General features: G+C 38.0%; 21 protein-coding genes, 6 long non-coding RNA genes and 6 other non-coding genes across 62 annotated transcripts; 14 read left to right on the top strand and 19 right to left on the bottom strand.

The window, feature by feature from the left end:
• Positions 1-4,607: 4,607 nt before the first annotated feature.
• Positions 4,608-4,680, bottom strand: Trnat-ugu. Its single transcript has one exon. It is a non-coding gene; the product is annotated as a tRNA-Thr (tRNA).
• Positions 4,681-13,681: 9,001 nt separating this feature from the next.
• Positions 13,682-97,801, top strand: LOC124175401 (cysteine-rich venom protein DIS1-like). Of its 8 annotated transcripts, none has more exons than XM_046555621.1 (7): positions 13,682-13,854; positions 64,006-64,063; positions 83,266-83,387; positions 83,981-84,117; positions 86,792-86,937; positions 91,272-91,478; positions 94,632-97,801. In XM_046555621.1, the coding sequence occupies exons 3-7, from the start codon at positions 83,306-83,308 to the stop codon at positions 94,873-94,875; spliced, it is 816 nt and encodes a 271-aa protein (XP_046411577.1). In that variant the 5' UTR covers positions 13,682-13,854; positions 64,006-64,063; positions 83,266-83,305; the 3' UTR covers positions 94,876-97,801. The 8 variants fall into 8 exon arrangements, with proteins under 8 accessions (XP_046411577.1, XP_046411578.1, XP_046411581.1 ...); XM_046555625.1 differs by lacking the exon at positions 13,682-13,854 and adding an exon at positions 26,194-27,791 and having other exon boundaries at positions 83,266-83,378; XM_046555620.1 differs by lacking the exon at positions 13,682-13,854 and adding an exon at positions 26,194-27,791.
• Positions 96,226-112,229, bottom strand: LOC124175402. The gene is made up of 3 exons (XR_006869156.1): positions 112,196-112,229; positions 111,348-111,353; positions 96,226-96,358 (listed from the first exon to the last, which is right to left on the bottom strand). It is a non-coding gene; the product is annotated as an uncharacterized LOC124175402 (long non-coding RNA).
• Positions 112,230-129,299: 17,070 nt separating this feature from the next.
• On the top strand, positions 129,300-262,649 carry LOC124176820 (PH domain leucine-rich repeat-containing protein phosphatase 2). Its single transcript, XM_046558551.1, has 17 exons — positions 129,300-129,594; positions 133,506-135,304; positions 149,662-149,815; positions 169,304-169,438; positions 176,711-176,946; positions 240,110-240,267; positions 241,616-241,762; positions 251,628-251,775; positions 251,868-251,999; positions 252,082-252,235; positions 252,313-252,373; positions 252,454-252,708; positions 253,201-253,410; positions 253,626-253,788; positions 253,872-254,155; positions 255,015-255,857; positions 259,673-262,649. The coding sequence occupies exons 2-17, from the start codon at positions 133,514-133,516 to the stop codon at positions 260,361-260,363; spliced, it is 5,562 nt and encodes a 1,853-aa protein (XP_046414507.1). The 5' UTR covers positions 129,300-129,594; positions 133,506-133,513; the 3' UTR covers positions 260,364-262,649.
• Positions 186,255-187,250, bottom strand: LOC124176825 (macrophage mannose receptor 1-like). Its single transcript, XM_046558558.1, has 2 exons — positions 186,624-187,250; positions 186,255-186,532 (listed from the first exon to the last, which is right to left on the bottom strand). The coding sequence occupies exons 1-2, from the start codon at positions 187,084-187,086 to the stop codon at positions 186,387-186,389; spliced, it is 609 nt and encodes a 202-aa protein (XP_046414514.1). The 5' UTR covers positions 187,087-187,250; the 3' UTR covers positions 186,255-186,386.
• Positions 189,170-190,037, bottom strand: LOC124176822. The gene is made up of 2 exons (XM_046558556.1): positions 189,541-190,037; positions 189,170-189,449 (listed from the first exon to the last, which is right to left on the bottom strand). Exons 1-2 carry the CDS (start codon positions 189,992-189,994, stop codon positions 189,292-189,294), a joined length of 612 nt encoding a protein of 203 aa, XP_046414512.1. The 5' UTR covers positions 189,995-190,037; the 3' UTR covers positions 189,170-189,291.
• On the bottom strand, positions 207,429-209,591 carry LOC124176827. The gene is made up of 2 exons (XR_006869477.1): positions 207,793-209,591; positions 207,429-207,701 (listed from the first exon to the last, which is right to left on the bottom strand). It is a non-coding gene; the product is annotated as an uncharacterized LOC124176827 (long non-coding RNA).
• LOC124176823 lies at positions 209,884-211,237 on the bottom strand. Its single transcript, XM_046558557.1, has 2 exons — positions 210,685-211,237; positions 209,884-210,593 (listed from the first exon to the last, which is right to left on the bottom strand). The coding sequence occupies exons 1-2, from the start codon at positions 211,136-211,138 to the stop codon at positions 210,436-210,438; spliced, it is 612 nt and encodes a 203-aa protein (XP_046414513.1). The 5' UTR covers positions 211,139-211,237; the 3' UTR covers positions 209,884-210,435.
• On the bottom strand, positions 226,465-227,438 carry LOC124176826 (C-type lectin domain family 3 member A-like). The gene is made up of 2 exons (XM_046558559.1): positions 226,909-227,438; positions 226,465-226,841 (listed from the first exon to the last, which is right to left on the bottom strand). The coding sequence occupies exons 1-2, from the start codon at positions 227,354-227,356 to the stop codon at positions 226,687-226,689; spliced, it is 603 nt and encodes a 200-aa protein (XP_046414515.1). The 5' UTR covers positions 227,357-227,438; the 3' UTR covers positions 226,465-226,686.
• A 3,753-nt stretch (positions 262,650-266,402) lies between the features above and the next one.
• Positions 266,403-281,997, top strand: LOC124176821 (glycerophosphocholine phosphodiesterase GPCPD1-like). 4 transcript variants are annotated; one of them, XM_046558554.1, is made up of 14 exons: positions 266,403-266,641; positions 275,082-275,218; positions 275,304-275,512; positions 275,820-275,989; positions 276,290-276,468; positions 276,749-276,883; positions 277,068-277,178; positions 278,893-279,046; positions 279,393-279,546; positions 279,648-279,873; positions 279,949-280,104; positions 280,239-280,666; positions 280,962-281,115; positions 281,194-281,997. In XM_046558554.1, the coding sequence occupies exons 2-14, from the start codon at positions 275,180-275,182 to the stop codon at positions 281,362-281,364; spliced, it is 2,286 nt and encodes a 761-aa protein (XP_046414510.1). In that variant the 5' UTR covers positions 266,403-266,641; positions 275,082-275,179; the 3' UTR covers positions 281,365-281,997. The 4 variants fall into 4 exon arrangements, with proteins under 4 accessions (XP_046414510.1, XP_046414511.1, XP_046414509.1 ...); XM_046558555.1 differs by lacking the exon at positions 266,403-266,641 and adding an exon at positions 272,852-273,127; XM_046558553.1 differs by lacking the exon at positions 266,403-266,641 and adding an exon at positions 272,852-273,163.
• A 1,975-nt stretch (positions 281,998-283,972) lies between these two features.
• On the top strand, positions 283,973-309,430 carry LOC124174775 (multiple epidermal growth factor-like domains protein 8). 5 transcript variants are annotated; one of them, XM_046554236.1, is made up of 26 exons: positions 283,974-284,541; positions 284,804-285,087; positions 285,851-286,014; positions 287,988-288,262; positions 288,581-288,765; positions 289,188-289,527; positions 289,640-289,890; positions 290,003-290,236; positions 290,370-290,654; positions 291,031-291,168; positions 291,268-291,527; positions 291,912-292,529; positions 292,802-294,358; positions 294,747-296,087; positions 296,746-297,170; positions 297,283-297,617; positions 297,703-297,917; positions 298,082-298,361; positions 298,903-299,137; positions 299,712-299,738; positions 299,860-300,175; positions 300,274-300,449; positions 300,697-300,950; positions 301,253-301,288; positions 301,452-301,639; positions 303,156-309,430. In XM_046554236.1, the coding sequence occupies exons 2-26, from the start codon at positions 284,883-284,885 to the stop codon at positions 304,014-304,016; spliced, it is 9,201 nt and encodes a 3,066-aa protein (XP_046410192.1). In that variant the 5' UTR covers positions 283,974-284,541; positions 284,804-284,882; the 3' UTR covers positions 304,017-309,430. The 5 variants fall into 5 exon arrangements, with proteins under 5 accessions (XP_046410195.1, XP_046410192.1, XP_046410193.1 ...); XM_046554237.1 differs by having other exon boundaries at positions 283,974-284,545; XM_046554239.1 differs by lacking the exon at positions 299,712-299,738 and having other exon boundaries at positions 283,973-284,541.
• Positions 309,431-309,659: 229 nt separating this feature from the next.
• On the bottom strand, positions 309,660-312,342 carry LOC124174776. Its single transcript, XR_006869002.1, has 2 exons — positions 312,210-312,342; positions 309,660-310,824 (listed from the first exon to the last, which is right to left on the bottom strand). It is a non-coding gene; the product is annotated as an uncharacterized LOC124174776 (long non-coding RNA).
• A 14,010-nt stretch (positions 312,343-326,352) lies between these two features.
• Positions 326,353-337,281, top strand: LOC124176998 (aromatic-L-amino-acid decarboxylase-like). 2 transcript variants are annotated; one of them, XM_046558979.1, is made up of 11 exons: positions 326,353-326,471; positions 330,936-331,031; positions 331,986-332,106; positions 332,202-332,315; positions 332,411-332,530; positions 332,608-332,737; positions 333,452-333,600; positions 333,768-333,879; positions 333,968-334,176; positions 334,238-334,438; positions 335,123-337,281. In XM_046558979.1, exons 2-11 carry the CDS (start codon positions 330,952-330,954, stop codon positions 335,327-335,329), a joined length of 1,443 nt encoding a protein of 480 aa, XP_046414935.1. In that variant the 5' UTR covers positions 326,353-326,471; positions 330,936-330,951; the 3' UTR covers positions 335,330-337,281. The 2 variants fall into 2 exon arrangements, with proteins under 2 accessions (XP_046414935.1, XP_046414936.1); XM_046558980.1 differs by having other exon boundaries at positions 326,353-326,475.
• A 209-nt stretch (positions 337,282-337,490) lies between these two features.
• On the bottom strand, positions 337,491-339,753 carry LOC124174801 (spermine oxidase). The gene is made up of 7 exons (XM_046554294.1): positions 339,709-339,753; positions 339,244-339,468; positions 338,817-339,167; positions 338,227-338,744; positions 337,890-338,168; positions 337,668-337,800; positions 337,491-337,574 (listed from the first exon to the last, which is right to left on the bottom strand). The coding sequence occupies exons 2-7, from the start codon at positions 339,369-339,371 to the stop codon at positions 337,517-337,519; spliced, it is 1,467 nt and encodes a 488-aa protein (XP_046410250.1). The 5' UTR covers positions 339,372-339,468; positions 339,709-339,753; the 3' UTR covers positions 337,491-337,516.
• A 5,061-nt stretch (positions 339,754-344,814) lies between these two features.
• LOC124175761 lies at positions 344,815-345,676 on the top strand. Its single transcript, XR_006869231.1, has 3 exons — positions 344,815-344,839; positions 345,244-345,326; positions 345,652-345,676. It is a non-coding gene; the product is annotated as an uncharacterized LOC124175761 (long non-coding RNA).
• A 12,299-nt stretch (positions 345,677-357,975) lies between these two features.
• LOC124175676 lies at positions 357,976-358,837 on the bottom strand. Its single transcript, XR_006869211.1, has 3 exons — positions 358,813-358,837; positions 358,326-358,408; positions 357,976-358,000 (listed from the first exon to the last, which is right to left on the bottom strand). It is a non-coding gene; the product is annotated as an uncharacterized LOC124175676 (long non-coding RNA).
• Positions 358,838-362,676: 3,839 nt separating this feature from the next.
• LOC124175190 (LIM/homeobox protein Lhx4) lies at positions 362,677-443,148 on the bottom strand. 5 transcript variants are annotated; one of them, XM_046555185.1, is made up of 8 exons: positions 441,542-443,148; positions 431,705-431,758; positions 373,017-373,191; positions 371,746-371,957; positions 370,938-371,130; positions 369,178-369,344; positions 365,825-366,040; positions 362,677-365,456 (listed from the first exon to the last, which is right to left on the bottom strand). In XM_046555185.1, the coding sequence occupies exons 1-8, from the start codon at positions 441,795-441,797 to the stop codon at positions 365,287-365,289; spliced, it is 1,443 nt and encodes a 480-aa protein (XP_046411141.1). In that variant the 5' UTR covers positions 441,798-443,148; the 3' UTR covers positions 362,677-365,286. The 5 variants fall into 5 exon arrangements, with proteins under 5 accessions (XP_046411141.1, XP_046411142.1, XP_046411143.1 ...); XM_046555186.1 differs by having other exon boundaries at positions 371,746-371,948; XM_046555187.1 differs by lacking the exon at positions 431,705-431,758.
• Positions 383,044-386,612, top strand: LOC124175192 (feline leukemia virus subgroup C receptor-related protein 2-like). 2 transcript variants are annotated; one of them, XM_046555191.1, is made up of 7 exons: positions 383,044-383,167; positions 383,304-383,487; positions 383,596-383,915; positions 384,540-384,751; positions 384,828-384,931; positions 385,587-385,697; positions 385,795-386,612. In XM_046555191.1, exons 2-7 carry the CDS (start codon positions 383,315-383,317, stop codon positions 386,087-386,089), a joined length of 1,215 nt encoding a protein of 404 aa, XP_046411147.1. In that variant the 5' UTR covers positions 383,044-383,167; positions 383,304-383,314; the 3' UTR covers positions 386,090-386,612. The 2 variants fall into 2 exon arrangements, with proteins under 2 accessions (XP_046411147.1, XP_046411146.1); XM_046555190.1 differs by having other exon boundaries at positions 383,596-384,065.
• LOC124175189 (uncharacterized MFS-type transporter C09D4.1-like) lies at positions 389,100-393,225 on the top strand. Its single transcript, XM_046555184.1, has 6 exons — positions 389,100-390,493; positions 390,603-391,072; positions 391,246-391,460; positions 391,540-391,643; positions 392,459-392,569; positions 392,665-393,225. The coding sequence occupies exons 1-6, from the start codon at positions 390,225-390,227 to the stop codon at positions 393,011-393,013; spliced, it is 1,518 nt and encodes a 505-aa protein (XP_046411140.1). The 5' UTR covers positions 389,100-390,224; the 3' UTR covers positions 393,014-393,225.
• A 22,389-nt stretch (positions 443,149-465,537) lies between the features above and the next one.
• On the top strand, positions 465,538-465,609 carry Trnac-gca. The gene has a single exon. It is a non-coding gene; the product is annotated as a tRNA-Cys (tRNA).
• A 12,937-nt stretch (positions 465,610-478,546) lies between these two features.
• On the bottom strand, positions 478,547-478,620 carry Trnat-agu. The gene has a single exon. It is a non-coding gene; the product is annotated as a tRNA-Thr (tRNA).
• Positions 478,621-479,946: 1,326 nt separating this feature from the next.
• Positions 479,947-480,019, bottom strand: Trnaa-agc. The gene has a single exon. It is a non-coding gene; the product is annotated as a tRNA-Ala (tRNA).
• A 9,053-nt stretch (positions 480,020-489,072) lies between these two features.
• LOC124175186 (aromatic-L-amino-acid decarboxylase-like) lies at positions 489,073-497,518 on the top strand. The gene is made up of 9 exons (XM_046555182.1): positions 489,073-489,219; positions 489,993-490,211; positions 491,510-491,743; positions 493,345-493,474; positions 494,717-494,977; positions 495,680-495,797; positions 496,345-496,435; positions 496,542-496,742; positions 496,995-497,518. The coding sequence occupies exons 2-9, from the start codon at positions 490,011-490,013 to the stop codon at positions 497,325-497,327; spliced, it is 1,569 nt and encodes a 522-aa protein (XP_046411138.1). The 5' UTR covers positions 489,073-489,219; positions 489,993-490,010; the 3' UTR covers positions 497,328-497,518.
• Trnap-cgg lies at positions 492,027-492,098 on the bottom strand. Its single transcript has one exon. It is a non-coding gene; the product is annotated as a tRNA-Pro (tRNA).
• Trnap-agg lies at positions 492,469-492,540 on the bottom strand. The gene has a single exon. It is a non-coding gene; the product is annotated as a tRNA-Pro (tRNA).
• Positions 497,519-499,814: 2,296 nt separating the features above from the next.
• LOC124175188 (aromatic-L-amino-acid decarboxylase-like) lies at positions 499,815-504,628 on the top strand. Its single transcript, XM_046555183.1, has 8 exons — positions 499,815-500,370; positions 501,120-501,353; positions 501,612-501,741; positions 501,996-502,256; positions 502,632-502,749; positions 502,832-502,922; positions 503,183-503,383; positions 503,487-504,628. The coding sequence occupies exons 1-8, from the start codon at positions 500,170-500,172 to the stop codon at positions 503,805-503,807; spliced, it is 1,557 nt and encodes a 518-aa protein (XP_046411139.1). The 5' UTR covers positions 499,815-500,169; the 3' UTR covers positions 503,808-504,628.
• On the bottom strand, positions 504,355-512,544 carry LOC124175194 (peptide methionine sulfoxide reductase). The gene is made up of 5 exons (XM_046555192.1): positions 512,375-512,544; positions 510,803-510,963; positions 509,233-509,353; positions 506,791-506,927; positions 504,355-505,396 (listed from the first exon to the last, which is right to left on the bottom strand). Exons 2-5 carry the CDS (start codon positions 510,958-510,960, stop codon positions 505,159-505,161), a joined length of 654 nt encoding a protein of 217 aa, XP_046411148.1. The 5' UTR covers positions 510,961-510,963; positions 512,375-512,544; the 3' UTR covers positions 504,355-505,158.
• Positions 512,545-516,966: 4,422 nt separating this feature from the next.
• On the bottom strand, positions 516,967-537,065 carry LOC124175185 (protein phosphatase 1 regulatory subunit 16A). 6 transcript variants are annotated; one of them, XM_046555179.1, is made up of 10 exons: positions 536,708-537,065; positions 536,116-536,243; positions 530,325-530,588; positions 529,890-530,192; positions 529,654-529,796; positions 529,195-529,320; positions 528,881-528,956; positions 528,116-528,333; positions 527,695-527,866; positions 516,967-522,848 (listed from the first exon to the last, which is right to left on the bottom strand). In XM_046555179.1, the coding sequence occupies exons 3-10, from the start codon at positions 530,551-530,553 to the stop codon at positions 522,535-522,537; spliced, it is 1,581 nt and encodes a 526-aa protein (XP_046411135.1). In that variant the 5' UTR covers positions 530,554-530,588; positions 536,116-536,243; positions 536,708-537,065; the 3' UTR covers positions 516,967-522,534. The 6 variants fall into 6 exon arrangements, with proteins under 6 accessions (XP_046411135.1, XP_046411134.1, XP_046411136.1 ...); XM_046555178.1 differs by having other exon boundaries at positions 536,116-536,240; XM_046555180.1 differs by lacking the exon at positions 536,708-537,065 and adding an exon at positions 536,327-536,653.
• Positions 528,918-536,071, top strand: LOC124175196. The gene is made up of 4 exons (XR_006869117.1): positions 528,918-528,970; positions 529,187-529,293; positions 530,280-530,557; positions 531,702-536,071. It is a non-coding gene; the product is annotated as an uncharacterized LOC124175196 (long non-coding RNA).
• Positions 537,066-537,541: 476 nt separating the features above from the next.
• Positions 537,542-539,170, top strand: LOC124175195 (transmembrane protein 42-like). The gene is made up of 3 exons (XM_046555193.1): positions 537,542-537,966; positions 538,071-538,217; positions 538,635-539,170. The coding sequence occupies exons 1-3, from the start codon at positions 537,853-537,855 to the stop codon at positions 538,776-538,778; spliced, it is 405 nt and encodes a 134-aa protein (XP_046411149.1). The 5' UTR covers positions 537,542-537,852; the 3' UTR covers positions 538,779-539,170.
• A 2,856-nt stretch (positions 539,171-542,026) lies between these two features.
• Positions 542,027-560,205, top strand: LOC124174920 (dual specificity protein phosphatase 15-like). Of its 4 annotated transcripts, XM_046554572.1 has the most exons (9): positions 542,033-542,373; positions 550,831-551,037; positions 555,348-555,464; positions 555,537-555,661; positions 556,320-556,491; positions 556,638-556,816; positions 557,914-558,114; positions 558,665-558,949; positions 559,841-560,205. In XM_046554572.1, the coding sequence occupies exons 2-8, from the start codon at positions 551,017-551,019 to the stop codon at positions 558,945-558,947; spliced, it is 1,098 nt and encodes a 365-aa protein (XP_046410528.1). In that variant the 5' UTR covers positions 542,033-542,373; positions 550,831-551,016; the 3' UTR covers positions 558,948-558,949; positions 559,841-560,205. The 4 variants fall into 4 exon arrangements, with proteins under 4 accessions (XP_046410527.1, XP_046410528.1, XP_046410526.1 ...); XM_046554571.1 differs by lacking the exon at positions 559,841-560,205 and having other exon boundaries at positions 542,027-542,140; positions 558,665-559,733; XM_046554570.1 differs by lacking the exon at positions 559,841-560,205 and having other exon boundaries at positions 542,034-542,349; positions 558,665-559,733.
• A 1,298-nt stretch (positions 560,206-561,503) lies between these two features.
• On the bottom strand, positions 561,504-567,236 carry LOC124174921 (ER membrane protein complex subunit 8/9 homolog). Its single transcript, XM_046554574.1, has 5 exons — positions 566,857-567,236; positions 566,592-566,668; positions 566,091-566,160; positions 565,726-565,820; positions 561,504-565,641 (listed from the first exon to the last, which is right to left on the bottom strand). The coding sequence occupies exons 1-5, from the start codon at positions 567,064-567,066 to the stop codon at positions 565,467-565,469; spliced, it is 627 nt and encodes a 208-aa protein (XP_046410530.1). The 5' UTR covers positions 567,067-567,236; the 3' UTR covers positions 561,504-565,466.
• Positions 567,237-569,854: 2,618 nt separating this feature from the next.
• LOC124175459 (chitooligosaccharidolytic beta-N-acetylglucosaminidase) lies at positions 569,855-576,368 on the bottom strand. 2 transcript variants are annotated; one of them, XM_046555736.1, is made up of 8 exons: positions 575,640-576,368; positions 575,262-575,402; positions 574,735-574,927; positions 573,717-573,960; positions 573,049-573,373; positions 572,018-572,345; positions 571,522-571,929; positions 569,855-570,632 (listed from the first exon to the last, which is right to left on the bottom strand). In XM_046555736.1, the coding sequence occupies exons 2-8, from the start codon at positions 575,330-575,332 to the stop codon at positions 570,387-570,389; spliced, it is 1,815 nt and encodes a 604-aa protein (XP_046411692.1). In that variant the 5' UTR covers positions 575,333-575,402; positions 575,640-576,368; the 3' UTR covers positions 569,855-570,386. The 2 variants fall into 2 exon arrangements, with proteins under 2 accessions (XP_046411692.1, XP_046411693.1); XM_046555737.1 differs by having other exon boundaries at positions 575,262-575,370.
• Between the last annotated feature and the right edge of the window lie 348 nt (positions 576,369-576,716).

Genomic DNA, 576,716 nt, shown 5'->3' with positions numbered 1-576,716 from the left:
TAAGGTTATAGCTAGCCTTCAGACAAATCCGAAACGAAAAAAAATTTGTGAATCAGCATGAAAAACTCAAGAGTATTGATTTTTTTAAGTTCGTGAACCATTCGCACTATATTGAGTTGAAAATTCATTTCGAGTTTACAACTTATGCTTAAGATTTTATTAAAATTTTGTCATTTTAAACCTGAAATGTTTTGAATATTCTTGAAAACAGTTGAGTGGTTGTTTTTGATACCCATTTTTCAAAATGGGCTTTGCAGCAATTTCATGAGGGACATAAACGAAATTTGCCCATAAAGTCCGATAAAGGCGTTGAAATCATAAAACCGAAGAATCTCGATTTAATTATAATCTCATCTCCATCCCTTTATAAAAACTTTAGGTTATACACCAAAATGTTTATTTCTCTACACAAGAAAATGTAAACAATGTATTTTTATGCCCTTCGCATATACAGGACTTAAAACTCGAAAAAGCGTGTTTTCCGACAGTACATGAAATTCAATTTGATATTCGGAATGGGCGAATTCTTTTACGCAAAAGTGTATCGAGTCGTATTTCTTCTCGGGTGACAAAAAGTGCTGAAAATTCGAAGACAAAAGTTCAAAACTGTGTTTGAAAATTAGAGGATTTTCATACGATACACCGAGAGAAATTTTTATTTCCGGTTATCGCTCCGTCCTTAAATATTTTCATTTTTTACCACAATCGAAAAATATAGTTCCAGGTAGAAAATGAAAATTAGTTTTCCAGCTGTTACCGGAAAGTCTAGAATCCGTTACTATTCTTTCTCATTACGATCGCTGTTGCTATATTTTCTTGCAGCTGTTGCGAAAATTTAATGCTCGTGTAACAATAAATCGACGTTAAAGCCTTATTTAACTAAAATAAGTAGAGTGAACCTCAAAAACTGATTTTGCGTTGCAATAACCAAAAAAGGATCGAAGATAGCGCAAAATGTTTACGCGTGCCTCGTTTTTCGTAATTCCAACAATATTCGAACAGTTTTTTTAACGATACCTGTTTTCTGAATTTTTCCAGTTACTGTAACAAATGCAATTTTTCTCAGTGTACCTGTGTGTATAACTAAATCTTGAAGTTTTCACTTGAAAAAACTGTCCGACAAGTTGGAAATCGTATAAATGCGAAAATTAAATTTCACAATTATTTGGGCTCGCGTTATATATTTATTTAATATCATCCTGCGAACGTTTTACGTTAACGGCATGCCTGGTATGTAAATTATTGCGCGACGAAGGGCGAGAGGGAAGGGGAAGGCGATCGCCGTTCCGGAAATTGATTTCAAATTAATTTCAACGAAGCAATTTGTCGAACAATGGTCCAATCACGACATCTGCGCCCCGGGTTTCCGGCCCGCTCTTTCAACTGACCTTCTAACCTTCCCGCCCTTTGCAACGCAGCGCCCTGAACTTTGACTTCCCACTTTCGACTTCTCTTCGTCGCCGTATATCCATAACTTCGCGGTTCTCTTTTGTTTCAAACTATCGGATCCGCGGGTTGCGGCTTCGTTGAATCCGCCCCCGTTTCGACAATACCTTGCAGACGGCTTTTCCGTACCCACTGAATTCGATATCTGTCATTTGCGGGCTTCTGTTCTACGGCGGAAAGTTTCCAATAGTTTCGACAATTGGTCAGCCTTTCTAGGTAAAAGTATAAATCGAAGCTGTTTCTCAGATTTTTTCAATGAAAAGACGTTTTGACTTTGTGTAAATTTTCTTTAAAATTTTCGCAAAGCCTATAAATATGGAATTTGACTTTCATTAATGAACGTCAATTTCTCTGTTATAAATTTTACAACTTTTCTGATAGTTTAAATATTAATCGATCAGATGTTTCTATTTTTTTTTTCCTGCAAATTTTTGAGGTCTATATATATTATCGCGCGTCTATCGTCTGTTCAATAAATTAAAAAAATTCAATAGAGTCGATGAAATATTTTTCTCTACCGAAGAAAATAATTGTAAAAATTTTTTACAGTGAAGGATTCGAAATTTTTCCAACTCAAGGAAACTCACTGTAAAACACCGAACTGTACAAGAAACTGGCGGTAAAACCTGCACAGATGAATTTTCAAAGAAAAAGGAAATGACGTTGAGAAATAGTAAGAAATCAGAAAGTTCCTCGAGGCAGAAATGTGCAACCCATGTCAGAGAGACTCGAAAGTTCACGGAGAATATCTCTGGGATTTCTTCTTTGCGGAATCTCAATTCAGAAACTTGAGCAAAGATATTATCTTGCGAAGAGATATAACAAGAAATTTATGGAGCAAAATTCCAACAATGTCAAGATGTCGTTGTTCCAAAATCAAATTCGTCCCAATTGTTATTAATATTGTGTGATAGATAATACAATGAACGTAAACAGATTCAATACGAAAAATACGGGATGTGGAAAAGCTAATTTGAATTAAATTCAATTGACGTGAAACTTTGTAATATGTACACACACGTTTCAGTTTCTGTTGCTGCGTATTCAAAACGTACATATTACATTGCCTATCTTTTTGCTAAGAATGAAAAACTATTGGATCTTCTATTAAATCGATTATCTTTCCCCGATTAATCGAGTATAGTCGATTGTTTTTCAAACTCGATTATTTTTCCTGAAAATCTGTTTTTTTATTTTTATTTTTATTTTTTACTACAATTATGAACGACGCAATGGAATATAAATTTGTGATGAAAAATTAATTATTATCATTATACTGCTCGCCGAGTACCTATTTGACGTAACAAGTGAAAGATAAACGAACGTTTTCACCTGAAATTGAAAAATATTTCGAACGAAACTATAAATAATGAAAAAACTTTTTCCCTATCAAGACTACATACTGAAATTTAAGAAATTTTGGTTTCATACGCACCGTTTAAAAAAAAAAAAATACGAAACAACGGATCAATCGAGTAATTTTTACCCATTCAATCGAGTCGTGTTATGATTATTTTTTTCGACTCGATTAATCGATGCATCGATTATTCTCAGCTCAGTGACTATCGCTACAGAGTTCGCGTTGAGTGGGAAGTTCCACAGAAAACTCCCGTTGTACGATAGATCCACGTTTCGGGTTCTAAGACGTCTAAACAGACTCGACGTGTCTCGTTTCAGCTGCAATATCTCGCGTAACTTCAATTGGCATCGTATTTCACGAGCGAGTAATCACAAATGTATATTGAGGAGGCCCTGCAGACTAAGATTCGAAGTTTACCTACGTAAGGAACCAAAGCTAATCGTTGCTATATTCAGCCTCGTGCCTTGTTACAATCCAGGAGGTAATCTCTTCTCTTCTCTTCTCTTCTCTTCTCTTCTCTAAGTATGATGTGAATCATCCGCAATTCCATCGCCTCGTTTTCTCCATTTCTCAACAAATCCAAATGTTTCCAAAAATTGATACGAAGTTACAGTTTCCTATTACACAGACCCGTCGCACGTTTACATCAGAAGTGTAGACAGATCGATGTAACAATTAGATTTAGATTAATTCAGGTTGTCGATGAAATTTGCCTCACCAGTAATTAAAGTAAGACAAAAAAATTTCCAGTCACATATTATACCTACTAAAATTAACCTATGCGGTGTGAAGTTTATTGAGAATAGTTATGGAAAGTTACGAGAGTTGTAAAATCTGTTTCGAATGTGCGCGCCATTCGGCGTTTCTTAGGTTGGAACAGCGATTCGAGGTTAGGTTGGGTGTACCGATTAGTGACGTCACGAAAATGGCGCGAAAAATAAACCCGTTGCAAACTGTGACAAAGAGTTTCAAATCGGTTGAATTATTATACCAGCAAGAAACTCAGTTGTCGAAACGTGATGACAAAGTTTTGACAAGTAGCGATAAATTTTGGACAATGACGTGAAAAAAGCTGCCTAATCAATGTACAAAATCAAAATATATATCAGGGATTGCGTGTAATTCTGAATCTGTCAATTTTCTTAGTCTATAAAAAATGAAAAAAAAAAGATGTTGACGTGCGTGAATTTCTTTGCCGAAATGGACGATTTGATTCGGTTGGATATCGCGTGGAGTTGGCACTGAGCGATCCGTATAATAGTGCGGATCTAGAATTGAAGGTAGTAAACCAGGCGAAGAACCCCACATTCGGATAAAATTGGTACAGTTTTATTAGGCAATGGTATCCAGGCGAGGGGTGAGCGACGCGTTACGGACTTGTTTAATGGCGCTTAAACTCTCCAAGTTTGGGTAAAACAATTTGAGGGAAATTCGCGGGGAATGGTCGGTGGGAAACCGCACGACTTGGTAGCGCGGGAGCGACAGGAACGCGAAGCGGGTCGACAATCTAATTTGACAGCCGACCCGTAAGCGGCGACTCAGTCCAGCTAGCTGCGGGGAAAATTAGTTGCGAGTTTGATTATCGGATCAATTTGGATCAGGAAGCGAAGCCGGACCCCGAATGGAATCAGCGGAGGATGGCGGGAGGGGGAAGGGGAGGAAATAAAAAGAAAAAAAAAAAGACGAAGGAGGCTCAGATCCTGTCGATCCTCGTACACGTGATCCTCCGGAAACCCTTTCCGGTACGAATTAGCTATTCGAATAGTTCATTCCGACGGTTTTTGGTTGAAAAAAATTCACCTGCCTCCAGAGAGATTTGAACTCTCGACCCCTGGTTTACAAGACCAGTGCTCTAACCCCTGAGCTATGGAGGCTTGCGATCATCATTGGATTGGGTTGACTTTTTTCTTGGTGGATTTATGTCGGGTGAAGTAATTGTAGGGAGATGCTTTGTTGATATAACGGTAAGGTTTCTTGGTGTCCAAGGTATAGAAACGAACGGCAAGTTGTTAGACTTGCAGAGTTTCAGCGTATGATAGTAGAGACTAAAAATTTCCGAACTTTTTTAGGGCTTTTTATAACGAATTTCAGTTTTTCTGTCAACGGGCTTTGTACATGAACAATAATAAATAGTTGAATTATGGAATTTGTCGAAGCATTCTGATGTTCAGGTTTTTTCAACGCCGAATTGATGGTAAAAATTCTTTGGCTTTGTCAAGAATGAACATATTTACCATCTAAATTGTTAATTAGCAGTTTCCTCAGAATTATATATCACATGTATGTCTAGCACGGCGGGTTTGTTGTGTAATATTTTTGCAACCTTCAGGCCAAAGAGAATATCGAAGAGTTATACATTTGGAAAATACACCCAATCCGCAAGTCTCTGTGTCGCTTATGAGAGTGAATTGTTTACAGAGTTGAATAGAGAGCAAATAATACCACATGTTCTATCAGAGTCCAGGTTCAAGTACAAACTTACAATTAGTTTCAATAAAATCGATAACTCGCTACAATTCGCCAAAGAGTATCACAGCTCGATTAATTTTTCTTTTTTTTTTTTTCTAAATTCTAGCCATCAAATGAAAAGAAGTCGAATCACTCAAAGTTTTCTCTGAAATGAAGTTTCAGTTTCGACACAATGATGCTTACGCCACTCGTCGATCAATGAAAAAAAGTTTCGTGTGGGTAAAATGTTGAAAATCGAAACTGACCGAATCGCGCGAGTAAACGGGCAAGGTGTGATTGCCTATAAGCCCGATTCAATGGTTCAAAGGCAGGGCCAATTCATAGTTGGAATGAAATTTAGCTGATTGATCGAGAGAACAACGGCCCGAACCCCAATTAGATTTTGAATAGATTCGCCAAGTAGAACCAGCGCGTATACATTGCATATTTGCATCGACATCATCTCGTCCATGATTTCGCGAGGGGGGGAAATTGCCGAGGGTTGAAACGCCTTTGGCGTAAGCTTTGGCTGTTCGTTACACCGCGTTTGAGCCGAGGTTCAGAATGCGGAGGTATCACGAGGCACTCCGAGGCCCAGAACTCCGTTCGTGCTTGCAAGCTGCAGTCTGCAAGTTTCAAATCGTCTACTCCCGAGTCCGAAGGGTGTAGTGGAGGATGAGGGCGGTAGTCGGCCGGATATCTAATTCCACACTCATTAAAACTTCCTGCTCGAAGCGGGATGGAAAGCGTCGTTTCGAGCTGATGATTAGCGCGGGAAAACTTGACGGGAAATAAAATGCGATACGAGATTGCGACGCGCTCCAGTCCAGAAGACTCGAACGTTCAATCTTGGATTAAATCCAACGATCATCCCTGACCCTCGAAACAGCCTTTTCACCTTTGATGTCGTTACGCCACGACTCGATGTCCGTTCGACTCAAGGTCACCGTCGTTTCGACAACTACCGGCGCAGGTGGCGCCGCCTTTTAAAGTTAATTGCACCGATCTGTGCCTGTAAGGGCGATTCGAGGGAGAGAAATCGCCGGGTGTCAGGAATTGGGACCTTCAGTCATCCCCTGAACGAGCGAACGAAAACACGGCTTGAACGAACGGTGAGATAAAGATACTGTCGGGTATCCAGGACCTTGGGGGTGGACTATCGATTGGTAATCGGAAAGACGCATAGCCCGTGTCGCAGTTCTGCGAAACGATAAACTCAACCTAATCCCGGACTCGTTTCATTCGTTCAATTTTTGTGCTAGTTAATTACTTCGGTTTCAACTTTGTGGCCTTGCTTTTAAGAGCAAGTTGGAGGGGGGAGAAGGAAAATGGAACCTGACGGGGCAAACAGATGGCGAAAAACCGCGGGAAGAAACGTTCCTTTGAGCTCAGCGCTGCGGTGGTAGGAAATGGAAGTGAGAAAGGTGGCAGGAGTTTGGAAGTTTGGGCAATTTTACCCTACCTGCAGGTTACACAGGGCTAATTTGAGTTCCATGATTCGTTACGTCGAGAGCGTAACTTCCTTTAATATTATAGCAGCAAAAGATCTTCCCTGATAAACTTTGAACGGTAATTATTTATCAGTAAACAACATTTGCATAATTCAATATAAAGGACCTGATAAGTTTCTTAACTCTTTTGGAAATTAGTAACGCGATGCTACCTAAATAGTCGTATCGATATGCTGTTGATACAATTATTAAAGATGTGCGGTACTTGGTCTGGTAAAGAAAATTAGCATAAAAACGAAAAAAAAGTGTAAAACTGTGATTTGAAAAGCGAAACTGATGAGGATTGTGTTAAATTTTGATTAAAAAAATTTCACAATATTGCTTGTGAAAGATTGCATTGATGGTCCATGTTTTAATATCAAAGTCGTAATTCTTATTTATGTTTATGGATCAGTGGTTATTCATTCTGATTGGAGAATTGTTTGCAAGATGTATCAAATGAACGTTAAAATTTTCTTTAAATAAATCATAAGTTTATAATTAAAATCTTCAATAACTTTGCACGCAACGTTTTTTCACATCATGAAATAAAAATTGAAACAAATCTACGGAGATGATCGGTCACAAATTAATTTCAGAACAAAATGAGCTGTGAAGAACTAAAATGAATTTGCATTACGTGTCTTTTTGTTATTAAAGAAATTGACACGACAACGTACTTTCTTTTAAATTATTAACATCCAGACTTGATCGTCAGTTCAAATTCCGAAATGTAATTCCTTTTCCAACCTTTGTCTTGACTTGTAATCTTCTGCTATGATATTCTTTCCGACAACGTCTAGAATTGTCAGGAATTTTTTAAATAACCTCACGCTTCGTAATCAATTGATAACGATTTCCTCAGGCTGACTCGCGACTTTTTACGATATTGACTGACTAGAAAGCAAGCTTCTCGCGTGTCATGAAATTTCAACAGTAATCTCTGTCATGACTATAATCGACGAACCCAATTATCGCGTATAATTCTGACATCATTACTGTCCAAGCACGGTAAAATCATCCCCAGTGGAAATCCGACGCTTCAAATTTTCCGTGCTGGTCAATTTTATCCGATGGACGTTGATGATTCAGCCACAAAACTGAGGTAATTAAGGTATGCAAGTGTCAACCAGCAACTAGGAACGTTAAATTGAACAAGAAACAAGACAAGCCACTGTTGAATCCGAGTGGTGTCGGTTTGAGTACCCAATTTTTGGCTCATAGAGACCAATCCTCTTTAATGTTATACTCCTTCGAAGTGTCTCAACCCATGGGCATAAATTCGTTATAGATTCAAAATGGCGGGATATAATAGGCGATACTGTTTCAACTATACTCTTTGATCCGCGTACAACATCCCTTCGGGCTATTTCTTGCATGGACTGTGTAATGAGACACTCTTCTTGCCTATACTATACAGGGTGAGTAAGTGCTTACTACGAGATTAGAATTGTCTAGTCCTACTCTGGGAGATTGTACCGACTCAACCTGTACATCTACACGCGAAACTTGGCAAGTCAAAGAAAGAGCCGGGGTTTGATTAATTCGATGAAGACGAAAGCTTCCTCAAAGCGTCTCGTTCTTTGAACAAAACAGCATACAGACTTACATCGCTTCCCGGTACAAGTTTCCGAGAATTTCTAAAAGCAGGTTACGGACTTAATATCCTTAGAAACTTTCATTTGCATGAAGAATTACGACCTTCCCTTTCTCACCATCCGTTTCATCGCTTTTTATTTTATTATCCGCAATATCCTCTCATCTCGCGTCCCTATAATAACTCTCTTTCTCTTTTGTCTCCGCGTTTGAAAAGTTCAACCGTCGTAACTTCCGTATGATCCGATCTAATCCAATACCAACTCAGCTCTGCTCGAGATGACGTTAATGGTCTCAGTGCGAGTTGGACTAGAACCAAAGGATCAATGTCTCCACCGTTACTAGAGGAACGGTACGCAATTATCGTTCAACCCAGCGTGCAGGAACGGTAACGTTGTTGACGATCCTGTTCATCCTTCTACCTACACGGAGTACAACGTGTCCCAAGCAACCAGTGCGTCCCCTAAAACGGAGACGGTAGGCTGGATGAAGGTTTTCAACCGACTTGTGGGAGTCGACTCAAGGCCTGAACACGACGGAGAGTGAGAGGGATGAGGGTACGGCGAAGACCCGACGCGAGTATCAGCTGGTGTATAATGGTACGGGACTCCTCTACATCCCTCGAATCCCTCGCAGGATTGTCCTGGCTTGTAAACGGGATCAGCATATTATCGAAAGACGGTAAGACGTCGGTATACATGGATATACAGCGTCTGCATGTTGGCATTGGTTCGCGTATAGGCGAGTGCCTATCCTGATGGATATGGAGACTGGAAGTTGGTCCTCGCACCTGCGCCTGAGGGAGCGACGCCTCGGAGTACTTTGGTAATTAAGTTGGGTTATTGTGTTAGAGCGGCGTGACGGATGACGATTTGACAAAAGTTAATGTAAATACTCGGTGGTCTGATTGATTGCCGAGTCTGTCAACGACGAAAATACCTTTTACACTGCTGCGAGAAGTTGAGAAGGGCAATTTTTTCCCCCAACGTGGCATCTGTTGACGCAACGTGTGAGCACTCATCGAATGAGGTTACGGTGTTCATTTCTTTAATCGACTTGTCATTCTTCTCGATCCGCTTGTCAGAATTTTATAAAATATCCGTCGTTGATAAGACACGACAGCATCGATGAATCGTTCCTTTGGTTTGTTTGAAACCTGAAATGTAATATGGTTGGAATGTTTCTCGCCATCCAGTTTTCAGAACTATACTGAACGAGAAGGTGATTCACTTGGTACAAGGATAGGAGACCGTTATTTTCAGTATCGCTTTTCAGATTCCTCGCTAGCAACGATTTAACTTTACTAAATTAGCGATGTTTGGGAATCTGATTTACGTTCGCGATTCAGATTATAAAATATTACAAACATGAGACAGACGGCGTTAGTAAATTTTTTTTTTCAAGAAACATATAACTGCGAGAAGGTATATTCGTCTGGCAAATATCAATCCCGACCAAGAATTCAGAATTAATATTCATGGTATGGAGTTTCTTCGGGATTCAATTACTTACAGAATTTTCGTCGCAAACTAGAATGGATCCCCTGTACTTCAACCGCTGCCAGACGTCGCTTATTTTCCAAAATTGCAGGAGAACGACAGCTTACTAGGAAAACACTGAACAGCATGGTTATAGAATTCCGTCAGAATGACTCGACTCCTTTTCATGCCACATCGTCAGAGATCGTGAGAGTATTTTTGCACGTGAAGGGTCCATATTCTTGTATAAGACACTGTGAGACAGAGGAGTCGGAGAAAAGCTCGTAAGAATCGTACGCCGTGCGAATTCGCAGTCAATGTCCGACCTCTGATTAACATACCTTGGATAACGATCCTTTACGCCCCGTAAATAAAAATGATTTAATCATTATTAGGGGTGAACCATTTGAGAGAAAGGATTTCACCCGCGCCTTGTGGCGAACTGTAATCATAACCGCCGATAATTCTGGCAATTTCGATGGGAACAGAGGAACACTTGGAAAGCAATTTGGAAGAGGGTGCGAGAAGTGGGTTCGTCCAGGGTTGGATTTGATGTTTGCGTCGCGGGGCAGAGAAGAATGATGGCCGCAATCAAAGGTCCAACGATGACCGGAAGTTTGAGGAACGTCCCTCGATAAGAGGGGAGTCCTAGCGGATGGTTCGGGTGTTCCTTACGTTCCGCGGACAGTTTCCAGGAACGTTTACCCGGCTCCAAGGGCTCACTTAACAAACTTTCAATCAAGTTATGTTCAGTTAAGACAACGGCCGCCGCCTTGTTCCCTCAACAACCGCGTCCTCGATCCCTCAAACATCCTCACGAGTCTACGCCGTAATTCAATATCAACGCCCACTCATCGTCAGACCGGATACCGGCAACCCACGGATGGTCCTGGCCTGGGCTTTGCGAAAACACGACTATTTCTTCGGGAATTGGACACCCCGTTGTGCCGGACGACCTTGGCCGTTCCTGGACTCATTGCTTTTTAATTGGGCTTTACAACGCGTCGGAGCTTTCAACCCAGGGACGGGGAAAGTTCAATCTCGATGAGGCGATATTCGTCCACTTTGCACGGAGGCTATGAAGGCAACTAGTCTGCGGGAAAACAGGACGTGTTGTTGGTATCGAGGTGCTTGCACGAGACTTTATATTGAATTACTTAACAGATGGGGTGAAATTTTAACGTTCGATGTTGCAGATGACTCGAGAATTCATGGGACTTTGCTGAGTATATATGAGGGGTTCCACCAAATTTCTGCCGGATTTTTAAGTTCACTATTTTGAGAGACATCCAATTTTAATATGATATTATAATCCATGCTGTGATCTTAAAATACTCAAATTTTCATACCTTCGGAAATACGCTCGTCGGTTTTGTCACATTTCTAAATTGTTGTCTTTGAATTTTTAGCATTTTCTGTCGTCGGAAAATAAAATATTACCTCATGTAATTTATGTGTTAAAAAGTCCGATCTTTAGGAATATGAAAGACATTTGAAAGATCCTCAGGAACTGCGAATAAAATATACATATGTTTTCGATATTTTCAGGTTTGTATACGTGAATGGTATGAGAACGGATTGTTTTTGTTTTTTGTTTTTTTTTTTTGTTGCGCAAGAACGTGCACATTTTTCAGAATATCCAAAAAATTTTCGAGCGACATTGAAGTGGAATTGTAAGTAAATTTGTATAAATATTCCGGGGATCTTGTATTCTCAAAATATGTTATACACTTGAAAAGTTTGGTATTTCAGCAATAAATTTATTACGGCTGAATCACTTCTGGTGATGTGAATAAAAGACGATTCTGTGCCACATTTTATTTTATCGAATTTGTTGGAACACGTAATTTTTCTTTGCATAGTATATTAGTTTCCTGCAATCCATAATCGTACATAATAATTCCGTATAGTTTTACGTCATTAACTCAATAAATCGTCAAATCTTTGATCGAAATAAAAATGGTCCAAGCTTCAAAGAACATGAGGAACGACTGAAAATTGAATTAGAAAACTTGAACTTTCTCTTCCATCGGTTAAAAAATTTTTAATTTAATGCCCAGTTATTCCAAAAGTATAGTATGTCAATTTTTTCATTTCCATTACTACTCCAGTTTATATACCAAAGCCCTAAAAAAAAAAAGATTACGCAAGAAGAAAATTTTAATTAATTAGTTATTCCGTTCATCAATAGTTCACAAAAGTTTCCGAGAACGACGTTGCTTTTTTCTTTCTGTATTAAATGTTATCGAATTATTAAATACTCTTCGAGGAATTCGTTCACTATCTGTAGATAATTATCTTTTGTAAGTTACGTTTGTTTGAAAAATGGAGAGCGCTCGCAAACTTTATTGTCGGTTCACCTTCAGAGATCGTAAAAATTCGTGGGGGAAATTCACGTCATGGGGGAAGTAAAACTGGTTTTTACTAATTGAAGAGCTCAACGGAAAGAGAAAAAATTTCTTGCTTCCCAGATTTTTTTCGTGAATTTCGGTGTTTGAGAATGTACAATTTACTAATAAAAAATTGGGAGGGGGGGGGGGGGGGGGTGGTTTCGGAAGGGTTTAGAAAATAAAGACGGAAGGTAGATTTTAACGCTTTCACGAGGATCCGAAAGTGACGGAGGAACGATATCAGGATCAGTGGGATAATCAGATGATGGCGGATTATTGCTGGACTTTAAGAAGATATAGTTGCCAAAAATCTTGCGAGAGAACTTTCTGAAAAGTATTACATTTTCTATACTTTGTTCACTTTTGTCTCAATAAATTAAGTATACCTCAAGCGATTGATAGTATTTTTTTGAGAAACCTTGGATATAAAAAAGAAATTGAATATTTTATACTGAAAAAGATTTCATTTGTTATGGTAACTAGAAAAATTCAGTAAATGTTGGAATTACGAAAAACGAGGTACGCGTAACTATTTTGCGCTATCGTCGATCCTTTTTTGGTAACTGCGACGCAAAATCAGTTTGTTCGGTTTACTCTACTTTTTTAGTTGAACAAGGCTTTGAAATCAATTTATTGTTGCACAAGCATTAAATTTTCGCAACAGTTGCAAGAAAATGTAGCAACAGCGATCGTGATGAGGAAGAATAGTAACGGATACTAGACTTTCCGGTAACGGTTAAAAAACTAATTTTCATTTTGTACCTGGAACTATATTTTTCGAATGTGGTAAAAAATGGAAATAGTTAAGGACCGAGCGGTAACCGGAACTAAAAATTTCTCTCTCAGTGTACGTGAATAATATCGCTTTTTTGGGACGCATGTGAAAATGTCGATAAAATAAGTAACCAGAGCCAAGTTTGAAAAACTACGCTTACTTCTGGGGTCGTTGACATCAAATCTTTCTAAGACCACTCGAATATCAAGGGCAACAAAACTACCGCTGAGCAGCGTCAAGAGAGGTCGTTTAAAATAGTGAAATCTAAAAATTGGGGTGACGAAAAGCGATTATACAGAGAGCAAGGAAAAACGAAACAAGTCGCGAGGCGTGCAGAGCGCGATCGGCGCACTCCGATCGATCGATCTTGATCGGTCAATCAGATCACGAGTAATCAGAGCCGTGTGATTAGAGGGGCACGTGGCGATGCGTGGAATTCGGATACGTTGGTCCAGCGAAGCCCGAGGCGATCGCGTATCGCCGTATAAGGACGCATTGAGTCATTAAAGGTAAAGCCGGCCTCTGGATATAAGAAGCGGATAGCGATCTACGGTGCAGGAAGTGAGTAATCCTTGACGGCCAAGGACTTCTTCGATATCCCTCCACGGCGCCGCGCCGCGCGAGGAAAACGCAGCCAAGCTATAAAACAACGAGCGGATAGTTGCGGGCTTCTCGATTAGTTAACGCGCGAGCTGTTCTTGTCGTTACATCCGCAAGACGCAGAGTCCGCGATATCTCGAGGATACTTAATCGCCCGCGTCCTCATCCTCGCCCCCCGATTCGGATTTCTACGTGTATTGCTCCGCCGCTGGTAAAAACGAGAAATCAGTTTTCCGCGAGGTTCATCTCTTTGGCGATCCGGCGATTTGCGGTGAGTGACGATTTTCGACAATTTTTATACGTATAAGTAGATTTACCAACCCGTTCACTTGAGAATTAAAATAATATGTTATTTTAGTAGAGAAGCAATTTTTGAACCATTTTCAGGTGTTTTCTACGCGTATCAAAGTTTGACTTTTTATTGCAATCTCAGAATAATTCTACAAAATAACTAGCGGCAATCTATAAGTCAAAAAATTTTACGCCTATTTCATATACTTGACAATTATTTAATACGGAGACAATGATTTTCTCGAGAGAATTTTAAAAAACGAGAATCAAAATTGTACGCTATAGTATAACTGTAACGGTTTTAGTTTCTTCTACAATCTACGCAATAAAATCAGAAAAAGACAGAAATTCATAAAATCAGACACCAAGAGAAATTGAATCCTTTCATGTCTAATTTTGGGGACTTGTATTGTATTTTCTTTCATCCCTCCACCCTTTCTTAAATTCGTTATTTTATTGTTACAATATAAAAGGGACACTACTCGTCGCAGGTCTAACAAACTTAGCCTGATAGTTTAAAAGAAACATACGTAAGGAATAACAGATAACACACATATGTACGAATAAAAAGATGAAACAACGAGTGAGGAGAAAATTGTCCGTAAAATGAAATTAAGACGAGAGAGGTTTTTTTTAGTCATATACAATATAAATATGTGTAAAAGACGGTGACGATGCTTAAAATTACGAAAAAGCGAATAGGTTAAAATCGTCTGTATATTTTACAATTGTTTCATTCGTTTCGTGTCGAGTCCTGTTTATGTGTTCGTTTCGTTCAAATTTATTTAATAACATTTATATTCAAGTTCTTTTCCTTATTTACATAATATATCGTTTATTCGTATCCTTTACCCATTTTTCACCGATCGCTGCTTTTGTGCATCGATATTAAACTTTTTGTTTATAATGCTAGCTTTTCCTAATTTTGTATTTTCTGAGATATTATATTTTTGATCGTTATTATCGAATATTCGTTTTGTTAATTTCAATAACGTGATAATCGCATTTCTAGCTGAATCATGATCCCCATTCTAACGTTGGATTATTTATAAAAATAACAATGTTATGATTGCATGGAACACAAATATTATCGACGTGTAAAAATTAAAAAAGAGATAAACGAAACGAATTAAAACGAGAGTAATGCAAAATGTTTCAAAGAAAATTGAAAAAGTTACCGGCAGTCAAATACCAAGCTGACAATGCACACTGCGTATTATGTATAAGCCCACGTTCCGAATTATACTAAGCAATTTGTTTGGCAAAATATATTCATAATAATATAACTATGCAAATGAGGAAAGTCTAAGCCTGATTAAGTTTCGAATTTATGGACAAAGTTGTCTGGTTATCGGGCTGGAGGAAAATACACACGGTACTCACGGCGTTACAATTATGATATGTATAATTACAAACGAATGGAACCGTTGAACGTTTATCGCCAACCTGATAATACGCTAGAATTATTTTACGTCTAATTAAAAAAACTAGAATTGTCGATTGACGGAAGGACCAGAATATCGAATTTTTATAGATGCGTAAAAATCATGTTCATAAAATTTTCAAATCTGGAAAGTCTCGGTATGGAAAATTGTTAATACAGAAACTTGAAATACAGAAACATAAAATGACAACATTGAGAATCTGTATACGATTCTATATTATCGAGAGAAGTTCTAACGATTCTACAGTTCGGCATTCTATGTTCATTCTATTCTTTTATTCTCATACTTCTACTGTCAACATTTTTGAATTATATAAATCGAGTATTTGCTTCTTTAAAAGTTCGATATTGTGGCCCTTCAATGTTTAGATTTTTCTATATTTTTACCCCCCCATTCCTGAATCTCGGTAATCGCTGAATTATCATGGCAGCGTCACGTCGTGATTTTTGACATTTTTCAACCACGAGTGGTGAAGAATGAAAGATTTTCACGTAGAATTCTGCAAACTGCCAAAAAGGAACTTCAAGATCGTCTAAATTCTTAGGATAACTGCCGAATGTCATTTCAACTTATGTATGTTAAAATTTTGTGCTATCTGAGTTTTCTCGAAGATTTTTGCAGTGATTCAAATCTACCGTACATCACGATGGTCTACGTTCACGAAAGCTTAAAAATAATGGCAGCCTGAGGTTTTGACTGTGATAATTGACCAGTGATGAGCAAACTTAAATCATATATATACTTCTTTCATATTGATTCTAAGGCAGATGCTCGAATTTCCACGCTTCGCATGATTGGCAAGTTGAGTTGGAATATGTTTTGGCGAACTTTTCGAGTTCTCGCATTTTCGCTTGGTACAATGATTACGAGAAGTATTGGGCGAAAGAATTACAATGCGAAATAAAATTGGTGTTGAATAACTCTGGTCGACGAAGGTTACTTTACATAATGAGAATGTTTTGAGATACTTGAGAAGTTAACGTTACGATTGAACAGGCTACTTACTATGATAATTGGCGTGTATCTCAAATTAGAGATTCATTTTTGTTTATAACAATATCGAAACGCCAAGACAACTGAAATTGTTGTTGAATTAGCAGCGCCGATATTAATTTTTTATCGTTATCAAAAAAGTGTGTTCAACATCAAGCTACAATTATTCCGACATCTCAATATAAATCTATCGGAAAATTTCTGTACGAGCGTAATAAATCAATCGTTATTTGTTACGAATGGAAGATTTTTGGGTAGATGAAAAAAGCGAGAAAACTTGTACGCGTTGGTAGTGATGGGATCGTTTGTCTATGGGTTCGTATAAAAATTGGCAGTTTCTATTCAGTCACATATCTTCCCAGCTTCGCACTGTCTGTATAAGCGACGTAGAATAATTTTTTTACCTGTCAAAAAGATGTTTTTCAACAGGTTATCACGTGAGAAAAATCATTTTTCAATTTAGGCATCGTACCCCCTTTTTGTAAATTTTCAATTTCTCAGCGAGTATTTTCCCTAATACGAAACTGTGATGTAAAAAATGGAAAGTTGACACCACAGTATGACGTGATACGAAGTATAACCGCCCACGCACATTAGTCGTCGAAAATATTGGACAGCCGGAGCAGAGAGTAAAGCAGGTTTCGTGCTGAATGGTTCCTAAAGATTCATGGACAGATTTCGCGTGTGAAAGGCGTCGAGAGTATGCAGACTGCAGCATCTCGGGGTCCTCAGGTCAGATTGAGAGAGCGGATTAAGGCCACGTAGTACTCCTACATTTACCGACCGAGCAACCCGAGCCTTTTTTTTGGTTATATTGAATGAAAACACGAATGGAAAGGGGTTCAAATTTGAGCGGTGTATCGGTGTATATAAATATGATGCACCGCCGAAATTTCAACCTTTTCCGTTGGTTTGTTTATTTGGTATAGGGAGACAAAGAGTGAGTTTGCTCAGTCGGTAACGGTAGGAGTATGACATGATCTTTGTACTGTCTGCAAACAGGGACAAAGTTGCCAAAGTCTTGTGTGACCTTGCCTCTTTACATGGGGATACGAGTGAAAGGGTTGCCGGCAATTCTCTGCAGATGCCGAGAATTTGTTAATTTTAATCCTCTTTCAACTCGGCAGACGCCAGTATTCTTGGAAATCTACGTTTGTACAAAGCTATGTTGAAAAAAGTGCCTTTGTTTGTTAGTTTCTTGTCGATTGTCTTAAAAACTGCTGGTCTGATTTTCGTGAAAAGTTAACAGACGGCTCCAATTTTAAGCTATCTCGAAAATGTTATGCTGGATTTGAACTGTTAAAGTTAATTTATCAAAGGTGTGAGAGAAAGGAAGAAGGGAAGAAACGCTACCTGGTAACGCTGTAGAAAAATTTTTTACGATACTTTGTCGACGATTCAATAACTCTGTGAATTTGCAACATTTTTAGACAAAAATGAAATTGAAAATTTTCTTAAAAGTTTATAATTCCAATAGTTTCCTTGAATTTTTTTTTCAAAAATGTTTTGTTTTATCGTTTCCAGGTGTAGATTCCACCTTGAAATAAAGTAGCACTAAGTTGCGACACTTTTCGATCTGTTGTATAAAATATTGAGAATCTACTAAAACTATACGTAATCAGGTTGCAATTCTGCAAGAATGCAGAGAATTGAGAGGATCGCGAAAAATGATGAACTCAAAGCGTTGACAAAATTCTCAAAGTATGAAACTTGTCACGCGTACTGTAGATTTAATTGCAATCTGTATAATGCTCGCAATGTTGATACAAAAATGAATCGCAGCAACGACAAGCGCAAAAATCGTGGATCGCGGATGATTTTGTCTTTTTTTTCTCGATTTCAAGAGTACTAAATTACACTCGTAATTAATACTCACTGCTTTAATATATTGGATAAAATCGTGTGCGGAAAATGTACCGAGGATGTGACTTCGGTGGTTTGAATGTATAATAACGCGGCGGGGCGAAAAGCTGCGTCCTTCCGTTTTGCGAAATCGCTAAATCCCCCGCGGTTAACGTGTCACTGAGAAATGAGCTTTCAGCTGAATTATGTTTGTAATAAGGTGCAATATTTTCAGATCTTGGCATTTGGGAAGTGTTTACTAAACATTTCATCGTGCGTATAAATTATCACCTTTTCTTAAACTGAACAATAACTACTTGGTGTGAAAAATCACGTTATTTGAAACTAGCCGTCAGACTGGCGGGAATTTATTGCCCAAGGATTGGTTGCTTTTGTTGCTAATTTTTTCCCCCCACTGAATAGAATTTAAGAATACAGATAACCTTTAAATAATTTCATGAGAAGGAGAAAGAGTTTTTCAAAAGTAATTTCAAATTCAGACGATATTATCCCAACAAATACATTACCGTAATGTTAAACTGTTACAACATTCATTTTTTGTCGGGAAATTTCATTCGAGCCGTGAGTGAACTCGAATCCGGTCAAATAAAACTTGCTTGCCCACGATAAATAAAGTATCCAATAGGTTCGTGTTAACGTGGAATTTATTTTTTTGAAACAAACAATTTTCTCGGTGTAGATTCGTCAAATTTCCGGAATCCATGCGAGAGGAAGTTTGCATGACAAACAAATTATTAAAGAAAATAGCAATAAAGTCGAGGCATATTCATTTTTTTCATCCACGGTTCTCATTTCGTATATTATAATCAGTGCCGTTACAATAAATCTTACCCTGCGATTCCTAGAAACAATCTATTGAACTTTATCTGTATAATAGCCTCGTTTCGGCGAAAAAAGAATTGCGTGGGAAAATAAACGCAACGCTGCTGGGATTCCAACGGTTGATTTATAACTCTTTCTATCCATCAGAGTGATTACTTTTACAAACATTGTTCGTCAACTGTATTTTGTCTCATTTGTTTTCACCGTTCGTTTTATTTCAGTGTCTTTTTTATATTGCACTATTTATATCACACCGTGAATTTTAATTCCCAGGCAATAATGTTCACAAAAATCGTGGAATTTGAAAAGTCTGTTGTATGAGAAAAATAGTGCGGGAAGTTAACTACTGAAATACCGTATTTTCCTTAATTTTTCAGAGGTAAGATGAAAGCTCACAAAACTTTCAGCAGGCTGCAATTCAAAGAGAATTCATGTGAGAAATTTAAAGCCGTTTGCAATAAAAAATTTCAGACTCATTACCTTGTGCACAATTATCTGATAATTTTTCATATCGCCAAAGTTGTCGACTCTTTTGAAACTTGCGAATATATGTTCGGAACGAAACGGAAGGAATGTTCCATAATTTTCTTGCTTTTCTCTTCGCAATATACTTAATAGTAATAAAATTTTGTCGAAAAATCTGAAGCCCGTGACGTAACTTAACATAAGAATTCCAATGTAAATTGATATAAAACAAACCGGACCTTATTTCACTGATATCTACGGAATTTGTGAAATTTGATTTAAAATTACTCAGCGTTATTTCACGTAATTGAATTTTCATCGTTGTTGAGCAGCCTGAGATTCTACGTAAATCTACGATATATTGGCATTCAAATCTTCTGTCGAATAAAACGGATCACACTACGATCAGAAAACGCGCCGATAAATCATGCAAAAATAGCTCAAGATACGAGAACAAATTAATTTTAATCGATGCCAAAGAATCGAGGAATTTAAATCAGGATAAAAACGAAGTTCAAAAACTCGAATGGAATAACATCGTCTTGAGAAATTAGGTATGTTAATCAAAATTCGATGTTTCGTGTCACCGTCGACCCAACATCGCAAAAAAATTTCACTCCTATCCAACTACTTTCAACGTTAGTTACTTAAATTTTATTAACATTTCAGAAAGCGTGTTAATGAATTAAAATACGATAATTCGGACGATTTGGATGTCGTAAAAAAGTAACAAAACCAATAATCGTACAATAAGAAACGAAACGACAGTTGCCTGTCTTACACAGGTGAGATATTCTCTTTTCACCTATTTTTTCCTCTCCTTTCATGCGACCGACGCCGCTGACACGCGGTTATTAGTCGATGTATAGAAGGTGTACAATATCAGGGTACCGATTAACGATGATTTACGGTTCTTCCGCGGTTCTTTTGCTCGCGTGTCTGCGGAACGTCGGACCGGCCTTTTGCTATACATATCCTGTGTACATAATATACGTATCTATATTGTATATAACATATACGTTGAGCCGTATTGATTGACGCTTATTATCATCGAGGGTATGGTCGAAATTGCGTGAAAATACGACGCATATTACCACATCGCAATTTGTGTATCTGCGTACGCTCGTACACGTGTACTTGGTAAGAATAGTAAAAAATAATCGTTTTTATGTTACATCGATTATTTTTCATTATGTTACCGCAATATCGATTTTTCTTTTTCACTCACACGAACGACGCAAATTCAGTATCAATTATTATCAACGTCTTACCAAGTATCGATTTACCGTAATAAATGAAAGATAAATGAATATTCTTACCTGACGTAGATAAAATATAAACTCCTCCGTTATCAGGACCACGTACTGAAATTTAGGAAATTTTGTTCTTCGATGCACTGTTTCAAAAATACACAAAACAATCGATTAATTATTACCGATTCAACCGAGTCGTCTTCGAATATGTTTTCGGACTCCATAAACCGAATATATACAGCTTGGTAGCCATTGATATACCGTGTGGAACGTAGAAGATTTAATTATTTACACGTAATACGAATGCAACTGTAGTACAATATTGACCGCCGAAACAATATCTTGTGTTATATGTCTATCGCGAGGTACACTCGAAACAGACCAATTCAATCGCGAGAGATAAACGCCATCTGGTGAATGTACCACTAAGATGGCGCTGACTCGCCGACAGCGCCATCTAGCTAAGTCAGGTTGAAACGGCTCGGATGGTAAGGTAGGCCAGGCTATACCCGCCATTTCGCGGTGACGTTAAAAATTTCCACGGGAATTCCATATCAAAAGACAACATATTTATCATATTTTTAACACTTTTTCAACCAACGAAACCCATTTTCAATAACTTATACAGCCTATGTCAGCCTCCGGCTCTTGAGCTGTCTCTATGAAAAAAATGACGTCGATCCGTTGCTCCGTTGCTGCGTCAAAGGACAAACCGACTAACACACTTTCGCATTTATAATATTAGTAGGAATATACGTGTAGATGTATCTGCACGTCGACCCTTCGTATTTCGCAAAATTGTCACTCCCTCTCCGTAAATTGCGAGGGGGTGAAAGGAAAATCACTTATACCGTAAACAAGAAACTCATAGGCAAAAGCCTCGGCGAAAATCGAATTTCCGATAAATACGCGAGAGTATATACTCGGGGTTTAAATTGGCTTGAAAACTTTGTAACCGTTAATGAAATTGATATTTCAATAAAATTTATCAACTATTCGAAAAGTAACGTTTAAATTATCGATAAGATTATGCGATTTTGTGAATGCCCAAGCATCCGAAAATTGTGTGAAATTATTTCGGAATGTCTGGAAAGAATTTGATTATTCTTTGCGAAAATATTTAGTATCGTTGTAGGAATCATTGCGCTGAATCGAAAAATTTTCTATGAGCGTTGTAACAGCAATTATTATTTCGTGGAAAATAAAATGGTACAAAAATTTGTTACTGCAATGAAAAGTTGAGTCACATTTCACAAATTTCTGGGAATAAAGTCACGACATATGTAATACCTAGAAAAATTCGGTAAAGCGAATCGCGTATAATTAAAAAATTACTCGAATCTTACATGTTTAAAATAAAAAAAAAAAAAAAAAACAAAAGGAAATAAATAAATAAATGTTTTTAACGCAGCATGCTTGGATATAATTTTTTGTATTTGTATGGGAAAAAGTTTTCACGTATAAAAAGATTGTCTTTCTTGAAAATTTTACCTTGACTGCGCAAATTGTTTGACAGACGCAAAAAAAAAAAAAAAAAATAAATAAATAAAATAAATACTTTCCACGCTGTGGGTAAATTTTGTTTACCACGCAATGTTTGCTACAGTATTATAACATCACCCTTTCACTTACAACTAATTACCTACTGTTGTTCGTGAGAACAAAAATAAAACAAATCAAATTTGCATCGGGGAGAATCTTTTATTTATTGATAATGTATCGGTGGGTTGTAGCTCTTGTGTAATTAATCATCGAAATACAAATACAGCGCATCGGGAGGGCTGTCAACAAGACACACGTAATGCCGAGAAGAAAAGCAAACATCTGATACGAATTCCTAAAATTGGAAACTCGCCCGTAGCACACATCCAATTGTAAACAATTGTACGCAATTCTTTCAACAACGCATTCAACGATTCAATTATATCCGGGTTTCTGTTGGAATTGTCTTTGTCCAAGTTAGGATTTCGGTTATCCATATCAATATTTTTTTTACATTTTTGCCATAATAATAATAATAATAATAATAATAATCATGTTTTTATACGTATAATAATACAACAAATTGTTTTCGTCGCAGATATTTTCGCTCGAAGGAAAATCCGAAGAAATAAAATTCACTTTGCGCACGGACAATGAAAAGTATCAAGAATAACGAGAAAATGCGAATGAAAAAATTTCAACGTAAAGCGGAACGACGAATGAGTTTTAATAATTACTTGCTTGGACATACAATAGCTCAACCCATAAGCGAAGTGATGTGTACTTTGTAGAGTACACACATATATATGTATACACTTGTATGAATATTGTACACTATATACGGTGTTCAAAAACATTTCATTCATCACCAGAAGCCAACCGCTTTGTGTTGTTTGTACCGGAAGACTGGTTTGAATTTGTAGGACGATTTGCCGTCGAGTGAATTGTATTCTGTATAACGCAAGTAACATTCCTATAGATACCGCTTTGATAATTTTCTCGAATATTACAGGGACTGGAATCCAATTGAATAGCAATAATAATAATAATATTCATTCGTGCATAAATTCAGGATTGTTAATTTAAACCAAGGATTCGATTCCGCTTCAATTTCTTCGCATTTCTTATTCTAACTTTTTCTACTTTTTACTTCTTCTCTCCTCTTTTCCTTTCCTCTTTAATTATGCCTTCAGACTAAATTACACAATACGGTACAGCGGAATGGTAATTCTAACGAAGACGTTGATCGTAATTAGATATGTGCGAGGTGCGTTAATTGGGTAACCGCTATCTTATCGCCTCTGTGACAAACGTTTTATAGGTGCTACACTAGATATACATCAGATCCGGTCTACGAGTATCTTTTACGTCGACACATTCGATTCCCTTGAATCTCGTCACGAGTTTATGACCGCTAATTATGCGCGCGTTGTACGCCAAATAAAATGACGTGTTACAATCTTGAGTAAACACGCGTTGTACACGACATTAGGTTCGAGCTCTGCGGAATATCAAATGATCCGTGGATCAGGATATAAAAACTTTATGTGTAAAAACGAACTCGGAGTCTTGAAGAATCGTAAAATTAACGAGACGAACAGATGTCATCGAAGACAATGTTGTTCTGTTGGAATCAACATTTAAGAAGTAATTGAATCGGATCAAAAATCGGGTCAACTTTGAAAAATATTATTCTAATTTCTCTTTTCAACACGGAAGCTTTATCGCAATGATCGAACATTTTTTCCTAAGCGAGAGTTTCAATAATAGTGTAATTTTTCAAAAAAATCTCGAGTTAGTTTAATCTGAAAAAAATATGTGTAAAATATTACGTATAATAATAAGAAACAAAATGCAGGCGAGATTCATATAATTCGAATTTATGTGCGGACATTTCCGGAAAATTATGGCCACCGATTTTTTTCGTTTCTTACAAATACTTGAAGTGAAAAAAATAAGTCTTAAACTTCTGTCTGAAAAAATTGGGGATAGTGATAATTCTATTTATCCCCGATTCAACCATAAAGTTAACTTTTTTGACCTCAAAACCGGGACGAAAGTGGCATATTTTCCCCTAAAACGCGTTTGCGGGAAATATGAGGCGAATTTAAAACTCCCAATTTTCAAATAAATATCGCGGCCAGAGTTGAGTCGGAAATAAAGTCCGATATGTAACACGGGAATAAAAGTCGACTTTATTCCCTTGTGACATAATGTACCGTTTCTAACCAACGAAGGCGTTAAATACAGACTGCATAGTCAAGAGTCCGAGCTAAACGGTTGTAAACTGTACAAAACAGACGGCTTCCGGCCCGAATTATGAATTGGAACTCAACTCCCTGTTTCGCCCTGTCTAAACTCTAAACTCTAACCTCACCTCTCTATTTCCATAAGCTCTCCAAAGGCGCGACGGCTCGAGTCCGCTGTATTCGTACTTAGCTGACGGTTAGCTTGCAAGGCCAACTTGAGCTTGGCCGAGTGCTTAGCTTTGCGCAAATATACACCTAAAGTGAGAGAAAATAGAACGGACAGAATGAAAGGAAGAAGGCGACAAAAAAATTTGAAATTCTCGTCACTTCATTTACTTTCAAGTTTTTTGAAATTTCACGTTAAAAGAAGTACGTGAGAGATTTTTTTTTCTTTTTCACTATTGGTTCAAAATTTGTGGGCTGGAAATAATTCAGGAATGTGTGGGACGATAATTCAAGTCGAAAAACCATTGGAACAAAAACGTGATTAAATTAAGACTTGCAAAGTGTCTCTGAAGTTGTTCCGGTCATAACCTATAAGTTTAATTTAAAAACACCATGCGAGAGAAGTAAAAAATTGAAACCCCTAATTATCAACTTTGCAAAGACAATGTTTTTATAGTAACAAAATCCGTAAATACAATATTGTTTTACAATTTTTCACCGAAAACTTGACGAAAGCTCATTTTATTCGCGAACGAATTCACCGTAGATCATCTGACTTGGATTTTCGGTAACAACAATAGATTTATTGCTAAATCACAAGTTTATCATCTCAAAATTGAATCTGCTGGCAAATCCTTGACGCATGAGAAAATCACGCGCAGTGCTAGAGCGAAATGGAAGGAAGAAGGTGAGAAAATGGGTCGAGTACGATCTACGATCGACGATTTATCCTCATTTGAAGAAATTGTGGTACGCTCTTTCACCTCTGGTAGCTGTGCAATATCTCGCAGGCTTAAGGATCCTTACGATCATTGATCGCTGTTATCGACCTTTATGTACCAATAAACCGATTCTCATTAACCTGTAAACTGTATTCATTGAGGACCCGATACTGAAACTTATTTTAACCACCTCAGAAATGAAAAGTTAACTTCTCACCGTATCTTGGCCATGTATTCAAGTGCACGAAATAATCTTCGACTACCTTCGGTCAATTTTTAGCTGTTCTCATTATCAACTAAGAAGTGACTAGATTTTGAGAAAAAATCGGTCCAGGATCTGTGAATCAAAATATGTAAAAATTCACAAACGTATAAACCAATATAAATAAAGTATGCTTCATCGGTTTGACTTAATTTGACTCAAAACCGTTTCCATTTTGTAGAAAATCAGTCCAACCGTATCTGAATTATGCATGAAAGTGTAAAATTTAAATGAAATTAATTGCTCCATCGGTTTGACTTAATTCGATTGAGAACCGTTTAAATTTTCATTCCCGAGTAACTTAACACAAGCAAGAATGTCCGCGTCGTCGTTTCTCATTTTCCCTCAAGTAACCCGAATACATCAATTTTTCCTCACGTCATTCATTCGTTTTTTACTTTGTCTCGTACGTTCTCTCACTTTGTACACGCACGCGTCTCCAGCCGTGGCTAGAGCACATGCATAAATAATTCCCTGTATGTTTGCTCATTTCTATGTCAGTAGACAAGGCTGAATGTAGCCAGAGCCTCGTCTACGGCGACGGCGCAAAAGGCGTCGCGACGCCCGTCCGCGTCCCGCGAAATTGAACCACTTGCTCTCCGTTCATCGGCCTGCCAGACGCGTTGCGGCGCCGAACAGCACGGATCGGATCGGTTCGGCTGCTATTTTGCACACTCCAGTTTTTGCCATCGAGGCTGCGGAGAGGAAAGAAGTAACGATAATTCGATAATATTGTCGAGAGAAAATAAAAAAAAAAAAGAAAATAAAAAAAGGGAGAAAAGTCGTCGAGCAGTTGAAGGAATAAAATTATCGTACGATTATAACCAAGGAAAAATACGATATCGCGAATTTTCTTCAAATTCGCAGCGTCCGAATATCGCGTGAGGCGGATAAAATCGTTCAAGGTGAGGAGAAAGTGCGGCGGGAGAATTTGAATTTCGAATTCTGGATATCGGAGCGTCGATTCTGTGTGCTTAGTATTTTATTTTATTTTTTTTCTGTTCGTCCGACACCGACTCACGTGCGAGAGAATTTTCGCAGTGTACGAAAAATGTATCACGGTGCTAGACAAAGCGGAGAATGACGTGAGTACGGATCGTTGAGTCCCGAGGTGTGATAATAGAGAAAGGAAGAAGTAGAGGAAGAGGAATAAGTCGAGAACGGAAACAGTGGAAAATGTGAGGGGAACGTGGGATTTTTTATACACAGCTCATCGCCATTGACACGAGAGAAAATGGGTGGCAAAAATATGGAACGAGTAAACGTTCGGAGAAATTATTGATTGAGCTGGAGGAAATATTTGTTGGAAATATTTCATGTTAATTGTAATTTGCCGCACTGAGATTTATGCGAATTATCGAAAAGGATTTCAAAGTGAATCAGAAGAAAAGAGAGCGGATTGTTTTCAAGACTAAACGAAACTGTGCCAATCAACGTACCGAAAGTGAGAGAAGCTTTCACGTATTAAATCGGTGATTGAAATTTGTTTCTTCCCTGTGACTTTTTGACTTCGTTAAAAATTAAACCCCGGATAATTATTTAACTGGATAATTGCAGCGTGGTTTGTGATTGAAATTTGAGTTTTTTTTTGTTTTTTTTTTTTTTTTTTTCTTTTGTGAAAAATATCGTCGTCGAGTGGAAGTTTGTGGTACGGATTCGAGCAACGAAACCTCGTCGAAACAAGCTTTGAAATTTTTTGCGCTTTATCTCCCTGTTAGAGGGAAAAGCGAGGAAGCGAGCTGGAAGAGTTGATGAAAAATTTACCGGTGTAAGGACTTTTAGATAAAGAAAGAAAGATAGAAGATAAATAACAGAAGGTGGTGAATAATATAGTGAGAACGATAGAATATAAATACAAGAGCACGCGAGGCAGGAAATAAGGGAAATTATTCAAGTAGAAGAGTGCAAACGGGGGGAAGGAGAAATAAACGAACCGTGAATATACCGAAATAGCAACAAGCTCGAATTTCGACTCAATATATTCCTGCAACTGCGGGTATAAATAATTTTGATATTCCACGATCAACTGAATATGATCGAACCAGACACAGGTGGTGGAAAATTTTCGGAGAAATAGATATTTGGTACTAATCGTAAAACAGTTTAGTGAGAGATACAGCCGTCGGGTTTTGTGATCCAGGAAGTCCCGGTTAATGAAATTTTATCGGGAATAATTTTCCGAAATAGTCTGCAAGGGTGAGTTTTCAAATTTCGTTATCTCTCAACTCTGTCTCCATATTCCCGTAATTTTTTTTCTTTTAACCTTCTTTGTTCTCGTCAATCTTTTTTCTACTATCTAATTTCGACATCTGCTTTTTCAGATTATTCACGTCGCTTTAGTGTCAAAAAGCTTCGGTGTCATCGTCCAATTTCTTTATCAGTTTTGTTGCGTTTTCGAATCGAACGTTTATCTTCTAATTTTTAGCACTTCCTGTGTGTATTTAATTCTGAAAAAAGTCTGATCTCTCCAAATTTGAAATACATTTATCGGCGCATGTCCAAATTTGAAAAGTACGGAGTTTATTCTGTAACCTTAACAAATCCAACTAAAAATTTAGAACCTGAAAATCTTACCGAAAGTTGTTGGGTTGGTCCATGTTTACAGTTTTCGAAATATTTCTCTCTCTTCTAAACCTTGAGTAAAAACTCTTGTTTCTCCTTTTCCTATATTCTCGAAGCAATAAAGATTCCCAAAGGAAATTGAGATAAATTTGGAACGGGTTCAAACTCCTCGACTGCACCCCTTTCACCGAATGGAACGCGAGTTATGACTCTGTATATTTTTTAGGCTCACAACTCAGGGGTCACTTCTCGGGTGAAAGAAACACATCAAGTTCAATCCCAATCTCGTATAAAATTCTGCTCGATCCAGAACAGAGAGGGCAGAAAAATTGGGATTCTCGTCTGAAGAAACAGAGAATAATTTTACACCCCCTGTATCAGGAGAAAAAAAAATTCAACTGTCTATCACGTTGTAGGTTTTTTTTTTCCATCTCGCTTTCTTCTTTGAAACAATGGGATTTGTGCATTTATTTCTACACACACCGTAAAGCTATTTTTAAAGATCTGTGAATTCGTTTCACATCCAAAATATTTCAATTCTTAAATAATTCAGGGGCTAAACGAAGTTTTTATTTCAAACGATAATAATCACGCGTTTAATTTTTCCTAGATTTATATTCTCCGTTTTATAGCATTTTTAACCACTATTGAGCAATTTCGTCTGTTTTATTTTCCAGAGGATAATTATTTCATGAAACAGCCGTGATTTTCCCTTGTTAAAAATTGGGAACACGCTAATACACGACCGTAATGAATCAAACGAGCTTTCATTACGCGTCTGCAATTTGACTGAAATTTCAGTAGGTAACTTTTAATGCAAGTACAAAAGAACTTGCACGCAAGCTGCAATATAATTACCCCAGTAATGTAGAAAGATAGATAATAACAGTAATGTAGTAAAAAAAGTTTCATCAATTTATTCACCTTTTTTCAATTTCTCACATTTTCTTAACCTTTCGAATTTCCCTGTTAAAAATTGTGAAAAATGTATCGAAAACTTGGTGTCAAGTTACGATAACAGACAGTTTAAAGACGTAGTCGAAATCAATTAACATTCCACGATTTTAGTTACACTCAATAAAGTGTCTTGAGTTTAAGCAAATAAACATTATAATATAATCAATTTATTCCAATTCTAAAAGTGGTTCAATAATGACCGTCACTAATTAGCAAAGAATATTCTACGCTTATTATTCGTTCGCAGAATGTTTCAAAGCGGCGTTTCTTCGAATCGTTCAAAATTTATAAACAAATAACGATTGCACAAAACGAATCTGCTGCAGATGAGAGAAATATTTATAAATAAAAACGTGTATCGGATTCAGAGCCAAACGTAAGTCAAGTTGGCAAGGAATTTTCCACACGTATAAAATAATAACAACAATAATGATAATAATAATAAAAACGGTCGTAAATAAAACAAAGAAATTGACCGGTAATTACATTGTATCATACACACAGGTGATAAGTATATAAGTATTAATGTACATAAATTGCATGTGTAAACGTTGCAATTATGCTAAACGCAAATCCAGGCACATCTGCACATCGGCTTTTATATAAACGTTGCGGGGGTGAAATTGTGTAAGCATTTTGTTTTAAGCCCAGTGATTATCGTTAAAGAGTTTCCGCTCCCCGAGCTGTTTCGCGACTTAATTAACAGGCTTCCCTAAATATTATCGTCGAATCTAGCTTAATTATCGACGATTTATACGAGGGATGATAATATTATACGCCTTTATGCATAGGTACAGTAGCGCTGAAAAGTATTTTGACATAGATAGTAATCGGGTTATTTGCAAAGAAATATAAATTACACAAAAATCGATGCTATTTTTTATCGAAGGAAATTCGATGTTCTACGTAATTATAGAAAGTCAACTCTGGTTCGCCAGAACATAAAGAAATATCGGAATGACGATGGGTCAAAATAATAACGAATTTCTTATCGGCAAAATACTATTCGAGCGCTATTGTTCGTGCAAACCTCTGAGATATTGTACGTGTAATATTATACGTATAAATTTAGTTTGCTTCAGCCCTTAACGATAGACCAAACAGGATAACGACGCTGCAGGCTCGTCGGCGACTGATATTATATAATTAACGAACTTTCAAATTTGCCTAGACAATGTCGGTATGATGGGTGGTGACGTAGATACGCTGCGTGTATTTAATTATTATACTGAAAGCGCAGATAGAGTTAGTGATATTCAATTACGGGAAATAAAATTTCGCCGCAGATTATTTGTCGTGTTGTCAGACGAAAAAGGTTAGAGGAGAGATACAGAGAGAGAGAGAGAAAAACAGTAGAAAACTCTTGCGAAACGTACAACTTTGATTTGAAAGATTATAAAAGAGTTGTCGTGGTTAAAAGCTGTAAAAAAAAATTCAAATTTTAACATATTTAATTTGAAATCTTTGAATTTTTTCAGAGCTGAGTTAGATCTTTTTTTTTTTTAAACACGATGGATGATGGTAAAAATTTTAAATCGAAAGGAATTAAATAATTTTGTAGATAAATATTCGGTATCTTCGAAGTGTCCTCCGCAATTTTCTTTTGTTTTTTTTTTGGGGGGGAATTTATTTGTATGATTATTTGAACGGTCCTCGTAAAGAAATATTGAATTCTTTATGAAAAATTTTACTTTCCGATTCTCTAACTTTTTTTTTTTCGAATTCCATGTAAGTTCTAAGATCAATTTTATTTAAAAAAAAATTGGATGAAATCAGGTTTGTTTACGAATTCACGGTTGTTTAATTTTATAATACACAGCTGCACGAAGTAATAAATAAATAACGGTACATCGTTTTCACCTGCGGTTGTTAAATCAGCTAGTATTACATTGCAATTGAAAACTGGTGCACGATGAATTATATCACATAAATTACGCTGTGTTTTATATTGGGAATATATAAAAATAAAAGTGACTATGATTCACCGGTATTTTGCACCAATTACATCATTACGATAAGTTATATCTTACAGAGAAGAAATATAATATAATATAACGAAAACCAGGGGAAGTTATTATTAACGGTTGAGTAAATAATCTCACGGGTATTTTTTCTTGCAAGCTTTCCGTACTCAACAGAAAACAGCCAAATTGTACTTTTGAAATTTTTTTCGGGGAGAATCGCTTGGCATTTGCCTTACAAAACTGCATGCGAAATCTCGTCACAGGTAATTGGATTCTAGATTTATACATTTTTCCTTCCATTTTGCGGGAAAAAAATATATATATATACCAGCAGCGGAACGACGCCGCTGTAAAAGCTGGATTGTAAAAACGAAAAAGAAATCAGGAGAAACGCAGCGCGTTTCGTGATTTTTTAATCTTGGGGAAATTTGAATCAGGACATCAGAAGTAAAAGCGATGAATATTTATCAAGGCAAATGTATTACGCGTCGTATAGAGAGAATTTTTTGGCCTCGGATGTGGATCCGGCGAAACACGATAATTACAAACAATTCGCACGAAGGTTCAATCGAATCATATTATCTGTGAAGTTTGTGCACGATTTTGGAAGCCTGTCAAACATTCTGACAAGAAACCTGCGATTTTTCAAATCGCAAAATAGAATCGGAGTAGAGTTAGAACTGTGATAGAAATTAAATGTCCATTTCCAATCGCGACAATTTAGTTTTATGCTCTATCCTATTTCACTCGATTGAATGAAATTCAGCTCTGTAATTGGCGTGATTGATTTTTTACCAATCGGAGACTCGTCAACGGCAATTTTGCAAAATCGGTGTTTCGCGAAACGATGTTACAAATGAAATGAATCTGACGAATAAATTCGATTCGATCAAGTTTTTCAGACGATGAGTGAGATTTAAAAAAAACTTTCCGAGTTCGAATTATATTTGCCGAATTTTAAGCAGAAAGAAAGTACAAAATTATACACCAAAATTTATCTCGTTTATGAAAATTGCGTTTATTGTCTTCCATATAAAAACGTCTTCTTCCTTGATGGTTAGATCTTAATTGTGTTTAATCTGTCATCGAAATCTATTTCACGTTCACGGGAATACAAGATAAGGAATCTTTGAGAAAATGATTGAAAAACCTCCGTGCCAATTACGTTTCTTTGAAAATCGAAATTTCCCGTGAAATTTCCAATTTGTGTGAAATTCTAGAAACAAACAACGGGAGTGAGAAATTTCCACGTATTTCCATGAATCGAGTTTGTTTGTTCTTTCTTTTTCCTTCATTCAATTTTGCGGTACATTTTCCGTTCAAGTATTTTTTCAATTTCGTTTGTTTTGCTATGCACCGTTTTTTTCGAACGTGGTAAATTTCCGTTCGGGTCCGTTGAATACCTTGCGCAAATATGCACGAAATGAACTGCGTACGACTGGAAACACACCCGAGGGTTGTTTTCGCATGCGAATATTTCCCGCTTCCTTGCAGTGGATGTTGTACCGGTATAATGCTACACGTTTCCGACATACTCGCCAAAGTATCACGTTTCGATCAGAGTTGCGTACCTACAAAGGAAACGAAATCTCGTCGAATCATCCAGCAGCGACGGAAGCAGATGTCTGATTGACCTAGAAATTTTAAATATTGTACACTGAGAGAAATTTTTAGTTCCGGTTACCGCTCGGTCCTTAAATATTTTCATTTTTTACCACAATCGAAAAATTCAGTTCTAGGTAGAAAATGAGAATTAGTTTTCTAGCTGGAAACCGGCGCTTCCGAGGTACTTTTTACGACTTTTATACTCACGGCCTGCCGGATTATCATTTAACTCCGAACTTTTAATTGGCTTTTATAATTACGTTCCTGATTGACAGACGACTCGTGGTGATTCCCTTTCGCCTCTTTCTCTCGCACCCTCTTTTAAATTAATTTTCAGTCCTATTCGCTGCTCGATATTCTGTTCGCAGATTAACCCAAATTTGCGAATGCAATAATACAAGGGAAACTGATAATCTAATGGAAAAAACAGGGTCACTCTGATTTTCGGTTAATCGATGTTCTTTCAATCTCTCAAATTTTTTTATACCTCTCCATTTCTCAACTTAACGAATTCTCTAATAACGGATATTTCCGTAATCGTTCCAAGTCATGAGAAGTAGGAAAAGTTTTGAATATTGACACGTTGCGATTTTGAGCTTCGAAGTGTATGAAAATTAGGTTTTTCAATTAAGATATTTATCAAGTAAATTCGACATATTTGTAAGTATAACTATGCAAATCATATAAAACGATACAAAGCAAAGTTTGAATGATTACGGTCAGACTTTGCTCTAGTTGATATAGAAATGAATCAAACAGCGACTGGATGAATTCGATAAAACGACTTAAAGGCTTTCAAATTCGTAAAGAAATAAAAAAAAAAACATAGCCACTTTGCGATAATCAGCCTCACGCGACCGTTTTGATGCTAACAAATTTTTGCAAAAAAATATAAGAGTCAGATGAAAGAAAATCGTAGGTGAATATTGAAAACCCAGTATCGCAAGATTAAACTGGCTTAAGAATGTTTGAGAAAAAGAAACCAAACTAATCGTAGGTATATTAAGAAACTAAATGAAAAAGTCAGTGAAGAAATCAAAACTACTCGTGAGGTTTGATTAGCATTGGTAAAATTTTTATGTAACGAGCCATGGATATGTATATATTACTTGACTCTTGGCGTGAGAAAGAAAGCAAGTTTTTCAACCGCACTGCAATAGCAGTTTCTTAAATTACTTGCATTCCTTTTTTTTTTAAATCCTTTCTTATTCAGGTATCGAATTAATTAGCGATATCTTGACTCGGAATATCGATGGAGAAATGAGGAAGGAAATTTGGCCGAGTTTCAGAGATTTACGGTACGAAAAACACGCTTTGGTTACAGATTCGTCGGGATACGTACGCGGCATACATATCATCTAAATATTAAAAGGGGGCAAACGTCAGGAATTGGCTCGGTATTTTATACATAAATCTATAGAAAATTAGGCCAGACATGTTTCTAGGGGTGATTCTAGGGGTGTTGGATCCCTGCCAGAGTCCCCCTTGAATCTCCACTTATATATATATATATATATATATATATACCTTGCTACGAGCAAAACCTTGCCGATGGATCAAGAGGGCTGTTTTTTCTTACTTTTACAGAGCGAGGTCTCGTGCGAAATTTTCTCCTGAAACACGCCACGCTGAGAGAAATTTCCAGCTGCGGTTACTTTACGGTTATAACCCAAAAAATATAGTCCTGGATATGAAGTGAAACTTAGTTTTGTAACTTTGACCAGAAAATTTTTAATGTTTTAGGTACTGTTCTTTTTTTATCACGGTTACTCCAACTACATTTTTTTCACGATTGTCGCGATAATCTCACGTCGATGTTACAATAAATTGATTTCACGGCCTTATTTAAGCGAATGAATGTACAGTTGACTGAAAAAAAAGAAGTGAAATCCAACGTTGTAATAACCAGAAAATAAATTATCACCATTTATACATTTTCATGTCACTCTGACAATATATAAACCGTTATTTCAACGATACCCACGTCTCGCTGATTTTATGAATGCGGATCAATATTCAGATTGATCCAGATAAATAAAGATTTTTCTTTTCTTACGATCGATGAATTTGTCTCCATGTCACGTTCGGTTTTGTGAATAAAATTTTACACTGATACACCGAGAAGTTTAATTGAAAATAATTTTTGAAATTCCATTTGTTTCGTTTCAGATACTTCTTTTCACCAATGATACGGTAGTTTTTGAAACTAACTTGCTTCCCTTCAAATAATTCAACAGCAAAGTTACAACTGATTCAATTTTGCAGCTTTATACTTTTCTTTGCCAAGTTTCGAAATGAATTTCTTATTCATTCACTGGCTTTACTGTATTGGTCAGTGGAAAAGGCAGGCGAGATGTCGAAGGTGAATAATTTCACTTCGTGGTCGTTGTGCTCAGCGTTATTCCTCCAATCATCTTCAAGTCCAGCATCCCACAATTGACATTGTATTTATTTCGGTCGCATTTCACGCTGTAATTACTCTCGATCAGCAATTAAGTCGTGACATCTGGCAATCGTCAATCTGTAAAACACAAGTGATATTCATTGCTGTAGCTGCTAGCACCAAATTCAGTATCTGATGATCCAAAGTTACGAAAAAATCCATCTTTTACTCCTCGTGAAGAGCTCAACTGTAACACAATATCATAAATGTTGACAGAAGATATTCTTGGAGTACTCCTGATGTTTTTTTTTCATCTCACGTAATTTTAAAGCTTTCGTTTTTTTCATGTTTCTAATTCGGAATCTAAATGCCAGGTTCGATATTATCATCGCGTTTAACTTTGTGTAAGGAAAAAAATTTTCGCGATTGAATTTTTCGAAAATCCGGATCATTTTTCGACTTTGCGACCGTCGTATAACGTACTCATTATTTTTACGGTGAAAATGACGCTTCCTAATATTTAAAAGCTTAACGATAAACCATTGAGTTGCAAAAACGTTTGACAAAAGTTTTTAAAAGATCTTGAGACTTTTTTTATTTACCAAAACCGAACACCATGACTTGTTCGTTACGTAGTTGCTTAAAACAAATTTCCGCCTCGAATTAACTGTCGATTTTACGGCCGCGTGCTGAAAGTTGAGGTAAATTATTCATCACGTGAATTTGTTTAAAATATTCTTTCGTATAAAATCAGTCATCTGACAGTAAAATCTTCTAAATCTGTTAAATTTTTAACCTTGTTAAAGCAATTCTGAGCATTGATATTCAAGTTTTTATTTATAATTCAAGAATATTTCGTTTTCATATTTCTCTGTAGCTTATGAGCATAATTAATTCACGAACGTACGAATCGTATCCAAAAAAAAAAAAAACGACTAAAATAACCGATCGATTTCCGGCCACCCAAGCCCCTTAAAATTAAAATAAAATACCGGAGCATAAAGACTCAGTTGCCACTGCCGATGGCGATTCAATTACTTTTCCCATCAATCTGTCGATATTGTGCAGCCGAGTGAGCCAGAGATGCACTGTATATAATACATTCTGCAGCTAGTTTTGTCGAGGGAACAAGTTCGTCGTTTCAATCGTTCGAGTGTCAACGTGAATAAATAGCCTTCAATTTAAAACATTCCGCACTGGTTGTTGTCTCAACGGCGCCTGATCTCTTTTGACTCGAGAGTATTCGAACCTGTATACCACGTCCCAAATAGTTTCTACTCGGATTGTATCTCCTTGAGAGAATCGCTAACACTTATCACGTGGCCGAAATAAATTGGAATGAAAAAAAAAAAAAAAAAGAAAAAAAAGAAGAAGGTATCAACCGCAATTCTGAAGTTGAACGGAGTGATGTGGAAAAAAAATGTTAGATTCTTGTTTGACTGTTCGTAAAGTGGGTGAAAAAATAAAAAAAAAATTCATTCCGTCTCTGCCGCAGAAAATGTAGCGAAACGCGAACGATGACTCGCCTCTTGTTCATGCATAATGTGTTTAGAAGAGATCCTCGAGAGGACAGTAAACCTTTTCTCATACTCTACGTCTACCTTTCTCTCTTATTCCGTCTATTTTGTCTACTCGCTGTTTCATTATTATTCTGTATTTTTTCGCAACTCGCCCACGCTGCTGTGCCTCTATATTTATAAACGCATTCGTAATTTATGCGTGTATCCGTGTATACGAGAAGACGAGTTACGTACGTAACGTTGTACTTGCAAAATAGAGGCGGAGCAGGACGTCCGTCAGACGTGCCGAAAATCGAATTTCTCGAATTGGACAATTGTCAACTTGAAAGATAGAAAGTTGAACTGAATGTACTCAGCCGAAAGTGAAAATTATAACTGTGATTCGAGTGTTTTAGGTAATGTTCGTCAAATTTTTAAACCTCTTCTCAAAAGTTAACTTTTTTGCAAAAAGCACTTGTTGGGAAGTTCGGTCAGAACTAAATTTCTGAAGATTTTCACAAAAACAAGACGATTCTTCTAATTTTCTCAACATTCATTCACTGGCTCTCGAATTATTCGACTGAAAAAAAATCCTTACTTTGCAAAAATATTCTTCAATTTCAGGTGAAAACATTCATTTATCTTTCACTTATTACATCGAACGGGTACTCGGTAAGCAAGAAAATGATAATAATTCATACTTTAATGACATAAATTGTTATTGCATTGCGTCGTTCATCATGGGAGTAAAAAATAAAAATCGATTGTCAAGAAAAATAATCGAATCTGTCGATTGATCGAGTTCGAGAGATAAATCGATGATACTCGATTAATCGTGAAGAAAAATAATCGCTCGATTTCGATCATTCTTATCTCATGTTACGGATTCTAATACGAAAAAATGCACGCCCGCTCGCGGAATTACGGTTGTAACAATGCATGTTCCATGTAAATCGGGGTCCAGCCATGAAACTGGGAGCAGCTTCATACATTTCATACATTCACGGGCCGATGTATCTTCGTTACGTAATGTCGCACGCGCAGCACGTGTCGTGCTTCTCTAACCGCGTGTATTATTTCACGTGTGTGTTGCGCACGCACACAGATACCGAGTTTGTATTCCACGTTGGCACAAGGCACAAGTAAAGGCGTTGTTTCTGCGTGACGCTGCCCGAGGTACCGAAAACGTCGCGGTCTGATCCTGTCTCTCTCTCTTTCTCTCTCAGGGTTCCCAGGGGATCGGGAAAGCCGGAATTGCCGGCCGGGGATCCCCGACCGGCTGGTATATGTTGAACCTGCTCGTGTCAGGGCGGTCGTAAATTAATTTCCTGTGGGTAATAATCGTTGAACGTTCATGCGTAATGAATAATGATACCGATTACGGGGGGATTCTAGTGTGACCGCTTGTTTTTTGACCTCGTTTTCTAGAATTTATTTCTAAAAATCAGCGGGGAGTTTCAGGATTCGGATTTTTGCGGTCGATTATAGATAATTTGAACGACGTCTCGGAAAAAAATTTATCGGGCCGGGTTGAAGTTCTAGAAACGCTTAATTACGAATTATTTTGTGACGAAACTTGAAGTACAGGCATCAAACTTTTGCGAAACAACAGAGCTTGGAATGGTCGGAAATCCGATGGTGCAAAGTTCCGAAATGCAAGATTACGAAAATTCACGCAGCGTGATTTACTCGACGAGTGGGTGTGAGAAATTAGAAAAATCGAAGATCAGAATAACCAGGATTCCGAACGTAAAAATATCGAAAATCCGAAACGAAGAAAGATCAAAGTAGTGAAATTTCACCAAGCCAGAAATTCACAGATCTGAAAAATTTGGATCATTCAGAATTTCGTTGCTTCAGATGTAAAATTTTTTTCATTTTTGCAGTCTCGAAACTTCAACTTGTCGGAAATTTTGAGCGTCAGATTTCAGGCCATTCAGAAACTTGATGTTTCGTGAAACTTCAACGTCTTTACTTCATATTGCGCTAAAAAAAGATTCGGAATTTGGCGCTTTTGGAACTTTCCAAATTCGAAATTTCCACGCCACCCCAACTTTGTTGCAAAATATTGCAAAATGGCAGCTGTAAGTGTAATAGCGTAAAAAAAATTCCAATTTATTGTCAAAATATATGAGTGTGGTCCAGACTACAATCACGTCAATATTGCAAAAATTTTCAATTTCGCATAACCTTACGGACGAAGTATCATTATTTCACGTTTTTTTGACTGCCTTATTGTCCTTTAAATAATTTTAGTCGAACCGAATAAACTCATTATAGTTCTTAAAATTAGCGGTACTGTCCCAGACACTATCGGGACAGGACAGCCGATGACGTCTGTGTTCTGAAGTCAGGTCATCAAGGACCTCTCACGTCACCGACTCAACGGGTTCATAGTACAGAGAGTCGCGGTTACATCCACAGACATCTTTCAATCTTGTCCAAATACTCTTTTATTCCGAAGTTCATAATTCTTTACAATCTGTCGTACACACGTGTCACACACAATCACCATAACACACCGCAATGCATCGAAATGCCTTGATTCGTAATCAAGGAACCAGAAATCCAGAACATAGCTCATGTACATTCCGCGCCTCACGCCGGAGTCCCAACGCGGTCACGTGGACATTTTTAACTCCACGCCGCCGGCGCTGACTTATCAATCATGGCGTCAGGGGCTCCAGCACGCGCATGTAGACCCACCTCGAACCAAAAACTCCTCATTATTTAGCCGCGGGAGCCGTTTATGCTTTCTTTCAACGACGACAACAATCCGGAACAGTGATCGATTCGATACGTGCAATCTGCTCGCGATCGGACACCGGGATCCCTACGCGGTGACATGAACACCTCGGTGTCCACGCCGTAGAGAACCAGGCGTCTCTGATATGCATCGGCGCATACTCGTGTTCAACTTCAAAACGACGGACACCGTCCTCGTATCGCCGTTGCTCGGAAACCGATATCTACCCAACTGTTTCGAGCACTTCCTTCGTCACCATTTCTAGAGCTCGACTGAAGATCTGAAAAACAGCGCGCTACCCTCGGGGTAGTCTAGTTTCGCCTAGTTTCTGTCCGATTGTAGCGCCCGACTCGAGTGGCTAATCCAAGAAACTTTTGACTGACAATACAGGGTCCGTTACTCTTACACACCTCCCACGTAATTCAATTCAAGTCTGTATCTATAGCTACCGCAACGAAAATATTCATATTTTTCGATCATAACTAAACATTTCTTCCTCTGTATTAACATGAACGTAAACATAAATTTCTATTTTTTTTCTCTCTTGTTTTTAACAAGGCTGGTATTAATTAGTTAGTGATAGATACAACAACCGAAATCTTACAAAATCTCATTAAAAGTCAAACTGCGAGAAGATTTATAATATTTGAAATTTAATTTAAAAATTTTTTTTTTAAATTGATTTAAAGAACTGTTCTGTTTAAAAAAAAAAAAAATTTTGCAAATTCTAGAAAGACTTCTGAGATTCGCATTTTCATTTTCTCCGGCTCGCAAACCATATATATAAAGATCGTTAAAAATCGGTGCATCACAAACATGAAGCTAAAAATGATCAAATCCTATAATTTCAGCTAAATCAGAGCTGTGCAGTTAATCGCAAATTGTGTTGTGATTGTGTTTTTGTTTAATCGATTCATCGTAGACTTTGATTAATTGTGTTTTTGAGAAAACATATTCACGTTTTTCCGATTAATCAGTTCAGCCCTTTCCGTATAATGACTGCGTTTCAGATTAATCAATTAATCTCGTCTTTCATATGATAGTTTTTTTTTTTTTTGATCAAATAATTAATCGACCCGTTCGACGAATGTTTTTCAGATCACACAGCCGTTCCAATAAATCGTTTCATCGATTATTCAATTTAAATCAAGGTAATCTTTTATTCGATTAATCTCACAGTCCCAAGTAAGCCAAATTCAAAATCTGCGATTCCATTTGTTTTTTTTTTTTTTATCTGTCTGACTTTTCCTCACTTGTTTTTTCCTTCCAATATCGTTGAATTTCGTCACCAGCAAGTGCCTTCATGACGGGAGTGAAGGGCTGCGGTGGCGGAAAATTTTAGCAAGGGTCTGTCGCGCAGAAGTGGCGAGCTTTTGGGGTTGCCGTTGGTGGTTTTCCAGGGACTGGAAAAGGCCCCCGACGCTTCTGGAGCTCTGCAACGAAACCGCAAGCGAGTTTTCAAAGCCGCAGCCGGCAAATGTCCGGGAATTGTTAAACAATTCCTTGAAGCCCTTCGGGTCGGTCGCGTCAAATTGAATTCTAATTCTATTCCAGTTTACCAAATCCTGTACCGCAAGCAGGTACTCGAGGGACCGAGATCTTTCCGCAGAAAGGAAGAAAGCCCGTATTATCCGACCACCGAGTAAGAACGATAACAAATATCGCAGCAATGAAAATGAAAAAAACGTTTCACTGATTCGACTGGTTGTATTGCTTTCACTTCGTCACCCAGTTTATTGTTCACGTTTTTGTTAAATGAAATACAATATCTTTGACGACAAAAAAAAAAAAAAAAAAAATGGTTCTTCAGTCACGTTTCTATCTGTGAAGCCACAGGAACATCCGAAACCTACAGAAAACAAGATAAAACAACCAAAATTACGAAATGTTGAGTAAGGTTATTTTATTATTTATCAAAGGGTCGAAATTTTTGGGATACTTGGAAGTCGGGATCGAATATCCTCGTCGGAAAATTCCACCTTAGATAAAAGGGAATAGTCGTAAACTAATCATGATTGGTGGACCACTCGGTGGACCGTAAAGTCTCGACGCGAAAAAGCAACTGCGAGCCAAACACAATTTATTCCTTCTAGTTTGAACCTTGAGACGCGCAGGTCTTCCACGTCAGAGCCATGTCGAAAATACTGCCCTGTTTGAAAATGAATCCCACGGGTGTAGACATTTATTTATTTTTTTATTCCATCAAATAGAAGTACACTTTATTAAAAACGGTTTCGATTTGTTTTTCTCCTCATTTTTAAACGCCTCAAAACTTCATTCGAAACACGAGGTTAATACCTGCAAGGCTGCGAAGACTTTTTTATCGGCATTAATCTTGAAAAAATGTTGATGGTTGTTTTATTTTACGTCATTGCTCAGGCCAAACTCTGTGTGTAGCACATAATGATAAATCGTACGCACCAAATCATGACTATCAAACGATCAAATGGGCTGTAAATAAACTTTTTTCACCGTATGAAATTGTCTGTGAAAAGTGTTATACCAAAAAGTTTACAATAATGTATAAAATGATGAATCAGATGAATTGAGATATGCGGCAAATTTGAAAATAAATTACATCGTCAAAACGAAAATTACGTGGTAATGATATTGAATTAGTCTATAAATACTACATATTCAATTTTGACGAACGTATTCCCACCCATATAATTTTATACGTACTTAAACGGGAACGTCGTGCGTATAACGTGGATGGAAATTCCGTATTTCAGGTAAAATTACGTGCCTGCACTGCAAGATATTACAGATGCAAATATCTCAATTACAACTGTTTATATCGGAATGACATGGTTTACGGGGTCCAGTTTCCCCATAATTTTCTCACTACTATATATATATATATATATATATGCTATTTGCACCACGTAACGCGTAACCGCGTCGATAAACTAGATATATCACGTACACAGAAAAAGCAAAGTCGATAAAGGGTGAGAAATGTGATGGTGAATAATTTAACATTGTCCGGTAGAATTTCGCAATGGTTCAGTTCCTTAGAAATTATTCACATTTCTCTGTCATCTGACACGAAAACCTTTCTCATATGAATTTGTGTTATCATTGCGGTGTGAAAAACTTTTTGTTCGTTTCCTTTTTCAGTTTTCGAAATTTTAACACCGGAATTGCTTAAAGTGTGAAAGAATTTTGATAACCGAGGTGTAAAATCCATAGGATAAATTGATGAAGATTTTTCTAGTATACAGGTTTTAATGTTGACCTTTTCCAATTAACACAGCAAATAATTTTTGATTCGTAGACACTTTGCTAAATTCTATACGCAGTGAATCGATAGATTCAATGAAATAGTAATAAATGTTCTCAGCGTGTGAAAACCTTTCCAAGCCACGAGGATGGGAAAAATTTACAACCGACGATTTTTGAGGTAAGAACAAATTTGCTGTCATTTTCGAAAGATATTTGTTTGATTTCATACTCGACTTTAATTCGTTTCGAGGTATGATAATACTTCAATGATCAACAAGCTTGACTAGGTGTTGAAAATCGCGAGTCTCGCTTTTTTTTTCAAACAACAACGAAATCGGACTCATTTATTAACTTCTCAAAGGATGCCGAATCGAAATCGCCCAATGCGTCCAAACAACGATGAAAACGGGCCGCTTGATGTTCGTTCAATGGTGATATTATAATAATCACTGGTCTCTTGTTCGGGCTGATGAAGACTGTCGTAATTACTGCCATCATTAAGAGGGAAGCGGGGGTGTCGATTCAATTAGCTCCCGCTTCCGGCTGTTCTTGTTGTATATCCGTTGTTGCTCCGCTGCTTGTTATATTTCCTGTGCACAATAACTTGCCGTCTGGAAAATAAATTTCATTTTCACCCGACTTCACTGCCTCCCTTATTTTCGTTACGACTCCTCGCAAAAAGGTGTAAACTAAACGCAAACAACCTACAAGGCACGGCTTGTACCCGCTGTTTTCATGAAAATGTTTGCACACGCGGTGTTTATCCAGGTTTGTTACGCCCGGTAGTTTCAGTCCTGTCACGAAGAGTTCTATGTGCAATTTTGAGGTTATTATTTTCAGCCAGAATTTAAAAGCTTCCAGTGATCTTCGGAGATTTGCAACTGCCCCAAGGATTCAAGCCACTGACTACAAAATCATTCGTTGCACACATCGTCGAACAATTTGGAGAGAATAATTTTCCGCTTCGAAATTCGCGGATAATTTGCACGTCTCTGACACCGTGAATTGAACGTATCCGAGCATTACTGTACCAGCTTATATAACACGGAGGAGGTTTTTAACCATACTTACGCAGCTAGTTCACCGTTATATTATACAATCCACCTAAAATACGTCAGAAGGTAGAAATGAGAAATTTATTTCTGAGCTTGAAAGAGCTGCGAGCGTATTTTTATCTTCTAACAGAGAAAAATGAGAGCGAAAAACGTTTAAGTAAGTTCATGGAAAACATGGAGGTCATTTTACAGGTACCTCAATTAATTATTGTCAAAAAAATGTTTAGCTTCAGGATCTGGAAGCAACCAAAGTGACTTTTGCACTTACTTTTATTATGAGAGCTTTTTAAAAATGTGATATTCGGTTATTCGCGACGACCTTTTTATTCTTTGACGCTGTATAAATGTCTGTAAAAGATGATGTTGGAAAGTATCCACATTAGGGCGATGAATAGGAAATAGGAACATGATACAGTCGTAACCTAAACTACATTTCACAGAATTTTCAATCCCTGTAATTTTCTCGTACGTGTCTCCGTTCCCATAGGCAACCAGACATACTGCGACGTCTCTCGTGAAAACGTGATAAAAAAAAACCAACATGGCTGCCACGCAGGCTCACATGAAACTTTATTTCAGTTACACACTTATTTCTAATATTCACCAGCAATAAAGCGATGTTTCTAAACAAAATATGCAACGGCAAGAATAGTTGATCGCTAGTTTCCACCTTCAATTAAAGCCCGAGCATCAAGAATTTAGGTTATGAAATTTGCAGCGTGAGCGGCCGCAAGACGAGAGACATAAGCGATCGGGCTGTGCCAATGGTATTTTTATTTTTTCTCCAAGTCACCTGAAGAGAAAAAGAATGGAAATAAAACCGACGAGAACATGAATAATAAGAAATTCATCATTTGTATTTTGTAATTGGAATACACGAGGGGAAAGAAAATACGTGACGAGGGCAGGTGCAGTACAGCTTTTCCTAAAACGCCTGTTTATTTTCCCGTATTAGAACCATACGCAGGTGCTTTTTAAACGAACAGTATTTCGCAGGGAGAGGCTTAAAACTCCTCTGATAAAAAGCCTCCCTTCCCACTTTCCCCCGGAAGGATGGTTTCGAACCTCCGTTGGTGGGCAAGGAACAACTTTTATTCAACATTATTTCTCTCCGGGCTTACAACTGTTTGAAAGAAAATCGCCTTTAACGCTTCAGATATTTTAACCCGTGTAGTACCGCGGTAGCTCAGCGCGGAACAGCTACAAGGTCGTTTCTCGACTTAAATCCCGAGGGGTGGTCCGGACCTGACGTTATAAACCCCCAACCTCGCCTAACCTTACCCAAACTACAGTCGCCCCCGCATACCTTGTCACTTCGCGTCCTTCTCTACAGCTTGCACGCGTTTTTCCTTCCTCTTCCCCCCCCCCCCCCCCATCCTGCATGTAGGGTTTTCCCAAACAAGGGTCGCCGAAAGGTAAATTTGTTCACTTATTTCATTTTTGTTCTTTCATGTGCAGATATTTTTTTCTGGCAAATGTGTAAGTTTTTTTTTCCTTCATGTTGTGCAGACGGAGTGGTAACGTTTTTGAAAATAGACCAAGAAAATCTCATTTTCGTTTTTTCATTTGCTCACTTATTTTATTTTTGTTCTTTCTTATTCACATATTTTTTTCCTGGCAAATGTGTTTGCAAGTTTTGTTTACCTTCGCGTTTTGCAGACCGAGGGGTACCATTTTTGAAATTAGACCTAGGAAATTTTAATTTCTTTTTTTCATTTGTTCACTTATTTTATTTCTGTTCTTTTTTATTCACATATTTTTTTCTGACAAATGTGTTTGAAATTTTTTATTTATTTTTTTTGTTTTTTTCACGCTGTCCGGATCGAGGGGTGCGATTTTTTAAAAATAGATCACGGATCTCGTTATTTAACTCGTGGTACTTCTGTCCTCATGATGTAGAAATCCATCGTTATGTTAAAGTGTGGGTGCTTAAGAGTTCATAAGATTGCAGATGATCGCGCAAGATTTTGAGTGAGCTGAGACGATTTCAAAATAGGCGTGACGGGAATTTTTAAGACGTCACTATTAACAGAGTCTTCAACAAATACATAACAATTTTCAAACCGATGCCTGAACCTTTCTTCGTTTAGTGTATACGTCAGATTTCGAAGATGATTCACTCCCGGATTCACGTCAAATCACGCGAAACGATTGCTTACCGTGTGTCAAGATTGAATTTTATTCACAAGTGTAATCGCGATCTCCTCATGTACAGTCAGATAATAAATATTACAACGAGGATTCGGATTTTATCAAATTTTATTTGCCATATATTCTCAGGTTCTTATCGGTCAATTACGTGCTCGCATTCGTAAGGTGAAAAACTCACATCAGTGAGACAGAATCGGGTTATCTGGTGTATAGCGTAGTTTGCCGAGTTACTAATTGATAACGCAAGTGTGAGCAGAGCGTCAGAGTTTGAGCGAGTCTTGCTATGGTGGATAGAAATTTTTCTTAAATCGGTGACGTCGCAGTAAACCCTTGGATGAACAGGAAGAAATTTATAAAAAAAAAACAGATTATGTGGTCACAACGACGACACTTATTTTAATTTTGTATTAACAACTGCATTTGCTGGTTATGTTAGGAAATGAAAATGGTTGCAAGAACTTTTTAGCCATCAAAACTGAAAATTACTTTCGGATTAGGTCTGAAACTTTGAGAAGATCGACTTTCTTCAGCGATGATATAGCAAAGTAAAGGAACAGAAAGTACTCAATCAATCGAACTGCTTGCTGCGGATATCCTCGAGCCACTGTTTATACTTGAATGGGTATAAAAAAATCCGAATCACTCCCATTATATGATCCATGTTACATAAAAAAAGTTTCACCGCGTTAGGAATGGCTGTAGAAAATCCGCAGTGCCTCGGAAGAACCTCGCGATTTTCATTCGCTGGAACCGTAAAATACCGCAGCCAACATCTAAGTTCCCATCTCCAGCCTCCTTTCCAACGACTTCTCCTGAATTTTAATGTTTCAATTATACGCGGGTATAAGATTGAGCCGGTCACTGACATCGTGAGAACACATCGCTCTTCTCGTTATTCAAGAACGAAAAGTAATTTCCAAAGTTCCGTAGTTCGGTATCACTGTCGTCACATTGAACCTCTAATCGCTATTTTTATCGCTGTTTCCGTAGTCAAACTCATAACTGTTATCATTACCTCAGTTTTGATTGTACGGAGTGAATTGCTGCCGACTGAATTGTCAGTCGTCCGATACAATTTAATGCGCATGCGCTGTTTGCCAGGGCGACCAACCGTCACGAACCTAGCCTCAAAAATTTTCTCACAGTCGTCGCTGACAGCTGTCAATTTTTCAGATTAGGTTCAGTTTGTTTAGTTGAGATTGAGTTTGTTTCGCGCTCGACCGACTATGGCGCTGTAGATTTCTCCGTGTTGCCAACATAACTGTCTAGCGTAAAAAATGAGTTATCTCAGATTCATTTTTCCCGAGTGTACATTGCGGCAGACTGTCGCCTAACTTCGTGACGGTTGGTCGCCCTAGCAAAAAGCGCATGCGCGTTAAATTTTAGCAGACGACGAACCGTGCAGTCGTTAGAAATTCAGCTTGTGTCATACATTAACGTGTGTACAGTTGTTCATCACTTTAACCGTAACCGAGCTGGTCGAAATCCTTGAAAAAATTCAAGGCACGCCTGGCAATATTCCGTACATGTTTAAAGGAGATAAAAAGAGGTGGATGAGTTATAATATTTGAATTGAAAAAAAGCGATGATCGAAATTCATTTATGCGTCGGCACACGATCGTCGGTTCGGCGAGATGATCGCCGGGGAAAGGTATTGATAACTGGGGACTAGGTACACAGGGACCCGCGATTTTGGCATTTTAAACGTAAATTTATTTTGGCCTCATGCCGCTTCTTTAAGAAGGCACTAAGTATTATTCAAATCGGATACCGCGAGTATAACCGGGGAATATTTTAGCATCGAATATGCGGCGCCACTACGCCGCATTGATATTCCATGGTATAAGGAAGCCGGGTCTACTCACTTCCGCTCCTCCACATTCATTCCGATTTCAGATCAAATTGCTTCTCTGCATCGTATAACGCATGCGCCGAAAGGTCATTTTTTCAAATCACCAATTTATTCACCAGTGATAATAAGAAGAAGTGGGTGAAAAGCTTCGAGAATTTTTTCGCTTCTGTAAGATTCATTGTTGCCAATGTTCTGTGCCCTTTTTAATCTCGCGAATCACTGAATTGGAGTACCAGAAAATGCTCTCGGTAAAAATTAGTATAATTTTTAACTTCCACGGTGCAGATAGTTGATGAAGGAATCATATTGAAAACGTGAGACGTACCTGCGAATGTTTTGCAGAGACATCACAAAGCCAGTTTAAGACAATTTTACATTTGTTAATTACTGAAATTGAATTTGATTTTCATTCAGGGTTGAGTCAAGCCAGATCATAATGCAAAAAAAATAAATATTACTTTTTCTGCTCGAGGGCGAGAGGATTTGATCTGAAGTCCCCCAAAACATGTTTATATTTTTTGTGTACTTTTTTAAACTGTAATCTAACTATTTTCATATTTTTGTACGAGTTCATTAACGTAGGACGACTTATACCTGTAATAATTTGTCGCGAGATTTTATTTATCTTCGCAGTTTATAAAGTCGAATACTTTTGTTAATTATGACTAAACAAAGACGGGAAATGTCGAGCGCATAACCGTCATCATGATTTTTCCTTAAGTGCTCCACTTTGCCCCCATTAACCCTATAATTCATCTTTCGTACGTGCCTGAAATATAATAGGGGATTTTCAATAATTTGTTAACGATCACGAACCCTCTTTTTTCTGGATTTTTTATTACACTTTTTTCCTCTAATCTGATACTTTCTTGAAAACCTTCGTAATTCGTGTTAGTTTTTATCGAACTATGACTTTGAAGTTTTGAAAATCCCAGCGTTCGAATTCCTGATAATCTAATCTAACATAACCTGACCTATGTCTTAGAAATTTGAAAAATCCTTGACTCTGAATCTATGATAATCGATATCGCACTAGTACAATTATATAAAACTACCTCAACCAGGTGATGTTTTTGTAAACGCAGATTTTTTGATCAGCGAAATTTCGGCCAACAAGCAGAGCTTCGCTTGCGATATTTTAAGTAGTGCAAGTCATCGGTTGGTGTAGTTCGATAAATCGATTTCAAGGCTACTCACTTGATCTGTATTCTACATGTCTTTGTACGTTGTTGAATCGATAAATTGCAAAAGCAAGAACTAAAAATAAAACCATTATTCAATTTATATCATAAAAAAGATGAGAAATTTGTCCGTTTTTATGTTCTTCAGCTGTGGCGTTCCATCCCCTAAGGTCTGGTTCATGCCCGTGTTAATGTGAAGTGATTCAACAGCTTCTCTCTCTTTAATATCTCTGTCTTCCTCTTCCTCCGCGAATTAAATGGCTAAATATCTTCCGCAGACTTGAATTCCAGGAGCTTTGTTGAGCTTATCATAAGACGCGACCGAGCAAACTTAATCGTAGTTTTTGAAAGTCGTTTGAGTTTCGGTTCTACGAAACGGGACTCTATGACGTAGGATACAGTTTTGCGAATGGAGTTGCCAGGCACATACAGGCGTAGATCATGCGGCATCACCCACACATTTCTCTCAACCGCGGCCGCAAGCTCCAGACTTCCGTTTGTGTGAAGAGGGGACTTCCGTTGAGGCAGATACGAGTTGCATTCTCGATCCTGCCCGTATGAATGACTGTTGTACCTACCCCGCTCAGCACGCTTCGCAGATTACGTATTTCACGTGCTCAAAGCGTGAGAATCGAGGGTGGGACTGAAACTTACGAAGCACCCACTTCAGAGACTCGACTTATTACGATATCCAAGGGATCGAATTCTCTACTCAATTTCATGATTTGTACGCGGAGTAAGAATTTACAACATCCAATGCGCGTGGAATCGAGCTGATTCGCCAAATTTTGATCAGATTTTTAAGATGCAATTTGGATGTGTCATAATGCACGCCAAGATATGATGATCTTGAAAATTTCAAGCTTTCAGGTCCTACCGTTTGCGAAAAACACGTCGGTCTATTTTAATTTCGCCACGTTTTCTAATTGAGCCTTTGCCTGCAAATTTGTGGCAGTTGCAGCCATCGGGATAAAATGTTAGATGATTAATTTCTTGAGTAGAATAGTCTGTTATGATAGAACGTGAAACATTTATTGAGGCCGATTCTCAGGAAGTACCAAAGAAATACGCTCTTCCAAAATTCATGGTCCTTTATATAAATTATCTTGTTGGGTCAAGAAGTACAAGTTCTACAGTATATTCCGAAACTTTTAGAGTAGATTGAAAATGGTAGCATAACTAGATCGGTTTACAAATGTTCTGAATATATTCTACATCCTTGGAATATTTATATCGATTCAATTATGATCCCATACTCGTCCCCCTCCGAAAATTTCAAGGCATCCTACAAGTTGTCTTCTTATCAACGCAAACAGATCATGTTTATGTCAATTTCATGTGCAGAACAGAAAATTTTGAAAGAAGATATTTTTTTTGGCATTTTTGAAGATCTACCTTGATGTGGATATAACATCTGAAAAGATTAAACCTTTTGACACCGGAAACACATTAGGTCATATTATCTTTTCAACGACAAAAAGTGCTGAAAATTTGAGGACAGAGGTTCATTTCAACAACATGACGAAACCGAGGACTGTGTATCTTGTGAATGATACGACTGAAAGGCTAAAAAATTCGAGGATTTTCACAACTCAGTGTTCAATCACTATAACCTATGAAAATCTAGCCAAAAATTTATGGCTCAGCCCAATTATTCTCGTTCATTCGAGTTTCATAATGTTCGACCATAAAGTGTCATTTAAAAAATTATAGACAGTTCAATGTGCCAGAGAGAATTTTTTTCTCATTGTTAATCACCGTAATGATCCAATAATGATGATATATTTGTTAATATACAAAACTAAAACCGACGTTCTTACATAGGTCCGTGTGACATTTCCCCCGAGGTTTGCCCAACATTTTCAAACTTTGATTGATACTTTCATCACCACCCTGTAGATGTATGTACATGTGCGTGTCTGCGGGTATTTTATCAGAGCATGTTGCATGTTAGGTTGTAATTTTCGCTAATGCTGTATTATAATTAAGGTAAATTGCCTTAATTATTTAAAGGAATTCACGAAACTACGTTGACAAATGAGTCTTGATAAATGCCAGACCCAGGTATAGTTATGGCCGTGCTAACTTCAGCAACCAACTGTTAAACAGTTACTTGTTTCTAGTAGCAGCTCAGTCGAGTGACAGTTGTAACGAGCAGCTTGCGCGAAACTTGATTTGCAAGTCTTCGGAGAGTTTGTTTATGTTCTCACGGAATTGATTACATACTACATCCTCTAGCTGCGCATAAAATGGCTGTGCAGGAAATTATACAAGGATGTTCTCATTGCGATCGACAGACAGTGATTTTGAAAAAATATCACCCATGAACGAAATTGAAAAGCTAGTATAAATTGGAAAACGCACTTTGTAGATTAATTGAGCTTTGCATACTCTCTGTTCGCGATCTCTTTAAAGCTCTTACAAACAATTCAATATCACTTCCGAGCGTTACTGTAAGTTGTGTATTACACGTAATAGGCCTATATATTTATCTCCATTTCTTTTCTCTTTTAGACATTTTCAATCGACATAAGCGTAGTAACTATGTTTCAGAATTCGGTATGACGTTAAATATTAGTAATACCTCACTTCGTCTTTTAGTATTTTCAAACAGGTAAGAAATTTTATCCAGTCATATTTTTACATGAAATCACGTCAAACAGTTCGTGATAATGTCGGCCGTTGTTTAATTAAACCTGTTTATTCCAGAAATAGAAGCTTTATTATCTGTTCTTGTGTGAATATTTAACCATCAAGGATGGGCACAACCAGGAACTGGAGTCAGCCTTGTTTCACTAAAGTGCCACGCGAATAGGTGCAAAAATAGAAACGTTTCTGCGCTCGTACAATCCAAGATAACCGCACTGACGGTGATAGTCGACAACGGCAAAACCACGCACCTTCCATTTCCCTAGCAACAAAACTGGTGGACGATAGAACGAGAGGGAGCGAGAGAGAGAGAGAGAGAGCGAGAGACGAGAGGGGGGATCTCATAAAATTTTCATACGAAATTCGTCTCTCTGGGAATAAAAGATGATCCGTTCAATACCTCAACGGGTGTAAAAAGAAGTCGTTCTCAATCACGATGCTTTCGCGCCGCTTCTTCTTCCCATCTTTTCCTCGCCCTCTGTCTCAGCCGTCGCCATCGCTGCGAATGGTGCTAAGACAGAAGCAGCCACCACCCTAATTAGGTACATTAATATGGATAAGCCTGCGACCTCGGATTTGCATGTTCAGGGTAATTTGGAACTAGCTTGCACGCCCCTTGACTGACACCGACAAGCATCATGAAGACGGTCCGTAACTATTACTGAAAGAAAAGTTACCTCTCCTCGCACTGCTTCCACACTTACAATTTATGTACACAATAATTCAGACACGAGATATCGCGGGATTGGAATTGATTGCGTTACGGACCTGATTTATGCCGATACGTTAACCAATTTTCTACCCCTCCTGAAGAATCGAGTCAAGGGTAAGCCGACGGAAATTAAGATTCAGAAGCCGTCGATGTCGTTTCAACGATTTATTACCGCCGAATTGCGACTACAATTTTTACGCCACGTAAATAGGATGACTTTCGTGCAATTTCATATCATCACATGTCATACCAGTTTTCATTCCACTCCAGCGGCACGCAAAGCAACGGAGACACGGCTGCGAATTGATTACTAAATTCTGGTGCATGAAACATTTGCAGGAGCAGGTGTTCGGTTTAATATTGTGGAGTAAATTTCACTCGTGTACAGAAGAGACCCGCACTCTGGTGCATGCGTATATTTCCTGTCTACAATCTCGCTCGACGTGGGCGCAGCGTGTTGTTTTTTTTTTTTTTTTGGTGACAGCGGTGGGATTGCGCGCATGAGAGAATATTTTCACTGCAAATCCCGCACTGCGGACCGAGAAAGAGAATTGTTTCGAAAACTGATCGGTGGTCCTTGAATCGAGTCCTAATAATATCGGGAAAAAAAACAGGAGCATCGTCGAGTTCTGCAGCCGACGATGGTTTTCAAGTGCAGCTGCGGAGTCCTTGGCCAGCTGCGTCGTCATCAGGAAAGGACATCCAGCGGATGTTGAATTTCGAGAGAATTGGTGACTTCGTAGTTCAAGCACGTAGCCACGGTCGAGGTTCGCGTCTATGATCAGCTGTGGGTACCACCGGATGTCGTGTACAGATGTGCGTGTATGTGAACATAGAAACGGACGAGCGATTGGTCCGCAGGCAAAAGAAGGAAAAGTGTGGAGGGAAAAAACTCGGCCTGTGACCTCGTGTACGTGTGGCGAAGGTCCGTCGATAAAAATTCAGACTGGACAGCGAACTGCTGCCGTTCGATTGTGATTGCACAAAGAGTGGTAAACCAATTTACTTGATTTAGCGCACCGGACGATCAGTTCCAGCATCAGTGCAGTTGCGCAGTGCGATACCATCGGCGTGATGTGGAGGTACACCGGCACACGTAGTGCACGGGAAAAACTTCGCTGTTTCCTCAAGATCTCGTTAGCCACGGGAAGACTTTTTCTCTTCATCCGTAACCCAAATCTCATCAGGATTTCCTTGTGACAAGATTTCAGCTCGTTTTCAACTCGGCTTCGAACCTCGTCTTGGTTTCGCAGAGCTCAGCACGGTTTAACGTCACTCAATCAGTCGGTCATTATCGTTTTATGAATTAACTGACGTTCCTTATCGACGATAGGATTTTCCTTTATCCTCAAGCCACTGACAGGGGTTTAAACAAAGCCGTCAGATACCGGCGAATTAATTAATTTCTGTGATCAATGAGCTTGAGTGTTAGAAACCATGCTCATGAAAGCTCTTGGTACTGTTTGCTTCTTTCACACTCTTCAAGACATTAATTATTTTATTGCAGAAGTTATGGTTCAGTGGTAATATATGCAGATCTCGGAAAAAAAAGAAGAAAAACAGAGCGTATTCGTACAACATCTACAGCATAGACAGTCTTATTTCTGTTTCGATAATTAAACTTCAGCACAGTTGGCGGACATTTTTTGAGACGTTATGGTGTACACCAAGTCGTACACCATAACACGTACCACAGTGTTTTAACCTCTCAACTGTGGAAGCTTGCGGCAAGTGGATCTCGCTTCAACGTGTCGCTACGCCACCATAGTGTATGTTTATATTTTATAAACAAACAGCGCCATGTGGAGTAGGTCGTTATATTCTCAATGATGTTAGTTGATGTGAACTGTAATGGACACAGACCAATAATTCCAAGGTTTGGACAAGCTGCTCTTCAGTGGATTGACGATCCTGGACTTGGATTGGAAGAATTCTTTTGTATCCGAAAGTCGATTCGAAATCTTAGACGTCATTTGGACCTCAAGAAGATTTCGAAGTATTCTTTGCGTGTATGCGACCTTCTTAGATAAGAAAATCCCGAGTGAACAACACCTCATTTGAACGTCAAAACTGCGCAAAAGTCGCGGCGCCGATACTTGAGTTTCTAAAGAAACTCGGAACCCTCAGTTGAAACATTCCTGGTCAAGCCTCGAATAATTCTTGAGATTTTCTTTCCTTGAGTCGAGATGAAAGGTCAAAGGTGACCCAAATTCGAGTCAACATATCACGATTAGGAAGGAATGAAGGGTTGAGAGGTCAGAACGAGTTCTAAGATTTCAACTCCGTTGGTTGAAACTGTTGATGCCGATGCGTTGGTGTTCTGATACCAGCTTTCACTCAGTTCTTGTTTCTCAGGAGTAAAAAATGGCCTACAGTATTTATGGTTTCCTTCCCCTCTCAGAACAACACCAACTCCACAAGTTTCATAAAAAACCGCGGGAGTCTGCTTTCACCAAATAACTGAGCAGCTTACAGCTTGTCCTTCTCGTCTGGAGAATGTTTCAGCATTTGAGTGTATGACGCAGCAAAAATAATCGTCGCTCTAGACGACCAACCCGGGGCTGTTCATGCATGTTTTACTCGACGTTCAACTTGAACAATGAAGTGTTCTGGAAAAGCTCGCGTCTCACTTGGCCGTACATCGTTTCACGTCGCTATTGTTTCGGCTGGAACAATACACTGTGATGCTGTGATGGTGTGAGGCTTGATATGAGCTTGCAGCATGTAGGTGAGATTCCTGGAGGGTGACAAGGTTTCGAGTGTCTCTGAAATCTCTCTTTTCCTGGCGCAGTGCGGGTTTCGGCGCAGGCACCGAGACCTCGAGCGTTTCGCAGATCGAGCTCAACTTCCTCGAGGCGAGTGTCGATCGCCTTTGAAAGGGATATTAAGCCACCTCCAGCCTTCATCCTCTCCGTTAGAGTAAGCCGCCCGAGATTAAGTCTAATGCGTTTCTTACGGGTGGGGAATTGAAAAGGCCTCGTTCATTTTTCTTCGCACCTGTGCGGCACCCTCACTTCTTCACTGGGGGCAGCTTGGCTCTCCTCGTATAAGCTCTCCTCCAAACTCCACGATAGCGACCCATAAGGAACCCGTAAACTCCGAAACGAAGTGTTCGCCTCGCCGTTAGAACCACCGTGAATCACCATCCCGGTTTCTGCCAACATTTTCTCCTTACGGGAAACAGTCAGCCGCGCAAAGAACTTCAACCCCATTTCTCGGGAGTTAGGGAGCGATGAGTTTCAAGTTCAACGATCATTTGCTCGCTGTATTGTCGATGTGTGAAACTTGGGTTTGCATTTTTTTTTTACGTGGACGCACTATCAAGATACGGATCTGACATTTCAGATTTGCTGCAAAATTTTTTACGTGAAAATAAAGTTTGAAAAAATTACTCTATTTAAAAAAAAAAAATTTATCAACCTTCCCCATCCGATGAAATCTTCCCTGAATGATTTGATTTACTATTTTAGCAGCAACCATTTTCTACGGCTCAAAAAAATTCAGTTTGAAAAATAATCGTAAGTATTTATCAATGATGAATATTCGATATTGCAATATACTCGATACTTTGTAATTTTTTTACCCATATTATACGGATCTTCTTTTTTCGTTTTGTCATCATAAACTCACTCCAATTTTACTTCTTCTCGTCATTTTAATTACTTTTCACAATCGCATATCTTGTGCTACAAGGAAAACTCCGTTTTTCATTGGGACTAAAAAATGTTGTTATTTTCGACTGAATTTTTTCAGATTTTAAAAAATGAGTGCTTCGCAAACAGAAATTTAAATCATATCTTTCATGAAAACGGTGAATGTCCGGTGACTGTAGTGGTGGAAAAAAATTTCATTTTTGTGGCAACAGTTTTTGAAAAAATCTGCGTCCGATCGATTTCACTTATCAACGTGACCGTTGGAACAAAAAAAAAAATTCACGTGCAGACAGTTACGAAATTACATTTGAATTCACATTTACATTCAGATCTGTATTCAACTATTCACAAGTGGCAGCCGACGTCTTTCGAAAGGACGTTTTTATGATTCTGAAAACGGATTTTTCTTCTCTCTCTGTTTATCTGCGTCTCGTTTGTTTTTTCCGTCCTTGTTATTTATTTCTTTTTTTTCTGTTTCAGTCGGTCCTCGACCGAAAAACTTTTTCTGATCTTTTTCTTTTTGGACCAGATCTTGGAATACATTATTTCACGCGATGAATTCAAATTTGCAACAGTTTCAGGGGTTGTTTTACGAACGGGGCTGGAGCGACTCTTTCTGCTTGTTCTTTCCTCGTTTCTCGTTTATTTCTCTCCTTTGCCTCGTTTCTTTCTTTTTGTTTTTTCTTTTTTTTTTTATTTTCCCCTTTTTGTTTTCTAAAGGGCAATTCAAGTGTTTCGCTCGCGAAATAAATCTCGGATAATACCGCGGCAGGCAAGCTGCACTTTCGTAACAGCCCTTCGCATTTCTACACAATTCTCTACATGTATAGATATATATGTAAGAGGAACGATACATAGGCTTATATACGTACTCGGGCACCACATCCGCTACGATCGCAAAGCTCAGACCAAAAAGCTTTCTCATTTTTATTACCTCAAAGAAATGCGAATGAAAAGTTTCCCGTGACGAGGAAGTTATTACTCACTTGTTGAAAAAAAGAAAATTTTTCCCTGCAGCGCTACTTAAACATTTACCGAACCCCAACAGCGGAGCTTTTTCTTCCTCATTTTTCTCGCAGTCGTGATGATTTTTTTTTTTTTTTTCACACAATCAACTTTGAACGCTGAACTGTTGGGTGTTTTTTTTTTTTTTATTCTCACACCCACCTACCTTCCACCTTCTGGTCTCTTGCAGCAAGTGCAAACCCTACGAAGCTCTTCTTGCGAACCAACTGTGACTTCTTCAAAGCCAGGGACGAGAAGTTTTGTCCAATTCCAATAGATTAAAACTCAATTTACTCGTTATCGAGTTTTCCACAAGACAGCTGCAGTATTAGATTCACCCCTGAGATACTGAATTAATCGAAACAAAATGCACGCTAAATCATTCGAGTTTATAATTAATAAAGTCAAATACATATCTGTATAAGAAAGATATATGAAAATTATTCGACATCTGGTTAGGCAATATGTAGAAAAATGACGTTCATATATCCAAGGAGCCGTTATCCGTCAAGATTGGTTGACAATTTACTTTCATCGTATAAATCTACGGTTTTTGAGTTTCTTTTAACACTGAAGGTTGACTAAGATCGAGCAGTCTGAATGAAAAGTTAAAAGAAGAGAAAAAATCGTTTAAAATATCTTCATCGATACCAATTACTCCAATGACGATGAAAACGAATGAAACAACATCTTTATCTGCGTAAATACAAATGAATATCAATGATTCGAAAAAAATGTTTTATAATTAGAAAGTTAAATTATTATCTTCCGGGCTCGTTTTGCTTTCTTATATTTTTATGTACTCTGAAAATAAGTAATTTCAAATAACGATTTATTGCTGACTCAAACATAGTGTGAACTTTTTTTTACCTGAAAAGCGGGTAGCAAGTGGCATATTTTACCTTTCAACTTTCAGGAAGTAGGGAGAAGCGCGCGCTATTCAATTTACTATAATATGATTCTTCGGTGCGGCCTACAGTTGATGCTTGTGCTGCAGCGTGACAGCGAAATTTTTATAAAGTTTGAAAAAAGAACGAGAGAGAGAGAGAGAGAGAGAGAGAGAGAAAGAAACAATTATTTTGATTGCATTTCCAAGTTTTCTCTTAAATTTAATTTAATTATAAAAAAAAAGTATATTTATTTTCAAGTCAATAATGTGGCCAGAGTTGAGCGGGAAATAAAGTCCTATATATGTTATAACACAGAAATAAAAGTCGACTATTCCGTTGTTACATAATCTACTATTAATGTGTTCTCCGGAGATTTCTATGGTTAAAAAAAATAAGGCCACAAACATCAAAATCGTATGAAAAATATCAGAGTTTCATTTTGAACGCCGTAACGATTAAGCTTTAATTTTTTGAATCTTCCCATCGTAGCATGTATTATCCGAATTTGCTTCGATTGATTCCACCCACACAATACAGACGTTGTTTCATCGACGTTCACTAACATTGGCGTAAATAACGTTGCTGGAGTTATTTGAAAAGGTGTTCTCTCAATTTCTTAATTTCCATTCATTCCTCCTCACCATACTTCGAATACGAAAAGCTTAATACGTAGAGAATTAAAACCCGATCGGTTTTACAAATCCACTTTTACTCAAGTACTTCTCAATTAAGGCGGATCAGTGAAAAGAATTTGAACTTCACAATATCATGCCGTGAAAAATTCCTCACAATTTACCAAAGCTAAAGAAATTACTGGATCGAACGAGAGGGAAATTACAGGGCAATTAGCCCGATCTCCGTCCAAGACGTACGGCTTCAACGATTGGCCGACGACTAGGACGATGGTCGAGGTAGTTGGAGTCGTTTTGAAGGACCCTGCAGACTCGGGTTCAAGGCTCGGGTCTTTTTACGGCGCGTAATATGATTACGTTCGGCATCTGGTTCACCTTATAACGATATCTGCACCTAGTGAACCCCGCGACCCGACGCGAGGGCGTCCGAATAACGAGGTTCAACCCTGCGAAAGGCCGTCTTGTCGGCCCCGGGCAGATACTAAAACTCGCACCCCATTCGACCCTCGAAGGTGAATTTTTACGCTCGTTCCTGATTAACGGACCGGATTACGACCCCGATAATAGTTAGCGGTGGAGATTCGCCGCCTCTCGTAGCGACAGGTGCAACCGATCGAGTACTTCGTCAACTTGACGCGTATCCGTGTCTCTGTCAAGTTTCGCAGTTTTCTCGCGACCTCGGAGAACGTTTCTCACAAGATTCGATCATTGAGACTGTATTTTGTAGCCCGAAAAGCTATTTTAGAAGGTTCGTTAGCCGGAAATCGATACTTTCGGTTAACTTGATAACGAGACAGTCGTACATTGCGGATAATGATCGAATTATTATATTGGGAAGCTAAAGAATTCTGTGAAAGAAGACAAAAATTAAAAATTATGGGATTAGAAAGAATCGCTTGGAATTAGATGCTTATTTGTAATCCCTTCTAAATTGATGAGAATTTGGCAGACAATTTTTATAGATACTTTATTTTCACTCAGCTACGACGCGAAGGGCGATTTTATTTAGAAGACTTCTTTTCTATAACAAAGTTCTTCTTTAAAATTTGACTATTTATATTTTTTTATTTTTGAAGAGGTCTTCGTGTGAGGAATATAATACATAATATTACAATACCTGTATAAAGTTATTGCAAAGTAAAATAATGTTGATTCACACGAATTACGCTTTGAAAGTTGTGACCGGAGTTATTTACATTGAATTGAATCAGAACAATATCGCATGAACAAAGTAAATATACAATTTGAAACCCTTGAATATTGAAGATAGAACCGAAGTATTGATCATTTTAGGACAAAAAAATTATTGCATAATTTTGATTAAGCTCAAAACTCTCTGGTTGTTTGATTTTGTTGAAATACTGCTAACTTTGTCAGTTAATGAAATCTGCACAAATCGACGGAGCTAATTTACTCTTTTCATCTTCGGTTACCTGATGACAGAAACGTTGTAAGTATAAGAATAATTACAAATTGTAATTGATGAAAATTCATTCCATTAGATTCAGCGAGAATCCACTTACAAATATTCCAGCTGTCATCCATAAAAATTTGACCGACAGCAAGATTTTGGAATTAACAAAACGAAACAATGCTAGATAAATTTTCTAGAGTTATATCACGAACGTTAAAATGTATTTTGACTTTAATCTGCCGTCTTCAAACTTTTTCCCAAGCTGCAACTGAGAAATTAGTGTGTTAAAATTAAACTCCATTAATTTTAGATTTACATTTTGAATACAAATTTTCATTTCCCAAATCTTGAATTCCAGTTTTTTTCAGAGAAATTTCCTCTTCGTAATATCATCAGTCAGATACAATAATCAAGACTTTAGCCCAAATCAGCTCATGCATCACTGTGCTTGAACTATTATCTGTTCAGATATCACGTTTTTTCTTCTGAAATCCACGAAGCTTCATTTTAGCGTTTCTCGTACAATCTTGACGCGGGTATAATCCGATCGTGAAATTAGTTCTGTAAAGAGAAAAAACGATGTCTTGACAGTATTTTCTTCTTTGCGGATCTTTTTTCACCTTGCGTATTTTTCAGAGCCACAAGTGAAACGGATATTGAATTATTAAGCTCATATCCGGACTGAAACTTACAAACTTATCAATCCATTTCAGTCCAGTCAAAATAGTTCTGAATTAAAAATATTTGGGACACGGCTTCATTTTTGCGTAGAAATATTTTCCCTCAAGAAACGGAATCGCATTGATAAACTACGAAAAAAGAAATCGTTTCACCAAAATTTCACACATGTCGTCGATAAGTAGAATTCCTTTTTTCTCAATTTGTTAATCTGACTCCATTCCCGACATACGAGGACATAATTCGGTGCGGAATTTTCCGCTCTACAGGACGGTCAAGTCATTTTTCGAGTAAAATTTTGCTGTTTTCTCGACACGCCGGCTATGCAGCTCAAAAATGACTTACAAAGATACAGCCAAATCCCGAATATTTTCGATTCAGAACTGTTGGACCGGACCAGTTTGAGGGTAAATTTTGTCCGCAGACCACGTTGACGTCTGAGGGTGGTCGATATCGGGACCGGTTCGCTAATCCTGATTCCGGGGCTCGTGAAATCCGCGGATCAATATTACCCCTCAATAAACTTAGCAGGGTTTTAATCCAGCTTTGAAGCTGTCAAGTTTGGCTCTCGATCTTGGGCGCTCGCGCTTTTCGCCCCCGAGCTTTACAAGGCGCGACAGAGACGAGCTTCCGCTTTATCTTCTTGTCCTCTTCCAGCCTCGGGGAGATAATATTAATATCCTTCCGGGGACCGGTGTTTGTCATCTCCTCGATTCCAGCTCGCCGTTTAATGCCACCCATCGGCCGTTATATCCACCGGGAACAAACACCGATCAGGACTGAATGGACGACTGCCGATGGGTTTCGCGATAGATTGATTGATCGATCGAACGATTGACTTATAACAGCAATTTGTACTTACAGCTCATATCAATCTCGCCACCGGTATCGGTCTATATTTTCGCACATTATTATCGGCATAAACTTTATACAGTAGATTTGTTACCACGGAAATAACGTCATTTTTGGATAACGCACATCGAGGGTTTTTGTCTTTTCTTTCCTATTCTATCTTGGAAATGTTACCGATCGGGCAGAAATTTAGACGAAGAATTGAACCAAACAACGGCAGCTTTCAGCGTTATTAAAAATTTCGTTATTGTCAGAATTTTTGACAGATCTTCGTCGGAATTCGTGGTCTTCGTTTCACGAAGTCATCATTTCACCCCAAAATCTAAATTTATAGTAATTTGGCTATCCCGAATATCCGATTTCCATTTAATCCCGCGTGAGCAACTGCATTTCTAGCTTTCTGCATTTCGGATTATAATATTCGTGGTTTCTTATGCTGGAAATTACTAGAATTCCAGTTTATCGCGTCGTAAATCATCAGATAAGAAGTTTCTTGCGGTGGAATTATACGACTAGAATTCTACAGTTTCACCAAGCACGTAATTAGGGCCCGTAATTTCCCGTCACGAAATTGTATCAAATTAGCTTATAGATTACGTCCGATGGAAAATTCCAACGAAACGCACTCTATTTCCTAACTAACGTGGCGGTGATCAATACCAGAATGAGAACTTCGATAAATCACCCCAGTTTCTAGTTTCTTTCACATATGCAGTTTCACGCTCGACGAATTATCGAGCTTTTAGTTCATACCGTGAATCACCGGATTGGTAGTTGGTAGCAATGGAAGTCGGTGCATCGAGACTTTCAAAACTCTTTTCGCTTATATTTCCGACGATAAATCAATACGAATCAAGAATTACGATGTCGAATAAAAATGGCGATCCATCGTTAATCCACCGTAATTTTCTTTTTTGAAAGCGAAGTAAACGGTGCTTATTTAGAAAAAAAATGCACTACCGCGTAGAAGAAAAGTAGCGGTATTCTTTTCGAACAGCTGATTCAGCTTTTAATGAAAATTACAAACCGATTATTCGCTCCAGTGGTTGAATAAATCTTTGAATTAAAGCCGAGCATCGGTCACACAAGGTCTCGTGGAATTCTGAGCCGTTCTTAATCACGTCGCAGAAAAGTAAAAAATGCGTCGCTCGTCCGTTCTGCCTCTTTGCTATTAGTAGCGTTTCAAACTCGGCGATTTCCATTAATTTTCTCCTCTTCTTTCCCCCTCTTTCTCTTCGCCGAGCGAGACGTCCCCGTTGCCCTTGTCAAGGGTTAAATTAACATAGGGATAGACGTTTCAGTTAACCCTGGACTACCTTACGCGCCCTTCGTCGTGACCTTTCCAAGGGAGGACGTAGTTGGCTCTAAGAGGATAGACATTGTCAACCCCGACTTGTCATCCCCTAACGCGTGTCTGTATCGCCCCATCATTTTGAGTGTTACGTTACCGGGATTTTCGAGTATCACTCTCCCCGGTTGACTCTCGACGATCTATCTCATGCGAAGAAGGATCAGATGTTTCTCTGCGTTTTCGCCAGGTCCTAAGAATCGTTAGCATACGCAAAATATGCTCGCCTCAGCCATTCAAGTATGTAACATGAGGCGTTCCATCCCGAACCGACTTTGTTTATTTTTAAGTATGGCGCAGAGCGTACAAAAAAATCTCTCTGAGTTTTAGATTTTTTGAACCGCGCGTTTGATTTTTACTGCTCCCAAAAACACGAAAACGCAATTTTCGAATTAATAGCCCTAATCGGTTGGCTTTAAATTCTATTCATAAATTTTTTTGTTAAAAAAAGAAAATTTTCAGACCAAGTGGGCAAGCTTTTGGTTCAGGAGCTGTGAATGAAACAGGTATATAATTAAACAGTGAGAGGAATCGGATTAAATATAAATTTAAAATATACTGTATTTTATACGGTTTTTTGCCACTTTGCAATTTGTTCCACCTGTAGCTTCTGAACCAAAAGCGCAAAAGGGAGAAAAATCTAAATAAATATGTATTTTTATTCTCTAAACTTATATGAAATTCAATCATTCTCACTTTTCAATGACTTGTTTCGCCTGTATCAATGATTAATCACCTATTTGTGACAATCGCAAAAATATTCTCGTCAGCAGTAAATCGTCCGTGTCAAGTAACATTTCTCAAGATTTATGGGCAACTTGATTCGAAGTTGCGAAACATTTTTGTAGTGCATTCGTATGGAGTAAGAGGTTTTTTCACTGCTTTAACACAAGTAGTTTTGAATACACTTTTAGTCCAATGTTAACAGTAAGTTTTTATTATTCTTTACTAACCAAAGGCTATTTTTTTAAATTCTAGTAAAATTTCAAATAAAGAGGCTAATCGTCAGTGAAAATTGTTACTGGAATCGTGGTTATTGACGACAAAACAAGAAGAATTTAATCAAAATCCGAGTCTGATACTTCAGAAACAAATGAATGCAGGACGCTTTTAATTGCTCAACTTCGCATTTTTTGGTCTCAAGACTCTGAATTCGGTGGGACTAATAACTGTAGGTAAAAAATATCAGAAATCAAAGCAAGTTCATCAACGCTGCGAAGAATAATTTCTTGTTACAGATTATACAGCGAAAAAAAGTCTGGGCCGAAAGTTTCGAGTGGCGAGAAAGGTTCCAACTATCGGAGTTTCAGCTTATCGTTAGACATTGGTTTCATTTGATCGATCGAGTTTTCCTAACGTTACAGTGTGTTAATTGAAACGTATTTCTCGAATTACAGATGTTGCGTGGGAATTAAGAACTGATTAAAACTCTACACGAAGGAATCCAGTGCGAAGGTATAACGATATTCCATTTTTTAGCGTTTTTAGATGGTGAATATCTTCGCGGGCACGCAGAGAGGCGTCGATTTACATGTGATTACCGAAAAACTTGAGGCCTACGTTTTCTTATAGGGCGTAGGTTATATAAATAATGCATTCTCCATGAGCGCGAAGGTCTTTTCCTTTTACGACGTTGTAATCGCTATCCAAGTCCGCTTGTAGGAAGGTATAATATAATACATGACTGTTTAAATATCCATGAAATCTGTAAAGTTTTATAAAATCTTCTTCTAAACTGGATTGTTTTCGTCTTTTTGATCCTCAGGTCCTTTCATGGCTGCATCATATTATATCTCGAATCTCCCAAGGCGACCAAAAAAATCACTGAAATCTGACGGAATCGGCGAAAACGTTGAAACTCAAACATTTCTATTATCGTCTAGCGATTAACCTCTCAATGCTTTTGTCGGATCTTTCGCGACTTATATCATGAATATGTAACACGTATCTCGAAAACGAGCGAACGAATTTTGCCTACATGTCAAAAATTACTGACAATGAGCCTTGTACGGTCCTCTTAAAATTGAACCTGAGCGGGCACGAAGATTTTCCAACGAGTTGGCACAACTTTTTGCAAATTTGATTGATTTGGTTTAAAAAAAAATTTGCAGACCCACCCTTCTACCCTTGCAATCACAGCGTGATTCACTCGGTGGACGATACCTTTCAGAATACCAACCACCCTCTGGCTTCTTTTTCTCCAAGGAGGATATAACGGCTTCCTTTACTACTTGTAACAACCTGAAATCAATGAACTTGAGTTCAAATTCTAAATGGTTTGAATTCAGATTGATCATTTTATCACCGATCGTAATAACAATTAAGCGGATCGAAATTGGGACGTTTTGAAATTTGAAGAAGGATAAAATTCGTATTACCGAAGAATCAAAATCGCGAATAGTTGAAGTTCCGCAAGGGTCAGTATCAACTTAGTTCAACCAGTGCGAATTTTCGAAGGATTGAGATTTCTAACGATCCTTATTGATTGTGGAATACTCACATTAAATGGACCAATGTACGTAGATACAATAAAAATTTGGACCCGGTTACAATTTTAAGTTGTTATAGTGTACACTAAATTACAAAGATCTTTTAATTCTTAGGTCTACAGGCTTTATCGTTTAGAACAGAAACACGTTGATCAATTTGATCATTTTTGATGTAACAACGTCCGATCTTTATAAATATAAAATCTACTATGAGGCAGATTCTTACCGACACTTCGACATTTCCACGCCTGTAAATGCAACACCGATCATAAATATTTTCCGTATCTCTGGACTATTTGTACCGATTGATTGTCGTCCAATTTTCATTCAACTCGAATTTTAGGATATATGCTCCGAGAATAAATTTCACGTTCGAAAATGTCGGACTGTTTTTCAACATAAAAACACATTAAACTTCATTTTTTCTACCGACGGAAAATTGGAGGACTGTTATATCCGAGTACACACCGTAATGTATTCAAATTACAGGTATTCGAAATTTGGAATTTTCATTACCCAATTGAAACAAGTCGAAATTTTTTATCGCTCAAAAGTTTGAACGATCCGATCATCCGACCCAGGAGTTGCGGGAGCAACGAGATTCGAGACGAACATGATTAGGATGAAGCCGAATTTTGAGCTCCGGGAATTCGCATCCGAAACAAAATCAATTTGTCGTTTCTTGCCGAACGGAGCTTACGGGGAGATGTAAAGGTGGCCCGTAGTTAACACGTACATCGGCGTGTATATCCCAACGTACATACTACGTTGTAGCTGTCACGCTGGCTGCTAACCCACGCACAGTACTTCTTCACGGGTCTGACACGTCCGCGCGTGGAGAGCGAGCAGAGGGGTAACAGCTCGGAGCCGACGGGAGCCAGAAATTTAAGCTGGCTGCTTGCGGCGATAAATTTACGGTTCCCCTGGGGCGAACTCGGCCAGCCGGGCAACCGGGAAGAGGAAACACGAACAGCTCGAGCCCTGAATATTGCTTCGTTTTCCAACGTTCTGTAGAAATCCGGCTGTTTTGACTTTGTTTATCGGAACCCCGGGCTCCCGTCCGCACTCTACGCCACTGGGCCCCTGGGCCCATGCAGCCTGGATGACTGGATGACACCCTGCAGGAATCGTTTACACGTACACTTGGGGACGATGAACCTGAGACGGCTAATTTTTTACACTAGACAGTTAAGTTGGCAACACGGAGAAACCTGCAGCGCCGTAGTCGGCCGAGCGCGAAACAAACTCAATCTCAATAAACTTAACGTAACCCATGACCGTCGAATCTAACCTTAGAATACCGCGGGAATGATGACTTGTTGGATTAACACGTATTCTAAGGACGATTTTTTCGTATGCTCCCCAATAGAGATCAGACTCCTGTACTCTAGTCTCCATGACGCGTACCGTGACAGTCTCAGGAAATTGAAAATTCGTACGCGCCTGCGTCGAATCCTGCGATCTCATTGGCAGTTTCTACTGATCCGCCCCAAGCTTTTCATCTGCTTGTCAGGTTGACCAAATTTATAGTTACTACCGAGCACTGGCTATTAAAATTATCAAAATTAACAGGAGTTCTGAGCTTATGTTGCGTTAAGAATTTGAAACGACCAATATGTGACACGTCAGCATTCGGGTCAACATAACCTTGAAAAGCTTGCGTGGATTGACATTTTTTGCCCGATCAAACCAGACGCAGTTGGCCAGTCTGTCTAAACAGGTGAAAAACTTGGCGTATGCGCGCTTCAGTGTTTAGTTTTCTGAGCCGACACTCAAGAGCTGAAATACCCTTAATGAAATCAATCTGCTCATCAATCAACCATGTAGATGAAATTTCACCTCCCCTCTGCATTGTACAACGAAAGTTCGTTTCGGGCGATTATTCATCTTGCCTTGTAGAGTTAATCTTGTTTACGTCGGTCTAATTGTATTACGCGTATTAGCGTAAGGCCTTGTACTTCCAATTTTGTTTGACAAAATTTTGAAGAGTTAATACTGTTTCATTTATTCTATTATACATACAAATACGTTGAGTAATTATGAAATTGATTTATTCGCATGCTATTACGAAAAAGTATTAAAACTAGAAACAAGAGTGTTGGTTTTTACTATTTATTTTAAATCGGTTTACTATCATTTAAAAAATCTAATACGTTCTTTCCATTTCACTTTGCGATTATTCATTTCACTGAAAAGCCCAATCTCGCAATTCGCACTAATACACTTCTCTTTATTACGTTGATTCCATTATAAATATTCAATTTTTTAAGTTTGCACTGATATTAATTTTCGTGAACAAACGATAATATTGAATTGACTACAAAAAAATACCACCGTAGAGTGAAATCGAACGAATCTCGCAAATTTCTCACCATTTTCAAGCGATTTGAAGTGTAAAATTGTAATTAAAACCTCTTACGGTTCATAATTATTTTAATACTTTTCGTGAAGAAAGTAACAAGAAATATTGATGTTCAACTCACGAACCTTTACAATAGTAACCCTAAGGGTTTTTACAGTTACTCAATTTCGAACTGGCATCAAATAGGAAATCAGTGCAAAGTCCCATATAATCTATTGAAAATCACAGAGCTTTCAACTATGGTTTAACAGACGTTCGCGAAATATGCATTTTGATTCGATCGCAATTTCGACACATTTTGTTCTCGGCTATCTCAATCTCAATTTCACAGAAAAATTGTTCTTGCGTCGAAGAATAGCATAAAAACGTGTCTTGGAACGGGTAGAAAATTAGCATAGCCTGCATAAAGCATTGCAGTGAAACCATGCAAGGGATGAGAAAGATCGTATCATTATTCAATCTTTTCTTTGTTACATCTTCGGTGGTATTTTTTTATTCTTTTCATTCTGTGTGTATATTATTTTTGTGGTCTTTCCTCCCTTTTGTTCTTTACCGCAAACCATTTCCTTTGCCGAGGATGGGTAGCATAAAGAACCTGAGAGAATCCTCGGGATCAATTTTAGTACCTCCGAGGCTACCGGCTCGTCTCTCGCGAGTATGAAAATGTTTATAGAGAGTAAAATTTTTGTTCCAAGGTGCGGGACTGTCCCTGCTATGCATGGATATACATGCAAAGTTTCCCTTCACTTGACCCCCATACCTTACTGCTCATGAAGCCAGTCGTGAACCTTCTCACTTTATTCGGGATACACTGGGCGGTATAAAGTATAAATAAAAAGTGGTGCAACACGATACAGAAGATAAAGAAATAGTATATTGTATGACGAAGAGGTAAACTCGGTCTTTTCGGGCCGAGCGTAAATTTGCAATATGCGTCGTAGGTGAGCCGAAGACGAATATTGCAAACACGCGAGACGCAAAAGCCGTTGCCTTCTTGTTGCAAACGATTCTTTATATGACAAGAGTATGTTTCGTGCTTTTTCACGAAGCACAAAATTGAAGTTACGGTCGCGTGATGTCAGATTTGCGCGCATGCGCGCGGTACAGAAAATACCATTTTCAAATCCCTGGAGTGAAAAGAGTCTTTTTTATACTCCGCGCATGCGCATTCGCAGACTCATACTTCATCGTCAGAGAAACGGATTTTTTTGCAAACGGAAAACATGCTTTAAAGAACGCGTAAAACTTCTCGCGTTACATAAAAAGTAATTGTAACGCAAGTGTCTGTAAATTGGAATTTTATATTCAACAGTAAAATAACAACGCAATTCTTCATCCAAAAAAAAAAAAAAAAACTGTTTATTACAAGGTTAATTAATAATAATTCAAGTTACTTTCTTCTATATCTTAGTTCAATTTTGAAGAACTTTAAATGTTTTCCTTTTTTTTTTCAAGAATTCTCTACAAATTTTCCGATTCCAAATTATTTCTTCCGCTTCTCTCAATGAATCAAAAAAAAGGGAGAACGCAATATAATTATTGACTATAATCAATGGAATCGTGCTTTATTATTAACGTGTTGGGAGGTTTGTAGGTATACTAAAACTTTGTTGCGGAAAGTTATGCACAGAGTTCATTCTCAAACAAAGTGAGCCGCAATTCATGAAAATTGTAATAAATACGATTTCAGAACAAAAAAGAAAGTAGGGTAATATAATATAATCTTTCTCAAGTTTTCAAACAACTTAACCGTCTTTATTTGATTTTTAACGAGAGAGTTTTATTCCGACCAAAATTCGACTCTTGTTAGTCGATCTCAATTTCGTTAAAACTCTTTGTTAGAATATTTTATTTTTATTTTCATAGAACATGAGAACGACTCCTCAAATGCGATCGTCGAATCGATCCAACGGAAGAAGCTTTTCAGGGCAGGTGGATGAGTTAACAGACGAACATCTAGATTCGAATTTGAATAGGAATGAATTCACTAGCATTCCGGGTCGATCCTCTTCAAGCCGGCCAATCCGATCGGTTAATTAATTAACGAGCTACACCCTTTAATCTAATTAGATTCATTTACGAATTAAACTGAATTCCATTATACGCTCCTTCTGCGAGCTAAGGCGATCAGCTTCGTGAAGCTCGCCTAATTCCACTCCCTCCGAAATTCAACCTAAAATATTCCCCTCGCAAGTACCTCGGACGGAAATCAATAAGCTTTTGGTGGCCGCTGGGGAATTAGTTCGTAATCCTGAATAATAGTAAGAAATAGACCCTGTCAATGCTCCCAGAATATCATCGACTTTTCTCATTCGGTTATAGAACCTTCGTACCGGGAAACATTTCACTCGTGACAGGCACAATGAACTTCCAATGAAATGGGTATTGTTACAATAACGTCGATATTGTTGAAATTAGACGGCAATGTCTTACAACACTGAGAAAAGAGAATTGTTACAGTGAATAGGATTTATTTACTGTTAACAAATGGTATACTTGAATATGACGAAATAAATATTCAGTTATAGATAATAAATCGCGGATTTGTTAATATTTTTTTGAGTGACGTGAAGATTTGTTAATAGTTAATAAGTCATCTGTTTCTCTGGAAACAGGATCCTGTTATACAAAACAATCGAACACAATGTTCAACTACTTAAATATCGGTAACGAATGAAGATTTGTTAACAGTTAATCAATCGTCTACTTTATTGAAAGTCGTATTTAGTGACGTCAAAGTACATACTCGTTGCATCGTTACCGTACTACGGATGAAGCCGCTGTCACTTTTTCCAAACCGAGTCACTCTGGAACGGTCGAACAGCTCACGTCGTTCTTGGGGCACGAAGATCACGTAGCGTGCGTTTGAATGAAATCGGTGATACGAACGTCCGAATTTCCCCGTGCGAGTAGGAAATAAATCTTACATCGCACGCACCTAACTTCAAACGTAACTTCTCGTATCCGGATCAGGAATTTATGAACAAAAACACACAGCACTGACATTTAAACCTTGGAAGAAGCTCGGATAAGCCCCAAGATTGTAATATCAATTCCGTAACGTTATTGTCGCACTGTCAGATTGGCTTTTATTATACATCAACCGCTCGGCCTACGAACTGCGTGCAAAATGTAAAGAACGTGCTTGGAACGTGCGATTGGTGAGCTTACGAGCTTCGAATCCTCAGACAAGATTTGTTAACTGTCGATAAATCTTCATGTGGGATAACACGGTGTGAAATTTCTTACAATTAATGCCAATTTTGTGGTAAGAGAAAAAAAAAATTTGAATCAACTCTCGCTTTATCTGCCACAATTTTAGAATATGTTTCCGATAACAGAGGTATTTTAGTGAGAAATTAATATTGTATTTGCTTCAAATACTACAAAATTTAGATTGTAGTTATAACAGCACACATATTTGTTACACGTTAGTAAGTTTTTAAACGGCTAAAAAATGGTTCCTGAAGATAGTCAACGAAATATATTAATTTATTATAACAAGACTCTTTTCTCAGTGAAGTAGCTGTTATAGCGCGATTATATGTACAGACATTGGTAGCTAATTTTGTGGCTAACGCAACAATTAATCCGTTTGTTTAGTTTCTTTAATTTTTTTTTGGTTTAACGGAGCTTTAGCATCAAGTTATCGTTGCACCAGCATCAACTTATCGCAATAGTTACAACGAAATCCAGTTGACAGTGAGCATCGTAAAAAGAACAGCAACACATTTTAGATTTTCTGATTTCAGTAACAAAACTCGTTTCTATTTTCGAGGTTTGTAAAATAACGAAAAATGTAGATTAACCGATGTAGCTTATTATGCGCATAAAAAATTCCACGCAAATATATGTACAATAAGTGGAAGAAAACTTTGCACGAGTTACGAACATTAAAATTTACGTGTTAAAAACTTTTCGGCAAGAATAAAGAAAACATTCAAAGCTACAACTTTGTTTTAATTTTGAAAAGCACGAGTTACTCAAACGAAAAATTAAAAATTGACTCAAGGTGGAATAAATTTGAAAAGATTTTTTCACCCCAGCCAGAATAAAAGCAAGTAATATTTACTCGCATTAGTATTCCATTTCCTCGAGTGAAACTTTGCCGGTATTTTTTAGTTTTTCACTTCGAACAGAAACATAGATGTATACGAAAGACAAAAACCCGTCTGAACTTTTCAGGTTCGGTTGCACAGAGCTTCATCTTATACGTATATGTATAGCAGGTACAGCGAAAACTGAATTTTTCAGGTTACAAAAGTGACCGCAGGGAAACGGCTCAACACTGTAGCTACATTTACGGTTATATGCATGCCGAGGTGGCGATGAGGCGCAGCTGCTGGCTACAAAGGTGTTAAAAATATAGGCGAAAGAAGATAAAGGGAAGAGGAGGAAGCCGAAAATGAATTCAGAAAGGAAAACAGGGAATGTCGACATTTCGGGGAAAGCTTTTCTATCCTAGAACATAAAAGTTGATGAAAAAACGTAAACGAGAGGGGAAAAAATGAAACACCTCTTGCGTATGCATTGATTTTCACAGATCTGTACAAACTGTGTAGTGGGTGGAAATGTGTTCGGGGAATTTCGGCTCGACTCCATATCGGTTACAATTTTATTAGATTGACAGAACTTTTCTACTGCACGTATAGTTCTTGCTAGATATTTCTCACTTCCTCGATGTATTTCTCAGATATTTACCTTTCGTGCGTTAATTTATTTCGACTTTCGATTTTTCAATTTTCAATTACATGTGAATATCAAAAATGCGAGGCGAATCGCAGACTGCGTCACCTCAATTCCGAAACATGGATAAGAAAGGAGGAAAAAATAAAAGCTCCCCTGAATGGCCGGTTGAGTTGAGAGAGAATGTTGGGTAAATAAACGTGTATGACAAAAGCTCATGCATGCCTGATTTTTCCAGCGTCACATGATGCCAATGGTATTCATAGTCGTTTCTTTATCTCAATCCCAATCTCCGTGAAAACATTCCAACAATTATATGTAGATACGCCCAAAAACTATTCAGCATGGTTATGTTAAAATAAAATTTTCAATACATTTGTAGGTTTTAGGTTTATCCACTAAATTTTTACCCATCTTTTTACAGTAAAAATTTCGAGTTCACTATATTTTCACAGTATAATACAGTGTATACGAAGACTTTTTAGTTTCTACGCTCGCAGTTCTTATCGCTTACGGAAAACGCGTTAAACAATTTCACCTTTTTGAATCTAAAACTTCCTGTCATCGAAAAAAAATCCGTGCCAATGTCTTTTTCGTGTCAAAAGTCTGATCTTTCCGTGATTTGAAACCCGTTTTGAGGTAAATCGTAAAAAATTGCATAAAAAAACAAGAAAAAAAAAAACAAAAACTGTGTGAAATAAACATTTTGGTATACTATTCATACTTGTCATGGAATATTGGAGAGTCTTGTATAATATACGTAAAGATGTACGTTTGCCGTGTTTCATTTTTCTCTCGACGTCTCGTAATTTTCTGTGACTCACAGACGCACTGTTCGTACTCGATGAGGAAAAAAAGTGAGGGGGGGGGGGGGGGGTGAAAGGAGGAAAATTTCATGCACGTATTTGCAGACGTGATGTACCTACCCGAGAGTCGAGACGCTGCTGCAGGCAGTCTGAGTTTTTTACTGGCTTATTATGCAGTATATATCGGAACGGTTTCATGCAGACTGAAAAATTGCCGAGGACCGATTCCACGGAATTCTCTCGCTATTTTTGTAGAAAAAAAAAAAAAATTTCATCACTGTACCGGCATTCTCACAATATTTTCCATTACAGAAAGAAATGAAATGGAAATGTGTACGTTACGTGTTTGAACTACAAAATCGATTTTCCACCCGATGAGTTTGATACTTTTTATTCATTTGCGATAAGTGTTCTATTTGGCGGATTTATACTTTTCATTTTTAATTTTTTCACACTACTTTCTTTAAAGGAGTAACCGAATTCACAAGATGCAGACAGGACACGAAATTTGTCGTTACGTATACTTTTGATTCCAACATTAATTGAAATACGTCATCTCGTGGTTCGTTAGATAAACGGTAAAAGAATCTCGTTGTTTTCGACATTAAAAATTCGGAATAAAATTTTTAGAAGCAAGAGACTTCAAAGGAGATTTCTAAATAAAAAAGATAACTTACGAAAGCAACTAGAATAGAAAAGTATTCGTAATTTTTTTTTTTTTATTTCGGGGATTCTCCTGCCTCATAACACAAAATTATGAATACTGAGCTATGAATTTTATCGTGAATTTATAACTACGAAATAAAACACACTGTTAATTTAGATAAAATGTGAAAACGTCCGAACTATGATTTTGTCGTCGAGCAACAAAAAAATTAGAGTTTCAGCTCTAGGACAATTCGATATGCAATAACAAAATGAAATACTGACATTGAACAGATGTCGGATCTCTGCCAAATATTTTTTGTTCGTTCCATAAATTAGAAACAAATATATTATGGATAAGGAATACGCTGTTTGAATATATTAAGATGAGATAACCGATGAAAGTGAGGTGAAATTGATTTACATCGAGGAAGTTATTGATTGTGCAAAGTACGCAAGAAAATTTCATCGACAAATAATATCACAGTCTGAGAAACATTTCAACTGTCATATTTACTGAAAAATTCTACTAAAAAAGATATCTTTACAGTGAGAGTTTGAGTGTTGTTGAAATTATAAGTAAATGTGTTACACGAAACTCTATAGTGTGATCATAATTGTCAATGGGTAAAACATTTTCTAGTTATTGCAAAATTGAGACCGTTTATTTGGTCGACTACTTTGTTTCAGTTAAAAGATCCCTTAAAATCAATAACAGTAACTCCTTTTCATTTTTTACCCAGAAAGATATCATCCGGCTATCAAAAAAAAAATGAAAACAGTCAAATACTCGTACAACAATCAAAACTACAAATTTTTCTCTCTGTATACGAGCTTTACATCGTTTTACCCAAAAACATTCGTATAAACAAAGTAAAACTGAGCGGGTGAGCAGAGCGATGAAAAATCTCCGGGCCAAAAAAAACCAAAGAAAAGAAAAGAAAAAAAAAAAGAAAGAAAGAAAAAAGAATCCGAAAAATAATAAAGCATGCGAAAGAATGAAGAAAACAAAAAAAATTGTTTATTGAAAAAGAAACTGACCGCACATTTTGGGAAATTTTCTCTCCAGGGAAATATTCCCTGGCAACATCGGCTCCTGTACCCCTGGGGTTGGGAATATAGTAGCCGCGGTTTTGCGGGGATTCCGTCCGCCAAAAAGCTCGTGTCTATTTGGAGCAGAGGCCGAGTTGCCGCTATTCACGTCGCAAATTAAAAACATCGATCAAAGCTACCCGCCCCAGGAAGTTACGAAATTCTTTCGGGATGATACGGAGAACTAAACGAAAAAAAAAAAAAAAAAATATTTGGACAACGTACGTTTGGCTGGACGGCTACCCTCCAAAGTCTTTGATAGATGGCGATTCGAAATTTGCCCGAACGGGAAATAAAGGCAGGCAGAAATTTTGTCGAATCATTGTCCCGTGTTTCTTCGACGTTTCACCGATCGCCCGAGCATGAAACGGAGAATCGAACGCCTTCAGACCGACGAAAATGATTAATGGATCTCATTGACTGGACTCTGTTTCGACGGTTCCCTGATGCATTTAACTGTGGTAACGATTCGGGAGCCGAATTTTCTTCGCCCTCGAGTTTTTCATCCGTCGCATTTACGTAATTAAATGTTTGATGGCCCGGCGTCGAATCGATTTACGTTCCTGTAACGATGCGCGTTTAGGAAAAATCGCCGATTCGCACCTTTGCGACTTTCCGGAATTCAGCAAACCATTGTAAATAATTTATACACCGATTCCGAACAGTCAACTCCTTGAAAATCGTCTTCAAATTGTTCAGTATTGATTTTTACAAGAAGTCTTTAAATCCCGCTTGAAGCCAGTGAAAACTGTTTGAATTTGTGTCAAGTCGTTTGAGTCGTAGTCACTTTAAGTTACATCATTTTGATATGTGTGATTATGAATTTAACGAATTTCCATCGAATCATTTTTTTAAATTTCTTACAATCAATAATACGTATCGAATCTTACTTTTTTTTTTTACTGTGCATACGAAAAAGAGGAATCGCAAAAGAAAAGAAAATACCCTAAATCTTTCTCAGTGAACGACTTCTCATAGATTTTATTCTCATTTCATAGTTCTGCTGTGCAATTTTACCACTTCATGCTTGAAAAAATTACAATTTATGGTTATCGGATTTAAATCTAATAAACTTTTTAAATACCAAATTTTTTGCTGGAAACACAGTAACAGCTTTGAAGAGTAAAACTGACAGTTCTTCTTCAGATTTCTGAAGAATTTTACGTGCGCTTTTTAACGAGTATCTAAAAGTTTCGAAAAAGGACAACATTATTCTTACCAATTAGTTTCGATTGCCAGGAAAACGGATGTTTCTTACACGTGAACCTTGAATATCTGGAATATCTCATACAGAACCCTTCTAATATGATGATAATAAAATTTTTTTCACCGATCTGGATCTCTTCACAAGCTTTCCGTTTTTAGTTTATCTCTTTTGACGAGCTTGTTTCACAGAATTTGACCGGGAAAAAATGTTCACCGAGGCAGTCGTGTAGGCGCGCAGTCTGCAAAGGCGCCCTTCGCAACAGATTCGCCAATTTTCCAGGCAGTAATCAACGCATCAATTCACGCATGGGATAAACGAACAGCGTCCATTCGGATCTGCATATTTCTCGAGTACCATTGATTCGAATCGAACGATTGAAAAGCACACGGAAATTATACACCGTCAATAAGGATGCTTTTTACGTTCAGTTTTACCATTACGAAGAATTCTTTGTAATGGAAATTGGTGGGAAACTTTGAGAGTCGGAAAAATTGAAGAAGAAATTATTCCGACCATTAAGAATGCGGATGAAAAAAATATTCGACCTATTTGACACTGATACACGTCAAATTTATATATTTTTGATTCATAATTTGGCTGAGAGCTTTGGAATATTATTATAAAATTGGTAAATATCCTCGCAAATTATGTGCTCAAAGTTTTGAACGTTCATTTCAACGAAAGTATAAACAAGCTTATACTAAAGTGATTATTTCGCACCACCTTTTCACTGTGCGTAAAAGTTTTCTTCAAAAGTAGCACAGATTGATACATTTGCAATTCAATTGGTAAAAAAGTATTTCTGAAAAAGTTCCGACGGTATTGGTTCCTTGAATTTTCGTTTGAACGTGCGTTCAGAACTTCGGTCACATCGTGAATTAAAAAGAGAAAAGGAGAAAGCATTAAATTGTTTCAGACGAGGGAAATTTTTTTACACTTTTTCTTTCTTCCAAAACAACATCTGAACGATTGTTTCCACTATTTAAATAACTTGTAGAAAAGTATACTCGCTCCAGTTTCTTTGCGCAATATTTCTGACTGACTTTACTTTGATAAAAACAACAACATATACCTCGTTTCGTAGATCGCGGAAGATCGACTGAAGTCCGCCATTTTGAAGGAAAGATACAAAAAGTCTTCATTTTTCTAGTTTCTGCTTTCTCGGTTGAAAGCGGGAGAAAGCTGTCATCATTCTTGAAGATAATTCGATCGTCCTCACAGTTTGATCCATGCAAAACCGCACTCACGATGATTTGAAAAAATTCTCCAACGAAACTGAAAAAGCAGTACATTTTTTACACGTTTATACTTTGGAAGGATTTTTTTTCTACAGTAAAAACTCAATCTTCAGACCTGACTGTTTCGGTAAAAAATGATAAAATCATTCTAATTTGAAACAATCATCCGATACTAATACAGTGAAAAAATTTGTCAAATATCATCGTCGCCAAGTTAACGTATAGTATAACGTATAGTTAGACGGTAGCGTGTCCGATCAGTTTGGCGTAGGTCGGCAATTTATCACGTCGTCGTAATTACGGATACAACAATAACTTTTTACTCCTTACCCCGTCTCTGAAATACGTACAATATTATCAGTAGACGAAGGGGGCTTCAAGGAGAGAGACCCAGTTTCCTCAGGCACGAGAGTGAAAGTCGGTTCGTTCAGCATTTGCGCGATAGTCTGAAAAGTTTCTTTTTCCACTGATTTTGAGATACAAGAAAATCGTGCCCCGCACTTGCCTGCCACTCGCTGCGCGATTAGGGCACGGTAATTTATTATTACCCCCGTATAACCGCTCCGGATAATTTAGTTTGATTCTCGGTATACCCATGGAGCGAGAGAAAACGGTGAACGGTGAATGGCCAAGGCGGATGGCGTCTGAACCCCCCCCCGTTTCAAACTCGAGGAAATAAAATATTTACCGGGGGTGAACGGCGAGGCGTGCGGACAGCCGGGTGATTAATGAAACCCCCGTGGAAGTAGCATACTTCAGACTTTATTGCCGCTGTACCAGTAGCCCGGACACCGTCCTGTGAGTCGAGTACCCACTTCGTTGGATTAATGGGAATCAAAAACCCTCCGCGTCGTCAACTCACCTTTTCCGCTCTGAGCCGGATGTTCTGCAAGCTTCTCGGTTTATGGAATTAGATTGCCGAAGACGAAGCAAAACGAGGAAGAGGAACCCCGAGGCCTTATCTCGCCCCCGAGCGAAACAATTTCTTTTACAACCTTCTCGTCAGCTCAGACCGGGGATAAGGTTGAAGGGTTGGAGTTTATTTATTAGGGAAAATCTGATGGGGTTAATTAATTTGGAAACAGAGCGGGGTATTGGTGAGTAATCTGATAATTATTTGACATAATTGGGAGTAATGGTAAATAATTCGAAGATAGCTGATGTAGCGTTGATTTTTAATCTTTTTCATCCGTTTGAAATTTACCGAAATTTTAGGCGATAGTTTTTTTTTTCAACAAATTCTTACTTGAAAGAATTTTCATGTAGGAAATTATGCCTCGCGTATAGATTTGAAATCAAACTTGGAGCCTGAGTTGTCAGGAAAATTCTTCTTCGCGATTGAAATAAAAATTTTCATTCAAATTTGGACTTCGGTGATGTTGATTATTTGCGTTTTGAAAAAAAACTTGACAGAATTACGAAAACTAAAATCAGGAAGAATCAATATTCTTGATAAATTTGATTAAACATCAAAATCGAATTTCAACCGTTTTCAGATGGCTCTTCACAGTTTCATCAAAATAACAATTCGAACGAAAACCTGAACTCAACTTCAGACAGCAAATTTCTGAAAAATCTTTCATTCGACTCACAATTCAAATTCGGACATCGTTTTCGAATTCCTCAATACTTCGAACGGATCGCAATAAAACTATTTTCGAAAACTGACCACCCAGTCTAAAAAAATAAAAACTCAACTTCAAACTTGTCAAAGTTCAAATTTAGGTACCACAGGACGCCCCGAATTACCCGGCATGTGAAACGAGGCCTAAATCACGTGACGGGTACAATTTTCCGCAACTCTTGCAGGGCAATATCAGGCAATACCTAATCCGGAAATGAAGTAAGCTTGCTGGAAATTGAGAATAAGGGAAGCCGTGGGTGGTTCAGATTCGCCGATAGGGGATATGGGTTCTCCGTATAGCGTGGGATCAGTCCGTGGTCCGTGATATAATTCGGAGGAAAGGTGCGGGCATTCGCCTCCAATAACAATAGGGCTAACCGGCCAATACCCTCCCCTAATGCCTCCCCGTTATCTTAGCAATCTCGCATAGGCAGCTATCTGTCCCTTTTCCGAAACCCCCGACGCCCTACGTCATATCCGACAATCGAATATCCCCGGGTGCGACAGCCGCCGAGAGCCACCCTTCGAATCTTGGCCGTTGAAATCGTTCAACCCTTTTCAATTCCCCATTGAAGACAGACCCCCTCGACTGGAGCGACTATTTTCTCACTCGCCTGGTTTATTGTTGTACTACCGAAGTTGGAATCGTCTTCGAGGGATTTTTTTTCAACCGAAGAACACAGCGTCGCCCCTTCTTTGATAGCCGGAGCACGACCCTTCGTGACAAATAGCGCGACTGGCTTTCGCTCTTTTAGTTTATAGCTGTATTATTGAACGGGCGAACGGGAATCGAGCATCTCTTGTTCCGGAAAAATTTAACCCATTGATTCGATGTGATAGTGGAATGGATTGAGCTAGACGTTTCGACGATATCCGTAATCGAATCGATTCGCCAGTTTTTCAGCTCATTGCCAACTTCGTTAAGACTCAATTACGGCTAGCGGATTTCATCATTTTTGAAATATGCAGTTTGGACTTGATAATATCATCTTTGGAACGATGACCAAAAGTTTATCGAATTTTGCAAATCTCACGACGATTCGAGACGTAAATGTTCCCAAAATATTTGTTGAAACTGAACGGCCGAGTGCGCATGTGTCAACATAGACAAGAGCGAATGCAGACCAGCATGCGCAGCGAATTGTTGCCAACCTAACGTCCAACTAGCGGTCAGTAATTATGAGACGGCTAATTTTTTGGACAATTCGGCTACGTTGGTAATGCAGATTCAGCCGTTAGCGACCGGTCAGCGATGGTACTGCAGGATGAATCTGCACTGCCGCCCTGACTGAATTGTCCAATGAAAAATTCAAATGCATTTAAATCGAGCTTCGTTCCCACAACTTTTTTTTTATGCCAAACAAAGTGACAGAAAGCATTATTATTGCTAATAACGTCAACTATTTCACTCTGTGACACGTTTTGCGGTGTTCATGTAATCTCAAGAATGACGCAAACCGATTTACTTCAGATTTGGAGAAAGTATTGTTATATGGTTAAACCTCTTTCCCACGACTTGTTTTTTTTTTTTTTTTTAATTGGCATCCTTTTTACGTCTTATTAAGTTGAAAAAAGTCGTAAATTTGTGACAAAAACCGGATTTCATCTTCAAATGACCAACGCTTGGTAGGAGAAAAAATTTGGATCATGGAAGAAAGCGCCGACTATCCGAAAATACTGTTTCCACATTTGGAGTGAATTCGGTTCAACCGCTTTTCGAATACCTAGGGCGACGTGAAATATGTTACCGAGTAAGACGCATGACGTTATTGTCAATTATAGCAATGTTTTCTGTTACTTGATTCCGATATTAAAAAAAAGACGTTAACGCAGCTCGATTTCTTTGTTTTTCTTACAAAGAAACCATAATCGAATGAGTGATCGCCTGTCTAAATATGAATTCGTAAAAACAGTTACTTCATCAGCCGTCTATTCGTATCCACACGCTTGATTGTACAAAATTTCGAAAAATCCAAAAATCGTTCCACAATCTCTGCAAACGCTTGAAATAGGTCCATCCATATCGTGCAGCCAGTGCGTAAAATCGAATTTTACGCGCAGTATCGCAAGAATAAACAAACTTCCAAAGTTTATTTTCCATTTTTCCACTACTCTTATCAGTAGTTCGAGTTAAAGATTTCGGTGGTTTACCAAAAAACTCAATTGTTTCGGTTAACGAATCAGTTGTAAACCTTCGAAACGGAATTAACAACAGAAATAATAATAATAATAATAATAATAAGAATAATAAAAGAATTCAAGGATCAGGGTACGAATGTCGTACACAATCCCTTCGCGGTCGTATAAAGGGTACTCACCACAACGGGTATTTCGAACGCTGTAGCTTTCGCTTCTCGTCTACCTTATATATAACATCTTCGCAGGATGGGCCTATCGGCTATCGCGGTCCCATTATTACAAGAACGAGCCTCGCGTTAGTCGAGCACCGCGATTTGGTCGGTCGTAAGGGAATATTGGAAAAAGCTTGATATATGCGGGATATCGAAGGTGCGGGGAGGCCGAGCAAGAAACGCGTGTCCGATGGGTTGGGACCCCCGAGTTTGGTGTGGTATCGACTAGCTATCGACGCCCCCGAAAGGATTTACATCATTACCATAGCTCCATCTGTGCCCTTGCCCTCGCAGCCCGTTTCTAGCCCCGGAAATACCTCTCAGGCCTTATCGCAGACTTTTTTTTTCTCAATTTCCTGATGCGCTTTTAAGGACGGTGTATCGCCTTCGAAACCGACTGGGAATACGTTCGGTTTTGCAATAAATATCACGCGAGCGATATATCAGTGCACGTGCGATGTGCGATATGATTCATTGTCGTGTGAGTCTCGTAAGTGATCAAGATGGAATAAATATTCCACGGGAAAAACTGAGACTGTGATTTCTCAGCGAAAACGTTTCTCTCGTGGTTTCCGAGTTACAGAGCTGCGAAGCTGACCAATAGGCGATAAGGATGTTTAGCCGAGGAATCTTAGCATGAATTTTGGTGATTATGCAAAGCGAATTTCTGACAACTGCACGGTACGTCTTAAATCTAGATTACAGTTCGTTGCGATGTATCTAACCTCAAAAATGTTGACAGTTGTCAGTGGCATATCTGCTCAATCCACAACTGTCGAAATTTTTGAGGTTAGAGACAGTTGGTGATCCTGGTAAACAGTAGTCCTCAAATTTTAGCGCATGCGCATTAAGAGGGAACTCCGGTAAAATTGTGAGAATAGCGAGTTTTTCGTTCTCGAAATGACTAAAAAAGATGTGATCAAAAATTCCGTTAAACAAGGTTTAAACTGCGGTAATGTATGCTCTGAAAAAAAATTTCAATCCACTGTGACGAAAGTGTATGCGTAAGAAATTTTTACAGCGAAGCGCTAGAAATTTTCTACCAAACTTTAAATCTGGTTGGAAGTACTTTTTGATCACACGTTTTTCAGCCATTTCAGAAACGAAAAATTCGGTGTTACCTTAGCATAAATTTTAGCAAACGACGGACCATGCGGTCGTTAGGAATTCACTCTGTATACCTATACTAATCCAGTCATTTTTGTCCGCATAGCTAGCTTTGCGAAGGAAAGCGTGTCGAATTAAACAAAAGTAATAAAACTTCGAACATTCATATCTCGATATAAATTTTTTACAAACGAAAACCGCTGGCGTGCGAATCAAATTCGCAACTTTTACTATCTGTTTCTTTTCAAAATTCGCGCCTTAGATTGACAATGTAATATCAATGACAAGATATTCCTAAAACATTTCAAACAATTTCAGAACTGTAGAAAAAGTATCAATTGGGTGAGGTTATGTGACCTGCATACCAATGAAACCTTCGTAAGAAAGTCCTCTCTGTTCGTAACCTTTCTTACCTCGAAATCAGATCCTGTTTTTTTCGTTGATTGGCTGTTCTTCGCACTAACTAACAACTCAATTGTTCACTGCAACACTTTCCTAATATTTTGACTGCAAGTCTTGCTCTCGCTGCATTATTTCGGTCTAGTTAAACTTGGGTAAACTAAAAAATATTGGACAGTACATGACCGGGTCGTTTCAATTCCATAGTCCAACAGCCCTGTTATAAACAATTTGACGATCTATTCGTACAAATTGGTGAATATCATGAAATTTAAGAGTGTCTGAGACTAAACTGCTATTATGAAAATTCTGCTGCACCGATACTATCGTGTTATGGATGTTGGAAGTTGATGAATGAGGGAACTGCGACACACCTCCTTGAAAATGACGTGCTAGTATCCTATCGGTCAAGTTCAAACCTCTGTAACTCAGAAGCTACAAGTTCTGGGAATTTTTCCAATTTTCACAGGGAATGTGTAAAAATTGATATTCCCAGATTTGAACACGAAGCGTGAAATCTTGGTGTGTTTGGAAGATCGGAGATGCTCCACCATCCGCCAGTCATTCGTGTCCTATCCCATATTTTAGGAACAATCGAATAAATCGGACACTCCAATTTTGAAACTAAGAGGTGTTTCTTTTGTTTTTCAGAATTCCAGGTGATCGCTCGGGAAAGGATACGTCCAGAAGCATGAGGTGGATATGGATGTGGATTGCGGTAGCGGCCACCCTTCCAGCCGCTACGCCGTGGAGGACGGACCGTAGTAAGCCATGTACAGTATCCCTAACTAACCCACTAACAACACTACCAGCCAACTAGACTCGGTGGTGATTAATCTTCGAACTCCCGTGTAACAGTTTCATTACCGGATTGTCTCGGTGTGCACATTACCCGTACAGCCTCGCCACGAATTCTCGCTGACTTTGGAGCAAGATTAACATGACCGAAACTCGATACGTTGCACACTCTGGTGAAAATTGTCTTTGAAATGGATCGCTAAGTGCTTTGAAAAATGACAAGTAGCCGATTGGATTCAAAGTTTTCGCGATTATTGAAGTAAAATGGAATCAAAGAGGCAAAAGCTTCCAAGCTTTTCTTTTTACGGTTTTCGTATTCTTACCGTACATTTCATTTCAGTACAAATAACGATTCTTCTTCGGGATAAAATGTTTTTTGCGGCCGATTTAACGTTGAATGTCTTGCGACACAGCCGTCTATCAATGAGAAAGTAGTTTTCAATTCGTAATTATCGATGAAATTCTTGCAACTGCTTAATCGCCGAAGAGTGAAGTTTGTGAATAGTCCACTTATGTATCAGTTTACCAAGTTGTTTTGTTTTTTGACTTCGTATTCTTCGTTGTGCAGGGCCAAAGTTATACGGGGACAGAATACCAACGAAAGTTCTCATACCATCGACGAAGAAAGTTCAGAAGAAGATAGTCCTCTACCACAACTTTTTCAGGACCCACGTAACTCCAACGGCGGCGAACATGCTCGCCATGGTAAGTCCGAAGTGGTGGTCGATTAGGAGCTTTAACGAATCACCGTAATTAGTAATGCATGCTTTTAGTTCTTTTCAAATAGACTCATTGTTCGCCTACCTTATTGTACACATATTGTAACCCACTCACGAGAGAGGGAAAAGCACTCAGCACTCGGAACGCGTGCGGAAACCATTTGTATAAACTGTTGTCTTTGGCCGACGTTACCTACTTGCTTTCATCTTTTATTCATACTTTATTACCCAAGCTGTTATCATTCATGTTATAACACAGTTATCCGTTACGGGTTCATGGTCTCTGAGTACAATCTTCCGTCAAGCGAACTACTTTATTGGACTTTGAAAATCCGATGTCCGGCTTAAGGCGTGGAGTGAAAAACGTCTTTCATCGAATTCGAAATTGATCGTTCGTTCCGTCGCGTCAAATTTATGAAAACATGAATATACGCGGGTTTTATCGCATGACTTTCGTCTCAAAGCAGAGTTCGTTTTTCGATCATAACTGAAAGAAAGACTGGTTAAAATTAAGAAAGAAAAAATTCTCTAGGAAAATGATTTTCAAAATCTAATCGTAAAAGCTCGCTCTCGAAATTTTTCTATTCGAATGACACGTGCAAGATGTCGGCTTTTCAAAAAATTTTTACCACGTAACTGCACTTAATTAAATAGACTTCAACCTTGAAAATGTTTCATACAGCGAATTAAATTCTCTACAAAAGTGTGGTTTTAATTTCGATTTCGAACTCGATACTTCAGTGACTAAGGAATTTGAAGATGGGTTTGACTTTCGAGTCGAGGTCTGTAACTTTTGAACTGTTTGAGCTTCGGGTTTCGCTCGGCGGACACTTTTCTAGAGAATTTAAATTTCTACAAAGTGCTTTCAGAGTCAAGTCTGTCTCATTGAATTCGGCTGAGTGCTAACAATTTAGAAAAAACGTGACATTTTTCCCGTGTTATTCGAATGGGAAAACTTCGAATTCCAAAAGCGACAATCTTTGAAATCGTCTTCAACAACAGATGTCTTTCTGTCAGGATTCACTTTCTGCTATTTAAAACAAATTTTTCGGGGGTAAGCGAAGAAATTGTTGCTTTTAAACAAGGGGAAATTGCGTATGAAATTTCTTTGAATAAAAATTGAATTATAATATGTATCCAAAGTAAGTTTTCGAAATTTTCAATAGGCCTAAATCATTTCTAAAAAAATTTGAAACAGTTTCGGGTCGAAATAAAAATGAGAAAAAAATTTGCCGCTTTTCATTGTTACCGTATATAAGGCACATAAAAATGTTCTTGTTATCCACAACCCGGTAACATCGTTACCATGCACTATGCGCCTGAATGTTTGTACTTTATGCGAGTATACTTGCACGTACGCGGAATACGATACGATATATTTTCGTAAAATATTCGCGAATAAATCGGTGCGCCGGGGTCGGTCGTTCATTTTAATGCCCGGGAACCCTTACGACTCGTGTGCGTGAGAAAAAAGTAGGCTGCTTCGAATAAAACATTCTCTTAAACATCCACGTGGTTGGTAAATATTGATAATAAACGCGCAGCAATTTAACGGAGGTGAAAATTCTAAAGGGAATATTTTCGGTTGAAAATTTTCAATAAAAACATATCACAATTTTCTCTTCCTTTGTTTCCGTATAATATCTAATTCTGCTTGATCCGTGTCTCCGAAACTTTCGCGGCATTTCGTTGAAATAATTCAGCCAAAGGACTTTTAAAGCCGGGGGAATGGTTGAAAAAAGTTTTGAAAATCGTTTATACTCGTTTTAAATCTCTCTAAAATCCCCAGCGATCATTCCGCGGGCTTCGGCTTGCCCGTTCGCGGCTCAGGACTCTGGTAAACTGCCCTTCGAAGGTCTTTGATGGCCGTGGGCAACGGGGTGAATCGAAGCCCCACACGAACGACTGAGCTGCTCACTCGCCATATATAATACCGCGAAATTCCCTTCGGTTCAACCGGAAAATTTCGCGCACATGATACCGAAGTGTGCGCGTTTCTTTGCGTATAATACGCGGTGCTTTTCCCTCCGACAAAATTCCCAACTCGATATATCCCATTAAAAACCGGCGAGTCAGCTCGCGCATGAATTATCTTTTCGCATATGTTGTAGATTTCGTAACGTCTTTTTTCGAGAGGTTTTTTTTTTCCCCCCTAAATTTACGGTCATGCATGAATCAGGTGGAAATTTTTTTTTTTTTCTTCTTGATTATTATCAACGCGACAACGAACAAAGATCTCATCAAATTTCTAATACCCGTTGAACTTTCTACAAAATATGTATGTAAATTTATAAAAATTCCAGGGGATTCCATGAAAAGTTCTTTAAATCCCGTAGGATTCCGATAACGATGATCGAATTCCCATGGAATCCCCATAGAAGAACGCAATATCGAGTCTTTGAACGCGTTCAGAGTTTCGAAAGCTCTAGAACTTCGATGGGAATCGTTTATAGATATTTTTAGGCTCCCATGGAATCTCTCGTCTCCTGGGAAAGCCTCGTTAAGTATAATTAACTGGCGCATGGCGTGTTGGATCGCGGTGAGCGCGATGATAATATGATAAATTATAATAGAGATAAGAAAATAATGAACTATAATATCGGGAAGAAATGACGAGCAATTTTTTTTCACTTCCTATTCCTTTGTTCTCTTTGTTGCAGAAATGGCACAGGGGAGCCGCGAGGGCTGCTCAACGATGGGCCGAAAGCTGCCTAGCCCTGACCCATGACAACGCAACCGGGCTTCACATCGACGCTTTCGGTACCTGTGGACAAAACATCTTCATCTCGACTGCGCAAGTCCCATGGTAAGGTGCACGAGTATTGTCCGCTAATGGAATGCTTAGGAATCAAGCTGCGGAGATGTCGGAAAAATTCGGTGACCGACCTTTAATGACTACCGTAACGATAACCCTTACAAGGATAAGTTGTTGCAAACAACCGAAACCATTGATAACCCAAGGCAAAAATGAATAATGACAAACATAACCCATATAAAAATAATCGATACGAAGATAACCTGTCATTTATAACCCATGGCAAACATGACCTATACAAAAATAACCTGTTATAAAGAATCCAAACAAAAATAACCTGCGATTGATAACGCAAACAAAAATAACGCAAAAATGAATCGTGACAAACATAACCCATATAAAAATAACCGATACGAAAATAACCTGTCATAAAGAATCCAAACGAAAATAACCTGCCATTAATAACGCAAACAAAAATAACCCAAGGCAAAAACGAATCGTGACAAAAATAATCCATACAAAAATAACCTGTCATTAATAACCCATGAAAAAAATTGACAAAACATTGAATTACTATATCGAAGTAAGTTAAATTGAATTTCAAATGTGTTATTTTTGTCGTGAACTGTTTCTGCTTGGGTTTTCATTTCCGGATTATTTAGTCCCACTACCCGGGATTTTTATACCATATTCGTAGCACGTGTCCGTTTCAGGGTGAATTCTTAATTTCGGTTCGGAGGAATTTTCATCGTGTAATCGACACAAGTTGTGCAAGATTGTTCGAAAATAATTAACTTTAAAATTTTAACCTCCCACGTCGATATAATATTTATTATTGGTTTAACATAATATTCTGTATTGAAAAAAGTTTGGCAAACACCGTTTAGAAAATGGAAATAATTCATCGCAGGTCATTTGAATTTTTCCGTGAGAAAAATTATTGACTTTTATAAACATTTTCTTTCTATCCTTCAGTTTGATCCAATTTTCAATTTTCACAAGAGATTGTAGGAGTCAACAATTCTATAAAGCTCAAATTTTTGCCTAACTTCATCGAATTTCAACATTTCAAGTACAGATGATCGTGATATAATTTATAAAAATAAATGTGACGATTGGATTACTGAGTATTTACAAATTTTTTGTACATAGTATGAAATGAGAAGAAATCAAAACGTTCCTTCATTTCTTATGAGTTGATAATTTTTTAAGTTCCTGTAAAAAATTCAACTAAACACTAAAGATGGATTACAGACAATTTGAGAGTCAAACTTTTTGCTTCGTCTAGAGTTTGATTCTACGCAGTGAAATCGGATGATCAGTATTTAAAAGGTTGCAAGTTTCAAGTGCAAGAGTCACGTAATCGGCAATAAATTCTGAAAAATCCTGACATGGTAAAAAACAATGTTATGTAAATTGTATGAAAATCGAATCAGCACCGAGAATTTTGTCCGGTATATCAGATTTCTAGATTCTTCCGCTTAAAACCTTTCAAGTTAAGTGAAAAGTGTCTACCAGCCCGTTTCCAAATGTACTTTGCGGGTTTTGTTTTTCCCGCAAAGAGTCCGGGAAATCCAGAAAATAATATTAGAGCTGATGTAATTCCAGGGTCTTTTAAGCACGCGACGAAGTCCTGCAAATTCTGAACCGAGAGTGTAAGGACTAGCTTGTGATCCTGGCTTGGTTATGTGCTATATAAACCGCGATTTGTCAGGTAGATACAGAGGGGGATAATTCGTCGTATTGTTGTTCCAAATCCCCGGGCAAAGCCACCTGTTGACGGGGGCTGTACGAAGACCTTGTCATTCCTCGTCCTAGTCTCTCAGGCTGATCCGCCCGACTACGTTTAATTTGGGATTTATGAAAGAGGACGCGAAGCCTTTGCTCCTTGGATCAAAATGGGCAAGGGTCAGGGAGTGGAGTAGCCGTATTACGAAAGGGCAAAAATATCGAATTTTCAAAGAGTCAAGAATTTAATTTAACAGAATTTCGATATTTGGAAGGTTGAAACGTAGCCAAGTATGTGAAGCCAAACGTGAACTCGTATATAGTGTTGGTGGAAATGAAGGAAGATTAGAAAGTAACAAGATTACAATACCGACTTTGCAACATCGCGAAAAAAGGTTTTACAGAATTTTAAATGCAGGAAGTCGAAACGTACAAATATAGAATACGGAGAATTTCATCAGAATTTTCACGAGTCTATATTTTGGATTCTTACACACATTTAGACCTTCTTTTTCCACTCCGGTTTCTATGCTTTGACTTTCAAAATTTTCAAACACTACGACTAACAGATCTTTGCGTTTTTAGAAACTCAATGTTACGATCCTTTCATTTTCTACCGCTTCACAGTTTGGTTTCCTTCGAAAATATTTTTAAAAACATTTTTGGACTTGCAACTAATGATCTGTTACGAAATATACCAACAATGGTGAAAAAAAATTTATCAGTGTCATCATTTATCAAATTGTCATAAGTGACCAAAGTGTCGTTTGTTTTCAAAAAACGGATGGCAAAATTCACGATCTTTTGTATATTATAATATAAAATAATGACGAGTAGAAATATCCTTCCCAATTAAGTTCAACAGTATTTAATCTCTGTATTAAAAATGGATTCATAATCTGGTATTCGTATGATTACTAAAGAAAATTGTTGAAATAAAAATTTCAAGTTTGCGCTTCTATTAGAGAAATCAAGTTGAAATTAAGACATTACGTTTACAGTAAATCTCGAAAACGAGACGAAGACTGGAAATTCTTTCTCTCATGGTTTAATTTGAAAAAGCACATTCTACTTTCCTCGTGTTACATTTACTAAAAACAAAGTTGAGTCACGTATCGTATCCATTTTAAATTCCGGTAAATATAACTATTAATTAGCAGGATGATCGTATTATTTTGTCAACACTGCAAGTCAATATTTTCCTTAATTACAATCTTCCGGAATCAAAGAGGGTGTTTATACTTTAGCAAAGTTTCGATACCTCGAGGTATCAGTGATGCGGCAGCAGCTCACGTAAATTCGTAACACTTTAATTAATCGGAGAATTATTAATATCAGATAATTAGGTCTTCGGAGACGCGAACAACGTGTTGGTAATTTTTTATTCTCAAAAAGAAAAACAAACCCGTTTACGCAGGCCGTTGGTACAGGCTTGCAGAAAGGGTGGAGAAGATTAATCGCCCGTGTACGTGCTAATTAAACTAGCAATAATGACAACGACAATGATAATAATAATGGTAATATATTGATTATAACAATCAACAACGCCCTCGCAATTATGGCTCTTCTGTCGTCCGTTTCTCACTTCTGTATATTTCTTTCTCCATGTCGCTTTGTATTTCCTAATCAATATCAAGGGATCGCAATGTGTAACAAAAAAAGTAAACAAATAAAACGACGCAATTTAAACGAGACATTGAAAATCGATAATTCACTCTAAGATCCAATTATTGTCAATCAAATGAGGTACTTCACTCTTATTTTATGCTGCATTGTTCGAATTTATACGCATTTGTTGAAATCTGTCACCGAGTTTTTCACTTCGTTTCTCACCAATCAACTTTATCACACCTTCGATGAGTGACTATGGCAAATATATTTTTAAATCTTGCCTAATCCTAACTTGTCATTTATCCGTCGAAATAATAGAGACTTTTTGGGGTTTACTAAAAATTGTATTATTGTTAGTCGAACGAATTCTTTCTAATTATTTCGTACTACTCATTATAGGTACAATATCTAATTACCGTCAAAACACTTTGAGTTAATCTGTATTTTTGCCTGTTACACTATAAAGGTAAACACTGCTGCTGATGACGTTTCTTTTTAAAATACGAAAACAATTTTCTAAGTAAATGAAAAAAAGTGATAACTCTTTGCGTGCAAACTCATTAAAAATTTCGTAAACAAATTCACTACCTCATAAATGGTAATATTTTTTATACGATAATCATTTAGATTCTCTGCGAAGTTTATCCCGCAGTTTTGTCACAGTGAATATTTTTCAGTCCCAGCGACTAACGGGGCACACATTTTTAATCAGTCCTCAGGAAAAGAGAAAGAATCAAATCTTTTGGGACCGATTACGATCAGATAATAAACAGGTTGTTCTAATCGTGTTCACCACCGTTAACGCCGATAATTACATCGTTGTAGATTTTTTAAATGGGTTTTCTCAAGTTTCCTCACTCAAAATCCGGGCCGTGATTTCATTCATCCTTAAAATCGTGTCGCGTGTCCTCCGAAAAATTTCGCACACCCTTCGCAAGATCTTGAAAGAAACTTTGGTCCGTGAAGACTCGGTCATCGAATCGCCAAAAGCTCGACTTGAAATTTTAACCGAGACGAAATATCCTCCATTGGTTTCGTTTCCGTAGGTTCTTCGCGATCAAGACGTGGTACCTGGAGAAGCAGCTGTTCAAATACGGCACCGAGGCCCAGAACGACCTCAGCCAGATAGGCCACTACACCCAGATGGTCTGGGCACCGACTCATCGAGTGGGCTGCGGGTGGGCCAAATGTACCGGAAAAACGGGGCCCGGTGGACGACCCTATTTCAGCTACGTCTGCAACTACTGTCCGGCGTGAGTTTCGCCCCATCTCGTTTCCCCCTTTCATATTATCCTGCGCCAGCGCAGGGATTGGTTATATAATTGCGAAATGGAATCAGGATCCAATGTATCGTGAAAGTGGGGAGTTAACCACTTTCGGGAATCGATGTCACATCTGAGCTGCACCATGCTAAATTTATTCAATTCCGTGATTGGAATTCGTCGAGGTCGAAGAATTTTTATGCCCTATTTGTGTCCGCGAAATTTTGTAACCGAGTTATTATTCAAGCTGCGGAATATTCATTGTGAAAAATTTCATTTCTTACCGTAACTAGAAAAATTCAGTAAAAAAGGTATCGTTAAAAAAACTGTCCGTAAATTCCCCTCGTGCTACAATGACTAATTTTTTTTCAATTCCTGTGAATTTAGCTATCACAAGAAAAACAATCGAGTTTGTCGTTTTACAAAATTTACAACAATGTCTGATCTTTCGTTAGATGGTATTTTTTTTTTTCAATTCGTAGTCAATGTTAGCAATCAAACAAAATATAATCACCGAAATCTATAAAATCGCATAGAAGTTTTTAGAAGTCATTCAAAAAAATTAAAAAGTGACGCGTAGTTGTAATCCAGATTACAATCACATCGAGAATAGCTCTTCGAAAAAATCACCAAAAATCACATATCGATATTTTTTAATTAATTTCATTACGAAATAGTAATACATCGAATATTCATCAAATTATTATATTCGTGAGCTGTGTAATTATTTTTTTTTTAATAATAAGTAATTTAACAAAATAATAAATAAAAGGTACTGCAATTATAAATGATGGCTCAAATATCGATGCTTCGTTTCAAAATGCTTCAAAACGGTTTAAAATCTGGAAGATTTCTTCAATTTCATTATACAGTAGTTCATTTTATTCAGGAGACTATTTCTTACAATTTCATGTAATGATTTTTTTTTTTTTTTACGTTATAGGTATCATGAGATACTTGGTTTTAATAAATTTTCCCAATATTGACTATGTTCAATAATAATTAACAATGTTAAATCGACTGCTGACAGAAGAATCCATATCATTAAGTATTTAGAAAATAAGAATTTGAATAAAATGAACCACTGCAGAGTAAAATCGCGAGAATCTACTAAATTTTGAACTATTCGAAGCGATTCGAAATAAATCATCGATATCTCGGTTGTTCGTAGATCCAGTATTTTTATTTTTATTTTATTCTTTTTTTTCGTTTCAAGAGATCTTTTCAGCTTACGAATATAACAATTTAAAAAATTCTTAACATCGGATTATCTCGAAGTAGAATTAATGCAAAGAATTAATTTTCCGTTAATTAACCTCCCTTAAAACTCCAGTAAAACGAAAAAAGACGGCGATTTAATTCGCGAAATCCCGACTACAGTCGACCACAATCCAGATTCAACGTTTCCAACGAATTCCACAACAGTTATAAGCTCCTTTGAAATCCGATAAAATTCCTGTAAATGTTGTAAACAACCGGTGTGCGGGAGTTTGGAAAGCGGTTAACCCCTTCGAATCGAGGGAAATTAGCGGCATTGCTGGAACGCTTCTTGAACATTCCGCAGCGCTGTTACGCATTCCTAGCGCGTAACTAAGTGCTTTGATGACTCCCCTCGAACGTGGATCAAGGTTATCCAAAATCGTCCCCCGGGCGAATAAATTATGACTGAAAAACTCATATTAGCCGTAATTTGAGTACGCTTGTTTTTCTTCTTTTTCCTACCGTTTTCCATTGTCATTTTTTACGTATCTACTATATTGAGACGTACCAACTACATTTTTGGCGGTTCAATGAAATGAGAAATGATGAGGAATAAACTCTCGAAGTTGACCGAATACGAACATTTTTGGAAATCGTATCTTCTCACTTCGCGCTCTCTTACACTTTCATAACACTCGTTTTAACTACTGAATATTTTTCAACAGTTACTTACTAACAATTTTCAAAGCTCGTGGTGTCGGTTTTGGTTGGATTTAATTTTCAATTAAAAATGTAGAACCAGTATTCAGTACATCAGATTCTGTTCCATCAAAAAATTTCATTTCACGTGTCAGATTGAATTGTTATTTCTTTCGACATGAAATCGGTGTTGCTTCATGAAATATTAAACTCTCAAGAATTTAATTTCATTATTCCTCAAGATTGTTTGTAACTGATGTATCACGTACTAATTATTGCTGATAGTTTGCTGATTATATTCGTCGTTGCGTGATTGAAATGAGAGTAAGGTTTCCCGATTCGTTAACCTTTTTATCTAAATTTACCGAATCTCTATCGATTCTGGGTAATTTAGTTCGCAAATTTACTAAACCGTTTGGATTAATCGATTATTCGAGTTTTTCGATTAATCGTTATTCGGATCAAGCGAAACCGTCCATTAATCGATTAATCGAAAAAGAAATTAATCAAAATCGTCGATTAATCCCACGGAAAACTCCCACGTTTGATCAAATACTGATAAACCGATTCCATTCAAAGTGATAATTTCTATAAACAGTATATATTCACATCGATCGATTCACGGTCTCTAATCAATGAATCAATCTCCCAGATCCAAATTTCTCCCAATTTTCCTTTATTCATTGTAGTTGCGTTCCTCCCTCTTTATTTAACAATCGCCATCGATCGTGTTGGAAAAAGATGAATACTACCATCAAGATTTCTACACCTGCAAAATCACTGCAGCTCCACTCACTAATCTAATACAGATACAGAATTCAGTATTGCAAATTTATCCAAAAACAGAGAATTCGTTAAAATTCTCAAGATTTCACGACAGTTTTCAGAGTGAAGAAAAAAAAAAAATTACAATGGTGTTAATAGGTAACCGAATAACGATCCATAGAAAACAGTTCCACAGAAATTGCTCTAAAAATCACGGTTTAAAACTTACGGCTCGCTATATTAGGGACTAATTTGTTATAAATCAATGTTTGCATGATCGGTATGAAAAAAAAAAATAAAAAATACCTTGAATAAATAATCGTACGAGAAAGTAAAAAGTCCGATATAACTTTGCTCTCGAAATGATCGTTCGGAAGCTGTACAACTATTGGCCAAAGTTTCTTTTCGCAGGTGTAAAAATGTTGTAACAGAACGTGGGAGAAAATGACTTGACGAAAAAAAAAATTGTTTGTTGCGCAGAGGAAATCATCCCGAGCGACTCGGCACGCCTTACGTCGAGGGGCCGTCGTGCAGTGCTTGCAAGGATCACTGCCGTCTGGGAAAGCTCTGCAAGAACGCGTGTCCTTGGGCCGACCTCTGGGCGAATTGTCGGCAGTTGAACGAGACGTGGCCGAACTGGCTTTGCGAAAGTGACACGCAGCAGGGCTACGAAAGACGTCAATTTTGCCGAGCCACTTGCAAATGTCGCGACAAGATAGTGTGAGCGAATTATCGGCGTGACGCGAGCTTCTTGTACGGCTGGGCGATGAGGATGGCGAACCAGCCTGACGGTCCTCGAATTGTACATACCTAAGTAAATATACGATGTATCTTGCAGTGGGCGAATATTAGGGTAACGAATGAAAAGAAGAATGAGAAAATTGAATGTGATGAAAGAAGGGGAACGAAAAATATGTAAAGATGCGGTGTGATGAAGAGGTGAAAAGGTACGAGAAAAAGGACGCGGCACAGCTGCAGGATTCATTTTCGGAGGATCCGGATCTTGGTTCCTTCGCCTCTTCCGCCAGCTCTCTCTCTCTCTCTCTCTCTCTCTCTCTCTCTGTCTCTCCCTTTCTCCCCTGTCCTCTCCTTCGCTCCGCCCCTTTGCTTACCTGAATACGGTCATGTCGAAGAGTTTGGTTGGCGAAAAATCGACACATTTTATTTATCGTATTACGGGACGGTCGTACGTTGACTGTCAATTTACTATATTCGTAGGGTGCGAAGATTAATTTAAAAATAGAATGTAGGAAAATAATAAAATTATAAACAAAGGCCCAGATATCGATGTTTCATTTTGAATCGCCTCAAAATCGTTGGTAATATCGCAAATTCGTTCGACTTCACTCTATGACGATGGTTCATTTTGTTTAAGAATATTGTTTTCTGCATATGTGCGGTCGCGATTTTTTTTTATCGTGGATACGTTATTCGGTATTTAATTTTACAATATCGCATCAATATCGATTGTAACTAACAAAGGGTGATAATTAATTGACAAGTAAAAACAAAGAAAATCCGTGACAGGGACTTCGCGCAAAAATATCTTACGAATAAAATGACTGAAATACAACGGATTTCCTAGATTTTTTTATGTTTTGAAATGATTTTGAATAGATCATACGTATCCAAGTTTTCGTTAAAAATTTAATACAATTTTTGTAATTCTAGCCAGATCATCGTAGCTTGAGAATACAATAATTTTACGAAAAATGAATGCACAAATACCTAGTAATAAAATGAATAAAAAGGATCGACTTTACCCAACCAATCTCCTTGAATGATGTACTTGGCACGAGACTCTACCAAGTCTCTTTATTATACGTATATGAGGAAAAAAAACTACTCATCGAGTGTTTTAGAATTTATGGGAACGACTGCGGTTTACTGTTTGAATGCGTGTAACGTGTGTGTTTTCAATTGCACTTGATTCGGTGAAAGTTTTTTCACAACCGGCTTCGATGGAAAAATAAAATATATGCCACGAAAAAATCAAAGTAATATTTATGTCATTTCACATGTATAAAAAAAAAAAAAAAGGAACAATTTCTGACGGAAAATTCTGTACATATAATCTAAACATTAAAATTGGATTTCAGCGTTTAATCACCCTTGCGTTTAGTCGGAATAATATTTCGAAAATTTTTTCGAGATTTCAGAACAATTCCTGATCAAATTCGATTTTGACAGAATAATTTTCATCAGGGCTACGATTATATTCAATAATCATATGTATTATATTTATATTCTATGTATACACTGTCTCGTATTGAATCGTACGCGTGTATTATAAAATATAATAACTGTACGTATATGTCAACTTGTGATACGTACGCGCGTATAATCGCACATAAATGGTTGAAAAACTTGTCGATATTGTTTAGAATTTTTGCATATTACCAGGTGTCAAAGTTTGTTTTTTTTTCTTTTCTTTTCTTTTTTTTTTGCAAAAAATTACGAATCAAAAAAGAGAGGCAAGAGACCCGGTGATGATGCGAACATGTAAGTGAATCCGTGAATGTTGTGTACATACATATATGATAAACCCATGGTAATAATCCACGTGTAAAATGATCATTCTCTTGCCGTTTATCGTGCTTGGAATTCTCGAGCTGTTGGGACGACTCGCGACGCGTTTAATAACTGGCAAATTTAATAGGTCAAGGAGTTGGCTGGAGAAAAAATTTCCACACGCAGTTCCCGTTCTTACTCGCGCAAATCGTTCGAGTCTAACACCGAGAATACGAGCAGTTAGCTAGTAACGAGCCGTAATGCGACGCAAGCTGTAAACTGTTAAGTATGCGCACTTTCGTAAAAGGTAAAAGAAAAATTCCCTAGGCATAAAGCAGCCGCTTTTTAATCCAGACGAGGCCGTGTAACTGAGGACTGGCGAAACGTACCCACGCATTTAATTAGGGGATCACGCATGAGTTGACTTTCGAAAATTCGGAACACACAGATGAAGTCAAGTGGAAATTACTCTTTCGGATACCTACGCAATTTTTCAGCCCAATGAAAAAAATCTTTCGTTTTGACGACGAAAATATCGTGTACAAATTTGCGATTAAATTTTTCTTTTCACTTAGCAACAGCTGAGATTTATTTATCGTTAGAGCCGTATTAGAATAGTGTCGTTTTTTCAATAAATGACAGAAGTCTTGGTCTGTTTTGGAATCCTGTTGTATAACCTATGAAGTCTGACCGATTACGATGAATTCTTGCTCGTTTCGTTGGATAATGAATTCTTCGTGAGTCAACTGATGAGAAAAATTGTTCGCAATTTATGTTATAGATATCTTTTTTATCAACTGGACATGACTTCGTTCAAATTGAACTTGATAAATTTCGGTTGAACTTTCTAAGCTTGTGTTTGATAGTTGTTATACTTTGCTTGGACCAATTTTTTACTAAACTGCACCACCAATTCAGCGGAAAACAGTTGACCCTATTCTGTGTGGTAGAAGTGAAAAGATATATAGCGATATGAATGTATAGTTATTTCTTAGTGCTATAACGAATCGGTCCGTGACCGTACACGTATGAATGTACCTGATAAGGTATCTATATTAACATGCAGTACATATAATTTCAAGTATTGTCTATACGTGTTAAACAACATCGTCTTAATAAACAAAATGAAAGAAATGGAAGTGTGTCGGGATATCCTTTTTACCACCATCCTTGATTTTTTTAATGGGGATAAAATCTGTTGGAAAATCAGAAAATATGAGAGTCACGGTATCAATTTTTCAAAGACACAAAAACTTTATCTCACAGAATTTCAAAATGTAGAAAGATCAAAGTGCGAATGGCCAAAATATGGAACCGCCAGAATTCTACAGTTCGAAATTCTAAAACGGATCGTTACGTTTTTTGAAACTCGATATAATGAACCCATTATTTTCTGATCCTTCTAGATTTCTACACCTGTCTAATTTTCTTACTACTTTCAGTCGTACTACTTCGGAACTTTCAGCCTCACCGATACGCAGGATCGCTTAGAGGTGTTGAAAGATTTGAAATTCGGAGATGAGAGGAAGTGAAAAGTAGAATGAGAAGAAGAGAGGAGAAATTTATGTAACGCTGTAAGCCCTGCGAGAGTCAGTCGGCACGATTATACGATCACGCATGATTGATTTCCTTCCCCGCAACAACGGAATCAGTCGCGATGAAAGATTCTCCCGATCAATCAGCAAGCTCTGTCTGTAGAGTGGAGAAAGTAGACGGAATAAGAAATTAAAAAAAAAAGAAAGAAACATTTTCGGTTCGGTAGACTTAGGATATATTTGTACAACGAGGAATCCGCGTTTGAGGGATATTTTAGCGAATCGTATATACGCCAAAGAAAAATAAGAACGGAATGTCATTATCGTACTTACTCACCCAGACGAATTTTCACCCTAGAGAGTAGAGTGTTGGGGGAGTGACGAATTTTAATAATAAGAACAATCAATATCGGAATATTTTATACATTGAATTATATCCAAGGTAACGCATTATTACTGTTACCATTATTCGCATGAAATGATACGGCAAAGCCATCCAAAGAAACGGAACATTTGGACAGAATTATGATCAATCGAATAGCAGTTTTGCACGACGTTAAAGGAAAAGTCTTTATGCTTCAATGTCTGCTTTGAATTTATGTAAGCATTTTCATTATTTTGAAAAATCTCGCAACAGTTATTAAAATATCATCATTTAAGGAACTCTAGGTGCGCCCGGCGGGGCAGGAAAAATCTAAAAAAAATTTGATTGCTTTTTAGAAGCTCGAATAGACTCGAATAGTTACAGCAATGACCAAACAGATAAATCCATGGGGGCACTGAGTCATCCGTGTCCGATAACATTTGTCCGAGGATCCAGAATCTGATAGACAACCACGGCTCACGCCCCAGTCTATAGCTATAAAAACTCGTAGACTACGGCTTGGGCACGACAGGCTCGGCACTCTATCACCCAATGATTTATCTACTAAGTGATAGAGTGCAGCTTTGATGTTTCTACTGACCAAATCTGTGACAATGCGGCTACTGACGGTAGTAGAACCCAAGATCCGTAGATAGATGAGTAGGCAAGGGAAGCTCTTCGCATGGTCGCCATTTTTGTTCCAATTTGTGTATAGTGTGTAGATTTTATACTATAGTCTGGAATTGTAGTTGCCAAATTTTGTATCTACGGAAAATTTCTCGTGCTAAGACTTTTCTCTACCAACTCGTCTATCTACGGACCTTGATTCACCTTGCCCGTGTCCGTGAAACTTGAGGTAGTTATTTATCCCTGTTGTTGCTTTTGTGTTATTTTAAGATACAAGACGTCCTCCGATTAATGAGGCAAATGCAGTGAAACCACGTGAAACACAGAAAATACAGGACCGAATCGCATATTCAAAAGAATACATACACTCGAGTTGACGTGTGGAGAAAATCTGTTTTTACAATAATAACGGTTGGCGCAGCACCCACGTAAATTTTTTTATCTTGAAGGGCTAAGATCGCTGATATGATATAGAACTACACTGGATAAAGGACCGCCTGTTCTTTGCGTGCTACGGCAGCCATTTTGGAGGACCACAGCCTACTTTATGCGCGGGAGATTAGAAAATGAAAACTGTTTCTCAAAGTTGAGCACGATTTCATCAATAAATTCATAAATTCATTCGATTTTAGTAATAAATGCAAACGAAACGCGGTTGGCAACGTTGTCATGGTGAAAATACTTGACAACTTACGAATATGACGTCACGGGTGTCGTTAGCTTTATTAGATGGCGGCGATTTCACTGTTTCGCAATGCGAATGGCTCGCATTTTGTTGTTCAAATAGACAGGGTGAGAAGCTGCCTTCGTTATTCTATAAAATGAGGAGTATTTCTCATCCATACGTACTGTAATGTGGCGGTACGAATGGTGAAAGTTATACAATCGGTATCACGATACGCGACACATAGTTGAATTCTTACCTTAGACGAATTTGCTTCAAAAGTGTTGTCCAGCAGTACGCAACTCACATATCATGTCAGGAATCGCGATAAATGGTAAATAAAGTATACTTCTCCAGAAAAAGTCGTCGACTGAGGTTGTCAACAAAACGCGTAACAATTGAAGATCGCCCTCCAGTGCGCAGCAGCGCCACGCGCAGGGTAAGAAAATAGCTTGCCGCGCCGCGAAGTTTGAACCGAATTCTCGCCACTGTGTGAATATTTGTCGATATTTCTTCCGATCTACTGCACCGCCCAGTATGAAGTTTTCAGACAACTTTTCGCATTGAAGAAGGCACGCTGTGTATAAATTGTAGCCGATTCGATTAGGGTACTTTTCAGTTAGGAATAATTTGAGCACATTTTGAATCAAAACTACACCGAAACGGGGTATCAAGAATCCGAAAAAATGCTCTCAAGAAGTTCACAAGAGAACCTAAATTTTTAGTCAACGAACTTTTTTCATACATCGTTCAGGTTTTAAGCTACGTAGGCACGAAAAATCAAAACGTTGTTGAAATTAATTTATTGGATGAGTTGTCGTGAAAAAATTCAAAGTTCATCGTTTCAATGTGTACTTTGACCGTGTGAAAGGACAATCAGATTAAAATGGGTCAGGGAAACCGACCGTTCGATTTGACGTGGAATACCCCATACATTAAAACCTAAATCAAGGAGAAGCTAGTGAAAAATAGAAAAATCATTTTCACGCCTGAATAACGTATTCAATTTTGAACGAAAAAGAGGAAATAATAAATAATCGTCTATGAAACGAAAAGAAAATTCTCCAATCGTTCCATACAATTCATAAACAAAATAACAAAAACTTGTCATATCCTACGCTATTCCTTAATCGACCGAGCTTTCAGCTAGCTACTCAGAAATAAACTCAATACTCAAAATTCTTAAGTATTCAATTCTCAATCCTTAATTGAACAATACTCAAAAACAAAGCGATAATCGCTACGAAACCAGAATTATTCTAACTTCTCTCGGCTACCAAACAGACGGCATTCTCTATTCAAAGCTTTCAACTCGATATGTGCATCCTAGCATGCTGTAGACTCTTCGTGTTCTTGGTCTGTCCGCTGCAAGACACCGGATATGAATGTCCACGGTAAGTTCCGAGGTAAGTTCACTAATTGCTTGGTAGCAAATTCAAAGTCAGTTCATTGTCCTTTGTATTTTATTGGTTTCTTGTTTCTCTTGTCCAATGAACAGTTTCTGATGAGAGAATCACGTCGAGTGATTGATTCTAACGAGTGATTGAATTCTTTCAATTCCCAATGACGTTCCAGAAAATTGAATTCTTATAATCAACCATAAGCAACAAGTGACTCGTAATCAAACCAAATAACTATTGTCAATCATTAGTGATCAACGGACTGAAAGAAGTTCTTCAACGACGCAATTCTCATGTTTTGTGCATTTTTTGATTACTACGTTAATAGAAAAACATGAATACCATGCTTGAAATCACTCCGGTGGTTTTATTTGCGCTAGCAAAGGATTTTTTGCTTGCTGTTGAGCACGCTAATAGTAAAGCAACCATATTCGAGTATCGGATTTTATATCGGGGTAATCATGTCCTCAATAAGGTATGAAACAGTTTTTTTATTGACTTATTGAATTTAATTTAAGCTTCTCCACAGATGTATACTTCGGTATTGAAGTCATTACTTCTCTACAGGAATGCATACTTGAGTTGTCTGTGATCCAAGAAGATTCTTATTTTTCTCTCGTACCATTGAACTTACGCTCTTATCTGTCCATCGAGATCTTGCGTTCAAGTCGACGTTTTTCTGTTGAATTGTTCACTACTTTCCGGCCCTTCCATTTCTCTCCTTTCAAAAACTATGAAAATAAACATGATGATATCTTTCTACCAAGGTCGAAGATTAGGTATATACCGCTGGTGCAGGTTCGGTTCTTCTGAATTCTGAAGACGAAACGAAGTCGTGGAAATAAAAACTTTCCATGTGTGACAATCGGTGAAAAAAATTAAGAACAAAAGTTAAAATATGTCACGAAGATACGATGTTTTTGATAATTTTGTAAGTTGTTCTTATTTCATCTCTTGAGGAATTTTCACTAGTGCAGTATAGTAAAATAGTACTCAATGAATTTGATCAGAAGTGGATTACCGCTGCCTAATACATCCACATCTTCTTTCTCATTCTACTATTTTTCATACAGTTCTTCTCAAAATCCCAATAAAATTGATATAATCTATAACTTTACACTTGTAACATTCCAAAAAATCAAGCTCCGTAAATATTCTATACATTAACTTCATCTACCGTCAATGAATGGAAATAATTTTGAACATTTTTATCAACAGAATTTCACTAATCAACTTTTCCCTCTTTTCGACAAAGTAATCCGCTTCTCCGAAGACAAATACATGTATATTAGGGTGTCCCTTAACAGGGGTGTTTTCGAATTTGTATGCTTCCAGGGGCTCAAACGTTTCCAAATCGATTAAAAAACATGCTCTAAAAATTTCAGCTATTAATATTAACTCTAAGATAGTCCGCTTTCCCGTCAAAGTTTCTTACGGAAATAACATGTAAAAAATATGTGTTGTTGTTTTAAATTGTGTGGGTTGGTGACGAATTGACCTACAAGAATGAGAAGTACATACTTTGGTAGGAAATTTGACGCTCTATAAAAAAGGTCTTTTACGATTTTTTGCCAAGTCCACTGGTTCAAAAGTTATTCGAGCTCAAAGTTTAATTTACATAAAATTATCAATATTATCGAGTATATTTAAAGGATTAGCAGTTCACAAGCACGGACTGTTTTCTCCGTCTGCCGCTTTTCTTGGCTTTTGAAATTGATTTGTCATGGTTTTTTCGAAATTCCGTTCCGACTGGAAGAGACCGACGAGGAAAGTTTGCGGATTTTTTAAACTTGCAAAATCTGAAATGTGAGAGCCGGAGATGCGATGGGGTAGCTTCGCGGTGAGCCTCGCATACCACCCTCTGGGGAAATCCTTTTATAATTAAAACCAACCGAAGAAGACCTCTGGCTGCCTCTGCAGATGCCTTGGTAAAGCCTGTGTTAATCTGCTGCCGCTCTTGCGAATCACGTGTATCACGCGATACTCTGAAAAATAACGAAAAAAATTAACAACCTCAAAAACCGCACTTTGTTGGGAGAAACGCAAAAGTGGCGAAACTTGCCTCCCTTCCAAAATAACAAATGTTCACACGGAAAGTTAAATCGATGCTCCGGAAAATTGGACGACTCATATGTTCGTAACGTAGAGTGGAACCTATCCTGAGAGGCCGAAAAGTAAGTGGCTTTTCGAAATTTTTTCGACAGGGTAAAACTGGGTGGAAATTTTCCAAACTCTGAGGTTGTTCTATTGATAATTTGAACTGCATCTGGTGATTTTCTCAAGTTATTTGAACCGTAATTGATCGAGTTATTAATTATGTCCCACAGTACTTTGGAGGTTGCAATTTTGATCTGAAACGAACGGAATTGAAATTTTTCTTATTGTTTAGATTGTTTCCATAATTAATATTTGACCATAATTAATATTTGATCAGACCATGTATAACCATAATACAAATGATCATTTATTTTCGATGCTCATCATGGTTTTCCACACGGTGAATACACTTATCGTGATTCACAAAACGGAATTGAAAGACGAGACTCGGAAATTTTCTTCAAAGGTGAAATTATGTCACCGAACAATAAAAAATCGCGCCGCAATTTTTCGCCCGTGACTTTTCTTATCTTTTTCGCTCCTCTTTTTCTTTTTGTTTTTCCTTCCACCCACGCAACGATTACCGGTGTCCATTAGTCGCGAGCTTCCGACCCTTCGAGGATTCAGTATCACTTTTCGTCACTTGGGACTTTCGTGTAGGTCGCTCAGGGTGTCAAGATTAAAAATATCAAGCACCAGACCGAGGGGTCGTTCCGACAATAAGGCGGGAAAAAATGGCCCCTGAACGTGTCTTCGCGCCCCAAAGTTCGCGTCCCATTTCCTTCCCGAAGAACCGGCCGGAGTTTAAAGAGGGTCGAACGGTGGCCAATAAAAACCAACTAGCTGTAAGATACGGGAGAATCGCATCGCCGCTTCGCCCCCCGACGGAGATGTCGATTAGGCACTTTGTGCTTCGCGTAAGGAAAAAAAAAAAAAAAACGGGGAAAAGCATAGGATGAATAAATGAGATTAAAAATGCAGAGTTCGACTTTCGGCAACCAAGATCGAACTCGCAAGGAAAGTACCCAAGTTGAACCTCGCCGATTTTCTTAATTCTGTGATACGTTGGTCGTATATGAAGAAACATTCGAATCGTATTTTTTCCTACGTTTCAGTTCCGCAGTTTGAGAAGCAAAAACTACCCCTAGAGCTTACGCTCAAAAAATAGGCGAAGTGATAGTGAATAATGTGTAATTGGTTTGATTAGAAAATCTTACGTCATTATCAAGAGATCTTGACAAAATGAGCCTCAGGGCTCAACCTTAAACCTTTTGGTGTTTTTTGATTCTTGAAACGGCAATTTTAGCTTGTGAGAAATAAGGTCCTTCATGTCTTTTGATGTACTACAAAATAACCGATAGGGTAAACATCGGGTATCTTCCTTGGAATCAAAATCATCGCTACGGCTCCTCTCAAAGGGCGATCCTCTCTCAGGGGGCTGGAATCTTGACCCCGGAAGTGAGCTTTGGATGCCCGATGTAATGACTTGGGGATCTTGGGATGAAATTGATGGAAGACAGGAGCGTTTGCGCCCGGAAACGCCTATGCCATTTTCCCAAGTACCGATCCATCCGATCGCCTGAACGTCTTTTGATCTTATTACTCCCTACTTCTGTCTCGCCGCGCCGCTTGTATCTCATTGTCAGACAGAAAAACAAATGGAATATCAGATATTTCCATTTTCAAATTGTCGTTCAAGAGGGTTACTTCATGCATTCATTTTTATGTTTTTTTTTTTCTTTTCTTGGGAGGGGTGCAGAGTAAAAAGTGCAAAAATTGGAGCTCGCGGTACGAAAACTGTGCGATTTATATACTTAGATTTACCGAGTGATGAAAAAGACCAATAGCTTAGAGAAGGAACGATTAAAATAAATTAATTGCAGGAACGAAATTGTTTCGATGAATTTGTTAATTGAAGAAAAAAAAACATTACAACGGGGATTAGATTAATACAAAATAACAAGAAAATAGTCACAGTCTATAGTCGATTGATTAATCACACTGCTCTGCATCGGAACAAACTCCACCTTTCTTAAAATCAGACATGTTTTTTTTTTTTTTAAATCACTGTGAGAAAATTGCTCTCGATTAGCTTTAGCAAACACAAACGAAACTCAAAGCAGCTCATTTTCATACGAAATTTTGTTCAACATCCGACCAGATTTCGGTAACAACGATCATTTGCCAGAGGGGAAAATCAGGCTGAAGATAACGACCGAGTCCCGAGCACTGAAACAGTAGTCACGAGGAAGTGTCTTGAGTCGACACGGCTCCATCCACTTAAGCAAATCCCATTGAGCTGCGCAGCTTTGCTCCACGTGTAATTTCGTGAAGAAAGAAAGCACATTCGCGCTCAGATATCCTTGCACCGTGAACATTCTCACATTGTACTTCGGGCTGACGGCATTCGTAACGTCCCTCGTCCCACCGCTGTCACCAAATTTTTGTCAGACATGACTTAAATCGAAAAGTTGTAAGGGTTTCACGGACTGCTCGATTCACGAGCGTAATGACCGAGAACACGATGTAACGTTTCTCTGCAGAGTTTACACACACGTGTTATGTATTTATGTGTTGTTATCCACTTCTTTTTTCCGCTTGAGGGACAGACGCATAGCTTTTACCTCGCTCTTCTACCTCGATAAAAGCTTTCACGTAAATTCTCAACAAAGCTTCGTCGGCCATTCCCCCAACCCACTTCGTAAGTTTGTGATCGTTTGTAGAGGCCCATTCTCATCCTCGAAATTTCATTATCTCGCTCGGCGCTCGCCCATTTTCATCTGATATTACATACGTCGCGCACACGCACAGGCGTTGATACTCAGGCATCCGCGAAGATTCGTGCATGTATTCAAATGGTTGTAAAATCAAGCATTAATGCCTAAAATACAATTTGTTACCGTATGACAATTGAACCCTCGCAATAGTTACAAGAAAATATGATTCGAGTGACAAAGATATTGAAGAATATAGTAACAAATGCTATATTTTGTCTGGTTACGGCTACCAAACTCATATAATAACAAAAAATAGATATTTCCGTGGGTATAAAAAATTCTAAAAATATTCTGGGGAAAACCGACAATCGTGGAAGTAAGCCGAGTAGATATAATTAGCCATATTTGTTTACTTATAAAAACACGAACGCAATAATGTTTTGATTACTGTGCTCTTGAAGAATTCTCCATAAGTGATCATTTTTGAGATGCATTTGATATTTGTTCTAAAAATTGTGCAGCCGCAGTCATAATAAATCGTTTGCAATCACTTGTTTCAAATGAGCGAATTTTACCTCCGGCAAAAAATGACGATACGTCACAATCTTAAAATTAGAGCTCGAAATCACGTTTGAATGTGATTTAATGTGAATTTTTGTTTTCCGCCGCTCGAATTGAGAAGGCACGAAATTAAGTAATAGGCCTCGAAAACTTTACTCTAACTTACAAAGCTGCGGCAGGTTGAGGGTCGAGAGCTTAGACTCCGAATGCGACACTACGATCATTATACTGCCACTAGTCTTGGGAAACTAATTAACAGTGTTGCACAAGATAATGAGTACTGTAACCTATCGTCAAAGATGGTATTATTCACGTACAAATTCGTATTGACAAAATGAAAAATAGTTTCTTATGAAATTATCTCTGTGAAAGGTAAGATTATGTTAATTTTCATCCATGAATGATCAAAATGGTAACGATAAAATTAAAGACTTGAAGTACGCTGAGAAAAAATACTTATTATTGCTCCAGCAGAAGATAGCTTTGGGATTTGAAAATAATCTTTTATTGAGGCTACGAAATAATTTTTTTCAACCAAGTGAACGTTTGGTGAGATCACGTAAATTTCAGTTCGAACCACAAAACAATTAATTTTTCCATACACGCAAAAACGTAATTATATGGTTTAAATGATCCTTCTTCTCATGTTAAGTGTAACATAGTGTGAAAAATTTTTTTTTATCAAAACGTTTCCATCGAATAATTTACTTTCATAAAATTTCATAAGAATCTTGTATCTTTACGCCGTGTGAAGAAATGAAGCTGAACAGCAGATTGATCTATACGTAAACATGAGAGATAAACTTGACTTACATTAGGTCTGCCAGATAAATGACGAGATGAATTTATCTGAGATTATTGCCATGAACGAAATTGATCATACAACGTTCAACGTTGTTTATTGTTAGATGATTTAGTCGGTGTATTGGCGACTCAACTGCTTGTATGTATAACGGACCGGTAACTTTACGAGGCAATAGGAGAGGAAACGGCAACGATAATTGCCACAGCGTTTAGGCTTTCCAGACTCTGCAGTGCTTGTACAGCTGACGCCTTAATCGACAAAAGTTGGGGTGGCGGGGATGAATTCCTCTAGCATATTCGGGAAATTCTCTGTCTCTCGACTATCCCTCGAGGGTTAACAATAAGTTTATTAAAGGTTTTACGCTCTGGTTGGTCGGGCGATGTCCTGAAGTCTATAAGGAGTGAGGTCGTCGAGGGCGAAGTGGAGGTCACCCTCGGGGCCCGTGAACTGCCTGGATGAAGGAAGAAAGGAAGGAAGGAAGGAAGGAAGGAAGGAGAGGAGGGGGGGAGGAATTCGATTCGATGTGAAATCTAATGAAAACACGTTACGCTTTGCGGTAGCCAATTTCCCACCATTTTCTCGCCACCAAGAATAAACCCAGGACAACGAATGGAAAAATATGCGATTTTGAGTTGCTACTGCAGGGCTGGTAAGCAACAGTATCAAAAATCTAAGGGATTGTTAATCAAACGCTTAACTGAAATGTCATCGTGCACGCATATAAACTTAAAAATATTTATTGTTAGTCGATTGGTATCTGATATGGAAATGAAAATTGATATTGTTATCCTGATTTCATTGAAGTACGATGCGAATAGTAGGTACTTCAAATGGATTACCAAATTCCAAATTGGTTACATATCACGGATGAATTATTAATCTGGAAAAGGAATTGTTTTTGTGATCCTATTTGAATTGGAAGGTTTTCTTTTTTCAAAACATTCTCATATAATTATTGACGGATTTCAGGTCAGTTTTTCAATATTGTAGATAAGTGTAATAGGTAATCAAGTAGGCAATTAAGTAGATTCGTTTGCCAGTTTCTTGAAATTCTCTGGACATCCTTACGATCCTCACGATAGCTGTAATTCCGACAAAAACTCAATTCAGAATTTTTGCAGGCGTTGTTACAAAAATCAATTCTTTAACTTTCAGACACTTTCAAGACTCCGTCAGACGTATAATGTGAATGTATTCATTCGGAAATTGGTTAAAATGAAAAAAAGAAAATAGAATTTTATGATTAATACATATCGCGTTTCTATTTTTTTTAGCTTTCCACCGTTCGCTCTGAAAATGATCGGAACGTATGATTCAATTGAAATCAATTGCTTAAAAATATAAAGGCCAATGATCGTATGTGCGGCAAACAAAAACTTTTTTCATTAAAGACTACGTGAAATAGATGATCCAAAAAGCAGGTCCTGATCGCAATTTTTTCGTTTCTATCGTGCAATCGCTCTAAAACATTTGAAACGCGTCGACATCCAAATCGAAATCTGCGAAAATTCAGAAACCACAGAAAAATCTCGAAGATAAAAACAGAAGGTCGCGAGCACCAATTTTTTTTTCTCTTCTTGACTAACGCTCTGAAAACTACTGGAACGATTAAAAAATGGAACCTACCAAAGTATATCCAAATCGCAATGATGGGAATAACAATAATAATTATTTGCCGTTACGACCTTATGCAATTACCATAGTAGATTCTGTTTTTCATCTTCATTAGGATCAACACGTAAGATCTGCCAGCATACACGACGACCCCAGAAATGTAAAATAGAGAATTTCGGCAGACACAACCTCATGGAATTAGTCAAAATAGGTTTTCATAGTTGAATCAGTTGCACACTGAGACAAATTTCAGTTGCTATAGTAACTAGAAAAATTCAGTAAAACAGGTATCGTTAAAAAAAAACTGTTTGAATATTGTTGGTATTACGAAAAACGAGGTACGCGTAACCATTTTGCGCTATCGTCGATACTTTTTTGGTAATTGCAACGCAAAATCAGTTTCTGAGATTTACTCTACTTTTTTAGTTCAATAAGGCTTTAACGTCAAATTATTGTTGCACAAGCATTAAATTTTCGCTACAGTTGCAAGAAAATATAGCAACAGTGATCGTAATGAGAAAAAATAGAACGGTAGACTTTCCGGTAACAGCTAAAAAACTATTTTTCATTTTCTACCTAGAACTATATTGTTGTAAAAAATGAAAATAGTCAAGGACTGAGCGGTAACCGGAACTAAAAATTTCTCTAAGTGCAGAAGTTCGTATCAAGAGTCGTACATACGGTCTTTTTCTCTCAATTAAACTTATTCAATTTCACGGTTTCTGGCCATATTTTCATGTTTTAAACCCAGCTTTCACCAAAAAAAAAAATTAAAAAAAAAATCACACGCCCCTTTACCTTTTTCAACAGCAAAAGATCGTGAGAGAGCGGTTACGACTTTATACCATTGGAAAAGCGATATAATTCAATGTAAAACCTCAGTCCTGTAAATTGTCATGGTGGTCGACTCGGGAAATTGAAAAATAAAATTTCTGCGCAGTCGTATTTCTAAAATCAACGTTATCACCCGCTAGGAATTCTCTTTCAATTTCTATGTTCTAGTAATTTCCACTTTCAACATCAGGATCCAACAAGGAGTTAATTACACCAAAGTATTACCTACGCCAGTTGCGGAAAAGGTTGTTCTCCGAGCTCGTCAATGTTGTTCCTGTAGATTGAAAGTAGCACGCGGAACCAGGAGCCCTCTGCAGCGAAGCTACACGGTCCTTTTCCAAGGGCTCGATTCTATCCTCAAGAGCCGGAGTAAATATTTTATGTACACAGCGTCGCACACAGCAATAAAAGCAATAAAGTGTGACAGCACCGGTGCAGGTAACTTTCTGCTTGCGATCAGTAATCCATTAGCAAACTCAAGCGCCACTTTTATTCGTCCTTCTATTCCTTTCCCCCTACATTTCTTCCAGGTAATAATCCGTGAGCATAACACTGGTCTGTAAAAATATATTTAAAACAAGAAGGAAACAATTTGTCTCTTCGATTATTGATCTTATTAGCGATGATCATTGATCGCGAAGCATTTTTCATCGCGCGAAACGTTACTGCGGAAAAAATCAGAAAATTCAAAAAAAAAAAAAACAACGGCTTCATCGATTCGGATGAGAATTGAATGAAAACTTTAAGCATTGGGCGGAAAAGATTGATCAATCTTTTCGTGTTTTTACTGCGTCCGGTTGTCGACTGGCGAGTTTTTCAGTTGTTGAATAATTATTTTCTGATTTCAAGATACAAAGGAATGGCTTGACTGATTTGTTTGAAATTTTAATGTTCGTTAAGTATTCGATACAGATGTGTCACGATACTTCTGAAACCTCTTTTACATCCGGTTACGCTTGTACCGAATTTTGAACAAACGGCCAAATCGATTCGAACGAAATTCGGAAAAAAAACAACTATTCGATGGAGATACGATACGATCTTTTTTTTTTCTGTACAGTTTCAGATTTTCGGTTACAAAATGGAAGTATCCCAAGCTCCAAACAAAACCTTTATCATCAGAATTTTCCACGAATATTCCTAGAATTCGGTAAACGATCGCTCGTTTTCAATTTTTTATAATTTCCTGTTACTTATTTCGATATAATTCGATCCAAAACGTTTCTTTTGATTGTTTAAACTATTTTTGGATGTCCATCCGTTTCAATTCCTTCACATCGTTGCCTACTTCGACATTTTTTTCGCAGGATAATTTGTCCTCATCTTCTCCAGTCGAATATCTAACGGACTCAACTGAGAAGTTGAGGACTAAAAATTTGTGTCTTTTTAACCCTTTGCTGCACGGCGTCTCGTATATGGGACACCTATTTTGAATCGGTTATTCAAGATTTATGTTCAATTTTTGACATATCGCTGTTCTTTTCCTTCATAACTGGGCTTTCAAGACGTCAATGTTGATATTTATGATGATTCCGCGAATACAGTGAGCAGTATAAATAAACAAAAGTCTTGAAAATGTCTGTTTTTCACAGAATAAATATAATTGTGGGAAGGCAAAAGGGACCAGAAAATTGAAACTTGATAATCTTGAGTTTTTGGTGTCGCTAAGAGCGAACCCGACGTCAAAATGTCAAAATTCAAAATACCACATCCAATATGCGGGACTGAAAATATAAAAATTGATCCGATTCGCTCATATTAGATCTCTCATTTTGATTTCGAAAATTTTTCAAATCCGACCCCATTTTCGAAATCGCGAACCCTTGTCTCACCTCGTTTCAAGGAATTTAACCGCAAGAAAAAATACATGCTTCGAAGGGTTGAAAAATTTTGACCCTTTTTTCATCAATCAGCTAGTCTGAATATCGCATTTGCGTGCGTTACTCTCACTCCGGTTTTCGATTCCGAATCGCGAGATGATTCGGGGCGTGATTTAATATTTGATAAACAAATTAGCGGCGTAATGAGTTAGTGAATAAATAATTGAATAAATTAACATCCCGGCGAGTCGCGGGTGACAAGATTCGGATCGCATCGGAGTTAATTCGGTCAGGTTGGAAACGCCGAGGGTAAATATCCCGGGCATTATAGCCAGAGTTTCTGGGCCTCGTAGCACACCCGCAAATTTTACGATCCATTTAAGGTCCATTAGGTTCCGAGGCACTCGGTGTCTGCTCACCACCGGTCTCGTTATTCTCTGTCTTTTTAATTACGTCGGAGTGCAGACGCGGACACATCAAGACGCGGAAAGGTACGAAGAGGGTCGCAGTTTTAAGGGATGTTTTCCCCGTTCGTTTCCAGAACTCCTATTGCGTGAATTATCAACGGAGACTATAAAGACGCCGCCGGGAAGTTAGATTTACGGGGGCGTAAAATTAGGTCGAGTTCCTTCCTACCAGAGATCCGAATGCACCGTATATATACTTGACGTTTCGAATGTTTTTTCAAACGCCCGTTTCGTCTAGTCTGGACTTTAATTGCAGGTACCTCCACCTTCGCCTTCAAATTTTACCGCCCAATTATCCACCGGAAGTAAATCAAGGAACGAGAAAAAAGTTCTACGAACGACTCAACATTGGTGCCAAAAAACTTTCGGCTTAAAGTACTTTCAGCGTTGCGTCACGTGACCGATTTAGAAATTTGTACGGAAATCCTTTTCTCATTCTTTTGTAAGGCATCGATTTGGCTAAAAAAAATTTGTGATACGATAGATGAACAGATGGTACAGATTTTTTTTTTTAATCAGTCACTCAGTTTGAGATAAAAATTTTACAGGATAAATTAGAAATAAACGGAGTTATTTGAAATCAAAAAATTCAACTTTATTCACCCCTTCGAGTCTAACAATCGTTGATGTATTCTACTATTTTTTTTTTTTTTTGTTTTTTTTTACTCAACAAATATCTCGTAAGTAACGAAGACAACAATTACTGTGACTTCGTTATTATTCTGTGAGAAGAATTCAAGTTCACGCTTCACTCCGCGTGTAATTTTCGAACTCCGTCCCGAAGGACCGGAAATGATTGAGGGAGAGGCTTAAAAATTCGCACGGGCAGCACTAGACTCGGAATTTATTCGATTTACGTTCCCTAATGGGATGCCCTCTTCAGTTTTTTTCGCTACACGGTATACCGACTGCGAATATATTCGCGACATTTTTCACTTTCTATTCTCCCCTTCACGTCGAGTTCCCGTTTCGATTTATTATGTATCGCACTCCGAGTGTCTAATGACTTCCGCGTTTTCAACTCGCGACGATCGGAATAACCAAATTATTACGCGTGAATCACGCCGCTTGGGGTTCGAAATATCAGGGTGTGAAAATTACCGCCACACCTCAGCCGTTGAACCGTATAATGCGAGTGCTACAAGGGTTGAAACTGTGAAAGTTCAATGCATGTTTGAGGCTGGCCATCTTTCAGATTTGAAAAAATTACACCGGCCCATAAAATAATAAAGCTCGTTCCTTACCATATCTTTCTATGCTTTTTTGAACGATTTTTGGTAAATTTCTGACTGATTCACATTAACAGATTTTTTATATGGATTTAGTGCATCACAATTTGTGAGAAATAAATTTAATCATGCTTAATCAATTTTTTTATTATTACAAATACAATTTATAGCAATTTTTAGGGATTTTTTACAATTTATTTATATTTTTAAGGGCCTACAGGCAAAATAAACTTCAGATTTATACTCAGCGGATCGAATCGCATTTAAAACTTATATGATTTATATTTAGTATTTTTTTTTATCACCGAAACTGCAGTTTTTTTTTCATTTTTTCCGGTTTTTTGAACTTGTCTCAAAATTTTGAGGGTGTACGGACCAAACGGACCTCAGGTCCTTAAAATACATAAAGGTAGGTGGGTGTGTTCAAATGTACAGACCACTTTCTTTTTTGTGGGCCGGTGTTACCAGCCAATGTGTGATTTCGTAAAAGCCGTACAATGATTTTCTAGAAACGAAGCTTGTTTAACGCGTATGAAAAAATTGTTAAATCCATTTTTCGATGAAGTTATTTCAACGATATGTTAATACTTTTTCACTAAAACGTGATTTCTGTTTTCACTTAGCTCAAAGTATATTTTATTTCTATCTGATAACTTTGTTACACGTAAAATTGATGTACGATCACGTCTCATCGAGAACGAGCTCCGTAACAAACTTTATGGGATAAAAATTTATAGAAATTATTTTTTTATTAATTTATTAATAGAAATTTTTCCAAACGGGAGAATTATTTTCTCAGTAAGTAGGTCCTTTCAAGATCATAGATTCGATAGGTTAGTTTTTTCAGCTCACCCTAATGACGAGTCAACCAATATCTTGATGATGGAACTTGCGCGGTTGATCATACAACTCGATGCCGACAGTACAGGTGGCAGATGTCAAACCTTCTTCGCGATGATCAACTTTGCAAAGTTCAACGTTTGCCGATCGGGGCGGACCTCTCGACTTATCCAACGATTCCAAGAACCGTTTGTCAGCCTAAGTTCCAAGAATTCGTTCGTCTTCGAAGCCCGTGCTGATCCAGAACCCTCCACGTAATGCTGATCGACGCGTGGCTTCGCAAAGTCGTATCGATACTTGTCCGAGAACTCTTCAATACAATAATAATAAGGAGAATCAAAAGTTATTTTTTTTTGCAGACCCAGTGTATATGCGGTATGATGAATATCGACGAAAGAAATATATTTCCAAAGGCTGGCGCAAAGTTGCTGTTTTCACTGACACCTCACGAGCAGGCGAACCTCCAACTTTGCGCCTGCTTCGCATTCGTTTGATTTCAAATTTTTGCTCACAATCGAAAACACTTTTATTACACTCGATGAGGTCTGTCCAATGGTGTTTTAATCATTACTTATTAATTTTCAAGTCGTCACTTCTATAATTTCGGCGTTGTTTCGTCAGTCCTCGCAGCCTCACGCGTGACCAACGCTACACGTGTATGTGTGAATACCTATACACGACGTCCAGATTCTTACATTATGCATCTTAAACTCCTGCGAAACATCTGCTAGAGAATCCCTTGTATTTTTATTTCTGGGGCAGAATGAAGGATCTTGCGTACCCCGAAAGCGGTGGATCCATAGCTACGGAGATGGACTTGGTGGTAAAAATTGTGGCTGCCAGTAACGTGGTTCGAAACGAGGTCGCTAGAATACCGGAGGAAATGACCAGACGTTCCATGGAGTGCCTTACATAAATATCTGTATATGGTGCGTTCTTCGAGGTGGCGGACACTTTGAGCAACGACAGTGAAAGATCCTTTTAAAGACGTGAAATTCTCTACATTCCGAACTACGAATAATTGTTTTCTTATTTATCGGATTGCTTATCGTTTTTTTCAAAGCTTTTCGCTTTGTTGACTTCAGACAAGAACCTTGCACTGTTGTTTACGGCTGGATAAAATTTTTTTATCTCAGCTGCATGTGACATTTTTAGTAAATATTAAATTTTCGAGTGTGCTGTAAATCCAAAAATGCCTTTCATTTGCCACCATCACGTACAGTATTTTTGCAATATACAAGGCGTTTGCATGAAAAAAAGCATAACAACAATGAAAAAAACGACAATTTCATTACAATGAACTGAACAATATTTCTTACAAAATTAAACAAACATTTTTTTCATGAAATGCACTTGCCCTGCCACCCTTTTCTTTGTATTCAATGAAAGTAAGAAATCACTTTTGCATAGAATTTTTACAATCAAGAATAGGATACCAGAATTCGATTCAAACGATATTTTCACTCTAAATATAACTACAAACACTAGTTCAAGAAAAAACCTGATGCGAAACAATTTTTTGATTATTTTTCCTGGTTTCAGTGAGTAAAAATCTATAAGAAAGAATATTAAAGGGTGTGCGGTTTTTTGGTTGCAGACATGTGTTATCTATCCGTACGTAAAAAGCTAACACCACTGCGGGTGTTTCTCAGGAGTCAACGATTCGCCTCATAATTTATTCGCACGTTTTCCATTTCGCCTCTCGCTCCTTCTAGTGTGCGGAACTAGGTTAGAAATTGCGAACTCGTTAAGCTTGGTGCTCGTTGCTGGTTTTTTTTTTTTTTTTTCTTGCGTAGCGAGCAAAACTTGAGCGGCAGATTTTAATTGCGTTTATAATTTTAATACTAACGAGCGGGGCGCAGCTCAGTCATCGTTTTTGCGTCAGGTTGCAACTTTCAAAGCGAAGCTAGCTCCGTGTACGTTTACATTACGCCCACATCTCGCAAAGATCTTGCGGGTAATTTCAGTCACCGCAAAAGCTTCCCACATCGCCTGAGAAATGGAGCAAAATGTACAGCGATGGCATTCCTATACGCTTTAAACACTTATGCGTCTTAGTCGAAATAATTTCAACCGTGAGAATGATGAACAGTGACAAGGGATAATCGAAAGAAGGTTGGAAGTTTCTCTGTTCTTTTTTTTTTTATTTTGCCCTCTTTTTCTTTCAAACGAACGAAGCAGGCTTTCTCACTACCATTGATGTATCGTTTAGAGAATTTTTTCGAACATTTGGTTATAAAATTTAATCACAGAAATAATTGTGAATAAATTTTTTATTCCAATCTTTACAGTTAGCGTGAATTTTCATCTCATTATCGGTTTTTCTTGTACGGTTTTTGAACGAAAAATATACCAACGTGTGCGAAACACTTTTTTGTAACTAATGTCGATTGTTGAGTGATGAGCAATGTCAAGAGCGTGGTTGATATTAAGACTGGTTTCATTAAGTTGGTCTTATTTTTACCTTCTTTTAGTTAATTTCATCACTTCACCTCCAGAATAACAATTACGAAAGAACTTTTTTCCTTCTCTGAGTTGGTACAGATACCGCAAATCCACACCTTGAATTTCAAAGCAAAAAGTTAACAGATTTGGATTAACGAGCAAAACACGTTTAATTTAAACAAGGGAAGTTGACAGAAGGATTTCGGAGAGGAAAAAACTTTACATTTAAACTGTGAAAGGAACAAAAGGATTCAGCAGTAAAAAGAAAAAGAATCTTTTATTTACATAAAACAGCCGAGGAAGAAAAGGATTTATCGAGACGTTAAATTTAGTTCTCGTAAAAGTACTGAAAACCGTATTTCAATGGTTGACCTGCCGATGTTGATGAATGTCAAAAAGCTTTTCTTATTTCGTCACAAATATCAACGACAACAAACGGTGAAAATTATTAGTAACCGAACATCTGTTGTACACAAAAATTTAAGAAGGTTGCTTGGCCACAAATCCATACTTTTTTGTTAATTTCATTACGAGATAGTCGTTAATCAAATGTTCATTAAATCGTTATTTTTGTAAAATATGAAGATCTACTTCAAAATGAATAAATAGAAAATACCTGCATTATAAATAAAAGGTTTAATATCAAGGCTGAAATTCATTTTTTTTTTACCGTGTTAATATAGTTAAATATTTTACTTTACAACATTGCACCGATATTGATTACGATAAATATGTGTTCATAATTTCAATATTTTCTATTTTCATATACCCAAAAAGATTTTCACCGCTTAGAAATATAACAAATCATGAATTAGGCAATATACAATGATCTCGTAACAAAATTACGAAATAGTACAGATTTCTGGCCAATCATTCTCGTAAATCTGTAGATCTAATCATTTAAATATTGATCAAGAAATTATCGACCAAATTTTTACTCACCAAATTAACAAAATTAAACTTCAAGCTTTCACGGTATTCGGAAAAATGAACGAATCAAGAAGAAAAATTTTGCAACATATTCGAAGAAGATTTTTCAGTTGATAAAAAAGGCTACGTTGCCTTTTTAACCACGTCGAGTCAACATCGTCACGCCTGGCGGAACATCGAAGTTCCAGTTCAAGCGCGCCACCTTATGTCGTTTCGTTATGGGAATTGACTTTCCGATTTCTTCGTATGGGGTCCGTTAGCGGCCGTTTCGATCTCCGATCTTCCATATGTTGTACCCCGTTTCCTGCCCCCCGTTTCGCTTCGCTTCGCCGCCGTGCCGAACATTGATAATAATTAACCGATTCTGTTTGGGGCTAAACCCAACCGTTGATTTCTCTGTGCGGTTTCGTCGACGGTTTGTTCCATTAGAATAACACGCAGTTCTGAAATGCCTCGAATGGAAACGCGAGGGCAAATTAATTGACGGGATATTCGTTAGATAGGTGTTCAAATCTGGCATTGAATAGGTCGAAAGTGAAGTTGAAGAAAACCAAGCTTATGGTTACCACGGTTTTGTGAAGAGGCTTTGTGTGGAATCGTGTCGTCCAAAATTGACAAATTAACAACGAAGCATCAAAATATTGCCAAATATTTACTATCAAAAAGAGACCGCGATCTATGTTTTGTTTAAGATGTTAAATTTTTTTTTACAATTTGATATCTAGCTTTTTTTATTTTGATTTACGATCCTTAAAAATGACCGAACACCATTTCACGCTAAGCGTACCGAAGCAGCGCAAACAGGTTTTCATTTTCGTTTCATCATTGATCAAGGGGATCAGTACAGTACCTATAACGGAAATTCGAATGATGAAAAATATTTGAGTTACTTGAAAAATTGGAATTGAATAAAAAAAATTTCAAATTATTCACGATTTCGAGTAATTCTAGAATTCCGAGTTGCCGTCCTTGTTTCACTTGAGTGGTCAAATTGGAGGTAAGGTAAAAAAGAATCCCACAGGATCTCGTCGATCGCGACCTGCGGCATCCGAAGTCAATTATCAGCGAGCGTCGATACGGCGTGAAAATTCATTGGGGAAAATATCTGAGGATAAGGGTGGAATTTTCCACCCACCGACGCAATAGAGCTTGCGAAAAATGCAGCGTGGAATGCTCACAGTTCGTCTGCAACGGGGCGCTGTAGAATCTCCGGAATTCCTTGGAACCGAACAGGGCGTCTGAAAAGCAGCCCAGCCGGGCTTTCTCCGCCGTTTCGGAGTTTCGATTGTTGTTTTTCCGCCCAGCCCACACTCGCCTTTTCCCGTTCTCCAAAGCTCGGTCCGCGCTTTCCACCGAGGACGGGAAATACCCGGGATTGACAGGGTTCTGTTAAAGATAAACGAGCCTCGCCGCGCTGCCTCTGGAAAGACCGAGGAAAAGAGGAAAAGAGGAGAATGGAAGCCAGGGTGGAGAGAAAAAAAATTGGGAAAAACTGAGGAGAGAGAGACGGAGAGAGGAATGCTTCGCCCACCTTCAGCCTCACAATGAGTTTGTTTCGGCAACTCGACGTGCGTCGGCTGCTCCTGAAATCAACATCAGTGTCCCTGCCATTCGTCTCAGCCCAGATTCCAGACACTTTAGGATTTTTTTTTTTTTTTTTTTTCAGGCGGTTTTTAAGAAAGTTCAAAGAACGAACGCCAAGCAACGGGAGTACAAACAAATGTTCCAATTTCTTAGACAACAGTTTTGCCGAAGTAATTATGGGTACGTCAATTTCAACGACTCCTTCGGAATGTACCAGTTATTTTCAAGTCTGGTAAACATGCTTCTAGTTTTTATAATCAATTGGAAAAAGTCTGGCTGCGGTAACCTTGGGCGGGAGTTTTTAAGGATTTCTTTTCAACCGCTGAACGGATGATTAATTTCACCGCAAGTTGACAGTTGGAATCTTTCTTACATCTTACAGAGTTTCGGAGATATGGAAATTCTTATCTGCGAAAATACGCGTTTTCATGTTTCTTACAGTTATCGAGAAGTATTAAAAGTCCCAATGGAGTGACCCGCGGATTACTCGGGGAAAAAACAAGCCCTTAAATCATTTGAATTGTCTCATTCGCATCAGTTTTTTTTTTCCTGCGTTTTCTCAAAATTCCGTATGAATTAAATTCCAGATTGGAAACCATGGATCCATTGCTGTAAATCGCTGTGTTACAAGTAGTAGAAAAAAAATTTTTTTCTCTGCTTTGGCAATCGAATCTTCTTTGATCTTATTATAGATAGTTCCAAATTCGGCACGTGGTCCACTCAGCCGCAGAGGTCTTTTCGGACGTTGACCATAATCCAGTTTCGCAACATACCGCGCCTCGCAAAATTACGTTACGACCCAATTGCACAAAGAACGATTATGTAGTAATTGACCAAGGTTCAGTCGAACGTAATTCCTATAACCGATCACGGTTGAGCCAAGATCTCTGACCCTGAAAAACTTCTCCCAGATATTAAGGAGAGGTCAAATACGATCGCGGTTCATTAATGGAAGACCTTGACACGTGTCAACATCGGTTATTCGTCGTTTCGCACTCCTTTGAATTAAAGAACCAAGTGATTTTCTTCCTTTCCGCAGTTTCTATCTCATCCTTCAGCCTTAAGAGGATGCTATCCAGTAAGTCTTTGCCGATCGAGTAAAACGCCGCTGTTCCCGAGTCAAGAAACGGAGAAAGGAGTAAGAATTAACATAAGGAAGATTTATGATCAAATGTACAAATGCATTATTACAACTGGGAAGAGTTGTAATTGTGTAACTAGGCGAAGTGGACTAGGAGTAGGTGAAATGAATATTTAGAGTGAAACTGAAACTGAAGTTGGAAGGTGAAATTGAAGTGGATTATAAGAACGTTGGAAATAATGTATATTTGATGTAGGATGGAATGTAAGTGACTTGGGACAAGGAGTTCGAGTGCACGAAAGGTGCACGAATCTAGAATAGTGGGGAATAGAATTAGCGGATTAAGGGCGATAACGAGCGGCGTGAGGCTGGGTGGAAATAGGAGGACAAGATAGAGACTGTAACGTTACTGTAAGGAATGTGGAAGAGTTAGCAGGTAGAAGCAAGAGGCGGTCGGCGAAGATGAGGGAAGACTCTGATAATAGTCGAGTTGAGTGACATTTTGCTCGCAGTGAGAAAAATTTCATTTCTGATAGTGACTAGAAAAATTCAGTCTATTCAGGAACTAAAAGTTTCTCTCAGTGCGGTCGGTGAAGAGTGACTATCGCACCCCCTTAATGCTCGAGGGAAAGATTCCTCCGTATTCGGACGACGTGTAAAGACAGTAAAAAGGGAATCTGTTCGGCCAATCCGTTGAACAGGGAGATGGATCGGCGACTCGGCCCATCCGGGTAAGGACACACACTGATCTTTCTGTCGCTGATCCCTGACGGCCGGAACCTCGGAAGATATCCCACGACGCCATCAATTATCCCAGGGAGTCCCCGATGCCCAATTTATGCGCCTACGTCGCATGAATTACCTTAATTATCCCGGATAATCGGTGAGCATCTGGTGTCTACGGAGCGGGTGGTAGAAATACGTCGGTATGACGGATCTTCTCGCAAGATTTTTCCGCGTTTGCTCGAAATTTTTCGCGATGGAATTTAATAATAACGATATCTACCAGTCACCCGGCATTCCTTATTGTCGGAGGTTCAAAAGATCGTTGCCGAAGAGGAGGACGCCGGTATCAGGAGGACTGATATGAGGACGTGGATAAAGGGAACACGAGTGACTTACGATACATAAACGAGGAAAAGCTACGTACTGAGATTAAAAGAAATATGCAGGATGAAAATGTAACTTGTGGGAGATAAAACACCCATCCCCCCGATTCCAGGCTTCACCAATAACGCTCATGCCCCTTCTGATACATCTTTATAAAACAGCCTCTCCCTGATGTAACAACGAAAATTTTTACATAGGGCATTCCGTGCTTTCTCACGTCATTCTCATTCTGACACGCGATGAAACGTTTTTTTATTCGAATTATTAACTACCACCGTAATTGTCGATCTCGGTATTTCAAACTTGAAAGTTCAAATTCCTTCTGATTTTCTTTATCGATATCTAGCAAATGTCGAAGCATAGATTCAAGTGAAACTAATTTTATTCTGTTCACTTCACTAATTTCAAGACCGCTTACTCGGCAGTCGAGCCTAATATATTAACGGTATTACTAGCGTCTAATTACCAAGGAATGATGTAGAAAATCTGGATCAGAATAATTCAATTCTTGGGTAAAACCTGACCTTTTTTTTTTTTTTTTTACTTCAAAATTTCGACGAAACATCGAAGCGTTACGTTATGGCAGAGATTTTCATTTACAATACGATGTCAGGGAGTCAAATTGCTCATATCCACCGGCGGAATGTGGGTTTAACCATAGAAGGAATATCCCATACATGAGTATGGATATAGGTATGTTCACGTAAAACTCGAGCTCGGGGGGTCAATCTCGAGAAGGAAGGCTTTTGTTATGCACACAGCGTTCAGCGCCGCGTTCTACGCACCGCAATGCGGTCTGCCTTTCCCATTCAACAGTGACGGCTGAGAATATACATACATTCGAGTTTATTGCCGTACATTGTATTCCTGGATAAGACGTATGCGTAGAACCCAACCTGACGTTCGAGAGACGCACAAGAATATTTTTAAGCTCGGGAACAGACTCCCCCGTTTCATCTTCCGTCTTTCTTTCACCGACTGGGTGCCTGATATGAAGAAAAGTAAGTAAATAAATTCGAGACTGTTGCAGAAAATAATCTGAAGGAACGGGAGAAGCACGAGGATTTTATTAACACGTTACACGTCATGAACACAGAAGTTAATTAGTCAATTATTTAATTTTTCTTTTAATAATTTTTATCAAATGAATGTTACGTAAATTAATAATTCATGTTCCAGCAGCAACATTCCAACGTTCACCACCCTAAAGCGTAAACAATTCAGAAGAAAGTGTTCCACGTGCGAAAGTCTTAAAATTTCGAAGGCACACGAAACTTTTCCGCGTTTTTCATCGCAGTGAGTTCAAAAAGTATACAGAGAAAAAATTCTGAAAGTTCAAGCTAGATACTTTTATTATACTTCCAAATGGTATCCGACCTTCTGAAGAAAGCGTCTATTTATTCGACAACTCAACGTTGCCTGCACCCCTCGATTCAACTGAATAATAAAGAGAGGGTGAGAAAAAAATGGAAAATCTGTTACTTCGCGTGCTTGGCTCCAGATCATAACTTCAGGGCGATTTCAGTATTTCGCTCTTACTTCCCATTTTTTTTTTTTTATTTTTTTTTTCACAGTTTCGTAATTCTTAGAAATTCACCTACTTTACTAACGTTTGTATTATTTCCACTGTTGGACAACTCGCGATGGCTTTGTGAAGGAAAATTTACCTTCGTATCCGACGTATCCGAAAAGGTAATTACCACAAGCCTGGAATAATCTCGATGGTGAAAATCATGCGGTCAGTAGGAAGTTTGGAGGTAGGTATCTTCGCCCCACCCTGAGGGCCTCATGATCCGCTGCACGGAAGCGTAAATTGGTCGGCTCATCCGGGAAGTGGTAAGAAAAGGGTCGGGGTATCCGCAGAAGGAGGGAAGAGACGCCGTCGAGGAGGATACGGTGAGGTGATTCGGCCAGATTCACGTGCAGAGACTGCGGACGCAGGAACAGGACGAAAAGAGGGGGGCAAGGAGTGGGCGCTCTTTTTGTTCGTTGGCTCGCATAACGACCCAATTAACCATTCTGATTTTCTTAAGAGGTGCACCGGACGGCGGGGCGAGTGAAGAAGGGTCTAATAAAATGAAAGACTATGACTGGTGAGGGGGAAAAAAGGGGAGCGGAAGGAGGTATCCCCGAGACCGGGACTTTGCGGACGTACAGAGGCAGGTAATTATAAAGCATTTTCCGAGCCTCCGAAGGAGGTCGAGCTAAGAAAAGGGCGAATCGGAGACAAAGGATTCCTCGATTAATAATTTCCTCGTTTTTCATTCTCCCTTCCATTCGTTTCACAATTTTCCTACTACGTTGAAATTCTACGGCACCCCCTGAATCGAGTTCTGTAACCAGACTTTGCGGATCACTTCCCGAAGCAAAGGAAGAACTCGAAAGGTTACTTCTACCCTCAGACGCCAGTGGTCCGTACTTCACCCTTGGAAATCAGACTGGGAGAAGTAGATTTAATTAAACGGGAAACTTGGCCCGTCTCTCAAGTGATCGGTTATTTCTTGGTGCAAATCGGAGTCTTTTTTTCCATGCTTTAAACTTCATTGCGAAGGGCGAGTATTTCTTGCTAGTATTTCTGAATCAAGATACTCGATGAATGGTAAATTGGTCATCATGGCAACGATCGATGTACACTTCGTGGTTTGTCATTCAGAATCTAGTATTGCGACTCTTGGATATTCCGAGGAGATGTCAACACTTTGAAGATGTTTGAGAAGGTTTTACACAATCCTTCGAATTGTTTGGCCAGCGATATGCATCTACCATGAAACAACCATTTTGGAAGTGACGTCCTTTGTTTAATAAACTTCTTGTCCCGTACTGGAACTAAACAATGTACCGGAGAGCAAAGAGTGGGCACCCACAAGAAACAACAGCCAACTGTACGATCGTCCAAAGTTGAGAAGTTGAAGCACTCGAGCTCTGGTTTAGTTCAACCTACATTGCGCAATGTATGTATTACTTCGAACAATGTCCACAAAACCGACTGTCTGACAATTTCTTTGGAGCTATGCACAAATGTCACCCGTATCTTGAAGAATATGGTATGAGAAATAAACATTGTAAGAGGTACTGTATTGTTAATTAAAACTGGAATGAACAAAGCCTTTCAAGGGGTTACGAAGTAAATGTTTGTTCCATCTCGATATTGCGGACAATCAAACGACAGAAAATATCTCCTGCGTAAAGATGGGTCGTCCTTGGTAAAGTCCCTGAGGACTGGTAGGACTAAACTCTGACAAATGGGAAAAATACATGGCCATGAATTATTTCCCGAAGGAGTCGGTTTACCAGACGGATGAAAAAATATTCCTGATATGAGCAAAGGTGCAGGCTTCTTTACAACTAATGATTACACTTTAGCTGTGGCATTCATAAACATGAAGTACAATGTTACAACAAAATGAATGTTGTTCAGATTTTCAGAAAGTAATCCTGCGTTTGTTCAATACCTGCTTACATCTTTATTCGTAGTTTGTACATCCTCTACATCAAAATGTGTTGTCAAATTCAAAGGATAAAAGTTTCAATTTTCAATAGAAACTGATTTCAGACAATTTCTTGGGAAGACCAATGCGTCAATTTACCGAGTATGGTGGTTCGGTCATTTTTCTACAACTGCGCCAATAAAATGAATTCCAGAAAATCTAACCCTTCGTTACTGAATTTTTCATAAGTCTGAAAAATCGAGTTCCTCCGAGCCGAATATTCCGGGGATGATGAAAGTCTGGCCTAATCTCAATCCTAAATCGCAGACGAGTGCGAATAAGGACTCGTGTTCATACGAAACTCTGAAGCTACTACCTGTTCAGAAGCAAAGTGGACACATATAGGTCAGAGGTTTTTGAGGATCTACGAGGACGTTGATTGTATCAATCGTAGGTAATGGAAGAGAACTTTGCGAGGCGTTCAACTCCGGCCAAACATCTCGCCTCGCCCAGTTTAATCAGCTTCACCCTCTTAATTACCAGCTGAGATGCATCGCGCCAAATGTGTTCAACCAGCATCCCCGTCATCCCCTCCGAAAATTCCGATGATCTCGTGACGAGTTTCATGAGCTCTTGAACGCCCCGATCCGAGTCCCAAGACCAGCAGGACCAGCGGTTGAGATTGGAAACGGCGAACGCGTTTGACCCGAAATTCTAACCGCGGAAAGAAACGGGGATTCGCAGAGGGCGTGAATCTTTCTTTAAGAGCCTTTCGTCTCCTCGTTCAAAGCGTTTCCGAAAGGTATCGGATGTCTGTGCCCACTTGTACCGGTCGTTTGCAACTGTCTAAAGGGCGCGGAGCGGAGCCTCACGAATCGCATTATCACTTGCTCGTGTGTGTCCCATGCCAGAGACGGACAGGTAGTCAGCTGGAGGTGGGGGACTTCCGGCGAACGGGGAACGGGAGGCGGCAAACTGAACGTGGGAAAGTGGCTGACGCACAAGCACGTGAGCTCGAGCTGAACGGTCATTATTCTGCCGTTCGCCGAAGAGGATTTGTCCTTCAGGCGCCTCTCTTGTCACGAAGATTGCGAATTTCGGCATAGCCGGAAGTCGGCGCGTTTCCCCGAATTTCGCTTGGGAGTTGGTAACGTCCAAGATCCTCCCTTAATGCCATTCGCGAAATTGGTATTACTCCCATTGCGTGTTCCCGCCTCAAAGATAATCTTATTCGTTTGCGCCTGTTTCCCATCGCGATATCTGCGAAGTGCCATGGGAATTATGGGACGCCACGGGGGTGGCGGAAATCAATCCATTTTCGAACATTCGTTTCTCTCTTTCTTCACAGCTCTTGGCTCACTGATCCTTCGGAATGTTCTGATGGTAATTTTCGTGATTCCACCACTTTTCTAAAATTCTCATTCGTCCTAATTCAAATTACTCAAGCGAATACCTCTGCTGCTTACCATTTTTTGTTCTCTACAGTCTGAAAGCCCTGAAACCTGGGTTGGAACTCGAAAAGTTATTTCACCCAACTCTTTAGAGGGTCACGAGCAATATATACCTTGCATCCACTTTTATACGCTTGAATAAAAGCTACCTTACAGAAAGATTCTAGAAATTCCAACTGTTCCTTTTGCTTTCCGTGTGCATTCGTGTATAGAAATATCATATATAAGCAGTGATGTTGATTGCGAGAAAACCGCTCACAATCAAATCAGTACTATTTACTACTGCAATTTACCTCCGTATGCAAAATTCAAATTGTGCGGTCGATATCCGTTGACTGCACAAGTTTTACCTCTCTACGAAAGCTGCGTACTGCAAATTTTATTCTAAAATATAAAATCGACTCGATACCTTGACGTTAAAGTGCATTTAAAGCAAAAGTTTGAACAATAGGTTGTCAAAGATTTCGTGGATCGAACACAGAGATTGTTGGAAACATGCAACATGTCGACAATGCTTCCGAGCCTCGTTCCCTGCCTTTTTCTTCTCGTTATCGATTACCTCCACACCATTTACAGTTGACTCCCCCTCTTTCTTTGACTGTGAGAATCACCTTGAGCGATGAAAAGCGGGGCACGGTATCCTTGACGAATTTCCTTTCATATAATGGCGTTACAAAAGCTTTGAGGAAAGGTAATTTCTCGGGCATTCACTTGCCGTTTTATCCGGGTTAATGAAAGCCAAATAGTTACGGGTGACGACGCGGAGAGGAGAGACTATCAATTCTCGTCCAGAGACCGCAGGCCGCCTTTTATCATCGCACTGCACGGTTAGGGAAATTAGAATTTTGCTACTCATTTTAGGAGGTGTTATACCCTCGTTCGAATGGACTACACGCGCATTGAGCCGATCCCTACCTTTATTCCTCGTAAACAGGGATGAGAGGAGTGTCGACCGCCTCGTGAATCCGATCCTACATCCTCCTCGTGTCATCTTCCGCTGCCCCTTTCCAAGCGCTTCTCTAAACCTGCCATATTTTCAACCGTGAAGTGCAGGGATCGAAGTGAATGTAAAAAATTGGAGTTTCTGGAAAGAACGTCGTGGGAATGGCCAATCTTTTAGAAAACAATCACGCAAAAATCGGCGTTTGCGAAACCTTGGCTCTCGCATTTCTCGATTCGATTTCAAATCACGTTTATAGCTTTGATTTCATCGCTGAAGCTTTTGGTCTCGGATCGATGATAAGAAACTGGACTGAACTCTATGAGCTCTGGAAAGTCGATAGTCACCGGTAAGGAGAAAATTGAGCTATAAGCAATTCAGATTTATCGGTCTGATCATATCTTCGCAGAAAAAGGAAGCGGGCGAGCGGGGCTATTTTTGAAGGATCGAAAAGTTCGAAACTCATTTGATGAAAGGGTCTTTTCTAACCAGTTGGAGAATAAACGATCCGGAATCCAATCACCGGTTAATCCCTTGCATTACAACAACTGCTTTTACTTCGATTGTAAAAGCCAACTTCGAGAATCTAGCGACGTCACAAAAATCCCGACTTTCCATATAACGCCGATTCGAAAGACGAATTAAATCGAGAGGTTGAACGAGTGCGTAAAAAGATTTGAAAAACTTTTCCCATTTGTATGATATCGTCAGAAAATAGAAGCATAAAGCTGGCGTAGTGACTGGTATTCAAGCTACGGAATAATGAATCAAAACAAGCAAATAAAGATTTCTTCGATTCAAATTTTTTTTTATTACAATGCAAAGTAGTCTGACAACATCCATGAAGTGTAGTCGACGAATACTGGACTGGTAAAAACAATCCATACACCACGTTGGTAATCCCAATGAGAAACTTCATGGGTTTCTGATGAGTAAGTAAAAGTATCCAGACGTAAGACCGGACGAAATTATAGGTACGTTAAATTTAATATCATTTGAACAAAGTTCAATAATGAAATACGAAACAAATATACCTGTTTCAACGAATGCCTCATATATGGTACACTGAGAAAAACTTCATTAGTTACAGTAACTAGGAAAATTGAGTAAAACAGGTATCGTTAAAAAAACTGTTTGAATATTGTTGGAATTCCGAAAAACGAGGTGCTCGTAACCATTTCACGCTATCGTCGATCCTTTTTTATAAAAATAGTAACAGATACTAGACTTTCTGGTAACAGTTAGAAAACTAAGTTTCATCTTCTACCTAGAAGTATATTTTTTGATTGTGGTAAAAAATGAAAATAGTTAAGGACTGAGCGGTACGGGGAATAAAAATTTCTCTCATTGTATGTCCGATATGTGTCTCTAATTTGTGTGTCATCTGTTTGAAAATTTAAAGTCTCGTTGTCACTCTTGTTGCTATATCTGTCTCTCTTTCTCTCTGTTTCTATCGTCTCTGTGTTCACTTTTCTTATGTTCTAATCTTCTCAGGTCTCTAGCATCAGCTGTATCCTCAGTATTGTTCTAAACGCGGAATAAAGCGAATCATCAAAGCGAATCTCTCTCTTTATTTCGATCTCCACGCATTCTCAAACCCTTTCGCGAACCTTCTGGGATTAAAATTATCGAACTTTCTCTACCACCAAACAATATCTCTAAAAGGTTTTTAAATGCATACATAAATAACACATTGTTCCTGTGCTGATATTTCGTTGAAAACTTGTTTTTCTGGAATAGTTTCTCTAACCTATGCAACAAATTTCAAGACTTGATCGATGGTAACCAAAATCTGAATATTCCTCCATCATCCATTCGATAACCAGTGGTCGAAAAACGCTTCACAACGAGCCCGATCTGCGTAGAAAAGTCCCAGCCAAAAATTGACTCGAAATCATGATCGGTCTGTGCAACTTCCAAGGGTTTTCACAACGGCGATATGAAGGAACGGGAAGGGCACGGGCTGCGTTTTCGATCAGGGGCACCTGGGCGCACCTGAGCGCACCTGAGAATCCTGATGCCTGTTGCGCGCTGGGCCAACAGCCAACAGCCAACATCCAACAGCCAACAGGTGAGCAGCGAGGATCCGAAAGAAGACAGCATGCTGCCGGTAGTGTCAGTCGGTGATTGTGATGCGTGAGGTGCGTGCGGTGTTCACAGTGCGGTGTCATGCTCTGTGGGTAACATATAAACGTGCGTTTTTCTCCAACTTGGTACACGGTTTTGTCTGAAATCATCGCCGACTCTCCTCTCCTATGTCACGTCGTTTTCTCCTGTGGGATGTTCTCCGTTGGCGCCAATTTCGCGCCGACGTCTGATCCTTGATGACGTCTCACTTCATCGCCAAAACACCTTTACAGACAACGGTTTCAGTCGCAGACTGTGAAAGGTGAGACCGATGTGCATATTCTCATTTTTTACTGGTCTTTTCTTCCACCATTGTTCCCCTGTTTTCATCCCGTTCTCGGTGACACGTGGATAGCGAGAGATAGAGAGAGAGAGAAAGAGAGAACGAGAGAGAGAGAGAGAGAGAGATTTCGTTACGTAAGGAGAAGAAAACGAAAACATTACCGAGAAACAAAGTGGCGAACGTATGTGAACGCTCGTATTACGACGCAGTAAAAGTTGTACGCCATGGCTATTGTGGGTGGGCACATGTCAGGCTTGAATTTAGGATAATGCAGGGCTTGCCGTCCAGCGTATAATATCAACTATTGTTCTCCTCTCGTATGAGGTAAGCCTTGCTCATCCAAACGTTAAATAAAGTCCGATCGCTCCGCTCCCGTACTAGCATCACTTTTCTCGGTACTAAATGTGTTATCTAACTCGTCATCTTGCTATATTTTTATTTTTTGTTTCTTTTTTCTTCCCAATTGTTGTCAGCACGACAAGTGAAATTGATTTCAAGATCTTCAGTCTTTTTTGAGGAAATTCTGAATCCCTTTCAAACCTGTCCATGAACTACAGTGAATGTAAGAATGTTACCAGATCCTTGGACTCATTGACAAGTTGAATCCTTGACATGTGTCGTAAGTGTCACAAAATGATTCTATCGTTTCAATTTGATTCTAATTTTAAATCAGTTGTTGAAGTTGTTGGTACCCTTGCAGCGCAAATATATTGCCAACTATAGTTTCATGTGTTACTATCGCCGTATGGTGACGTCAGCAGCAGCTATACATTGTCATTTATAGAGATTTACGATCCCATAATCAACAATCCGAGTCCCTGATCTATAATTCCATCTCGTTAATCATCAATTTTCGGAGAGAATCGGTGCGGAATATCGTCGACACATCGTCGCGATCACGGCTGTCGCTGACACAGCGTTAGTTTCATTATCGCGTCACTGTTACTTTCAGGACGAACTTCCTCATTTTGAGGATCCATTGTCACGGGTGGAATTGGAATTGATCGCGCAGTCGTGTCTAGTTTCGTTCTTAAAAAAAGAAAGACGGAGATTGGAGGCAATTAAAATGATATTATCTGTAGAAATGAAAGAGGGAAAAAGTGACAGTCGGGTCTGCCCTTTAACACACGCTTGAACGATTTACCCGAATGGGATATTGCGTTGGTACGCACATTTACGATTTTTTGCAACGCATAACCCGTGTAGCTGTGCATCACCCAATTATTTTTCCGCTCGTAAACACGAGCACCGATTCACGGAACATGCGGGATAATTGGCTGTATCGCAGATGCATGAAATCATTGTACGGAAGAAATTTAACGAGATTGGTACTCGTGACGTGAACCAGCTCGATTTTCTCTCCATTCGTCTCAGTTATTGCATTGAAATCATTATTCGTTGTGTCTGAAAAGCTTCTGCGGGTGAAAGCTGCGATCTGTCAATCTTTCATTTCGCTCGATTCTACCGATGAAAAGAATTCACACTCCGGGTTTCGGACTCGTACGTGTTTCACGTGTAGAATCCATCGCGCCGCGTACGTTGTACAACGAAACGTACTTGTACCTTCGCCCGACACAGGATACGTGACTGGCTATGTGGCTAGGGGGATTTGGTCACGCGCCGTGGATCGTTCGACGGTCAAAGCCGCGTATAAATAAACATGTATCACACGTACGCGAGTTTCCGTCGCGGTGTGGATGCAGCCCACACATTACCATGCACCTTGACTACATAGATCGTTTCCATAAGATGCGTAATTATCAGGGCGTGTATGTACCCGTAAGAAATACTTTGATGTTCGATGAAAACAAAGATGAGAACGAAAAACTTGTCGACGAGTTTAGAATAGTCTTTGATGAAGTTGGATGACGATGTCTAACGGTATATGGACGTGTGCGCTATTATACGACCTTTTACCACGCGTAAGGGTAAAAAGGCGTGTTTTTCCCTTTGTATTTATGCTAGAAACATGAGGATACATTCAAAAACGTTTAGATTGAAAAATGGGTCAATTAAAGTGGAACAAACGAAAATCGTCACGTTCAGTAATGGTGTAAGGTCGCATGTGCCCGCCTACGACCTTATACCGTTACGTTCGATATTATTTTCTGAGAAAATAAAAAATTTTAACCGTTCTTCCCGAAATCGACGGATCTTTCAAATCAAAATTTTTTACAATCTTTACGAAAAAGCACGAAAATGGCGTATGCGATCTTATACTATTTGTAAATATGATGAATAGAAGTATATTTTTTTGCTGAAAAGGTGTATCCACGAAACATAAGGCCTTTTACTTTTGTTTATTTTTTTAACCAATATTTGTGTAGATGTGCGTCTTGAGTAGTTTTGTAGCGAATATGACAAACAATAAACTGTACACCCTTTTACCACCAAATTTTAATTTTTGGCACATACGTCCCTGTATCCTTAGACATGCGATATACCTACAGCACCTAGTGTCTAGACGAGTTGATAAAAAAACTAATTGTGATGTTTTCAGACAGTCTTTACTCGAAAGATTTTGTGTGGGATGTTTTGTTGACACAGTAATTATGCTAGTAAAATTATATGAAAAAAAAATTTCACACAATACTCGACAATTTTAATTGGCTTAAGCCTGTCCACGCTCCAATGGACAGATTTCACGAAAAATTAGGACATCGCGAAGAAAATTCTACCGCAAATATGCTCAAAAATAGATTAACTGACTTTTCAAGCGTGAATAGAAAAATTTGTACGATCGTTAACATTTTTCATCGAATGCAACAATATTGAAATTAGTTACAAAATAGTTTTTGTTGATATTTGGAGTAGTTGCCATGAGGACTTTTAAAAACAGGTATACATATAGATGACCAGAGTTTTACCAAATACATTTTTTCAATTCGTACTGCCAGAGCGAAAAATTGGTATTACAATTCTTCCCCATTAACCGTTTTTAACGTCTGGCTAATTTTATTCTTGCAATTACTTCGCCTTTTTTTTTTTTAATTCTCCGTCGTTACGGTCCTTCATCAGGCACACACAATGCACACAACAGTTACACAACGAAGTGGGCATGAAAATTCGCAAGCCCGAGAGCTTTCAGAAGAAATCCCGTCAGCGAAACAGGGGTGAATGGGTGCGCGCGTGCCGTTTATTTATCATTCCATAGGGTATGAATTTATCGCCATATTCGGTGAATTTATGCCCGTTGGAGGCGGTGGTGTTCCGCGGTTCTTCCCTTTTCCTCAACGAAATACGCGGCCACTCGTCTTTCCGTGTGTCAAGCATAGCTACATTTGTCAGCCCGCCGTGCGTATACGCGTACCATGAAATATCCACTTGGTCTTTTCCTTCGGTTTATCCATCTGGGACATAATATTATATCTGGACGATTTACGAGACTCTAGACGCTTGTCGAGGGCTCTGATTGGTCGAGGGTGAAGCGAGCGCCGGACGAAATGTGAAATCAACATCAATCGCGCATGCGCCTGCGCGCTGGCGCCACTTAACCTCTCCGATGAACTCTTCTCCTAACCGCTCTTCAACCTCAGTTGCTGGGAATTTTTATTGCGGTAGACGGGGGGTTTTATTGTATCAAGCAGGTGGCGGTGATATGAAAAGGCTGTAGATGTTTTTGATCGAAAATAAATTTCAACCTGACGCCGGATTCTCAAGGACGACAGGCGACGCACTAGGCAGGTATTACGTCACGCCTACGCCATCGGAATGGTAATCGCGCTCCTCGATCACCATAAATCTGTTGTATACCTTACCCGTAACAATTCCCACGTCAATTTGGAATCCTCCAAGCCCCCAGCTGCAAAGCTTAGCTTTTGCACGATCGATTTGGGAATCGGTTCTTACAACACATTCAGCAATTTCTAATCATTTTCAACTCTCCCCAGGTGACGCCATGGTCGTTTTCAAGCCAACGGAAGAGATGGCGCTGACGCAACAGGCGTCCCCGAAACTGCGACGGTCGAGGAGACTCTCATCAACGCGAGGGTTGGTGCCGAAGAATATAAGGGAACTGGGAGAGCGTGATCTGAATCAAAAACTGGGACTTTGCCCGATTATGAGCGTGAGGACCACGGATAAAAAGAGTCTGGACCGTGGTCGACTGTCCCAGGAATGGGATTTCAATGAAAAAATCAGTCTCAGTAGCGGATCCAGTCCCAGGATCGATCTTAGGGCTGGTTTTGAGCTCGCTAAGGACTCTGCAAGGTTAGCCGAGCTCAGAGGAGAAGGAAAGAACTCATCGCAGTGGTACGTTAACCGTACTGCCTGCAAGGACTCCAGGGTCATTCAGGAAAACGTGATAAAGAGCGACTCGAAGTACGAGATTGGAGTGCCGAAGGAGTCCGGAAAAGTCCCAGGGAAAACGAAGGTACAGAGGAATCGAGAGAGTGAAACTGCAGGCTCGTCCTCTAAGACCATGCAGAGGTCGTCGAGGGATGGAGAAAAGACGACGGGGACGAAGAGCAGATCAAAAGTGAGCAAGGATAAAATCGAAAAGGCAAACGACTCGATATCGAAAAGGTTGGAGCTGATACACGAACTGAATCAAAGGATTCTTGCTAACTACGAAAAGTTCCAGCAAAAGTCGAAAAGGTCGCATTCGAAGAGCTCGAAGGACTCGAAGGAAGCCTTGAGAGGCTTGAGGAGGGATTCAGAGGTCAGCGGCCGAAAGCCGGCCGAAAACTTGAGCACAGTTTCCAAAGAGTTGATCGCCTACTCTCAGGTGACTAAAACGAGGCAGAAGACCATCGACCCCACACGAGATACACAGGACTTTCAACGACAGAAATCTGACACGAGCAAGTTTACGTTTTCTCGCGATTATTGCGAGCGTCTCGTCTCGAAGCTGGACAAGCCCGAAACAAATCGCAAGAAGGGAAGGGCACCAGTTCCGCCCAAGAAACAACCTTCAAACCCGAAGACGTTGCGTGACGTTAATGAGAACTTCAGCATGGCTCCTAGAGCGAATTTTTACCAACCCCAAAATCTACCCGAAGTCTGTGATCCCAGCTTCAAGGTTACGCGAAAACCACACTCCACCGTGTCGAGTCACACTGAGAGAAAAAAGCTCTCTAAAGACAATGGGTCGAGGTTTTGCTTGGAAGAGGAAAAAGACAAGAAAAAGATGATTACAGTCCCGAAAGTGAATCCTGTTCCTTCCACAGAATCTGCTTCGAAAGATGCCCGTCAGGGTGAGCTGCACGAACCAAAATGCGTGACTGTGCTATCCAAAAGTGAGAACGTTTCATCCGGGATGTCGGATCATATTCGAAGGATATCTGAGAGGCCAGATGATGGTGAGACTATCCTGGAAAAGAGGATCCTCGACGACTTGAACCGCACGATCAGCAAATTCGACGTTGAAACAGACACGCTGCAAGTCTCGGTGACGGAAAGCCAATCTTCAACTGGGAAGACCGAGAGTTTCAGCTCGGATTCCATTGAGAGTGGCTCTTCTCCATCGACGAAAATGAAGAACGGGAGTTTCGACTCCAGCTGCTGCCACGTCGAGCCCTTCAATTCCTCTTGGGACTCGGGTGTCGGTGGCGACGTTTGCGGGGGAAGCGGATGGGTGAGAGTTCACACCGGAATCGAGAGTAGCCTGGTTTACCTGACCTTGGAAACAACGGCCAAGGACGTTTGCAGGGACATGCTCCTTGGGGAGGACCTGTCCCTTTTCGTGCAGGTGAGTCGCCCCCGTTTTCTTTATCACGTTATCCCTTCCACGCCTGGAATCTTGATATTTGCAAATCTACAGCTAGGTCATGTAGAAATTAAAGCTATTCCACGGAGGATTACAAAACAAGCCATCTTATTTCAAGTACGTGATGACAATGCCTTGGATTGCACATTATGCTTTCAAGTAAGCGAATTCTTTTTGGGAAATGGCAAGCACACTACTGATTCATTAACTTCGAAATCGTTCTTGTTGTACGAAAAATGAGATAAATCTCAGCGTGACTTAAAAAGACTTTAACTGACTTGACGTTGCTTCACGGCGTGAAAAATGGCTGAAAACAGTTTCAAACGATTTCACGTAACTTTCACACAACTCCACTCAACGTTCAGAGATTCAGAGGTAGAATCGAGCACGAAGTCCTGCCCCTATCCTGCAGGAATTCGTATGTAAAAAGTTTCGTCTCCACCCTCTGAATTTTTTTTTCCGGTGTTAGCTTGGAATTTATAAGGTTCTCCAGGATTTCATAGGTCCGATACGACGTCAACTCTGGGGTAGTTGCATATTGTACCGCGTAGTTGAAATTTCTACATTGTTTTGTTCACGTCTCGAGCGTTTGCCTTTGATTACCAACCTCGCAAATCTCGACGCGACTCGACATCCAGATTCCTGATCTTGTTACGAAAATTCCCGCTTGTCTAACGAGCATCTGTTTGGCAAATTAGCGAAAAGCCTTATTATATCCGAGACCATTCGCGTTGGCGCGGCACTTTAAGGGGACCAGTACTGATTTTTTCAAAAGACATCAGTGGTCCAAAATCAACTTGTTTCGCACTTAAAATTCGTTTCTCGTCAAAAAGAATTCTAGGAAAAAAATGTGTGCCTTGAGGATTATTTCATGCGAAAAGCTTCCTCGCGACGACTCATAAATTTGGGGATTAGAAAATAACCTAATTCTACGCATGGACTTTAAGAATCGCCAGTGACGTTATCAGGCTGAGTTCGACCTGAAGTTTGCGCATTTAACTTACAAGGCACCAAAAGGGCAAATCGAGTGATTGTCTTGAAAATGTCCGTTGGCCACCATTTTGTTTTAAAAAAAAATTTGATGTTGATCTGAATTGAACTGTGATTAAACAATGAATCGATTTTGGACACCGTTGGATCTTCTGAAAGTAGCTCCACTGCTCCTCTTGAAGAAACAAGTATACGATGTATGTCGCTGATTACGTGCGGTGGAATCGCAGACCAGTAATCAATTACCAGTCACCGCACGTTTCGCGTATTTTCTAGCCGCACCAGCGGCCTCACACCGCTCGTTAAAATTCCTCAGAATTCTCCGCAAGTCATTTCCCGGAGCGTATGCATCCCGCGCGGTCTTTACCACCCCGGATCTTTGCTTGTCATCTGGTGCGAGTTTCAGCGGGTATACATACACTCTGGTAAAACAGGAAATTCGCCGTTTCTCGAAAAAGAAATTTTCATTCTTCATATTCAATTTAACAGACAATGCAGACCTCCGTCGTTCAGATTTTTCAACGTAAATTTATTCGCTCCTTTGTCCCCGAAAACTGGAATGAAGAAAGTGAATGGAAAAACGTGGAATGATAATTTAAACGTTATACTTTAAATCAAGAGCAATATTTCTTCACTCCGTATTCCTGCTGCGAATTCAAGGTTCTAAAGACAGAGAGAGAGAAAAGAGAATTACCGCTGTCTTCAAACCGAACAAATCAGCAGTTTAGTGCCCATGACGGTGGACTTAGTATCAATTATCGGTAATTACAAGTTACAGTAAAGCTCTGGCGCGTGTTTCCTCTTTCGGAAAGAGATTCAAGGGTGATATTCTCCAGTAATCAGTACCACCCTTTACCTAAGCTCGGGAGATTTTTTTAATCAACTTCTTTGAGCTTTAAAGAGAATATTTTGTGATGAGAAGCCCGGGTTTTGCCCCAGTTGTTTCCTGTGATCCCGGGAACGAGATGAGAAATAAATTTGAGGATCCCATTTTCCGTTCGGAGCAACCACCGCATGTTCGCCAGAATCAAGTGATGTACAGTCGGAGCCTGTCAATATCATCGCTAGAGCTGCAGCCGGTATTTTTCCAATTATCTCCAGGTAGAACGATATCGCAAATCTCTTGCCAAGAGGTCGGGGAAAAATTTCCGCCTATTGATTTCCCTCCCCCCCTCTTGTCCTCCCTTTCGATTCACACGCAGCGAGCAGCCGGGTCCGAACAAAGATTTGGTAAACCTGCTTGCCCGTGTGGAAGGGCCAAAGTCTTTTTCGCGTAAAAATAACAAAGGCTCTTATCGATATCTAGACCTTGGATAATACTTAGGAAACTTTTAACACTCCGACATCCATTTGAAAAATCGATATTACCAACTGCACGAAGTCGCAGGCTATCATCATCACCACATTATTATTCCTGATATTCTTGATTCAGCAGCTGGCAAGCTCGGATGACCGGCTCTTTGACCGAAAGCACACAGGAAAAGCAGCTTTTCTAAAATTCACGGAATTCTCCGTGCCAACCAATTTCGTTTAAGCAATGGGAATGGATTAGTTGCTTCGTAACGATGAAAGTTTTCGCCTGTCGAGATTAACTTCTATCTACCAAGCCTAGGCTACCAGCTTGAACAATGGTTCCATAATGGAGATGACAACGAATACCCGAATTTTCTGAAACAATGATTTTATCACTTTTCTACAGACCAGCCACATTCTCAAGGTAAATAACCTGGCTTAAAAATTTTCTGCAATCCTTGCTAAATAAGCCAACTGATGATAGTCATCATGGTTTCCTCAGTCACAGTTCTCTTATTCGGTTCTCTTCTACTGTAATACCCAATTGGAGACATTTAAACAGTCGGCATGCATTGCCAGTATCTGATGAAATTGATTTTGTCGAAAGACTGTTTTATCTCGAACTTCCGGGTTTCCGGTAGGGAGAGAAATTACTGGTTCAACTTATTCCACTATGGAGTTTTATACGTGACAGATGATTTTCCGTTAGACATTTACTACATTTTCAGTGCTGGTAGCTTTATTGAACAGCAGTATCCGCATAGCAATAATTCTTACAACCGAGCCGTTTGTTACAAGCGCACTCACTCAACAGTGCAGTAAATTCAACTAGCTATTTATTTCTGTATTTGAAATGTCCCGAATATCTGTATTGATTATCCATCAATGCTATCTGGTAAACCGTCAGTACCACTTGCAGAAAATAACCCGCAACAAAATAACCTGCGATAATATATCCTGGAAACGACAGAACCCTAATTAAAATAACCGGAGTTAAAGTAACCGGAGTTAAAATAATCTATTTTAAAATAACCTCCAACGAATTAACCACACTGATAGGAACCTTAATGAGTAGAGAATGGAATGTGAGATTCACGCATTGCAAACAATTCGTTATTCTGTCGGTATCCAACCACAATACACCATCCCGTACGAAAAACACGGAAGATGACTGTCACAGCCCAAAGTATTGTGTGTTATTATATTGTGTTGACATTTTTCGTGTGCAGTAGTATCGATAGTTTTGATAAGACCGTAATAATCTAATGATAATAATAACGATGGTAACAATAATTCAATTATCAAATAAAAATAATGAACACAATTTAAAATACATAATTCACTAATAATTATTACAGTATTTCAATTATCATTTTCACCCTTTTTGTAGGGTATATGTGTAGCGGTTATTTTTCACCAAGTCATTTATATCACGGTTATTCTATTCCAGGTCGTTTTTATCCAGGTTATTTTGTCGTGGTATTTTTTTTTTTTTTTTTTTTTTTTTAGGTCATTTTGTTGGTAATGGATGCTATCTGACTTGTCGGTTCCACGTAAGCATTCGATTTTATCTCGAGCATGGATGCAATTTTCTTTCCTGGAAAGAATCCTAATGATCGGGTTTTCTAGGAATGTCTACGTATCTCGAATCTTGAATTTCAAGCCTTCGACGTTTCCGTTTTCACATTACCTGGTTCATTGAAATGCGACGTAGCGTTCCGGGAGTGATTCAAACAGGATTAGGGTTTCGAAGTACGGGATGACCTCCGATCTCAAACTCTTCCACAGTTTAACCACCATTTACTGTTTATGTTGAGAGTTACATGTTGCAGTTTGTCCTGATGGAGTCCACCTCTCCTAGCGATTCGACAAACTCATCTTTTCCTCTTCTTTCCTTCTCCCCTTCATCCTAACGCTCTCTCGATCCTTCCAAGGAATCGCGGCTATATAGCCATAGAAAGCTGTTAACTTTGAATTTGAATATCTGATAAGAGGTGCAGATCCGGGTCAACGAGTGGGAACGTCTTGAATATTCAAGAGATTAGCTTTATCTTTGAAGAGCACTTTTAGCGCCTCGATCCTGCTCAAGAACACGCGCATTTCCCCAGGCGGGAACCTTTCTTTCAGCACTAGGCGCACATGTCAATAGTCAACAGCCAGTATTGCTTCGATCGTAGCACTCAACTTGCGGAAAAATACTGCCAGCAAAGAGGTCATTTACCGTCTGGATGGTTGTGGAAAAAGGTTGGGGAACGGGAAAACTACCCTCAACAGTTATTTGAGAAAATTTTAATAAACTTTGCCATCCTTGGAATCGTTTCAATATCATTTCCAGACGTTGAACAAGCGGTGTGCGGCAGCTGCACCTGCTGCTTCCGGTGCAACCGTAACGAAATACGTATTAGACTCTAGCTTCTCTGTAGTTGGGGCCCAGCTGCACCTGCTCGTGGTCGAGCAGAAGCCAGAGAGGCGATATTGGTTTCCAGACGGCGATGACCAGCGAGATAGTTGACTCATCAGCAGTCGGTTACTTGGGTTGGTGGGAAATCACGGATACCTGCTCCTAAGAAACCTTGCTACTGCAAAATTAGCAAGAGTCAGGACATTTTTTTGCACCCAAATTGCTCCAGCACTGTTTTTCAAGCCCTGAAAAAATGATGATCGATAAGGTTCACAAGGTTCATAAGGTTCTGTTCCTCCGATCACTTTATTAAGAAAGTGGATTCCACGTAATGGATTAAAGATAGCCTCTGGAAATCCTTGGATTGCGGTAAGACATAGTAGGGTTTTTGCTTGTTTATCGTTGCTGATTTTTCCACGGAAAGGGTGCACCTATACTTGAACGTAGAGGTGGTGGTGGCGGGTGGAGAGAGAGATTTCGTGCGGTTGCAGGAGGCAAAAGGAAAAGAGCAAACTGTGAGAGAAGGGGGAGGTGATGGGAGGTGATCGAAAAGGAAAGCAAGGGATCTCAACCTCGTAGTAAAACTTTTCGGAGAAGATATACGCCCTAACTTTGGGAATTATTTCAAGCGACATCCGGTGAACTCCTACGAGTTTCTCCAGAGACAAATCTAATGGAGCTTTTTTACCGAATCCTCGAATCTTTGCTTCCCGGGAGACCCGCCCGGGTTCGACCGAGTTCACCCGGGGTTAACCGAACCCTGCCGATGTTAATGTTGCAATTAATTTACGAGCGAACAAGCAAACGATGCAACTTAGTTGATGTCGAGGCCAAATTTTGACGGTTACATTGAAATGAATTCACCTGACTTCAACTCGCAAACGTGTCATTATTGTATTATCCGTGATGATTGAATTTTGAATTTATACAAAATCTGGCGAAATAAAGTGATCGTACTTTCAAGAAAACCTTCGTCGCCTTCTTCTGAATCAGATTCCATTTTATTCGTCTTCCGGTATCATCACCATAAATCGATATCCAATTAGAACTGTAAAAATTTTGGTTCGTTCGTTGCTTCTCGTGAACTAACCAAAATGGTGACAGCTATGGGATACGAGATGTGAAAAGTCACAGAATGCGCACCACCGATACCCGCATCAAACCTGAAAATCAAAGTGACAGTAAATAGACGTGGCCAAAGAGCAGGAAAACTTTTCTCGATGATGAAAAACTGAGAGTCGGAAGTTCCAGTCGTTTCTTTTGCTGTATCGAATCTGCCACCGACTACGGCGCTACGGCGGATAAAATCTGCTAACCGGGATCTTATCTCGGCTTCGGGTTTTTTTTTTTTTTCGTTCTTCTACGAGAGAAGGCATCTGGACCACTTTGGATCTAAAGCTAAATGGTGTTGGATGGCAGTCAAATGGCGTTAGATTGATCCCGTAATGTGGTATGTAAGCCTAATGCTCTGTGGGTGTGCGTTTACTCGTAGCAGTCGAGAGGCAGGGGCGTACCGAATGTATCGCTCCTAATTGCCGGACCGTTAACATTTAATTACTCTATGTACAGACGCGTGCGGGGGTCAAGGGGAACCAGTCAAGGGGGCAGCTTACTACTAATCCCGACTAAATCTCCAGCCCAAGCAAACTGGTTTAATCGTTTATTTATAGCTCTGGTACCGAAACCGACAGACCAGTGGCGGTGGCTGCTGTGCTAACGTCTATCGTTCGGTTACCCTCACCTAAACGGAATTTAAAGCTAATCACTTCTCGTTCTGGGGAAGACTTAATATTAAAAACTTCTTCCGCTACCGCCTGGATGGTATGGATCAATTCACATCCGCTTTAGTGCCGTACGAGCTTGCAGACATTGATTAGCGGATTAAAAATCTCGGCTATGAATAAATTTCTTAATCGGTTAGTTCTTTGATATTTTCATGTCCTCCTGGCGGCAAGCCCAAGCGTTACCAAAGTTATGTCGACTTGAGTGGAGACACACCATATTTTGGCTACCTCAAATTCTCAGCGTGACATCAAATCGAGACGCTTGTGAATTTTTACAGCTAGCATCTGGCCGCAACTCAGTTGATCCACCAAACAAGCAGACAAAAAACTCTGTGGAAATTAGTTGAATCTACCAATGGAATCATAGTATTCGGTGCATGGATGTTTAGGCGGTTAGACTTCTCAGACTTTCACTTCACGTTACTGTACATTTGTCACTTTGGTGGATTAAAATTGAGAATCGCCTGGCGTATGGAATTTTAAGAAAAAGTAGAACGTGACAAATCCTGATATCTCGCTTAATCTCCCACTTTTACTTTGCATGGAATCCTTTCATTGGACGTGATGAACATTAAAGCAGCCTTTCAACCGGATAAACTTCGATTGGTGATAACTTATTCATAGAAAATAAAAAGAACAGAAAAATATTTAAACAACTGGCTTAGACTACGGCACATTTTCCTACACCTTTTTTGGACAACGTCGAAGAGTAGTTAATCACGAAATAAGGTATAGGTTCTCACTACTCACGTTTCTAGAAACAATGCTGTATAACTTGATGGAGGAAACAACGAAAAGAACGTGATCGAAAAAACCTGATCAAACACAACGCATCCGATAGGCGCCAAATGCGACACTGTCTCGTAAAGAGGAAGCCGTGTTCAAATCCAGGAACGGGAATTTGAGTACCTGTACAAGTTGCCCGTTTCAGCGTTCCACGTCAACCGCCACTCGACTCGTATAACGCAGAGCTACCTGTGCAAGGTATTGATTTTCGTGCAACTCCGCTGCGCTGAACTGCTGGTAGTGATGATCATTTTTACTCGACTAATTAGACGAGTGGCCAATTTAACTGCAAAAAAATCTAGCACAATTTCGCAGGGAGATCGTTTTGGTGTTAGGTTTACAACCCATGACGCCCATCCTGCAAAAGCGCACTGACATCGAATTACGAACGAGACTTTGTTCGCAACCCAAAATATCCAGATATCCAGAAGTTGATAATGTTCTAGCTGCACAACTTCTACGGCTTTTCCACCAGCGTGTTGTCGGATCTGCGTTGAATATTTTACGATGAAGCTTTTTCGCTAGGAACATTTACCGCATCTATTTCACGGCTTACGTGCTAAAGCCCTTAGCCGATATCCGTCTCGTTGCTTATTAATAATGCAAGCGTTATCCCAGGTAGCACTGTATATGGAAGAAAAAGGCATCGCCGCTATTTTGACGTTGAAAGACTTCACTCTTTACAATTTAACATAAAAGGAAATTGTTGTTATCACGTAGTGAAATTCACCGTTAAGAACATTTCACCATCTTTCACTTCAGTTTCAAGTTCATACATCTACAATTTGGTTCGAATTTGCCTCTGTAGAAAGCGAATTTCTTTCCACAAACGTGACTCCAATCTTCAAAACTTCTATAAGCTCGTGCACACGAATGCATATTCTCATAAAAAATTTGTGATATTTGTAAATTATTGCACGAGTTTTTCCACGAAGCCAGCGAGTGAAAATTTCAACAGTATTTTGCTGTACATGCCTGAGCTTTCAGCAGTAAATTCTTACCCCCCCCAGTCAAGGGGTGTTGAACCGTTTTACAAATGCACCCTTGGGCTGCCCCTCTTCAGTTCTGCAGGAAAGCCGCGGTGAACCAATAAGGGGGATCGTCTCGCTCTGGCCGTCAAGCTTAGGTATTCTCGGGCAATGGAGAAGCCTACGATACGCTGGAGGTTTGAGGGAGCAGCGTACTAAAGGACCGAATGTTTATTGCGCGGACACCACTCGCTGCCTTAAGATGCAACATCCGTCCTACGGGTAACCTCAGGGACTCCTTTCGCTTGACATTACATGCATTTCAAATCACTGTCAAACTGTTGCCGTAATAATAAAAGGCACGCAATACTCTCGTTTATCATTTTTTGGCTTAATTTTTGATCCTGATTTTGGCAAAATAGGATCAATGGTTTGTACGGATGCACTGAGAGAAATTTTTAGTTCCGGTTACCGGTCAGTCCTTAACTATTTTCATTTTTTACCACAATCGAAAAATATAGTTCCAGGTAGAAAGTGAAAATTGGTTTTGCATCTGTTACTATTCTTTCTCATTACGATCACTGTTACTATATTTTCTTGTAACTGTTGCGAAAATTTAACGCTTGTGCAACAATAAATCGATGTTAAAGCCTTATTTAACTGAAGAAGTAGAGTCAACCGAACAAACTGATTTTGCGTCGCAATTACCAAAAAAGGATCGACAATAGCGGAAAATGGTTACGCGTACCTCGTTTTACATAATTCCAACATTTTTTTAACGATACCTGTTTTACTGAATTATTCTACTTACTGTAACAAATGAAATGTTTCTCAGTATGGAATCCTACCCGTATGAAAAAAAAATCGTACATCAGTCTAGAAGATTGGAAGTTACGGAAAAATGTTTAAAAATGTATTTCAATAGCACCAAATTGAATTTTAAAGTCCGACAAATTATCTGGAAGAATGTGGAACTTCCGAATTTTCTAATAGTTTGAACGTTTGCCATTTTGAAAACGGATGTGAAGAAGGTCTGCAAAAGATACTTGATCATAGTGCAGATGGAGACAATTTTTTATCCATATATTGGCAAAATCGGTGAAGTGATTTCTTTGGTATCGTGTTCATACACACAGAAATACACACGCATGCACCCGTTTTTGAAATGACTTGTAAATTATTTTGTAGTGGATTCTTCCATTGTGGTTTCAAAATTTTCTCTCGTTGAGACCTTGTTTATACAGCGAAGGTAAGGGTCTAAGACTCTCCGTTTGCGAGCCGTCGCGTCGTGCCTAAGAAGGATACGCAAACTTAAACTCTACAATTGAAGCCGACGAGATTTCGACTCGAGCCCAATTGATTCTGAGCACAGCTCGAAGTTCCAAGCAAATGGTGTGACATTTATAAGATCGAATCGATGAAAAATGTCGGCTAGCAGTGTCAATAATGACTGTGTAATTCTTACAGTCACTTGGTATCAGATACTAGTTGTCAATTGTGGTTAATGTTCATTAAGAACTCAGAAAACGACAGTCTATTTCCGGGTTAACTGCTTCAAAGTTCCTTGCATTCAGGTCATTTTATTGGCAGTACTCGAAGTCCAGGTCATCCAATTCAATGGTATCGATGTCCCGCTCATCATTTTCAAACTTTTCAGTGTCTGTGTCATCACCTTTGTAGTTTTCGATGTGCGGAATATCATCGTAACAAAGTTATTGATGCCGAATCATTCGCTTTTTCTAGTTTTTGAAGTCAAAGTTATTAATTCCATAGTTTTAAATGTCCAGGTCACGGGTTCCCCAGTTTTCACTGTCTAGAACATTTGCTCTATATTTTTTCGTATTCTCAAATTTCATGGAGTTTTGTAGGTTGGACTCAATTAAAGAATATAATGGAATACAGTAATTCTGGTTGGCGTGGTTCACAAAATGTAAATGTCTAGATGAGTGAACAGCCTCTAGTTGATAAATAAACTATAAAAAAGTACCTTTATTTTACAAACCATCTTCAAATAACTCGGAAATCACAACACAGACCATATCCAACATTTTATGAGTTTCACAGCTTTTTGTATACAATTTCACATAATTATGTACATTTTTGTCGATTTTAGTTTCGTCGGATATTGACGTTTTGAATTTCGTGGCTGGTGTGATTAATTTTCAAGCTGGCGGTAATTTTTAATATTAACAGTGCTTTTGCCGCTTAGTTATTAGAGTAATCTCGAGAAATACATCAGCTCACCGAAGCGTAGTCGTCGATGTGAAGCAGTTCCAATTAGGCACGTCCAAGCTGGATTGTGCTCAGTGGTGCTTTTGGTTCGTTCAACAAGCACTTGTCTCACGTTCGGGACTTCGGCAATCGAACCGTAATCAACGACGAAATTGGAACCATTATAATACGACAGCTGAATGATCCTTCTGAAAATCGGTGTACATTACATTTCTGTAATTGATAAGCTGAAAATGCGTTTACAGGAGATTTTTATCATTGCGGATAATCTCAAACAGCATTTTTCAGACATTACATTTACCGCGTAACTTACTGTTGATCTGCATTTTTCAGCCGTACATTTGTAAAAGTAGATTGGTTATTGCCCCTGATAAAACGCGGCTCAAAACCTTGATAGTGATGTCGATAAAATTACAAAATTTTAATTTATCTGATCAACAGAATATACAGCAGAAGTGTCGAACGGAAGTTTGCAGAAATTTGACGTGATACCGATTATTTTTGGTACAGTTTCAACGTTTTTTGCGCTTTCCTCTTTGGAACGACAAATTGCTGCGAGGCAGTCTCAGCTGATATTTCGGTCGTCCTAAATAATTTTCCGAAACTTTCACTACTCGCGGATTACGGTACGAAGAAAAGAAAACCTGAAATATTTCCATTACCAAAAAATTTGGTCGTAATGACCGATTAATATTTCGATTGCACCATGAAAAACGTATTTATTTCATGAAAATGATTCAATTGAAATCGAGATTTCATTTTTATAAGTACATTTTATTGAATTGAATTTTTTTGGATGCTGCACCATTCATTTTTGTATAATTTCGTTATTTACAACAAAGTATTTTGGTCCCACGATGAAATATTGTACAAATTGATTTTTTCCAAAAAGAGAAAAGTTTTCACTGAATGTGTGAGGTTATTCAATAAAATTGAATCGAATTATTCTCTAAAAATTTCTTAGTCCTCAAATTTGTTACCGTGGAATTGAAATCTATCTTGCATAAATCAGGCATTCATTTAACCGGTTTGACCTCTCGCAAAGTCAGAAAATAGTTTTTCACTACCTTCTTCATTTCATTTTCTTCAATTCATAAGACGCTAATTTTCAAATCGGGAAATACCAGAACAACATAATTTATCTCATTAAAAAGCTAGAAAAGTGTATCAGCCGTAAGGATTCGAAATTTTTTTAAACAAGTACCCACTAATCATACCCCCTTTCCATGGTGATTAAAACTGCCAAGAGTATAAAAAATGACGGAAGATAGTGAATTGTAATTGCGGAGAATGAAAATTGGCAATATAAAGATAACCTGATCGCAATAGAATGAAAGAAAGAAAAAGGGAAAAGGAAAGAGAGGAAAGGTGACAGTGCGCACAAGAGTCTGTTCATTCTCCTAAGAGTCCTTCGATCCCTTTGCGACTCGACTATACCTTCGACGTTCACCACAATTCCTCGAGGATCGCTCGAGATGGAAAGTTTCGAGAGCTCATTGTCGTAACTCCGGGAAAAGGTGATAGGTGAGAAAAAATGTCGAGGTTAAAAATTTGGGGTCACATCCTCGACGAGGATGTTTGAATAATACCGGATGGTACGAGATTTTCCTTCCGCAAGTCGCAGCGAAATGTATTTAGAATAATAATTTGTATCTAATTTAATTATTACTGTGAATATTACGTACGTAAATATTCATACTTACTTGATTTATTAACCGGCTAAATTAACCGAGTCAACTGTTATGCTTAGTGAAAATTATCAGGATTCGTCTTTAAAATTGCAAATTATATTCATCGCATTTCTACTGTGGAAACAATCCATTGGACCTTGCTAAATATGAGGAAATCTGGATAAATATTGCGAATTTCCCAAGCTCTGATGCTCGCTTTTAGCAAATACAATGGCTGACTTAGAATCCTTTAAAAACATACGTGAATATCATCGTTGGACGCCTGAACAGCCCTTTCATAGCACAACTGTATTATGCGTGGCCCAGCGTTATTTTTAAACCATTTAGGACAAGTTGTCGTAGCGTATTGAAATAATTTCTCATACAAGAAAACCCTCTTTAAAGATCATTGCAAGGACTAAGAGAGAGCAAAATTTAAAGATACTGAATTCAAATTTTTCGAACTCCGTTGTCGTCTTGCAAATATTCCACTTTGAATTGTAAAATTTCGCGGCGAGACACGTACGTTTTGGAATTCGTGATTTCATGATTTCGACCCTGAAGTAAACACTACTGATTCGAAAAGAATTTAGAAATTGATTTCTGAAAACACTAAATTATTCCGATTTTCGGTATATCTCTATCCATCTATGACTTTAAATCGATCATTTTCAATGTCAGAAATATGAACTCAATTCGAATAAAGCAGAGCGATCAACACCTAAAAATTGAATTCTCCAAAACTTAGTTACGTCATACTTTCGATAAACAAATCAGATAATGCTGAAATTACTGGGGGATGAAAATGTAGAAGAATCAGGCAATAGAAGGGTCTTATTACCCAATTGTCAAAACGCGAAAAGCTGTTTCAGGTTTTTGGGTTTATTTTATGCAAGGCTATGTAGATCAAACTTCATTAACATATTTTTTCTGTAGAATCGATCAATAGAAAGTATTGTTATTTGAAATAAATATCTCAGAAGCATCTCAACCGATCTGCGTCCAATTTGAAAACAGTATTTTCGATAATTTCTCCTCTTTGCCACTATCCAAATTTTTTTTCTCAACGTTTTTTCAATTCAATTGTTCGTCCAAAGTTTGCGATTTGTCAACTCAATTAAAAAAAATAAGTTACATCGCGTCAAAGGTGATAAAATGACCAAAAAATTGTTTCGAAATTTAAAGTAAATTAGTTTAGTCGTTTTTGAGATATAATCGGCACCGTCAAATACGTCACATAGGGAAATGGTTGACGTTGTGGTCGATAGTGACACTTTGTACTAACTGATACTAATCCAAGAATATGTGAAAGAAGCTCGTTCTATACACTTGTGAAAAGAAAAAAGTCCAAACAAACTGAATAATTGCTTGTCAAGATATAAGTTCTAAAAATTTACCCAGTTTTTGAGTCGTCAATTCGTACGCAGTAGCCCCTCTACTTTTCTACATTTTTATTTTTCTACATTTTGAACATATACATTTTCAAATTGGATTGAACAGACTTTCACTTTATTCAAATTTTGATCTTGTGACCCTTCTACTCTGTGATCTTTTTACACTTCTACCCCCATCCAAGTCAAATCGAGTCGCATCTGACATTCCGTGATAATTCTACATTTCCGCCCCCACCGATGTCGAATCGAGTCAAGACTGAAATTTTTTAATCTTTATACATTTTCACCCCCACCCAAATCGAATCGAGTAGATTCTGAAATTTGTCGAACGATCTATATTTCCACTCCTACCCAAGTCAAATCAAGTGTCTGTCTGAAGTTCTCTGATCGTTCTACATTTTCACCCCTGTCCAAATCAAGTCGAGTGAGGTCTGAAATTCTTTGATCGTTCTACATTTTCACCCCTATACAAGTCAAGTCTAGTGAAGTCTGAAATTCTTTGAGCGTTCTACATTTTCACCCCTATGCAAGTCAAGTCTAGTGAAGTCTGAAATTCTTTGATCGTTCTACATTTTCACCCCTATGCAAGTCAAGTCTAGTGAAGTCTGAAATTCTTTGATCGTTCTACATTTTCACCCCTATCCAAGTCGAATCACGTGGAGTCTGAAATTCTCTGATCCTTCTACATTTCCACCTCCACCCAAGTCGAATCGATTCAAGTCTGAAATTCTCCTGTCATATCTCGCCCTCATGGATCCGTTTCCCCGAAGCGTCCGAGTCCAATATTACCTCGTGAATAATCTTGAGGGTTGAATTTGCAGTACGGCGGGGAACCAGGAAGACGACTAGCACCAAGCGAGCGGCCCCTCGAACTCCAAGACTCGTTTCTCCAAAGACTGGGATACTTGGAAGCGTCGAGGCGAGCTCGCCTAGGCGTGGACCCGGAGCTGAGGCATCTGGTCGCCTTCCACGTCGGTGAGTAAATGAATATGAATTCAGTTGTTCGAGTAATCTTACCTCGCCGCGGGCTAAAATACGGGTAAGCTGGGAAACAGATGGTGCCATTCGAGGATATTTGTTCCAAGGGTGAATAGGGAGAGCTGTCGCCTAATGCTGGCCGTCTTCTCGCCTCGCGTAAGAGAATCTTCGACGCCACGAAAAGCCCGAGGGCTTCCGAAAATGGTAATAAGTGTGTGATGACGACATTATTCCCGGGAAACATCAAAGTACGTAATTATGTTCCATGAGAGAAATTCGAGTTGCTTTTCGGTGGGAAGCTTTTGCAACGATCCATCACGGGTGCATAGAGTGTGAAGCGAAAAGAATCGGAGTGAAAAAACTGGAGACAACCGAAATGAATTGGATAAGAATAACATTTCTTGAAATCGAAGTAAATTTTCATCCACACGAATTTTAAGTGCCCAAAGATGCAGGAATGTCGGAAATCTCAGAGCAATAGCTGATTCTGTTGGTAGGCGATTTTTACTGATTTTCAGTTTATTGCAAAAACTTGTGTAGGAAAAGCGATCGTAGCTTTGCAATAAATGAACTCATGCTGTAGATATCGATCAATTCACAACCGTATTAAGCATTGATACATCGAATTTGAACAACTTATACGATTTTGATGTACATGGAAAACTTTACATCTGAACTTTCTTCACTTTAATTGATAGTATTACTTTCGTTTTTTCATTATAATATCGATAGAAATTTAGCTCATTGTCAAACAGCTTTATTCTGAAAGCTTTGATGCGGTCTCGATTTTTTTCTACCTACTAAAATTGTAATACGGAAAAGGTCTCGAACTGTTTCTAAAGCAGGTTTATATTAAACGAACGAATACTTATTTAGATATATAAGCTACAAAAATTCCCTAGCTTTTAAGAATGTCTCCCGAATTATTTGCCATCCCATATTCGACGACTTCGAAATTTTTCGTTGAAATTGTGATTCTATAATTCAACCTTTATTTCTCGCAAAAATTGCTCCCCTCCAGGAACTTATGATTCATGGTGAACATTCTGAATATTGTTCGCGATCGTTTGTTGAAACCAAGAGCGAAATTAACGGATAATTGAGTGCCCGGTAGTTGGACGATGTAACGAATAATACGGAGCGATTCTGCGGGAAAACCGTTTGGTTTTGATATCGGTTTATCTGATCGCATGCTGTGGGAACCCCCTGAGTGGGCTGGAATGTCCTGAACGTTAAAATCGAATGGATTTACCAATCGAGGATACAGGCGAGGAACAGGCAAGGGAATTGAATGCCGAAGGGGTGGATTTAATTTACGCTTCGACGCGATTTTATCCACCTGAATTCGAAACAAAGCTTAAGCTTGCTTGGCGAGAATTAGCTACGCGTGATACACGATCGCAGACCGATGCTCCGATACACGTGGCTCGGAGTTTTATGCTGAAACTGCTCAATTATCATTATTGATATTGTTATAACGCTCCAGCAAATACTCAGCATCCACGTAACTTCGCATTTTACGTAATTAAACTCCTTTTGCCTGCATACTCGCGTAACTCGGGTTTAAACATTCTTTATGAATTGGAACAAATTAACGAAAGTGTCGACGTGGCTACTCAAAGTTAATATTATAAAAACTTGCTGTTCCTGTGCAAGGTGACAACTCCCGATTTAACGCGGTTTTTGATTTTAAATCCAACGGACCTTGGTTACTGAGATATCAGGGTTTGAAATTTTTGGATTTTCGGACGGGTTTAGGCTCGCGTTTGGAGTATATGGAGCAGGGTGGTTCAGAAAAGGGCCTTTTTTAGATTCGCTCTTCTCCGAGATTCTTGCATTTTTCATTAAAAAATAGCTCAAGCGAAAGGGCTCGGCTGAAAATATTTTACTACTGCCTCGAAGACGTTGAAATTTCGAAAAAAGGCTGTGTTCGGGAATTTCAAAATTGAGATATCCTTAAATCCTTCGGTGGTTATGTTTTGTAAGACGTAACAAAATTTTTTTTTTCAACTTATGATGCGTGTGATTTTTTTTTTTACTACTGAATAATCTATGTTGAAATTCGAAAAAACTAATTTCTTTAACTTTCAAATATTTCAATATTTCTCTTTTCTTCTAATAATAATTTCATGAGACAGTATTTAATATTAGGTCAATTTCCTCCGGTTTCGTATGAGTTCTTGTTCACTATAAAGCAACAAGAGAAATAAAGAACAGTGAAATATTTTAATATTTGAAAGTTAGAAAAATTAATTTTTACGAATGTCAACATAGATTTATCGGTACTAAAAAAATCGCACGCATCTCAGGTATTGAAAAAACTTTTGTTTCGTCCTACAGAACATAGCCACCGAAGGATTTCAGGATATACCTTGATTTTAAAATCCCCTAAAATAGCTTTTTTCAAAATTTCAACGTCGTTCCGCAGTATTCAAAATTTTTTTCCAGTCCCGCTCTTTCTCTTGAGTTGTTTCTTAGTGAAAAAGTGCAAGAATTTCGGAGAAGAGCGAAATCTAAAAAAAAGGCCCTTTTCTAAACCCGCGCAAAGCCCGCCCGAAAATTAAAAAAATTCTAACCATGATATCTCAGCGAGCACGGCCCATTGGATTGAATATCAAAAACCACGTTAAATCGAGGGTCTTCCCATTTTACGACGTGCAAGGACAACCCGATTCGCAAAATCAAACCTGCCTACTCTGCTCGTGGATAAATTTTAATACGAGTCTAAAGATTGCTACGGTTTAATATTTCAAGATCGATAAATACTTACCAGATTTAGTAGGAAAAAAACCCTAGATTGCGATTTATTCTGAATCGTGTGGAAGCCGCACCCATGAAATATAACCATGAAATTCCTTAACCATCGTAACATAATACGAGTGGGGATGATTGGCGTAGGAGGAAATCATGCGACCGTGAAATAATGGAAGATTCCCGCTGATCGTTGCTTGGAGCCAATGTGCATCCTGACAAATTTAAGCCGGAACAAATACCTGTCTCGGTATAATATTGTGCATCGATCACAAGCGATGCGTTACTTTGCGCAAGAGAGAAAGCCACTCGGCTGACAGTGGACCACCAAACAATGCACTTCCTATTTCCGGTTCCACGATGCTACGTGTGTGCCCATACTTCATCTATTGCCATATATATATCTATTGCCGTAGTGCACCTGATGTAATATCTACTCGCCGTATATACACGCTTTTCATCGACATGAAAGTTAATCCAATGTACGCATACAGTCTCTTCGTATTTTTTAAATTTCAGATTATACGGTTTAAGGAATGGCTGAGAGCCAATATCCGTTGGAATGAATCGCACCTTGAATGTTCAAGACTTTGAACGAACAGCACTCCTTATCGCGTGTCTAACGATACACGGCGTATGCATCAAAACAGCGGATTTGGTGGTAAAAGGGCGTATAATGGCGCATAAATTCTTATACCGTTAGAGACGAATATGGCTATGATTATCAGAGTTTTTTATGCTCTCATTTTGATCCTGCACGGACTATTTTTTCATAAATCACTAGAGTCATACGCAATTTTGATCGCGATCGTTTGAACATAAGATACTTCACGCCACGGTGAATCAAAATCTTGATGATTGGAAATTTCGATCTGCTCCATGAGTGGGTATGGAAATTTTAGTGCAATATTCCGAAATGCCGGTCTCTGCATTATTCTTTCAGCAATGTAATATCAAGACATCAATTATTGTCCAGCAGGAAAACGGCATGTACAGTCTGGATGAAATATGAGCTTCCACTATCGCCTGATAAAAGCAAAGTATGGGAAACTTCGCGATATTCAAATTTTTCTCTCCTGACGTTGGCTGACATCTTTCGCGAGGCGGAAGGACGCGTTTTCGCAATACTGGCACGTCAGGAAAATAACAGTAATGGTGATCAGGGTATTCCTCGGAGAATTTCTTCCAAGACTTGGCAGGTTTTACGTCGTTTCGCGCTACCAGCTCCTGCAGGCATTTGGTTCAGAATAACGAAAGGTATACAGTAAGTAACCGTGTGTGTGTATTTTCCCTGTGTGTGCCTGTGTGTAGGAGAAGCTTTGAATCGAGAGAGCATGTAATATAAGGCTGTTTGATATTCGAACAGGGGATCTAGCGGACGCATACCGAGAATGCAATTCACTTTAAAAGACGGCGAAATGTGTACGACGAAACGAGGCTGCATCGTCTTGTTGTTAGTGGCGCATAAGGCGAACAATGGATAGTCTGAAAATCAGTATTCGTATGTACAAGTAAACTTCAAAGCAAGTAGAATTCTTGATGGTCAAGAAACAGCCGAGGATTCGCCTTGCCAACTCATCTCGTGACGTCAACATTTTCACAATTTCACATTTCCGGCGGTATGAACGGAAATTCTCTGTCCTCTGAAGCTCACCCTATACGACACTGTTGGCTCGATACTATTTGACAATGGGAAATCGCTAGCTATACGTTGCAGTGCGGTCAAGGATGTGAAACGTCCACTTCTATACTGCAACCCGATGTTATTTGTCTCGGTCAAGTGTTACTGGCGAATGCAAATTGTTTGATCTGGCAATTGCTTTACCGCCAGTAGGTACTTGTGCGCTTGCCGTCTAGCCTTTGTACTCCGCGAGACGAGTTGCTTGGTTTTTTTATCATTGTTAATTTGAAATCTCACGAAGCGTTTCTTGTACGGATAAAATGTAGAACGGTTATATTTACTACTCGAAAAATGATTGGCTGGAGGTGAATATAAACGGAACAAATGCTTTGGGCTCGTTTTGAATGTTGGACGAGGGTCTCGGTTTTTCAAATATTTGGTTGGGCTGCTTTTTGGTCCGTTTTTGGTCTTCAGGTTTGTTTGAACCGGTCAAACCTGGTATGAGAAAATTAAACCTAAGCCTTGAACATTAAACTATACGTTACGATTTCACTTCTTATTTGTTTTCAATATTTGTTTGAGGCATTTCAAAGAGTCGATACTGAGTTAACACAATTCGAAATCGCATCTGTACTCTCAGTCCCACTGGCCACCTTAAGTAAACGCAAATATCATTCGTCAATAAAAAGTAAAAATAGAAGCTTGAACGAAAGTTTGAACTAGGATTTGAATTTTTATTCTAGGACATACGAAAAGTGAATATTTCATTTTTGTTCAATATCCGCAATAAAAAAGATTCCTCCAACAATCTCTCCGATTGCAGTCTTTAAAGTAGATATACGACGATTTTAAATATATGTATTCGCCTGTAGGAATTAAAATCCATATCTTCATTCAAAACTACATATTTCAAAGATCAATAAACCATTGTTAAGAACCTTTTAAATTGATATATTCTTAAATTCAAATGTTTTCCGTTCAGTATATATAAACTTAAACTAACAGGTTTAGCAGCTCTGATTCTCAATTCACAGGAAATTAAAAATAACAATGCCGTTTGGTCTTTATTCGCCCAAAGACGTTTGCTCATACCTAGAACCGTTAAAGTTTGATCGACAGCAAAATTCTGAACGAGAGTTCCACGTTCCCAAAACTTCCAGCATTAACGTCAGTGATTTGGGGTTCCGGTTCGCGAGCTTTGTTTCAACGCACTCCCTTAATTGTCATGTCAGACTCGACAACATCACCGAATTCGAGTCCGCATTGCCATTCCAAACATAGTATAAACAATCGTCATGTCTACAATTACGCACCCTCTCGCAAACAGTTCATTATGACCTCGCACATTGAATGCCACTAGGCTCGATCGATCGCGGGCTTTGGTCTGTAGTTATCATTGAATATTCGTTGTCTGCCCGCGGCACTCGGCCATTTTCTTCACATCTTCGATCAGCGATATATCCTCTCCTCATTATTTTGCCCCGGCTTTGCATCGATTGTGTCACTTGTCAGCAAAAGCCACCCTTCTCGATGAAAAGAATCAAGGCAAAGCCTGCAGGCATCGTTGTTAGCCAGTAGAAATGCATACACCTACTCATCAAAATCTTATCGAGACTCTCTTCACTTTTAACGCCTTTCATGCCTTTCATAGAATCTTATCCGAGTATTCGATATCCAAGGCTTAAAGATCATGGCTATTGGGATCAGATAATCGATGGACTATGTCCGCTTCTACGACACTCATTATAATCAATTCCAGTTGGCCCGATCCTTTGTTGATGTCACTCGTTCCAATTAAAATACACGTAACCAAATTCGTAAGAACTTTATTGGTTCAAGTTGGATATCAGCTTACTCGGAACTGACACTGAAGTTTTGAAGATGAGATTTCAAAATCTTGAACCAATGGTCCCGATATGTTAGGATTTTGAAATTACTCCCAAAACTTATCCACAAACGTCTATTATTTTTGAGAGTTATTGAGTGAAATTCATCTTTCAAAAATAGTATCCAAGTTGACAATCTTCCTTGGTCATCTGTTAGCCATTCTTCTGATATGAAGATTCAAATTTCGAGTTAATCCGACTACGGAATTTTCTATTGATACAGCAGAAAAATACTACTTGGCATTAAAACTTGATGGAAATATGTAGTCAGATTTCAGGAGTTAAATTTTCATAGCACAGACCAATCAAATCACTGAAACCCATCAGGTAGAGAATAATTTTCTAAGTAATTTCAGTTTCCAATAACGCTGACTTATGGTCACGGTATCCTTATGAGGCGATACGAAGGTGACCTTGACTATAACACGGGTTTGAAATATCGACCCGCGACTGGCGGTTGACAAACTTCGAAACGACGACCAATAGTCTGGAGGGTAGGGCGAGATCTCGGTAAGAGATTATGACAAGTGGAAGAAAAAAAACCTCTTCATTCGATCGCCTCTCTCGCTCAACCATCACTTCGCTTATCCTGGCTGAATGAGTCTCATACCCTCTGGACGGCCATGAAAAGAACCTGAGCCAAACCACCAGAACACGACTTCCGACCTCGCAGCAAGCCGGCGTGAGGTGGACGATGAAATTCTTCCTCGATGACACGTCTCGACGCTCGGATCGACCCTCCGTAAAAATTGATCGAAAAGAGAGGAGGGAGAAGAAAAAACCGAAAGTTAAGATAGAAGAGGAACACCGTTGAGCTGACTCGGCCGAATAGCCATCACCGAAATCTAGTGCATGCAACTCTTTCCCAATCTTCTCATTATTTTCGCCATCTCACGAAGCGTCCTGAAGTCTGTGGAAAGGACTCCGCAGAATCGTTATGGAAATTGGCTCTCTGTCGAAATGGCTGGATTTTTAGTGCATTATAGTAAATATCCTCGCGATCAAAAGTTCTTATGGACACAAGTCCTAAAAGTCAGTGATTTCCAAGAAATAGGCTTCGAAAGTGGAGTGTATGGATTTTTTGATAACTATGGATTACGCGATTTTTACGAATGACAAAGCTTCAAGGGGGACTTGAAATCAAATATGACACTCAAAAATTACAAAGCTGATTCGCAGTGCGAAAACAGTACAATTCGATTATTGCAAGAGTAGGAGGATCTCGTTCTTCACGCGAAATCTGACGTTGCACTTCCTTCCAGTAAACCAGCGAGTTCACGGATGTAATCAATGCATTGATGGAATCAATCACAACTTCCTGCCTATCTTTAAGAATCGACCATGCAGTTTTTTGAATGATTTGTTTGATTTCAAGTCCCCTCGAGGTTTTACAATTCATGGAAATCACGAAATCCATAGATATCAAAAAATATAGACACCTTGCTTCCCAAGCCTGTATCTTGGAAACTACTGATTTTTGGGATTTATGTCCATCAGAACTTTTCATCGAAAGGATACGTACTATAAGATACTGAAAATCCAGCCAATTCGACCGATTCGAGCCAATTCCTATGAGAATTCTGCGGGATTCTTCAATGAAGTCTTCCAAAATTTTCAACCCTACGTGGTCCCTCTCTTGTTTTCGGCGGATCACAGAGATGAGTGGTTTGAAACTGTAAGGCTGTAGAGGTCCCGCATGTAACTGCGAAGATTATTTCGGGCTCATTGTGTCGTCTGCTTTTAAGCTCTTGAGCTCTGGCGTGGGTTTCATATTTCTGGGTTAATGTTACAGTGGAAAAGGTGGAGGACTCCATGTACGACTCACCGCAAGTCTCCCTGCGTACTGCCATGTGGCTAACGGCCTTCTGGCATACGTGTTCCTCACTCCGCCTCGGATCCGACGTAATCACGGACACTCCTGAACGCCTGCTCGGTCAAATCTTTCCCTTATAACTACGCAAACGCTGCTGGATTTAACTCCGAGCTTATCGTTAGGTCAGGCAAGCAACTGACATGGAAACTTCCCGAAGTGTACCTCAACGATTTTCCTCATTCTATGAGACGTGATGTTGTCAGTACATCCAAAAACATTAGCCATGCGTTTTTCAAGTGTTACTTCATTTGATTGAATATTAGAACCATCTTTAGATGCGATTATTTCGGTAGCTCAGATATTTCCCTGAATACGGATGTGCATAAACTAGTATTGAAATGTCATCGACCAGACAATTTTTCCATTTAAGGTCATGCAGCAGTCCTACCCTTACCGACCGACCAAACTCACCCTTTTTCTTCCTATATTGAATGAACAAACGAACGGAATGGGTTCAAAATTTGACGGTGCATCGCTTTTTCGTAGTAGAATTCAAGAAAGTTGATCGTTTCCAAAAATGTTTTAAAAAATGTACGGTTGTTTATCACGTGTTACTATTTCCACCTTTCCTGCATTTCAGGAGCCAACAAGTAAATAGTTGAGATACTTTCCGCAATTCCGGAAAGAATGAGGAATAAGAGAAGACATCGTGAGGCTGTTTTCATGCAATATTGAGGTCGCTAAACGAAAAACGAAAATTAGGAGTTAAAATAATTTCGTAAATAAAAGATTCGGAAATCTGGAAATAGTAACACGTGTCAAAAGCCACACATTTTTTTCCAATTTTCGGAATACGAGGAAATTTCCCGAATTCCGTAATTAAAGAATGATGCACTGTCAAAATCGGAACCCTTTCCATTCATTTGTTTATTCGATGTGAAAAGAAGAAGGGAGAGTTTGCTCGGTCGATAAGGGTAGGACTGCCACATGACCTTAAACCTCTTCTATCTATGCTGTGTAGAACCGAGATTTACGATAATTTGGAGACTGATGATGAATCAACTAAATTATAATTGAAAAATACCTTGTTTCTAGAAAAAATTGTGAAAAATCGCCAACTGCAGATCAACCGAAATTGAACAGGCGTATTTTCGCAAATATATGTAATCCACGTATTCAGCTCTCCTAAATCGCATAATATAATACATAAATCTACCGATTTCAAATTATCCACGTGAAATGCCTCGAATAAATTAAGCGGAAAATTGTAACAGGTATAAGGTATGATCGTAATTTCAGTGGTTTTGACAACTCTTGAGTCAGCCCGAGGGGCTGACCAGGTCAGTCTCAAGTCTCGGTTTTCAGTATTTCCGTTTCGGTGAGCTTACTTCAGCCGTGCAAATACCACCGACAGTAAATAGGGCTAGCCGTTTGCTGACATCGATTCGCTCTTACATCTCGGTGCCGTCGGTATAAAGGATTATTTGAATATTTATTCCTCTCTCGATTTCTAGAGGAGACCAAAAGCTCGAATGCATAAAAACCTGCATAAAACAGAATTCTCCAATGAAACGTCGACTGTCCGAGTTTTGGACGTTGTGCAAATTAGTTGGAAACAGTTTTAGCGAGTTGATATAGACGAGTTGAGGATTCATCGTGAAAACGAGTCTTAATGAGCTGCTTAAATATTTGTTCGTCCACAGCAGAATGGAGTGGAATGGAATAGCGCTGAACATATTTGAGCTTCTGAAACGCGTTAAAAGTACATACTTGGATAGCAAGGGTTCGGAGAGTGAATGCACAGGCGCATAGAAACCGGAATGGAAAGCGTTTAGGCGAATTGCATTAAATTTACAGCTTAAGAGCGACGGAAGCTTCAGGAGAAGGTTCAGCGAGCTTGCAAAATGAGTTGTACGAGATAAAAGAAAAACGATGAAGTGATTGACGAGTTTCAATGTAAGTACAGTACAATGCATTGAAGATAAATTTGCGCACCAATTTTGAATATTTATATCGATTAAGAAACGGTTGAAAAAAGAGTGGGGATACAGGATAAAAAATGTTAGTTACCTTTTTCGAAAACCAGTGATATTCGGGACCTTTCACAACTGATTTCAAGATCCGTATCCAGCGAATCCATTACACTGAGAAAAATTTCGTTTGTTGTAGTAACTAGAAAAATAATTTGATCGAGCGCAATCAACCTTATGAATGAAGAGAATTTGAAATTTCTGATGGACCCTTCTGGTTGACCCTTACATGGACTCTTCACGTAAACAAGTATTACGCGAAGTGTTGAATGGAAGCATATTTTTCTGAATTGATCAATTACGGCTCTAGATGTTAAATTCTAAACTCAATCAGATGACCAAGTGCTAGCCGGTCAGTCAAGTGTCGAGCACAAAATTAAACTGATTGTTATTTCACGAAAACTGATTGCAAGTTATTTGGCTGCGTTTTTCAATGGTCTTCACAGCTGTTTGAATTGATTCCCTGTTTGAAGTCCCAAGACTCATTCCGATTCCAAATGATTTCCAATCGATTTCAAATGCTTTAACGTAATTGTCAACGATCCTCAACGTCGGTTCTCTGCTGATTTCGTACCGACTTATTCGACCGATTGGATACTCGATACTCTTAAACAAACAGCCCCTCATTTCCCACAGTCAAATCATACATTGTCAACACACGATGTTATTCAGAGCTTTAACCACCATTAGAAACGATTAGGAATTCCTATCCACGTCTAACTTTCAAATCCGAAGCTATCAATCCGAGCAAATTTACCAAATCCTGACACTAATTCCACCTCGAAAACACTGTCCTTTATCATGTGAGACATTGAAACTTGCCAGCAAACCGAGCTAGCAAACAGTTCCAATCCAAACTTGGTGCTTAGTGCTCAGTTCTCATTTAACCACAGATCCCAAGACTTGCAGTCTACTCTAATTGTGAGCTCAATATCCTCCAAGTGGCTTTCTGCTTTTCAAACAAAGAGAAAAAATTTTATCGCTCTAGCCAAGCTGATGAGCAAATACGCTCCAGACATCTTTGTCTTTTACACCAAGTGCTGGTACATTTATAGATCATTGGTGGAACAGATCTTGACAGATATACTTCAAAGCAATATCGATAGGCTGTCATCAATATTTGAAGAATTAATCACGCCCGAGGGTCAAACATCCTTGAAATATGTAATTTACGTCACTCATGCAATCTTTTAAAAAATTTTTAAATTTCTGAACCTCTTCAAAGAAATTGAAATCCCATGAAATCTTACAGAACCGTCTGAAATCGTACGACCTCTCTGAAATATTATGAAATCTTCTAAAATCCTTTGGTGTTCTTTAAAACCTTACGAAATCCTGTGAAGTCTTGTGAAAGCATTTGAAGTTTTCGGACACTGTGAAATCGCATAAGATCCTTGAAGTCATATGAGATCCTTGGAAACTCTGTGAAATTTTACGAAATACTGTGAAAACATGTGTAATCCACGAAGTCTATGAAATCACACGCATCTCTAAAATCCTATGAAATCTTCTGAGATCCTGGAAACCGTTCTGGAAACCATTAAAACCTTTCAAATTTCTGGGAAATCATTTAAAATCTTTAAAAACTTTGAAACCTTCTGAAATCCCTGAAATCCTATGAGATCTTCTAGAATCTGTAAAATCGTCCGATAGTGAAATCTCGGAATAAAATTACATGAAATATCTGAAATCCTGTGAGATCGAATGAAATCACTCAGATTCTTTGAAATCGTTGCAATCGTGTAGGATCTTTTGAAGTCGTGTGATTGTTAAATCTGACGAGTGATCAACCATTTGACAATGTTATAACACAAGTTGTTAAAGACCATTTTACTGGCTGTTCAACCATCATCAATGTTCCGTTTTCAATATTTCTTGGAGCAATGCATGAGTTCTTTCCGGGACCAGCAATTATCAGTCCATTTTTACGTGACGGTTCCGTGACAGGGGGAAATTAAGGAAAGGCAGGTGCCCAAGTGTACAGAAGACGTCCTCGGTATCGAGAACGTGAGCTCAATGACGCGTGAGACACGCGGATCGAATCACCAGCATCACGCTCGATTACTCTCATATTAAATAACTCGAGTCTGCCTCGGTAAACACGACTCCAAAGATGGGCTGCGGCACCGGCTGACACAACTTCACCCCTCGCACTTACCCCCAAGTTTATGATGCCGCGTCTTTTTCCAAACATAGCACCGATAAAAAGAAAATTTGACCAAGGGGTGAACAACGATTCGTACATATATATATAAGTGATATAAAACGGTGCGCCAAAAAAATTTTATATTTTTTTTTTTAGTTATTACGCTACACACTGAATGAAATTTTTAGTTACGGTTACCGATTAATCCTTAAATATTTTCATTTTTTACCACAGTAGAAAAATATAGTTCTAGGTACAAAATGAAAATTAGTTTTTAAACCGTTACCGGAAAGTCTAGTATCCGTTACTATTCTTTCTCATTACGATCACTGTTACTATATTTTCTTGTAAATGCTGCGAAAATTTAACGCTTGCGCAACAATAAATTGACGTAAAAGCTTCGTTTAGCTAAAAAAGTAGAGTAAACCGAACAAACTGATTTTTCGTTGCAATTATCGAAAAAGGATCGACAATAGCGCAAAATGGTTACGAGTAGCTCGTTTTTCCTAATTCCAACAACACTTAAGCAGTTTTTTCAACGATACCTGTTTTACTGAATTCTTCTACTTACTATAACAAATGAAATTTTTCTCAGTGCACAGTTCTTGACTGTTTTTATTATTTTACCATAGCCGAAAAGTACAGTTCTCGTTATAGAGAATGAACACGAGTTTCGAAACTGTAAACGAAAAATCGAGTATGCATTACTGTTCTTTATTATATTTTATTATAACTAACTACTACAACACTTTGATCTTGGCGCCACAATAAGTTGATTTTAAGGTTTCGTTCAACAAGCATGTTCAAAATTATTAAACCGATTCTAGTGGTGCTGACAGGTTTTTTCTTGGAATTTCAAATTCAACAATATTACGAGAGAGTCTTCTACGCGGAAATCTGCAAGCCCTGAAATAATTCTTTCCCTCTTAATCAATTACGAAATACTGACAATAAAAGAAACGGGTATAATAACTGAATTTAGACCTAAGCAGCGAAGGCTTAAGTTAATATCATTATTATTATTATTATTAATATCAGCCGCATACGCATATCATTACCAACATCATTATCTTGTAATTGATATTGTTTGCTATTTTTCATACTACAGAACATAACGTCACTAAGTACATATTGTAACCACAATTCGATGTAATCATGCGAATAACATTTTTGTCTGCAGATGTTATTAAAAAATTTTCCCGCAAACGAGATCAAATTTAGAACGAATGAAGTTCACTCTGACTTGCGTTGCATTTTAACGAGCGTTGCCCGTCTGATCCCTGCTCGCAGGCGTCTTATCCTGTTTGTTAATCTTCATGAAATGGAATCTCCCCTAGTCCATTAATTTTATACCTTTTAGCGAAAACGCGGCGTGAATTAATCCGTTGCATATTACGCTTCCGCGAACGTATCACACCTCCGATGTTATACGCATACCTGTCCGAATAATCGCACGTCGAGTGCAGGATTATGGATTATTCGAGCGCTCGTACACCTACCGGCAATTGTAGGTCATGCACGTTGGTATCATTTCTTTTTTTCTTCTTCTTCAATTTTCCAACATCGCCAGTTTGATTTTCATCAATGAAAAACAACAGAAACATAGTTACGAAGTACCTGGTTAAAGTACCTTTTTTATACCTGAGAACATTTTAGGAGTACCTGAAAGATATGAATGTAGAGTCCTTTAGTTGCGTAAAAATTTTCCAGCGGAACCTGCGTTCAACGCTGAAGAGTAAATATTGACTCAAACGAGAAATAAATGATCTGATAACATGTTTGAACGTTTACTTTTTCTTGAGTAAAATAGTATTGAAAGCTAATAACACGCATCGGACGACTAATTGCAGTGTTGTGTACAAGTGTATGACTTCTTTACATCACTCTTAAGCACGAAGGGTATAACAGAGCAGATTTTACTAAAAACTGCAGAAAAAGAGGGACGCATTAGGTTTTTCAAATGAAATTTTTCTCAGTGTACGGATAAATTTTGAACACCTGAACCTGTATCTGGGTACATTTCTTAAACAATACCCGTACCTAGGTACCACTTTTGAAGTACCTTTTACAAAACTTAACCGAAGTAATATTGCCGTGTATCGTTCTTCCGTTAGATTAAAAGCGAATTGCATAAAACGCGCGAATTTCGCTTCGGCGAGCGGGAATCGCTACATTAACTTGAATTATTCGAATCCACCCTTGAAGCTGAGCCATCGGTGGGTGACAAAGCTGTTTTTATTAGCGTAAAAGCGGAACGGTAGGAAGGGTGGTCGGTCGCTGAAATATAGAGCGGCACGGGATCGAGAAGTTTGGAGAAATAGTGCTGCAGGCTTTCCGCTAATTATAAAAGTTGTCCGCGTCGCTGCGGAACCCGAGAAGTTCTTCTTCTCTCTGGGTGTCCCACCGACTCCGGGATGCCACCCTTGTTTAATTGCATTTTCACCTGACGCGATTTTGCACGTATATCAGGCGAAGATATCCGTGTGCTCGTGTCCGCGTGTTTCAAACTGGGTGCAACAATTCCATATAATTTCTCCGTGCAGCTTACATCCCCCTAATAATCCGCATTCTGCGATTTACCCGCTTCTGCACTCCGTTTAACCCATTCGATAATTCAGGATTACGACGTGACCGACGCCAGGGACGACATGAAAATTTACACTCAGCAGAGAGTGTATTCAATGTTTTTTCACCGCGCGATTTATCAAGCGAATGAAATCGGCAATCTTCTCTTGCTTTCTTATATACACATATATGGGGCATTCCATGTAAAATTTACACCTTTTTTCCCTCACCATTTTCGATTCGTTCCGCGATTTTTTGTACGATTCTACAATCTAAAAAAGGCACTACCGAATTTTTTCAAATTTTTTTCGCTAACCTTTTTTTTTAATATTGTTCAAACCCATTTCGAAAACGGTCGTTTTTAAAAATCTAAAGATAAAAATCAATATATATATATGGGGCATTCCATGTCAAATTTACTATATAATATATTGACATGGAATGCCCCATATATATATGTATATATATAAAGGTGTATGTACAAAAACTAATCTTTATTGTATACAAGGATGATATTTCGAACCTAGATTATTTATGTTTACATTACGCTCTTATGTGTCAGAGTGACTGTTACGAATGGATAACTGATACTTGTTCAGCGGCTCAATTCGTCAGTCTTGTCGAATACTTGAGAGAAGGAAGACGTGATAAAATTTGCATAATACAATCTCAAGCTAGTAACTTATCCTCTATATGTTCAACATTTCTTTATCCACATAATTAAGCTTTGGCAATTGCTAAGGCTTTCGAACGATCATTGTGAGAGCAAATATCAGTGTGAATGAGTGCTATATGGTTACATTTTACCTGTTTCATATAATGGTAAGTGTTTAAAAAATTTTTTTTAAGTTTTCGCCACTTGATCATCGATTTTTGTCAAAATTATCAACTGTTATGTGAAATTCGTTGCCCTCGAATGGAATATCTCGCAATATCTTTGTCCCATAATTATAATCTTCGAATGATTCTTCAAATAGGATTTTCTTAACTACCAGTAGTTTCCATGTTTTCAACCAGGTTCTAAAATGTATTCATCGAGAATCGAAATATGTTTGTGGATTGCAAAATTTTGTCGGAGAAAAAAATCAATTCTCGAGTATCCATCAAAGTCCATGGACTGAATTAATACGCAACTCAGTAATCGTGTTTTGCTAAAGTTGTTATAGATTTTTCCATTTTCCTCATTCTACGTATCCTTGATTCGTTTCACTTGGTGTTTAAACAAGCACGTAATGTTCAGACAAAAGATAAATAATCAGCAGAAAAGGTTGTATCGCCATCGTTCTCATTTTGGGACGAATGACTTAGTACGTGTCACTTTAAGTAATAAAAAAAGTGAAACGAACACGGTGTGAAAAGAAAAGGACTAAAAATAGCAAGCGTATAATTATCTTCAGCAAAGGGGAAGAACGGTTCACCCCTTGCAATCATTCAGGTCGTTTCTTCTCCCTCTTTCGTGGGAAACAGGCGAGTTATCCGCTTTTTGGTCAAACGGAACTACCTTTTATCTCAAAGGGGGTTAAAATAATACGGCGGTAAAAATTAAGGAAAAGAAAACACGAGAGAAGAAAATTTGCACAAGTTCGTTTACGTCGTGCATTATTTACTTGTTATATGTTCATTAGGCTGTTTCAAATTAGGGCAATATTCGTTTTTCTGCTTGAGCGAGGACTTCGCAATAATTTTTTAATTTTTTTATATTTTGAGTCTTTAATCACGTCCACCCTTCGTTATAATTCGCTTGTGAAGTAGAATCCGAATGTAAAATAAGCTTTCCAGATGCATTGAACATTCATGACAACCAAGATATTGAAATTGATCAGTAACCAAATAAACTTTGTCACAACGATATTTAAACTTGTGATGGAAGTTTGTCTCTCGAATTTTTGTCTTCCACTTTATCTTATTACGATTATTTATTTATTTGGCTCGTTACGAGAAGTCTTATTAATTTATCGTAAGATAAATTGGTGATTTGTTTAAGATGTTTCCTTTTTATTTTTTGTGAATTTCTCAAATCTCCAGCTGATTAAATCCTGGTCTTTAGTTCTCTGGAAGACTTTTCCTTTTAGATAAACTAAAGTTGTCAGAATCTCTCTGATGAACTGTTACAACAAAGATGGAACGACTTAAACTGAATAATGAATTCAAATAAACTTTTCCAGTGCACTTGATGATACCAGCGATATGAAATTCGTTAATAACGTTATTTATTATTCATAAAACGTTTCAATTTCTACAACATCTTTTACCGAATACCTGCTCCTCCCTTTCCACAACAATTCCGTGAAAAAAGCGCGGTTGTTTATTAAACTTGAACTTATTTTCTATCAATCAAACATTTACAAATAACTTTGAATTAACTTTGAACTAATTTACGGACTGTAAACCAATGAACAATGTTTTTACATAAGAACGATTATCGGCAGTATTTGCTTAACAAGCATATTGAAATGAAGTATAACTCTATCCTCTCTTCCGTTTATTCTAACAATAATGGTTTTTCCATTATACAAAACATGCCAAAAATTTTTGTATCTATTCCGTGTGTACTAAAATTAACGAGCACCAGCGAATATTTACGATTGCAAAGAAAATTACATTGCATTCAAGCTTTCAAAACCTGAAACTTTTTTCCAATTAAATGGTATCCATAAAAATACGATTATTTTTTAAAATTCCGCGAAGAAACTGATATAACTTAAATTTTTTACGCGTTATTTAAATGAGACAGAAGTGTAGGATTCTCAGTTGAAAAAAAAATATCAATTTTCAGACCGTTGTTAGCCAAAAACAAATACATTTTCCTGTTCTAAAACGTTCTAATACACCTTCGACGTGTACTTTGAACTTTACAACGTAAGACAAGACAGACTTTATTCATCTTCGATGAATTTTCATCAAAATTTTTCGCGAGAATAGCGACTGACCGATACGCCACTGAGCTCGTACCACAACCAGGTATAATCCCCGTTTATAAACGAGCTCAAACCTTGGTCCACAACCTCGGCCCGTTCACCTACTGCTATTACTTCTATTTATTTCTCTGAACGAGGTGTCGGCTCTGCTTATTCTCGGTCATTTCTCACTGTTACATATTACGGGATAAATCGAATAAGAGGAAGGAAAAAAAAAAAAATTGCATTTCGCTCTCCCCGGGATTTTTATACATTTATTTATACCTTTTATTCGCTCTCGCAAAATTCTTTTTTTTTTTATTCACGGTAATTTTTCCCGCGTCATTCGTCGAACAAAATTCTGCCGGATCTGAAAAGGTCTTTTTTTTTCGTCATTTATTTATACCCATCGGTCTATTTTGCCCTATTTTATTCGTGTTCATTGCGTGTGTGAATTTTTTCCAATATCATTTTCCGTTTTTTTCTTTTTCAATTTCACATCCGCTCTAAAATTACCGCTTTGAGCCTCTCTGCGTAGAGTAAAAAATGTATTTTTCTACGGTGTTTTTAGGCCTGCGAAATCGCCGATGAATCGCTTCACCTCGCTATTCCCAGACTATGCGTATTTATCCATCCTGCGGAAAAAAATATTATCAGAAATGAAATGTCCCTCGAAATTAAGCATATATGTATATACACGTGTAGATACAGTACTCTGTTTACTCATTTTACCACATACATACACGTATGTTTATTATATGTAAACTGACGTATGATACACGCCTGAATGATCGTATTATATGCAAAATTCGCATTAACGTTGCAATTTCGCGTACAGCTGATAACTAGATCCTGCTTCAGTGTAGTTCGGGTATTTTAACATTTACTTGTTTATGTAATATACGCGAATAATTGATATTGACGGCGTCGATTGCGGTACCAATATCAGCACGGAATATAAATATCATTATTCGACCGAGAAATCTATCGTAATACGCTTCGTTTGAATCGCTTATAGTCGCGTTGACTGTATTAATGTTAAAAATCTCGGGTACCAATTCGCAATTTACAGAATGACCGAGGATTTATCCAAAAATAATCTCGCAAGATGTAATTTGGCAAGTTACAGGCCTGTTGAAATATCGAATTGTCGATACTTTTTCATTATATTTGCAGAAATTTTTTTTTGTCCAAACCTGTAAACTGAAAACTATAGCGCAAAAAAAATTCTCTGCCTGTCTTGTAAATTTTAGGCTGACCCAACTCTTTCCGAAACGATGAAAAAAAAAAGAAGGATTTCTCGAAACGAAAAATGAACTAAAATCAAACGAAATAATTAGACAGTCTTCCAGGTAATGGAGAAATTTTCAAAAAAAAAAAAAGAAAACGTAACGATTTGAGTAATTAAAAAAAAAAAATAGGTTTTGGAAAAATGCAAAGCTTTCGAAAACAGCGAATACGAATCTTTGAAACAGAATAAATTATTTGTCAAGGCTCTATATAATCGGTGTATAAATCCTTTTAACTTTTTCACCCCGGCGTAGGTTTTCAAATTATAATAAACGTTGAGAAATTAAATAACGTTGGTGATGATGAACGAAGAGCTATAGAGATAAAAATGAAAACAAACGTGTAATAATAGGTTTAAGAGTGAAAAATTGTCGCTGTTATTTCGGCCAGTTTTATGAGCCGCTTCTCGCTCCTCATTTATCCCCCTTTTTTTTATTAAATCTAATCCAAGCTTTCCTCGGTTATTTTAAATCAAATTAATTTCAGGTCCTGCGGCTCCGCTCCCAGAACTCAGCGGCTACAGCCAATGTGGCAACGTCCTCGTTCTCAAGGGATTAGTTTTTCCCCAGTGGAAGAGGCGACCCCTGGCCGTCATCGGATCTCGACTCTTCTTGTATCCAGGTAAGCTTTCTTCCTTATTATCAGATGCACGACTCGCGGCCTGAGTTAAAGACGATTTTTCCTAGAGCTTTCGGAACAAGATGAAGTTCGATTAGATAAATTGAATTGACATATTTGATGGTACAAGTTAGATCGATTCAATCGCACCAGAAAAACTCTGCAAACATCGTGGAATCGACAATTTTTCTAATGGACGATACCTCGACTTCATTCTTGACTTGATTTTTTCGTAAACAATTTATTTGCGACGCCACTCGCTCAAGGAACTTAAAAATTCATAGACAGGGCGACATAAAATTGTAAATCAAAGCACTTGACTGAAAAATTCTTTGTAATAACACAGAATCATGGACTCGTCGAGTAAAAGCCAAATGGTTTTAAGCCATTAACTTCTCTTCTCTATCCTGTGATTCCGATGTTCCCCAAAGTAATTTCCACTGATTCCCAATGATTTGTTGTTGTTTCCTGTGATTCTGTCTAAGAAAAAACTTGGAAATCACTTGACAGTAACATCAATGAATTAACATCACTGATTTGATGTCCAAATTAATGGATTTCCAATCTCATCCGTAAATGCAAAATTTTCGATCCGATGCTTGAATACGTTTCTTGCATGAGAAGTTAATTATTTATTCTCTTTCCCCGATTCTTTTAAACCTTTATTTCTTTCTTTTAATTATCGTCATCGTCGTCCCTGCTTTCTTGAGCCTGGTAATTTAGCACGTTGAACATTGGCTTAAAAAAAATCCGTAATCCGTGCTTGTGATTTTTGTAGCCAGTATGCGGGGACAGTTGGTAGTTGAGAAGGATGGTCGAGGTCCTGGTGCGACTTGTCAGTCGAGCGGAAGTAATCCGTGTCATTTGTCCGTGTCTCGGGATTATCCGGGATCTTTTCCTAGCTCTCCTGGCTTACGCTTGACCGTACGTCATGAATTAGGTGTCAAGTGGTTTAAAATTTCTTGCCATTTTTTTTCCGACCTATCTATACACAACGAACGGAACTAAAAATTTCTCTCATTGAAATGACAAACGATTTCGAACAATTTCAAGCGATTTTCGAGCAATTGTAATAATCAAAAACGAGTTTGTGATTTCAACGAGTAAATGGACCCTTAATCAAAATATTAAATGTCACGTGTATTTGATTTTTTTTTTTTGTTTTTGTTTTTCATAAAGATTTAGTTCTACGCAAGAATTTTTCGGATCGCTGAATATTATCACTGTTAATCACCTCGAAAAGTGATTGGTATTCAGTTTTTTTGAATTGTTTCGAATCTTTTTTCATTTACTTCTCGTCTTCAATTTATTTGATTCGAGAAAATTAAACGTATCATGCGGATCGAATGGAACGCTAATCTCGAAGACGCAGAATCATCCGGCTACAAACATACCTATCAAATATCCGGTTTCGTAACATTTATTTTTACGATGCTTGTACTTTGGAAGAGAAAGAGAAAGTTTATTTCAGTGTTATTTTTTTTCCTTTCTTTTCACATATGGATCGATGGGAAGTATCGTCGCGCAATCGTAAAATAAAAGAAACTTCGTCGAGTGAAGCGCTATATGAAAATTTTTTATTCTTACTCCTGTATGATAAACTCAAGACACTTTGTTTCATTCGCGAAATTCTTTTTACCGTTTTGTTCTATTTTATTTTTCAGTCTCAGTGTGTGGGTTGTGCAATTTTTATTCATCTTTCAAATATCGAGTACAAATTGAATCTTCGATCCGTGACGGGTTGGATGATAAAATATTCCTAGAAAATGAATGTAAACTTTCTAGGAAAAAAAATCCCGTCTACAATATATACACAGCAGTTGCAAAAATCATTGTCAAGTGATTCCGTGTTTGAAATAATTGACGAAGAATATAATTGACGAAATACGATCCTGAAATGTTCGACTTGGCGAAGTAAATTATGGGGAGAAACATTGACCAATTGAATTTGAAGTTACCGAACCAAACAATACTCAATAATTAAATTAATTATAAAAATTAATACAACTCTTTGTTATTCGATAGTTTTATTGTTCTACAGGACAAAATTCGAAAAATTGTAAAGTGTCTTGAACACGTATTTGAAAACTAAATTCTTTCAACTTTATCGGTATACAAAAGGTTTGTAAAATTGTATGGAATGAAACAACAGATTTTCTTGTTCTCAATTCTTTGTTGCTTTGATCCAATGATGAAAAAATTGTCGGGGCTGTGTGAATCTCGCGGATAAATTTCGCTCGAATCAAAGCGTATGCAATTTTTATTGTCATTGTATATAAGTAGTTATCGAAGGGTTTCTGGACTGATGCCTGAGGAAAGAGAGCGACGAGATTGAAATTGCGTGGCGAGATTGAAATTGTAAATCTCCGTGAATAACAAAGGGACAAAAGGAGCAAACGGTCGTCTGACAAAACAAGGTGGCTTTTGTCCGCGATATTTGATCCCAAGCTCCATCAAACTCCCTCGAGTAATGTATACACGGTATAATACATATTAGATGTATAAATTAAGGCTGGATATTTAATATAAGCATATCCAACCATTATTCGTATATGTGCGTAATAATAGATCGTAAATAATGTCGACATATCGGGGAGGGGGGGGGGGGGAGGTTGAATTTCCGAAAGCGCTTAATTCCGAATTATTTGGTGGTGAAACTTGAAGTAAAGAAATCAAACTTTTGCGAAACAACAAAGTTCACTCAAACTTCCGAGATACGTGATTACAAAAATATACAAGTTACGATAGAGGAAAGTTCCGAAAAGCAAAGTTTCGGTGGAGTAAGATTCCGAAAATTAAAATATAATCACAAAGCGTAGTTTACTCAACGAGTGGGTGTGAAAAATCAGAAGATCCAAAAATCAGAATGACCAGGATTGCGAACGTAAAAATATCGAAAATCCAAAACAAAGAAACATTAAAGTGGTGAAATTTCACCAAACCAGAAATTCACAGAATTGAAAATCTTCTTTCGCTCAAAGTTGCAATGTATCAGATTTTCAAATCTTCTCACATTCGCACTTTCGGAACTTTGACTTGTCGGAGTATCGCCTTTTCGTAACTTTGACCATCGGGCTTCGGACCACTTGAAACTTTTATATTTCGTCAAAGTATGATTTCTTTACTTTAGGTTTCGCCACCGGAACATTCGAAAATTGGCACTCTCCGATTTTTTCAAATTCGAAATTTAAACCATGCCTCACATATTGCCGTTTCTGCGAGTTAAAGGATGGAAAACAATTGCAAAAACGTTTGATTCGATATTTAAAAAAAACAGAAAAAAAATTAGAAAAATCAAGCGATCATAAATTAAATTTAAAATCATAAATTAATTGACAACGACTAAAACCAAAAAAAAAACAAAACAAAAGAAGAGGTAAAAAAAGGCTCCGAGGAAAGGGGTTGAGTACGGAGACGGAATGCGCGTTCTCGGGTTTCCGGGGTGATATAGCGGTGGGATATAAATTGGTATTCTTTCTCGGTTGAAGGGAATAAATTCGGGATTAAATTGAGACACTCGAGAGCAGCGCGGGGCCGTATTCAAATATTTTCGCAAAACTTTCCGCGTAAAAAGATAATACAGTTCGCGTAGTCAGAGCCACTGCAGGGGTTCGAGGTGCCGGGCTATAAGAGTTTTGGTGTGGGCGGGTATAAGGTACGAAAGTTCCGCGGATTTGCGACGGAGCCTCAACGAAACCCTCCAGGCCGCAGCTAAGAGACTATTTTGGAATATCAATGGCCCGGATACACGTGCGTGGTGGAAAATGACGAGGTCTTGTTGCACGGGAAGTGGGCGTGTAATAAAATCGTTGTAATCTTTTGATCGATGACACCTTCGTATCCTGTTTATTGTGTCGTATGTCGATCTATTTTTTTCACCCACAACGAGCAGATTTACACGGTAAGACTGAAATCGTCATATCGTACATAGTATTAAGGTTCGAAACGAAATTTTGGATGTTCGGATGTTCGGAAAGTGACGTCACCCAAATTTTTTTTCCTCTTGACGTCGTCGATCTACAGTGATCAGCTAGCCGAATTCCTCAGTCTGGAAACAACCGCGCAATAGAATGGACGTATGAGAATCGCGCTCCGCAGATTTCGAGTACCGGGTTCTCTACCTCCTGGATCCTGCGCTCCGGGTCCGCTACCTGGTGAAACTCGACTTCCAGGACTAGAGCTCCGTAGTTTTGCTCGTCCAAGTCCTTTAGCTTGTGGATTTTGACCTCCAGGACTAGCGCTTCGTAGTTACTGCACTCGAGGTCCGCTACTGGATAAAACTCGACTTCACGGACGAGCTGACTAACATTTATTATCCATTGAACAATCCTCAAGCATCAAGGGTGTGAGGTACTTGGTAAATCTTGTATCATCTGGTAAAACACTGACAACGAGTAAGCGAGCGTAGCGAACGCACGAGCACAAAAAACCAGCTACATTAGGCATCGGACCCCGAGCGAACTTTGGCGAGTGAGGGTTTTAAAGCTGGTAAACAATTAATGAAAATCTTGTCTTCGAATGTTGAATTTTCCTCATCTCATTACCTCTTTGTTAGATTTTGAAATGGATTTCAATCACGTTTGATACGTCAAGTTTACTATTTATATTCATCATCAAAGGAATGGTAGAAATAATTGTTTTGAACAATTGGTAGCTGGATTTTTAACTGGAATTGTTATCAATTGTGTTTCTTGTGTGAAAATTGCAATATCTTTACAACTCACAACGATCAAGCTTACCTGATTTTGCTTCAACTGATCTTTTCGAAACGTATAACTTATACTCGGTAATCCTGATGGATTCAAATTCGAAGACGTGGCGCAATCAGGATCACTTTGAAATTTGACCTTCAGTTCAAAATACGAGTACATTTAAAATTATTCGGTAATCGTTGGACCTGACGATATGAAATGAAATTGATTTGATAATATCATGACGTGATTGTGCTGAAACAGTCTTTAAAATTTCATTTAGAGGTTTATTGGACTTTTCTGAAATTTTATTTGATAATTTAACAATTCAACAACTATTATGTTGTTGAAATTTGATTCAATATTGGTAATGCAATCACGTGTGTATTCAAAATCAATTAGGCATTTCAAATTGATTGCGTATCTTTACGCTCGTCTGTAGATGCAAAATTGCAAAATCGACAATTTCTGGGAATTTTCAATTACATTTCATCAGCCAAGGATAAAAATCGTATAAAACAATTTGACTACTGACCCTTACCGACATCCTGCCCGGACTTAAACCCTTTTCAGCGGTGATGTCACCGCTATCGATCCCTGCTGTACCGACCGAAGGTCAGAACTGCACTGTCTTACCAACAATCTTATCAACCGAAGGTCAAAATCACGTTGCCTGATTTGACTTGGTAGAAATTTATATCAAATCTCACACAGTGAAAAAATAAACTTAAAAATTGACGTATTAAGTTACGTTCGTTTTCCGATAAACTTTTCTTCCGCCATTCTTGCGGAACATACAGAGTCAATCGAATCAGCGATAACTGTTTAAACCGAAGTTTAAACTGAGTTTTGAACTGAATTCCGCGTTGAAGATTGGTGAACACGTTGGTAAATATACCGAGGATGTGTAACTAGCATCCCTCATGAAGTTTGCGGGGTGAATCGGACGGGGTCCAATAAGCCAATGCCCACAAAAAGTTTCTCCTAAGCCCGCTTCCCGTTTCTCTGCGTAGGTATTCCCGCCTTTTTCCCCACCGAACACGGGGTGAAAAACTTTCGACGTTTATAAAGTTTTCATCTCGCCGCAGAGCGCCTTGTCCCCAAAAGCATTTTGCCGAAACTCGGTGGATCCTTATATATGGGACATTCCACGCCAAATTGACCAGAGTCTGACCCTCAACCTCATGAATTTGGTTCGAGATTCTGGATTTTTTTTTTTTTGTAACCACAAAGTACTTAAATATATTTTTCAGACTTTTTTTCGATTAAATTCGTTTTGCTTATGATTTTGAAAAACTTCCGTGTCTTTGAACGCAACTTAAAGATATTTTAAAAAATTCTAAAATCTTGCGCCATATGTAAAAATTCTTAAGCATAGACTCAGAATGGACCGGCTTTTGATTCCACTCTTTGTTCAGAGTTTTAGAGAAAGAAAATTGTGAGAAAATTAGAACGCACAATCCGCCTATTGGGAACTGGTACTTGAACATTTTTATACATGACCTAAGATTTTTGAAAAGTCCTTCAGTATTTTCCGAAGCTATTTAATTATTTTTCAACTTGATTGGGAACAATCTTCAAAAATCGTAGGTAAAGGAATATTACTCGAAGAAACGTGAAATAAGGCTGAGTACTTTTCGTGGTCGAAACAACAATATAAAAAATCGCCGACCAAATCCAAGAGGTTCGTGGTTAGACCCTGATCGATTCAGGGTGGAATGCCCCATATGTCTTTGTTTTATAAGGTATATAGATACAGGATATAGGCGAAGCGAGAGAGCGGACTCAAGTGCTCGATTAATCTTACAGTCCTGTTTTTAACGTCAGCATTGAAACCATAAAGACGTAACGCTTCAATCGCTGTTTTTTTCATTCCGAGGAAACGCTACAGCTTCTGATTCCTTTTTTTTTTGTCCTAATCTCTTCACACCGAATTTTCTTACTCTGTTTTTAATTTTTTTCGAACAAATATAAAGACCAACTAAAAATATATTTACCAAAAATGTCATATTTTGCATAAATTAAGACTTTCCTTTTAACCAGTATACTCAACTTAATCTCTGCTCTCCCTAACCTGACATGCATATTCAGTAAACCGGAAAGTATACTGGCAAACTTATAAATATTCAAACCGTAATTAAGTGGCAGCCTTTTCAAAGCTGTTATAGTACATAAAATTGAAATTTTTTTTCCTTAGATGAGTTTTGGAACCTAATAAAAGTCTAGATTGTAGAATTTTTTACCCTCTGTTTGTTTCGTCACATCTATCTTTTGAACACTCTTCCGATGTTGTTTCGAGAAACGATTAGAAATTGAAATCCAAACTCCTTAAAATTGAGGAAACGTGAGAAAGAAACGCATGAAATGAATGCATTAAAAAAAAAATGATTCGATCTTGAGAAAATTTCAGTTTATATAGCTTCTAACTTTGGAGGGGAAACGAGTTTGCAATTAATCAAAATAATAAGAGTTTTTAAAGGTGTAACGATCGATGTGTAAACGAATGGCGATTAAAGAGAGATTTCCTTTATTCGAAAAGTTTGCAAAACGCTGTTACATTTTATATTACACTCGAACGTTTCAGCGTCGCCAGACTCGTCGCCGGAATGGATGGAACTCGGAGGAAACGGAAGCGCCGTCTGCTGTGCTCCATCGCGGCTGGGCAGGCTCGTCCTTCGAGTGACGGGATACCCGAGGATCACAGCACCCCGACAAGGACCTCGTCCTCGAGAGTCTCCTCACCATCCCGAGACGCGGCATCTCTACCTTGGCTTCCATCATCCGTGGGACAGAGACCTTTGGCGAGGTTGGCTCAAGCAGGTAAACCATTTTTTTGATCCCTGTTTTTAATCGGAATTTTTTTACTTCCCATTGCCTGATGTGATGCAAGAAAGGTAGGTATTGCTTTTCGTTGTGAACGACTCTCTAAACTTTCGAAGAATATTCGCGTTTCCTGGCCTCTAACAGTAAGTAAGAAAAAAACAGGTATTTCAGAAAAATTTCGGAATGCACTGAGGGAAATTTTTAGTTCCGGTTACCGCTCAGTCCTTGACTATTTTTATTTTTTACCACAATCGAAAAATATAGTTCCAGGTAGAAAATGAAAATTAGTTTTCTAGCTGTTACCGGAAACTCTAGTATCCGTTACTATTCTTTCTCATTACGATCACTGTTGCTAGATTTTCTTGTAACTGTTGCGATAATTTAATGCTTGTGCAACAATAAATTGACGTTAAAGCCTTGTTTAACTAAAAAAGTAGAGTTAACCGAACAAACTGATTTCCCGTTACAATTACCAAAAAAGGATCAACAATAGCGGAAAATGGTTACGCGTACCTCGTTTTTCGTAATTCCAACAATATTCAAACAGGTTTTTTTAACGATACATGTTTTACTGAATTTTTCTAGTTACTGTAAGAAAAGAAATGTTTCTCAGTGTGTCTATTCGGCATCACAAAGCCTGAAGTTTACAACGCTTTACATTCGCATGATTTCATTAAAATTAGAATTAGATATACAATTGGATTGATTTGAACATTTGCGTCTACGGATAAATGATGTATTCTTCATGGTTCGTTGACATCCCATACGATTGTTTATTCCTCTTTACACAATAAACGATAAGTATTTCAAATTCAAAACCGATGTGATATAAGGTAAATTTCGCAATCGCAAAATATGGTAGGTATACTTTTGCTAATTATTACCATTTTTTTAGTAATTTTCAAAATTAACGAACTCTTTGGTAACAATTAATCTTTTTCCGCAATTTCCCAATTAGCGACTCCGATATCTCAACGTACGAACCATAATTGACACTCTATTGAATAAAGCCACGTTATTTCATGTCCGCAAAATAATGACTGGGTAATCATAATCTGCAATGCATGCGGGGTAAAATCGCGAGTGTTTTACGCGTTTGAAAACGTGTAACGACCGAATCAGAATATAACCGGCTTTTATTACCGCGAATGATGACAAAAGCCTACACCGAGCTGTTCTGATAACTACATAAATAAATCGCGACCCGACACGGGCTGTAAACAGTTTCCCCCAAAAGCTCGCGATCGCACAATCACTATCCGCTATAAATATGTATTTTATGCGAACCGAGTGGAGGGTGGTGGAATTTTATTACCAATTATTTTTTGTCCGGATATTTTCCGCCGTGGGTTTTTCTTTTCTCTTTTTATAGGTTTCATTTTTTTTTTTTTTTTTCACTACTTCGTCTTGTTTTTGTTCATCCATGTATAGCTATTTTCAACACCGTGATTTATCTAAGGGCATTTTAGCTCTTGTTTGGCTGAAATCGTGGAAAACTACCCCTTAATTTTACCCCAAAACAACTCGCGCAAAAATAATTCTTTGTTGTTAGGATGTTAAATTTTTCCGAATTGAATTGTTGATTTCTACATATCGTTATAAATTAGTTTATAATTATTTTAGTTTATAATTTTATAATTAGTTATTTTTTGTCATGTCTCGAGATCTCTCCAAGTTGTTATCAATTTTTTCTATGATTTTCAATTATTCTCTGCATTGCTCCTTATCAATCAGAATAGTTGACTACGTTCATTTTGAATACTTCTGTCGATTTATACCGTGAAAATTTTCGATTTAAAACCTTCCAATATTGACCCTCGGTGTTTATCCGAAAGCTAGACTGTCGATTTATACTCTGGGATTTTGTACAGTCCTGCACCAGCTTTTTCCATTGCAAGTTGAATGAAATAGTTTTTTTTCAATTCAAGTTACACAAGAATCTTGTGCCAAGATATCTGCAGTCTCAGCAATTGCGTGCCATTTGCCAATTGACCATAAAAACCGTACTTCGAACACATCCGTCGTTCTAGAATCGATATTGAAAGCAAACTTTCGACGTATAAGGTGAGTCGATAACCAGCCAGACTTGAGAAGTACGCCGACAACGTTTGACGCGTAAAACGTTGTTTACGTGACGAATTGAAAGTTGAAAAAACGCTGTTTATAGTCTTTCGCAAATCCTGAAAAGCGTTGCGTTTTATTCTGCTAATTTCAAACTCGTACGTCTCTCGTAGGTGAACTGACGATTTTTATTTATTTTTTTTTATAATAATTTTACTTTGCAACAGTTGGAGATTCGCCAAATGTTGAATCGGAAGTAAGTAACGAAGATTCTAGACTTTTTGTTACAGAATAGATCGACTCTTTCACAGGGTTATTTAATCTTTTAGTCCGACAGTGAAACTTTTTATTATTAATACAACTAGCATTATTTATTTGTAAATATCTTGACTTATTCCCATAAATGGGTTGAGATTCTGAAAAATTAAAGAAGCCGTAAACTGATAGAAACCAATTATGCATCAACTTCTTTAAACATTGATGCAAAACTAGGCGCGTTTTTGAAAATTTTCTTTAGCCACTATTTTGTGGCCAAAAAATGTTTTCAGATCAGTAAACTGATTACTGCGCCGAAGTTTATCCGAAACGATGAAATAGTTTCTCAAAGAAAACAAAAGATAACCTGTAAGTGATAAAACATGTTTACCGAGTTGAAAATTAGGCGTTTGTTTTTTTTTCGATGCTGTCACTACGTTCTCGGGAATGGAATATCAGAATAGAAAAAACGAAAAACAACGAATCGATAAAAGCTATTTGTCCTTTAATTATTGCAGACCCTCGATTTCCTATAACCCTATGCTTCGGCAGTGCGTTCGGTTGTTTAACTTGGCTAACTCAATCCACTCGGTGAGCTTTTCCGGGTGGCGAAGCTGAGGGAATAAAAGCGAAAGACTGAAGGAAGGAAAAGAAAAATAAAAAGAGGAAGAAAGGGGGATGAAAGGCAGCAAAAATGCTCGCGCCAAGAGAAATTTTTAGTTCCCGTTACGGCTCAGTCCTTAACGATTTTCATTTTTTACCACAATCGAAATATTTTGTTCCAGGTAAAAAATGAAAATTAGTTTTCTAGCTGTTACCGGAAAGTCTAGTATCCGTTACTGTTCTTTCTCATTACCATCACTGTTACTATATCTTCTTGCAACTGTTGCGAAAATTTAATGCTTGTGCAACAATAAATTGACGTTAAAGCCTTGTTTAACTAAAAAAGTAGAGTAAACCTCAGAAACTGATTTTGCGTTGCAATTACCAAAAAAGTATCGACGATAGCGCAAAATGGTTTCGCGTACCTCGTTTTTCGTAATCCCAACAATATTCAAACAGTTTTTGTTAACGATACCTGCTTTACTGAATTTTTCCTAGTTACTGTGACAAATGAAACTTTTCTCAGTGCGCAGGAGAAAGTCGCATAGGTTGTAGGTTATACACACTCTCCGAAAGATAGATAATCGTCGGCATTCGCGAGCGAAATTTGTGAATCATCTATGAACGGGACCGAGAAGATGAACTTTCCTGGAAGGGGCTGTAGACGGAGCTTCGTATGGAATATTCAGACGACTGTTAAAAATTCAGCGAGAACTGGCGGATGTTTACCGTCCTTAAACTCACCACGCGTACGAGGCCGAAGTTACTAACGTTAACGCGACGAATCGTCAGGTGAACAAATCATGAATGCGCAATTTTAGAATTACTTTCAAAGTATTGGCTTTTCAAAATAAGAGGTTGTTTTGCTTGTCGTAGTTTTCTAAATTTCATACATTCCTAAAGGTGCGAAGTAACGTTTTTTCCTAACTTCATACTCGTCCACGTGTATGTTTCTTTGGTAATGGTACACTGAGAAAAATTTCATTTGTTACAGTAACTAGAAAAATTCAGTAAAACAGGGATCGTTAAAAAACCTGTTTGAATATTGTTGGAATTACGAAAAACGAGGTACGCGTAACCATTTTCCGCTATTGTTGATCCTTTTTTGGTAATTGTAACGCGAAATCAATTTGTGAGGTTTACTCTACTTTTTTGGTTAAACAAGGCTTTTACGTCAATTTATTGTTGCACAGGCATTAAATTTTCGCAACAGTTGCAAGAAAATGTAGCGACAGCGATCGTAATGAGAAGGAATAGTAACGGATACCAGACTTTCCGGTAACAGCTAGAAAACTAATTTTCATTTTCTACCTAAAACTATATTTTTCGATTGTAGTAAAGAATGAAAATAGTTAAGGACTGAGCGGTAACCGGGACTAAAAATTTTTCTCAGTGTATCCACGGACAGTCTTACTTTGTTCCACGTCACTCATTCTCGCTCAATATCGTGTTAGATAATAATAATGGAATATTACATGGCAAAGTGTTACGTTGAAATCCATCCGAATACTGCAGATCGATGATTGATAGATTTCTCAAAATTTCTCTGAAACATGATGCATTTGAACAGCATAAGTTAGGGATTTTCAGAAGTTGTCAGTTACCCAGGGTTCGGTAATTAATAAGAAAAAAAAAAAAAACAGACAGACGAAACTGCTTCATTCCGAGTCTCGCCTAGCTGTTCGATACCGTATGAGATGAATTATGCGGGACTTATTATCCACGAGAGCAGAAGATCAGTGAGAAAACAACTGGAAACGCGACAATTTACCAAGTAAGTATAACGCGGGGCGAATATAACACAAAGGATAGCGCGTATATCGTCCCGCCTTAATAATTCAAAACGGGGTCTTAATAATGAAGGCACTGTCGGTTTATTGTATTGCGAAACAAAGCGGCACCGGCTAGTCTCTTGAATATTTAGCAACGCGTCTACCTAAATCATAAACCTAGATTTTACTGTCGTGGTTCGTAGTGGCGGTGAAACCCACCCACCCCTGTCTCGGGACGCAGATGCCGTGTCTCTCGGTTCCTTTCAGAATGTCAAAGCTTCAACATCCTGCAGGATGCGCCGGATGCAAACGAAGCAAAATGAAATTGCGAGGTCAACGAGTGCCATTGTCAGAGTCCTGGCAAGGAGAGCAGGATATTTGACACGAAATTTACATGCACGGTGTACGTATCGTAAAGCTTTTCGTGAGAAAATTTCCGAGTCAAAGCTTTTCGGTGGGATGATTTAGCGTCGCGTGATTATCTGGTGGAAAGAGAAGTTCGAGAATTGTAGGATTGCGAAAGTCTGTGTAACTGATGTAACGAATCAAAAGTGACGATTGAGTTGTGTAATTGAGTAGTCGAAATTACCAGGTGACAAGGGAAATTGGGAAAGTGCCAACGGACAGTTCTGAAAAAAGAAAAACTTGTTACAAATGAAAATTATCGAAAAGCTAAGGATGAATAAAAATTCTAAAAAGCCTTGCAGAATTAATCCGATGGCGTTATAAGAAGGAACTGATACAACCGAAGCTTGTCACTTATTTGGAATGTGGTTGTGGTAGAAAATGCGGGAGAAAACTACAAAGGACTGACTCAGACAATGAAATATGGCGAACTAAATTTATTAAGAGCAAAAACGTATTGGTATCAAAATGTGATTTGAGGAGTAAATAAGAGAAATGTGCAGCTTAAAATTGGAAGCGATAACTCGGAATGAAAACTGGATGCTGGTGTTGACAATTCGTATTCAAAATCAAAAAAATCATCATTGCCGCAAGCTACGCGAACTGATAACATCAAAGTTGTGAAAGTATCAAAGTTGTGAAAACTAAAATCTAGGATTTCGGTACTGAGAACTAAACACCAATTGAGGAAACATAGAAGCTGAAATAAGTATTGAAAACCATAGAATTGAAAAATTGAGAATTGAAAACTACCAAGCTATGAAATAATACTTGACCATGAATATTTGCCTCCGGAAAAGTGAAGCTTAACGTTTTGAAACTGCTGTCGAGGATGTAGACTGAACTGAACAGCAATACCAAAATACTAAGAAAATTTGACAAGCTTTTCGGGTATTCCGAAGACGGTTTTAAAATCAGCAAAAATCCTTTGAAAAGTATATTCATTTAGACTGTAAGAAACTGCTCGTTTGAATTTTCCAAAACTACCGCCTTTCAAATGTTTTGATCCAGAGAAATATCGAGCGTGTAGAGAAGAGAAAAACATTTTTTTTCAAATTGAATCTGAGTACACGGTATAAAACATAACGACAAACAAACCGAACTATCCAGTTTAAATCGAAAACCGGATACGGAACTCAACCCGGCTCTCATAACACCTAAGGAAATGTACAATTTTCCGCAAAGGTGTGAGAAGCGCAACGATTTACGTGAGATGAATCGAGATGAATGAAGTTGGTCTCGAGCTGAGCGGGATCTTCAGGCTTCGTTCACAAAGCACGTTGAGCAATCCTGCAGAGGGATAAGAAATTTGTCTCCGATTGTTTCGTCCCTGGCGTCCGGGTCGTTTGCCGGTGATTTCCGGGCTGGAATCGGATATTTTGGCAGGAAACGAGCGTCAGAAACGGCGATCCTGACATCCTTCGATCCGCAGTGACGAGATTCTCTATTTGCGATAGAAAAGGGTCGGAATTAGTCGACTTTGAGAACTTTAAGAAACCCGGATCCATTCGTAACGTGATCATCTTTTGAGACCAAGTTATTCTTTAGTGCACTGAGAATGATTTCTTAGTGACGTGAATTGATATTATGATCGATGTAAGCAATAAAAACAAAAATTTATCCACCATTCTTGATAAATTTGAAATGATGCATAAAACTAAAAAATCAACGAGTCGTGATTTTCCACGCGACTTGTAACGCTCATGTTTTGTCACAACCTCTCTTCAAACTTAAACAAACTTCTTGAACAGTGCCACGGTGGAAGATTGCAAATTATTTTCCTCTTAAACACCCTAATATTTATGAATATACAGTTAGTTGCGTGACTCGAAATCCATTAAAGTCACTATCAGAGACTGAATAACACCAATCTCTGTGAACTTTCACATCTACCCAACGTTTCGCCGAATGGTCAACGCTAATTTTGCGTGAGACGATTGGAACTCGATGAAACGAATCGATATCGATCAAAGCTCCATGCCGGCAAGCATGCTGGAGTCGAGAGTTCTGCGAGCCAAAGCGAGCTTGACGTCCTGCCAAGAATCGTGTAAAGCTACCCAGGCTGGCAAACAGAGCTTGACGTATTGTTTGCACATGATTAATCGAACAAACGCAGCTCGCACCGCACTCCGTGAGTGTATCACGCTTGCGGAGTGCCTCATTAACTGCAGGTATACAAGAAATCTGAACGCGCGAATAAGGCATCTACAATGAGGAAAATTTCGTTTGTTACGGTGACTAGGAAAATTTAGTAAAACATGTATCGTTGAAAAATCTCTTTGAATATCGTTGGAATTGCGAAAAACGAGGTACGCCTAACCATTTTGCGCTACAGTCGATCCTTTTTTGGTTATTGCAACGCAAAATCAGTTTCTGAGGTTTACTCTACTTTTTTAATCGAACAAGGCTTCAACGTCAATTTATCGTTGCACAAGCAATAAATTTTCGCAACAGTTACAAGAAAAAATATAGTAACAGTGACAATAGTGGGAAAGAATAGTAACGGATACCAGACTTCCCGGTAACAGCTGGAAAACTAATTTTCATTTCGTACCTAGAACTATATTTTTCGATTGTGTTAAAGCATGAAAATAGAAATTTCTCTCAGTGTAATAGGCGAGTCCGATGTCCGGGCGACCAAAATTACGGGGTTAATATTTAGCTGCCAATTTCCAAGATGAAAGGGAAAGAATCCGCGTCTCGTCGCCTGCCTCTTGACTCCAAATAAACCGCGCTCCTAGCTCGGGACAAACTCTCAAAGGGACTGAGAGAGTGAAAGTGAGCCTGCAGGATATCAGCCGGAATAATTACACCCGGTAAGTGCAGCCCGCAAAACTTCCAGAATTAGTTGCGGTATTCGCGATTTTTCTCGCAGCTTTCATATACAAATCCCTCACCGTTTACCTTACGCCATCGAAAGTTACGGAGATCCAGGGATGGGAGAATTGGGGACGAATGACTTTTTATTGCTTGGTCAAGGATACCGTCACTTTGAATAGGCGAAGCTCGTAACGTGTAACGGTGATTCAGCATTGTTACAGCATTATTAATTCAAAATCGTCGCATGTAAAGATTTAACAGGCGTACCTACTCAGATATGATTGACGAACTTAGAACTCTCCAGGCTTTGCCGTCGACAAAAAGACACGTCAAGTCGTTTTTTCCGATGAGTATTAATACCTCGAAATTTTTGCTAATTTCTTTCGTCGGAAAAATGACGAAATGTCTGTTTTGTGTATAAGAAGAATGTGATTTTTTTCGAGATTAAATCCGGTTTCCACAGAGTTTGAGCAACAGATTGAGAAACACTTGGTCAAACTTTTTCCGAACAAAACGCAAGCTGGGCCAGATTTGTTTACCCACGATAGCTGGAAATGTTGAGAATTCGACAGCTAATATTCGATAGAAATGTCCAATCGATGAGTTTTGCATAAGCGGTAAGCACTGATTACAGGAGTTCTGAAATTTGAGGAATCTTGATGTCTTAAAACTATTTACATGATTATTCTCTGATCTGAATTCCGCTGCGGCTGATCGTTCACCTGCAATTGGCGGAATTGCCGATGAAAAACGAATAGAGAAAGAAAACAGAACGGGATAGATTTGTATTTGCCCTTGAGCGAATACGGACGAATAAAATTCCACGTGGAATTTATGAGAATTCTATGAGATTTTGGAAAGGTTTTCGACAAATTTAGAAAGTTTCAAGCTTTTCAATCACACGCGAATCGTTATTACGTCAGACTTCAGTATCTAAATTTGTTCGACTGTCGGATCATTTTTTTTTAGGGTTTAAAGAATTTTGAAGTGAGATTCTGAATTCGGTAGATTGTCACAGGAATTTCTCAGAACAGAACAGAACAGAGTTCGCAAATTTTTCAAGTCAGATTTCTATAGAAATACCGAATCGTTGGTAAAATGTGTTTGTAATATGGGGTGTTCGACGAATATCCCAGACATTTAGGATTTGTTTTATAATTTGCCATAGTATCTTTCAGAGGAGTCAAATTTCACCAGGCGTTTCGACATTTGCAAGTACTTTTCGGAACAACGTGCAACATATAATCGAAATGCGCACGTTTGTTATCCCGTCGGAAAATTTTTTGAAAATTCTGTAACTGGAAACCGTAGTCTCGGAAGATTTCCGAGATGACGGAATTTCTGATTGAAATGACGGAAAGTAAATCGATCGACTTGTTGTTAAAATCCTTTCCGACTGTAACACCAACTTTTATTCGACCAGTGAAATGACAAAATATATCGCAGTAGCACGCATCTAAGATTCCGTTATCAGCTAATTGATGGTTATATTCGCGAGTCTACGCGCTCAGCAATTTTTACTCAAATCCCAATCTCGCATACGAAATATTCGATTCCTTCGCACCAATGATTGTCCAGTCCTCGAACATTTTTGAACATTGCGGCACAGTAGTAGCCTTGACCGGCAGGTTGAACCGATTGCCAAGGTACAGTCGGGACGGGTGATCCTAAATAACCAATGATCGAAGACGTTACACATTATCCGACTCTGTGTTTGAAAATTATCAGAGGCCATTGAAAGTTTCGTCGTTAACTCACCTGTCCTGACGTCCACCCAATTCCCGGATACGTCCTCGCGAATTCCTACGTGGATCTTATCGCCGGGTGATAAGAGTGACCGAACGACGTCGAACTTGCGCCAGGAATCAGTCACCACCAAGTTTCCGCCCTCCTCGACGCATTTCTGCGCAGCATTTCGCCACGTCACCTTTTCGTCACGATGATACTTGAAAGCTGCTCCGATTTGAGGAAAGCTCGTATAACCGTCCGGAAGAGTCTCGGTTTCGACCTTCGGCGACGATTCAATCACAGCTGGATTTGAAGTCGGAGTTACGTTTAGCCCCGAGACAGCCAAGTTTTCCGCGCTGGACAAGTTCGGATTTTCCGACTGCACCGCAAGATTTGAATCGAAATTGGCGATACTCGCGGCTAAAGCTCCCGGGACGACAAGAATCCACACGAGCTGTATCGCAGGCAGCGTATAAGAGATCAGCGGAGCCATCTTTGCTTCCAACTGTAGCTTTCCAGACTCACTGATGCAATTTTATCAGCTTTCAACGCTATTTATGTAGCCTTGCGGCCTGATATCTGGCCTCAGGAGCGTGGGAGAAAGTAGTAAGACGGGATTGGACGAACCCAAAACGAGTTTGCTAAAGAAATTTAATCTCATCCTCTTAATTATGAACGATAATTATGTCCCGCACATTTGAAGCGTATTGAAGTAGGGGAGGGTGAAGTTTGAAGTCGGTCGGAATAGCAGATAATTCTCGACTTACGGAAGAATGTTGCGCGAATTTGACGTCTTCGGTGAAAACTAAATAGGAGCTGCCTAAGTTTCTCAAAAACGTTCACACCGGGGTAAAATCAGAGATTGTATTTATCACAGCTGTGACAACAATGCAACTGTTCGTTAATAACACAGGCCTGCAATGGTTTTTCCCTGACGAATACGAGTCATAATTTTGGTAGATATTCTATGAAAAAAACCTTCATATATCTATTTATCACGTAAATTTTAGGACAAAAATATTTTCTTTCTGTTTTCTTAGCACTACTCGACTCAACTTCCAATTCTGTGTTGATTATGCGTGAAGGTAGCGTTGATATTTTTGATATTTAAATATTCATCTACCTTCACTAATTGTTTACGGTAATTTTACGAATTTTCAGAGATACGTGTATCGATTGTCTTAAGTTGTTTCTGTGGATTTTTTTTTGGTAAAAACAGACGGTAGTTCCGTGACAGCCGAAGAAATGACCGATTTTGAAGAATTTTCACAGGAATAATCAATTAATAAGGGAACTGGATTGCTGGTATTTTATTGATTGTATATCAAACTCGTTTTATACAAATTATCATTGAAGAATATTTATAATTAGCAAATATATGGACTTTGACTAACGAAAAATTTCCCCTCCATCGTGGCATCGATATCTCGGTGAAAGGTTATCTGAGAATAAATAACAAAATTTTATCAACATCTACGCAAATGTATCTATCGTCGTACGGTGCCGTTTTTCTTTTTATTTTTTAATTATTATTTATAAAGTAGCGAGAGATTAACATTTTTTTTGTCATGACCCTTTTTTTTCAAGCCGTGATCGAATGTAAAAAAAAAATCTGAAAACAGCCACCAACAACGATTGCTACATTTGCGCAGATGTTGATAAAATTTTGTTTTATATTTTGAGATAATTCTTCGTCCAGATATCAATACCACGATGGTGGGGACATTTTTTTATTAGTTTGTTAAATCGAAGCCTATATTTTGGTTGATTTTGCATATTTTTTGATAAAAATTTGTATAAAACAAATTTAATATAGACTGAATAAAATACCAAGGATCAGATCCCTTTGTTAATAAGTTATTCCCGTGAAAAAAATTCTTTAAAATCTGTTATTTTTTCAGCCGTCACAGTGGCCTTTCACCTCAAGTCTTTTTTTAAAACTAATGCTGTTCATTTGATAACCAAACATTCGGTTATAAATTCATTATACTTTGATTTTTCATAAAAGTTGTTCGGAAATCTGGAAATATGCATATCTTGCTTAAAAAGAAATCTCGACGCGCTGTAAAAAAAAAACCTCCCCTACATTTTAATTCAACATACCTAAATACCTAAAAAAAAGCATTGTTGTCTTACGCAGAAATTTGAAGTTATATTTCGCGGGCCTGTCTAATTGGTTCAAATATTGAAATTTACGTCACGTGATAGTGTCGACCAAAACTCGTTATATACGAAATGGCTTGAAAAATCACCATTTCCGTTACTCCGAAGATCGATATTCGGACAAAACCTCTGTAAGATTACTTGAATCATTTCAACTACAACAATAAAACGTTTCTAAAAGTCAGTAAAATATGTGTAGAAGATAATATGAAGGATTTGATGGTGGATTTGACGTTACTTTGACCGTAACCAAACCGTCGTATATCATGAATGTCTCAGACAGATGTCATGCTGATTAAGCCGATCCTGAAATACACCGTCGTGATGAAATTCGGTGAAAAAAGAAATTTGAAATGGTTTTTGAACAGCGTCGCTACTCGGGTGATCGGGAATCGGTTAACTGACTTGAAAGCTTTCGCGATTCGAATGCGGATTTTTATTGAATGCTCATAGTTAAAAAATACCGTGGCGTCACACTCGGAGTCTTGGTATAACGTGATCGGCGTTTGTCTCGTTCACAACCCCGACGACCTCTTCAGTTGTTACCCCGAGGAATTTCAATCTCGCAAACGTAATGCCGTCGAGCCGAACAAGTGTCGCTCAACAATCCGAGCGTCGTCGGATGCATTCTGACGCAGTAGTAATCGCCCCAAGGTTCGTCTATCGCCCATGGTACGGTTGGCGAGGGTGATCCTGAGTCACGAAGGGTCGAAAATATCGCGTATTATCGGACTGTCCGTGTTTGAAAAAAAAAAGGCAAAGGCCGTTGAAAGTCCGAGCTTACCTGTCCTGACGTCGACCCAATCCTTGCTTTCGTACATGCGAGTGAATCCCACGTGGATGTGACTTGGGGGCGTTACGAGTAGCTTCAGGATATCGAACTTGTGCCAGGAATCAATCGCAGCCAAGCTTCCACCCTCCTCGATGCACTTCTTTGTGGCCGCTTGCCACGTCACAGCTTCATCGCTGTGATACTTGAAAGCTGCTCCGACTTCGGGGAAGCTTTCGTAGCCATCCGGGAGAGTCGTCGTCGGCATTTCGATGTACGGCGGTAATACAGACTCGTTTGGATTTGGATTCGGATCGGCGTCATGCTGCACGATCGGAGAACAGTCGACGATGGATACGTTTCCATTTTTCAACACACCCAGCGCGACTCTCGAATCGATATCCGGAATTACTACATTACACACGAGCTGCATCGCGGGCAGCATTATGTAGGCGATCATCGGTGCCATTTTCGATTAATACGGTAGCTAATTCAATATCGGTAAGAATGTAATGTGGTCGACGGTGCTTCGTGACTAGCCGCACAACAATGGCAGGTCACGATGTTTCGACGGACTTTACGTGGCTTCGAGCCAGTCATTTTATCTCTCATGTACGTCTCATTCAAAGCGCTGGAAGGGAGAGGAAATCATTTGTCTACAAAGAACAAGAATGACGTGCCCGAATACTGAGAAATGTTGACTCGATAAAACGCGATTGAGTGGTTTGAGAGGAATACATTTTCTACGTTCGATCGAGATATAAAGTTTATTCGTGACAAATGCGAAATAAAATAACGCGCTGGAGCAGCAAATTTTGGTTTGAGTATACAGACGGTAGGTAAATTTAACAGGTCTGTTACATTGGAAGCCCACTTGACTGTATTGCAAAAATTTCACTATCGCAGTGAAAGTCTTGTTGGTTCTAACACTTTAAAATTTGCTGGTCCGGCTGTTTTTATTTTATTTATTTATTTATTCATTCATTTCTTGGTCGTCATTCTGAATATTGAAGAATTTGCTTCCAAGCTTGAGCAGCCGAGTAAAGATACTCTTGATTTCAAACTCTAAGATTTCTGTGTTCAGATGACGTGTGAAGACAATATGGCAAAATTATTGGATTGTATCGCGTGCACTAAAGTGGTTATTGTTTCGATCAAGTCTGAATTTTTTCGCGCTCACCCCCCAAAAGTCATCAACATATATACAAAAAAAAAAAACAAAACAACGTATCCATTTTAATTCTTTTTTTTTTTATGGAAACTGTTTATTACTTTAAAACTACATATCGTGAACAAAAATTGCTGTGGCTATTTTAAAGGAAACTTATTGCTATAAAAAAAATGATCTGTTGTAAAATTTTCGTAAATCTAATATTTCTCGATATTAGCAAAAAAATAAAGAGAGTTCTAGACTTGCAGAGGAAAGTTTCGAATGTAACTTTTTCGTAGTCTGAAAATAAAAATGAAAGACAAACAGTTCGGAACTTTACTGAATTCTTCATTGGAGATGAAACGAAGCGCTAGATCACTTTTCGATCCTCATAATTCCGGCACTGATTTGTATCGTGAAAATTTTATAATTCTCAGATGAAATTTATGATCACAAAATGTAAAAAACGAGAAGACTTCTTATTCGGGGGTTCATCTGCCGGTAATTCTAAGAACTGCCGGACTCGAACAAAACATTATTACGAAGATAGTAATATTCCCCGGTGATAAGAGACTATAATCACACATAATCACACATTCGTTTCGAAACATTCGGTCAAATTATACACGTGCCAGACTCTGCGAATGCTATCTGTTTAACGAACGGATAGTGTTTTGAAGCGAAACGATTGTAGAAACGAATGTAGAATGATGCTGAGATCAAAATGTTGGTATATTTAGGAAAAATCCCATTGTAGCCGACAGATGTTCGAACTATTGAGAAATTCGATGAACTCCATTGATCGAAGAATGCGTTTTCCTCATTTGCGCAGGGAAGATTACCTATCCTGAAAAGAGCAACCACACGGAACTTTTCTTCCCTTGAATTCTTCCATTTGTAATCCCGAAATTTCAAGCTTGAAAATTGTGATGTTATCAATCCTTGGAAACAGCGAAAAATAGCAACTCGGCCAAGAGTGATCTTCAAAGTCTTCGGTCGTCGACGAGGGTTTTTTTTTATCGGACATTACTACGCGAATCAAAGTTGAAATCGAAATAGAGGAGAGTGAGTTTCGAAGATGCTCAAAACACGGGAGCGTGTTAATTTCCGTTACTCGGAAGATCCATTTCATTAACAAGGACTCTATCCATGATTTTACTGCTTGGATAATTCCGCTTACAGCAACAAAACATTCCCGTAATTGTGTATTATATGTGTAGACGAAATTAAAAAAAGATTTTATCGTGAATTTTTCGTAATTCTAGCAACTTTCTTTTCTCCCGAAGTGAATTATTCAAAAAAAATTCATAAAAAAAAATCAAGAATTCATACCCATTACGCATCTTGGAAAAACCTTATCACGTGGAAAATGATCATCCCGAAATAGTCACTGATCGGCTATTGTCACATCACCTTACACAAAATGACCGGTTTTTAGTCCCTGAACCTATTTTCTCGGTCACTTAGCGACTAATAATTTGAATTTTGACATGTCTGAAGTGCCGGTACATCGTAGAGATCAATCGAGTCTGATGATCGAACCTGAATTTCAATTCTGATTAACTTAGGTAGAATGAGAAAATATCATACTTGCCATTTTACCGTGAAAAGTGAATCGTAGTGGAATTGGTACGTATTCCAATAACGTGTTACAGCTTAATTCTTGAGGAAACTTTTCGGTTCAGATACTAATTTTTATTTGACAATAACAGGAGAGAAATATTTTATGGTTAGTAGTATATGACCAGCCTTGCCCGCGTACACTGATTGCAGTCACAAAAATCGAAAATTGATTACGAATCGACTGGAATTATTGCAGGAATTACAGAAATATTGCAAAGATCACAGCAATGTTAGAAAAGATCGAAAATGTTCACCGAGATTTCAAGGAGTAGGTACAAAAAATATCAAAAATTGCAAGAATTACACTGAGAAAAATTTCATTTGATATAAAATAACTAGAAAAATTCAGTAAAACAGGTATCGTTGAAAAACTGTTCGAATATTGTTGGAATTATGAAAAATGAGGTACGCATAACCATTTTGCGCTATGGTCGATCCTTTTTTGGTTGTTGCAACGCAAAATCAGTTTGTTCGGTTTACTCTACATTTTTAGTTAAACAAGGCTATAACGTCAATTTATTGTTGCACAAGCATTAAATTTTCGCAACAGTTACAAGAATATATAGTAACAGCGATCGTAACAAGAAAGAATAGTAACGGATACTAGACTTTCCGGTAACAGCTAGAAAACTAATTTTCATTTTCTACCTAGAACTGTATTTTTCGATTGTGGTTGAAAATGAAAATAGTTGAGGACTGAGCGGTAACCGGAACTAAAAATTACAGAGATGACGAAGATTACAAAGGATGTATAGGATTTCAGCAGCCTGTGCACACCAGATTACAATGTCAGTGATGAACCCCCTGGTTTTGCCCGAATCCGATTAGTGGTCACGACAGCCGATTTACGGACTCCTCACTCGTCGCTCTGAGGAATTTGAATCTCGCACACATAGCCATACAACAGACATGAAGAAGTCAGCAGTCCACAGTATCCGTTCGCAATGTATACACAGTCGTTTTCTTCATCGGGCTCATATAGTTGCCAAGGTATATCTGGCAGCGGCGATCCTAAATTACATTTAATCAGTCTTTCCTCGTTGCAAAGAATCAACGGCCGTTGAAAGTCTAAGCTTACCTGTCCTGATGTCAACCCAATCCTTGCTTCCGGGCTTGCGAGTGATGCCTACGTGAAACGGTACGTAGTTCGACGGTGGGAGTTTGTGAACAATGCCGTACTTGGTCCAAGAATCAATCACCGCCAAGCTTCCACCCTCCGCGATGCAGTGTCTGTTGGCTGCTGCAAACGTCGCACCTTTATTATGCAACTTGAAGGCTGCTCCAATTTCGGGGAAGCTTTTATAGCCGTCCGGAAGAGTCTTCGCTCCGATCTTCAGCAATGATGCAGTCACAGGTGGAATCGAAGTTTTACTTGCGTCAAGCTTCAGAATCAGTAAGTAGTTTATAACAGATGCGTTTTGAGTTTTCGCTTCGATCTTCGGCAATGATGCAGTCACAGGTGGAATCGAAGTTTTACTTGCGTCAAGCTTCAGAATCAGCAAGTAGTTTACAACAGATGCGTTTTGAGTTTTCGCTTCGATCTTCGGCAATGATGCAGTCACAGGTGGAATCGAAGTTTTACTTGCGTCAAGCTTCAGAATCAGCAAGTAGTTTACAACAGATGCGTTTTGAGTTTTCGCTTCGATCTTCGGCAATGATGCAGTCACAGGTGGAATCGAAGTTTTACTTGCGTCAAGCTTCAGAATCAGCAAGTAGTTTACAACAGGTGCGTTTTGAGTTTTCGCTTCGATCTTCGGCAATGATGCAGTCACAGGTGGAATCGAAGTTTTACTTGCGTCAAGCTCCAGAATCAGTGAGTCGTTTACAACAGGTGCGTTTTGAGTTTTCGTATCTAAATTATTACGCGTTAGGTCGGGAACTTGCAGGATGACTAAACTATACACGAGCTGCATCGCGGGCAGCGTATAAACGATCATCTGCGCCATCTTCGATCACAAGGGTAAAACCGATACGGTGTATGCCGTTGGTACTGGTGTTCTATGCTTGCCCGCGTGTCGCACAAAAATGGTAGCGCATCATTTTTGCAAAGCTCTTTATATGCCTTTGCATGCATCATTACATCACGCGTTTCTCGCCTGATACTCGACGGAGACGCGAGATTATTTTTCGTGACAAAACTGCAGCAGTTGAGTGACTATTGAGTAACATCTGGTCGATTAAAACGCGCTTTAGTGGGTCGCGAAGTATCGTATGTATTCAAATTAGACACGTATTCATTCACGTGTAACAAATATTTTCATGTTTTTTAAAAATTTTCGACTCTGTTCTACACATTTGCATTAGGATGTTTCAGAAACAAATAATTTGCGATTTTACACCGTGGCAGATCATAAAATGGTTGCTTGGGTCAAAAGAAATATTCTGTCTTAAGATTAGCATTTCAAGTTACGTGAAAGATCGCGGTCAATTGATTTTCAACCTTGTTTTACATTTTTTCAAATCATGATAAATGATAATGTAAAAAAAAAATTATTCATCGCACAGTTGACGTTTGAGAAGTGTATTTGGTGATTTTAGGAATCTAACAGCTGAAAATTTGATAATATGTCGTATGACAAATGTGACATCACGTTTTGCTGCGACATTAACGATTACTAATTTTTCAACATTCCAATCAAACGCGCGTGACATTATAAACATGTTTTTTTTCTACAAACGACGATGAATGGGCGTTTCGCATCCAGTTCCGAAAGATGCGTGCTGACGAAATTCCGCATCATTATCAGGCACTGGTAAGGCTATCAAATCTAAGTCCCCGACACTATCAGTAGGAAAAATTTTTTTCTATTCAGGCGGTATTCGTATGAAAGTATAATTAGTTGCGTCTTCAGCAGAGATATTGATGATGAAATATCCGCTTAGATCAAACGAGTATAAAATTGCGAGTTCTGACCGTGGAGCGAATGTACAACGTTTCAACGAGGCACAATTATTGAAGTGTGTCTGAATAAATGTTTTGCAAAATTGGATTATTCAGTTCAGAAACGGATATCGAAATGTTGTCACGGAATAACTGAAGGATACTCCGATCAGAGCGAACAGAATATTCCGAATCCTGTTGATGTCGATTATAGAAATATGTAAGTCATGCTGTTCCGCTGCGTGGGTAAGAACAAAACGATTTGAGAGAATTTTCAATCTTCGTAAGACTTGCAGAAATTAAATTTTCTGATTGTCGATACGTGAGAACTTCCAACAATAATCGTCCCAAATTCCGGTAGTATTTTCTCCTTCGAAACTGCGAATGATTTCGATTATTATACACAAAAAGAATCAAAGCATTGTTCCGCTTATGAAAAGCAATAATATCCGATGAAATATTTACCTGCCATGTGAAACAGACCGGGCGTATTTTACTGCAAACTAAATGCACACGTCAAATTGCGATATCCGATATCTTGATGGTAAGAAGAAAGCTACTCTCGAAATTCCGTATTCGAGTTAATCTCAAGTGCAACTTAGGATGTTGGAAGTATTATTTTATCACTCTGAATACTCCGTCACGGTACAGAGTGATATTAGAGATTATTTGCTGAGCGGATAAAACCAACCACTTTGACACAAAATTTTTGAATTCGTATCTTTTTAAGTTTATAAAACGAAAAATCTTGTTTAAGGACAAAAAGTTCGGTACCAAATTCTCGTTACAATCCGTCGATTTCTCTGTTAGCACGATCTCATTTCTCGAATCGAACAAAGCTGAAACGTGTCGAAAAGTAAGTCTGTCGAAAAATGGCAAATATCAGTACAATTCTCGTAGCCTAAAGCATACGATTATAACATAGGGAGTCAACTTTACGAAGAGGATCGCCGATGCGCGTAAAACTCGTGCTTAATCTGCCCGGAAATTTGCGGAATCCCGGTATAAGATTATTTGAAAATTAAAAATCATGCGAAATCAATATTAAAAATCTTTTATAAACTATGAATAATGGAGTGAAAATTTTAATCTATTTATAAATATATACACACATGAGCCGTCATCAGGTTTAAAATTCATTCATTCATCGATTCCACAATTCATTCATTCCAGGTGTACGTTGTTTAAAACAGTGTATATGGTTAGAACTACTGGATATAATTGAGATTATAAATAATTGTCAATAACCGTCTTTCGTCAAGGCACTATATTTGTTTATTGCAGTTTTAATATTTCTTCGTTCTGTATCGTCTCTTTTCGAATTTGGGCTTGGCTTTTGGAGTGTTTAATTTTTAATTTGATAGGTATGTCCTCGTAGTTTAGATTTACTTTATTATTATTAATTGGTCGATTTTGGATCGATTACGATTTCTTTTCAGAGAGGTAAACCTCAGCACCTTCTTCTTCCTGGAGAGACGTAGACCAAGCCACCTAATTTCCTCCTTAAATTTGCGACCAGGTGCCCCACTCCCTCGGTCTAACCTAATCCGATCGTTCCGTGTACAGTGAGCGGTTATATTTGAATCATTACATTTGCCTCCCTTTTGTGATGGTTAGGTTTATCATAATTATCACAAACATCAGTTATTGTCATTGTCCATCATCCATACTCAAATTTATTACATAATTATCGAAAACTGCATCATGTCCACCGTTCTCTGCACATACCTCAAATTTCATCACGTTTTTGCATTATTAGCACTGGAAAGTTTGTCACACGCATTCTTCCATCCACTTGTATAAACTAATTAACAATCTTCTGGTTTTTCGTTATTCCGATTATTACAATCTTGTCCACTTAATAAAAAATTAAATCTAACTCGCAAAATCGGCTTGACATTGTTCTATGTCAAGTCCAAAGTAGAGGATGAAATCAATGTCATTGAGATTCATACGAGTTAAATACATCATTGTATATTTTTTTTTTGAATATCAATAAACTTAAATGTATATAGATTGCTTCTAAAATTGATTCAGGAAACTATGAAGTTTGATACTTGCGTAAATTTAATCTATTATATGTACCTTTGACATCATTTAAATTTTCTGGATTACATGACACGAACGCATTCTTTCCAATCACTTTTGTAATCTTATATGGTCCCTGATATATGTGAAAAAACTTATGAGTTACTCCATCAGCTGCATTAGAGGGTAGTGGTACTTTTATTAGAACTAGATCATTCACATCAAGAATAATCTTTGTTTTCACTTTTTGCTGCTTTCGTCGATTACGAAAGTTCTTTAACAATCTTTCCACAGCTATCATAATTTTAGTTTCATGATCCACCTCAATATTGTCTGTAAAAGAGATAAGCTTTCGAATTTCATCAACAGGTTTTTTACCAAAACACAGTTCTATAGGGGTATATCCCGTACTCCAATTGGTCGTTATGTTTAATGAATCCTGAATTTTTGAAATGTGGGTTGTCCATTTGGTATGCTCTTCCGAACACAAAGTTCCAAAGAGCCTTCCTAATTCCCTCATAACTCTTTTCGTTGGATTAGATTGAGGATGTCTGATACTTGAAAAACCCGTTTTTATTCCTGCGTCATTTGAAGTTTTTTTCCAACTATTTGCCGTAAATTGTGTCCCGTGGTCTGACAGAATTCGTACAAGTTTTCCCATTTATGGTACGTATGATTCTAAGATTTTTTTCAAACTTATACGAGTTGTAGCTTTTTTCACTGCATATAAATTGATATATTTCGAAAATTATCTAGCACAACTAAAATATACTGCACACCTCTTACAGATTGCGGTAAGGGTCCATAATGATCGATAGTTACTGATTCTCCTGGTCAATCAGATTCAATCATTTCATATTCTCCTTCCATGGTTTTCGATAAAACTTTAACTCTCTGACACAAATCGCATGCATTTACGTATCTCTTGATATCTTTCGTCATGCCTTTCCAATAATAATTTTGTTTCAAATGTTGTAAAGTTTTGTACTGACCGGGATGACCTAATTTAGCGTGGGTATGTTCGATTAGTTTTGTAATTAAAAAACATGGTACTACTATTCGCCATTGGTTATTTTCGACTTTATGTTGAAATAATATTTCATTATGAATTTTAAAATGTTGATCAGGCAAATTTTCGGACATTTTAATTAGTTTTTCAGATATTCACGTGTCTTTTCTTTGTAATTTCTTTATATTCTTGAAATCTCTAGTTAAAGTTCGATCCAAAGTCTTGTCATAAATAAGCTTATAATTGGTATTTACACTATTCACATTTCATAGATGAGAGTACGATTCTAAAGTTGATATTAAAAGTTTTTCAGGTTCTAAATCATCTGTAAATTTCCCTTCCGGATTTCTGCTGAAAAAATCAGCAACTATATTATCTTTCCCTTTACAATATTCCACGTCAAATGAATATTCTTGAAGTAACAAGCTCCAACGTATCAATCTTCCATTTTGAAATGTGGTATTTTCCAAAAAGGTCGAACTTTTGTGATCGGTAACTATTGTAAAAGTTGCTCCTATCAAATACATTCTCAATTTACATATGGCATAGATTATTGCTACTAATTCTTTCTCAGTAGTGGTGTAATTTATTTCTGGGTTAGTCAGACATCTACTAATAACTGCTATTAAATGATGATTTCCTTCGTCGTCAGTTTGATACAAGATCCCTGAAATACCTTTATCACTTGCGTCAGTCTGTAACCGAAAAGGTTTTCCTGGTACAATATGATGCATTACTACACTTTTTGTGAAATTTTCCTTTAACTCTTGATATGCTTTGGCTAATTCTTTTGTCCACTAAATAGGTACGTTATTTTTTAAGAAAATCCGTAAAGGTTCTAAGTAATACGAGTGCTTTATACTGAATCGACGATAAGAATTACATACACCTAAAAATCTTTGCAACTGTTATTTTTTTGTGGGTTCTGCGAAATCCTTGACGATCTCTAGTTTATCCGGATCTGGTCGGATTCCCTCAGGTGACAGGATAAATCCCAATAATTTCACCGATTTTTGGCAAAATATCGTTTTTCCGAGTTTTAAAGTGAAGTTACGTTGAAGTAGTTTCCTGAATACCATGTCTAAATGTATCACGTGTTCTTCAAAAGTTGGCGAAGTGATCAATAAGTCATCAATGTAGCATGTTCAAAACTTAAAATAATCATTTCCAACTGCTAAATTGAGAGCTCTTACAAACCCACTTCCTGCTGTTTTAAGTCAAAATGGGATTCTGCAGAAATGGTACAGTTGTGATCCGTGTAAAAATGCGGTATATGGCGTTGACTTTTCAGTTAACGGGATTTGCCAGTATCCACGAGTAAGATCGATTATTGTCATATATTGTACTCCATGATGTTTTTGTAATAGTTCAAAAATTAGTGGTGGTGACTGATTATCTGATTCGATAACTTCATTTGAAAATCTTGCATCTAAACATATCCGACTTTGATTTTATGATTTTTTTACTATTCTTAAAGGATTGCAATGTTGACTAATGGATCTTTCAATTATTCCCATTTCTAACATAATTTCTATCCCTTTGTCTACTAACTCTCGCAAAGCTAAAGGAATTGAATAAGTTTTTCGTACAATTGGATTTGGTTTAGTTACCTTGATTTCACGTTGATACACTTGAGTACATCCGGGTTTATTGGAAAACAAGACTTGATACTTTTTAAGAAGTGCAGAAACAGTTTCGATCTGTACATTACTGAGTGTCGTTAGACTATGCACGAAGTTTGAAGACTCTTTGAAAAAATTATGATCCTCTCCATGTATTAAAAATCTTTCATCTTTCTTTAAATTTTGAGATCTTTCTTCCTCATTTGTTTCTTCTAGTTGTTTATGACTGTTTATTTCAATGGCTTCAACTAACTTAACAAAATCATTTTCACGAGGTAAATTATTCCTATACATTTCACAATTGCGATGCTGTGTATCAACATCTTTATCATTAACAATATTATTTTCATCAACTATCAATTCAATTTCATTTTCGAAATGGCAGTGTGGTTGTTCATTACGAGTCAACACATCAACTTCACAATTTTCTTCACCAATAACAAGTTTATCATTTTCATCACTTAAATCTAATTTAACATTTTGCATATTTATTATTTGAATTAAAGTTACTTCGTTATTTGTAGAGGATACCAATTTATTTTGAGGTTCCAAATCAAATTACACCGTTGGTATACCGATATGAACACCGTTGACTTCCAACATACGATCTTTGTAATTTATTATCACTTCGTTTTTCAATAACCAATCATTACCAAGTATTATACGATTAGATAAATGTGGAATTACAAGACATGAATATTCTACAACTTGATTCGCCAAATGCAATTGTAAGAAAACTTGTTTTTTAACAGTTATAGTTTTTCGTCCAATAGCTGGGATTACCATTACTCTACTAACCGGGAGAATATTGAAGTTATTGTTGTCATTAATCGATTGAAAAATTCTTCGGATATACATGTCACTTGACTGCCAGTATCAAGAAGTGCATGTATTTTAATCCCCAAGACAGTAACGCAGATATGTGGACGTCTTGGTACAGTTAATCTTGAATTTTTTTGGACATTTTTTTCAGTACCATTTACGTCATAAGATAGGTCCGTAATATAATCAAAAGGGTCACGACACGTTATTGGACCTTGATTTAACGCGCCGATAGTCAGTTTAAATTTTGTCGTTGGTTATTACTATTGTTATTATTATGATTCGCTGTTGGTAAATGATATCCATTCGACCTTTGATTTTGTCCAAAGTAAGTAGGTGGCGGATAACTTGTGTTGGGTGAACAAACACTAACAGCTGTTGGTACGGTATTTTGAAAATTTTGATTCGTAGATACCCCGTTACGTTGACTTATCTGTTGATATTTCGGTTGTGCGTTAATGTGACCTGGTTGATTGATTTCGCTGGTATTATACGAATTGTTGTTATAAGACTGTGAATTTCGAGGTTTTCCACGTTCTTTTTCTCCATAAGTTAAATCTAGCTGAGCTAACGCGGCTCCGACTCTATTATTATCGGAAAAATCAATTGCAACTAACGATTCCCTCACTTTAATCGGCAGTTGTCGAATAATACTGTAATTTATTTCGTAATCCGACAACTTGGGTTCAAAATACTGAGCTTCTTCGGTTTGTTTTGAAAAATAGGTTTTCAAATTATTTTCACTCCCTTTGAATTTACGCATCGACCAACGATTTTTTTTCCTGATTCTCATAGCTGCGGAATAAAATTCTTTCAAAAATGCAGTTTTAAAACATTCGTAATCGTTAAACCGTTTTTTTTTCCATCAAACCAAATTTCAGCTCTACCATTTAATGCACCACGAATAACTAATATTTTTTGTTCTGCCGGTACGTGTTTCACATCGAAATATTTTTCTAAATCGTTTAAAAATTCTCTAGGATTCGTGTTATCCTCCCCAGGAAATTTAGGTACTTTTATCTCTATTCGAAATGATTGCAATTGGTTCATCAAACCTCCTACTAACCTTCCTTCAATATTTTGACTTTGTTGAATTGGTTCTACTGCCGACAATCTTTCTACCAATTGACGTTGTCTATCATTTTCCTCCGTCAAACGTCGAATTTCCGCCATCGTCGCGTCCTGCTGCTGCTCATCACGCAAAGACTTGGCCAATTCTTTTTGTTGGTTAGCCTATTGTTGTCGTTCTAGTCTCAATTTGTTCAAGTCATGACCTCCTTCACCTCCAGTCGCATTATCTTCACGGTCTGAATTTGAATTTGTCGAACCAGGTGCCATGTTTTCATACTGAATATTTTGGCCGCTACGTGTAGTTTTCGGTCGAGAAACTGGAGTTCGTTTTACTCTACCCATGCAATTATTTGAAAATTCTCAATTCTATCTTGACCTCTCAATCATTCACACTTTTTTTCTAGCTTTCGAGCCTTCGCGTTGGGCGCCAATTATAAGATTATTTGAAAATTAAAAATTATGCGAAATCAATACTAAAAATCTTTTATAAACTATGAATAGTAGAATGAAAATTTTAATTTATTTATGAATATGTCTACACACGAGCCGTCATCAGGTTTAAAATTCATTCATTCATCCATTCCACAATTCATTCATTCCAGGTGTAAATTGTTTAAAACAGTGTATATGGTTGAAACTGGTGGATATTATTGAGATTATAAATGATTGTCGATAACCGTCTTTCGTCAAGGTACTATATTTGTTTATTGCACTTTTATTGTTTCTTCGTTCTGTACCGTCTCTTTTTGAATTTGGGCTTGGCTTTTGGAGTGTTCAATTTTTAATTTGATAGGTATGTCCTCGTAGTTCAGATTTACTTTATTATTTTTAATCGGTCGACTTTAGATCGATTACGGTTTCTTTTCAGAGACCAACACCTCCGCACCTCCTTCCTCCTGGAGAGACGTAGACCAAGCCACCTGATTTCCTCCTTAAATTTGCGACCAGGTGCCCCACTCCCTGGGTCTAACCTAATCCGATCGTGCCGTGTACAATGAGCGGTTATATTTGAATCATTACAAGCTATAAAACTAATGTTCATTTTCCACCTAGAACTATATTTTTCGATTGTGGTAAAAAATGAAAATAGTTAAGGACTGAGCGGTAACCGGGACTACAAATTTCTCTCAGTGTATCCACGGACAGTCTTACTTTGTTCCACGTCACTCATTCTCGCTCAATATCGTGTTAGATAATAATAATGAAATATTACATGGCAAAATGTTACGTTGAAATCCATCCGAATACTGCAGATCGATGATTGATAGATTTCTCAAAATTTCTCTGAAACATGATGCATTTGAACAGCATAAGTTAGGTATTTTCAGAAGTTGTCAGTTACCCAGGGTTCGGTAATTGAGGAAAAAAAAAAAAAACAGACAGACGAAACTGTTTCATTCCGAGTCTCGCCTAGCTGTTCGATACCGTATGAGATGAATTATGCGGGACTTATTATCCACGAGAGCAGAAGATCAGTGAGAAAACAACTGGAAACGCGACAATTTACCAAGTAAGTATAACGCGGGGCGAATATAACACAAAGGATGGCGCGTATATCGTCCCGCCTCAATAATTCAAAGCGGGGTCTTAATAATTAAGAGAAGTTCGAGAATTGCAGGATTGCGAACGTCTGTGTAACTGATGTAACGAATCAAAAGTGACGATTGAGTTGTGTAATCAAGTAGTCGAAATTACCAGGTGACAAGGGAAATTGGGAAAGTGCCGACGGACAGTTACGATATAAGATAAACTAGTCACAAATGAAAATTATCGAAAAGCCAAAGATGAATAAAAATTCTAAAAAGCCTTGCAGAATTGATGCGATGGCGTAAAAAAAAATGATACAACCGAAGCTTGTCACTTATTTGGAATGTGGTTGTGCCAGAAAATGCGGGAGAAAACTACAAAGTACTGACTCTGAGTTATGGCAAACTAAATTTATTAAGAGCAGAAACGTATTGGTATCAAAATGTGATTTAAGGAGTGAATAAGAGAAATGTTGAGTTTAAAATTGGAAGCGATAACTCGGAATGAAAACTGGATGCTGGTGTTGACAATTCGTATTCAAAATCTACAAAACCATCGTTGCCGCAAGCTACGCGAACTGATAACTCGAAATAACGCAAGATTGAGAGTCTGGATATAGATCAAAGTTGTGAAAACTAAAATCTAAGATTTCGGTACTGAGAACTAAACACCAATTGAGGAAACATAGAAGCTGTAATAACTATTGAAAACCATAGAATTGAAAAATTGAGAATTGAAAACTACCAAGCTATGAAATAATACTTGACCATGAATATTTGGCTCCGGAAAAGTGAAGCTTAACGTTTTGAAACTGCTGTCGAGAATGTAGACTGAACTGAACCGCAACACCAAAATACCAAGAAATTTTGACAAGCTTTTCGGGTATTCCGAAGACGGTTCTAAAATCAGCAAAAATCCGTTGAAAAGTATATTCATTTAGACTGTAAGAAACTGCTTGTTCGAATTTTCCAAAACTACCGCCTTTCAAATGTTTTGATCCAGAAAAATATCGAGCGTGTAGAGAAGAAAAAAACTTTTTTTTCAAATTCAATCTGAGTACACGGGATGAAACATAACGACAAACAAACCTGACTATCCAATTTGAATCGCAAACCGGATATGGAACTCAACCCGGCTCTCATAACACCTAAGGAAATGTACAATTTTCCGCAAAGGTGTGAGAAGCGCAACGATTTACGTGAGATGAATCGAGATGAATGAAGTTGGTCTCGAGCTGAGCGGGATCTTCAGGCTTCGTTTACAAAGCACGTTGAGCAATCCTGCAGAGGGATAAGAAATTTGTCTCCGATTGTTTCGTCCCTGGCGTCCGGGTCGTTTGCCGGTGATTTCCGGGCTGGAATCGGATATTTTGGCAGGAAACGAGCGTCAGAAACGGCGATCCTGACATCCTTCGATCCGCAGTGACGAGATTCTCTATTTGCGATAGAAAAGGGTCGGAATTAGTCGACTTCGAAAACTTTAAGAAACCCGGATCCATTCGTAACGTGATCATCTTTTAAGACCAAGTTATTCTTTAGTGCGCTGAGAATAATTTCTTAGTGCCGTAAATTGATATTATGATCGATGGAAGCAATAAAAATCAAAATTTATCCACCATTCTTGATGAATTTAAAATGATGTATAAAAGTGAAAAATCAACGGATCGTGATTATCCACGCGACTTGTAACGCTCATATTTTGCCGCAACCTCTCTTTAAACTTAAACAAATTATTTTTCTCTCAAACACCCTAATATTTATGAATATACAGTTAGTTGCGTGACTCGAAATCCATTAAAGTCACTATCAGAGACTGAATAACACCAATCTCTGTGAACTTTCACATCTACCCAACGTTTCGCCGAATGGTCAACGCTAATTTTGCGTGAGACGATTGGAACTCGATGAAACGAATCGATATCGATCAAAGCTCCATGCCGGCAAGCATGCTGGAGTCGAGAGTTCTGCGAGCCAAAGCGAGCTTGACGTCCTGCCAAGAATCGTGTAAAGCTACCCAGGCTGGCAAACAGAGCTTGACGTATTGTTTGCACATGATTAATCGAACAAACGCAGCTCGCACCGCACTCCGTGAGTGTATCACGCTTGCGGAGTGCCTCATTAACTGCAGGTATACAAGAAATCTGAACGCGCGAATAAGGCATCTACAATGAGGAAAATTTCGTTTGTTACGGTGACTAGGAAAATTTAGTAAAACATGTATCGTTGAAAAATCTCTTTGAATATCGTTGGAATTGCGAAAAACGAGGTACGCCTAACCATTTTGCGCTACAGTCGATCCTTTTTTGGTTATTGCAACGCAAAATCAGTTTCTGAGGTTTACTCTACTTTTTTAATCGAAAAAGGCTTCAACGTCAATTTATCGTTGCACAAGCAATAAATTTTCGCAACAGTTACAAGAAAAAATATAGTAACAGTGACAATAGTGGGAAAGAATAGTAACGGATACCAGACTTCCCGGTAACAGCTGGAAAACTAATTTTCATTTCGTACCTAGAACTATATTTTTCGATTGTGTTAAAGCATGAAAATAGAAATTTCTCTCAGTGTAATAGGCGAGTCCGATGTCCGGGCGACCAAAATTACGGGGTTAATATTTAGCTGCCAATTTCCAAGATGAAAGGAAAGAATCCGCGTCTCGTCGCCTGCCTCTTGACTCCAAATAAACCGCGCTCCTAGCTCGGGACAAACTCTCAAAGGGACTGAGAGAGTGAAAGTGAGCCTGCAGGATATCAGCCGGAATAATTACACCCGGTAAGTGCAGCCCGCAAAACTTCCAGAATTAGTTGCGGTATTCGCGATTTTTCTCGCAGCTTTCATATACAAATCCCTTACCGTGTACCTTACGCCATAGAAAGTTACGGAGATCGAGGGATGGGAGAATTAGGGACGAATGACTTTTTATTGCTTGGTCAAGGATACCGTCACTTTGAATAGGCGAAGCTCGTAACGTGTAACGGTGATTCAGCATTGTTACAGCATTATTAATTCAAAATCGTCGCATGTAAAGATTTAACAGGCGTACCTACTCAGATATGATTGACGATCTCGGAACTCTCCAGGCTTTGCCGTCGACAAAAGACACGTCAAGTCGTTTTTTCCGATGAGTATTGATACCTCGAAATTTTTGCTAATTTCTTTCGTCGGAAAAATGACGAAATGTCTGTTTTGTGTATAAGAAGAATCTGATTTTTTTCGAGATTAAATCCGGTTTCCACAGAGTTTGAGCAACAGATTGAAAAACACTTGATCAAACTTTTTCTGAACAAAACGCAAGCTGGGCCAGATTTGTTTACCCACGGTAGCTGGAAATGTCGAGAATTCGACAGCTAATATTAGATAGAAAAGTCCAATCGATGAGTTTTGCACAAGCGGTAAGCACTGATTATAGGAGTTCTGAAATTTGAGGACTCTTGATGTCTTAAAATTATTTACATGATTATTCTCTGATCTGAATTCCGCTGCGGTTGATCGTTCACCTGCAATTGGCGGAATTGCCGATGAAAAACGAATAGAGGAAGAAAACAGAACGGGATAGATTTGTGTTTGCCCTTGAGCGAAAACGGACGAATAAAATTCCACGTGGAATTTATGAAAATTCTATGAGATTTTGGAAAGGTTTTCGACAAATTCAGAAAGTTTCAAGCTTTTCAATCAGACGTGAATCGTTGTTACGTCAGACTTCAGTATCTAAATTTGTTTGACTGTCGGATCATTTTTTTTTTTAGGGTTTAAAGAATTTGGAAGTGAGATTCTGAATTCGGTAGATTGTCACAGGAATTTTTCAGAACAGAACAGAACAGAGTTTGCAAATTTTTCAAGTGAGATTTCTATAGAATTACCGAATCGTTGATGAAATGTGTTTGTAATATTGGGTGTTCGTCGCATATCCCAGGCATTTAGGATTTGTTTTATAATTTGCCGTAGTATCTTTCAGAATAGTCAAATTTCACCAGCCGTTTCGACATTTGCAAGTACTCTTCGGACCAGCGTGCAACATTTAATCGAAATGCGCACGTTTGTCATTCCGTCGAAAAATTTCTTGAAAATTCTGTAACTGAAAATCGAAGTCTCGGAAGATTTTCGAGATGACGGAATTTCTGATTAAAATGACGGAAAGTAAATCGATCGACTTGTTGTTGAAAGCCTTTCCAATTGAAACACCAACTTTTATTCGACGAGTCAAATGACAAAATATATCGCAGTAGCACGCATCTAAGATTCCGTTATCAGCTAATTAATGGTTATATTCGCGAGTCTACGCGCTCAGCAATTTTTACTCATATCCCAATCTCGCATACGAAATATTCGATTCCTTCGCACCAATGATTGTCCAGTCCTCGAACATTTTTGAACATTGCGGCACAGTAGTAGCCTCGACCGGCAGGTTGAACCGATTGCCAAGGTACAGTCGGGACGGGTGATCCTAAATAACCAACGGTCGAAGACGTTACACATTATCCGACTCTGTGTTTGAAAATTATCAGAGGCCATTGAAAGTTTCGTCGTTAACTTACCTGTCCTGACGTCCACCCAATTCCCGGATACGTCCTCGCGAATTCCTACGTGGATCTTATCGCCGGGTGATAAGAGTGACCGAACGACGTCGAACTTGCGCCAGGAATCAGTCACCACCAAGTTTCCGCCCTCGTCGACGCATTTCTGCGCAGCATTTCGCCACGTCACCTTTTCGTCACGATGATACTTGAAAGCTGCTCCGATTTGAGGAAAGCTCGTATAACCGTCCGGTAGAGTCTCGGTTCTGACCTTCGGCGACGATTCAGTCTCAGCTGGATTTGAAGTCGGAGTTACGAGACAGCCAAGTTTTCCGCGTTGGACAAGTTCCGATTTTCCGACTGCACCGCAAGACTTGAATCCAAATTGGCGATATTCGCGGCTAAAGCTGCCGGGACGACAAGAATCCACACGAGCTGTATCGCAGGCAGCGTATAAGAGATCAGCGGAGCCATCTTTGCTTCCAACTGTAGCTTTCCAGACTCACTGATGCAATTTTATCAGCTTTCAACGCTATTCATGTAGCCTTGCGGCCTGATATCTGGCCTCAGGAGCGTGGGAGAAAGTAGTGAGACGGGATTGGACGAAACCAAGACGAGTTTGCTAAAGATATTTAATCTCATCCTCTTAATTATAAACGATAATTATGTCACGCACATCCGAAGCGTATTGAAGTAGGGGAGGGTGAAGTTTGAAGTCGGTCGGAATGACAGATAATTCTCGACTTACGGAAGAATGTTGCGCGAATTTGACGTCTTCGGTGAAAACTAAATAGGAGCTGCCTAAGTTTCTCAAAAACGTTCACACCGGGGTAAAATCAGAGATTGTATTTATCACAGCTGTTACAACAATGCAACGGTTCGTTAGTAACACAGGCCTGCGATGGTTTTTCCCTGACAAAAACGAGTCATAATTTCGGTAGATATTCTATGAAAGAAACATTTAAATATGTATTTATCACGTGAATTTTCGGAAAAAATCATTTTCCTTCTGTTTTCTTAGCACTATTCGACTCAACTTCTTATTCTGTGTTGATTATGCGTAAAGGTAGTGTTGATATTTTTGATATTTAAATATTCATCTACCTTCACTAATTGTTTACGGTAATTTTACGAATATTCAGAGATACGTGTATCGATTGTCTTGAGTTGTTTCTGTAGAAACAGACGGTAGTTCCGTGACAGACGAAGAAATAACCGATTTTGAAGAATTTTCACAGGGATAATCAATTAATAAGGGGACTGGATTGCTGGTATTTTATTAATTGTATATCAAACTCGTTTTATACAAGTTATCATTGGAGAATATTTATAATTAGCAAATATATGGACTTTGACTAACGAAAAATTTCCCCTCCATCGTGGCATCGATATCTCGGTGAAAGGTTATCTGAGAATAAATAACAAAATTTTATCAACATCTACGCAAATGTAGCTATCGTCGTACGGTGCCGTTTTTCTTTTCATTTTTCAATTATTATTTATAAAAAAGCGGGAGATTAACATTTTTTTTGTCATAACCCTTTTTTTTCAAGCCGTGATCGAATGTAAAAAAAAAAGGTGAATACAGCCACCAACAACGATTGCTACACTTGCGTAGATGTTGATAAAATTTTGTTTTATATTTTGAGATAATTCTTCGTCCAGATATCAATAGCACGATGGAGGGGACATTTTTTTATTAGTTTGTTAAATCGAAGCCTACATCTTTGTTGATTTTGCATATTTTTTGATAAAAATTTGTATAAAACAAATTTAATATAGACTGAATAAAATACCAAGGATTAGATCCCTTTGTTAATAAGTTATCCCCGTGAAAAAATATTTTCAAAATCTGTTCTTTTTTCATATGTCACAGTGACTTTCCACCTGAAGTCTTTTTTTAAAACAAATGCTGTTCATTTGATTACTAAACGTTCAGTTATAAATTCATTATACTTTGATTTTTTATAAAAGTTGTGCGGAAATCTGGAAATATGCATATCTTGCTTAAAAAGAAATCTCGACGCGCTGTAAAAATAAAACCTGCCCTATATTTTAATTCAATATACCTAAATACCTAAAAAAAAAAATTGTTGTCCTACGGAGAAATTTGAAGTTATATTTCGCAGGCCTGTGTAATTGGTTCAAATATTGAAATTTACGTCACGTGATCGTGTCGACCACAACTCGTTATATACGAAATGGCTTGAAAAATCACCATTTCCGTTACTCCGAAGCGCGATAGTCGAACAAAACCTCTGTACGATTACTCAAATAATTTCGACCACAACAATAAAACGTTTATAAAAGTCAGTAAAATATGTGTAGAAAATAATATGAAGGATTTGATGGTGGATTTGACGTTACTTTGACCGTAACCAAACCGTCGTATATCATGAATGTCTCAGACAGATGTCATGCTGATTAAGCCGATCCTGAAATACACCGTCGTGATGAAATTCGGTGAAAAAAGAAATTTGAAATGGTTTTTGAACAGCGTCGCTACTCGGGTGATCGGGAATCGGTTAACTGACTTGAAAGCTTTCGCGATTCGAATGCGGATTTTTATTGAATGCTCATAATTAAAAAATACCGTGGCGTCACACTCGGAGTCTTGGTATAACGTGATCGGCGTTTGTCTCGTTCACAACCCCGACGACCTCTTCAGTTGTTACCCCGAGGAATTTCAATCTCGCAAACGTAATGCCGTCGAGCCGAACAAGTGTCGCTCAACAATCCGAGCGTCGTCGGATGCATTCTGACGCAGTAGTAATCGCCCCAAGGTTCGTCTATCGCCCATGGTACGGTTGGCGAGGGTGATCCTGAGTCACGAAGGGTCGAAAATATCGCGTATTATCGGACTGTCCGTGTTTGAAAAAAAAAAGGCAAAGGCCGTTGAAAGTCCGAGCTTACCTGTCCTGACGTCGACCCAATCCTTGCTTTCGTACATGCGAGTGAATCCCACGTGGATGTGACTTGGGGGCGTTACGAGTAGCTTCAGGATATCGAACTTGTGCCAGGAATCAATCGCAGCCAAGCTTCCACCCTCCTCGATGCACTTCTTTGTGGCCGCTTGCCACGTCACAGCTTCATCGCTGTGATACTTGAAAGCTGCTCCAACTTCGGGGAAGCTTTCGTAGCCATCCGGGAGAGTCGTCATCGGCATTTCGATGTACGGCGGTAATACAGACTCGTTTGGATTTGAATCCGGATCGGCGTCATGCTGCACGATCGGAGAACAGTCGACGATGGATACGTTTCCATTTTTCAACACACCCAGCGCGACTCTCGAATCGATATCCGGAATTACTACATTACACACGAGCTGCATCGCGGGCAGCATTATGTAGGCGATCATCGGTGCCATTTTCGATTAATACGGTAGCTAATTCACTATCGGTAAGAATGTAATGTGGTCGACGGTGCTTCGTGACTAGCCGCACAACAATGGCAGGTCACGATGTTTCGACGGACTTTACGTGGCTTCGAGCCAGTCATTTTATCTCTCATGTACGTCTCATTCAAAGCGCTGGAAGGGAGAGGAAATCATTTATCTACAAAGAACAAGAATGACGTGCCTGAATACTGAGAAATGTTGACTCGATAAAACGCGATTGAGTGGTTTGAGAGGAATATATTTTCTACGTTCGATCGAGATATAAAGTTTATTCGTGACAAATGCGAAATAAAATAACACGCTGGAGCAGCAAATTTTGGCTTGAGTATACAGACGGTAGGTAAATTTAACAGGTCTGCTACAATGGAAGCCCACTTGGCTGTATTGCAAAAATTTTACTATCGCAGTGAAAGTCTTGTTGGTTCTAACACTTTAAAATTTGCTGGTCCGGCTGTTTTTATTTTATTTATTTACTTATTAATTTTTTGGTCGTCGTTCTGAATATTGAAGAATTCGCTTTCAAACTTGAGCAGCCGAGCAAAGATAATCTTGATTTTAAACTCTAAAATTTCTGTGTTCAAATGACGTGTGAAGACAATATGGCAAAATTACTGGATTGTATCGCGTGCACTAAAGTGGTTAATTATTCTGATCATGTCTGAATTTTTTCGCGCTCTCCCCCCCAAAAGTAATCAACATATATACAAAAAAAACAAAAAAACGTATCCATTTTAATTCTTTTTTTTTATGGAAACTGTTTATTACTTTAAAACTACATATCGTGAACAAAAATTGCTGCGGCTATTTTAAAGGAAACTTATTGCTATAAAAAATATGATCTGTTGTGAAATTTTCGTAAATCAAATATCTCTCGATATTAGCAAAAAAATGAAGAGAGTTGTAGACTTGCAAAGAAAAGTTTCGAATGTAACTTTTTCGTAGTCTGAAAGTAAAAATGAAAGACAAGCAGTTCGGCATTTTACTGAATTCTTCATTGGAGGTGAAACGAAGCGCAAGATCACTTTTCGATCCTCATAATTTCGGCACTGATTTGTATCGTAAAAATTTTATAATTCTCAGATGAAATTTATGATCACAAAATGTAAAAAACGAGAAGACTTCTTATTCGGGGGTTCATCTGTCGGTAATTCTAAGAACTGCCGGACTTGAACAAGACATTATTACGAAGATAGTAATATTCCCCGGTGATAAGAGACTATAATCACACATAACTACACATTCGTTTCAAAATATTCGGTTAAATTGTACTGTTATACACATGCCAGACTCTGCGAATGCTATCTGTGTAACGAACGGATAGTGTTTTGAAGCGAAACGATTGTAGAAACGAATGTAGAATGATGCTGAGATCAAAATGTTGGTATATTTAGGAAAAACCCCATTGTAGCCGACAGATGTTCGAACTATTGAGAAATTCGATGAACTCTATTGATCGAATAATGCGTTTTCCTCATTTGCGCAGGGAAGATTACCTATCCTGAAAAGAGCAACCACACGGAACTTTTCTTCCCTTGAATTCTTCCATTTATGATCCCGAAATTTCAAGCGTGAAAATTGTGATATTATCAATCCTTGGAAACAGCGAAAAATAGCAACTCGGCCAAGAGTGATCTTCAAAGTCTTCAGTCGTCGACGAGGGTTTTTTTTTATCGGACATTACTACGCGAATCAAAGTTAAAATCGAAATAGAGGAGAGTGAGTTTCGAAGATGCTCAAAACACGGGAGCGTGTTAATTTCCGTTACTCCGAACATCCATTTCATTAACAATAACTTTATCCATGATTTTATTGCTTGAATAATTCCGCTTGCAGCAACAAAACATTCACGTAATTGTGTATTATATGTGTAGACGGAATTAAAAAAAGATTTTATCGTGAATTTTTCGTAATTCTATCAACTTTCTTTTCTCCGAAGTGAATTAATCAAAAAAATTTCATAAAAAAAAAATCAAGAATTCATACTCATTACGCATCTTGGGAAAATCTTATCACGTGGAAAATGATCATCCCGAGAGAGTCACTGATCGACAATTGTCACATCACGTTACACAAAATGACCGGTTTTTAGTCCCTGAACCTATTTTCACAGTCACTCAGCGACAAAACTGAGGGGCCAATAATACTTTGAATTTTGACACGTCTGAAGTGTCGGTACATCGTAGAGATCAATCGAGTCTGGTGATCGAACCTGAATTTCAATTCTGATTAACTTAGGTAGAATGAGAAAATATCATACTTGCCATTTTACCGTGAAAAGTGAATCGTAGTGGAATTGGTACGTATTTTAATAACGTGTTACAGCTTAATTCTTGAGGAAACTTTCCGGTTCAGATACCAATTTTTATTTGACAATAGCAGTAGAGAAATATTTTATGGTTAGTAGTATATGACCAGCCTTGCCCGCGTACACTGATTACAGTCACAAAAATCGAAAATTGATTACGAATCGACTGGAATTATTGCAGGAATTACAGAAATATTGCAAAGATCACAGCAATGTTACAAAAGATCGAAAATGTTCACCGAGATTTCAAGGAGTAGGTACAAAAAACATCAAAAATTGCAAAAATTACACTGAGAAAAATTTCATTTGATATAATAACTAGAAAAATTCAGTAAAACAGATATCGTTAAAAAACTGTTTGAATATTGTTGGAATTATGAAAAATGAGGTACGCGCAACCATTTTGCGCTATGGTCGATCCTTTTTTGGTTGTTGCAACGCAAAATCAGTTTGTTCGGTTTACTCTACATTTTTAGTTAAACAAGGCTTCAACGTCAATTAATTGTTGCACAAGCATTAAATTTTCGCAACAGTCACGAGAATTCATAGCAACAGTGACAATAGTGAGAAAGAATAGTAACGGATACCAGACTTTCCGGTAACAGCTAGAAAACTAATTTTCATTTTCTACCTGGAACTATATTTTTCGATTGTAGTTGAGAATGAAAATAGTTGAGGACTGAGCGGTAACCGGAACTAAAAATTACAGAGATGACAAAGATTACAAAGGATGTATAGGATTTCAGCAGCCTGTGCACACCAGATTACAATGTCAGTGATGAACCCCTCGGCCTTGCCCGAATCCGATTGGTGGTCACGACAGCCGATTCACGGACTCCTCACTCGTCGCTCTGAGGAACTTGAATCTCGCACACAAAGCTCCTCGCCAAACAGCTTAAAGTCCACAGTCCATGGAATTCTTTCGTAATGTATGCACAGCCGTATTCTCTACTGGGTTGATCTGATGCCCAAGGTATGGCTGACAGCGGCGATCCTAAATTACATTTCATCAGTCTTTCCTCGTTTCAAAGAATCAACGGCCGTTGAAAGTCTAAGCTTACCTGTCCTGACGTCAACCCAATCCTTGCTTCCGGACTTGCGAGTGATGCCTACGTGATAATAATCGTCGCCCGACGGTAGGAGTTTATAAACAATGTCGAACTTGGTCCAAGAATCAATCACCGCCAAGCTTCCACCCTCCTCGATGCACTTTTTGTTAGCCTCTGCAAACGTCGCGAATTCCTCATGATACTTGAAGGCTGCTCCAATTTCGGGGAAGCTTTTATAGCCGTCCGGAAGAGTCTTCGCTCCGATCTTCGGCAATGATGCAGTCACAGGTGGAATCGAAGTTGTACTTGCGTCAAGCTCCAGAATCAGTGAGTCGTTTACAACAGGTGCGTTTTGAGTTTTCGCATCTGAATTATTACGCGTTAGGTCGGGAGCTTGCGGGATGACTAAATTACACACGAGCTGCATCGCGGGCAGCGTATAAGCGATCATCGGCGCCATCTTCGATAACAAGGGTAAAACCGATACGGTGTATGCCGTTGGTACTGGTGTTCTATGGTTGCCCGCGTATCGCACAAGAATGGTAGCGCGTCATGTTTGCAAAGCCCTTTATATGCCTTTGCATGAATCATTACATCACGCGTTTCTCGCCTGATACTCGACGGAGACGCGAGATTATTTTTCGTGACAATTTTTTCCTGCAGCAGTTAAGTGACTATTGAGTAACATCTGGTCGATTAAAACGCGCTTTAGTGGGTCGCGAAGTATCGTATGTATTCAAATTAGACACGTATTCATTCACGTGTAACGAATATTTTCATGTTTTGTAAAAATTTTCGACTGTCTGTTCTACACATTTGCATTAGGATGTTTCAGAAACTAATAATTTGTGATTTTACACCGTGGCAGATCATAAAATGGTTGCTTGGGTCAAAAGAAATATTCTGTCAAAAGATTAGCATTTCAAGTTACGTGGAAGATTGCGGTCAATTGATTTTCAACCTTGTTTTACATTTTTTCAAATCATGACGAATGATACTGTAAAAAAAAATTAATCGTCGTACAGTTGATGTTTGAGAAGTGTATTTGGCGATTTTAGGAATCTAACACCTGAAAATTTGACAATATTTCGTATGACAAATGTGACATCACGTTTTGCTGCGACATTAACGGTTACTCATTTTTCCAACATTCCAATCAAACGCGCGTGACATTATAAGCTTGTTTTTTTTCTACAAACGACGATGAATGGGCGTTTCGCATCCAGTTCCGAAAGATGCGTGCTGACGAAATTCCGCATCATTATCAGGCACTGGTAAGGCTATCAAATCTAAGTCCCCGACACTATCAGTGGGAAAAATTTTTTTCTATTCAGGCGGTATTCGTATGAAAGTATAATTAGTTGCGTCTTCAGCAGAGATATTGATGATGAAATATCGGCTTAGATCAAACGAGTATAAAATTGCGAGTTCTGACCGTGGAGCGAATGTACAACGTTTCAACGAGGCACAATTATTGAAGTGTGTCCGAATAAATGTTTTGCAAAATTGGATTATTCAGTTTAGAAACGGATATCGAAATGTTGTCACGGAATAACTGAAGGATACTCCGATCAGAGCGAACAGAGTATTCCGAATCCTGTTGATGTCGATTACAGAAATATGTAAGTCATGCTGTTCCGCTGCGTGGGTAAGAACAAAACGATTTGAGAGAATTTTCAATCTTCGTAAGACTTGCAGAAATTAAATTTTCTGATTGTCGATACGTGAGAACTTCCAACAATAATCGTCCCAAATTCCGGTAGTATTTTCTCCTTCGAAACTGCGAATGATTTCGATTATTATACACAAAAAGAATCAAGGCATTGTTCCGCTTATGAAAAGCAATAATATCCGATGAAATATTTACCTGCCATGTGAATCAGACCGGGCGTATTTTACTGCAAACTAAATGCACACGTCAAATTGCGATATCCGATATCTTGATGGTAAGAAGAAAGCTACTCTCGAAATTCCGTATTCGAGTTAACCTTAAGTGCAACTTAGGATGTTGGAAGAATTATTTCGTAACTCTGAATACTCCGTCACGGTACAGAGTGATATTAGAGATTATTTGCTGAGCGGATGAAACCAACCACTTTGACACAAAATTTTTGAATTCGTATCTTTTTAAGTTTATAAAACGAAAAATCTTGTTTAAGGACAAAAAGTTCGGTACCAAATTCTCGTTACAATCCGTCGATTTCTCTGTTAGCACGATCTCATTTCTCGAATCGAACAAAGCTGAAACGTGTCGAAAAGTAAGTCTGTCGAAAAATGGCAAATATCAGTACAATTCTCGTAGCCTAAAGCATACGATTATAACATAGGGAGTCAACTTTACGAAGAGGATCGCCGATGCGCGTAAAACTCGTGCTTAATCTGCCCGGAAATTTGCGGAATCCCGGTATAAGATTATTTGAAAATTAAAAATCATGCGAAATCAATATTAAAAATCTTTTATAAACTATGAATAGTGGAGTAAAAATTTTAATCTATTTATAAATATATCCACACATTAGCCGTCATCAGGTTCAAAATTCATTTATTCATCCCAGGTGTACGTTGTTTAAAACAGTGTATATGGTTAAAACTACTGGATGTAATTGAGATTATAAATAATTGTCAATAACCGTCTTTCGTCAAGGCACTATATGTGTTTATTGCAGTTTTATTATTTCTTCGTTCTGTATCGTCTCTTTTTGAATTTGGGCTTGGCTTTTGGAGTGTTTAATTTTTAATTTGATAGGTATGTCCTCGTAGTTTAGATTTACTTTATTATTATTAATTGGTCGATTTTGGATCGATTACGATTTCTTTTCAGAGAGGTAAACCTCAGCACCTTCTTCTTCCTGGAGAGACGTAGACCAAGCCACCTAATTTCCTCCTTAAATTTGCGACCAGGTGCCCCACTCCCTCGGTCTAACCTAATCCGATCGTTCCGTGTACAGTGAGCGGTTATATTTGAATCATTACATTTGCCTCCCTTTTGTGATGGTTAGGTTTATCATAATTATCACAAACATCAGTTATTGTCATTGTCCATCATCCATACTCAAATTTATTACATAATTATCGAAAACTGCATCATGTCCACCGTTCTCTGCACATACCTCAAATTTCATCACCTTTTTGCATTATCAGCACTGGAAAGTTTGTCACACGCATTCTTCCACACACATTCATCCACTTGTATAAAATAATTAACAATCTTCTGGTTTTTCGTTATACCGATTATTACAATCTTGTCCACTTAATAAAAAATTAAATCTAACTCGCAAAATCGGCTTGTCATTGTTCTATGTCAAGTCCAAAGTAGAGGATGAAATCAATGTCATTGAGATTCATACGAGTTAAATACATCATTGTATATTTTTTTTTTGAATATCAATAAACTTAAATGTATATAGATTGCTTTTAAAATTGATTCAGGAAACTATGAAGTTTGATACTTGCGTAAATTTAATCTATCATATGTACCTTTGACATCATTTAAATTTTCTGGATTACATGACACGAACGCATTCTTTCCAATCACTTTTGTAATCTCATATGGTCCCTGATATATGTAAAAAACTTATGAGTTACTCCATCAGCTGCATTAGAGGGTAGTGGTACTTTTAATAGAACTAGATCATTCACATCAAGAATAATCTTTGTTTTCACTTTTTGTTGCTTTCGTCGATTACGAAAGTTCTTTAACAATCTTTCCACAGCTATCATAATTTTAGTTTCATGATCCACCTCAATATTGTCTGGAAAAGAGATAAGCTTTCGAATTTCATTAACAGGTTTTTTACCAAAATGCAGTTCTATAGGAGTATATCCTGTACTCCAATTGGTCGTTATGTTTAATGAATCCTGAATTTTTGAAATGTGGGTTGTCCATTTGGTATGCCGTTGCGAACACAAAGTTCCAAAGAGCCTTCCTAATTCCCTCATAACTCTTTTCGTTGGATTAGATTGAGGATGTCTGATACTTGAAAAACCTGTTTTTATTCCTGCGTCATTTGAAGTTTGTGTCCAACTATTTGCCGTAAATTGTGTTCCGTGGTCTGATAGAATTCGTACAAGTTTTCTCATTTTTGGTACGTATGATTCTGAGATTTTCTTCAAACTAATACGAGTTGTAGCTTTTTTTACTGCATATAAATTGACACATTTCGAAGAATTAACTCACACAACTAAAATATACATCTCCTACAGATCGCGGTAAGGGTCCATAATAATCGATAGTTACTAATTCTCCTGGTCAATCAGATTTAATCATTTCATATTCTCCTTCCATGGTTTTCGATAAAACTTTAACTCTCTGACACAAACCGCATGCATTTACGTATCTCTTGATATCTTTCGTCATGCCTTTCCAATAATAATTTTGTTTCAAATATTGTAAAGTTTTGTACTGACCGGGATGACTTAATTTAGCGTGGGTATGTTCGATTAGTTTTGTAATTAAAAAACATGGTACTACTATTCGCCATTGGTTATTTTCGACTTTATGTTGAAATAATATTTCATTATGAATTTTAAAATGTTGATCAGGCAAAGTTTCGGACATTTTAATTAGTTTTTCAGATATTCACGTGTCTTTTCTTTGTAATTTCTTTATATTCTTGAAATCTCTAGTTAAAGTTCGATCCAAAGTCTTGTCATAAATAAGCTTATAATTGGTATTTACACTATTCACATTTAATAGATGAGAGTACGATTCTAAAGTTGATATTAAAAGTTTTTCAGGTTCTAAATCATCTGTAAATTTCCCTTCCGGATTTCTGCTGAAAAAATCAGCAACTATATTATCTTTCCCTTTACAATATTCCACGTCAAATGAATATTCTTGAAGTAACAAGCTCCAACGTATCAATCTTCCATTTTGAAATGTGGTATTTTCCAAAAAGGTCGAACTTTTGTGATCGGTAACTATTGTAAAAGTTGCTCCTATCAAATACATTCTTAATTTACATATGGCATAGATTATTGCTACTAATTCTTTCTCAGTAGTGGTGTAATTTATTTCTGGGTTAGTCAGACATCTACTAATAACTGCTATTAAATGATGATTTCCTTCGTCGTCAGTTTGATACAAGATCCCTGAAATACCTTTATCACTTGCGTCAGTCTGTAATCGAAAAGGTTTTCCTGGTACAATATGATGCATTACTACGCTTTTTGTGAAATTTTCCTTTAAGTCTTGATATGCTTTGGCTAATTCTTTCGACCACTTAAAAGGTACGTTATTTTTTAATAAAATCCGTAAAAGTTCTAAGTAATACGAGTGCTTTATACTGAATCGACGATAAAAATTACATACACCTAAAAATCTTTGCAACTGTTCTTTTTTTGTGGGTTCTGCGAAATCCTTGACGATCTCTAGTTTATCCGGATCTGGTCGGATTTCCTCAGGTGACAAGATAAATCCCAATAATTTCACCGATTTTTGGCAAAATATCGTTTTTCCGAGTTTTAAAGTGAAGTTACGTTGAAGTAGTTTCCTGAATACCATGTCTAAATGTATCACGTGTTCTTCAAAAGTTGGCGAAGTGATCAATAAGTCATCAATGTAGCATGTTCAAAACTTAAAATAATCATTTCCAACTGCTAAATTGAGAGCTCTTACAAACCCACTTCCTGCTGTTTTAAGTCAAAATGGGATTCTGCAGAAATGGTACAGTTGTGATCCGTGTAAAAATGCGGTATATGGCGTTGACTTTTCAGTTAACGGGATTTGCCAGTATCCACGAGTAAGATCGATTATTGTCATATATTGTACTCCATGATGTTTTTGTAATAGTTCAAAAATTAGTGGTGGTGACTGATTATCTGATTCGATAACTTCATTTGAAAATCTTGCATCTAAACATATCCGACTTTGATTTTATGATTTTTTTACTATTCTTAAAGGATTGCAATGTTGACTAATGGATCTTTCAATTATTCCCATTTCTAACATAATTTCTATCCCTTTGTCTACTAACTCTCGCAAAGCTAAAGGAATTGAATAAGTTTTTCGTACAATTGGATTTGGTTTAGTTACCTTGATTTCACGTTGATACACTTGAGTACATCCGGGTTTATTGGAAAACAAGACTTGATACTTTTTAAGAAGTGCAGAAACAGTTTCGATCTGTACATTACTGAGTGACGTTAGACTATGCACGAAGTTTGAAGACTCTTTGAAAAAATTATGATCCTCTCCATGTATTAAAAATCTTTCATCTTTCTTTAAATTTTGAGATCTTTCTTCCTCATTTGTTTCTTCTAGTTGTTTATGACTACTGTTTATTTCAATGGCTTCAACTAACTTAACAAAATCATTTTCACGAGGTAAATTATTCCTATACATTTCACAATTGCGATGCTGTGTATCAACATCTTTATCATTAACAATATTATTTTCATCAACTATCAAATCAATTTCATTTTCGAAATGGCAGTGTGGTTGTTCATTACGAGTCAACACATCAACTTCACAATTTTCTTCACCAATAACAAGTTTATCATTTTCATCACTTAAATCTAATTTAACATTTTGCATATTTATTATTTGAATTAAAGTTACTTCGTTATTTGTAGAGGATACCAATTTATTTTGAGGTTCCAAATCAAATTACACCGTTGGTATACCGATATGAACACCGTTGACTTCCAACATACGATCTTTGTAATTTATTATCACTTCGTTTTTCAATAACCAATCATTACCAAGTATTATACGATTAGATAAATGTGGAATTACAAGACGTGAATATTCTACAACTTGATTCGCCAAATGCAATTGTAAGAAAACTTGTTTTTTAACAGTTATGGTTTTTCGTCCAATAACTGGGATTACCATTACTCTACTAACCGGGAGAATATCTGAAGTTATTGTTGTCATTGATCGATTGAAAAATTCTTCGGATATACATGTCACTTGACTGCCAGTATCAAGAAGTGCATGTATTTCAATCCCCAAGACAGTAACTCAGATATGTGGACGCTTGGTACAGTTAATCTTAAATTTTTTTGGACATTTTTTTCAGTACCATTTACGTCATAAGATAGGTCCGTAATATAATCAAAAGGGTCACGACACGTTATTGGACCTTGATTCAACGCGCCGATAGTCAGTTTAAATTTTGTCGTTGGTTATTACAATTGTTATTATTATGATTCGCTGTTGGTAAATGATATCCATTCGACCTTTGATTTTGTCCAAAGTAAGTAGGTGGCGGATAACTTGTGTTGGGTGAACAAACACTAACAGCTGTTGGTACGGTATTTTGAAAATTTTGATTCGTAGATACCCCGTTACGTTGACTTATCTGTTGATATTTCGGTTGTGCGTTAATGTGACCTGGTTGATTGATTTCGCTGGTATTATACGAATTGTTGTTATAAGACTGTGAATTTCGAGGTTTTCCACGTTCTCTTTCTCCATAAGTTAAATCTAGCTGAGCTAACGCGGCTTCGACTCTATTATTATCGGAAAAATCAATTGCAACTAACGATTTCCTCACTTTCATCGGCAGTTGTCGAATAATACTGTAATTTATTTCGTAATCCGACAACTTGGGTTCAAAATACTGAGCTTCTTCCGTTTGTTTTGAAAAATAGGTTTTCAAATTATTTTCACTCCCTTTGAATTTACGCATCGACCAACGATTTTTTTTCCTGATTCTTATAGCTACGGAATAAAATTCTTTCAAAAATGCAGTTTTAAAACATTCGTAATCGTTAAACCGTTTTTTTTTCCATCAAACCAAATTTCAGCTCTACCATTTAATGCACCACGAATAACTAATATTTTTTGTTCTGCCGGTACGTGTTTCACATCGAAATATCTTTCTAAATCGTTTAAAAATTCTCTAGGATTCGTGTTATCCTCCCCAGGAAATTTAGGTACTTTTATCTCTATTTGAAATGATTGCAATTGGTTTATCAAGCCTCCTACTAACCTTCCTTCAATATTTTGACTTTGTTGAATTGGTTCTACTGCCGACAATCTTTCTACCAATTGACGTTGTCTATCATTTTCCTCCGTCAAACGTAGAATTTCCGCCATCGTCGCGTCCTGCTGCTGCTCATCACGCAAAGACTTGGCCAATTCTTTTTATTGGTTAGCCTATTGTTGTCGATCTAGTCTCAATTTGTTCAAATCATCACCTCCTTCACCTCCAGTCGCATGATCTTCACGGTCTGAATTTGAATTTGTCGAACCAGGTGCCATGTTTTCATACTGAATATTTTGGCCGCTACGTGTAGTTTTCGGTCGAGAAACTGGAGTTCGTTTTACTCTACCCATGCAATTAATTGAAAATTCTCAATTCTATCTTAACCTCTTAATCATTCACACTTTTTTTCTATCTTTCGAGCCTTCGCGTTGGGCGCCAATTATAAGATTATTTGAAAATTAAAAATTATGCGAAATCTATACTGAAAATCTTTTATAAACTATGAATAGTAGAATGAAAATTTTAATTTATTTATGAATATGTCTACATACGAGCCGTCATCAGGTTTAAAATTCATTCATTCATCCATTCCACAATTCATTTATTCCAGGTGTATATTGTTTAAAACAGTGTATATGGTTAAAACTGGTGGATATTATTGAGATTATAAATGATTGTCGATAACCGTCTTTCGTCAAGGTACTATATTCGTTTATTGCACTTTTATTATTTCTTCGTTCTGTATCGTCTCTTTTTAAATTTGGGCTTGGCTTTTGGAGTGTTCGATCTTCAATTTGATAGGTGTGCGTTCGTAGTTTGAATTTACTTTATTATTTTTAATCGGTCGACTTTGGATCGATTATGATTTCTTTTCAGAGACCAACACGTAGACCAAGCCACCTAATTTCCTCCTTAACTTTGCGACCAGGTGCCCCACTCCCTGGGTCTAACCTAATCCGATCGTGCCGTGTACAATGAGCGGTTATATTTGAATCATTACAAGCTATAAAACTAATGTTCATTTTCCACCTAGAACTACATTTTTTGATTGTGGTAAAAAATGAAAATAGTTAAGGACTGAGCGGTAACCGGGACTAAAAATTTCTCTCAGTGTATCCACGGACAGTCTTACTTTGTTCCACGTCACTCATTCTCGCTCAATATCGTGTTAGATAATAATAATGGAATATTACAGGGCAAAATGTTACGTTGAAATCCATCCGAATACTGCAGATCGATGATTGATAGATTTCTCAAAATTTCTCTGAAACATGATGCATTTGAACAGCATAAGTTAGGGATTTTCAGAAGTTGTCAGTTACCCAGGGTTCGGTAATTAATAAGAAAAAAAAAAAAAAAAACCGACAGACGAAACTGTTTGATTCCGAGTCTCGCCTAGCTGTTCGATACCGTATGAGATGAATTATGCGGGACTTATTATCCACGAGAGCAGAAGATCAGTGAGAAAACAACTGGAAACGCGACAATTTACCAAGTAAGTATAACGCGGGGCGAATATAACACAAAGGATGGCGCGTATATCGTCCCGCCTCAATAATTCAAAGCGGGGTCTTAATAATTAAGAGAAGTTCGAGAATTGCAGGATTGCGAACGTCTGTGTAACTGATGTAACGAATCAAAAGTGACGATTGAGTTGTGTAATCAAGTAGTCGAAATTACCAGGTGACAAGGGAAATTGGGAAAGTGCCGACGGACAGTTACGATATAAGATAAACTAGTCACAAATGAAAATTATCGAAAAGCCAAAGATGAATAAAAATTCTAAAAAGCCTTGCAGAATTGATGCGATGGCGTAAAAAAAAATGATACAACCGAAGCTTGTCACTTATTTGGAATGTGGTTGTGCCAGAAAATGCGGGAGAAAACTACAAAGTACTGACTCTGAGTTATGGCAAACTAAATTTATTAAGAGCAGAAACGTATTGGTATCAAAATGTGATTTAAGGAGTGAATAAGAGAAATGTTGAGTTTAAAATTGGAAGCGATAACTCGGAATGAAAACTGGATGCTGGTGTTGACAATTCGTATTCAAAATCTACAAAACCATCGTTGCCGCAAGCTACGCGAACTGATAACTCGAAATAACGCAAGATTGAGAGTCTGGATATACATCAAAGATGTGAAAACTAAAATCTAAGATTTCGGTACTCAGAACTAAACACCAATTGAGGAAACATAGAAGCTGAAATAACTATTGAAAACCATAGAATTGAGAAATTGAGAATTGAAAACTACCAAGCTATGAAATAATACTTGACCACAAATTTTTACCTCCGGAAAAGTGAAGCTTAACGTTTTGAAACTGCTGTCGAGAATGTAGACTGAACTAAACCGCAACACCAAAATACCAAGAAATTTTGACGAGCTTTTCGGGTATTCCGAAGGCGGTTCTGAAATCAACAAAAATCCGTTGGAAAGTATATTCATTTAGACTGTAAGGAACTGCTCGTTTGAATTTTCCAAAACTACCGCCTTTCAAATATTTTGATCCAGAAAAATATCGAGCGTGTAGAGAAGAAAAAAATTTTTTTTTCAAATTGAATCTGAGTACACGGGATGAAACATAACGACAAACAAACCTTACTATCCAATTTGAATCGCAAACCGGATACGGAACTCAACCCAGCTCTCATAACACCTAAGGAAATGTACAATTTTCCGCAAAGGTGTGAGAAGGGCACCGATTTACGTGAGATGAATCGAGATGAATGAAGTTGGTCTTGAGCTGAGCGGGATCTTCAGGCTTCGTTTACAAAGCACGTTGAGCAATCCTGCAGAGGGATAAGAAATTTGTCTCCGATTGTTTCGTCCCTGGCGTCCGGGTCGTTTGTCGGTGATTTCCGGGCTGGAATCGGATATTTTGGCAGGAAACGAGCGTCAGAAACGGCGATCCTGACATCCTTCGATTCGCAGTGACGAGATTCTCTATTTGCGATAGAAAAGGGTCGGAATGAGTCAACTTTGAGAACTTTAAGAAACCCGGATCCATTCGTAACGTGATCATCTTTTAAGACCAAGTTATTCTTTAGTGCACTGAGAAAAATTTCTTAGTGACGTAAAGTGATTATACGATCGATGTAAGCAATAAAAACAAAAATTTATCCACCATTCTTGATAAATTTAAAATGATGTATAAAAGTGAAAAATCAACGGATCGTGATTTTCCACGCGACTTGTAACGCTCATATTTTGCCACAACCTCTCTTCAAACTTAAACAAATTATTTTTCTCTCAAACACCCTCATATTTATGAATATACAGTTAGTTGCGTGACTCGAAATCCATTAAAGTCACTATCAAAGACTGAATGTCACCAATCTCTGTGAACTTTCACATCTACCCAACGTTTCGCCGAATGGTCAATGCTGATTTTGCATGAGACGATTGGAACTCGATGAAACGAATCGATTTCGATCAAAGCCCCATGCCCGCAAGCATGCTGGAGTCGAGAGTTCTGCGAGCCAAAGCGAGCTTGACGTCCTGCCAAGAATCGTGTAAAGCTACCCAGGCTGGCAAACAGAGCTTGACGTATTGTTTGCACATGATTAATCGAACAAACGCAGCTCGCACCGCACTCCGTGAGTGTATCACGCTTGCGGAGTGCCTCATTAACTGCAGGTATACAAGAAATCTGAACGCGCGAATAAGGCATCTACAATGAGGAAAATTTCGTTTGTTACGGTGACTAGGAAAATTTAGTAAAACATGTATCGTTGAAAAATCTCTTTGAATATCGTTGGGATTAGGAAAAACGAGGAACGCCTAACCATTTTGCGCTATAGTCGATCCTTTTTTGGTTATTGCAACGCAAAATCAGTTTCTGAGGTTTTCTCTACTCTTTTAGTTGAACAAGGCCTCAACGTCAATTTATCGTTGCACAAGCAGTGAATTTCCGCAACAGTCACAAGAAAAAATATAGCAACAGTGACAATAGTGGGAAAGAATAGTAACGGATACCAGACTTTCCGGTAACAGCTAGAAAACTAATTTTCATTTTCTACCTGGAACTATATTTTTCGATTGTGGTTGAAAATAAATATAATTGAGGACTGAGCGGTAACCGGAACTAAAAATTACAGAGATGACAAAGATTACAAAGGATGTGTAGGATTTCAGCAACCTGTGCACACCAGATTACAATGTCAGTGATGAACCCCTCGGTTTTGACCGAATCCGATTAGCCGTCACGACAGCCGATTTACGGACTCCTCACTCGTCACTCTGAGGAACTTGAATCTCGCACACAAAGGGCCAATCCGAACAGCCTAAAGTCCACAGTCCATGGGTTGCTTTCGTAATGTATGCACAGTCGTATTTTTCGTCGGGTTCATTTTGTCCCCAAGGTATGGCTGACAGCGGCGATCCTAAATTACATTTCATCAGTCTTTCCTCGTTTCAAAGAATCAACGGCCGTTGAAAGTCTAAGCTTACCTGTCCTGACGTCAACCCAATCCTTGCTTCCGGACTTGCGAGTGATGCCTACGTGATAATAATTGTCGCCCGACGGTAGGAGTTTATAAACAATGTCGAACTTGGTCCAAGAATCAATCACCGCCAAGCTTCCACCCTCCTCGATGCACTTTTTGTTAGCCTCTGCAAACGTCGCGAATTCCTCATGATACTTGAAGGCTGCTCCAATTTCGGGGAAGCTTTTATAGCCGTCCGGAAGAGTCTTCGCTCCGATCTTCGGCAATGATGCAGTCACAGGTGGAATCGAAGTTGTACTTGCGTCAAGCTCCAGAATCAGTGAGTCGTTTACAACAGGTGCGTTTTGAGTTTTCGCATCTGAATTATTACGCGTTAGGTCGGGAGCTTGCGGGATGACTAAATTACACACGAGCTGCATCGCGGGCAGCGTATAAGCGATCATCGGCGCCATCTTCGATAACAAGGGTAAAACCGATACGGTGTATGCCGTTGGTACTGGTGTTCTATGGTTGCCCGCGTATCGCACAAGAATGGTAGCGCGTCATGTTTGCAAAGCCCTTTATATGCCTTTGCATGAATCATTACATCACGCGTTTCTCGCCTGATACTCGACGGAGACGCGAGATTATTTTTCGTGACAATTTTTTCCTGCAGCAGTTAAGTGACTATTGAGTAACATCTGGTCGATTAAAACGCGCTTTAGTGGGTCGCGAAGTATCGTATGTATTCAAATTAGACACGTATTCATTCACGTGTAACGAATATTTTCATGTTTTGTAAAAATTTTCGACTGTCTGTTCTACACATTTGCATTAGGATGTTTCAGACACAAATAATTTGCGATTTTACACCGTGGCAGATCATGAAATGGTTGCTTCGGTCAAAAGAAATATTCTGTCAAAAGATTAGCATTCCAAGTTACGTGGAATATCGCGGTCAATTGATTCTCAACTTTTTTTTACATTGTTTCAAATCACGATGAATGATAATGGCAAAAAAAGTATTCGTCGCATAGTTGATGCTTGAGAAGTGTATTTGGCGATTTCAGGAATCTAACAGCTGAAAATTTGACAATATGTCGTATGACAAATGTGACATCACGTTTTGCTGCGACATTAACGGTTACTAATTTTTTCAACATTCCAATCAAACGCGCGTGACATTATAAGCTTGTTTTTTTTCTATAAACGACGATGAATGGGCGTTTTGCATCCAGTTCCGAAGGATGCTTGCTGACGAAATTCCGCGTCCTTATCAGGCACTGGTAAGGCTATCAAACGTAAGTCCCCGACACTATCAGTAGGAAAAAAACCTCTTTCGATGCAGGCGGTATTCATATGAAAGTATAATTAGTTGCGTGTTCAGCAGAGATATTGATAATGAAATATCCGCTTAGATTAAACGAGTATAAAATTGCGAGTTCTGACTGTGGAGCGAATGTACAACGTTTCAACGAGGCGCAATTATTGAAGTGTGTCCGAATAAATGTTTTGCAAAATTGGATTATTCAGTTTAGAAACGGATATCGAAATGTTGTCACGGAATAACTGAAGGATACTCCGATCAGAGCGAACAGAGTATTCCGAATCCTGTTGATGTCGATTATAGAAATATGTAAGTCATGCTGTTCCGCTGCGTGGGTAAGAACAAAACGATTTGAGAGAATTTTCAATCTTCGTAAGACTTGCAGAAATTAAATTTTCTGATTGTCGATACGTGAGAACTTCCAACAATAATCGTCCCAAATTCCGGTAGTATTTTCTCCTTCGAAACTGCGAATGATTTCGATTATTGTACACAAAAAGAATCAAGGCATTGTTCCGCTTATGAAAAGCAATAATATCCGATGAAATATTCACCTGCCATGTGAATCAGACCGGGCGTATTTTACTGCAAAGTGAACGCACACGTCAAATTGCGATATCCGATATCTTGATGGTAAGAAGAAAGCTACTCTCGAAATTCCGTATTCGAGTTAATCTTAAGTGCAACTTGGGATGCTGACAGGATTATTTCATAACTCTGAATACTCCGTCACGGTACAGAGTGATATTAGAGATTATTTGCAGAGCGGATAAAACCAAACACTTTGACACCAAATTTTTGAATTCGTGTCTTTTTTAGCTTGTAAAACGCAAAATCTTGTTTAAGGACAAAAAGTTCGGTACCAAATTCTCGTTACAATCCGTCGATTTCTCTATTAGCACGATCTCATTTCTCGAATCGAACAAAGCTGAAACGTGTCGAAAAGTAAGTCTGTCGAAAAATGGCAAATTTCAGTACAATTCTCGTAGCCTAAAGCATACGATCATAACATAGGGAGTCAACTTTACGAAGAGGATCGCCGATGCGCGTAAAACTCGTGCCTAATCTGCCCGGAAAGTTGCGGAATCCCGGTAAGTTTAAGCAACTCAAATCCTAGCGTCGCGTCGGACGATACGAGGCGTCAGTAATATCAAGCTTTCAGAGCTTACGCATTTTGTTTCTTATCTCAAATAACGAAGACACTCGAGCCGATTGCAATTTTCGATTAAATCCTCCGTTTTTTTTTCACTTATTTGCTTCTTTTTATTAAAAAAAAAAAAAAAATGATTTTCAGGGTTATTAAATTTCAATCGAATGAAACGAAACTTGTTTACGCGTTTATAGTAAACGATCTATAACTGGATTCATATTGAAGTAAAATTCGTTCGGTTCAAACAAATTCGAAAAAACTTTTCCCCCATTTTTCGAGTTTCAAGTCGACATAGCATTGCACTGTAAAGTATAGTAGGCAATATTTCCGCAGCATTAGTAAAATTGTTCAATTTTTGCGGCTTGTTCTGGTTATCGCAATAATTCAATTATCGTTACACCTTCCTTTTCAAACTCGCTTCAACGAGTGACGAGAGAGGATGTGCGTAAATAGCATAATCTTATCTTTCTCTCCACACCCATTTTCATCTGTTTACCTATCCATATGTCTCGCCGCATCCAAAATACTCGCATACACCATACACAAGTTGCACATTCTACCAAAGGCTATAATGGACCATGGGTTAATCACTCCTGAAATCTGGTGTACACTTTTCCGGAAATCTTGTGAAATATCTTCAAATCTTCTGTAATCATTGAAATCTTGTGTAATCTTTGAAATCTTGTGTAATCTTTCAAATTTTGTGTAATTTTTGAAATCTTGTGTAATCTTTGAAATTTTGTGTAATCTTTGAAACCTTCCGTAATCTTTGAAATTTTGTGTAATCTTTCAAATCTTGTGTAATCTTTGAAATTTTGTGTAATTTTTGAAATCTTGTGTAATCCTTGAAATCTTCTGTAATCTTTGAAATTTTGTGTAATCTTTGAAATCTTGTGTAATCTTTCAAATTTTGTGTAATTTTTGAAATCTTGTGTAATCTTTGAAATTTTGTGTAATCTTTGAAACCTTCCGTAATCTTTGAAATTTTGTGTAATCTTTCAAATCTTGTGTAATCTTTGAAATTTTGTGTAATTTTTGAAATCTTGTGTAATCCTTGAAATCTTCTGTAATCTTTGAAATTTTGTGTAATCTTTGAAATCTTGTGTAATCTTTGAAATCTTGTGTAATTTTTGAAATCTTGTGTAATCCTTGAAATCTTCTGTATTCTTTGAAACCTTCTGTAATCATTGAAATCTTGTGAAATCTTTGTAATCTTGTGTAATCTTTGAAATCTTTAGATATCTTTCAAAATCCCACCAAGTCTCTTGTAATCTTCTGAAATATTCTAAAGTCATGCGAAATCATTTGAAATCCCTCGAACTCTTTTGAAATTTCTGAAATGTTTGTAATCTTGAATTCAGGTGTACAATAAATCGATGAGTGATTAACCCCTCGGCTGTGGATGTATTTTGTCCCGAAGAAAATTCCCCAGCATGAACTTCTCTCCGTATTTCACTTCTTTTCGAAACACCGGCAGGCCGAGCTTGCATGACGCTTTTTTTCCGGGATGTATAAACCGTAAATGGGGAAAACGCGTGAGCCACCCGAAGCCAAGCCGGAGGGCCTCTCGTCTGAAACTATTTCCCGGAATATTTGATTCCCGGTCTGAGATCCGCGGGGTATGGGAACGAGAATGGGATAAGGATATTTCGGCGGGGCGATGCGGGGGTGAGGAGATAAAGGCAGGGTTTGTGTTATACGGCCTCGGGGAGAGCGAAGAAGGCGACGCTACGCGACGAGGCAAATTGGATTCCGCTGATTAGCTTTCGTACCTCCGACTGATTGAACGGGCTTGCCAATTTCTTAAACGACGACGCGAACTCGCCTTTGACTCGTCTCTTATTCTCATCCACGGTGGAAAAAGGAAGAGGGTAACACGACGGGAATTTCGTTTCACTGGCTGGTATTCAAAGGGTTGAAACGCCAGGAAGCTACTATATAATGCCCCGCTGCTTTAATCACTTGAATCTCGCGCTTATCGCCTTCCAAATTACCCCGGGGTGAAGATACTGCGAATAATAGACTCGTGCAAGGAAACAGCAAATATGTTCGTTCCTTTACGAAGATTGATTAAAAAAGCCTTTAGCCTAAAAAAAAACAAAGAAAAAAAAAAGATCGGTTTGTCGAAGCAGAAAAGACAGAGAGCGAGGAAAGAAAACAAAGCTTAGGAATACTTGAACACGGAACTGATTTCAGAATTATGTCTCTATAATGGACAAAATGAGCCCAGAAATTCAAAACTAGGATCAAAAACAGTAGAGTTTAATTTTTTCGAATGTTCTAAGTTATGAAAAGTGGTCTCAAACTTTTGATATCTCAACTTGCGTTGTACATATTTACTCATATTCATTTCTATTACGTAAAAAGGACGTTTTTATTCATATTCACTGTCACTGGTTTAAATAACATTCGTGCGGATTTCGGAGACGGTTTTTTCTCCCTTCCTGACTTTTGATTCAGACCGTCCACCGAACAATTCATTCTTTAACCATCCGGTCCTCAGCGGCACGCGATCAGAATTCGAAAATAGCTTTAACTTTATTTCTCGGTTTCTTGTAAATGTGGTTAAGCAATCAGCGTAAAATCTCGGTTTTATATCGTAGAAAACGACGGGAGTGATTCCCTCGAGCTCGTTGTTAAAAATATAATGGTAGACCAGGATGTCTTGGCTCTTGAGAAATCTGACGCATACCTAAGCTGATACACGATATTTTTTTTTTTTTTGAAATTTTATGCCAATCTCGATCATGTTGTAAGGCAAACAGTAAAATCGCAGTAGACTTGCGAAGAATTTACCCCAATCGTGGGGTACCAGAAATAAGCAACAAATTCTGGATTACTATCGTAATGTTCTTTCTCCATTCCTTGAGAATTCCTCATGGCATGGAAGAGTGTCATTGAATTCACATAATATCGGTAAAACAGATGAAACATTTTAACGAAATTGTTACATTTTAATTTAAGTTTTTCATCAATCTCTTGAAATTCATTGCGAACCGTGTTACAAAATCTTATACAGTGTCAGTGAAATCACGTCAGAATCCTGATCGCAACTTGCACATTTCGTAGAAGTTAAAATTAATTATTCAAAAACCACCTGAAATATTTTACATGTGGAGGATTACGTTAAGCTCGTTAATTATCGTTAAGATGTCTACAGAAATCATTGTAGAAATGATAGGTTCCTAAAAATATACTGCAAAAAAGATTAATTCTTCGCATTTCATAGGCATATCCTTGAGACGCTTCGGTTAGATTTTATTTTTCTTTCATGGTTGGACGCTAATTGCGAAAAGCAATAGATATTTCAACCGGAGAGCAGAGACGAATCTCAGGCAGTTTGAAATTATTTCCCCGCGCGTAATTCAAATTTCTTATTCCTCGACATGGAATACGAGAAATACTTGCAATGATAGAACTGGGTCAGAGGTAACAATTTTCGGAGTTTTTATGTAATCTCCGTTTATTCGATCAAAGAAACACAGGTAAAATTACAGAATTATGGGATATTTAATAATGCAGAATTCAGGGCTCTTATAAATCAAAAGATCATATAATTAAATGCTCAATTGCCTTTTACATTGAATTTGATTTGATATTTATTATTTATCTACCTGCGATTTATGAAACCTAGATCCTATTTCTTTCTGGTCTAACAATTCTCCATTCGTTTACGAACCTAATCTATTTTGGAAATATCGCCTCATATACACTTGATTGAAGGGGAGGCTCGCAAGAGAAAGAGAGGGAGACCCAGGTATACCCTAAATTGCTCGGAAATAAATACTTTTTATAGAATCGAACAGGATTGAGAACTATCGTATTACAAGCGCCGACTATCTGCAAAAAGGTTACGAAGAAACGGTCCGAATAACCGAAGTACGAACAGATATGCTCTTTGAATTTGAAGAAACAGTCAGAATAACGGAAGTACAAACTGATCTGCTCTATCAAGTGATTGCAACGATATCACCTCGAGCTAACAAAAGTTTCACATTTAATTACAGACATGCTTCATTTCATCTATAACCGCCAAATGCAGATTAAACCCTGATTGCTTACACTGAGAAAAATTTCATTTGTTACAGTAACTAGAAAAATTCAGTAAAACAGGTATCGTTAAAAAAAACTGTTTGAATACTGTTGGAATTAGGAAAAACGAGGTACGCCTAACCATTTAGCGCTATCGTCGATCCTTTTTTGGCAATTGCGACGCAAAATCAGTTTCTTCGGTTTACTCAACTTTTTTAGTTAAATAGGCTTTAACGTCAATTTATTCTTCCACAAGCATGAAATTTTCGCAACAGTTGCAAGAAAATCTAGTAACAGTGATCGCAACGAGAAAGAATAGTAACGGATACTAGACTTTCCGGCAACGGCTACAAAACTAATTTTCTTTTTCTACCTGGAACTATATTTTTAGATTGTGGTAAAAAATGAAAATAGTTAAGAGAGGTAACCGAAACTAAAAATTTCTCTGAGTGTATTAGCGTCATTTCGGTGACTTGTCGAACCACTATTCGTCGCTTTTTGGTGGACACTTTTTCGGTTGAAACCCGATATGAGATAGTTCTCCCTGCCATATTCTACCCTCCGTAGTCCAACCTCGGAGAAAATTCAAGGACGCGACTCACGGGGTGGTCAGCTGAATCTGATGCGAACCAGAACAATCATCACTCATAGTTTTGCCAGGCCACGCGAAATTAAGCTTCGCATCCGTTTCGAATTTCCCGGGCTTTCACGGACAGAAATGATTCGGCATTTCGCTGCCGCGCCGTCCCGAGTTAATTTACTTTTTGTCATCCCCTTTCTTCCGGAGCAGCTTGAGCTACAAGCTTTGCGCCTCTCTCCTCGAGGCTCGCAGAATTCCGCGTAAGATTTGCAACATGTTTCCACTCGCTGACTGCCCGTCAGACTCACTAACACACTCGGGAATGAGAAAAAAAGGCGCTAGAGAAACAGAAAGCCGAGAGATAATATTGTCCCCCGTATTGGCCTGGGATGGGTTTCGTAAGGGGAGGTTTACGGTAGGAGAATAGAGCGCCTCGACGCTTTCGCCACTCCGGCTTTAATTAAATCTTATTTACAAGGATATATTTCCGTGACACGAGGGACAAATTCACCCGGAATTTTATCATCCTCGGAAGTGGAATTTTCCCCCTGCGTTACACCTGTATACGCGAATTTTTTGTTGAAATTTATAAAATTCATCCACCTTCCCGGCTCTGTAACCAGCCTGCAAGATTTGCTTCGAAGATAAAGTTCAACGTCTCGGATGATGTATGAAAAAAACGGCTTTTAGAGAAGACTGTCGTAGAGTGCCGATAAAAGAGAAGAGGCGAAAAAACAACAAACTTTCAAAATTATTCCACCCTGAAGGCCTGATGCTTTTGTCAGCTTTATAAACCTTTGTTTTATACTTTGAATTCATTACGGACAAGGTGAACTTAGCAAAATTCTTTGGGATCCAACTTTTCTTTGAATTCGTCCGTTGCGATTGAATGCAAAAGGCTGAAAAGTAGGCTGTCTGAAACTGTCTAAAATATGTGTATATTTCACGACCTCAAGTTTGATTGTAACTCTTGCAGATCGATTCGCGCCAACTTTCTTATCTTCTCCCATATTGCGTCCTGAGACAGTAAATTCACAATTGTGAATCTAAAATCCATGATCCTTACAGTATCACGTATTACGATACAAATCAGAATTGCAAGTTTAATCTGAAAATCGACCGATGGTATTGGAAAAAACGTTGCAAAAACCTGTCCATGAAAACAATTTCCCAACGAAACCGCAACGATCGAATAATCGGAGTTAATTCGCTTGCAGGATGTATCGCTATATCCGGTGAGCTTAGTTAACGGCAGATGATATCGCAGAGTTGGCAACGAAGCCGAACTGCAAGATAATGCGATGCAAACTTACGGTATTCCTCGTTCAGTGATTCGGTCAATTCATTATTTAAACTTTGTCCTAATATGCCTGTGGAGTCAACAAGCCGTGTTTACAGTTACCGGTTCTGCATTCATAATTCTTTCGGTCAAACTAAGCACGCGAGGGATTTCTCGTGGAATATCTAAATTTTCCCACTCGAGCACCAGGAGATTCGACAATTCCAAAACGCGTACCTTGCACCAGTTGTCGACGTTCACCCTGAGCTCTATGGCTCGCGGTTAAGTTCAGCCTTCGCTAATCGCGGCGAGAAACTCTCGAGGTGTGCAGCATCGATTCGACTCGGTCCTCGGATCGATCACTTTCGCTCTTCGACAATGAGAACCTGCCGGCGATTAAACCAGGCGAGAAAGGCGAGCTGGAAAGAGGAAGGTAGTGCGGTATAAGACGGTTATCTGGGGAACGGAATCCACGGAGCGTGTCTTCCGGCCAACGCGGGTCTCTGAACACACGCGACAATCCTGACTTTTCAGTCAACGATTCGTTCCCGAAGCCCTCGCGACATCTCCTCTTCGCCAAAGCTTCTCCGGCACTTGAGAATTCGAAACCCGGCGCAGATCCGATCTTTCGATGAAGAGTGTGTCGCGAATCGCACTCGGCGGCCAGCATGCGGTATCGAAACGAAAGTAAGAGCGAGGCCAGCGAATCGACTCGCTCTGTTCACCCGAACGATAATGCCGGCTATCTGTGGTACTCGAATCAGATTCAACCCAGGTATTCAACCAACTGCGAAATGAGTACTTTTCGTAAAAGTTCGTGTGTTTCTTCTCTGGTGAAATATATTCCAAGTTATCCACAGTGACCTCAGACCGAGCAGAGTTAGAATTGACCTTGATCAGTGCCATTCGTAATTTGATTGGAAGGCGGTTCTCTGTAGTGGAACCATCGTCGACGTATCGGCTGATTGAGTCCAGAGTTCATCGCCCAGACTTGAAGCTGGTGGTCGACTTATGGTTGTAATCGCAGATTCGAGTGGAATGAATTATACAGAGTGAAGAATGTTGAATCACCGGTATGAAACAGCGACACAGTGTGTGAAAAGTGGCGGATAATCTGGAACCCCGTTAACTTACAGCGTTTACTTTGCATTTCAATTAAAATCTTGGCGGAACTTTGTTCTTCTTGAGTCCTTTGTTACGTTGGAATATAATTTTTGGCAAGAAAGAAGAGAAACAGGAGTGAAACTGCCAAACTACTGATTTATAATGCAAAGTTTGGTCTAAAATTATTATCCCAGAAAAACCATTCGAGAGTAGATGTCCATGACATCTAAACATCTAAACATGTGTATACGAATCCACGAAATTAATTGTTGGCTAAATAGCTAAAACAAACACAAGGTAAAATTGTGGGTACAGGCGGAAAGCAGTGCAAATGATTGTGGCAAGGTGACGAGTGCAAAGTTGAGTGACGTACCTGATTTGTGATTTTTGTAACATGGTTGTCGAACGGAATCGTAGGAGGTTTGAGCTACCGTACAGATATTTTTTAAATATGTGTCAGTTATCAGAATAGTCGATCGTGTATTTCCTAGACCTCGGTTCACCAAAAGATGTCATTGACAGTCCTTGGACCGTTAATTTTTCTATCAAAGAACCAAAGAACTAAGAAAATCAATTTCCGCGCAATGCACACACGAAAATGACTATTTAACCTCGGGTTTGACGCATGACGGTTCTGTCACATAACCTAGTCCTCAAATCGATGAAGTGTAGAGCCTCGCATAGAATACCTGAGCAGCCTTTTTCGAGAGTGTATATAAAGACGCCAACAAATCACGCACGATCCAGTAGCAAATACTTCATGGTACTATTGTATTCATTCGTTGGGTGTATCCATTTCATCATTGTGGGTGATAGATGTTCGTTGTTCATTCGGGTGTCAGAGTTCAGTGTCATATATTCGACAGGAAAGCTTGAGAATACATTCAGAGGCTTGATATGTAGAAAACGGTATTGTATCAGACACGCAGTTTTTCATTCCTTCATTGAGGACTTTGGTACAGTATTGCTGGTAGATCCTGACAAGCGTGGTTGAACTGACGATTAGAAAAACAAACACAAGCCACACGGTAACTTGAGATCAAGCTGAAGCGAGCAGCCAAATGTGTTCAACTTTTTTGAAATAGAAAAATGCAGTGCAGTTTTATTCTCATAATTCTATATAAAAGTATTCAGGGTTCAAGGTATTTCACAAAATTTTCATTTTCGGACTTCACCACCTCATTCGAATGAACATTGGGACGTTTCGCTGCTAATTCTGGCTGCTAGCTTCAGCCTCGTTTTACTTGAATATGCAGTGCATATCACCTTGTGAAATAAGTTGGACGCAGTCATTCCCTGTGTCAATACGGCAACCTCAACTGACTGCTGCGCAGTAGTTAGTTTCCAGCAATGTGTATTCTACCAAAGGCATAATATTCGCGAAAGCCTTCGGAAAGGTACCTACATACTCTATTTACTTTCATTTCTGATCGAGCCGTTAAAGGATATAGAATCGTGCGCATAGCAGTGACGATCCCAAGTAGAACACAGTTCTGATATCTATAGTGTGGATGGGGGCATCATAGAGGTAACAGTCACTATTTCCGAGCACCATAATTAAAGTTTACTATTCCAATTTTCTCAAACGGTCTCATTTTTTCCCAAATGGGACATGCAGAACGTGTTGACTTTGACAAATTGGAGAATGATAATGATTCATCCACTTTGTGATTGCTTGACTAAATTCTTCAAGTGCTTAGCTCATGGTTCAAGTTGTACGAAACCCAACGTACAAATTGACACAGTTGTCGCCACAATCGAAATAGACAAGTTAGTTGTTTATATTTAGCAAATTTACTCGCTCTTCATAAACATTCACGTGTCAAACTTTGATCCGATTACAATTGCCAAGGTCGAAAACCGTCCAGAAAAGGTGACTTTGCCGTATAAACAGGGAGAATTATTATTATTTTCTTATCCGTCGATAATTACACAAGCTTTCCACTTGTTGCCAAAACGAACTTCCCGTGTACGCACCTCGAACAGTGCATATTTTTGCACACAGCATAGTCGATGCATAAACGTACATTGCATCGTCGATTGGCACATACATGAACCGCACGCGCCCAACCATCCAGCGTGACGTGAAGCAGTAGGTGTTACCCAACGATATACACTGCTCCGAATCGCTCTCCACCGAATCAAGATCCGGAAATCTATAATCTAGATATTTTCCTAATACAGCCAAGAGGAGAAAGTCGATTCACATATCAAATACCGATCGCATTCCCACATTAAGTCTTTCGCTCTACTGATCACTGTCGGAATGTTCTGTAACCATAGTACAAATGAAACCCTCAATGAAGCACTTTCAAAATCGTTCCATCACATTTAAACTCTGAGCGACATGCGAAAGAAAGCTACAAAAAGTACTTCGAACGCCTCGTGGCGATAACCACTTTTCTGACCCACCGAAAGTTGTCATTATAACTGTGAGTTTGGGGAAAAAGTACTGCAAACATCAGAGAAAGCTTATCGATTCGGCATGGAATTGTCCCGCGCCATCATGGTTCTGAATCGAGCGTCGTAACGTGCGGAAGTTGGGTAGAAGACCAGTCGACACACACCTGTAGGAGTGGTGGGTTAATGTTTCATCCGGAATCTCTAGACCGGGTCTAGTGCGTGCACGTGTCGTTATCTGGGCTCTCTATCAGACTGCCCCAGACATTTCTTCGTAGAAGAACAAAGAAGAAAGACTCGATCCATAGAGAAGAGAGTCTAGAGTTGTATGGTAGGACTTCGGAAAGTACTGATAAGCCCGGGGTGCACAACCCGGTTTCCTAATCTGACTGTCAAATTCCTTGCGAATTGGAGATCCTAGTAACTTCAAGCTTGAACGATGCTCAGGTATCTTAATGCCGTGTCCAATTGGAAGTAAAAATTGGATACCAATACGACTTTTGACCTATGGTTACTAAAATTAATACACAGTTGATGGTTAGAGTATGAAGTTTCGTCACGATGAGAGACAAGTGTGTGTCAACGTGTATAACGTCCTGTTTACACGGGAACATATATTTACAAGGTACGGTTCCGCAGGTTCCGAGAAAATTAATAGCCAATAACCTTCCAGTGTAACTAATTCCGTTAGTTAGCAAACTTAGCATATCGGCTGACGTGAATTACCACCGAATGGTTACAGCGTGCGGATGATGTAGGTACAGTACAGGCATAGGTACAGAAGACGAGGTGCTTTGCTGCTTTGGAAATTGCTGCAAGTTTCCAATAACTCGAGTGGCTGTCCGTTAACTGGGTCGACTTTGAATATTTCTTCGCACTCCTTACTACGGCTGATCAGGGCCTTTGTTTACTTTTTACCCACGTTTGCCTTGGAGCTTCGTTCCGCGGAAACGATCGAAGGAAGCATGGGTAACGGGTAATTGCGTTAATGTGCATTGCGCGTGATAGAGAGTTGTTGTTGTACCCTCAGCTCATCGCAGCTACCGCTGCAGCATTCGCGGATTCACCTTAACACGCCGATTAATTAGTTAGCGAGAACTTGGCGCCCGGATGCAATTCGGAAGCTGAGGCATGGTGCACATCGGGAACTTGGTAGCCATTATGGAGGAACGTGACCCCGACAAGCAGGACACTCTGGAAACGGATTCACTTGAGATTGAGGTGATTCATTATTGCGCTGACGATGAGAAAAATCTGAGCACGTGAAAACGAAACCTTTCGAGATCTCGATCCGTCTTTCTCCCTCGCGAGCAAAGAATCTGGAAATAAAAAGCGTGGCTCCTTTGTTTTTCAGGCCACTCAGCATCCCTCGTGTCCCCGTTTACTCGACCTCAGTAAAGGCGGCCTGTCCAGGATACCGGACAGCACCATCGCCTTTCCAGCGATCGAGGAACTGATCCTTGGACAGAATCAGCTTGGGAACCCGGACAGCAATTTGGCAATATTGAAGAGGTAATTAATTTTCGGTTAATGTACGCGCCACGTATGCATAGGGAAATCGTTTTCTTACAACGCGCGTAGCAATCGTAGGATAAAGTTTCATTCATTGGTTGTTGTAGAATCAACGCTTAGTTTCTTTTTACGCATTTGTCCGAAAATCTTCCACTTGCCGTGACCAAAGCGAATTTTATAAACTTGCCAAATTACAGCACTTCAATTTATAATCGAAACTTATTAATATTTTTGTCATTCGGGTTTAACGTGTTATTAACAAACTGAACGAGCTATACAGTAAAAAATAAATAAACAAAATTCGAATGTAATTAATTTGAAATTAATAAACACGTTGAAAACTGTAACTAAACACATGGTACAGAGTCATAAGTTGTAGGCAATCACCGTCAGAGTTATTTTTATCGGGAGAAATATTTATTATACACAAATAACATAAATTTTTGAAACTTGGAAATTATCGACGATGCTGCAGGCCAATTTTTTTACCCGGGCAATTCTTGTGACATTGTTAATATGAAATGGAATTGAAAAACGCACGTCGGTGTATAGCATAGAAAAGCTCCGGTAGCCTCGATTCGAAAATGATAAAATACTTTTCCGTAAATATATGAGTAAAGAAAGCGAATAAACTGCAACTCCGGAATATGCCATTACCGATAACATAAATTCAAGATTCTATGGAAAATCGTAATTCTATGAACAAGTCAGACTGGTAGGTAATCTAAAGGACAATATCGAGAACGTCTAGTAAGAAGAAAAATAGAGAAAATGGAAAAATCGATGAGAATAAATTGCCTCGCAGCAGTCGAAGCCCCGTTACGTAAAGTGGTTATATCAAGTATTGGTGAACGACGCCTGCATTCTGCTTAGCCTGCAGTTCAGTCGTGAAAACTGGAACGCCAGCATCCCCGTAACGGTGGTGAAATATACGCATATTTAATATCCTATTTATTATAATGATATAGATTTTCTGAAACAGATAAGAGGCTATAGCGTCACGCGAAATGCTCTTGGAGTAAAGAAGGCCTAAAAACTAATTGCTTTCCCGATTATTATCCCAATTAACGGTCCGTGTCGCTGCCGTGAGACGCAAGCTGCGCATAATTTGAAAAATCATCGACATCTCTGTGTAAAAAGCAATCTGAGAAAGATCTTTGCGCGCAGTAAAATTGACGCGATTGTAAAATTTGATACGATTCCAGCCAACTTCTTTTTTTTTTTCTTTCTTTCTTTCTTTACTGTTGTTCATTTTGTATGTGGCATAAATTTAAGCGCACAAGTGATGTTTGAGGATGGAATATAAACGTTTTGACTTATCTCCCGCTGTTCGGATTTTTCGATAAAGGTTTCCACGGCTATCCGTGGTACACCTGCAAAGGAACAACCTGAAGTGCTTCCCGAGGGAACTCCTGGAATTGAACGGGCTGACAACCCTCGATCTATCCGACAACCTCATCGCCGAGATTCCTCCCGACATCAACCGCCTCGTAAAGTAAGTTGAGAAAGAAATTTTTTTATCGATCCCATATTTCAGGTAGCTTGTATTATATGCCTGCCTACCTAATCTCGGGTGTTGGGTTGGGTATTTGGTATTTTTTTTTTTTTTTCTTTGGGCGACAATGTTCATACGACGGCGTTTCGGGTTGCGATTAATATCACTGCGTATTTTTACGAATATCATTTTATTTTTAGCACATCGTCGTGCATTATACTTTTTAATTGTGAACTTTGTAAGCCGCACCGTTCAGAGTACGGCACGTGAATAAATTTTAGCGTTACAAGTTCGTTGGCGAAACAAGACGATACGCAACGTGAGATAAACGTGCGTGTGTCGCTCTATCTTAATTTAATCGACATCTACTGAAAATATGATATACTGCGAGTATAAATAGAATCGGTAATTTGAATCGGAAAAGAAAGAGATCGTGAAGCGAACAAGACGAAGAAATTTCAAGAATTATACAAACAATTTGGATAACAGATCAAACTGAGTTCGTGAAAAAAATTAACGCCAAGCCATATTTCAAGATCATGTTCTTGACAGAATCTAAGGCAAATTTGAAGTATATAACAAGGCAATGAAGTACGTTCCATGCCAACTTAGATATAGTATTTTGGGGGGTCGAAAACTTTTTACTTAACGGCTAATTTATTTTTAAACTCTTTTGACCACTGGTTAAAAAGTCGTCTTATTTTGACATTAATTTATATCCGTCCGGTCGTACGAAGAAATCATTTGCCAAAAAAATCTTCGTGATGATGTGAAATCGATGGAAATATTTGATTCCTATTTTTTTGGCGACTTGATGCATCTTTTTTTCATTCGTACAAACAGTCTAAACTCGCGATTTTCACGGTGTTGGCCACCTTTAATTTTCACGAAATTTTCACCATAAATTCCTTGTGAAAATAAAAAAAACTCCTTGCCGAAGATGGAGAGATGTTTGATTCAGAAGCTACAATCAAACGAATGTCAAGGAAATGAACAATATGGGATTATCTATCTGATCTAAATGTCTGCGGAATTGAGTTATATCTGACAAGTGAAATTATTATAATCAAATTAATTATTCATTTGTTTGTTCAATCATATTGTTCGTTACCTTGACATTTATTTCATAGTACATTTTTAATCAAAATCAAAAATCAAAAGTTTCGTATTTTCATAAGGAAATTATGTTGAAATTTTCACGAACATTGAAGGTGGCATCAAACATCAGCAGCATGAAAATCGCGATCTTAGACTGTTTTTGCAACAAAAAATGCATCAAGTCACCGTAAAAAAAAATTGGCACAAAATTTTCCTTCCATTTCACGTCTTCTCGAAGATTTTTTCGTACGACTGACAGATGTTCGGATATAAATTAGCGCAAAAATAAAACAGTGGTAACAAAAAAAAAAAAATGAAATAACTCAGGAGTTACTTTTCCGACCCCCGAAATACTATATTAAAGCTCAAGCAAAATCAGAGATGATGAGGGTTGGCGGTAGGTCAAGTTAGCATGGAATGCCCCATACACACAGGGCACATTTATTTTTTTTTTTATTTTTTGTTTTTATTACCAGAAATTTCCTTTTGTACACAAATTGCACCGTTAACGCTTCTCGAACTACGCTCAGTTGAAATGACGTAAAAACGTTTTAAAATCCGTTCACTTTCGGAATGGATATAATTCAAGGTTCTCAAATCCTGTTCCTAAAACATTAAACACCCTTGAAGCATTGTTTTTTAACCCTCTAAAATTTACCATAATTTGTTTGAATTCCGAAATCTGTACCGAGAAAAAGACAAATGACGATCGGGTTCCGTTTAGCCAAATTTCGGCCATGCCTGGAGCTTTTATTTTTCACGGATAAAGCTGTGCAGCGGATGTTCATGGCTAATTGGTGAAAAATGTTTCCGCATTTCCTGCTGGCTGATAGAATTCTGAAATTCAAATTCACCAGTACGTGTTTCGGTTCAAAGCATTCGATGTATTCAGCAGCATCGGGCCGATAACGAACGCGACCCCAGTTATGTTCTCGCGGTATGCATGGCAGTCCAAGCGATACATAAATGCACCTATGTATTCCCAGCAGTACATAGCACGTCGTATCGGAGGATGTTAGCCATGCACGCGCGTGTATAAATGTCGGCCGACACATTGCAGCATGGATTTATACCGAAAATTCGCAGAGAAATTTACACCATGGTAACAAGCCCGTTTTCAACGATCAAAAACAACTCAGCGCAATCCGCTGCACGGCCAAGAATGCACGCCTGCTGCAGCCAGGAATTACTTTCGTTATGTGCGGTAGTTGGTAGAGAAATAGGAAAGAAAGTAGGTAGGTACATACGGTCAGTTACACCACAACGTACGGGCTATAACTTCAGAATTAGGGCTCGGGGGTAGCGGGGGGTGGTATTTTTGATATCAGGAGACACAACTCTATCATGCATCGATGTTAACTCCTAAGCCGTCATCAGAGTGCACTCCTCGACCCATCAGAGTGCAGTAGCTGCTGCACAAGTTGCAGCGTAACGCCTATATCTAAACGTCGGTCCGATGCACATTCAATGCACATGCAGCCTGCTAGCGAACCGATCGAGACCTAAGCTCATACAGGTGTATACGTGAGTTGGGATGCCTACTGGACGCAGTGTCGCGTCAGCTTATTCCATGTCAATGATACCAAGAAGTATTGCATGATAATTATATTTTCGGAACAAATGGCAATACACAATAAGGCCAAACAAACAAATACTGATAATGGTAATAATCATCATCTTTAATTTACGTGCAAGCCCTCCCTCACGTGTAATATCGCGTACTTATTGCCAACGCGTATACGTACGTTCAATTCTTTATGAGCGTTCGGCACGACTAACAGGTGTTTATAGAAATTGTCGCCTAGCCGTATTCCGTATTTTCAAAGTGGTAGCCACGACACTCCGCTGGAGAGTGCTCTGAATTTCGACACATCGTTCTGTGGAATATAGCTTATGATGATGACGCTTGTCGACTGATTAATAGCCGATAGCAACGGTCCAAGACTTCGAAGTGGATGACTTATTGGCGGAAAAAATCTTAGAGGCTCAGTTGTCACGCCACGCGTAAAGATAATACGCTCATACGTACGTGACATGAATGCTTGCGCGCGATACCCAATATCACGATGGGTTGGGTTAGCAACTTATTTAATTTTCCTTGTTTCTGTTTATATCATATCGTAGAAATTATCCTGTTGTTTCCATTAGCCGATGATGAAATGTTTAACGCTCGGGTGTCATATCTGTTCGAGGAAAAGATATGGAATATGTATAATGATAAGTATTATCCTCATGGTTCTCAAACTTTTTCTGCGCATTGTATTTTCTAATAAAGAGTTTGAAATATTTTGATTATTTTGAACCTGCTCACCAGAATTCACGGCACCCAGCTTGCCTGCCGTTGCTTCGCAGCCGTGCTCGGGTGACGGTAGTGTGCATTTTTGTAAAACAGCATGATGAGGTGCTCCAGTTCGCTATGACAACCAACGGTCATGAACTCGTTGACAATGCACCGTCCTTGGTATCGTGTGAAGTACGTAAGGGTCATTAACGTTTGCAATTTCGGTAGCAATAGAATGCCTCTTTTAATAGGAAAATGTAATTGTTAGGGTCGTTCATGTTCCCATATTCGGATCGTTTAGTAACGTTTGTTCATATCGTGGAGTATACTTCGCCTTTTAATCAGTTGCACAGCGAATGTGGTTGAGGAATAATAATAGCCCACAACCCGGAAAACCAGTTTACAAAACTGAGCGCCCGATACGGCGTAATGTAACTACTTCATTTGTTTGCGTCAGCATCGCGCTGGTTATGGAGTATATAAGCGCGTCTCCCGTCTTCCCGGTCTTCAGAGTAAAAGCTACAGCCGATTGCAGAGGTTCTCACTCCTGAGACTAAAATCGCAGTGAATCCAGAAGAATACGTAAAATCAGCGGGCCCATGGGAGCTGCCGTATTTTCTGAAAAAGGAGGTGTTACCTGTCGACCTAATAATCTACCTCGGTAACTTCACGGAGTCCGAAGATTCTGCAAGCTCCATACGAGGCTTGGGGCCTAACCACGACGAAGACGCATCGACTCCGCATGAAGAAGTCTACCCACCGGTTGCGCATTGAATTTATAAATGGCAAGCATCTGGAAGTAGAGTGAAATTTCGAACGCACCGGGATAGATGAAGAGCGGATTCGCATCAACGTAAACACTTTGTTGCCGGTGTTTGGTTGATTGTTACCTCCAGGCACGGAAACCTTCGTGGACGTGGAAAAGCTCGTCACTTTCGTGGAGACGTACCTTCGTTTGAACAAGTGTAACGACCAACGATACGCCTCCTGTCCCTGCCATTTGGATGTCGACCCTGAGACCGCTGCAAAGCTTGAACCGTCTCCAGACAACGCATGTGCAGCCGGCCACGTCCATCACTTCTGCTTTCAGCATGTGAATTACTGGTTGTCGGACGTCTTGGAGCCTTCGATCAAGCTTTCGGGTGAAGGTGGGTCACACATTGTAGTTATTGTAATATCCCGAGATAAGGTATTTGGAATAGTTTGGTTGCTATGGTCACAGAATAAGAGAAGTGACTACAGTTTTCACCAAGATGACAGAGGTTTCATAATGTTTGTGCAAAATCACATAACATTGTGTCGCAAGCATCGCTTCACATTACAGCATGCAGAGAACACATCAGACGTTCATATTTGCTGCCTCGAGCAAAGGGCATGTCTAACGTCGCTATCATTGCTGAGTGCCGGCATGACGACGGATCGTAACAAAGACACTGTTCACGTCATGTTCAGTTATGACCTGCGTCAAGCTTGTGTACGACACATGAACACACACACGCGCACGCATACAAGGAAAACGTGTTATATATGATTTCAGTAAATGTCAGAAACGTTTTAAGATAAAGTAATGTGTGTAGCAGAGGTCTGAGAGCAGGTGAGCCTGGCTCAGGTATGGTAGATTGTTGACGTTGACACTAGCCTTGGGATCGACGTTACGTTACTAGAAGTCAAAGTTTTGCGCCAAGGTGTTCGTTAGCTCTGCAGCGTTTATCTTTCTATCTTTCTGCAACACCTGAGCGTCTTATTTTGCAGAGATTCATGCCTATGTCTTATCCAGAAGCGTGCCAGGAGGCTGGCGACCATCGCTTGTGGTGAAAAAATTTAACTGCATTCTGAGCCAAATGCATCTCAATGCATCAGGTTGACATTGCAATGTCGAAATTCCTATTCTCACCTGATGCTGCATCTAGGAATTATGCACCGTACGTTATTGTGTTCCAGACTGTACATCCGTTACCGCACTTCTCGAGCCGCAAGCTCGGAAGTGGAAATTGCCTTTGCATTTTGGTTACTCTGGCGCATCGCATCGCTGTTGAAAAACATATCTTTGAATAACGAGGACTCGTTCGTTTGGAAATCAAAATAATGATTTGGACTCTTTGACATTGATTTTCAGTGATTTGTACTGATTTTTATCTTATCGTGTAATTTTCATTGATTTCCAACGATTTTATGGCGTTCCAGACGATTTTCAGTAATTTCCGGATTTGATAGAATCGTAGGAAATCGAAACAAATTACTGATAATCACTGGAAATTACTGAGAACGATGGGAAATCATTGGGAAACACTGGAAACGGATTGAAAAACTTTATAGCAATGAAAGTATGTGAATTAGGTTGAATCAAATAGAATTTCAATGACTTAAGAGCAGTATGGCGCTTATTATGACAAAAGGCGTACGATTTGATGATTTCCACGATTTTTAACGCTAATACGTTGTTTGACATCTTCAACGCTATCGTGTGATTCCAAGTGAATTACAATAGTTCCCAATGATTTCAGTTAATTGGATTTATTCCTTGCTATTTTCGATAATATTTCAGTCATCGTAGATATTTTCATTCATAATTCAATTTCCAGCTGTGAATTTATGATTTCTTTGAGTAAATGTCCCCTCGTTAAATGAATACTTTCTGTATTTTCATTCGCTTATTGCACTTCAGGATTGATATGATTTTACCTTTTTCAAATAACTCGACGATCATTTCCCGTAAATTATACTTTTCTTTCAAAGACAGCTTTAGTCAATTTAAAGAAAGGTTTTGATCAAAGCTTCAGTTAATTTGACGACGGAAGATGATTTTAATTAATCGTTAGTATCGTTACTTATTTGTTTACCAAGAATTTGTTTTAATGTATTTGCTGCTGATGGTCTCACTTAAAATTGCAATGAAACTTGCCCAAAGACGGAAAAAAAAACAACGAAAACTATCCATCAGTGTAATTCGTGTAAACGACCTTCAAGTAATTCATAATTCATAATTCATCGTTCATCCCATATAAGTTATTCTGCGTTCCATAACCGCCTTCGTACGGAATATTTTATTAATGCTCAAAGTTTAAACGTTACTGCGACTCCGCAAGATACGGAGAACTTTGACCAATAGAGCATAATTAGCAAGAAAATATTTGCTCCTATACATGATCAAAGTCCGCGAATTGTAGAACCTACAGAAAACACATGCAGGGCTTGAACTATAATCCCATACGTACTTGTGCCCGAAGACCAAAATGGCGAGAGTGAAACAGTAAGGTAAACTTGAAGGAACTACGGTCTCACGAACTCCCATCACCTGTGCTAAGAAACTCTCTATCCAGCTCGCACAACGTTGAGCAACTCTAGCATGCAAGCCCTAGCTCAGCTGGGGCACGAGCTTTCGTGTTTCACAGCTTTGCTGACGAAATTTCATCTTTTCATTCTCCAAAATATTTTTATTAGCCCCCAAAAACAGGTCAGGGATCAATTCACAAAAATAGGTTTTCACCTACGATATAATTGATCACTGATTGTAATTACATAATTTTATTATATTACAAGACCAATCAGTTCTTTTCTAATTGAAGCCTCTCACTTATCCAGTGTATGAATTTTCATTGAAGATTGAGATGTTTTCTCTTTGTTCCTTGCAATAGGATTTAAATTTTGAACTATTCTTCGTTATTTATATGTATATTTGTATAGATCAATGTTGACGAGTTGAGCTCTCAAAGAGTCAAAAACTACACTGAGAAAAATTTTATTCGTTACAGTAACTAGGAAAATTCAGTAAAACAGGTATCGTTAAAAAACTGTTTGAATATTGTTGGAATTACGAAAAACTAAAAATTTCTCTCGGTGTAGTGCCTGGTCGAATCTTCGAATAACAGCATATTGTGTAACAAGTAAGCGAATTCGGTCTTTTAGGGCCGAGCGTAAGTTTGCAATACGAATCGTAGGTGAGCCGAAGACGAATATTGCAAATACGTGAGACGAAAAAACCGTTGCTTTCTTGTTGCACACGATTCTTTACACAACAAGGATATGTTACGCGTTTCTTTACGAAACACAAAATTGAGGTTAGGGTCGCGTAAGTAATGTCAGATGTGTTCGCGACAGCGCATGCGCGCGGTACAGAAACGACCACTTTCAAGTCCTAGGAGTGAAAAGTGGTCTTTTCTGTCATACGCGCATGCGCATTCGCAGACTCACTCTACCGTCGCAGAAACTGGTACTTTGCGTACGGAAAATAGGATTGAAACATGCTCGCGTTGTACAAACACTTGTTTCAACAGGGTAAAAATTATCGTTGCAAAGACACCGAGGTTTAATAATAAACGGTGCAGTTCTGCTCCCTGGGTTTCTTATGATCGTATAGCTACGCAGGTTGTTATTGTGTTCTTCGAGGCTTCTCCACGCCTCTGCGGCGATGCGTCGAGAACGTTCCGGTTGATAGTCCTGCCCCGGGAGTAAGGCCCGTGCCTTCTTCGAGCAGCGAACAAGCCTTTTACTTGCTCTTTGGATCCTGGTCCGCCATCCATCGACCAGTCGTTGTCAGTCAGTTCTCGGCTTGCTCGTGATCCATTGCGCGGCTTATTGCGATCCTTGGTCATCGGTCAGTTGAACGAGTAATTGTATCGAGGAGTGCTGTTGAATTGTGTGTGCAAGATCGCGAGTCAAATGTGCGGCAGAACGTGTGGTGGATATAGTTTTTAATCGAGGAATCTAGCCGTGAACGTAAACTGTCGAGAGGTGAAATTCTCTACTTTTTTTTATCTCTTCTTTTCGTGCTAGCAAAACTTTTGCTGAGGTCGTATATTTCGCGTTTGGCTTACCGGAATCGCAACTTTGCGGTTTGAAGAACTTAAACCAACGGTATATCTGGGATCCCCAACTTGGGGGATTCGTTTCCAAGTTTTCCGGATGCGGTAACCCGAGAACATAAATCTAATCGGAAATTTTCGGCTTTTGGTATTATTTTATACCTCGACCAAAATTGGTGATTACGGAACTGGAAATTTGGAACTGAGAGATCTGAATGTAAAAATTTATTACCAATGAAATTAGTACTACGAGGTTAAAATTTTTTTAATTGTGAATAATATTCCTGTGTTTAGGTAATCAGAAACTTGAGATCTTTCGAATTAAAATACGCTGCGACGCGAAAATTCTAGATTTTTCGAATTGTCCGACCTATAGAATCAACATTATAGAATTTTCATCGAAGTCTGAGCAATTTGAATAAAAGTGAACGATTTATTACTCAGCAGATGGAAACCAAAATTTGTAGCCGTCAATCGATTTCCAATTAAAATTATTGTAAGACGCATCACTAGAAGTTTAATTCCTACGAAGTCTGCGTAGCCAAATCCAGCAATTTATCGTAAACTCGTTTTATCGAGTAGCGAGAATTGAAATACGTAAAACCATCGAAACAGGAAAATGTAGGATTTTAAATAATAGGATCAGAATTTTTTAATTCGGAAAACTATATTCCTGGTTTAACGTTTTAGCGTCTTCATTTTACAGGGCAATTGATTCCAGTTTTTTCACTGCATTTTATCGATAACAATAACTAGTCGTTTCATTTACGAAACTGGCAATGTGCATGTTTCTTTAACAGGAATATTGAAATTATGGGCACAAATTGATCAGTGACTAAAGACGGTGCATCACACCTGAAATCGAGTCAGTGATTAAATACTGAAATTTTCCATTTATAATAATATCTGGCTAGCTAGTCGCATGAATTTTGTCATGATAATCGTCAGTTCGGGGTTGAAGGATACGTGAATGTATCAGCCGCCCATAATGATCAGACAGGATAGCGGGGCGTTAATTGTTAACATGAGCATTACCCGAGTTTCGACTCGGGTGAGCTGCGGCGTGGTTAAAGTGAACCGCAACGCACGTAGGTATGTAGGTTACACGTATTGACTAGTTAGCATACTAATGGTACCGAATTGTCTTAATTGGGCGTACCGCAGCCGCATCTAGCGAATTCGAACGTACAGAGGACACCCCTATTGTCTCTCGAAGAGGCGAAGCTTCCAAGTCCCGTAATCGCATTTCCGTATTTCGTTCGTCCAGCTTAATACTATCGATACTTTTTGCGCAACGTTAGTTCCACAATATTGTAATTGGTTGTTAAGAAAATCATTTCCGATACGCTCTTGGCGCTGATTTATATATTTACTTATACATATACCATGCTTGAGCATCGACGCAAGACTCGAGTAAATCCGTGACGCAATTGCCGGGGAATCATTCACCGCGATAAGTATATATATATATATATATATGGTTTATATATCGCAAGACGTCTGCTTTCCAAAAGGAAACGCGAGCTAAGGTACACCTAAACATTACGGGAAAGTGAATGATTATGGGGATTTAAAGACTGTTCATCGTTCCCGTTCAGGGATACGGTTCACGGATAAACGTTGCCATGACGTGTGCTTCGCATTGAATTGTCCACGTGGTCACGTTATTCAATTTCATTGGTAGCCTCGAGGAGCTTACTCTGGATCGAAATGGACTGAGGGAACTGCCAGCAGAGCTGAGCGAGCTGAGGTACCTGAGAATTATCTCTGTCGTTGGTAACTCGCTCGAAGCTTTGCCATCTTTTCTCAGAATGCGGGCTCTCGTTGTTTCTGTGAGTAAACTTCTCGCAATGAAGCTGTATTTCAAGCGTAAACGATTCTTACGAATCCGAATAAACGCGTTCCGTTCGCTGACCTTTTTCAGGATGTTCAGCACCGCGGCGATCATCAAGGTAGCAAATATTTCAAAGACGAGAAAAACAACCGGAACAATCTGAACAAAGTCAATCTTAGGAACAATCAGCTGAAGGGAAGCATCATCCTCGGAAATTACGGAGTGAGAATGATTTTTAAATGTTTTTGCGGATCTTTTCGATGATGAAAACCGCCCGCGTATGACTGCAATTGATGATTTTCAGAATCTGACCCACTTGGACGTGAGTGAAAACAACATCGAGACTTTGGACATCAGCGCACTCCAGGGACTTAGAAGCGTCCGATGCGCCCGGAATATACTGAGGGAATTGACCCTCTGCGGAAGGAACCTCATCTCCCTAATCGCCGGAAATAACAGTGAGCAATTATCTCTTCTGACCTTCATAATATTGATGTTATAAAGACGCTTGTCACGCATTACGTGACGTTTTCAGAACTGACAAAACTGACCGTGGAACCAGTGCCAACGAATCTCGAGCATCTGGATATTTCATAGTAAGTATGGCCAGTTTAATCAAGATGAAGAGATCTTGGTTGGTTTTAAAGCGCCAAACTTGTTGCAATCCGTGTTTCAGTAACTCGTTGGATAGCCTGCCGGACTGGACACCGGAGGTTCCGTTGTTGCGAGCGTTATTCGCTTCCAACAATGCTTTGACTGCTCTTCCGGATCGACTGTTGTCCCAGCCCTCTCGTCTGGAAGTCCTTCACCTGCCCCACAACAGGCTCCAAGCCCTGCCACCCCCCAGGAGGCCTCTGAATTTAGCGCATCTGACGCTACAGGGAAATACCCTGACAGCCCTGCCCGAGAATTTCTTCCACAATACGACAAGGTGAGGTGTCTTTTTTTTTAAAGCCCGGTGTATTGCGTGGGGAAATCGGATAATGCGAATAAAAATAACGTAGATAAAAATCCCGAGTCAATTCACAATGGGGTATGTATATAATAAATGTGATGTAACCCCGGTGCACTGTGCCACATCACAGCGGTAAATCTTGCCGTGACGTAAGAGCGTTCGGTCACTGTGATGACCACATGAATACACGGCGACGTTCACGTTAGAACGCTCTCTTATCACCCTCGTAAAACGCTCGATTCACAGTTCCTTGCACAAGATCATACTGTTACATCTCCAGGAACAGTGGCACATACACTATGTTACGCGTCTTTGTGGTGGGGTACATTACACAAAACTCCATGTCACGGTACGTTCACTACAGGGTCGAGAGATGAGAGTGAATATTTTCTAATCTGCCAGCACAGCGCACTAATCACTCCATCCGGGTATGATTTGAGTCCATTTATCTTACGAGCTGATTATCAGGTTGAAGGTTCTGAACCTGTCCAACAATCGCTTGACCGAATTGCCGAGTGTCGAAGACTCGGCCAAGACCGGACAAGGTACCCATTGTCTCGAGAAGCTCTACGTCACCGGTAATTGTCTGACAGACACAGCCTTGGATTCTCTCGCCAGGCTTCCAGCTCTAAGGGTGCTTCACGCTGCGTACAATAGCTTGGACACCATGCCGGAAAGGTAGGCAAACTTGTATCACACTTATTCTTCTACCGGATAAGGGTCCACTTCTTTCTTCGAAATCGCATTTCTGATTGTTACGTTTTCACAATTTTGTTTTTTACTTCTGACCCCGACTCGCTCGATTCTTCGCTAATCGATAATTACTCACGTATCCAAGAGTTTCTGCTTAGTCGTTACTAATGGAATCCTCTCCATTTTCACTGACGTTACAGTTGTATCGCAGCTTGGACCGATCTCGAAGAACTTGTACTGTCAGGAAACCGTCTACAATATCTACCAGACAATGTCGCACTTTTACGACATCTACGAGTCCTCAGGGTGCATTCAAACCGGCTCTTAACCTGCCCGACCTTCAACAAAACCAATTCTCTCAGGGTAAGAATGCGAACCGCTTGCTAAATTACACTACTTTACAACTTTTTATCAAGAACAAAACAATTCGTTCCATTCAATGGCAGGTGTTGGATCTGGCTCACAATCAGCTGGACCGTATCAACTTGGAAAGCCTCGTCCCACCTCAGCTTCAGTTTTTGGACATATCCTGTAACTCCAGGCTGCACGTCGACCCGAGACAATTTCAAGTATATCGTTCTCAAAGACCGTTGTCCCTGGTGGACGTTTCTGGTCAGAATCGATCCAGCCTACCCTCTCACCCCCATCACCAGGAAATGGTCACCGCTGAACGAAATTTGGAACAACCCTGGCGACTTGGATTTTCTGAGACAGCTGGAGGACGCGAAAAGTGAGTTTATTTTACCCGTTATTTACTTTTTGAGGATGGGTTTTTCAATAGAGATGTAACTGTGGCACCCATTCACTCGAACCAACACTCGAATGGTCGAAATGGATTTCATCAATCGCCCGTCGAAATTTGAACTATTTTTAATCGGATTCTCAAGAGGAATCAAAGAATTTTAAATTGAGACTTTTGCTAGGGTTTTTATGATATTTTGGGGAACTTCATTGAATTCTTAGTGTCCCGCCTTAAAACCCGATGAAAAGCTTTGAAACCCTAAAACTACGGAGTGATTCACGAAATTTTACAAAATTCCTACAAGCACTATCGAGTGTGTCAAACTTCTTTGAAATTTTCCGAAACTCTATTAAAGCCTGTCAAGTTTTTTAAACTCACGATAAAACTTGATTATGTTCTAAATTAATCTTTCAACATCTTGCTTATCGATTCTTTGACGTCTTATATATCATGAAATTTGATCAAATCCGTGAAATTCATACGACATTTTGTGACGGTCCAAAAAGTCCCTGTAATATAATATTCTAAATTATGCTTACAATTTGATGAAAACATATAAAATTCTCTCAAATCCCGTGGCATTTTCAAACTATTCCAAGTATTTTTACATCCATGAAAAGATATGAATTTTAAAACTCAATTTCCCCAAACATTTTTGGAAATGATTATTTCCTCTGTCAGTCGTCGTTTAGAAACGCACTTGAATGAAACGATGAAAGAGTTACGTTACGAAGTATTTCTTTGAAGATAATATCAAATTTCATGAATTCACTCTAACCAAAATTAGACCCAAAACTCCGCTCGATCATCGTAAATAAAGTAAGTTCTAACCACCATCCTTCCGCAGATTATTCGTATCCCAAATCAGAATGCCAGCGTTCTGCAACGTGGAGGGTCTCTTTGGAGTATTCGACGGAGGATCGAACCAGGAGGCGCCTGTGTGCTTGCAAGAGATGATCCCAAGGCTACTTCTGGAGGAGCGAACCATTAAAGAGACGTCGAAGGACTACCTCAAGTACACGTTGCTCTCGGCCCACCGCGAGCTTAAAGAAAAGGGACAAAAATACGGTGTGGACGCGACGCTGGTTCACCTCACGAGGATTCCATCGACCCCCGGCTACCCGCGGACCTCGAGGAGGTACGCTCTGAAGATCGGAACTTCCGGTGATGCGAAGGCGGTCCTCTGCAGGGCTGCGGGACCGCTGGTTCTGGCACCGGCAAAGAAGAGCCAGGCTGGAAACCAGCTTGGAAACGCGGCTATGTTTCCCCTGGTAGTTCCCGACCCGGTAACGGAGGAGGTCCTCCTCGAGGACGACGACGAGTTCGTCATCGTTGGTAACCGCAGACTCTGGGAGGTGCTCAGCGTCCAGGAAGCCGTCCGCGAGGCCAGGGCTGAAGCCAGTCCCGTTCTCGCGGCAAAGCGACTTCAGGACTTGGCCCAAGCCTACGGTGCCGAGGAAAATCTCAGTGTCATTGTACTTCGGCTGACCGGACCTGGGACAGGTGACATTGACCAGCTCATGAGGGAACTCAGGCACGCCGTTGGGAAAACCAGGAACCAGAACGAGGGTGGTGGCTGCATTTGCGCCTGCTGCCAACCCCCTGCCCTCCACAAGTCACCCGCGCCCTGCTGCTGCCATGTGAATAATGGATATTATCTCAATGGGGTGCTGAAGAATATTGTGAACAGGTGAAGCTTACGATTATTCTCCTCTTGCCGAGTACCCACTTGAGTGATTGTTGAAGAACTTTTGTGAATATGTGGAGTAGATACGTGTATTTTCAAATTCTGATCCAGATTATTTATACTTGGCCATCACCCTGATAAATTTGAATTCGGTTTTTCTGTCAATATATCGTAAAACATTTCAACCAGTTTTCGTGCCAAAACCGGCAGCCACATACAACCGACTAAATTACTCCAAAATTGGTACCCGGGGTTTTTTTTTTTTGGTCCCTGGTGCAACTTCGGAACTTATTTTTTGAATTTGCAACCCCCTTAGGGTGAAAGTAAGGGTGAGTTGGGGTCAATTTTCAGTTTTATTATGAATTTTTTTGTTACATTCAAATTCGATATTTGTACCTCTGGGGTTTTTGGGGTCTCCGATTACATTACGAAAGTTATTTTTTGAATCGGCCACCCCCGGAGAGTGAATATACGGGTGAGTCGGGATGATTTTTCAGTTTTATTACGATTTTTTTTTTTTAATAATAATATAAAAACTCCCGAGTAACAGGCTTCGAAAGACTTATTCCACTTCTTGACTTTTTGGTACAAGGGTGTTGAGGCCCAGTCATAATTACCTGTACTTTAAGCCACCATTTTAAATCCCTCATATTGAATATTTCATTTTTATTTTCAAAATTGGATTCAGTGACTCTCAAAACGTTAGTGTATCAATTTTCATCCTATTCTATCGAGAAATATCAGAGTTATTCAAAAATGTGCATAATATGATCCATTACAACTTTGGGCACCTTTTCACACAAATGGTTTTAAAAAACACAATTTGCAAGGTTTCAAATTGTTATTATTATTTTTCTTTTTTAATAACGGGGTTGAATGAAATTCTCCGTGAAAAGACGAAAATTTTGAGCTTGGAGAGAAGACGGGCATAAGATCGGAGCGAAAAAATTTATTTTCGAAATCAGTACTTGCTCTATGCTGAGAAATTGCATTCTGAAATGCTGAAACTCCACCTGAAGGATTTTTTGTCCGAGATCATGAATACCTAGATCAAGGTTTATTTTTTCAAACCCAATCAACATAACAGTCATTTATGTTTTCCATGATAGCTTATATCTAAAAAATGTTACAGTAATCACGTTCGTAAGAGTTCTTTCCTCGGAGGAAAAGGTCGATCACATCAATGATTGACCGAATATAGAGAGTTTTTTCAGTTCAAAAGTTTCGGTCGAATGGTCAAAGCTCAGGCAGACGATTACATCGAATGGTCAAGATTCCGAATAGTTGAAACTGCAAATGTTACCAGCCTTTAAATATGCCGTGAAGTTTTTACTTCGTACGTGAAAGTCGATTAATGATAATGAATTTTAATCGTACGGAAATTTAATTGTTCGGTGTTTTAACCATTGGGACTTTTCACAGTTTGAGGTTTTGATCAGTTGGAACTTTGACCCGCATCCTTATATTATTTCATTGAATGAACTGAAAAAGCTGTTGATATTCGGTTAATCGTTGATTTGATTAACCTTCTTACGTATATAATTAATACAACGTTTACGGATATAAACTTTAATGAATAGTATTCTTTACGATGAAACTACGATCTACGTACTCTTTTAACATCTTGGAGTCATCAAAAATCACTAAGCGAGAGTGAAAACTGCGTAACTCCAACTCGAGTGAAATTTAGAACTATTTCATTCACTCCAAGCGTTTAAGTTCACTCTTGAAGAATGAACATTCACTCCATCATGCGAGTTGCGCAGTTTTTACTCTAAGGAAATTTAGAGAGATGGGAACCTGATAACGGAGTTCCATAACAAAATTCTTCTATCCGCTAAAGTTTCAGGATCTTGTGATAACTTTACAGCGTGTACGGAAGACAATAATTTGAAAACATTTTTTGTTCTGTCCTAACAGACATACGATAGCTATCAAAGTTATAAAAAAAAATGACGTTAATTATTAAATTAGAGTAAATCAGAAAAAGGTAAGAAAAAATTCGCAAGATGAAATCCTCCATCGGAATTTAAATCATGACCACGACTCCCCACAAGGGAGATTTTTTTTCGTTTATTTAGCTTTTTCTTACCCTTCCAACTTTTCGAACCAAACTTCGTTTCTCTTAAATTGATTTTCTGGTGTCTCACAAAATATCTGTAAGCTCATCTTTTTTATTTTTTCAAAAACACATCAGCCGCGTAAATTTTATCAAACTGGATTTTAGCTTACTATGATTTTACAAATCGTACGATTACTAAAGAGTCCATTTTCAACAGACATCTAAGAGTTTACAAATCGTGTTTTTATGGCACCCTACAGCATGCTAATAGCAGAGAATTAAATTAAGAACGATAAAAATCATGATCACGTCGGAATGGCCTGGACGCCTCAGACATAGGTATAAATAATTTGAAATACCAAAGAATCAACCAAGTGACAAAAAAACATTAATCGCAGACTTTGTGTCATTTCTTTTTGAAGTAGTACACGTCTATTCTTTTAACACAAAATTATAGCTGCTTGACACGTACGACGAAGTCACACATTTTTCAAATAGAAATATAAAAAATTCGTATTTATATTTAATAAGTGCCTTGCGCACAGGCTCCTGGTGAGTTTAATTTCACAGGAGAAATCAAATAATAACAGAGAAGACAATAAAACGAGAATTACAAATAGGATGCGGCATTTCAGTTCTCGTAAAAATCTATAAATTCACCTCAGATGCAATAGAAAATGAAAAACGACCGACGCTATCTCAGTCAAGAATTCCTATCCATCCTAACGTAATTGCATTATACCAGGTCATAAATGTATATCGTTCCATAAATATACAATACAAAAAATAGCAGTACAAGGTTTAAGTCCGCCCATTCTTGGCTATTTAATATGTTACTATCAATAACAAATGCATGACGATCACCGAAAATTACTTAAATTGCCTGAAATTAGGCGCATTCACCTCCCTATGTTATGCATCCATGCAAAACTAAAAGTTATGCGGGTTGCCTACGGACAGGCGAACGGAACTGTCGAATTTATCGGGGACGCCACATTCCTACACGTTTAATCCTACGCGACATTGCTCGACACATAATTCGAACTATACATAATCGAGCCATGCACTATCCAAATCGCACGTGTATGTGCTCTACGGTTTAGTCCCGCACCATCCAATTCTACATGGTGCAAATCTACATGACTGAATCGCACACTGAGATTGGTCTGGCGAAATTTTATTTATTTTTTACACTATTAGAACAAATTCGGTCTTTGTAATACCGTCGCCACAGATTCTACGAATCATCGTTTTCGGTCAATTATAAAATAATTTACTGTAGCATCGAACGTGTAGGAATGAAGACTTCTCAATTTCCCTGTATTGCCCATTCTCGAGAATACCTGGTAAATAAAATTTAATGATTCCAACAACTACTTTGCGGAACATTGTCAAAATATTTATTCAAAATCTGAGATTATTCGCTAGAAACAAGACACCCCAATTATCATGATGATAAAAAAAAACATTTAATCGGAAACACAAGCAGTTGAACATTGTATCCTACTATCAGCAGTTTCGAAGAGTACAGTGCAGAAATCTAACCAGTTAAACAAGACTAGACTAATCGTTTCGTGGAAAAAGTTACCTTTACCTTTACATTACCTTTCTCTAAAAAAAAAAAAACCGGGACGAAAATGTCTGCAGAGATTTGTACATGCCGTCGACACCAGAGGTCCCGAACTGTGCCTACAACGCGTACGTCGGTGCGGAACCATCGCTCTCTTCTCAACCTAAACCTTATTTCCGGTTACAGTAGAACGAGCAAGTCCCAGGAGCCGGCTGGGCGGGGAGGAAAACCCTCCAGAACCTCGGAAAGTGACGGTGGTACCGCACACGGCGACGACCGGAGTTCACCTAGCGGTCAATCGGATCAGGCAAGCGACAGCACCTTCAAGTCAAGGCAGCCATCGGGTCGTGGTTGGGTCACCGGAAGCGGCGGACCCACGCGGGTCTCGCGAACCAGGCAGGACGGCGAGAACCGGAAGTCGGGTGGAACCGGCTCGCCAGAGGCGGATGACGCGCTTTCGGAACGTTCGGGTGCTCTAAGTGAGGAGCAGTTCCGTTGCTGGGAGTACATGCTGGAACAGAACACCCAGTTACTCTTCGACAAGGAGCTGGACACCCTGACGCGGTCGCCGCTGCGTCGAGGTCAGTCAAGGTCGACACCACATTTGACTGGGAACCTGCCCTTCCTCTCTAAGCGATTCGGCAGCGCGAGGACCTTCAATCCTGGACTGCCCAGGACGCCGGTCAGGTTTGGAAGTGGTAGAAGGTTCCTGACCGGTGGTCCAAACGCTGCCTACTTCGGCAGCCTCCAGAGGCTCATGCCCTACAATCTGGAGTACGACTTCGCTGTTATCCAGGAACGTAGCGGACTCGACTCACTCGAACAAGATACCACTAGAATGCAGCAGTACTGGGGCGTCGCCACGACCGAGCTGTGAGCGGAAATTAGAGGTGGCACTTTGACATCGAGGTGTTGGATCGCATCGCGGATGAACACCTGAGGCTCGTTGAATTTCAGGAAGACGGATTATTCGGGTTATGTAGATGCCGGTGATGAGGTGGTTCTCAGACACTGCACCTTGTTTTAGGAAAGTGCTTGTTGGGAAAGAAAAAGTGGAGTAATATTACGAAGTCGGATCGTCATCGAATAAATTATTCTTTCGTGTAAATCAAATCTAGTTTAAGAATATACAACTACCAGTTTTGTGAATTGTATAATGGTGATTGTTTCGGAAAAACCGCGGTGAAATTACGGACACACAATTTTCAATTCGTTGCATGAATGTTTTATTACAAGTTATATCCTGAAAATGAATCATAAGCGAGTAAGATTCGATAACGCGTAAACTGAGAATCAAACTTGAGTTCAGATTTTGATCATCCAGCTGTCCCAACTGTGTTTATGTTTGGATCAATGTGGAAACTGCACTAGCAACGCCTTAGAAACCTCTCAAGCAACTTCCGTTAGACTCAAGATTTGAATTTCTCAATGACAGATATTATTTTAAAGTGTATCTTAAATCTTTTCTCCTTCCGAATCTCGTCAACTTGATTTAAAAAAATTCCAATTGACCGAAAACTAGGTATTAATGTCAAGTAGAAGTAAATAAAGAACGATGCTTTGCACTCGGTCTTCGGGATAACGAATTGAAAGGGAGGAGACCAATTGGATTCCACCAAAATTTAATGGCAATTCAAATATTTGTTCCACCTGCACAGGAATTGAAACAGTTGTCATGAACTGATACATTATGCTGAAAAAAGGCGATTGGCAGAAAGACTACGCGATTACGCTGAATAGCAAACGAAATCGATGTTCTCGTAATTTATCGATGACTTGCGTGGATATGTGTAAGGAGTCAGATAAGTTCATCGGGAAAAAATTAAGGTCAGGTTTAGATTAAGCGAAGTTAGGTTACGTATACCCATCCAGTTCTACTTTTCAAGTTTCACGTGTTGAACGTATCGAAGAGCGTTGGAAACCTTTCGACATACTTGTGCAAAGTAAAGTGCCTTCAGACCTTTGAATAAAAAATGTACCTGAGTATAGCAATCGCATTGCTGCTATTGCTTTGAAGTATACTAGAAAGCTGTACGCATGTGCTTGCGACTTGGTTCCAATCGTTTTCACGTTATTCAGTTTATTCAAGTAACATCGGCATCGCTAACTAAAATATTGAAGTAAGTTGATTGAACAAGTCTGGTTGACAAGCCATTTCATGTTTACGGACACGCCATCCGACGGTGAAAAGTATAACACAAATAATACACTCCGTCATATTTAGTTACAAAAGTTGTTTTTCATCATATTTTTCACGGCCGTTCGAATCATCGTGATAAACGAACAACCCAATAGCTTGCACGGCGTATTTCATGCTTTAATTTTCATTAAACTTACTCGAAATGCAAGTCAAGCTAACAGGTTAGATTTCAATGTATTCTATTTTTCCGATAACGTTAAAGAGATTTTATTTCTCTTGACTTCCATTCCAGGAACTAAGTGGGTCCACGGTTCACAAGACCTCAGATAACAATGTATTGTAAAAATTTTATATTACAGTGATACGAGTTTACGATAATTAAGGTAACGTTAAGTTTTTTACGCAAGCCCACTTCATAACGTCATGTGGATTACTGGCAATCCAGGCCAAACGATATCCCCTGGCACGTAATTATAAGTTTGATCAGCTGATTTCATCATCGTAGATGGTATCAGTGGAAGTGTACACGTGCAAAACTTGCCCAATCCATATCGAGCTACCTGCCCTTACATAGCGTATTACAGTACCGTAGAATCATTTAATTGACTAATTTACTACCTGTTTTGTAATGCGGGTGTACTAGCAAGTCGATTTTCTTAGTATTATAATCGTTGTCTTTATCCATTTTCACATAGTTATACACCATTTTTTTTTTTTTTTTCGACATATCCGCATTACCAGAATCCGGACTTGAAAACGAAAATACTTTAATTCTAACAATTTTCTGCGTTGCAGTTACAAATGTTACCATATCAAGTTCCATTTTACAAATAAAAAATCCTTCAGATGTATCATATATTTGACTGAAAACACGATCACGACAGTTTTCATAATTTTCAAACATAAACTCCTCATGATACAGTACCTAGATATATTTTATTCAAGAATAACATCCCGAATTAATTATTGTCGTTTACAGATTTATTTATAGATTTATTAGGTTGCACTGTAATTAATATGTATATACACAAACATGTACGTGTCTTTTACTTATAACTCGATTAGTACCAAACTTCACATATTTGAAACCGGATAACTAACTGTATTACTTTTCAAACGAATTTTGATTAAGTAATCGACGATTTTTTTTCACGTAGGTATCAAATTTCGAATACGTGAAGCTTATTTCTGATCACGTTCTATCGCATAAACCTCACATGTGTGTCTCTAAGTTTCAAATAAAGGCAGTCGTTCATTCGAATGATCGGGGCTCGCTTTGTTACATGTAATGTATATTTCTGTATTTACTGTTTTCATAAACACCGCACGATATTTCTTATCGTATTGTAACATTATGATTATACGTATAATCGCGGATTCTGCACTAATTGTACAAAAAGGTTAACTGTGCTTAACACGTGAATTATTGCTAAAAATAAGCTGAGACCATGAACCATATTATAATTATTGCATGTATAAATCGAGATACAAAATGAAAAGAAGTTTCCACAAATGACTACCAAAGTTTTTCAGCAAACACGTAATAAAGATTTAGAAACTTGTTTGATTGTGATTGTTGCATTATAGTTCTGACAGTATACGCATTATGCGCAGATTGTTAATAACCTCACAATAATATTGAATATATTAATATTGAACGGTTGATTTACAAACAAAAGATTACTAATAATGAATCTCGTACAGACTGACCGAGTGTTTATTTACTATTCGAATGATAACATTGAGTGTCAGGGAGTCGTTATCTCCTCGGTGAATAATTGCGTCTAGAAGTGACCGCAGAATTATAATAAACAATCGTTAACGCGGACTCGATGCAGATCTGCACTAATGACACGAGTAAGGAAAATATCTCGGCACGTGTCATCGTCGATCGAACTTGAATCTCATTGTCAGCTGAACAAACCCGCGTCCAAAAAGACAATTCATACACACTCATATACAGGGCGGTACATTTTTAATCGCTCCGTAAGAAAGAGCTGCAGGTAATGACTAATTTTGAATAAAAAAAATTTTTAAAACAGGTATTTTAGGCATCAGTAATTGACAGCGATGTTAACGAATTGTGAAAAAACGTATGGAAAAAAAATGGTTACTTTTTTCAAATATTGTTTTTTTTTTTTTTTTTTTTATTATTATTATTCCTTTTTTATTATAGATTCGTCGTGCCCTATTTGAAAACAGTATAATCTAAAAGCCGACTTGGATTAGCATCATCTTTTTTCATTGAAAGTCTGCAAGTTTTGATCGAAACTTTTTCTCGCATCTCATTACGTTTGTGACGATATTGCTCTCGAGCGATTGAAACCGACCACCCTGTACAAGAGCGTGTAAGTGACTTCCTGAACGATAAGCGTAACCAACTTCAACGAAGTGCCGGCGCACGTTCAAAACGGTTTTAAAGCGCATCGCCAAGGTTCACATTCGACGACAACGTGCAGCTAGATAATAAATCGTGTTACTTGACACGCTCCTGAAGCTACTCGAATCCTTATCAGTAAATTTGTTATGCACGCAACTCCGTCGCCGATCTGCGCCAATTATTATGCATATTGTGTATAACAGTGCATAATATGAGAATTGAGTGCCATTGAAAGCGGTAATTTCGATTTTTGAAAGGCGACAAATTGCTCAATCTTGTGCGCACTGAATTATCACATAGAGAAAAATTTCGTTTCTTATATTTTGTACTGGAGAAATGTAATTTTTTAGAGTTAGTGAAATGAATTTCGTTACTACAGCGTTTTAAGCGTTGTTGTAATGATACAAACTATTCAGTGTTATTATAGATTTCAATGCTAAATTTTCTGAATATTGCAACGTTTTTCATCATCAGCTTGTCACGTATAAGTAATTTTTTTAATTGAACTAGGCCTTGGCATCAGTTGCACCGCTTGCACCGATATTAAATTATCGTAATAGTTATTACAAAAATACGGTACGATCGACCACAACTGAATAAAATAATAACACTTACTAGACTTACTCGTCACAGCCCCTGAAATTAATTTTCGGTTCGTACTCGTAACTGGTTTTCAGTTCTAGTAAAAAATGGAAATAGTTTAGGACGGTACGGCAAGTACAACTGGGTACCGCAAGTGTTGCAAAAATTAAACTTCATGCAACAATCGACTTTGGCACTTATTCGAGGTTAATGAAAATTCAATAAAATCCTGATTCACGTCGTCAGAGTCAAAAGCTCTCGTATAATTTTGTCCACATATAAAATCAATAGAATTTTGATTGAGAAAATTTCTGGATTTAAATATTTCAATAAAAAGTAACGCTTTCTCTCTCTCTCGCTTTCTTTGAGAAATAGCTTTATCAAAAAGTGTTTCATCGGAATTTCTCGCTATAACCTTTATTTTTGTGAATCAGAGTGTTCAGATCGATCGCAATTCAAGGGGAGATTCACAAAAAAATAATCAAAATACCATATCTAAACGGCAGAAGATATATCATTTGAAAATCGCGCGTAATGTGCAAACTTGTGACGTTGCCAAATGTATAACTTGACCAAAATTGCAATCAAATTTTTTTTTATAGATTATGTTTTTAATGATTAAATGACGGAAAAAATTCACGAAAATTTTATGTATTATTTCTAAATATCCATTTCACTTTATTTGATATTTTTTTCCCCGTCCTAAACATCTTATTTCGAAACAACCAACTCGAAATTATCATTTTTGATCCCAGTCCGTATCTGCACAATATAAAATCGCTCAGCTTTAAAATCAAAAAACTCAATAACTAAACGGTAAATCATTTTCAAACTTTACAGGATTGTTTAAAATTACTCAAAAAATTATATAATTAAAACTCATGTGAATTAAACACTTCCGAAATTAATGCCCAACTACCTTAATTCTAACGTAATTTACGTTCAGTAGAGCCTGAACCGCCATCCAAAATAGGAAAAAATGCGTTTGGTAACACGATAAAAACGCTACAACATCTGTACTTTAAAATGCGTATATATGATAACGCTCCGCGTGTCCATGATTCGATAGGTACAGTAGTTGAACCAATTCAGCTGATTAGATACTTATTTTTTTTATTTTTTTTTTCTAAAAAGATAATCCTCATCACGACTCTACTGTATCGAGATTACATACGTGGATGGACTGAAAAATATGAATCATATATCGTACCGAACGTGTTCGTTGAATTGTAAAACAGAAAAATACGTATATAAGAAAACGATGATGCGATAGTAAGAATTTCGTGAGGCGATGAAAAATACAATTTTTAATAAAAACACACGAAAACGAAATCGAGAAGTAAAATAAATCTGTTTTAAAATAACGACGCTCATTATGTAACTGCGTTACGCAAAGACGAGCGAATCGCGTGTGTGACTAATGAATTTTATATTTTTTTTCTTCAGTGCCAAGAACCGCGAAACATATATAATACCACTACATTCATACTTTTTATTTTATTCTCGTTCTTCTTTTCCTCACTTGTTTTCGTTCCTCAAAAATAATTCGTCAGAACGGTTCACCGTCCTCGGTGGCACGATGCGATTCTCAAATCGTGGAGACACGTGTCGGTTCACTGTTACGCTTCCACATTCATCCTCCGTTCATTACCGAAAGACTTTGCGCAACGCTGAAAGTCAGCTGATTCCGAGTCGCAGATCCTTTGTGCTCGCTGAGCAAACCACGAGGTTCGCAAACTGCCACGAACGTAGTTTTCACGGAATTGCCTATAGGCGCTATGTACTCCCCAGCAGTCCGTTGGCCAATTACAATCAGTCGCTTACCGACGCTTGGGCGAAGCGTTACTGCCGTGTCAATTTATTTATTCCTTATTTTTCAATTCATTTCCCGCCAAAAGTATTTCCGACGAAGGATCCCTTTCGTTATTTCGCGCGTCGATTCTTACCTCGTTCGTTAATCCGTTGCGAATTATTCGTTTATTTGCGATCCGACGACCGTATTTTGCGCGATTGTTTTGCTAGATTTAATGGTTTTATGACACCCTGAAACGAGGTAAGGATTTGAATTTTTTTAAGTATTGTTTTGAGGTTTGATTGATATTTTTTTTTTAATCGTTACAAGTTACGTTGAAAATGTGTTATTAAGGAGACGCTAAGATCCTTTTTTACCGACTGAGCTTAACCGGTTTACAGTTTTTGACTATTACTCAGAAACCGGCCTGCAAAATCGATTTTCCTATCTTTACTGGGCGGTCTAGGATATTTATGAAGCGCGAGTGTTGAACTCGTTGATGAATTCTCAATTTACGAAAATTCGTCGCTACGAAATCATCAGTCAATAGAACTTTAAAAAATATCGGGAAGCAGGATGAAGAAATTCTCTATAAATTCATGGACGAAGAAAGTTACTTTAATCACCAAGTCCCATACGGAGATTTTATTCACAAGTTTTGTTCGAGTGCACATTCATTATCTCTGCCTGATTACGAATATAATAGATATGTTAGCAAATTTCGTGTTGCATTTAGAATTGGCGTGAACTTTGATGATAAGTGTAATCTACGATCTACACGAGTATCAAGACGTGGGATCCTTTCTAAACGAAATTGGAATTCTGATACAACGATAAAAATTATACTTGAGTCAATTTAACTAAATGTGCATCTCGACTTTTCGTGATTCTGATATTCTTAACCCATTGATGCAGCTCGGATAGAAATCTATTTCAAGACTGATCGGTAATTAACGAAGAACCGTAATCAGGGTAATTAACGAGAAAAGATCGTAACCTGGTGAAAATTTCTACTTCTACAAAACTTTTACAGAAATCTGAACATTTCGTATTGTTTCGTACAAAATTGTAAATATGCATTGTTTTTCACAACGATTAGTTGATTTTCCTAAAAAATTGTAGCGTCCTGTAGATTCTTTACTGAAAAAATACAAATTTTCATGAAAATTCACAAGTTTTTATGAGAAACTATGCGCACTTACAATTTTTCGTACAAAACAAAATGTTACAATTTCACGAGCCTGAAGTTAGTAGCGTTAATGTATCGAAAGGTTGTAGCAAAAATGACTATTTTGCGCCTTTGGAATACCCGGAGAAGTTAAATTTTCAAAATCTGAATTTGTCGATGTCAGTTTACTAAATTTGAAGTAATCCTAAAGTTGCAAATTCACAACCTTTTCAAAATACGCATCACTGAAACAACGTTACAAACTTCGTAGAAATCATTTTCACCAGGGTACGTAAAACGTATCCATTTTACATACATTTCGCCTTTCCACCTCTTCTACTTTCAAAAATCGTTCTTTGTTTACTTCGACGAACCCAGAGATATATGTATATATACGACCTACCTCTACGTATACCGTATTCTTGATTATCTTATAGAATGATCGATCGTTCGTATTAGTGCATAATATATGCACACCACGACGTCGATTCTTCACAATATTACACGCACGTTTTCCTCTGAGTATTATTTATATTCTTACCAAGTTGTACAATCGATCGTGCCAACTGAATTCGAAGAAAATTATGTAACCAGCATTCGTTTCGTTCCTTGTTTTCTCATTTTCGTTCTGTTTACATTCGATTAATAACGTTATAACAAAATCATTTTTAGTAAATGTGATTTCGGAATTTCGCTACGTTTATAATATTAGTAATAATACATGAATGATTCTGTATGAAAATATTACCAAATTTGAAGAACAATTCTTTTTTTTTTTTTCTCCTTTAACTGCCTTGCATATTAATTATTCGGCGTATTTATTAGTCCCACGACTGCAATGTAAACACCGTAAACATTAACCCGAATTCACAAGTTGCGAAATACGTGTATCGTAATATATTATACATGTTCATTTGTAAATGTAACATATGCATATACGAAGAACGGCATGTAAGTAAAGGGTGACCTTGTTAAAAATTATATACAGGTATAACTTTCACAGCGGTGTGTGCCAAGGGTGATTTCTATTCGTATATGCGGTATGTGTGTAGAAACGGCGTGTGTGGTTATTTTAATTATAAACAACCCAGATGGTATTCGAGAGATGAAAAACTACGTCGCATCTCTGTCTCTCTGTGCATAATGCACTTTGTCTTGCATGTATACATGTATACCGTACTTGTGCAGCATACTTTAACGTGGCTGTACGACATGCGCTTGTGTGTCAGGCATAAACTTTATGGCAAAGAATATTGCTGGGAAAATACGTTACAGCACACGTCTGAACTTTTATATGCACTCGATGTATTGCCGACGGGGTAATGAATGTATAGATTAACCTTTACGACATTTTCAATTTTTATTCAGGCACTGCGGTAAAAGTTTAATTTTCAGAACAGCTCCGCGAACTATTATAGGTACACGGTTTCATTTCACGCATATTCATCGTATAGATTCGAAAATAAAACGTTTGTTTTTTTCACACCACCCGATACATTGAAAGTTTATTGGCATCTTCCTCTTCCGTTTCTGCAACCCTCGTGTCGATTGTAATCATAATGTTGATAATAATGTGTCAGGAGTTGATCGACCCGCAAAAAGGAAGGGCGTAGGAAACTCGCGCAGACCCTTGGAGCGGCGATTTTATGCTGCTTAGCACAGTTATTTATAATATTGGTGATGAAGATACAGATTTAGACGTTAAAGAAACATTCCTACTGCAAAATCTGAAGCTTTTACCGTAAATTTCAGACACGTGGTGACTATGAAAAAATTTATCTTACGCCTCACGACATGGGAAAAAGTGATTTAGGAAAGCTGAAAGCAAAAATAATCGACGACATCGAGTCGTGGCAAGTTGAATTCGAACCTACGGTACTGATTATAATTTGAAATACGATATGTGACTAGGCATGCAAGACCGCGATTATCTGCGCATGAAAATTAATTTGTTGACGTGTGTGTTATATAACTAGCTGGTGATTCCTGCTACGACGATTACAACCAGTGCGAGTTATTTGCTACAAATAAACAACTTGGAACCGTGTGAATCCCCGGTAAAATTTTCCTTGGATATTCTTAGAAGAATCAGTACGTAAGAATTTCAGTTAAAAATCGTTTAAATGATGTTTAAAAAAAATAATGTCATTGCGTCTTTCGAAATTTTCTTCATAGGTACAGCGAAAACTTGAAATACAAACGACGAAATTGTCTGAGAAATTTTCCGACCTTTTCTACTGAAGCTAATTTTTGTTAAGAATGTCCTTGGACTTTCACTTTTATACAGGGCGGGACAGCAAAAACGGGACCGATTTGAAACGTGAATAAAATCTGAACGCGTTGGCCGATTTCTTCGAATCACAATTTCAGATGGAAATTGAGTCGAATATTCTTTGATAATATTTATTTTCAATCTCCCAGAAAATTTTTCAGCACTTATTTTTTCAAGAGCGTATATCTCAACAACCGATAAAGATTTTCCGGATTTCCAAATGCGAAACAATTGATTCGTTCTTCTACTTTTGAGAAAGAAGATAGTTTTCGAAAATCGATCGACACGTTTGAACTTTATTCACGTTTCAAATCGGTCCCGTTTTTTTTTTTTTTTTTTTTTTTTTTCTGCTTATGGCGCACCCTGTGTATGTCGTACACGCATTGATGGATTCACGGTATATAAAGGTTAACCATAACTGATCTTCCGGTACCTACGAGTAACGCTGCGTGCAATGAGTTACAACGCTTGTATCGTACGACGTTCATATACACATGCGAAGCCATGCTTCGAACTGTAATGGTAATAAAATGGCATATATATTCTGGTTGTTAGGGCCGTTGATACCATCGATCAGGTAGAAAAGTCAAGGCAAGAGTGTCACAAGGTCGATGTAAAATTCAGCGTCTGGAGTCGCATATACCGCAGACCTACTGCAAGAAAAGTAATTTTCCGTCACGATTTCTTGGCTCGTACCTTTTTCAGTTCACGCATTATTGAAGATTCCATTTCCGAATAGTCTCGTATCAATCTCGTGCAAAAGAGTTTTTACAGACACGCAGCAAAAGAACGCCTGTGTGCAGGCAACTGATCTTACTTCCGATCCTGAGGTAGTAATTTCAATCAAGTATTGCGCCTGAAAGATGAGCAGTTTTATTCACGCTTGTGACGCGGGTAGTGCGCGATTAGGCGTTAAACACAAAAACATATCAGTTTGAAATCACCGAAAAACAAACAGTACGAAATCAATTATTACTTGCATTTTGAAGACGATTACTAACAAGTAGTGTTAGATATATATCCGAACATTCAATGGTAGCTTCACAAAGAACGAAGAAGTAGGATAGCATACGATGTTTTTAGTCTTCACCTTTTCTCTTAACTTTTTCAATTGTCCGTCCTTTTTTGGATCAGTACAATCTACTTCGTGCGTAACATGATAACATTACAGACAACTGATACGAATGTATTGCATATCGGAGATAAGATAAAGCCCAGGGCCTGTATTATCTTGCCATGCCAAAAAGTGTTAGTCACTCGAAAGAAATAAATTTGTATTTTTGTGTAGGATAATTCATAAAGGTGATCTCTTTCACGTACTCCACGTTAAGGAAACTGTTTTTCATACTTCTCAATAATGTTTTTCACGAAGCTGCAAGTATTATGAGCAGAGAATGTGGAAAACGGTTACTTTATTCCGAAAAAACAGATCAATTACAGTAAACGATATCTAATGCATTTCACGCTCGAATCGTGCGTACTTTTATGACGCAGCTGCAAGATACAACGATTCTCGACAGAATTATTGACGCTTATTTTTCATTTTCTTTACTCCGATAATATTGTGTAAGATACTGTTGATCACAATCAAGTCAATGAAAATACACCGCTCAAATCAAAACAGTAATTACTTTAAGAATTAATGGCAATTCTGTAAGCATGATTCTCAGGCTTTTATTTAACTTTACGAAAAAATACAACACCTTGTACCTTTTGACATGTATTGTCATGCGGTGACGTACATACATGTGTGTAATTCAAACAGAACTCTGCTCCGGAGCTCACGCTCTTTGTTTTTGTACTCACATTCAGATACAGAGTCTCGAACGATTTACGGCCCGTAATCATTGCAAAATAATTTAAGTAATTCTGCAGCTGGCATACTTTATTTTAAAATTATTTGATTGAAAAGAAATTAGAAACAATTTTTATGCACCTTAAATATTTGAAATTTGAAACATATATTTACGCACGTTAGTTTGTTAGATTTCCATTGAATTAAAAAACTTTATTACAGTCTTTAGGCGTGAGAAAACAATTTATTCAAGTATGAAATCCTTAAAATGCTCCATTCATTACAAGCGAAACAATATTTATTTTTGAAAAAAATTTGAAAACGAAAATTAATAGTATACTACACAGAGACTTTTTACGGTAAAACGAAGCAGGGTAAAATCAAAACCCATGAAGCAATTAATATACTGCAGTCATTTGGAATGCATGCCCGGAAGCAATTACAGGGTGTTTTCTTTCGTTATAATCTCCTGTGCATAAGTGTAAGTTGATCATCAATTGGAAGTTGCCATGAAAATCAAGCTTAAATTCTGGTCTACAAATATTGGTTCATCAATATTAGTAGTGAGCACCATTTAGTGGCATGGGAATCGCTGATTGATCGAATTAGGAAATTTGATTTTAGTCCTCCGTTCAAGAATAGCATCCAACGAGTATAGCGTTCCAATAACCAATCTTGTGTCTGGTTTTATAAGTCATATTCAAAATTTAACACCTTACCAAATATAAAACCATATTTGATTGTTTAGCTGCTAAAGTTGATAATTTTTTTTAGAATGTTAAAAGATTTTTTTTTCAAAACCAACTTTAGGTACTAATTGTCAACGTGTCAAATGTTCATTCTTTAATCGTTTGATCCATGGTTTAATAGAATTTTTTCATTTTCGGAGGTCTTAATCGACGAGAACGCGTTGTTTCCCATCTATATTTCCTCACAGATGTTCATTTCTCTCGACGAGCAAAATTTGGCGCACCCAATTATATATATTTTTTTTTTTTTCAACTTCCACTTCAAATACGAGCGGACATACGTCGATATCAAGTTGAAAAGTGACTCGGTAGAGCGGTGAAATTAATATTTTTCAAACACCCTGTAGATCCGTTCATTCCTAGGATTCAATTGTTCTGTAAAACCGAATTTTCAAATCATTCGAAACGATCGAAGCGCGCTCTGTGCGTTCTGTTAGAATGAACTGCGGCCAAAGCGATGGTTCTATTTATCTAATGCGGTAGTATTGCGGCAGTTGCCAGTCCTGTAAGTTGGCTGTGGTAGTCAGGACGTAGCAACAGCGTACGCGAGGCAGGTGAATGTGTGCTGATGAATTGGTCAAAGAATTCGCCAGTAGATTCATTCCTTCATGGTTTTAAAACCATCCGTGGGCTCGTTGTAAAGCGGAAGTGAGAGCTCGAATTGTGTGAAAGCGATTGAAGGTGACTGATTCTTGCTGAGAGCGATGGCTTGTTCGAGAAAACGCGAAAACCCGCTGTCTTGGATCTCGACTAAATAATCAAGGTGAACTGAAACGACATCAATCTCTTGTATGAAAAAGTGAGTTTACGCTGTTTATAATTGCTTCCCAATTTTTATTCGATGAGTAATCTTCACCGTCAGCCTTCCTTTGTTTTCTCCGAAACGTCACGCAGAAATTTAATGGTGAACTAAACTACCGTTCTAGACACTAGTGCTGTTCTTTGTGCATAATATTACAGAACCAGAATTTCGCTTGATGTTCGATATCCCATCTTCTCTCTAATTCAGCAAATTTTAGTCAATTACTTTTGTGTGAGAAAATGTTCGATTCTACCCACATGACTCGAATCACATGATCGTTGCGTTATTTGTTCACTTTTGTTCACTTTAGTGCTTTTCCGTCACTGTTATGGTTTTCGGTCCGTGTGTTGCTATCCAGTATGCATTGATAATGAATCATGGTAACAGATTACTGCCTTGATTTCGTAATAAAAATTTATGCTTACTTATCAAGTTTCTCATCACTGTCACCAAAGTGACGAACAAACTTTTTACTCATCAGATGTCAATTGTATTTGATCTGTTATGGCATTGCTATGATAAAAATACATATCTGTGATGGCTGATGGCAATATTGTAGATATTCCTCTTTAATTTGTATTAAAATTTCATCAAGAGCTGTACGTAGTTTACGGTATCAGTTTGCATGTACTTTGTTTTTATTCTCGCTGTACAATCCAAAAGTTGCTCAATTTTATGCCTATCAAACAATGCTGAAAAATAGACAAAAGTATAGATTTCAAAATTAGAAACAGCTGATGAACAACGGCTCAAAAAAAGAAGAACTCGAGAAGCCTCTCTAGTCGTTAGAGATCAAGTTAAAAATATGCAGAGAGTCATCGAAATGAAAAAGCAACTGGATACATTGTAAAATAATAAACGAGAAAACTTGTGCAAATATTTGACTTCACAAAATGAAAACTGTAGAATGACTTATGCAAGGATTCAAATATCAGAAAAGAAAGAAAACAAGCCAACTGCTTGCATTACGATGTATAAGATTTACATAAGAATGCCCGAATGGCTTGTTAAAGTATTCGAATTTGAACGATAACAGAATAAAAGAAAGGTACTAAGAATTATGTTGGAACGATTAAAGAGTACGTCTTAAACTGTAAAACATTATTAATATGAATATACATTACAATTGTGTGTACGAAACTGATAAGTATTGTGAAGAATACTCTTAGTTGTCGGATGATAAATGAAAAGTGTTTTGTTACTTTTACATTTGTCAATATGTTTATTTTTCTCGGGTAGATGTATTACAATTTTTCATTTCATGTAAATATGTTGCACAGATGCTTCAAGCCTCGGCTCAGCAAAAATTTTTTTATTTCCACGGATTCCGTGTCCTTTGTGTTATACCGAACTTGTCTTGTATTTCTTTCTCGCTACATGGTTATATTTTCATTTGTTATAGGTTTCTCTGTTTGACTCTCTTGAATGTAATTTATTCTTTCACCACACTGACCAATTATTTAACATATACAGATTTCTAAGGAGGGTCTCCCCAGTTAGGGTCGAAACGTCAACTCAAATTGAGTGCCCTTTATTATTGACTGTCTACACCGAGAACGTCTTTACATTATATTTTAATATTGGAAAGTTTTCTGAAAAGTTGATTATCCTCGTAATACAATCGACAAAAATGACTTGCATAACTGCAAACCGTAGAATCTTTCATGAATATGTGAATCATCTGAATATGTGACTTAGATTTTTATTACTGATAATTGAAGAATGACAAAGAAAAGGTAGTACAATAAAATAAATGAAAGAAACCAGAGTACGTGTTTAACCATGAAAAATAGACTGGCATTTGGCAGCAAACCTCGAATGACTTGACAAAAATACAATTAATTTAAAGAAAACAAACAAAAAAAAGATAAGAAATACGGCAGTAGCACTAAAATGCAGCGAATGTGGTTTTTAGAGAGCGAAGAAGATCGGGAGCTGAGGCGTCTTTGGAGGCCAAGGAGCGCCGAGGAAAGTGAACGAGAGGTTGACGCTGTAGACTTTGAAACAATCACGATGAAGGGTGCAAAGCGAGATTGGATCTTCAGGGTGCAGGTGCTGAAATTTTTCTGTATAGTAATACGGGAAAATGGGGTGGGACTCGATTATGAAAATGACATTTTCCAACATGATTCCGTAGGTGTCGAATCTTGAGAAAAATGAATTGGTCTATGTCGTTGGTAATCTGCCGGAACTGGGTGCCTGGAATCATAATCAAGCCATTCAATTACCCAGAGAGTTAACGGCTGGTGACGCTGCTATGTTTGATACAAACAACAGTTCCTACCACATTGAACACGGAGACGAGCGCGAAAGCATCGCCGGAAGCATGTTTGACAACAGAGACGAGTGAGTTCTATGTACAACGTAGCTATGTAAAACGAATCTATCTTTTGAACTCAGCTCTATGATTGCTTGGAAAAACTGTTACAATTGGACACCTCTTACTACACAAACTTTCTTTCTCCAAATAAGATTTTTTTCAACAATTCAAACTTGTAAAACTCCAAATTTTTGAGACGTAGCCAAGTTTTATTGTGAAATTTGTTGGATATTATTAATTCCTCAATATACACCCTCTTTAATGGGCAATAGAGCTGTGCATAAATGTGTTACAGCAAGTTAAATATTTAATGAGAAAAAAATTGATTCACAGTGAAGCTCCTGTCTATTCTCAAACCATTTGTCTGCCAACTGACGTCGATGTGGAGTTTCGTTACTTCATAGCTGTTGTATGCCAGCCAAACGGCACTAAGAATCCTGCTAAAACTTTGATTATACGGAAATGGGAAACCCACATGACTCCTAGACTGATTAAAAAGAATGGTGAGGCTCTACCAAAGATTTTTATTTGAATGAACTTGAGAGGGATTTCTTTGGTTGTTTTTGACGCTCTTGTTATATCGTTGTTTTTAGCATTATATCAATAATGCGAAAATAGTTTCAGCTTAGTGACTTGTTGGATTAATCAAATTTAAATTTGTAATGTTTATCAACAGAGGCCATGCATCTTTGTGAAGAATAGTTTTTCCAAAAATACAAACTTTTGAATTCTCAAAATCAGATCCTTTCCAGCCTCCTTTACAATTAATTAAGGACTAATTAGCATCGTATTTTCTCTCACAGCACCGAGCAACTTTTCTGCTGACATGAACATTACTCCAGACAAATTTGGCTTCAATAATGGATATTTCAAAGTTGAAAGAGGCTGGCTCACTGATGAAACTGTTATTCAGTTCAAGATCTTCAACAGTCCTCTTAAATTATGGAAAGAACGGTTACACAACAAGAAGGTTTACATCAAGGTACAACGTACAAGCTAGGCTTCACAATTTATTTATTTTTTACTACCAAGGTCACCATACTTTTCAAGCAGTGTGTCAAATTTTTATGAAAGGTAAATACTTAATCTTTATCTGACCTCAACCATTGACTACTCAGAGCAGTATGATTAAATTTTAAGACTCATTTCGAGTTTCAATATCACGTGCTCAGGTTATGAAATGTTTTTCATATTCATAAGGGCCATTATATTATTGCTTATCGTTAAAAGCTATGAATATACAAGGCAATATTCTGTTTCAGATGACTCCAGTGAACCTAATGAAACACAATTCGTTGGAACTTCAGCAGTTGGGTGGAGATTGCGTTGAGGACAGTCTCTCTATGGACACACAAGATATCGTTGAGCAGCCGCCAACCAGCGTCACTGAAATTTGCGTAGGTATTTTATACAACATATGACAGTGAAAATCACGTTTGCATATTTTGCCAATTTAGGTTTTACGTGAGGATACCTGTAAAGCCTTGGCAACATAAGACTTGAAATGCTGAAAAATATGAAGCACGTGCTTCTGCGAAATGAAAAACTGCGTTGTTTACAAGTCATATCTTCTGCTCACAGGTTTTGAACGATGAGGATGTGTGCTTTAAGTACCAGGATCAATTTGGTCATGCTTACCGCGATGAGGAATTCATTGTCTTCAATGTAGCTGTCAGATATCCTGAAACAATTGTAAGTAACTAGCCATGTCCGAAGGTTGATAACAAAGTGCTTTGACAACAGGATGATAAGTCATGCTTTGGTATACTTAGCTTCTCTGCGTACGTTGGGTTTGGCAAAGAATCATACATGCTTATCCCATTTTACTATGTATAAACATTGCTGTTTCTTTGGTATTTTAAACCACAATACGATTTCCCAGCTACATTTTCACCTGCAGAGCAGCTATAACCGGCAGCATGGTGGCAATTCACACGCCGATATTAATTAATATAGATATCACACACCATTGACCATATTGTCTGAGATTTCAGCAGGCTATTGAGATTTGAGCCTTCTTCCAGGCTTCATTGAAAGTATCGGTTATAACATCAAGAACTCTGCTTTATAAAAGATAATTAAACTTGTTAAGTGCAGCTCTTGCCTTGGTGGGCAGACGCCATGAAGATGACCTCTATTTCTTCGACTATCTCATCGGCACACGAAGAACTCGAACTTCTGTTTGATCAAATAGTGCTGTGAACTGGTCCCAGCGATGATAAGATGCTGTCTGATGCTCAGCTACTATGCATCTGTGTCATGTGACATCACGTGGAGATATGACGGTCTTGATAGTCGTTTTCCTAGTTGATCCTTCACTCCCGTCCCACCCGGTGCCTCAAGCTGCTCACAGATTATTGGAAAACTCATTTTTCAAATTTGTTTATTTCAGTCTTATTAGTGTTTTTAACATTTCGTTACTCGTCTTTCGAAATGTATGTACATTCCTTGGATATCTTTCATATATCTAGATGACCTTATACGTTAATCAATGCAAATTTTATAGTATGAGGTGACAATGTTGCGTGAAATTTGTTCAGGAATAATTGTATCGGTAGTTTTGATTTTCTTTTTTTTTTTTTTTTTATTCTCAGTATTTAAGGAGGCCAGTTTTTCTTGCAGCTATTCCATAGTCTCCCATAAATGTTACGATATCAATGCTGTCGCATCTCATAATCATCTGTGCGCGTGAAAAATGGTGAGAGCCCCGTCACTCCTATACCTTATCGCGTAGCGTGTTATAAATTGGTTTTTTTAGCTGTGTGATCAACTCGGACCAAACGTACGTGGCAACTTCTATCTCCCAGTAAAGTGTGGCCAGATTGAAACTTGGAATATATCATATCATTGCGCATCGCTTAAAATTTTTCTAAATTCAGTGATGACAGATTGTTCGCCGGCAGGCAGATGTTGCAGATATTGCATATATCAAGTTTGCCCGTTCTGTAATAATTATCTACTGCTACTACTGTTACTGTTATGCTATTATTAACATTATCATTATTGTTGTTATTATTATTATTATTATTTCTATTTTTGCAAACATCGACTATCAAGTAAAGCGGTAATAATCTGCCCACTGAATACATATTTATGTACAAAATAATATACAAACTATGAAATACGTACACGTATTTTAGAAAAGAGGTGTATTTTGTTCCAATCATAATGGTTTAATAATATTTGCACGTCTCACTATATGGTGGTATTTTTTATTCATTTTTTTTTCTGAATATTGAAAAGCACGTGTCAGATTACCCGACTGCAGGTGAAATGTCTTCTTACGTATCGTGTCATAAGCAATACACCCTACAGGAGAGTTGAACATATGCGGAACCAGTATTTATTGTTGATTTCGGTTAATAAACTTGTGCATTACTCATACGTTTAATTTTTCTCATTTCAGGCATACCTTGTTGACTATTACGCATACAGTTCAAGGATTTTCCCTGGGGAGCCACCAAATCACATTGGTTTCAGCTACATCTTGCCTAGCACCGTTCAAGCCAGTGTTGGACTGCTCACTGTACCAATTACCAGCAACAAGCATAGACCTATAGGTAATTATTCCGATAGATTCATTGTTTGTTATTGTTGACTTGTTCACAAACTATTTCATTTAGTTATAATATGCACCTTTCCATGCTAACTGAGCCACTCTGAACATTAGATTTTGTAGCAATCTCTGAGAATTGGAATGCACTTCAAAATATTACCAAGAAAGAGGAAGAAATTCGTAATGTATTTATGCAAATTTATTTACTCTATTCGCCAATAATAAAAATGTCAGTTGAGAAAATTATTCTCCAAAGGGTGAAAACGAGGATAAAAAATTTATTACATAATTTTAAAGAGACAAAAAGTTCAAAATGAAGAATAAAGACGTTGGTTTTATTTGTATTTAAGGTCAGTTAACTATTGAGTATGTGCGCATAAACCCAATACCTGATTATCCATGGGATATGAGTATTTCATACGCAAAGCACTGGGAGCAGAGGTGGTCAGGTCTTGACGTCGGGCACAGAGGACTCGGTACTTCGTTTAAGTTTGAAATGAAAAAGTAAGTATCCGAGTATACAATAAATGGTCAACTGTTCGTTCTGCTTTGAATATTTTTCAAATTGTTGTTTAAAATGACGAATCTTTAATAATGTATTATAGTTGTGCAAATGTCAGAGAAAACACCATTGCGTCCTTGAAAACTGCAGCTGATCATGGTGCTGACATGGTCGAATTTGACGTTCAGCTATCAAAAGACCTCATTCCAGTAATATATCATGATTTTTATGTGTCCATATCTCTCAAACGTAAAAAGCAGATTGAAGCGATGGATATGCTTGAGATACCTGTCAAGGATCTCACTTTGGAACAGTTGCACCTCTTGAAGGTAGGAGTAAACCAGAGAATTGTGCTAGAAAATATACATAGATTTGAAAATTGAACGTTGAGTATAATATTTCAGGTTTATCATCTTGCCGAAGGAAGGGAAAAGAACCCAAGATTTTTCGACGAGGATCTAGAGGACCATCAACCTTTCCCAACCCTGAAAACGGTTTTTCAAGAGCTAGAACCTCATGTTGGATGTAATGTCGAAATTAAGTGGAACATGCAGTTGAAGGTCAGCTGCTAAGCACTTTGGATTATATAACCCAATATGAAAAAATACCAATTACTTCGTTGACAAAAATATTGATCTGTGCGGAATATGCTTATACGCATTTTTCATTTCCATATTGTTATTTATTATTACAGGATGGTACATTCGAACTAAATCATCCATTTGATCTGAATCTGTACCTAGACATAATAATCAAGGTGGTTTTGGAGTACGGTGCAAACAGAAAGATAGTTTTCTCAAGTTTTAACCCAGACATATGCATGATGATTAGACTGAAGCAAAACAAGTACCCTGTAGTTTTTCTTACTCAAGGAATTACTTTGAAATACCCAACGTACCACGATCTCAGGTGTCAAACAATACCCATGGCAATGAAACATGCACTAGCGGCGGATATACTTGGGATAAATGTACACACCGAAGATATTTTAAGGGATCCTTCACAAGTTAAACTAGTCAAAGATGCTGGCCTAATTATATTCTGCTGGGGTGATGACAATAATGATAAAGACACCATCCAGAATCTGAAAAAACTTGGTCTACATGCTGTTATTTACGACAAGTACGTGATCAAAACACTTTTCTGTCACCTTTACATAGTTATTGTTCGCATAATTTGAGGTCTAAGTTCAGTCGCTTTGGAAAGGTATTGAAATACGTTATGATGGCAAAGAAAAAAAAAAAATTAAAAATCTTGTAACAAGTACTGAATGAAATTTCCTAGAAAATTTTATAAATTCTTAGAAGTGTCAAAACTTTTGTGTAACTCAAAATCGAAGAGGGCAAAAACTTGCTAAATTACGTAAATCTGTTCATTACCGTTTTTTATAAGAAAAAATTTTGAAACTCTGTAACAGGATCGACGAATACAACCAAAAGGAAGTCAAGGAGAGCATCTTTTTGGTAGATGCAAGGGAAAGTGAAAAGGCACTGATTGCATTGGCCCATTGTAGTCAGACTTGTGGTCCGCCTCAGCTACCACCAGCATCTGCACCAAACTCTACTGAAAAGGTAAGAAAAAACGTGAACAAAAGCTTATGCCGTGGTCTATTTGAAGTGAAGCTAATCCCAACTTATAATTTCTTACAGGGTTATTTCCTGGAATTGGAGAAGACTAGGAATTTAGTAGTGACGGCGTCGACTGCCACCTCACTGGGTTCGCTTGCTAAGAATAGTATTGGTGGAGACAGTGTTTATCCGATAAAAAATATCACTGTGAATGATTGCAGCGATGATGATGCTGCGACGGATTGTCTTTGATGCTTCTGTTTTGGAAAAACATTCGCGTGGTCATTTTTATCACGCTTAGCTAGAACGCCGTCCTCTGAAGACGCGCGAAAATTTCACTAACAACTTTTTTTAACGCAACTTTTACGGATATATGAATTAATTTTTAGTGGTCACGACGTTCATACAATTATCGAGTACGGGATGTCAGCGATCCTCAAAAGTATCGTATCTTATTTGGAGCGTTAAATTGTACGAAACAGTAAAAGTGTTTTATTTTACTATTATTTTTTCATTTTATTCGGATGTTACTATTTTTGCAACGTCATACTCTTTATTCGATTCGGGACATGTAGCCCACAAATACTCTCACTTGGCTCACTGACCACAAGGATGTAATATAATTATGCTTCACGTAAGAATTTTAAATGTAGTGAGGAATTTGCTCTCATTTGTACCGGCGGTGCCGCGACACAAAGCGCATATCCTTTTCATCCTATAACGATTCATATTTATTAATCCTTGTAGCTTTGAGCGTGGCATTGTTTTGTGGCTCATTGTCAGGTGCTCCCGGTATCTATGTCCAGCTTCATGAATTTATTGACACCTAATGGCGTATCCGTAGGATTGCAAAAGGACGAAATATACGTATTCGAGTAATGGAAATGGGAATTTTTTTAACCAAATAAGCGATTAATTAATCATGTGAACATACTGTGATGCCTACTACGTTTAGATTTCGGTATTTCTATAAGTGTTTCCTTACAGTTCGGAATACCTCATTAAATTCCGGTATCCTTGCCTGTACCTTAAGTAAAGAAAAGCATCGTTAAACAAAAAATGGTAAACTAGTGTAGACATATTTTTAAATACACATGTTCACTCCTTTTATTACAATAAGTTGTATATTATTCCATACCGTTTGCATTATTAACGTCGTAAATATTTCATCCTAATTTATGGTATAAAAAATGCACCAGTGATTTTATCCACGTAACATAAAATATTACAAAAATGTTTGAAACAGGTTCAATTTAATATGTTTAATTTGACATGTTCCAACTGAAGTGTATTCGCGAGCATTGAAGCATTTTTGAAATGAATAGAACAATCTTGAAAATAACTGAATATTTATATAAGTTGTGGACAAAGTATTCCTAGATTATTATTCTGCTAGGCAAAACCTTATACATATGGGACATTCTATGTCATATCTGACCTCCGATTTAGCTTGTGATTTTTTACATCATTGTTTTCATTCTTGAAGGCAATAACTTTTTTCGAAATGTTTCCAATCGATTTGAATTAACTACAATATTTGAAAACTTTTATATCGACCGACACAGTGAAAAAATCTGAAACAATTCTGAAAAATCATGTGCCAGATATCAAAATTTGTGAGCCTAGAGCTGGAGTAGACTTTCATATTTATTCAAGCTTGGTTGGAAAGAAATTTTTTTTAAATTAGAAGAAAACTTCAGTTTATCATGGGCGGTTTAATCAAATATTTCCATATGCAATACTGGATTTTTGACAATTTTTTCAGTTTTTTTCCAGACTAATTAATTATTTGCAATCACTTTTTCATTCCTATTAATGATCATATCAACGGTTCTTTAATGCTAGCACTGTATACCGTTTCTACGGAAATCTCGTACGGACATCTAAATACAGTATCAATCAGTACTCAGTATAAGAGGACACAGTAGTAGCAAAACATCACTTGTGCCGACATATACTGTATATCAACCGCTTTATTTTATTCGAATTGACAGCTATTCAGCAGCACAGCAGCATACGAAATTATGTTAACGTATGTATGTATGTTCATCGCGTGTCAACAGTGCGGTTTATTTGAATTTGGTGTTACTTTGAAACTTGCGTTAGCGTTTGCGTTGACTATATATCCTCAGTCAACGTATTTGTGGTATCATCGACCGATAAAATCCAGCGTAAAAGATTAGCTATCTAATTCTATTTCATAATACTATAATGTATATAACGAATAACTATTTCACAAATAATATTTATACTAATTTAATAAATGAATAATAAATATGATACTGCAATGAATAAATAGAAATAAATATTTAACAAATAACGTGTAACGAAGAATAACATACTTTTTACGCTGGATTTCAAATATTAAATACTAGTATTCTGATTAGGGAGCTTAAGGGCGCAGGAGAAATTGCAGTATTCTATTACGCCGTATCAATTTTAATTGGAATCCAATAAGACGAGTCGGTAAGTGCAGGGTAATAGAATTACCCCCGGACCATAGACTATAGAGATAGACAGCGCGGTCTGTACATCGAGCTGAAACCACAATTACAAAGAGAAGCGACAGCTGAAGCCGGACCTTTCTGTTGCACCATCGAAAGAGTGGGGAGCAGCCACTTGGCGAAGAAAGCAACGAGGCAACTGGGGAGGTACACTCATATAAGTCATGTGTTTCCCCCTCCAAGTCATGATTATAGTGAGAAGTCCAGCTCCAGCCGTTGCTCACTCTTTCTAATTACAGCTTCAGCTTGGTGCACAGCATGGACAAAAGAATACTATCTATTTCTATAAGTCTATGACTGTGAATTAGCAGCAGCGCCCCAACAAGCTGCGGCCAGAGTCTGAAATTGCAAGACCGTGGGTCAGTATAAGTATACACCACGGGGCAGCAGATCAGCAACAGAAGTAGTGGGATGCTCCCACTCCGAGAATTGACTGAGTGAGAATCGAGAGAGAGCCCGTAAAAACATTCAAGGTGTCAGTGGATGTCAGGTGTGTAAAGAGGAGTGAGACATCGCTTGAGGCTATACAGCGTGTATTTACAAGTTACAAATTGTAGCCAAACGACGAATTAAGTGATCGTGACTTTCGCCGATTGAGTTTCATAACCACTAGTGGTTTGATCAATTTTTCGAAATAAACACAAGGCGGAGCGGGAAAAATACCAAGGCAAAACTGTTCTTGTTCGATCCCCCCAAAAACAACCGAGTAAGCTGTTTGCCACGAGCCTTGATAATGATTCCATTTCACGGTACTGGTATTAATTAACCAAGAACCAACTCGACCGCTCGCTCGCTTGCTTGGCTGGCTCGAGATGGGAAGAAATACCTGTTAACCTTGGCGCCAGTAACTGGACGAGGAATCGCTATCCCTCTTCTACGCCCGATCGCCTATGTATACGTTCTGCGTATCAACAAAATTACACAGGTACGTAAGTATTCTACGCTCCTAACTCGTTCGCAATAACTTGCCGCAACAATCGGAATAAAACTAGCCTAACTTGCCGTATATTCACGGTCAGACGAAGTGATCTACACTTTACTTCAAGTGAAAATCACCTTTCATACATACGTTACACTTTTACCTCTCACCTTCTGCTTCTTCTGCTTTCCTTCCTCCCATGCTTTACTTCTCGACATTACTATTATTCTCATTCTCTGTTTTTTATCTCTTGCATCCTCTCCGACAGGAAGAAAGCGACGATTGAGATCTGGTCAGTTTACAATGCCCATTATCTTTACTATCGACATCTGCACCTATGAGCCGTGATGTGGTGGACTAAGGTTATCGGAATATGGCTGGCGACATGGGGTTGCCTCTTTCGAGGCATCAATTTAGCACCCCAGGCGAGTAAGAAGCAAGTTCCGTGCGACAAAACTCGTAAAGTCTTCACAGACTCGTGGGGCATCATTACCGATGGTCCTACAGGCTCCAACTACACACAGGATTCGCACTGCGAGTGGTTGATCAAGGGTAATAAAGATGCTGAAAAATAGTGTGTAATCGCTACTTAAGAAGTTGAAGAACACAGGTCAATTGCTGAAATTTTGGGAATTTTGACGGATCTCTGATCAAAAAAACATCCATAATTTGTAACATTCTCAGAGAATCAATGTCCTCTTGCGAAGAGTCATTCTTTGTTCTCTACTAATGCCGCTTAATTATTGACCGCCCACTAAGCTCACTAGACCTAATTTGGGTCACTTTTTTTTGTAAGAGGTCGCTGTAAGTCACGTGTCATCTATAGCTCAATTTCTTGTGTTTCTCTCATCATGAAATTATTAAATCATATTTCTCTCGGTAGATGTCTAAAAATATTTGTAGGGATAAAAATATTGTTAATATTTAAAGAAAAGTTTCATGCTTCAATGTTTAGCCACACCGGTCCTCTAGTTTCTACTGATGTAGCAATAAATAATTCTTATCACAGAATCTTTGGAAGACTTCAGAGTAGAAGTTCTTGAATATTTTCCATAAGTTGTATAGAATGTTCATTATGTACTGAGAAGAATGAAATTTAATGTGGTTTCAAGAAAAAGTGAAAAAATCAGGGATTCAATGTTTATTCAGTATAGTGGATTTTGTCATACACATCTATACTCAAATCCTTGTACAATTAGATATGCTAAATTGGCAGTGATTTTTTAAACCCAAGCAAGTATTCTGTGAACCATGATAAAAATGATGTGTAACAGATAAGCATTTCATATTTAATTTAATTCTGTTTATTATGCAGCTGACAACAGTCGCCAGTTTATTACGCTCATCTTCAGAACAATGGAAACAGAATGCAGTTACGATTACGTCTTCGTTTATGACGGGGATTCATTTAGGTCTCCCTTGCTAGGCAGCTTCAGTGGCAAAACTGGGCCTCAAAACGTCACTTCATCCTCTGGCTACGTAAGTTAATCACCATTCGTTTAGTACTACTATAATTTTCTTCGCACGTCAATGAGTCAGTTTTTTAAAAACTGATCATTTCAAAACTGACAATCACAAGATAAATAAACACGTCAACTTGTTTTTGTAAAATTGTCTGTCGTCTTGAGTGAAGAAACAAAGAAACAAAAATACATACTTTGTTATATACATTCTTTTGTATCCGCTCAATTCGAAAACATCATCACTTTGCTACATCTTTCTATATTCATTTGTACATTGATATATTTCACCTCCCTATTCCGCACTGACAATGAGGTGGTTTTGATGTGAAGATTCAGCGTCATTGCTTCTGTTCTGCTGTATTTTTGCATTTTTTTAATCCTTGCTTATCTACTTGCGTTCAGCTTAATTATCTTGCTTCTCACTCTGTTCCCAATTATGTACTGTTGTAGTTTTGCTCGCTATTAGTTTTTGTTTCATCGTATTGTACTATTGTCTATACTGTTATCAGAATGAATCTGTTCTAAATTACCTATTGAAATAGTTTTAAATAACAAATGCAGAAAAAACTATTTTTCACTAAAAAACCTGACTCGTTGAAGTTTAATGGGCAAAACCAATCATTTCACAAAGTTACTAGCATGATTTGATTGCAATTTAGAAAATTCTGTTACTTCACTAAATGTATCTGATTATAACTGTGCGAAACTCGTCTAGATTAATTATGCAAATTTACCGTTATTCAAACTTGATGTGATCCTTGGTTCTGATTAAGTTTACGATGAAAGATTTACGATAGTAATAAATACTGTGATTACGTATCATCCGATCGGATATCTGAAGTTATTTACAGGTGGGAAAATGAAATTGATGATGAAATCTTGAGATTGTTTGAATGAAAAACAGTACGAAGTTACAGAACTAACACCTTTCCCAATATTTCGTCTACTTTGTAACTATTGAAAATGTGCATCTGAAAGTAATGGCAGACGATGATCATGCGCCACTATTTTATCTCAAAAATGAATGCTATAGAATAGAAACTGCATTTTTTTTAAATCCTACAAGTAGACATATAGGTAGAAAATCCAATTTTTTTAAAAACATATTGCCACACTTTAGGAAAGCATTCGCCTGGTGTTGTTACATTTAAACATTTGGTAATTTGGTCCTAACACTTTTCATTGTTTTTACAAATTAAATTCAATAGTGATAACACTAATGCTACCAATGACTGCAATCATTGCTAATAATTGTGATTCAAAAAGCGTCAGCTACTCTGCTACTATTGTTATAGACTACTTTACTAGATACTACCTTATCAGCTCAAGTTGACAGGTGAAAATTTTGTGTAATCTTTGATATCGTAATGTTATTTTTCAATCGTTTTTTATTATAATGTCATCGAACAGGAATGAAATTTTAACGAACTTACAGCGTTAACAGATCCTCCTTTAGTTGCTTCAGACAATGATGTGCTAATGTATTGAAAAACTTATCAAATATAATACAATTAGATACTGAGCTTACGGAAAATGGATGGAAAAATTTTGCTCTGTTGCCTGAGGCCTATTCTTAGTAATAAATGTTTTCTCTCTGTGATTATTTTGTTTTTCATGGGCAAACCATTGCAAGTAATCATTTGATACCAAACCAATTTATTAAAAATTCACTCTGCTATTAATACGATTATCTTCGAAATAAAATGAGTTTTTTTTTTTTTAGTCTTAGAACTGGTTTTTATATGGCACTATACATACATGTTTAACATCCGATTAGTATTCTAATGGTAAACCGAACAGACTAAGTTCTGAAACATTCATTCAAAAATGAATTCTGCTGTGAGTTTTTCACATTGAAAGTAATTAATCCTGCACAAGTTTTACATACCTTTTTAGAACAAACCAATCAATTGTAAGCAACTGAAATCTCAGATTGATAATGAAGTAAATGAATTTAACTAAATTTTAGGAAAAACCTTTCGATTGCAGATGCTGATATTATTGTACAGCGACACTAACTATGTGCTCAATGGATTTCAAGCAGAATTCTCAGTCACAAATTGCCCAAACAATTGCACAGGCCATGGAGTGTGCTTACAGAACACATGCGTTTGTGAAAGCGAATGGGGAGGTAAGGACTGTTCGAGAGCTCTCTGCCCAGACAAATGTGGAGGTGGTGTATGCAAAAGAGGAAGATGCCTCTGTCACAGTGGATACTCAGGACAGTCCTGCTCACTGGATAGAAGAGATGCAGTCGGCAATAGGTACATTTTATTATCTTCATGTCGTAATGTCTCTGTTTTATTTCCCCAACTCCATGTTCATCTCATGATGCATAACTAATTTCATTTCGTTCATAAAAATTACTACAATAATTTAGAAATGACATATTTGCACAGGAAAACTTCTTCAGATCTGGGAATTTTCAATATTGAATCTTCCAACAATCCGGTCACAAGATATATTTGCAAGGAGGTCTAAATAAGAATGGTTTTTATTGAGTTTAGTAAGATTTTGAATCCATGAAAGAAACTCATATTTCTTTGCCCCTGGTTACCGTTGTTTTGCTATCTGTATTTCAGATGGCATTGGCTGTCACATTCTGAAGGCGGTATGACTCCTCGTGCAGCTCATACTGCTGTTTATGTCAATGAGACGGATGCTCTTTACGTCTTTGGGGGGTATGATCTGAATCACATACTTGGAAATTTGGAAGTATATCGGTTTTCTAACAGCCAATGGGAGGACGAATATGGAGTGGTCCTTGGTGAGTCGGAACTCCTCTTGAAACTTGCCGCTAAAAAACTTATATCAGTGATGACGATAGCATAACAGTGCTTCTTATGTCTTACTTTACATTTTTTCCAATCATTGTTTGTAATTCATGTTGTTTCAATTCTAAAATCCATTATTGAATTTAGTACGTGTGCTGTAAACTCAATCATACACAATTCAATTCAAACATAGAATAAAAGAGAGATTGTATATTTTTTTTGACCACCATCTTTTTACCAAACATCATAGAGGGTGTGTGTGTGTGGAATAAATTGTCTCCAGCCCTCTTCTGGTGCCCTGTCCCGCTAAAGTCGTTTATGCAGTCTTAAAATTTTACACTTTAACTTAGTGTGAGATCCGAAAAATGTAATAATCATTTTTAGTAAACGAGAACACACCTTGCTTGCTCAACAGAAGGAGCATCGTCGCCTGATTATCTTGATCCAATGCTGATAACAAGCGAGCTAGAGAAAGCCGGCCCTGGTGGTGAAGAGCGATTCGGCCTACGTCCGACATCGTTTTTTAGAAATCTTCTCTATAGTATCAAAGATAACAGCACATTTAGTTTGAGGCACAGAGCAACTGTTGAGGCTGGTCAACATGGATGGAGAGAGCTAAGAAATACCCCTGAACATCGAGAACGAGAGAGGAAAGAGCAGGAGGCAAGGGAAAAGGAACTCAGGGAGAGACGAGAGAGAAATGAAAGGAACGAAAAACTAAGGCGAAAGCATCTCACACGGCGCCCGAGACCACGGTATTCGATTTTAAAACAACATGACTGATTTTCATCTGAATTTGGTTGCATGTTCATTTTTTGTTTTTTTATGATATGTTGATCTTATTTCAAAATTTGTGCATTTGACAAGATATACCAGATTTGCTGAACTCGACGAAGACTCAGATGAGCCTGCCCCAAAGACTGATGATGATATGTCAAATTGGGAAGATAAAATATCCGCAAGTAATCCATTGGACGAAAATCCTTACATTCAGGAAATTATTGAGCCCAAGTTCACGACTGAATCTACAATAGTTAAAGAAGATTGTACGACGCAGAATCTTGACGAGCTACCAAAACCCACTTCGAGATATGGTCATGCTGCTTGCAGATACGAAGGTTGGTAATTTATTGAATATTTTTTAACTGTAATCACTTTTTAATTGAAGCAGCAAAGAATTAAGGTATGCAATACGAGTTGAACTGATGAAGTTTTTTTGTTTATTCTCAGGTGGCTTTGTCATATATGGCGGTAAAGTTGAAGATGGTTCACTTTCTAATGAACTTTGGCATTACGATGTTGTAAAACGAACTTGGACTCTGCGTGCCAAAAACTCACCATTTTATCCGCCTCGATTGACAAGACATTCCTTAACTCTAGTCAACGATGAGATATATTTATTCGGGGGAAGTACAATTGATGGAGAATTCTCATCGAATCTTTATAAAATTAGCCTAAATTTGTGTAAGTAATTGGAATGAAATAAATTCAACAATAGTTATTTATAACTTGCAATCAAAGTAACAACGATTTTACAAGATTCAATATCTTAAATTTACAATATAAATATTCTACTTGTCTATTCCTACATTTTTAGCTGACGAGACCGCATCGGAAAGGTGGAGAGAAGTGCGTCCCAGGGGTGGCAAGGAGTTGGATGTTCGTGTTGTAGCACATAGTACAGTTTACCATCAACCCACAAATTCTCTTCTGATCTACGGTGGCGTTGTCGCGAGTGTGGCTCGTTTCAGCAAACTTTCTGACAGGATGTTCGTTTTTCAACTTGACAGAAAGGTCTGGTCGGAGATCCATTATCCAAGAGCTCCTCTGAGGGATACGTATGTGCCACGGGAACGTGCTTTCCACACAAGCACTATCATAGGTAATCGTTTATCAATTTAGTCATGTTCAACAATTTGATTGAGGTAACAGGACTGGAATCACCTTTTTTTTTTTTTAGGGAATATTACACTGATAATAGAGTATCAACAAATTCGTTATTCTTCTAAATTCTTATTCGACTTGAACGTTAATTTTTTATTTTATTTTTCTCATCTGAAGGAAAATGGCTTCTAGTAATTCATAACGTAAATCTTGTAGCATACGAAATAGCGTAAATAAAACACTAGCAATAGAGTTTATACTGATCATAATTTGGAACTGGCTTATTGGATCCTGGTTCTCGTGACTAAAAATTGACGAAGCCATTCAAAGAAGAAAACATTTCAAAAACAGTAATTGTTGATTTAAACCTTCAGGAAATTACTTGGTCGTATTTGGTGGATACTCTCATAGGCATAACAAGGAGGAAATTTGCTACGGCAATCAGATGTACCTTTACCATCTTGGCTGTCACGCTTGGGTCAGTCACGACATATTAGGACAGAGCGATAAATGTAAGTGGAAATTGATGTGCAAATCAATTAATTTCTTCAACTGTATTTATACAAACTGAACTATTTAACCGTACCTATTTTTTTTCTATTCCATTGCAGCAGATTCATCTCCCCACTCTCAATATCCCAAACAACAGGGAGTCTTCGCTCATGCCGCGGATGTGAGGAATGGAAATACGTTGCTCCTTGTCGGCGGTTATCATGGCAATGTAAACGCAGACCTCCTTGCTTATACTTTGCCACCGATGCTGGCTCCCAGAGATGGCGATTATATTGAACCAGAACAAATTTGCTCAAGGCATAAACGCCTTGCAGATTGCGCGGCTAATCCTGAATGTGGTTGGTGCTCCGCTGACGAGGTTGGTTGTCATAATGTTTTATGTTTAAGTATACAGTTGTGTGGGAGCTGTGTGTTTAGATTGACCGAAAAAGTTTGCTTTTACTCCACAAATCTTTGATCGAGGTTTCAAAATTTGATCGTTTCAAGATCGTATTTTCCACTATGCAAGAAATTTTTCATAAATGCTTTAATCTAGCTGCTGATGTTCAAGTTCGAATGATTTTGTGGCGTCTAGCTATCAGGGAAATTGTGCAATTGAGAAAAATCACAAAATCTTATTAATTGAGAAAAAAAAACAGAAATAGCTAGAGTACCTTGAATATCAAGCTCACTGAACTATATAAGGACTATATGAAGCTTTTCTAATTATGAATTAACAATAAAATTAACGAAATATTTTCAGACTTGCTACGGTCGAACTGTTGGTAGTAACTGCACCACAAATTTACAAACGACAAGGTGTCCCGGCATTTGTCCAGCGTTGGGAGATTGTCATTCGTGTCTAATTCATGGACAGCCAGGTGGTCGTTGGGGAACAAGCGCAAGGGGTGGAACTTCAGTTTCGAACAAATTGAATCTCGGTACGTGTACATGGTGCGTTCAGAACGCAAGATGCCACCACAAGGACGACAATTATGGTGTGTGCGGTCTGCGGGAAGACACAGCATCTCAGATACCCGGATGGTGGGGTTCAAAGGGGACGGAAATTGCGAAGGTCGAGGAGTGCAGAGAACTGGATCGACGTCCTGGACTAACATTTCTCAAGTATAAACCACCGGTTAATTTTAGCCAGCCTGATTCTGTAGCTATCGTCAATGCGACTACCGTCGACTTTAACGTACCGTCAATGCAAGGCGCCAAAACAGAGTCTGGTCTTGGTGGAGAAATGATCGCTAGACTGCTTGGCTTCCTCAGACCACCTCAATCTGTCTGGGAAAGCACCGCCGAACATCTAAAGATCTGCGTAAGCTATAATAGTGCAACTCTTCACGTATCGCACAGCGACGACGCTCGAGAGTTGGTGAGTTTGTTATGAAGATTATCAAATTTTTGCTCTGCAAATGTCAATATCTTAAGAATTTACAAAAATTAAAGTGAGGTAGTTTGAGATTTTTTATTGAAGCTACTAAAATTAGTCATTTTTTTGGAAGTTATCATCAAAAGCCACTTCTTAAGAAATATCACAACTTAATAGTTTTTTACATTACTGATCATTTAAAAAAATTTCACCCACTTCTTTATTCGTACCTCAACTTGTGAGTAAAACACTTTGTTTTTTCCCTATTCCTCAAGGCTTTAGTTGCTAATCTGACTGCCGAGGCATCTCAGTGCATACCCACAAACTGGCCAGACGGAAACCCAACGATGTTGCTACCAGGTCGTTATCTCCTAGACTTTGAGTCAAGACGTATGGTGACGACGAACTATGCTTATGCCAGTAAAATGGAAATAACGCATAACAAACGCAACGAGAATCCAAAAGTGTTCACCTTTGAATACCTTGAACCGTTCCAAAACGGCTCCTGTCATCAGTACCATAACTGTCTTCACTGTCTAACAGATTCGTCTTGTGGGTGGTGCGAAATAACGAACAAGTGCATGTCTAGATCGTCGAACGAGACTGAAAACTGCGCAGCTAACGTTGAGTGGGATGACGATGGACAGCCAATAAGCGAATGGCACTACCTCACTATAACACCTTCAACCTGTGCCAATTGCTCTAATTACATTTCATGTGAATCGTGTGTTGGAAGCAATCTGTGCGAGTGGTGGACCGAGGAAGCTAAATGCGCAAGAATTGGCCGTCTACCTAATGCTGTCGCTAGCGTTGATCGCTGCCCTGTACCGTGTAGGCAGAGGTCCAGTTGTACCCAATGCCTCGACGAAAGAGGACGATGCGTTTGGTGCGAGGCCACACAAGAGTGTTTTTCATTCTCAGTTTACACATCTGAGTATCAGTTTGGTCTTTGCAGAGAGTGGATGGACCAGGCCGGCTTGATGGGAATAACTTCAAGGTCGAGTTCAACACTGACTGGTATTGATCAGTGCAAGAGCTGCGGACGACACGCAAACTGCTCGAGTTGTCTTCATTCCCTGAGTTGTGGCTGGTGCTACAGCTTGGAAAATCCTATTACCGGAGTCTGTGTTCAAGGTGATTTCAATCAACCCCATGTAAATTGCAGCGCAGCCATTAATGCCAGACAAAACTCTACTCTAAATCCCGAGGACGCTGGATGGGCATATGCCCAATGCCCGGATGTCGATGAGTGCGATCTCGGCCTTCACGATTGTCACCCTAACGCCGCTTGTACAAATACCCATGGGAGTTTCAGTTGCCAGTGTAAGAGAGGCTTCAATGGAGATGGACGGGAAAACTGCACCAAAACTTGTTACGAAAAATGTGTTAACGGATACTGCAGTGAAGCACCCGATTATAAGTGCGAGTGTAATTTGGGATGGACTGGACCAGACTGTAGGACCAACTGTGGATGCTATAATCATTCCACTTGCGTTCAGGGTCCTGGTGTTTGCGACGAGTGTCAAAATTGGACGACTGGAAAATACTGCGAAGAGTGCAAGGCTGGGAGCTTTGGAAATGCTACCACAAGCTTGGGGTGTAGCAAGTGCAATTGCAACGAACATGGCGATAAGGACAGTGGCGTTTGCGACCGACAGACTGGGATTTGTTTCTGCAGGGATAACACCAAAGGAAATAATTGTGAATTATGTGAAATGGGGTACTATGGAGATCCGAGGAACGGAGGAATGTGCTATTACGGCTGCATGGCCAGGGGTATGCTAGGTGGTGAAACTGCCGGAAGACAGGGACTGGGAAGCAGACACTCGCAGGTATGAGAATTAACTTTATAATAAACTGAAAAAAGCTGGGAAATTTTATAGATTTTAATTGAGGGTGTCTAGCATCAGAGAATTTTTGGAGAACCGGTAAGTGTCAGGGAACTTGATATGCCATTGATTCTTAGACACCCAGCTGTCTATTGTCTTTAATAATGACGTTATACTTTACTGTATACTTAGAACGTTATATGAAAAATCACTACCTGGCAACCGTACGATTATTTATTAATATAACGTTCTAGATTTGATTTTATAAGGTAGTTGATAATTCTTGGGGAAAAACAATTATTTTCATACAATACAAAACCTAGTAACAAAATCTTGTTTACTGAGATTGTTACTGTATATTTTGTATTGCAATGTGCAATCCTATTCTCAGGTAGCTCTTTTGGAAACGCAACAAGGAGGACCACCGACCAGAGAATGTCTCTGGATAGTGAGCCCAGCATCCGGACTTTCTCCTGACACGATGACGCCAAGTATACAAAGTGTTATACAATTTACGCTTCATGACGATATCGATATAAGCTGCCAGGAAAACAGTGTATACGTTTATGATGGTCTTCCTGATTTTGTGTCCACCACAACTAGCCACCAGAGTCAACTCCTTGGCGTTTATTGCACAGAGAGTACCAACTACCCTGTGACTGTTGAAGCGAAATCAGGATTTCTAACTGTGCACTATAAGCAGCTCGACGACGTTGAAGGTTTCAACGCAAGCTACGTCGTTATGACTTGTAACAATTGCCCTGACAATCGAGAGTGCAGAAATGGTAACTGCTTGTGCAAAACTGGATTCGTTGGTATAAATTGCGACATTGAACTCTGTCCAAACAATTGTACTGCGTTGAAGAAACAAGGCATATGCGATAAGAGCTACGGTCATTGTGCCTGTACCTCTGGATATGGGGGTCGCGATTGTTCGGTTAAAATAAAGGAAAACCAATTGGTTTTTACGGAGTTATTTAACTCGGAATACCTTGCTGACAATCTTGATCATCTTCGAAAAACTTTGCCCAGATTTGGCCATAGTCTCGTCGCCGATCGCAGAGGAAGCCTTTGGATGTTTGGTGGCTATTCTCTCAGTAACGGACCCCTCAATGATATCAGACTGTTTGATACGAAAAACAATACTTGGATGCCGGTTACCGTTGAGTCAACCTCCGAGGCGTCGATGCCTCAAGGACGATACTTCCATGCCGCGGAAATAGTTCACAGTAGACAGCAGATTTACGTCTATGGTGGTCTTTCGGTGAAGGAGGAGGGTGTGCAAGGATTGTCTAACAACACGCTAGATGACTTTTGGAAATTTAGTCTGCAAAATCAGAGATGGAGTCATATTTCTCAGGATGCTTCAAAAAAAGAACCGCCTCCATTGGCCGGACACACTTTGACCCTTAGGAGAGATGGAGAATCGGAAAGTTTGATACTTGTTGGTGGATTTAGCCCAAAATATGGATATCTTGAGACCGTTTGGGAGTTTAATTTGGAGTCTGAGACATGGGACACTATTAATACTACTGGAAATGGTCCGTTGGGTGTTTACGGGCATTCGACTGTTTATCATGCAAGATCCGAGAGTTTTTACGTGTTCGGAGGATATACCTATTCCATAAACAGAACCTTCATCTCCAACAAACTTTACGCGTTAAATTACAAAACACGGGTTTGGTCTGTGCTTCCTCCATTCATTGATGAACTAACTGATGGGAGTAGCTTGGTAAGCCACCCATAATTTGTTTAATACTTTATTTAGGTTGAGAAATTTCACCGTTTACTGTAAATAGTGGTGTTCAATGGTCATAGAAAATTTGAAGATAGCGAAGTTACAGGGAATTTCATACGATTTTTAGAATTTTTCCATTTTTATCCATTACACAGTTATAAATTTCGAAGCAATGTGCACCGCCAAATTCAAATTATGACACGTTTCATTCCACTATTATATATTTGCAACTAATTCATTACCAATTTTAAGTTTCATAAAACCGTCAAAATTAACTCAAAAAATGTTGCATTACCATAAGCAAGGAATATCCATGCTAACTTGACAACGTTTTGGAATAAGATATACTCAAAAATTCTATTGGGATTTTGCAATTAGTAAACAACAGTTTATTTTGCGGGCAACATTTTCCGTGATTGTTTCAGTATATTAAAATTCTTATTTTCGCTTGCAGAATAATGTCTTTCAAACAGTAGAATATACAATTATTATTCACAGACAGTTCATTAATTGCATTGCAGAGAATTGGTGAATCGTGAGAAATTGAGCCACTGAATTTTACAGCTAATTCTAATGAAGAACTATAAAATCTTGACTAAATTGGGGATATCTGAAAACGAAGTATGTGATGTCTGTATTTCTAACTTTTCAGCCACAAGCTCGTTTTCTTCACTCTGCGGTTACAACGGATGAGTATATGGTAATTTTTGGAGGTCGTCAGTATCCACGTAATACGACAGATTCGTTAATAGCCTACAAATATTCGTGCAATCTATGGATACGCTTGATAACTACAGACATGGAGATCATAGGAACACCACCACCTCCTGCTTATGCTCATGCAATGACGCATGCAGACCCAGAAACTAACGCTATCTACGTCGTAGGAGGATTTGACGGTGGAATTAAAAGTCACGTAACGCTGATAAACATACCTGAAGATCTTTGCAGTCTTTGGACAGATAAACCAACCTGCCGAAAATATTTTGGATGCTCATTCTGCGCCGTCACCACTCTATCAGGGACAAATGCGACTTACTGTTTCTCTAATGAAAATCTTGACAATAAAGAAGACAAGTTAGTATAATTAAATGGAATGTGATTTAAGGGCTTTCTTATGCCTTTTCATATGGTTAAATGTGATAAATAGATTAGAAATAGAGTAACGATCTCTATTATTTCTTCTTAGGTGCGACGTTAACGTCACACAGGCACAGCGGTCTAATGGATTATTCTGTAACGCGGACTGGATGGCGTCAAGGACGTGTGCGAATTTTAAAACTTGTACCGAGTGTTTGGCGCAGTGGCCTTATTTCAAAGGAGATGAGCCTGTCTGTAAATGGTGTAAAAATTGTCCACATGGAAAGTGCATACCAGCAGAAAAGGAATGCAATGATCAGAAAAAGTGTAATCTCTCCGTAAGCGATGTCAATCAATGCGGAGAGAGGCAATGTCCGGCTAGTGATTGTGAGAAGTGTAAAAGCCTTGGGAACTGTGTCTGGACCAGACAAGTATTAAAAACTTGTAAGCAGTTTCAAAAATCTCGAGTTCTTCGATTTACAAACTTCTTCAACGTCCTTCTATTGACATATTTTGTTTGCTTTCACAGTTGAGCTCGGCATCAAAGTGTCCGCAGAACCTGTGTATGACTGGAATTGCGTCGCTGAAGATATATTCAACAGATCCAGCATAAAAATGAAAAATACTCCGCAGGATCAGTGTGACAGCCGATGCAGTGATCATAAGGATTGTAAGAACTGTCTTAAGGGCACAGGAGCTGAAGGTGGATGGAGCGAATGTCGATGGTCAACACAGCTAAACGAGGTAAAGATATAGTGATTATGATTCGAGTTTTGTATCCACGTATAATTAATCGAGTATATGATAATGGATACTGCATTGTGATGCAGCCTCTGAAAAAAGATATAGGTACCTATTTATTATTTTATACACCTAATTTGCGAGAACAATTCTTTCCCTTTTCCCAGTGCATCTCGCCTTCGTATCAACCCCTTTATTGTGCTGGAGGTGTGTGCGGTTTGGTGCTTCGAGGGGCAGATTCTGATCACTGTCCCGAGCCGTGTGAAACTTTTAAGCAATGCAGTACCTGTTTGAAACATGCGCACTGCGGATGGTGCTCACTTGATTCCCAAAACATAACAGGGCAAGGAATATGTACCGAGGGATCCCTTGAAGCCCCTGCGGAACATCCAGCTGGTGGAACCTGTGAGATGTTATACGACCAGTTATATGCAACGCCGGAGACACGTGCGTAAACATTATTTTCTTGTACATCTTGAAATTTTTCAATGCACTCACGCGTGTGATGGATATACCACGATTTATAAGTGTTTGCAAATTGGATCTGGTTAATTAAGAGGGGTGTAAAACAAGTAGACGTTGAAAAAGTGAATGAATTTTGGGAATTTATATCCTCAAAATCAATTATTCAATTCCACAGGGGTTTGGTCTGTTCAAAAGTATGGCGATCACCGTCCAAAATGATTGACATTATTCTCAATAACAATGTTTCCTATGAATTGATTCTAATTCGAAAAATATGGGAATGAAATTTGATCTATATACTTTTGAATAGAATAATTGCTTGTCGAGGTATAAACTTTCAATATTCACCCACTTTTTCACTCGTTTACTCGTATATACCCCTTTGAGAAAAATTGGACTTACTTATCTTTGACTTGAGGGTCAAGAAATTTTTTTAAAACATCTGGCAGGCATGATATAGCATTTGAAATCAAGAGATTTGGTTTATCTTTCTTCTTGTTTTGATCTTGTGATTCATTTGTAGCTACTACACCAGCTTCTGTACCGCAACTATCTGATTCTACTGAAGAAAAAGACAATGCAACAATGCCTATACCAGCCATAGTTATTCCTCCGAAATTTTCATGGCACTATGTGAGCTGCCCTCCAGAAAACGAGTGCAACAATGGTCATCACACCTGCTCACCACGAAGCGAACAGTGCGTCGATATGGAAGAGGGATTCAAATGCATCTGTGGTTCTGGATACAAGTCTGAAAAGTACGAGTTCACTTGTTTCAATCAAAGTATATTTATACAATCGGGAATATCATTATCTGGTACTAATCCTGTTAGGATCAACACCTTTCAATCGCTGAATTTTACTCTCTCCGTACACTTGCTGATGCCCAGTTGACTTTTTCATCAACTATGCAAATGTGGTGTAAGATAAACTTGACTGAAAATTGAAAAACTTTTCTTTTGAAACTCTAAGAAATTTTCACTTGCTTCCTTATTGTACATCCTGTAAAACTCAGTCATGTTTTTAAGGTGATTCTTATTTGGGAGTCGAAAATTTTTCTTCATGATGTCCCCCAACCTGTTCTAAATTATTGAAAAAAAATCTGTGTAAAGTTTTATATGTTTTCCCATAGATGTAGCAGCTTGAAATTTTACACAGATTTTTTTTTAATGATTTCAAACAGTTTTGAGGGACGTCGTAAAAAAGAAAAAAAAAAAAATTCCAAGTCCCACATAAGGACCACCCTAATGTTTTCTCAATTTTATCCCTGAGTTTATAATCATGTGAATTTGAGAACATCATAACATTTATTATTATTTGTCTTCTTTGCAGCACCACAGCTGTCAATGAGTTTGGAAGGTTTGTGAACTACTTGATAATTTAAAAAACACACTATTTTTCGTCAATCAAATTAGCTACAAGTAAATTTCTTAATTTGCCAATATGTCTCACACATTTCATTCTTGTAACTTTCTTTTAGGAGTATCTGCGTTCCTGTTTGTTCGCAAGGTTGTGTCCGAGGCACGTGCATTGAGCCCGATGTCTGTCGTTGCGATTTTGGCTATGTGGGTGCAAACTGTTCTATTCAGTGTCAGTGCAACGGTCACAGCAACTGTGCTGGACCCGATAAACTGGATGTGTGTCTGGAGTGCCACAACAACACAATGGGTCCCCAGTGTGAGAAATGCTTACCACTGTTTGTCGGCAATCCGGCGGACAACGGGCAGTGTGTACCCTGCTTGGATTACTGCAGTGGGCATACTCACGTCTGTATCAACGAAAGCATGATTGTAACCGTAAGTAATGTTGGTCCACTGTCGTGCATTTACTCATTCGAAAATTTCTGTTCTCTGATGAAACTAGTGGAGTTACATACCGTTTTCCTTTCATTCAGGACCCGAGTGAGGTAGGAAAAATGTCCCCGGAAATGTTGACGGAGAAATTAGTTGAGGGACCGATAGCTAATGCGAGATGTGTCGAGTGCAAGAATAACACAAAAGGAGATAAGTGTGCGGAATGCATCAGTGGGAATTTTAGGGGTACCGAAGACCTTAGAGACGTTTGCAGACCGTAAGTTAAAGCAAATATGGTTTCATTTATACAAATATTATGTTTGTTAGACTCTCAATTGTATAATACCATACTAATTGTATAGCTCTTATTTAATCTATGACTCTCTTTCAAATTCACTTTTCAAGTATATTGTAGCCAAATCTTTGTATTTTTGTGGCGTTCTCTTCTAGACTTGAATTAACTAGACGGAATTATTTGATTCATTCATACAAGATCCCTAAAATTTTGCTTTTTTTTCCCATAGCTGTGAGTGTCACGGTCATGGAGATACGTGCGATGCAGTGACAGGTGAGAAATGTAATTGTGGCAACAATACGGAGAGTGAGCAGAACTGCGCGAGTGGTCCGATAAAAGCAGCTAATACTGGAGCCACCCCCTGCTGGATGGTTCAGTGCAGTAAGTGTCGGGAAAATTATGCTGGAACACCGACGATGGGTCACCAATGTTACAAAACCGTTACTGTCGACAACAAGATGTGCTTCGATTCGAAATTAATAGGTGAGTTGCATAGCGTGAATTTTTCATCAAAGAAATATTTTGGACTGTGTTGTGTTTTTGTGATGATATCAGGTTGTTACAACTTTTAAAAAATATGTAACGATTGATTTCTACCACGAATTAATGCAGTATTGTTTTCACTGAATATCAACGATCATGGAAATATTAATAAATATCTCTGACTTTTCGAAATTTTGCGGACTACATTTCTGAATTCAAGTTTTGAAAGATAAGCGTGATCGTTGGATCAGTGAATTACATTTAGCGGTGGTATATATTTTCATAAATGATTATTCTTGTTGACTTGCACCATGCTTTTATGTCCGGAGGATCACATGGTTTGTACGACTGTTTGTACTCCTCTTATTACGTTATGTCTCCGTTAATTCAAATATTCCTCCACATAGTGACATTGAAGTACATAATAATATATGAATATGACTGAAAATCGATTAAAAAAGCAGCAAGCATTTCTGCTAAAACTTTTTGCCATTATTTCAGATGAGTGTAAAGTCAAACCCAAACCGCTGAACCCAGGACAAACTGTATTCTACATGGTTCAGCCAAGGTTCATGAATGTTGATATACGAGTTATGGTTGATGTCACTCAAGGTGCACTAGACCTCTTTCTTAGTCCCAGAGACGACTCTTTTGTCGTCAGTTTGAACAGCTCTACGGGATATCAGGACGTAAGTTTTATTCAGACATAACATATCTGGAAATATGAAAAATGAGCATAGAGTTAGGAGGTTTTCAAGATTACAGTATAACTTAAAATATCGACTCATGAAGTTCGATCAACACTTCGAAATATGAAATTGGTATAATGTCGATATTTTTCAAAATACTATTTCTAACAAATAATTATGTACGAAAATTTACAACATCTGTACAGTCATCTGTAGTGGTTATTTAAGATAAAACTTGAAACTATACGTTGTTTAAACGCTTGCAAAATAATATTGACAGAAGATTTATTTCTAAGATCAAGTTCAACTTTGAGACAATGAATGCTTTTTACAACTCTGATCAAATTTGAGTCAAGTGTAAGATAATTTATTCAGTATATCTACCTGTCAATAACACAAAACTTCGACATTTATTACTTCATCTTGTTACTGAAACAGTCTTCTGAGTTCATATATTCATATACTGATTTTTACACACATATCCAAGTATCGTAAAGTATTCATACATTTTGGAATCTTATTGTCCTATTTACAGTGTTAATCTACCAATCTAGACAACAAAACTGTTGCGATTGAAAATTCAGAGGAATAGTAATAGAATCTAAAATTCACCATTAATAATATAAAAATTTTATTTGATCCGCGAGACACCAACAATTACAACTTTATACGGAATTGAAAAAACATTAAACTAGATTTTTTTATACAATTTTATAGAACTTAGTAGAGGCAAATCACGAGGATTCTATAAAACTATTATACAGCCTCACAGGGGCTTTGAATCATTTTATTGAATCACTTTGGTTATCTGAGGTTTCAATAGGTGATGTAGTTCAACCAGCTTAACCAGCCAAGGCAGTTAACCTGTTTAATTAGTCAATGCCTAGATCAGTTAACCGGTTAATTGATTTCCATATAGATCAATTTTCAGGCAATTAAATCTTTAGACCACCGTAGATGGTTAACTGATCTTGACCAGTGGGTTGGGAAGGCAGTAATCACCTAAGGGAACAATCGAGTTTTATTCCTGTTTTACGTGTAGGACTCTATTCCCGACTCAACTTTAGCCAACATTACTGACTTGAAAAAAAGTAAAGAGAAAATCTAAAAAACGCATACAAGTTTATGGATGTAGGTCGGTGGGAGTCAGAGCGTGGGCGCGGGTTTAGGGCTGTGGGGGAGAAGCTGTCCGTTCGCCAATAATATACTTTTTAAAAATAAAAGAAAATTTCTAAATTCAAGGAAGTAGAATAAAAATAATTGTTTCACATTCATTCGATATTAGCAACATCAACAATTCATATAATAATTAATCAATTGATATTTACTTTTTTTACTGTAACGAAAAAAATGAGAAACTTGTTTAAATTTTTTGTAAAAGCTTCAAAATGACAAGAGCTACAAAGGAAATAATATGCCACTTGTGGCCCACTTTTCACGTGAAATAAGTGAACATTATGGTTGAAACAGGAATAAACCAATCAAATAACAGGCTTGACAATTTTTTTTTGCTCAGGTCGAGCTGGATAGTCGGTTCAAAGTACGCAATGACTATCACGACGACTGGTTAGATAATCACCCTTACAACAGGATGCGGAGGGTTGAATTCCACCCTCAAGAATCCTCGTCTTCTCAGTCGAACGGTACAACAACAACGGAAAGTAACTGGAACTCAGCGGCTCAGTACATTGTAATGGAACGTTACGCAGAGGGTCTGGCAACCTTTGTGACGGTAGAACAGCGTAACACTTTCCTAGTGATAAGAAACCTGACGAACAGACTGGTTCTCACATTGCCACAGGACAGGCACGAGCTTGGCCAGACAAAATTCCATATAGCACTTCGTGCCATAGACGCTCCGAGCCCAGAAATAAACGGCAGAGCCGCTTACGGCATGATTTTCTTCAGGCAGGACCAGCTTCATATCGACCTTTTTGTATTTTTCTCGGTATTTTTCTCCTGCTTCTTCCTTTTCCTAGCAGCGTGTGTAGTTGCTTGGAAGACAAAGCAGGCAGCAGATATCAGGCGCGCTCGGAGACGACACGTGGTCGAGATGCTGCACATGGCTAAACGCCCGTTTGCTTCCGCCACTATTTTATATGACAGGGACGGCTGCAGCGGTCTCAGTCCCAGCTCTCCTCTTAGGAAAGGACGGCGTAGTAAACAGATGAACTTTCACAGTGACGTCAGACCTGTCGCTGTTGAACCTACAGACGACGGGGTTGCCGCTGTCGCGACTGTTTTTATTCGCCTACCTGGAGGACGACAGGCACCCGTTAAACTTGCTTTGGGTAGTTCTCTCATTTTATTGGCACGTGTTCATCCTGTTAATGGGAGAGCGTTTTTGAGACGCAGGAATAGCCATGCGCCAAATTAATTATAAATTTTACACAAAGTCCATGTGACTACTATTATTGTCATTATTATTACTATCGTCACTACAATTTTTCTTGTCTCTCTTTATCAGTTATCATTGCGTCCGTATGTTTTTATCATTATTAATATTATTATCGGTATTAGTATTATTTATACAATTTCAATGATATGCAGCTAAACTTTTATTTTGAAATTGCTACTACATATTCATTTACAATCGACAAATATAATTTGGGTTGTTGAAATAAGTTTTTTTCGGTATATATGGTGCGACTGAATTTTGCTAAAGAAGAAAGTTTGAAAAAAAAATAATCTTTCTTTTTTCTGATATAATTCTGATTTTTACAAAGAATACTCATGTCGCGCCATCACCTGTTAAATGTTATTTAATTTTTGTCATTGTTATTATTATTATTATTTTGTTTCGTTTCTGTGTTGAAAAATTGTCTTTCAAATGCATGGAAGCCTAGTTTTCACAATAGGCTCTGCTATACTTTTTTACAGTTCGATGAAAGTTCTCTGTTTGAATTCACTTGTTCAAATTTTTGTCCCTAAATTTGCTTTGATTCGAATGTAAATACTTTCTTGCAACATTTTAATTGTAGATATGAAATTTTTTAAACATAAAATGAAACAGTCGTTGGTATGTGGATTATGCGCGGGTTACAGCTCACTTTAAAAAAAATTTGACCCGTGTATAATATTATGTAGTATTTTAATATATTCGATTTTATTTTTCAATAATAGGTAATATGTGTTGCTATATTTAAAGTCACACGACACTTTGTGATTTGTAGCAATAAGTTAGGCCACAATTATTTTTTTTTTTTTTTTCTTTTGTTCTTATTTTCCGTCTTTTTAACGGCTATTGCCAATTATTATAATATACAAATATACATAAATAATTATACAATATTTTTACAATCGAATTTAGACATTCCTAGGCAATATTCCGACCGTAATATAGGTACACAAATCCTATATAGAATAACAACTATTTTACAACACTCTATTTTGGGTAATTATGGTTTCTTCGATACGATTAATATTATATTATTTTATATTATGATTGATATCATGATATTCCTTGTTATTTTTGATTTTCGTTTCTCTAATAATGACAATGCCGTCTCGTGGAGGGGACTGTACGTTTGTACATATATACAACAATCTGTAATTATGTATTAATCGCTAAAAAATTACACTAAAAATTAGTATTAAGTCTATCTATACATGTAAGTATGTGTATAGGTATATTATAATAGATTAAGAGGTGTAAATGGTGAGGTAAAATCTATATGAGAATAAGTCTTGATATGCTAATTCACATACAAATACAGGCGTGCGCACACACAAATATACAGGGTGTGCCATTTTAATCAAACATGTCGAGTATCACAAAAAATAAGCGGGTTACAAAAACAAGACAGATCAAAGTTCTATGGTTTTAAAAGGGGCAAAAGATTATTGTTCCATGTTTACCTTGAATCAGAAAACTTAAAAAGCTTCATCCCGTCACTCTAGTCTTTGAGACATTGTTAAAAAAATTAAAGTTTGATCTTCTCCCGATGTGTGTTACAGTTTTTATAAAAGGGAAACGCCAATTACTTCTTTCTCAGAAAAAAAATAAAAAAAAATTTGTTGGCTGGCCAACGATGCCATAATATATCCCCTTAAAATCATGCAACTTTTTTATGAAACCTAGTTTTCAAGGCGACGAAGTTTTTTTTTTTTTTTCTTTTTAATTGGATGATTTATATACGAAGCATTTTGTGCCAAATCGCAGTGTTTCGAACGTCACCTTCAATTTGGATAGAACTTCATCAGGTGATAATAGCACTGTCAAAAGACTACTGGTTTTTTATTTTCACGTACGATTGTCTTAGAGTTCCGATTATTCACACCTGTTGATGATTTTGATTTTATTTTTTCAAACCATTGAACGATTCTAAAAAATAAAACAACGTCTGCTGCAGTTTTCGTTGCATCCCGTGCAAATGCGGGTCTTTTTCTGTCGCGGCATCTTTGGCACGTTGAGAAAACGGCTGTTTAAAAAAAAAATACATCGATTTGAATTTTTGAAAATTGTAGAAAAATTTGACAGGCTTTCGAGCATCGCGAAGAAAGTTTTAATACCAAAAATAAATTAAGAAGTTCATTTATTTAGAAATTGAAAAACCCGAAGTTTTTAAAACTTCGACTTTTCACGTACTTCAAGTCGGAGAAATGTTTTGCAATTGAAAAAAAAACCGGGGGCGTTTTGAAAGGACAACAAAACTCTGCGATTTAGCATGGAATGACTTATATACGTATACGTTTATATTTCCCCGAGATTTTTGTGCTTAGTGGAAAAGACATTGATCGGATTTTTTTTTATAACGATCTTTATTGACTGCGTACATTATCATTGTTTATTACCCCGTTCAAGGGGAAAAATTGTTTTGTGTTCCAATGGCATCAAATAGTTCTATATATAGCAGATTCTGTACAATGGAAACGAGTAGATTCGAGCTCAGACGGCTAGGCGATGAAGAGATAAGAGAGTAAATAAAAAACAAAAAATTTTTGAAATTTTATTGAAATGTGACAAATAGAGGTAATATTGCTGTTATAGTAAAAAAACAAACAAAAAAAAAAAAAAAAGAACTCAGCGTAGATAATCGTAACTCGTGTTTTATGGAGAGAAAAAGAGAAAAATATCTTCACTGTACTATAGTGGAATACCTGTATACATATATGTCGTATACAATATTATATTATTTACATGTAACATAATATAAGATAAATGTAATATATATGAGTCGAAACTTGAAATCGTGACACGAGATTGTAACTCATGGTTAACGTTTGATTTATAACTCCAGGGATGTGTCGTGCCCCATGAGAGTATATCAGGCATAAATAATGTTCTTTTTAAAAAGCTGAAATTTTTTTTTGACAAAAATTAATACACACGAAATTTTCCAAATAACTCGAAGGGGTCCAAAGAATTCCGTTAAAACACGAAATTTAGAAAAGAATATCGTTAATTGTACCGGAAAACGGGTGGATTTAAAAATTCACAGTGAGTATACTTTCGTCGGGTACTATTTGTCCCTGAAATTACAAATCAATGCTTGACAGTTCGAAATTTTGAATACTAGATGACATTGTTCAAATATTTATCAGATCTGATGACTGAGGAAATCGAAAGATAGCAAAATCGTCTTTCTATATCTCTCTTCTCTTTAGCTCTCTTTGTCTCTAGATCATGAGAAAACTTCAAAATGTAGATATATAGTTTGGTAAATCGTACAGCGTTTAAAATGCTATATTGCTGTAAGAAAACGAGTACACAAAACATGAAAAAGAAGATGCAAAGTACAGAAAATTAATATACGAAAGATACGTTGTTACGGTCGGTTAAGTTACGTTCTTACAAATTAAGGCTGCTATACTGAAAACAGGGAAGTGCGTGTTCGTCGATACTACAGCATATAAAATGCGTAAATATACGCACCTATATACATGCGTTGGGCACTCTAGTGGAATTCACTTGACCACTTATATCTATTTATGCTAATTTTCTATATTTTCCTTACAACTAATTTTTAATAGTAAAGAAATGACCGAAATCAGCATCACAGAATGAAAAAATTAGGATATTTTTCTGTCATTCAAGTTGTGCAAAACTTACGTGAGATTCAAATTTCTTTTCACCTTAAATACGTCGGAAAGTGACGACAAGTAAAAGTAGGAAAAGTCGAGAGATATACTCATTCATATGGCATTCGTACCTTTTTCGGTCAAAGTCAAACTTCAATAATTTGATAGATTGATGATGAATTCGAAATAACGATGCATCATTGTTGTCAAAATAATTATGAAAGATCACATCAAGAATCATAATAGAAAATAAAAAAGAAGCTCAAATTTTGGATTTGCTCATGCCAAGCTGACGTATTTTTATGTCTTCCAAAAAAACATCGGTGACAATCGTCGTGCAAAGTCGTACAAAAGCCATTCGGTTGGAAAAAGTTGGTGAAGACGTTGACAAATTTCGTATCTAAAATCTCTCGTTTGCACAAGTGCCGTTTCATCTATTGTAAAGCAGAGAAAATTAATGAAATCAATGCCACGGGTTAATCAGAGTACATAGAATAGAGTGTTCCATCCGCATGTATGTATTTCGTACAAAGATTTATGCGTATAATGTTCATTCTGCAAAAGTACGAACGAGGACCTGGTAATGTTATACTATGTTCAATATATTATTATACTTTGGACGAAAGTAAGAAAAACAAAAAAAATAAGAAACGAAAAAACGAGGAATCCGTCTATTTTAATTTATCTTATATTTTATCTCATTCTGCTTACGGTATTATACAAATAGTATAAGGTATTTAGGTATTTCATTTTGTATTATAACACTTACCTTTTGGATCCTGCACCTTCGGAGACTCAAACCGTGACTCTTTGTTACCTAAAATACTCAATTGGGTTAGTAATAATGATAACAATAATAATAATAACAATAATATTAACAGTAACAGTAACAATAATGATACAATAATCATAATATTAACAAAAAATACGTGCTACAATGTAGATATGCATATAATGACACAATCAATTTTTCCATTGTACAAATATATGGATGTTATGTTATTGTTATTATTTTTTTCTTTTTTTTTTTTGTATTTTGTAAATATTGTAATATTGTGTAGTACAATGTGCACAGCAACAATAATTCTAAACGCATCTATCCCGTAGCGAAGTTTGCAGAAGGTTCGCAATGGTAATTGATGTGTTGTTGCAAAGTTGGAGTTAAGGGATCGTATAGCTGAGTAATGTTTATTGGGAATATCATGTTACTTTGCGATATTTTAATGATAAATAATAATCGCCAATCCGAAGCATAAAAATTCGAAATGTCTGGAGGCGTTGAGTTTTTTTTTTCTCGGGAAAAAAAAAACAAAAAAACTTCGTTCTCAAACTGTTTACTAAATTTTCAAAATCTTGCGAGACTTTGAGAGAAAGTAAAAATCGTAATTTTGAATCATACAAATTCGTGTAAAATTTTGATTGCGAAGGCGTGAAGGAAAAAAATTGAACGTTGGTTTAAGAGAACTTGCAAATCACATAGAATTGGATTCTTTTTTACTGGCCGTTTTGAAAATTATGGTAATTACCAGCATAGGACCCTTTAACGCAACAAGTAACAAAAGTAGCTCAGATGCAGATAATATAATATGTAATTTACATGTACGTATTCGTATATGTCGCTGTAACTAAGGTTGTGAAATGTTAAATCTCATTAAAAAAAAAAAAAGAGTCATACGAGCTAAGGTGACGAGGGTCATGCGTGCGTAATTACTAAAGTGTATCGTGTCTGAATTCCGAGATCTGTTAATAAACGAGTATGAGATTGCCGAATTTCCGGTTGGTCAATATTGTTTCCCTGTAAAGTAATTGCGGAGTTGCATGAAAACGGCATATCAAGTGTACAAATACACTTTTCACGTAATACGGAAATATCCGTCAAAGTGCCTTTAAACTTTTTTATATCTACGAAACATCTGACAGCAGGTTTCTAAGTAAGACGTGTCATGAAATAAATATATTTACTATAGTAACTCGAAAAAAACGTTTTTTCTCCAACTAGCTCAAACTCAATTTTGCGACCTCTTAGCATTTTCTTTCCGGGTCAGAAACCATGCATGGTGTTGTTTGGGGTCGTAAACTTGAGTTTGAGCTGGTGGTAAACGATAAAAAAAAAAAACCGTTTTTTTCGAGTCACCCTAATATTTACACTTCTTGTCCTGACAATTTGATGAGGTATAAATAAGTACAGCTTATTTAATTAACATCCTGGAATTTCTCGCTCCATGACATTTATCGAAAATATTGCAAACCTGCGATGCAGTCGTATTTCAATGAATTTTTAAACTGGCAATGAGACAAAAGTTGGTCTACTCCAACCGATTGAAATTCCCCTTTTATCAAGTTTTCACATTGTTGCGTAATTATAATTATTCAAGTTTTTATTACACTCTATACGCTCTAAGAATGTGTCCAATGACAATATAATGTAGATATAGACAAACATATATTTACAATATAAACTGTACAGTTGTGATGATATGGTTTAAATAATGTATGCACGAGTATTTTACAATTTACAAATTATACACTTTTTGTTATCTGAATGTGGTACAATGGTATGTGCGAAAAAACGCTTGACAAATAAACTATAAAGACTTGTTCCGGTTTCGCATTTCTGGTCGATTTCCGGCAGAGATACAGGCGCGAAAAATTCATTCCAATTCAGAGATAGGGATGTGTTGTTTAAAAATTAGCAAAATACGTAGTTCTTATCGGATTAATTAAAATTTCGACGAACCATGTCTCGCAAACGACGTTAAATTTTCAAATTCGGTGAAACGAGCAGCAATTTGAATTCATTATCGCGTTAGTCTTTTGAAAACCCAATGAAAAACATAATTATAAAAATAAAGAATCGAAATAGGCAAGAAAACTTTTTTTTTTAAAATCGCCAAGTATTATACTTCCGCGCCTTTGTTCTCGACACTGACTGGGACGTGATTGAATCGCGTTGAAATCGACCTAATGATATTTGAAAATGCATTGTTTTTCGCTGGAACATCATTCGGCTTCAACGGCTGTTTCGACTTTTACACCTAACACAATTCGACCTACATCGACACCCTTTTCTGTTGCAGCGTAGTCTCTTTCTTGGCAATTCGCTCTGTATCCTCGAGAGAAGCTGATTCTTGACATGCTTGAAGAATTCCGAGTAACCGCATTCTCTGTTAATAATAAATGATCTGATAAATTCATATTGGAGATCTTGTACATATACGTTCGAGTAAGCGGCTGAAAAACTGGATGAAATTTGAGAATTTATAACTAGTGAAACAATTATTTAATTCCATCGGAATTTGTTTTATTCAAAAATATGTAAATTTATAGTTTTTACACGTTAGAAATAATTGCCAGGAAGCATTGTTTGCGACAATAAACGTTAACCATTTCACTAGGTGATGTATTTGTTGTAATCCAAGAGTTGTAAGTCTTGGATGAAAAATTTAATTTCAGTTTCAAACGCTCACCATTTTGCTAAATACAAAACAGACAAAATTACGATTCTTGATGATGAGGGTAAACTTTTCAAAAATACTGTCTCCAAATTTTAAATAAATCAGTTTAGCCGTTTTTGAGAGTTTGCGGACTCTGCGAATTCTGTCAACGAGTGAAATGATTGACTAATTTTAGTAATGAAAAATATTTAAACGAAGCTCGATCTTATACATATTTTTGAATGAAAGAAAGACCTCGTTTGAATTGAATAATTGGTCATTGTGGTACGAATTCTTGAAATTATCTCATTTTTTCGGCTGCCTGCACGGGGCATTCCATGGCAACTTGACATGCGATTGAATATTTTTCATTTCGATCATTTATTTTTATATTTCAATAGCAATTAAAAATAATACCTGTGATTTTTTTCAGATTTTTATCTCAATCTAATCTCGTGGCATGAATTTTTCAACAACTTCAACCTTGAAAACTTTAAATGCTTACAACTTACCGATGAAAAGGGATATTGGTAAAAATAAGTAGAAGTAGAAAATATGTTTTTTTTTCTAAAAAAGCGAGATCCTCGATTTTCTTGCAAAAAATTAATGTTATTCCAGAGCCAAAGCTCGAATTTACAAGACTAGGATTATCAATATTTCAATGTTAAAAACTGAGACTTAAGGCCCATAGGTAATCGCATGTAATTAAAATTTTACACTACCAAAAATTCTTCATTCATGCCAAAAGTGCTCGAGTAACCTACAATCTACAAGACCTCATTCATCTATACAAACTATTAAAATCCAAATAATTGTCAACACGTAACATTATGTGCTTTAAATCCCAGTTATCAACCTTTAAATACTGCAGGTAAAAGTGAAAAAAATTGGAGTCACGTGACGATTTTCGTCTTGAAAATTCGGGGTTCGGTTCTAGAATAAGATAAATTTTTTAAAAGCAAATCGAAGATGTCGCTCTTCAAGGATGAACTTATCTTCTACTTATACTCACTTTTATTAACACCTCTTTTTATCACTGAGTTGACAAGCATTTTACGAAGAAGCAGAAGAAAGAAAGGAGGAGGAGGAGGAGGAGGACATGAAGGAAAACTCACGAGTATATGGCAAAGTCTACAGATCTTGTGACGTGAAGAGCGAGGAAGAAGAAGCCGAGTGCAAAACTGTAGCTGAGCAATGCCACAAGGCATTTGTTGTTCACGATAATATCTCCCCATTCATTGAATCCGGTGAGATGAAGCGTCTGCAGGACAGAGGTAAAAAGCTTCCTTCATTACCGTCGGAATAACGGAAAAAATTGTGATCTCTTAGCGCGTACCTGACACAAGACTTTCGGTATGGTCGTGACGATCAATATGTCCAGCGGGGTCCATATACAGGCTATCGAAAATTCCAGGAGAAAAGATGTGACCAAAAACTGAAGCGTATTTCAAAATTACAATCCGGAATACAAGAGGTCTAATTCTTATAACACCGATTAACGCGATTTTTGTGCCTGAGTAACGCATAGTTTGATCTCGTTTTTGCGACGAGAGTAATAATATTTTGAAGTTTAATGAGAGATAGCCGTGTATAGCCACGAATTTAACCAATTTCCGGCAACCGTTTCCATAAAGTAGTCCAAAACTTTTCAACCGTCGGACAAGTTTATTCTTGACAAATTTATACAAAATCCACGACCTCGAGTTAACGGTTAAAAGTTTGCAGTCTGTGTCACATTTACATATTAAATTTATCCTTTTTCACTATTAACTGTATTAGCATAATATTTATACCTTCTGATCGCAACAACAAGTGTAAGCATCAAGAAAATACCAATTGTAACACAGGCACAAGAAAGGAAATTCGAATTTATCGACCGGTGCGTCGATGGAAGAATTTAAAAACGGTTACATCTGGGAAAATTTTGGCAACCAGTACATAAAAAGTCATGTTAGCGATCCGGTAACTACTTTATCGGTTGAGATAGTGTAACACGCAATACTATAAGACACACAAAACCTCATTAGAGTAACCGTCTTTAATGGTCTTCGGTTAACGACCGGTGTAGGATGTAACGAATACGAAGAACCCTTAGGATTCAAAAAGGGAAGGGAAATTGGTCGTTGCTCACTTCGTAAAAGAACAACACCACGGGTTTTGGCTGTTTGAATGACTGTGGAAACAGATTGAACCTCAGTATTGTTGTGTAGACTCCGGCAGCAAATATGAACGAAGTGACCGGTGGACCGGACATGAGAGGCTCTCCGTCCTCGTCCTCCATGGAATTTGCAAAGCAGGTTTGAAATATGGACACTCCAACGGTGTTCAGGAGCAGCGACCAGACGGTCCAGATAAGTTTCGCCATTTGAAACGGGCTCCGGGTGATGACGACTAGGTGATTTCAAAATCGCCGTATTCCGATCATAATACCAACTTTTTGACGGTCCAAACACCCCGCCGAAAATTTTAAACACGAGGCAACCTCCTATTGAATAATAAAGAAATCGTTGCGTTCAGCTTATGTTTCAATGTGAATCGATCGCACAGCAATCGATTTCGATCATCACGCGAACTGAACTTTGAGGCGAATTGATTTTTTTTTATATAAAATTTTTATTTTTTCATCGACTACTCCGTTGACAGATCGAAACATGATGAAACCGAGGTTTTTTAATACAGCCGAAAAGTTCGCGGAGTTAAATTTCATGAAAGGAATTTCACTCGAACATGGATGAAACGAATGATTCAACCACGGATTATAATAAAATTCAGAATGTTCGATGAAATTGTCGACAATTGTAGATTTTTGGTACATTTTTGAAAGGACATAGGCAATTGAAATACGAAGATAATTGCGGCTAAAACGCATCGTTGTTTCATTTTTTTAAGGTGAAATTTGTATTGTCTTTCATTCTATTTAGCGAATGGATTTTTCACGAAGTGCCTCAAAACTGTTTTCAATAATGATAATATATTTTTTAATATATTATTTCACTAATTATAACCCATCAACTATTTGTGATGAACTCAGGAGCTGCAGAGAAAAAAAAATGTCTTGCGTGATGTACCGAGAATTGATGTTAAGGGAAGGTTGCATTGCAGGGTTTGCATAGATCAACTGTTGCGAACATTTAATGCTTGTTCAACAATAAATTGACGTTAAAGCCTTATTTAACTAAAAAAGTATAGTAAACCGAACAAACTGATTTTGCGTTGCAATTACCAAAAAATGATCGACCATAGCGCAAAATGGTTAGACGTACCTCGTTTTTCCTAATTCCAACAATATTAAAACAATTTTTTTAACGATACCTGTTTTACTGAATTTTTCTAGTCACTGTAAGAAATGAAATTTTCTTTAGTGTAGTGATTACCCCCTAATCGTGAACAAAACAAAAGAAACGATAGTTTCTCATCGTAACATGATTACTAACTGCACTCGATTGACACCAGTAACATCGTTTTTTCTTATTTCAAACGAAGCAAAAGAAATGATCACTCGAACTTATAGACGTACACTCATATACATCTCCAATACATACACGTTTTATTCGTAGACAATATCACGAGTAATTATCATTATCATAATTATATACATACACAATGTGATACGGCCAATTTGAGAAATAAAAATCATTCGCGCAATACGTATAACAGACGACGAATGATTCGACAAATACAAGATCGTTTCTTTCTTTCAATAACAATCAACGGTGGATTTGAACGACGTGAGGATCGATGGCCGGATCTTCGATAAAAATTAAAAGCACTAAGCCAACTATTTCCCAACGCTTTCTCTCCTCGCTTCGTAATAGTGCCGCTCAGTGACGACGGGACTTTCGAAGCAGATCCTTTTGGTCCCCGACGCAGGCGGGAAACTGCACAGATAATGGTTCAGGGAAGAGCGACGGTGTCGGTGATCAGGGCGGTCCGTGTCGGAGCGCCGGGATCGTGGCTTAGAAGCTGTTCACTACTTGGCCCAGGCCTCAAGGATCCCGTCCAGGGACTCGGTGGCGTCGAGCATCCAGACGAAGGACAGAACAGCCATGCAGAATGTCATGTGGATCACCGCCGAATCCTTGGCCATGTAGTAGGCCCAATTTGCGACGAAAGAGTAACGGCCAAGACCCACGTAAGAGTTCATCCACAGCAGCTGAGGGGCAACACGGTTTTTTTTTTTTTACGATATAATCGAGGACTAAAACTCGAGGAAGATGGTTGGCTAAGAATCGATATCTCTTGTTACATAATTTTGCTACGAGATAATCGTACGTCGAGTATTTATTCAATTATTGTACTTGTGAACTTCGAAGATCTTTTTGAAAAAGTAAAAGTATAACGTATTGGAATCATATATATATATATATTTTAAAAAAAAAAAAAAAACAACTGACGAGTTGACGCCACATTTCAAATCGCTGCAAAATTGTCAAAAATATATCTAGATTCGATCGATTTCACTTTACGTTTACTCATCTCAAAATTAATAAAACAGATTTGCTTTATATTCAGTACCTAATTTAATATTGCCATTTATTTATCATAATCAGTATCGCTGCAATGTTGTAAAATTAGATATTTAACGATGTCAACATCATAAAAAAAATGTGTTTCGGATGAGTTTTGTTCCGATTTGAATCGGAAATAGTCTTCTGAAGATAAAATGAGCGGTTGTAGAGTGAAATCGAACGAATCGATTTGATTTTCAACCATTTCTAAGCAATAAATACTCTATACCCGAATTTTTTGTGATAAAATTAATACAGTTTTCATTTTTGTCCATCCAGCCAGCGCTCAATTAAGATCGCGTTGCTCACCCATTTACTCGACTCCTGGGTAAGACAGCAGATCACGTGGATCAGCGGGATCCAAATAGCCCGAGTAGCCAGATTTGTTATCAGCGCGGAGACCAGCATCTAGGGGAATACAAGTAAACATTATCATGGTTCTGATCCGATGGATTTGATTATCACACGGCAAGTAAAAGCACACTGGCACACGAACAAAATTTTCCACACAGTAATTCATTCAAGTGCGTAATGCGTTCATACGTAATGCGTCACAAATTGTGTGTTTGAGTACTTGAAGAATCATGAATTCTGCCACGCTTAAGTTTTTACTGTTTTACTTGTCCTGACCATATCTACATTAAATTATTTCAACCGTTCGGACTACATGCTAATTTTAAGGCTTAAATTTCCATTAAAAGCTATAATAGTAGATAATCGAATATCTTTCTCAAAATTTATCCAACTCTGATTACATTTACCGAACGAACAAAACAAATTTCTCAAATAAAATTTTGCGTATTGGACTCTAAGATTGATTGAAATTTGTTGAATCCAATTTTTCCGAGCAACGATTCCCAATCCAAGAGTTCATTCGTTTCAAATCATAGGTTGCGAGAAGAACGTTTCGTCAGCGTCGAATAACCTTTACGGATGGTTTTTCAGTATACATATTTTTTTCAATTCTCTTGAAAATCATTTTAATTCAAGCTTTGGAGAATAATTATTGCACGTTTAACGCAATAAAAATAAGTTTATCTATCATCACGTTCAAGTTAGAAAATGTGTGAATTTGAGACGAATGATTGTAAGGCTAAGGTTTGACTACGAAACATTCGTATCGGCGGCATAAAAATGCTGCAACGTTTACTTGTCGCGGTGTTACGCACATATATTCTCTCTCACCATAAAGGTGAAGAAACCAAAATTTGTCAGCTAGGTACCGTAACAAAATTCAATGTCTTTTCTCGAATCCGGAGCAAGGTCCATGATGTGAAAGCAGACAGACGTGTCTCAACATACGAATCTTATAAAACGTGGCTCACTTCGTAGACGAACATCAGCTGACAGGGCGGCTCCTTGAGCGACCTGGGCCAAAGTTTGTATTCCGCAACGAGGCACAAAACGGAGAAGATGAACAAAATCGAAGCGTAGGAGGGATCGAACGGGGCGTTCTCTTCGTCCGTGCACAAACCGATGACACATATCTGTCTGATGTGAGTGTACATCCCCGTAGCGACGACGGCAATCCAATGAGGATTCAGATGCTCCAACGCGTCTTTAACCGTGTCCATGATCATTTATCGGTTACTAAAAATCGGAAGATCGGCACAGCTTAGAGCACCAAACGTAAGACCGCGTCTTGCGGTGACAACCGGACGATTTTTCCGGAAGCTTGAATACCAAGAAACCGTCTCGAAAGCCGCTTGGCTCACGATTATTTCCACTGACCTGAAAAATTTCTGGTGGGGGGGTGTACCGATGCATTAATTATCCAAATAACCCCACGAATATGGAAACGATTACGTAAATTTGAAGGGAGGACATGCCGTGAAACAATCTACGAAAACACTGAACGTCGATATATGGATCTTCACTTATTATCACCACGGATCCAGGTTCCGTCGGCTCATCCGATATCGAATCTCAGGGCAAGCATATTTCTTCGGAAGATAGACAACTTCTTCGAGGACAAGGTCTGCGTGCTTTATTGGGAGACATTGGTAAGGAAAAAGGGTTCGTGCGGAAGAGTCGGATATACACAGCAACTCACACACTCCACCCTTAATGCCTGTATCGCGCTAATTGTCAGTCACCGGCTAATGGAAATTTCTTGTTCGTTTCCCGTTGAGTACCATGCTCTCGCTCCCTGCCAAATTATTTGCCGATAAAACATGTCATGGTGGTTTCAGGAAGGCGACTGGTCGACTTGGCTCCGACTTGGAAGGAGAATAAAATCCTGTAAATATTCCGTCAGCTCTTCAACGTGGTTTAAGACGAATATAAAAGTCCTGTCTGAAATCCCTTAACATCACGCCGTCAGAGTACCACCATCGTTCATTCCCACCCTTCCGAGCGATAAAAAGAGCGGTTGCTGGGTGCGAAGAGACGGGCGATAGATCGGACCGTTGTCTGGTCGTGATACATAATGCATTACATTTGCCGATGAGTTGTTATAGCTTTGGTCTCTCGACCTTCCAGGCGGTAGAAAGAAAACGGCGTTACTTTTGAAACTCTGGAAACTCAAATGTAATTTCGTGGTATTTTCTTCATTCTCGATTGTTGTTGGAAGTCGAAGTCACCAATTGTCAATTTGGCAGACAGTCACCCCCTCCAACCCTAACCGGCAAAATTGAAACAGAGACAAGTCTCGCACTGTCCTCATCCGGCAAACAAATCTGTAACCATGACTTGGTGAAATACTTGACAACTTCCATAGGGATCGCCTATCCAACGGGATGGAACGTAATTCAAAGTCCTGGAAGTTTATCCACTGTAGACAAAGGAGTCAGTGGTCCGCGACTGTACAGGAAATTAACCAGCAAATCTCTTTCTCGTCCCACTGGAGTAAGTCTGATCTGCAAAATGAGGTCGGAGATCAGACACGGATCGACACACCCTTATATATGTATATATATATATTAGGGTGAGCCAATAAAATTAACCTAACGAATCTATGGTCTCAAAAGGACCTATTGACTGAGAAAATAATTCTTCCGTCTCGAAAAATTTTTACCTCAATTTCAAAAGGTGTCGCTGGTCATTTGAAATTTCCCACTTAAACGACACGCAAAAAAAATTTGCCAAGCATATTCTTACAGGGCATTAAATTCCGTAGAAAAAGACTTTGGAGTTGATTCTTTAGACTCCAAATTCGTATACTTACGAGCCGTGAAAGTCGAAGAAAAGTGGACAGTTTTTTTTTCTTTCGGTTGGCTATTTATCGAACCAAGTGCGGATTTGCTTTTGAGAACGATTTGAAAAATCGTTTTCAAGCATCACTTGCAATGCTCAAAAAAAAAAAAAAAACAACCGACGAGAGATTTGATTGCAGCACTGACGTCGTGCACTTTCTACCTCGAGATGGGGCAAGCGAATTTCTCGATGCTGAGACCGCGTGACACGCATTCGTAGAAGATTGAACACCGAGGTCCAAGAAATACTGTATAAAGTTGAAATAAAGTGCCAGAAGCTAAAGTAGCCGATTATCCGAAGGCGCGCGTACCGGTAGCCATGGAGACGGCACAGAGAGCGAAGCAGAGACTTTTCCATCCCCCATGACGCCCACCCCCATGGAGGTGCCCCTGGCAATTCCGCCGGCTCTCGAGCGTCTCCTTGGACAAAGTCACGGAAATAGAATGGGAAAAATCTTTTCTCTCCGCATCAGCGAGCCAGGAAAGTGCCGACGGGATTTCTCGACTTCTTTAGAGGCCGCGAGCCTTGCCAGGGTGGAATAATTTTCCATTCATTAGATTCTCCGAGGGCGAAACATTCGTGAGCGACGAACGACCAACGTGGAACACAAGGATGGTGTTTAAATTTGGTAATGTTACGTCGTGCAACCGATTAATTGGTAACAGCTAACTTCGGTTCTCCGTTGACGTCAGAGAATGCTGATCAAAGAACAGTTGGCATCGTTGCGTACGAGATAAAAAACCCCGAGAAATCTGCGGGAATTCCCTGGTGACTCAGACAATTATTACTAATCGTAAGCTGCATTGCAACTACTCAGTCACTCGTCGAAAAACAATTATCTAATGTGTTTTGTGAATCGCTGATGATAACTGTGCACAGAAAATAACGATACACGGAGGGAAATGAATTCTTGAACCAACGAAATAGATTTTGTGGAGAATATATTCGTCGTAAATATCAGTAAACTAGTACCATGATCACCCTAATAATCGATACTAATATTACTAAAATACTATTATTGCTATGGAAGTAGCTTCAGAGATAAGAAATCAGATACGGATAATGCTGGAGAAATTTGTCATCAGACCTGTTGCAAAGGAAGAAAGTCCAATACCAAGGTTTGAGGCATCGAAATTGATATTGACGATGAATAAACAAAAACTAGTGATACATTTTCAGTTTGTACTTCTACATGTACAACAATAAGCTTTCGGGTGTAGCCCATTAAATATCGGGTGAATCACACAAAATTTTGAGTCAACAGAATTATAAATGATATCATTCGAAGAATACGATTTGTGCGCTTGAATAACTCTAATGTTCAGTCAATGGAAAAGATTTTTGTTACAACAAATTTCATTGCCCGTTAAAACCATTCAACTATTGACTCAACAACACACGAATTGAACCAAGCTCCAAAAAGGGTGACTATGGGTACTTAGAGCCATTTGGGCGGCATATATTTATCTTTATCTACGACTGACTAAAAATTTGAAAATCATTGGGAATTCAAAATGGTGGTGAAAATTCAAGAAATGATTTGATGCGTGCGAAACTTGGGACCTGTTTTTTTTTGGAACGAACATTACGCAGCGAAGGTAGAAAATAAAATTTTCCAAACAGCGGACTAATTGACAGGTGACTATTTCACATTTCTGAATTTTCATATCACATTCTTAATTACCGATCTCAGAAACCTCCGAGCATGTTTTATTCAAATCAAATAACTTCTCACATTTTCTTTCGTATGCGTATACTATTTTTGTACTATTTTCATACGGGTTTACTAACTGCAAAAATAAAATACAGACCGTTCATAACTTGTTGGGCTTACTGTTGGACGTTGCGGTGTACGAGAAAACAAAATTTTCGCAAAAAATACTCAAGCGTTAATATATGTGTCCATGCAGTGCAGTCATTGAACAATGAGCTGGGTGCTGATTTATATTCGAACGTACCTGTGATGGACAGATTAATCCTACCGGTACAGAATTGTCACTGCGATTGATAATAGAAACTGAAAGTTTTTTTACGCCTGTGATATAATTGTCTTTCGCTGGCCTGATTATTGGTCAAGGTTATCTCTTCTAGTCCTTTCCGATATAAATATAATCCTATAATATCAGGCGACGGACTTTTATATTGATGATTGAATGTCGCCGATTTAATGCGGTTCTAATTGATTAGGTCTTGGTTAAACGATCTAACTGCAATTAGTATGTGTATATTATTATTGTAGAACAAGGTGGAATAAGGTTGTGAAACCGATTGCTTAGGCAGTTTTTTATCGTAAGAAAAATATCTCTGACAATGTAAAAATTTAAGAGATTATTATTTTTATTTTATTTATTAGACGGCATTGCTGGTCTTACGGGCTTCTCATCGGAAGCAAGGATTCAAAAAGGGTAAACACAACATGTACACATTAGAGTCTCCTCATACATCGTGCATGCAGAGAAGAAACTTCTTACTCGTAAAAATTTAAGCTTTTTGAAATTCTGTAACTGCAGATGATGGATGCAGAGTAAATGGAAGAATTAATGTTTTTCAGCACTCTGTGTCAGTTTCGGTGTAATATTTCGGCCTGTCGGATGAAATTTCTTTTTTTTGGACTCAGTTCATTATCGTTGATTTTTTTTCACTAAAATTAGATTTTCTTCTTTAGGCCGATATTAAATCCTACCGTTTCAGAAAAAATTGTATCTTGATCAATTTTACCAGTCTGTTCAAACCGACTCATAGAGCTTGGATTCTCTATCAATCAGATGCTGTTCAATCAATTCTAAACATTCTCGCCAATCCTGGATAGAATTTAGAACATTACGATAAGATCAATTTTTCGTTCCGGTTACCGCTCGGTCCTTGACCATTTTCATTTTTTACCACAATCGAAAAATATTATTCTAGGTACAAAATGAAAATCAGTTTTCTAGCTGATACCGGAAAGTCTATTACCCGTTACTATTCTTTCTCATTACGATCACTGTTGCTATATTTTCTTGTAACTGTTGCGAAAATTTAATGTTTGTGCAAGAATAAATTGACGTTAAAGCCTTGTTTAACTAAAAACGTAGAGTAAACCTCAGAAACTGATTTTGCGTTGCAATGACCAAAAAAGGATCGACGATAGCGCAAAATGTTTACGCGTACCTCGTTTTTCGTAATTCCAACAATATTCAAACAGCTTTTTTAATGATACTTGTTTTACTGAATTTTTCTAGTTACTGTATAATAACGTGGAACGAGTGATAATCGCAATTGCAATATTTTCAAAACAAAAGTTGAATTGACGGGATGGATTTAGATAACGAACCCCTGTATCGTCTCTTAAACTCAATTTTCATTACATCGATCACAAATCGCGCCCTCTTCTCTCGAACAATGAGGGACACGATACGGCAATCCGAGTTCTACTTGACTCCCTAATTGCGCTTGACTTGGCGTTCAATGGGCTTCTTGATTTCCTTGATTCCTCTCAGACTTGAGAAACTGTGGACTCGAAACACTCGGAGATCAAAATCTCCGTTTCATAAAAATGAAGTTATCGATAAGCTACAGAAAATACATAATTTAATCGCGGTATTGAATTTTGATCAGAATCTAGTCTTGAGTACGAGTGTAATTTGCAAATTCGTAACTAGTTGATTTTTAATCTCAATTCAATATCTCTTCTGCTTATACGTCAATTATTCGCAAATTGAGAAGATTTACGCACTGCATGAATAATTCTTACGTATATCGCGTAGCGATTTCGGAGATCACACGATCGTATCAATTTTAATACCCAGAAAAACGTGCGTCTCAGGCCCGAAATCGAATCGCTTACGCAACACACCCGTAGATCCATTATAATGGCTTATTAACGAAGCCGCGTAATGAAAGTTTGGAATGCCCCATTTTTCCAAGGACCCTATATAGCTACGGGTAAACGGATTGAGCCGAACAGATCTCATCTACTATTAACACCTTGACCACGTATAATGCGTAAAATGTATCGTAGTTGCAGAAACAAGGTGACGTGTTTCACACACCTTCGCCACCGATGTCCGTAAAACGATCTTATCGATTCGGTGCTCGCGTTGCACGCTGAAAATAAATTCTAGTCGCGATCACTGCGCAGTCCTTGACTATTTTAGTTTTTTACTATGAACGGAAAATATAATTCTAGCTAGAAAATGAAAATTAGTTTTCTTACTATGTGCAGAAAGTTTATTCTAGTAAGTGTGACTGTTTTTTTGATTATGGTCGGTTGAACGGTATTTCTTGGTAACTGTTGCTACAGTCATAAATTGGTGATGAACTTATCAAGTTAATAATATATCGTGCGTGAAAAATGAGATTTAATTCATATTCCTCTCTGATCGTTATTTATTTATTTGGAGGCAAGTTTATTCGGTGATGATTCACGTAAAAACTCATCTTGATAATTACCTTTGTTCATTCGTTCGCACAACACATACGTAAACAAATACTTATCAACTATTAACGAAACTTCTAACTGTTAAATACATATCTCGATGTATAGAGAATTCTTTTACATCGAAATTAATACAATTAAATTGAGGACTTATTTCTGATCAAGATGATTCGTCGTCGAGTCGGCTGCGTTCTATTTACATCTAATCGTAAGACTCCCAACGGAGCTCGTCGTTAATTGAATTCAATATAAAACTGACGAATACAAGAAAAATGGTATTGCAGAAATTTTTTACATTGCTTGGCCAAGCGTGACAGCTACAGACTTTACCTTAGAAACGTTTGATGATCGACTCACTAGCTGACCGTAATTCTTGCTCAATTAAGCTTCTTCTTCTCTCTTAGATGTGTGTGAACACATTCGTATTTACCCTTGAAAATTGATGTGGTCGAAAAAAAAAGATATAATAAACAAAGAGATTCAACGTTGTAATAATCGGAAAATTTACTATTGACAGCTATAGTCGTATTAAATAGTCATAATTTGCATCACATTTCCTCAGAATTACAACATCATCTAAAAATTTCATTGTAACGATACCCGTGTTACTAGAATTTTCTAACAACTACAACAAGTAAAATCGTTGCATCTCGATTTGGGTTTGAGGATCCCTCATCGTGCCAACCGGCTTGCGAACGTTCCAGATCCTCCTTATCCCACGGGAGGGAAGACTTGCCATGGTCGTTTAACTCGATTAACTCAATCCCGGATCTTCCTTGGAAGTCGTAACGAGGTTTACCCGAGTAGCGAGGCCCTTCCAACAACCTCCAACGTCGTGCAATCTCGACTTTCTGTTCACTTGCCAATGGAAGATAACACGGTGTTCGTAATCAACGTAGATCGACAATGCACTGAGAAAAATGTCATTTGTTACAGTAACTAGAAAAATTGAGTAAAACAGGTATCGTTAAAAAAACTGTTTGAATATTGTTGGAATTACGAAAAACGAGGTACGCCTAACCATTTTGCGCTATCGTCGATCCATTTTTGATAATTGCAACGCAAAATCAGTTTGTTCGGTCTACTATACTTTTTTAGTTAAACAAGGCTTTAACGTCAATTTATTGTTGCACAAGCATTAAACTTTCCCAACAGTTACAAGAAAATATAGTAACAGTGATTATAATTAGAAAGAATGGTAAAAGATACTACACAACAGCTACAAAACTATTTTTCATTTTGTATCTAGAACTATATTTTTTCGATTGTGGTAAAGAATTAAGCAGTGAGCGGTAACCGGAACTAAAAATTTCTCTTAGTGTGAGGAAAGATGCAAACAAATAAGGAAATTGATGATTTTCTTCAATGGTGACAAGTTTTATTTTCTGTTTTCTGTATAATCGCTGCTAGATTGAACCTAATATGTTCAGAGCATATGGAACTCTGAGAATCATTCAAAGTCTGTCTGCTTTTAATAATTAAAGTCATAATCGTAACGGATTTGGTATTTCAAATGTAACGGAAAGATTAAGAAATGAATTTAAATCGACCATGGGTCTTAAATGGATCGTTTTTTATGCGAATCAAAATTTATGTCTAACCGAAAAACATACAATACTTTTTCCTCCTTATTACTTTTTCTAAATGAACGATTATGTTTTGCTCAGTTCGTATATTTGTTTAAAAAAAAAAAAACATCGCAAATTTTTTGTTTTCCAGAAACTTTTTTTATTCTAATTTTTCTTTCAAAACTTGCTCATTTGGCTGCCAAATCCTATCATATTAGTTTCAGATTTTTCACTCAGTCGGTTTCAAGATCATCGTGGAAATTTGTCGGACAGACTGACAGATTCTTTCCTTTTCATGGCGATGGAATAAAAAGCAGGAACGTTTTTTCATCATTTCTTATCACCAAAATGCTCAACTGTAAGACTTATTAATATATGCATTTTTCGCGACCAAACCTAACAAAAAATTTCGATATCTTGTTGTATGAAAAAACTTTTAGGATGCATATTAGAAGAATATTCCCAAAAGTCAAATACATAACGATAACAATTCTTATACATCTAAGCAATAATATTTTTCAACATAATCTTGGTCTATAGTTACTGTAAATTTAACCGTCTTTGAAATCCAAATTTTATGAAAATATCATTATTCTTGTATTTGATTCAGGTTCCCTTTCATTCCGGCTCACGAGTGTCGAAACGAAATTAATTTAACGGGCGACGCGAAAGTATAGCAGCAGAAAAGGAGGAAAAGGTTGGTAAAAGGGGCAGAAGAAATCTTGTTAAGACTATAACATCGCTCTTGACGAAGGTAATCATCGTCGATGGTCACGGCTGTACATGAGAGAAGAGCTTGAACTGAGCTTCAACTTTTAACGAGATCCACCATCCAAGGGTTGAATTTATGAAGATGGTGAAAAATAGAAAAATACAGTGCCAATGATATCTTCACTGCAACAGAGAGCAGATCGAAAAATTAAAACTACCCAGCAGTTTTTAATTAAAAAAAAAAAAAATAAAATAATAACGTAACAATATCTCTGAAATATTTATGATCCAGTATTGAAATGCAGCATGTAGACACCGGACAATACACGCACTTTATATGGTAGTGTCAGCGTTCCTAACATCTTGTTAGTGCTATCGTAAATGTCAGGTATGACATAAATTTTTACAAAACATTGTAACAAATATGACAGGGTCGGTAACTGTACGTTTTATGCGATGGGATTCTAGAAAATGTTTGCGGGACTGTTTAAGAATATGTTATTTCATAATTGGTGTAAAAATACATATACTCGGAATGCGCATGTGTATAAATTACAAACGTTGAATTATAGCTATGTACAAACTACATCGGGACGTCGGAAAATATGTTACAACGGATAATAATTACGTACCTGAAACATCGGTGAAATAATTCTGTGACATAAAAATTATACATCGCGCAATTTGGTTTTAGGAGAATGAACCTTCTGCAATAGGTACCGATATTCGTAATTTTCAACCGTCTTCGCTTATCGCAACTGAATGCGAAAAATCCGCTATGTAACTGCTGCTGGACACGCGCAAGGGCGGGGGCGTAGTAGAGGGGATACATAAAGGTGGCGGACCGATAGATTCGCGATAGTAGCTCGCTGGCTGTCGTCCGAATAACACGTTCCAACGAGGATCTCTGACAGTTGCGGAAAACGTGCTTGAAGAACGGCACCGTAATTCGCAGATAGCTACGCGTATTAGCCAGAGGTAAGTTCAGACCTTTAATTACGGGCATGCGATTGCTGCACATGTCGAATTAATTATACGCATGAATACATTTGCACGGCGTGCTTACGTTCACTCGCAAGTTTCGTTACGTACCTGTATATGTATACAGTCCTAATTATTATTATTATTATTATTATTATTTTTTTTTTTACTTCTTCCTTATCGCAAACTGAGAGAAATTTTTAATTCCGGTTACCGGTCGGTCCTTAAACTATTTTCATTTTTTTACCGGAATCGAAAAATCTAATTCTAGGTACGAAACGAAAATTAGTTTTGTTAGTCTGTGCAGTTCGATAAGATATCACGGATGTTTTTTTCTTCCATTGTCTTATTCTCCTTTAATTTTTCTTTTTTTTTTTTTCCCCCACGTGCGAGGCAGGTCAGGTTGTGAATTCCACTACTAGCTCATCCCGAACTTGTTTATATTTATTTAACTGAATCAGTTTCACTTTCAATTCAGCATTTCTCGTCGTCTGTAAGGAACCGTATATGTCGAGTACTTGTCATTGAAAGTACAATGCCTCGCTCATAGTGCGTATAGATACACAGTTAACGAGCGGGTTTACTCTGAACATGAGCCAGCCTTTGAACTGACTATTTACAAAATCGTTTAGAACCGAAATAATAACGAATAATGATGATAATAATAATAATATCGAAATGATGACGTTAAATTCGCGATCAGCGATCCAAAAAGCGTTACATGTACCATTTTTTTATAAAAATACAAATGTTTTTGTTTTTTCTCAGTACATTGAACACGCCAAATATAAATAAAAATTTTTCGAATCTGACTTTGGAATCGTGATCAGAGATCTTAAAACCTTGTGGTTCCAATTTTCATTCAAATCCGTTTATCCATTTTCTAGGTATCATCATTTTTATTTTATTTCTCAGAACTTTGTTATCTAAATAATTTACAAAGTACTGAACCGATCAAAGCCAGAAAACCGATCAGTTCGTTACATCTGAAAATGGTCGGGAGGTGATTCTCTAAACATTGAAACGTCGTGATCTAGTGGAAACTCATCTTTTCAGTTTCGAGGCGTTGACAATAGCTTCTTCCTTTCTCTGAAAGCAGAAAAACGGGAAGTTGAAAACAGACGTGTAAACAACAATCCGTATAAAAGTTTACAATGCGTTTACGGTATGCGGGATTAGGCAACGCGTGTTCAAGAACAATCGTTTTGCAATTGTGAAAAAAGGGAAAAAGCTGCGGCATTCCTAACGCTTATTGCACACAGTGCCTTGATTCTGACAAGATACGTATCGTAGAAAGCTGATCGTACATATGCAATGTACAACTCAATTATAACAAAAGTGAGAAATTTTTATAGATGCTCAATAGCGAAAAAAAAAATATAATTTTTTTTGAATCACTGTCTTCGTAATTTCGTATATGACTAGTTGCCCAGATGCAATGTTAAAACGTATAACATACTTAAGCGATATAAAATATCGATGCAATTCTTTTTTCGTACGTCTTACTGCTACACGAACTCTACGTTTTTTAAGCCTGAATACGGTGAGGGACAAAAGTGTTCGTACAGTGGATGAATTTAAATAAAATAAGGAACAATTTTTTTGAAGTAAATTATTTATTCAAACTTGTGCTGTTTTATTTCATTTGTTATCTTATGTTGCGTATCTGACATTAAAACAAGTCGCCGTTATGGCAAGGACAAAAGCATTTATGCGCTACGCGTACTTTTGCATACTGTATGTACTTTACTATACTATAATGTAGGAATAGTTTGTCCCACACTGTAGGTAGAGAATGAGAATAAGAATTTGAAATTTTACGTTGTATTTAATTTGAAATATTTTACGATTTAATACAAAACGTCACGAAATTTTCTACGCTATTCCTGAAAAAATATTTTATTCGTCGAAACTCTTGACGTCAAATGCCAGTTAATTCACAGCTGCAGGAAAACAGTAAACGATGAAATCAAGAATCTCAACGTCAGTGACTCAATGAATCGCAGTAATTATTCCAAGAAGGATAAACGAGTTTCGAGCCGAAGTACATTTACGTTCATTGTTTCTGAAAAAGTGTAAATGAAATTCACTACATATTTACCAGGTGAAAGTCAAAGCGATTATAAATGATAAAGTTAGAATCAAGGTACAATTATTTACACTGTAATTTGCGAAGAAATTGAGGTTTCGTGACTGTTGCGAGTCATTGTTGCTAAAATACGCAAATTTTTCTGTACTTTATGAAAGTTAAGAAAACATTTCGAGCGAATTTTCTAAGATTAAACTAAAAAATGTTCAGCCGTAATCATATAGAGATGTCAACTTATCCGCATGCAGAGCCTGCTCAATGCTTTGTTTATAATCATGATGTATTCCCGACGTCTCGGACCCATTTACTGACGTCATACGTCTGTCTGGATTTCCCGGTTTCGATGAACCGGTGCTACAGCAACGTGCATTCGAGCTCTCGACTGTCGAGTCGATGCGGTTTTACCCGGTCTCGGGGATCTCTGGGTTTACCTGAAAATCCCCTGGCATCAAAAGTCAGGGCCGACGAACTTTTACTCCTTCCGGCGAATTTTGGGACGGAGCCCATTTCATTCTCCGAATAACTCTTGCGGAATATAGGATAATATTTTTGGTTTTTGTCGCCGCGTCGGGCACGCATTGTTAAATTTTTATCCAGTAATGTGTAAGACTGTGAAAATTAGAATTCCGGAAGACATGAACATCGGAAAGGCTTTGGAAAATAGTACGCAACAGTGATAGCAATTGTTTTTTTCTAAATGTTTCTAGTTTTTACGCGTGGGGTTGACCTTACGAATTTGAAAAGTTCCGAGAGCGCCTAATTCCGGATTTTTTGCTGGTGAAACTTGAAGCAGAGAAATCAAACTTTTACGAAACACCAAAGTTTCTAATGCTCGGAAACCCGACGGCTTAAAATTTCGATAGAGCCATAATTCGTAAAACTAAACTTTCGATAGATTAGATTTCGGAATATTAAAACATACTCACACAGCGTAGTTTACTCATCGAGCGGGTGTAAAAAGTCTGAAAAAGTGAAAATCAGAATTACTAGGATTCCGAACGTAAAGATATCGAAAATCCAAAACAAAAAAGGATCGAAGTGGTGGAAATTTCACCAAGCCAGAAATTCACAGAACAGAAAATCTTTGATTATTCGGAATTTCGATGTTTCAGATTTTTTAAATTTCTCATTTTGGCATTCTTCAGAACTTTGAGCATCGGGTTTCGAACTATTTGAAATTTTGATGTTTTTTTAAAGTTTGATTTCTTTACCGTAAGTTTCGCCACCAAAAAATTTGGAATACGGTGTTTTTGGGACTTTTCAAATTCGGGATTTCAATCTCGCCCCTAGTTTTTATACTCAAGTTTGGGTGATGTGCAAGGTAAAAGCATATCGTAGTTTTTAAAATCGTAGAGTCTAAAGTGTACAAATTATTTCATACGTTTTGAGACTTGTGTTAAATTCTTGTTTCAAAACATCAGTGAAAAAATTTTATTCCTACTCCACACGACATGAGAAAATTTTTGATTTCGAATCAAAGTGAACGAATTCTATTTATAATCTTGACTGAGGTTTCGAGTGAATCAATTCACTTTCATTTATACCGACACCCATGGACGCAATTTTATTGATAAAAATGGTTTCGGTGGAGATACCGAGTTGCCTTTATACAAACGAGTTACAATAAGGTCAAGTACGAAAATTTTTGATTGCAACATAGCCTGGACTCCGACCTCCAAAACCAAACCTCAGGTTTAGAACGTTGGCTGAAGGCGAGAAGTGCATCTCGCAATGATTTAATAGAGCAGGCAATTTATCGTCATTGAGACTCGAGAGGTAAATGTTACGACACTGTCACACGACCACTGACTTGGCGGCTTTGCTAATTCGTCGTTCTGTGGATTCTATGATACACCGATTTGATTTGGCGCGAGCGATAGTTAATTTGAATCATTGAAAACCATGGTTTCACCAGAATTACGATAATTTTTCATTTCATTTTTATTCTTATTAATGTTTTTTGCATTATAGCGGGTGTGATCACGGAGAAAAAAAAATAGGGAACAGCACAATGCAGAAAAATAACACAGACGCTCTTGTGCGAAAAAAGTGAAATTCTGATTTTGAGCATTTTCTCCTTTGTAGAAAAAATCGATTTTATTAACGTAAATTTTACAGCAATCGAATGGTATTTTTTAATGAGGAATCTGTCCTTCACAAAAGTTGGGTCAAGGTATTTTTATTAATCAGAATATTATCTTACAATAAAATTTACACCAGTCTAGTTTTAAATGCTTGACATTTGTTTCAATCGAAATTTATCTTCTCTCTGCTTAAAATACACCTGAGGCCTCAATTATCCAGTCAAGGAATTGAAATTGAAACATCTCCTTTTCAAGTCTGTAAAAAAAAACTTATTGTTTCTCTTACAGAAAAAAGAACAGCACAATGGATCCGAACGGGTTTAAAGATTTTGCCGGTGAAATGGCAAATTTTATTACCAACTACCTGGAGAACATCAGAGAAAGGTAAATTGAGGTGACTGAAGAACGAAATGATTGGGACAGATGAAAAAAAAATTAGCCTAAATTGCGGCTTGTGATACAAGTGATTTCAAAATGAAATATCTACAGACTGAAGCAAATAGGGAAAAACTGGAAAAAACTTGAGTAAATTATCTCTATCTTTGGGTGACACATGTGCCTTGATGTAATCCAAAATAAAAACTAGTTTCATAAAACGTTACTTGTTACGTGTCAGTCACGGCAGAAATCCTGCCGCAATATAACGTAAGCATAACAGCCTGTACACTCGGTCTTGAGGAGTGGAGAAAGGAGATTTCCGATTAACTCAACCTTGGCAACCTGCTATCGGTACTTGGGCTGCTTTCGCGAGGTATTGCCCACCGTCATTTTGCACGCTCCAATTACCACTGGGCGTTGCTTCATTGTTAATCATCTCAAAATCGCTTTTATCATTCCCCGTTATTAAGAGTTACGATAATTGAGCGTGAGAGCTGAATAGCGTAAAACGGAACCCAGTGTCAAATCCTCGGTCAAATCACTGTTTTGATAAAATTTGATGACAAGAAATCAGAAACGTTGCTAAATCAATCACGAACATACGTCGTACCAAAGTTTAAAGCTAAATTGTCAAACCGAAGCATCGAAGAAGCTCCTAACTTTCGATAATTTCACACAATGCTTCGATATTGTGCTAACGATATCGCCTTTTGATTGCAACCTTGGTTTTAGTCTTGATGAAATACGTTTGATACTAGTTTCGTAACCAAGTGATACAGTAATGATTCATAGAAACGTTTACACTCGTGGAAATTGTTATTTTATGATATTTAGAATTGCAGGGATTGAGTTTATTTTTTAATAACAATGATTACATCCAATTGCATAAGCATTTACAAGAATGATAACACTAAATTAATAACAACAGTGCTCATCTGATTGATAACCATTCTCTTTTAGGCGAGTCTTGCCGATTGTTGAACCTGGGTACATGAAGCCACTCCTACCCACCGAAGCTCCTCAATCACCAGAAAACTGGGAAGACGTGATGACCGATATCGAGAGAGTCATCATGCCCGGAGTACGTTTGACGTCTTAAGAACAACGAAGGTTTTCCGTTACCCTCAATCATTTCTGAGCAGAGTATACTTATTTCTCTTTTTTCCTTTCGACCAGATAACGCACTGGCAGAGTCCGAAATTCCACGCGTACTTTCCAACGGCTCAATCGTACCCAGCGATAGTTGCCGACATGTTGAGCGGTGCGATTGCTTGCATCGGTTTCACATGGGTAATCAGAAAACCAATGTTTTTTTTTTTTTTTTTATCTTTGCTGTCCAAAGACGTTCGACCAGTTCGTAATTCCAAATTTGAATTCGTTCACAGATCGCGAGTCCAGCGTGCACCGAGTTGGAAGTGATCATGCTCGACTGGCTGGGTAAGATGCTGGATCTTCCATCTGCGTTCTTGTCCTCTAGCGGAGGAAAAGGTGGTGGCGTTATTCAGGTGAGTACTCTACGGTCCGAAATCACCTTGTGTTAAGTTGTTATAAACATCGTGACGAATTTCATGGTCGCCAACAGGGAACTGCTAGTGAAGCCACGCTGGTGGCCCTCCTCGGGGCAAAAGCCAAAATGATCAACCGAGTGAAGGAAGAGCACCCGGACTGGACTGCGAACGAGATCGTGGGAAAACTGGTCGCCTATGCATCGTGTAAGTCGTACAATTAGATAAAATAAGACACAAGCACTCGTGGAAACGAACTGAAAAATGTTTGCCAAAAACATAGTCCATAATTTGAAGATCGTGCTATTTAAACGTCCAATTTCCCTTTACACGCACAAGTATTGGAGTGGACTTTTCTACACGAAATACGTGAGGAGTACATTTGAGAGTAAAATTTCTCTCGATGTCCGTCAAACTCATGGCTCCTGGGCGTAACGACTTTATCTTCGGCCGTCAGTGGCATAATTTAGCATTGAATCAGTGCGCCGGAGTGGGTTCATTGTTCCGGCCTTTGACGACGCTAAGTAAGCGCCGTCCTTCCTCTGAAACCAGGGAATCGAGGAGGTTGAGAGATACGGGGGTGGGTAGTTTTCGCGAGCACTCCATCGCCAGCACTTTGTCACCATGGTAACGCGTAATAACCACTCAATTCCACCCAGCACACTTGCGACCGACCCTCGATGAGGACAATTGACATTGGTGTACAGGTCCTTCACACAAGCGTCCTGAATGTATATGTTGTATGTAAAGTACCTCGTCTATAAGGACGTGAAATGTGCTTGAATGAAAAAGCTTTCAGCAAACGGTGACGTTTATCGAGGACGTTTCTTTTCCCATTGTTGTAATAATCCCTTGAGAATCCTCTTAATTTGTGAAAAATTACAGAGACTGGTGATTGATTTTTCATTCCGGTTTGCGCAGGTCAGGCTCACAGCTCTGTTGAACGCGCTGGTATACTAGGAGGAGTTCAATTCAGGCTTCTCGATGTTGACCAGAAGTACAAACTGAGGGGCGATACTCTGGCTGATGCCATTCGTGAGGACAGAGAAAAAGGACTGATTCCATTTTACGTAAGTGTTCTGCGATTACTCCGCAATTAGGTTCGTGCGATGAGTTTTTCAGAACTTAGTGTATACGATTACCATAAAGTAACTCAGGGTTCTTTGGAGAACTATGACTACCAATACTCGCTTGATTTCAACCTCATTGCCACTGCCTAACATGTGAATACGTGCAGGTCGTAGCTACTCTGGGAACCACTTGCTCCTGCGCCTTTGACAACCTTGAGGAAATAGGAGCAGTTTCTAACCGTGAGCAGGTCTGGCTGCACGTTGATGCCGCCTACGCAGGTGAGCGTCCGGTCTTCTCCTATCTTTGCTCGACGCCTCTGAAACAGGTGTTTCTGATCTGAACGTACGGGATTGCCGATTGTTTCAGGGTCTGCTTTCATTTGCCCCGAGTTCCGGTACCTGATGAAAGGCGTCGAGAGGGCGGATTCGTTCAACTTCAATCCCCACAAGTGGATGTTGATAAACTTCGACTGCTCAGCTATGTGGCTCAAGGACCCGAGCCACGTCGTTAATGCTTTCAACGTAGACCCACTTTACCTGAAGCACGATGCTCATGGCTCACTCCCAGATTACCGAGTAAGCAGTAAAATTCCTGAGTCCGTGTCTCGATTGTTAATTTCCTTTTCATTCTCATTAGCACTGGCAAATTCCCCTCGGGCGCAGATTCCGCGCTCTCAAGCTGTGGTTTGTTCTTCGATTGTACGGCGTGCAGAATCTGCAGAAGTACATTCGTTCCCACGTTGCTCAAGCCCATGAATTCGAAGCTCTGGTTTTAGAGGATCCTCGCTTCGAAGTTGTCGCAGAAGTCGTAGTCGGTCTCGTTTGCTTCAGACTCAAGGTAAGCTGACCAGTTACAAACCGACAAAAGACAAGCTGTATGTTTAATCTCTGGTTAGATCTGCCGCGCTGTTTCGACAATCTCATTATACTATCAATGGCGTGAAATATATTTTATGGAATCTCGGAGCAGGAGCCAAGAACACTCGTGAAAGTCAGGTTCAAACGGCCTTGTGCTAGTTGTCTCTAGACTCTTACGATTAGCCGACTCTCGGACATTGATAGTCTCCTGCTGATTAGTCATTCCAACTATAAACCAATAATAATGCTTCGGATAACAGATATCTGTTACAGCAATATTTACATCATACACAGCTTCGCATCTCTCAGGGTTAGAATGTAGTCTTGACCTTTGCTATCTTTTAATTCGGAAAGTGCACTAGAATAGCAGGCTAGCAATGCCAAATCAACTACCGATTAGACTTAATGCAATGTTATTATTTTTCCGTCACACCCACAATCGGGTGTAATCACGACCTGACACCAGAAAATTATCAATTTTAGCATTATTTACTAGTTCTTGTATTAGGAACGATTTTTCGAATTCTCAATTGTCAAGGTGAAAAATTTCGTGACACACACCGATACGCTGGCAAGTAATTCTAATCAGAAACCTGCTCCATGATTTCAACGTCTCTTGATCAAGGACCCTATCTATTTCATTTCTCCATTGTCTAATCGGCAGGGTTCAAATGACGTTAACGAGGCTTTACTGAAGCGGATCAACGGTGCTGGTAACATCCATCTGGTACCATCGAAGATAAGCGACGTTTACTTCCTACGATTCGCAGTCTGCTCCCGCTTCAGCGAAAGCTCCGACATCCAGAGTTCGTGGAAGGAAATAAAGTTACGCGCTGAAGAAATTCTCGCCGAGCAACCAAATTCCAAGTGATGGCGGGCTCAAATCGTGCGCAGTTGCAGGGCGCTCATCCCACCCACGAGCTGCAATCAATCCTAGTTTATTTTTTAAAACGAATTATGAAAATGTTTAAATATTTATCAAGGTGCATTTGAACGCTGACCTCAACCGTCAGTGATTGTTAATTACGGTCAGGATTGCCAATCAATGGGGGTATTCTTCCTTGGCGTTCGGCTGCACTACTATTCCTCATTCTTCATGTTATTAGGGTACGTACTTGTGAATCTGCGATATTAGTTCCATTGCAGTGCGCGTCTCGCTTATACCGTTTATTTTTATCCGTTGCAGTAGAGTTTGATGAGTAGCTCGTATGTGTATAATGATTTTCAAGTGTTTGTGGAATCGTTCAACTCCCTGATCCCACTAGAATACGTGTGTATCGAAACGTATTAGAAGCAGTTGCACAAATTGTCACTAGAATACCACGCCCACCACTATATATAAATATATAATTGTTAATAGGTGTATGATAAATGTTTTAAAAATGATAAAGTGGTGTGTGCGTGCGCGTGGCTCAGGTATAATCCAACTGTGTATTTCTCACAAGGTTATTACTCTCTCAAAGCCCAGATACATACCAAGTACTATCACTCGAACGAGCGACTTTTGAACTGGAAGAAATGTTAGTGTTATTGAGACGCGGAAATTAGAGGGAAAGTGACCGCGTGAAATCGGACTTTGGGATTCTGGCAGTCACTTGATCTTATCGTCGTGATTGGCGAGGTAAGATTCGACAATCCCAAAGCTCCATGATTATATACACTCCCAAATTACTTGTATTATTGATGTTGACTGTTATACTGTGTGATCACATAGATTGGATTGTCTAGTGCAGAGATTATTTAAATTTAAGATGTGAGAACCACCCTAGAATTTCAGTGTTCGGTCTATGTTTTTGCTGTATTCTTATGATATGATACGAGAATATTGAATGACCGTTATAGTATTGGTAGATCATGGCAACTTAGGTGTAGTCTTCTGATATAATTGTTATGACTGATCACATTGAGCTGAAAGACTTTGCTTAATTTTCAAACTACTCGTGTACTGTTGAGAACTATTGTAAAACTATCCAAAACTATAATAATTTTGGTCATGAAACAATGATTTTCTTCCCCATTGGGGAAATGGAGTCTTCAAGTTACTTTGATCGGTCATGACGGAATCTGGAGAACGCGGCTCTAAATAGGTGACTCGTCGATCGGAACTGCAGCCTGGACAATAAATAGAGAGCTTTAGAGATCTCTGAATGAAGATATTATGGAGATTCCGAGTTTTGAGTAGCCTGATCACTTTATGAAAAATACGGGTCCAATAATACAATTTCAGAAAAAGACGGGACAACGGGACCAAGGGAATTAAAAGAGGGGAGGCGTGACCGTCACTTACCAGCTATTGTATTTCACGCCATCATTAAATTTTAATATGTAGTGGCGATTGGCTGTGCGTATTAAATCGCTTGGAAAATGCAGATACTTATATATATATATATATACATATATATATATATATAGGTATATATATATGTGATTTAACCGTTAAAATATATAAGAGTTTACGAAATTGAACCAAGGATCAGAGCTTTGCTTTGTCATTGGTCGTTAACACAATTTACGCGTACAGTTTTCTGTTGGTATGTACATCGACATTGTTTTATCTATAATATTACATGCTTATGATACCTTGTTCCGTCACATGGCGTGTACAGTATTTTACCAGCCGTGATTCAATTGAATTATTTAATGATAATATAATATTCGTTATTATTGTGTTAATCTATGATTTAAATTCAAGCCTGATCACCCTCGTCCTTTCGCTCCATAAATACAAGTCTAATAAGAATTTTGATGGACTGTGAAAGTGGTTAGGGTTGGCTATCGGATGAAGATCACAGTAAGAAATAAAACTAACCCACAAGTTTCTTATTTTTGTTTCTTATCATTTAATTTCGATTCACACTATTTATAACGCGGACAAAAATGACACGTTCATTTTACATATGGTGAGGACTTTATCGTATTCTCTTTGAGGGTCCTCACTGTCGACTTTCGAGCGATTCGGAACAATACAATGACTCGTACTATTGATACAACTTTTTGCCCTTCCTGTTGCAAGGTTTATTACTTGACATTATCTTCGAGTTATAGAGTGTGTCAAAGGTCACGGACAGGTCTGTTTGCAAGATGTGTCTTTCACTGTTCCCGGTGGGCCACCGTACCTGTAACAAGGCAAGGAGTTGTAAAATCCATTGACGTTGATCTCCCGATACCCCAATCCCGAATACTACTTATCGCCGATATCGTAATCGCACTTCTTTGTCAGCTGGATAACGCGCTCTGCTTCCCTGATTCCACTGAGTCGAGCACCGTGTACCGTGCTGTAGTGTCCAGGTATCGTTGCCTCCCCGGCGAAGAGCAGAATGGGTGGAACCGGTTCGCAAGGACCTGTACAGTATTCAGTCAGCGTAAATTGGCAAGGGTGGTTGGACCTGGTCGATGACCTTGCATCGTTTTCTCTCGCAGCTTTTGCGCACCTGGCAATGGACTGGCCAAGTCACATTGGTGACCCACGGTGCTTTCGACCGCCATGTAACTGTATGAACCAGCGAAGTACTGGTCCATGCACCACTTGCTGCGGAGTAAGTTTGCCGGGTATGGCAAGGTGGGGTCGCCCGTAAATTGGCGCAAAACTCGAGTGATGGACTCGACGACCTCTTCGTCGGAACAGAGCTCCATGTCGGAAGCTTCCCTTCCGCAAACCCAGGCGCACAGCACATGCTGCGAACTCGCGAGTTCCTCAACGTTACAGACACCTGTACATGATGAAATTTCGTGAAGGAGTCCGGTCAAAAGAAAAAAGGAAGGAACTACCTTTAACCCAGTCACAACGTTCGGAAAGCTCGTCTGCAGACCAGGCTAACCTGATTCCACCTTCATGCCAGGCCCAGAAAGGACGGGCGTACTCAAGAAATATTTTGTTAACGTGCCCATAGCCAAGTTTAGAAATGGCTTCAACTTTCTCAGCGGGTAGTGCAGGGCAGAACAGTTTGTCATGCTGGTTTTTCAAGACGCCGAGAGAAACGGTCACGATTACGTAATCCGCCGGGAACTCGTCGCCGTCGCAACACTTAACGACTGCTCTTGGCGAAGAGCTGCCAACGGTACCCCATCGGACGCAGCTGACGGGCTTACAGTACCTCAACGAGCAACTGGGTAGATCCCTGAGGAGCGGCGCTAAGACACCGACGTAGCCAAGAGGTACCCTGACGTTTCCACCGGGTATTTCGATGTAGCTACCAAACTGGTCAGCCGAAATGAGGGAGAGATCATCGCCGCATCGACAACGAACACAGTTGGTCATGCCGTACATTACTCGCGCGGCATCGTACCTGAAGAATAACGACAAGAAAAAATACGAAGGAGATGGTATGGAACCGAGTAAGACATTTTAGTTTAATCACCGTTGTTCTTCCGGGAAATTGTGGAGCTCTTGTTGGATCCTCACGCCCATGAAGTTCAAGAGATTTCCATGAGTGCGTCCGCAACCCAGGGAGAAGAGGGTCGCCGCCTGTTGTTCGATGTGTCTGAAGGTGTGATATGCCGTGATACTGACCGGCAAGTCTATCGCGCGACCATCGCTCGTGCAGAAGAGTCCTCTACTTGGATCTGGTCTGGAGAGCGGTGGCTTCAACAGCCCTTCTTGTGCCGCCAAAGTGAATACCGGATTTGCAACGCATCCACCCTCGATCCAGGTAGCCCCCATTTCTGCCACGACGTCACCGAGCCAACAGGAATGAATTCGGCCACCTGGTCTAGAACCAACATATTACTCCGGCCCAGAGGGAAATGAGACTCGAGAAATCAACGATCAGTTATCGCTTGACTCACCGATCCGTGGCTTCAAGTATCGTGAAATTCTGCATTCCGCACTGGACTAGCCGATGTGCTGCGGAAAGGCCGGCCATACCTCCGCCGATTATCACTACCGTTGGTTCCGGTTTGCTCGGATCCAACATGCACGGATCTAGCTGGCAGGATTCGAACTTTGACGCTTTGACACATGGCGGTACGTCCTTGTCCGACCTCCCCTTTTGTTTGTCAAGTGAAAATAGTCTGCAAATGAAAAGTGACATGGTTTGGTTAGGTACATGATCATTTGCAATCAAGCGAACAATTGTGCATGGTTTCTAGTTTATATGTGTAGGTCTGCGAGAACGAAGAGGATACACGTCTAGACATCGGCAGTTCACTACTATTAATCGTCTAGTAGTCAAATTGAGTTGTTGCGATGACATATGAGCAGTGCAGTGTGAGAGTCTTCTTGGTTGGATTAGTGTTTCGATTATATGTTACCTTGCGAGAATCCTTCGAAATCTACAGCGTGGGATCCGTGCCTTTGTCAGGAGCATCTCATTGGATGAGGTTCGACTGAACTGGTGAATTTTTCATTTGTAAAATTTTTTGGTTGAGACCGATCACGGTGTGTAAAACGTAAGGTTCTTGTTGTAGAAACGTTGCCAAGAGAACATGTCGAACTAGTGAAACAACCTCAATCTCTCTGACATCTTCTGTTCATTTAACATCAACGCCTACTTTTGAGAGTTGAACTTAATAGAGCCTGCTGCACACGATCTGAACTCTGGACATTCATGTCATGAAGAAAAAGAATTCGTTCCGCAGTTATCGAAATATCAGCCAGTTTCAAAACGCTGTAAGAGTTGAAAGAAAACTTTGCGTTGAAGCAAAAATTGAGTCATTCTACGATAGAAATTTGCATAGTGGATAGGTATTTATAGAACCTGGCTGTAGAATCCGAACGAAGTCACATGGCAAAGTCCGAAGGATCAATCATAAGTTTCAAGTTTGTTATGTTGCATTAGGTTCATCCTATTTCATGCCAACCCAACATACACAGGTTTGAAAATTAATTATTACGATTTGAAAAACCTAACTGTAGGCGATTGGAGAGTCAAATATTCGTGAGTGGTTGCGGGTAAAAAATATTTCCACACCGTACGGTTAGCATGTTGGGCGCCTGGTCATAGGCAACTTAGCTCACAGGCTGGTAATGCAGGTCTGCATCAGCCCGCGAGCAGGAATTCCATAGGCAGGATACCATAGTGTTTCCGCGTAAATCGATGGTATGTTCGGTTGCCTGCCGTGGAGGAGCACAAATGCCGCTAATACAGACATATCGAGTTATCGGTAGGCAAAGCGTTTACAGTTTTCGCAAGTGAGAAGGAACTGCCCGAATTGCCAAATTGTCTGTAGTTCACTCGTAAGAACCTTAAACGTGTTACCTACCGACTTATCTACCGATAACTCGGTGAGTCTCTATTAACGGTATTTGCTCCTCAGTTTTGATATAGATGCTGTTTGAATTTGTACGTCAAAGTATACATGAATTTGCTATAGATATATCTATTCCTGTGCTTCCCTCGCTGTTTCCCCATCATCGTCTTCGGTGTTGTCCGGTATTTCATTCGCTATTTCCACTCCGACAGATAGGTAGTATTCGTTGAAGGCGTTTGATGTACGGTCTTAATTTGTTTCAATTTCTTGTTGGCCTACGAATTTTATCCTAATTTTATTTGTCTCCGCTTTTTTTATTTCGTCAATTTTGTTCTCTCTAATGACTTTCCATATTCGCTTTCGATCGTTTCCTGCTGCCTTTATTCGATTCTGGTAATATTCATTTTCGGTTTTGTCTCTTAACTTTATAAGAGCTTTGCGGTACCTTCTGTATGCTATTTTCGCATCTCCATTGAACGGCTCACTTTTTGTGGTCATCATTTTCATATCTTACAAAGGCCATATCTGTGTTTCTGTTTAATCAGAACCCCGACATGGTATCTCAGAATATTTAAACTTCAATGCAAAAAACATAACGTAAGCTCTGCCTCTACCGAAGTAACGTATTCACTCAATTTTCTGTAACATGCCTGTAGTTTGACGGTTAACGATATAGTAAATTCAAACAAGGAAACGACTAGCACATTAGCATCGGCGATAGATTACAGGGGGTAGGTAGATTACACATTATACCAAATTTTGTAAATACAACATACGTTCCAAATCCTGGCATTCGGTCACTGTGTCAGTCTACCAACTAACTTTGTAATCTATCTAACAAGTGCGAAACCTCTCGTACGTCGTCTCTTTGAGAGCTGCATGTTACGCGAGGAAAACGTCGGTGAGTAGGTTTGATTACATGCTTATCGTGAATGTTAATTTTGCTTGTACAATGGAATCTGTTATATTGATCAAAATAGATTTACCGTCATGTTTTTCGAATTTACGTTACGTAAATTTTGGAGCTCTACGTAGTTTCGTCATTCAACACTCGAGCTGCAGGCAATCACTCAGCCGTCGTACCACACAAAATGGCCTGGGAGACAAGCACTTGAAACCGAGATTAGGTGAACATAAATTACTAAGCAACGACACAATTAATATCATACGTATCCATTCAAATCGATGGAGTTACAGTACCTTTAAATCCATTTGAAAAATCGGTACTGTGGCAATTTATTTTGTACACAAGGTTAATTAGCATTGATAGGCATGGATTCATCACACTGCAGACAATTGAGATGATTCGTAATTTTATTCAAATAGAATATGACCAATACTGGATTACCACGTGCGACATGAGCAGTATGTCGTCAATGAGAATTATCGATTGGCGGTACTCATATTTGTACAAAAAATTATCCTGAGCCGCCATTTTGAAAGGAAAATGAAAAAATTACTTTTGTACTCTGGAAAGCTTCAATAAAGTCGTGTTAAAGTTTGAGAACAATAAAATTATTTTATCACCTTTAAAAATATTTTTAAAAAATGACGGATTTTGAGGCTTTCACATGGACTTCCCCCCTTAATCGATTTGTCTCGCAAAATTACGTCGGAATAGTGCCAGAAAGAATTTATTATAGCACTTTTCAAAACCGCGAAAATTTTTGCCAAAAATGCAAAGGGGTTGGCCTTACTTTTTTTTCATTCTCGGAGCCGAAAATTTTTTGTTTCAGATTCGATTTGAATGACCCTCTTCTTACTAATCGGACCCCCAGGAACTCAGAAAATGCACCAAAAAAAGCGTCGGACCAACAGCAGAAAACTTACGAAGGAAATCTTTCGTTTTTCGGCTGTAACTCTTAATCCGTTGATACGACTGCGCCCAATCGATTCCTTTCGCAAAATTACGTTGATATACCGCGCCAAAGAATTTATTTCAGCACTTTTCTCAGATCAGATTCACATTTAGATTTAGATTCATTCAGAACATCATTCTTGCATTGTACATGTACGTTGTATTCCACTATTTCGATATTATTGACAGTTCTCTATACCTGAGCATCTACCTGCTTGTGTGAATGAAGTTTTTTTTTTTCTTTTCTTTTGCAAAAATTTCATTTCAATGGCAATTAATAGGTCAAGTTCTTACGTCTGCGGCGCTGACGAGCCGGCGCTTTTTAGACCGGTGGTGCGCAGATCGGCAGATCGACGCGGACTAGCGAGCAGACAAATCGCCTTTTCAATCCGACAGCTATCTGAGCTATCTACGAATAGTCATGTATTCACAAAACGTAAAAGAAAATTATTCACGCTCACCTCAACCTTAACAATAGTATTCTCTGAAGGCGTTTGCTAAACCTTCTTCATTTGTTTCGATTTCTTGTTAGCCTGCATGTCTTAATCTTAATTTTGATTGTTTCCTCTTTTTTTCTTTGTTCAATCTTATTCTCTCTAATGACTTTCCATATCCGCTTTTTATAATTTCCTGCCGCTTCTATTTGTTTCTTGTAATATTCATTTTTTCTTTTGTCTATTACCTTCATAAGAGCTTTGCGGTATTCTCTGTATTCCGTTTGCGCGGCTTCATTAAACGGCTCACTAATCACTTTTTTGGCGAGCTTATTTCTGTGTCGAATTGATCGGACGAGGCTTTTTGTCACCCACGGTTTCAGTTTAATAATTTTATTTCCATTCCTTGTTATTATTTCTTTGGCGTAGCTTCTTCGACCGCTTTCTGCAGAATGCTAACCAAGTTTTTGGTAGCTTTCTCTACATCCTTTCCGTTCAGCACCTACCCTCCCATCTTTTATTTTGTGTTGTTTCTGTTACTTTGTTGTAATTGATTTGATACACGTGTATTGTCCTTTTCCGGTCCATTTTTGTTTTTCCGATATGTAGTATAGTTGTATAGTGATCTGTGATTTTCGTTTTTAGAACAGATGCGGATACGTTGTTTAGTGTTCTTTTTTTAACGAAAATGTGATCAATGCACGAACTTGTATTTTCTGTTTCCCTTGTCGTTGTTGTGATAGCTGCTACGTATCTATGTATTCCATAACATTGATATTCATAACTATTACAAGAACTTTTCATTTGCTCTCTCGATCTTGAATTTTCGTGGTCATAGAATCGAAACGCTGTTTTGGCTAGTCGCAAGTGAAGTATCTACGTTGGGTAGAGAAGCAGAAATGTTTTTCGAAAAGTGTTCGGATGGAAAAAAATTCAGAGTAACTGTAATACATCACGGATGCGCTAATTTTGAACGAGATGAAATGGATGCTTCGTATATGAGACAGTATTTAACGCTGCGTAGTGGTTTAAAGACCTAGGAAGGTGATAGGGAGAGAAAGAACGACGCTTCTTAACACTTCGAGTGTATTTTAACACACATTTGAAAGATACGAGCGAAATTTTTCATCATCCAACTGTCGCAGAACGGCAGCGTTATTAGCCGACCCGTTCACTGAAGAATATATCTGCAGTCAACGGCTGACCATCGAAGGGACTAATCGCTTGAGTCTGGAATCGGCAGGAGAGATGAAGTGTGTAATTCTTGTATGAAACGTGAAAACTAAAATCATTATACATCATATCATATCATCATACATCGTACATCGTACATCATACATCATACATCATACATCATCATACATAGTATTAAAGGTCGAAACCAAAGTTTGGATGTCGGATGTTCAGAATGTGACGTCACCAATTCAAAATCAGCTAGCCGAATTCCTCAGTCGGGTAACAACCGCGCAGTAGAGCGGACGGATGAGAGTCGCGCTCCGCAAATTTCGAGTACCGGGATCTCAACCTCCAGGATCCCGCGCTTCGGGTCCGCTACGCGGTGAAACTCGACTTCCAGGACAAGCGCTCCGTGGTTCCTGGTTCATGTTTACAATAAATTATTTCAATTCGTTTTTCGCGCAAGCCCAAATTCAGTAGCTGTCAGTGCGCTAATAAAATTTCTATAACTTTATAATCTTCTCATAATCTTTTTTGGAGAATATGTCGATAAAAAAATTACATTAAACCTTACACATTATTTTTGATTTGTTCTCATGCTGAAAATATTTATTAGTATTCAAGGTATAACTCGAGGTGGTTGGCGGTGGTCGTTGGGGGTGGTTGGGGGAGGTTGCGGGTAATCAAGGCGATTCAGGAGGAGGGGGACGAGGATTTGTGCTCGGTGAGTAAAACACTTTTATAATATTTGATGGCAATTGTAATTATATTTTATCTAAAATATTTCAAACTAGTTATGTTTACATTAAATTATTCTAATTCATTTTTCGCGCAAGCACAAATTCAGTAGCTATGAATAAGCTCATATAATTTATTTAATTATTGATTAATTAATTAATATTCTTATGATATTTGATGGCAATTGTAATTATGTTGTATCTAAAATTTTTCAAACTTGTCACGCTTACATTAAATTATTTCAATTCATTTTTCGCGCAAGCACATGTTCAGTAGCTTCAAATGCGCTAATAAAATTGATTATATTATTAATTAATTAATTAATTATATGATTCCTTAAACAGTGTTTTTGATGTGTTCTTATACTAAAAACATTCATTACTATTCAAGGTATAACCCGAGGTAGTTCGCGGTGGTTGCGGGTGATCGAGGTGGGCGAGGAGGAGGACGAGGATGACGAGGACTTGTACACTGTGAGTATAACATTTTTATTATATTCATAAGCGTAGGAGTAGGATCAGGAGTAGAAGTAGAAGTGGTAAGAGTCGGAGTAGGAATAGGAGTAGTCGTAGTAGTAGGAGTTGGAGTAGAGTAGGAGTAGAAGTAGTTGTATGCGGGGAGGGGATATTATCATATCAAGTTATCAGTAATAAGCAATTGCGGGTAAAATATTAGCTTACTTTTGTAAGTATTTATGAATATAGCCTCTACGAATATTCATTGTTGGTATATAAGGTCTGGAAACGTACCTACTTTCTGTAAGAGATGTTGACGATTTTCAACACAATTATGTTTCAGTTCTGTGCCCCACCTATAGTGATCCGCTAGTACATATCCTCCGACGTGACATCGCTCCGCTACGTACGAAGAAGAAAAGATTTATTAAGATGCAGATTGCTCCTCTCTTCTTGCCATTGTGCTTTCAGCCATTGTTGTGCTGTGTGTTTAAAATTTAGGACAGTATATAATATAGAATAACAGGTACAGCTACGAATACAGCACTACAATAAATCTTATAGAAATGAGCTCTCATTGAGATTTCTCTGTATTTATAACTCGACGCGAGAAGGCAAAAATCAATGTAATGCCATCTGTAAGGTAATTGGACTCGTATTTGCACTACGAGAACTCGTTGGGCATTTTGCGGTGAAATTTGAAAAATTGTTGTACAAGAAATTAAATAACTATAAAAATGGATAAAAAATATTATCTCTAATAGTGAATGTAGCTAATACAGCTTTAACCGTATATTGATTATGTTAATGATCTATTGTGACAAGATCGGAATTAGATAAGCTCTCTAAATACTCTTTTCTAGTCTATTAATTTATATCATGTATATGTAAATGTATATTTCTTCAGTTTGTACAATCACTGCACTAGGTAGGATTACCCTTGCCATGTTTTATGGTGCGCTTGTGTAATTTGTATATTATTAACCTTACGTTTTACTCCATTTGCGACAAGTTGTTAGTGTTTATAACTTCTTGGCAATTATTTATGTACATGTATGTGTATATATGTATACGTATACTTATGCATGTGTATATAAATATATACACATATTTAAAACTAGACTTTTACAATAAACACAGAGGTCTTAGTATATTCACATACGGATTTCTGTGTATAGGTATACTTGAACTAAAATATCCTTATCTCTAATACGGAGTTCTTCGTAATTCGCATTTGTTTTTGTAACCCAATGTCCTACGTACAATGGCAAAAATCGAGATCCAACTTAACTGAGTCTCAAAGCCCAGTTGACATAAAAGCAGCTATTTGATAGAAATTATAGTTTGTAGTTTACACAGCCCATTGCATGATATTTCATTATAAATACATATGTTTCAATGTATTTAGGAATAATTTATCAAATATACAGAGGTCATGTGCAAATAATAAATGAATTCGACCGCAGTTTGATGTATTCATTGGAGCTTTAACAATAAATTTAAGCTTTGTTACTTCTTTTATTTTATTATGGATAATCAAGAACATTTCCGACTATTCGTGCTGTGGAAGCATGGGGATTAAACCAAATGTAGCAAAAGATTAGAAACAGTGTATGTAGAGTACGGGTATTTTTCTAATAATGCAACCACGTGCCGCTAGCTTAGTTTTGACATATCTAGAATACCACGCCTTGCGAATTAGCTTTCCAGACAGAGATGAATGATGAATTTTAAGGACTGCATTATCGTTGTTGAATACTCTATGCTTTATGGGAAAAGAAAATCTGTAACGATAAAATTGATGCACCGGATCGTCGTCGACTTTAACTTTTGAAATGTCCTACCATTTCCGAACACCTCCAACCATCCTATTTACCTATATTACTAAATTAGCTATGATATGAAAAGAGAAGTATTTTTCATTTCGAAATGGAATTTTATTCGACGCGCGCTCGATGTATTCCATAACATTAGTATTCATAATTATTCCAACAACTTTTCATTTGCTCTCTCGATCTTGAATTTTCATAGGCATAGAATCGAAACGCTGTTTTAGCTGGTCGCAAGTGAAGAATCTGCGTTGGAAGGAGGAGCAGAATTGTTTTTCGAAAAGTATTCGGATGGAAAAAAATTCAGAGTAACTGTAATACATCACGGATGCGCTAATTTTGAACGAGATGAAATGAATGCTTCGTATATGAGACAGTATTTAACGCTGCGTAGTGGTTTGAAGACCTAGGAAGGTGATAGGGAGAGAAAGAACGACGCTTCTTAACACTTCAAGTGTATTTTAACACACATTTGAAAGATACGAGCAAAATTTTTCATCACCCAACTGTCGCAGAACGGCAGCGTTATTAGCCGACCCGTTCGCTGAAGAATATATCTGCAGTCAACGGCTGACCATCAAAGGGACTAATCGCTTGAGTCTGGAATCGGCAGGAGAGATGAAGTGTGTAATTCTTGTATGAAACGTGAAAACTAAAATCATTATACATCATACATCATACATCATACATCATACATCATACATCATCATACGTAGTATTACAGTTCGAAACCAAAGTTTGAATTTTCGGATGTTCGGAAAGTGACGTCACCAATCTAAAATCGGCTAGCCGAGTTCCTCAGTCGGGTAACAACCGCGCAGTAGAGCGGACGGATGAGAGTCGCGCTCCGCAAACTTCGAGTACCGGGTTCTCAACCTCACGGATCCCGCGCTTCGGGCCGCTACGTATTTCGAGTACCGGGTTCTCAACCTCCCAGATCCTGCGCTTCGGGTCCGCTACGCGGTGAAGCTCGACTTCCAGGATAAGCGCTCCGTGGTTCCTGGTTCACGTTTACAATAAATTATTTCAATTCCATTTTCGCGCAAGCCGAAATTCAGCAGCTATCAGTCCGCTAATAAAATTTCTCGACTTCCAGGATAAGCGCTCCGTGGTTCCTGGTTCACGTTTACAATAAATTATTTCAATTCCTTTTCCGCGCAAGCCGAAATTCAGCAGCTGTCAGTCCGCTAATAAAATTTCTCGACTTCCAGGATAAGCGCTCCGTGGTTCCTGGTTCACGTTTACAATAAATTATTTCAATTCGTTTTTCGCGCAAGCCGAAATTCAGCAGCTGTCAGTCCGCTAATAAAATTTCTCGACTTCCAAAATAAGCGCTCCGTGGTTCCTGGTTCACGTTTACAATAAATTATTTCAATTCCATTTTCGCGCAAGCCGAAATTCAGCAGCTGTCAGTCCGCTAATAAAATTTCTCGACTTCCAGGATAAGCGCTCCGTGGTTCCTGGTTCACGTTTACAATAAATTATTTCAATTCCTTTTCCGCGCAAGCCGAAATTCAGCAGCTGTCAGTCCGCTAATAAAATTTCTCGACTTCCAGGATAAGCGCTCCGTGGTTCCTGGTTCACGTTTACAATAAATTATTTCAATTCGTTTTTCGCGCAAGCCGAAATTCAGCAGCTGTCAGTCCGCTAATAAAATTTCTCGACTTCCAGGATAAGCGCTCCGTGGTTCCTGGTTCACGTTTACAATAAATTATTTCAATTCCATTTTCGCGCAAGCCGAAATTCAGCAGCTGTCAGTCCGCTAATAAAATTTCTCGACTTCCAGGATAAGCGCTCCGTGGTTCCTGGGTCACGTTTACAATAAATTATTTCAATTCGTTTTTCGCGCAAGCCGAAATTCAGCAGCTGTCAGTCCGCTAATAAAATTTCTCGACTTCCAAAATAAGCGCTCCGTGGTTCCTGGTTCACGTTTACAATAAATTATTTCAATTCCATTTTCGCGCAAGCCGAAATTCAGCAGCTGTCAGTCCGCTAATAAAATTTCTCGACTTCCAGGATAAGCGCTCCGTGGTTCCTGGTTCACGTTTACAATAAATTATTTCAATTCGTTTTTCGCGCAAGCCGAAATTCAGCAGCTGTCAGTCCGCTAATAAAATTTCTCGACTTCCAAAATAAGCGCTCCGTGGTTCCTGGTTCACGTTTACAATAAATTATTTCAATTCCATTTTCGCGCAAGCCGAAATTCAGCAGCTGTCAGTCCGCTAATAAAATTTCTCGACTTCCAGGATAAGCGCTCCGTGGTTCCTGGTTCACGTTTACAATAAATTATTTCAATTCCTTTTCCGCGCAAGCCGAAATTCAGCAGCTGTCAGTCCGCTAATAAAATTTCTCGACTTCCAGGATAAGCGCTCCGTGGTTCCTGGTTCACGTTTACAATAAATTATTTCAATTCGTTTTTCGCGCAAGCCGAAATTCAGCAGCTGTCAGTCCGCTAATAAAATTTCTCGACTTCCAGGATAAGCGCTCCGTGGTTCCTGGTTCACGTTTACAATAAATTATTTCAATTCCATTTTCGCGCAAGCCGAAATTCAGCAGCTGTCAGTCCGCTAATAAAATTTCTCGACTTCCAGGATAAGCGCTCCGTGGTTCCTGGGTCACGTTTACAATAAATTATTTCAATTCGTTTTTCGCGCAAGCCGAAATTCAGCAGCTGTCAGTCCGCTAATAAAATTTCTCGACTTCCAAAATAAGCGCTCCGTGGTTCCTGGTTCACGTTTACAATAAATTATTTCAATTCCATTTTCGCGCAAGCCGAAATTCAGCAGCTGTCAGTCCGCTAATAAAATTTCTCGACTTCCAGGATAAGCGCTCCGTGGTTCCTGGTTCACGTTTACAATAAATTATTTCAATTCGTTTTTCGCGCAAGCCGAAATTCAGCAGCTGTCAGTCCGCTAATAAAATTTCTCGACTTCCAGGATAAGCGCTCCGTGGTTCCTGGTTCATGTTTACAATAAATTATTTTAATTCGTTTTTCGCGCAAGCCGAAATTCAGCAGCTGTCAGTCCGCTAATAAAATTTCTCGACTTCCAGGATAAGCGCTCCGTGGTTCCTGGTTCACGTTTACAATAAATTATTTCAATTCGTTTTTCGCGCAAGCCGAAATTCAGCAGCTGTCAGTCCGCTAATAAAATTTCTCGACTTTCAAAATAAGCGCTCCGTGGTTCCTGGTTCACGTTTACAATAAATTATTTCAATTGGTTTTTCGCGCAAGCCGAAATTCAGCAGCTGTCAGTCCGCTAATAAAATTTCTCGACTTCCAGGATAAGCGCTCCGTGGTTCCTGGTTCACGTTTACAATAAATCATTTCAATTCGTTTTTCGCGCAAGCCGAAATTCAGCAGCTGTCAGTACGCTAATAAAATTTCTATAACTTTCTAATCTTCTCATAATCTTTTTGGTAAAATATGTCGATAAAAAAATTACATTAAACCTTCCACATTATTTTTGATTTTTTCTCGTGCTGAAAATATTTATTAGTATTCGAGGTATAACTCGAGGTGGTTGGCGGTGGTCGTTGGAGGTGGATGGGGGTGGTTGCGGGTAATCTCGGTGATTCAGGAGGAGGAGGACGAGGATTTGTGCTGGGTGAGTAAAACACTTTTATAACATTTGATGGCAATTGTAATTATATTTCATCTGAAATAATACAAACTTGTCGCGTTTACAATAAATTATTCCAATTCATCTTTCGTGCAAGCACATATTCGGTAGCTATGAATAATCTTGTACAATTTATCATATTAATAATTGATTAATTAATATTCTTATAATATTTAATGGCAATTGTAATTATATTTCATCTGGAATATTACAAACCTGTCACGTTTACAATAAATTATTTCAATTCATCTTTCGTGCAAGCACATATTCGGTAGCTATGAATAATCTTGTACAATTTATTATATTATTAATTCATGAATTATTATTCTTATAATATTTAATGGCAATTGTAATTATATTTCATCTGAAATATTACAAACTTGTCACGTTTACAATAAATTATTTCAATTCATCTTTCGCGCAAGCACATATTCAGTAGCTATGAATAATCTTGTACAATTTATTATATTATTAATTAATTGATTGATTACATTAATCCTTACACAATATTTTTGATGTGTTCCTATACTCAAAACATTCATTACTTTTCCAGGTATTACCCGAGGTGGCCGGAGGTGGACGAGGAGGAGGACGAGCTGGACGAGGAGGAGGACGAGGTGGACGAGGAAGAGGCGGGGTGGGTCGTGGGAGAGGACCTCTCCTCTCCTCAGAGGAGGGGCAGGGAAGGGAAGGGAAGGGAAGGGAAGGGAAGGGAAGGGAAGGGAAGGGAAGGGGCGGGGAGGGGAGGGGAGGGGCCGGGAGGGGGTGGGAGGGTGGGAGGGAGGGAGGGCGGGCGGGGGGGCGTGGGAAGGGGCGGGAGGGAGGGAGGGCGGGCGGGCGAGGGGGGGGGGGTGTACTGCTCTGTTAACTCTAACGGGCTCGCATTGACATTCGTCCTCTACTCTCTCTCTCCCTCCCTCCCGCCCTCCCGCCCTCCCGCCCCCCTCCCTCCCTCCCTCCCTCCCTCCCGCCCCTTCCTCCCTCCCTCCCTCCCCCTCCCGGCCCCTCCCCTTCCCTTCCTTCCCCTCCCCTTCCCTTCCCTTCCCTTCCCTTCCCTTCCCTTCCCTTCCCTTCCCTTCCCTTCCCTTCCCTTCCCTTCCCTTCCCTTCCCTGCCCCTCCTCTGAGGAGAGGAGAGGTCCTCTCCCACGACCCACCCCGCCTCTTCCTCGTCCACCTCGTCCTCCTCCTCGTCCAGCTCGTCCTCCTCCTCGTCCACCTCCGGCCACCTCGGGTTATACCTGGAATAGTAATGAATATTTTCAGTATAGGAACACATCAAAAATATTGTGTAAGGATTAATGTAATTAATCAATTAATTAATAATATAATGAATTGTACAAGATTATTCATAGCTACTGAATATGTGCTTGCACGAAAGATGAATTGAAATAATTTACTGTAAACGTGACAAGTTTGTAATATTTCAGATGAAATATAATTACAATTGCCATTAAATTTTATAAGAATACTAATTAATTAATTAATAATATGATAAATTGTACAAGATTATTCATAGCTACCGAATATGTGCTTGCACGAAAGATGAATTGAAATAATTTATTGTAAACGTGACAGGTTTGTAATATTTCAGATGAAATATAATTACAATTGCCATTAAATATTATAAGAATACTGATTAATTAATTAATAATATAATAAATTGTACAAGATTATTCATAGCTACCGAATATGTGCTTGCACGAAAGATGAATTGAAATAATTTATTGTAAACGCGACAAGTTTGTATTATTTCAGATGAAATATAATTACAATTGCCATCAAATGTTATAAAAGTGTTTTACTCACCCAGCACAAATCCTCGTCCTCCTCCTCCTGAATCACCGAGATTACCCGCAACCACCCCCATCCACCTCCAACGACCACCGCCAACCACCTCGAGTTATACCTCGAATACTAATAAATATTTTCAACAGGAGAACAAATCAAAAATAATGTGTAAGGTTTAATATAATTTTTTTATCGACATATTCTATCAAAAAGATTATGAGAAGATTATTAAGTCATAGAAATTTTATTAGTGTACTGACAGCTACTGAATTTCGGCTTGCGCGAAAATGGAATTGGAATAATTTATTGTAAACGTGAACCAGGAACCACGGAGCGCTTATTTTGGAAGTCGAGAAATTTTATTAGCGGACTGACAGCTGCTGAATTTCGGCTTGCGCGAAAAACGAATTGAAATAATTTATTGTAAACGTGAACCAGGAACCACGGAGCGCTTATCCTGGAAGTCGAGAAATTTTATTAGCGGACTGACAGCTGCTGAATTTCGGCTTGCGCGAAAATGGAATTGAAATAATTTATTGTAAACGTGAACCAGGAACCACGGAGCGCTTATCCTGGAAGTCGAGAAATTTTATTAGCGGACTGACAGCTGCTGAATTTCGGCTTGCGCGAAAATGGAATTAAAATAATTTATTGTAAACGTGAACCAGGAACCACGGAGCGCTTATCCTGGAAGTCGAGAAATTTTATTAGCGGACTGACAGCTGCTGAATTTCGGCTTGCGCGAAAATGGAATTGAAATAATTTATTGTAAACGTGAACCAGGAACCACGGAGCGCTTATCCTGGAAGTCGAGAAATTTTATTAGCGGACTGACAGCTGCTGAATTTCGGCTTGCGCGAAAATGGAATTGAAATAATTTATTGTAAACGTGAACCAGGAACCACGGAGCGCTTATCCTGGAAGTCGAGAAATTTTATTAGCGGACTGACAGCTGCTGAATTTCGGCTTGCGCGAAAAACCAATTGAAATAATTTATTGTAAACGTGAACCAGGAACCACGGAGCGCTTATTTTGGAAGTCGAGAAATTTTATTAGCGGACTGACAGCTGCTGAATTTCGGCTTGCGCGAAAAACGAATTGAAATAATTTATTGTAAACGTGAACCAGGAACCACGGAGCGCTTATCCTGGAAGTCGAGAAATTTTATTAGCGGACTGACAGCTGCTGAATTTCGGCTTGCGCGAAAAACGAATTGAAATAATTTATTGTAAACGTGAACCAGGAACCACGGAGCGCTTATCCTGGAAGTCGAGAAATTTTATTAGCGGACTGACAGCTGCTGAATTTCGGCTTGCGCGAAAATGGAATTGAAATAATTTATTGTAAACGTGAACCAGGAACCACGGAGCGCTTATTTTGGAAGTCGAGAAATTTTATTAGCGGACTGACAGCTGCTGAATTTCGGCTTGCGCGAAAAACGAATTGAAATAATTTATTGTAAACGTGAACCAGGAACCACGGAGCGCTTATCCTGGAAGTCGAGAAATTTTATTAGCGGACTGACAGCTGCTGAATTTCGGCTTGCGCGAAAATGGAATTGAAATAATTTATTGTAAACGTGAACCAGGAACCACGGAGCGCTTATCCTGGAAGTCGAGAAATTTTATTAGCGGACTGACAGCTGCTGAATTTCGGCTTGCGCGAAAATGGAATTGAAATAATTTATTGTAAACGTGAACCAGGAACCACGGAGCGCTTATCCTGGAAGTCGAGAAATTTTATTAGCGGACTGACAGCTGCTGAATTTCGGCTTGCGCGAAAAACGAATTGAAATAATTTATTGTAAACGTGACCCAGGAACCACGGAGCGCTTATCCTGGAAGTCGAGAAATTTTATTAGCGGACTGACAGCTGCTGAATTTCGGCTTGCGCGAAAATGGAATTGAAATAATTTATTGTAAACGTGAACCAGGAACCACGGAGCGCTTATCCTGGAAGTCGAGAAATTTTATTAGCGGACTGACAGCTGCTGAATTTCGGCTTGCGCGAAAAACGAATTGAAATAATTTATTGTAAACGTGACCCAGGAACCACGGAGCGCTTATCCTGGAAGTCGAGAAATTTTATTAGCGGACTGACAGCTGCTGAATTTCGGCTTGCGCGAAAATGGAATTGAAATAATTTATTGTAAACGTGAACCAGGAACCACGGAGCGCTTATCCTGGAAGTCGAGAAATTTTATTAGCGGACTGACAGCTGCTGAATTTCGGCTTGCGCGAAAATGGAATTGAAATAATTTATTGTAAACGTGAACCAGGAACCACGGAGCGCTTATCCTGGAAGTCGAGAAATTTTATTAGCGGACTGACAGCTGCTGAATTTCGGCTTGCGCGAAAAACGAATTGAAATAATTTATTGTAAACGTGAACCAGGAACCACGGAGCGCTTATCCTGGAAGTCGAGAAATTTTATTAGCGGACTGACAGCTGCTGAATTTCGGCTTGCGCGGAAAAGGAATTGAAATAATTTATTGTAAACGTGAACCAGGAACCACGGAGCGCTTATCCTGGAAGTCGAGAAATTTTATTAGCGGACTGACAGCTGCTGAATTTCGGCTTGCGCGAAAATGGAATTGAAATAATTTATTGTAAACGTGAACCAGGAACCACGGAGCGCTTATTTTGGAAGTCGAGAAATTTTATTAGCGGACTGACAGCTGCTGAATTTCGGCTTGCGCGAAAAACGAATTGAAATAATTTATTGTAAACGTGAACCAGGAACCACGGAGCGCTTATCCTGGAAGTCGAGAAATTTTATTAGCGGACTGACAGCTGCTGAATTTCGGCTTGCGCGGAAAAGGAATTGAAATAATTTATTGTAAACGTGAACCAGGAACCACGGAGCGCTTATCCTGGAAGTCGAGAAATTTTATTAGCGGACTGATAGCTGCTGAATTTCGGCTTGCGCGAAAATGGAATTGAAATAATTTATTGTAAACGTGAACCAGGAACCACGGAGCGCTTATCCTGGAAGTCGAGCTTCACCGCGTAGCGGACCCGAAGCGCAGGATCTGGGAGGTTGAGAACCCGGTACTCGAAATACGTAGCGGCCCGAAGCGCGGGATCCGTGAGGTTGAGAACCCGGTACTCGAAGTTTGCGGAGCGCGACTCTCATCCGTCCGCTCTACTGCGCGGTTGTTACCCGACTGAGGAACTCGGCTAGCCGATTTTAGATTGGTGACGTCACTTTCCGAACATCCGAAAATTCAAACTTTGGTTTCGAACTGTAATACTACGTATGATGATGTATGATGTATGATGTATGATGTATGATGTATGATGTATAATGATTTTAGTTTTCACGTTTCATACAAGAATTACACACTTCATCTCTCCTGCCGATTCCAGACTCAAGCGATTAGTCCCTTTGATGGTCAGCCGTTGACTGCAGATATATTCTTCAGCGAACGGGTCGGCTAATAACGCTGCCGTTCTGCGACAGTTGGGTGATGAAAAATTTTGCTCGTATCTTTCAAATGTGTGTTAAAATACACTTGAAGTGTTAAGAAGCGTCGTTCTTTCTCTCCCTATCACCTTCCTAGGTCTTCAAACCACTACGCAGCGTTAAATACTGTCTCATATACGAAGCATTCATTTCATCTCGTTCAAAATTAGCGCATCCGTGATGTATTACAGTTACTCTGAATTTTTTTCCATCCGAATACTTTTCGAAAAACAATTCTGCTCCTCCTTCCAACGCAGATTCTTCACTTGCGACCAGCTAAAACAGCGTTTCGATTCTATGCCTATGAAAATTCAAGATCGAGAGAGCAAATGAAAAGTTGTTGGAATAATTATGAATACTAATGTTATGGAATACATCGAGCGCGCGTCGAATAAAATTCCATTTCGAAATGAAAAATACTTCTCTTTTCATATCATAGCTAATTTAGTAATATAGGTAAATAGGATGGTTGGAGGTGTTCGGAAATGGTAGGACATTTCAAAAGTTAAAGTCGACGACGATCCGGTGCATCAATTTTATCGTTACAGATTTTCTTTTCCCATAAAGCATAGAGTATTCAACAACGATAATGCAGTCCTTAAAATTCATCATTCATCTCTGTCTGGAAAGCTAATTCGCAAGGCGTGGTATTCTAGATATGTCAAAACTAAGCTAGCGGCACGTGGTTGCATTATTAGAAAAATACCCGTACTCTACATACACTGTTTCTAATCTTTTGCTACATTTGGTTTAATCCCCATGCTTCCACAGCACGAATAGTCGGAAATGTTCTTGATTATCCATAATAAAATAAAAGAAGTAACAAAGCTTAAATTTATTGTTAAAGCTCCAATGAATACATCAAACTGCGGTCGAATTCATTTATTATTTGCACATGACCTCTGTATATTTGATAAATTATTCCTAAATACATTGAAACATATGTATTTATAATGAAATATCATGCAATGGGCTGTGTAAACTACAAACTATAATTTCTATCAAATAGCTGCTTTTATGTCAACTGGGCTTTGAGACTCAGTTAAGTTGGATCTCGATTTTTGCCATTGTACGTAGGACATTGGGTTACAAAAACAAATGCGAATTACGAAGAACTCCGTATTAGAGATAAGGATATTTTAGTTCAAGTATACCTATACACAGAAATCCGTATGTGAATATACTAAGACCTCTGTGTTTATTGTAAAAGTCTAGTTTTAAATATGTGTATATATTTATATACACATGCATAAGTATACGTATACATATATACACATACATGTACATAAATAATTGCCAAGAAGTTATAAACACTAACAACTTGTCGCAAATGGAGTAAAACGTAAGGTTAATAATATACAAATTACACAAGCGCACCATAAAACATGGCAAGGGTAATCCTACCTAGTGCAGTGATTGTACAAACTGAAGAAATATACATTTACATATACATGATATAAATTAATAGACTAGAAAAGAGTATTTAGAGAGCTTATCTAATTCCGATCTTGTCACAATAGATCATTAACATAATCAATATACGGTTAAAGCTGTATTAGCTACATTCACTATTAGAGATAATATTTTTTATCCATTTTTATAGTTATTTAATTTCTTGTACAACAATTTTTCAAATTTCACCGCAAAATGCCCAACGAGTTCTCGTAGTGCAAATACGAGTCCAATTACCTTACAGATGGCATTACATTGATTTTTGCCTTCTCGCGTCGAGTTATAAATACAGAGAAATCTCAATGAGAGCTCATTTCTATAAGATTTATTGTAGTGCTGTATTCGTAGCTGTACCTGTTATTCTATATTATATACTGTCCTAAATTTTAAACACACAGCACAACAATGGCTGAAAGCACAATGGCAAGAAGAGAGGAGCAATCTGCATCTTAATAAATCTTTTCTTCTTCGTACGTAGCGGAGCGATGTCACGTCGGAGGATATGTACTAGCGGATCACTATAGGTGGGGCACAGAACTGAAACATAATTGTGTTGAAAATCGTCAACATCTCTTACAGAAAGTAGGTACGTTTCCAGACCTTATATACCAACAATGAATATTCGTAGAGGCTATATTCATAAATACTTACAAAAGTAAGCTAATATTTTACCCGCAATTGCTTATTACTGATAACTTGATATGATAATATCCCCTCCCCGCATACAACTACTTCTACTCCTACTCTACTCCAACTCCTACTACTACGACTACTCCTATTCCTACTCCGACTCTTACCACTTCTACTTCTACTCCTGATCCTACTCCTACGCTTATGAATATAATAAAAATGTTATACTCACAGTGTACAAGTCCTCGTCATCCTCGTCCTCCTCCTCGCCCACCTCGATCACCCGCAACCACCGCGAACTACCTCGGGTTATACCTTGAATAGTAATGAATGTTTTTAGTATAAGAACACATCAAAAACACTGTTTAAGGAATCATATAATTAATTAATTAATTAATAATATAATCAATTTTATTAGCGCATTTGAAGCTACTGAACATGTGCTTGCGCGAAAAATGAATTGAAATAATTTAATGTAAGCGTGACAAGTTTGAAAAATTTTAGATACAACATAATTACAATTGCCATCAAATATCATAAGAATATTAATTAATTAATCAATAATTAAATAAATTATATGAGCTTATTCATAGCTACTGAATTTGTGCTTGCGCGAAAAATGAATTAGAATAATTTAATGTAAACATAACTAGTTTGAAATATTTTAGATAAAATATAATTACAATTGCCATCAAATATTATAAAAGTGTTTTACTCACCGAGCACAAATCCTCGTCCCCCTCCTCCTGAATCGCCTTGATTACCCGCAACCTCCCCCAACCACCCCCAACGACCACCGCCAACCACCTCGAGTTATACCTTGAATACTAATAAATATTTTCAGCATGAGAACAAATCAAAAATAATGTGTAAGGTTTAATGTAATTTTTTTATCGACATATTCTCCAAAAAAGATTATGAGAAGATTATAAAGTTATAGAAATTTTATTAGCGCACTGACAGCTACTGAATTTGGGCTTGCGCGAAAAACGAATTGAAATAATTTATTGTAAACATGAACCAGGAACCACGGAGCGCTTATCCTGGAAGTCGAGAAATTTTATTAGCGGACTGACAGCTGCTCAATTTCGGCTTGCGCGAAAATGGAATTGAAATAATTTATTGTAAACGTGAACCAGGAACCACGGAGCGCTTGTCCTGGAAGTCGAGTTTCACCGCGTAGCGGACCCGAAGCGCGGGATCCTGGAGGTTGAGATCCCGGTACTTGAAATTTGCGGAGCGCGACTCTCATCCGTCCGCTCTACTGCGCGGTTGTTACCCGACTGAGGAACTCGGCTAGCCGATTTTAGATTGGTGACGTCACTTTCCGAACATCCGAAAATTCAAACTTTGGTTTCGAACAGTAATACTACGTATGATGATGTATGATGTATGATGTACGATGTATGATGTATGATGTATGTTGATATGATATGATGTATAATGATTTCAGTTTTCACGTTTCATACAAGAAATACACACTTTATCTCTCCTGCCGATTCCAGACACAAGCGGCTAGGCCCTTCGATGGTCAGCCGTTGACTGCAGATATATTCTTCAGTGAACGGGTCGGCTAATAACGCTGCCGTTCTGCGACAGTTGGATGATGAAAAATTTCGCTCGTATCTTTCAAATGTGTGTTAAAATACACTCGAAGTGTTAAGAAGCGTCGTTCTTTCTCTCCCTATCACCTTTCTAGTTCTTTAAACCACTACGCAGCGTTAAATACTGTCTCATATACGAAGCATCCATTTCATCTCGTTCAAAATTAGCGCATCCGTGATGTATTACAGTTACTCTGAATTTTTTTCCATCCGAATACTTTTCGAAAAACATTTCTGCTCCTCCACCCAATGCAGGTGCTTCATTTGCGACCAGCTAAAACAGCGTTTCGATTCTATGCTTACGAAAATTCAAGATCGAGAGAGCAAATGAAAAGTTGTCGGAATAATTATGAATATTCATGTTACAGAATACATGGAGGAGCAGGAAGACGAAGAGGACGAAGCTAGTCCGAGATCGTCGGAGGTAGTTGAAGGTGTTCGGAAATGGTAGGTGGCGATAGGCGCAGGTAGGAGGTGGCAGGGGGTGGTAGTAGGTGTTCGTAAATGGTAAAAGGTGTTACGGGTGGTACGTGATTTTCAGAAATGGTCGGAGGTGGTAGGAGGTAGTCGGAGCTGGTAGGAGGTGGTTGGAGGGGGTAGGAAGTGCTTGGCGCTGGTTGGAAGTGCTCGGCGGTGGTCGAGGAGGACGAAGACAACGAGGACGACAAGGGCGGGGTGGAGGAGGAGGAGAACGGCGCCGAGGTTGACGACGAGGCCAAAAGCATGAGGAGGTGGGAGGAGGTGTTTGACGGTGGACGCGGTTACGCGTCTTCTCACGGGGATGATTGAGCTGATCGACATTTCTAAGTCGCAGTCGACAAGTAGTCTCACGTACTCACTTTGTACTGACTCAATCTCAAGCTTTCATACCGACACTACTTTGGCTGCTACGAATGTCGGTGCGAGCTCGTTAGGTAGAGTCGATAGAGCTGAACCCTACTACGCACCCAGGCCCACCTGGGTCCTTTTGCCCGCCTAAAACTGGTTACTAAAATTTACCTAGGGGCATCCGTCTTCATATTCTTCAGTCAACGGTAAGCATAAGGAATTACCATTATATCTTTCTTGACTACCTTTGACCTGTTAGTTGAATACACAACGTAAAGCTTCTAATATAAAAGAATCATATAAACATATACGTAATGCAAATGTGACAGCAATTTGCTAAACCTTGACCTGCTGAGTGCGCAGCCACCACGCGCAGCTCGCCCTTACCGACCGAGACCCTCAACCAGAAAGCGGACGCTTTAATTTCCAGTTTTCAACGAGTTCCATGAAATTTCTGTTAAATCGAGTAGCAGGTAAGGTTTTACTGTTTACAGTGAACTCGATGCACATATGTATAGTGGCAAAAGCAAGGTGGGGATTTTTTTACTCTTCGGTTTTTTCGCAATTCAATATTTTGTCCTTCGTAATATTAGCCATTCTCAAAAAGAAATGTCGATATAAATTCATTTATACATTTTCGCGTTCTCAATTTTTATTCCTCTAAAAGTCATCTTTTCGTATTTATGATCTATCTACGTTTTTAACTGTCGGTAGTTTGACTTTCGGGATTTCGTCCCGTCGACTTTTAGTCTTTCGCATTTTTGTACCCCACTGTGCTATTCCACATCTCGGGTACCAGTAGTAAGCACATCACGACTGGCCAAGACCCGGTATTCAACTTCTGTTTGCCGACGCTAAGTCCGCGCTGTTCCATGTTTCCAGCATCAGTACTAGTAAAACTACCATCGCCTGCCTTAGTATCGTGAGCCAGATGCCGCAATTCAAAGCTGCGCCAATAGAAATGCGAATGATAGAGTTACATTGTGTTTTACATTAGTAAAAATAAAAATAAATTAAAAACAGTATATTTATTTGATTAAATTTCAAGTCAAAATGCATTTGAAATTATTATCCCCAGCTGGGTAAACTACTACTGTAGTGAAATACAGAATGACGCAAAATGACCTTCGCTTCAGTAATTATAGGACCGGTATTTATTTTTAGAATCAGTTGCTTTGTGAAAGTACACCGAGCGATTTTTTTGCTCACCTGCATTTTACCGAAAACGATCCCCAGTGTGATACAAACACGAAAACTTTAAACAACAGAAAGTTTTTGCTTCCAAAACATGATAAGTATATTTGTGTACATATTATACTGGTTATAACAAAATGATATTCTCTGTTTGTAACTGATTTTTGATAAAATTTCTATTTACAAAGCATTACAATATCCGTAAGAGGTCAGCGGTGTTCCGCTTCGTCGGTCAAGGGTCAGATTAGTACCGGTAGCGAAAGCATAAATTATATTTTGATTTTCACGAACCATGAAATAGACTATTGGTCTGAAAAACAATACTAGTTTCGTGATGGCCAGCAATATTGGCTGGTTAACGTTAGGTAGGACATATCGGCCCAGTGTTGATCAACGATACTGGGACAGAAATAATGGGCCGCAGTTCGTAACATCGACAGCGATAGAAGCCCTGTACCGACAATGAGTCAATCTTAAAACTTTTCATGGGTCGTAGTACGGCATAAACTTATTTACGAAAATTGTTTGTATAGTTATGAAGCTCGAATTATTCTGGTTTGCGTGACGTGTACACTAGATGCAACCTGACGTAAAATGTCAATTACCAAGTAGAATAAGGAAGTTTTCAAGTTTGGTTCCGAGAAACATCACGGTATCTCAATTTCTTGTTAAATTACACTTCATTGTTTTTTATTGGTTTCTTTATTTTCTGATTCAGTTTAATCAAATTAAAATGAATCTATTTTTATACGGTTCAATCTTTTTTCGTCTCTTGCGTGTTTCTCAAGATTTTGTTCAATTTCAAAAGACTATCATTTCGACTTAATATTGTTGAAAAAATGAAACCGCAAATTATCGTATGGGATATTGAAAGTCCTGACTCCTGTATGCTGCAGACATATACATATTAATAAGACGAAAAGGAGGGTCAATAATAATGCTAACCTATCGGAGGAATTGATTATGATCAATTTTATTATCACGTGATGACTAGATAATAATATAAATATCCGCAATAACTGGTTATGAATGAATTTTTGGAAAACCACGCAAAATGCTGCATGGATCTGTCCTTGAATAATTATAGTGAACGCCACAAGTCATCCGACATTCTAATATTATACACTGCGCGATTGGGACGAGTCAATGGCTTTGATTCGAGTATAATATGTATATAATATATTATATAATTGAATGTACAAGATTATCGCTATCGCTATATCGCATACATACTCGGCCAATATATAATTATCACTAGATCCTCGCGACTTAGGGACACATAATCTGACGTGCTCGTCTATGATCAATTTTGAGTATCATGAAAAGGACGAAAATTTTCCCTTACACATATTAGGATCCAAGATATCGGGTGATATTACCATATATAATTATAAAATACTTTTCTATTGAATTCTTCGCCCCGCATAAACTGAATGTAACAAAACAGAGGCTTAGCAACTTGCACGAGATTTCCTATGCTTTCACATTTGTGTGATTTTCGTCTGATACGATCAGCTGATCGCTAGCATGGGCGCCATATTGCGTACGGCCGCGCCCGTATTTTGGATCCCAATATTGCTCGGGTCAATTTTCTGAGAAAAATACCGCTGCAGCTCGGAATTAAGCGTATTTCTCTGCTCATTACTGTGAAGTTGTTTTTCAACGTGTAATATGGACAATTAAGACACCCAGATTACTGGTCATGCGACTCGATGCGGTTTGTACGCGATCGCAACGGTCCTGATTCCACCGCAATTCTTTGACCAAAACATTTTTCCGGGCACATATATATATAAAGCTCTTCGGCAACGGACAATGAGTCGACAAATTTCTTTTCTTTCGTTTGGTTTTTCTTTTTTTAATATAAATTTGATAAAATTTTACACAAAAACTGTGTTGCACGTATACGCAAATTGTAATACATATGTCATGGCGATGGTAGTAATCTATCATAAAGTAATGGTTGTATGTGATTATTGAATATCATTATTAGTTACATTATGAATGTATATGAATCAGCTGAGCAAACGCAGCGGAGTTACAAGGGACAGACGCAATAATTTTTGTACGTTGCGGAAGGCTTGTAATTATCATACTATACATATATGTTATATGTACACAACTTATAGACGAGGAGACTTCCAGTGCGGGTATAATATGTTATAGGTACATGATGATTTTTTTAAACTCTGATAGCTAAAAGCATACATGTACAATAAAATCTAATCTGACGTATTTACAATACTTTATGTTTTATTCCCATATAGCGTTACAGAAGCGTGGTAGAAGACAAAAGTACCGCATCGATTGACGAGGAGCATCGTGCTCAGATATACTTCCAGTATCAGGTATAACAAAACAATTTTCTGGTCAAACTTTAAGAGCGGTATAAAACTTCAAGTATAGTTCAACGCTGATTAGCGAGCTGTTTGTACAAGTGTTACACAAAAGTAAAAAAAAGAAATTTATCCGAACAATATTTACCGGTCGCTTACTTATCCGAAAATCGATTTCTCCTAATTTCCGGGTAAACTCGATATTTGATCAACTGAATTTTGTGCCAATTGCATGTGTTTTCAATAATTCTATTTCCCTACTGCGGAAATATCGAGAGAAACATCAAATGAAAATCTCAACGTAATTATTATTGAAAGAGTAAAATCATCTCCGATCTTAAACTTCGACACTCACTAGCTATTCGCTATTCGATTCAGCGTTCTCTGAAATTTCGATTCTCGTTATTATTCACAGAGGCTTGTTGACGTAACTTTATTTCATATTGGTTGCAGTAGGATCGATAAATTATCCATCGTGATTAAGATGGGAGCACGCTGTTCCTGTATACAGACTACATACCTAAAATTGTTTTTAACGGTACGACACAATAATTAATCTATACCTACCCTAGCTACCAAATATTAAATCTATAAGATATTATTATATCGTAACGTGAAACAAAGAACTTGTATATATATATATATGTGTGTGTGTGTGTGTGTGTGTGTGTTTGCGCGTGTGTTTGTTTAATATAAATCTATGTTAATAGCAATGTTATATTTATAGTAGTGTCACGTGTAATTATACATGTATAGCATGTACGCAATATATGTAACGACTATAATAAGAATAAATAATAGTTTAATGGTAGTCAACATGAAGTGTGATGATGAGTTTGTTCTTTTATTGTTGTCTTTTCTTTTCTCTTGTCATTCTTTTCTGTCAACGCCGGTCTTACCTTTGACCATGCACGATCGAACGTTTGGGAAACAACACGTGGTCACACAGTTTTTTTGGAAGTTGATCGAGGGTAGGAAGAGGGTGGGGGGTGGATTGAATTCGTACAAGATGTACAATCGAAACAGAATAAGTGAACATGTTAAAAACGGAGGATAAGAAAACTGGAAAATAAAATTCCGTGTATTGTTCGACAAATCTTTGACGGTTTTTGTTTTTTTTTTTTTTTTGCCAAAGTTGTTCCCAAGTATCGCGTGATTGCTGTAGCTGATATCAATCGATCTTCGCGGTTCATCAGGCAATTTTTACGGGGGTCGCGACGAATTTGGGGGGTTATGTGGCGTAGTGAGGATGATGGTGAGGGTGTGCCGGTGTCTCTCCAAGCCATGAGTCTGGCGATGGGGGGAAGTCGGGGTATCCTACGCCTCCTCCACCCCCGCCACCCCCACTCGACTCGTTGCTCAAGTCCGACGCTGGTCCTGGTACCATACCGCCGGGTCCTCCTGAAGGATCAGTTTTCTCATTACACCCATGTTCAACGATGCAATGATATTATATCGCCGACTTCTCACTTTTTTTGTGTTTATTATGTTATATATCGTTCTATATTATGTACTCGTGATTATTTTGGAAAATTCTCCGATGAAACCAGAATATACATGTATCAATTTTTTTTTAGATAATTATTTGAATAGTCAAAAGTTGCACGTTGTGAGAAATCGTTCAGACTTAAACTAAAAATCTCACTTTGGGAAAATCTTCGGACGGTATAAACTAGTTTTCCACCATGGTTTGATAAAAGAAAAAAACGATAAATTTTCTGCTAATTTGAAAGAGTCCAATGAGTGTAATATAGTATAACGATAATTACCGAGGGTGGTGTAGACGGACAACCCCGAGTCGGGTGGATAAGGAAACTGTGGTGGCAACGAGGGTGATCTCGATGCCGAGAGGTACGGCGGTGTCGTGCCGCCAAGATATCCTCGAGGTGGTCCACCGCCTCCTCCACCCCCACCACCCCCTGGACTCGCACCCTCGCCGTCCATACCCATGTTGACGACTGTTCCGTAGCTGTCGTTGCTCAAATCTGTCGAAAAAATTGAGAAGGAAAAGTGTAAGCATCGATTTACAGTGAAACAGATTCATCTACTAATTATCCAACAGTTGTAAGCGTTTTGTTTCAAGGAACTACGAACCTCGAAAACACTAAGAGAAGAATGTAAAAAAATAAAAAACAAAAACTCCATAGCCGACTAAATCGAATTTTTGTTCGAAAACCACGGTTATCTGCAGATAAAATCGTTTAATTGGTATTTCTAATTTTGATAAAAGTATAACGAGTATCAATTACATCTGCAATATTACACATCGATGAACGGTGCTTGAGGTCTATGTGCTTGATTATAAGTTTATTTATATACTATCTGTAAACGCGTGTTCCGCAATTAATTCATCGATCGTAACTGTATAAAAATGTGAATTGACACGTATGATAAACGGAGCCTGCGATGCGTTCAATTACTACTGTTGACAATAATAATTGATAAGGTATGTCGGTCGACATGCTCAGGCGGGAGCCTGTAATAATTCATAATTAATCATCTGTTTTTTCTACGGTTTTTTTTCCATACTTTTATTTCCAGCCCTACCCCCCATAGATGTATCTGTTATAGGCATATGGGGGTAGTCGCCACACGTTACGCTGCAGATATAAAACACGAGTTAGCTCACGTCACAATCATCTGCCCCGATCGTGGGGTAGATATACCGACTGTACCGACTCCGATCGAGGGTAGATCAAAGCCCCGAGCCTCCCCGAATAATTACCATTTAGTCCACATCCCATCTCCGATCCTCGCTCTCACTATCTATCTGCCTTTTGATCTTACCAGTCAAGCTTTCTAATACGCTGGAACGCTTCAGAGTTTTGGTGAAAAATAGTTGAAAAAGACGCAATCATCGAAATATTCTATGTCGAACTGAAATGCGATGTTGAAGAACACGCTTAATTTCAGGAAAAAAAAAAAATTAGCAATCGAACAACCGATCCGATATTCACAATATATTGTACTTGTCACTTTTTACGTGAAAAATAAAACATTTTTGAGTATATTGCGTAATTTTCCGAGTGCCATTACGAAAATGGGATTATAATTAAATCGGTACCGATATTCCAGGGGTATAACATATACGCGGAAAATTCGAGATCCATGGAAATTTTTCACACGGTAAACCAAAAACCATTAATTGAAAATATACAAGACTGAAAAAGTCGAAAATGTTGATTTTCACAGTTTCTTAACATCAGCTTCAAAATGAATTTCATATTCATATCAGTCAGATCAAAGTTGCGACCGTGAAAAACTGGCGGAAAATTAGTTTCTTTTTTTTTTTCACAAGGGGCGTGAGAGCGATACGTTGACGCCCTTTGCAACAGCTCGTTATCGATCAACATCGCGTGCGTAAAATTTTCCACGAGGATGAGTAGTCGGCGTAGGCTTGCGCGGCAGGATTTTAGGCGGAAAAAAGGTCTATGAACAAGTGCAGTTATAGGCACAGTTATTAGCTGTAAGAAAAAATACGAGATAACAAAGAATCGTACAGTTTCTGCCTGTCAGTAGTAATAAATCACAGTTTTCGTGTAACGCTTGGCACGTATAACAGGACAGGAGACTCCAACCCCCTGCCGATAATGACCTGGATCACCTCTTCGTCCGGTTATGCTATATAATGCCCTCCATATGTCGAGAGGAGTCACACTAGAACGACTTTGCACGGCCGACCCGCAACGTGCTTCTATCTTGATGGCAGGGTGACGATGATAGGGGGAAAAAGTTGTGGCGATATAAATAGATCACGGACAAAAGTTCGTAAAAAAAATTAAACTCCAAGTATGATCAAATCGTTTTGTTCAGACAGCTTATTATGAACTTGAATTATAATAATTCTTACTACTAATAACTAATTGTGAGATAAAAATTTTATAACAGCTTTCTGTGGAGAAATATTTTTTGTGCTCGTTTTTCTGTCGAAAATTCATTCGGAATGAAATGCGCTGGTATATTTAGTTAAACCGAACGAACGGATGAACTTTTTGCACTGTTCAAGTTGGCGGTTTTCAGTCAGATTTTATCAACATTTTTTTCTATTCTACGATTTGAAATTCTTATTTAGTTTCTTTTTCTTCGGTGATGCTGAATTTTTGTCAAAATTCTACGCAGGCATATCTAATTATGCTTATTTCTAATACATGTATATTACTCGACTCTAGAAAAAGAACGACATTGTTGTTCACGAGACAAGATTTTTCACTCGTTTCGAAAAGCCGTGTTACTAAAAATCAGATTCTTATTTTGCGCTGAAATATTTCACCGAATAACAAAACCAAGTATGCCTATTTTTATAACCGTGACACATAATTTCACATTTTCATAACTTATACTTGACCGGTTGAAGTGAAAAAAAAGTTGGCAAAATATATCACAAAATTCTAAAAATATCTCAATCAATTGACATGGATTATAGTCTGCTTCGAGATTTCTCTTACACTGAGAAAAATTTCAGTAAACAATTCAGTAAAACAGGTATCGTTAAAAAAACTGTTTGAATATAGTTGGGATTATATTATCGACAGTTATAAGAAAATAGAGAAACAGTGATGATAATGAGAAAGAATAGTAATAACGGATACTAGACTTTCCGGTAACAGCTAGAAAACTAATTTTCATTATGTACCTACAACTACATTTTTCGATTGTGGTAAAAAATGGAAATAGTTAAGTACCGAGCTGTAACCGAAACTAAAAATTTCTCTCAGTGTAGGATGTTGATGTCAGATGGAATCCCGAACGAGCGTGGCGGCGAGTGCAAGAATAATCCGGGAATAATTAATAGGGAAGAATACGGCACGTGCTGCGAAATGGCACTTCCGCCCGGCGTAACGGCGCAGGTAAAATATCAGCAGAATCGCGTGTTTCCTAATCTGCGGCCTGAAATCTGGGGCTCACATTGCCGACAGTTAGCGGTAGTCGTTTCTTAAATATTTTATCAGCTCGTGTATCTGCGAAAGATATCAGCTGCTGTGCAAGGATTGGTTCCTTAATTTCGTGACGTGTGACGAACTTCCCGATTTTGAAAGCCAATGCCCTTGAACTTTGAAACCTGTCCATTCTTCACCCTCGCCATTATTCTTCTCATTAACTGAAACGGACATGCGCAACTCACCGTGGTGACTGAAACTCGAGTCCAGATCCACTTTCAGCTCGTCTTTGTCCAAGAGCTTTTCGTGCCGAGGCGAGTGTCCGCCTCCGCTGCCGCCCTTCATGCTCCGGAAATACTGCGACCAACGAGTCCTTCCCGCGTCCTTTTTCAATCTCTTCTCCTTCGCTCTTCTGCGACAGCGGAAAGAAAATTTCAGTTTCGATTTTGAGGAAATGTAAACATTTTTTAACGCGAATGTTCATTACGATCTTTGAGATGCGGACAAGTTATGCAGATAAGTTGGATAACCTGACAAATTCAAGCACTGGAACTTTGGATGGAAATTTTACATGGAATGTCAAATTATTGTTGATGTTCACGTAAACGAATTACTTCTGCCACGTGCAGCAACAAAGAAAAATATCTCAAGTTTTATTTTGAAATTTTCGTGAAAGCTTCAAAATTTTTTTTCTTACGTTCAATACTGTACCATAGGTAATATAATATTGCTTTCGATCGTTTGATATCTGAAAAATCTACTTTTTTTCAGCATCTGACTTTAAAATTCCAAGAAATTAGAGTAATCGGTAATATCGCACAATTTAAAAATAACGTCGTGTTAAACAGATTTTCAAATCAACCATTTCAACTAACTAAATAAAAAATTCTTTCTAAAATTTGGGATATCGATTCGAAGTTTACTCTAAAATTTGCTTCTTAATTCTTCAAAAAATTCGGTGAATTCGGAGTTCCTTGAGTTATTATCGCAAGAAAAAATTAGGAAGTCCCAGAATAGTGAAATAGAATATCAATAAATATTGATACGATAATAAAAAAAAAAAAAAAAAATGATATTTTTCGAGGGAACTTGTAAATGGTGAAGCAGGCATAAAAGACACTATGTGTTGAGCATTTTAAAAATGTTCTCTGACAGTAAATATTCTTAGAACCTCTGCAAACTTGGATAATTCAGAATTTTCAGTCAAATTGTCGAAGAAAAATTTCGTCCGAGGTTCAATGCCCGAAAAAGCTTCGAGAAACTCCAATGTCTAAACAAAATCGCACGTACTGAGGTGTGGCCACATTTTGCGAGTTTTAAAGCCGCTTCCGACCAGAAATCTGGCTTATGATTACTCGGGGTATAAATTGCGGTGAAAATAGATTTTGATCGTTCATCTGTGGCGCGTCGGAGCCTGGAGCTGGAGTATCTGGACCCTCGTCCAAGCCGCGGGGCTTCGGAAGCCTTTGGCAGTTGGTGGTGAACCCCTTTGGACCGACCGAATACCATCAAGTTCAGAAGCGATATTAACGAGTGAGGCTACGAGTCCAAAGCACTTTTTACACAGCGAAATTTTTCACTCGTGTCGATTAAAGTGGTCTATCAATTCATGGCTGGATGATACTTAAAATGGTTTTGTTTTAATTACGTATTTAAAACACAAAATTGAATCCAAAGGCATTTTATGACGTTTTGCAATTTTAGATTCGACTTCCCGAGACTTTACTTCATTTTCAGCTTAAAGAGGGTAAGTATTTAGCAATGGATCGATTCTAGCACCTTCGGATTAAGCGGTGACTTGATATTCATATTGACTGAATTGTGCGTAAAGACTGTAAGAATTTTCTTTCGAAGCGATCCAAGGAAGACTGGATATTCAAAACTCCAATTTACGGTTATTGAAAAACTGTTCTTAGAACACGACACTTGTTTCCATGTAGACATTTTTTAAGGTATTTCCCATTTCACACATCAAATGCAATTTAAAGCAGTCTCTGAAACCAACCTGTTCTGGAACCAGACTTGAACGACGCGCATGTCCAGCCCTGTGTCTTGCGAAAGCTGTTCTCTCACGTGCCGCGCAGGTTTTGGACTGTTGTTGTACGCCAATTTCAGCGTTTCCAATTGCTTCGCTGTTATCGTCGTCCTAGGCCGCTTGTTTGGCTGATCGCCGTCTATGCTACCGCCGTCAGCCAACTCTGAAATTCCATTTCATTTCATGTAAATTTCTGATGATGTGTATACTGCTACAGTAACACGTGACCTTAATATCAGATAAATGATTTCACCGGTTTTCATCTCCATGACGGTTTTTCATGATAAACTCCAGAAAAAATTCACCATGATAAAGTTATACCGTGTTCATTTTTGCACTTTCGCAAAATCTTTACACGTTCCCCCTTTTTTTGCATAATTTTATTCAAAAAACTTTCACGTTATTTTAGTTTTTGTCTGTAATTTCCTAAAATGTGTGAATATGACGAGTGGAAGATTTTAAAAATTACAGACTTTCGGAGACTTTTGCAGAAAAATCGTGAGGTTCTTCGGAACATACAAAAACTGATTCTGAAACTCGAAATAATTGACAATATTATACTCATGCGACTTTTCTTTGCTAATTCGGCTTAATACGCAGATCTTCAATGTCTGTGTAAAATTTATACTGAAATTTTCAGTAAACTTTACATCAATATTCAACATCCAATGAGTACTTGAAATCAAATGATTGGAAATTTTTTTTTCAGCTTTGCATGCAAAATTATTGCAGGGATAGAAGGTTCATTCTTGAAGGATAGAAGTTGGGTATTACTGACCTTTGGCCTTGGCCTGTTCGTAGTCGGGTTTGCAGACCAATTTCCTATCCTCCATGAGATAGAACTCGTCACCGGTGTCCAGTTGCCGCGAGCAAAGGGCGCATGAGAAGCAGGTGAGGTGGTACACAAGCTCTTGTGCCCTGCGTACAACCTGGGATGGTGCCAAGCCCTGCCCGCAGCCAGCACACTTCGTTCCGAAGCGCCTGCCACACCAACAACACACAACACCTTCACATTACATTCGTACATGTCATTTGCTTGGATCGGTATGACCGAATTTGTTAATTAATAAAATTTTCGGCATTTTCTCACCACTTTCAAAACCATACATGCATTATCCGTAGGTGTATTCGTTCGATTATTCCTCACATTTCTGCTCTTCGGTTAACCTCGTGAGTTTGAAGTTAGTAAATGTGGAAAGAAAAATAACCAAGAGTGATGTAATGTTGAAGGGTGGAACGGAGTCACCCTGACACTTGTGCGTGCGCAGTGTACAAGGTATCACGTTGTAGATAAAAAACAAAAAAAAAAAAAAAATGCTGAGGTGACGGGGGTTGGGGTTGGGGAGGGGTGGAGGGATCCTTAGCTCGAGGTATCGCAGAAGAAATATGGCGTCTAGCTTCCCCGGGAAGAAGCAATGGCGGGTGGGGATGTATGGGTGCAATCATGCCACAATCGATACCGCGTAGCCGCTGAGGGATTTTCCATGGAAGAGTGAAAGAGAGTCAATTTTTTTCCCGTAATGTCTGTGTGTAAAACAGACTTGATGCGTTCCGATGTACTTAAGGCTTCATTAAGAAAGACAAGGACATCTTATCTATTATATATGACATACTTGTGTAGGAAACTATCGTATTTCATAACGTTTACACCAACTATTATCTTTTTGTTAATGCTGTTGGTACTACTCTTCTCCTATACCTTACTTCCGTAACATTTTCAACATCTTATCATGTTTATCATCATCATGTCAGGTACTCGTTTCTTCTTCGTCTTGCGTGTTGCGACGGTAATTTTCTGCCATGTATGGTCAGAGGAGTAGAAACGAGCACATGGCAAAGTGCCTGGAACCGGCTGTTCAAGGAATCGACCAACCTCGGCATTTAATCTCATGCGACTTGATTTTTTATTCTTCCGCCCGTTGGAGAGGAAACAAAAAAGTTTCTGGTAGCGATGGAAAAAGCGACAGAGCGGTATTTAAGGTGTAGGAAATGTTGGTGGGTACTTTGGAGCTTGCGACTTATTTAAGGCGAGTATGAGTTGATGCTTACTTGAAGAAGTCATCTTTGCAGAATACGTGACCATTCCTAGCGAAGCATTTGTCGGTCAGACGTGCCCCGCAGTCGCGACAGGTGAGACAACGAGCGTGCCAACACCTCTCGAGCACCCTCAGGATGTACCTGTCCAAAATGGCTTCCTGACAACCACCGCACTTCGGTATGGATGCTGAAACAGAGACCAGAAAAACTGTGTTTACTGGAAAGGTTGCGGCTTTGGTGAGTCGACAAACACCTTCCGATGCTTCATGTATCCGAACCACCAAATTTTCAATTCTGATCAACAAAGGCCTTGGTTCAAACGCGTATTATTAACGCACAAGTTTCCTGACAAAGAAAAAGTCGATGTATTGTAACAACATGACTGTTTTTTCTTTCAGTTTCGATTTCGGTAACCTTGAATTTTTATCAATTACACCGTGAGTATGAGGGTGTAGAAAAATTATTTAATTATAAATTCGATATCGATCGCAAATTACTTTAACACGGGGGGTGATGAGTAAAATTGTGTTGTAGAGCAGAAAGAGTGTCGATTGAAAAATGGGCACAATACAGATTCGGTAGAGTTGGAATCATTTTTTGGGATAACATTTTTCGTACCATTCAAAAACGAAACCGAGATTGTGATCACGTTTTTCGAATCTTACGGTTTATTGATTGGAAAAACAACGGTTATTTAAAAAAATATATGATAACCAAGGTAGTAAGTATAAGAAATCATCACGGAATTTGGTAATGCCTTTGAGGCCACTGGTAAATACAAATTTGATTCGAATGCTGAAAGTTGTCGGAACTTACTTTTGTTAATATTCCTTTTCACTAATACAGAGGATTTCAATCTTGTGAGGGTACTCAATAATTATGTAAAACAGACAGTACGAAGATTCTTATCAACATTAAACAGATTTGCAGAGTTTTTATTTTTATTCCATCCGTTGTTTCCAATTAGCGTTCTCATTTGACAGCTCTGATTGTTCAATCATTGAAAATTGTTAGTCAGAAAATAAAAATTTCTTTTACCAAGGTTTCACTGGATTCATTGTCGAGATGTCAAACTAAACGTAACGCTGTTCGAAAAGAGAGATTTTCGTTAATTAAAAATTGGTCATCAGTTTCGCAATCAAATCTACGGAGAACTATTCCAAAAATTCCTCATGCAAATTACTGTGCCATCTCCCTTTGCACAGCGTTATACATCCCGTTGTACACTTTCGACTTACAGAGAAAAACGTCGGGCAGATTCGGCAGTTTTAATTCGGCTCCGGGTAGTTCAAGGGGGTGAACGTTCCTCGAGTTGTTGGCATTATGATGATGTGATTCAGGGCTGCTCTGAGGCGGCGTCAAAACCTCCCCTCGACCCGGATACATTCCCTCAAGGGTGACAATTTCACATCCCAACATACTGATGCATCCCGTTTTGGGTTGCATTAAATAGATCGAAACCACACAATTTAACCCCACAAAAATATCGTGCAGATTACAAATTTTAAAAGCTCAACGACTCAACCACTCATTAACGCCGTAACACTTCAGTGTTCGCACAGCGTCATCGACAACGTTCCATTATTTTTACTTTTTTTTCTTTCTCCCCCACGCAGATAATACGTTACAAAAATCGTACGAACCACTTCTCAGAAGGTGAATTTCGCTTTAATGAAAATAATCAGCGATATTTCAGTTACGGACGAGGGGGTGACTATTTCTAAGTATTCTTTTTAATTATTCCACTTTTTCACCAAACACACCGAAATCGTATTCTCCTCCCGTCACTTCGGGCTTACCGTCGCTGCGGAAGGAGGAGGACCGAACTTCATTGTTGCTCAACGACGGTCCCACAAGAAGTTGATGGAGCGACGATCACCGTTCGACTGAAGAGGCGAGGGTGGATTGTGCGCACGTGTTGCCGGAGGGTTGGTGGGGGGTTGGCTACGCCCATCCACCCACAGCCGACGTTTCATTGGTCGAAGGGACCGCCGCCCTTAGCATGGCGCGGCTAAAACACCCCCATCCCCATCAACCCCCCGTATTTACACACTCGGACAAAAAGTCCTCCTTGCAGCGTACGAGGAGGGGAGGGGGGGGGGTGAAGATGCGTGGGTGGACGGCGAGGGGGAAAGGGCGAACGATGATGCCTCGTTGAATACGGTTTCGTGACAACGCCAAGGGTCGTTCAGGCGCTGCCAATGGGGTTCGTGTATTCCTTCGCGTTCAAGGTGGGCTTGTTCTATTAGAGATGAACCGAGGCCTGGCTCTCGGCCTTTGGATTCCTGCAGCGCGGCGTCTAATCAGACGTTCAAACCCTTCGTTATCACTTAGGGAAAGATTGACCCTCAGTCTAATTTCAGGGTTAAATTTCAGCAAGGAATTATCAATGTTCAAAACGAAACTTTTAGTTCTGTAATCCTTCTTTCTCCATTTATTTATTTATTTATTTTTTTTGTTCGCTCTGTAAAGTCATAAACTTGAAAAACTTCGAATTTATCGAACATCTCGCACTTTTGTCATCGATTTTCGGTGATGCCGATTGGCCTCCTGGCCTGTTGAACGTGACGTCACGTTCACCGGGTGAACTGCTTTGTTTGTCATGGTTTCTCGATCAACGATTTAACAGGTTAACAGGTCGAGAAATTTTTTTTTAATGTCAACAACAAAGATCGTACGTTGGTTGGGATATAAATTTGTATCGTTTGTTTGAACATCGTGTTAATTTGCATGAGAAGATATATGTACATAACGGGTAAATATAACAGACTCGACAACGAAGTGTCTGTTTCACTGTATGATTTGCATTTTGAACAGTAACAGATAGAAAAATTAGCAGTATACTTTCAACATATTTTTTGAATTTGAGCTGAAGTTAAACAGCATACGACATTTGTGTACATTGCCTCGTTACTGAGTTACAAAATTTATAATGAAAGTAATATTATTTTCGCGTGTCAATTAAATGAAAAATGACGTTTAGGAACCACTAAATATTGACATTAGGGGCTCAAATTTTCACAGGCATCTTATTTACTCTTCATACAACTGTTAAAGGTGTGACTTTGAAACAAAAAATAGTCGATTTTCTTAATTACCTGAATGAAGAGCCGACCGAATCAAACTTGCGAAAAATCAATCTGAGCGAGTGAATTCTTACAGAATAGAATTGGTTCGGAATTATTCTTTAATTCAATATACAGGTAATCTATAATTCATGATTTATTTAAATCAATCTCACAGTGGTTTACGAAAAAATTTGATTAATCTAGACGTTTACGTTTTAATTGAATTTTTAATACTTAGATAGGTTTTTAATAATTATAGAGAGAGTTATCCGTGTTCTGCTCTCGATTTCAACCGAAGTTGAATATCAAGGAGAAGCGTCCTAATCAAGTTTAATATAAATCATTGGAAGCAAACAAATTGAATCGTCATACGAGACTTTCATTATAATTCGCGAACCATTTCCATATTATGTGTATAAAATCGTATATTTTTTTTTCAGATACTCCGGAGAATATATTTTAAAGGTTGATCTGCTGCCTACATTCATACGAATACTGAGTACGAGTTGAATAATTATAATTTCACAGATCTAGTTTGAAAAATTCCGTTACGTAGATATTTCACAGTTGCATTCTTGCACACGTACATAAAACACTGAAATATATTACAGATAATTCTTATGATGACAAATTTACGTGTGATGGTCACAAAGTGAGAAAATATACCGGAAGATAATAGAAATGCGTTACTCCAATTACACTTTTCTGTTCCTGATTACGAAAAAAAAAATTCTTTTTGACTCGAAGTCTCAGAAATTGAACATTTCCGTTGTTTGTAAATAATCTGGAATCGAAAACTTCAATTCGAACAAGAAACTTCAATTCGAAGGAACAAAACCTAAAATTTGCGGAAAACTCGTACATTAGATCACAATAACCGAAAAAATTTTCTTCTTTTTCAAGAATCATTTAGTATATTTATGTATCTTTATTTCTTCTCGGTTCACCATAAGCATCTCATAAACTGCGTCCACGATCATGCGTAACGAGTCTAAAGGTTGTTGGCTTTTATTCGTGTGAACCTATCTATGTATCACCGAAAATAAACACATAGGCGAGAATGAAATTCTAGCTTCTTGGCGGATCGGGTTCGGATTTCTCGGTGAGTTCCCAACGTGTGGCGTTGGTCTGAAGTGGAAAGGCAAGTGGCGAGGGTTTCCTGGAGGAGAGTAACAGTTACCTATGCCTGAGTACTTTTACAACGATTAGGAGAAATTTGTACACCTTGTAGCGTGGTGTCGCAAAGCGTTAGGCGTTAATTCAATGCAGTGCAGATGGTGGGATTTGCACTCTCATGTGGTTACATTCTTCGACATAAGGAAAGAATCTTTTGGACTGAGTATAAAAAGTCCCGCGTAGAATATTTATCAAATTATTATAGTTACAAGCTACGAGTATCTCTTGAAAAGTAAAAAAAATTAAAAGGACTTGAATTACGAACCAAAGCTTGGATACCGATGAAAATCTATCAGGTTCGTCTGATTTCACTGTACGTTGAGTAGGTATACATACTAAAAGTTTAAAGTGAAGAAAGTCGATAAAAAATGGTTTGATAATTGATTTCATTGCCTTTTTGTCAGCACAGACATCATTTCAACAACTTCTCACAATCAGCAGCTGGACTCAATAAAAACGCATCTTAGATCGAACAGAAGAATTGCCGCATAATTGACCAATCGATTTTTTTCGTACATGTAATTTCTGGTAGTTTCAGCAGCATGTTTAGTAAATTCCAAATACTGTAGAGTAAAAGTATGGTAAATTTATTAATCTAACAAATTTACCACAACGTTTTAATAAATTCAAAATACACTTTTCTGTTTTTCTAAGCAAGAAGCAAAATTAAGAAAATTTATTGCAAATTTAATGAGAATGCTGAGTAATTCGCTTTCAAACACCAAATTTTTACTTTAGCTAAAATTTCGTACAGTAAATGTGTAACAAATTTACGAACATTTTCAACAGTGTACACGTGCGCGAGTACGGAAAATACCACTTTTTAGTCTTAGGAGTTGAAAGTGGTCTTTTCTGCACCGCGCGCATGCGCAGTCGCGAACAAATCTGATATTACGCGATCCTAACCTCAATTTCGTGAAAAAACGCGTAACATACTCTTGTCACACAAAGAATCTCGTGCAACAAGGAGGCAACGGGTTTTTCACCTCGCGTATTTGCAATATTCGTTTTCGGCTCACCTACGTCTCGTATTGCAAATTTGCGCTCGCCCCGAAAAGAAAAAGTTTACCCCATTTTCACACAATATACGATACTATTGGACGCATGTAATACAGAGGGATCAGAGATCGACTGTTCCAACATAAATGGGGAAAAGTCCACCTCGGCGCAAATTGGGTTCAAGGTAATCATCACGGCATTAAATCTTTCTGGTGTTTTCAGTCTCATACGGCGCGTTTATGGAGGTATAAGGGTGCGGCATTGGAGATATTATACCCAAGCGCAGGTACTCCGAGTTGCACAGAAGAAAGGGACAATTGTGCCGCACCTACCTCGGGAAGGAAAGCTCATTATTCACTAGCGTTCACCTGCAGGACCTCCAATTCGACCTGCCTTGTCCCTTCTTATCGTTCCTTCCAAATATCGATCGCAGTGGGAGGTAAATTTGACTCGGGCTTAGGGTAAGACTGCTCGTATTCTTACATTTTGGGCTTAGATACTAGAAGTGGTAAAATGTTAGACAGACGAAGTATGAACACTTTATTGCCCGCGAATTTCTAAAGAGACCCGTTAGCGGAACTCTAAACTCTTCTGATAAACACGAAATTTCAACTATCTCCAATAAAGTTTGACCGACCAAGTTTTTTTTCATACCTGTTTAAATTTAATGTATTCGCTAAGCTTCAAGATGTCAGTTCGAATCATGTCAGAAATTAGTAATAGTGTTCACCGATAAGATCCTTGCGTAACGCGTCATTTCCTCTCATCAAAGTTTCAAGCAATTCTACGACCTTCAACCGGTAGAGTATGAAGAACAAAAGTTGACACCTCATTTGAAATCTAATGGTTTCAACTAGCAAACTATGTTACTTTTCTGCAAAAAGGTCAAATAATGACGAAAAACACTAGAAATTTGATTTTTTTGTATCATACGACTCTTTTCAATTAAGCATTCACATGAATATTGTCAATTCTAATTAATCGGCTTGATTAGACGATTAATCTTTAGATTGCAAATAGGATGTCAACTATTTTTCCCTACACGATAGTTTGAAAATCACTCACGTATCACCAAACTTTAATTTCATACGTCCATTTGGTTTTTCATTATTTTACCAGTTTCTTTCTCGCCTCATAGAATCGTCATGCTCCAAGATTCGCGCTTTGAGACTTCAGCGCCAAACAATACGATGCGAGAAGTGCAAGTAAAATGAATCCATGCTTGAAAAGAATCAATGTGATTATCGGCTTTTATATGTATACAGTCACTTTCTCCTATTCTATCTAAATCGATCAAAAAAGTACAAGAATTCCCAAATCAAAGTCATATAAAAGATTATGTTTATCGAATGAATTAGCTCGAGTATCAGAATATAAACCTTTTCAGTAATTGAGTGAAGAGTATAATAGATTTTATTTATCATTGCTAAAACATATGATTCGGTCAGTAAAAATGTAGAAAATATGTTATTCAAATAACGAAACTTCATTCACATCAGATATACCGATTATTAAATCCCTGTCTTATTTAAATAGTTATTCTCATCGTTCAAAATATATTTGTACATTATTTTTAACGAATGAAAAATGACCTGTCTCAAATGAATAGTCAAATACGGATTCATATCCGCGTAACATCGTTCTTCTGGATACGTTATATGCCCGGTTTGAAGTATGTACTTTAGATATCCTCTTCGTTTCTTTGGAAGCAATAATTTTTTTAATCAATTTTGCTCAATTGTCTCAAAACGTGAGCCGCGACTGACAGTTTTTTTTAATATTTCGAAAAGAGGTGCGCTGGGTTGAAAAAAATCGTGAGATGAAAGCGGTGGGGATATTTGAGTTCGTTTCGCGGGGATTTCCCCTTTGCCGTTACACCCTTCCCGAGTTTTGCGCGTCGTCGGCAAGTCGCGCACACACACACACACACAAGAGTGTGTAAGGGATGTAAATGAATTTCTAAGCTCCCCCGCGGGAGACCCAGGGTTTCTTCGCGGCTTCTATGCCGTGTAGGAAGGAAAGCTGCAGGGAGCGGGAATGGAGGAGGAAGAGTAGCTTTGGAGAAAATTAAGGGTGGAGCGTCGAAGGGAGCGGAAGAATTGGCGCTGAGATAAGGGTGCACCATTTTATAATCCCGCCCTTGCCCTCCTTTCCCTCTGGCCAAGGTGTATTGGTTGTGTGGATGCGTGTAACGGAGCATTCCGCACCATCGGGGATGAATTTTCATCCCTTTGAAGAAAGTGCGGAATAATATTGATACGACTATTGAGAATATGAGTTTTCGGTAATTCGTTATTCTTGATTTTGACCTCGCTAAAGAATGGATCAAATACATTTTCGAAAAATACCAATTTAAACTAATAAAATGAAATTTTCTACAAATAAGATACTCTGTTTCAATTCATTGTATTTGATATAGTTGTAAGTATTCGTAAGCTTTCTTCGACCTGTTTTTATATTATTTGGAGTGAAACGAACAATCCGAAAAATACTCCGACTTTCGTTTCATTTATTTTCAGCAGTGTGAATTTTTCAATACGAGGGTTTCAACGGACAGACTTGTTTTGAAATGGCTAAACTCAATACTTCCGATTCTCGAAAAATCAATTTGTAGGATTTACCGATAACGACAAAACTTTTTTTGATCAAACAAATTGAACATTTGTATTCACCATCGGTAGAATATATATATATAAAAAAAAAAAAAAAAACGCGGTATATATTAAACTGTATAATACGAACAAGGAGCGATAATTCCTAGAAAAAGACTGCGATCCCAGATGAATGGATTACACTCATCAAACTAGACCAAACTAACTAAGAGCAAACTCTTTTAAATTTTCCAACTGTTATTTCGTTCTAATTATCATTATCACTATTAATGTGTTAGTCAGCACAGTTGGTGAAAAAAAGAGGGCAAAAACTGACTTGAATCTTGGTTTCTGAAAAAGACGCCACCTGCTAATATTGACATGACCAAGTTAATAAAAAGCATGTTTCACAGTGAAGACTGTATTTAAGGGGAGCATGTTAGTATAGTTGAACTGAATTAAGGTAAAAATTTATGAATTTTTTTTTTCAACCACGCTATTTTTTTTTTACAAATAGTTCTCATTATTGTTCAGTACAATACTTAATATACAATGTGTATTTTTTAAGGTGAAATTATTGAAAACTCGAAGCTGTAGTCATGTTTTTCTGTGGCCAAGAAATGTCGGAGGTTGTAAGTTATCTAAAACATGAAATTCATTTTTTCCAAAAAGACAATAGTCAATGTTGTACCTGACGATCTCACTCTCTATCAAATAACGATTATGTACCAAATTAATGTTACTTGAAATCGCAAGTGTTTGAAATATTGTAATAGGTTATGTTACGATCGAAGCTCATACTTGCTGATAAATATAATAAAATTAATCCGCGCGTATTCGCCACTATTTAAAGTGCAGATAAGCTGAAACATTTTCATCAGGATCCAAAGGTAAGCAAGGTTACTCGGATCGAAATTATACGAAAAATCAATCCGAGGGCATAAAGCGGGTATTGTTCATGGGCGTACGTGTATAATACGGACGATTTATCGGTTCGCCGATATATCCTGCGTACCATGTGCGTTAAGAAGGTTTTTGTACACATGCAAAGCGGGTTGATGGTCACATCTGTTACTCACCGAGGGTACAGCGACGTCAGGTGGAAAATTTTACATTCTCCATGGTGAGTTAGCCCCACGGTATAATAACATGGCAAAGCCGAATTCAGGCGTTCAATGAAATCAATAGGTCGTTTCATTGCTGATTTGGAACATCGATCAAATCGTATTCAACTGAACGGTAAAGGCGACAACTGCTCCTCTGATATTTTGCGGAAAAATAAAGTAAACGTGGAAGAAATTAATATTCGTACAAGATATGAGGAGTCCAGTCGAATCGAAAGTACTTTTTCCTTCATTTGTAACTCATAAACTTGGAGAAGTTCGATGGTAAATACATTTGGAGCAGTTATTACATGCATTTTTATTTACACAGTCTGCAAAATCATTGCTGATCTCGTTTATAATCGCCCGAGGTGAAAATTTTTAGTAGCCTCAGCGTTGGTCAAAATAAATATCGTCATTTTCAAAAGTAATTTAATATTATGGAGTAGACACATTTTAACGCAATTCAGAATTCGTTTCAGACCGTTTGTGTACAGTTTCCTCATAACCGAAATAAGACTTGGTCCATAAAAATTGGACGAATCATACAATTATGGCAATAAAATAATACAGCAATAAGACACACGTGATCTTTCTGAAGTTGTGAACAACTTTTCTCGTTTGACTTCACAGATTTTCGATTCCTTCTATGTTAGGAGCAAACACTGTTAGATTAAAATCAAACTCTATCAGCTCAAGTTTCTGCTTTCCAAAGCTTGATTTAAATTTTTGACATTTCTTTCGTTTGGTCTATTTCATTATCCATATGCTGTACGTCTCCTAAAATTATTATTAATTTGAGCTTGAACGTAGAAAATTTTACAAAATGGGTTTGGGCATATATATTTTGCACATACAACTACGAGCACGTCGGATGGTGTAACAGTCCATATTTTGTCAACGTTGTGTTCAAATAATTTGTAATGTGTCCGAATATCCGCTTGATATATGATTTATTGAAGTGTGTTACACGCAGGAATATGTTTGTACAGTTTGTAAAGTTTCTCTACGCAGCTTTCCACCTTGCCCCATGAAGTGTGTACCCAGCGTGTGCGAATTCTGCTTGAACAGTCAGCGAAACTATGAAACTGGATTGTCAAGTACCTGGGTGGAAACAATTTCATTCCGGTTCAAGTGTCGGTTCAAACGTGTCGATCATTTTTTATCAAATAATACAATTTAATCACTCGGACTTTTCTATTTTTTTTTTTTTGAATTGCCATCAGGTGGGTATTTTGCACTTTGTGAGATTTGTTGTTTGGTCCTCTGGACATTCAAATCCCTGTTCATTTTGGTTCAAAGATTGACTTTTCGCAACATTATTTTTCTGGTAATCGGTTACCTGTAATTTATTACTCATAGACAATTCCAAAATGGAATTTGGAGATGTTGAAGAAGCCAAAGACACTCCGGAACCTGTCCAAAATACTTTGGAGGTGAAAGTGTTCAAGAGGCGTTGGTTCCAACTTGCGCTATTTATCCTGTACAGTGTGAACACCTATATTCATATGTATCAGTACACAATCATCAGCAATATAATATGCAGGTAAGACCTAAGTGCTTGTACCCTTGCTGACAGTTACAGAAATTCGAATACATCCAACCAGTTGAGTTTTTCATGTTTCATTATTTACAAAACTACGTTATTCTACAGGTATTACAACGTTTCCTCTCTGGCCGTTGCCTGGACCACAATAATTTCTCAGGTGGTCTATTTGGTTCTGATAATTCCATGCTCGTATCTGATCAATCTCATTGGTCTGAGATGGTCGATTCTAACGGGAGCGACGGTAACGTGTCTCGGAGCATGGATAAAAGTTTTTTCAGTATCTCCGGATCGTTTCGCCGTGACTTTAATCGGCCAAACTATAATTTTTGTCTCAAAACCGTTTATCCGACCTCTGCCGGGATTGTTGGCTGCCCATTGGTTCGGCCCAAAACAAACCGCCTTTGCGTCTACCATGGCTACTTGTGGTACGATAATTGGGATATCCCTTGGCTACACAGTAATACCGATGATTGTCAAAAACCATGAAAAAATTGAGAAAATCGGCCAAGATTTGTCGGTGTTGTTCTGGTCGGTCGCCGTATCTTCTACTGTCGTTTGCGTGGCCTTGATGTTTCGTGAGTCGATTGAGTATCATTTGAAGAGGTGCCCTGGTCGATTTCGACGTTGACGTATATGTTTCCAAATATCAAAGGCCACGTATCTTAAACACGAAAAAGGTATTGACGTCAGCACTCCAAGACATTTTCATTTGACGCAAGAACAAAGGAATTGCATGGATTCTCCAAAATAGGAATAGTACATTTGTGGAATTCGTGCCATTTCTTTATTTCTGCGTCAAGTGAAAATAGGTTGGAATGTTTTTGTTCGGAATGACCCATAGAATCGGTCTGTCCAACTCTTTTCCATGTTTGGAGATATATGCGACAACATCGACTAGGGCATTCCCTTAAGTATTATCTTACACCTTATACTGACCTTAGTTGTAATACTTATTTCCAAGTGTACCCGTCAACTGTTACTAGATTTATGCGTTGACACTTCCATTTTTAACACAAGGGGAAACTAGTTCTTTTTTTTTTCTCCTTCAGTTATTAAGGACAAGCCACGTGTACCACCGAGCGCTGCTAAGTCGCTTCAGATAGCAGGTGGCAAAGGTAAAACCAAAGATTATTTACCAATAATCAGAAGAATATTGAGCAACAGGGATTACTTGTTACTGTTGAACTCGGTCGGTATAGTGTTCGGTGTCCAGAGCGCGATGTTAACTATGCTGAATCCGCTTTACCTACAACACTTCAAGGTAATAGGTTTAATGCTACATGTAATTTCAACGGTAGGGACTTGTTCCATTCTGTCTTTTTGGTATTTCGTTTCAGAATAGCGAAAAAGATGCTGGAATGCTGGGTTCGTTACTCGTCATCGCAGGAGCCATTAGTTCGATAACTGCTGCTCTTATTGTCGACAAGAGTAAGAAATTCAGGTAATATATTGAAAGAATGTCGGACCTCCGTCATTTTACAATTCTTAATTTATCTGAGTAACGAAATCTCGTCAAACTTTGGCAAATAAGAGGGCTCATGATTTATGCGTGTCGGCCGAAAGAGTTTGCAAACGTCGTGATAAAATACAACAAATATCTAATCCAGTTGTGGCTGCGTAGCAAAGCGTCAAATTAAGTTAGAACCAGCTGGAAATATTTTAGCGTTGATGTAAATTTTTCGAACTTTCTTTCGTTAACCCAAAACTATAATCGTAAGCCCATACATTTCCCTAAGGTTTAAACAGTTTCCGTTACTGGGAAAGGAAAGAATTGTGAAATATGTAGGGCTTTTTTTAATCAAACTTGGAACCAAACTGACTATTTTAATTCAACAAAAGTTCCATGTCAGAACTCACGTTTTTGCGCTGCGTCCTCATGCAAGATGTCATTTGTTAAACAGAACGATTGGAAAAGAAAATCATAACCTGAAACTGTTCGATTCCAGAAATCCGAATATAATTCAGTCTCTTACGGGCTGGTGCAAATTTCGCAAAAATTTGAGAACTGACCATTATAAATATTATCAGTATATTTACTAAATACGACCATTCTACTCGGAGTCATGACCGAAAATCAGGTGATAAAATGATTACAGAGAGATTGCAATTTCCTTCTGCGTCCTTTCCGTCCTTGCGGAAATTCTATTCGCTGTGAGTTTCTTCGCTGAAATCAAATGGATGGTATTCGTCGCCGGTATTTTGCTCTGGTAATTGAAAAAATGCAAGGCAATTAATTACAAACTCTGTGTAATGCGTTTGAAGAGCGAGTTAGACTATAACGTGATCAATCGATTTACATTTCAGGAGTTTTTTGAGCGGCTACATAACAGTGAACTACGAATTGAACATGGAACTAACTTATCCAGAACCCGAAAATATTTCCTCAGGTTTACTGTTCGTGTCGATAAGCATTTACAATTCCCTGTTGATTTTGATTTTAGATAGGTTGATGAAAGCCTACGGAGACAAAGCGGTGCACGCGTTATGCACACTACTGTTTATCCTCAGCACGTTTTTGACTTGCGTTAATAAAAGCGAACTTCGTCGCCAGAAGGCTGCTGAATGTGCCCTGAAATACAAGGCTGTCCCTCAAAAGTAAATGTGAAAATTTCATCCCTAGGAGGGCAGCCTATTTCACGGACTGACTCAGGAAATCGGACAAGTCGTTTGTCAAAACTGGAGAGTATCTATAATCATGAAATATCAGAATGAGATTGATGTTTCGCAAAGTATTTTTGAGGATAAAGAATAACATCGGGCATTGAATACTTTGTAATATTCTTTTCTCGAGAAAATAATATATACGCTTTACACACGTTAAATTGAAACCAAAAAATCGATCACATCTTGGCGATAAAAGTAAAAATTTATGGCTGCTACATTTATTATACGTATAGCGTATTAAGTGTACACCTTGATGATAAACTAATTATGACACAGTGCAAGAGAATCATCTGGAGATTGTTCTGCGGTGATAAATTAGATTTATAGAACACTTTTATATGGTTCAAGCATTTTTTTTTGTCTGCCTTTTGTACGTAATGTAACCGCCTCTGCGACAGAACAAAAAAAAAAAATGTGCATCGTAGTAGTAAAAAATGCTGTATTTTGTACTTCACCGTATAATAAAACTTGTAAGCCGTACTTTTGTCATATAAATTATCGTGCACCATACAGGAAAAGTCTTTTTCGTCACGTGTATTCGCTGATTTCGTTTTTGGCCCGCACACACGATCTCCTACAGTTCATATTGCAAACTTACGATCGAGTCGAAAGACCCACTTTGCCTCCTTGATGTAAAATGTACGATTTCCGACACCTGTTAGGAAAGTTTAATTTACATAAACTGTAGAGCGTGCTTAAGGCACTCTATTTTTGTACAGCTCGATGAGACAACGTTGGCGCATGCGCACAATTCAGATGCCACATTTTACACCCGCAAGGGATTTCTTCGGCGCATGCGCACTTCCGAACAACTCGATCTTACGCACTGTATCACCGAGAGTGAGTCACGCAACCCCAATTTTACTCGTTGTCGGTGGAGCCTTCGGTGTTTTTTAAAACACACGTTCCTGTACAGGCATTGAAAAAATAACGTGTGTTATACAGACAAATAGTCGTGTGACGATAATACGCAATTTTAAAAGTGTGCGCTAAACTTAATTGACCCATGATGATAGCTGATGTTGAATATTTGCGTCACACAGTCAGCTTGATTTAGGCGTCATAAATCAGGCCGGAGAAAAGGCCGAGAATACGAAACACTCGTAGAGGAGTTGCCTGATTATGCACACAAATTTCATTCCTCGTGTCGATGCAAAATTTGATACGTTATTTCTGTAATTTCAAACTAATTTCCACGCTAATCTACGAAAACAAACATCTCACGTGAGGAACGATCTGATGAGACGCACATCGAAAAGAAAATTATTAGTGGATCTTACATGGATAACGGAACCTGTTGGGTCAAACTACAAGTAGGTACATGGATAAGTTATAAAATTGTTAATTTAATAACGAAAAACTGATGAGAATGACTAGAAATTGACATAAAAAAAAAATAAATAAAAAAAAACAATTGATACAAAGAAATTAATTAACTAATAGGACGTATTTTACTTTGTGTATGATTGCGCGAATGAATGTATGAGTGTGTAATTTTAAATATTATGAAATAAACGATGGATGTCCATATATTTAAATATGATCAAACAGGTAAAAAAGTAAAATTTAATTGAATGAATAATTAAAAGATTTCTATCGTTATTTATATTTTATTTATTTAGTTCAGTGTCGGAGTTAATTCTCGTATCCATCAATGTTCTTGTTTTTGTATACCTGTCCATTTTATTATGTTTACTGACTCAAATTCTTAACCTTCCCCGTGCATACATCTGTCTCTATCTCATTCGTCCGTATATTTATGTGTAAAATAAGAAGAAAAAAAAAAAAACCACAAATATTTACAGTCAATGTCTAAGCTGGCTAATTAAAGAATTCACCTTGGCTCCTGTTGTATTTATGTTAGCCAGTTAAACAGCTGAGCGATACTAAATCAAATATGTCAATGTTGGTGAAAAAATTATAAATATTTGCTGTGCAATCGATCATATAAATAAAGATATTAAGTGTCTCGAAAGATTTTTGTCTCAAGATTTTAAATCAACCCGGCCATTTCTTGCTTGTCCGTTTGAGAAATTAAGTGTTATTTAGAGTATATGGCCCAATCGGACAAATTGCCATCACTTATTCAGTGTTTTGCTAATTCTATCCCCGATTGAATTCGATTTCGGGCCGCTTTCGTGGTTAAACTATTAAAGACAGATAGGTGACGTTATCGACTTCCACGTTGGAAGATCTTGTGCTCTGTGAGATTTGTTCGGTGCATTTTTTTTTCCATGTGTGGCCGTTTTCACAACGTTCGCCCGCCAAGTAACCGCGTTACGAACAAATGCCCATTTTGCGGTGTATTTTTCTTTTCAAAAATATACCAAGCTATTATTTCAACGACCGTGATCCTTATTGTGTATATAGTCCTGAATAGGGTCTATATTTTTCCATGAACTATAGAATTATTCCAGGTTCGAATTGCTTATTAGATTGACGCATACACGGGGCATGCGAACGCAGTTCTCGCCTTCGGCTCACACTGTAAACTTCACACCTGTTACCAGCGAGCCTCCAGTTTTATAGTAGACAATGAAAGGTGGCCTATATAATCCAACGTACTTGCAGACTAGTTGAGCAATATCACGTAAAGGGGAGACAGCATGCGATTGGCCACTAGTGTCCTGCCAAAACTGGATTTCATCGCGCAAAGCTGACCGAGTCGATCTCAAAAATACCCAGAGAGTCTGAGAGTCAGTCAACATTTAGGAGACAGTCGATAAAACTCCTTGCCAAAGTCTCTGCTCTTCGGTACATTAGCGCTTTGCCACTGGAGCACAACAGGGTGAAACAACTTTCCTCTTCCACTTTCTTGTTCGCACACAGCAAAAACAAAAAAAAAAAATAAAACAAATGATGAAAAAGAAATTGACCAGTAAGAGTGCTAGCATTGATTATAATAATAACCAACAATGGAAACTTGTTTGCTTTTTTATCTCGAGAGTGAACTGCGAAAAATTTATGTTACCAACAAACGTGGTATAATAAACTCGAAAGGTCCGCTAACCTTTGGCTGCTTCATCACCCAGTTCGATTCAGATCGTTATGTTTTTCAATATGTAATTTCGAATGTCGGTCCTATACCAAAGCATTGAGTGTCACGCCGCTGCTTGAGCATATATCCATCCGCATCACGCCAAGCTCGGACATGAGCATGTACCTGCCTTCCACTACGACAACAGTAAAAAGCGTCGACCCGGTTGCATACCACCACCGACTTACCCGTCCTAATTTGCTTTGTTGGACATTGTAGAACCATATTTCAGCCATTGTATTTTCTTTATATTTTATTTCGGTATATTTCTGAATTAAGGTATCGATTAAATGAATCGGGATTGTGATACTGTGAGTGAATTGAAGTCCTGGCTACGAACCTTGCCCCTGCTAGTGCACAAGGGTTAATAAGGCACTTCAACAGAGCGAGGATCCCAAAATAGGTACTTTTGCAAGCCGCTTGGAAGATGCTCGTCAGAATCGTGACTCAGACGATGCTAGAATGCAACCATCTGCATGTAAACACACAGGTCGGAAATTCCGATCATATTTATCTCATTGTTGGAGAATCTTGTTATTACACATGTGTAGGTGTGGGGATTTTGTATTTCTGCCCAGTCGACCTTCGCACTGAGTGAGAAAAATATACAACGTCCGTAATTAAGTTTGCACAATTTTTTATCTATCCTGAACTAGGGAATTCCGTTTGACCTTTGAAGAACCGGTTATAGCCTTAGTGGTTGCCTATTTAATTATCTCTCGTCATGAATCTAAACTGTTTGGTGTAGAAAGTCCAGTAGATGGTAATCTTGTGATCGAGTGATTTCTGTGACCACTCTTATCTCAAGAGTTCATCAGTGATCGATTAAAATACGCTGAGTACGTAGAGGTGAACAGGAAAAACTGTAAACTGAGGGAGTGGAAATTTAAATACTCGACTAGTCGCTGAAATGAAACGTGATCTGATGCACTGATCCAATCAAACCTGAACTTCAGATCACTCAGTTCACTTGGTGGATTGAACAGTTCTTTTTACATCGAAGACTCGAAAGCAACCGTATTTAACCGTCAAAATGGTGATTTCAAATAGTGTAAACGATACAGACACAGAAGAATTGAATTCGAAGGGATTAAATTTCGTGCTTAAAACGTCTTTTCCGAAGTTTGAAACGGAATTTCAACACGTGGCAGGAGTCGAACGGATTTCAAAACATATTCAGAACGTTTTGGAGGTGAAAGTGTTCAAGAAGCGTTGGCTCCAGCTTGCGCTATTCTTTCTTTACAGTGCGAGCATTCATATTCATGTGTATCAATACACGATCATCAGCAATATAATATGCAAGTAAGATTAAGCCGCTACGACGGTTTTCACCTACAGATTATACCCACGCGTGTACAACATCAAGAGTTCCTCGTCATTTATCGTTAAAAAAAACTTTTTACGATTCCAGATACTACAACGTCTCTACACTGGCCGTTGAATGGACTTCGATTATTTTCATGGTGATGTACTTAATTCTGATAATTCCATGCTCGTATTTGATCAATCGCATTGGTCTGAGATGGTCGATTCTAGCGGGAGCGACGGTAACGTGTCTCGGAGCATGGATAAAAGTTTTTTCAGTATCTCCGGATCGTTTCGTCGTGACTTTAATCGGCCAAGCGATAATCGCTGTGTCGCAACCGTTCATCCAGCCTCTTCCGGGATTATTGACTGCCCGTTGGTTCGGCCCGAAACAAACCGCCCTTGCGACTACCATCGCTTGCTGCGGTATCACTGTTGGACTTTCCGTTAGCCACTCGATGACTCCGATGATAGTTCAAAATCGTGAGGGAATCGACGAAATCGGGCAAGATTTGTCGATCCTTTTCTGGTCTTCCGCTGCATCCTCTACCGTCATTGGCGTGGCTTTGTTGTTTCGTGAGTTGATTAAGTATAACCCGAATATTGTTTTACATTCCACTCACGACAATTACGGCACTTGAAGTTGCTATATTTCATTCCAGGTGTAAAAACTGCGACTAGGCTTATTCGTTGACGTTGACACTTTTCGGCCCATCGTTATGGATCTAATTGTTAATTTTTAATTACAGTTTTCCGAGACGGGCCACGTTTACCGCCGAGCGCTTCGAGGGCGCTTCAAATAGTAAATGGTGAAGCTGCTAAAACGGAAGATTACTTACCGTCGATTAAAAGAATATTGAGTAACAAGAATTACTTAGTACTGTGGAACTCTGACGGCATAATTATGAGTGTTCTGAATGCAATAACTGCAATGCTGAATCCGCTTTATCTAGCTCACTTCAGTGTAAGTAAAGCTCGGTGCGACGCATGATATTAATTTTATGGACTTGTTTCATCCTGACATTCGGTCAATTTCATTTCAGAATTGCGAAAAGGAAGTTGGAAAGCTAGGGTTTGCGATTGTCATCACGGGAACCGTTGGTTCGCTAACCGTTGCCCTTGTTCTTGACAGGATTAAGAAATTCAGGTAATGTCAACCAGTTGAAACCTTAGCGACTTGAGTTGTTCGTTTAAATTGTGTTTGAAATCACAAGAGAACGCCCACTTGGCAGTTTCAATTCAAGGTATTACAACACGAGCACAAAATGTGTGATATATAATTGGAAGGAAGCTCATTGCTAATTGTATTCATCTATACATAAAATTCGAGTTTTGGTTCATAGTAACATATTTCTCACGACAAATATTATTCAATCATAATGAAACATTGATCGTTGCAATCAAATTTTTCTCCTAACTACAACATCAAAATACATACCACGTGTTTGGAATTTCATATTTTTGTAATTGAGTTTCGCGTTACTTTTGCACAGACGATCATATGTTAAAAGTAGAACGAGCTGAATATTTCTACCAATATTGTGAAAAAGTAAAAATCTTGCATCAAATAACACATTTCGTAAGTGAATTATATGGTCCGTTACAAAACATGAATTCGTTCTGCTTGTTTGTGAAATTGAGTGTTGTTTTGAATAATTCACGATAAAATAATTTATGCATGGTAGAGGTCAGCGCTTCATAACTTTTAAGTGTTTACCATCAATTACTGTCATCTTTTCGAATACAATTGTGAATATAAATACGCTTTAATTTATTCTTTGAAAACTTGTTCTGTATGACTTGTAGCCCCGGTCTCGCCTGTTGAAGTACCCAACAGCCTATATCAAGCCATTCAATAATCGATTGCCAGAAACGCCATTATGCGGTCATGGCTAGTACAAGGATGCCAACCTTTTTTCTGTTTATCCACTAGTCAATTATACTGTTATAAACTGTTTACAGAGAGATCGCGTTTTCCTTGTGCAGTCTCTCTATCTTGGGGGAAATTCTGTTCGCTGTGAGCTTGTTCGTTGAAATCAAATGGATGGTATTCGTCTCCGGTATAATGCTTGGGTAATTAAAAATGTGCAATGCGGTTGATTACGAAATTAGTGTCATGTATTTGAAGAGTATTGTGTTATAATCTGACGAATTGTTCAAACTTACAGGGGTATATTGGTCAGTTATACAGCGATGGACTACGAATTGAGCGCTGAAGTAACGTATCCAGAACCAGAACATATCGCCACGGGGCTGCTGTGCGTATCAGCAAACGTTTACAGTCCTCTGGTAATTCTGATCGCCGGAAGTTTGATGGAAGTCTACGGAGACAAAGCGGCACACGCGTGTTTCATATCGCTGCTCATTCTCGGTACGATTTTAACTGGTGTTAATAAGAGCGAACTTCGTCGCCAGAAGGCTGCTGAATGTGTTGTGAACTACAAGACTGTCCCTCAAAAAGTATTTACCCAGCCTTCTCAGACTTTCGACGAAACAGTGTGGAATTTTGATCCCTGAAAGAGAAGCTCGTTTCACGGATTGGGAATTGAATCAGTTATTTGTAACAGCTGCAGAGAACTCGGAATTATAATTATCCGGATTCGGTTGTATGTTTTTCATAGTTAACGGAAGTGCAATGATAAGAACGCATCCAAGACTACTGTGGCACGCAATGCCATATCATCAACTCGTATACCTTTGGGAAAAAATAACCAATTATATACCAATGATATATGCATTTCTTCATTTTTCGGTAACCAACAATAAGATAACCATGGTTTCTCCTGGTTTTTCAATATGCATAAGATATTAATCACGTTTTCACACCTGATTATTCATCCAGATTCAGTTTGTTTAGATTAATTTCCTTTAGTGAGAAAAATTGTACAAATTCCTTAACCTCAGGTAGGATATATTGGTTCCACCTACCTCATTGCGACTATCATCTTTGGCCCAGTTCTACCAACATCTGATACGAGGTTGAAATTTGTGATGTTAATGTATTGTTGACTTTATTTCTGCATGGTGTGTGCATTAAAGTGACGAGGCGAAACATTTTGTTTCTGATACATGAAGATGGGGTTCCATTTCGACATTTCAAACGTTTACAGACCAACGATCAATCAGAGACTGAGCAGATGACCAGCTCAAAATATAATATATACGTACATGGCGGTAGAGAAGATCGGTGAAAACAGTGAATATACATAAAGAATGAGTGGATGCATACAGGGGATCTTTGTTGAAAGGGTCTCCAACTCTCTTCCTGCGCCAATACACGCGCAACTTTCACCCGAGCTCAGCAGGCCGAGCCAAATACTGCCAACTTGACAAAAATGTCGGCCCGCTCGTAATTTTATCTAAGTAATAGAATCTCTTCAAACTCCGCCAAATAAAAGGGCTTAGCATTGTGCACATTAGTCGACTAGGAAAAATTCAGAAAAGTGGTTATAAAATACGAAAGATATCTGAATCGGTTGCGATAGTGTGGCATAACCCTAAATCCATGGGAAACTAACCGGGAATACTTGAGTGTTAACACCAACTCTCCGAAGTTTTACTTTGTTAGTCCACAACAAGATGCCACCCACTCTTGTGTCAGTCTCCTCCAAAAAATAATGCCTTCTGTTTTAATGTATCGACTAGTATACATATACAAATTTCCACAAGTCAGTCACGGCGGCAATATGAATAATATTCCGAATTTTAGCCGGCATGGATTTCAAAGACTCAATGTTCACTTTCGGATAACTCAATTTTGCGCACTGTATTACTGAGAGTGAGTTACGTAACCTCAATTTGACGCACTGTCGGCGGAAACTTGGGTGTTTTTTAAAAGACACTTTTCTCAACAGGTCTTGTAAAAATAGCGTGTGTTACACTTACGAATAGTCGATATCCGACCCGTCTGATTATAGCGCTCGCCTTGGCTGATTTTGCACTTACGTGAGACAGTCAAATACCTCAGCGATATTTAGGACCTGAAATCCGAACAATTCTATACTTCGTGAAAAAATTTGGATCATGTTCAGGACGAACATTTAACAATGAACACACTTGTTGTAACTGGAGCTTTGTACATTAAGAAACAAACAATGAAACTGCCAAAGACGGCCGTTTTTCATGCCATGGATTCCTCGAGCACGAATGCTGCAAGAACGTTAGGAATATAGCAGAAACGGTATACAACTTATTTTGCAGATCAGCAAAATTTCACTTACGAAAGTCAGTAAGAGCACCTATCTATACATCTTCAATAGTTTGTAGAATAAATTCTAAGTAAGTCAATGTTAATGGAAAAAATCCAAAATACTTACCGTGCGATAGGTCATGTAAATAAAGATAACTTATGCCTCAGAAGATTTTTGTCTCAAGATTTTTAATCAAACCATCCATCTCTTACTCGTCTGTTTGATAAATTGTTATTTATTTTTAGTACAACTGTCGCAATCGAAAAAAATTCAATCACTTCGTTATCGAATGTACTGAAAATTCGATCACCGGACGTAAACCATGCGTTTTTCGGATTTGTTTTGGGCCGCTCTTGTGATCAAAGTATTATAAAGCTAGATCGGTGCCATCACCGACATCCGCGTTGAAAGATCTTGTGCTTCACGAGATTCGTTCTCCCGGGACATGTTCTTGTTCGATAATTTCATCAGCTCGCGGGTTAGCGACGAGCGTTTCGCGCCTGAACCTTGATCAGAAGCCGCTCGTCGTCACCTCACCGATTACTGTGCTACCCGCGAGTTCCTTCCTCAGCAATTGGCGGGATAAAAAATTGAATTCATGGCCAAGCGCCTTGAAACTGAACGAATCAAACTGATGCTAGACGAGTCGGCCGCACGCATATATGCTGGATTGATTCCGTTTCAATGCCACTTGGCACTCGCCGATCCTGCGTTTCGAAATTACGTTCTTTGTGCTCAAGGTTCGGATCCACACTGCCTAAACCCCCTTTCTGAAGCTCCCCTCTACTTACGTTTCGCGATATTTCTCCATCTTTCGTAAGATGGCGCTAGACAGATTTGACAACAAGGGATTATCTTTCCTTAGTTGTAGGGTATAAATTGATATTTATCGATGACGACTCGGATTTAAGTATACAAAGCAAATTCAACAAATTCATTAATGAATCCATTCATTTTGGGTTCGCCGCAGCTCACACTGTGAACTACACGTTTGTTATTAACAAGCCTCCAGTTCCATTGCCGAAGGTGGAAGGTGACCTACTTAAAATGACGAACTTGCAGCCTGGTTCAGCAATGCAATGTTACGTCGAGTGTAGACAGAACGCGATTGGCGAATGACCTCCTGCCAAAACAGGATTCCACCGTGACATGCTGATCGAATCGATCTGAAGAAAACCAAGAATGTCTAAAAGCCAGCCAATATTTACGAGGCAATAGGTAGTAAACCCGTGATTGACTCATTTTGACGACTGCTCTTGTCAAGAGTTTAGCAGTGATAAATACGCTAAGTAGGAAGAAGTGAACGTGAAAAAATGTAAACGGACCCAGTAGAAATTTGCATACTCGGCTATTCACCGAAATAGAACCTGATCTGATGCACTGACGCATCGAACTGAACTTGAACTCGTTCAGTTCAGGTGGTGAATTAAACAGTTCTTTTTAGATTAAAGACTCGAAAGTAACCGTATAAAAACGTCAATATTCTGAAGTTAAAGAGTGGCAAAAATGCAGATGCAGTAAAACCGAATTTGAGTGGACTAAACTCCGTGCTTAAAGCATTTGTTCCGAAGTCTGGAGATATTGAGGGAGCCAAAGAAAGTTCGGAACCTGCCCGAAATACTTTGGAGGTGAAAGTGTTTAAGACGCGTTGGTTTCAATTCGCGCTATTCGTTCTTTAAAGTGCTTACATCCATATTCATCAGTACCAATACACGATCGTCAGCTATATGATATGCAAGTAAGATTAAAATCGCTCCGATGATTCTCACCTGCAGATTATATCCACGCGTATCCAACAGCCACAGTTCCTCGTCATTTATCATTAATAAAACTTTTTACGATTCCAGATACTACAACGTCTCGTCGCTGACCGTTTAATCGACTTTATTTATTTTCATAGTGATGTACTTCATTCTGCTAATTCCATGCTCGTATCTGGTCAATCTCATTGGTCTGAGATGATCGGTTCCAGCAAGAGCGATGGTACGTGTCTCGGAGCATAGATCAAAGTTTTTTTAGTATCTCCGGATCGTTTCGTCGTGACTTTAATCGGCCAAGCGATAATCGCTGTGTCGCAACCGTTCATCCAGCCTCTTCCGGGATTATTGACTGCCCGTTGGTTCGGCCCGAAACAAACCGCCCTTGCGACTACCATCGCTTGCTGCGGTATCACTGTTGGACTTTCCGTTAGCCACTCGATGACTCCGATGATAGTTCAAAATCGTGAGGGAATCGACGAAATCGGGCAAGATTTGTCGATCCTTTTCTGGTCTTCCGCTGCATCCTCTACCGTCATTGGCGTGGCTTTGTTGTTTCGTGAGTTGATTAAGTATAACCCGAATATTGTTTTACATTCCACTCACGACAATTACGGCACTTCAAGTTGCTATATTTCATTCCAGGTGTAAAAACTGCGACTAGGCTTATCCGTTGACGTTGACACTTTTCGGCCCATCGTTATGGATCTAATTGTTACTTTTTAATTACAGTTTTTCGAGACAGGCCACGTTTACCGCCGAGCGCTTCCAGGGCGCTTCAAATAGTAAATGGTGAAGCTGCTAAAACGGAAGATTACTTACCGTCGATTAAAAGAATATTGAGCAACAAGAATTACTTAGTACTGTGGAACTCTGACGACATAATTATGAGTGTTCTGAATGCAATAACTGCAATGCTGAATCCGCTTTATCTAGCTCACTTCAGCGTAAGTAAAGCTCGGTGCGACGCATGATATCAATTTTATGGACTTGTTTCATCCTGACATTCGGTCAATTTCGTTTCAGAATTGCGAAAAGGAAGTTGGAAAGCTAGGGTTTTCGATCGTCATCACGGGAACCGTTGGTTCGCTAACCGTTGCCCTTGTTCTTGACAGGATTAAGAAATTCAGATAATATTAACCAGTTAAGATCTTCGGGACTCTAGTTGTTCGTTTAAATTGTGTTTGAAATTATAAGAAAACGCCCACTTGGCAGTTTCCATTCAACGTATTACAACACGAGCACAAAATGTGTGATACATATTTGGAAGGAAGCTCATTGCTAATTGTATTCATCTATACATAAAATTCTAATTTTGGTTCATAATAACATATTTCTCACGACAAATATTATTCAATCATAATGAAACATTGATCGTTGCAATTAAATTTTTCTCATAACTACAATATCAAAATACGTACCACGTATTTTCAACTTCACATTTTCTGATAGAGTTTCGCGTTATTCGGAAACACACTACGTCATTCACACAACAGTTTTTTTATATTTTTAACTTGCCTCTATTTTCAACCTGTCATCTGTTGTCTTTTTCATCACATTCTGGGAAGCGGCTTGCCTGATTTGGATGAAAGGAATCAAATGTTGGGCGTAATTTATCAATAGAATTTTTTAAACCTCTATTATTTGCGAATACGCGACAAGTGTTATGCAAAAAGGAATTTGACAGAGTTGAATAAAATTTAGGATAAAAATCACGTATCCGTCGGGGATACGACATATGCTTCGAAACTCTATTGTTTTCTTTTTTCCTACGATATCTCACCCGGTATTTTTCAAGACGTCGAAATTTTTTCCATATACTGTTTTTCTTCGGTCTGTCTTATCGGAACATCCATAAAATCGGTGTTGGCCAAATTGTTGGTATATTCTACAGTCTTACTATGTTTATTACTTTTTTTTTTTATTTATGAATTGAATAGTCTCTCTTTTTCACCGCGTTTTCGACGACCTACGAAAGATCATAGACAACGAACAGTGTAATCAGCGTTACACGCACTACATACACTTTGCAATTCACCTAAGCTCTGCGATTTCTCGCTATGTCTACTCGGCGTCGTGCTAAAAAATAAACAACAAAGCCCTTTTCTCAATTCTTCCCAATTTTCACATTTGGGAAGCGAGCGTTCCTTCGTATATACGCTTTTCATCGTGCAGAAGGTTCTACTTGGCTGAACGGGATTCGGCTCTGAGATCCGAGGGGTGCTGATGGGATACTTCTATCGGGCGACAACACGCCCACGGTGACTAGAGTCGTCGTAAAAAGCATCGCTGCGGGGGGCGGCGGGGAGATCTGCAGCAATAACGGAATGGCTGTATGGGGGATCGCTATGGGGGTAACGCTGTACCGAGTTACCGAGACTGGGGGCGCCCCCATAACGACAAATTATGATACTTGGTTTTTTTCTTTTTTTTTTTTATCACGCCGTCTCTTCGCCCGCGTTAGCAACCTGAGAACGATATCCTCTGACTGCTCGTGCGACGTAATTATAGGTATATAGTATATATACTACAACGAGAGAAATTTTTATCTCCAGTTACCGGTCGTCCTTGACTGTTTTCATTTTTTACCATAATCGACAAAATATAGTTCTAGGTAGAAAATGAAAATCAATTTTGTAGATGTTACCGGAAAGTCTACTATCCGGAACTATTAATTCTTTCTCATTACGATCACTGTTGCTATATTTTCTTGTAACTGTTGCGAAAATTTAATGCTTGTGCAACGATAAATTGACGTTAAAGCCTTGTTTAACTAAAGAAGTAGAGTAAACCTCACAAACTAATTTTGCTTTGCAATTACCAAAAAAAGGATCGACAATAGCGCAAAATGGTTGGGCGTACCTCGTTTTTCGTAATTCCAACAATATTCAAACAGTTTTTTTAACGATACCTGTTTTACTGAATTTTTTTAGTTACCATAATAAACGAAATTTTTCACAGTGTACGTATATACCAACATGTTATACCTATATAACTAATAGAACTTTAAATTCGTTTTTTTTGTTTTTGCAATTTTTTTCTCAGATTCAAAAAAGTGTCGAAATAATTTGTTTCGACGTACTGTATGCTAGAAGTGTTTTCACGAAAAATGTTTTCTTGTGGTAACTCTGATGATTATATGGATCAAAGCTTATTTTAGGCCGATCACAAGTATAGCTGTTAATTATATCCCGATGAATATTATTTGTAATTACGTGACCGGTAAGTTTGATTCCAGAGTTTATTTAACTTGACGTGAACCTCTAATAGATGTTTAGTTTATGATCGAAGACAAGAAATATCGTTTTCCTTTATCGGGTGTATTTAGTTTCAATTTCTCAGATCTGGTAGTAAGTTATAACGCACACTTCGACAGATTCGCAATAATCTGTATAAAATATCTATCATTGGAATTCCAAATTTTCTAATTATATATCATCATTCTACTCCAAAGTATATAATACGAGAATCGCTTTGACGAAACTGTGGGATCAATCAAAATAATCATCGATTACCACTAACGGATCAATACGAGTACACACGTATAAACAGTGACTTGAGGGTGCGTCTTGACCGAAAACCACATGACGTGCGATAATCCGTATTCGTGCCAAATGTCGCCCTTTAGCGAAAGGGAAGCTGCAGTGAATTTTTATCGCTCTGGATGACAAATAGCCTCGATCTGAGCTAACCATATGCGTAAACGGGAGTAGCTAAATGCGCACTGCGCTATATTCATACGTCCATTTGAATTCTGGGTATTAGGGTATGCATAAATATAAACGCACGTCTGATATATTTGCATAACGAATTCGCCAAAGCTATTACAGCCATTCTCATTTTTTCGCAGTGGTTCGATGTGCAACAGAAATTGTGAACGCACGATTTTTTAGTCTTATTTTGATTTGTACTTCACTATTTCAAGCTACGAAAATTCACCAACCAGTTTCAGACGGTGACATCAGGCGTAATACTCCCGTACAAGGTGTCGCATCATTCATCGCAAGACGCGGTCGCGAAGCGCAAACAATAAAAACCGGTCCTCATAAAACGTAAGTATCTTTTGCAATATTACATTCAACTATATAAAATCATAGTCTGTATCTTTATTAATAAATGGTTCGATGATTTTGAATATTTGAATAACGTATCGTGGTCAAAATATGTTTTATTTTGTTTCACTTACATACAGTGAGAGAAATTTTTAGTTTCGGTTAACGCTTAGTCTCTAAATATTTTCATTTTTTATCACAATCGAAAAATGCAGTTCTAGGTAAAAAATAAAAATTAGTTTTGCAGCTGTTACCAGCTGATTTTTTTTAAAAATTTGCGTTTTTCTCGCAATGTGTGAATAATTCTACAAAATAAATAGCGGCAATCGATTTGTCAGAAATTTTCACCCCTATTTCATATACTTGACTGTTATTTAATATGCAATATATTTCGAACAAATCGAGAAAGTTATATAATGCTTTTTTATAAGAATTTCAAGTCCAATTGCTGCGTTCATGCGATTATTGGTCTCAAATATTAAACATATTACGTATAACTTTGTTTATTTAAGTATGTTGAAGCTGTAGGCCTTATTTTTCTACCATATTAAAATAAGGCCTACTGGCAAGGTTTTAAAAAATGTTTCATTTTATTTTTGTTCACGGTAAAAGTTACCATTATTCATATATATTTTATAGAAAATGTACTTAAATAATGATTATCATTAATACCCGTTAATTAAATTGGATATTTTTCAGATTATTTCAAATACCCCTTACATATATCTTATTATCCGCAAGCACCTTATTATGTTATTGGTACATCATTATTCGTCACGTCTGATAACTTGAAAAATTCTGATACGTGATCATTATAACGCTGAGTAAAAGGAGCTGAGGTATAAAATTCAGGGCAGGTAGCTAATGGCGGTGAAAATTAGAATTAGAAATCTTTTACAGCAGGGCAATTTTTCCAAAATTGGTAAAACTTAACGATCCTTTATTCTGTGGTGCGCAGAGTCAAGTGTTTCGCTCAGAAACTCGACTCGCACGTCAATTGGAGTGAACGAATCACGTTATGCACGAACGAATAAATGAAACCAACTCAAATCGTGGATGAAAAAGCATCGAAAGATATCAATACGAACGAATTCTAGCGTGCATTTTACGCGGACACCAGAATAACGAGGATCGGCAGCAGTTGTGCCGTGTAATTTGTACGTGTGCGTTGAAGGGCAAGGACGCATCTGTAGGGTGACGGAAGGCGATATAAGATCGGGCAAAATATAACGACAATAAAAATAATAACAATAATAGCATTAACAGTCTGATATAATATAATATAATAAAAAGTGGAGAGAGAAATTGTGCAAACAAGTATAAAATTCGCAGCATAACGTGTCCACAGAGGTGAGTAATACGTGTGTTCAGTTTAGGATGGGGTCGCGAATGGCTGGAGAAGATCATTCACGTTTCGTTCATCCATACGTACATGCATCCGCAGCGTATGAATACATTCATGGTCGTATAAAGTGTTTTTCTCTGCCCGGGGACTGTGCGCGTCGGAAAAGGAACGAGGAACCAGCCTAGGGACGACGAGGGGTGCCTGCATGCCGCCCTTTGTTAGGGCTGCGTTCACGGAGCAAGTGACACCGGCTCAACCAGATTGGCGTCGATAAAACCTAATAACGGGATGCACCCGGGTCAATAAAGCGCGACGTTCCAGCCGACGGGCTCCACGTGAAAGTGCGATTGTTTGTATTGGAAGAAGACGATGGTGAAAATAGTCCTTAACTTTCATTTTATGTTCAAGGTAAGCCATTGGAAACGTTATCGTGACCATAAAAATGGTCAAAACTGGCATATCTTGGGTCGGTAAGAACTTAAATTAAGGATGAGGCCTCACTTAACCAAGTCTCTTTGTGCACTTCTGAGGTTTTAATGCAAGACGCTGTCAAGAACTAGTCCGTGCAATGTTACTCGAATTATAGTTGATCCAGAACTGAAGAATGCGTCGTGGTTTGTAAGCGCGATAGCTTGAGCTTGAGTTGGAAACGAGTTGGAGTCCGATCTTGATATAGACGTTTTATAAGTATGGGAGTATACTGCAGCTTCGACACGATTCTAGTGATCTGCGTCGATTCCAGGAAAGTCAGTTAATTAATATGGCAATTGACGGTAATAGTGGAAAAAAACGTAAAAGACGGAAGTTTTACGCGATGAAAATCGTGCTAGGTATCTAGATATGAATGTCGCTTTGCGTGGAGGCGAAGTGCTATGAACCAATCATACAAGTGACGTAGTAATGCAATGGCGATAGTATTTTGCAGATAAAATATGTACCGACTGTGGAAGATCGAACCATGTGATGACTGATAACACACTATCCGTCATAACAGAACTGACACTACGATCTGACTAAGCAATATAGATGACCGATCTGACAGTTGACATTGAGTAAAGCCCATTTCTCAATGAACAAAGGCAAACGAAACAGGGAATCAGGCGTGAGAAATGAGAATCATTTGAGAATTCCAAAACACTACAGCGATCGAAATGAATCAACGGGATGAATTTTAAAATGAAAACCCGGCAGTGACAAGTTAGGAATAAGGTCATCTGTTCCAACTGACGGACATTCACGGGTATCAGTGACAGTGTGTCACTATAAAAGCAGTTGTTTTGATCTTCTCGCAGTGTCACAAAATACTTGTCGACACTGTAAAATTGGTTCACTGTTCGATTACTGACATTTCTTCTCACCCAGTCCGTCAATCTCAAACAATGATTGAATGTAGCGATATTTCGCTGATCCCACTATCATCGCTGGTGGTTTTAGTTACTATTCACCGATGATTATCATAAAAAAAGTGTTGAGAAGATCTTATAATTTACGTTTCCATTCCATACATTCGTCGGACGTTAGTATCATCGGAACGACATCATCAATAATGATCGAGTATCTTCTCAGTGAAGTTGGCTACACTCGGCAAATAATCCGTATTACATCGTCGCAATGGAACATTATCTGGTGGTCCATTAGCCGGCGGTTAGCCTGCACATGAGAGCAACCATCCTTCATCCCGGGATACGAGGGTCCCCCGCAAAGCTTTCCTGATCCTACTGTTTCGTACCGCTTAGAGCACCTGCCCTGGTACCTATAATACGACAGGTCGAGTCCTTTAATGTTGTGCCCCAAAATGGCACACACGCGTTTTCGAGCAGGTCAAGAAAGTGTTTCGAAAGTATTGGCGATACGATATCCGACATGACTATAACGCAGGTCACTTATGAAATTCACTTTCATGGATCGCAATAGTCAATATCTTGGCTTATTATATTAGCGGAAGTAATAATCGTGAGACGGTTAACAACGAAATTTAATCATCGTTCAAAGAACCTAATTAACATGTAAACATAACGTCGATCCGTTTACTTTGCGTAAGTATCCACTTATTCCATTCGCTGTATTCGATTCCACCGCAGGATCGTCACCGCGTTGATAAGGTGGCATTGATAAACGAGACAATAGAAATGTAGGACGTGTATAGCTTCTCGAATACTTATCGCGAATTATCAAAGACTTGTTTAACCAACGAGAACTGCTCTCGATCACTATGCTCCATGTGTTATGTAATGTATACATGTGGACATGTATCTATTTAGACATAAATAAGTATAGGTGAGCGAACACGTCACTGGAACCACTATACTGAGAGCGCTTAGCGAGTACATTAAGGAAATTGCGACGAGACCAAAGCCACGCGTGCTTAGGGGTGGTTTAGATGGGTTCACCCTGCACTGACATTTAGGGCATCGGGCATTAGCAACGTGCTGGAATAATTTTTTTCTCACTTCGCGAGGCGAGAAAAATGAGAACGCCACACCGTAATTGCCCATCATTGACGGTATCGGACTAAAGCAAGCTCAACGTCGAAGTGTTCGAGAGAATTCAAATTCTTTTTTTCTGTAATATGATTGACCGAGCAAAGACAATGACGCATGAAATTCCAGTTTAATCCAATCACTGGGAATTAGTATACATTAACAGCTGTATATTAGAGTGATCGTGAAATGCGAATAACTTCATAATAATTGTAGAAAAGAAATCTTGACTGAAAGTGTTTTGAATATTTAATAACAAATAGACTTTCACAAGTTTTTTGAACAATTGACGTTTTCTGTTTCATAGAATTACTTTGTTTTGTCATAATTTCTGAAGGGCATAAAGCTGACTGATAAAATTTCACGTTTAGACTTTTGGGGGGCTGCAGATTTCACGTCTTTTTATCGTTCTTTTTTCACACGTATGAACGCGGGCGAGTTTTGATTGTTAATTTCGACGAACTCGGCAGATCGAGCTCGATTCTAATCACGGTCTGGTGCAGAGCGAGTACCTTCGTTATACGTCAAAAATATTAATTCCTCCAAGCCCCCAGCTCGTTGAACGAACTACTTCCGGTTCCAAGTAACTCTTGCCGGAAATCAGAGGCCATGAGTTCACCGCCGACTTGTTCCGATTCGATGATTTAACAAATTGCGGGAACACTTGGGTCGAAATAAAGCCTGTCATGCAAATAGTAGTATTTATTAGTTAATGGATAGAAAATGTATGAAATAAAGTTGTTCGAGAAGTCTACATGTGATCGTTTAAGAACGAAGTGTACACGAACCGTGAACATTAAATAAATACAGTATAACTATACTTTGAGATTTCTAAAAATATTTTCGTATTACGAATGATGAAATTTGATATTTTCAATTTGAAGACAAAAAAGTGAATGATAAAACAATATTCAGTAATTTTATTTCAAGCTTGAAAATAAATTTATATCGTTCGTTTACTCCAAGATGGTTCAGTATAGAGTTAATCAAATTTGAAAAAGCAGTATTTGGCCAAAATCCGAAGTGTTACAAGTACTAAAAAATTTGACATTCGTTTACCAGAAAGTAACGTTCTGCCAATTGATTCGACAATCATGTGAAGTACAAATCTGTTACTGACGAAGTGTGTCAAGTGTATTAAATCTTATCGGCATATAAATCAGCCGAGCTTCCGCTTGATTGGCAAATTTGGTCGGCGATCAAAGATTGCGACTCGCAACGGAATATTATACATACATACGTCAGAACAGCCGATATCATGAATAAAAAGTTACATTTATCGAAATTCATCAACACCTTGGATACATTTTTCTATCCTTCAAAACAATTTCCATAACATCTTAAAATATTTCTGATCCAATTTGGAAGATGGGTGTTAACTGTTCACGATAATACACAGAAGTGACTATTAAACGATTTTGCTTAGTGCTATATCAGTGGTGAAAAAAAACCCTCAAAACTACAGCGAAAAATGCACAAAAAAAAAAAAATTTTCTGATCTTTCAATGCTTCATCGACCAATTCCGACTACCGCACAACTCAGGTATAACAAATGATTTTAAATACATGTAATTCTGATGCAAGCTGATAAAGATTTCGACCGCACATCCGTCATCATGCCGACAAGCACCAGCTGGCTACGATTATACCAGTGACGCTTATTACATATCCTACTACGATTTTGTGAGCAGGTATATAATACAAGATCAAATCGTCGATCAGCTTCGTCTATATATACCAACGACGATAACAATCTTTTTTTTTATCGATGAACAGATTTGAGCTGTACAGTGCGAAGAGAAATATATTTTTCCACGTTCAATTCTTGGGATCCTCGCTATTCCTTCGACTAAATTCTGAGTTGAAATAGCTATTCTACTTTTTCAAAGATACACCGTCCACACAATGAAAATTTAACGCTATCCCATAAAGGGTTTATAGTATCTGTTTTCTACTGTAGATAGATGTTTGAAATATTTGAGCACCTGCCGAAAACAAGCAAGATTTACACGAATTTAGATCTGGATCAATAATATTTGTAGAAAATTTACACGAAATTATAAAACTTGTACCTACATGCAAATACGTATCTACTCACATAAACTTGAATTAACACAAGGAAATTGGGCATTTTTATCGGATCGTGTAAAATTTCACACGAAATAGAGCAAACTTTTAACAAAAAAGAAACGATTATCTTACACTAAATTCAAACTTAAAGAGAATTCGATTCGAATTCAAGAACAGTTGTTCAAATCCGTTAAATTTTTACGTTCCCGTACAATCGAACAAATTATTTCTCTTCATTAAAGATAATTGAATCGGTTCCTTCTTTCGGCAATATAATTCATTAACGAACAAGCATCTAAACAAATTATTTGTTTCTTAAAAAAAAAAAATTCACTCGTTAAAAGAAAAAAATTCCATTTTTTTTTTTTTTTCAGTCTGCGAAACGAAACTGAATTTTGATTATTTTCAACATATTTTCACGCCGGATTAAACGAAGGGATTTGAAGTAGATATCTTGCTATATTATATCGCTTTCTTCGTTGAATTTTCCCTTCGACTTTGTACAAGCAATTAAAAAAAAAAAATTGCCAACTACGGCGAGAACTCTCCTTTCTTTTTCTTTTTTTTTTTTTTAGGAAATTGGCGCCGTGTCCGTCTGTCTATTATTTAGCCGCACCCACCGAAGCAGCGGGTGGTTTTATAGTCGGTCAGTCTTCGACCGGCAGATGCTCTACATTCTTTTTCCCCTTACTCATACCGCACGACGACGTGGCTGGCCGGCCAGTGTTTTCAGCTGCTGAATTAGAGAGAGTTCTTAATTTGTATCAGGGCATTCGGGGCTCGGGGTGCAGAACGAAAAGATTCGGGCGAGGGTTACGTGGCGTGTTCTGAACCCATTATCCTTTCCACCTTCGATTTTTACGCTCATTTCTCGGTTTCGGGTCGATTCATTGATAGTTGGAATTTGGAAAAAAATCGCGTAACTTGTAGTACAGATGTGACGCGCTGCATTCAAAGATACTTCCGCTTTCGGGTCCCGCTTTGACGAACCCATAAATTCGTACACAACATTTCTTGGTTCAACAAACTTTTAAGTACTAAATTCAGCTTTTGAGTCTTTTCAACGGGCGTTCGTAAAAAAAAGTCTTGGTATACCCGCAACGATCCTTGTGAGCTAGTCAGTCTCGTAGTTATACAAAACCTCTAGTATTGAAGATTACAAGTTTTAAAATTAATAGATTCTGTAACATAAATTAGTTTACAGTTATTGGTATTTTCCAATTTGAAAACGGTTAATATATTTTTGTTGATGTATTTCTTTGTCTCATGTTTAGATAATACTTTACGGAAAATGAAATTAAATTATATCTGTAAAAAATGAAAATCATCTAAAAGGTATGAAATAATTTGGCAAGATGTAAAGCATCGAGCATTTCCGAATGTAAATATATTCGAAAATCGGATAGATTGCAATTAATCTATCCCGCATAGCAAAATCCCGAGGTTCTTGCAAATTATCAAATTTTTATTACTGAGTTTCAATTTTCATAAATCAAAAATCAGCCAACTTGAGAAATTAAAATCCGAGAAAAGTCGAACATTGATTACCGTGAATCTGAGTGAAAATGTTATTCAAACTGAATATTCAAATAGACGTCACGATGAATCAAAAACACCGACAAACTAAATTATCCCTAATAATAATAATTAGCTTCACTTTTGAGCCTCACACCTTCCCTGCCGTGATTCGTCCCATTCCTTTTTTACCCTAAATAGCTTCTTGACAAACCCGCAGATCCATTTCTTCAATGTCCGGACAGCTGTTGAAGAAACCCGAAGATCCCGGTGACCCGTTGACCGGTGGAAATCGGTCAGGATCGGTTGCACAGCGAAGGGCAGATCACGGGATAACCGCTAAAAAGCGGCACGCGCCGTCGGGCAGCTGCTCCGTGAAGCCTCTTCAAGAAGGAGACCCGACACACCAGAGTTGTTTACACAAGTGCTCACTTTTCTGGGGTCAAGTTACCCCACCAACCCCAAGTCGAGCCAGAGCCGTCTCAACTCAGCAAGTGTTCGTATTATGCCTATTTTTTCGGTCTCATTATTTAACCGGAAGTCAAGCGTCCGTTCGGTGAGGCAGAATTTAACGTTAGTGATGAAAAGAATGTTCTGTAATCGTCTGTTTATATTTCCATTAGATACCTTGTTTTCAATCCCTGCACGTGAAATCCCGAAGAGAAATTAACAAGAACTAGCTTTAAAACCGTCACTTGCTGCGGTGTTTTACCAGATGACACGAGATTTACTAGACACTTCACGTCCTTGCTAATTGAGGATTGTTCAATGGGTAGTAAGTGTTAATCGATACATTATCACGCATATGTGCAAATACACGATTCAAGATGTGCCTCTGCGCTCACTAAGATCATTAACTCAGTTGAGTAAGCTGCTATAAAGTTGGGATGCCTGGTACAGCTGATTTTTGTGCCCGTTGGGATGAAGCTTTACTGTCATTAGTTTAGCGTACATTCGTAGAACGTTAAAACATAACTCACTACCTGATAATTCTGCTCGTATGTATCGTGATATACTGTAACAAAGGGTGAAATCACCCGTTTTACCTCCCTTTCAACTGATCTAGTAGTCATCAGAGATAAAAGACATGTAAGACTTCATATGTCACAAAATGAATAAGGTTGCTGCGTCAACCGATAGTATTGTAAAAACAGCCTTGTTTCGGACGTTAAACTGAAAACACTTACTTGCCATTAAAGCATTTTCTTTAATATTCAACTTCCGCCTTTGATTGCTTTGCTAATCAAGCTCACGAACCCGTATTTATTTCGTGACGTTCGCCAAAACGTTACAATACACACACAGTAATTTACAGACACCAGGTTCGATTCCTGGCTCCGTCGTTAATTTTTCAAGTCACCTGACAATTTTCGACATTGCAGTCTCTCTATGTATGATTAGTAAAATTTGTTTTAGCGTTCTTTTTGTATCTCTGATAATCCCATATTTATCCAATTTTTTTTCTGTCGATCTTATCGCAAATAATACTTCATATTTTGTTGAAATATTGTAATTTTTTTCATCCTACGAAATTTCCTTTTTACCGTTTTTATATTCATATTTATGCATTGTTAACGTAACGAGCGATATTTTATGAAGATCTCAAATTATTCTTATTCAGGGATGTTGCGAATTTATTTTCATCCTTGTTGTCTTGTTTTTTTTTTACCCGGGTAAACTGTTATAACGTATTTGTTTTCTATATCATTTAACGTTACAAACTCACAGTTGAATGGAAATCTAAGACACGTGGAATAGCCAATTTTTTTTCTTTTACTTGATTGAATAGCACACGCAAAAATTATCCAATTGAATATTTCACTGGGTTAGAAAATTAATACGAAACGCATAAACTTTTTTCATTGTAACGAATGTTAAAAATATCTGAAGCTACGAAAAAATATATTTCAACCAAGCTTGTGAACTTTTTCGTAACTTTGCGCAATGGATCTTATTATTTTAAATAAATAAATGATTTTGAACAACCATAAATTCTGAAAATATTTCGTTTTCAACGAACTCAAGTTCAATAACCGTAGAAAAATTGTATTCAATCGGTTCGTACTGAACGAAATCTCGCTCTGAGTAAATATTAGTGAATAATAAGTTATATATATGAACACAGTTTCCGAAAACATTCGCACGCAAGGAAAAATACATCAATACTAAATATTTTCGCGTCTAACTTAATCTTGAAGTTGTGTAAATACTAGGCTCCCAGTCAAAAATTATTCGCGAATATCCGCTTCTCCATTCGCCGTTTTCACTTATAAGCGCAGCTCGGTTTTTCGCCGGGAAATCTTCTTCAACCTGCCGGGAAATCAATTCTCACGTTATACCAGCGCTGGTCCCAAGGGCCAAGGTAGCATAGACCATGGGAAAACGGCGGGGACCATCGAGCCCAAGAGTATCCAGTGTCCCGAAGCATATTGCAGTTTCGTCCTGCGGGGATTCCCGCGTGAGAAGTCGAGGGTCCGGGAGTCTGGGACCTTCTGCGGAACTCCGGGTAGCGGCTAACCGGCGAATGCAAGTGTTGCCGGCTGCATTGTGTTGCCGTTGTCGTCCACGGTTTGCTGCACTTGCCTCGTTGATGACACCCTTGGGCCCGATGGTCTGGTTCGGGTCGGTTGATGGAAGGCATGTAAACGTCGAGCGGGAAGGAGTGCTAAATTATGTGAGATTGCTGCGTTTCGTCAAGTTCAACATTCGTTTTTGTAGTGCACGGAGCCTTTATCGTCACCAGTCCAAAAAAAAGCTTTCCTTGAGTACGAAACGATTAGGAACTTGATACTTGTACGAAATCTTGTTAGTCTAATTCAATGAAATTCTCTCGTTTACGGGATGTAGATTATTTAATTTGTTTATTTTCAGATACGAGCTTTTTATTTCGGAAATGTCCTGACGTTTTTTTTTTTTTTTCGTGCATTCTGAAGTGGAGTTAAACTGTCGCACTTTATGACTATTTTCGGCATGGTAATATTCACTGGCAGATCAGTGACAACCAATCGTAATGATTTCATTGTGTTTAAACGATTTCAAATGATTTTAAGTGATTTCAAGCGATTTTAAAGCAACTGCCTTCCAATGTCGTTTGCGAATACAGCAAGTGAATATACGTGCGATTTGATGCAATTTCACATGATTTCAACTAATTTGAAGCAATTACACGTGATTTCGAGTGATTTTAACTGATTTCAAGTGATTTCAAGTGACATCAAGCGATTTTTAAGTGACTGCCTTCCAAAGTAGGTTGCGATTTCAACAAGTGAATGCCTCCTCGACTTTCGGTACATCAAAGCTTAAAATTTGACTGCAAATCCATGAACTTTTTTACGAAATTTCTGATTATCGAATCATTTGAAAATTATTGTTGCAGAGTAAGAAGTAATTCAGATTTTTTTGGACATTGTAAAAAAGTGTAAACTTCGATTTGTGTCATGAAGCCTTAAATTTCTGAGGTTCTAACAAAAACTACAGTAAAAAATTTTCAATTACGGACTCATTAAAGTCGCCTCAGAAAATATTTTGTACTTACTATTGCGTCAAAAACTTTGAACGCAATTAAAAACGACGAAGTCGTGGGTTGCAAAAATAAGTAGCTGGTTGCATAATAGCCTCCCTTTCAGGTGCTAAACAGTAATACGTAGCATTCAAGCCCCCCGTTTGTTGTTGGTTTGGGAGAATCAAATAGTCCGAACCACTTCCGATGCGTGATTTGATGGGTGACACGTGGATTACGAGCACGCGTCAGAAAACCTTCCCAATTTCTAGGTTATTTGCTAGCAATCAGCACCACTCCGTCGCTAATAATGACTAATGCAACATGTATCCGATATAATATTATGGTGCAACAGTTGTTCCGGAAAATCGCAATTTGTCAGGATTCAAAGTGATCGACGCGTGGAAAACGAAAGATTAACACTTTCAACATAACCTGCGTTATTTATGCAGATTCAAATTTTGGAAGTTTTGCGATCACATTCGAAAATACAGCGATATTCGTAATCCTTGAAAACCGAATGTCGTTAAAATATTTTCTTATCCATTTGCGTTTCCAATATTCAATCTGCTACTTTTCATTTTTCAATTTCACCTGAAATTTGAGAAGAAAGCCCTTAAAACCTGAACTAGAATGTCGCAAAGGCTTCGATAATCGCCGAAAATAGTGACATTCTACTCTGTCGGTAAAGGCTGACCGTAACATCTCCTTAAGACTCGGTCTGAGTGTATAACAACGCGACTATTGATTCGCTACTTCATTAGAAAGAATTTTTGAGGACGACGTTTCAATTTTGAGTGGCTACAATAACTGTAAGATTATTTATGTTCATCCTCTGTATACTGTGATTGTTGTTGTTGTTGTTGTTGTTTATGTTTTCCAATACAGAAAAGACGTTTTGTGTCAAGAGTAAAAATACTTTTCCAGTTTCGATGTGTAAAAAAATTCGATACTCGTTATCCCGAAGAGTTGAGCTGAATTTTATTAAAAATGTATTGCCACTTGAATCAGATGTAGTGAAATAAACGAATTTGTCTCCACTTTACTACTTATGCAGATTTCAGAGAGTATAAACATCGTAAGCTTATGTATAATGCATGTAACAAAGTGTTGAACTAATTTTAATTCAGTGTTTCGGTTTTTATTTTTCCTACTTTTTTTTCACGCTGACAAAGATCTGTACTCAAAGTTTAAAGAGAAAAAAAAAAATGTATCGCGTCTTCAATTTTGATATGTATACAGTGCATGACATATAAATATGCCTATAGATACGTGAAGCTCTTTCTCTCTCTCTCACTCTCTCTCTCTCGCGTTTACGCGTGGCTCTTCGCATGCGACCACCCGCCGGGTAAATTCTGTTCTACAGCCGAGTTCGCGTAGCCCTGATTTCCCTAGGGAACCGAACCAGGAGCACGCCACAGAGGCCAACCCGCGTCTTCGGGGGCCGACTGACCTCATCCTCTACATCGACTGGCATCGACGGAGGTCGCAAGCTTCGATCCTTCGCAATTAGGTACCGATTTTATCCAACCTATTTACCTACGTACATGCGTTTGTGTCGTTGTATCGTCAGTTGTGCAGGTACAGATAATTTGACAAGTCGCAGTGCACCATCACGAGTAATTAAATGTAATTGACTGCACGCTGCAACCTAAGTTATATATATGTATTATACATAGATACTGACGATTAATATCGAGAAACTTTCAATTCTGTCGCATCTATGAAAAAGGTACATCACAAATTATACAGAAATTTTACTTAAAATATTAATGATTTAACTGATCTTTTTATCATGTGCGATAATTCGCGGTTGTAGAAATCGGATCGAAAGGAGGTGAAAACGTTTGCAAAACTGTAATCGTGAAAGTCTTAGGAAACTGAACACCGGAATATACATCCGTGACAGTATTTGATTTCATCGGGACATTCGAGCAATGAGCGCCAAATTTTTCGTATTATTATCAAGTTGACCAATTCACAAGGAGACGATTGGAAGATACTCTCCTTGTCAGTTGCGGCTGAAGGCTAGCTGCCAAAAATTCGAAGTCACTTTAAAGTTGTGTTAAAGTGAAAACTTGAGGTGGCCAAAGTGTGACGGACTTACATTCAAGTTGTTATAACCCCGAAACGATTTCGCGTATTAACAATACCCAGCAGAGCCCGAAGGAGTTGGTCAGCCTGTCTAGACCCAAGCAGCCAAAAACCTGGCGCATGCGCACTTGAGTGTATAGTTTCCTGACGCTGTCATGGTATAATAACTCGTAACTACGACGCAGAACTGTCAATGATCTAAAGAAGGATCAGAACATTCCGGTCCTTTAGGATGAAAATAAAACGATTACCGTGCTTTTTTCAATGTAATGATTTTTAAATAAACTCTAGATTAAGCTTTGTACAATTTTAGAGCCAAGATTTCAAGCATGTATCAATCGAAAGACCAATAAATCGATCAACAGTCAGTACTGCACGGGAAAACGAGAAAAACAAATTGACAACTATGCGGTCTCGTTTGATTGATTTTATTTATGAGAGGAACCTCTGAACTAAGATATATGACCGTTTCTGTATACAGATTCCAATGCCGACATTTTATCCATTTCACAGTTCGGACACAAGCCCTTTTTTCGGGATGAGGATATCCCCCGAGTATCGATATGCGGCCGTTTCTGCGTACAGATCCCAATACCGACGTCTTACCGACATTTCAGCCGCTCCACAGCTCGGACTCAAACCCTTTTTTCAGGCTTGGGGAATATCTTCACCCTGAAGCGGCTAAAATGTCGGTAAAGCGTCGGTATTGGGACCTGTACGCAGAAACGGCCATATATCACTACTGAATTATGCACGCCTAATGCGATTATTCGACTAATTGGCAATTGCACACCGGTTTACGATAACCGGTACACGTGTCACCGCCGGTATAGAACACGGGCATACATATTTACACTAGTTTAAGCTTGCCTCGACCCATCTGAAGGTTCGTGCGTGCGTGCGTACGTGCGTGCGTATGTTACCGGGGGCTTGACGAGGGTCACTCGAAGTCGAGGGCGCGCACGCGGCCGTCGACAATCCGATGATACGACACTGAATTCTATTTGCTCACGCGCTCTACGACCAACGTTCAGGATTACCGGGGAATTATCGAGTTATCCTCACGTCTGACATCAGCAAAGAGAACCATACCGACTTTCTAGTGCGCGGAACGTTAATTCGTTTAATTGTTTGTTTCATTTTCCTACATATCACCAAAATGATCGTTTTCACATAATTGACAGCATGCTTACGGTACGAATGCTTACACGTAGGGAAGAAATGATTCCACGGATCAGCAAAGACATTATAAACGGTATAATTTTGCGGCAACAAACAATTGTGTTACCTGAATTAAAATATCGTCAAAAAATAAAAAAATTGCAAAATTTAAGTTGGGAACTACTTTTTGACGGGGTTTCTCGATTTAAAAATCTGATGTCGATTTGTAAAAAACTTTGATTTACTATCAGCGATGCAGAGAATCTCCCGAGAGGAAATTCCGGGCGACTGGTTATTCTGATTTGTTGTTATGTTCCTGAATTTCGAACCATGGTATTATATGGGGTTTTTTTTTTTTATGCAATTTTTCTTCAACAAAACTACACGTCACATTTTTTTTAATATACAAAAAAAGCTCAGCTATTTGGACGAAGATCGTAACAATGACAATATGCAGCGCAATCAGAGCAAAAATAGTACAAAAATTACAATAATCTTCGTTTCGGAAATCGTCAGTGTTAATTCCACGGGTATAAATCGACAACGATCAATAGGTAAAAGCAAATCTTTCCTATCTCGAAATCTTTTTCAATTACTGAAGCAGTTCTGCACCACGAGGCGTTCAGGATTCAGGGTAGGATGGGGGCGTGGGATGCGGGGATAAAACGGGGTTGTTCGCCGTGGGATTCCGATCCTCTCGGGAGTGCGGAGATCCCGCTGATTAGGACGGCTCGAAAAATAAGGGATGGCGACGTTTCTTTAATCCTGCCGACTCACCGAGTGCCAATAAATGCGTCTAGAAAGTGTAGCAAAACTGTGATTTTCATGGTATATCATTTTTTTTTACATCACAAAGAGAGAAGTTTATAGTTTTGGTTGGTATACAGTCCCAAGCGACTTTCTATTTTTACTCTAACCGTAAAATATTATCATGGGAACAAAATGATAATGAATTTTATAATTGTAACTACAACATCTAGTTTGTTACTATTCTTCTGGATTACGTTAACTTGTACTATATTTTCTTGCAATCATTGCCATGCTTGTTTAAACAATTGGTGTTGAAGTATTACGAATTATTGAAAAAATGTAGCTAACTAAACAAACAGTCCGAATGCTACTAAAACCAGAAAATTTATTATTGACAGTTATAATCGCACTAAATAGTTACTTGTATCAAATATACTCGTGATTCAAACAATATTTAAATTGTTTATGTAACAATACTCAGCCTACTCAAATTTTCAAGCACGTATAATGACCGAATCTTCTCATGATTATTCATTGAAAATCGTTTTAAATATTTCTTAAGAACCTTGGAATGTAATTGCGGAACTGCAGAACCGAGAGTCACCCTCAACTCGCGCCCCTCGTTTGTACGCACAACTTCCCGTTGGACTCGAAGCTCCGGACTATCGGGCACTTGCATTGACGGTCGCGTGCGCAGCATCCGTCAACGTCAGACAATCGAATGAACAACCGTTGTACCGAAAAAACGGAAGGACCTGCTGCTGAAACTCGTTTTTTTTTATGGATGAATGCCGCGTGACTTGTCTTTGCTGAGTGTAACTCGATAATGAAAAAAAGAAACCTTTGACCACCTAAGTGAAAGGTTACAGTCATGCACCGATCTCCGTCCAAAATCTGCTACGAAGTCTTTTACAATTTAGGATGGCAAAGCGGGATTTGGGTTATGCATATTTTTCATTTTTTTACCCAAGCTTTTCTAACATTAAGTGTAAATAATAAAAAGTATAGAATGAAGTTTATTTGGAATACTTCTGTACTCGGTGAATATATTGGGAAAATGTAAAAACTCTGTTAAAAGAAACAAGTACCACCCTGAAAATTCTTCGCTTAAAGACTCTGATGTTTTGAAATTCCATGGAACAAAGGGGCTGAAGAATCTTGTGAAACTCCCTGCTGTACGGAAGCACGCGGTATAATTCGCGGGCTGATAGTAATTAATTCAGGAGCTATTTTGCCCCAAGATGAGTAAACAGTGTACTAAAAAGCAAACTTTATTCAATTATCAAAGATCGTAAAACTTGCATAATCTACAAATAGCCCTGAACCGCCCTTGCGGGTCTTCGGCTCCCCTCTTCTCGTGAGAGCGTATCATTAATGATAATCAACTGCCGGGTGTATTAATACAGCACCGTATAATATGGGTTTAATGCTACCCTTGTACCCGAATCGGGGTAGACCACCTGTACACAGCTCATCCCCAATCCTCCCTTGCATTGCGTACTTTGCTCTCTTTGGAATATGTTCAGTTCCTTAATTTTTTCTTTTCTTCCTGACGGAAGTTGGTCGGCCGAAAATCAATACGTTTTATTAATTTTATTGCCAGATAGTTGATACACGGTAAGCATTAATTAAATTATTATATTCGTAAGGTAAGAAAATCTCTGAAACCACAAAAATATGAACTGCTGGATTAATCAGCAAATGCTTAGACATCGATGATTTATTTCACAGCTCTTGGGAATTGTTAAAAATCTAGTTGATTCGTTCGATTTCATTTTACATCGGCTTATTTTATTCAAAAAAATATTTTTCACCGATCGTTAGTCGCTGAAACATCCAGATGTTCAATCTTACAATATTTTATGGACATTGATGACGATGAAAAATTAATGTTTATATTCACTTCGAATACTGAAAAAAAGTTATGTTTCAGTCACAGAAATGTACTACATTTTTAACAATTTCGAAGTGAATTCAAATAGAGCATTAATATCTAACAATAAGCTTTTCTCTGTCAATCCGTTATTTTTTATTTTTCATACTTTTAAAGAAATCTTCACAGCGTAGAACATAATAATTTGGTAAATGCTCAATGTACGACTGTCTCGTTTCGTAAAACTAATAAAAAGTACTGATTTTTGGAGAACCATTCTCTTTTACCGTCTTTCAAGTTGTTATCAAACACTGAAAGGAATCTGAGATGAAGAATTCCTCAATTTTATTTCCTTTTTTTTTTTTTTGTCACCATCGTTAGAAAAAAACGCACATTTTCGAATCGGTTGAAGCGTTACTAAAGCTATCGTCAAACTCAATGATTGAGATTACTGAGATCTTTGTAGAGCCGTTACAGTGCGATTATCAAAGCATTATAATGACTTTGATTCCTGTACCACGACAATGTGAATTTCCCATTTAATGAGCGAATGGCGATCTCTTGAGAGCTTATTTATAAAATGCTAGGCATAAATCATACACGTCATATGGGGGGCATTAGAATAATTACACGTGAGTACCATCGCATGCTCGCTATCAACCGTCACTCGATCATCACGCACCCATCGTATAATTTCACACGTTATACTTATACTCGCAATATATGATACGATAAGACATGAAGATTACCGTTGATCTGTGCGGCGATGATATTTTTATTATTATTCTCAATATATTAAGCTCTTGTGTATTAGTGAAAATGTATAACAATTGCAAAGTGATTCGAGGAGAAATATTCTAGTTGAATAAAAATAGAGAAGTGCCATCGCGGTTAGTTTGTAGGTATGTGAAAAAAAAATAAATAAAAAAACTGGTTACCCTTTATAGTTTGAAGATTTCTATAATCCAATGGCATCGGATTACGTTACTGCAACCTCAAACCACGTCGTTCCTCAGAGACCAATTAGATGGCGATTTGGAACAATGAGGCTAATCGACTTAGCCATGGTTGTTAGTGATCTTACTAATTTAAAATATTTTTTTTAACCTTTAATGATTGATTATTAATGAAATTGTGTGTATACAACCTTCAGGTTACCTTCACATTATATACAAATAGAATAATTTCTTGTGGTATCAATTTAATTTGTCAATGTTTACGATCAGACGAGTTACTTTGACTACTCATGTACTCGAAAAACATTTATAATTAATTTTCTCATTTCGGTGGTATGAGCGACTACGGTCAAGAAATTTTAGACGCCAGGACGCATGAATTCATCAAGCTAAAAACTTTTTTCTACGTACGAAATCAACGTTATTTCATGCCATTGGCAAAATTCAAATTATCGCCTTAAAATGCCTATTTTCTTTCATTCTTTCCACCTTTTAATTTTTCGGTAGTGCAACCACTGTTGCTGACGCAAATAACTTTTTTGCCAACGACTTTATTCGGTGACGTGAACAATTAATTTACCGAAATAATTGAATAACCCTCGAAGTGTCAGGCCAAGATTCAAACACGAGTGAAATAATCTAACCTAACTCCAGAGGTCAGTGAATAAGTCAGTACTTAGGGTCTTTGCGTTAAATTCTAGACAAAAAAATCATCAACCACGAGCAAATCATGGCACGTTTGCTGATGCGCGTACAAAAGTATGAGAATTTGTCTTTAAAGTATGGAATTACGCAAAATGTAAAAAGTTAAGGCGATCAAGGAGAGTTGATTTATCGCGATCGTCGACGAAAGCTGAACGAGGGCGTTGAAGGTAGATGAAAACGCGGAAACTGAACGAAAAACAAAGGCATGCAAAGGCAGAAGCAAAGGCATGGGCAGAAGCAATTTTATCCGATACCATCTGCCCCCGCGAAGGGCTGATTTTAACCTACGAAAGTCAACCACCCACCCCATTCTGCAGCGTCGAGCTATGGCTGCTTCTAATCAGGGGATGCGTGTACCTATTAGAGGTTTAGGGGTTGTGGCACAATGGGTGCGCGAGTGCATGAGTGCGTGGGTGTAGACCATGCCATGCCCCGGGAGAGGGGAACCGACGCGCAACCCACGAAGGGTGACTTTTACTGGAAGCCTGGAGGTCACCGAGCCCGTCACTTGTCACATCCGGTTCCATTCGGCACGGGGACTCGGGGAGACTGCAAACGCGCCAGATCCTCCGCCTGGTGCACGTCTGTTTTTCACGTTTCCTCTTCCTTCTTTGTTCAATTTTCATTCAAGTCAGAACGACGTCACCGGACCGATTGTGAAGTCATTTGGAATCCCAGTTATGGCTGTGGACGGACTCGTCCGTTCATACTTGCATCACTGTGTTGGAATCAGTTGACTGACACTTTTCCATTGACACTGGCACGGTCTCACATTTGATTTTACATTCCGGAATGATCGCGAGATTATTGTGATCTGTTCATTCGTTGATTTCCAAACGTGGAGAACTAGTCAGAGTTCAATTTACAGGAAAAGAGTTTCCGATCATTTTTCATAATCAACCGAATGAGGTACAATTCATTGTGTTTTGCAGTTTGTCACAGAGATGCAGTTTTAACCTTCCGCTTCAAAATTCCCCAAGGTGTTTATGACACCACGAAAGCCGTGTATTCCATCGATCGCTAAATCCTTATGGATCTCGAGCCACATCATCGGAGGTGGAGTGATCAGTCCTAATTCCTCACGAGTTCCATCACCGCAGGCCACTGCTCTGGATAATTACAGGATGATCATTACCGCGGTGGGATCGAAGAAGAGCAATGGCCCAAGCGACCCCAGATCCAAGTATTTCTTTTTTCCTCTTCTTTCCTCCTTCGTCCCCTTTTCTCGACCCTTGGCTGGCGCGGGTCGTAACTCGTGAGTGTACGTGTGATATCCCGGAGCAACCCACCGACTGCATGTAGGCAGACCAAGTTGGAAGCCATAATACGGAAAAGCAGTCCATATATCCCACTGCAGGCTACGTTAAAGGACGTAATGTTGGCCGCATGAATCACCGGAATTAGGTACCCTACCCGACCATGGGTGCCAGACTATGCGACGACGTGGCAGATGCACGATTTTCGAGATAGCGAAGTGCTCCTCCTCATCCTGGTGCTACACGTACCTACCTACGTATCCTGATGGTAGGTATAATTCGTAGGTGCTTAAGCCGATGCAGACGTAAACGCTAGAGAGTAATATTTTCGTTGAAATGATATTTGAAGTCAACACTTTCAAGATGCTCTGTTTTCAACACAAGAGTTTCACGGTAGGAATCAATGTCTTACGTTTACGGTATCGTGGTGTTCTCTCTTCTTGCCTCAAAAATACATCAGCTGCGCATCCTTGAGCACTTCGTTTCCAAGACGGCTGAACTCAAGCTAGCGTGGAACCTGATCAATTGAGAATTCTCTGGAAACTGACGGTTTTTTTTTTTTTTTTAATAAACCACGTGACGTAATTATTATGAAGTAGCTGGTACATTCCGTGTATGGGCGATACACAGTAAAAGTAAAAAGTGGCAGTCGAGCTCGGGTTCGTGTTGATAAAACAGATGGCATATTTCGGTAAACTAAACGGTATTGATCCATTCGAGATGTTGGTGAATTTAGATTGAAATTATGTGAAACTGAGAAAAAAATTTCTAATTCTTTGGAAACGAATTAATTTCATTTTGGGATGTTAAAGTTTCGAATTAATCAAGCCTTTTTGGTAAACTAGAACAGTTAGAGTACCTATTTGATATTTTGAATATTTATCTTGTTGACATTACACACAAACGTCCTCGAAAATGTCGAGGTGAAAACAAAGCCAAACAAAAAATATATCTCGTCTAGTACTTGCCGTAGTGCATGTAATGGGTTCAATAAGTTCATGTAATTATCATTCAAAGTTTTCCTAGACTATTTTTTGACAATTTTAAATCAATTCGCAACCAAGTTATACATTTTTCGACAATCTAACGGGTATTCTTGAATAAATACTTCGGATATAGTCGACGGTTGACTCTGATTACTCGACTTCATTTTTCACCAACTATGAATCTATGTATTGCTTGGACGGTCACACGTCATCGGGAACAGTTGAAATTGTGCCAGGCAAGTCTTCGTGAATTCGCATATTATTCGAAGGGGGGTCTTGAGGTTTAAGGGCTGGAAAAAGCTGGGCGTATTCATACAGCGAGGTAAAGAACCGCCGATCCCCAGAGATCAGAACGTGGATTGCGGTGCCGTATGCAAGCGTGTGTAGCGTCATGCGTGTGCAAACACTTCTTTCGCATACCTAGATCCGCGTATTTGCACAATAAGAACGTCCGCTGTTTACGCAAGCACGGGCAAACCAACGGCGGTATTATTTGATCGCATTATTTCACCGCCTGAATTTAAACACGCCCTGTACTTGTAGTGTTTGCCTACCAAAAACAGAATCCAGCCTCTGATCTCTCCTGATAGAAATATGAAAGGATGAAATCTTTGAAGGCAAGGCTAGCTTGGGTTGGGTTACACTAAACTTATTCCGCTTCTGTTTGCACAGAAATGATGATGTGCCGCAATCCGCGGAGTATCGTTTTAAATATTCTTCAAATTTTTATGATTTCTCATTGCAGAAAATTATATCCGCTTCAACTCGGATGCACGTTCTATGTTACTTGTCGATTCTATTAATCCTGCAACGGTAACCTCATTTGTTTATTTTTTTTTGTTTGGACATTTCAGCAAGGGGTGGGGGGTCGAAAAAACGCCCCAATCTTGTAAATTCCATCTCTCGGGTACATCGTATCGTTAAGGGTGCAATAGAGTCTCATATTCTTCGTTTTTTCATAAAGAATCGCGTTGGCGAAAAAACATTCTCTGTAAGTTCCAAAAAAAAAGAAGTGGTCATAAACTGATGCGTCTCGAGTCAAAAATTTAAGCCGTTCTCCTGCGGTGAGAAATTTTGATTCGCGTAAGGTTTTTTTTTCGCAACCCCCCCTCCCTCCCTCCTCCCTCGCCCCTCGGCGTTACCAACGTATTTCGTAGCATTTTATGTTGAAATTATTTTGCCGCTGTGATTATGTGTCAAAAGAGTAAAGAGAATTCGCGAACATGCGATGATGTGAAAAAGAAAAAAATAAAAAAAAAAAAAATCAGAAAACTCCCTTGCATATTTTTGTACGAAAATTTCGCTGTTTTCTCCTTCGTAGCGATTGCAGATTCGGATAAGCAGGTGATCGATAAAAAATTACGCCTGCGTGTACGTAGTTACGCTGTCATGCCGCTACGTGAAGAACCCGCAAAATAAACTCATTTATTAACCACATTAGGCAGGCGAATACGAGCCTAACCAAACATTGACTATAGTCCAACCAGTTCATTTTGAGGCCCCTGTATACATGCATACGTCTGTAAGTATGCGTACGAATAATATGTGTAAGGTTGCGATGCGTATGTGTGTGTGTGTGTGTGTGTGTGTAGGAAGTCTGCCCAGCGTTCGCCATCTGGTCGTAACGGGGATAGCTGGGGTTTGGCTTCGCCACTAGCTGCTCGAAGGGTTAGTGAAAGTTGGAATGAAAACAGGGGTGTTTATCGGAGGGGACTAGGGCTATTAGCGATGGGATAAGTTTTTCTATTGTACTGATTTACGCGCATATAGGACGAGGTTTGCTGATCACGACGTTCGTTCTGTACGAATAACCGCGATGAAACGCCACGTTTTACCCGGGCATTGAAATTCTTCGGAGAACCTTTTACCGACAATTACGGCTTATGATTAACGATTTAGGAGATATTGTAACATCGTATGTTATAGTGTGTATTGTAATAGCGTATATGGAAATCGCATACGAATCGAAATTTTAATACCTCATCGTGTAACTGTAATTTGTAGGATTACCTGTAAACAAACAATTAAAATCCACATTGAACTTGGGGTTGAAATGTTTTCCAGTGTCTCAAAAGTATTGAATTGAATTTGTCTCAAAAGTTTATTTAGTGAAAACAGTTGATGGAAAAAGTCACGACGTTCATTCTCCAAGAAGTCGAGAATGTTGAAAATTGTGTTACTTAACTAATCGGTTTTTCCAAATAATATCAAATAATACTGCGACACTAATATAATAAATTAAAAAAACATTGTGCATATGATATTCAAAGTATTTACGGTTAATAATTACAGGAAATATTTATCCTGCATTCTGGATGAAGCCATCTTTACGCATCTCTAATTACCGTTGATTATTATGACCTGAGTTATGATTTTCTCGGTATTCCATCTTGCATCTCCTTCTTTACCATCGTCGCGCTTCCCTCTAGCGATATTCTACAAATTGGATAGCTGGAAGCCCGATAAATTTCTGTGCCGTTGTATAAGTAACTTTGTTGGGAAAACTAGATGTGATAAATTCATAAATTTCCTTTTTTTGCATGCTTTGGGAAGGTTGTCAAGAAATTGTGTTGATTCGATTTGATATTACGTGTTACGTATTGACGAATAAAGAGTGTCAAGGTTATTACCGACTGAAACTAGAATCTAAACATTGAACTTTGACAATCCCAGACCATCCACGATTTAGGTGTTCTATGTTATATGTACTGTTTTTGTAACCTCAAGAGTTAAGAGTCGTATTTTTCCTTAACTTCAAATGTTACTGTCCGTAAGTAGAAAGTAGAAATTTCTTGTCATGGTAAGCCCATTTCGTAAAAATAATTTGGATGCCAGCATGCTTTTTCTTTGATTTGTGGTGAAAAATACCACAATGAGAGAAATTTTTAGTTCCGGCTACCGCTCAAATTGTTACAATTGTTAAATTTTGTTACAAATTAGTAAAAGTGTAATATTGCTATATATAAAAATCCAAAAATACTGATTTAGTCATCTCCAATATGATAGAATAGTTGTTACAGTTTTGTTGAAATATTACGCACAGTTTAGGTAAGAGCTGCTTGATATAAATATAATAAGACCAATTGATATTAATATTTATAAAAAATCCGGAACAAATTTTAAAATTCTGTAAAGAACCGATAAAAAAGCATTTATTTCTTTAAGATCTGCATCGACAACACGATTTTGAGGATATCTGTAAATTCATTTTGACGCGAAAAAACGCACTTCTGCATCTGCATATTGACTTTCATTTCGATCACCGCACACCGCACAAATATTCAGAAAATCCGTATCGCACTAATCGAGACGTGATAGTTTTCGTAGCTATAACTGAAACGGGCTAGTTTTCGTGATTAAAGCGAAAACATGCTACATTTTTTAAGAGGCATCGAAATACTCGAACTGATTATAAACGCAAATACGTTAATTTTGGAGAAAATATTTCGAAAACAGCTAAAGAATGACATTAAAAATTTCCTTTCTACATTCCGCGTGTTATTCGTCTCGAAATAAGTACGAAAAATGTAAACCTCATCCGATAAAAGTAGCAAAATTTTATCGTTTCAGTAATCACCCAATTTCACTAAACGCAACGCGTTTAAGTATCCCAAATCCACGTTATACTAGCTCAAAATACAGATCATTCTAAATTCAGAGAGTTCATTCAAATGTTCGACACATTTTAATTAATTTTAACAAATGAACAAGCAAAAACGTGTCAGTGTCGCCCCGACGATTCCCACTCCACAAAACGACCTCCATCAACGCGTCCAATCCTCGACTACAAATTCATTTTGCAATGTCGTGCACCGTTGGAAGTGCAGGAGGACAGTCTTCACTCCTCATCGACGGGTGACGCGTGTCGTTCCAGCGCCTCGTGCCCGACAGGATGTCACGGTTTTGTCGCACTTAGCGCCTCTGAATAGAAATGGAGCCTCGTTCCCGTGCACCGGCACTGCCCACCACTGATACAGTAAAAGGAAAGGCGTTACTTGAACAGGATCAGGGTAGAAGTGCGGCGAAAACAGAACGCCTTGTAGCCGTAGTTCATGGGAAACAACTTTTCAACTCTTCACCGTTGTGTTGATGGGATTGTTTTTTTTTTTTTTTTTTTTCAACAGGAGTAAATTACTGATGTTCGGAGAATGAGAGAGAACAAGGTTCCTCTCGACCTGTTGAGAGAGGACCTGATCCGTGACAGGGGTCATGGCCGTTGGCCGATTTCCATTGTGGGGAAAATGGCGGGCCCCAATTTTATAACCATTCGCGCGAGAAGCATTTACGCGAGCCCCGCAGTTTTCCAGCTCTTTATGCGGGAGTGCCCATGACACAATGGGAACGCTCCCAATGAACTGGTTTTCATTCGGACTTCCATACATTTCTGCGCTCTATGGTCTCCGGGATCGCTGTCACTTATATATTACACCACGTCACGCATCGACTAACGCTTCTATGGAAAATCTATGACCCAGTTCCCATGCGGTACTTACGCGCTTAATCACCCGCTCGGCTCTGTTTACGCGCATCCTGTTCACCGCCTTTTCAAATTTTAGGAAAGTCATGTACACCCACTGGCCCGTTCAAACGTTCATTCTCGCACTCTCGTTTCAAGTAACTGCGAGCTTTACGCTGGCACACTGAACAGCGAGTGATAACTTTTTGATGCCGGTATTTCGTTCTTCTGTATTTATACTCGGAATACCGTATTTCCACGAGGTGTAAACGTTTTAGCCCACACACCTAGCTTAAGTACTCCAAGACCTCAAAGAACTTTGTGAGTTGTAAAAAGAGACTCTGAAAAACTTTAAACAGCTTCACCGTACTCCGAAAGACTTTGAATAATCTCACGTTACTTCATGTTGGTACATGGATCCAATGTTATATGAACCAGGAACTAGTTGTTGAGAAACGGCGAATCATTTCGAATGACTTTAAATGTCAAAGTGACCTGAGACCAATTTTAAAGTGCAGGTTAACGGTGTCGATATTTCATATTTGTCACCCCCAGTTACATCAATGTCACTATGTTAGAAATCACATGCATAGACCTTGCATCTAATGTCTGCTCTGAAATAAGGAATCATCGTAAGTTAACCTAAAGATAATCAACGTCGTTTGCAGACACTACTTGGAAGCATTTCTATAACAAAAGAAATCTGTTGAGATAATAACAACGCAACATTGCATTGGTCCGGAGTTGATATCGATTTGATGTATAAGGATTCCTCAAACTCACTTGGATTCCCATGAAGTGGTTTCAAGTTTTTGAGACTGTAGCGGTGAAAAAGTAGCTCATTCGTAATTCAAAAGTAAAAAACAAAGGGCAGAAATTACTGTGCGAACACTGTAGTCGAGTTTTTGGATGATTGCAGAAAGTACACTTGACATAACTTCAGCTTAGCTTTAGCACACCATACACAAAGAAAAAATACCTCTGGCGAGAAGGTATATAGATAACAATGCACACCTGAGTTGAAAATTGGCTGTAAAAGCGTGTAGCGTTTGATATCGATAAAGTAAAACGGCTTTCGCGGGATCCATTTTAAAAATTACCGGACGCGATTGTTCGGTAATAGCCGAAGAATCGATAAACCCCGAGGCTACGCAGCACCAACCGCCGTAAACACCTCGGCTCCATTAGGATAATGAACCGATCGGTTCCCCGTTTCGCCGATGGCGTCTGTGTCTTCGTTCCTGTTGCCGTTCGAGAAGGACGAAGTTGATCAGGCGAGATCGATCGGTTCGCAGGATGCGTTGGAGAGGCGGCAATCTGCGGGGACTGCGAAGATTGAAAACAGCACCGAAAGCAGCTGAGCCTCTGTACCTTGGTACAAAACGCTCTTTCATGTTCGGCTTCCCGTCGGACAATACTCGCGCTCTTGGGGCACACACACCCTCGTCAAAGGCAGTGCGGACTCCAAGCATAGGAGACGCACCATGCACACGACCCATGTGGTGCCAGGAGGAGCGAGCACCAGTTGTTGGGCCACACTCTGGGGCCACGTGTCAGCCACGCGAGCCACGTGGGCCACGTGTATCCTCTGACGAACGAATTGTTCATTCCCTGGATGAGGAAGGCCCCGAGGAAGACGTGACAAACTACCTACACCCTCGATCATCGGCCACGTTGTAAATTATTCGAATCTTTTAAGGGTTCGAGAATCGGGATTTGAAACAGGTTACACGGAGGGAAAGGATTATTTTGGTCAAGTGATGTTCGTTTGAGTAAATTTAATTCTATGGTCAAATGCGTTGAACATAATACTTGAGTAATTCAACAATATTCTTTTGTTGGACGAAATAGTTTTTGATATAAACCGAATTAAGCCTTTAGCTGCATTCGTCCTGGACCACTTTCAGCGCGCTGTGCGCGCATTTATCTATAGGTGCATATATGTTGATACGCGTAAGCGTTCGAGTCGAACGCACCCTTAGAATGATCGTGTTGGCTATCAATTTATTCAAGATAACACGGCGTCAATTCCTGGCAATAATGTGAATTTTTTATGAAGAAAATGTGTGATTGGGAGGACTAATAGTTTTTATTGTACGGACCGTAATCGTTTTGTTTCAATAATATGAAATTTTTGTATCAAAACAAATTGAGCTTGTTTTAATTCATATTCTGTTGAGTCAAGAGATCAATGGTTAAAACAGGTAATGAACTTTGTTGACATAAAAATTTTTAACATTTACTGAACATTGGAGTTATTTATGTGCACAAAATGTATTCTTCGAACGATATCATTAATAATTTTCTGTTGATTTAAAATTATGTGGTATTTACCCGATATTTAACGGGCTACACCCGAAAATTTATTGGTGCATATGTAAAGTATAAATTGAACTTGTGTCACGACGGTTTGTTTATATTTCGCCAACATCAATTTCGATGATTCGAAACTTGTTAATATGATTTCTTCGTGTGTAATAGGCCTGATGACAAATTTATCTTACGGTATCCGTATCTAACTTCATAGACGACACCCCGGTTTTATAAATATCTCTGAAGCTATTTCTGTGGCGAGAGAGTTCACCACCTAGTGGCCGTTTATAGTACTATTATACCGACATTTACGATGAATATATTTTGAAGGACCAAAAAATGCATTATTTTTTTTCCAAAATTTATATTTTGGAGTGAAATTTGAAACTTTTGGGGTAGGATAAAAATGTCGAAAATAGTGTTTCTTGAAAGTACTTGAGGATTACCTGAAATGAATTTCATATTTAGAAACATCAGATTTTTTTACGCAAATACACATTGAATCACTTTTGATCCGACGACAGCAAGACCTAATAATTCGAAGATAAAAGTTGTATTGAATTGAAAAACGTGTTGAAATTAGTCGACGTGTTTCTCCTAAACGGTAAGGTCTGAAGGTCTGAAAATTACAGCATTTTCGAATATTGCTCTACACTACTGTGTATACAAATTGCATGAAGATAAAAATTATGACCCTAAAAAGTTGGCTGATAGTTGATGGATCAGCCCATATACGCAAAGTACTTCATTGTACGAATTAAAACGTAAACAAAACTATTTTTTAACTCTGAAATTTTTGTTCAGCTAGGGCGGTAATATTTCTTCAATATTTTCATCATTCGATCTTTATCAGACGAAATGTTGCAGTTTTAGTTATTATAAATTTTGTATCACCTGTTTGTGCATACTGTTAGATATAGAAGCCTGTATTAAGTTGTTCATTTTCCCTGTTTCACAGCTTTGGATATTATTGAAATTTATCACAACAGTGAAAATTTTTTGAACCTCACAAAATGAATCTCACTTCTGTAAGTATCGAGTAATATCATAGTTTCAAACAAACGGACAATGAGACGTAATGTTTTGCTATGTAAAAATGCACATTTTTTTTGAAAAACCATCTTGATACAGGTAGTTGTAAGTATCATGGAATCGCGAATATAAAATTTTCAAAAGATTCGTTTATCAAGAATTCTAATATCATGTAATCGTTTACAAGAACATCGGATTGAAAAGGGCGTCATTTTACAAACGAGTGAATTCAAAAAGGGCCCGCATCTCTCGAGCGAGGTAAAAATAGGCCCTTGTGAAAACGAGTCTCTACCGGGGACTCTGAATGTGTGTAAAAGAGGATGAGGAGGGCCATTAGCTGTTTGAGCGTAGTCCGCTGGAGTACCTAATACGCTTTGACAAACAACTTGAAAGTAACTTTTGCCCGGTTGTCAGAGAGAGGTGCAATGCCGGGACAATCGCTTTGATTGTATAAATCCCGTCAGAGTGGTTCGTCGACAGCAGAAAGAGAGAGAGAGAGAGAGAGAGAAAGAGAGAGAGAGAGAGATGCCTGTATAGTTGTTGCACAGGGCTCAACTTGGACGGCATATGGGTTGCTGCTACCGGAACATATAATGCACCACCTCGACTTACACTTTGAGGACCTCTCAACGCCCTGAATAGACCCAGAGCACATCAATGTCCCCTATGATCTAGTCATGGATACGCCGTTTGAGCAACTCCGCTATCACATGTTCCCTGCTTCTCATTTTGGACAAGGCCTTGCTTCTGTTGCTGGATTAACCAGTTCGCCATAAACACTTTCGACTAGCGCACCGTGAACCTATTGTATGTTGGTATGAATCCGTTCTGATCTTTAAAGGGGTATGATCACCTTTTCACGTTATCATTTTTGAGTTATAAAATTTGAGTAGTGTAGCGGGTAGTGTAATCAAAAGATTGAGAAGGATTATACTGTTGATGCATACTAACTTTGTCTTCGTATTAAGTTTTGAAATTTTGAAAAAGTGTACGTAATTGTTTAACTTTGCGCTCATTTTAATTGGAAAGTTTTTCAAGAGTACGTTTCACACGATAATTTTAAAACTGGTACCATTTTGATTAAATTTAGGGCACATTTTAATCTAATACGTATGTTTTGTAAGACCCAAACTTTGTGAATTTTTGAAATTAAAGTCGTTCGACAACATTCGATAACATTACAAAAAATTTTACGGAAAAAAGGAAGCGGTAGAGTTTTTAGTTTTAATGACAACTACTAGGGTGCAGTTGGGTAAAAAATTTACGGTTTCTCGTTTCCAATAATTGACAGAGGCGATATAATGACGTGAAAGGTTCAGGCTAATCGGGAATTCTGTTACCTGCTGAAGTTATCGTAACTAGTAACAAATATGAACTGTTATTCAAATTTCGAAGCTTAAGCTAGATGTAAAATTAGCATCTTTAAACCATTTCATCGCTGGTTGTTTGCGAACCTTCCCGTATCAATAGTAGCCATCAAAATATAACTTAAAAGTCAAGCATTAAGGGTGACCACCCCTTGTAAAATCGTACAAACAGTACGATTTTGGCATTTAAAAAACTCAAGATTGAGTGATCGAAAAATAAAATATACTCCGGGTCTTTCATTCTGGCTGTTCGAGGTATTCAGTGGACAAGTCAGAAGGTGTGCGGCCATATGCCGGTAAGTTTATTACGTCAAGGTTTAACCGCCACTTAAACGTCCCAGATCAGGTTGCAAGGGGCGAATGAATCGGCTCAATTCCAAGCCGCGCACCTACAGGGGTCGTGCAAAATCGACTCGGGGTAAATTGTCTCAGCCACGATACGACGGAGTCCGCAAAATAGTATATTGTGTACCAAGGGCGTAAAGCGGGCTTTTTTAAGCCGAATACTGCGACCTCGCAAAGCTAAAAAGCCCGCTTAGCCCTTTTTGTTCACAATTTTAATCACATTACAGGTGCATAAGCATATCTTATCAATAGTTGACATTGATAATTTTCTTGAAAATATTGAAAAATATTGTAGCGAGTGTTTTAAATGTTTTTTTTTTTTTATTTATCCTCCGTAGCCGGTCTAAAACGGTTACTTAATCCCGCTTGATGGGTAAAAAAACATGAAAATCGTGCACTGCGACCAAATTTCTTTTCGCGACTGACTCCTCGATTCGGTCGATAACACAGGTATCTTCTAACCCAATGCGAGCGATCTTACGTTTTTCTGCGTCGAGTTTTTTGTGCCCAATACACTGGGACACGCAAGCCGCGTCTGTGGCGGATCGTATTACCTGCTTACTCGTAATAGCGCTGTAGGTGCCAGAGGTCGAAGTTGAGTTAGGTGAAAAGTTTTACGATCGCGCAGCTCGTAGCCGCGCATACTATGAGGATCGGATAACCTCTTGAGGAGGATAAAGTGCGCCGAAGACGAGAGCCGATCGACGGGCTGCTGTTCCGAGGTGCAACTCCACGCCTGCATTCATCGCTCGTGATTTTCTTCGCTCTATAAATACGCTACACTTTTGCATTCAAAATCCACAAAGCACCAACGAAAACGATCTTTAAAGGTCAAAAATCCTCTCGGGGATCTTAGTGACCGACGAAGTGCCAATGTTATAGGAAAAGTAGAACGAAAAAAAAGAAAAAAAATTTATAGAAGAAAAAGTAAAAGCACCATTTCAAAAATTCACCCTCAATAACGCATTGAAACAATGAAATAAATGAAAAATAAAATAAAACTCACTTTGCTCCTTGACCAGACAACAATGGCTTTTGGTAGTTTCGGATCGTTTATTCTCTAAAACAAAAGGAAAATATCGAAATTAAAATAAATAAAAGAAAATTCTGAATCGGACCGAAATGTGGTTTTAAGGTGGATGAAAATGTGTGGGTAAATGATGAACAGAATTAATAAACTTTTAACAACTTTTTTCGACTGTCAACTAATTTATGACGCGAAACGTTCGAGTCGGTCATTATATTTCGTCTCAAGGTCGGATTTTTACCATGTAACCTAAATCTACATGTTAAGTGATTTGCTTTTTGGGGGTTCAAACTTGTAAGCGACCTGACTGAATTGTTTTGTTAGTACTGGGAAATGGTGAGCCGAATTTCAATTTTACCAATCCATCTGCCGTTGAACAACTGCTTCTGAATATTCTGAAATGCTGCGTAAATGTACTGTGTAATTTATCAAGTGAGCGTGAACTGAATGCGGGAAACGATAGATATTGAAATGAACTGTTTCTGAAGTTTATATTTTAGATTGAAAAGAAGCTTGTCTTATTCTCTCAAATCCCAACATGTCAAATAACATAAATCATGAACTTTAGTCATCGAAAAATAGCGACGAAAAAAAAAATAAATAAAAGAACAATGATTTGTAAATGACGAATCGCATATTTAAGATAAAAATTAGCAGACAAAATTTTCAAATCTTCAATCAAGCCTCTTCGAGTCATTGTTTACCTTTAAGAAGTAAAGATTTTCTTCGTGACTTGCCTCTCTGCGTAAAGGAAACGACGTCAAGTTCGGTTTAGTTTACACGCACGTGCGATTAACGTATTCGAGTGTAACCGCTGATAAGATTACTGGTTTGGTTCCAGTTTCACACGATTTCAATTGAAAGAAATTTTGATCACAAACAACTAGCAGAATTCATGAACTCGTTAGTAAATTTTGTGTAAAACTTTCCATCTTTTTTCTTTCAATTTGCGCGTAAAACGTTATATACGAAAAAAATTCAACGAAATTTTTGGACCCGACGTCACCGCTATATTTGCATATTGCGCGAATCGTATTTTTGTCGATAAGATATATTGCGCTTTTATAAGCACTGCTCGGCTTTGCTTCGCTTTGACCTTCTCTGCGGCGAATCAGAAAAATTTACCACACGAGCTTTTTCACTGCCGTCGTTAAACTTTAGCAGCTCCAGAATCTTATCTTCCAGCTACAAGATTCTGTTTACAAACACAGAGTGAAAAGTTCAGGCGAATGGTCAAGGTCTCGGTGGCGAAGCGTGAACTGATTAAATCCGACGAAATGTTCGGTTTTTGATTCGCGAATAAAATATTCCGTAAATTTTTATATTCGAAAAACATAAAAACCACAGAGAGAAAGTAGGTTTGATTGAAATTTACTTAGATAATTCTCTCACACGATATAATTATCGTCATCGGTGAAAATTTCTCGTATTTCAACGATTTCGTCGATGGTGCAAAAAAATTATTTTGAGATACTGTAAAAAATTGATACCTGGGTGAGACAATTTCTAAGAATAAAGGTCGTAGTCGGCTGAATGACAGACTGACTCGATTGCCAGTTCGCTTGGGTTTCACAGTTCAACAATTTATAATTGCCGAATATAAGTCTTGGTTATCTCCCGCCCACGGAACGATACGAGAGTAATCAGAAATTTATTGGATTTTTTCAGCACAGATAAACAGAATTTATACTTCTTAAAGTAATTCCCCATCGAGGATTATCAGAAATTTAAAAATCTTGCATCATTAAATTTTATATTCCGTTACGTTTTTAAATTCAGTATTTAGAGAATCGAAATACAACAAATCTATGAAACTTACGGGAAAATTGCCGTATTCAAAATTATCATTTTACCGTCAGTGATTTTTTCCACAGCATTCTTCCACAATAATTGAACTTCTCAAATGTACCAACGATTTTTTTGGAATTCAACGATTAATCTCATTTGATTGGCTAGAAGAAAAAAGATAAAAAGAAACGTAGTTGTCAAAATATACGTTTAACAGTTCTTCGAGGTATTGAAATTACGTTAGTGTTTGTTGTGTGTCCTTTAAAAACCAATGAGTAATAATAAATCGAATAGTAGCAAGGTCAGTTAGCCGGCTAATAATTTTTTTTTTTTCGTCATATCTTGAAACAACGAGATTATAAGGTGATTAAATTTTTTCACGAATAACGTGTTTTTGGAACCTCTAAGGATTAAAAAGAATTCGAAACCCTGAAACGATCATTCAACGATGATTATACAAAGATTTAACGTTATTCACGACTCAGCCAGAACAATTACGATTATTATTAATTAACACGTGACTAATTTAGAAATGAAACCACTCCACAATAAATGCACCAAGATCGTAGAATGGAGGAAAGTTTCTAAAAACTAGGCAAAAGTTCGCATGCCACATCGGTTATAGAGCGACGTACCTCTGTTCTCCAAAAAATTTCTACTTTACCATGATGTTATTCTCATTGTTCAAACGCAGTTTAGTTCCCATCAAGGAGTCCTTAATCCCTGATTTTCGTCGACGAGGGGCTGTGCCTTCGGGGGCAGCGTACGCGCAACAGAAACACAGCCGATTAGATGCGTTCGGAAAGTACCCGGAGGCGGTGTGCACGTGTCCAGGTTGACGGGGCGCAAGTCGAGTGTGGGCACGAGTGCCAGTTCGACGGTCTAGATCCACGTCAAAATGCATACTCCGATACTCCGCCCCTGGCGAACCGAGTTTTCCCACGTCGAGAGCCGGGGAACCACTTGGAACCTTCGTAATATAGACGCTCTCCGACACCGCAAACCTCCGAACGAACATGTACACAATGGTAGACACCGAGTTGTCCTGGTCCTGTACCCACATCACTTCGGTGTTGCCCTTTCAGATTACCTTCCCTAATACGGATGTCACCTTACCGCGCATTCGGTAGTCGGACAATCGGATCAGTAAACTGTTTCGGCTTTAAAAGTCTGTCAGGCATTTAGTTTCAGTAGATAGAAATTGACGAAATAGAAAAATGAAAGAACGAATCGTTGCTTCAAAGTTACTTGGTTTGAGACAGTTTTGCTTGGACAGACCATCGGATGGATATTTGATTAGTCCAGTTACGACTACATGTACCTATTTCTTTGTTGGAAACATTTAAGGTTGAAACAATTTCGAAGAAGTTGATATACACTTTTTCATGTCTTCAAGATGGTTTACTGTAAGCTACTTCATGATATGGAGTTTCGAACACGCATAAGCTCACAAAAATCATTCAGTCCAGTCCAAAATAGTGTTCGGTTATATCGCGTCACCTTTCAGTTTTCCTTTCGATTCATATTCCATGTGAGCCCGAATTCGCCTCAAAAAGACAGCGATGACCGTGGACTTTAACGGAGGCTTCCATACCGTGAAAAAAAGAGTTTCGGACAAATACGAAAAATTCTCACGTGTATCCGATGCGTCGCATCCAGAAGAACATTCGTTAAAACAGTCTCGTCGATCATGTCTCAAGCTCTATCTGTCACGGCAGAGTGCAAACGGACGGTGGGGTTCAGGGGCTCTAGAAATGTGGTGTTATAAAAAATGCCAAGCTCCCACGAAAAAGGAAGCACGGAGAAAAAAGAACAGGCTGAATGGAAACAAACTCTCATATGACCAACGTGCCAGCCGACCAGGCCACGCTGCTTCTACATGGTAACTCGATCCACCACGGCGCGTGCCGCTGTGGCCACTGGGGTTTCCGCCCCTGAACCCGCAAGGGTCTTCCCCGTTTATGCAGTTAGTGCAACTACTATGTATACGTGTTATGCTCCACCGCCGGTACCATGGGGTTCTTTATGCAAGGGCGTTTTGCTACTGTTTTCAAAACATTATACATGTACGGACATATTTAGTTCCCGCCCCGGTTTCTCATGACGAGGGATATGCGAGTCTGGCTCGGCGATACAATTCAATTAATCTACATCAGCTAAAGATCCGAATCCGATCGAGAACAGAGATCTCCGGACAACCTTTAATGACTGACATTACGCTCGTCCTATCGCGTAGATCATGATTGTGAATTCTATAAACGAACGTTTCGAAACCAAAGGTTGTCTATAATACTTTCGAATATTTCTCTATTTGCAATTGTATGAAGCGTATATCCTAGAACTAAATTGCGCTGTACGTGCATATGAGTAACGCGTTTTGATATTAATTTAATTCCCTTAAGGTACAATGGATGATTGGGAGTCTATGTTGATCTTTTCCTCAGAATACCAGGTGGAAAGAACAGGGATTACACTCGGCTTGGTCAAAGCTTTCTTGGCGAATCACCCATTTTTTGGATAAGCATGATCGGTCCATGTAACCGGAAAACATGACTTAACCAAAGATTGTCTCGAGACGAGAAAACTTTACTCGAAAATTGATGGAGCAAGGAAACACTTCGTCCAACGATAGTGATTTTAATAGACTTCAATTTCAATTGGGTTTACCGAGTTTGTGTTCAAAAGCTAAGGAGTTATTATGTTGCATCGGATGATTTTCAAGTGACATCTAAAACTACGCGACAGTTCAAAATGTAACATTTCTGGTAACATTCGATGTAAAATTTATTCTACAACTAGGTTCGTGAATCATTTCGTAAAATTAACCATTCGATTTTTTCCGTGTGAACCGGCTAGTTGCTAAATTTCTCATTTTGACACAGTAATGGGATTTTCATTGAAAACTACTTGAATTGTAAAGAAAAACAATACCTGATGCAATATTTACTTATCATATTCAATATCTTCATTTGACTATTATTTCTCCTTCGAGTAGTATCGCGAATCATAATTGATCTAACGTCGAATTTGGATTCAACAAGTCAAGCACTCAGAGAAATCAAAGGTGATTAAAGTTGCAGAAGCCTCTCAGACGGCAAAATATAGACTAGAAAAAAATGTAAGTCAGCTCATGATCGTCGTCAGTTAGTCTGTCCGCATGTTCTTTTTCCTCAATATAATATTTGCGCAAGGTTTATCCGACGGAGCTGCAAGGCTTCTCAAGAAGGGTGAAGTGATATATTTCTAGCCGCAACTGGACAACTGATTCTCCATCGAGTCTTTCTACTTTATCAAACGCCAATAACGAACGTCCAACTGGTTCACAGTCGCGATGCTTCAGGAGGGATGCGGTTATTGAGGGAGAACAAAATCGTGAGTATCATCGGCTTGGGAGGAGGACCACGTCTCGGAGGAATCAGCTGGATGAGTACCAAGTTTTACTCACCCACCTTTAGTCCAATCGCCCGATGACCGGTGGAAAAATTGATCAAGCCGGCATTGTTCTTCAACTCTCATTCCTTTTTACCAATTGCCCGGTATCAGTTTTTCACCTCTCTCGGATTCAACGAGCGGAGAGTACCAGGGGATGAATAAAATGGCGCTTGGGTTAGCCGGAGCCGAAGGGGGGAACGAAGAATAGTCTATCTCCCTATTCTGTTGGTGGGTTCGCATACCTATACACGGATACTGGCTGAGGAGAAGAAAGCACGGGAGGCGGAGCTGGAACGAATAACAAGATCGAGAACTAGACCCTTGTCTCAGAGGAGCCTGCAAAAACCTTTGGGAGGAAAAGGATGAGGGAAATTTTCTATCCTGCATCTCCATATTTCACGGAAAACAAATTCTGGCTAGATAAGTCAGGTTAGGTTGCCTTGCGTTTTGTTTGACTGATCCTAAGGCTCAAATTACGTGTACACGGTACGCGAAACGAGATCATGGATTCAAAGTAGAATAAATCGAAAAATGTTGGTCTGGCCAAGTGTTCCGAGAAGTCGCACCGTCAAGATCAGTGAAATAATTGATTAAACCGATTCCCAAACATCGTGTATTAGTTATTCATCAAGAGGTCCTTTCTTCCGTCCATGTCATAAATGAAGCTAAAAATTGCTAAAAAAAAAAAAAAACAACAAAAAACTCCGTCAGATCGATTGAAGTCTGAAGGCATGAAAATCGAAACAACCACAAGTCCGATCTTTAGTTACGATCAGAAGTTCATCAGAAGAAGCGGTTCGTCAGCTGCGCCGTGAATCGCCTGCTCGTATTTTCTTGTTGGTTCTTCGATCTTCGAAACTGGTATGTGGGGTACCTTCGTCCGGAACCACGTCATATCGACGACACGCACTATCTGGCCTACCTACACCTACTCGAGTCATCGCGTCGCACCCGAAGCAATATAGCGTATTGATTGCCAGTCGGCTAGCCCTCCGAACACATTACATGATTAAACTCACCCCCGCTGCCGCAGGGCGGCGGTGAACCAGCCGGACGGATGGACGGCCTTGCAGCACTTACCTTATTAAAATATCCGTGCGCACCTAGCTCCAATTCCAACTCCGACTGTACGGTAGTTAGGTACAAGATAAAACTACCCTGCCCACTCGAGCTTGGAATTGGCTTCACCTCTGCAGAGGAACCTCGAAGCAACTGACCGTGGTCATCGTCTCGGAACTTTAACCCAATGATTTAGTGACCTATTGTGTATGTGGAGACCGAAAAGCTTGTTAGACCAATCGGGTCATTTGGTGGAAGCGAACTCTGCGACTAACGGATGTAGCTTTTGCGCCACCTGACTTCCCGCCAAAACATGACGGACATAACCTCTGATCAGCTTCAGTGACCGGCAAAATCTGAACTCTGAATATTTATTTGAATCAATGATCAAGTTCGAATCGACCTCAAGATCAGACGGGTGATTCAAAGAGAAAATTTGCAAAAAGCTAATACCTTGAGATTACTCTGTGCTAAAACGCACCGAAGAATTTCAAGTCGACGATAGTAATTAAGTGACGGTTTCGTTTGTTTTTAACCTTTAGACAACCTGGCTCCAAAGGAGCCGGCAGGTAACACAAAAATCCCACGGGACCATAAATCATACCTCTGAAAAATATCGAATTTCAAGGGAAAAATGCAAAATTTCCCCATCACTTTCTTGATCAAAAAGGAGAAAGTTTTTGATTATTCTCAACCCATAAACTTTTGCTTTCGAAAGAAATATGGTTCGAATCTCAAAGCGGATTGAAGGAGTTTGTCTATTCAATGAAACTTCTTGAGATTGCATATGGAGAAAATACGGTGAACTCGGTACAAGAAGCAAAGAATTTTGTGAATCCAAAATCGACTGAAATATTTAGTCGTTTGCAAGAAATCGTTTTCAGTGAAAGTTTTGTAAACATCGAATTGTCACGGATTTTGCCACCATAGAAACTTGAAAACATACCTTGGTAATGAATACTGCGATAACATAAGTAATAATCGCAATCACCGAAGTAAAACGAAAAGAAAAATAGCCATGAGGTAGAAATAAATAAAAAGGAGTGAACTTTCAATTGAGAATCACGACCTGCCTTAAACCATCCGCAAAGGATTTTACGAACTGCAGCGACAAGGGCGCATTCTCTATAGCGAATTCCAGCAGCATCGTGCTTTCCGCACGAAAGGTAGTTGTCAGTTGTCCGTTATTTTCGTGATTAAATGTAGTAGAAAATGAGATATGAGGAGTGCCGCTGAGTCGTCAGAATTTAGAATGAAGTACAAGAATTTTAGTGTAGAACGTAGCTAGGTAGATGCGCGGTGCAGTATTAAGCGGGTTGGAATTCGGGCGGACCAAACGACCCCTGCATATTTGAAACGCGCCCAACCTTGTTCCATTCTCTGAGATTGAGCCGAGATCCACGGGCGAACCTGGCGCGGAGATTAATAAGTAAGAAGCCTTCTCCAGCCTCCAGGTAACGAGAGGAGGAGGCCGCCACGACGTGGGCTATACTACGGCGATCACACCGAGACGTGAGAACTCGGCATTCCGGGCTGCCGTAGCGTATATTATTCAGGAGCCAGCTACAATCTGTTGCGTGCATTCTATTGCAGCGGAACAACCCGTGAGTAGATTTTCCAATCTTCATGCCGAGATAAATATACCTATTTTTTGTTGTGGGCGCAGTGTTAAAAACCCTGAGAGAATCGTTGGATTTCTCTGACAAGTATAATTTGGAAAGTCCTGAATAAAAAGTGAGGTCCAAGTTCATTTCATGGATTGTACTGAACTGGTGAACTCTACACTGAGGAAAATTTCATTTGTTACGGTAACTAGAAAAATTCAGTAAAATATGTGTCGTTAAAAATAACTGTTGAATATTGTTGGAATTAGGAAAAACGAGGTACGCCTAACCATTTTGCGTAAAAAATGAAAATAGTTAAGGACTTAGCGGTAACCGGAACTAAAAATTTCTCTCAGCGTACTGAATTCATGTCTATACGTTCTGGATTAATTCAAGCTTATTCGAAGCAATGACTTCCCAGCAGCTGATAAGCAACTAAAGATAATTGATTTTGTTTTGTGAAAATTTGTAGGTGAGCGAGTGCATTATTGCTCCAAATTTCCATGGATTTTAATCAGAACCGTTATGTGCTACAAATGTGTGAACCAGATGAACTGATTGCAATTCGAAATGGAGTCACTTTGTGGTTTCCATCGAATACAGTATAATTTAACACTCTCCTTTACATGGCAATGATCTTTGGAAATTTAACAACCATCCGTATGGAGCTACGCTTAGCAGCACTGCATGTCCGTCAGAACTTTGAAAGCACCGAAACGAAACGTTGAAATGTAATTTTGTGCGGATTCGCCGATGATTAGTTGCAGTTTATATTATGGAAAAGCTCGGAGAGTATAAAAATTTCGAAGATCTCAATAAAGATTTCATTTTATTCGGATTCCAGGGGTAAAATGTGGATCAACTGTTTAAATTGTAACAGTATTTGTGTCCCAACGAAGTGCTGTAAGATTTGATAATGGCTGTCTTTTTTCCCTGTCCGTCTATTCTACGGCCTTTATTGTCCATCGTCTCCTCAGAATGAAAAACAATTATTGACGTGTACCAGAATGCCATAGATATTTACTGTGATGGTAGTTTTTAATGTCTCGTAGCACTTTGAGCGCGCATTATTTTTAGGAAGTCGGCATTTGTATTGGGCATGAGTGAGTATTGGCTACTCGCTTAAACCGACAAACGAATTCTCAAGACGCCAATGATTGTAGCTGATTTTATTAACTTATCAGACACAAGCGCGCATCCGGTTAACTGATATTACACTCATCCTAGAACACGTATTCGACATCTGATTATTGGCATACGGTATAAAATAACTATGCTCACGATCGTCACATGTACAGTTTTGAAATTGTTCCTATTCTCTTTGAGCATGTTGTGCTAAAAATTGAAGATCACATGGTGGTCTACAACAGTTTATCATTGACCAATCTGCCAATAAAATTTTTTTTTTAATGATCAACTAAATGGTCCGATAGTACGTGAGAGACGACACTTTTCGTAATATGTACCGACTTATTTTATAATTCTCGTTTCTGGGTATCTGAAATGTACGAGCGACAAGTTGCTACAACATATTGTACACACAACCGTCGCGTTATAAATTGAACGGAATAGCCGCGGCGTCGGTGGCGAGTTACTTAGTGGCAAGTGTTATCTAATCGATTTCTCTGATCAAGAAGGCTTATCAAATAAAATAGCCACGGTAGTCGTGATCGTCGGAGCACCAACCTGAACCGATAAGCATCAAAAGACGATAGTGGCATCGAGAGGTTGAGCTTTCTTCCACCTTATCTCGAGAGGCTCGAACGGGAATACCCTTGCGCACTTGAGACGTAACATAACATACTTACGTTATGAGAACGGAACTTCTTATCACCGTCACTATCATAGATTTCCTGTCCAACCGTTAGGCGCGTTCGCGACGTTTGGTTCATAACCTAGATAAAACCGCCAGAGAAACCCGGGTGTTTCCTACCTTCGAGACTCTTGTTCCTAGCCAGAAGCGCCAGCAGGACGTCGGGGTTCGGTGGCGCGTCATTGAGGTCGTTAGCTTCGTGGTGAACCGTCGGCTGCAGGGTAGATCCGATCGGAGCAACGCTGCTCAGCGGGGGCCTCGGCATCATCGGCACTTGGCCCGAACCTAGGACCGGAAGCTGAAGGCCACCGACGACGGGGTGAAGCGGTGCGTGGCTAACGGTGCCTTGTGGGACCTGCTGGACCGCCGCGGACATCGAGAGGTCGACACCGCCAAGGAGGACCGGCCTGCACCCGCCGCTTCCAACGCTGCTTGGCACCGCCGGGAGGATTCCGCCGCCTCCCGGCAGCGGGGCGTATGGCAGGTACAGCTCCAGTCTAGACGATGATCTTCCCGCAGAATCCGAACGGTCGGAAGGTCTTGGAGGATGCTCCGAATCCTGTGAGGGTGACCGGTGGTCAATGGTGTGATTCTCTGGTTCGCCGACGCGATAAGATCGCCGAGAAAAGGAGTTCCCTGGGGGCGGTGATGATGGCTTTGGTTTCAATTATTCCGGGTACCGACAGTTGGGGGTTTGATGTCATCGATGAACTCGGAAACTAACGACGCAGTTACGGATGCGGTAATATTAGACTTGGTAATAAAATCGAGGTACTGTTCACACGCTTCACGGTCGTTTTCCTGCACTCGATAGCGAGGAAAGCAACGTTCTCTCAGTCTCGTATAATCCAGCGGCAGATTTCGACCCTCTGCACTTTGATAGAACACTACGCAGTCCAGTGCATCGTCTAGCGCAGGAATCGGATCGCAGGCTTTTGCGAAGACTGTCACCAAGCGTATGACGATATGATCCCGAGGACCGATTCCACTCAGGCAACGAGACTCCGGGTCAACCGTGACCTCCGTGAACCGAGGAATTTTTTCTTCAAAATGAGGAGGTGGATGGGTTTTAACCAGTCGATGTACCTAGCAACCGAGGACGCGATCACCCGGATAGTAGATGTAATTGTCAAAGTGTTCGTGGGGTGGCGGATGGTTGGCAGGGGTCGACGCGCCGAAGACTAGAACCCGGAAGTACCAGTCAGGGAGAGTCGATACCAGGATGGAGAACATTGTTCCTGAGGTTTTCAAAGCTCGGCGAAATCTGTCCTGCAAGTTCCGAACATGACGGGCGGATGTGGACGGGTTTATTACGGTGTTTCTGATACGCTGCACTGGGGAAACGACACTGGAAACCAGTAGCACTTCACGCACGAAGCACACCTCGCCCTGAAACAGGGTCGCGTCCGAGCGGGCTGAGAGCCGGCCACACACTCGAATCTGGTCAGCGGCGACGACGATCCGGAGGTTCGAGAGCGGGCCGCTTATCGCCGGGCGAGCGATCGGGGCTTTATCTCGACCATGACCTTGGGCACCGCGTTCCGCACCGACTTTCGAGGCCTCTTCTGCTCCCGGAGAAGCGGCTCGTGATCGTATCCGATTCAAAGGACTGACCGACGCGCGATTCGATTACCGGATGTTCGGCTCTCGAGGACGGACACTGGAGGCCCGTTCAGGATGGACCCGGGGCGTTGCGGGGCGTCGCGACGCGGCCGAGTGGGTGTGGAGTTATGGAACCCCGGTTACGGCGATCCCGCCGACTCGGAACACCCGCTCATCGAGCACAACCATCCAAAGCCGAGTTCCACGTACCACGTGACACGCCTGCGCCAAGACGCGGCGCTTCGCGGAGCTTGCAGCGCCCATCGCGGCGGCAACGCCGCAAGCGGCCGCCATATGCCCGATTCTCTATCTGCACGATCAAAAATCCTACGAGCTACTTGCGCCTGTAAAACGAGCTCGCGACAAGCTTTTATCAACGTGCGTATACCGCGTCTTTATGAACTTTTGCTGGTTCTTTTAGGAAAAAAGTATGCCGTTAGAATATGCGAATTGCGTGAAACTGGATACGTCGAGACTTACTACCACTATTTTTATCATTGTTGCTCGTTTCGCGTGCTTGGACTCGGACGTTGAATTATCGTTGGATTATCGATGACGGCAGCTGAGATCAATTAATCAGATGGATGATCCTACAGTTTATAGAATTACGTATTATGATAGGCTGGCGGCTTATGTAGACTGAGATTGACGTTTGGAACAAGAGAAAAAATAATTTCGTTATAAGTTTAGTTTTTTTTAATTCAACACAGCAAGGTGAAGCTGTGCGTATACAAACTTGACCACACTAAATCTATTTTTTCAACCTGTAGTATCTGCTTGTGTATAATATGTTTAAAAAAAATCAGTGGACTTCACTTTCACAAAACTTTTGCGATTATCATTTGTAAGAGAAATGAAAAAATACAAAATCATTATTTTAACCTACTCTCATACATTCCCCAAATACGAAAATCAAACATTTTTCCATAAAACTGCCCTATTTTTATTCCACCTTTAAAAACTTCTTTACAAAAATCAATCACTAACGATGCGGAAAATTCGATATACTGGAAATTACATGTTTAAACTAAACGAAACATGTTTGTAGTTTTTTTTTTAATTTTATCCCAGATCTGTTATTGTTGCGCAAATTGTCCACTGTAGATTTTGTTCAATCACAAGTCATTCTTGTATAAACTCATTATTAATTGTTTAAAATGATTTCACGATCTTTTATTGCTGCAGCACTGTTGTGCGTTAATGTAAGGGTGAAAAATCACTGGATGGATACATCGATACAATGGCGCTAATCAATTGAAGTTAAATAGACAGTTTTATTCGAAATTCCGTTTTTCAAATATTTAACAGTCACTAACAGTAATTGAATGAAATATGGTGTATCCTGCCTTCAGTTCTCACAGAATTGAAACCGATAAAAGTAATGTGAACTTGTTGAAACTAAAACAATCAATTGACAAAAATGTTTCATTCAACTGCACCGACACACATTCAATACTGCACATATCCGACGAATCAGGGTATAAAACATATCGGATTATTATTGGGTCACTAACACTAACAATCATTTTTTCTTAAGACTGTGGGTAAAAACAAAAAAAAAAAAAAATCGACGCGGAGAGTATCCGAGAGGCAATATAAACTCACGCAATGACTGCAAACGAATAAAGAACAGAGAGTTCTTTACGATTCGGCGACGATATTAATTAGGTTTATTTCTTGGATACTTCTTCCTCGTGCATTTAAACAAGAGATCAAAGTTAAAGAAAATTCACTCGACTTTTGCATCACGTTCGTCTTCCGATTTCCAATAAAATACACTAGCCTCCGAAAATTTCGGACGAAAAACATGACGCTCAATCAAGACCGATGCCCCAGACGTTGCAAAAGGGCGCGGAGGGATCTCGCTGCTGAGGGACGAATAAAAGAGGGACATATTTTTATTGTAGGTAGGTGAATCACGGCGAGTTCGCCCCCGTCCCCGAACGGGGGATGGGTCTATATACCTATATAAAGTACGGGCAGTGGATGCACTCAACTAAATTAAAGCGGTCGGCTGCCACCGCCGCCCTCACCGGAGGCAGGCAATGCGATGTGGCCGGCTCAGCGCTTACTTACTATGCATACGTTGTTCGGCTGCAGTTGCGGGGGCGGAGGGTGGAACCTAGGTACCTACGTTTGCATGCATACGTGCAACGTGGAACAACCTGTTTCGCGGGAAATGTCGTTCGCGATATGCGTCGGTCCGAGCGACACCCCGGACGTGTCATATTTATAATCCTCGGAAATTTTAGCCGCGAGGACGGGTGTTTTCAACCCCTTTAATATGGAAGGAAGGAAGGAAGGAAGGAAGGAAGGATGCCGCGACGCGACGCCGAGAAGACCGGTCGTAAATATATGGCTGCAACACCGAAGGAAATTTCTTGTTTTCATTGATTGCCTTCACTGAGAAAAATTTCATTTGTTACGGTAGATAGGAAAATTCGGTAAAAAAGGTATCGTAAAAAAACTGTTTGAATATTGTTGGCATTACGAAAAACGAGGTACGCGTATAAACATTTTGCACTGTTGTCGATCCTTTTTTGGTTATTGCTACGCAAAATCAGTTTCTGAGGTTTACTCTACTTTGTTAGTTAAACAAGGCCTTAACGTCGATTCATTGTTGCACAAGCATTAAATATTCGCAACATTCACAAGAAAATATAGAAACAGTGACCGTAATGAGAAAGTATAGCAACGGATGCTAGACTTTCTGGTAACAGCTAGAAAACTAATTTTCATTTTGTACCTAGAACTACATTTTTCGATTGCGGTAAAAAATGAAAATAGTCAAGGACCGAGCGGAAACCGGAACTGAAAATTTCTCTCAGTGGTGAATGAAAAATATTGCGGCTATCGATAGGAAATTAGAATGAGTTTTGTAACTGTAATCAAAAAATCTGATATGTCTTATGTGTATTATTGTTTTCTTATTATGGCAATTGCTGGCTTTGTTCAACCGAAGAAAAAAATACTAAACTAAATAGGCACATTTAATGCAGCGGTCATGAAGAAATGTACCTACTTATTACCGACGACTCTAGTTACACCGAACACTGTTACTTCTGTCTCATTTTGTTTAAATTCGAACAATATTTAAAACCGTTATTGTTGAAATACCCACTTAACGATAATTTGTTGAGAACAATCTTTAGATAATGAAGAGTTTGGTAAACAATCGCCATTTCTTCAGGTTCTTTTGCAATCTTTTCTCAGGTCCGTTAATTCATTTCTTCGCGATTCTACAAATATTATAACTCATAAGATCATCTGACTACCATACGAAATTACGACGAGAGACAGCTTTAACTAAAAATAAATCTTTGCGTATACTATTTGCCTCAAAATTCGCAACTCTTGGGTATTAATGAGAATTCCAGTTTTATGGATGAGAAAATCATACTTCTGTGCAACTTTGAACCTAAAAAAAATCACATACGTTCAAGCGATAACAAGCATTTGAAAAACAACAAATATCACTGTCCTGATAACGAATATAATCACCTTTCTCATACCCAATGACGAAAAAGTTACTTGCCAATTTTTTTTCTGCTAAATAATATCAATCGAGAGTACGTTTTACAAATCGTTAAAGAGATGGCTGATTAACCGAAATTCGTTTTGCCTAACTATCACTAAAAATGTCCCCCGGGATAATCTGTACAGTTATAAGTAATTGTGGAACGGGGGTTGGAAAACGAAGCAGTAAGAAGGCAGCTAAACACGTATCATACCGTGCGAATCGTCGAATCTTGCGTGAATGGCGAGGCTCGTGGATTTGCAAATTTGCGCGCGTTCGCGCTGGCAGCGAGTGGGGAAACAAGAGGGGGGAGAGATAAAAAGAGATAAGGAAAAGGGCGCGGGCGAGGGTGAGCGAGGAGGGAGGGAAGGAGACGAGCATCAAAAGCTTCCCCGAGGTGAGAATATCGAACGGGGCTCTGCAGGCAGAGGCGGAGTCAACCGGTTGCCATAGAAACGTGACACTCTCGAAGCCGCCGACCGGGCTTTGGGGCTTCGGGGCTTTTTGGCTTAAAAGCCTCCCGAGCTCTGCCTGCCTAACCAAACCGCCGCGCCAGCCGATCCTGGATATTCCCAACTTTTGTTCTTTATAGATCGGCGGAGATCGCTCAACGATCGATGGCCTTCCGATACGTATGAATATCAGACTGTTTCGTGTTGGGGAAATGGTTTTTTTTATTTACTTTTTTTTTTTTTGTTTTTCTATTTTTGTTGGAACGAAGTCCAAGCGTTACTTTTTACCTGACTGAAAATCCTCCCGTTGTAGAGGATATTAAAGCTCAAGTCTGATTGTAAGAGGTGTTTCACACTACGTGACTCTTTTCCATTAAAAATATGTGGTGTAAAAAGTATATTCGTTCCACTTTGTTTGCGAACTTTTCACAAATAATTGTCAATAACGATTTTCTAAGACCTGATTGCCGGTTGTACCAACCTAAAACAAAGCTATCATCATTTTTTCATACAATTTTATACTTTGGAAGATTCCACGAATAAACTAGAATAGGTATGTTTTTTCTTACATAATATGTCACTTAAATGTGTAAAGTTTACGTGTCACGAGGCATCTCTCAAATTGTTGTACAACGTAAAAACCTAATACTCACGTTCAGACCTCGTTTCAGTAAAGAAAAAAATAAATACATTCCCCTTATTTGACAAAGTCTAATCATTTATACGCCAGATCCACCATGTTAGATCGTAACCAATTTTTTTCGTTTTCCTTTCCCACGATTTTCTTTCTTCCTTAAATATCAAGGAGATTCCGAGACGATTTGGAACCAGCTACGAAAGATATTCTCTATTAAAAAAAAAAAAAAAAAAAAAAAAACCATATCTGAAAATATAATTTTAAATGTATTTTACAAATCTTAACCTTTATACGGCACGTTTATCTGGCATAAAATTCCTAACACCTTGGGTTGTTCGAAGACCTCAAATAAAAAAAAAAATGCTTACAGTAACGCAGCAATTTAATATATTTACTTCAATATTTTTGATAAAGAAAAATCAAGATAAAAAAATGTCGCAACGATGATTCCTAATCTTGAGATAGTAAAAAGAATTAACTCACACTTTCAAACTTTCGAGTGAAAAAAATCTGGATAAAAAATCCCCTCACGTCACAACCGTCCCTGCGTCCCAAGGCGCAAGTTAATGGTTAAAATTGCTGTTTTTGGCATCAATTAAATTACATAATATCCATGAGCAAACCTGTGCAACGTAGCTCGGCTCATGTGGTGGAGACAGTAGGTGCTGGGTATAAATTGAACGTGGTTTATAGGTACACCTCGACTGGCGGTTGGATGAAGGGAAGATCTAGGGGTGGTTCGGTGTGGCGTGGGACCAGACCGGGGATGACATATGCAAAACTCAGCCACCGCTGTATTTTACTCGGTGCAATTCTCCTGAATTTACGGCGAAGTTCCGCTGCCTGTGCCGCCTGTACCGTTTTCCCACTTCCCATGTTTCGTCCTGTTTTTTTTTTCTTATTGTGAATTTTTTTTTCTTCTTTCTTTCTTTTTTATTCCGCTTTTCTGCTCTCCGCTCTCTTTTTGCTTTTCGCTACTCTCCCGCTTCCCCATCTTCGCTTTCCACTTTTCACTCGGTTATGGTTATATGTAGAGAAAATTTCACTGCAGGGTATATCATTTATACACATTCCTATTTCCTCGCTGCATGTAACAGACTATCTCTCGAAATTACACGAAGCATCGTAGAATAATATGTTGGCGACTGTGCAGAGTGTGTGATTATTTTAACATTCACGTTTAATTTCATTTTTACATTCAGTCATACAGATTAGATATAATTGATATTTCAAATCAAACGGCTTCCGATCATCGTTAGACTATTATCAATCGTCTGTACATGCTTCGCAATTTTTTCTTTCAGTTAATGAGAAGTGAAATGGAATTCTCAGGCAACGTAAAAAAAAAAGTGAAGCAGAATAAAAATACTCCTAGATTGGAAAATGAAACTCGAAAATAATTTTGCAGTAAAATTTGAGATGATAAAATTTAAGCCTTTTCGAATTTAACAAGAATTCGTCTACAGAAAGTGCGTGAATAGACTGAGGAAAATTATTTACTCGTTGTGAAGAAAATTGTAAAATGATCGATACAAAGAAAAAAGAAATCGCGTTAGTCAAAAAAATTTCAGAGTCATCGCTGTGTTCTGAAAGCTCGCTATTCGGATCACGAAAATCATTCAAATGCGAAAATCTCTGCGAACTGTACTGAAATCGTTCGAACGTAGGTACAGTTCCAAGTTATCGAAAAAAAAAAAACAAAGCTTTGAAAAAATCCTTAATCGCCTGCACGCGACGATTATCTGATTACGGTCGAATTAGCGCAACGATGATATTGCGTGATAAAATAGCGTATATCAATAATGACAATATTCGTAATTACGAAGTTGCGTGGCGGTAAAAGTAAACACGAACCAGGCGAAATAAATACCGTCAGAAAACGGAAGAAAGAGACTTCCTTTCGAGGAGCTGCAACCACGGAATATTTGCCTCCGGAGCCTCCGGCCACGACTTTAATCTCGACTTTGTTGAGTCCAGACCGCTGAAGGAACATTTCGCGAGTCTGTTTGAAAAGCAGATTATCGTTAGATTAATCGCAAATACGGCCTTTGCGGTTTTTCAAGATCCAAAGACATTCGCGCTCTCATCACATGCATTATGCACGTGTGGATATGCAGCATTACGAGCAAGTCGTTTCTCGAATTAACAGCCACATCAATACGTAAATCCGCCAATCTTTTTTCCGCCTTCTCATTTCAATTTTTAGAAATCATCTCACCTCAAAATTGAACAAAAAAAAAAAAATAAAAAACGCGCGTACTTTTGACGTTTCGTAAAAATCTGTGCAAAATTGAAATCCTGTAAAAAGAAAAATCGTTGCAAAGTTATCTGGATTTATTTGCAACGTTAATTCCTTGCGCATTCCATACTCTTGAACTTGTTCGTCCGTCTTCCCCGGCATTCTGTTAAATTCTGCCACTTTAGAGAGATTTCATTGTAACGGGCAAAATTACCATCTTGCGGCCAGCTTCTAAAGATCAAAATTTTGATTTAACCGCAATTTGAATATTCTATAGTTTAACCTGTGATACGAACACCTTTCAGTTTCTGATTCTTTAAATCCTAACACCAAAGAGAAGCAATTACCTTCAATTTTCAACAACTCAGAACAAACGTTCTTCAAAAAACGACACTCGAAAGTAAACAGAGTGAACGAAAAAGAAAGAATGCTCGATCTAAATCAATATCTGTTAAGTGTGAGTTTAAAAATTGCAGCAAAAAAAAAATGTGCACAGCTAAAAATATTGATAAAAAGTTAAAAAATAAGAAACGTGATTCTATTAATCAAGAAACTGAGTCTCAAGATCTTGGTCATGATTCACAAGCACCATGTCAGGGGATTACAATCAAATTAAAAAAATTAAACGCTAGATTATTTATGATCGATGCAATAATTTAATACACTTCTAGCATACTTTCCGAACAGTTGTAGCAGTAATCGTGGAAGCACAATAGCTGGAATCAAACCCTTCACCACTGCCACGCTTTTGACTGTTTCTTGTGTACGCACAATTCATATTAAAATGAAAGTTTTTTTTCAACCGCTATTCATACTAACATCAGTTTATAATAAATAGTTGAGAGAGTATTCAGACACTAACTTATATTTTCAATATTCAAGTTTATTTTCTCATACGTTATGAGTTGCTTCGAAAAATTACGACATCTTCCCCTACTTTACTGTGTAATATTTTCTATGCAAAAAAGTCTGATCTTACCAAATATAATATAAAATCCATTTTAAGATGGATACGCGGGAACTGCCAAGAAACACGTTTTTCGGCATTTCTAGTCGTATATATTGCGAAGAGCCATAGAATAAATCGTTTTCATTTTTATCTGTAAAAAAGTAGAGATTTTGGAATGAATCCTAAAATTTTTAGGGCTGGGTTAAAATGAGATCACAATTAAATGGGTACAAAAATATTCCAGGAATCACGCAAACTTTTTCAATAGTTACGTAAATTATGTATCCCCGGAATATTTGTCGCGGTTTAATTATGATCCCGTTTTCATTCGACTTGCAAAACTTCAGGATACACTCCGAAATATTTATTTTTTCACACAAGTGAATAAAAACAATTTATTCGCATGCATGGCACAAGATTAGAGATGTAAAAAAAAAGTTTGTCTGGTTGCTCCTGAAAATCTTCCTTCAAGGGTTTCACATTCGTAAAAATTAAATCTGTGACAAAAAAAAAGTCACACGAGGTCATATTTTTGCCAACGATTAAGAAGAATTTGAAAAAATGTGATTAGAAATGAAAAATTCGAAGGTATAGGTTCAAGTTAAGAACGGGATGAAAAGCGATCAACGGCCTAAAAATTGGAGGCCTTCTAAATAATAAAGTAGAGTATAATACACGCCCAAATTGCAGTCAGATCAAATCTTCGACCCTGAATACCAAGGTCGAAAGTTGATGAATCGTCTAATTTCAATCCAGTATCAATGATCCGAGACCTTTTCGTGAAAAACGTTGTGCATATATTTATAAATGAAATCTCACCGTATAGTTTTCAAAATCGGTGAGAGACACAAGAAGACAAAGACACAAACAGTATGAAATAATTCGTATGTAATTCCATGTGGACAATTTTGATAACTTCGACTATGGACGTAAGCATTAAATTTTTTCCGAGTTACATGAGAAGCAGACTGCGACGTGTTCTTGCGTTTTCACTAGCTAGGAGGAAGACATCGTTTGAATGTTTAACACGCGTAATTAAATTAGCACAATTACGTATTCCGCACCGGAGCAGCCTGCCGCATGGAGGGTTTTATCGCCCTTATATATTTTCCGCAGTCCCCCATGCTTTTACAAATTTTTAAACCCAGGTCCTGAGTTCAGCTGCTTTAACCTTGCAGAGGTTATATCCTGGAAAAGGTTCAGACAACAATTGGCAGTTAATCGCACGCCTAGGTAAGAAAAATGCCTTTCGCGTCAAAATTTCAAGAAGAACTTAGCTTGTAATTTTTTATTTTTTTTTTTTTATCGTTTGCCCTTTACTGCGCTATCGGTACGATAATAATTGATGCCTGAAGTATCGGTGGAAAAACAACAGCGCATTTTTAAGACGAAGAACGAAGGAAAACAAAAGTTTAGTCAAACTTTTTGGGGAGATTTCAGTCGGCAGATAAACTGCGTCAATTCCATTTCCGCATTTCACCCTCGTTTTTTCGACAACTTAATCTTACGTGAAAAAAAGGAACGGCCGGATATCCAAACTGTTCGAAGATTTCGCTGACCCAAGAAATCTAAGAGAACTTTTCGACAAGCGAAAGAAAACTTGTAGAGTGAAATCGAGCCGTCTTTTCTGCCCGTATGCGTATACTAGGGTGGTCCTTATTCGGGGTGTTTACGAAATTCCGTGCGGACAAGCCGGAAAAAGTTTGAAAAACAAAACAAAAAGAAAATTACACGCAACCTGGAGACTGTAGGTCAATTCAGAGTGAATTTTTCAATGTAATTTGAGTAGGAACTCGAGCTCACTGTATTATTAGTTTTTTTTTTTTCCTACATTAAAAACACTTTGAAAAATCCGAAATTTGGTATGAGTTTTTCCTGTAGTCATAAGTAGTTGAAAAAAAATTGGCCACTTTCCAGCGATATAAGTTTCGACATCCCAACACGTCAAAGCTGTGTGTCAAAGCATAAAAATAAAAATTTATTATATATCAAAAATTCTAGCTACTACAATCATACCGGGTTGTTCGAAATGACATGAAAATTTACTAGTAAATCGCAAACATCATGTATGCTGTTTACCATTAAATTTGTTAATCAAAGCGACTGATAATCAAAGTGTTTTGCCTGTCTGAATTTTTCTTTTACTTTGCTCCGATAGAAATTACTAGTTGTGCATGGTTACTGCGTAGTCGTTGACTATGTTCATTTTTTATCATCAACACAAAATACATTTTCGAGTACAAAATGAAAATAATCATTCTACTTGTAACCAGAACATCTCCTATGTGTTGCTACGTACTGTTCACGATTACATATTTCCTTAAAAATATTGCAATAACTTATGAAAGGTATGCCATAGTAGATCTCGAAGTGAACTATCTCTGCACCGAGAGAAATGTTTAGTTCCGGTTACCGCTCAGTCCTTAACTATTTTCATTTTTAACCACAATCGAAGAATATAGTTCTAGGTACAAAATGAAAATTATTTTTCTAGCTGTTACCGGAAAGTGTCTTATCCGTTACTATTCTTTCTCATTACGATCGCTGTCGCTATATTTTCTTGTAACTATTGGGAAAATTTAATGCTTGTGCAAGAATAAATTGACGTTGAAGCCTAGTTTAACTAAAAAAGTAGAGCAAACCTCAGAAACTGATTTTCCGTTGCAATTACCAGAAAAAGGATCGACAATAGCGAAAAATGGTTTGTCGTACGTCGTTTTTCGTAATTCCAACAATATTCAAACAGTTTTTTTTAACGATACCTGTTTTACCGAATTTTTCTAGTTACCGTAACATTTTTCTCAGTGTGAATATCCAAGTCCAAGTCGAAATATTAAAAATAATGAAAAACAAAGAGTACGAAATGATCCTTTATTCATCAATCACACCCATGACTCGCAGGTACGCGGATCCTTATTAATACCCTTGTACAAGTAACGTTCCATCCGAGCTAGATAAACAACGCGTTAATACACCAGTTAAGCTCAACGAGCGGAAGGGCTCAGACCTCGACTGGTCGAGACCGCAGTCGAAGGCGATCCCCGTTTCATCGAATCTATTATGCCCTTGATATTCCGCCAGTTAACCCCCCGCCTCTCGATGCAACCCTCTTTTAGCAACCCAGTCAGCCAGCGATCTAATTCAATTGACACCCTAATAGCTCGCCTTCACCCGTAGAGTCTCTACGCCTGTTATCCCTCGCTCCGAAGCACGGGGAGGAAACCGGAATCCTGCAGATCCATCCTAGATGCAACGAGGGGGGAAACAATTGAATTTCACGGGGATGGGGCACGCGCGTTTAACCATCTAATTGGTTTGTTTATCCTTTCCAATTTCTTCGCTTCTTCAACCGAACGACCAGCAACTGCTATCGAACCGGAAGTTGCCGTTCAAAGTTTCCTGATCGATTTTATTCCCTGCAGCGTTGCCTTCTTCGAGCTTCGAAAAGTTTTTTAAAACAAAAACGTGGTGAAACAAAGAATCAGATTCCAGAGGGTCTCGATTGAATTTTTAAAAAGCTCTATTACAAATGTGAAGATCTTACGGTTGTAACAATTTCAAAGAAATAATACATTGTTCAAATGTTTATCAGCGAAAAACCCATAATGCTTGTCCGAAATGAATTCTCCGTAGATCGTTTTATTTGGATGTTTCTTAACAATGGAGTATTTATTGATTTATTACATGTTTATCATCTGTAAATTTTAACGATTTTCTATATCGTTTTTTTTCTAACAATCGACTCGCTCAAACACAAATCTGTCCCGGAGGATTTTCATATATTTATTCGTTAGTAAAATAAGCTATTGTTCGTCATAATCAACAAATTACGTACATGGAGTTTCCGGTACAAAAAAATAGTTTAATAAAACAATTTCTCTGCTTTTTTTAATAATAGAGCTTACTTATCATTGAGATTTCCATTATATTTAACTTGATAAAGTTTACTAACCTTTGCTTGGTAACTTTTTGACTTGACAAATCTTTCAGCTGACTTCACGTCCCGTACATCCTTAAGCAATTGTTCGATCATATCAAATTCTACCACTTGAATTAAGCAAATAAAACGCAGCAAAGTGTTCGAACGCGTATTCCCAAATCTATGAAATCAAAAAGTGATACTCAAGCCAAACAATCCGACAATTTTTCAGTAATAATTTATTCCTCGAAAACGAATGAAGAAGAATAAATTTCATACTCACTACAACGTCGAAGCGATACTGAGATTGAAAATAGCTTTTATCGATTCAATTTTCACTTTACTGCTATTTTTTCAAAGTCTGCTTTTATACATAATTATAACAATACAGTTAGCTAATCCTTGTTCCAACGAGTACACGTATATTAAAGTAACAAAAGATTTACATCGGAAAATTGTCAGAAATGTTGTTAAGAATTTTCGATCGACTCGTTCTCAACTGTACATTAAATATATCAGTAAAAATTCTTCTTTCAAAATCGTATGCATGTTTTATTGAATAAAATAATTCGTAAATTGTTGAAAACTTCGTTCTCCGAACATTCATTTACCAGGCTGTAAGGCCTGGAAAATCTGTTGGAAATTTCATCAATTTCAAAATTGACTTGACATTTTTTGCAATTTACTAAACGGGATAAATTCTCATCTGCAATATCGGAGAAGCGTACGGAGTTCGCAGGGTGCGCAACGGGACGCCTGCACCATCCGTATTAGCACCAGGGCTGGTCATAATTCACAATCACCAGCTACCGTCGCCTATGAATTATGTAGTAGTTTAGCCCCTGTTTAGAATTTTGCTGTATAGGGTTCTAGGCACCTACTTTGCCGGGCTTTGCGCCCCAGCGTTGCGAATCCTCCCCAAGCGCCGTCTTATGTTTCATTCGAAATCATGGTGAAAAAACAGAATTGGAATTTTTCGTAAAGGAAGTGGTTCAAAAGATCGGAATAAACGACAAATTCGTCGTTATGTAACCACGGTGCGAGTCATTACTCACTCAGTAATGTATTTTTCGAATATTTTTAACGATAAACGTATTTTTCCTTGTAATACAATTTATCAATCGTTAAAAGTTCAAATTTCCCACAAGCTGATCTAGAGAAATTGATTTTTCTTTTGTAATCGAAATTCATGCATAAGAAATTAAAAAATGACACGATCAACAAGACATAAAAGCTATCAATTGTTTTTCTGTGACTAATTAAATAAACTTTGAAACAGTGCCTAAACCATGATTATACAAGGAATAGTACGTTTTTTATTCTCTAAACTCTTGTCACGCGGCAACGTTTTTTCCAGTAATGTCAACAATTCGCAACTACAAAATAAAGACAAAAATTACGATCTTCTTTTATTCCAAGTAGGTTGGTATTCATCATCTCTCGTAACTTTCGAATCATCAACTTAAATTACACAACTATCCTATAACGCGTGTAACTAATCGTAAACTCAGTAACATGCAGCTCGAAAGAAATAAGAACACAAAGCATAGAATAAAACCATCACATGAATTACGGATTCGATAAATAAAATCTCCATTTTTCCTGCTGACGCCTGTAAAAAAGTAAGTGAAAAGAAAAAAATAGTGAATCCATATGAAATGCGTCCATGCATATATGTATGCATTGTGTATACGTGTATCAATAATATTTTCGCCGCCCTTGTTTGTCGAGTCTTCGGTCGACCAAAGAGCATAGCCATAGCCAAAGAGCAAACACTCGCTTCACCACCGTATACATGCACACATAACAAGCAGAAGCGCAAAGCACGAGGCTCTAGACTAGGTGCGGGACATAACCTAACCTCACCCTAACCTAACCAGCAGACACCGACGTATTTCATTATTTCAAACACCGGCATGAGCTTGTACGTATGTGCCGAGGCATTATACTACACTCGCAATGCATTATGGAGCTTGACGGGGTAGCCAAGCTTGCATTCTGTCAGACCGCAGAGCTCGGTGCAGCTTTCTGTTTACCATCCCCGTTCACAGTATTCCAGTGACGCGGGTAACAGGTTACGTTAGGTTAGGTTAGGTTAGGTTAGGTTGGGCTGCAACCCGCTCGAGTCACTCGTCAATGTTGGTCGCGTCAAATTATCCCACTAGTAACTGACCGCACCGAATCGGACCCACCAAATAATTATCATTTCATTATACGTATAAAAGTTCTCGTTTGAAGGGATGCTGCATTCAGTTATTACCGACCGAGAACGCTTCCATTTATTTCGAGTATTATTAGAGAGTATAATAATACCGTTGACCCGGAAAAGTCACAGCTAGTACAAATCTGTGTCATTTCATGACCAATTTTTTTTCTCGATATTTTCATTCGGCATTATGGTATGCAAATTTGGGCCGTCTGCGACATTTTTACATCAATGATGCTTAGACTTTGATAACTGTGAAAGCAAGTGTCATCTCACTCAGTCGGTAAGACCTTACTTCAGCATCCTCTTAATAGTTGTGTCAAAAAAGCAGAGTGTTCTACCAGAAAATCACAGTTTCATCCATCCAACCATCGAAATCATCGTGGTACTGATGTAAAATTATCATTGTAATGCATGCATGGCGATTACAATTGTTTATGGAAAAGAGTTTCATTTCAAATGGGGAACGACCCTGAATTCGCTGATACCCCGATACACGCGATCGAATACAGGACCATGCTTCATAAATCGATAGTCAATGCTGCTGCACTGAACTCCCGGTTGACCAATTGACTTATTAGTCCGAGGTAAAACAACGCTGTTGGTGCCACCGGAACCCCGCTGGACCAGTTTGCGCCCCTTGAGCCTGCTTCGAACCCCTCGATGTGGCTTTAGGAACCCCTGCGGTTTAACGATCAAATTTTTCACTCGACACGTAAGTCCCTGCATCTACGAGACGAATTTTTAATCAATCCGAAGATGAAACTTTCCGCTACCAGTGACGTTAAATACACACGAAGCGCGGTTTGCAAAGAAAATCTGCGTTCTCGGAATAAATCTACCAAAAAATCGCGACTCTGCGGCTGTCTCACTGAGCATGCCAAGAGAGAGGGGAAGAGAAAGGGATCGAGGTGGAAGAAGAATGGGGGAGACGTTTCGAACCATGTGTAGAACGTGGGCCATGTGGGCCTTAGTCACGGCGGCATATGGCAGAGTCATGAAGCCACTAGGTGGTCCCTGTAGTCAATTATTACGCTACCTGTCCATGGCGTGTCTCTGTATTATACACGTACTCATCGGTACTATCCGCACGATGATTTGTATGATTATTACACAATCCAGACATAAATATTGAAGTGGTCTCTACATCTAATCCGGTCTTTTCATTCTCACCTATCAGACACAGCAGAACTGCGTCTACTGCGAAAGTTCCGAAACAAAGGACAAGTACCTACAAGAGAAGGGTCTAAAAGCTGAGAATGAATTTAGTGAGATCGAATCCACTTGAGGAAATACGTTTTCAGGATTAATATCGTCATTTTATAGTCAAGTAATACTGATTGGTCTTTGTTTCAAATCAATCGCGTGTTGTGTATTTTTTTTCATCGTTGAAAATGACTAATGTGTCGATTTTCATTGGATTATATCTTGTCTTTGTTAGTAAATGAATACTTTACAAATAACTTGATATGAAATTGTTCTTCAGCTTATTAGTTACAATCAGTGCTGCGTGATTTGTAAATAATCCGTTGTTAAATAAAATAGGCCTTTATCTACCAAAATTGAAGGGAAAAAAAATCGCGTATCTCAATTTTTCCTAATGTGAAGGTGAAATGGTCTAAAAATAAAGTTCGAATCAATTCAACTTCAATTTCACGTTATCAACCCTGACTCGATAATTTGTTCATTGCGTCAATATTTTTAATTCACTATTATTATCGTCTCGCTTGGAAAAAGATGACGAACGGAAAAAACGCAAATGCAACCTGTAAGAATTGCAACCGTGGACAAGTTTTGCCCGAAATAGAAACGTTCCCGGTCGACAAGGGAGTCCCCCGGAACGTCTATGGAGAATCCGTAACTTATGGAGCAATTAATCAACACAAGCAGTATCCCCGACAATGGGGCCCCTCTTTAGTCAATAAATAAATCATACCCCATGGAAAAGCCTCTGCACTGCCTGTAACTTCCCCTCGTATATGTACTGCAGTGGTCCTCGATAAGTGAAAACTCTGTCTGGCATGAGGTTTTTGCTCACGATGGATCGAAGGAACAGTGAAATCATTTATATACTTTACCCAAATTCGAAAATACTGCAAGAAATCCAAGTTTAACACGAAAAGTCCTCGGAAAGCTGCGTAAATGGTGTGAAAGTTTACCTTTCGAGGATCCGGTGACTATTATTATATTTTTGTACTTGCCAGTTTGCTGGAAGATATTTTTTCGATCCTATTATTCATGAATCCCGGCACACTGAGAAAAATTTTTAGTTACGTTTACCGCTCAATCCTTAACTATTTTCATTTTTTACCACAATCGAAAAATATAGCCATTTTGGATTTCTAGTGTAAGCGAATGCCTCAGGCCAAAGATCAGACGTTTCCATTTCGCTGAGTAATCGAGCATATCGGTAAGTTTTCGATAATACTCTCTTTTTCGGTCTTTGATATTTAAAGATCACGAAACGTGAAGAGGTTTAAAAATTAGCGCAATTAATTTTTTGCCAAAACCCAACACTTTTCCCTCGACGTGACCGTTGAAAAGGAAAAATAAAAATATGACATATACTTAAAATACCCTTGGGTTTTTTGAGACTCGACCCAAACTTTCTCCTTAAATATCTCCGGCACTAGTGTTTCGCAACAGTAAGTATATTTTATTTTTTCCGTTTCTTCGGGTATTTTCAAACCTTTATCAATAATCTAAAGGTTTTTTTGAGTTACTTATTATAAATACGGCGTCATTTATGAACCAATTCTCCGAAGTATAAGGTACGGCAGAAAGGAGCGCCAAGAAATTAAGTTATTATTTACGTGAACGAGAGACTCAAAATTTTGATGAGGCTTCTGAGGACGAAGAGGACGAACAGGAATTTGAAGAGCATATTTCCGACATTCAAGATGCCGATGAAGATTACCCAGTTTTCAAATGTTTAAATAAACATACTTTTGTAAGCTGCAGTAAATGAAACTACATTTTTCTGAAAGGTCATTGTCTGAACTTTAAAACCCTACAGTATTACTACTTGGTACTTATTTACTGCGGATATAAATTTTTTATTTTTTTTTTGCAAATTCTTCTGTGAATTCCGATTATTATTGCAAAAGTCTAGATATATTTCATTCTAAAAACGATTGCGACGAACATGCAGTAGAAGCTCTGAGGAGAGTATCCATGAATTTTTTCACATTTTTAAAAAGCCTGTGACGTAAAGAAAAACAGGACAGGAAATAAAAGCGGTATAAAACTTGTTCCGTGAAGGGTTGAAAAGCAAAAGTAGAGTCAAAAGTCGCTGCCCGGTGGGTGTGATCACTCACGATTTGTATTACGATAATTCATTTGTCAACAACACGATATATACGATTTGCAAGCGATACTTTGTTTCTTTGATATGCCACTAGGTGTGACCGACCTTACCGGGAAGCATCGGACTCCACTGAATTCTAATATTCCGCGTTGTGTTTATATATCGCAGCATTATTAAAATTGCAACTCTCGAGAAGACAATAATTCTCATAGCCACCTGGCGTTCTCAGATGAAACTAACGTCCGCCCAGCGGCAACCTCCTCGTATAACGTCAGAGACGGACTGAGTTACCTATAGATAAGCACAAGTCCGTGCTCGTTGAACACTGATTGTGAGCGAGTCATCAATTTTTTTTCTTCATAATATCAAACCGAAAATATGTTCCAAATAATGAAAACAGAATGCTGTCAAAGTTTGAGCTCTTATTATTAATATTTATAGGTGCATCGTCGCGATTTTCTATTTATAAAATGCGAAATTTTTATTTTAAACTTTAGAATTTTATAATTTTTCAACGCATGAGTGTACTGATAAGATCAGAACGTATTTGTGCAAGGAATTAAACGATCCACAAAAAAGGTATCTTATTAATTTATGGTAAATCTACTTTTCCAAAAGTTATTTGAGTTATTTTTAAATCGTGAACTTTTCCGAAACAATCAGGTCGAAATCAAGTTCGTTCAACTTTTGACTCAGTTGAATACAGTCAATTTGATTGGGCAAATAATTAAGGGCGTTGCCTAGCTGGAAAGCGCGGGCTACTACGAGAGAGAGAGTAAAGAAACAAGTGAGACGGAGCATCCGAGCTGTCGCCGGAGTGGGGCGGGTGACGCGGTTAGCCTCCACCACTACTCACGGTCATTCGGTTTCAAATGCTTTGAAACAGTCCAGTATGCCGCGCTCGGCACGACGCGGCACCTGATGAATAATAGAAAAAAAAAGTAGACTCCTTTCAGATTCCACTTGAAAAATTTACCAGTAATACAGAATTTAATAAGGAACCCGAAACTATTTTTTTTATAATTCGAAAACTTGTCATTAATGAGGTAAATATCGTCAAACATTTGAATTGTTTATAAAAATTGGGATTTTCAATAATGTTCGACATTGCATTTTTTTTTATAAAAGCTTATTCGTTCACCTTCCGAATGCACTGTAAATGATGTCTTTACGTCGAATAGAACCGGATATATGCGCGCTCCTTTTGCATCAAAATTGAATGATTGTCTTGTAACTTTCGAAAACAAACGTAATTCGGACGAACACCAAAATGCGTATCGATTCTTTGTACCTTTATTTCGTGTGAAAAAAAAAGTATGAATAGATTGAAAAAATACGAGGTCATTTTTTGATTCACGTGACGTAGAATTCCTTATACGTATGTTGATATAGATATACATTCTTATAAATACTGACTCGAAATAATAAAAAACACGGTAGAAAAACAGAAGCAAAAATAAAAGCTCGGAACACTATCCACGTGCCGAGCGACGAGGATTCGAACGAGGGGAATTGTAGTGGGTGGTAACACTGTCCGCTGTGTCTCACTTCAAAGATAACGTACTTTCAAGTACGTTTTTCGCAAATCCGAAAGCGAAATCGAAAATTCGGCAAAACAGGCGACACGGATCTATTCTTTATCTTCAAAATGACCCCCTAAGAACCTGATTATCTTCAAAAATGCGGAAATGAGAAGGAAAATCGTGAGACTCTGTTCGCGCGCGCTCTTCGAGGCATAGGCAACGCCCTTAAGGTATTTAATAAACTATTATATTCTCTTCTAGGAGCAAAATGGTTACAGTAATTTGTTTTGAATTAAAAAAAAAAATGGAGAAATATTAAACATTATACAAGAAAAATTTAGCAATTTTTAGAGACTCGTAAAAATGTTTGAAAAAGAACACGATGCATTTAAAATATGCAAAAATATTTCAGTTCCTTTGTTAAAAAATACCGTGTCTGTATGAGAAAAACTCAGCAATTTCTCTGCTAATATTGTCGATTTTTTTCGCCCAATATCAATCCAAATTTTTACATAAAATTCGTACTCTCATTGAACCTTCGTGATTATTGGCGTAAAATTAATCCCGTGAATTAATCTCGCAATTGATAAATTCGAATACCGTACAACATCGGTGTCTTCCCCTCGTATTTGCACGGATTTCTATTATCCGACCGTAAAGAGATCCTTGGGGGTAATTTCATACGGCTGATAGTCGGCGACGTAAGTGACACCTGCGGTCGTGCAGGCAAACGCTAAGACCATAAGCCCCACTAAATATTCGGTAAATCCGTGAACGAAGTCTCAACACTCCACCGTCGATGCATAGCGCCAACTGGCTTCTGGCCAAATGAAATGTATATCCATTGTAAACCCCTAACCCCGACCACTAATACTCACACTTGCGTTACACGACGCGTACTTAACGCGCCAGTTCCGTCTCTACGTGATAAAAGTTCAACGGTTGGAAGTTGCCCGCTTAATTTTGTTTTTCTACTTTGCTAATTCTTTCCAGAAAGCCTAACATCATCCTCCGCAAAGGCCTAAAGGATGCGGGAGTTGTCCAGAAGCTTTAAAAGTTTGCCAGAAGACATTCGCGGTACACTGAGAAAAATTTCATTTGTTATTGCAACGCAAGATCAGTTTCTGAAGTTTTGAGGTTTAATCTAGTTTTTTAGTTGAACAAGGCTTCAACGTCAATTTATTCTTGCACAAGCATTAAATTTTCGCAACAGTTACAAGAAAATATGGTGACAGTGATCGTAGTGAGAAAGAATAGTAACGAATACTAGAGTTTCCGGTAACAGTTAAAAAACTGATTTTCATTTCCTACCTGGAACTATATTTTTCGATTGGGGTAAAAAATGAAAATAGTTAAGGACGCTCAGTCCGCTCGGGTGACCGGAACTAAAAATTTCTCTCAGTGTAGTCGTTTTGAGAACGCAAATATAAATCTCGCAGCATTGTTGAGTTTTTGGTAGACGATCAAATGCTTGTTATCGTTTTTTCAGGTGAAAATAGAAAACGAAACATTTCCGTACATTCGTCATCCTCTTTTCATCTCGACAAAATCCTGAACATGTACCGACTATCCACGATCCGCGACTTCTTGACAGACCCTGACTTCTTGTTGGGGTGAAACTGATTAGCACCGAATCCATTGCGTACGGGGCGACTCATGCGAAGTCACGAATAATACGTGCAAGCAAATACGCAGTTTATACTAACGCGTCGTGTGTTGGGTTGGGGCTGCGCCAGATGGGGATTTCCGGTAATCCGCCATTATCGTTAGCGATGATATACCCTGATCACAGCGATCACTTTAACCATGCCATAAAAGCGCTGCAGGTCGAGTCGAGAGTGATCGTCACCTCCCAGTGAGGACTTAGCAAAAAGCTTTCCAAGTTTGCAGGTGTTCCGTATGAATAGAAACGATGAATTCCGCTATATTAGATCCGCCATCTTGAATTTTTGAAAATTTCCAAGATCTGACGCCATTTTTGAAATCAGTTTCAAGACAATTGACTGCAACGAAAAGCATACGCCGAAAAAAGTTAATTCGATAGCATCTCCTAGTTATTTCCATATATCTGCATACGGAAACCGAGATGCGATGATTCGAAGCTCCGAAGGGCGGGCAAGGCGAGCGGGGCGAATCTCTTCGGTTGATGAGGGCTGGGCTGGCACAATACGTGGATTACACATCGAACCATGACTACCACGGAGCAGTCGGTAATGCCCGTTGTTGGGCACTATAGCCCCGAGAATTTTCTTCTTTTATACGCTGAAAGGTTTCTTTTACAGTGCGAAAGAGAGAAGAGAGAAGAATCGTTCGAACGAGGTAGCTCTTCGTCTACCGACGTCATTGATGCACACCGCCTGCTTACCCTGCTACACAATACACACGCGAGTACATATATTGCCGTAAACAGGGCGGATTTTTTCAAGACTCTCTTGTTGTGCACGTACAAAAGACGAGATATTAAAATGTGCTTTCGCTCCTTACGCGCATTCCGCTTATACCAGACAGTCTATTTTCACTATCTGCTTTTATGGGTTTCTGAAAAAACTACACTGAGACAAATTTCTCGTTGAAGTTATTGTACAGTATTTGGATATTTTAATTTTCCGATTTTGTTCTCACGAAAATGCAGTCCTGGGTAGAAAATGATTATGAGTTTTGTTTTGTAGTTAGAAATATAGTATGCGGTATTGTCATTTTTGATTATGGCCATTCGTACTATATTTTTGTCTAACTATTGCGAGGATCTGTTGTTCGTACGACAGTAAAATTTAAGGCCTTACTTGCATGAAAAATGCGGTAAATCAAACAAACAAAATTTTGTACTGACAACTATAACAACGCTAAATAGTTGTGCCACATCTCCTTTTAGTTTCGCAAATTCTAGAACCGTTTGTTTAATGCAGCCCGATTTACTATAACTTTCCAGTAACTGTAACAAATAAAATTTTTCACAATGAAGGTCATAAATACCCTTGACCCAGACTTGACATCACTAGTTGCTAAAAATTGTCTGCTACAAATGAACCGGAACGCGAATCAGGCCAAAGAAGTTTCTCATATTGGATCGTAGCCGACTTTTCGACCTGGAAATTTCAATCCCCATCTTTAGTCGTTTCAGAGCTCTGTCAAATTGTTTGTCTGATTATCTCCCAAGCCCGATAAAGGTAACCACGTGCGATTTCCAATATACGTTGCACTGCCATCAAACATGAGTACCGCCCACTTTAAGTTTCATTAAACTTAAATCTACACTAAATATGAGTGTGACCCATAGTGTTCAAATCTCCAATGCAACCTATAAATCCAACATACTTATGGGTGTTTAAATTTTACTTCGCAAGATCGTCTGATTCATCTCACTGTATCTCACTTTATTCGAAAACAGCGTGCAAAAATGGAAAGGAAATAAGAACGATGAAAAATTGGTAGGTTTGTAAAATCACCATCTCATACAGTTAACAGCCAAACTGTTCGCGAAGGTTTTTTAGCTGACAAATTTTATAGGTCTAAACATTTCTGCGGAGTCTTTTGGTTCCAGAGTTGTCTGCAGTCAATTTTTGCGCCGACGCGACACGAAGAGTTTCGATAACGACCGGGCTAAAGACCAGCGCTAACTTCACTCTCGTTATGCGTCTGACAACGAGTGGGTGCAGTAACGACATCCATAACCAGAGGAGCTATCTGACTGGATCAACGACGTCAGAAAAAGCGTGGGCATTGAGTGTGAGTCAAAGACGGGTCATTCTCTCAACATCCTCAATTGGGGGTATAGCTCAGTGGTAGAGCATTCGACTGCAGATCGAGAGGTCCCCGGTTCAAACCCGGGTGCCCCCTAATTTATTTTTCGTCAAATAACTTGTGAATAAGCCCGGGCACTCTTAGATTCTTCATTTTTATTCTCATGAAACAGCGTTGGCGCCAAATTAATATCGAGAAACACACGTCAGTGTGAGCGCAGTTGCATATCATCAGGCTTAAGGCGAGTCACGATTAGGGAACGCATCGAGCTTGTGTAATGTACATATTTTTGTCCGAAGCTCGCGCAATGAAAAAATAATTTATTGTCAACTAGAAAGATCAAGTCAAATAATAAATCTCGAGAAAAATTACTAAAGGTAACTTGGTGCAATTTTGTATCTAATGTCCAGCTGAAATACAATATTAACACGAACTTCAACGAATGAAGTATCTTGGCACATATCGCGATTACCTTATATAATCAATTTTTCCAATCAAATCATCACATTACTGAGAAAACAAATTTTATTTCAGATTCAATCACGCGAAATTTAATGTTATTTAATTTATTGAAAATTCATGGGAATGAAATTGGTATGTGTCTTACGATAACTTTGAACAATTTGGATAAAAAGTTGTTTTTCCTTTCATTTTTTGTAGAGCTGGTGTTATACACGTTTCGATCGAAGTTATTTCTCCAGCCGCAATATCGTTATCGACTTTCAAGTTTTTTAATAATTCTACACATCTCAAATAACGCTTGTCTGTTTTCCACAAGTCAGGATTGATATTATAAATAGGAAAATGTAATTGATTTTCAATAAATTAATTAACATATGGTTTTGAAAAGTCTAAAATAGCATTTTTTTTCTCTTGATAATAATACGACGATTTGATTATTACTTCAGGCCTCACGAATGTACGATTTTTTTAAAAAATCGCACCATCTCACTATTTAGAAGTTTTCAGAGATCAGTTTTTTCGCGTGATCTTTATGATACCGAAACATATGCCCATTACATGACAGGAGTTCGAAAACAAACGAACCGAACAAAAAAAAATTAAACATCCTAACATGTCCAATCTAGTACCAAAATTACTGAAATCAAAAAAAAAAAAAAAAAAAAAACCGAAGTTGATGCATTTATATTTTATCGATAGGATATACCGTTTTATCCAACAATAAAAATTAAAAACTGGAAATTGAATTAAAAAAAGAGTTCAGTTGATAATACGTTGTTGAAAAAATCACATATTGTTGTTCCATTTGCAAAACATAATTCTTCCGTTGAGCCAATTTTGAATTTAAACCTTTGTCTCATTTGTACCTAAATTTTTTCATTTCATTCGACTTCACGCCCCCGGTACGTCCTTGATTCAAAAATTTTTTTTATACCTTTCATCGTCCTTCTCAGTGAGGAATGAGTCCGAATATTTCACAGAAGTATTTTTTTAGACGCAGAAAAGTAGCCTTACGTATTCAAGAATTTGGGCGAATGGCTCCTTGCAGTTTCTGCCGCGGTGGCTCGGCACGTTGGAATATATGAGGCAAAAAAAAACAAGAAATGAAAAAAAAGGGAAAGTAATAATTCCCAAGCAGTCCTTGCTGCCTTCCACTCGGGTCGCGAGTTAATCCATCAACCGAGGCCAGCACCCCACGGAAACTCGCGCGAAATATGGAGCAAAACACAACTTCCACCCCCGTTCCCAACTCTCTGCTGCATCAGCTCCGTAACTGCAGAATGACATTGACGCCATGCTGCCTGAAACTGGTCCGAAAATACTGCTTTGTGATGCACACAATTCGTGCGTGATATTTTGCAAAAGATTTAACGATTTTTGTGCCTTTCGTCTTTTATGAATATCGAGACACAGGAAAATTATAGGGGTTTATTTTCGCAAAAAGCATCAAGTTTGATTTTTTACGGTAGGACATGAGAGCGTTGATTGTTAATAACCTTTATGGTTATTCTTAGATGTTGTAGATTATTTCTTTCGAATTGTATTATTTTTTTTCCCAAACGAATGAGTGATGTTATTTTTTTTTAATAACAACGAATGTCATATATTGTCTAATATGACTTCTTTGTTTTTATTGCGGAGGCAAGAATACGAAATTCTCTGAAAATGTTAAGATAAAACTGTGTAACTAATAACTTACCCCAAGGTCGTATTTTTGTACACAAAACCGAGGCAAGATGTTGCAGTCTGTTTTGATCTGGATTTTTTTTAAATTTAATTTACACAAAAAATACGTCGTTTTTACTAATGAATTTACATCATCCGACAAGTTCCAATTGGTTCCAGTTTATACCGATACTTTTCTTTCGAGGTGGGGGTGAAAATACGTAAAAATCAAAATCGATGTAAAAGGATCACGGTATCTAATTTTAAAAGTCGCCAAAACCCATTGCATTGAATTTGAAATGTAAAAAATTTTGAAATCATATAAAACAGATTTTGGCTTCTATTTTCTAATCTTTCTACATTCCTCCTGCCACCCGGAAATATTAATTTTCCAAATGGTTTCTCAGGTATTCGCTTCAGATCTTTAAGTAAAAGAGTCACTTTGACCGAGTCAAACTGGACACCAAAACCTAATGTTCTGTTTATATTCTATCCTTTAATGACTACGCTGTATCTCGCTCAACTTGACACAAAACTCTGTGAGATTTTCAATTTGACGCAAAAAAATTGGCCGAACCAATGAAAAACTTATATCGCAAATTCTCTAGTATTCACCCTCTCAGATTGAGTTGAACAACAATGGCAGTTCTGGAAAACACCAATGCATTGGCAGTATTGTCATTTGGAACGATCAGCCAAATGATTTCCGGAAACCACGGCGATTCCATTTTGATTTCTATTCATTCTCATTTATTTATTTAATTTTTTTCATTCTCTACTCTTTGGTTTTCAGCATAGAAAAACTTCAATTGATACATGATCATTTATTCCAAAAGTTTGAAAGAACGATTAATTGATTTATAGACAATAAAGACCGTACAAAGTTTGATGTAAAATTAAAATTTGATTAAGAAAATTTGCAAATTCTACCGCACGTACCAAAATCATGCTTCAATAGAGGTTTTATTCGGTGAGTGAAAACTCGAGCGAAAAAAGTTTCCCACTTCCGAATTGAAGTAAGTTAATGTCAAGTACCTGTCGTACAAGTTTATATGAAATATTGTTTCGCAAATTTCAAGAATTCATTCAAATTCACCACAAATAGAAAAATCGAAAACTTTCGGAAAAATTCCATATCATACCGACGTAAGTTCCGTATCAGTTTACAGATATCAACATCATGCGTTATGCATCCGCACGACTGTATGAAAATAATATATCAATGTATGGCTGCGAGTTTAATAACTTACGCGCTATACTCGTACGTTGCTGTATTGGAATTGCGAACGCGGCAATTCCTCCCTTCGCTTCCTGCTATCCTCCGATTCCCTGTCCTCATCCTCCTAGCCACCATCGCTCTGTAACGTTTTTAATAACAATTAAGTATGAAATAAAAGAGACCAACAAGAAAAATGCACAATATAATTTAAGACAGTGTCAAGAAAAGCAGATTATTGATTCGTTCATTCAACTTTCATTTGTTATAGTAACTAGAAAAATTCAGTAAAACGGGCATAGTTAAAAAAAAACTGTTTGAATATTTTTGGAATTACGAAAAACGAGGTACGCTTAACCATTTTGCGCTGTTTTCGATACTTTTTTGGTAATTGCAACGCAAAATCAGTTTCCGAGGTTTACTCTACTTTTTTAGTTAAATAAGGCTTTAACGTAAATTTATTGTTGCACGAGCATTAAACTTTCGCAACAGTTGCAAGAAAATATAGTAACAGTGATCGTAACGAGAAAAAATAGTAACGGATGCTAGATTTTCCGGTAACAGAAAACTAATTTTCATTTTGTACCTGGAAATATAGTTTTCGATTGCGGTAAAAAATGAAAATAGTTAAGGACCGAGCGGTAACTGGAACTAAAAATTTCTCTCAGTGTATCAAGTTTATCATATAACATAAAATGAATCCTTTCTACTCGTTTCAAGTCAACAAACTTGGCTTGATAGTTCTAAATATCAAATATAAATGGACAGCACAGTGTGTATGAATAAAAGTATAATTAAAGTTAAAAAAAAAAAAACTGACAAGCATTGTAAATAGAGAAATATATGAAAAATAAAGCAATGATAAGGAATAATATTATTATGTGCCATTTGGACCGTTTAAAATGATTTTTCATTCTCTTTCCTTTTTCTTTATATCAAGCGTCGAACTAAATGACTGTTGATTAATTACCTGATGAGGATTTTCTCATTAAAGTACACTTTCGGTATTCACATTACACTTTCGGAATTTACACTCTCGCACAGATTTAAATTGGACCGTCTCCTTCAAGTGTTGTGAGCCTACTGCCTCACTAATCCGCTCGGAACTTGTCACTATTTATTTTGAATCGAATACATCGTCACAGCCTCTGATCCTGATTGGTAAATAACTCTGACTTTGCTGTTTGTCTAGACTCGAATCGTGTGTTCGGCCGACGAAATATCAGCCCAAAATTGGTAAACAGTTTTTCGTCCCTTGTATTTATAAGTCATTCCATGTCAAACCGAACACATTGCAGGTGAAATATCAATCGACAATTTTAAATTCTATAATTAATCGTCGACGGCGAAGTAGATTCGAAAAATTCAACCAACGAAATTTACAGCCGAATGGTAATAAACAAAAAACGTCACGTGACATTAATTTGAAGGGTATTTCACGATCTTTTGGATAAATTTTTGTTTATTTAATTATAGTTATCATCTTTGAAAATGATTGATTTGGGGAAAATTCGTCAACACCCTAAATATGAGACGTCCTACTTAGCATATACAGGCCGCCTAGTTTGAAACGGAGACGATTATTAATTTGTCAGAATCGGAAAAGAGGTTTCCAGCGATTTTCTTCATGATCGCGTGAAAAATCTAAAAATAGTTTCCCATTTCTCGTTGTTACCTTGTATTTATAACAATGCTCGTTATATCTGTATTACTTCTCCACTCCAGTTAAAAACGTTTGTAAGTTGATTCGTCTATTGTAAAATGTGTATTTTTTTTTTAACCTTAGTAAATCTGAACTTTCTCCAAATACTTCTGTTCTGTCTAACGATCAAAATAGAGCAAATATTCTCTCCAAAATTGACTAAACAATTATAAAAAACGTATTCACGTACTTAATTAATTGCTGCAAAATTAGAGCATTTTGCTTGAACGAATAACAGCATTAATTTATGTATATTCTCAAAATGTTCTTCTACACAAACTGACAATGATTCTATTACACTGCTCATTACTTTTACCTTTGCTAATTATTTTCAACAATTAATATTCAGTTAATAAACTGGTTCACTGAAATGAAAGAGAAATATTCAGACATGCGTTAGGTTGTAACGAGCACGTTTTGCGCTACATATCACTAAACTCTAGTAAATTCACGATTGCTCTGCTATGAGAATTTAAGCATTGAAACAAGAGCAGCACTATTTAATTATTTGAACTTACTATTTGTACTTACAATTAGTTGTTTTCATTGCAATGGACAGTTAAACGTCCAAATTTATAGCTGTAGTAGCTTTTCAATTTTCGTTAGTCGTACGAATGAAAATAAAAAAAAACTATCAGCAGGTGAAAAATGCTCGTACAACTACGATATACGTATCTTTAACGAGTAGTTCCTAATCATCAAAATATTATTCAAACTGCAACAGTTCCTATTAGTAATGGCAATCCTGGTAGTATTTTACCGTTCCCAATGACGTTTCCACGGAGAAGGTGTCCAACATTATAAGAATAAATATAAGTAAAAAATAGTTTTGATTTACTTTCTCAGACAACATTTTTAGCTGCTTCGTTGTTGGTTCCTTGCTTTCGAAAAGTTTGCTAACCGTAATAACAGAGCGTAACAACCTACAACACCACATTTATCAACGAAGTCATGTTTTTGTAAATTTTTGTGGGTTTATACCCACCAGTTTTTAATTCTTCAATAATAACAGGATATAGGTATTGGAAAATGTCATCGTGACGTCAGAGCCTGGTTCTCGGCGCCATTTTATCACCACACAACCTCAGTTTTTAATTTTAATGAAGGCAAATTGTAATTTTTGGGGTTTTAATTTACCCATTTTACATAAATTAATTAATTTTCAAGCGGGAAACATGCACGTCAAAATATCAGAAGACTATCGAATAAACGAAAATATCATTTCGGTGAAATAATGTTCATTTCGTAGAAACAATGATTCATTTATTGCAAGCGCCTATGCAATGGTACCGAGAGTTCTTGAAGTCAATTTCAAGTATCCGCTTTCAATTTTCAACTACACATGATTGTTTAAAACTGAGAAAAGTGATATTCCATTCTATCAGTCAATAACTTGAATTAATTGTGGCAAATACAGCAGCTCAAGAACTCTTCCTTGGTTCCACTCAAACATATCTTCATTTACTCGGATGGAGTTTTTTTTTTGTTTTTGTTTGAAGTAGCTATACGTATGATCCGATGAAAAAAATAATTTTCTCAAATGAATATCGCAACCTGTCTTGTGAAACAAATTCTTGTTTCAACACATCACACATTTCTTTGATCATAGTTATCATTGATTATGTCGGACAAACATCACATTGAGCCAAATATACCATCTTGCAATATCGTTGATATTTCAGCAAGCGTAGGATTATTATTTCCAATCTCTCGGTACTTTCGAACCGACATGTTCAGCGATTAAATCACTATTCTTTCACGAACTAAATGAAATTTGTTGATTCAAGCGAAGTTTTTGTTCCAAAATTAAATAACTATGTACTTGTTTGAAATGCATCGAACTCGAAAGCATACAGCATACGAATCAATGCTTCAATATTTTCGTTTCAACTAAAAAGTCGTTGCCCTTAGCGAGAAGTTGTTCGAAGCAAATAAACTGGAAGTCATAAAAAAAAAAAGTTGTTCGGTTCGATAAATTTTTTTTTCAACGTACACATATTACGTCCCCGCATCCAAGCCCATATGACAAAACGGACAATTTGTGCTACAATGTAGGGATCGTCAGTTCCAGAGGCTTGTGCCTGAAATACACAAGGAAGTATTTACTACGCGAATATCGGGAAGAATCGCCGCATTCGAGCGTATGTGCTGCGTAGCGGTAAGCAGACGTGGGTTACACTCGTATGGCATACGGGACATGCACGTACGTACGTAACGTGTAGACGTATAATATCGCCGCCCTACCCCTGCAACTCCTGCAACCCCTGCAACCCCTGCATAGCGTCACTCGCCCACATATATCAGAGCTATACGAGCTCTCGTGAAAGTAAACTACCCGGCATAACGTCAACTTGGTTGAATTCACCGCCAGCTAGCGTCCGAAAATTAAATTTCCACATGAGGCATTACGGTTATTCTTTCTGTCCTCGAACCGACGATGCGTGATATCTAATATCCGCGTTAAGGGCTCGCAATTGAGTATTTGAATGAAATTTTTTTATTTCATGTTCTTGTAGATTGGGAAAAAAAAAATACTTTGGACGTATTTTTTATTTTTTCGATCGAATCAAAATTGCCATTAATATAACAGATCGAAAACTATAACATTGTGACGTCACCGATGTCGAGATATAGCTATATATATATTGAAATCAGTGAAATTCAATCACCTGTAACATGAAAAAATTATCATTTTTAACGAAACACAAAAAATACGTCCTCGTTATTTTTGCTTGCACTGCATTACGCACCCCTAAAAATGGAAAAAAAAATTTCATTCAAATACTCGATTGCATGTATGTGCATTGTGCATAAGTCCAGGCCTTATTCCTTTTATCCGTGTTTCATGTTGTGTAATTCTTTTTTCATTTTTTCCAACTTGCGTGTCATTATCTGAATTTTTTATTCCCAGTGTCTCATAAACATGAGTTTAAATAACTACGATCACAATCATACGTTCTTGTTTGATTATCGAAGAACGGTATTATTTATACCTGAAAGCTTGATCTCTGTTGTTCTCTATACTTTTCACACCTCAAAGCATGTATTCGGGTTGAATTTTCCTAGGCGTAGGCACCCGATTCGAATACGCTTCGAGTCGAAGATTTTGGTGAAAAAAAAAGGAAAAAGAAAAAGAACCGTGTCGCGTAACACGAACAGCTTTTTTTCGTTCTGCAACAACAGAGATCCTTTCGACAGAAAAATCCTGGGCCTTTGCTTACCTGCCGAGGTTGGGATCAATATAGGGGATGACATAGCGAGAGCTCATCTTTAAGCGCCACCCCTAAAAGCGCGGACCAATCGAATCCCTCGCCACCCCAAACAGCCGGCCAATCCCGACTGCGCATTGATTTTTTGCGCCCTTTTTTTCCGAAAGCGAATTTCACGAGGATATAAAATAATGGAGTGGTTTGCCACGATGGCGCGACTGGTGCAGCAACCGCTTCCTCTTCGAGTCCAGACCAAGCTCCGTTTCCAAATTCGCGGGCTTTTACCCCGTTTTACATGCGCACCTTTTGCCCGATTCTTTTGTTGATTGGCGTTATTCTGTCACTCGTGGAATGATGTCGCGTTTTTCTACTTCATGCCTGAAATCAATCCGTCGTACACGTGCGACAACATGCGACGTATCCACATAAATATGGATGCTCGCAATCAGTGATCAGTGATTGGACTCATGAGCTCGTAACCTTGCGTTTTGTGCGAAGCGGATTCGAGCAAAATACTCCCTTTCACTCCGATGACGTGCACTCCAGCTATTGTATTCCACGATACGTAATTCTCTTACATAACCCAGCGTTGATCACGCCGCTTTGTTATTTTTTCTTAAAAATTGTATTCATCGATTGACCATAAGAGGATCTGTATCTAGAGTTATTAAATTATGCCATTTCGTTTGAAGCTAAACGTGGTCTATACTGAAAACGTTCTCAATTTTTTATCCAATAGCTATTTAAACTAATTCTTGATAATAATCGAACGTTTATACGATTTTGAAAAAAATCCGATTTTGACCGATTCATTTGGTCGATTAGAAGGAACATTAACCGTATTGAAAAATGAGTAAAAAAGAAACTGATGACGAAGGAAAAAATATTGATGATGCTAAGTTGAACGACTAAGGCGTGACTCGTGTTTTGTTACTACTTGAACGAAATAGAGTTGATTCAAGATTTTATTTTGTGTCATTGTTGGGAGATTATGAGAAAGTTCTAGTTCTAGTTCTAGTACCAGAGCATATCTTACAAAGATATGGGTGTAACAAAGTAACAATGAAATTAATTTGCATACAACTTTTAGAATTTTCTACACAAACGGAAATGAAAAATCTGACCAAATCACTTCCAAGTCTCCTACTTTATGCACGTATGAAAAGCAGACAATTTTTCCTTCAAACTTCCCTATTGCATCTGCGGTAAGTTCGAGCCTGGGCTCATCGAGTAACCGTATTCTCTGACGATGAGTTCTTGCGGCATCCGCGTCGGTCAGTAGGAAAGAAATCTTCTTTACCGACCGGATCGAGCCGTGTTATTCGGCCGTTAAACGAACAATGATAGGTATTCCATGTACGGAGAGAAATTTCTATTTCCGGTTACCGCTCAGTCTTTAACTATTTTCGTATAATTTTTTAGCGGGAGCATGTCAATTATATTTCGTCAAAAACGTTCCCTACTGAAAATATTCATGTGGTAAATCATAAAGTGTTTTTAAAAAAATTCAGCACGCAATTTATTACATGATTTAACTTGTAAATTCGACAAAATATGGAAGAAATCACATAATAAATTTTAAAAACCACGAATTATCAGTTATACGAGATAAGAAATCATATGGTTCACTACATAGTTGACCACTTATATAGTATAACTGATTCGTGCTTTTGTAATTTTAAATTATGTTATTTCTTACATACTTTAACGAATTTGCACACGAACATTTTCAGTAGAGTTTCTATACGGAAGTTGAACAATTATCCTGTGACTCGTGTCATGGATTATTATTGCGACCGCATTATGCACACCGCAGGCGGTCGGTCGAATTTCGATAAGCAATCAAACTAGTCTTGATAATTATAAGATGAACCGATCAGTTGAACATCGTGTATTCCAGTGGTAATAAATCGAACGCGCGCGTAATTGACTGAGAATATTGCATCTGCATAGATAAAGATCTCTTTTATCTCTAATGCACGCGTGACGCAAATCGATACGTGAAGCGTGTTACGACGCAAAGATGCAGCGAAAAAGGTATACAATCAGCGATACACGGCAGCTCGAAGTGATATCGTTGCAATCACTTCATAGAACAGATCAGTTTGTACTTCCGTTATTCTGACTGTTTCTTCAAATTCAAAGAGCATATCTGTTCGTACTTCGGTTATTCGGACCGTTTCTTCGTAACCTTTTTGCAGATAGTCGGCGCTTGTAACACGACAGTTCTCAATCCTGTTCGATTCTATAAAAAGTATTTATTTCCGAGCAATTTAGGGCATACCTGGGTCTCCCTCTCTTTCTCTTGCGAGCCTCCCCTTCAATCAAGTGTATATGTAGCGATATTTCCAAAATAGATTAGGTTCGTAAATGAATGGAGAATTGTTAGACCAGAAAGAAATAGGATCTAGGTTTCATAAATCGCAGGCAGATAAATAATAAATATCAAATCTCATTCAATACAAAAGGAAATTGAGGATTTAATTATACGATCTTTTAATTTATTAGAGCCCCGGATTCTGTAATATTAAATATCCCACAATTCTGTAATTTTACCTGTGTTTCTTTGATCAAATAAACGGAGATTACATAGAAACTCCAAAGGTTGTTACCTCTAACCCAGTTCTATCATTGCAAGTATTTCTAACATCACATGTTGATGAATGAGAAATTTGAATTAGACCCGAGGAAATGATTCCAAACGTCCTGAGATTCTTCTCTGCTCTCCGGTTAAAATATCTACTGCTTTTCGCAACTGGCACCCAACCGTGAAAGAAGAACATGATCTGGCCGAAGCGTTTCAGGTTTTTATAAATATTCTGATCTTCACGACTTCTGCATGCGAAAATAAAATTCGAAATAAGTGTGTCCGCTTACAGATCCTGAAATACTGATACGAGAGACAAAATCGCACCATGTGCTAATGAAAAAATTGAGAGAATCTAAACGTCGCGGGGATGTGACGTTTGGCAAGGGAGGCTTCGAAAGAGAACGAATTACGATGCGGGAAAAGAGTCTGCGAAGCGATCCGTGTGATTGGCTTCGGTTTTATTGTAACTACCGCATTCGAGGTTCGCGATTGCTGCGCCTTCGCCGGACTCAAGATTGACCATGAGGACGGTCCTGAGACCGTAAATTTCAGCGAATAGGTCATACTTTCCGAGGGTTTCGTTTAACCGGTGATATACCGATGATACGGATACCGCTACCCGATTGTGACGGAATACGTACGACCTGTTCGAGACCAATCGAAGGGTCCAGAGTCATAGACTGTGCGGTCGGAATAGATGAAGGAAGATATACACAGAGAGAAGCTTCTGCTGTATAGAATATACCGGGGCAATCTCTTGAAACTAGAAAATCAATCGCGCATGCGCCAAATAATTAAATCTCATTGGTCGGCGAAATCTTCCCGCAGCGATATTCTTGTCTGCGACGCAGGCGGGCCAACGTAAGCAAAATGTGTACGTTTGAATTTTCAAAGAGCACAAGCATTGAATTCCGATCGTTGATCGAAGAATCAACTTTCCGACCAAGCAACAAATGCTTCCCAAACCTTTCCGAGTCACTGTCTCAATTATACGAGGAGTCTAACCTCGAAAATTCGTCTCAACTACATCGCTGCCAGAAACAGTTTGACAACTGAAACTCGGGATGGCTAGTCTGCGCGAACAGCCGATAAAACTCGCGCATGCGCAGTTGATTTTCTAAATCCAGAAATTGTGCCAGGTACACTGACAACTCGAATGGCCTGGCATGTTGAACTGAAATTTGTCACATAAAATATGAAACATGCTTCAATCACACCTTCGTAATAAATACAGATTCAAGTGACACGATAACTTTTTGAGTTTAATTAAATTAAATTAATTCTTCTAAGTGAACTGAATTTTTTTATTTCTAAATAATGTCTCAATTCGGATGAATTTCTTTATTCCAACTTAATTCACTTCAATTCAAGAATTAGATTTAATTTTTTTTCTCGATATGTTGCAATAATTTAAGTGAGTTTAAAAAACTTTCCCAATCATTCTTTCGTATTTCCCGTCAATTTGATTTAATTTTTTAATTTTAATTTAATTTTGCTTTCAGCACAAAGAAATAATTCTGGCACGAATCCAAATTAATTCAAATCGATTTCACTTAAGTTTCCACAATTAATTTATTTCTCAGTAAATTCTCGTTATTTAAGCTAATTTTAAATAGTTCATTTAATTTTTGTTAACTCAGGTGAATTATATACAATCTACAATCTTACTGACACATCGATTCAGATAATTATTTCCTCCTTGATATTTATACCCAATTTACTCCGACAACGCTGCCGTAACGTTCCCTTTTTGAACCTAGATTACATTAACTAATAACATACATAGTAAGAATTATTGACAATAATCATTCTCGTAATAATTATTATTAATTACGAGTATCGATTTTTAACTAATTTTAGTTTTGATAAGATCAATATGTTCCATCGGAAACTCGATTGGAACGCGTGTACATATTTCTGCATGACTGGATTTACAAAAACGCGAACTCCGATAATCGGTTCGACGATGCGTAAGTTGAGTAAATATACAGGTGCTCCAAACCTCGAATCAGGTATAATTGTCAGCCCTATCTCTGTACTCTTGCTTTCATGCCGAAGCAGATAAGAATATAAATAGCTTTAACCAGCTGCATTTTCACCGGGGATGGAACGTCGATTTCAAGAAGTAATTCCAAAAAAATAAAAAAAATAAAAAATTTTGATCCCGACAAGACGTTTCGTCGAGGAAGAGGCCCCGGGGGGATTCGAACCCCCGATCTCCTGTTTACTAGACAGGCGCTTTAACCAACTAAGCCACGGCGCCGTTGATGATGATTCACAAAGTTTTATACATGTCTCAAAGTTTAATTTACTTGAGCAGCAATGAGCACCCATATTTTAACGAAAGTAAAATAATTCTACTGCACGGCAGTTCGTTATCGGGTGCGGGTGAAAAATCAGAATGATCAGAATTTCGAACATAAATATATCGAAAACTCACAATCACGAAAGGACAAAGTGGTGAATCTTTATTAAGCCAGAAGTAATGAAAATGGAATATAAAAGTATCGAAATTTGAAGTTATAGAATTTAGATTACACAACTGGTGAAAATTCCGAAAGGCCATTAGCAGAATGATGCAAATGCGATTGCTCACGAACGCAGATAAATAACATTCAAATTTACGTTCTTTCAAGAAAATTCTCTCGTAGATTAATGATTTTCACATCCGCATCTCATTTATTAGACGGCATTGCTGGTCTTACGGGCTTCTCATCGGAAGCAAGGATTCAAAAAGGGTAAACATAACATCTACACATTACAGTCTCCTTATATATCGTGCATGCAGAGAAGAAACTTCTTACTCACGCAAATAAATAACCTTCGTATGGATCGTAACGTAGAATTTTCGTCTATTCGAATTCATAAATGCGAAGAATGAAGAATCAGAACGGTTAAAACTCCGAATAGTAATCTCATAAAAGGCTCGTAATATAGAATTGCAGTATATCAGAACCGCCAGAATGAAGAATCGCAATATATGAGAAGAGTCGATAACTCATATGATATTAGAAGCCAAGAAATATAAGTTTATGATATCAAAAGTCGTATTCAAACTTTTAATGACATAAAAATATCGAAGAATTTGTTTGATTCTGTATATAAAACATTTTACAAGTCAAAATAGATTATTTGTATGGACTCGGAATGTGAAATTCTGTCGATAAAAGCCATCTATACTGTTATTTTCGGAATCCTGATCTTTCCGAATTGTACGATTCTGAATAACGACCCCTCTACATTCTGGATATCTGTTTTCCGCCGTTTCTAGACGATCAAGTTCTAACTTTTATTTCTATAATATTTGGACATTTGATAATATGAGATTTTCTACAAATTCATTCTCAGGAATATTGACTCCATACGTTATTAAATTCTGCTTCTGAATTCTCGGATTAACATTTTCTGAAGTAGGTGGGTTCGGATAACAGAGCCCTCTGCTAAATACATTTTAGGTAAACTGCAGCTTTTTATCGGGCACCATCCGGTACTTAAAATTTCTGATAGAATCTGTTCTCTCACATTTGTTATTCGAGTTTATTAAAAATGATGAATGTGAGAAAAAACATTAAAATTTCGAACGTTGGATTGGAGGCGCCGGGTATCGATCCCGGTACCTCTCGCATGCTAAGCGAGCGCTCTACCATCTGAGCTACGCCCCCGACAACAGGTCAGCTGACAATTGAGAAAATCCGGTCAATCATTCATCCGCAGTGATTCTTTTCACTGTGCCGTTGGGTCTTTGATTACGGTTGTTATCAATTTGCCTTAGAAATAAAGAGGAAAAATGATCCTATATTGTAAAGGATGTTGGAAAACGACGGATTCAATTTTTCGTACCTGCTCCGTCTGTTTCTATTAGTGAAAATTATACCGACTTGTTAGGCTATTTATCCTCGATTTACGGATCACGAAAAAACAACATACGTTCTTGTGACAATATAACAAATTTTACGGTGTAACAGAAATTTTAAACTAGGTATTTACAAGCCGGAACGTTTAGAATTTTCGACAGTAAGCATTGCTTCGTTTAAATTTCTCACGAAAATTCTCTCTCGTTTTAGGATCTATCTTGAAACGAAACTTCGCTAAGAAAGCATGCAAAATTGGATACCAAAACTAAACTATACGAAATACCTGTCTCTGAACACAATTGTTTTTTTTCCATTTACTGCAGATTTAATAATAATTCTTGAACGTGATTTTTCAATTTTTTTTCTCAACTTTCAAAACAAGTTTCACTATTAGCAACACATCTTCCCCAAGGGTTATTTCAAGTAATAAATATGGGTATAAGTTAGAAGTACATATTTCACGCAGCGATGCGTAATGTAATCTAATACTCTGCACTGAGAATGAGAAAAGAGTCTTGTTTATAGTGAACAGGATTTATTTACTGTGAACAAATCGTATATTTTAATGTGGTGAAATAGGTATTTTGCTATAGATACGAAATCGCGGATTTGTATTATATACTTTTTTGTGTGAAATGAAGATTAGTTAATAGTTAATAAGTCGTCTGTTTCTTTAGAAACAGTATCCTGTTATGTAAAATAATCGAACACAATGTTCAACTACTTAAATATTGGTAACGAATGAAGATTTGTTAACAGTTAATCAATCATCCACTTTATTGAAAGTCGTATTTAGTGACGTCAAAGTACATACTCGTTGCCTCGTTACCGTACTACGGATATAGCCGCTGTCACTTTTTCCAAACCGAGTCACTCTGGAACGGTCGAAAAGCTCACGTCGTTCTTGGGGCACGAAGCTCACGTAGCGTGCGTTTGAATGGAATCGGTGATACGAACGTCCGAATTTCCCCGTGCGAGTAGGAAATAAATCTTACATCGCACGCACCTAACTTCAAACGTAACTTCGCGTATCCAGATCAGGAATTTATGAACAAAAACACACCGCACTGACATTTAAACGTTGGAAGAAGCTCGGATAAGTCCGAAGATTGTAATATCAGTTCCGTAACGTTATTGTCGCACTGTCGGACTGGCTTTTATTATATATCAACCGCTCGGCCTGCGAATTGCGTGCAAAATGTAAAGAACGTGCTTGGAACGTGCGATCGGTGAGCTTACGAGCTTCGAATCCTCAAACAAGATTTTTCAACTGTTATAAATTTTCATGTGGGATAACACGGTGTGAAATTTCTTACAACTAGTGCTAATTTTTTAGCAAGAGAAAAACAAAATTTTAATCAATTCTCGCTTTATCTGCCACAATTTTAGAATGAGAAGTTAATATTCTATTTGCTGCAAATACTACAAAATTTCGATCGCACTTGAAACAGCTCACATATTTATTTCACGTTAATAAGTTTTGTATCAGTTAAGAAATGGGTCCTGAAGATAGTCAACGAAATATATTTATTCATTATATCAAGACTCTTAGCCTCAACATACTTTAAATTACACCCGTTACGATTTATTTAATCATTTGCTGATACGTTGCTTTTCATAATCGAAGTACAATATTCGCTAATTTTAATCGACCTGCACCCAATTAACATAAACTTTACAATGCTTATCGGAAAGGCATCTCATCAAAGTCTCGCAAGTCGTTCCACAGAAGTTTGAAATCTCTTCCGATGATGATTTTTTTCAGAAACTATTGCGAGATACTCGTCGGAAATTCTTTGTAAGAATAACGTGTCCTTTTGAAAATTGCATTGTATGTAAAGAAAAATTCGTCTTCCCAAGTAATAATAATACAAGTAGAGGATTGCGGCAAAGAATAAAACCGTTCTCATTTCACGTTCGTCCCAACCAAGTATAGACTAATTGTACAACAATTTCATACCGAAGGTAACACTATGAGCTAAGAAAAATAAGTACATCTCTAGAAAGGAGTCTAGTAACAAGAGGCATGCACAAGTCGACCGACCGTGACAATCGCCACGTTCACGGTCACCGTTTTTCATCGGCCATGAGTTGTACATGCTTGCCGTAATAATCCGTGTTCGCGTAATAGATGAAAGAAAAAACATTTAGCAAACGAAGTAAAGTAAATTGAGAGGAAAAAATTATTCGACAAAAAAAAAAAATAATACGAAAGTACAAAGAAGAGAAGGATAAAAAAACAACAGACACAAAGGAAGCAAAAATTGACTGACTTTCAACGACACGATTTCGTGGCTCTACTTCCGAATCAAAAACATCTGAAATCTTTCCGGATGCATTAAATTTCGGCATTTTGGTGTTATTACGATTCTTTCTTATCCGTCTTGATAATTAAAGAGAGAAAAGTATACAAATGTTGACTGCTTTGTTTCATTAACAATCTCGAGATTCGATTAGCGACAGTGTAGACATCGAATAATTGCTGACATCTTTTCTGTAAGGAAATATGTTTGCGTATTTAGCAGGATATATGACGAGCTATTTATTGTATGACTTCTTTTACAACCGATTGTTGTGTATTGAAAATGGGAAAATCGATAAATTTTCGCAGTTTAAAAGTAGCAGGTAGATCCGAACGAATGCTTGGATATTAATCGTTGATACTACGTCCCAACTTTGGTAGCGAGAAAACATTGGCAATCATCTTTTTCGGCATTTTTCCTGATTTCACGGTGAAGATTGACGATAAGTATTTCATTAAAACGTAATTTCGGTACGTGTCAGCTTTTTTTACATCTCAGATGTTTTTCATTCGGATTTCACTGCTCTTTGCGAGCATCCGACAGCAATAATACTGTATCGTATTACCAATCTTTTACGATAGATGCAATCTACCGGTTAAAAAATGTAAAGCGTCTTACGACGCGTTCTGATTTACTTCAAAATCAATAGGAGGCAAGATTTCAATGACGTTAACTCCTCTTTCAAATTTCAACTCAACTCGTGCAACCGTTCCTCACTTATTGAGGTCTCAAACCAAGTGGCGAAGAAGAAGAAGAAGAAGAAGAAGAAGAAGAAGAAGTAGAAGTTTTATTCAAATATTCTCAAACTGTGATATAGAATTACAATGATGAGTATCCTTTTTTTATTCAAGCCGGGGAGTCTGTGATTAGATGTAATTCGTGTGATTGTAATATCACTTTTATTTGAACTTCCGATTCTGCCGGAAATAAATCGATTCTCAATTTTCCACCGACGAACATATACTTTTTCCTCCTTATTACGTTTTCTCAACAAACGGTCATGTTTTCCCAGTTTATAAATTTGTTTATTGAAAAATTTATAAATCGTTTGTCTTTCGGAAATGTTTTTTTAAAATTTTTTTTTTTTAATTTTTAACTTCTCTTCGAAAACTTTTTCATCCAGCCGTCATCTTCCAACAGTTTCCGGTTTTCCACTGGACCGTTTTTGAGATCACGGCGGAAGTATGTCGGCCAGACCAACAGACTCTTCCCTTACAATTGTGATGAAAAGTATCGCTGAAAACTATTTCTCGGGCGTTTTTTACACTGGAAATTTATTATTTTCGTTTACGTTCCTGTACTTATTTCAGTCGCGCCTCCGCGAATCGTCCGATTTTACCACTAGTCGTCAATACTGCGTATACAATTGTGAGTGTAATATGCATTAAACTTGAATCAATCGAGAAAATCAGTTGATTAACAATCGCTTTTGCTTGGACTATTACGTTGACAAAGGTACAAGCTTAGGTGTAATTGAATGACAAAGTGTCGAGCAATCCTTGACTCTATAAAACCTCGACAGTGGCAATGTACGTTAACCTTTCCTGCAGCTCTCGGTTGCCGATAAATTCTGCAAACTATGCCATTACGAATGGTAAGGCCGTCATGCAAGAACGAAGAATATAAGAACGAATCCTGCAGACTAACCCAACCTAATATCCAGTGGCCGCGTCATGTTTTAATCATGACCCGCTTTCGAGGAATCTGTTACCGAGAGAATTTACCACTTTCAAAGATTTGCAAACGATTATTAGTGGCCAGTTGCACGTGGTTAACACACCTTTAAGTACGTACGGACGAAACGTGGACTTCCGAATCGTAATTTCCGAATGTGATCAGATATTTGCGAAATTGTCAGAAGCGCCGGAAGTTCGAGTCAGTGACGAGGAAGGGCCTTGACTGTAAAGTAAAAGTTTGTTCGCCACATGTATGGAGATTATAGGTGGAACTGAGACGGCGGTATAATTATTATTGAATTTCCTTCTGGGATCGTAGTGTCGATATGATGAAGAACGGTTTTCGTACCTTAGGTAGTGTCTTTAGTCACTGACGTCAGCAAATTGAATGAACTGAAATTGATTTAACCGAGGTAGAATTAAAATGATGTTCAGAGAATTTATTAATTAAAAAAAAAAAAATAAAATAAAATAAGTAAAGACCGATATGAATGATGGCTTTTATTTAATGATCAACGATCAATGATAGCCTCTACATGGAAATCAACAAATGGCCATCGTTTGTCTTGAAGTTTTCATTAAATCCTTGGTCTAATCTCATCGTTTGGAAAATTTTAATTTTCAGTAACGAATTCTCTGCCCCGATCTCCTCGTTTTTACAAAGATTTACGTTATCAAGGAGCCAATAGTCTGCTGACTGATAAACTCAGCAGAAAATGAAGGTGTAACATGCCTGGTGATTAGTGGTTCACTATAATTAACGAGTGAACTGCATTTCTTATTAATATTGTAACGCGCGCCGCGAAATTCCGTATAATGCTAATTACCCATCGCAATGTTGCACGCTTACGACCGTTAGCTATAAATTTGAACCTGTAAGAAAATGAAAGTAAGCTTAATGATCATCCTCGTATGAAAGTGTATTTGTAATGCGATTAAATTATTTTGTATATTTGTACGTACAGTAACGTCAAAAGTTTCGAAACAACTTTTCAAATTAAGAATCGGGATAAAAAGCTGTAGATATCTTGGCAATAAAAAAAAAAATTCAACGAACGATCTAGGTCGCAATTGGAAGTGAAATAAGCTAGATTTTTTTATGAGGTTTTCAGTGCTTACTGGATGGTGTTGAATATAGTTGCTGTTTTTTTGTTTTTTTTTCTTGTTTTTTCGCGATTTTTGTACTTTTGTAAAGTGGAAAATGAAAAATCTCCCTGCCGAGAAAAAACAACCATGTTCAATATCACACAGTGAGTGCAAATAAAGTCGTAAAGTATTTAAAAACAATCATGCCAAACCCTTTTTCACGCTCATGTATTAAACTCGAATCAATCGTTTAAACTGACCTTTTTTTTGGTAGAGAATTTAAATTTTTGTCCTGATCGAAAATTCGAAATGTGATCCTGAATTTCCGGACGGTATTGCATTATATCTGACAAACATATTATCGAAATCCACAAAATCAATGTGAGTAAAGTATCTATTTTGTTAGCCCCATCAATTTAATTACGATTTTACGGGTAAATAGTAGATTATGTTACGAAAATTGATTGGCTCCCTGTTACGTTAGAATTATAGCACATATTTTTTCAAAAATCGTGCTATTCTTCTTCTAATTTCTAGTGCTTTTCTTGTGAGTTCAAAAAAGTAAGAATAACGGTTTGTCGTGTGAAAAAACAAAATCAGGATTCTGAAAAAAATATCAAATCTAATGTTGAACGTTAAAAAACCGTAGAAAATTCACTTCAAAATACAAAAAGTCGTTTTTCATTGTATCAGGCCTATTTTACCCCAATTTGATACTGCCATTTTTAACGTCAATATCTTCTTGGTTTACATTCCAAAAAAAAAAAAATATATATATATATACACGAGCTTCGTCCCTGATAGCAAAACTGTATTTAAAGTAATTAAAACAGATTTAATTTAAATCGTTTCCAATTATTATGATTTGCCCCAATCGGACGCGAAGTTCATACCCTATAACAGCAGTTGAATCAGATTGGATCGGTTTCTACGTGAACAGTGTTCAAAAGTAGATGGCACATTCATATTCAACTTTTATAATTGTTTTTAATTGTGTCACTGCCGAACTTGGACAAAAGTGACATTTTATTGAAGCAACGCACCATTCTTCGCGAATATAGGTATACGTCAAAGTAAATTCTAAAGTACTCGAATGGGTTCTATTTAAAAAAATCCAGTGCAATGTGGATAAATTTCAATAAGTTATACCGATTGACTGATAAGGAGTATAAAATTAAATTTAATGATACTTATTGTAAGAACTATTTCTGTCATTATTAATTTTGACTCAGCTGAAATCGACAAAACTTTAACCGAACAAAATCTTACCTAGAATATGATAGCAAGTGGGAAAAGATAACCGAAACATTGGAAGTTATGAGTAGCAATCAAAGTAAGTTTTACTACCTCAAACGGCGTAGTTCTAATGAGCTCACTCGAAAGTTTGTTAAGATAAAATGCACATTAATGCTAAAACAATATTTCCGAGCGATAACGGAAAAATGAAATGGCAGAACCTCTGACAAAATTATTATGCAAGCGATATGAATTTTATGTTAATAGAGTTGAAATTGACTGAATTAGAACTACGCCGTTTGACGTAATGAAACTTGACTGCTGCTTTTAGCTTCCAAAGTTTCTGTCATCTTTTCTCATTCGCTATTACTTTCTATGGAGATACGACTTCGTTAGTTTAATATTTTTCTCGATATCACGGGAGGTGAAAATCAATAATAATATCAAGAGATCTCAGTAATTGAAACTCTGATATACGTCCATTATAATTGAAAAAAAACAACACTTTGTGTATTACTCACGACATGTTCTTTACAAGTGGCTTTTAATTAACGTAATTTTAAATTCTGAGCATGGCCTTTTCAAATATTTGTAACAGACCCGTCTACCAATGACCCGATACAATTAATTATTCAAGAAGATAGCTTCAACAATATATTCATTCAAATTCGAAGTCGAAATTCACCGCCTTCGTGATTTTGTGCCACATATCGATGAGCCATTCTGGCCTCTACACGAGATATGAGAAATAATTAGATTCATGAAAATCAACTTACAATGCAGAGCAGGAAAAAGAAATATTAATTGCATTGTAAGAGTAATGTCGGAAAAAAACACGGCTAATCGTAGTTGACTGATGCATTGATCTTTGTAATCGATTTTCGAAACGCATTACGAGCAGACCTCATGACCAGTCAGTTTATGATTAAAAGTTCATTAGCTGACAATTAACTTATTATTGTAAATTCTCGATGGCACCTTGTCGTAAATGAAATTATCTTACGCTCTGAAAATCGAAAATTCTGGAAGGTAATTTTCTTTAAAACTACACTTTTTGTACTTCAAAACGAACTTTCTAGTTTTCTCGACTTTCAGCATCAAAATCGACGATTTCCTTAGGACGCTGGGAGTGTTTTTACACAAGAATTACTATCGCTGATAGTTCTCTTCGTGTACTAGAGGAGGAATAAAAATTATAAAATGAATGGAGGGGTCAATAAAATTTGAAAGAATCTGGAGTCGTTCGTTGTAATATTCACACATTGTCAAAATTGCAAAAGAGACGGTCACATATTGCTAAACTTTTTACATTATTTGAGAAGGCGAGACACATCATTCAATTTATGGATGGTTTTCTAAGCGGTATCAGTTCTCTTTTCGTTTTTCATTAAAATTGCCATATCAAGGTCTGACGCGCCTGCTGCCTCGGCCAAAAGCCAAGAGAGAACCAAATGGCTGCCAAATTATTTGCTATGTGTAAAGAGACAATTTTTTCTTCTGAACTTGGCGGTATTGCTTCCGTCAAATTCACGGAAATCTCACTCCTAAGTCAGTGTAACGAATATACGGAGTTTTGAGCACGATTATTCGCATGCTGCTTAATTATGCACCTTTTTCATCGCATTCTTCTCCTCATTTTAATCCGTGGAATGATCAATTTTCCCATTATTAGTAAGATTTTCATTAATTTACACCGCGAGAAATTTTTAGTTCCGATTACCGCTCAGTCCTTAACTATTTTCATTTTTAACCACAATCGAAAAATATAGTTCTCGGTAGAAGACGAAAATTAGTTTTCTAGCTGTTACCAAAAAGTCCAATATCCGTTACTATTCTTTCTCATTACGCTCGCTGTTGCTATATTTTCTTGCAACTGTTGCGAAAATTTAATGCTCGTGCAACAATAAATTGACGTTAAAGCCTTATTTAACTAAAAACGTAGAGTAAACCTAAAAAACTGATTTTGCGTTGCAATTACCAAAAACGGATCGACGATAGCGCAAAATTGTTAAGCGTACCTCGTTTTTCGTAATTGCAACAATATTCAAACAGTTTTTTTTAACGATATCCGTTTCACTGAATTTTTCTAGTTACGATAAGAAATGAAATTTTTCTCAGCGTGCGTCGTACTCGTTCTCGGCGATCCTGCTTGGGATAAACTAACAATAAGTTTGATACGATAAACTGTAACCCGTATGACTGACAAGGTGAATCGTTGCAGCCGTAGTGCGAAAATCGTTGGATAATACCCTGCACGGTGTAACAAGGTGAGTACGGCGGTGTTTATTGGATTATTTAACGCAAGCTTATGACACCGCGATGCGGAAAAAAGTATTGGCGAACATTTACAATGTTCCGCTTCGGTTCTGCCAAGGCCATCAGCAGTTGTAGCGCGTTCAAGCAATAAAATGAAAATAAGATTGTAAATAAAAAATCGCTGCCGTAAGTAATGGACGAATAGATAAACGGCTTGGGAAGCCATCTTGAATCGTAGATCGTTGGAAAAGTATCCCACTCAACTTTGCCTCGAAGCAAATATGTATATAAAGGGGAGATTTGCTGCGGCGAACCGTACATTAACTAACCGTGCTCCATGTAAACACTTCCAAGACGCTAGGTATTTTATGCAATTATATGATCGTTAAATATCTGAAATTCCTTCTTCGTCTGTGATCTGTCAAATACGGAAGCCGGAGTTTCCTTGTCGGTAAGTGTTGCGCAACCTTTGACATTAAATCTATAAATGAATCAATTTTGGTATGGGACGAATATAAACTTTTGGTCCAAGTAAATAGTAAGATTATTGAAGTTAAATAGGTAGAGATTTTTAAGCACGTTGCGATTATTTTTCAAAACTTCGTTTGGTAAAAATAAAGAGAATAAATCTGCGAGTTGGATGAAAATTCAGATCTTATGAAATTCATTTTGGGTTTCAACGTATATTGATCATCGAAAACATCAAAAAACGACAATTCTTCTGTAAAGATTATAGCTCTTTTGTAATAAAATTCTCAATCTGCTTTTCATCTTATTTTTACGGTGCATTCCTATTTAGAAAATTAATAATATTGAAATGTAGGTGTATAGTGTTTTTCAAGACAAAATTTGTGATTGTAAAAATTTCACAAATGCCTTTTCTAACAAGTTACAAATTTATTGAATTGAAATTTCATTTTATTCGATTAATTTGAGGCTAACTTACAATAAGTACGAAGCCGCTTCGTATACAAACACTGTTCATTTGTTTATCTTTGTGTAATTATAAACGATTGAGTATAATACGTACCAAATATCAACGAACGAAGATGAAAAAATTATTTTCTTTTCTTCGATTAATTAATTCCACATCACCAACTCAGTATTTTCGGTTTTATTCCAAGGTCACTGACTCAGCAACCAGTGTAGCAATCTGAAAAATATTTTTGAAAAAACCATTCACATTAAGCCTTAACAGAATAAAGATTTTCAAGTGATTTTCAGATACACGCATAATTTAAAATGGACGCCAAAGAGTTCTGCGAGTTTGGAAAGGCGACTCTCGAGTACATGGCAAATTACACGGAGAATTTACGGGACAGAAATGTCCTCCCGAGTGTTAAGCCAGGTTACCTCAACGAACTCCTCCCGCGGGAAGCACCGATAAAAGGGGAATCCTGGAAAGAAGTCCTGAAAGACGTGGAGAGAGTCATAATGCCCGGAGTAAGTGGTACAAATTATTTCGAAAAAATATATACAGTGAACCAATTTTTTCATTGACAATCGAAACGGTTAAGTCTGGCCCAAGGGTTGTTCGCGCTGTTCGGTAGAAGTATTTTCTACACTGAGCGCATGCGCTGTCGCGAAGAAATCTCACATTACGCAACCCTAAGCTTAATTTCGTGCTTCATGAAAAAACGCGTAACTTACTCTTGTCGTATAAAGAATCGTGAACGACAAGGAGGTAACGGTCTTTTCACCTCGCATATTTACAATCTTCGCCATCGGTTCACCTGCGACTCATATAATATTGCAAACTTAGGCTCGGCCCAAAAAGACTGAATGTTTTGTGACCACTTGCGTCGCTCACCGTTGTTATAAAGCCGTCACAACGAAAATAAGAGTACAAAACCTTTGCATTGCAAAGTTCAGCGTGAATCAACATTTGGTTTGTCAACAGAATTTTTGACAGATTCAACCAAACCAAGTAAAAATAATAAAGATAGGAAAGAAAATTCAACTCTCAAAACGATTCATTAAAAAGTCAAAGAAAATTCACACCAACTACTTTCAAGTAGGCGTACCGAAAGCTGGTCAATTATGAGGTTGACATACAAGAGGATTCGAGAAAGAGTGCAGGTGCAACTTTTTTTCGTGCTTACATACCGGGGCAATCTCTTGAAACTTGAAAATCAACCGTGCATGCGCCAAATAATTAAATCTCACTGGTCGGCGAAATCTTCCCGCAGCGATATTCTTGTCTGCGATGCAGGCGGGCCAACGTAATCAAAATATGTACGTTTGAATTTTCAAAGAGCACAAGCATTGAATTCCGATCGTTGATTGAGGAATCAACTTTCCGACCCAGCAACAAATGCTTTCCAAACCTTTCCGAGTCACTGTCTCAATTATACGAGGAGTCTAACCTCGAAAATTCGTCTCAACTACATCGCCGCCAGAAACAGTTTGACAACTGAAACTCGGGACGGCTAGTCTGCGCGAACAGCCGATAAGATTCGCGCATGCGCAGTTGATTTTCAAGTTTCAAGACATTGTCCCGGTAGTCCGAGTGTCAAACTAAAATCGAAGTTCTGATAAAGTATAACTACTGACACGGGTTCAACACGATTTTAGTTATTCTTTCAACCGATTACGAGTGTATCTGTACGATTATTTAAAATCGGAGTACATGTTTCCATGGACGAGAATATTTATAAGGCGTTGTTTATTTCACGCAGTTTGCTTGCCGTTGCATTACCTTAATTGAGTTAAATATTAATCACTCCGTCGTATCGCAACAGGTCTCGCACTGGAATTCACCTCATTTTCACGCCTACTTTCCGACGGGCAATTCTTATCCGGCAATAATCGGAGAGATCGTGAGTGCCGGTATTGGTTGTATCGGTTTTTCGTGGATGTCATCGCCCGCCTGTACCGAACTTGAAGTTATCACGATGAACTGGCTCGGAAAGATGCTAAATTTGCCAGAGGAATTCTTAAACTGTAGCGAAGGTCCGGGTGGAGGAGTCATACAGGTAAGTTACATTGATACAATTATCGATCTTCGTTTCACACGGTTCCTATACATTATGTTTTTCAAAATAGTCCGTTAAAAAAGACGATGAAAAAGATCGAAACAATCTACCATAATATCTGTACATTCGTTGAGAAAATTATCTGCAAGCTCCGTTAAAAGAATATTCTCGAGGTGTTCTAACGAACTTTTTAGATTATCAATTGATAATGAGAGACCCAAACAAACCAAAAAAAGTAAATAAAATCACGGATAAGTGATAAAAAAAAAAAAATGATTGTTGAGGGCTCGTCCGGGATTTGAACCCGGGACCTCTCGCACCCGAAGCGAGAATCATACCCCTAGACCAACGAGCCGATGTACTCTCAACAATAAATAATATTATATATGACTTTGTAATTGAAATGAAGTCTCGTTTCGTTTCCATTTTTTACAAATTTGGTTTCGGGTGATGAATGATTTATCACGCGAATCAACAATTATTGGCTGATACAGTGTACAAGGTATAACTTCTCAATGTTTGAAATTGCTCGGCTGACAATATCCGTGGCAACACGCATACAGTACGCGATAGCAGTATGAAAAAAGAAAGCGGGAACTTTCCCTTGAGGCTGGAAAAATGAGCGGATTTTTGTAATTACTAAGAAAATTTTCGTTGAATGCTTAAAATACCAAAGCCGTATGAGAATTTTGGTGATGTTCAGATTGCGTAAAAATAAAAAAGTTGGGCTCGTCCGGGATTTGAACCCGGGACCTCTCGCACCCTAAGCGAGAATCATACCCCTAGACCAACGAGCCACGACGAAATTGTTGAAAATGTATAAATCAAATCGCACGCAATGTCGATTGACCAATCAAAGATTAATTAAGTGAGCGGTAGACGTACAGTCGAGTCAAAAAATTTTTCGGTTCACAAAATTATAAAGCCAAGATTCGAGGTCAACAAATAGGCAAAGTTCCGTCGATTTATATCAATCTAATATTTTTTTTACAGTTAAGCTAAATACTTATCGAAATCGTTCATTATCAAATTTATGCAAACTGTATTATCCTGTACATTTATTCAACAAGAATATTAATTGTGTGACGCTGAAGTTATACTGTCGTACATACATATATACACATATGTTATTACATATACATATATTTACGCATATATTTTAGGCACACTGCATATTCGCGTTGATTTGACTGTAGATATATATTCAACACTTTCTCAAAGACGGACCGGTTTTCAATAATACATCGGTTTATATGAGGTAATAAGGTGGCTCATATTTCCGGGCTGTCGTAATTTCTCAGCCTTCTTGCACCATCTCAGTTCGGTCTGATGATATTTACTTAAAATTTACATCGATTTATAATTTTTTCATAGATTAGATCGCTCGAAATCATAGCCTCATCCGATCGATTTATTTTGATTAAAGTCCATCGTGATCGGTTCCGTCGGTAATTGATTCACGCTTCCTGCAATATCCAACCTGAAGACGCACATCTAATTGGTCACATAATTCACCAATACAACGTATTTTGTCAATTGTCAAACGCTAGGGAATCGTTTTATACTTTACTTCAAGTTTTTTTTTTTTCCGTTTATTTCAGGGTTCAGCTAGCGAAGCGACGCTTATCTGCCTCTTGGCTGCAAAAGAGCGAACGACTAGAAGGCTGAAGGAAGAGCATCCGGATTGGAACGATGCTACCATAAAGAGTAAATTGGTGGCTTACGCGTCTGGTGAGCGAACTGAGTCAATTTTACAGAGATTTTTGTTACCAAGGCGGATTGATCGAGGCCTCCTCACCACTGATTGCTAACGATCTAACTGCGACTAGTGCTAATTTCACGGCTAACCTTCCGAGGCACTGTACTAGTCGGTAAGGTAGGGCTTAGATCATCAGACCCGGTTATCTTGCAACACTGGGGAAACTTTCATTTGTTATAATTGATGGAAAATTCGAGTATAACGAGTACCGTTATGAAGATAATGACACTGGGAAAAATTTTGAGCTGCGGTTACTACACACTCCTAAACTATTTTCACTTTCCACGACAACCGTAAAATATAATACTGGGTAGATATTGAAAATTAGTTTTGTAGCTGTAAACTAGAAAATCTAGTCACAGTGACTGTTTTCTCGATTACGATCACTGTTACTATATTTTCTTGTAACCGTTGCGATAATTTGATTTTGATAAAACAATAAATTCGTGTCAAGGCCTGATTTGATGAAAAAACTACAGTAAACCAAACAAATTTTTCGTTGCAGTTAACAGATATAGTATTAATTACTGTAATCACACAAAATACTTACTTGTACCTCATTTTCTTGTAATTTCAACGATATTCAAACAGTTGTTGTACCGATATCCATTTTACTAAAATTTTGTAGTTACATATAACAAATGAAATTTTTCACAATGCAAGAAAATGTTGTACGAATCGCTGTTTTATACGATTATAGTTGTGAATATTCCATTCCTTGGTTATTGCAACGGTAAATCAGTCTGTTTGATTGAATGCATTTTGCAAGATAAGTAAGGGCTTAGCATCACTTCCCTGTCGTAAAAAAAACAATATTTTCGCAATAGTTACAAAAAAATATATTACAAGTGACCACGATGACAAAAAAAAAAAAACAGTAAAACTAGTTAGATTTTCTGATCAAAGCTCTGGTTTAAATTTTCTATACAGAATTATATTTTCCAGCTATCGTCGAAAATAAAAATATAAGGACTGTACAGTAATCACAAGTACGAATTTTTCTTTGTGACTTTACTGAGAACATAAGATGCCCAATCAGATGCCAGAGAAAATTATATATCGTTGAATTTCTGGAGAAGTTTCATGATAAAAAACGGAAAATAATCGTTCCTTGATATACTATCCGTACGACCAATTCCTGGCTACTCACTTACGCACACCTGTGCATATAGCCGTAATTTTGAAAGTGATTGTGAAGGATTTCTATCCGACAGATCAGTCAAACTCGTCGGTGGAGAAAGCAGGACTACTTGGCTCGATGACTATGAGGCTTTTACCCGCTGACGAAAAATGCCGTCTTAGAGGATCAACCCTTCTCGAAGCGATGCGGAAGGACGAGGAGGCCGGACTAGTTCCCTGCTACGTCGTCGCCACCCTGGGGACCACAGGAACTTGTGCATACGACTGTCTCGACGAGCTTGGGCCGATCTGTAACGAAAATAACGTCTGGCTCCATGTGGACGCCGCATACGCCGGTAAATTGGCATTGTTGATCAGAGAAATATCTCTGAATGACTTAGGAAATGGATTGGAATCTAACAAAACTCCCACTGGAATTAACTCTACGCGACAATGCAGTAAAAAAAAAAAAAAAAAAAAAAAAAACATTTCAAATTGAACTAGAATTGAACTTACCGGAAACATGTATCAGTAAAAGATTTGTCGGTTGTGTTGGAAAATCTTTAAAAAAAATTTCATTTTTGACATTTATTTTGACATTGATAAATTTTCAGAGACTTTTTATTTTTATTACTCGCAATATTCTTTGGATGAGTATTTTCTTATCGACTGATAAAAGAACGTGGGAAAAAAGTCTGATGCAACTTTCGCGAGACTTACGATAAGAATTATTAAATTCACGAATATTTTAATGACATAATATTAAGGACCTGCAGCTTTCGAGTAATATGCCGTTTCACTTCGTCACGTGTATTAAGAGCCACGAGACGGTGAACGGCGAGTTACGAACCGAGCGAGCTTGTTTTGGTAGAATATCAAATCCACTCCATCTATGCGGATAATTTATTCATCCACGTAACTGTTATTCGATATACGTAAGTCTCGAGAGTGAAATCTCCGATTCACGCCGCAGTTAGCGAAAGAGAAAGAGAGTTGAAAAAAGGGGGAAAGAAGCAGATAGGAAACCGGAAAGTAACGACCGAACGTTTCCCTTTCAGGCGCCGCTTTAGCCTGCCCTGAATTTCGACACCTTATGCCCGGAATAAAATTCGCGGACTCGTTCAGCTTTAACCCTCACAAATGGATGCTGGTGAACTTTGACTGTTCTGCACTATGGTAGGTAAAACGAATTAGGAAACTAATAGTCACTCACTAATCGCAGACATGTGGTGCAAGAAAGACCCGAACTGCACGTATTAAAACTCGTAACAGTTTGTTGAAATTAACATATAAGAAATGGTTATACGTACACACGTCTCTCCAAAATTCCCCGTGAACCTTGTTCATAAATAATATTTCGAGTTTACATCACCATTTTCACATTTTACTTTTCTGGGTTAACTACTCGCCATTGTACACATGTTGCAACATTCGCACTAGGCTTCGGACTTGAATTTCTCCAAAGTATTTGGCAATTTGCAAATACTTGAATAGGTTGAGGCACGTAGCGCAAACTGCGCTGATAATAAGAGTTACTGAAGATTAAAACACACACTCTTAGGATATAAAACTGCGGTACCGTGAAACGACGGTAAAAACACTTGAAAAAAAAAAAAAACGCGAAATCGTTCTTACGCCCAAGTCTTGAACTTTCTTTCACGACGGCGAGTGGGACGTGCAAAGATTGACTCTGAAAAGACATGACACTGTGCTTTTTTCCCAGGGTGAAAAACTCAAGGTATCTGATCGACGCAGCGAATGTCGACAGAGTTTACCTCGCTCATGGCCACGAGGACAAGGCACCGGATTACAGAGTAAGCTGAATGATAAGACTCGAGTAACAGAGAAAGTCGACGTGAAACAATCCACTGTAGAAAAAGCCGGATCTAAAATTTAACTGAAAATCGTACTACTTTTCAGCACTGGCAGATTCCTCTGGGTCGCAGGTTCCGCTCCCTGAAGCTGTGGTTCGTCATGAGGATTTACGGAGTCGAAGGGATTCAGAAATACATTCGTGGATCGGTAAAACTGGCTCGTTACTTTGAGAACCTCGTTCGATATGACAATAGGTTCGAAATAGTCACGGATGTGACATTGGGACTCGTTTGCTTCAGAATTAAGGTAAGCTACGCGTGAAATCCGGTTTGCGCTGACCCTGTCCTTCGTCGATTTATTTTTGTAGCAATTTCGTAACCACAACAGAACGTTTTTGTAAAAACGTGCCTCGTGAAAGGTAGATTTAGAATCTGAAAGCTTACTTGCCGACACGTGATTAATTGCATTTTGTACCATTTCTGAACTAGTTGTAAGGTCAAAGTTTGTGGATTTAATTTCCTCGCATTAAGCTCTCCGCTTTTCGTTATCTATTTTTAGGGTGACAATTCCTTGACCAATGAGCTTCTCGAGCGTTTGACAGCGCGGAGGCAGATTTACGTAATACCAGCAACATACATGGGGAAAACGATCGTGCGTTTTGTGGTTTGCAGCCAGAATTGCGAAGAGAAAGATGTGGAGTTTGCCTGGAATGAAATTACAACACAAACGACGGAAATTTTTAAATCGCAAATCGAAGCGTCGGCAGTACTCGAGGACCGATCGATAGAGATCCGCACAATTATCACAGAAAAACCCTTGGAAAACTTGACGGACAAGCTACTAGATCTTGAAATTACGAGTAGCGTGAAAAATTCGCCAACTATTTCGTAAGATCGCGAGGAGAACGTCACATTGAACGATGTGTTAGTTTTACTGTAGAAAATTTTATTAGATTCTTGTCTCGTTTGTATATCCTTTCATGAAATTGTATGAACTCAAAGTTTCGCCCGTGCACCAATAACTGATCATATGAAATGTAATTCATTTCGTCATTGTTAGTAATAAAATGATTTATTTTAAAATACATCATTCCTTGCTAACACATGGGGATGAGTGCTCCGTTGATTTTTTTTAAATTAACCATGCTCTGTTATCAATCATTATCATCAACCTGCGCTATTCACCTGTGTACGAAAAACGTAAGTTCCGATTCATGCTTGGCATTTGCCATTGAAATTAGTCATCGTGATATCGAGGAGGCAGTGTCGTGATTCTAATAACATTCCTATTCAGTAACACCTGCTGATGAACTAATACAACACCTGTTAATAAAAATACGAAACAAACAAGAAAAATCTAAAATTGGTACGTGGAACTCTGTGAGCAAATTGGTATCTATCAAAATTGATCAGGCACTTACAGACACAAAGAATCCATAAACATTATGATAATTGCACAGATGCTAAGCTGGACAACAATAATGCCAACGAAGAAAAATGTCTTGGATCAATTTCGTTCATTGATGGCCTGTCACCAAACATCAAAAAGATACTAATGAAAGAAAGCATTAATGTTTCGTATAAAATTACCAATACTTTAAACAGTATATTTGCGTCATTATAATCGAAAACTACCACTTTGGAACAAACCAACATTGCATAAAAAATTGAAGGTAAAGACTGACAAGCATCGCAAAACACGAGTAGCAGATCAGAAATATGATTTAAAAACTCGCGATCCTGGTAGATCTGCTCTGGCTCAGCATTCATTGATCGAAGGGCACAGTTTCAAATTTAAAAAAGTAAAAATAATTGACAAAGAAATCAACTGGCATAAAAGGCTTATCAAGGAAATGATACGTGTATCTGAAAACAATACACTCAACGAAAGAACTGACGTGCAAAACCTGAATCACCTCTATTCGGACATCATCTAAACCGTCAATAGAATTTGGCATAGACTGCAGTGCAAACGATTAGGCCAGTGCACAAATAAATATGCAAACAGGCACTTGACTTTCAAATATTGTTGTTAAATTGACTATTCAGAGAACAGTTCGGATAATATATTTAGGTTGGAATTCACTTCCTCCTCGTAAACCATGCAATGAACATCGTAAGCGTTAAGGAATGTTGATTTAGGTAGGTGTTAAAAAATGATCTTCCATAGTAGTTTAAACAATAAGATAAAAATATAAGATTGGTATTTATGCATACTATGAAATAAGAACACAGTTAAAAGTATTTATATGCAATAGAGATAAAATATTGGCTCGTTGTGTAATGTTCTTAACGTGACTATTAGTGAGCAAGCGTAAGTCATGTAAGAAATGGTTTTTATTTGTATTAAAGAAACCTGACGATGGTAGGCGGGGCCTGTTGAAACGTCGTACGGAAAATAAAATTGAATGCTAAATGTGAATCGGTCCATCCTTGACCTTCGTCCAACTAATTCAAATCTTCATAATATTCTCCATGGTCACGAACATCATCTCATGGTACTCTTTGGTGTATATCAAACGGCTCGTATAACTGACAATGAGAAAGGACAACCGTCTTCCCCGCGCCTCGGAGAGAAGAAAAAAGAGAATAAATCATGTGTAATGACACCTCGTATGTCATTTAACGAGTTCTCTCCCAAAATACAAATGTAACCATGGATAATGATTTCGGAGGTCGAAGAAAACTTTACTTCCATTGCTGATATTTGATCAGGGAAGTTGCCAAGTATTACTTCGACATCCTTGAACGCGCTTGATGAAGTTACGTAATGAGGGCCTCGATTCATCTACGTCGGTACTTATTTAGTTCGTTACCATTTCGAGAAAGTTTATACGATGCATAGAAAATTTTTCGCATCACACGATATCAGTAAAAATCAATCATACACGTCTCCCTATGGTGTTACCAGAATACTTGTCTCTTCATAGACAGCTCGCTTCTAGACGCGGTCTGTGGGACATTGGATCTCAAAAGAAGGTTCATCACACATCGAACATAGATTTGTTTGAAAGACGTTGCTCTCGGCTATTAAGCATGAAAAACTAGCATCGTGATATGTTGAGAATCGATTGGAGAGGGAGGATTGACGGTGAAAATATTGAGAAAACGAATGAAAAATAAATGGAAAAGAAAATATAACGTGAAAGAAACACGGTGCCCCTTTCACCGCGGATTATTTAGGGCAGTGCGTCGAAATTCGTTGTGAGAAAAGTTGGTTCGAGACGGAAGGTGGAAGGTAAGAAGCGAGGATATTGCGCAACGAGTAATTTACTCGGGTAGTAATCAGCAGAAGTGGGGGAAGCGGATCTGGTTCCGTGAGTTTTTGCAAAGTTATGTTAAATTTTAGAGAAAGCTTAAATAGGAGAGTGCGAAGTTGCGCGCGACACTCGAAGAGGTAATCCTGCACCGATCGTCGCGTGACTGTGGAGAGTTCTTGGTTGAGTGAAAGTTTCGCCGAGGAAGGCTTCCTCGAGAGGGCAGGAACACTTGGTCACCAGTTCCTCGGTCCAACGTTTCTCGACAGGTTCATTCAGCCGCCGACAAATTCCCGTTTTTTAAATAATGAACGCGCCTCTTTCGACCAGTGAAGTGCACCACGGTTTGCCGAATTGACACGTCAGTTTCTGGATGACAAGTTGACAAGATCGAAGAAGTGAAGCGCGAAACGTACCAAAACCTGATAAGAAATATCGCTCAACCATCACCCTCACCTATCCCTCGAACCGCCAGTCATGGACACCGACGAATTTCGGGAGTTTGGTAAAGCAGCGGTTGACTATCTCGCCGACTACACGGATACCCTTAGGGAACGTCCGGTTATCCCCAACGTGGAACCGGGATATCTGGGTCGCTTGATTCCCGACGAGGCACCGGAGAAGCCAGAATCGTGGCAAGAAGTCCTGGGAGACGTCGAGCGCGTCATCATGCCAGGTGTAAGTTGACGGAAGACTCTCTCCTTTGCTTTGCACATCGCTTACTTAATCGGTTCGCGACTTTCGTCAGACAGAATTTATCTGTAATACCGAGTACGGTGAACGAAAATGAAACTTTCACCTCCGGCGGCAGCGTCGTAATTGTGGAAAGTCTTTCTCCAACGTATTTCGGCCTACTTTGGATCTTACATCACCAACCGAGCCGACATGTTAATCGAAATTATTCATCATGTCACGCTGTTGTAATATTTCGATACGATTGAAGCTAAATCACGTTTCCTTCAAAAAATTCTTCGTAAGAACTTTCGATTGGCGCGTGATGCGACGGAAGTAAACCCTTGAATGGGCGATTAAGTCTGTAATTGTTTCGAATTGTTTGACAGACATTCTACAGAATGAGAGAATAAAATCGATACACAAGCACGTTGAGGAAAAGATATCTGCATTTTTGTTTCTAAATAGTCGAAACATCTCCCCAAGATTAAGGAATACTGGACTTCCCTGTTCTTGTATTCTCACTCCAGTCGAAGTCATTTCGATAGTTGTTTCGGCACTATCCAATTGCATAAGAACCCCAAGACGATCTGCAAAACTCTGATACATTGAAAAAGAGATTTTCAATCGCACTTCAAATAAATTTTCTCAGAAGCAGTCAGGCCTGCTTGATGAGGCTGAAAATGATTCCACCGTTGTTGGAAACTATGATTGACGTTAACCGATCAGTAAATGATTTTACAACTTCTATACAGATGACACATTGGAACTCGCCCCAATTTCACGGCTACTTCCCGTCGGCGGTCTCGTATCCTTCTGTCGTAGCAGAAATGCTTAGTGCCGGAATAGGCTGCTTAGGATTTTCCTGGATGACTTCTCCGGTGTGCACGGAGCTGGAAGTGACCATGATGAACTGGCTCGGAAAGATGTTGGGCCTGCCCGAACAATTTCTGAACTGCACAAAGGGTCCAGGTGGTGGTGTAATTCAGGTTAGTTACACATCCTCTTTTTACTACTGATCCATAAACCAAGTAAACGCAAAGAGAATACTTTAAGAAAAGGTTTTTAACGTATGACTGGCAGGGAACCGAGGAATGATATTTTGCCTCTTCGAGATTTTGGCGATCCTTCTTTCCAAAAATCATGAGGGTTCTTTTCGTTAAAATTACCAAAAAAGTAGTTCTTATTAATTAGAGTCCGCGGGTTTTTACCTCGATCGTGGTGTTCAACATACGTTTATATTCCAGTCCTCGGCAAGTGTTGCCACTTTTGTCGGTCTTTTGGCAGCCAAAGAACGAACCACGCGTCGTATGATGAAACTCCATCCGGATTGGAGCGAAGCAGACATCAAAGCCAAGCTAATCGCTTACACTTCCGGTGAGTAGTGAAACTTACGATTAAAAACACGTTTGGTAAATATATGTTCGGATCAATTATCAATACATATCGTTTGCACGTGTCAAGAGAAATTGATACTTTAATTTTTTTTTTTTTAAGTTTAAGACTGACTTTAAGAGTCAAGATATTACATTTTGTACATAACATGAAACAATCAATCTACGGACGGAAAACCGCTAATTAGAAATCCGTATAGAATCAGTTCTGACGTCGGATTATTACCTCAAACACAGATCAGGCCAACTCGTCCGTTGAGAAGGCCGGACTCTTGGGTTCAATGCCAATGAGACATTTGCCATCGGACGAGCATTGCCGTCTACGAGGATCCACCCTCCTAGAAGCAATCGAAAAGGACGAAAGGGAGGGTCTGATACCTTGTTACGTCGTTGCCACTCTCGGGACCACCGGCACTTGTGCTCACGACTGCTTGGAAGAGCTCGGACCGATTTGCAACGACAAAAATGTTTGGCTTCACGTTGACGCCGCCTACGCAGGTAAGCACGCGTTGACTTGCAGTTGGTTCAATGGTTACAACCTTCAAGTCAGGGTGTTACATTCACGGAAAGAGTTGGTAAATTGGAAAACTCCAACACCTAGCTGAACTTGAAAAATGTTAAATTTACTCTTGGTGTAATAGAACATGGTTGGAAAGCATCACAAGAAGAGTAACAGTATAATATATTTTGAGACAATTCTACTTCTACGTACGTGAATGATTTTCACAGATTTTCGATGAATTGTGTTTTAAACTTCTTCATTTTACCAATTTCGATTTCAAGCTTTGCGACAGATCTGTAAAATTTATACCCATATATAGTGCGTGATATAATGTATTGTTATATTTTTCTACTTTTCACGCGATGTTTCAGGCGCTGCTTTCGTATGCCCTGAATTCAGGCATCTGATGTCGGGTGTCGAATTTGCCGATTCTTTTGACTTCAATCCGCACAAGTGGTTGCTGGTCAACTTCGACTGCTCAGCAATGTGGTGAGCATCAAATTTACAAAGTGTCAATTTAATTAAATCTGATCAGCGTCAAGTTCACGTCGAATCTATTCGTCAATTTCAGGGTGAAGGACTCCAGATACTTAGTGGAGGCCTTCAACGTTGACAGAATCTATCTTGCACACGAGAAAGAAGGACAACAGCCTGACTACAGAGTAGGTTTATTTTTATTCTTTTCTTAAATATGTTCCATCGATTTATGAAAAAGAATATGGAACCGCGTTAGTGTCGTTTGATTAGTAGAATTTGGTTTTACTGTTTCTGGGTGTACATCACAGCCAAAACGACCTATTACGTTGAGGCGCAACAGTGAAATTCGGACACTTCCAGATTCCACGATTGGTTGCTTTCACTACTGCCCAATTTCGTCCTTAATGAGAACGGTATTTAATGGGGTTTTCCTCCGTTCTTTCAGCACTGGCAAATTCCCCTGGGTCGCAGATTTCGCGCTCTTAAGCTCTGGTTCGTGATGAGAATGTACGGGGTTCAGGGTCTGCAAAACTATATCCGTCACACTGTAAATCTCGCAAAGCAATTCGAGGGATACATTAGGAACGACGATCGTTTTGAAATAGTAACCGAAGTTACAATGGCTCTGGTTTGCTTCCGAATGAAGGTAAGTTATTTCCTTTCTTCATTGAAGTCACATAGAACAGACTATTCCTCATTCTCATCTCACTTTATTCACTCTTTTATATCTTAAATTTTGTTCCAATCAGGGAGACAATTCAAACACCCGCGAACTTCTGGATAAGCTATTAGCGCGCAGGAAGATTTACGTGATCGCGGCAACTTACAGAGAGAAACTGTTCATCCGTTTCGTGGTGTGCAGTAGTCTCTGTGAGGCCAGAGACATGGAATTTGCTTGGAAAGAAGTCAGCGAACGGGCGACCGAGATATTAAATCCGGTTCCGCAGCAAGACGTCGCCGTAATGAGTGCGATCGAATCCAGCAAGGAACCTGCCACGAACATCGCCACAATGATTAAGGACTTGAAGATAGAGCACGGCCTGAAGGAAAAAGCACCGAAGATCTCTTGAACTCGTCGCGAATCACAAAATACTGATGTTTCTTCTATTATTATCAAGTATTTTTTAGTTTTTTTTTTAATTTTTAAAATAGGGGTTCAGTGTCGGTTGACTATCGTCCAGATCATACTATTTTCCTTTTCTAGACAGGTATTAAACCACGACTTGTCAGTCGCAAACTAGGCAATTACACAGCGAGGTGCACACATTACTGCAATCAGCTGCACAGATCCGCAGAATTATCTACGTTACCATCTTCGTTCGTAACTCTATGGAATTCCACTGATACAGAATCTCCAAGTATCGTTGATTAATTTATTGTGAAAGTTTTTTTTTTTTTTTTAACAAGTTAATAGAATTGTTACCAAAGATTTGCCTTGTATTTTCTCCCCAACTCCAAACTATATTCCTAGCTGAGATATTCTTTATCAATTCTCGTTATATTTTCTCACTCAAATTAATGGTCGTACGTTTTTATAGTTTTCGTTATACAACGGTCACCGTGCCGAGATATGCAAAGGTTAAAAAACCTTTAATTTACGGTTAAAAGTGAAGAAGATGAGTGTAATTATTTTATTACTCTGATTGTAGATTATAGATTTAATATAAATAATTGTTATTAGCGTTAAATTGCATACGGATCACTTATAAAAATATTTTTATACATAATGTATTTACGGAAACAGCACAATTCTATAAACCGAACATCATTGAAGTTTAACTCAGAATAAGAAGTTCATTATTACCGGCTGGTTTTAATCAGAACTCTGTCATCTCATCAACCTTACAATAATTCTTCAGTCCACGACTAACTTTCCGTTAATCTGGAAACATCCTATCACAAAAATAATTATAAAGCAATTGGACAAAAGAAGAATGTAAATACTGGTTTGTAAACATCGATTTTTGCAGAATTAATCGACAGTTCGCAGTATACGAATATATATATATAAATATATCATATATATGAAAAATAAACTATGGAGCAACAAACTATCAGATTCATCTGTCAACGTTAAAACGCCATTGAAATGGGCAATCTATTTTCTCACGACGGTGAAACATCCGCATGACACAAAAAATTTTTGTAAGTCATTCGTCAGAGAAATCCGGGAGAATTTTTTGATCACACAAATTTGTCTAACTTTCTCCGTCAAAGTTTCAGCGACAATATCGTTAGATGTTCCATTTTTCCTGATAGTACTTCTGCAATTTTCTATCCATACGACTGGGATTCTCAACTGTTTTACTTGTACTACTTATTACTAATGGAATTATGATTTCGTTGCCGTTAAACTTAGTGTTACAATTTGTTGTTTTTTTTTTTTCCCCCCTCTTCTAATTCGCCGACCGTATAAATATCCTAACAATACAACCCGTTGCCCTGATTCTCAACGACGTATTTTCGCACGTACTCGGTTGTTTCTTCATTCAGACCCAAAGATGGAAGTTCCTGTTCGAATTGACCGACGCTTGCCGCACCGGCCAGATAACCGTTCAGCTTTGCCGCCAGTGTTGATCCCAATAGTTCCTCGCTTGTTTTCAGCCGTAATTTTTCCACGAGCCAGGGATGGGCCTGGAGCCGGTACTTTTGATGGTATCTACTCAAATAAATTGATCATGAAGATATTCTTGTATTTTTGCTTTTTTTTTTTTTTAGTTAGGATAAAGTATATTGAATTATTTGATTGATGTTTGTGTCTGAAGATTAATATGCTAAATTATTGTCGGAGAAAAATTGAATTTGCTTCTGATTTCAGAGAGTTTCGATCTTTGAGCATGTAAAGCAAAAAAACGTGTTCAGAAAACCTTCGGTAATATTATTTACTACGTTGATAGTGTATTATGTAATAAAAATCGAACTGACGAAATTCGAATAACACAAGCTACATCCTATAAATATCACTATTTTATCCGCATATTTGACAATTTTTATATTCAAATTGTTATAAATGTAATAAAATAGACGTGATTGTAATGTATCTCAATCTTCAAATGTCTTCGCCAATTACCGCTACTCTCAACCAGAGAACATAGGTTTGTCCTCCAACTGTTTTATTGACCACGTTTTTATATTATTTACATTAACATTTAATGATTTTAATATTTTCGATAAGATTTTTCCAATCTAGCTATTTATTGTGATTAATCAATTACAAAAAAAAAAAAAGTGAGGCATCGGGGAATCGATCTCAAAACTTTCAATTCTTCCATGTACATTGTATACAACAAAAGTTGATATCTATATTATCTCGGTGTTCTATGAAATATAACACAGATATATGTATAATGCGGGCCAGCGTGTTATCAAGCCATATTGCACAACGGCACATAATCCCAACTCGTATTAAATACACATTAGACGTGGATAAGGGTCAGCGGGTCGTTATTGACCTTATTAACAACCTCGAGGAGCAGCTGGAATCAATTCATCGACCCAACACTTTCAGGCAGTTCTTTATACGTCGCGTGCATTCTATATTCTTATATATATTCTTATATTAGACGGCAGTTTTAAACGTGCGTGTGCACACTTGACGTTGATTGATAAAATTTTCGATTACTATTCCCCCGGCAGAAGAAATTAAGTAGTTTCATTGATCTTTCTTTCAACTCAAATGCCATCCAACTAAGTTTTTTAACTCTTGAAGATATTCCCGTTTCGACGTTTCGTTTTTTCATTTATCACAGTCTGGTTTAGTTGTTCAACATGCTCTTCCGAATATTTTATTTTACTTTTGTCTGTTCGTCGATTTATCCTGTTTTTCATGTTTATCGTATTTGCAAGTTCAGTCGGGCGTTAATGGAGCTTTCATTTTTAATTACTGGAAATCTAATTACTCGTTGTCTAATAATAAACACTAAGCCATTATTTTTATTACTCCAATACTTTTTAAGATTCTATACGACTGTAAATTTTTCGGACCAATAAATTTATACCAAAAAAAAAATCAAAGGAGCAATTAATCGTTTCAGTTATATAGAATTAACTCACTTTTCTGCTGGGTAAAATCGCTCGAATCTCTTTATTTCCGTAATGAGTGGTTCCCCGCGTTTACGCTGCTCTTTCTCTCTGGATTGTTCCGCTGTTAATCGGTCCTCCTCGTCGTGCCATAAGACAAGAGACATATACTGAAAATCACGTACAGTTAATTTATGCCAATTATAATTAGGTTCGTGTAATATTTAATAAAGAATGACGAAGAATAAAAATCTCTCTGTCTCCCTTCACTTTCTTCGTAACGGTAACTTATAGCAAGCCATTTTGAAATTCTAAGCCCGATAATTCGTTCCCATGCCTTACGTAAAATGACAAATTGTCAATAGTACCAAATGACATCCACCATCCGTTGCGGTTCCAAACGTAGATGTTCGTCTGGTTCTAACGTCTATTTTTTATGGATTCAGCAACATCTTCACATTTTCAGTATGAATTCTAAGAACTAAGTGCTGATACAGAAGTGCAACGATCGTTAAAAAAATAAAAAATACTTTTTTGGCTATAAAATGTTCAACGTTATAGTGAATATCTGGGTTATCCGCTTTAACAGAATAGTTTTCCACAATGTTTCCAATTTCTCTAGCACAGTGAATATTTATACATCCTCTTGTTCGTGCAGCCTCGTGATCCGATTGATTTTGAATGCGTAAAATGTATTTTATACAACTGTTTATTGTCCTAACAGCCACTTGGGATATTATGCCGCAAGTTAGATCTGATAGAGCAGTTTGACCCTGGATTGCAAACCATTTATACGACGCCATCGCTGGGCTTTTGCAACTATTCCAAGTTATAAGCAATCAAATCCAAGGTCTTCGGTGGAAGGTCAGAAAAAAAATCACGTTTTGGCATCATACCGACCGCCAAAATACCACGAAATTCAAATCACCTGATGTTAGCATTGCGTGTTGAGTCGAATTGCTTGAATGGTAACCGCTACCAACATCGGCAGTAAACTAATCTAATCAACTGATCAGCTGATAACTAAAATCGTATCTGCAATTCATTACTAAAATACAGTAAATCTTGTGACAAGGTATACGAGGAATTTCTTTGTTGCTGCAGTCATTAGAGTAATAACGAATACATCGAAAGAAACTTTTGAAACGGATTAAACAATGAACTATGCCGCGGTTTTGTGTAAAAAAAATCTGTAATTACAATGGAAAATTAATGATGAGTAAACCAGTTCGGAGCCTGGTTTTCAAACCGTTATTTTCCTTTTAGTGCGAAGGCATTACATGTGGGATATCCCAACTCATTTCAACTATATTTATAAATAACAGCTCGTAGTACCACCGAAAAAATATTATATTTCTTTGAATATTAGCTCTTAATTGGAAATACTTACAAAGATATGAAAAGATGATGAGTATTAGACTTTTGTTGGGCACAAAGACGATGCAGTTTATTATTAGAAATTTTATGAGATACGACGTGTTAGAAGAATTTGAAATATGGTCAACGACTCTACACGACATGTTATACATCTATAACAGTTTGCAAATAACGGCTGATCGTTGTATTTTCCAATACGTTAAATTTTTTGTTTCTCCATAAACTTAACAAATTAGCATTCTCCTACCCAACGAAAACCAACTGAGGAATCGAACGATCCACGTTCAAGACGAAAAATGTTGATAATCGCGCATCTACTTAACGGTTACCACAAGTGAGGTGAACCATGGCGGAAATAATGGTGATGTACCTACTTATATTTGATGATACGAATACCGCACGGGAAAACGAGATGACACACTAGGAAATGCGGATTCCTAAGAATGACGTAAACACAAGTCAATGAAGTTCCAATTGAGTCATTGCTTTCTCGAAATCTGTTTTCGATAACATCAGACAATCGGATTGCGTTAAGTTAGTTTTTACTCTGGTTTATTTATCTAGAACAGAGCTGATATTGAAACTACAGATCTTCAGATCAGAGACAGTTTTTAATCTTATTCGGTGACAGGTTATAATTATTAAACTAAACTCAAGACAACGACTGATTAAAATGGAAAAAAAGAATAAATAGAAAAATGAAAGATATCACCGTGCTGGGTTTAAACTCGTATGCTAAATCATCAACGACACAAGTAATTATTATCGATATCGTAACTACTTTCTGGTATACAGCATTTAGATGAAGAATGAAGAACAAGAAGAAAAATATTGCATATTTGTTTTATCAGCGAAGAATCTCCTCAGAGCCGTAAATAAAATCGATTGAAACGAAAAGAGGAAGAGGAGGAGAAAGAGAAGAGGTCAGTCAACAACGTGATTCGACAAATGAGACACAGAAGCTCAGCAACTCGCGGAATCTGTCTCTGTACCAGTTTTTATATGTATAGAGAGACCTTGATGACGTACGAGGTTGTTTGGAGTCTGCGAATATACAGACGTATAAATAAAAATTATGTAAACATTTTTATCTCCTACCTGACGCTTTATTCTCGTCGTCAATCCGTACTCGTGGTTGTTCCAAAATAAATTGAGCAGTTCCTGGTAACCGATCACCTCAGGATTGTAGTCGATGTCGATAACCTCGGTGTGGTCGCCACTGAAGGTATGAAAAAGTATAAAAAGCTAAGAAAATGCGCGGTAATAACACAGCAACGGAATTTTAAAACGGGTTGCATCGTGTTTCACCGGTTCAAAATTGCTGCAATTATGCTTGCTTCTCCGACTGAGGAATGTTTTGCAACACAAAATAAAAAGTAATCTGTCAAAACCGGGCGAGAAAGAAACTTGAAGAAAATAAAAGCGATAATTCTACTGGATACAAGTGAACAACCAAGTGCCAAAATTTCGATCTGGCTATAATGTTTAAAACTTTGAAACTCGATGAGTCACCGTTACGGATAAACTAGTAGATTCATTTTTTAGGTCAAGAGCAAATAATTTTACTCTCGTATTTATACCGTTGCAATAGCGTTTTGGAATAAGCATGGAGATGAGTGATATTTGTGCATAACAATACACTCATCCAGAATATGATATGCGCCCTTTCGAGAATCGACAAAATATACCTCAAAATTATATTTAAAAAAAAAAAAAAAAATTAAACACGTAACATGTAATCATTGAAGATTTAATGCTCAAACTTTTATTGTTTCGCGAAAGACAACGGTGTTAAAACATGTTTTATCTTTAAACTAGAAACATCCGATTACCAATGCGCATGCCGAACGAAACTAAATCACGTTTATTCCCGACTCAACCATAGAGTTAACTTTTTTGACTTCAAAACCGGTGCGAAAGTGGCATATTTTTCTCTAAAACGCATTTGCGGGACATATGAGGTCAACTTAAAAGTCCCAATTTTCAAATAAATATTGCGACTAGAGTTGAGTCGGAATAAAGTCCTATATGTAACACAGGAATAAAAGTCGACTTTATTCCCTTGTTACATAATGTACTATTATGAGTGACCGTTTTCCCGCCTCTACTCTGTGTCATTCGCTAAGAAAGATTTCATTTGTTACAGTGACTAGAAAAATTCAGTAAAACAGGTATCGTTAAAAAAAAAACTGTTTGAATATTGTTGGAATTACAAAAATCGAAGTACACGTAACCATTTTGCGCGATTGTCGATACTTTTTTGGTTATTGCAACGCAAAATCAGTTTGTGAGGTTTACTCTACTTTTTTAGTTAAATAAGGCTTTAACGTCAATTTATTGTCGCACAAGCATTAAATTTTCGCAACAGTTACATGAAAATATAGTAACAGTGATCGTAATGAGAAAGAACAGTAACGGATACTAGACTTTCCGATAACAGCCAGAAAACTAATCGTCATTTCGTACCTAGAACTATATTTTTCGATTGTGGCTAAAAATGAAAATAGTTGAGGACTGAGCGGTAACAGGAACTAAAAATTTCTCTCAGTATTGCATTCCGGAGCTGTTTATATTACATATCATCGAAATATGTAATATCTAACCCATTTCCTCGAATTTTCTTTGTTTACAGTCTTATAGGTGAGTGAGTAATAAGTAGATGATTTACAGGTTCCTATAGGTAGGAGAGTCCAACGTCCCACCGGCGTATCCAACCCTGGTTCTCAGGACGCCTGGCGTCGCCCCGAAGAGCGCATCACACGCCCAGAAGCAGCCCATACCGAAGGTGGCCCTCTTGGTGACAAGTTTTTCTATTTGGCCTGGCATCGTCTACAGAAAAAGAATACATGACCATTTTTGTCTCGAAATTCAGAGTGATAAGCAACGAGTTGAAAGCCCGGAACTCGTAAGCTAAGGTACTGATCGATGATCGTAAAACTCAGCATCGTAAAACTCGGCACGTAATCTTAGCATCTTGCAAATTTAGTCTCATCTGGTGAGAAAAACTTCAACAAAAGTAGAATTTATCAATCGAAAACGCTAATGTCTCACTAGACTAAAGTTCGTAAGGTTCATTTGTTAAACGGTAAATTACAGGTGAAATTAATCAACATGAAACATAATCATACTGTGACTATGATCACTTTGTACAAACAACTGTTGGTTCCAAAATAGTGAATTTCATTCAATGTTTTGTTACATTATCGTTACATTATCGTTGCGTTGTTAGCAAGAAGCGTGGAACATCCAGTGGCAAATCCAAAACTATTCGTTCACGAACGTTTTTCATTTTTCTCTCTTTCCATTGATAACATTCATGGAAAATATGTATCAGCTAACAGCACACGATTTATGAAAAATTGTTTCTGCTCGTCACCGGCAACAATACAGCTAAAATGTTTGACAAAAAACCACTCCGGCCAGTGGTTAAATTCGATTTGCAGAATTGAATTAACGTCAAGTAAATTGATCATATTTTTTACTCAGTTTGAAGAATGAAAAACCTGAAATTCGCATTTCGCAACAGAAATCTTCAACCAACCACCGATGCCGCAATATCTGGATTTATCGAAACACCAAATTGTATGACCTAATTTCAACACAAATTATAAGTTTTCACTCCAACAAAACGGTGGCGTGAGCTTCCAAGTTAATCGGTAGTCTGTTTTGAATTGTTAACGTCCCTCATAAAATGAAAACCGCTTATCATATCGTATGAAGCAAAGAAATTTGTATTATTTTGATACTAAAAAAAGTTTTCTCCAAACTCCCGAACAATTGACATTAGACCAACGATCAACTAATTGAAACCTATAATAGCGTCACATCATATCATGTACTTCAGTAATAATCGCTTGTTTGTTAAATGATGATCAATAAATTGAAACCGATTCCAAAAAAACCTAACCATTTCTTTGTACAATATATGTTTTCCGGCAAGTCCAGAAAAGAAAATAGATATTTTCAAAAACAATTTCAACGCTAATGATCAATGAGCAAATGCAGTCCCCCGTATAAATAACCGCAGGAAAGATTCTAACGGTCACAATAACGACAGGGTCCAGCCATCAACACGGTAAATTAGATTGAACTAAATAACCGTGAATTAAAATCTATTGATCAATGCACAATTCCACATCTCAAGGGCACCGCGATAGACACTAAACGTTTCACCTCCAGTTTAAGGGCGAAAAGTGACAGTGAGAAACGTTGATCCGTGAGTGGAACTTCAGTGTCTTACCTGATCGACTTGCTGCAGTTACACACAAATTCGCGTCGGACGGGCGATTCTCCAATTTTTGCAGGTGCCAAAAAGAAGGCCAACGCGTTCGGTAACGGGAGCGAAGCGGATCGTGTCTGCAAGACACAGGAGTTCGCCACTCGCGCACGAGAATGCCGCGTGGTGAGCCGCAAGTCTGCTCATCGAGCCTGTGTTCTCCACTCCTGCGCACTGCGCACTGCGCAACTCGTACACTGCGCAACTCGTGTACTGCGCAACTCGCGGTCTGCGTCGGAATCGCGGGCACAAGAATTTGCCATCGCGTTGCTTCGAGCCCGCCAGGCTTCGCGTCACGTTGATGAGCAGAGAAACGCTCGATTTAATTTACCGCGTCATGTCATGAAGTTTGTTTGTGTGTAACTTGGAACCTTGTGTCAGTGGAATTTTTTTTTTACTTTTGGTTTAGTCGCACGTTACGTCACAGAAACTGACATCGTAACGAATATAAATTCCCGTCGAAGACCTTGAGCATACTTTTACGCTTACTTCAATGCATCAAGAGTCAAGTCCAGTGTTTGCAGCATGACATTGATAGTATCAAATTATTCAAGAACCATTGCGAAGTGTTCGACTAAACCGATTAGACAAACTTTACTACACGCCGCGCTTAGAAAAGAACGTTCGTATTGATGCGAGGCTGGATGCCGATAGTTTGGGGTGATCCAATATTGAATACTTTATTACAAAACCTGTCGGATTTTATTTGCCGAAAATGCTTGAGTATTGGTTGACTCCGAACTGTCCGCAAAACTGCCGATAAAAAGATGAGACGCATAGAATCTGAACTGGGTTAAATCAAATTTGAATTTAGAAATTTGTCATGCATCGACTTTACGTAACCTCGATTTTTTAATTTCGTATTCGGATCTATGTATTAGGCATTGCATATAGAATTGCGCCAACTCCGGGTATTTTCATATTGGTCAAGCTTGGGCTTCGATTACAGTCAAAATAAAATAATGCAATTGGAAAAAATTTTGTGAAAAATAAAGAAACCATTTTACCAAAAAAGAGAGTATTAAAGACAAAATAGTTTCACACATGATGGTACTTCCCGTTAATGAATTGATTTCTAATTTGATGAAAAGTACCGCGAAAAACTACATTTTTACGCCTCGTTTACTACTAGAATTAAGAAAGTCGTCTTTTGCGATAGCAGTATTTGTTTTCAATCGAAATTTAAATTTATACTCATTCGCCATGAGTTGCCAAAAACCATGCTGGCTTTGAAAACCGAGAATATCGAAAAAATAAAATCATTTGAATTTCAGGAGTGGTGTATATAGACCGAAGTCGCGCAACTATTAATAATAAGAGTCGTAACAATAGCCTTCCGTTCGGAGGATAACCTTTTCCAAGGTCATTTGATCGTTCAACTGGCAAGCAACTTCAAATTTTCTATCATCATTGCCAATGACCTTACGAAAATGAAGACGCTTTGCAGTCTGAGGATGAAAAATAAATAAATACTTAACAGATACATATTTCTTTATAGAAATATCAGATTGTAAATTATCTAAACGGCTGTTGAAGGAGAGATTGATATTACTGAACGTTGTTGTTGTAGATCCGGTTAATTTAAATATAAACGAGATAAAATTTATCGGATTACCTGAGAATCCGAAACGGATCCGTTAAAGTTGATCACAATTATTGATTGAGCCGCGTGATTGGATCTAATTTTGATGACATTAGCAATTCGGAGGTGAAAATAGTAGGTGCTATATAGTAGAGGACAATGAACGTGACGCAGTCATCATTAATTGAACGATAATCGTTGCGGCTAAAGTAAATTGTATAAATAATATTTAATGAAGATAAATCGGGCCCGCATCATTATTGAAAATGTAATCGTACTCTGTCAACGAGGAAGTTATGTATATTAACACAATATTTATTAACCATTCAAGAACTTGAACAGTTAGCGCTTTTAGCTAGCTAGACACAGCTCAGGAATGAGCGAGTAGAATCCGGTAATAATCATAATTGACAACGCGTGTTTCTATAAATAGTGTAATAACCTCGACATTGGCCTATTTTTTGAGAAAAAAAATAACCATTCGGGAATAGATTCTTGGCAACCAAGTAATAAGTGACAATGTATCGTAGAAACGCTCGCTTGACGTCTGTATAAATAATTTTTAAATTGTATCAGCGATTTTCTTTCTTATCTTTCAACGCCACTCTCTCCGCATGACAAAAAATAAATTCGGAACGTCGTCATTCATAACTGAATCGTATACTCATGCCGAATTTAATGCGAATCTTTATCACTGTAAGCAATATTGTATGTTTAATTTTTATTAAATTTTGACTTACAACAATATAATAAGTGGAGTACCTCATAGCTTAGGTATTATGTATTTATATTACACATTTAACAGGTATTCAATACTTATCATTAGTTATTTACAGTAAGTAAATCGAGTTTGTTGCAGTTATTCTCAGAAATTTGCAAACTGCAGTCTGCAGAAACGATTTAGATTATTTTTATCAAGTAATTATATTACGATTTTCAACGAAATGTATTGCGATTGCTGTAACATGCTCCTCGACAGGAAAATGGTGGAAAAAATTTCAAACTCAGCGAAAACGAAACAGTATATTGATCGATCATTTAATTGTTGCACGTAAAAAATAAAAAAAATGATTCATCAGACCAAAATACTTTAGTTTTAAAATGAGGAGAGCAGGAGTTTTCATGTAACGTATAACAGCAAGAACTTTGCAACTGTAAGCAAAAAGGGCTTCCCAATTTACCAAGCCAGTTAGTTAAACTTGTATAATACTAGCTGTTGGAACAAATTCTTTTTGCTGTCTCTATATTAACACTCTAACTTGTTAGTCTTTCCTCAACATCGAGGGCTGAGAACCAAAACTGCATGACTCGCTGTTTTTTGAATACGCGATATAATCAATACATATACTTGTTATAATTTACAATTAATAAAATTGTGATCTAGCAATAAATATATCAATGTTACCAAAAATTTAAGTCGTATCTACAGGGTGTCTGAAAAGTTCCGGGACGGTTGAACAATTTGAAAACTTCGAGTCGTAGAAAAAATTACGAGTACCAAGGTAATATGTAGAATTGTTTCTTGACTATCAGGTCGTGACCTTGAACTTGACCTTGACAACGACATTCAAGGTCAAACCAATTTTTGCAAATGGGACGCCATGTTTTTGACCCCGGAAATGAAAATAGCGAAAAATTTAACGGTCCGACACGATCTTGGATACTTCAAATTTTGTTATCCCATTTTAAAAAATCGGTTTAATCTTGGAAGTTACTTTGAACGTCATTGTCAAGGTCAAATCTAAGATCACGGCCGGATATATAGCGTGGGAAAAATCCTACAATTTTAGTTCCCAACGATTTTTCTACGACTCGAAGTTATGGAGTTATTCAGCCGTCCCGAAACTTTTCGGATAACCTGCATAAAGAATTCACTCGCGCATAAAAACAGCTTCTATTGATCAGAATCGAAGAAGCAATGTAAATTTTTCCATGAAAATGACAGAATAATCTAACATATGTACGTAGTTGTTACTACAATAAAGTCTGCGTTTGAAATTTAGCGTTTTTAACTTCATTTTCCTGTACCAGGCGTTTTTCTATAAGCTATATGTAATTGGATTAGCTCAAATCAAACTTTCGAAACCTTTGTTTTATCATATTTTTATTTCACGGTTCAATTTTACGACCCGACTGTACGTTATAAACATCTTTAATGCATTGATGTGAGTTGTAAATGGGCATAATGTAGGAAGTATTGTCTAAGATTTTATAGAGAATATCTCAGTCGAAAAATAATTCATGAAGTTTACACACTCGTCTGTTCTAATACGTTGCGTTGTATAAGTCATGAGACGTCTCTGTGTGAAAATCAACTAAGGATTTCGCAAAAAAAGTACAGATATCTTCGTACATCTGATGTAACACCTAGAATTTACTCCCATCAATTTAATAATTGGGCAATTCTGATTTAGTTATCAGGATGTATATGCACAACCATCATAACCGGAAGCACATGTATTTTTCTAACGTTTACCTATCATGCCCAGTCATTGTTCATATATATTAATCGTGTATTATAAAACGGAAGATGGAACAACCTATAGTTTATACCTATACATATCACCTATATTTATACAAGTCAATATTTTATATAATTCATATTGCATAATACCTTAATTACGCGAGTAATAACAATTACTTATAATATTACAAACAATCGTCTGAATTCTAAGAATAATCGCATGTGAAGCTACACATATCTGCGAATGAAATGTTTCCGTTACAATACCGTATTTGGAAATTGAGTTCACATTAGCATCGACATTTAAATTCCCTTCAAATTACTCCTGCATACTATTACGCAAGGTATTATAGGTATAGTATTATGCGAGGTACTGCAAAAAGGATAAATACCTAAAATCGGAAACATTTTGATAGGATTTTTGACGATGAATCAGATGGAAGAATTAGATATTGGGCGCAGACACATTTATACGCTTAATAGAGTCCAAATCAGTTTTTTATTCGCCCCCCCCCCCCCCGCCCCCCTCCGGTTCGGATTAGAAACAATTGTTTCATTCCGTATACAACAAATTTGGATTCAATGTTAAGAAATCTGTACCTCAATCACGAATCGTAATGAGTAACTGATTCCTTGCAGCTAAGCATTCCATTGAGCTGTTCTAAACACCAATCTGCTATAGAAAGGCTAGTTTCTGTTTCAAAAATCAAAGTGAGTTTAATAGAGTGCAAATTTTACAAAAATGAAACATATATTTTACATCAAGAATCGAAAATTGTTTTTAAGTCAAAAAATAAACGCTTTTCACTTGACAAAAGGTTATTTGGACTTTATTGGGCCTAATGATAAAAAGTTGTTCTAAACGTGAGTCTGTCAAAAGAAGGGGGGGGGGGGGGGGGGAGGTTATATATTTTTTTTTTTAAATCGATTCAGGCATTAGGGACTCGATAAATAGGTCCAGACCTAAAATGTATTTCTTACATTTTACGTATTAGCTTTTATGTGAATCTTTTTGATCTGATGTGAAAACCATTCAACTGTTTCAAGTTTTCTTCATACCGTAATTCGTCGGATATGAATATTCTCTTCACTACTCAAACCGTATAAACGAATTAGACGCATTCTTTGTACTTGGAAATTTTCCTTAAATACAACTCGACGTTTCAATAGTTTTTGAGGTATTTTAAAATTTTTTTAACAACTGAATTGTATACTTTGCGACATGACATTATTATCTCAATTGCTTATTGCTAGTCTGGGTACAGGAAGTCCGATTAGTCACAAATCGAACACTGTACTATCTACTACATTTTAAGATTTGAGCCAAACGACTGTAATTGTTACTGTGCGAATTTTTAAGATTTGCAATCACTGCACTCACATCAAAATTATAAGAAACCATAATATCTGACAAAATTATCTTCGACGCGGTTCGGCAGTAGGTACATTATTATAGAATGGATCAGTTTTGCAAAAATTTTATGCCTCGAAAAGAGGAGATTAAAGTTTACTCACAAGGTTAGCTGAAAATTAGAATGAGGCAATACGAGGTATCTTCCGATTGAGCAAAATGTTTCAATTGCTTTCCTCATCGCGGGTTGCAAATTCCGTGAAATATACGAAACGCGATGAAAGGAACTTGCATGAATCATTTGTAGTCAGTTCAATTTCCGAAATCTCTATTCCACACTAGGAAATAGTCGACTTAACTTATTTCACGTAATTATTACACTTGAGAAATTTTTTCCATCAGAACCAGTTTCCCAACTAACCATTCGCTGTCGGAATATGTAAAGTTTTGAAAGAAAAACAAAATGAAAAAATCAACGAAGGCGTGACTAAATACTTCAAAATGAACCAGATTTATTTCAACCGTTTCGACACCTTAAATAGTATATGATGTATTAAAGTGTATATTTAACATTGTAGGTGAATGTTATTCGGTTGGAAAAGTGAATTTTTCACTTTTCACCAACGCGCAGAATTTTATATGTATAATATTCAAGAAATATCATAAATCAGTACAAACGATGTAATATAAAATAATTGCAGTATGAAGCTCTCATCACGATCGATCTAATATGTTTTAACTGACTAAATATGTGCTCTGACCGTTAAACTGTGTGTATTGTCTACCAATATCACAACAACGAACACCATAACGGACGTGAATTGCGTAAAATCTAGGAAAGATGCTATTTGGCAGCAGAACCACGCCTAACCAAAAAAACTTGAACGGTTCTTTCTCGCTTCGCGTAACGAACGCGTATATAATAATTGAAAAAACCAATCACTCAACGCTGAAAGTCTGTTTTTACCGTATTTTTCGCAGCATATTTAGTCCAAGGATTGAAATAAGAGAGTATTAACTCGCGTGAATTTTTTTCTACCTTAATATTCGTGTAATGTACAAAAAACGATCAGCTGTTTACTCTTTCCAGCGCCATATTGGTTATTCCCGATACCCACAAGATTAAAGATTAAAACTATTCAGATGAATTCCCGGCGAAATTTCTAAAACAAACTTCGTCACGTATGCAACTTTTCCAGATCGACTGATGAATTCCATTACAGTTATGTGAACATTTTAGGCGATCTAAAATACATTTCTGGTATCATTCTTCATGACGTATATCGAATTCCCATCTTTCAGATACACTTTTTATAGATCACGTGACAGAACCGAAATTAGCTCTGACATCGGATATAAGAATCGCGAAAATCATGATAGGTATGCGACATCCTGATAGAATGAAGAGAACTTGAGCAAAGAACAGGAGAGCATCCGTCCAGTATGAGTAATAAAACAATTAAATGCATAATGTACGTAGACACATACGTATATAGAACATCTTAAGGCACTGGAGTAGACAGTGAAAAAGAATAATGCCGACACAAGATTTATTAATCCTTTTTCTCAAGTTATATTGGAGGTCTTAAATTCCCAGCCAGTGCTGCAATTCTTTAATACGTGATAAATTGAGTTTAACACTTCATTCTACAGTCAACTGCACAAGTCTTTACAGCAGTGTAAAATTTCCGAAATAAAAATCGCAGTTTTGAATAATTTATCTTCAATCTTGCAGCTATAGGAGCGCTTCATCTCTTTTACTTTAATCGCTTAGCCGCAAAATATTTTATAAAAAAAATTCACAATTCACAACCCAGAGTTTCTCGATAGTTTTGACATTTCTAATAGTGACGGATCTTGATGCGCGGAAGGATTCGCTATTTTTTTTTTTTTTTTTCATCTTCTTTTTGACTAGAATATTACAGAAGTTACAAATATACGTTGTTTAATTTTACAGAAAAAATATTGTATGGACGGTATTGCGGAATGTTTACGATGACTTAATACTGCCATAAATTAATATCTTTTTTGTTTTAGTTTGTTTGTTTGTTTTTTTTTTTTTGCACTTTACATTAACTTGGCATACGCGTGGAATTGATTTTGTAACATTCCGATTAAACATATTAACGTACATCGTACAGCTGCAAATTATAGGTGTATATATACATATGTGATGTTATAGTTATATTCTTATATTTATCGACATTGATTAAAGCATGACTGAATAATTTTAACATCGGCAAAGAATTGTTAGTTGATTTCGCCATAACGCCACAGTTTTATTTTATATTCGTCCATCTTTTTTGTTTCGAAAAAAATATATGTATATATACTTAAAGCATCGCTGATTCATACGATTGAAACAATCGATTCTTTCGTTTTCAATTGAAACAATTGGTTCATTATTACAATTTGTGAGACGTATAAGGTACAAGTTATTTACAATTTCTGTGCATTATATATTATATAATCCGGTAAAAAAAAAAAAAAAAATGAGATAAAACAGAACATCAATAAGGCTGATCTTATATCAAACGATAATGATAATACTACAATATATAAAATAATACATGTTATAAACATTCAAATAATTTTCTATTATCATATTATAAGCATAAAGTTCTCCAAAATACCATTTGTTAAACGTTATATATTTATTATATACATATATATGTATATCTATATAGTTGGAATGTTTTCTTTTTTAAGCAATATTATATTAAGTACATATGCCTCCCGATCTCTTATTGCTAATTGTAAGTAAGAAAGATAGTTTTTCCTTTTCTTATTTCTTTTTCCTTCGCTTATCTTCATATTGCCAAAAAAAAAAAATATAAAAAGTTATATTATGTTTGTTTATACGTCAGTTTAATACCCATCTTTGCACGTACATACCTATTGTAATAATACTTCTTTTTGTCGAATATTTCTTCTTTCACAAATTACAAAAAGGTGTTTTGATCTTAGGAATGTATACAGAACTGTAATATTACGTTGCCACAGTTCTTCAGCACTTTCTTTAATCTCTTTTATTTATTTATTATTTTTTTTTTTTTTATCATAAATGAGCAATTGATTATAACCCTAGTACAACTCAATTCTTACGATTAGCTAAGTTGTTGAATACGGTAGGAATTTGGTGAAAAAAAATGAACAGCCTTGAAACTAATTACTGACGACGGAGTTGTGCCACTTTTAAAATCAATGGACCGAATATCAAAATACGTCAACTATTGCATAATTGTGTAAGGGTCGAATTCAAGAGAAGGAATGAAACGTACATACATTACATGTGCTGTGTGAAAACATAAGTAGATATTCGGAATACAAGTATACGTCAACTTGTTAATCCCGCAACGTCTATCATGAAAATATCTATTAAAGTCCGGGTATAAGTGTTACGTATAACTCACAGAAAACTTCATATTTCTTAACAGAAATGTAAATATGACGAAATCATGACTGGCTTATCAATTGTCTAATACTAAAATAATGACTCAAGTAACTTAAATTTAGGAAAGTTAATTTTGAAGGTGAGAAAAAATTTTTTTCTTGTTCTTTATTGTTAGTTTTTAACTATGGCAAACGTTGCAGCAATAACAAATTAAGTATTTTCACAAAATTCATTCGTAGTCAAGTGCATGTGTTCTCAATTTAACTCATTGATGGTATACGCCAACTTTGAGTTAATTGAACTTCAACGACACGTAGCGCAGATTCCAAGGTGGCGCCATTTTAGGCACTAGTTTCTAATTATTTCAATTTTATTCACTGATTTTAAATTGAAATGAAAGAATAAAATAAAATGTAAGAAATGAGAATTTGAATTCGAATGAGAGGAGCTGTTTTAGAATCAGAATGCAAAAAAGCATTGTACTATTTAACACTTATCTTTCATTAAGCTTTGGTGGGCTCGTGTCTTTGATTTTGAGTTGAAAATTTTCGATAACAAATGCATAAAATAGTGCCACCGACTACCATACGATTAAGTAACGAAATGAATGAAAAATTCAACAAATATTGCTGTGAATAGAGAAAAACTTTTTCACCCGGTGAGTTTCTAAGACTATGCTAATATAACTTATTATACAAATAGATACGACACATATCACCCGAGTGTCAGGAAAAAAACTATACATGTAAAATGCGAAGACTGTTTCAGAATCAAGAGCCTCGCATTTCCAAAACGCTCTTATCTAAATGCATAATTGCTTTTGTAAAGACAAAAAATGTTGGAGCAATTTTTACAAGGACGCAAGTAAAACTTGGATCATTTTTTAATACTAGTTCATAAACTCGTAATTTATTCGATACTTTCTAAAGTTTTACCATTTTCCTAATTTGCGAACAACTATTTCATTAGATACCGAATGGTATCGATTTTACTTACATAGATTAAGAAATTGACCAAACAGGAGCTTTTCAGCTCGTTCTTTGCTTAACATACAAACGTCTAATAATAAAGAATAATTGAATTCCAACAGGAATACGATAATAACTGGTAATATTGAGCACAAGATTTACAACAAAAAAAAAAGGGACTTACACTACGATGTATTGTCACAAAAAAGAAAAAAACAAAGTTAACAACATAAATTATATGGAATGTATCCTGCGAACTGTGATGCGATAAGGGAACATAAATACACTATCTACTCTAGAAATTTAAAATCGAATAACTGGTGCGGCGTTTGAAATATTTGAGATAACACAACTCACTGCGCGCTTCACATCAAGACGCAGCAGCCCTTATCCGATTGACTATCTGCAAGGATGTCGCTGGTGTTTCCTGTGAACCTCTGGAAGTCTCTGGTGTTTAACTCTGAGCCGGATATCGAAGAGACGGGCGTCGGTACTCCGTTGCCATTGGCGTCCACCGAGTTTGTGGGTGTGTGACGATTCTGGGCCCTCTGCTTCTTCAGGTCCGAGAGTGATTTGACGAACACTACAGACACGTGTATGTTGATCTTGCCATTAGCATCGGTCTCGGCTGTGTAAATGGAGGACTGCTGGTTGCCGACAGGCGGGTCAGGCCCTGCGACTGCCGAGGCAAATATGTAAATCCAAGGCTACCCCCGTACTCAAATCCCTCTCACATTATATTATACTATAATGTTATATATTATGTATTATGTTATATATACATCTCCATATACCATGTTAACGTAAATATGTATGTATGCATACTAAGTGTACAGCTATTACATCTTTACATTTACAAACGTATTTCAACACGTACTTACTATCCCTTCACCCATGACCCCCACCCCCTTCTTACATTATATGCGGCGTTAAAATTCACTGTCCACAATGCCAATTTTATAACCATTCGAGTGTATATTTATATATGTATACATATATATATGTATTTATGGAAGGGGGAAAAGCAAAGTAGAACATTTCTGGTAGCCTTTTTTTGGACCTTAATGAAGAAAACAATTAAATTCAAAACTACAACACTAAGAGTGACTTTAAATGAATACTCAAACCGTCGATTGAAACGAAAAGGAGCTACTGAAGGTTACTCAAATAGCGCATAAAAATTAGTTGCGTAAATCATGTTGCAGCACCAATCACAACAGGTATCCTTAGATTAAAATTTAAACACGTCATAATTGGTTAAATTTATCCTCAATTTTTTGAGATGAAACAAATTTCTATTTATGTAAGTTTTAAAGTTTTGGAATAAAGAAGCACCAAAAAACGAGGCGTGTTGTATAATCAATTAAATTTTGAGTTAAAATTCAGAGCAGAAAACAAATAATTGTAACATAATATTACATAATTCCAATCAAGTAACAGCTTATTCTAACTGCTGGAACAAGTTACACAATTGGCAAATGTAGACAGTTTATTCGACCAAGCGCTAATAGGTTTGTATATAGGCCAGGGTAAAATCGGTTTGTGTATAAAAATCATAATATGAATATTTCTGTAACCAATAAGCGATTAAAAATTATACCCAAAGAGTTAATGGAATTTGATTTTTAATATTTGACTGATAGTAATCACATAAAATGGTAATAAAGAGTGCCTGAACTTATACTATTTGTAAATATTATGCTGATATGTTTATCACAATTGACTAGTTCACTAAACTAGGTAATTACGTATTTATTTGGTTACATGATTTTTTTAGTCTTCTCTGTGAAAATGACGACTTAGTCGTAAGATTTTTTTTTTTTTTCAATATGTGCATTTCATTTCCTTTTTCTTCTTTCCCCTTTACGTTTATGTTTAAAATAAAAAAAAAAGTTGTTATTTCTCGTGGGATGCGTTTCGAAACGTGATGCAATAAATTATTTCTGTTTAAAAACGGAAAGAAATATGTATACTAAATACTAGAAGGACAAATACGGGTACTTAAAACGTATCATTATCAAACGAAAGATGAAGAAAATCTCACGAGTACAAGCTCATTGTAAGGCAAACCACAGGTAGGTTAATTTATCCTTACCAAAATACCAACACTGAAAGTATTAAAGAATCGCACAAAGCTAATTACTAAGTGGAGGATCTATTTTTGAAAACTTTATTATTACTGTGTTAATTATTATTATCACTACGTGTTATATCTTATATAGTTACCATCCTTGCCATTAATATAGATATGCAATCAAAAAAAATAAATAAATAAATAAAAAAAGAAAGAAAGAATTGTACAAGAATTCCAAAATACTAAGATTTACAAAATATTTATTTAATTATAATTCTACACACGCTCTTGGAGAGCCTTTATTTATTAGGTTCAATGAAATGATCGGTTCGTTTGAACATGGAATTACACTATTAGGCAGTTATCTTTATATGTAAATATGTATCACCGTATTCGCAAACGAAGTTCTAAAATTGGCGGATTGAAGTTTGAATGAATAATTACCAAGGTGAAAATTGACTATCAAAAAGCTAATTTACTCAAGACACTATGGAGAATATTGTAGGAAATCTATCTAAGGATCAATTTCTTTCCTAGTTACGAAAAGTATAAAACTTTGATACTGAAAAATTCAACAAAACGACGAGATTTAATCCCAGAGATCTGGGTATACTTAGATTTAACGGCTCACGACCGCCATATATAAATAACAAATACTAATGGATGATCTACTTCAAGTGTGATAATAATATGAAACGTGTATTAATATGCAACTTATTCGTAAGTCCATTTTTACGTATATAAATATACAACTAGTGTCCTAAAATCTGTACTCATGCATGCTCAACCATGCTAGAAAATGTGTAGTGTAATAATTCAGCAAATCATTCAGCAGGCTGATAGTTCGAATATAGATTATTATTTAGTGGTCTCATATCTGTTACTGATAATCCCACAATGCTCCATTTAGTAGATAGCTCTGATATTGCAAAGGTTTTTATCTTGCTATAAGAAAATACTAGTAAAACGAAATAAAATTATTTCCTCGAGTCTTTATTGTTATTCGATTGTTTCTTTCAATTATGCAAAAAGCAAGCATTAATTTTATGCAAATGGATACTGTGCAATACTGTTACTTATTTTGTGAGCTTTTTTTTTAAGCTTCAAATTAAGAATACAAATCAAAAATCTTCTCTTGTCAATAGTTAAAAATAAGTAAAAAGCGATTCAGAACTTTTATAAAGGCAAAATGGAGAGATAGAAAGAGAGGTAGACAAAAAGAGATAGACAAAGATTGAGAAAAAGAGTGCATAAATGAATCGAAATAAGATATATTAAAAAAAAATATATATATATATATATATATAAATTCTTCGGAATATGCAAAATTTGTTGTTTATTATGGAACGTATGATTAAAGGAATAAAAATGTGAGATAGAAAACTAACCTCGGAATTATATCGGGAGCGCACAGTAATGGAAAAAGAAAAACGACAGCAGGTAAATGATCGATAGCTAGGTATTACGTGACATTCAACATTATATTTACAAATTTGTGTATATGTACTCTACAATACTGGTTAGTTTTACATTTTCTTATCTTTTCTTTTCTTTTCTTTTTTAGTTGTTTTCATTTCATTTCAATTTTTCATTTATGTTATATTTCATTTGGCACATAGCGAGCTTGAAAGATATATTAAAACTTTCCTACAAATAATAGACATGTACGATAGTACTACGTCTCACCCTGTCTTTCGCGATATTACGTCTACAATTATTATCATCATTATCACTATTATCATTAAGTTAATATGATAGAATCGCCGAAAATTCTTCTCTTCCATTATATAGTTATGTAAGTAGATATCATTCTTATAATAAGTATTGACTTCATTGTGTGTGCTACCAAACGTTCTACAAAATAAGCTAATTGTGAGTATAAATGAAAAAAGAAAAAAATGTGGGTCAATAACGAGACATACTTAATGAGTTACGTATAAATTGCTGGTGATTGAAGTATGTATCTAATTATTTCGTTTCTCTCTATCATGACTTTGAACATTTTTTTTTTTTTAGGTCCTCAACATATGACACTACATAGGTACATGTATAAGGAAGTGTGTAAAATATATAATACTCATATTCACCGTGGAATTCATGCATCAACGTGAATTTATGCAGCATCGGTTGATGCCAAACGAAAAAGGAAACTAATACAGATTAAAATCCACAAACTAATTGGAATGGAGATTAAATTTTGATTCCTAATTGAAGGGAAGCCTCAATTTCGATTAAGAAAAATTTATTCTAACACCGTAATGAAAAACAATCTTGTATACTGATCGGTCAAAAAATGTTAATCATATACTTTGTTTTATTTTAAAATCTGAAAGGATTTACAATTGATTGCTGAAACTTTGACTTTGTATAAAAATGAAATTCTCATATATTTTTCTGATTCGAATTCACTAATTCCAGTTAAAATTTAATAGCAGCAAGTAGAAACTTGGATTCTTTATTTTTTTGTGGTGATGATATGAGAAGAAGTCTACATCACAGCTAATCATTGAAAAGTTCATATCACAGATATATAGAAAATTCACAGTGAAACGCATGTAATATTTTCGTCCTGTTTGGAAAAATAGTAATAATTTATGAGAATCGGATATCAACCAATCAACAATAGAAGTTCTCTATAGACTAATAACGCGAGCAAGAATTTCAGACTCTTCACCTTTTTATTCTTATTTTCAAGAATTATATTCTCAAACTGGCCACAAAATTCCAAATTTTTTCAACTTGAAATTCATTTGCGGATTATTTGGTAATCAAAAGCTTACATCAATCGTGAAATGGATTACCAATGTCGCAAAGTTCACGTTTGTCAAAACTTTCAAGATTTCTATTCACTTTTTTATTTCAAATATGGTGCTTTGCATAAAAAAACGAACAGAAACCAGATGCGATGTATTTGCGCCGCTAAAACGTTTACATAATACTTTTTCCGAAAGTATTTGATGACCTGATACAAGACGTTCAGATATTCAATGATTTGATCGCAATTCCAAGTTTTTCAGATCCTCAACTCTAGCCTCTGGAATCGCTCATGAATTTTACCAAACTTTTATTTGGAATAAGGAAGACCCGTGAAAGACTTTGTGGTAAAAAATGTCAGTGAAACACTTTACGACAGAAACATTTTTCACAAAAACTGGGCCGAATCAGTTTTAGTGACTTCAGTGAAAGGCCTGGAACCTATTATGCTCAACTGGTATAGGTTTATCACACTACAATTAATATCGTTTAAAAATTATGTATGTACGTGTACGTAATATTAACGGTAGTTACGAAAGAAATATTATGTATGGGTTTTATGGTATGTGATTCGCAACAAATATCGTTAACCGAGATTCCCTTCTTGTAACCAAATTAAAATTTTCTGTACTACCCACCTACCGCAATAGTCCACTAAACCACAACCAATGCAAGCAAAAGAAGCCACGGAATGTACCTGAGTCCTTATCCACGTCTTCATGCATAAACGAATCATTGTCCTTCCCTTCGGGCCCTCGCCTCACCGCAGGAGTTAAGCTGGTCGATTCTGTGTCTTCCGAAGTTGCATCGTGTGCGTTGGTGCTATTCTCTGTTGGTGTTATGTTCTGTGTAGGTGCACCAACGTAAGTCTGAAAATTCAAAATTCACATAAAGCACATACTAGCGAATAAGGATTTTCAGTAGCAAATATTATATTGTTTAACGATAACTGGAAGATATCTTTAACTAAATATGGTTTGAAAATATTTTTTATAATGGTTGTACAAGTTTTGAGAAAATCTCGTATCTCGTTTAGAATAGTTTAACTCAAGAAAATATGTCACACCGAGAAGAGAAAACCACAATCCACTGAAATTTTATTGAATCGATTAGACTACCTGCTGTGCTTGTATCCTGAGCCTAGCTTCCTCCTGAGCGTCTTTTTTCGTGGTAAGTACTTTGTCCCTGATAGATGTTCGCCGAACGCTTTGCGTTCGCGTATTTATACTCTGAGATCTTCGTACTCTTCGCTTCTGGGCTTCTTGCAGTCGTTTACTCTCCTGTTCGGTTTTCAGCTCCATAATTCTCTCTCTCAGTTCGGGATCCTCGCAGATGTCTATGTAAATGCATTAAAAATTAGTAACGATGAAATGATAAATTACATAAAATTCACAAACTAATTAAAATTGACTATCGTTTTTAAGAAAACAGTTTTTACACATTTCATCTCACATGCCAAAGGAATCGAAATAATGAATTGAATCTATAAATTATCCCACCACATCTTTTGCAAGTGTATCTAGCTGACAATGAGAATTTATTGAATGTTAAATACCAAGATGTCAAAGTTCCCTCTAATCTTTCATCATGTATCTGTGTAATTTACTGCTATTTGTTACTACAAAGTAAGCGATAAATTTTCATAAATTTCTTTGGTTCCAAGTTTTGATAAATATTCACTCATCTTTGGAAGCAAATACCGTCCTACGTATAACTCACGTTGGCTCATTGTCAGCTAAACATACAATCTGTCTCTGCGTGGACAATTGTATACAACTTAATTTTTTCGTTGGCCCCCCTCCAACCCCAAAGTTTAGAACATATCTGTATACTTGGTGAACAGAATTTGCAAGCGACAAAGGAAAAGTGTACAATATATTCACCGGCAGGAGTTTCTTCGTGTTTATTTTTCGCATTCAGGTCAGCTCCATTGTGTACCAACAACTCAAGCACCTCGAGCTGTAAACCACATGGTAAAATCTTGTCAATAATATCTATAACTAGAGACATTCGTCAGTAAAGATCGTGCCAAAAATAACTGAATTGTCATTTCTGCATTTAAATATAAAATAGATTACACTTGAAAGGGAAAGAAAACTGCTGTGGTCAAACTATTATTAGAATACGATTTGTTTCTTTAAATGTGAGACTGGCTGACAGTTTTCTAAGTTACAAACTTTCATCAACAGTCACTCACGTGTCCCCAACAGGCAGCTGCGTGAACAGGTTGCCATTTATCATTGTCCACAACATCGGTTGAAACGTGCTGATCAAGAAGAAATTCAACGACTCTGAGGTACCCGTTTGCTGCTGCTATGTGAAGCTGTAATGAAAAATAATTATAAGTAGCAAGTTTTCTTGACGATACGATTATGGAAAGCGGTAACTTTAAATTAAAGGTGTTGCCTAAGTCCAACTGAGTTGTACCACATAGACGATCCTTCGTATTTACCTTCTTGTTTGCGCAATTTCTAAGACAATGCTAATTTCTAGTACCACTCTGGGTAAATAACACCCTTAAACTTACTTCCAAAATTGTTGCACGTTAATTCACGGTACCAAAGTGACAATACAATTGAACAAAACGCGTTACAATAGATTTTTTGAGTTCAAATTCACTATGTCTGAATGTAGCGCACGTTTTTTGCGTACTCACAGGTGTAGCACCTTGATGATCGGTATATTCTAGGTCACCGCCTTGGGCTGCGATCTTCTGCAGGTCTCGCAACATCTGCACCTCAGTTCCAGCCCTAGTTTCGTCAATTAATTCTTGCGTAACACCGCGTCTTGCCATTTCACCTGAAAAATATATTTTCATTAATAAGTAAGAAGATTAAAATCGACTAAGACGACGTTTTTGAATTTCCTCGCCAAAATCTTTCACCGACGTACCTTCTATGCAGTCGAGGGTTTTCTCATCCTCGCATATGTCGTACGGCATGTTTCCATCCGCGTTGACGGCCAGTAAGTTAGCACCCCTCGCAATTAGGTAGCGTACTAAGTGAAGATGGCCGCAAGTCGCAGCAGCGTGAAGCGGTGTCCACTTTTCACTGTCCTCCGCATTGACGTTTGCCCCAAATTCAACGAGTATTTTCATCATTTCTTCATTGTCATCAATGCAACATTGATGCAGCGCGGTCAATCCATCCTCGTTGGTAGAATCAGGATTCACCTCTTTCTTCAAAAGCCTTCTCACTAATGGGCGCAAGATATATTCAATAGATATAAATATACACTGTCCGATTGATAATTCTGTCCTTTTCATTTTCATAATACATCAAGAGAAAAAAATCAAAGGCGAGGAAGGATTTTGCCTCGCTACACTACCTTCGTCGAGATCGTTTCTAGCCGCAGCTTCTAGAAGCATAACGCTGTCGCTAAAAAATATGTGACGTTTATTGCTTGGGTGTTTATTCTGGTGACGGAGCCATTCTTTTTCTCGATGACGCCATTGCTTCAGCTGCTGCAGCCTCCGATGACGTGCCAAATGGAGTCGTTCCTGAGTCGTCAATCTCTCAATGTGCATCATCTCTGCTACCAAGTCCGAGTGCTCCATGATGGTTTGTTTGGAACTCTTGCAGCTATACTTACCTGGAAATATTAAAATGATCAATAAAGACAGCAAACTACCATCAAAATCGTACATTTCAAACACAACATTTTCATTAGTACAACGAAACAGAAGCGAATGTCATCTTTAGTTCACTTTATTCAAATCTCTTAAAACCTTGACAACATATATAATCGCAATGAGATCAGCACTATATTTCAACAGACGACAGCTTACATGACATGGAATGAGGCACAGGTTGTAAAAGTAGACAAAAAAAAAAAGGTATCAGATATGGGCTTTTACTTTGGCTGAATTTTCATCGGAAACCTTTCTTGTTAAAACGGAGAAACTTTAGGTTTTTCTAAGGGATAATTAGACTAAAAATAAAAGTGTTTTAGTGAACAGTTATCGGTTTTGCTCATTTTTGTTTCCCATCGACATACTTTCAAGGTAATTTTCCAGGTTTGAAAATAATTTTAAAATTATTATCTGCACATAAAACTTGCGGATAGATTCATATACATCGGAGAAAAAGTACATCAACCGAAAATATGTTATGTAACGGCCTTAAATTGCACCGTATGTTCATTCCGCTGATTATTCTCCTCCGAAGGAATACTGAACTAAAATGACTGCTACACTTATTGCAGTCCTGAATCCTTACCATAAATTTCAAACCGCTGCCACCTCTAAATCTGAAGATTATTTTTTTCAAATGTAGTAAAGGCACAATTTTTTCCAATCTACATACATTTATTAACCTGACAATAATTCAAGATTTCTATGAGTAAACCCAAGGTTTACGAAAGAAAGAAACAGACAGTTTCATTTCAGCCGACTTGATTCAAGACAAATTTTTCACGTAAAAGTATCGAAAACAATTAATAAAACTTCAGCGAATGAGAAGCGGTGACGGTGAAGCTATACTGCGATTGAAATTACAAATCAACGTTTGCAAATACCTTTGCGGCCGCGAGCTTTGCCGGCAAGTTTAGTTAAGCAACTTGCTCCCTGGTGAACCCTATTCTTCATCATTTTGCTCTGGAGTATTTATAAAAACCAGCGTCGGTTTCTCGTCACATTCACTATTCCTTACTTTGCACAGTTCAATAATGACTTGAAAAAATTATAACGATTCTCTTCGTTGTTAGTAGGTGCGTGGCTGATGTAGACCTGCCTTCTTCTATCATACACATCGCGCCTGACTCTCATCACGCATCTACGACGTCAACATCCAGTCTCACCGAGTTACATATTTATACTTATTTACTAAGCTGCCTTTGTCTGCGCAAGGTTTACAAGACCGAGATAATGTTTTGTGAAAAACAAGCAAGACACAGCAGCAGCGTAGCAAAGATTCGAGATACCACAGAAATGAAAATACGCAGATTTTTTTGCATAACTAAGAGATACGCATAGACTTTCCAAACCAAGTGTATTAATTAATTCAATCTTCGTTATCCCTTAAAACATGTCTCGGTTGAAAACGGTAAAGACTATCGAATAAATATCACTTTGATGGTGACGTACTTTTTTTTAGATAATGTAAATCAAAAGATCATAAAGCAAATGACCGTCACTTAATTTTTACTCTAGAAAAGTTTTTTCTGCCAAAAGTGATTGAAACCTAATTAGCTATTGGTGAGTATAAAATGGTAAAATTATGGCTAAATGTTACATCATTGATTTGCAATTTTTTTTAGTATTAAGTATATGAATCAGTATTATAATTCCGACGAACTAATTTCGCAAGAATTAATTTATGAATAACGACAAAATGCTAGTAATATTTCTCCAAAAAGTATAGAATCATATGATTTCAGAGATGTGGAAAAAATGTTGCTGATTTCACCTCAAATGTAACTCACTATGTATTACTTCTATTGAAGATGCACAACATTATGAAACAAATATATTTTCAAAGGAACAGAAAATTACATAATTTGAAAAATCAAGTTTTTTCTGCTAGCAAGTGTCAACCAAAAAACTTACTAAGAATTCAATTCATTGAGAAAACTTTAGGTCGTTACTTGCATTTGCTACGTCTATTTACTATTATTGATAATTAATTCCTAGTTCATGTATCGTGTAGAATATCTATACTAGGCGATAATACGTTTCATATTGCCAAATTTACTAACATAGAATATTACTTAACACGGGTGGACAATAGTTGTTTTTTTTCGAGTAGTAATGTTTCAAGGAAATTATTTGTTCCTTAAATATTCACATAAGCGGTGAATTATGAAACAAAAATAAGATAATTTTATAAAAACGTTTGTTTGTTACGGTTCTTAGAAGCTGCGCGTAAAATTTCATGTAAGCGATAAGTTTCATTACTCTCGCTAGAGAATTGAAATTTAAATGTGCAGGGATAGATGTAACGTGTATTCAAATTTACAATTAGAATTCGCTACTAATTCAACAACAAAAGCGCACTGACCGATCGTTTTATGCTGAATATGACGAAATGACAGACTGAAAAAAGTGACTAGTCACCAGTCCTGTTATCGGTAAGAATCTAAAATTATCTGTGACGACATAAAAGGACTAAAATTCAGCACAGATCAAAGAAAAATTTCAACCCATGTAATTTAATGTATATTTCATTTGTAGAAAACGACGTGTACTGTTTCAATTGTCTCGACAATTATAGATTTTTCAGAATATCGAGGCTTACGGCTATCCCGTCTTAGCTTAACTATCCGATTCTCACACTCTCTCCCCCTCTCTAGAGTTAGTTGTGTTTCATAAATGAGATAATTTTCTCCACTCTGTACGAATGAACTATTTCTAAGATGGTAAAAGAATCCAAATTTGACTATAATTGTTTCAATTCATGGCACACTAGACGCCCTCTATCGATACTTTTTCGCCGTTCTGAGGATTATCAACTTTCATTTTTGCGATTAATGTTTCTGCCAATTTCTTGGGCAAGACACGACCAGACAACTTAGAAATTTCCAACGCTTCTCTTTAAGGATGTACCAGACATACACTACAGTGAAAGAGCTGTGAAGACGGAAATATCATAAAGCGAAGGTTTGGAAACGCAATTAAAGTTCATCAATTTAAATTTCGTTGATACAATAAGACAGAAAAAAAAATTTTTAAATCAAAAATTTCATCTAAACTAGCTGATCTTTTGATGGCTTTGAAGAAATCTCAATGTTGTATCATTCTTACAATGAAAAAACTTTGCTCAATTTTATATGAACCAGAGCTCATTTTTAACATAAATGAATTCTCTAGAAATCGACAAACTCATATTTTTTATTGGACTTCTCATTTGAGGTAAAAGAAAAAAAAAAAAACATGCTTAGTAAAATCATTTCAAGTGACGAATCGTAAACCAATGCCTTTATAAGAAATGCTCCGTCGTTATCCAAAATCCGACTTTACGGATATGTCGAGAATTTATTTAGAAACAAAACAAGCCCTAGATCATTATAATTGGTCAAACGACGCAATTTATTCGTCATAGAAATGATTTGATAATGGAATCTTTTCAAAGGTACCGACAATTGTGCCATTATGGCTAAGATTTATGGTCTGTTAAACTTTCAAACCTTCGTTATATCATATTTCTCTCATTACAACTCTTCAACTGGACTGTACTTCTAATATATCGTAATGGAGGATGGAGTATTAAAAATCGATAATTTATATTGCTTTTATTACAAGGCAATCCTATATTGAATATTTATCGAAGTTATTATATTTGTAATCTACTACGGTTGTACAATTTAATCATCTTCACCGGCCAGGAATATGGTAAAAACCTGGTTAATCAGCCAATGGTTTAACCGATTAACCGGTCAAGTTCGGCAAACCTTCTGAAATGGTTTAACCGGTCAATAGTTAGATACGCTGAAAATCAATTAGATTAAAAATCAACCATTCTTTTAAGTGGTCGATTTTCAACCATTTTCATTTAACAGTTAACTGTCTTGGCTGGGTAAACCGGTTAAATTGTACAGCCACACAATCTTTGAATATCTCTTGAAGAAAACAAGAATACAAAGTACAGAAATTATAAAGAAAAAGCTCAAATATCGGTGCTGCATTTCAGGTCGCTTCAAAATAGTTAAAAATCTAGTAGATTAATTCGATTCCATTCTACGATGGCTTACTTTATTCGGAAAACTATTTTCTACAAAGTCAATGAAACAGATTTCATAGTCGTTACGACATTGCCAAATTCCCAACCATAATCAATGTCAGTACAACGCTGTAAAATCAAATATTTAACAATGCCAAGATAATAAAGAAGATATTTTCAGTAAATTCATATAAAATAGTCTTTTGAATAGAATGCGTCATCGTACATACTGAAATTGATCGAAACTACTAGATCTCAACCAATTTTGAAACGATTTGTAGTAACGCATCGCTATCTAATTGCAAGCTTTTGTTTATAATGTATTTTTTTATTTTAGGGTTTTTAAGTATATCTTTGTAGCCTACGAGTATCATACTGCGATAAACACTCAATGTAGGACTATCTTGTAATAAAATTGATAAAGAATTACAATTTTTTGGCTCACGATCCTCCTTAAATTCTTTATTCATGTAAAACTAGCAGCGAGATGTAAAGAAACGAGCTTCCAGCTGTTCCGCAGGTTCAAAAGATAGCTTATCTGCTATCACATCGTTCCGTTACCACATCTTATTACTATTCTACTATACTGTATACCTATTACTATTCCCTGAAACTGCATGTTAAAAATTATTCCATTTCTAGCTATTCTCCAATTCTCATCATCAATGACATATGACGTGCCTACTCTACTACAGATAAGAAATAATCAAAATTCGAAGCGTTAGATCTTGCGATGAATGTCTAAAAACTACACGTAAAATATGGATAAAAACTTTTCAATATCATTGTCAACAGGTTGTGATAACTTGAAATCAAACGCGCCAATTCGATCGCAATGCAAATCACTTCGTTGATACGCATTCCGTTGTGTTTGCCTCCAAATACATAAATATAACATTTGACAACAAAATTCGCAGCAAATCCAGTTCAATTCATCGATACAAAGTTGTGAGCTTGATTATTGGTAACTGATTACAGAATACAGCAAAGGGAGGGAAGAAATTTAGAATGTAGAAAAATCCACTAATACAAGCAGTCTAAAATATGACAAAGACCCAAAAAACTCTACTCTGCTTATCAAAGTTCTCCAGCCAAGGCAACAGAGGGAAAACATTGCGCGGACCGTTCGTGCACGTATAAAGGCACGTTACATTCACATAATAATGCAGGTATAAAAGGCCGCAAGTTTCATGCCTACGTTGGAAGAAATATTTTGCTGCTTGTTATCTTATCTAGTCATCTTTTATTAGGCTCTTATAATACATAATTGGAGGTCTTAGAATACAACGGCTTAACAAATGTGAAACAAGCAAAATAGGAAAACGAATTGAAAAGTAAAATGTAATTAAAATGTAATTTCTAAATGTAAATTATCGATAAAAATAGCAACAATTATATGTGCAATACCTGAAGGAAAAAAAAAAAGATAGAAATATATAATTATCCACATGTGCAGTACTCACGATTATTTCTTCCTTTATTGTATCACTGGCCGAGGAATAGATTGAAAAGTAGAAACCATAAAGAATCCTCCACAAGCGAGTTGGTAAGGTAATTGGAATGCAGCTGTCGACGTTGTTTCTCGTTTCTTCTTGCAATCAAAGTATAAATCAATCTTTCAATGTTACTACTAACAGTATTTTATCAACGTAACACTCACTCGTGGAAACTTACTTTCACAACAAAAAAAAAAAAATGTACCCTGTATTTCTAGTTTGATTTAACGAGTTTTTAGCTTGAAATTTTCTGTTTCATTATTTACGGTACACGGAACGCGTATATGTAATGTAATAACAGTGTACGTTGAGAAACGTTAATAATGTGGCAGGTTTCGTCTTATCTTCTTATTGCTCTCTATTCCTGTAGTTATTGTTACAGGGAAGAGAATTAGGTGCAATAAATAGATTCATTTTAATTTATTAACGTTGTACACACGCGAGACTCAACGAGACCCGATGCATGCATGCTGCACTGTCTCTTTCCCACACATCCGTACATACACACACACACACTCAATCATGCATATTGCACGCAGTAATTGACACTGTCTCATACCTGCCAGAATTACTTTACGGTGTTCACGTTCCGTGGCAGGTTATATTTCGCGGCGGCATTATCAACCGTCGAGTGCGTATTCACGATACGCGGTTACACATGAAAGAACCAGAAGCCCGTGAACGGCATACCTGTTTCACAGGTATTTGTAATTATTTCTCGAGCGAGGTTTGCGGGGGTCTTCTCTCCCTCACTCCCTCACTCACTCACTCTCTTTTTCTCTCTCTCTCTCTCTCTCACTCGATATATCTGCGTGAAAGTTGTTCAAATTTTAACAGCGATACACGGTAGGTAAAGACCTCTAAACTTCGGAAATAAGCTTCTGCTGCGGTACACGTCGCTGTGTTTTCCCACATCTTCCGCCAAGTCTAACAATACCGTATCTCATTTTTATCAACGCTCGGTACATCTATGATGTGGATATTGCATGGAGGAACCAAAAACAAATGAACATCTCATCCCATAAAGATTTACAGCAAACAAACGAACGCCGCTTTGTGTTGACGAGCAACGCGACGACTGCGCGCGAACCGATTCAACAATTTGATGCCAAGTTGACGTTCGATTGAAACGGAAGTGATTTATATATACTCTTGCAATGAACATTGAAAACTTGACAAGGTTTTGACTTTTTCATATGGTTTTTCTTTGTGCAGATTTTCGACGCGTGTTTACTCGGTTGACCGTTAATTATCGCAGGTTTTAGTTTCGGACGCGTGAGGTACTGCGAATTATCTGTATACGCTAGCTGCGTAACATATCTATGTGTGCTTGTAAGACTGTCAGCGCCATCTACTTGAGTTTTTCGGCGATCGAGCGTGTATGTATGTACACAGGCTCGCACAGTACTTCAAGTTTGTGCTTTATGCACAGGTTTGCGCAGGTACGCAGCTGGCGTAAACATTGTTCACTCGAGACCGGTTATTCACGTATAATTCAGGCAATCGTCGTTGTAATTCAAAACCTTCCAATAACTGAATGAACATTGAACAATTAAGGGATACCTCGTACTCGTGGAAGCCATCGTTGTTACGACATAACATACGTAGAAGTATCAATTAATACCGCAAACCTTGACGGTGATTTCGTACTTTGTTCATTTTTTTTCATTATCATCTTTGCTTGCATCTCCGTGACCGTTCACGATGAACACGCCACCGACCCACGGACGTATTCATTTAGCTATCGTCGCTGGTGTTTGCGCAACAATCGGCAGCTTGTTTGGAAAACTATGCAGTGGCGTTGAGATCACGTCGACGGTGAGTGGCGGGCTGTTTGGTTCGCGAATGGCGAACGTTAACGCGGGAAATTCAAACGGTCGAAAGATAAAACTAGCGCTTTTACCACACACTTTTTATCGCAGGTCCTCCTCTTGCTGAAATTCGCTCTTCTCGTGGCTATGATGACAATCAACACTGCGGGCTGCACTTTGTTCGTCAAATCTCTACAGGGTAGCGGGTCTTCGTTGCCAGCTACCGTCGCCAGTTCAGCTACGAACTATTTCTGCTCAGTAAGATAGCACCACAACTTGTACTCTCCTCCCGCAAATTTTCAATGTCAAGACTATTGACACGTGTCGATTGTATCGCCATCTCGAAACACCCGAACCTCTCCTTTGGCCGCGGTTTTATTAAATCACATCAGCATTCGGCAGCACTTTGCCATTCGTATCTTATCTCGCTTAATCGGTAGCCACGTCACCTTGGCGTTTTTGGTCGCTCCGCTCTCCCCCTTAGAGTTATGCAATTTTAAATTGATATCTGCCGTACAAGTCAAGGGACAGCGGGAGATATGCCTGGAAAAAATGCACGAGTGATTTGTTTTCAATTTTGTGACATGTCGTATTATTTCCATTTTGTTTGTTGCTTATTATTTCCCAATCTGCTAAAATTATTGCTACTCAAAAACTATGTATCTTTCTACTAAGGCTCTGATTGGGTTTCTCGTATTCGGAGAGTCGACCTCTCTACTGTGGTGGATAGGAACCACGTTGGTTCTCTGTGGATTGCTGCTAATCTGCTACGCACCACTGACCAAGATCGACCGTGCTACGAAATTGAAGCAACGATAATGAGTCTTCGGTGTTGTACGATTTCATTAACAATCTGTACCTCCCGGATCACGACATGTGTATTCGTAAAAATATATTGTAACTCGTTTGTACTAATGAACAAACACCGATGTATTGTTGAGCATTTGTATAAGATGTTCAATTTTACGTCTGCCGGTGTACGGACCGGTGTCATGTGTCAACTGGCATGATTTAATGGCTATTGATACTTGATCTTTGACATGAATTCACCATGAAAAGTATTTTCACTCAAGAAAAAATGATTACTGTACATATTTCATTCTAGCTTGATTATCTTGGGTGTTACTCACGCGCTTACAAATAACCTCAAGTATTTGAATGATGATGTTTGATGTGTGTAATTTATCACTAAATAAAACTCCCATCTCGTAGTCTGTTTCTAATTTTACCTTGACCAAACGACGATTTATTTGTAAGTGATAGAGATTTATTTGTCTTTGGAACGAATTTTACATTTATGAAGCGATTTCCACCAACTCAGCCACTTTTTTTTGTATGCTCTCGGATCTGTATCATAATTGGTCCCATAGTAGTACTACTTGAAAGTACTCTCTGTGAATTTTTTCAGATTTTTTAATTTACTCGTTTCGGAAATGGTTGTTTTTTTTTTAAATTCGTATATCACGGAAGACTGAAGTCGGACCAAAGCAATACATGTTATATTTTTGATGTCTTCAAAAAGGCTATTGTCAGCGAAAGAAAAGGGAAGTAATTTTTTTTTCTTTCAATGCCACACCTCTTATTTTGCTGTAAATTTCACAGGGTATTTGGCAGCGTAATGTGAAAGCGGGCGGACAAGGACTAAAAAAATATTTGAGATCCCATCGTGAGGAACGACGATATAGCTTCGATTTTAAACACTAAATTGTTTGAGAATTCTATACACAAAAGTGTATTTCATATGAAAAAATACTAATTAAAGAATTACTAATAAGTAAAAAAAAATTCGGCACACGTTGATTTGAGGGTGTAGATTTTTGTTTTTTTTTTTGCAATTTTTTTTTTCAAATTAATTATTTTTCTAGATCAACGGAATGAAAAATTATGTATTTTGCGAATCTTTAATTTCGCATAAAAATCAACATTTTGTGTTATGCCAAGTTTTTCCTTACAGTGAGTCATCTTTGAGAGTAAAATGTAAATTGACAATTGACAAAGTTTTTGGAAATTTTTGGGAATCATTAGTAAAAATCAATGAGTGCAATAAGAATGAAAAAAAAACCCTTAGGATGAAGTTTCACGTTGAAGAAAGGAACTCTATGGAAAAAATTTTTTTAGTTACAACTGAGAGTTGAAATTCGGAGTACTTCACATCCTAATACGTACATTTTCTGAGATGTGACTAGGTAAAAGAATGCTACTGAATGGTGAAACAGAATCGATACAGATCAAATAATGCAATTACAGTAACATTAAGATGACTCAAACGAGGTCGATTTACTTCGTGCGCCTTACGAGAATTTTTTGGATGACCGTTTTTCACACATACACGAACGACAGACGCAGATCAAGTTTTTAATAAAAAGTAAGAAAAAAAATTTTCAGGGCACGACGGACTCTCTCCAGAAATGGAAATTATGTTATTTTTTTTTCTAAATCACTCTGTATCCTTTAATTTCACCTGTATTGAATAAATATTTGATTATCTATCAATATGTATGAGAAAAAAAATTTACATTACAGAGCAAATGGCTTTGATCTAAAATATCATTTTTAAAAGATGTTTAAAAAAAAATGTTCGTGCCAATCCCACGTTCATACTTGAGAATGGAACCCGACCTGTATTTCTCACGGCATAAACGACCTAGGCTACACGTATGTAGGTATCTACAACGGTATAGGAAAGCCGGTCACACCCTTGCGGCTAATTTAAAGTACAGTAAAGACTTATTAAGCAACATCTCTATAACTATGAAATACGAATGATTCTGAGTGAATTTGGATTTGAAAAAAGCTTCCGTGACTAAAACCCTGACAATAATTGGACTCTGGTATATTCGATCCGTTTCTATAACATTTTTTGGATTATTTTGAGCGTCGACTGAATTGTACCTGTGTAAAAAAAAAAAAAAAATCTCAAGAACATTGGAACCGGTGCAAAACCACCAGAAACTTAACATTCCTATCGTTCTGGTCGTACAACCTTTCCTCAAATTGTTGATGTCTTTGCTTGTGTCATTCGAATTGGATCAATTTCTTATTTACTGCAGGTACATCTGCAGGGATGACTTTCCATTCCTGTTGCCATAAATAACATTCCCGGCTATGTTTACGAGATTGAAGTTTGTAAGGTAATACGTAACGAAACATTGGGAAAAAATCACTGTTTTCTTATTAATACAACGATTCGGAAGGAACCAAGATTGCAGAATATGAGTATGTGTTGTTCCATTACAATCCACCGAATTTCAAACGGTTCCAAAATTGCTCTCAGTAGACTGAGTTTTACCCTCAGCACGAAAAATTTCAATTGTTACAGTAACTAGAAAAATTCAGTAAAACAGGTATCGTTAAAAAAACTGTTTGAATATCGTTGGAATTACGAAAAACGAGGTAAGCGTAAACATTTTGCTGCATTGTCAATCCTTTTTTGATAATTGCAACGCAAAATCAGTTTGTGAGGTTGACTCTACTTTTTTAGTTAAACAAGGCTTTAACGTCAATTTATTGTTGCACAAGCATTAAATTTTCGCAACAATTGCAAGAAAATCTAGCAACAGTGATCGTAATGAGAAAGAACAGTAACGGATACTATACTCTCCGGCAACAGCTAGAAAACTAATTTTCATTTTCTACCCAGAACTATATTTCCCGATTTTGGTAAAAAAAATGAAAATAGTCGAGGACCGAGCGGTAACCGGAATCAAAAATTTCTCCCACAATCAATGTACGATAACGTTGCTAATTTCAACACGATTAATCTTCGGCGGTTTCGTTTCCGTCTTCCCAACCCTCGAATCATACGATCGGCCCCATTCACCCCGAATCGTCGCGTCCCGAACCCGCCTCACCGCCGGCGTGTGGAATTATAGTTGACTCCGAACTCCGACCCCGCGTAACTCGAAGCTCTTGACCATTGGATCGGTGTCTTGCGACGAGGAACGAGGGAAAAGCAAGGAAAACGGACCTCCCCCGTCGTCGAGGCGCCCGTGACAGGGGAATTATCGAGCGGCGCTTGCGCACCCCGGAGACTGCTTGACGCCGTCAACGCGACGTCGACCGTCGGCGACGGTAGTGATGGTTCGTCGCGCTTTGCCGTCGGTGTGGTAGGTCCGAGGCTCGTCCAGGGCTGCGTCAGCCGAAAGTCGGTGCTCCTCGGTGCCGCCTCAGCAAGCTCGCAGGTATAACCGTCCTCGTCGAATCGCCCCTTTCCGGGTTCGCTCGCATGCCCCGAAGGGCTGAGCTTCCGGATTCGAAGGATAACCCCGGGACCATCGTCGCATTGTCGCAGCGAGGCTCGAGCATTTGTCGAAGACCATGGCCAGCTTCCGCCGATGATTAGCCACGCCGGAAAACCGCTGCACTTTTTCACGAAAAACTCACCGCAACGGTGAACACGTCTGATTTTTCCACAGTGCGGATGGTTCACGTTCCCGTTTACATTCACGCCTAGACTATGTACGGACATGCATGCTCCTCTAGATGCACGATTGCTTCCCTTGCCGGGCTTGTTTGAATTTCTAACTCATCCAGATACGGTTGTAAACAGCGGGAAATGACGTTGCAAGGTTTACCTTTCGGGTCGCTACGGATTATCGGAGCTCTGGATAAATGTATACCGGTTGCGATGGTTTCGGGTGTTGGAAAGACACTGTAAATGTTTAGGCGCAATGTTTACTGTCAACCGAAATTACGTCGTGTGATTTTTCACGAAAATAAGGCATATTTGCTGCTTGAATATTGTGGAAAATGGTGATCTTAGAATTTGTCGAAATTGGCTGGTGCGGACTTATATTGTGAAATAATTTTTCCCGGCAAATTGGAAAATTCTACGTAAGATAGTGCTAGATTAGCACTGAATTGTAGACTGTAGAAGTCTATATTGCATTGAACAGTTCTGGTTCAATTTTTTTAGACGATTTTTCAATCATTACCTCGATTTTTAATTCAAGATTCGAAGAGAACGTTGTTTCAAAGAGTTTGCAAATTCATTTTCAAAGCTCTACCATTATTTTGGATACCGATTATGTTCAGTTTAATTGTCAGCTGATCTTACTTCGATTTTAAACAGTTAATCATCCTATTTTCCTCAATCAATAGCCTGATATGCGAAGTTTAATTCAAAGAACACGGACTTTAAGATATAATAACAACATCTTTTAAATAAAGTTCTCCGACAATTAACCTGGCGTTTCCTACTTCGAGGTGTAACTTGTAACAAAGCATACCGGCGGATCATAATATTAGTCCCCACGAAAGGTTTACCCACGTAATGTTTTCGTCCGATGATACGGAAAAAAGTTGATTGTGAAACTACACATACACGATCATGTCATAATCATACCTCATATTTATAACACATACGGAATCATACACAGAGTCGTTTAATCGCGTGTATAATTGATATACGCATGCAGTATGAGTGCAAAGACGAAGCATCGTTACAGCGATTTTCAACGTTCCAACCTCGCCTTGAACATGGAACGAATAGAGCATACTCAAGTTATCATATTTTCTACATCCTGTAATAAGTTTAAGTGCAGTAATTGAGAAATTACTGAACTTACAGCAGCAACAGCGCATCGCATCAATTGAAACTATCGCAACGAAGAGTTGAAGTCTTCGTCGTAACTACGCGTCATTGTCATATCTGATCGTAAATGAAAGAGAAATAGCGATAAAGCTCGATCTTTGCGTTACTGACGCAAATTCCACGGAACGACGAGCTTTCTACTTAGGGTTCCACGCTATACCGGTGTAAAAATTTCTAAATGGTCTGCAGCCCGGCTGTGTTATTAGGAAGATTTGAGTAAATAGCTGCGTGCGTGCTCGTAGACGACCATTAGAATATGACTAAGCTGGGCTTGCACCAGAAGCACGCGAGTAAGCGACACGGTTCAAAATACACCAGCATACCTGTCCCTTGACTATGAGACACAGGCGTAATGTTATTCATTGTATATACGTAGCTATCCAAACTGGTCAGTTTTTGTTCATTCTCACAAACGCACACACACGAGTTCTGAATAAAATTAATGCCACGTCACAGGGTAATTTCGAGGCAAGTACACTCAGCTAATACATCGTGCGATCTTCTTTTTTTTTCAACTTTTAGTCAACTTTTTAGGCACCACACTAATGCCATCGTCGTTTAGAGGATACCCTTAATTGCAATGTTCTCTCACCCTCTTTTCTTTAGAGAAGAAATGTCTCTTTTTCCCAGTCTTCTTAGCGAAGGATCTTAGTCCCTACATTTGCATTGTGAATATTGGTTTGAAGGTCTTTAAAAATTACTACTAAGCGATCCTTGGGACGGGTTTGTATTGGCCATAAGTACACATCGTTTATTACTCCATGCAAGTTTGATTTCTTCGGAGTCTCTTCAGTTTGTACCTTATCGTCTTGTACCGAAGGGTTTATTTTTACCGAAAGTGGTACGGAAAGTAATATTTGAGACCATCGTATCCGTATATCTGGCAATAAAACTTGCCCGAGGACTGGGAATTTAAGTGGGAATCTTTGAATCCACTTTCCCGATTTCGCATTTCGAAGTCGATATTATAAAACGGATAATTCGGCGAGTTTAAGCTTCGTGCGAACACTTTTTTTTTTTTACCACTTGTCCAGTTGTATCCACATCAAAATTGCCTCAACAATTGGGATTCTGATAGAAGGTTGAGAAAATACGGAAAATAGTTTTCCGAAAACAGTGCTATAGAAGCTTTTCTGCAAGGAACATCGCAATGCTTTGTGATTTCTTCGTGAGATATCTTTTCGGGAATGTTATATTATTTCGAAAACAAAATAAATATGTAACGATCCCGTCGCACAATTTTTTTTCTACGAAGAGTGTAAGCCGTAAAGTGTACTGACATCATGAACTATATTCATCCTGAAACTTGGTGAATTAGCAACTTCCGTTAGCGCGAAAATTACCGAGACGGTCGCGGTCACGTAGTTTTCAAAGCCTTTGTACATCGAGAATCGCTGCCAAGTCGGTACGTCTATTATATCGTCTTGAACTTTACCCTGATGAACTAGTTATGCGGGTGCAGCTTTACACGTATGAGAACAATCTCTGAAGTCATTAAAATTACGATACGCTTTTGCATGAAATCGGCAGGAAAAAATTTCCGAACGGTACGAAGTGACGCTGAAAAATTTTGACTGAACGGAACGTGTCAAACGGAGTTTGAAAGAAAAAAACGCTTTCTTAGAAAACACGAAGCTGATTTGAAAAATCGCAAAAAAATTTCACCGGTATATTTATCTTTACGAAATAAATGCAAAGAAGCAAAAAACACACTTTCCTAAGTGAATTGCGATTCTCCCTTGAACGAGTTCTGCGTTTAATCGGTGGAAAAAAAATTGTTGAATACCGAAATCTGAGCAAACTTGTCTTCTGCTCACGCGTTGGTCTTAAGAGTAGAGAAAAACAGAAAAACAAATTTAGAGTGGAATGAAATCTAGCAAAAGATATAAAATGTCGGGTTGTGTTAGTTTCGGTAAACTTTTAACGATTTGTTCAAATGATCTTTCGAGCACTCAATGCGAATGTCGTGTAATAGTCTTGTTTACGAATACGAAGATCAACTTTTCTCAGTTATTGCATGGTCACGTGAGAAATAAAAAAATTGTTTCCAGTGTATTGCACGTGATTTTTCCGAGTTTGAAAAACTTCACAAGGGGGTTTTTGATTGAAGGACAGAAGAAAATGATCATTTTATTCAGCGTTTTATCGCGACTAAAATAATCGACGGAACAGAGCGAACCAAACCGCATTTGAAAGCTGCGGATTTTCACTTTAAGCCGCACAAAAGTTTTTCAAATCGTCTCAAAAATTCAGTCCTGTACGTCCGTTTAAGAGGAGCTCAGCAGAAAAGGATTGTTAATACGTTAACCACGTTTGTAAGCAAACGCAATATCCGAAGTACAAAAACCAAGACGTTTTAGAATCAGCAATAAATCCTCTAGGCTTCCGTGGAACGGATTTTTGATTGGTCCTTTCGTTTTTGAGAAATTAATCAAACACGAAATCTGATGAAAAAAGATGCAGCTACTTATAAACCAAATTTCAATTGATCAAAAATCCGTTTTGTAGCAACTTAGAGGATACATCGAAGGTTCTGAAAAGTTTTAGGTTTTCTATTTATGATATTCTGTTTGCCAACAAACGTGGTTGCCGGTACGCCAACCGTTTTCTGAAGAGCTCTACTTACAAATAAACGCACGTACAGGAGTCAATTTTTTACATAATTTAATTTTGAAAATTTTCGTGTTTCAGAGTGAAAATTCGTAGCGTTCTAATGTCTTTTGGTTTATTCAGTACCGTCCACGAGTCTAGTCACAATGAAACTTTGAAGACAACGATCATTTTCTATTGCTTTTACATTAGAAGCCTCATCATCAGCTTCGGGTGTTTTTTCTCATTTCGAAGAAACTCACCGAGTACGAAATTTTCTTGTCTTCCTAATTGCGAGGTGCGTGAAATCAAAAGTCAAAGCCAAATTCCAAAACTAATCTTTACGAAAATAAGTGCATGGTTTGAAGAATGTTTAATGGAAATTGTAAATATTAAAAAATACACACTCTGCTGCTTCCATGGAATATATGAGCATCTTGCTAGATCACTGTCTTAGTAAATCAATATAAAGTAAATAAGAATCTGTTGGATTGATCTTTTTTTTTCCCCGATTTTATACTAGAAACAGGCCATGAATTTTTACGAGGTTGAAATAAGTAACGTTAACGTCACGAAATCTCGGGAAAAAAATCATTACTTTTCAATTTTAGAACGACTTTCAAGGAGTTGGCTTTTGAAAAATATGGGTATGTTTGGTTTTTTACCAAAAAGTCTAGTATCCGTTACTATTCTTTTTCATTACGATCACTGTTGCTATATTTTCTTGCAACCGTTGCGAAAATTTAATTCTCGTGCAACAATAAATTGACGTGAAAGCCTTGTTTAACTAAAAAAGTAGAGTAAACCTCAGAATCTGATTTTGCGTTGCAATTACCAAAAAAGTATCGACGATAGCGCAAAATGGTTACGCGTACCTCGATTTTCGTAATTCCAACAATATTAAAACAGTTTTTTTAACCACACCTGTTTTACTGAATTTTTCAAGTTCCTGTAACAAATGAAATTTTTCTCAGTGTAACTTTACGAACTTCAACCACATGAATTTCTTGAGCTCACAGCGTTTCCAAGATATTGCCAACGCTCCGGCTTGGTCTGTAAATGTAAAACATCGTATGGGCACGATGATAAAGCCGAGTCAAAAACTGGCCGTAACACTAGAACTTGTACTGTATTTTATCGTCTGTTTTTTTAACGGACCCTCCGACTCCGCTCTGCGCGATTCGTGCCACTTGTTTCGCTTCGTATGTACAATACAACACGGACACTATATTCGTAAGTGGGTTCCAGGGTATTACCTAGCTGTTTGTTCTGAGAATCCTCAACCTCTGCTTTTTCAACATTTCTACAGTGCGACTTGACCCCACCTTAGTGTAAATATTTGCCTGTAAATCCATATATAGATTTTTGTACCTACATTTCAACACCAGCATCGTCAGCAGACGGGCAACGAAAGCTACGTTATGCAAATATTTAGCGGTACGAAATGTAGCTTTGGTTCCTTATCTGTTGGCAATCAGCGGTAAGTTTAGCCGAAAACTCTTGATATAAAAACTGCAACAAGTTTATAGCTATTCAGTCGATTTTAGCTCGTTACCGAATAGTTGCACAAAAAATTTCTCTTAAAAGACAAAAATTTTAGGTCTTGAACCATCTTTCAGAAAAATATTTTCATTCAGTTTATTCCCACGCTGGGAGTTCCAATTTTCTCGAAATATAGATAAGAAAACATTTTAGGATTACACGAAACTCCCTTAGCAATTTTTTTTTTTTTAAACTCTCACAGAAAAGTGTATATTAATACAAGATTTTGATGATCCCAGAGAAGATGGGCCGACGTTCTGTTTAGGAGTTATGACTATTTTCATTTCGTATTACTGCCATTATATTTCCAAAAACTCTGGGGAAAAATCTTGTACGAATATACAAGAATTTCCTGACTCTACGAAAGTTCATCCGACGTCAAGTTTAAAAATCGCAAACATCTCACGCTCTGAAAAATCTAAGAATAAGACATTCTTTCAAATTTTATGTCTGATCAATTTTTGTCCGACAATATCTGGAGAATGAACGAAGACTTCAGTCTCAATCAAGGGAGGTTTTTTTTTTTTTTTTTTGATTATTTTCTTGGATTAGATGTTTATATTTTGAATGTGATTGACCGACTAGTTTTCAAGTTATTCGATCAACGAGAACAATAAAAAAAAAAGAACTAACGGAATTTTTGATTTTATCGCTCACGTAGCTTTTGATTTATTTTAATAATAAAGTAAAAAACAAAACGGTTAGTTTTTCATCATTGCATAAGTTCGAAACATATCACAGCGGGAACTTTTGAGACTGGCTCCACCAAGGTTCGCAAAATTAACCGTTTGTTTCTTTTTATTAACAATAATATTGGATCATTTCACTGTTCTAAACGTTTCTTCAAAATTTTAAGCATTTAAAACTCCGTAATTAATTTCTCCATCCTAATCGTGAGTTAGTAAAATATGCTGTTAAAACACGAATGTAGCAGGCCTATTGTTTTTTTTTTTTTTTTTTTTTAACCATCTGTCATTTTCTGACCGTATTTAGCCGGCTACGTCAAAAACGAAAAATTTGCTTTCCACACACTTAAAATGTCACTTGCATGTTTCGTATGCACTGAAAACAGGGTCTGCAATTCTATTCGTTATTCTACCGAGTATAATTCAGCCGAGTCCGAACGAAACATCAATAAAAAAATATATGAAAAAAGGATCGAGACACCCGTGATTTTCTGTATTAACAGTTTTCCATACTATTAACATTTACGTTACTTTGACTACGTTACACATACAGCGGAATGAAACAAAAAATGTCTCATTTTAAATTTTTTGAGAGACCGAAATGATTTCGACCTTAAATCAAAAGCATATAATTTTATTTTCATTTGGAACAATTTCGTATTCTCGGTTTTGTAGAGAATGCAATAATTTCAATTCCAAAACTTTATCTAAGACGAAAATATATATATATATATATATATACATCTTCATATATATTCACAATACAAGTAGATTCGTTTGATTGTTTTTTTCGTAAGAAATGAAAAAAAAAAAAAATGCTTTGAACCTTTATTTTACGTCTCATACATATTTTGAAAACAAATATAAATTCCGTTTACTGCTCTGCTGTTGTCTCGTGTAACAGATGTTTTATTGAAATATCAGTGTTGCATCTATATATCCAACAGAAATTTCGGAAGGCGAGACTTCTTTTCCCGAAATTGGATACCCAAGCCCCGGATTCACTGTACGCCGGGTTTGTTTGCTATGGAATCTTTATATGCTTTATTATATTACATCTACCAATAAGTCTATGTCGGAGATTTTGATCCTGCGCAAGTTTATGTCAACAATTTAATTGCGTCGAATTTTTATTGAGTGGTTACCTCGTATTTCTGGTGATCTGAATTACGCACATTCACATCGCACTTTCGAAAAATCCCGCAGTCATTTGGTATCGGAGGTAATTTTACTTCGATCGATGGAGTAAGATGATAATTATTTTTTCATCGATCATCGATTTATTTGTACTTGTGAGAAGTTTCACTCGTTTAAGCTTCAGATAATTTTAAGTTTAGGAACTGTATCAACGTTTTCGTCTTTAAAACGTTAAATCAATTATTATTGATTTTTATGAGGGGAAAAAAATAAGTAAATAAATAAAAAAATAAACCAATTTCATTCCGTCAGGATATTTGTATCGTTTCGCTTGACGCGCTTTACTGGAGGTTGGGATATCGATCTGAAATGTTAGAAGAGTCCGCCGATCACATCGCAGGTGTTCAGGCTTGTTTCTAAACGGCCTGCATTTCACACACATACACAAACAGGTCTGTAGGATGTACATAATTGAATGGAAAATAATGTTTTGTTGGAATTTATGTGTTAATGCCACGTCAACAAGACTGGTACGCCTGCGCGATAGTTGCAACATATGTAAGACGATTTGGTCGATTTTTTAAAAATAATTCTTCTATTGTTCAGATATAATTTTTACATTTTTATCATTTTCAATTCAAGTTTATTCTGCGATTTGAAACAACTGTAACGGGACAAGTATAACATCGACATTGTTGGATAAAATAAAAATCGGAATGTTACAGAACTTTTTTTTATCCGTTTTTGGTTTCCGATTTGTTTATATTGAAACATCAAGAGACATAAGAGAGACGCTTAACCCTTTCAGTCGCACATTTTTCAACTCAATAATTTGGCCTGAATTTTGTTCATTGTAGGTTTTTGGGATCACTGATCACGAATCTGAAGGCAGAATCTGATAAGTTTTAAATCCAATATGGCGGATTTAAAATCGTAAAAACTACCAAAACTCGATGATTCTGGCTAAAAGTTGTTACTCAGGATTTTTTGGGGTTATGTAAAGTACACTGAGAAAAATTTAATTTGTTACAGTAACTAGAAAAAATCAGTAAAACAGGTATCGTTAAAAAAAACTGTTTGAATATTGTTGGAATTACGAAAAGCGAGGATTAAAAATGAAAATAGTTAAGGACCGGAACTAAAAATTTCTCTTATTGTTAGTGTAAATTGTGACAAGGCTAGGACATGGATTTTTTTGAGATGGTATTGATGATTGCGAGCATTCCACCCTGACCGAAAGGGTTAGAAATGAAAACCTGGTTGCGTTAAGGAAATCGATCATTGTAAGATAAAGTCAGTTAAGTTGATGTTACATCTTTTCAAGGCTTCGGAAGCTGCTCCTATCCCAGCAGCATCAGAAGGGTGGAGAGGAGCCATGAAAAGGGGTGACAGTGAGCCGGAAGGAAGTTCTACGAGAGCTGGCAGGAAGCGAACAGTTACGAAAACAACGGATTGATGGCCTCCCTGTATCTCTACACCGTAGCTATTCGTTGCTTGGATTCTAATCGCCATGGGGAATGGCATGAACAAGGTACCGTGATACACACGAGTAATCGATTCGTGTCTTGTAAATTAAGTGCCGCTGTGCAGTTTCTTTATCCACCAATTTGCCGTAGGAATGAAATTGCGAAGAAGCAATTTGCTTGGAGAAGTAATGAAGTAGAGAACTGCGTTCTACGAGAAAATTTTCGAAAAAGTAATGATTTTTAAGAAGAAATCAGAGATCGATTGCACTCGTAGGACGATGAAGAATAAAAATAAAAAAGGATACGTAAGAGTCAACTCGATGAAATACTTCAGGTTTATTTGCGGAAAATACGTTATTCCGTGCATTGGTTTCTGTTTTCCAGTGGATTTAAATATGAGAACAATAACGGAAAAGTATAAAGCAGGATGGGGTTTTGAACAAATTCAAGTCGCGTACATAATGCTGAATAATTCACTGGCCCGCAATTCGAACGCAGTCCATTTACCACTGGAATAGTGTTGTCGGTGAGAAGCTCACGCGGGTTCTTTTAAAGCTGAATAAATGGTCTTTCAGCTTTTCGCTTTACATTGCACCATACGTTTGACTTGAGAATATTCAAACTCCGTTGAAATGTATACCCGTGTGTAATGACGTACAAGGTGGCCGAAAAGAAACGTGTTTTATTGTAACTCCGAGCGATGTAATAGCCGACGAAAATCGTCGTGGAAGCTTGAAAATTTTTATAAGAAAATTAGGTAATATTAGTGGTTCAGGGCGATAGCAGCGGCTTTGTTGCTCTTGATATTTGAGCGGTCTTAGTAAGATTTGATGTCAACGACCGTCGAAGTAGACGTAGTTTTTCGAAATTGTCTCCTGTCATTTATTTCATCGACATCTTCGTGATAATACATGACTCAAAAAAGCAATATTTGCATGAAGAATTCGATTTTAGTTTTGTTATCTAAAGTTTATCAAAAAAATATTGCTCAGTTTGACGGAAATTTTTATTTTTTATTTTTGTTGCCCTGATTGAGAACAAAAAATTTAGGAATAAAATCGTGATTATATTAAAAACCATCCCCCTCCTAGCAATACTAAAACGGCATATAAACTGAAGCCAATGTAACATAATCATGATTTTATTCGTAAATTCTACATTCCCGAACATCAAAGTTCACGGAAAAAATCAGGGCGACAAATAAAATTCTTTTTTTTCTTTGTTGATCTATGTAATACTTCGAGTCTGTTGTGTGCTTACATTGTTTAAAGATTGTTATAAAAATACTACAACGTGAAAGGTATTATTCTTGGTTCGAATATACGAGTATTGTTTGTGGCGGTTATTACAATATTTATATCTATTATACAGTGCATTTCCTAACACAAAATATAGTGAGAGGAATTGACTTTTGCAGATTTGAGTAAACATTGTGAAAAAGCCAGTGATACAATCGTCGTATAAACGGCTTTAACGACGTGTATCATATTTTAATATTGTGTACTCGCGAATATTATTGTAAAGAGGAAATTGCGGTATCGCATTTCATTCGGAAAGAAAAGAAAAAGAACAAAGAAATTGTGAGCCATAATCTAGGCTAACGAGTATATAATAATCGTCGAATGTGATATCCAATTTTATTTGACTGTAGAAAATCCATTCCGAATGAACAAATGGCGACGGTTCGACAACACAGACTGATTTGCAGTGTCTAAAAACTGTGCAACTTATTCGGGGAATTCTTATCGATTAATCGATTTGAAGTAGTATAGTATGTAGATTCGTACGGCAGTGTTTGTACGTAGCATTTACCAAAATGTTTCACATTCAAAATAAAAAAAAATAAAAAAAAAAAAAAAAAAAAAATAAGCATATAATAATAAAGCGAATTCGTAATAATCTAACGTCTAAAATCGTGGCTCACGAATGTAGTATGATGGATTTATATCGTACTGATTATAATACCGGTATATCATGCATTGTCACATTAATAAATAAATATAATATAATAAATAAATATAATAAATAAACTTGCAGGTAGAACGAATCATGTTAGATCAGGTTAAACCTCCGAATAGTTAAGTTCCATGTAATTCGTATAGATTCGATCCGATATCCTCAGTTTTACTGTTGATTCCAATTGCAAGGTCGAGAAAAATTAGATGCCTGCAAAAACATGTAATAAGAGCATTGCGATTTTCATAAGATTTAATTGGAACGGAATTCGAAACAGTGACTGTCGATTTTTGAGAAATTCTGCAAAAACAAAAGAGAATACAAATAATAATACTGTTTCTAATAATTAGATACCACTGTAGAAAGTTTACGTTCATCGATTGGTTTTCTTAGCATTTTTTTTTTTCAAAACTCGACTTTTAAAGTTAGTGAACCTCAAACGTGTAATTTTCCGATTTTACGTAGAATTTGTTAAATCTTTTTCTCTCGGTTATCTGGATAATTATTTATCACGACACCCGAAGCCTTGCAGCAAAATTTATATATAATAAATAATCGTAATACGTGAAACCTTTTCTCTAATGTTCAGTCCAAAAGTTTATGAGAATTCTCTACACGATCGTGCTTGAGCTGTCTCAAGCAGTTTTTAACTATTTATAAAACTCGTAGAGTTCAGTTTCTATTACACAAATTCCGTCCCTGGAAGTTTTCAATATTTAGAGTAAAAATTATTCGTTTAGCGTGAAATGGAAAGCCTGAAAGTGACGCGAGCATTCAGACGTACCGTATAGATATATTTTCTTTCCGATCAAAACGATTCTTGACACGAAACAGAGATAATGTAACGTAGCCGCATGGGTATGTATGTACATAGGTGAATACATAGAGATGCGCCTAAAGGATTGTAATACCCTCGGACATGACATGATACCCGGTGTATTAGGCGAGCGATCGATCTCAGCGATGAAAGTGACAGTATTATATATGCCGTGGCCAACTCTATACTCGCATAATGTAACCCCACAGCAAATACTGTAATCTATCTGTACTATACGTTATACCGTACAGAGTACAGGTATATGTTTGCAAATATCATGGCTGCGCGATATTCAATGTAACAAATGAAATTTCTCTCAGTGTACATTTTCATTTTTGCAAGTGTTCTTCGAAGCTTCATTTATTGGCATCACGAATTTATTTTTGCCATTTCACTGTTCGAATGTCAAGGGATTCGAACATAGCAATCCAGGTGAATAACGAATGAGACTATTGCGTGAAATCCGAGACTCGACAATCGAGTTGATTTTTAATTCCACAGGGAAAAGAAACACACGCGCATGCATTATACGGAGATAGAGGCTTGGCACAGTGTCGCGTGTTCGTGTCGCGAAATAATGAACCTGGAATTAAACAGCTCGGTGTTCGTTGGATTAGGTGTTGTTATTTTTTAATATTTTCTTTTTATTTTCTCAGTGCGCAGCCAGCCAAATTTTATGCAACTTCTAATTATTAACGAACCCCTCGAAACCGCAAAACCAGAGCAACCCGGGTCAGGGTGATTATAATTAACTTTATTACAGAATAAACATAATGCTACAAAGCGTTGGTTAAAAACATCCCGGTAGGAACATTTTCAGCGAAACGTTGTGTGGGTACGAATATTTATTTCTGGTGCAGAAAGTAATCGATGCCTTTCGGTCAGCGACCGCGTTGATTTATATCACGCGTTTTCTTTTATATTCCAGAGACGTCGGGTCGTTAGATTCGGTCGTTTTCAAGACATTACGATAATATATAAATCTCAGACTGCGTGGCAAGCTATTTTTCAGGATTGATCAAAAATTGCCGAGCCAGGTGAAAGTAGCTGTAATTTTTTCAGCCAGAAAATTTGCGTCGTTAAAAGTGATGTACTGTAATATACTACGCTATGCCACACTTCGATAGGTTTTTCCTGTAAAGAAAGACGTACAAAATGAAGTCAGCCCGCATCGCTTCCCTTCATTAGGATTCTCTTGACGATAATCACACGCGGATGAGTGGCAATTAATAAAAAACTTACGTGAAGTTACTACAGCCAATGTAGAACGTGACATATCATACACAGTAAATTCATATCATGGACATATTGTCCGCGATGATCGTTAGTGATAGACAAATCATAGAGTCAGAAAACGAATCCGATTTCTGAAAATCAGGCCCCGAAAACAATCTGAAATTTTTTTAGACCTGCCGTAGTACGCTATTCATTAAATTATCCGAAGCCTGACTTCAATTGACAATTAAGATCGAAGACAATACATCCGTTCTCTTTTCCTTCCAAGGTAAAAACGCGGACTTGAATCATTAATTTCAAGTGATAAGCAAGTACGCGGCTAATGAGTAGAGTAATTAACCTCTACGGGTCCTCTCCATATTTTAGGTCTTACCCGGCTTATACGTGGGCAATTACCGGGACAGTAAGGATGCGGCTCAGTTGGAGCGCTACGAGATCACCCATATTCTTGCCATCCATGACGCGGCAAGGCGTTTACACTCCGTAAGTGAAACTGTGCCAAGAAAAGTGGAGGCATGACCTCACACAATACGATTGATGCTTTTCTTTCGGCAGGACAAGCACTATCTGTGTATTCTGGCAGCCGATACCCCCGATCAGAACTTGACCCAGTACTTTCCACTCTGCAATGACTTCATCCATGCTGCTCGACTTCGTGGTGGCAACGTCCTGATACACTGGTAACTATGACCATATCTCTGGTCTTGCTTTCGACTATTCGCAGACTTGATGATCGTTGAGATCCTCGTTATAAAGGGTCTCGATGTCATTCTATTTCTTTTGAATGTATCTTGATCATTATCACCTAAAAATTATGTAGTTGCTTTGAGGCCATGACCAGTATCCAACTCTCTGATCCTTTCTGTAGTCCATGGTTAAAAAGACTTTGGTTAAAGATGTTCAGAGAAAGGGAGGATCTTCGTAAGCATGTCACTGTCGAACATACTTGAACATTGTGTGCGTTAAAGAGAAATAATATTTGTGTCTAACGTACTTGAAAGATCGTAGAATGCTGATTTGTCACTAAAGTGACTCCAAAATCTAAAAAGCACGTCTCGCATATCATCTGATTGACTCTCCCGATTCAGGAATGAGTATATTTTCTTCTTAAAAATTGTTATCGTCTCTTGGTATTCTTGAAGAAATAGGCACTCGCAAGCTCCCTGGCAGATCCAGGATTCACAGATATTCTCTGAGTGTGGTTAAGCAGTGTGAAAAATCGTTTTACCCTTTTGTAGTAAGAGCAAACGTCCCCGAACAATGTTTAGTTTTTCTTCGTCTAATGCGTGTGATCTACATCAATTCTGGTGTTTTGCTTCTGTTCTCTTCTTCCGACAGCTTAGCGGGGATGTCCCGCAGCGTAACGGTAGCCGTAGCTTACATCATGAGTACCACGGATCTCTCTTGGAAAGAGGCACTCAAAGTAGTTCGCGTTGGTCGTGCGGTGGCGAATCCTAACGTTGGTTTTCAGCAGCAGTTACAAGACTTTGAAGCCACTCGTCTCCAAGAGGTGTGTGTACATTCCATTGCTCTACGTTCGGTATTAACTCCGCACTATCAGGCTTGTCTCAAATGTACCGCTGGCGATAGCATAATCCCTGTTATGCATAACAGAACCCGTGTCGGTGTGATATTTACTTTTCATTTTCGTTACAGGAACGAAGAAGATTGAAGGAACGATATCCTAGTTTAGCTCTAGCCGCATCAGACGCAGAAATCTGCAGGGCTGCTCTCTGCAACTATGAGAGTCTGGCACTTGCGAAAGAAGTATGCGAGGGTAAGTGTGCCATGGGGCGCACTTGTCCAACTGGCCTTTGCCGGCAGCCATCCAAAAGGTAAGAAAAACGTGTTTCACGCTATTTATGGAATGGTACTAAAGTCAATTTTGGCGTCAAATGCGTAGAAATAACAAAAGTGATACGTTGACAGAGCACAGCGATTGAATCCTGAATCTATAATATCTCCCAAATTTTATATCAGTTAGAAACTTTTTAGGGGTCACTAAAGATTTTAGATGTGTCCAAAAATGATGAAATATTGATATTTTTTTAACATCAATTTTGTCTCTCACGGTGGCAATTGTTTTTGTATGTAAGAAAATGAAATCCTAGAAATGTTACCTCAACATAAAAACTTTTTGAAAGTCGCTGATGAATGTTGCATTGGACGTTTTCGAGGGATTTTTAAATATTAATATTACGGTTCGATATTTTTTTTTTTTGTATATAATTAACATAATTATGAACCAAAATGAACAATGAGACGATAAAATATGTGTAAATGGAGCATGCCCAAAGAGGTTTAACTTACGATATGGGGGAACTTGATGCCGAATACATGACTCATGCTCTTGGCAACTTTCAATTGTCCAACAACAAAATTTCGAATCCAAAAAAATGACCTTTCTGTCATTTTCTTGCGCGATTTCTAATGATCATTATTTCACGAGTGTACATTGTATTCGATCTGAAACAGAGTGTCACAATTATGGTTAGTAAAAAAGTACACCATCATCATTATTATACCTCCACTTACTAGGATTAGACTGATTGTGAGTACCCTGTTACGTAAAACGGCTTCTGTCGGATTTGGGTTTCAATTGGTATCGCCAACTCATAGATAATGCTAAATTTCCATTGGAAAAAAGTCCATAGGAAGTCATTGAAGCGTGATTAGGCACTATAATAACATTTGTGGGTAGGTATCCCAGTAAATCAAAACGAATTCGAAAGAGTCAGTTTGTTCTTAGACATCAAACTAAAATCTTATGACCACCCGAATTCTTTTCAATTCTCTTCAAAACAGTTGATTTGAATTATTGTCCATTCGATCAAATCCCATTCTTTGAAGGCCAATTCGTTTTGGATTACTGGCACAATGCGCCTGTGATCAGAGTGATCGTATGACAAGATTAGCATTCACTGAATTGCAGAAATTTGAGGAGAAAATCTTCCACCACAAGTACGACTAGCCTGACGACCGGAAGAACACCACCACACTCTCCAAGAATGCTCCCGTCGGCGCCACCCTCACCGGCCTTTCCCAGATCGGCCAGCGCCATCCCGTCTGGTCAACGACCTCGTAGTGGACCAGCGGGTCTGCACTCTTATACAGGATCTGCACCCCCGTCTAGGTAAAATTCTCAATGTTCAATTTATTTTCCAACACTTAAGTGTAGAAACTTCTGAAAAGTCGCGTGATCGATTCGAATGAAATTGCAGAAGACAATGAAGTATCCGATAAAGATGGGTCATAAATTTTTGAAAATCTCTCGAATTGCTGTCACGAAATGTTCAACGTAAACCCAACTTCGGAAAAATTCATAATTTACGGAAGTTCCCAGGAATCTTCACAGACCCTGGTACAGGACCTTTTGTTATCAATTTACACATTATTATACGCGCATACTTTGTCAAATATTATACTTGTGAACCGGGTATTCTATTCTGAGTGTGATGGTCAATTAATTCAGGAACAATAGATTTTATCGGCAAACGTTCCATACGAAAGTTACAAGATGAGCTTGAGTTGATGAAAAAAGTTGAGCTTGTTCTTTCACTCGGCTAGTTCTATAAAAGAATATGGAGGTACTTATAAGAAGACCGATGCCGTAATTATGACTGCGAGCGATGTGAAAGATGCATGATTGCGAGATACTCTCCATTCCACGTGTTCCTTTTCAGAGCCATATCTCGAGTGGATTTATCCAGCGCCGTTGCATGCAGCAGCAGCAATACCAATCTGTCGACGGTTGGCAGAACTGGGCCGGCAAATTCGGGAAACAAATGGCGCTTGCGCGCTGGATCAGCTCCTGTCACTCCCAGAGCTACTCCACCGTCTTCTCCTCAACATTGGCCACGCTGCAATCCCGGTAACCTTCAGGCCAATCAGCCCCGACTTCCGGCCTCGCCGCAGCTTCAGAAGCGGGATCTGGCCGACAACGAGTCTCAAAATAAGATAACGTAACGGTAGGAATACGTTATTCATTTGTTCACCCAGCGGGTTGGGATCGTTAGGTGACAAACTGATGAGACGAACTTCATTGGAGATTATGCATATAATGAACGGATGATGTGAAGCTACATAAAAGTAATACGGCGCTGAGATCAGCTGATTATTTTACAATTGCGCTAATTGCATAAATATCAAAACGCTGAAAATTCATACAGCGTATATGATGCAAGCTGTTAGCCTTTCGGTTTTTTACGTTGAGTCAATGTGGCGTGAAAAATATGACAACGCAACTTGGATAATATACCTAGGTATACCAGGATGGTCTTTGAAAGGGTAATGTTTGAATTTTGAGCGGTGCGCCCCCCAAATCAGTTCCGGATAATTCACAAATAATTCCCCAATTTTTTCAGATTCTTATCTGAACTCTAACCCGTGCCCTAAATAGGATGGATTCCATTCAGCCCTTTCAGAGGCACATCCAATCTAACGAACGGATTTAGATGAAATTTGCTACAGGGGGATTGCTTGGGCCACTGAAAATTTCAAAGTTCAAAATGGCGGATCCAATATAGCAATATCAAGCGACTTTTGGGATTTTTATCCACCATATTGGATCCGCCACTTCGAATTTTTAAATTTTGAGTTCACATTCGTAATCAGTGACCCAAGGAACCCACCTATGACAAATTTCATCTAAATCTGTTCGGTAGATTTTATGTGGAAAGCCACCCTCTTTGGGGTACGGGTTAGAGTTGAGATAAAAATCGGAAAAAATTGGGGAATTATTTTTGAATTATATAAAATTCAAAAACGACCTTTTTAAGGACCACCCTAATATATGTTATATATACCCTACCCGTATATATTCGACGATCTGGGAGCGATGCGTATTCTACTGCCTGCAGATGGCGTCTTTGTGTGCGTTGGATCCCAGAGGAAATGACGAAGGATTTCGAACCTGATCTTGAATGAAATCAGTGATATAAGATTGATGACTGAGTACAGACAATTAATATGCAAAGAACAAAAAAAAAAAAAAAACATTCTGGCCATGCTGAACCGTCCAAAATAAATTCGAACGAAAAGAAGAAATAAATAAAAATCGTTTACACATAATCGTATTACTGGAAGATCGATCGATTAAATCCGAACGGAAAAATTGCCGAGAAGAAAAATAAAAAAAAAAAAGACCTTACTATTTGAACACGTTTACACAAAATGCATTATTCGCATTGAAGTTCTCATTTATAAATGTTGTTATTGCACACATGAAAAACGGTACACACGTATATTATAAATAATGTATTATACATATTAAAATAATTGTTGGAACGGAAACGAAGAAAGGAAGAAAAAAATAGGGAATTATTACGAGATATAAATTTTATAGAATATGTTGTTGTCAAAATACTCACCGTTACATAAATATGATATGATAATGATAGCTAATTATCATTTTACTTACTGATTAAATTGTTAATTAGATACTCCTTGCACAGAGTCACCGACACAACGTTGCAGAATTTTATGTGCACGAGAAAAATCAGTTATTCTGTATATAAAGTTATCCCCCACCAATGTGTACTGCAAATATACAATATGGGCATTTCCGCAAATTACATGGCAATAATCCGGGATGAAAATTTGAATTGTCTACAATTTTAAACTAAAATGCGCACTAACAATAAGATAGAAAAATTGACGACGTTTTAGTCATCTACAACTTGCGATCCTCGATAATTTTGAAATGCATAAAAATGTCCGTGATGTGAAAAACTCATCTTTCCGCGTACATTATTTTTTTCAACGTAGACACGTAAGAAAAACGTGAAAAACACGATTTTTAGAAAAATAAGGCTTTGTTTTCCATAGTGCGCAAATTTGAATTGCATTTTTTTTTTTTTTCAAGTAAAATCTGAGTTTATTGGTATGAAACGCAAATTTCCGAATTGGGATGGCCACGAGGACTCGCGTGAACTACATTTGATTTTCTTATGCGCATGGTAGCGACATTTTAATGGCTGTGCGGTTTGGAAATTATGTTGAAAGTATGACGACAATACTTGAATGAAATACAGATATGAGAGGTTGAAAACAATTGAAGATGTTAACGATAAATAAAGAATTAAAGAAATGCCTATGACAAAATTGTTAAAATATTAGTTTTTGTTTGTTTTAGATGACAAAGATACGAAAGATTTCAAAGAGACAGCCTCGAGATTTTAAAGCTAATCGACGTAATGGAAACTTTTTTCGTCATTTCATTGTTTTAGGTCTATATTACCCTCACGAATTATTTCAGATTTTTATGAGTGGTGTACCACATCGAAAATGACGATTTTTGCACTTTCTTGCCACTCTTTTACTATTTGCGACCATGTCTTGAGAAAAAGTTGTTTGTATAACTATAGAATATCGATATTTGCCTTTTAAATATTGCTATTAAATAAGATTTCATTCTTGTACAAAAGTCGTTCGTGACTGTATGCCATTATGGAATATGTTGTTAACGGTAATTAGCCGTCACTATTTTGGATAAATACGTGAAAGAAATTTTAAGATAATCGCTCATTCCCTGCACTTTTAAATAAAATCAAATGTAGCTCACGTGACACTACATCATATTTATCTCACTTTAAAAATTTCCTATTGAAAAACTCTCAACTTTCAGATACATGAGAATAAAAAAAAAACAAAAAAAATTCACTACGCATTATGGAAGAGAAGGTACGGTTTATGAAAATCGTATTTTTGGAAATTTTCGAGTGTCTACGTTTAAACAAATAATATATTCGACGAGATGAGTGTTCTTCAATACCAGGAGTGTAACTTTTCATAATACGTTTCAGGCAGCAATGGAAATATCAAAAATTCGCGAAAGTATCCGATTTTGTATAAATAAAAAATTTCATTTCGAAAATTTAGCAAATAGTGAGTTCTGGAAGGCTAAAACTTCTTCAATTTTCCTAATTTAGTGCACGCTTTAAAAGATCTAAAAAACAACATTCTTATCGTTGACCGTGTATTATTGGTATATAATAGTTGGAAATGCCGATAAACAAAATCGATATACTATAGATTTTTAGCGTTAAGCCGTTATATGTGAGTCACGAATTTAAAGAAAGAAAAAAAACTGTACAACAAGTACTATAAGTAAATTTTTAATTTCTTGCACAAATTTTGAAATTTAAGATACGATGGCAAGAATGTTATGCGTAATGCGCGCAAATATAACGGAATGGTGTAAATTCACTGAAACATTCAGTGAGGCTGGATTGTATTATAAAAAATTTATTATCTCTTGTTTTCTAGCTGACGACCGATTTTTCTTGTTTTCGTTTAGAGAAATTCTGGTTCAACAACATAAAAACAAAAAACTTGTGTCGATGATATTTTATGGCTCAATGCTGTTATTTTGTTAACGAATTTCTGCATTTCTTCCAAGTTCTGTCAGACCTACTAAAAGTGTTTGAAACCACGTCACTTTCACAAAAATGCAAGCTCAAATTACACTGTATAAAAATATAGAATTTTCTTTGGTAAGAAAAAGTAAAGTGAAGTAAAATATTTTAAACGCATGATTATTGTCGAGGTCTATGTCATTTGTTTGAAATGTGTTATAGCGAAGATCAACTATGGATTATTATCTTACAATCAGTATTCAAGTATAAATTTCCTGGGCAGTGATTCGGAAATACTGCGTAATAAAAACGAGGTTTCTCATTCTAACGAAATCGAGATCGGATAAGAGTTCGGAAGAAAGCTATTATAAATTTGTGATAATTTATGAAAATTCTGCACTCGCCAGATATCATCCAAAGAATATTTCTTATGCATATACGCTTATTTGCCGTTGAATAAGAATCGATTGAATTAACGAAGCATGAGAAGTGCAAGACAACATGGGAAAAAACGCAGTGAAAAGTATTAGATATTTAGAATGAAGCCTGCAGCCAGAAAACATAATTTGTACGTTAGGCACAGAGTTTAGGGTTCAAAATTAATATTTATGATAACGACGATGTAACAGTTAATAAATTGAATAATATTAATGTCGCACGAAGCAGCTGTAGCACCATTGTGTATAGTTCATAGAGACGTCAGAAAAATCTGCGATAGCTTGATCGATGCCTTAGTGAATAGTATGCCACTATTTTTACGTGTAGAGCTAGACATAAATGTAAGTAAGACACTAACAACAAAAACGTTAAATAGGTTATAAATTTAAAGAAATTTTTTAAATCCTACTTTTCTAAGTAGGTGCGTAAACATATGTAATAATATATGTATACATATATGCTTGATCATATCGTGTTGTTAAGTTTGACGAGATTTTTTAAAAATTGTGAGAAAAAAAAATTAAATTACTATCCAAATTACAATTCTTCGACGAATACAACATATATATATATATATATATATATATAATAACGTTATGGTATGAAAAATAACAATATACATATTATACGTAATATATATATAGATGAATAACACTAATGTTAACGGGTGCTATTTTTCAACAAAATATTAAAATAAATAAAAATAAAATCGCAAATATTACCGACAGTATATGGATAATATACCACAGCAATGACGACGAGTTTAAGCTAAACATAATCAAACAGTGCAAGTGATCAAAGAACACGAGGCTAGTTGCAGTTTGATTTATAATATCTTAAGTTAAAGAAATAGAAACAAACTACAAGCCATGAAGTGAATTATTAATTTATCGGAGGTTATTAACTACGGCGATTTTAGAGTAGATCGCATTGAGTGGCAAGAAAACAAATGGTTGTGATAAATTATTGCACGTATCTATCGCACCCCATCAAATAGAGCTGGAAAGAAATTGTGCAGAGAATTATTCTTGCCTATTCTCGTTTTCGCGAGATTAAATAAGGTGATGTGAAAAACTGTTTATTGGCTCACATATTCGTACGTTTTCATGCAAAATTTGACCGCATGGTGTGCACTCGAAAGCGAGGAAACAAGGAAGTTCTTTTTCTTATTTCCAGTGAAAAGGAAAAATAATTTTTTCACAAAGAAAAAGTAAATATCATTTGTTTCAACCTCACAATAATGTATTTTAAGAAAAGGTATGATTAAATATCCAGTCTGTGCTTACAAGCAGATAAAGTCTAAAGAATTGAAATCTACGAAACAGCATACAGATAATAAGTATAATTTTTTTTTTTTTTTTTTTAATGAGAGATGTAGAGGCGCGATCCGCAGTTTTAAACAACCGGTGAGTGTTGTTGTACGGTGAATGAGTACATAGATACCGATGTAAAATAAAATTTCAAGAACTTTGTACCTGAATAAATGAAAAGTTGAAATTTCTATTACTGTTTGTGTCACTCGTGTGCGATTCAAATGAATCTCAAGGGCACGTAGTAATCAGAAATATGTCACCAAACAAAAAAAGGTAGGAGAACCGAGGAATGAGTGTGAGAAAGGCGAGACGAGGGATATAGGTGTAGGTAATTTGTGTACAGCTGAATAGCTATAAAGTTAAAAGAGTAGACTAAATAACCGATGGCTTAATTATGTATCGTATACTGCTAAAAAAAGAAAAGTGATAAAAATCTGACAAACAAAACAAAAAATAATAATAATAATAATAATAATAATAACAACAACAACAATAAAAAAAAACAAATAAAATAATACAAGCGAACTCCTTTGTAAAATTTCTTACAAATAACTTGAAATTTTGTAGAATGAACAAAAAAATCATTTGTGAGAAGCTTAAACCGAATAAACATTTCTTTCACAATCATATCAAAATTCGTCTTTTCTCCTACTCACATAATATGCACGTATGTGTAAGAATAGACGTGCAACATTGAAACAGTCTTTCGAACGTCGGTTTTTAGAGGTCTGCATGTTTTATTATAGACTTTGTGAATAGGACACAAAAGATTTAAAGGTGCAGATAAATATAGAATATTTTTTTGTTAAATTAGGTTTTTTCACTGAACATAACATTGGTAAAATTATGGTACTCAAAGATTCTGTGCAAAGTTCAGGGTTGTTACAAATTTTTCATTGAAAAATTTATCATTTTTATATGTTTTCCAAGTAAGAATATTTCTTGAATACGATTTTAGTACCATTTATACGGAATGTGTGGCGAACTGCGTATTCATTTTACAGAACCTATGTGAGATAACGTTATGTTCTAGAATACAAAGCTGGAACGAGTAATATTCAAATTGTTGCATGTTTTGTTTATATTTAGATAAAATATGACTGTCGTACAAATCAGAACGCGAATGAATTTACCAATTGACATGCAAATTGAATCATTCACTTGCATTATTCATGATTATGTCAATGATCGACGTGAATTCCGAATCCAGATAAAAATTTTCAGCCGTATTCACCAAACTTTTTTTTGTATATTGAAAAATTCCCTCACTTTGCTCAGTTTTCCAGGCTTGCAACAACTCTCCAAGTTATTCCCCTTTTTCCTCTTGGGAATTAACAGTACCGTGGAATTTTCGTGAGGCACTATTTCGCACAAATGAATTAAGAACCTAAACCAACAGCCTCTATTGCTTCGTCAATGATTTTGTTCAATTCGTTGTTCTGCCAATCAAGGGATATGTTGTCGAGATGATTGTCGAAGTCGACAAGATCACGGTAATCTTGCCCTTGCAACATCGTCGAAACTCCTTCTAGAACATCTTTATCTAAGTTTATCCTATAAGTAAAATAACGAGTTTTGTTATTACTTGCTGATCATTACCAAGATGCTTAGTTATCAGACACAATAAATATTCCATACTTATTTTTCTCTATAGGTTTCCATTTTCCATCTACATTTTGTGAAACTCTCAAAGGATTTTCTTCCATGCGAAGCGTAACTTTCCTGTTGTCGACCTATAATTTTTAAAGTCTTTTCAAAATGTCTTTCCCTTCTGCTGTACAACTTATTGGGCATGTAATATCGCATTTAAAATTTTCATGATACGTACCAAAACTGGTTTTCTTTTATAATAAGAAATATCTTATCTTCTGATGATTGTCAAAATTTATAATAGAATTCACAAAAATATCTTATATTCTACAAGGAAATAGAAATGACAACTGAACCAAAGGATATCTAAATTGGGTCAGATTGTCACAATTGCCAATTTCCTGCATACTCACCACAACTAATAAGGCAGAAGCATAGCTCTCCGCTATTTTGTCAGCTATTCTGTGAGCTGGCTTGTCCACGCTAAAAAAATCACACCAACATTTGATATATAGAAAGGATCATTTATTGTTGCGATGAACACAAATATAAGACTTGTTCTTTTCAGTTCGATTAGGACAATCGAAACACACGACGAGGCTTCAGAAATAGGGGTCGACATTATTTTTTGACTGGTTTTTCGATTTATAATTTGTCTTAGGTCGAATTACCTGAAGTTATCACTAATACTAAGCTCTGATAATTTTTTTCAGTATAATTGGAACTTGGCAAGCTATCTATGAATAAGAAACATACTTCAGGTTGAATATCACATTGACCCATATCAGTTTGGTATTGGAACTTATTGTTAGTGATCGGTCAAGTTTTACAGATAAGATTGATGGGTTGGAACTTCAGGTGCGACATATCAAATATCCAGTTTCAATGGACTTTTCAAAGCTGGCAATACGTACCTCAAATCGAATAAATTCTCGTTAGCCAAATAGTAACCAGCAATTAACAGACCTTGGTGAGCAGCGACTTGATCGACCTGCAGTAACCAAGAAACAATGTTACAAGTTAGAAATTATAAAAGATCATCATTGTTATGTGAAAAATACTGAATTCAAATATGAACTTTGCAGTTCTAATTGCGAGTCAAGTAACCGCGGACCTGTGCCACGTATACGAATAGCTGATACGTGAATGATAAATAACAATGAAGGTAGGTAAAATAACCATAGTCAAGGCGACTTCGGCCATCGGCGATACATGGAGACAGAGGTGAAAAAGGGGCACGACATCGACGATGTAGAGTTCTTTCGATCTGGAGGCATCCCTCGGCTTCTGCTCCGCTAGTAGCAAACCGTTTACTGCACAGTGGGGATATTTCGCTGCGTGTAAAACTATCTTGCTATAAGCACGCACCGAAAATCTAACCTCTGCCATGCTCGCGTTCTTCGGTTGTTTTACTCACGAAGAGCTCTAAAACACAGACTATGCTCGACCACTGACACTTGACAACTAGCTACGTATGACTGAAAATATGCACCTGAAGTTAGCCCTGGGTTATTTTTCCTGAGGGGAGTAATAGCAGTTTCATGAATTACCGACCAAGTTACCGACTCCGCTGGTAAGTGAATGTTCTTCATAACCAATAACTGTCAGTGACGAATTAGGCTGAATTTACACGGGCGTCAAGTCGACGCGACTGCGGCGGCAAAAAGACGTTCATGAAAATGAATACCGACGCAACGGCGAATTGTGTGAGTCTGAATTACGTAATTGAATCAGTGGTTCTCAGTTGCGTTTTTGCCTTAAGAATTGAAAAATCTAGGATTGTTAATTGGAAGTGTGAACAAAAGGAGAAAATGAATGAGCGTGAAGAAGATCGAATAAACGGGAGTAGTTTTTCGAGGTAGGAAAATAATTTAATTCATTCTCATTATTCTAGAATCGTGCAGTCGTGCATAATTAAGATGTCTTTTCGTACGTTTATTACCGCGTATAGTTTATACTAAAAATATTGCGGGGTGTTCAGGGGCTTCCTTATGAACAATAAACAATAATAAAAAATATATCAGCACTTGATTCATTTCCATGCATTACATGTGTTATGATTCTAGAATAACGAGAATGAATTGGATTATTTTCTTATATGTCGAACAGCTACTTATAGAGCTTATAGACCAGTTCTACGAAGTACGCTGCAAGCAACGTTTCAAAAGTTACAGCCGAAAAACGTAAAATATCGTTCATAATTCCTCTGCTGTTGGTTCTACGCTCGTTTTGATGTCTTTTCTGCATTCCTGAGGGTTCAATTAGTCGAAAAATATTTCTGCAAAACGATTCTAAGACGAAAAGTTTCGAGCTTTGAAAATCGTATAAAAAAAAAGCAAAGGCTTGTTTCAGTCAAAATTTGGCCGATTTTGAAAAATACTTGAATCAATTCTTTGATACACTCTATCGACGCATTTTTTCGAGAGAAATCGATTGCGCGCTGTCCCAATACTTCATCTCACTATTTCACTTTCTGCAATTTTCCACATTTCCAATTAACAGTCCTAGATTTTCAGATTCTTCGAATGAATTTCAGAAAACAGTAAAATTGTTGAACGTCGTTAAACGTAAAATATTTTTTTCAAGGAAGATAATAATTGTCCGATATGATGTTTGCCATTTCAAATCAGTATCCTAACAGCCCCCAATGCTGTATAAATGTCGCAAAATGTTAATGCCATCACAATGCATAATCAGGTATTTATATTAGTATGTCTTCACTAAAAAGGCCAAAAATTATAATCAAACATACTTTCTACTGCTCCCGATACCAGCAATTTCAAAATTGTCACACATACGAAGATCATGAAAATTTTTTAACCTAAACCAAATTATTTCGCTCAAACATTATCTGTGTGACTATATTATACGTTAATATTAACTATACGTAGAATAACTTTGTACATAGTATTGGAAATAACGGTTGCAATCGGGGCATCTCATATGCGTTAAAATTCTTGTGTTAAATCGAAATGAAGTTTAAAAGTTAATTATGCACATTTCAACACATAATGTTTATAACGATGTTAATATTGAATAGCGAATTTGAAAGAAATTTACAAATCTTAACAAGTAAATTAGGCTGTTATTCACTGATCTTTACAGAACGAAAACTTGTAGCTTCTGTAGTTATACGTATCCATCTAGTATGTTGATATTCAATTCAAATACCTCAGGTCAATCCATAATAAAATATTTCGAGCATACCCGCGAATCGCAGGTATAGATAAATAAGAGTTGAGTGTAACTCTTTTATCAGTGGAACAAAACGTCGATTCGATTGCACCACTCTGGATCCATCACAAGTAGCGATGCTTATCGTAGAAACTGATAAACATTGAATTTGTATATGAGGCATTTCATTACATCACGATCAAAATTCTACGCCGATGTCTGAAATTGGGTTTATAATTTTTTGTATGAAAGTACATGACGAAAAATTCAATCAATTTTTTTCACAATTTTTCACGCCAGCGTATCTCAAGTATGGTTTGAAAACTTGAAAAAAATCACTCTCTATTATCTGAAAATATTCAGAAAGATCTTATAAAATATAATGAAAGTTTTGATACCTACTAGAAAGAAGATGGCGGTTTCATAACTTCAAAAGATGAATAAGAAAAATGATTAAGGATAAAAAAATTATTATTATTGGATTGCATTTTTGACATAAGAATGAACATAAAAGTTCATTGTGATGTGGGCCGAAAAATATCTATGGAGAGAGATAATATAATTAGGTTTTATGTTCATTCTTATGTCAAAAATGCAATCCAATAATAATTTTTTGTACTTAATTTTTCTGATTTATTATTTGAATTTATGAAATCTCCATTTTCAAATAGATGTCAAAAGTTTGGTTACATTTTAGAAGACTTTTCTGATCATATCATACTTCAAATGTTGAGAGACGAAAAATTCTGAAAAAAATTGTGATTACGTTTTTCGTCGTGTACTTTCATACAAAAAATTATAAAGCCAATCTGAGACATCGGCGTAGATTCTTTATCGCGATGTCATGAAATAAAATGATCAAACAGGTACAGATTTTGAATTGAACTTCAAACCGTATACTTTACGTAGGTGATTTATCTAGCCGGAAATCATTCAAAGTATACGACACAATGATCTATCTATAAAATAAACACGAAGGATTGATTTCTGTAAACACAGAATCTGTAAAGTATATTGTATATTTATGAAAATGAACATAAAGGGCTGTATTCTGAAAACACAGAACCTTCATACATACATCACAGTATTGGATTAATCTCGTACATGTCAAAAAATGAAATTGAATTAATGCAAATTTCCCTGCTTGCAGTGCCAATACATTAACGAATCATGTAGATCGATTGTTGGTCCAGCAATTTCCTCATTTTTGACTTACGGATATGATTTACTAGCATACAAAATATTTGTAGACGCCATTTGACGGCAGAAAATCACCTAACGGCGAACCTGGGTGGGTTTGATAGTAAAAGTCACTTTATAACGCATTTATTTATGTATTTACCAACCCAATGTGTCGAAAGAAAAGTGCAAGTGCTAGCACGGAGTTTTCTGTTAACCAATATTCGTGCAATTCAGCTTAAACTGGGGCTGAAACAATCAGCTGATTGTTCAGTGTGACGCCATGTTGCTCTCTTCACGCCCACACTTTGGCTCGCAATATTCATTGTCGACTTTATTTCCGGCATCTTAATGTTTCATTGGCACTCTGCATCATGCTGCGCGCACCATTCGGGTGCCATAGCATCCGAATTAATACCTCGGATCGTCAGACGGTCCCTATGTCCGTGAAGTCGGGGTTCCACTTTGGCGGTCGACATGCGGATTGGATTACTCCAAAGTCGTTCCGCGACTGCAGCTGTGCGTGGCCAAAGTCTTGGGTCCAGAGATCCGCTATCGACGTATTCTCCCCACGATGCTACTTCGCCACCCAACACTTTGTCCTTTCGTTAGAAAAGAAAAAACATTGCAGTGGTAACGCCTTCATTAAATATATTTAAAAATTAACCAGTGATGTGTCGAAGTGAAAATGTTGTCACTTGTCAGAAACAATATTCAATATCGTAAGTTGTTGAGTTTTTTCTAAAATAGGTACACCGTGATTAAAAACTAAAGACAGTTGGTGAAGTCGTACGTCAAGTGCAGTTAAAGTGACCCGAAGGCTGCTCAAATCTGTTCACCAACAGTCTCGATCTGCATTTGGTCCATTCCGCAAAATTAATCACACCCTGGATTAAAATCCCTGAGCAAATTTGAGATTTTTTTTATCATATTCTATTTTGTTCTATCGTGTTTTCGACTCCTATTCTACAATAGTTTGTAGAATAGTAGGAAATTAGTAGTACCTTTGATCGGGGTTTCAACAAGGGGACCCCCTTATAAATATAAATTCTATTTCTTTTCCTTCACTTCTTCTAAAAATTCAAACCGTAACTTAAAATTTCTCACGGCATCATAGCATTATCTTAGTATATAATGAACGCACGCTAATTAGTGAAATATATTGAAAAAAATTATTACGCCACTGTAGTTGTCAGTTTTTCTAGTGTCAGCCTGTATTGATACTATGTCACATCTAATAAGTATAGGTGCTTCAAATAGGTATACCTTATCTGAACATTGAACCGAGATAAGGTTGTAATCAAGTTGTCTACATATTCACAGTATCTGCACTTACACTACTTACATAAATTTGAGACTGGTACTATGGTCAACTTGATACTTTACACGTACACAAAACTGTATACTGAGAACGCCTTGAAGAATGCCTAACTGTCTTCTCAAAAATCACAAACCAGTAATCACCTCGACAAAAAATACAAAAACACCTACCGTTTTGGGTATACGATTCTTGTATACGTCCCTCCATGTGTGGTATTTGGTATTACCCCAAAAGCCGTGGTCAAGGTACCAAGTGTTCTTTGTGCTGACGATGATCTGGTATCCAAGATTAAGGAGCTGGCGGGGTATCGGAGACGAAGATTCGACCCAGGTTTGAATAACATATCGGTTCTTGTCCAAATACTTTTCGATCACTTCTGGACTGGTGAGGTACGAGGACCAAAGAATCGTGCTTACGTTTCTACCACCTGCCTTGCCTCTCTCCTCATTGACGACGTTAAGTAAGGACGCTTGGAATTCGGACCAAAGCTGCAGAAAGTCGTCGACTTCTTGGCCTAAGCCTCGGCTCAACATCGCGTCTGTGATTTCTTTCGTCGAGTTCCAGCAGGGTATGAAAACCTGTGTACAATCAGAAAGAAGGTGTCAATTCTGAGGCAACCTACTGCCATAGTCTCGATATGCAATGACGATGAGGCAGAGAGTGCACCTCGTCTCCTCCCATGTGGAAGATCTCACTGGGGCCCCAAAGGTCTATAATGTCCTTATAAATTTCTCGAAGGACATTGTAGAGGTTAGCGTTTGTAGGGTTGAGTTGGCCACAGGGTGGCTGAATGCAGAACTCTTGCCAAGGCTGTGAGCCTATGCAAACTCCCAGTCGACCGAGGCCAGCTTCTTCACCCCATTCCCATCCCGCTCCACTGTGTGCTGGCATGTCAAGCTCCGGGATCACCCTGACGCCTCTTGCCTTCCCGTACTTCAATATCAACTTCACGTCCTCGGTTGAGTAGATTTTTGCCTGACTGTAGGCACCGTATCTGGAAGTCAGTGTGGAAAAAACTGTACTCATGAAGTCAAGTTCAACAACACTATTATCTATCGGTAATTTTGAATTTTGGATTTGAATGACACTTTCATTTGATTTTAAGCCTTTGTGAAAACTGGGATTGATCAGTTAGTCTCAGTTTACTTGGCTCCTATTATTTTATCATGATAACACCACCAAGCTTCAGTTGAGGATCGTTGGGTGACTATTCAATAAGTAGCCGTTCACAGGAATTTCAAATAACTTCTAGTATAATTATGACGGATGACTCGTTTTTGTTTCATGATGGAGGTAACTAGCATTTAATACAATCACTCTCACCTGATATTGTCAACTAAAAAGAAACCAGAAAAACGAGTCTGTTTCATTTATGATGTGATTTTTTTTTTCTGCAATCGTTTGAAAAAATATTTCCGAGAGATTTCGAGTATTCTGAATTGTGATTCCAACTCTGTCGGATCAAAATCTAGACGATTGCTTGTGATGAATTTAGTGGAAATCGTTTTCAAAGTTTCACAAAGTGATAGCAAATTTTTCATCCTTTTGATTCAAACGTCCTGTCCTGGAATCATGCTCCCAAAAATTTTTAACAGGACAACAATCAAGTTCCCTCTCGATCTTATCACTTTACAACCAAACTGATCGAATGGCGCATCTCAAAGAATCTTAGTAGCTGAAAATTCAAATGGGCTCACTGCGTCATGGCAGGAACGCGTTTTATCTCGATAGGAAAGCTCTGGGAGTCGGTCACGTGCCAGTGTAAAACGTTCATTTTACAGGATGAAAGACCGTCGATAGTTCTGAGGATGTCCGGAACCGTCACAAAGTTCCGGGAAGTATCCAGCGTTAGTCCTCTGTGCACGAACTCTGGGGCATCTTTTATGTTCGCCGAGGTGATGATAACCAGGCCTCGGATGCCTCCCTGCATTATAACTGGCGCTGTTAGCTGTAGCAATGTTTCTAACCCGTGTCTAAGACCATATACAGTTTGAGCCGTCAGTCTGGCCTCGCCTTTGCTGCCTAATTAAAATTAATTGATATCATTCGTAAGTCGGTGAGTCGACCTTGAGAAGTTTTATACCATTTTATTCAAGATTTTCGAACGGATTGAATCAAAAAAAAAAAAAACACTCCATTTTTACCAGTAATTCTTTTATCAATAAAAAACAGAAAAAAAAATATTCAATCATTTGACTATCAAGAGGTGGATTTTAGTATAATGGAATTGATGTACGCCTTTTCGGTTGTGCCTTCCCCATCTTTTTCTGATTTCCTTCTTCGTATTATAACGTATCTCGATCCTCGACTTTTGAGTGAACAAAACATTTCGAGATTTATTCGAGCATTGAAATTTTTCACATACCTGAATCGTCGAAGCGCAAATCCAAGGAGTACGATTCAAGGGTGAGCCAATCAAGAGTGAGGTCCGAAGAATTGACACTGAGAGTGACTGCGATCGAGGTGCCATTCTTAGCCAAGTATTCACTGTCGCAAAAGCTCTGAAGGTTGTGCGTAAAAATTCCGGTCACCTCGTCGACAAAGCTTTTCACTCCTTCTGGGATGGCTGACGTCACGAATTTGAATTGGGACGGATGGATTTCCGTGTACTGCACAAACATTGTACCAAATAAAGCAGATACCGTGAATCTGGAACTCTTCTTATCTTTGAACTTTGACAAACTTGATAGCAGATAAATTCATATTTTTGCTAACTTTTATTAAACATGTTTGTAGCAAAAAGATTAATTGAATGTTACTGGGTTTAATTACTCTTTTATTCGAACGAAAACTAATAGTAGAAAAGCTCGTTTTGATGTTCAACTAGTCTAACTGGAGAAAAAAAAAGAAATTTCCTATCCAATTGGATTGTCCTTCAACTTCGTTAGTATCGCATAACTTTTTTGTTTTTATTTCTGATAAAAGCTTCGCAATTATTGCACAAATAGATAAGTAAAATACCCGTTCCATGTGTATCAAAGGGATGAAATCGTTTGATTTATTTATAGTTTTTCACATAGGCTCTGAATTTTATTGAAATTTATTGTAAATTCGCTAGTTTCCTCGATACTCAAGTCATAATCTATATCAATCGCAGATAATTGAAGACACTTGACGAAAGTTCCCTACCAAATGACACAACTATGACAGAATATCACAAATAAGTAATGGAAAAATATATAGATTTCCAGCGTCAATAAATTTCAGAAGAATCACAGAAACTCCTCTGAATAAGGATTAATACCGCAATTAGGAATCCTGAAAATTCGATTATTACTCGCCATCGGAGGTCGAGGAATCTTCAATTCGGATTAATGACAGCCGATTTGGATTATCACAATGTTCTTCGGTTTCTAGCTTTACTTTTTTATTTAATATCTCACTTTATTCCCCAGGGTGGTAAGGCCTGTTGGAATTGGCCATAGGGCAGCAAAAGGATCGCAGACTAGTCGGCAGGCGGCCAAAGTTGAATGTTCCTCTAGGACTTCCAAGGATATTCCAATACGCGGAGGTTCCGCAAGCGGACGCAGAGTCCTGGAGCATTTACGATCCTGGCATTTGAACGACCGATAGAAGCTGAAAGTTTGCATTGCGTTAATCTTTATTGTGTAATTTATCTACCTACTAATTCGATTGATTCGGTCGTGTTGTACAGTAAAATTACAAGTACATAACATGATCTGGAGTAGTTGGTCAGTACGAGAAATTTCTTGCTACTTGTTTTGCCCATTTTTGTGTCCGTTAACGTTGGAATAATTGAAAAAATTATAGGTTTGACGGACCTAATGAAATTTTTCATTCCACGACCTAATTATCACTATTTGTTTGCCATAAAAAAAAAAAAAATTCACATCAAGGGTATATAATCGAAAAAAACGAACTGATTCAAATGCATATCATCGGTACTTACGTTTTCTGCAACCGTGCGTTCACCTCAATCAGTGAAACTGTCACCAACATCCAATAGAATAAGCACCTCATTTTGTCCTCACGTCCTCACAACACAGTAATTAAGAACGCTGCGTTATAAAGAAACCGAACAATAAAACAGCTGGAAGAAAATTTTGTGATGTTTAATATCGCCTCCTTTTTCGTCGTTTAATAATCTTGCTTTCTGTTCACAGAAAAACATCTCGTTTTCACTTAAATAATAAATAATTCTTGTGTAAGAAATCTAAACGAAGCTAAATCTAAATTAAAATTCTTAATTTTGTCAATGCGAAAACCTATCAAAACTTGGCATCGCTTTAATATTATCTAAAAATGTTCAAAGATCTATAAAATTTACCGTTTTAGCGTATAATGGCCGAGAACTGAAGATATGTAAGTGAAGTGAAATTGACTTGTACACCGTGTCGTTAACATTTCGTAAAGAAAAAATGTTCCACATTAACAGACATTGTTTCCGACACACTAAACCGATCCACTTGTATCAATAAATTCAACCCACTGCTGTTGACGTTTCACTCGATTACACAACTAAACACAGCAGGTGAAGGTTGACAGTACAATTCACTTCTCGACTTGTACGCGTAATTTTCTTTTCGTTGTAGCAGACCGAAAACGCGATTTTACGCCCGCGACCGGATCATAAGATCCTGTTTTACGCCTACGTGGGACGAATAATATTGTTCGTAACACTTTACACCCTTGTTAGAAAAATAGGCAATTTCCACCAGCCTCTGCGACAGTACGAGTGTGTAAATCGTCACTGGAGGTGAAATATATTCCGAGAGTGAACACTGAACAGACAAAGCAGTTCGGCCGTTGGTATATGTTTATCGCCAAATGAGTCCGGGGATGCGTACAAATGATGTACGTACGTTCACATTTGACATCATTAAATCGATAAGACGCACACTTATCGCTAGAGCAGCACGCACGCGAGGAACACGTAAAGCTGTTTCTACTTTAAATTCAAACGGACAGATCTCGTATTTCAGTCCGGCATATTATCACGGAATTCGGATCGCGATCATCGACCGGCGATGTTCGCTCGCCGAGCACGACTGCACGCGAAGACCGTTTCACGTAGGGTAATCAACTTTTAAATACCGACTAAGTGTGCGTGTATGTCACACAGATAGATAGAATAACGTTGTTTCCTCGCCGGTGAGAGGCTTTGACTTCGAATGCAAGATAGTTAATGCGAAGTGATTTCACTCGCAACTTTGTGCGATACGAACTGACAATTATGCGGAAATATGATAACCGCAGACTCGGATTGTCTGACTTTGCATTTCTCTTGTTTGTTACACTCAGGGCTTGATTTTGCCCGGTAAATGGAAAAAGATCGACGGCAAGAGGAGTGACATTATTTATAAAAATTTCTGAAACTATGTTTGAAACGTGTATGTCGACTTTA

Source organism: Neodiprion fabricii, chromosome 2 (assembly GCF_021155785.1).
Source record: "Neodiprion fabricii isolate iyNeoFabr1 chromosome 2, iyNeoFabr1.1, whole genome shotgun sequence".
In the NCBI taxonomy this organism is placed as follows: Eukaryota; Metazoa; Arthropoda; class Insecta; order Hymenoptera; family Diprionidae; genus Neodiprion; species Neodiprion fabricii.
This window is presented reverse-complemented; position numbering and strand designations above follow the sequence as displayed.

Bases quoted from the DNA above. Each gene is read 5' to 3' on its own strand.
- LOC124175401 (XM_046555622.1), top strand. From the start codon at position 83,306: ATGAGGTGGATATGGATGTGGATTGCGGTAGCGGCCACCCTTCCAGCC. The intron at 84,118-86,791 runs GTAAGTCCGAAG...TCTTTGTTGCAG, and splicing joins CGGCGAACATGCTCGCCATG to AAATGGCACAGGGGAGCCGC. The intron at 91,479-94,631 runs GTGAGTTTCGCC...TTTGTTGCGCAG, and splicing joins GTCTGCAACTACTGTCCGGC to AGGAAATCATCCCGAGCGAC.
- LOC124176820 (XM_046558551.1), top strand. From the start codon at position 133,514: ATGGTCGTTTTCAAGCCAACGGAAGAGATGGCGCTGACGCAACAGGCG. The intron at 240,268-241,615 runs GTAATTAATTTT...TTTTCGATAAAG, and splicing joins AATTTGGCAATATTGAAGAG to GTTTCCACGGCTATCCGTGG. The intron at 253,411-253,625 runs GTAGGCAAACTT...CTGACGTTACAG, and splicing joins TTGGACACCATGCCGGAAAG to TTGTATCGCAGCTTGGACCG.
- LOC124176825 (XM_046558558.1), bottom strand. From the start codon at position 187,086: ATGGCTCCGCTGATCTCTTATACGCTGCCTGCGATACAGCTCGTGTGG. The intron at 186,533-186,623 runs GTGAGTTAACGA...TTGGTTATTTAG, and splicing joins TTGGGTGGACGTCAGGACAG to GATCACCCGTCCCGACTGTA.
- LOC124176822 (XM_046558556.1), bottom strand. From the start codon at position 189,994: ATGGCACCGATGATCGCCTACATAATGCTGCCCGCGATGCAGCTCGTG. The intron at 189,450-189,540 runs GTAAGCTCGGAC...TTCGTGACTCAG, and splicing joins TTGGGTCGACGTCAGGACAG to GATCACCCTCGCCAACCGTA.
- LOC124176823 (XM_046558557.1), bottom strand. From the start codon at position 211,138: ATGGCACCGATGATCGCCTACATAATGCTGCCCGCGATGCAGCTCGTG. The intron at 210,594-210,684 runs GTAAGCTCGGAC...TTCGTGACTCAG, and splicing joins TTGGGTCGACGTCAGGACAG to GATCACCCTCGCCAACCGTA.
- LOC124176826 (XM_046558559.1), bottom strand. From the start codon at position 227,356: ATGGCGCCGATGATCGCTTATACGCTGCCCGCGATGCAGCTCGTGTGT. The intron at 226,842-226,908 runs GTAAGCTTAGAC...AATGTAATTTAG, and splicing joins TTGGGTTGACGTCAGGACAG to GATCGCCGCTGTCAGCCATA.
- LOC124176821 (XM_046558552.1), top strand. From the start codon at position 275,060: ATGCAGCGAATGTGGTTTTTAGAGAGCGAAGAAGATCGGGAGCTGAGG. The intron at 277,179-278,892 runs GTAAGTAACTAG...TTCTCATTTCAG, and splicing joins TCAGATATCCTGAAACAATT to GCATACCTTGTTGACTATTA. The intron at 279,547-279,647 runs GTAAGTATCCGA...AATGTATTATAG, and splicing joins TTTAAGTTTGAAATGAAAAA to TTGTGCAAATGTCAGAGAAA.
- LOC124174775 (XM_046554236.1), top strand. From the start codon at position 284,883: ATGTGGTGGACTAAGGTTATCGGAATATGGCTGGCGACATGGGGTTGC. The intron at 297,918-298,081 runs GTAAAGATATAG...CCCTTTTCCCAG, and splicing joins GGTCAACACAGCTAAACGAG to TGCATCTCGCCTTCGTATCA. The intron at 299,138-299,711 runs GTACGAGTTCAC...TCTTCTTTGCAG, and splicing joins TCTGGATACAAGTCTGAAAA to CACCACAGCTGTCAATGAGT.
- LOC124176998 (XM_046558979.1), top strand. From the start codon at position 330,952: ATGGATCCGAACGGGTTTAAAGATTTTGCCGGTGAAATGGCAAATTTT. The intron at 332,531-332,607 runs GTGAGTACTCTA...GGTCGCCAACAG, and splicing joins AAGGTGGTGGCGTTATTCAG to GGAACTGCTAGTGAAGCCAC. The intron at 334,177-334,237 runs GTAAGCAGTAAA...CATTCTCATTAG, and splicing joins GCTCACTCCCAGATTACCGA to CACTGGCAAATTCCCCTCGG.
- LOC124174801 (XM_046554294.1), bottom strand. From the start codon at position 339,371: ATGTTGGATCCGAGCAAACCGGAACCAACGGTAGTGATAATCGGCGGA. The intron at 339,168-339,243 runs GTGAGTCAAGCG...TGTTGGTTCTAG, and splicing joins ATACTTGAAGCCACGGATCG to ACCAGGTGGCCGAATTCATT. The intron at 338,745-338,816 runs GTGATTAAACTA...GTTATTCTTCAG, and splicing joins AATTTCCCGGAAGAACAACG to GTACGATGCCGCGCGAGTAA.
- LOC124175192 (XM_046555190.1), top strand. From the start codon at position 383,315: ATGGAATTTGGAGATGTTGAAGAAGCCAAAGACACTCCGGAACCTGTC. The intron at 383,488-383,595 runs GTAAGACCTAAG...GTTATTCTACAG, and splicing joins ATCAGCAATATAATATGCAG to GTATTACAACGTTTCCTCTC. The intron at 385,698-385,794 runs GTAATTGAAAAA...TTTACATTTCAG, and splicing joins GTCGCCGGTATTTTGCTCTG to GAGTTTTTTGAGCGGCTACA.
- LOC124175189 (XM_046555184.1), top strand. From the start codon at position 390,225: ATGGTGATTTCAAATAGTGTAAACGATACAGACACAGAAGAATTGAAT. The intron at 391,073-391,245 runs GTGAGTTGATTA...TTTTAATTACAG, and splicing joins TGGCGTGGCTTTGTTGTTTC to TTTTCCGAGACGGGCCACGT. The intron at 392,570-392,664 runs GTAATTAAAAAT...TCAAACTTACAG, and splicing joins GTCTCCGGTATAATGCTTGG to GGGTATATTGGTCAGTTATA.
- LOC124175190 (XM_046555185.1), bottom strand. From the start codon at position 441,797: ATGTCCGCGGCGGTCCAGCAGGTCCCACAAGGCACCGTTAGCCACGCA. The intron at 369,345-370,937 runs GTTGGTTTCAGA...CCGCTGTCGCAG, and splicing joins CAAGTCTGGTTCCAGAACAG to AAGAGCGAAGGAGAAGAGAT. The intron at 366,041-369,177 runs GTGAGTTGCGCA...TTTTTTCGACAG, and splicing joins CTCGAGTTTCAGTCACCACG to ATTTGAGCAACGACAGCTAC.
- LOC124175186 (XM_046555182.1), top strand. From the start codon at position 490,011: ATGGACGCCAAAGAGTTCTGCGAGTTTGGAAAGGCGACTCTCGAGTAC. The intron at 495,798-496,344 runs GTAGGTAAAACG...CTTTTTTCCCAG, and splicing joins TTTGACTGTTCTGCACTATG to GGTGAAAAACTCAAGGTATC. The intron at 496,436-496,541 runs GTAAGCTGAATG...ACTACTTTTCAG, and splicing joins ACAAGGCACCGGATTACAGA to CACTGGCAGATTCCTCTGGG.
- LOC124175188 (XM_046555183.1), top strand. From the start codon at position 500,170: ATGGACACCGACGAATTTCGGGAGTTTGGTAAAGCAGCGGTTGACTAT. The intron at 501,742-501,995 runs GTGAGTAGTGAA...CCTCAAACACAG, and splicing joins GCTAATCGCTTACACTTCCG to ATCAGGCCAACTCGTCCGTT. The intron at 502,750-502,831 runs GTGAGCATCAAA...CGTCAATTTCAG, and splicing joins TTCGACTGCTCAGCAATGTG to GGTGAAGGACTCCAGATACT.
- LOC124175194 (XM_046555192.1), bottom strand. From the start codon at position 510,960: ATGCCAGGCCAAATAGAAAAACTTGTCACCAAGAGGGCCACCTTCGGT. The intron at 509,354-510,802 runs GTAAATCATCTA...TCATACCTTCAG, and splicing joins TCTCCTACCTATAGGAACCT to TGGCGACCACACCGAGGTTA. The intron at 506,928-509,232 runs GTAGGAGATAAA...CGTGATTTTCAG, and splicing joins CGACGAGAATAAAGCGTCAG to TATATGTCTCTTGTCTTATG.
- LOC124175185 (XM_046555176.1), bottom strand. From the start codon at position 531,585: ATGATGAAGAATAGGGTTCACCAGGGAGCAAGTTGCTTAACTAAACTT. The intron at 530,589-531,512 runs GTATTTGCAAAC...TAATATTTCCAG, and splicing joins CAAAGCTCGCGGCCGCAAAG to GTAAGTATAGCTGCAAGAGT. The intron at 528,957-529,194 runs GTGAGTGACTGT...TGTGGTTTACAG, and splicing joins CAGCTGCCTGTTGGGGACAC to CTCGAGGTGCTTGAGTTGTT.
- LOC124175195 (XM_046555193.1), top strand. From the start codon at position 537,853: ATGAACACGCCACCGACCCACGGACGTATTCATTTAGCTATCGTCGCT. The intron at 537,967-538,070 runs GTGAGTGGCGGG...TTTTTATCGCAG, and splicing joins GCGTTGAGATCACGTCGACG to GTCCTCCTCTTGCTGAAATT. The intron at 538,218-538,634 runs GTAAGATAGCAC...CTTTCTACTAAG, and splicing joins CTACGAACTATTTCTGCTCA to GCTCTGATTGGGTTTCTCGT.
- LOC124174920 (XM_046554572.1), top strand. From the start codon at position 551,017: ATGGGGAATGGCATGAACAAG. The intron at 555,465-555,536 runs GTAAGTGAAACT...TTCTTTCGGCAG, and splicing joins CGGCAAGGCGTTTACACTCC to GACAAGCACTATCTGTGTAT. The intron at 556,817-557,913 runs GTAAGAAAAACG...ACTGAATTGCAG, and splicing joins TGCCGGCAGCCATCCAAAAG to AAATTTGAGGAGAAAATCTT.
- LOC124174921 (XM_046554574.1), bottom strand. From the start codon at position 567,066: ATGGCAGAGGTTAGATTTTCGGTGCGTGCTTATAGCAAGATAGTTTTA. The intron at 566,669-566,856 runs GTTATTTTACCT...TGGTTACTGCAG, and splicing joins CCGAAGTCGCCTTGACTATG to GTCGATCAAGTCGCTGCTCA. The intron at 565,821-566,090 runs GTGAGTATGCAG...TAAAAATTATAG, and splicing joins CTTCTGCCTTATTAGTTGTG to GTCGACAACAGGAAAGTTAC.
- LOC124175459 (XM_046555736.1), bottom strand. From the start codon at position 575,332: ATGAGGTGCTTATTCTATTGGATGTTGGTGACAGTTTCACTGATTGAG. The intron at 574,928-575,261 runs GTAAGTACCGAT...GCAAACTTTCAG, and splicing joins AACGCACGGTTGCAGAAAAC to CTTCTATCGGTCGTTCAAAT. The intron at 573,374-573,716 runs GTATGTGAAAAA...AATTTTAATTAG, and splicing joins TTTGCGCTTCGACGATTCAG to GCAGCAAAGGCGAGGCCAGA.